Source organism: Crinia signifera, chromosome 9 (assembly GCF_055691185.1).
Source record: "Crinia signifera chromosome 9, ASM5569118v1, whole genome shotgun sequence".
Lineage (NCBI taxonomy): Eukaryota > Metazoa > Chordata > Amphibia > Anura > Myobatrachidae > Crinia > Crinia signifera.
Window position 1 is genome coordinate 14,465,083 of NC_139225.1, and position 576,716 is coordinate 15,041,798.

The following is a 576,716-nucleotide window of genomic DNA, read 5'->3' on the forward strand; positions in this document are numbered from 1 at the left end:
ATAAAACAGAGTTGGCTCCTTCCTTGTTTCCATGTGACATAAGCAGGAGATGTACAAAGTCATGGTGCCTGCTGCTACAGTACAAGGTCATGGCATCTGCCTCTACAGTACAAGGTCATGGCATCTGCTTCTACAGTACAAGGTCATGGCATCTGCAGCTACAGTACAAGGTCATGGCATCTGTAGCTACAGTACAAGGTCGTGGTGACTGCAGCTACAGTATAAGGTCATGGCGGCTGCAACTACAGTACAAGGTCGTGGCATCTGCAGCTACAGAACAAGGACGTGGTGACTGCAGCTACAGTATAAGGTCATGCCATCTGCAGCTACAGTACAAGGACGTGGCGGCTGCAGCTGCAGTATAAGGTCATGGCGGCTGCAGCTACAGTACAAGGTTGTGGCATCTGCAGCTACAGAACAAGGACATGGTGACTGCAGCTACAGTATAAGGTCATGCCATCTGCAGCTACAGTACAAGGACGTGGCGGCTGCAGCTGCAGTATAAGGTCATGGCGGCTGCAGCTACAGTACAAGGTTGTGGCATCTGCAGCTACAGAACAAGGACGTGGTGACTGCAGCTACAGTATAAGGTCATGCCATCTGCAGCTACAGTACAAGGACGTGGCGGCTGCAGCTGTAGTATAAGGTCATGGCGGCTGCAGCTACAGTACAAGGTCGTGGCATCTGCAGCTACAGAACAAGGACGTGGTGGCTGCAGCTACAGTATAAGGTCATGGCGGCTGCAACTACAGTATAAGGTCATGGCGGCTGCAGCTACAGTACAAGGTCATGGCATCTGCCTCTACAGTACAAGGTCATGGCATCTGCAGCTACAGTACAAGGATGTGGTGGCTGTCGCTACAGTACAAGGTTGTGACGCCTGCCACTACAGAAGGTCGTGGCATCTGCCGCTACAGAACAATACAAGGTTGTGGCACCTGCCGCTAAAGTACAAGACCGTAGCATCTGCTGCTACAGCACAAGGTCGTGGCAGCTGCAGCTACACTACAAGGTTGTGGTGCCTGCCAATACAGTAATAGGTTGTGGCAGCTGCAACTACAGTACAAGGACATGACACCTACAGCTACAGTACAAGGTTGTGGCGGCTGCCGATACAGAACAAGGTCATGGCACCTGCCGCTACAGTACAAGGTCGTAGCGCCTTTCGCTACAGTACAAGGTCATGGCATCTGCCGCTACAGAACAAGGTCATAGCTGCTGCAGAACAAGGTTGTGGCATCTGCCGCTACAGTAGAAGGTTGTGGCGGCTGCTGCTACAGTACAAAAGTCGTGGCAGCTGTCATTACAGAACAAGGTCATTGTGTTTGTCGCTACAGTACAAGGTTGTAGTGGCTGCAGCTACAGCACAAGGTTGTGGCACCTCCCGCTACAGTACAAGGTCATGATGGCTGCCGCTACAGTACAAGGTCGTAGAGCCTGCAGCTTCAGTACAAGGTTGTGGCGGATGCAACTAAAGAACAAGGTTGTGTCCCCTGTCACTACAGTACAAGGTAATATAATTCCCAACTGTCCCAATTCCAGCAGGACAGTCCCACTATTTGGTCACAGTGACCCTGTCCCGTGGGTGGGGAGGAGCAGTTGGACACAATGCACATTACTGACGTGTCTGCCCTGTGCTCGTGTCGCAGGTGGCCCGAGAACGGACACTACACAGTAACTGGGTGTGATAGAAGTAGTTCCCCATTTATCTGCTTACTGAAGGCAAGGGGGGAACCTTACACAATACGATGCTCAGTGAGTGAATAACCTACATTCTGCTGAATCACTTCCCAATTCCAGTAATGCTGGCTGGATATCGCAGTGTTTGTATAGGGGTCATTGTGCAGAGAATCTCATTCAGGGCCTCAAGGGTTACCAGTAACCCCTTCGCTGCCGTCGTCCCGCAGAAATATAGCCCAGGCCCTTCCAGGGAGGAAGCGATTCCTCCCCATTACAGCTCCAGCCCCCTCCTGTCTCCCCCCGCTGTCTGCGCGGCTCACCCCAGGTTATTATGTCTCCCTGTCACTCCATGTCAGTCTGGATTAGATGTGACGCTGATACAGGGTAACAGGATTTGGGGTGGGCACGTTACAGAACGCAGAGCACTTCATCAGGGGGGGGGGGAATATAATTTAACCTCTCCACTTCCAGAATCACTCAGGTTACACTGACTTCTCATAAAGAACCTTTTGTTTCAAGTAGTGCACTAATACAAATGTCAAACATAAGGTTCAACAATAGCAGAATGCCTGACGCAGGTGAAGGCAGGAGTAGGTGAGTATGGGGTTACCTATTTATATTTACCAAGCAGTTACTTGTGCCTGAATGCTTCCCACCCAGGTGACAACCCTCAGTTCTCCCATCCAGAGGACATCTAGAAAAACAGGTCATCCTTACATTATATACCATTGTGTCTGCCCATGCGCATTTCTGTGCATGCACAGGGTGCATGCAGCCACGGCAAACAAACTGTTTGTTGGGTGCATGCACCCATCCTTGTGAGCGGAGGGTGGCGGGTTGGTCCATTAGCATATGGCCGTTCTCATGGTAATGGGACAATGATGTGGATGTGGGGGCCGGGCAGGTGACATCACCAGATATCATACCCTACCATCCACGATGGCATAGAGGGAGAATAGTGTGCTGAGCGTAACGAGGCACCAAGCTTGAATCATAACGAGTGTGGAGAGCTATGCGGGGGGACCTATGCTGCCATAGACACAAAAAAAATTAAACCTCAATTTGACCTTTTGATCATGTCAAACTTTTCACTGTCGACCTTTGGATCCTGTTGACCTTTTCACTGTCAACCATTGACCATTAGTGGTCAACCATATGTAGACCTAGACATTGTAGATCTAAAATACCATAACTGTGGTGATTATAGAACTCCCGTGTGGAGATTATGGAACTCCCATGTGGAGATTATAGAACTCATGTGTGGTGATTATGGAACTCCTGGGGGATGATTATGGAAATCCCGGGTGGTGATCATAGAACTCCTGTGTGGAGATTACGAAACTCCCAGGTAGTGTTTATGGAACTCCCGGGTGGTTAATATGGAACTCCTGGGTGGTGATTATGGATCGCTCGGGTGGTGATTATGGAACTCCCGGGTGGTGATTATGGAACGTTTGGGTGGTGATTATGGATCTCTCGGGTGGTGATTATGGAACTCCCGGGTGGTGATTATGGAACTCTCGGGTGGTGATTATGGAACGCCCGGGTGGTGATTATGGATCTCTCAGGAGGAGATTATGGAACTCCCGGGTGGTTAATATGGAACTCCCGGGTGGTTAATATGGAACTCCCAGGTGGTGATTATGGAACGCTCGGGTGGTGATTATTGATCTCTCAGGAGGTGATTATGGAACTCCCGGGTGGTGATTATGGAACGCTCGGGTGGTGATTATGGATCTCTCAGGAGGCGATTATGGAACTCCCGGGTGGTTAATATGGAACTTCCAGGTGGTGATTATGGAGCTACTGGGTGGTGAATATGGAACTCCCGGGTGGTGATTATAGAAATTCCGTGTGGTATTGAACTCCCGGGGGAGTCTGTCGACCTTTGGACCCTGTCAACTTTTTGACCAGGTTGACCTTTTGACTGTCGACCTTTGGATCCTGTTGACCTTTTCACTGTCGACCGTTGGAGTGTTGACCATTAGTGGTCAACCATATGTAGACCTAGACATTGCAGATCTAAAATACCATAACTGTGGTGATTTATAGAATTCCAGGGTGATGATTATGAAACTCCCGGGTGCTGATTATAGAACTCCTGTGTGGTGATTATAGAAATTGGGTGTGGTGATTATGGAAATCTCGGGTGGTGATCATAGAACTCCTTTGTGGAGATTATGGAACTCTCAGGTGGTAATTATGGAACTCCCATGTGGTGATTATGGAACTCTCAGTTGGTGATTATTGAACTCCCGGGTGGTGATTATGGAACTCTCAGGTGGTGATTATGGAACTCCTGGATGGTGATTATGGAACTCTCGGGTGGTGATTATGGAACTCCCGGATGCTGATTATGGAACTCCCGGATGCTGATTATGGAACTCTCGGGTGGTGATTATGGAACTCCCGGGTGGTGATTATGGAACTCTCGGGTGGTGATTATGGAACTCTCGGGTGGTGATTATTGAACTCCCGGGTGGTGATTATGGAACTCCCGGGTAGTGATTATGGAACTCTCGGGTGGTGATTCCCGGGTGGTGATTATGGAACTCTCGGGTGGTGATTATGGAACTCCCAGGTGATTATGGAACTCCCGGATGGTGATTATGGAACTCCCGTGTGGTGATTATGGAACTCTCGGGTGGTGATTATGGAACTCCCGGGTGGTGATTATAGAAATTCCATGCGGTATGGAACTCCCGGGTGGTGAATATGGAACTCTGAGGTGGTGATTATAGAAATTCTGTGTGGTATTGAACTCCCGGGTGGTGAATATAGAACTCCCGGGTGGTGAATATGGAACGCCCGGGTGGTGAATATGGAACTCTAGGGTGGTGATGATAGAAATTCTTATGTGGTGATTATGGAACTCCCGTGTGGAGATTATGGAACACTCCGGTGGTCATTATAAAACTTCCGTGCGGTATGGAACTCCTGGGTGGTGAATATGAACCTCTCGTGTTGGTGATTATGGAACTCCAATGTGGTGATTGTGGAACTCATGTGGGGGTGATGATAGAACTCTTGTGTGGTGTTTACAGAACCCCCGGGTGGTGATTATCAAACTCCCGGGTGGTGATTATCGAACTCTCGGGTGGTGATTATGGAACTCTCAGATGGTGATTATGGAACTCCCAGGTGATTATGGAACTCTCGGGTGGTGATTATTAAACTCTGGGGTGGTGATTATTAAACTCCCGGGTGGTGATTATGGAACTCCCGGGTGGTGATTATGGAACTCTCGGGTGGTGATTATGGAACTCTCGGGTGGTGATTATAGAACTCCCAGGTGATTATGGAACTCTTGGGTGGTGATTATGGAACTCCCGGATGGTGATTATGGAACTCCCGGGTGGCGATTATGGAACTCCCGGGTGGCGATTATGGAACTCTCGGGTGGTGATTATGGAACTCCCGGGTGGTGATTATAGAAATTCCATGCGGTATGGAACTCCCGGGTGGTGAATATGGAACTCTGAGGTGGTGATTATAGAAATTTTGTGTGGTATTGAACTCCCGGGTGGTGAATATGGAACGCCCGGGTGGTGAATATGGAACTCTAGGGTGGTGATGATAGAAATTCTTATGTGGTGATTATGGAACACTCTGGTGGTCATTATAAAACTTCTGTGCGGTATGGAACTCCTGGGTGGTGAATATGAACCTCTCGTGTTGATGATTATGGAACTCCAATGTGGTGATTGTGGAACTCATGTGGGGGTGATTATAGAACTCTTGTGTGGTGTTTACAGAACTCCCGGGTGGTGATTATCAAACTCCCGGGTGGTGATTATGGAATTCTTCTTGGTGATTATGGAATTCTCGGGTGGTGATTATGGAACTCTCAGGTGGGGATTATGGAACTCCCGGATGGTGATTATGGAACTCCCGGGTGGTGATTATGGAACTCCCGGATGGGGATTATGGAACTCTCAGGTGGTGATTATGGAACTCCCGGGTGGTGAATATGGAACTCTGAGGTGGTGATTATAGAAATTCTGTGTGGTATTGAACTCCCGGGTGGTGAATATGGAACTCCCGGGTGGTGAATATGGAACTCCTGGGTGGTGATTATAGAAATTCTTATGTGGTGATTATGGAACTCCATGGTGGTGATTATGGAACTCCTGTGTGGAGATTATGGAACACCCCGGGGGTGATTATAGAACTTCCATGCGGTATGGAACTCCATGGTGGTGAATAGGAAACTCTTGGATGGTGGTTATGGAACTAATGGGGGTTGGGGGTGATGATAGAACTCTTGTGTGATGTTTACAGAACTCCCGGGTGGTGATTATGTAACTCTCAAGTGGTGATTATGGAACTCTCGGGTGGTGATTATGGAACGCCCGGGTGGTGATTACACAACTCTCGGGTGGTGAATATAAAACTCTAGGGTGGTGATTATAGAAATTCTTATGTTGCGATTATGGAACACCCTGGTGGTGATTATAGAATTCTGTGCGGTATGGAACTCCCGGGTGGTGATTATGGAACTCTCGGGTGGTGATTATGGAACGCCCGGGTGGTGATTATGGAACTCCCGGGTGGTCATGATGGAACCCTCGGGTGGTCATTATGGAACTCCCAGGTGATGATTATGGAACTCCCATGTGGTAATTATGGGGGACATTTACCAAAATGGATTCGTAGAAAAAAGGTGTATTCGTAGGGAGAAATACACCTTTTTTTTACGAATTTGTATTTTCGGGATTTACAATCCCAAAAATACAACAATTCGTAGTCCTAAAGATGGAACATTCGTATTTGTAGTTACAAATACGAATGCCCTACACCATCGATAGGATACGACAGAAATCACCATTCAAAAGAATGGTGGTTTCTGATTTACTAAGCAGCCGTACTGACAATACGGCTGCTTAGTGGTGTGAAACACCCACGCAAATACGACAGGAAAATAGAACACCATTTTCCTGTTCTATTTGCGTTTTAGCCTGCACGGATCAGTCAGATCCGTGCAGGCTACAGTGTAAAAAAATAGAAAAATAAATAAATAAAAAAACGGCGTGGGGTCCCCCCCACAGCCATAACCAGCACCAGGCTGAAGGAGCCGGGGCCGGTAATTAAAAATCAGGGAGCCCGACAAATAGGGGTTCCCCGATTTTTAACAACCAGCCCCAGGCTCCAGGTCCGGGGCTGGTTCCCAAAATACGGGGGACAAAATGAGTAGGGGTCCCCCCGTATTTTAAGAACCAGCCCCAGGCACAACCAGCCGGCAGGGTAATGTCACAGCCGGGGGACACTTATAATATAAGGTCCCGCGGCCAAAACATTCTCCCTACCGACCAGTCAGCCTGGCCAGGGGCCCTGGGGGAGTGGGGACCCCCCCAATGAAGGGGTCCCCCCCCTCCAGGACTTACCTGACCAGGCTGAAGCCTGGTGCTGTCCTCGATGCCCCTGGGCGGTGGGCATCGAGCTGATAAATGTTGTAAAAAAAAGATGAACCTATTGTTTTTTACTGTGGCACTACAAGTGCCAGCAAGCCTCCCCAGCAAGCTGGGACTTGGAGAACCACAAGTCCCAGCCTGCTGGGCATTAAAGGGCCCGCTGACACTTGTAGTTCTACAGTTAAAAAAATAGTGCACAAAACACACTGACACACTTCTAAAATAAAACTTTATTGCACACAAAGCCCACACATACTAATACTTACCTATCTTCTTCCCATAGGTCGCCCTGGTCCTGTGTCGGCGTCTTCTGGTCCTGTGTCGTCTTCTTCCTCCATGTCGACCGTCGCTGTCGCCGTCCGGATCCGACGAAATCCATTTGGGAAGCTGTGGAAGGAAACCATACTCACCTGTCCCAGCGCGACGTAGTCCAGGTAAGGGTCTTTGCAAAAAAACAAAACGCACACCCGAATCCAGCCGGACAAGCAGGGAGCCGCACGGTGTTTACATCGTGCGGCTCCGCCTCCCGAATGCCGCTATTGGCCGCCTTGCGGCCTAGCGGCTCCTGATTGGCCGCTAGGCCGCAAGGCGGCCAATAGCGGCATTCGGGAGGCGGAGCCGCACGATGTAAACACCGTGCGGCTCCCTGCTTGTCCGGCTGGATTCGGGTGTGCGTTTTGTTTTTTTGCAAAGACCCTTACCTGGACTACGTCGCGCTGGGACAGGTGAGTATGGTTTCCTTCCACAGCTTCCCAAATGGATTTCGTCGGATCCGGACGGCGACAGCGACGGTCGACATGGAGGAAGAAGACGACACAGGACCAGAAGACGCCGACACAGGACCAGGGCGACCTATGGGAAGAAGATAGGTAAGTATTAGTATGTGTGGGTTTTGTGTGCAATAAAGTTTTATTTTAGAAGTGTGTCAGTGTGTTTTGTGCACTATTTTTTTAACTGTAGAACTACAAGTGTCAGCGGGCCCTTTAATGCCCAGCAGGCTGGGACTTGTGGTTCTCCAAGTCCCAGCTTGCTGGGGAGGCTTGCTGGCACTTGTAGTGCCACAGTAAAAAACAATAGGTTCATCTTTTTTTTACAACATTTATCAGCTCGATGCCCACCGCCCAGGGGCATCGAGGACAGCACCAGGCTTCAGCCTGGTCAGGTAAGTCCTGGAGGGGGGGGACCCCTTCATTGGGGGGGTCCCCACTCCCCCAGGGCCCCTGGCCAGGCTGACTGGTCGGTAGGGAGAATGTTTTGGCCGCGGGACCTTATATTATAAGTGTCCCCCGGCTGTGACGTTACCCTGCCGGCTGGTTGTGCCTGGGGCTGGTTCTTAAAATACGGGGGACCCCTACTCATTTTGTCCCCCGTATTTTGGGAACCAGCCCCGGACCTGGAGCCTGGTTGTTAAAAATCGGGGAACCCCTATTTGTCGGGCTCCCTGATTTTTAATTACCGGCCCCGGCTCCTTCAGCCTGGTGCTGGTTTCGGCTGTGGGGGGGACCCCACGCCGTTTTTTTTTTTAATTTATTTATTTTTTCACCTTGCAGGCTGCACGGATCTGACTGATCCGTGCAGACTGCTAGAAATAATTTGTATATACGGCCGCTAATACGAATCATTACACCATCGGAGGGTTACAAAGCAGTCGTATATGACTGCTTTGTAACTGATCCTCCGGAACACGACTTTGCATACGACTTAAACAGTCGTATGCAGTCGTAGGGAAACTACCAATACGAAAAACTAGGTTTTTCATATTGGTAAATTTCCCCCTATGTAACTGCCATGGTGTGATTATAGAACTCAAAAGTGGTGATTATGGAACTCCCGGGTGGTGAATATGGAACTCCCGGGTGGTGAATATGGAACTCCCGGGTGGTGATTATAGAAATTCATTGTGGTATTTAACTCCCAGATAGTGACTATGGAACTTCCAGGTGGTGAATATGGAACTCCCAGGTGATGATTATGGAACTCCCGGGTGTGGATTATGGAACTCCCGGGTGATGATTATGGAACTCCCGGGTGATGATTATGGAACTCCCGGGTGATGATTATGGAACTCCCGGGTGTTGAATATGGAACTCCCTGGTGTTGAATATGGAACTCCCGGGTGGTGAATATGGAACTCTAGGGTGGTAATTATAGAAATTTTGTGTGGTATTGAACTCCCGGGTGGGGAATATGAAACTCCCGGGTGATCATAGAAATTCTGTGTGGTATTAAAATCCTGGGTGGTGAATATGGAACTCCCAATGTGGTGATTATGGAACTCCCGGGGGCTAATTATAGAACTCTTGTGTGATGTTTATATAACTCCCGGGTGGTGGTTATGGAACGCCCGTGTGGTGGTTATGGAACTCTTGTGTGGTGTTTATAGAAATCCCGGGTGGTGATTATGGAACTCCTGGGTGGTGAAAATGAAACTCATGTGTGGTGATTATGGAACTCCCGGGTGATGATTATGGAACTCGTGTGTGGTGAATATAGAAATCCCATGTGGTAATTATGTAATTACTGCCATGTTGTGATTATAGAACTCAAAAGGTGGTGATTATGGAAATCCCGTGTGGTATTGAACTCCCGGGTGGTGATTATAGAAATTTGGTGTGGTATTGAACTCCGGGATGGTGAATATGGAACTCCTGTGTGGTGATTACAGAAATTCTGTGTGGTATTGAACTCCCGGGTGGGGTCTATGGAACTCCCAGGTGGTGATTATAGAAATCCCATGTGGTAATTATGTAACTGCCATGTTATGATTATAGAACTCAAAGGTGGTGATTATAGAACTCCTGTGTGGTGATTTTAGAACTTCCATGTGGTATGTAACTCCCGGGTGATGATTATGGAACTCCAATGTGGTAATTATGGAACTCTTATGTGGTAGTTATGGAACTCCCTGGTGATCATTATGGAACACCACGGTGGTGATTATAGAACTTCAGTGTGGTATGGAACTCCTGGGTGGTGATTATGGAACTCCAATATGGTGATTATGGAACTCCCGGGTGGTGAATATGGAACTCCCAGGGGCTGATTATAGAACTCAAAGGTGGTGATTATAGAACTCCCGGGTGGTGAATATGGAACACCAATGTGATGATTATGGAACTCCCAGGGGCTGATTATAGAATTCAAAGGTGGTGATTATAGAAATTCCATGTTGTATGGAACTCCCGGGTGGTGAATCTGGAACTAATGCTGATCTTGAGGTTGTGCTCCAGCCCCTGGGGGGTGCCCTTTCATAAATGCCACTAATGGGATCACATATTACAGTGCGATCATGGATGTAAGATACCACCCAGATCACATGGAATATGTGATGCCTTATAAATGGTCTCCTTAAAGTTTTCCTTCTGACCTCTGTACTGAGATAATAGAAGAGGATTTAGAGAGTTCTAGTCCAGATTTGCCACTGTGCAGTCTGTGCATAGCCCAGGACTTACTTGGTGGCTGCAGTAGAATCAGGCTGATCGGATCCAGAGCTGACGTCACATGACCCCCCAAACACCTGGGCATGCCTGCATTTTCTATGACACTCCCAGAAAACATCCGGTTACCATCCACAAACGCTGGCTTCCTGTCAATCACCTTGCTTACAGTCAGCAATAAAAAAAATAGTAGGATTTTTTTTTCAGGACAGCTTCACGCATGCGTACTACAGGATGTATGCATGCACAGTGTATTAATCATCGCCGGCCTGCTACTTCACAATCAGGCTTGAATAACCACCAATGGCAGCTAAGTAACATGATCCACCTGCTTGTGGGCTGATGGATTCTTCTGGACCTTGTCGCCATAGGAAGATATGGGGTTGTCCTGCTATTAAGGTCCATGCAATGTCTCCTGCCGGCAGTGAGCAGCCCAGAGGTTACAGCCACGAGGCTGGAGGTTCTGGCCGCGTATGTCTGCGTCCCCATATATGGGAATCCCAGGCCGTGTATCTGTCTATGGAATGTTCCCAGCAGCCTGATACAGACACTACACTCACTACTGTCTTCCTGCGCACCCAGGGCTGTTCTTTACAATGGCCACAGAGAGTTTAGAATGGCCTGTGTAAATGCTGCAATATACCAATAAACAACCACTTCTAACTGCTGCGCTGTTCACTTACCTCTTCTTTGGTCCAGTACCTCGACACGTCAGCAAGTCGCATAAGTACAAAGGACTGGATCGCTGAGATTTGAGCTTTCAATTTCATTTGTTAAAAACAAATCTAAGAAAATAACACATACCTTTCACCATTACCTGTATTCCATGGGCGCACTCCCAGTAGAGACAAATGTATTACATGGTCACACTTCCAAAAGCGGCATCAATGAAGGAAGTAATCCAGGTTGGAGTTGCAGCGGGGTCTGTCGCGGGTCGGACATGGGATGTTGGTGTAAAAAAGGGGTATTCGTGGCGGCTGCCCGACGGGGCCCCATTGGTGGCTACATGTGGACAGAATGTGAGGAGGTGTGTGACTGGCTAATAAACAATGTGGGCAGTCAGAGCCATGTTCATTCAGTGGCGTACCCATGTAGCAAGCAGCTGCATTACCTTTACAGGGTTTTGCATCAGATTTGACAACAGAGATGAGAATTTCCAATTGGTTTACAATGAAGAGAATTTCACATTGGTTTTTAATGAAGATCATTTCCCAGTATTTTACATTGAAGAGAATTTCCCATTGGTTTACAATGAAGAGAATGTCCCATTGGTTTACAATAAAAAACATAAAACAAAGATAAAGCATTGTTATTATTTAATGTTATTTTATTCCGTATATTTTGGCCAGTGTGATACATGTTCCCGCAGGAGCCATAGACTTGTATTGCTTACTGATGCTTCTGATTCACCAAGCACCAGCATCCCCTTTCAGTGATGCATGCTGTAGCTTGTAGTTCTACAATACCATCCTGAAAACCTGGTGGTGCTTTAGATGACGCATCAAAGCTTCCTGTTGGCTAATCCCTGCTCTTGCGTGCGTGGTTACTCGTGGAGCGATAAGTAGAGCTAACCCCAATGTGACACTGGTTTATGCAGGACATGGTAAAGCAATTTGAGAAGCAGCAGAGAAGACAGGCTGAGAAACGAGTCCCATCGGAGATATTAAAATGTTTAATGGCGATTCTTCATTTTTATTGTTAACACGTGAAACACTGTCTGGCACTCACCGACTTTCTCGCTCTGGTGTCAGTCTGATGTTTCCATGCCACGGCGTGTGGAGCCCCTATCCACCGCGGGTCTGACAGTGACCCAGCCAGAACTGGCCCAGCCCACAATCAACAGGAAACATCTCAGCTTAATATGTGTACTTGCTAACGTAGCTACACTGGGCTCGTGCAGGATCTGCACCAATCTTAGGGGCCGTACACACCAGGACGATTTGGCATAAAAACCTCCGATTTCGATGGGTCGTACGAGCGTTTGCTATAGATTGGTGCAAAATCTTTTGTTTTAAGCCCACAATTCCGATCCGATGCGCGTACCCGCCGGTCGTAGGTCGGATTGAAGATCCTACCTACTGCAGTAAAGATCTGTCAATCCGACCTCAGATTGGGGGCTGATTGTATGCAGATTGCGAGATGATCGTGTGCACTTGCCTCGTCAGACCGTCGTCAGATCCTGCTTGTTTATACTCATTTCCTGGTCACTCCCTCCGCAGCCATTTTGTGAGACTCGTGGATGGTACAGGATAGCAGACGGAGGATCCTGGATCACAGCCAAATTGAAGACAGGTATTTGGACCTTCCCTACCCACCAATGCATTAGCTGCCCACCAATGCATTAGCTGCCCACCGCTGGCCGCCACCAATGCATTAGCTGCCCACCGCTGGCCACCAATGCATTAGCTGCCCACCGCTGGCCACCAATGCATTAGCTGCGCACCAATTACCCCCCAGTGCATTTGATGCCCACCAATGCAGTGCAGTGATATATCTGTGTGTGTCACTCCCTCCGCAGCCATTTTGTGAGACTCGTCGATGGTACAGGATAGCAGTGACGGAGGATCCTGGAGCACAGCCAAATTGAAGACAGGTATTTGGACCTTCCCTACCCACCAATGCATTAGCTGCCCACCAATGCATTAGCTGCCCACCGCTGGCCACCAATGCATTAGCTGCCCACCAATGCCCATCAATGCATTAGCTGCCCACCGCTGGCCACCAATGCATTAGCTGCCCACCGCTGGCCACCAATGCATTAGCTGCCCACCGCTGGCCACCAATGTATTAGCTGCCCACCAATGCCCACCAATGCATTAGCTGCGCACCAATTACCCCCCAGTGCATTTGATGCCCACCAATGCAGTGCAGTGATATATCTGTGTGTGTCACTCCCTCCGCAGCCATTTTGTGAGACTCGTCGATGGTACAGGATAGCAGTGACGGAGGATCCTGGAGCACAGCCAAATTGAAGACAGGTATTTGGACCTTCCCTACCCACCAATGCATTAGCTGCCCACCAATGCATTAGCTGCCCACCACTGCATTAGCTGCCCACCACTGCATTAGCTGCCCACCAATGCATTAGCTGGCCACCAATGCATTAGCTGCCCACCACTGCCCACCAGTGCATTAGCTGCCCACCAATGCAGTGCAGTGATATATCTCTGTGTGTAAATGGTAAATAGCAAAACCACAGCAGGTCATGCTGGAATGTGTAGTTCAACTAAAGCAGGAGTGTCAAGGTTGGCCAACACTGGAATAGATGAAGCTGTGTACACTATCACCTTGTTTACAATAAAAAGGAAACTGGTTGGTGAAACTTAAAACTTTATTGTGATATTAACAAAAGTGAACCTGAAATAAAAGAAGTGTCTTAACAATATATAAACTATAATCATTTAATAATTTTTTTTATCTATTTTCTTATAGACATGTCTCAGGCTCTGGCAAAGGAGCGTGACTTCGTCGAAGCATTTATCGACAAATACAGGGAGTACGAATGTCTTTGGAAGACGAAGTCCAAAGACTACAGTAACAAAATTAAAAGAGCAAATGCCCTGGATGAGTTGGCCAATTTCAGCCGTTCATATCACCCTGAAGCCAATGCGGAGTGGGTGCGGAAAAAAATCCAAAATCTCCGCACTGTGTTCCTAAAAGAGCATAAGAAAATGCAGACCACCAAGAGATCTGGTGCCGGAGCCGGCGACGTGTATGAGACCTCCTTGTGGTACTACAATCTCTTAACCTTCACCCTGAGTCAGGAGGCACAGAGGACCGGACTGTACCTCATGGTGGAGAGTGAGGGGGATGAGGTGTTGCAGATTGTGGATGAAAGTTCCCAACCATTGTCGGTAAGTACAGACCCGGTATTGACACATGTCCTTCCTCATTATTTTTTTGGGCCCGGAGAATAGGTTCAGTCCACACATGTCTTAAATGTGGTTCTCCTGCCAATGGACAGCACCCACTCCATTAAAATAGTCCTTGTACTGGTCTCTAACCTGCATGGCGCGTGTAGTCCCCCTATACTGTTGCGCCGGCGTTTCCACAGAGGATATCTGCACTACCTCCTTTGGCTCCTCTGGGACCTCTGGTGGTGCTGGTCCTGTAGGCCTTTGTGGTCTTTCCTTACGGCGCAGTAAATTGTGCAGGACACAGCACGCCATGACGACCCAGTCTATTTTGTCCACCCTCAGGTTGATGGCAGTATGGAAAATGCGGAAACGGCTTGCCAGGATACCAAACGCACTCTCCACAAGCCGCCGTGCCCTGGAAAGCCTGTAGTTGAAAATTCTTTTGTCGTGGTCCAGGCCCCTTTTGGCATATGGCTTCATTATGTGCTCATGAAGGGCAAATGCCTCGTCTGCCACGAACACAAAATTGAGCCCATGTTTGGTTTCCTGGACCGACGGCAAGTGAAGAGTGTTGGAGGTGAGCCTCTGGTAGAACTTGGTATCCTTCAAAGTTCCACCATCCGAAGCACGCCCATTCCTGCCAACATCCAGGAAGATGAACTCGTAGTTCGCATTAACCACAGCCATTAGAACGATACTAAAGTATCCCTTGTAATTGAAGTAGTAGGAACCACTCTGTGCAGGCTGGTTGATGCGGACGTTTGCCATCAATGGCTCCTCCACAATTTGGGAAATTCCATGTCTCTTCAAACTCTGCAGCGATGTTTTGCCAATCCTTCACGCTGGTAGGGAACTGTAGAAATAATAAATAAACTTGATTAATAAATTGAACTTTGTATTTGTTTCCACAGCAACACAGTGCAGAGACAGAACATTCACCGACCCTGGACCTGTCTGGATTGTCGGAGTCTCCAGGAACATCGCAAGGAATATCCACTACACCCACACCGCCACAACAGGCCTGTAAAAAATCGCGCCGCAAGGAAAAGAAAATAGACAACCCAGAGGAGGAATTACTGATACGGGCCGAACAGGTTCTACGTAGGCCTCCCGACCGATTTGATGCTTTCGGGAAATATTTGTCTGACGGCTTACGCCAGCTGAGTCCAACCCAGCAAATGGCCTTTGAACGCATAAGCAGCGAGCTATTGTTTTTTGGCCGTTTAGACCGCCTTACATTTGAATGCAACATAGCTGGCCTTCTTCCTTGCCAACAACCACCAGGGCCTACTCCCCCAGCACCCTTACCAGTCCCTTCCACTTTGCCAAATCAATCTCCACCTGTCCAAGCATCCTCCGCACAACCTTCAACTCCAGCCCGCTATACCCACCTGTACACCTCATTATTGCCTGATTTCACAGGAGAGCAGGACCCTCCGGTTTTACGTGAATTGTAAAACCAATTCTTGCCCTGTTGGTATGGAGCAGTATGACACATGATGCTTGTGGCGCAGATAAAGCCCATGCACACGTGGCGCATGGTGCGGAGCAATGGGGCCGGGACCACTGCTTCTGCACTATGCACCGCGTGTGCATGAAGGTACTTTGATTATCTGCGCCACAAGCACTGTGTGTTCTACTGCTCCGTACCTCTAGTGAGTGCGGCAGTAGGTTTTAAAGCTCAGTTTGTTACAAAATTTTTGACTTGTTATAGCACTTTGGTCTATTTTTATATTATGCGTACCTAATGTTTCTAAAATGACACTTTTGCCATTTGCACATGCATGGAGCAGTATGACACATGATGCTTGTGGCGCAGATAAAGCCCATGCACACGTGGCGCATGGTGCGGAGCAATGGGGCCGGGACCACTGCTTCTGCACTATGCACCGCGTGTGCATGAAGGTACTTTGATTATCTGCGCCACAAGCACTGTGTGTTCTACTGCTCCGTACCTCTAGTGAGTGCGGCAGTAGGTTTTAAAGCTCAGTTTGTTACAAAATTTTTGACTTGTTATAGCACTTTGGTCTATTTTTATATTATGCGTACCTAATGTTTCTAAAATGACACTTTTGCCATTTGCACATGCATGGAGCAGTATAACACATGATGCTTGTGGCGCAGATAAAGCCCATGCTCACGTGGCGCATGGTGCGGAGCAATGGGGCCGGGACCACTGCTTCTGCACTATGCACCGCGTGTGCATGAAGGTACTTTGATTATCTGCGCCACAAGCACTGTGTGTTCTACTGCTCCGTACCTCTAGTGAGTGCGGCAGTAGGTTTTAAAGCTCAGTTTGTTACAAAATTTTTGACTTGTTATAGCACTTTGGTCTATTTTTATATTATGCGTACCTAATGTTTCTAAAATGACACTTTTGCCATTTGCACATGCATGGAGCAGTATAACACATGATGCTTGTGGCGCAGATAAAGCCCATGCTCACGTGGCGCATGGTGCGGAGCAATGGGGCCGGGACCACTGCTTCTGCACTATGCACCGCGTGTGCATGAAGGTACTTTGATTATCTGCGCCACAAGCACTGTGTGTTCTACTGCTCCGTACCTCAAGGCAGAAAAGTGAAATGTTTTAGATATTTTTGGACATGTTATTGCACTTTGGAACAGTTTGCAGTTATGCGTATCAATGGGTTCTATTTTTGTACCATTTGTATTTAATCCAAAAATAAGGAAAACTAAAAATGTGTGGATGTCAAAGTTTGATTTATTTTAATAAAACATTATATGTTTTCACTACAAGTGTGTGGTGTATATTTCCTTACCTTGCAATACTCGTGCTGCAGTACCTTCACGATTGCTTTGCAGGTCTCGGGGATGATGAGGCCCAAAGCTTGCGGGGAGATGAGGGATCCAAACTTCAGGTCAGCCAGAGACCGTCCTGTAGCCAGAAACCTCAGGGTCACCACCAGCCGCTCCTCAGCAGGTATAGCCATGCGATACTTGGTATCTTGCTTCTGGATGTGGGGGGTGACGAGACGCAGCAACTCATGGAAGGTGGCATCATCCAAACGTAAGAAATTCCTATAATCATTGGGATTATTCTCACGAATTTCCAGGAGCAGTGGCATGTGAGAACGAGCCTGACGGCTCAGCAGCCACTGCTTGGTCCAGCATGACCTAGCTCTTCTACGCTGGGCCCTCAGCTGCCTCACCCTGAGCACAGCATAGGAAAGCAGAAAATCTTGCTGGTAAGAATCCATCACTGCAGACTGCATAATGGACACAGGAAAAGCACACTTTGTAATGCCAGGCAAAAACAAAGCAGAGCAAACAGCTATGTACAGCGTTCAGCAGGTATACACCAAGCCTCACTAGTCACAAAGCACAGATCTAAAATGGCTGCAGTTATTTGTACCCCACAACTAGTCCTGCCCATTATTTAAATTTCAAAAACGACAGTCACTGTGCACACACGATGCACCAAAACGACAGTCGGACGACCATCGCAAACGACTCGCGATCGTTTGAAGATCGTAAGTAAAAAATACACCATCTTATGCAAATCGTGAGTCTGGGCCCGGGGGAGCGCTCCCGAGAAGTTCACAGCAAATCGGTTCACGATCGACGCACGATCGTGATCGTTCTGGTGTGTACGAGGCCTAACTCACAGGTTCCTCTAATGCACTTGCTCTGTTCTACCTCTAAAGGCCCCCATACACTATGCGATTTTGGTCCGATTTCATCCGATTTCGGCACTTGGTGCCGATAATCGGATGAAATCGGCCCAAAATCGTATGTGTGTGATATCTGATCCGATCCGATGCGCGGTCCCGTGCGCATCGGACCGGATATGGGAGGTCGGACGGTCTGTACATACGATCACGTCCGACCTCCCTGTATGCATATGCCTGCCACCTGACAGGCATATGCATGCAGACACCGGGCGGGCAGCGGGTCCCTGAGCACCGGCTGACTGACCTGGCCGGGTGGTGGTGCGTGCGGGCAGCGGTGGTGGGGGCTGGCGGCGGGTGCGGTGAGCGCTGCTGACCTGGCCGGGCAGTGTACTTACACATAGCAGCAGCGGGGACGGGCAGCGCAGTGGCGGCTATTATATTTTTAAAATACTTGTCAAATGACCGGCCGCTCTCTGATTGGCTGAGAGCTCTCCGGCCAATCAGAGAGCGGCCGGTCATTTGACAAGTATTTTCAAAATATAATAGCCGCCACTGCGCTGCCCATCCCCGCTGCTGCTATGTAAGTAAGTACACTGCCCGGCCAGGTCAGCAGCGCTCACCGCACCCGCCGCCCGCACCACCGCTGGCCGCCCCCACCACCACCGCTGGCCGCCCCCACCACCGCAGCCGCCGCTGCCCGCCCCCACTACTGCCGCTGCCCGCCCCCACTACTCCTCACCGCCCTGCAGCTCCCCGGTTTTTTTTTAACATGGGATAAATCGCATGCGATTTATCCCATGTAAAAAAATGGCACATCAAGTGCCAAATTGTATGTGAGCCTCCTGGGGAGCTGCCGGGCGGCTCGCAGGTAAATTGGGTCCGACTTGTCCCTAGGACAAGTCGGCCTAATGTATGGGGGCCTTAACACCTTCACGTATCCCCCTCGTCTTCCTCATCCAACTCATTCCCGCACAAAATAGCGATGTAGTCTCAAAAACTGAACCATCTAAAAGTTTTTGCGCACTTCTGGGGCTTCTAGTAATCTGCTAAGAACCAGTCTGGAAGTGGTCGTCGCTGATGTCAGAGACGCACCTGGAACACGCCTGCGTCATCACACACAGAAAACATCATGTTTCCACCTCTACGTGGCGGCTTCCTGTCAATCAAACTGTGACTACTCTGCGTACGTACACGTCGTTTTCCCACTATTTGAGCATGCAGAGTTGTTTAATAATAGCTCAAGTTGCATTTTCTCTAATTATTGATCTCTGCTGAAAGCTCAGCCCCCCTGGCACCTGCTCTACGGCAGGACTGGTTAATGTTACATGGATCTCTAATCTATTACCATTATCCTTTATTCATATGGCGCCACAAGGGGTCTGCAGCGCCTTGCAAGGAACATAACAAATAAGCAGAACCAGAACGGAGCAACTCACAGTACAGACAATGTATTCCCACTCTGCAGGCGCATGTCGGGTTATCTGTGCTGCTGCATCTAATCCAGGCAGCAGTCAGTGAGGTTGTGCCTTGGGCACTAGTGACCTGGCCACTGAGGCTATAGGCCCCCATTTACCATTGATCGCATTTACAATGCAATCTTGGTGGAATATTAACCCAATATTTGGCCCCAATGTATTATCTGCCGGGCGCAGGGACAGGGCTCCGAAAGGAGCCCGTCCCTGCGAAGCCCTGACCCGGAAGCCGGGTATCAGCGCATGCGCGGTTATGCGCTGACACCCCCACGACCCCGCTGACCGCACTGCCGCTCGGGCAGTGCGATGTGTAGCCATAGGCTACAATGGGCTATCGCCATCCCAGAATGGCGATAGCCCAGGGCTGCGATGCCCTGTTGATACATCGGGCAGCTTCGCATCCCCCATAGAAACCTATGGAGGATGCGGCCGGCGGTGGTGAAGGGGAGGATCGCAGCAGGGATCGGAGGTTCCTGCTGCGGTCCCCTGTGATACATTCCAGTGATACTTAATATTTGTGGTTAACCCCCGAAAACGGGTGTTTTCAGGAATTTAGCCGCAAATATTAGTTGATAAATGGGCCCCATAGTGAGAAACAGCGACTCATCCCAGCAGCCGGGGACTGTGCCTGGGCAGGGTGTTGCGAATAGGACATGGCACATTTTGCCAATTTAGAACAGTCTAGTGTGAATACTGACTACACAGCCCTGCCAGTTATAGCATTGTTTAATAACAACACTGTGGCGGGGCAGGATCCTAGGAGTCTTGGGGTTTATCTGGGGCTGCAGTATCTGGAGTGCGGTCAATATTCTGTAAATTTTGTTGATGTGTAGTTCGACAACAGCTGGAGACCTTTACAACATGCCACTGTGATTCTGAATACTTTGCTTGTGTTACAAAGCCAATACATTGGCCCTTCATGTTTCCATCTGACCCACTAGCACATATGGCGAGAGATGTGCCCAGGACAGTGAGTGGGTAAGGGAGCTTCCTGCACCCAGATAAACGCCCCCCCCATCCATAATGAGTGGAAACTCTCCTCCCCGTCGTACGTAGCTCACACGCACATGATGACCTATGTCCTCCAGGCTATTTACACGCAGGGCACATGGACAGCGCCCTGCATCGCTGTACGCTGAAGGGGCCGGCACATACAACTATTGCCATGGCGCAGCCCCAATGTCCTGGCTTTTGTGGTTACCGGTAACAATCAAGCACTCATTCCGAGAAAGAGCAGACCTGGGCTTGGCGTTACACACATCCAAATCCAATTAGTGTGTGAGAGACACCCAGAGCGTGGTTTGTCTCAGCGTGGATTAGCTCAGACAGGCTGTGTGCGCAGGGCGTGCAACAACTCAGGGGTGCAAATGCCAAATTCTCATAGGATCATCAATCACGATCCCAAACACCGGCCAGATCATTGCTTGTTGTTGTTGTGACTTAACCCATTTACTGACAGGGGTTCTCTGCTGGGCCTGCAATACATAGAGATTCATAGCAGTGCTCCTAGCAGCACCCTCAGGACTGGTGCTGGGGATACAGTAACTAGACAGACCTAGTAAGCTGCACCATGCCTAGTTGTCACAGAGACAGGTGGAGAGCAGTGCAGGCTTTCAGGATTCTCCACTCATAAGCTGCGTGATGCCTAGGTGTAAGAGACAGGTGAGGAGCAGTGCAGGCTTTCAGGATTCTCTGCTAATTGTTACTAGGAGAGGAACACACTATGGGGTCGATCCTATTAGGTGCGGATGATTCGCGAGTGCAAATCATCACGGCGCTGGGTGCACTTTACAGTGGGCTGAATTTTCTTAAAATTAGGGGTGCGAGCCGCAAAGCGAATTCGGCCCAGCGAAAGGTGCTACATCGGGTGCCATTTCCAGCATTTAAACACATGAAAACTGCACATTGCACCCTTCGGACCTAATAGGATCAACCCCTATAAGTTTTTCGGAAATTATATGCATGCTAACGATATCATGAACATTTTCACGCATATGGTCTAGTCTAGTGTGTATGCACTATATTCGCAAAGATCAAGCGTGGTATCTGTTCTTATCAGTTTAATGTTTGATACGCCCCCTATCTGGGGCCATGTATTAAATGGATTTTTACTGGAAGAGCTTGCTCTGTCCACTCCACGCATTGACCTGGTATTGCAGTACTTCCAGGACTGGTAGAAAAGTGCGCTCCAGTGGGTCATTTGCGCCCCCCCGCCCCCCCCCCCCGGTTATCTGAACATGCTTGGAGGCACAGTGATGACATGCAGTATATCGCTGGTCCGGGATCTCTGTATATTATGTACCCAGCTATACAGAAGCGACCTGCAAGCTTTTGGAGTTATGAAGAAGCTGTCAGCATTATGCTGTATGAATTCTGCACATGACAACCAGGAAACATAAACCCCCAAATGTATGTCGACCATTGGCATGTTGATGTTTTGTACCTGTTCATCTTAAGCACTGTTGACTCCTCCTCCAATCAGCTGCTATGGATGGGGCCCACAGCAAGCCGCAGCTGATTCTGTACTCAGCCTATACCAATACTGTGCATTTTCCACATTATCTATACTATTGGGATGCGTTTATCATCCCGGGATTCACTTTACCAATGTCGGCATCTGACTACGGCCTGGAGGACGACACCGGAATCCCTAAATCAACTGGAATGCTGGCATCTTAATATCCCGACTGCCATTGTGCCGAATAGTGAGTAACTGGGTGGTTTAGCGTTACACCGGGGTGTGGGGAAGTTAGTCAGTAGTGGGAAGGGTTAGTCATCAGGCTGCATGGGGGGGGGGGTGGGGGGGGTGGGGGGGGGGTAGCATGGGCAGGGGGAAGATAAGTATACAGTATGAGTTGATATTCTGAGTGCCGGTCATCAGCATGTATCCCCTATCAGCAGTTTTCGGAAGAGAATATGCCTACAAACTGTCTACACTGCGATGAGAAGAGTTACTGCAGCAAAAGCTGGCAGGTCAGAGAATGATCGAGCTAAAACAATGCACACCAGAAATCACACCAATTAATATTTATGAATGGATGTCAAAGCTTCCTAATTAACGAGCTTGTAATTGCTAATGATTAGTTTTCCTGTCGGAATGAGTGATATAGGGACTGTCAGATCTATGTGCATCCATAAATGAATGTGACTCACTACAGAAGAGCTACTCTATGAGAGCGTAACAAACTTACATGCGTGTCTCTTCTCGTCACCACCCATATACACTCGCAATGCTAAACGTAAAGCACATACTGTAGGCCCATATTCTGATTGAGTTGGACGGCTCCGTGTACGTTTGGATGGCCGATGTTTTGCGCATGTGCAAACGCCTTGCATGTCCGAACACGGCGTGAGTTCCATGCAGAAAATGATCGTACGGAACCATCTGAGCAGGGGGGTGGAGAGGGGAGTGAAGGGATGTTTGGGCTCATTACCATATGCGTATGCCCCACGTTTCATGGGTGTTACCATGAAAACACTGGGCGTACGTATGGTAATGCAGCCGTGATGCATGTGGGGGGCGGACATATGACATAGCCGGATGTCAGCTGCCCGGCCATAACCCTGCTTTCATATGGAGAAATGTCCGAGTGGTCTGGAGCACTCGATGCTGCCTGACCGCTCGGTCCATCATTCGATGGTTGGCGACCATCTGAGGTTAGGAGAGGTTCCCACAGATGGAGGAGGCGTTCACATGAAACATCCACTTGCGGTGCGTTCGCTCTGCATCTTACCGCATTCAGATGGTGTGAGCGATCCGTACGGTAGGCGGGGCTAAGAACATTCGGTTCTTGTCCAAAATACACATCCGTCCGAATCAACTAGAATAAGGGCCATAGTACCATCCACAGAGCCGCACACAGTATATCCTTAATTCAGCAAGTTACCCGTCTTCGACACACAGCGAAGGTGGCCATTTTATGGGTGGGGCCACCATTTCTATGACCTGGCGAATGACGTACTATTGATGGGACCACAACATGATACGGTTAGCGTATTTCCCATATGTACTATGACCCGGCTGATTTTATTCTGGATTGCCACCTGCCCTGACTTCTGCCGGGATGCTGATGATATTCTGGAAAGCTACCTGCCCTGATCTCTGCCAGGATGCTGATAATCTGGATTGCCACCTGGCCTGACCTCTTCTGTGATGCTGATTATACTCTAGTTTGCTACCCGCCCTGACCACTGCAAGGATGTTGATGATATTCTGGATTGCCACCTGCCCTGATCTCTGCCAGGATGCTGATTATCTGGATTGCCACCTGGCCTGACCTCTTCTGGGATGCTGATTATACTCTAGATTGCTACCCGCCCTGACCACTGCAAGGATGCTGATGATATTCTGGATTGCCACTTGCCATGACCTCTGCCGGGATGCTGATTTTATTCTCGATCGTCACCTGCCCTGACCTCTGCCAAGATGCTTTTATTCTGAATTGCCACCTGCCTTGACCTCTGCCGGGATGCTGACTATACTCTGGATTGCGTCTTGCCCTGACCTCAGCCAGGATGCTGATGATACTCTGGATTGCCACCTGCCATGACCTCTTCTTGGATTCTGATTGTACTCTGGATTGCCACCTGCTCTGGCTTCTGCCGAGATGCTAATTATACTCTGGATAGCCACCTGCCCTGACCTCTCCCGGGATGCTGATTATACTCTGGATTGCGTCTTGCCCTGACCTCTGCCGCGATGCTGATGATACTCTGGATTGCCACCTGCCATGACCTCTTCTTGGATTCTGGTTGTACTCTGGACTGCCACCTGCCCTGACCACTGCTGGGATGCTGAGTATACTCCGTATTGCAACTTGCCCTGACCTCTGTTTTGATGATGAGTATACTCTGTATTGCCACCTGTCCTGACCTCTTTGCTAGAGGTTAATGCTCAAAATGTATCTTATTATAAATGAAAAACTTCACATTCTTAAGAAAAAAAAAAGAACCTGTCTTGCAGCATTGTAGCTAAATAGGAGGCTTTTACATTTATTCATGTTGTTGCTGACATAAACAGAATTAATCTGTTTTTCTGCAAATACTAAGGATGCCGCAGATGTATATATAGTGCTGGAATGTGTAATCTTCAGATGGTATCAGCCATTACAGCTTATGAGCTATGTTCTGAAAAAGTTAACAGGAGAGGGATCCCTAGGACCCTTTCCCATCACTACTCACACATGCACAACTAGCAGAACTGGCGTGTGTAGTAGCACGGCCATATCCTGGAAACAAGTGACCACAGAAACACTGAACCTATTATCAGGAGTAATAACTATGCCCCTTACAATGGAACCAGTGAGACACAAGTATGATACACCAGATATGAGGCTGCCATCAAGAGTCCTCCTTGCAGCAGGAATTTCCTAAGTCACACGTTTAGTCATTATAGTTGCCGGTGACACTAATACAGGAGACAACGAATGAAGCCCTCGGCATGTCCTGATGTAACATAGGCTGAGGATCGCCTAGCTGGAACTGCGACCCCATTACTGTGGTGTCTGGCCTAGAACCCTGGCAGTGACCAGAAAGACTTGATCTCAAACAATTAGCACAGAGACTGTAATTAGCCCTCTGTTAAAAGGAACACTGTCGGCACCCGACCCTCCGCCTGCGCTGCACGTGCGCCCTGTAATCACTGTGTCGGCACCCGGCCCTCTGCCTGCGCTGCACGTGCGCTCTGTAATCACACTATCTAGGACCCGTGTATTGCTGAGAGTCTGCCATGGCTGTACAACAACCTCCTCGCACACAGGGTGGATACAGCTGGAATATAACAGGGACTATTGGAGACATAGTGGACTGTCAGCAGCACATGAGGATTGATGTATAACAGCCCTAATAAATACAATTTCAACATCACCTTTTAAGGGAAAATATATCTTATTTCTAAAGAGGGATTATTTTCCCGTAAATGGAGAGTTACACTTATTTTGCAGAGACTGGTCGGCACGTTTCTACACGTTCCTACAGAAATCATACATGTCAGTTGTCATAACATAAATGTCCTCTGTATGTAGCAGCCATAGGGGTCGATCCTATTAACCCCGAAGGGTGCGAGTTGCCGTTCGGAAGCCGTTTTGACACTGAAAATGGCACCCTAATTAATCCTAACTCGCACTCTTCGCAAGGCCGAATTCACTGAAATTTGCTCGCACCCCTATTTTCTGCGAATTTGGTCCACCGTAAAGTGTGCTGGGTGACGTGATGATTCACAATTGGCGAATCATCTGCACTCGTCGGGGTTAATAGGATAGACCCCTAAGCATGCTAATGCCCACACACAAACACACACATACATACATACAAGTACAGATGCACGCACACACACAAATGCACACACCTACACAAACACACACAAACGCATACACGCAAGTACAGAGGCACACAAACAGGCACAAACACACCAATGCACGCAAACACCCACACACATACATGCACCAACGAACATACAGATGCATGCATGTGCACCCACACAGTCACAAACATGCACACACACATGCATACACAGATTGTCTACTGACAACTTTTTTTTTGTGCTTATTGTACAATTTTTTCTTATCGATGATAGAAAGTAATGCTAGGAACGCACTAGATGATGGGCAAACAATGCGCTGATGCCAATGATTTCCGATATAGTGCATACACACTGTGCACTATACCAGCAGCGCATTGTTTACAAACGACAGAACGGTATATCATGCTTCATTCTGGTGTTTGATATATCAGGTATATGTCATTACTCCATACACACTGTGCAATGTGCTGTAAATCGCTGACAACATCCTCTTATTGGTGACCATGTAGGGCCAAGCAGAAGACGCAAATAACGAATCATGGGAATGAGCAATGGTGCGTACATACTAAACGATTATTGTTATAATTTGCTGCTGAACCACAAATAATGTGTACCCAGTTTAAGACTGGCACCGAGGGTTAAATCTGTCCAGAACACGGCAGCACGTGTGCCTAGCGCGATGCCCGGCTTCTGTGTCTGTACAGTGCCAGCTGCATTCCTCACACCCAGCAGCCGTCTGTAATACGCATTTGCACTCTAAATTAAAAAGGAGCTCTTGGAAGAGACTGGGACTATGGAGCAACATACCAGCTTAATCGAAACAAATTGGGCTCCGGGAAACTGCGGCAGATTAACGGCAATGAATCACTCCTGCTCGTGATAAAAGCTTTCAGTATACTGGAATAAAAAAGCCTCACATCCTTCTGCCTTAATGTAGCGTCTACTCTGCCTCCTCCAACCCCAGCCCAGTTAACTCTACTGTCCCCTCCAGAATATGCGCAGGACAGAAACCAGTCAGAATGAGTGGGATCCCGACGGTGATACTCCTGGGAATTTCTGCTAATTATTCTACAGCTAACACTAACCCTGATCTATCTGTCCTGCAGCCTATCCCTAATCACCCCCAAAGGATAATGCTGATCCACCTGTCCCGCAGCCTAAACCTGATCCACCTGTCCCGCAGCCTAACCCTGATCCACCTGTCCCGCCGCCTAACCCTGATCCACCTGTCCCGCAGCCTAAACCTGATCCAACTGTCCCGCAGCCTAACCCTGGTCCAACTGCCCGCAGCCTAACCCTGATCCACCTGTCCCGCCGCCTAACCCTGATCCACCTGTCCTGCAGCCTAAACCTGATCCAACTGTCCCGCAGCCTAACCCTGATCCACCTGTCCCGCCGCCTAACCCTGATCCACCTGTCCCGCCGCCTAACCCTGATCCACCTGTCCGGCAGCCTAACCATGATCCACCTGTCCGGCAGCCTAACCCTGATCCTTCCTTCTCGCAACCCATCTCCTCTGCATCTGACTCCCAGTTCCGTCTCCTCTGCGCCTGACTCCCAGCACCGTCTCCTCTGCCTCTGACTCCCATCTCCGTCTCCTCTGCGTCTGGATCCCAGCTCCACCTCCTCTGCGTCTGGTTCCCAGCTCCGTCTCCTCTGCGCCTGACTCCCAGCTCCGTCTCCTCTGCGCCTGACTCCCAGCTCCGTCTCCTCTGCGCCTGACTCCCAGCTCCGTCTCCTCTGCGCCTGACTCCCAGCTCCGTCTCCTCTGCGCCTGACTCCCAGCTCCGTCTCCTCTGGGTCTGGTTCCCAGCTCCGTCTCCTCTGGGTCTGGTTCCCAGCTCCGTCTCCTCTGCACCTGACTCCTAGTTCTGTCTCCTCTGCGTCTGGTTCCTTGCTCCGCTTCCTCTGTGTCTGGTTCCCAGCTCCATCTCCTCTCCGCCTGGTTCCCAGCTCCGTCTCCGCTGCGTCTGGTTCCCAGCTCCTTCTCCTCTGCGTCTGGTTCCCAGCTCCGTCTCCTCTGGGTCTAGTTCCCAGCTCCGTCTCCTCTGCACCTGACTCCTAGTTCTGTCTCCTCTGCGTCTGGTTCCTTGCTCCGCTTCATCTGCATCTGGTTCCCAGCTCCGTCTCCGCTGCGTCCGGTTCCCAGCTCCGTCTCCTCTAAGCCTGGTTCCCAACTCCGTCTCCTCTGCATCTGGTTCCCAGCTCTGTCTCCTCTGCGTCTGGTTCCCAGCTCCGTCTCCTCTGCGTCTGGTTCCCAGCTCCGTCTCCTCTGCGTCTGGTTCCCAGCTCCGTCTCCTCTGCGTCTGGTTCCCAGCTACGTCTCCTCTGCATCAGGTTCCCAGCTCCGTCTCCTCTGGGTCTGGTTCCCAGCTCCATCTCCTCTGGGTCTGGTTCCCAGCTCCGTCTCCTCTGCACCTGACTCCTAGTTCTGTCTCCTCTGCGTCTGGTTCCTTGCTCCGCATCCTCTGCGCCCGCCACCCAGCTCCATCTAGTTTTTCCGGCATGTAGGGCTTTTTGTTGCTGCTGATGACGCACAAGAGTGCAGGTCATCAGCACTATAGTGGGTACACACTACACAATGTGTCCAATATATTGGTCTGGTCTGCTGGATCGGACGACATTAGTGTGTACCCAGCTTTAGGGCTATGAACATACACAACTATATGGCAGAATAGCGGGAAGACACAAGTACAGGTTGCGGGAAGGCGCATATTATTCCATATATAAAAGGTCACCTAAAGGTGGTAAATGCCTTGAGCAGCTCACTGGCATACCCTGCATTGCACACTGGCACACCCGACTTCTGCAGACATTGCAGAAATAACCAGAGTGCATGGTGTCTGCCATGTGCCATGTCTTACCAGCATTGCATACTGGCACACCCGCCGTCTGCAGACATTGCAGTAACAACCAGAGTGCATGGTGTATGCCATCTCTTACCAGCATTGCACACTGGCACACCCGCCGTCTGCAGGCATTGCAGTACACCCGGGAGAGCAGCGTGCTTGCCATGTGCCATCTCTTACCACCCCACATTGCATTATGTGAAGAAGAAATATCTGCTACTCACAGAACATTTGCAAAATCAATCAGTGGAGCTTTCTCTGTGGCCAGAGCAGACGTTTGTGAGTCGGCCAGGTGCTAAATGGTTAAACTGGGAATCCGCTAAGTAATATAGCAGGGAGCAAATAAGACTCAGTATGAAGCAGGCAGAGAACTGTGCAGACCATTTAACAGGGGCAATAAAGGTATAGGATTTCAGATCAGCTTACACTAGAGGAGAATAACAGAGGCAGGAAATTTCGGTAGCAGACTTGACAAAGGTCAGCACTCCAGACTTTAACTGAGACAAAAACACCTACTTTATTGAAAACATCAAGATTTCTGGCACAGGCTGCAATGTCCCCGCAGGCACGCCACTCGTCAGCATCAGAGAAGGGGGGCGCTGGGACTTATAACAGACTATATTGTCTGATGTGCAGTACGGATGGTGTAATGGTTAGCAGTACTGCCTCACAGCACTGGGGTGATGTGTTTGATTCCCACCATTGCCCTAACTGTGCAGAGTTTGTATATTTCCCCCATACTTGTGTGGGTTTCCTCCGGGTACTCCGGTTTCCTCCCACATTCCAAAAATATACTGGTAGGATAATTGGCTTCCAATAAAATTAACCCTAGAATGTCTGTGTGCCCGTATACATGTGCTAGGGAATATAGATTGTAAGCTCTATTGGGGCAGGGACTGATGTGAGTGGCCAAATATTCTCTGTCTCATTTCCCAGACCACCTACCTGGTGTACAGGTGTAGTCATTAACAACTTTCACAATTCCCAGACCACCTAGTTGGTGCACAGGTGTAGTCATTATTAACTGTCACATTTTCAAACATGTGCTGGATTTATTACTAACCGACACATGCTGCAGATCCACCATGTTGGTAGATCTTGAGGACCGGTTTGGCTACCCCTGCTGGAAGACTTGGATGGCATATGAAGAATGTCAATAAAAGGAAAATTGAGAGGAAGCCATGTTGACTCGGAGATTGCCTGAGGAACGTGACCAGGTACCATCCTGATTGCTAGCTGCATATACAGAAGGTATATAAGCATGCCAATACAGGGAAGGTTTTTCCAGATAAAAAATATATATAAAATTCACATTGTGGGCTGCATTTATCAAACAATATTTGTGTCTAAATCCCAGAAAACAACAATTTTTGGTGGTTAGCTGCAAACATTAAGTATCACCCTCATGTACCAAAGGGAGACCGCAGCAGGAATCTCCAATCCCTACTGCGATCCCCCCTGCACCGCCGCCGGCTGCATCCCCCATAGGTATCAACATTGGGCAGCAGCGCTTTGCATCCCTGGGCTATCGCCATTCTGAGATGACGATAGCCCATTGTAGGGCAGTGCTTTCAGCATAAACCCTGCATGAGCAGACCCCCCCCCGCATTTTACAATGTGATCAGCACATTAAAAGGCCATTCACATATCCCATGGAAGAACTTAATCTGTGATTTCATGCCAGGGATCCACACCACATACTGTATGTATAGGACAAAGCAGATGGTGGGTCAGGAATGGTGCAGAATGGGGTACTGTACACTGGGGTCTGGGAAAGATACAATGACGTGCGAGTTCCCACTGTGACCCACTTTGGCCCAAATTCGGCATGGATCAATAATTAGAGAATTCGATTGACTATCGAACAACTGCACAAGCATGTGTAACTGCAAAGTGAATTAGCAGCTGAAAATGCATATGAAATGTTGATAAATCGTCCACAGGACACTTAACTTTAAATCACTCATTTATAAGCAAAAATGTACGGCCTAGTGCCATAAACATCCTGTGGCATTGTGTAAAGATGGCATATAAACTCAGGGGGGAATTCATTCTTTTTGGCAAGACAAAACTAATGGGCCCCATACATCAGCAATCACAATGAATGGTTTTCCAGATCCAGTGATTTTTTGGCCAGATAAATGGTTTCTACAATCTATTTGACTTGCCCACATATTACAGATTTATTTCAGTGATCGGAAGATTTTTCCCATCTAAAGCAGGGTTGCCGACTTTAAAAAAATCCTCTCCGGGAGAAACCCGGAGAGGAATCTTGCATTACGCGTTTTGGGGACGGGGCTTAACTGTGATGTCATTAAGCCCCGCCCCCATTACGACAAATAGCCGGAATAACTGTTATCCATGGAGGGGGCGGGGCTAAAACGTCACGATTGTGCCGTTTTAGCTCCTCCCCCTCCCCTGAGACCCGCGGATTGCGGCATATAAATGCCGCGATCGGGGGGCTCAGTGGGGGTCCCCCTGATTCCGGGAGGGTTGCCCACCCTTCCGGGGGCCGGGAGGAAGGACCCGATTTTCGGGAGACTCCCGCAAATTCCGGGAGGGTCGGCAACCCTGATCTAAAGATTGTATCTTCATATCTGGAAAGTGCCCATACATCACCTCAATCGATTGTCATTTCAAATGTTACTTTTTTTTCCATAATTTAAATAGAAGAAGACGAAACGGGAACGCCCACACATATAAAAAACAACCGCAGATAATACCAGATCATTAAACATGTTTAAAAATCTGATTCAGCAATCGATTGGCGATCCCGAGGGGAAGCCCACACATTAAAGATTGTGCCAATCATCTCCAGAACTGAGGATTGTCACAATAAATTGCTGATGTATGGGGCCCATAAGGTTTTAATGCAATTTTTTCCTGATGGTTTTTTGGGGGTGGCATTCAATTGTAATTACCCATTTTCAGGCGTAAACACATAGGGGTCAATCCTATTAGCCGCAATGAATTTGTGAATCATTGCGGCAGTGACCGCACTTCATGGTGGTGGGAATATGTAGAAAAGTGCTTGCTGCCCCATAGGGTAGTGGGAAATTTTCAACGAATTTGGGATAAACACGGCCTGCAAATGGTGCGAGATCGGGTGCCATGGAACTTCGTATCCTTTGCAATTATTAGGATCAACTCCATAGAATCCATACGCTTAGGGATCTAGGTATTTGCGCATCCGCAATCGTTTGAACAGGGCTGTTTATCAGAGATTATTTTTTTCCAGGTAAAAAAAAAAAAAATGCCTGATGAGTGCAGGCTTCGGGGATAATGAATAACCCCTATTAAGTTCAAAATGGAAGCACTCAACATCCGTATAACTCTAGATCACAGGTTCTCAAAGTCGGTCCTCAGGACCCCACACAGTGCATGTTTTGCAGGTCGCCTCACAGTATCAAGCTAAATAATTACCTCCACCTGCGGATCTTTTAAAATGTGTCAGTCAGTAATGAGTGCACCTGTCGGGTGACCTGGAAAACATGAACTGTGTGAGATCCTGAGGACCTAGTTTGAGAACCACTGCTCTAGATCACGCAACGTGACTGGTGAAAGATGGGCGAGCCATTGTAATGTATACCAGGTTACAGGAATTGCCGCACCCCTTCCAAATGGTGGTGACCAGCTGCGGTTACAGCATCATCCATGTAATGGAGGAGGATCGCTAGGCACATACATGTTATCATGTCTGTAATATGTGAGATTGATCGCTCACCCTGAGAGCATCAGCTTACTAGATCCCAGGCCTCAGTCCATTACCAAGCATGCTGTCCGCTCCGCAGGGGACTTTCTCACCTGTGCTATTGAGCCGCCAGTGAACATCACACTTACTGTACAAGCTGTATACATAGATACCCCAGCTCCTGCCAATGTCAGTCTTTGCTACAAGTACCTGTAAACATTACATGGCCGGCAGGTCAACACCGAGCACAATAGCATAAATGCTGGGGCTCATGTTAGCTAATCTATAATGATTAAACCAGGCGTTCCCTACCCTCCTACAAGTAGCAGCAGCCAGGAACCATAGAATATGAAGTCGCCCGTAATGCAAGATGGCGGCGTCTGCAGTGAGCTTAGCAGCAGTTACCTCAGGCGAAAGGCGGGAAACTCCCTACCTCCGTTGCAGCTGCTGCAGAGGGCGGGACCGAGTAAGTGGGGGCGGAGGAATGTCCCGCTCTGGCGCGGATAGGAGAACGGAGACGCCCTGCACGGGCGGAGGGCGTGTTCTGCGGCTGGAGGGAGGGAGCGGCGCCATCTGCTAACGTACGTGAGTTATACACCACACCTCCATATATGACCCATGCCATGCCAGAAGGGGCACATTTCATTGTTCAGTCTGTTCCAGCCAGGACATCCCCCTGTATGACTGCCCTCTCCTGTGGTGGCACCTGGTTAATTAATAAGAAAGGCGTTTCCACACAGGTGATGGCAGTCATACGTTAATAGGGAAGTGCAGGAACAGAGCACTGTGTCCTCCTGGAGAGGGTCATGTTGCGAGGTATGTGTATAGCCCGATATACTATTCTTTGTTCAGTAGAGGCACATCCTGTGGAACTTCAAGTCCCAGAACACCATGGTAGTAGATGCACTACAGGTAAAGAGACCAACAGCTTGCTGTACTGTACATTATTGTGGTAACTAGTGGTGGGTGGTGTACTGCTGTGAGTAGCAATCACAGTCTGTGCTGTGGATGTGGGTAGCTGCAGTGCCAGATTAAGCCTTCGGGGGGGGGGGGGGGGGGCAGTGCACTTTAGACAAGGGGGGCCCCCTTGCACTTGTTACTGGCCGCAAACTGCTTGGGGGAATATTACACTGTCAAAACACAGAGTAAAGGCAGTATAAACTTGGTCAATGGTTAACTTCAGGGGATACATATTATTTGAAAAATACATGCCAACCACAGGGGGCCCCTAGCTAGAGGGGGGCCCAGGGGCACTGACCCCTTGTGCCCCCATTATAATTCGGCCCTGGGTAGCAGTCAGGGTCTGCGCTGTGGATGTGGGTAGCAGTCAGGGTCTGCACTGTGGATGGGGATAGCATTCTTGTTCTGCGTTGTGGGTGTGGGTAGCAGTCGGGGTCTGCGCTGTGGATGTGGGTAACATTCAGGGTTTGCGCTGTGGATGTGGGTAGCAGTCGGGGTCTGCTCTGTGGATGTGGTCTGCGCTAGGCACGCCTGCGTTTCCCCGGACACTGCCACCGGTTTCTTAGGCACACCTGCGTTTCCCCAGACACTGCCAGCATTTTCCTAGGCACGCCTATGTTTCCCTGGACACTCTCAGCGGTTTCCTAGGCATGTCTGCCTTTTCTGAGACACTCCCAGTGTTTTCCTAGGCATGCCTGCATATCGCCGGACACTCCCAGTGCTTCCTAGGCACATCTGCGTTCTCCAGACACTCCCAGCGGTTTCTTAGGCACGCCTGCATTTCGCTGGACACTCCCAGTAGTTTTCTAGGCATGTCTGTCTTTTCTGAGACATTCCCAGTGTTTCCCAGGCACACCGCCGCTGATCTCACATACACTGTAGACCCTGCGCTGCCAGACCTTTAGCAGGTAGGGGGTCCCTGCAACTAGGGAGGAGAAGGAGGGCTGCGCTGGTCCCGCTTGTGCATATTTAATGAGCGGGACCAAGTGCAGTGAATATGGAATGAGCGGCTCCCCCTGCTGATGTCATGTGAATTATTTTTTTAAATTAAATATATATGCACATGAATCCAAATAGCATGGCCCTTCACATGATAAAATTATTGATTTTTTGACAACTAAAAAAAAAACTGAAAACCTTTATTTTAAAAGAACACATTCCAGTTCACCTTAAAAAGATGGCGAATGCAAAACGGTGAATCACGGCGAAAATAACGGTGAAAGCAGTTCTCCACCCTAGCATTGAATACACTCTTGGTGAATCACAGTGAAAACCCCATTGAAATACACCAGCGAATTGCAGTGAGCATGAAACGGAGGACTGGCCGGCATTCACTGTTCACTTTAGATGAACACTGAATAGGGTGAATCAGATTTTCAGTGAAAAAAATTGACCGCGAGGAGTGAAAACAGCCCGATTTGCCTTAAAAAAAACGGTGAATCCTGAGCATTGAATACTGCCCCCAGAGTTTCCTACGCACGCCTGTGTTTTTCTTTGCACTTCCACTAAATGAACGGTTACCACCCCCAGACGCCTACGTCCTGTCAATCACCTTGCGAACGGCTTGCAAGTAGAAAAAGTAGCAGGCTTACATAGCAGGACGGCCTTGCATACGTACTGTGACATACACACGCGTAGTCCATCACTAATCGTCCGCTGTTTGAATTTGTGGCCATGCAAGCAGAACTTAATACTGTCTACTACTTTCCAACTCTTGATACCGGATGGTTCCTAACCTGGTAGCCTATATGTTTGTGCCCACTATACTGCTCATCTTTATATGCCATAAGACCACTCCACATGACTCTTATATGCCATCAGACCACTCCTTATGCCCTTTTACACCATCAGACCACTCCACATGCCCTTATATGCCATCATACCACTACACATGACTCCAGACTACTCCACATGCCCCTTATATATAATCTGACTACTCTATATGTGCCTTATTTGCCACCAGACTACTCCATATGCCCCTTATATGCCATCAGACTACTCCACATACCCCTTATATGCCATCAGACCACTTCATGTTCTCTTTTTTACGCTATCAGACCACGCCACAGGCCCCTTATATGCCACCAGATCACTCCAAATGCCCCTTATATGCTATCAGACTACTCCAAGTGCCCATATACACCATTTGACCAGTCCACGTGCCTTTATATGCCAATAGACCACTCCATACGCCCTCAAATGCCTTTAGACCACTTCACGTGCCCTTATATGCCACCAGAGCGCTCCGGTGGCATTCTACTCAGAGTGAAAATTCTTCTTTCGGCCATAGCAGGAACACCTGGGAAACTTAGGAAAGATTATTTGTTCTTGTCTATACAAGGTCTGTTTTGCCCAGGCATCTTGTGGTTACGGGTGCAAAGCGCAGTCTGGATGGGCGGAACTACCTCTTTTTATTTTTTGGAAGCTTTAGTAAATTTAACCCCTAAGACATGGGGTGGGGGGATACGCCTGTTACTTTGCACAGATGGGCTTGTGGATGGGGGCAGGTAGAGCACGAGAAAGCACACAATGCTCAGTCTCCATAACTGGGAAATCCCGGCACTATGCACGTATATGTCTCTGCCTTATCCCGCTCCTTCCCTATATGTCCCCTCATTGACAGTCCCCTCTACCTGCCCTGTGCAGAGATTGCAGACAATCATCCCATCTGCTGGAGACGGCAGGGAACTCGGAACACTCTGTAGTCCACCGTTCTGCGGTCTACGTGGCCTCAGGCGCTGCCAGTAATTTCTTTTCTTTTTTTATTAGTATTCAATAGAGCAATAAATGTGTTGAGTAACAGCAGGCAGAGATGGCAGGTGCAGGCCCCCCCGTCCCCTTCTTTCACCGATTTCCCAGCACACCCAACACTTACACAATTGCTGGGCTGGCAATAAGTGACCAGCCTGTGCCAGGTAGGATTCCTGCTTACCACAGTACTCAGGACAAGAGAAGCAGATCTTCCCAGCGAGCACACTTGGCCGTATGTGCCACCATAGCTCCGACAGGCAGAACATTGTTACATCATTGTCTACATGATGTACAGTGTGCAGCACTGGATGTAACGGACATGTATGTGAGTATACTGCTTGTTACTGCCCAGCTTAGTATGTCAGGGTAGTCTAGGGCCTGTTCTTACCTGCAGCACAGAAGCTACAGATCTCTGCTGGAGTACAGAGGAGATCCTGCACACAAACCCTGCACCACACTGATCATGCCCCTGTACACCAGCCTTGTCCCCACCTGCACACCGCTGCTGCCACCTACCTGCACACCACCATTACCACCCACCTGCACACCGCCACTGCCACCCACATGTGCACCACCACTGCTTCTTATCACTGCCCCCACTGGCCATGCCCCTGTACACCAGCCTTGATCCCTACCTGCACACTACCGTTAGCACCCACCTGCACACCACCGCTACCACCCACCTGCACACCGCCACTGCCACCCACCTGCACACCGCCGCTGCCACCCACCTGCACACCACCGCTGCCACCCACCTGCACACCACCGCTGCCACCCACCTGCACACCACCACTACCACCCACTTGTACACCACCACTGCTCCTGACAGATTATTATCCACAGGAAATGGCATTTCATTGTAGATGAGCCCTCACCGGATTCTGTGATTATATTTAATATATCAAATTAAAAAAAACAAAAGTAGTGCACAAAGTTTTCCACATTTTCCAATGCTCATAAATTCTCTCTATATAATAATAATAATAATAATAATAATAATAATAAAAATAATGTACAAACAGTGTAATATTACATACATCTTACCAAGGGTATAAAACACAAATACACAATCACTTCCTTTATAAGAAGAAACGTTTTCCATCCACTGGCCCAGGCCTCGGAGATCCGCCCAGCTCAGCTCAGTATGCCGACGGCTCACACAGTCAATAGGTCGACATTAACAAAAGGCCGACATGCACTAGGTCGATATTGACAGAAGATCGACATTCATTAGGTCTACATTGACAAAAGTTTGACGCAAGTAAAAGATTGACACGTGAAAATGTCGACAGAGCATGGGCTGGGATTGGTCAGTGTATGTGGCCTGGGAATGAGCCCCTGCCAGCCGCCTCTCAGTCCCTGGTTAGGTCCTAGCCATCACACACAGCAGCACAGAGTAGAGCAGTTCATCTTGGCCACGTCGGTCCCAGTTCCTGCTTTCTTGTTGATCTTGGGAAGTAGAAGTACAAAGGACATGGCCAGGGAGCAGTGGTAGAAGCTGTGCACGTAGGTGTAGTCCCATTCCTGTAGGTGCAAAGGGAGAATCAATGTACACGAACAGCCTGACACTGCAGCTCGTTACTACTCAACCTCATGTCGCCTGCTCCTTCTGCACCTAACCAGACGGATCCTATTGTGGAGTCACGCCAGGGGTCATGGGAGGGTCACCCGCGTGTCGTGCAAAATGCTGCGTTTTTACCACCAAACGCCCACAGGGTGTCAGTCAGTCTGCGGGCAGCCTGTGATCGCTAGCCATCACAGGCTCCCTTTGGACGGGATGCAGTCAAAATCCCGTTGGTAAAAATCACAACGGTCAAAATACCGACAACCATTGACCGACGGTCAAAATCCCGACATGGTCAAAATCCCGACAAGGTCAAAATATTGACATTTAAAATCCTGACAAGATCAAAATACTGACATATAGAATGTAGAAAACATTGAAAGAACCCATGTCGACCTCGCGACATGTCAACCGAAAGTTATGTTGACTTTTTCACCTGTCTACATTCTATATTTCGGTATTTTGACCATGTGTCGGGATTTTGACCTTGTCGGGATTTTAAATGTCAGTATTTTGACCTTGTCGGTATTTTGACCATGTCGGGATTTTGACCTTGTCGGGATTTTAAATGTCGGTATTTTGACCTTGTAGGGATTTTGACCATGTCGGGATTTTGACCTTGTCGGGATTTTAAATGTCTGTATTTTGACCTTGTCGGGATTTTGACCTTGTCGGGATTTTAAATGTCTGTATTTTGACCTTGTCGGGATTTTGACCGTCAGTCAATAGCTGTCGGTATTTTGACCGTCGGGATTTCATACCGAATCCCTTTAGACGATTGGCTCGTGCTTGAAAACTGCAGACTGCACGCGGTCCTTCGATCATTGGCAGAAAACACAACCCTGTGACCCAATCTGAATTGGCCCCATAGGGTGGTGTGCAGAAGTGCTGTTGACATGTTATTGGCTGTAACCTGCTGTAGTACATCTGCCTGGCCACATAATGCTCTGGTTATCACTAATGGCTGTGATCAGTTACACCACTCAGGAGACCACATGGGTCTATTGTATCCTGTTCATTCTAGCACACAGCACCTTCCAGAACCTGTGCAGTTTCTCTTTCTAGCCAGTGGTGTCACTCTCTGCTGTGGTGCTTCTAGCACCCTGTGGGGGTAATTCATACCTGATCACACAGTCGCAAATTCACATGGGCAGCATTCAGTTAAGGCATTTCCCCGGACACTCCCAGCGTTGTCCTAGGCACATCTGCGTTTCCCCAGACACTCCCAGCATTTCCCTAGGCACACCTGCATTTCCCCGGACACTCCCAGCATTTTCCTAGGCACACCTGCATTTCCCCGGACACTGCTAGCGGTTTCCTAGGCACGCCTGCGTTTCCCTGGACACTCCCAGCATTTTCCTAGGCACGCCTGCGTTTCCCAGGACACTCCCAGCGGTTTCCTAGGCACGCCTGCGTTTCCCCAGACAGTTCCAGCATTTTTTCTAGCACTCCCACTAAACGCCCGGTTCCCACCCCCAGGCGCCTAGTTCCTGTCAATAACCTTGTAAAATGTATGTGAATAGAAAAAGATACAAACCGACATGGAGGTAGGAGGGGTCTATCTACCCAGTTTGTTTAATCACTGTTGTTTTCAATAGTAAAGCGCAACAGAATATGCTGCGCTATATAAGAAACTGTAAATAAATAATAATAATAAATAGACTTCATCACAGCACGGCCTTGTGCATACGTACTATGGTCCCTACCCGGTGCGGTGTATCGGTAATCGGCCTCTGTGCACATTCGCATCCGTGTCATCAAGTCTAATTTAAACCCTGTGTCTGAGCACTGATAGTGTTCCCTCTAGGCATTGTTTGATGAGAGCGGCTGTCAGCTGTTCCAGCCACATCCAGCTCCACGCAGCAGTACTGAGAATGGCGTGTCGGCCTTTACAGGTGTCCCCCTGATGCTGCCATCCCCACCCCATTGTAAGTTATTGGTGGGGGGGAAATGCCTGCTCGGTACTGGAGGGGGTGGGGGGTGGGTGGAGAAATGCCTACACTGAGCTCACCATATAGTCAGCACTGAAATACAGACCAGACTGTGCTAGAAGCAACAGAGCAGAGAAGCGGCACTACTGGCAGGAAAAGAAACTGCACGTGTTGTGAATGTGCCGGTTGATAGAATGGTTATATGGTTGGTGCGTGGACTAGTGAATCCAGATGAAGGATACAGGTGGCAGTTTCTTGACCCTCCCTGATGAATGCAGTCATGTAGCAATGGCATGTGTCACTGGGATAACCCAGGAGCTGGCACATCTTGCTCCATGTAATGACCTGGTGTTACATGTATGGAGGAGGGGGTCAGGGTTCTCTCTATACGGTTATTAATATACTATTATATGGAAATGTACACTAGTGACACATGTACCTCCGACTCATTATCACCATATAGTCAGTAAGCTAATTATATCTCCATTTGTAGGTGTTGTATCATCAAGCGGCTGACAAGGCAACTCCCACCATTATATTATACCTCAAAGAAGAAGCGCAGCATCAATGCCAGAGCCCCGAAGCAAAATCCAGGCCCGATCTGCTGGGTATAAACACTTTTATCCGGGTACAGTCCTTTCTTCTCCTTCATCTTGGTCAGCTGGAATAAGATCACGCAGACACAGAGTTTAGGTAATAGTTATGGCTGCCGGTATAGTCACAGTCACAGCATGTTGGGTGGGAAGGGGGGTTTGGTCCCAGGGTCTCCCCGGACACGGTACATTTATCAATGGATTACACGACTTACCCATTTAACTGTGATCATCAGCACTGCAGTCCCAATTGGTCCTGAGTAGACCCCATACCCCCAGCGATCTTGATATATCCGCACCGCGATGGTGAGGACGCCAAACATCACAAGCGTGGACCTCTTGGGTTCATCAAAGTCAGCCAGAGCTGGGGAGGTAAGAGGCAGGGATACAGTAACATTCCCATTTGTCTGGCCGTAGATCGGGGTATGTGAGAACCATTGGCAACAGGGCAATCCGCTTTCCAAAACCAACAGAACCTGGCCACGTTCCTGGCCTTCACTGCGCTAGGAAACCTCTGAATCATGTTAAAGGCCAGGAACGTGGGAATAGCAGCAGTGTAATAAGATATAGAATACAGATATCCCGCTCTGGAATAGACGCGTGTTACATTACCATATGTTTGTGTGTGCAACAATGTGTGAATTGAATATATTGCAACCTGTGTGTCTTATACTGATCACCTATATGACATAATAGACAAATGCAGCTTACAGCGGGTCCCGTAAGGAACATGGCTTCCGTGGAGCTCATTACAGGCTGAGCATCTTTATATAATGCGTGTTGTATGCAATTTGACACGTGCCCTTATCCTGGACTGACATTTGCCCCATCCCTCCCTGATGTTACCAAGCTGCTCTATAATGATTGCCTGGCTATATATCACCCCCCCCCCCCCCCAGGTGGGCCCTCTTACAGTCATTATATTCAGCACATACAGTAATAGCGGCTGCTTGTTATCATGGCTCTCTGTACGCAGTCCTCTATAGAGGCTTATGTGTGAGCTGGACACAGCGCCGTCTCGCCCTATGTACTGAATATGATCTTGGTGAGCTCTCATCAGTAATATCTTCCTATAGCACTCATGGTGTGCCGCTTCCGGGGCTATACAGCACTTATCGCCACACTAATGACAGGTGTACGCACTACATTGCAGAGGTGGGACAGGTAATCGGAGCCTGTGCTCCCTTCGTTACACAGGAGTGGACAGAACAACACCACAGGGAGGTGCTAGAGGCATATGCGATCTGTGATGAAGGACTTTTAGCAGTGCCTAGAATCCCCATAACTCATCTGGTGGTTGAGCTTTTAGTCCGACTCTATGGAACTCACTACCCCGCATAGTTCGAGAGGTCCCCACTCTAGAATCCTTCACAAAGAGACTCAAGACTTCCCTGTTTACTCAAGCATTTCCGTAATTTCCTTCAGTATCGTTTAAGAAAATCTTTTCTGTACTTCATTGTCCCTGTACTGTATTACATTTACTCTCTCTGCTAAGCACCTTGAGTCTTATTGGAGAAAGAGCGCTATATAAATACAATTATTTTTTTTACTAGCATGTGAAGGTAGCGGCGGGAGGGGATGTGAGTGGATCGGTGGGCCGGTATGTTAGATGAGCGGCGGGCCGGTACATGATGGAAGCAGCGGGCCGGTATGTGATGGGAGCAGCGGGCCGGGATGTGAGGGGAGCAGGGGGTTGGGATGTGACAGGAGCAGCAGGCTGGGATGTGATGGGCCGGGATGTGACAGGAACAGCAGCCCGGGATGTAATGGATGTGAGGGGAGCAGTGAGATGGGATGTGAGGGTAGTGGTGGACTGGACTGGTATGTGTTGGAAGTGGCGGTCTGGGATGTGAGGGGAGCATTGGGCCAGGATGTGTGGGGAGCAGCGGTCCGGGATGTGACGGGAGCAGCGGGCTGGGATGTGATGGGTCGGGATGTGACAGGAACAGCAGCCCGGGATGTAATGGATGTGAGGGGAGCAGTGAGACGGGATGTGAGGGGAGTGGTGGACTGGACTGGTATGTGATGGTAGTGGCAGGCTGGGATGTGAGGAGAGCAGCGGTCCAGGATGTGACGGGAGCAGCGGGCTGGGATGTGAGGAGAGTGTCGGGTCGGGATGTGAGGGGAGTAGCGGGCCGGCATGTGAGGGGAACGGTGGGCTGGTATGTGAAATTAGTAGGTGACCGGTGTGTGATGTAGCGGCGGGCTGGGATGTGAGGAGAGCAGCGGTCCGGGATGTGACGGGAGCAGCGGGCTGGGATGTGAGGAGAGCGTCGGGTCGGGATGTGAGGGGAGCAGCGGGCCGGCATGTGAGGGGAACGGTGGGCTGGTATGTGAGATTAGTAGGTGACCGGTATGTGATGGTAGCGGCAGGCTGGGATGTGAGGAGAGCAGCGGTCCGGGATGTGACGGGAGCAGCGGGCCGGAATGTGAAGGGCCGGTATGTGACAGGAAAACAGCACTATAAAGTCAGACATACGTTGGTTGTGTTGGATGAGATCTATTGGGCAATGTTGAAAATCATTTACAAGTAGACAATTACAGCACATTTTTACATTATTTCTAACCTTAAAAATCCACAGTATACGTTGTCAAAATAACTCAAGAGCTGTACATGTCATTTTGCATCTTTTAAGCACAAGCAGCTTCTGCTGATTAAATGATATGCAGCATGCCTATGGGCCTGTCCCAGCCTGCCGCTCCCATCATATCCCGGCATGCCGATCCCATTATATCCCAGCCTGTTGCTACAATCATTTCCTAGCCTGTTGCTTCCGTCATATCTCGACCTGCCGTTCCCATTACATCCCAGCCTGCGGCTTCCGTCATTTCCCAACCTGCCGTTCCCATTACATCCCAGCCTGCTGCTTCCGTCATTTCCCAACCTGCCGCCACTCCCGTTACATCCTGGCCTGCCACTTCCGTCATATCCCAGCCTGCCGCTCCCATTATATCCCGGCGTGCCGATCCCATTATATCCCAGCCTGTCACTACAATAATTTCCTAGCCTGCCGCTTCCGTCATATTCCTGCCTGCCGCTCCTATAATATACCAGCCTGCCACTTCCGTCATTTCCTAGCCTGACGCTTCCGTAATTTCCTAGCCTGTCGCTTTCGTCATATCTTGGCCCGCCGCTCCCATTATGCCTGCCGCTCCTATAATATACCAGCCTGCCACTTCCGTCATTTCCTAGCCTGACGCTTCCGTAATTTCCTAGCCTGTCGCTTTCGTCATATCTTGGCCCGCCGCTCCCATTATATCCCAGCCTGCTGCTTCTGTCATATCCCAGCCTGCCGCTCCTATTCCATCCCAGCCTGCCGCTTCCTATCATATCCTGGCCTGCCGCTTCCATCATATCCCGGCATGCCTATTCCGTCATATCCCAGCCTGCTGCTCCCTTTCTATCCCAACCTGCCGCTTCCCATTATATCCTGGCCTGCCGCTTTCGTCATATACCGGCCCTAGTCTGTGACTGACGGGAGATTTATACAGTCTCGGAAACACTATAATCCCAGGATTTGGTTCCAGCGTCTAATCCTTGGAATTGTACAGTGATCTCAGGTGTCATCTGTCATATCATACCATACTCATCCTCACGAGCTTACCTAGTAATGACACCCACATAGACAGTGCCGTCCCGTACACACTGAAGTATTCCAGGAGGTCGTATCTCATGAAACAAATCACCGATAGTCCCGGCCCATCACACGCATGGTAAATCTACAGAAGCAGGAAACAGGCGTTAGCATGGGGAAGGGGGGTGTGGGGGGGGGGGCAGTTTCCCTAAATATGTCTCAGCAGTGAAAGGGTGCTGACAGCTGGAGGGCAGACTGTACAATGACCCACAGCTGACGGGCGCAGCACATGCTCACAGGGCCTGGAGATGTTTTGCTAGCAGACGCTGCAACAGCTGGTGCCTCGGACGAGGGAATTCTGCAGCCGCCCTGTGTCGCCTGTGGTTGAAGCAGAAGGTCCTTTTTCCTAGGGGGCCTTTTAATGCCCCACATGCTGGTACTTGTGGTTCTCCAAGTCCCTGCATGTGGGGGAGGCTTGCTGGTACTTGTTATTTCACAGCACAATGTTACATTTTATTTCTATTTCTTACCACAAAATAATCAGCCCGGCGTCCACATCCCAGGGGCACTGAGGACAGCCTGCGGTTCAGCCCTGGAAGGGTTAAGTCTGGGGGGAACTCCACTCCCCCAGGTACCCCGTCCGGCCGGGACCTTGTATAAACAGTGTCCCCTGACTGTGGCATGACAAGGCTGGCTGTACCAGTTCGGTGCTGGTTCCAAAATATGGAGGACCCCTACTGCTTATGTCCCCTGTATTTTTGGGACCAGGACCGGTCCAAGAGCCCGGTGCTGGTTTCTTGAATAAGAGGGGACCCCATCCCTTCACCCCCCCATATTTGGGAAACAGGGAGTGGCTCAATAAGCCTGAGGCTGGTTATGCTTGTGGGGGTCCCCATTGTGGTTTTTTTTAATTTGTTTTTATGTGTTGACCCTAGGATTTTTTAGGGCAGGGAGTTGACCACCGGGCAACATTTTATATTAGAAATTTACATTCCAAAAAAAACAAAACATACAGTATATAAACATTTGCACACTGCACTAGGATTACGCCCATTACACATTGTCATACTCTGCTATGTCCATTACATATTCTGTTGTAATGACAATTACACATTATGGCACACACTGTTATGCCTCTTACACATTATACCACACACCATAATGCCCATTACACATAATGGCATACAAAGCAATACCCATTACACATGATGGTACACACTGAAAGTTCTCAGCGGCATGTCAGCGCGGTGAGGGGCAGTGTATGGGCACACAGTGTCACACACAAAAAGGGCAGGGTGCATTTTGAGGTTTTAAATACGGGCAGGATGCGGCACCCTGCAAAAGAGGCTTAGAGGGAACAATACACTCTCATTACTAAAAATCGCACACCATATTACATCTCGCCCCTGAATTAGGTCCCGGGCTTGCACCAGGAGAAGTAGTCATCGCTGTTAGTGTTAAGGTTACATCTGATTGCTGGCCTGGAATTTGACATTGGGGATCTCTGTGCTGCTACCAGGGGTGTCACATCCCAGCATGCCCTGCCACAGAGTTTCTATCAGGGAATGCTATAACTCTGACAAGGCATGCTGGGATGTGTTGGACCGCGTCCACCCAATGCTGCGCCGCTGCCCTCCCAGCTCCACATCGCAGAATAATGGAAATCACAGAATAATAGTTTTCGCAATACAACGGGTTCTGTATCAAGCCCTAAATTTGCCAATCACCATTATCAGAGCTATCTCCTGCATCCAGCTAAGGCAATATAATGCAGTAGGGTGTGAGCGTGACCCCAGATGCCCACCTATGCACATTTTGGGAACAAATTTGCCCTGCGATCAAGTCTGAATTAAGCCCAATGGGGGTAATTCAGACCCGATCTCTGGGATGCTAAATGACAGTGTGTGCAGTCTCTGTGTGTAGCCCAGTACTTGGCTGGGGTGATGGACGCAGTCGGTCGGGGGCTGCAGCTGACGTCACACGATTTCCCTTCATACACCTGGGCACACCTGCGCTTTCCCAGAAAACCTCCCAAACGCCGGCTTCCTGTCAGTTAACTTGCGTATGGCCAGCGATCAAATAACTTTATCACAGGATGGCCTCGCTCATGTGTACTACAGGCAGTCTATCGATAATCGCGAATTTGCAGCCATGAGATCAGTTCTGAATAACCCCCACTGGCTGCTGAGCTGACCACCGTGCTGTGGGAACAGTAACCCCCCTGTAAGTGGCGTTCTCACAAACTGCAGCAGAACATAGTAAAACTTACCGCAATGAAAAACATGGTGAAGAAATAAACCATAGCTTCCATGTGGAACTTCCTTTTGGCCGCGATGCTGATAGTTGGCAGGAATGCCAAGCTGCTGATAGTTGGTAGGAGAAGCTTCGCTACTATAGAGCCCATGGCAAAGTCAGATAGGAGCCCGGATCGTCCTGCGTTTGGGAACGACTAGGTGACAGGACTGAGGCACAGCTGAGTCAGGGGAGATTTAAAAAGTTAAATGTCCAACACATGTGAGGATGCTATGCAGAGTGGCAACAGGTGCCCTTCACGGAGCGTGTGCCATGACAGCTGTACTGTTCTATTTAAATGCCTGTTGCTTGGCCTGTCATGTTAACCATTTCAGAAAGGAGGATGCTAACTGGTACTTTCTGCTATTCGAGCACATCACGTGGTGTGTGCCTTCTGACTGAGTCGCGGCCTCTCATTGTGTGAATGGGGTGACTGGTGACCTAGAGTTATTGTGTACATTATTCCCATGCTGGCCTATTGTTGGCGGGTTCCATGTATGTGCATAACGCAGCATCAAACAGTTCTACAGAGTACACTAGGTTAATAAACCTGTCCTGAATTCTGACACATTCCTGTTTTTGGGTAAGTGGAGGCGGGGGGAATTAGAATGAGGGGGGTTTATAGTCACACATTGCGCTTACTGCAAAATGCGGTCCTGCCCCACAATGCACCTGCATAATTTGTGTCCAAATCTCTATACAGTGATGCGCTTGCATATTGCCACCTGCCCCGGAATATGTTTTGCGTGGCAGGAGCTGCGTGTAATGTCCAGGCTCACCTGCATTATCCAAACTGCGCCCCGAGATCGGGCGCTCACTTGTAGTTTTCCAATGCTTTCAGTAGGATGCAGGGGGCCACCCAGGACAGGGCATGCCGGGTCCCTCCTCCTGGTACCAATGCTTTGCTGAATAGCAAAGCACGGGCATTTCTGTGGTAGCCCCCTGACTGCACTGCACATGTGGCCCACTGCGGCTGCATGTGACATCACGCAGCCTCTAACCCGCCCCCAAAACACCAGCCCAACACTAGGTGGACACCCTAGCAATGCCTCATCAATGACCTCAGGCACTTACAGGCACATTATCCAGACTGCAAATGCAGTTTAAGGGCTTACTCAAGTGAGCTGCCACGTGATTCGACATGGATCTCAGCAGCTTATCAGACGTGATTCCTATCAAAGTAACCTCCTGTCTGCACACCACCCTGTACCTGCATACCGCCTCCTACCTGCACACCACCTCGTACCTGCATACCGCCTCCTGCCTGCACACTACTTCCCCCTGCCTGCACACCACCCGCTGACTGCACACTGCCTCCTGCCTTCACACCACCCCTTACTTGTACACCACCAACCCCTGCCTGCATACTGCCTCCTGCCTGCACACCACCCCTTACCTGCTGTACACCGCCCCCTGCCTGCATACTGCCTCCTGCCTGCACACTGCTTTCCCCTTCCTGCACACCACCCCTTACCTGCACACTGCCCCCTGCTGCACACTGCCCCCTACCTGCACACCTCCTCCTGCCTGCACAGTACTTCCCCCTGCCTGCACACTGCCCCCTACCAGCACACCTCCTCCTGCCTGCACAGTACTTCCCCCTGCCTGCACACCACCCCCTGCTGTACACCGCCCCCTGCCTGCATACTGCCTCCTGCCTGCACACTGCTTTCCCCTTCCTGCACACCACCCCTTACCTGCACACTGCCCCCTACCTGCACACCTCCTCCTGCCTGCACAGTACTTCCCCCTGCCTGCACACCACCCCCTGCTACACACTGCCCCCTGCCTGCATACCTCCTCCTGCCTGCACATTACTTCCCCCTGCCTGCACACCACCCCCTGACAGTAACCTGAGTCTCTGACATGTCCATGGACCTGTGAAGATGATGGGACAAGGACACCAGTCACTAAACCACTGAACATGTTACAGCTGCATCCCTGAGATTCTGCCAGCCCTACAATCCTGGCATAGATATATTACCAGTCACTAGTGTTCTGTGCGGGTGGGGACCAGCGACAACCTCAAATAAGATGTTCTGCATAACTGCAGGGACACGTGGCCACAACACCCCGGGGGACATTTCACCTCCAGGCTGCTACTTATTGCTGTCCATCCATTAATGGTTCTGGTACCACTTTGCACACAGTGTCGACACCCTACCAATGCCGCATCGCCGACCCCAGGCATGTCTCCCTCCTGCCTCTCCAGTATAGAGGGGAGTGCTGTACCCCCTCTCTCCCATCTAGTATGGGGGCGTGCTGTACCCCCTCTCTCCCTCCCTTTTAGTATAGGGGTGTGTGCTGTACCCCCCTCTCTCCTTCCCTTTTAGTATAGGGGTGTGTGCTGTACCCCACTCTCTCCCTCCCTTTTAGTATAGGGGTGTGTGCTGTACCCCCCTCTCTCCTTCCCTTTTAGTATAGGGGTGTGTGCTGTACCCCCCTCTCTCCTTCCCTTTTAGTATAGGGGTGTGTGCTGTACCCCCCTCTCTCCCTCCCTTTTAGTATAGGGGTGTGTGCTGTACCCCCCTCTCTCCCTCCCTTTTATTATAGGGAATGTGCTGTACCCCCTGTAGGGGGGCGTGCTGTACCCACTCTGTCCCTCCCATCTTGTATAGGGGGGCATGCTGTACCCTCTTTCTCCTTCCCGTCTGGTATAGGGGGCATACTGAACCCCTGCCATCTACTATAGGGGGGCAGGCTTTACCCCCTCTCCCTCTTCTGGTATAGGGGGTGTGTGCTGTACTCCCTTCTAGTGTAGGGGGGGGCAGGCTGTACCCCCTCTCTTCCCCTATCTAGTATAGGGGCGTGCTGTACCTCCTCTTTCCCTCCTGTCTAGTATAGGGGGGCAGGCTGTACACCCTCTCTCCCCCTGTCTAGTATAGGGGGGCATGCTGTACCCCCTCTCTCCCTCCCATCTAGTATAGGTGGGCATGCTGTACCCCCTCTCTCCCCCATCTAGTATAGGGGGGCATTCTGTACCCCTCTGTCCCCCCATCTAGTATAGGGGGCAGGCTTTACCCCCTCTCCCTCTCATCTAGTATAGTGGAGCATGCTGTACCCCCTCTCTCCCCCGTCTAGTATAGGGGGGCATGCTGTACCCCCTCTCTCCCTGCCATCTACTATAGGGGGGCATGCTGTACCCCCTCTCTCCCCCATCTAGTATAGGGGGGCATGCTGTACACCCTCTCTCCCCCCGTCTAGTATAGGGGGGCAGGCTGTACACCCTCTCTCCCCCCTTCTAGTATAGGGGGGCAGGCTGTACACCCTCTCTCCCCCCTTCTAGTATAGGGGGGCATGCTGTACCCCCTCTCTCTCATCTAGTATAGGGGGGCAGGCTGTACCCGGTCTCCCCTCGTCTAGTATAGCGGTGTGCTATACCCCCACTCTCTCTCATCTAGTATAGGGGGGCAGGCTCTTTCCCCCCATCTAGTATAGGTGTGTGCTGTACCCCCTCTCTCCCCCATCTAGTTTAGGGGGGCAGGCTGTACCCTCTCTCTCCCCTTGTCTAGTATAGGGGTATGCTTTACCCCCTCTCTCATCTAGTATAGGGGGGCAGGCTGTACACCCTCCCCCCCGTCTAGTATAGGGGGTGTGCTGTACCCCCTCTTTCTCATCTAGTATAGGGGGGAAGGCTGTACACCCTCTCTCCCCCCCGTCTAGTACAGGGGGGCATGATGTACCCCCCCCCCCTCTCTCTCTCATCTAGTATAGGGGGGCATGCTGTAACCTCTCTCACCCATCTAGTATAGGGGTGTGCTTTAAGCCCCTCTCTCATCTAGTATAGGGGGGCAGGCTGTACCCTCTCTCTCTCCTCCGTCTAGTATAGGGGGCGTGCTTTACCCCCTCTCCCTCATCTAGTATAGGGGGCAGTCTGTACCCCCTATTTGCCCCTGTCTAGTAAAGGGGGGTGTGCTGTACTCCTTCTTTCCCTCTTGTCTAGTATACTGGGCAGGCTGTACCCCTCCCTCCATCTAGTATAGGGGGGGGGGGCATGCTGTACAACCTCTCTCCCTCCCATCTGGTATAGGGGAACCTGCCGTTCCCCTATCTTCCTCCTGTCTAGTATAGGGGGTGTGCTTTACCCCCTCCCTCCCTTCTAGTATAGGGGGGAAGGCTGTACCCACTCTCTGCCCCTGTCTAGTATAGGGGGTGTGCTGTACCCCCTCTCTCCCCTTGTCTAGTATAGGGGGCAGGCTGTACCCCCTCTCTGCCCCAATCTAGTATAGGGGGTCAATTTGTACCCCCTTTCACCCTCCATCTAGTATAGGGGGTGTGCTGTACCCCCTCTCTCCCCCGTCTAGTATAGGGGGGGCATGCTGTACCCCCTCTCTCCCTCTGTCTAGTATATGGGGTGTGCTGTATCCCCTCACCCCCCGTCTAGAATAGGCGGGCAGGCTGTACCCCCTCTCTCCCTCCATCTAGTATATGGGGTGTGCTGTGCCTCTTCTCTGCCCCTGTCTAGTATATTGGGTGTGCTGTACCTCCCTCTCTCCCCCTATCTGGTATAGGGGGGCAGGCTGTCCCCCCTCTCCCTCCATCTAGTATAGGGGGTGTGCTGTACCCCCTCTCTCCCCCTGTCTAGTATCCCTAGATAACATTGCTGTATTACATTATGGTAGCAGGACATATAACAATGCTGGCTGCTCTGTATAATCCCTTTTAGGTGCTCCTCACAGTGACCCCTGAGTCCACTCGCTGCTAACAGGTATCTTCCCCTCCATCCTGCAGATCACTTAGTAAGGGGACGTGGCTGTGTGACGTCCCTGCGAGCGAGCAGCTGTGTGACCCAGCTCCACCTTTAGTCGCCTTCGCTTCCACAGAGGAGGCTGAGCAGCTGACTGGGACATGGGGAAAGCAGAATGTTGTGGCTGCCGCAGCTGTCCAGTCCTCTCACAGACATGAATTGCAGTCCCCCAGGCACTGCTGGTGTTACAGGAGCCTGTGGCAGCCAGACTGTTATACTATGGTACTTCTGGGATGCAGGGCAGGGCCGCTATGTTCTACAACGCCTTGGATAACTGAGCCTGAGATCTGGATACAGAAAAAGACATTCACTACCTAACATTTCCCTCCTGGTCAGGTGCCTGAGACCTGGATACAGAAGGACAGTCACTACCTAACATTTCCCTCCTGGTCAGGTGCCTGAGACCTGGATACAGAAGGACGGTCACTACGTAACATTTCCCTCCTGGTCAGGTGCCTGAGACCTAGATACAGAAGGACCGTCACTACCTAACATTTCCCTCCTGGTCAGGTGCCTGAGACCTAGATACAGAAGGACCGTCACTACCTAACATTTCCCTCCTGGTCAGGTGCCTGAGACCTGGATACAGAAGGACGGTCACTACGTAACATTTCCCTCCTGGTCAGGTGCCTGAGACCTGGATACAGAGAAACCGTCACTTCCTAACATTTCCCTCCTGGTCAGGTGCCTGAGACCTGGATACAGAAGGACAGTCACTACCTAACATTTCCCTCCTGGTCAGGTGCCTGAGACCTGGATACAGAAGGACAGTCACTACCTAACATTTCCCTCCTGGTCAGGTGCCTGAGACCTGGATACAGAGGAGCGGTCACTACCTAAAATTTCCCTCCGGGTCAGGTGCCTGAGACCTGGGTACAGATGGACCATCACTACCTTACATGTCCCTCCTGGTCAGGTGCCTGAGACCTGGATACAGAGGGACGGTCACTATCTTACTTCTCCCTCCTGGTCCGGTGCCGGAGACCTGGTTACAGAGGGACGGTCACTACCTAACATTTCCCTCCTGGCCTGGTGCCGGAGACCTGGATACAGAGGGATGGTCACTAGCTAACATTTCCCTCCTTGTCAGGTCAAATGTTTAGTCTGGAAATCATGTACAAAATAAAACATCCTCCTTGCACGCTGCCATATTTCACATTACATTTCCAAACCATGTGCAAAAGCCTTCTGCTTGTATTTTTGTTTTAACTTTAAAGGCCAGAACAGCTGCCGCCATGAATATAATGGAAGCTGACTGTGACGCCGCTCTGACCACGCAGAAAACGTGCATGTACGCAATGGGGCATGTTGACATTCCATGTCAAAGCTTCTCTGGATTGCCAGCTCTTGTGTCCTCACAGGCAGTCACTTACTGAGCATAGGCTGAAGGACAGGAACTTATACCAGTCGTGTTATTACAGCACCTGATATATAACCAGCAGTACAAGTGTGTGTGCGCTGGCGCATGTGGCGGTAGGGCTGCGAGGTGCCCTGGTGACATGTACAACTACACCTACATACTAACACTACATTTCACAGCACATATATGTTGTAATGCATGGATCCTGGCAAAGGGATTTCCCACAATCTCACAGCCCCACTCTAATCTCATCAATGCAGGACACTGTATACTTATTGGGCTACTGGCAGGTATATGCTCCAGTCGGTATCCGGTGTATGCAGTCTCTGTGTAGCCTGGGACTAACTGCAGCTGCAATAGAAATGGATCGGGCCGGAGCTGGTGTCACAGACCCTCCCTGATAACGCCTGGCACGCTTGCGCTTTCCCTGATACTCCCAATAAACAGCCGGTTACAACCCCCAAATGCCGGCTTCCTTTCAGTCGTCTTGGAAATGGCCAACGATTAAAAAAGGTGCTGGATTTTATCGCAGGATGGTCTCGCGCAGTTGATCGATTATCACCTGGCCTGCGCATTCACAGACATGCGATGAGGTCTGAATAACCCTCTTCGCGTTAATGGAAAGACTGCACTGTTTGCTGTATGTGACGTAACTATAAATCCCCCCCCCCCGGCCAGCAGACAGCAGGAAGAGAGACCAGCAGACACTGCTGCTTCCCTTGGCTCCAATGCATCCCAGGCCGCCCCGGCACGCCCATCCGCCCGCCCATCCTGTACACAGTAGCCAATAGCTGGCTCTGTGTGCAGTCAATTGAATCAGTGGGGGGATTTGTTGTCTCTGCCATGGCCGCACCCGCCTCCGGTGCTCAGCCAGTTGGCAGCGGCAGGCAGCAGCATGTCAGTGCCTCAAGCAGGTGCCGGCACCCACACAGACCCCACTGTGGCTTGCTCCCTCAAGTGGCAGCTGGGGCTGCCTTACAGTAGTTACGCCACTGGTATATACCTATCTATAGTCTTACCATACTTAAGCCGGGACACTCACGGATTACAGGGGTTCTTTGGCTGATTATGACCAGGTGAAATGTACGAGAAATCATAGGTTGTAATGGGCGAAGCATGAGCGGTATGTGTGCCCAAGGGGGACGGGCAGTTGAATTGCTCCAGTGTGGGGACCCCTAATGTATTCTGGGTTTACCAAAATAGCAACATATGGATTTACATCATTCCAGAAAACAAGAGGGCTGTGAGACAAGTGTGACTAGCAGCCATATTATGTACATCCTCCAGAGATATTTTGAGTAGGAGATAGTGTTTTATAAAATAACATAAGAGAATGTGTTGTTGGATGCATGCTTAAGCATTCCCATCACATTTTGGTGCCATGTCGTCTTGCACACATACCCGTCCGCCATGTAATACAACAGAGTATGGGTTTGATGGTATCACGCGTTGGCTCCTGGGTGTGTACATTGGCCCGCGATCGGGTGCTTCCATTGCTCCAGCTAGAATGCTGGACTTATGCGTTACTGTCTGAGAGCACAATGCTTATCAAGCCCAGAAATGTGCTCTAGTTTCCCATCCAAGTACGTAAATGTTTATGACGCTGTTCTGCTGGAAATGTATGTACGGTATTCTGTCTGTCTCCTACTGTGGGTTCTGCTCCGCAGCTGAACAGGTGTCCGCGCCTTCTGGATGCACTTGGCCGGCCTGGACGCTGCATACTTGTCTGCTGGCCGGCTCTGGTATAACGCAGCAGGTCCTCCTGGAAATGCTGAATGGAATGTCCATGTGCAGTCAAATCCAACACGGCCAAAGCTAAACTCACAGATTTAGTAAATGACGACAATGTATTTAATCTGGTTATCGGAGGAGCAGGATCCGTGTTTAGTCTGATAATTGCATCAGAAATGTCAGCGTTTTACGTCTTTCATGTTCCGAACCTCTCAGCTCATTAAGACGATCGCTGCCAGGAACGTTACACGCAGCAGCTTCTTTTTAATAAGAAAAAGTTAAAAATAAAGTAAGGCCCTAGCTGACATTAATATGTCTACAGAGCCCAATAATGGACCTGAAATAACTTTATATGGCATATAATTACCTAAATCTATCCACCATGCTCGTGTCACCCCTCTGCTGCTAGAGCCCCTGGTACGGCGGGCGCAGAGTGACGGACAGGTGCATGCACCTGCGTCTGAGTGTCGGGACTGGTCCCAACAGTGCGCACAGCCTTGTCTACACAATGGGGTGTGCACACGCTTCGATTTTGACATGTTTTCGATTTGATTTTGCTTCTAGAAGCAAAAGCAAATCGATCGAAATCAAACTGTTTTATATGTACGTACAGATGCATCAATTTTCCCTGTTTTCGATTCGATTTCTGCTTATAGAAGCAAAATCGCATCGAAACCTAATCAAAATCGAATGGTTTTTAGAACACTGGCATTCGATTCGATGCGCGCTCCGGTTTTCTCATATATTCAAAAGAAACATAGACAGTGCAGGCGAGAAAATATCGAATTCGATCCAGTAAATCGAATGTGTACTTTGTGCCTTGAATGCAAATCGAATTCGATATCGATATTAAATGCAAAAGAGCAGATCAAATGTGAAATTGAATTGGAAAATCAAAAGAGCAGATCAAATGTGAAATTGAATTGGAAAATCAAAGGCAAAATGGAAAGGTGGTGTAGAGGGGAAATCGAAAGCGAAAGCAAATCGATGCGTCTGTATACACCTTTAGACGCGTTCGATCCGCATTCGAAGCAATGCGCGCTCCTGTTTTGTCTAAATCGAATAGAAAAATACACCGAGCAGGCAAGTCTAAAGCCCTGTACACATGCATCGATTTTTTGCGATTTTCAATTCGATTTTGCTTATAGAAGCAAAATCGAATCCTAAATGAAATCGAATGGTTTTTGTATCACTTTCGATCTACATTCAATTCAATGCTCCCGTTTTCACAAAATCCAATGGAAAAATCTACTGTGCAGCCAAGGAAATATCGAATTCGATCTAGTAAATTGAATGTGTACAATGTACTGTGAATGTATATGTAAAAATGAGCGCTAGTAGGGTTAAAGGAGTGGAGGGAAATGCAAGGTTAGGAGGAGAAAAGATTTAGAATGCGGAGGGTAAAAGATTAAGAAAACGAAACGGCACCTGTAAAAAAAGAGGTTAATGAAAAAATGTTTACGCTCCTTTGCAGGAGTGAGGTGTAAAAGTCCGTGCGGGAACCCTGTCAACTCTCCCTACCTCTATCCCGGCTCTTACGTGCAGGCTGCAGCGTGAGTGGAGCGAGCGGCAATGATGTTACAGCCGCGTCTGTGTAAGCTCCGTTGCTGCAGCGTGTCAGCGCGTCCCATCCTTCAATGGTGTTATTCTTAGCGGGGTCGGAGCTGGATAGCGGGGTGGCGGTGACCGGGTGTCCTCTTCTTAACGGGCAGCAGGGATCGGATCAACGCGTTTCATGCGCCAAGCACTTTTTCAAGATAGCTTCTGCTGGTCACTATTGTCTCTTTTAAAGGAAACTTTATTGATAAAAACGGATGTGGTCATCCACATTTCGGTGGGAACTACATTATCAGGCTCAACTTGGAGCTCCATGGCAGGTTAAAAAGTGATTCGAGAGACTATAGTCTCTCGAATCACTTTTTAACCTGCCATGGAGAAAACCCAAAGGGCCTATCCTTTGTCGGAATCCAAAAAGTTCAACCCAGCTGAAGAGGCGGAGACCACATTCGACGTTTGAAACAAATAGAGTCCAAATGGATCTTCGAATTACAAAGCCTCCAGCCAAAAGGTTTAAATATAGATTTCGAACTGAATGCATTTTTATAAAATTCACTACCAATTACCCCCCCTTTTTCTCCATCTCATTTTTCGTCTTTTCTACTTTCTTTACCTAAGTCCTTCCTTTTATTCTCTAAAAGGCACCTGTGTCTAATTGTTTTTGAATTAAATTGTTTTCAATAATTTTTTATCATAAAAAAAGTCCTTTTAATGATCTGGAATTACTATTATTGATACACAACATTGTTGCGTTTAAACAAATAATGAACAATAATTTTTTCTAAGAAAAGCCGTCAAAAGAAAGAATGGCCCTTTCTCTTTTTATCCTTCAAGCTCCAAGTTGAGCCTGATAATGTGGTTCCCACCGAAATGTGGATGACCACATCCGTTTTTATCAATAAAGTTTCCTTTAAAAGAGACAATAGTGACCAGCAGAAGCTATCTTGAAAAAGTGCTTGGCGCATGAAACGCGTTGATCCGATCCCTGCTGCCCGTTAAGAAGAGGACACCCGGTCACCGCCACCCCGCTATCCAGCTCCGACCCCGCTAAGAATAACACCATTGAAGGACGGGACGCGCTGACACGCTGCAGCAACGGAGCTTACACAGACGCGGCTGTAACATCATTGCCGCTCGCTCCACACACGCTGCAGCCTGCACGTAAGAGCCGGGATAGAGGTAGGGAGAGTTGACAGGGTTCCCGCATGGACTTTTACACCTCACTCCTGCAAAGGAGCGTAAACATTTTTTCATTAACCCCTTCCCGACATTGCCTTTTATGCTAATTTTTTTTTTTTTTTTCCTCCTTGCGTTCAAATAAGCGTAACTTTTTTAATTTTCCGGCTATATAGACACATGAGGGCTTTTTTTTGCGGGACAAGTTGTACTTTGTAATGGTACCATTTACTATACCGTATAATATTCTGGGGAATCAGGAAATAATTCAATGTGGGGTAAAAAAAAAAAAAAACGCCATTCCACAATTTTGCGCTGGTTACGGTTTTTTTGGAGTTCATAGTTCGTTTAAAATGATGGGTTATCTTTATTCTATGGGTCGTTACGATTCTGGTGATACCAAACTTATATAGTTTTCGTTATGTTTTACCACTAAAAAAAAAAATCGCAACTTTTACGGTTTTTCTAATTTGCGTTGCGTCGCCATGTTCTGCGGCTTATAACTTTTTTATTTTTCCACCTACGGACCTGGGTGAGGGCTCATTTTTTGCGGGCTGAAGTGTACTTTTTAATTAATTTAATTATGGGATATGGGCGACTTTCTGATCTCTTTTAGTTATTTTTTTTTGGGTACGCGATGCGACCAAAAAACGTAGTTTTGGCGTTTGGAATTATTTTCCATTTACGCCTTTAACCGTGCGGGATAACTAATGTTATATTTTAATAGATCGGACTTTTAGGAACGCGGCGATACCAAATATGTTTTTTTTTTTTATTTTTTATTTATTTTTATTTGTGAAATGGGGAAAGGGGGGTGATTTGAACTTTTAATATTTTTTTATTTTTAAACTTTATTTTTTTTTTTTTTTTACTTTTACTACAAGGCCCCCTAGTGTAATTGACCACTAGGGGGCGCGATCGCCTGTACTAGGTTCAGCCATAGAGCTCTATGGCTGAACGTAGTGATTTTATGCACTTCCTATTACATCCTGCCTGAGGCAGGATGTAATAGGTATGCATACACGGCCAGCACAGGGGTCTACATTAGACCCCTGGCTACCATGGCAACCGATCGGCACCCTCCGATCTCGCTGCGGGGGGCCCCGATCGGCGCCGGAGGGGGGCGCCCCCCCTCCGATCAGCTATTTAAGCACTGCGGTCGCTTTGCCCGCGGTGCTTAAAGGGTTAAACGGCCACGATCGGCGAACTCGCCGCTCGTGGCCGTGAGAGCAGGGACCTGGCTGTAATATACAGCCATTACCTGCTCTCTGTCAAGCCAGCTCACTCCGTGAGCTGGCTTGATTCCCCCGCACCCGACATATGACGTAAATGTACGTCATATGTCGGGAAGGGGTTAACCTCTTTTTTTACAGGTGCCGTTTCGTTTTCTTAATCTTTTACCCTCCGCATTCTAAATCTTTTCTCCTCCTAACCTTGCATTTCCCTCCACTCCTTTAACCCTACTAGCGCTCATTTTTACATATAACCAGGAAACAAAAGGGAATTTATTTTTCCTCTTTTTTTATTGAGCAGCTTTTCCCCTCATTAAAATTAGCGCAAGTGAAAACCAACATCCTTATACTGTGAATGTATATCGAATTCAATATTGAATGCGATATCTAATGCAAAAGTACAGATCTAATGCCAAATCAAATGGAAAGATCTAATGCCAGATCTAATAGAAAATCAAATCTAACATCGAATCAAAAGCAAATCGATGTGTGTGTACAGGGCTTATATCAAATACAATCTAGTAGATCGAATGTGTACACTGTGCCTACACTGTGAAATCGAATCGAATACAAAAGTACAGATCTAATGCAAAATTGAATGGAAATATCTAATGGAAAATCGAATCGAACATCAAATCTAAAGCAATTCGAAGGGTGTGTACACACCTTTAAGAGATGGTGGCTTGTGTAGAGATATTGTTCTGTATGGGGAGATGGATACAGGGCAGAATACGCACCCAGAAGAATAAGCCTCTCCATTCTACATTCTGTTACGCCTTCTTTTCTAGTGGATGGGTCCTTAATACAAGTCCTTTTCAAGCGGCCTATGCGTATTGGCAGAAGCGATGGGAGTGTCCCGATGATGCGTATTGGCAGAAGCAGTGGGAGTGTCTTGATGGTGCGTAACGGCAGAAGCAGTGGGAGTGTCCCGATGGTGCGTATGGGCATAAGCAGTGGGAGTGTCCTCATGATGCGTATCGGCAGAAGCAGTGGGAGTGTCCTGATGATGCATATCGGCAGAAGCAGTGGGAGTGTCCCGATGGCGCGTATCGGCAGAAGCAGTGGGAGTGTCCCGATGGCGTGTATCGGCAGAAGCAGTGGGAGTGTACCGATGGCGCGTATCGGCAGAAGCATTGGGAGTTTTCCGATGGTGTGAATCGGCAGAAGCAGTGGGAGTGTCCTGATGGTGCGTATCGGCAGAACCAGTGGGAATGGCCCAATGATATGAATCGGCAGAAGCGATGGGAGTGTCCTGATGGTGCATATTGGCAGAAGCAAGCGGTGGGAGTGTCCCGATGGTGCGTATCTGCAGAAGCAGTGGGAGTGTCCCGATGATACGAATCGGCAGAAGCGATGGGAGTGTCCTGATGGTGCGTATCGGCAGAAGCAGTGGGAGTGTCCTGATAGGGCGTATCGGCAGAAGCAGTGGGAGTGTCCCGATGGTGCGTATAGGCAGAAGCAGTGGGAGTGTCTTGATGGTGCGTATCGGCAGAAGCAGTGGGAGTGTCCCAATGATGCGTATCTACAGAAGCAGTGGCAGTGTCCCGATGATACAAGTCTGCAGAACCATTGGGAGTGCCCCGATGATGCGAATCAGCAGAAGTTGTGGGAATGTTCCAATGATGCGTATCGGCAGAATCGGTGGGAGTGTCCTGATGATGCATAGCCGCAGACGTGGTGGCAGTGTCCCGATGAGATGAATTGGCAGAAGCAGTGGGAGTGCCCTGATACGAATCAAGTCATCACAACCAGTTGAGGCTCCATCTGTATCTTTGTGGCTCATTTAAATTTTAAGTTTTGCTTCTAAATCCCCCGAAAACACCTGTTCTATTAATATTAAGTTTACCGGCATGTATGTAGAAGGGACCTCGCAGCCGCATCCGATGCGATCCGATGCCTCCCGATGTAACAGTCCATTCTGGATATCCCTGCAGTTACTGCCATTCTGAGGTGGCAGTATCCCATTGTAGCCTATGGGCTACTAAGGTCAGGTCAGGCAAAGTTGAACGCATATGACCCCCCTCCCCCAGAAAAGCAGAGCACAGGGATTGGCTCCTTTCAGAGCTCCTGACCTTGTCTTGTGTCTGCAGGAACATACATCCCGCCAATAATATCGCATAATGCAAAGATCCCGCCCAGATCACATTGTATATGTGATCCTTAGTAAATGGGCCCCGGTACTGTGATATTCAGTGTGTGACGATAAATAGATGATTTGCTATTCAGTCTATGTTCTTTATGACATCTCCCAGTACGATGTGATTAGGGATGCCAATCCCGGGGCATTAATTCAATCCCGGGATTCGGGATTGAAAAATGCTCAATTCTGGGATCCCGGGATCGGCTTTCCTAATAAAAAATCGCCCCATTTACTTACATCTTACAGGTGCGGCCGGCGGCCCGGGTTGCTGGGTGGGAGCCAGGTTGCCAGGTGGGCAGCTTCATACTGCCGGGAGCCGGGTTGCTGGCTGGGTGGGATGGCTAGGTGGGCGGATGGGCTGGCTAGGTGGGCGGGTGGACTGGCTAGGTGGGCGGGCAGGCGGGAGGGCAGCTTCATACTGCCGGGAGCCTGGTGGGGTGGGGGGCGGGTATTTCATACTGCGGAATTGCTTGGAGGGTGGGTAGGTGGGCGGGCGGCTTCATACTGCCGGGCATGATCTCTGCCTGCGCAGCGTGACCTCTGATCTCATCATGCTGAGAGGTCACGCTGCGCAGTGCTGCTCTGCCAGGTATGGGAGAAGCCTGTGCTCAGACGCTGCCCGGCATTAGACTGCGCATGCACAGTCTAATCCCGAAATCCCGGGATTGGAAACTCCAATCCCGGGATTTAAATCCCAGCGGTTTGGGGTCCAAGTCCCGGGATCCCGCCGATCCCGGGATTGGCCACCTTAGACGTGATGCAGCTCACAGACAGTGTCTAGGTAGACAGGCACTAGGCCCAGAGCAGCAGCGCACCCTAGTGCCCATGTTATCTGCATGGTAATCGTGTTTTAGCTACTGGTTGTTAGGAACTTAGTTGCAGGCTTGCCCGGAGAGGAGACTATCAGCAGCATGTCGGGTTTAGTCTTTAGTAGAGATGTGCAGACTCGGATTCCAGAAATCCGAGCCCCCACGAACGTAATCATTCCGAGCAGCGCTCGGAGATTCCCGCCTGACTCGGGTCCGTCCACGTGGTCAGAACGCCATCTCCCGGCGCCGGATTTCGCGAGGCTTTAAATAGCGGCTGCTGCGCCCACCATCTCCAGTCTAGGAGCGGGTTGGGAGAGGGTGTGTTGGTGCTGCTGCTGGGGCTTATACTTGAGCTTGACCTTGACCTTGAACGCAATATTTTGGTACTCTTTACCTAGTACGGCGCCCATTGAAACCAATGTAAAACATGAAAATCGTGTCGGTCGCGTCGCGGCCGGCCATAAACGTACCCGCGATGCCCGCGACGCGATGCTCCCGATTTCCCATAGGAAGCAATGTTAAAAGGCGCGATGGACCCGATTTTAGTGTTAAATGCCTCAATCCACCCGATTTGGCCATAGGAATCAATGTTAAATGGGCCACAGAGCCCATTAACCCTTAAATGTCCCCCCAAATTTTTAACGCCACCCCACGATCCACGCCAACCCGAAGCGTGGCGAGCGCAGCGAGCCCGCGAGGGCGGCGGTACGCGTCCTCCGACCTTTTCATGCCCTACTATCCACGTCGGCGTGGTGTGAGAATATAATAGTGTGGCGAGCGCAGCGAGCCACCGAGCCCGAAGCGTGGCGAGCGCAGCGAGCCCCGCGAGGGGACGCGGATACCTTCACAGTTATACGCGTCCCCTCGCGGGCTTCACAGGTGTCCGTGGCGACCCGGACACCTGTGAAGCCCGCGAGGGGACGCGTCTACCTGTGAAGGTATCCGCGTACCCTCGCGGGGCTCGCTGCGCTCGCCACGCTTCGGGCTCGGTGGCTCGCTGCGCTCGCCACACTATTCTATTCTCACACCACGCCGACGTGGATAGTAGGGCATGAAAAGGTCGGAGGACGCGTATCGCCGCCCCTCGCGGGCTCGCTGCGCTCGCCACGCTTCGGGTTGGCGTGGATCGTGGGGTGGCGTCAAAAATTGGGGGGGACAATTAAGGGTTAATTGGGCCTAATTCAGGGTTAATATGGCCAAATCGGGTCAATTGAGCCATTTAACAGTGAAATCGCGGTCAATCAGCCTTTTTAACATTGTTCCCTATGGGAAAATCGCGGTGATCGCGGTCATCGCGGGCATCGCGACCATCCAATTTTACCCGCGATGACCGCGATCACCGCGATTTTTACCCGCGATGACCACGATTTTGATCGTTGGCGCCCTTCTAGGTAAAGAGTACCAATATTTTTTATTCGCTGGGGCTGTCTCTCAGTGCTGCTGTGTAGTCTATCTGTGTACTTGTAGTACTACTGTCTCCTCTGTGCGGTCTACCTCTGGTGTGCTGTGCTGTAATTATTTTATTTGCTGGGGCTGTCTCCCTCAGTGCTGCTGTGTACTCTGTTCTCCTCTCTGCTTAGGGTGGGCGTTCCCTAGCAAGGAGGACAGTCTAACTGTGTACCTGTAGTACTACTGTCGCCTCTGTGCTGGGGCCTACCTCTGGAGCTGTGCTGTAATATATATTATATGAATAATAAATTATATTATATATAGTCCACTGGTGCTGCCTGCACTGAATCTGCCAGTATTATTTAGTTACTCAGTCCACTGTTGCCACTGGCAGGGCTACTGCCTACCTAGTGTACCTACCTAGTACATACTAGGATGCTATATCTAATTTAATTAAAAAATAATACTTGTGCTGTGTGGGACTGTAAAAAATAATTCCATGTTGCTGGTGCACTGACGTGTGCCACTGAGTGCCACTGCCAAGCAGTACCTAATAATACAATTAATTATTATAAATTCTGCTGGTGCACTGCATAAAGCTACTGGTGGTGTGTAATATAACTACCTTTTGTGGTGACCACTGGCAGTGCTACTGCCTGCCTGCCTACCTACCTAGTAGTTTATTGTCTCTACCTACTAGGCTGCTATATTATTAATACTTAATTAATTGAATTATATATAGTCCACTGGTGCTGCCTGCACTGAATACTGTGAATAGAGGTTGCCAGTATTATTTACTCAGTCCACTGTTGCCACTGGCAGTGTTACTGCCTAAGTGTACCTACCTAGTAGTACAACTACATACTAGGCTGCTATATCTAATTTAATTAAAAAATAATACTTGTGCTGTGTGGGACTGTAAAAAACAATTCCATGCTGCTGGTGCACTGATGTGTGCCACTACCAAGCAATACCTAATAATACAATTAATTATTATAAATTCTGCTGGTGCACAATACTAGTATTGCTGACGTATCTACCTGTCTGGTGCCTAGTACTGCCGTATCTACCTGTCTGGTGCCTAGTACTGCCGTATCTACTGCTGCAGTGCCACTCTTACATGAGCCACGTGTTTGTGCCGCACTCTTGTGTGGCTTAGCATAGTTATCCAGCTACCTCGGTGCAACCTTTTGCCCTAAAAACAATATTGTGAGGTGTTCAAAATAGACTGGAAATGAGTGGAAATGAATGCTATTGAGGTCAATATAGCGTAGGAGCAAAAAAAAACCCCTCAAATTCTGTGATTTTAGCCGTTTTTATGCTTTTTTTAACAAAAAAATCAGAACCCAAAACCCAAAAAATCCAAACACAAAACACTTAGGAGGTGTTTTGCCAAAACCCATTAGAACCCAAAACCTCAAGGTAATCAGAACCCAAAACCCGAAAAGTGGCCGGTGCACATCCCTAGTCTTTAGCCCCTCCCCCCAAATAGCTGCAAATCGTGGTATTTAAATGCCGCAACGGAGAGATATAGTGGGAGGGTGGCCAAATCCCGGAGTTAAATTTACTAAAGCTTCTAAGAATGAAAGAGGTGATGTGGCCCATAGCAACCAATTAGATTCTGTCTATCCATGGTATCTTAGAAAATGATGGACAGAATCTTATTGGTTGCTATGGAAACATTGCCTCCTGAGTATTGGGGACTTATAATATTTGCCCATCACAGTTGGATCGTGTGATGTTTATTGTGGGTGACATATACCAAAGTTTACTTTTATATAAAAGGTTGTGGGGTCACAAATATAGAATGGAATAGTATGATGGAGCATAGGCGAATCTAGGGGGTGGTCTGGGGGTGCACAGGACCACCCATTTTGTAGCTGAGGGACGTTGTAAACATTTTGTAGCTGAGGAATGGGGCTTTCCAACGAGCCCAGCCCCATGTCTCTAGCCCCCTGGGAACCGGAGATACTGCCAGGCAAAGCTGGAACGTTTTCCCTATAGGATAACATGGGACGCGCTAATTCTGACCCCCACCCAGTTCAACGGCTGCCAGTTCCCCCTCCGGCATAACTGAAGCTCGAGGTTGATCTCAGTCGAACCCAAATTGCTGGGCCTTCAATCTGATACCAGGCTGGATCCATATGGGTTAATTGGTTCCAGGGATATTGAGGTTAAACCGTTTTTTTTTTTTCATTTCTTAAATGTAATTTCATGACTGTTTATGTTCTTTGAGGGCAGATTTCTCTGGAACCAAACAGCCCAGTTTCACGGGACCAAAATCGTTCGAAGCCAACTCAAAAGTTCTATAATATGATACTGGTCTCATGTAAATGGGTCAGTTGGTTCCGAAGATATAGCTCTTTGGTTAAAGGGGGGTAGGGAGAGTGGTTGTCTCTCCCCCTCACACCAGAAAATGCAGGGACTAGGCTGGTGTATAAGGGGTCAGCCTGGGAATGTCCCTGCATGATCTTAGGACCATATTCCCGGGTAAATCCCTGCATTTTCTGTTGTGAAAGGGGTATTATTTCAAACAGCCTTGACCTGCAGTGCTCTGAATACAGCCGGGCAGCCCGCTGCTCTCTGCCCAGCTGTCAATGACTGTCACCCCTGCAGCTTGTAGTGTACGGCAGGACTGTGCGGGAGGAGCATGTAGTGTACGGCAGGACTGTGCGGGAGGAGCATGTAGTGTACGGCAGGACTGTGCGGGAGGAGCATTTAGTGTACGGCAGGACTGTGCGGGAGGAGCATGTAGTGTACGGCAGGACTGTGCGGGAGGAGCATGTAGTGTACGGCAGGACTCGAGAGGAGCATGTAGTACACGGCAGTAATGTGCAGGAGGAGCATGTAGTGTACGGCAGGACTGTGCGGGAGGAGCATGTAGTGTATGGCAGGACTGTGCAGGAGGATCATGTAGTATACGGCAGGACTGTGCAGGAGGAGCATGTAGTGTACGGCAGGACTGTGCGGGAGGAGAATGTAGTATACGGCAGGACTGTGCAGGAGGAGCATGTAGTGTACGGCAGGACTGCGCGGGAGGAGCATGTCGTATAAGGCAGGACTGTGTGGGAGGAGCATGTAGTGTACAGCAGGACTGTGCGGGAGGAGCATGAAGTGTACGGCAGGACTGTGCGGGAGGAGAATGTAGTATACGGCAGGACTGTGCGGGAGGAGCATGTAGTGTACGGCAGGACTGCGCGGGAGGAGCATGTCGTATAAGGCAGGACTGTGTGGGAGGAGCATGTAGTGTACGGCAGGACTGTGCGGGAGGAGCATGAAGTGTACGGCAGGACTGTGCGGGAGGAGCATGTAGTGTACGGCAGGACTGTGTGGGAGGAGCATGTAGTGTACGGCAGGACTGTGCGGGAGGAGCATGTGGTGTACGGCAGGACTGCGGAAGGAGCATGTAGTGTACGGCAGGACTGCGGAAGGAGCATGTAGTGTACGGCAGGTCTGTGCGGGAGGAGCATGTAGTGTACGGCAGGACTGCGGAAGGAGCATGTAGTGTACGGCAGGACTGCGGAAGGAGCATGTAGTACACGGCAGTAATGTGCGGGAGGAGCATGTAGTGTACGGCAGGACTGTGGGGTAGGAGCATGTAGTGTACGGCAGGACTGTGCAGGAGCATGTAGTGTATGGCAGGACTGTGCAGGAGGAGCATGTAGTGTATGGCAGGACTGTGCAGGAGGAGCATGTAGTGTATGGCAGGACTGTGCGGGAGGAGCATGTAGTGTATGGCAGGACTGTGCAGGAGCATGTAGTGTATGGCAGGACTGTGCAGGAGGAGCATGTAGTGTATGGCAGGACTGTGCAGGAGGAGCATGTAGTGTATGGCAGGACTGTGCGGGAGGAGCATGTAGTGCACGGCAGAACTGTGCGGGAGGAGCATGTAGTATAAGGCAGGACTGTGCGGGAGGAGCATGTAGTGTACGGCAGGACTTTGCGGGAGGAGCATGTAGTACACGGCAGGACTGTGCGGGAGGAGCATGTAGTGTACGGCAGGACTGTGCGGGAGGAGCATGTAGTGTACGGCAGGACTGTGCGGGAGGAGCATGTAGTGTACGGCAGGACTGCGGAATGAGCATGTAGTGTACGGCAGGTCTGTGCAGGAGGAGCATGTAGTGTACGGCAGTAATGTGTGGGAGGAGCATGTAGTACACAGCAGTAATGTGCGGGAGGAGCATGTCGTATAAGGCAGGACTGTGGGGGAGGAGCATGTAGTGTATGGCAGGACTGTGCAGGAGCATGTAGTGTACTGCAGGACTGTGCAGAAGGAGCATGTAGTGTACGGCAGGACTGTGCGGGAGGAGCATGTAGTGTATGGCAGGACTGTGCGGGAGGAGCATGTAGTGTACGGCAGGACTGTACAGTAGGAGCATGTAGTGTACAGCAGGACTGTGCAGGAGAAGCATGTAGTGTACGGTATGACTGTGCGGGAGGAGCATGTAGTATAAGGCAGGACTGTGCGAGAGGAGCATGTAGTGGACGGCAGGACTGTGCGGGAGGAGCATGTAATGTACGGCAGGACTGTGCAGGAGGAGCATGTAGTGTACGGCAGGACTGTGTGGGAGTGCATGTTGTGTACGGCAGGTCTGTGTGGGAGTGCATGTAGTGTATGGCAGGACGGTGCGGGAGGAGCATGTAGTACACGGCAGGACGGTGCGGGAGGAGCATGTAGTACACAACAGGACTGTGCGGGAGGAGCATGTAGTGTACGGCAGGACTGTGTGGGAGTGCATGTTGTGTACGGCAGGACTGTGGGAGTGCATGTAGTGTATGGCAGGACTGTTTGGGAGGAGCATGTAGTACACGGCAGGACTGTGGGGAGGACCGTGCGCATGAAAGTTAATCTTGTAGTATGCATGGTGCACCACCTGTCACACTCACTATGGGGGTTATTCTGGTTCACTCTTTCTGACAAATTCCTTCTTAGATGGACAAAACCATGTGCACTGCAGGGGGGTGGGCAGATGTAACATGTGCAGAGAGAATTAGATTTGGGTGAGTTATTTTGTTACTGTGCAGGGTAAATACTGGCTGCAATATAGATCTCACTTTGAAGTAAAACCCCACCCAAATCTAACTCTCTCTGCACAAGTAACATCTGCCCCACCTGCAGTGCACATGGTTTTGTCCATCTAAGAAGGAATTTGTCAGAAAGAGTGAACCAAAATAACCCCCTATATGCTTGGGGACATGTGCAGCGATGAGAATGTGATATGTCGTATGCCCTGGTGCCTTCCTCATACCTGACTGAGCAACACCTTATCCTCTGGTCTTGTTGACGTATATTAAAAAAATCATTGATGTTTCAGTGTGTCTGGTGTTCACAGCAGGACAGACAAAGACAGGATGGCCAGATACCCTGAAACATTGATCATCCTTTAACTATTAATATACTTTAGATAACACACACACACGAGTATGTATTGTGGCAGTGACAGCATCTCTCCACATGAAAGTAATGTGGAGGATCCAGACCAGGTTTTGGAGCAGTAGCAGAAGCCAGGTGTGTAATCAGCAGCACCTGTGATCTCCCGATATAAGTGTTTCCAGGGCAGAGCGCAAATGCTCTTGATATGGGATTAGTGAACATCCCATCATTTTCGTGCATCTTGAAGTGACATCTATCTATGACCTGAAAATTGATCTTTTCCTTTGTATACTTTGTGAATTAGGTGGTTAAATATTTATAAAATATCCATCTCACTACAGTTTACTACTTTCAACATTAAAGGATTATATATACAAGCCTACTGCCCCTGAGGAAGTCCTAGCGGACGAAACGCGTAGGGTTATGATCTTGAACTGAACAGTCAGATATTGGAATCTATGTTGGAATCATTGTTGAAAATGTTCCTATGAATAATCCAATGAAAAAATTATTTTATTGATTGTTTTTAAATAAGCACACTTAAATTTTACCATCGTTTTATATATTTTTTAAAGACAGCCACTAAAAAATAGGATATTGGTGAATTTATATAGAGCTCACTACAATTCTTTTTATTTCTATCCCTATTTCTGTTCCTCTAGTAACAGCAAGGTTCTACAGAGGTGCTGCTATCCTAAAGCGCAATATAAGGGTGACATTTGGGGTCTTAGTTCATGAATTGATCAATGCATTTAAGCTTGCAGCCCATCGCCAAAGGACCCCACGTCACTGCAAGTCCTACACTAACAATTGTAGACCCTACACACATGCCGATGTGTGTAGAGATTTCTAGCTACACTAGGTCACTCAGCACACAGCGCTGACAGCCCACACAAAGCACGAGCTGTCAGCGCTGGGTGCTGAGCGAGCTGATAGCGCCAGTGTTCTCTGACGATCAGCAAGATTTGTGCTCACTGACCACAACTCTCGGCCAGCGATAGCGACGCGTGGACACGCGCATTGCTGTAGCTATAGCCCCTACACACACACACGCACACACACTGATGTGAAACACTTAGGAAAGTCACTTAGAAAATGCCTTAATATCGGCATGAATCTCTTAAGAACGTAGGAATGGTGAGTGTGGTGGTATCCTGTATATATGTATATATGGGTTGGGATCATTTGGTCTACAGCATGATGGTCAACAGTCATTAGGTCAACACCATTAGGTCGACATAAGAAAAGGTTGACATGGGTAGAGGTTGACATGGGAAAAGGTCGACATGTTTCTAGGTCGAAAGGTCATTAGTTCGACAGGTCGTGAGGTGGACAGGCCATTAGTTTGAAATGTTTAGGTCGACAGTCAAAAGATCGACATGGGTTTTTTCACATTTTTTTTACCTGTATGTCAACACAGTCGACATGGACACAGTTTAAAGTGCACCGCATCCCCTCGCATCGCTCGCTGTGCTCGCGATGCTTCGGGCACGGTGCCTCACTGCGCTCGGCACACTATTTTATTCTCCCACCATGCCCTAGTGGATGGTAGGGCATGAAATACCGCCTGTCTGCACATGTCGGCTCAAAAAAACAGTGAGAAACCCCATGTCCACCTTTTGACTGCCGACCTAGACAATGTCAAACTGATGACTTGTCGAACTAACAACCTGTCGAACTAATGACCTTTCGAGCTAGAAGCATGTCCACCTTTTTCTATGTCGACCTAGACCAATGTCGACCTTTTCCCATGTCGGCCTAATGGTGTTGACCTAATGACTGTCGACCATCATGCTGTAGACCAAATGACCGCATCCCGTATATATTTGGGTGAATTTCTTATTAACCATTCTGTGATCATAGATTTCTCATGCACCCCAGGTAAGCTTATTTATCCTAAACCTGTGACAGTTGCCCCCTTAGTGCCAATTCAGGAGTTGTGTTAGAGATTGTCTCACCTTTCAAAGCCATAAGGTATTTTTCTGATAAGCTGTAAACCAGAAAACAAGCACATGCCCAGTCTAGCTATAATGTGCCAGCAGTTGCCCTTTGAGTGCCAAGTGAAGTTGTGAAAATTGCCGTGAAAATTGCCATGCAAACTTTTTTATTCATCATAATGACCGGTAACGTTGCCTTATGTAGGAAATAGAATCTTTTTTTACACAACTTTTTTATTTGAATTGATATAACATGGGGGGGACGCTGGGCTTTGTAGCCAATATTTTGCACATCTCTCACAGAGATGTTGACACTCAAAGGGTTAAGAGGTTAAGGGCCGCATTTATCAAGCAATATTTGCGGATAAATCCCCGAAAACGGATAACCGCAAATATTTAGTATCCCCCAAATATATTAAAGGGGGACTGCAGCAGGAATCTCCGATCCCTGCTGCGATCCCCCCTTCACCGCCACCGGCCGCATCCCTCATAGGTTTCTATGGGGGATGTGAAGCTGCTCGATGTATCAACATCGGGCAACCCGGCTTCGCGTCCCTGGGCTATCGCCATTCTGATATGGCGATAGGCCATTGTAGCCTATGGCTACACATCACACTGCCCGAGAGAGAGGTCGGCGGGGGTCAGCGCATAAACGCGCATGCGCAGACCCCCCCCCCCCCGGCTTCCGGGTCAGGGCTTCGCAGGGACGGGCTCCTTTCGGAGCCCTGTCCCTGCGCCCTCAAATTGATACATCCAGGCGGTATCAAATGGTACCGCAATGCGATGCCCGGCGATGTCATCATCCCGGCATCGCTAGATAATGATAAATGCGCCCCTAAGAAGCATATGTATGAAGCAGTGATAAGGGAGGAGAAGTGATAAAGTGCCTGGTACTTTATCACCGGCCAATCAGCTCCTGACTGTCCCCATTTAAACCCAGCCTGTAACTTAACAGTCAGAAGCTAATTGGCCGATGATAAAGTACCAGGCACTTTATCACTTCTCCCTTATCACTGCCTCCTATATCTACCCCTAATTGTTAGTGTAGGACTTGCAGTGACATGGGGTCCCTTGGCGATGGGCTGCAAGCTTAAATGCATTGATCAATTCATGAACTAAGACCCCGTTATTTTTTTAATTTTTTTTTGTTCATTTGTATATTAAGGTGAATTAGTTTATTATGGTGAGTGTTTAGCCCCTGTATCTGTATGTGTGTGTGTGTGTGTGTATATATATATATATATATATATATATATATATGTATACTAGCTAAGCCCGCTCAAAGCAAAAGCTTCGAAAGCTGGTCTGCTACCTTGTGCTTGCCTCAGATATAGAGGAAGGGCCAAATATCATTGGAGATAATTGAGTTCTGTGCGATGTTCCCCTAGTAATTGTCGCATTGCCCCAATGATCACCCGATGGGTGCAGGCTGAGAGGGATCCTGGGCACCCGCATACCCGCTGTGTGAAGACTGACAGGGATCCCAGGGCAACCCCTATACCCACTGGGTGCAGACTGAGAGGGATACCGGGCACACTTATACCCGCTGGGTGAAGACTGAGAGGGATCCCAGGCTCCCCTATGCCCGATGGGTGCAGGCTGACAGGGATCCTAGGCATCCATATACCCGCTGGGTGAAGACTGACAGGGATCCTGGGCACCCCCTTTGCCTGCTGGGTGCAGGCTGAGAGGGATCCCAGGCACTCCTATACGCACTGGGTGCAGGCATGTCACCATCACAGTGTATAATCTCTGAGCGTATTACACTAGTGTGTGTGCTAATGAACCTGAAATATTCCTTTTATTCCTTAAAAACCCTTGCCAACCATGGTAGTGGCACCCTAGGCAGAGGCCAAAGTAGTGGTACCCTAGGCAGAGGCCAAGGTAGTGGCACCCTAGGCAGAGGCCAAGGTAGTGGCACCCTAGGCAGAGGCCAAGGTAGTGGCACCCTAGGCAGAGGCCAAGGTAGTGGCACCCTAGGCAGAGGCCAAGGTAGTAGCACCCTAGGCAGAGGCCAAGGTAGTGGTACCCTAGGCAGAGGCCAAGGTAGTGTAACCCTCCACGTGGGCTAAGGTAGTGCGATCCTAGGCATGGGTTGTGGTACAGGTATGTGGCTATGGAGCTATGCAGTTGGTGCAGAGCCTATTATGTGGCTCCATAATTGGTTCCATGTGACCATATTGGGATATGAGCTGATGTTACATGATGGGCCGCTCAGAGAATAGAGACATCACACTTTGTACTACACATGTCTCACCGGCCGGGTTTGTTTTGTCTCGGAAGCAGCTTCTGAGAGAACATCTGGATAAAACATTCCTCGTTCTGCAGTATGGGACCTAGAAGCTTAGACCTGGCTCATGATCTGCTGGAGCCATACTCCGGGTGTCACCTGTCAGGGGTCATACACTGCTGCAGCCATACTCCCACCGGTGTCACCTGTCAGGGGTCATACACTGCTGCAGCCATACTCCGGGTGTCACCTGTCAGGGGTCATACACTGCTGCAACCATACTCCGGGTGTCACCTGTCAGGGGTCATACACTGCTGCAGCCATACTCCCACCGGTGTCACCTGTCAGGGGTCATACACTGCTGCAGCCATACTTCTGGTGTCACCTGTCATGGGTCATACACTGCGCAGCCATACTCCCGGTGTCACCTGTCAGGGGTCATACACTGCGCAGCCATACTCCCGGCGTCACCTGTCAGGGGTTATACACTGCTGCAGCCATACTTCTGGTGTCACCTGTCATGGGTCATACACTGCTGCAGCCATACTCCCGGTGTCAGGGGTCATACACTTGTAAAGCCATACTCCCAGGGTTGGATTAAGCCTTCTGGGGGCCCAGGTCACTTTAGACAGGGGAGCCCTCTCCCTCATCATTACTGGCTGCAGATTGCCTGGGAGAATATTACAGTGTGAGAACACAGAGTAACGGCAGTATAAACTTACAGTCCATAGAGTCGCTAGCAGATAAAAGCTGGAATGTAGATCATATATGTATAATGTCACCGACTAATTCATATAAACTAGGAGGCAAGGTCAAATGTAAGGACATGTTATCAGGCAACGGTAGGAACATTGCGCCAAGAGAGTACATGTAAACTCCAAAGTTGCTGGGAGAGTACATGTAATCTACATGGGTAAGCATGCCAGTCATGGCATCTGATTATCAGAGAGTTGTACCCATAATATATGTAGTCTATAAATGAAGGTTGTCAGAAAGAATAGGGAAAATGACATGGGAGAGTACGTACAAACCTGCTAGTATTAGATCTAGAATGTACAGTATAAGAGCCTGATCATCTAAACGCTCTAATGGGGATGTGCCCGTATATATATATGTATATATATATCTCCTATATATTTGGCTACATCTGTCACTCAAAGTGGGTGTCTGTGTCTATAACGCTCTGTTCCTGGACTTTCCTCTTAATGTGTGATTGCCTTCATCTGTGCTGAACACCTTTCTGAGAAATTAACCTGTTTAAAACAGGTGATGGCAATCATACATTAAGGGGAAGTCTAGAAACAGAGCATTGTGTCCCTCCTGGAGAGGGTCATGTTGGGAGGTATGTGACAGAGAACCAGCCCAGTGAGCCCACAGACAGTGCCAGACACCCACTGCCTTCCCATGTTGCCCAGCACTGCTACTCCACAGCCACCAGGTGAGCGCCCCCCTCCCGCGATTTGCGGCAAACCCCCCCCCCCCCCCCCGCGCACCCCCCCCTCCCGCGATTCGCGGCAAAAACACCCGCTCCCCCGCGACCCCCCCTACCGCGATTCGCAGCAAAAACACCCCCGCGACCCCCCCTCCCGCGATTCGCTGCAAAAAGAACCCCCCCACGACCCCTCCCGCAATTCGCGGCATAACCACCACCCCGCGACCCCCCCCCCTCCCACGAATCGCGGCAAACCCTCCCCCGTGACCCCCCCCCCCCCGATTCGCGGAAAAAACACCCCCCCCCGCGACCTCCCTCCCGCGATTCGCGGCAAAAAGAACCCCCCCGCGACCCCCCCTTGCACGATTGGCGGCACCCCCCCTGCAACCCCCCTCCCGCGATTCGCGGCACCCCCCCCCGCAATTCGCAGCAGCCCCAGGATTAAATGGCACATGCAAAACACTGACATGGCTATGGTCGACAATGAAAAAGGTTGACATGAGTTTTTGAAGATTTATTTTTAATTTTTTGGTACTTATGTATTATCTGGACTCCCATGTTAAATGCACCCCATTTTTTCATACCCCTACTATCCAAATACGCATGGAGTTGATTTTATATAGTGTGGCGAGCGCAGCGAGCCACCGTGCCCGAAGCGTGGCGAGCGCAGCGAGCCCCGCGAGGGGACACGGTCTCATAAGAAAAACAGGAGCCCAGATATTACATAAGTACCAATTTTTTTAATTTTTTCATATTCATTGTCATGTGTCGACATGGACACCAATGAAGTGGCACACTTATGTCAACATTTACATGTGTTGACCTTTCTGTGTTGATTTTTTCTTGTGGCGATTCGCGTCACACCCCCCCCGCAACCCCCCCTCCCGCGATTCGCGGCACCCCCCGTGACCCCCCACCTCCCGCAATTCGCGGCAACCCCCCACCGGAACCCCTGTGAACCCCGCCCTCCCGCGATTCACGGCACCCACCCCCGCGACCCCCCCTCCCGCAATTCGCGGCACCCCCCCGTGATTCGCGGCAGCTCCAGAATTAAATTGCACATGGAAAACACTGACATGGCTATGGTCGACAATGAAAAAGGTTGACATGAGTTTTTGAAGTTTTTTTGTCATTTTTTGAATATTTTCATATTCATTCTCATGTGTCGACATGGACACCAATGAAGTGCCACACTTATGTCAACATTTACATGTGTTGACCTTTCTGTGTTGATTTTTTTCTTGTGGCGATTCGCGTCACACCCCCCGCAACCCCCCTCCGGCGATTCGCGGCACCCCCCTGCGACCCCTCCCGCAATTCGCGGCAACCCCCCACCGGAACCTCCATGAACCCCGCTCTCCCGCGATTCGCGGCACCCACCCCCCGCAACCCCCCCCTCCCGCAAATCGCGGCACCCCCCGCGATTCGCGGCAGCCCCAGTATTAAATGGCACATGCAAAACACTGGCACGGCTATGGTCGACAATGAAAAAGGTTGACATGAGTTTTTGAAGATTTATTTCATTTTTTGAATGTTTTCATATTCATTGTCATGTGTCAACATGGACACCAATGAAGTGGCACACTTATGTCAACATTTACATGTGTTGACCTTTCTGTGTTGATTTTTTCTTGTGGCGATTCGCGTCACACCCCCCCGCAACCCCCCCCCCCGCGATTCGCGGCACCCCCCGTGACCCCCCACCTCCCGCAATTCGCGGCAACCCCCCACCGGAACCCCTGTGAACCCCGCCCTCCCGCGATTCGCGGCACCCAACCCCGCGACCCCCCCCTCCCGCAATTCGCGGCACCCCCCCTGATTCGCGGCAGCTCCAGAATTAAATTGCACATGGAAAACACTGACATGGCTATGGTCGACAATGAAAAAGGTTGACATGAGTTTTTGAAGTTTTTTTTCATTTTTTGAATATTTTCATATTCATTCTCATGTGTCGACATGGACACCAATGAAGTGCCACACTTATGTCAACATTTACATGTGTTGACCTTTCTGTGTTGATTTTTTCTTGTGGCGATTTGCGTCACACCCCCCCACCCCCCCCCCCCACAACCCCCACTCCCGCGATTCACGGCACACACACACACACCTCCCCCGCGATTCTCGGCACCCCATCCCGTGACCCCCCCTCCCGTGATTCACGGCACACCCCCGCGACCCCCCCTCCCATGATTCGCCGCAACCCCCGCCCCGTAACCCCCCCTCCCGCGATTCGCGGCACCCACCCCCGCGACCCCCCCTCCCGCAATTCGCGGCACCCCCCCGCGATTCGCGGCAGCTCCAGAATTAAATTGCACATGGAAAACACTGACATGGCTATGGTCGACAATGAAAAAGGTTGACATGAGTTTTTGAAGTTTTTTTTTTTCATTTTTTGAATGTTTTCATATTCATTCTCATTTGTCGACATGGACACCAATGAAGTGCCACACTTATGTCAACATTTACATGTGTTGACCTTTCTGTGTTGATTTTTTCTTGTGGCGATTCGCGTCACACCCCCCCCGCAACCCCCACTCCCGCGATTCACGGCACACACACACCCCCCCGCGATTCTCGGCACCCCACCCCGTGACCCCCCCTCCCGTGATTCACGGCACACCCCCCGCGACCCCCCTACCATGATTCGCCGCAACCCCCGCCCCCGTAACCCCCCTCCCACGATTTGCGGCAACCCACCCCGCGACCCCCATCCCGCGATTCTCTGCAATCCCTCCCCTCCCGCGATTCGCAGCATCCACCCCCCCCCCACAACCCCCCCTCCTGCAATTCGCGGCACCCCCCGCGACCCCCCCTCCTGCAATTCGCGGCAGCCTCCGCGACCCCCCCTCCCGCGATTCGCGGACACCTAAGTTGCAATACAGGGCATCTTTCATACAATTCTAACCATATTTCTCATATACAAACGTTCACAAATTAAGGGGGCGCAGCCCCTTACGAGGGTGTGAAGAGCGCCCGTAGGGCGCGATGAATCACCTAGTATATATATATATATATATATATATATATAAAACTATATACATACATACACACACACCACATGAAAATCCTGTTTGTCCCGCTGTAGCTTGCTCTGTGGGAGACCTCACAGGCTCAGCACTGCCTCTGATAAAAAACCCTCCCATAATGAGGCTGCTGCTGCTGTCCTACAAAGGTCTGAGAAGTATGTGATGAGCTCCACCAATCAGAGCTCAGCACAAGCCTCTCAGCCTCTGACCTTTTGTGCAAAGTCTCGTGGGACTTTGTCAACTTCCAGTAATGCACTGCACACTTGTGCACTCAGTGTGCCTCAGCTCCCGATGCTCAGCACCATTAATCCCATTAGATGATTGGTGAAGCTGCAGCACTACCCCACTCCCATGCACAAAACCTTTAGGTAAAAAAAACTTTTTTGGGAATACATGCTTACCACAGGGGGCCCCTAGATAGGGGGGTTGGGGGTATTGACCCCCTGAGCCCCCCCCCCCCCCACCCCAACTTATTTGGGAAAACATGCTGACCACAGGGGGCCCTTTAGATAGGGGGGGGGGGGGGCTGGGGGTATTAACCCTCTGAGGCCCCCCCCCAGGTCTGAATCACCTGTACCAGATATAGGCTGACATACTCATGTTACCTCCATTACTGTGACAGCAGCATTCACAGGAGTGAGGAACTCCACCCCACCAGCCAGCGATCATCAACAGAGGTACTTGTATGAGAGGTACGGCAGTGTCTCTTCCCTCTGTATGTACTGTGCAAAACCCTTTTGTGGGGTATATGGTCCATAGGTTGACAGTATTTAGATAGTACAAGTCACCACCAAAAGGATGAACACGCAAAAGGCCGACATAAACCAAAGACTGATGTGGTAATGGTCGGTGGTAGGTAATGTGGGGACTCTGATGTGTAATGTGGGGACTCTGATGCGTAATGTGAGCACTCTGATACATAATGTGGGGACTCTGATGTGTAATGTGAGCACTCTGATACATAATGTGGGGACTCTGATACGTAATTTTGGCACTGATGCGTAATGTCGGGACTCTGATATGTAATGTGGGGACCCTGATACGTAATGTGGGGACTCTGATACATAATGTGAGCACTCTGATACATAATGTGGGGACTCTGATACTTAATCTGGGGACTCTTATACGTAATGTGGGCAATGATGCATAATGTGGGTACTCTGATACGTAATTTGGGGACTCTGATACATAATGTGGGCACTCTGATATGTGATGTGGGGACTCTGATACGTAATGTGGGCACTATGATATGTGATGTGGGGACTCTGATACATAATGTGGGGACTCTGATACGTAATGTGAGGACTCTGATAGGTAATGTGGGGACTCTGATACGTAATGTGAGGACTCTGATAGGTAATGTGGGCACTCTGATATGTGATGTGGGGACTCTGATACGTAATGTGATGACTCATACGTAATGTGGGGACTCTGATATGTAGTTCGGGGACTCTGATACTGTATGTAATGTAGGCACTGATGCGTAATGGGGCTCTGAAACGTAATGTGGGGACTCTTATATGTAATGTAGGGACTCTTATGCATAATGTGGGCACTGATACATAATGTGTGGCACTCTTATACGTAATGTGGGGGTAATAACGTACCCTAAGAGATCAATGAAATTCTGTCCATAGTTAGCATTATGTAGAAGTGTCTATGTTATGTTCTAGACAATAGATATAATTATTCATCGTCTGTGACTGTCTTGGAGATAATCTGAAGATCCATTTAGCGAGATACAGTATATGCTGAGATCACCTAATTAGTATTGGGGTAACCGTATGAGCTCCACCAGCCCAGTCCCAGGAGAGAGGTCCCCATTTCGGTAATACAATGTAATGTGTAATCTGTTCTCGAGTAGTTTCCGGCCTGTATATGACGGCGTTGTCTGGTTATTGTAGCGTCAGATAGTAATCTGGCTCCATACACCGCGCCCCCATAGAGTAGAACTGGCTGTGCCACTGACCAATAGGGCACCAAGCGGGATATTGGGGCACGGAGGTGGGGGTGTGGGTGGAGACCATGGTACCTGGCAGAGCGGACCGAGAGTAGAATGTATGCAATGGGCAGGTATAATGTGGGGATAATTAGTGTTATTGGGGGGGATTGCTGCGGGTATGAGGTTACCCCCTGGTCTAATTCCTAATGCCCCGCAGGCATCAGTTTGACCCCCCCCCCCCCCCCCCACATGCTGCCACAGCTGGAGGTGACTGTGCAAGGCTGAGAATCTCTTCTGTGAGTCGAACACGTCCGTTCTGATGGCACAGACAGGGTAGTGGGTACGTGGAATAGCCTCCCATCAGAGGCGGTAGAGGCTGAGACAGTAGAACAAGATACACTTGCTTAGTATCCGTATAAGGATCTAATAGGGTGTGAAGTTACCATAAGGGGTGGACTGGATGGGCCACGTGCTACTTACCTGCTACCACAGTCTGTATCTATGTGGCCACGGCTGTATATGTACAGAGACGGGACTGCTGCCATCGCAGGAGGGGTAAGGCAGAATACACGTGTAGCACATAATGCTCCCCCATCTGTACTCCTGCCCCAGTCTGATCCCACGGTATGTAGTCACCGGCTCCTCTGTGTCAGCATCTGTCCTGCAGAGCTGTCGTTTTAATACACACCACGGACGCTGATCTTCTGCAGACAACCACGGTGGGCACACCTATCGTAATCGACCCTGCGTGTGACGTTATTACACGCACCTGCCCAGTGGCAGCGTGCCCCAGGGAAATTCATTTCATATGCTGGCAACCGTGTAGGTATTAATGTGTCTAGACGCCTGCAAACATTGCCCATGACAGGCCCAGCGTGGCAGCAGCAAGTACAGGGCATGAGATGCCAGGAGTAACCCCGCGGCTATTGTGGGCATAGTCTAATGACTACAGACGTCCAGGTAGGGATTAAGCCCTCACTGTATCTAGTAGTAATGTTGGCTTAACCCTATGACTGCCAGTGCGGTCAGTAACCCTTGCATTGCCTGTTCCCCGGCACGCCTGCGTGTATAATATTGCGTTATAATGGCCGTTACACCTTAATAATGCAGCAGGTGCCATAACAACAGGCCCCGGCTCTGATTTAACCCTTCGCGATGGACTATTTTGGGTCTATGCTTCTGGGAGTTTTTTCATGGGCTTTTTTGTACTTGTGGTGTTTTTTCCACCCCTGCACCCCGGAAATCCTTGTGCAGCCGCTGGGAGGCATCTGGCAGGGCAGCGGTTAATGCTGTGTTTATGGGTGACGTCAGGCCAGACAGTAACACAGACTTAAACAAAAAATGATAGAGGGATGTTCAGCTGAATGATGGGACGGGGGTGGGTTTGGGATACGGGGGCTGTGGGAGGGGAGGGAAGGAGGAGGGGGCTGTTATAAGGGTAAATGAATAAAGGAAGGAGCAGAGCTGGGTGTCTATAAGGGAGAATTCCTAACAGTCTGTCTGACAGCAGCTAGAAAAGGTGCAGACTGTCTGTAACCGAGAGGCGACAGACACCTACAGAACCGAGACCATAACAGTCCATGACATCTGTGTGCGCCGCAGCCCGGGCCCAGTTACCTGCTGCACCCCCTCTGCCCGCTGACCCAATCCAGTTACCTGTTTCACCCCTGGGCACCTGGAGCCGCTGCACACCCTCTGCCCGGGCCCAGTTACCTGCTGCACCTCCTCTGACGGTCCCCAGTTACCTGCTTCACCCCTGGGGATCTTGAGCCACTGCACCCCCTCTGCCCACTGACTGTGTCCTGTTACCTGCTTCACCCCTGGGCATCTGGAGCTGCTGCATCCCCTCTTCCCGCTGACCGTCTCCAGTTCCCTGCTTCACCCCTGGGCATCTTGAGCCGCTGCACCCACATTGCCCGCTGACTGTGTCCAGTTACCTGCTTCACCCCCTATGCCCGCTGCCCGGTTCTGTTACCGGCATCACCCCCTCTACCCACTGACCGTATCATTACCTGCTTCACCCCTGGGCACCTGCAGCCGCTGCACCCCTTCTGCCCGCTGGCTGTGGCCAGTTACCTGCTGCACCCCCTCTGCCCGCTGACCGTGTCCAGTTACCTCTGCATCCCCTCTGCCCGCGGTCAGTTACCTGCACCATCCCCGAGCACTTGGAGCGTCTGCACCCACTCTGCCCGCTGACTGTGTCCAGTTACCTGCTCCACCCCCATGCACCTGCTCTGCCCGCTGACTGTCCCGTTACCTGCTCCACCCCTGGGCATCTGGAGCTGCTCTGCCCACTGACCGTGTCTGGTTACCTGCTCCACCCCCAGGCACCTGGAGCCACTCTGTCCACTGACCAGGTCCAGTTACCTGCTGCACCCCCTCTGCCCACTGACCGTGTCCAGTTACCTGCTCCACCCCTGGGCACCTGGAGCCGCTGCACTCACTCTCCCTGCTGAAAAGGTCCAGTTACCTGCTCCATCTCCGAACACCTGGAGCCGCTACACCCACTCTGCCCGCTGAAAAGGTCCAGTTACCTGCTCCATCCCGGAGCACCTGGAGCCGCTCTGCTTACCTGCTCGACTCCTGAGGATCTGGAACAACTCTGCCCACTGACTGTGTCCAGTTACCTGCTCCACCCCGGGCATCGGGACCCCACAGGTAAGAGGCAATAAGTGGGAAGGGGGGGTATACATTGCCATCTGCAGGCTGGCATCACTAGATCACATCTGCTCCAGCCCTTAGTGCTCTGAGGTTCTTATGCAGTGTGTTACCTGTGTCATTCAGTCTGTGCCGTGTCCCTATGTGTCAGCTATTGGTTGTATACTGTATAGGGATGTTTGCAGTGTAGTAATGACAGGCATACACCTGCATATTTCAGTATATTCCAGAGATAGTTATCATTTGTTCACACTTTTGCAGAGTTCACTGCTTTCTGTGCTGTGTGCTCTGGGTGTATTACTCAGCACCTGGTATTGTATTCACAGAACTGATAACAGCACAGTACAACTTCTCCCCGTGCTGTGTGTTCCGGGTGCATTTTTCAGCACCTGGTATTGTATGCACAGTGCTGATAACGGCACAGTACAACTTCTCCCCGTGCTGTGTGTTCTGGGTGTATTATTCAGCACCTGGTAGTGTATGCACAGTGCTGATAACGGCACAGTACAACTTCTCTCCGTGCTGTGTGTTCTGGGTCAATTTTTCAGTACCTGGTATTGTATGCACGGTGCTGATAATGGCACAGTACAACTTCTCTCTGTTCTGTGTGTTCTGGGTGCATTTTTCAGCACCTGGTATTCTATGCACAGTGCTGATAACTGCACAGTATAACTTCTCTCTGTGCTCTGTGTACTGGGTGTATTCCTCAGCACCTGGTATTGTATGCACAGTACAACTTCTCTCCATGCTGTGTGTTCTGGGTGTATTACTCAGCACCTGGTATTGTATGGATAGTGCTGATAACGGCACAGTACAACTTCTATCCGTGCTGTGGGTGTATTATTCAGCACCTAGTATTGTATGCACAGTACTGATAACGGCACAGTACAACTTCTCTCCGTGCTGCGTGTTCTGGGTGTATTACTCAGCATCTGGTATTGTTTGCATAATACTGATAACTGCACAGTACAACTTCTCTCTGTGCTGTGTGTTCTGGGTGCATTTTTCAGCACCTGGTATTGTATGCACAGTGCTGATAATGGCACAGTACAACTTCTCCCCGTGCTGTGTATTCTGGGTGTATTACTCAGCACCTGGTATTGTATGCACAGTGCTGATAACGGCACAGTACAACTTCTCTCCGTGCTGTGTGTTCTGGGTGCATTTTTCAGTACCTGGTATTGTATGCACGGTGCTGATAATGGCACAGTACAACTTCTCTCTGTTCTGTGTGTTCTGGGTGCATTTTTCAGCACCTGGTATTGTATGCACAGTGCTGATAACTGCACAGTATAACTTCTCTCTGTGCTCTGTGTACTGGGTGTATTCCTCAGCACCTGGTATTGTATGCACAGTACAACTTCTCTCCGTGCTGTGTGTTCTGGGTGTACTACTCAGCACCTGGTATTGTATGGATAGTGCTGATAACGGCACAGTACAACTTCTATCCGTGCTGTGGGTGTATTATTCAGCACCTAGTATTGTATGCACAGTACTGATAACGGCACAGTACAACTTCTCTCCGTGCTGCGTGTTCTGGGTGTATTACTCAGCATCTGGTATTGTTTGCATAATACTGATAACTGCACAGTACAACTTCTCTCTGTGCTGTGTGTTCTGGGTGCATTTTTCAGCACCTGGTATTGTATGCACAGTGCTGATAATGGCACAGTACAACTTCTCCCCGTGCTGTGTATTCTGGGTGTATTACTCAGCACCTGGTATTGTATGCACAGTGCTGATAACGGCACAGTACAACTTCTCTCCGTGCTGTGTGTTCTGGGTGCATTTTTCAGTACCTGGTATTGTATGCACAGTGCTGATAATGGCACAGTACAACTTCGCTCTGTGCTCTGTGTACTGGGTGTATTCCTCAGCACCTGGTATTGTATGCACAGTACAACTGTATACCTCAGCACCTGGTATTGTATGCACAGTACAACTTCTCTCCGTGCTGTGTGTTCTGGGTGTATTACTATACATACTGTGGGTGTGTTCTGGGTGTATTATTCAGCACCTGGTATTGTATGCACAGTACTGATAACTGCACAGTACAACTTCTCTCTGTGCTGTGTGTTCTGTGTGTATTTCACAGCACCTGGTATTGTATGCACAGTGCTGTTAACGGCACAGTACAACTTCTATCCGTGCTGTGGGTGTGTTCTGGGTGCATTTTTCAGCACTTGGTATTGTATGCACAGTACTGATAACTGCACAGTACAACTTCTCTTTATGCTGTGTGTTCTGAGTGTATTACTCAGCATCTGGTATTGTATGCACAGTACTGATAACTGCACAGTACAACTTCTCGCCATGCTGTGTGTTTTGGGTGCATTACTCAGCGTCTGGTATTATATGCACAGCACGGATAACTGCACAATACAACTTCTCTCTGGGCTGTGTGTTCTGGGTGTATTCCACAGCACCTGGTATTGTATGCACATTGCTGATAACTGCACAGTACAACTTCTCTGTGTGCTGTGTGCTCTGGGTGCATTACTCAGCGTCTGGTATTGTATGCACAGTACTGATAACTGCACAGTACAACTTCTCTCTGTGTTGTGTGTTCCGGGTGTATTACTCAGCATCTGGTATTGTATGCACAGTACAACTTCTCTCCGTGCTGTGTGTTCTGGGTGTATTACTCAGCATCTGGTATTGTATGCACAGTACTGATAACTGCACAGTACAACTTCTCTATGTGCTGTGTGTTCTGGGTGTATTACTCAGCATCTGGTATTGTATGCACAGTGCTGATAACTGCACAGTACAACTTCTCTCCGTGCTGTGGGTGTGTTCTGGGTGTATTACTCAGCACCTGGTATTGTATGCACAGTACTGATAACTGCACAGTACAACTTCTCTCTGTGCTGTGGGTTCTGGGTGTATTACTCAGCATCTGGTATTGTATGCACAGTACTGATAACTACACAGCACAACTTCTCTCTCTGCTGTGTGTTCTGGGTGTATTAATCAGCATCTGGTATTGTATGCATAGTGCTGATAACTGCACAGTACAACTTCTCTCCATGCTGTGGGTGTGTTCTGGGTGTATTACTCAGCACCTGGTATTGTATGCACAGTACAACTTCTCTCCGTGCTGTGTGTTCTGGGTGTATTACTATCCGTGCTGTGGGTGTGTTCTGGGTGTATTATTCAGCACCTGGTATTGTATGCACAGTACTGATAACTGCACAGTACAACTTCTCTCTGTGCTGTGTGTTCTGTGTGTATTCCACAGCACCTGGTATTGTATGCACAGTGCTGTTAACGGCACAGTACAACTTCTATCCGTGCTGTGGGTGTGTTCTGGGTGCATTTTTCAGCACCTGGTATTGTATGCACAGTACTGATAACTGCACAGTACAACTTCTCTTTATGCTGTGTGTTCTGGGGGTATTACTCAGCGTCTGGTATTGTATGCGCTGTGTGTTCTGGGTGTATTCCACAGCACCTGGTATTGTATGCACAGTGCTGATAACTGCACAGTACAACTTCTCTGTGTGCTGTGTGCTCTGGGTGTATTACTCAGCATCTGGTATTGTATGCACAGTACAACTTCTCTCCGTGCTGTGTGTTCTGGGTGTATTACTCAGCATCTGGTATTGTATGCACAGTACTAATAACTGCACAGTACAACTTCTCTCTGTGTTGTGTGTTCTGGGTGTATTACTCAGCATCTGGTATTGTATGCACAGTACTGATAACTGCACAGTACAACTTCTCTACGTGCTGTGTGTTCTGGGTGTATTACTCAGCATCTGGTATTGTATGCACAGTACGGATAACTGCACAGTACAACTTCTCTCTGTGCTGTGTGTTCTGGGTGTATTCCACAGCACCTGGTATTGTATGCACAGTGCTGATAACTGCACAGTACAACTTCTCTCTGGGCTGTGTGTTCTGGGTGTATTCCACAGCACCTGGTATTGTATGCACATTGCTGATAACTGCACAGTACAACTTCTCTGTGTGCTCTGGGTGCATTACTCAGCGTCTGGTATTGTATGCACAGTACTGATAACTGCACAGTACAACTTCTCTCTGTGTTGTGTGTTCCGGGTGTATTACTCAGCATCTGGTATTGTATGCACAGTACAACTTCTCTCCGTGCTGTGTGTTCTGGGTGTATTACTCAGCATCTGGTATTGTATGCACAGTACTGATAACTGCACAGTACAACTTCTCTATGTGCTGTGTGTTCTGGGTGTATTACTCAGCATCTGGTATTGTATGCACAGTGCTGATAACTGCACAGTACAACTTCTCTCCGTGCTGTGGGTGTGTTCTGGGTGTATTACTCAGCACCTGGTATTGTATGCACAGTACTGATAACTGCACAGTACAACTTCTCTCTGTGCTGTGTGTTCTGGGTGTATTACTCAGCATCTGGTATTGTATTCACAGTACTGATAACTACACAGCACAACTTCTCTCTCTGCTGTGTGTTCTGGGTGTATTAATCAGCATCTGGTATTGTATGCATAGTGCTGATAACTGCACAGTACAACTTCTCTCCATGCTGTGGGTGTGTTCTGGGTGTATTACTCAGCACCTGGTATTGTATGCACAGTACAACTTCTCTCCGTGCTGTGTGTTCTGGGTGTATTACTATCCGTGCTGTGGGTGTGTTCTGGGTGTATTATTCAGCACCTGGTATTGTATGCACAGTACTGATAACTGCACAGTACAACTTCTCTCTGTGCTGTGTGTTCTGTGTGTATTCCACAGCACCTGGTATTGTATGCACAGTGCTGTTAACGGCACAGTACAACTTCTATCCGTGCTGTGGGTGTGTTCTGGGTGCATTTTTCAGCACCTGGTATTGTATGCACAGTACTGATAACTGCACAGTACAACTTCTCTTTATGCTGTGTGTTCTGGGGGTATTACTCAGCGTCTGGTATTGTATGCGCTGTGTGTTCTGGGTGTATTCCACAGCACCTGGTATTGTATGCACAGTGCTGATAACTGCACAGTACAACTTCTCTGTGTGCTGTGTGCTCTGGGTGTATTACTCAGCATCTGGTATTGTATGCACAGTACAACTTCTCTCCGTGCTGTGTGTTCTGGGTGTATTACTCAGCATCTGGTATTGTATGCACAGTACTAATAACTGCACAGTACAACTTCTCTATGTGCTGTGTGTTCTGGGTGTATTACTCAGCATCTGGTATTGTATGCACAGTGCTGATAACTGCACAGTACAACTTCTCTCCGTGCTGTGTGTTCTGGGTGTATTACTCAGCATCTGGTATTGTATGCACAGTACTGATATCTGCACAGTACAACTTCTCTCTGTGTTGTGTGTTCTGGGTGTATTACTCAGCATCTGGTATTGTATGCACAGTACTGATAACTACACAGTACAACTTCTCTCTGCTGTGTGTTCTGGGTGTATTACTCAGCATCTGGTATTGTATGCACAGTGCTGATAACTGCACAGTACAACTTCTCACCGTGCTGTGGACGTGTTCTGGGTGTATTACTCAGCACCTGGTATTATATGCACAGTACTGATAACTACACAGTACAACTTCTCTCTCTGCTGTGTGTTCTGGGGGTATTACTCAGCGTCTGGTATTGTATGCACAGTACTGATAACTACACAGTACAACTTCTCTCCGTGCTGTGGGTGTGTTCTGGGTGTATTAATCAGCACCTGGTATTGTATGCACAGTACTGATAACTGCACAGTACAACTTCTCTCTGTGCTGTGTGTTCTGGGTGTATTACTCAGCATCTGGTATTGTATGCACAGTACTGATAACTACACAGTACAACTTCTCTCTCTGCTGTGTGTTCTGGGTGTATTAATCAGCATCTGGTATTGTATGCATAGTGCTGATAACTGCACAGTACAACTTCTCTCCGTGCTGTGGGTGTGTTCTGGGTGTATTACTCAGCACCTGGTATTGTATGCACAGTACTGATAACTGCACAGTACAACTTCTCTCTGTGCTGTGTGTTCTGGGTGTATTTCTCAGCATCTGGTATTGTATGCACAGTACTGATAACTGCACAGTACAACCTCTCTCTGTGCTGTGTGTTCTGAGTGTATTACTCAGCGTCTGGTATTGTATGCACAGTACGGATAACTGCACAGTACAACTTCTCTCTGTGCTGTGTGTTCTGGGTGTATTCCACAGCACCTTGTATTGTATGCACAGTACGGATAACTGCACAGTACAACTTCTCTCTGTGTTGTGTGCTCTGGGTGTATTACTCAGCATCTGGTATTGTATGCACAGTACTGATAACTGCACAGTAGAACTTCTCTCTGTACTGTGTGTTCTGGGTGTATTCCACAGCACCTGGTATTGTATGCACAGTACGGATAACTGCACAGTACAACTTCTCTCCGTGCTGTGTGTTCTGGGTGTATTACTCAGCATCTGGTATTTTATGCACAGTACTGATAACTGCACAGTACAACTTCTCTTTGTGCTGTGTGTTCTGGGTGTATTACTCAGCGTCTGGTATTGTATGCACAGTACTGATAACTGCACAGTACAACTTCTCTCTGTGTTGTGTGTTCTGGGTGTATTACTCAGCATCTAGTATTGTATGCACAGTACGGATAATTGCACAGTACAACATCTCTCCATGCTGTGTGATCTGGGTGTATTACTCAGCATCTGGTATTGTATGCACAGTGCTGATAACTGCACAGTACAACTTCTCACCGTGCTGTGGACGTGTTCTGGGTGTATTACTCAGCACCTGGTATTGTATGCACAGTACTGATAACTACACAGTACAACTTCTCTCTCTGCTGTGTGTTCTGGGGGTATTACTCAGCGTCTGGTATTGTATGCACAGTACTGATAACTACACAGTACAACTTCTCTCCGTGCTGTGTGTTCTGGGTGTATTACTCAGCATCTGGTATTGTATGCACAGTACTGATAACTGCACAGTACAACTTCTCTCTGTGCTGTGTGTTCTGTGTGTATTCCACAGCATCTGGTATTGTATGCACAGTACTGATAACTACACAGTACAACTTCTCTCTCTGCTGTGTGTTCTGGGTGTATTAATCAGCATCTGGTATTGTATGCATAGTGCTGATAACTGCACAGTACAACTTCTCTCCGTGCTGTGGGTGTGTTCTGGGTGTATTACTCAGCACCTGGTATTGTATGCACAGTACTGATAACTGCACAGTACAACTTCTCTCTGTGCTGTGTGTTCTGGGTGTATTTCTCAGCATCTGGTATTGTATGCACAGTACTGATAACTGCACAGTACAACCTCTCTCTGTGCTGTGTGTTCTGAGTGTATTACTCAGCGTCTGGTATTGTATGCACAGTACGGATAACTGCACAGTACAACTTCTCTCTGTGCTGTGTGTTCTGGGTGTATTCCACAGCACCTTGTATTGTATGCACAGTACGGATAACTGCACAGTACAACTTCTCTCTGTGTTGTGTGCTCTGGGTGTATTACTCAGCATCTGGTATTGTATGCACAGTACTGATAACTGCACAGTAGAACTTCTCTCTGTACTGTGTGTTCTGGGTGTATTCCACAGCACCTGGTATTGTATGCACAGTACGGATAACTGCACAGTACAACTTCTCTCCGTGCTGTGTGTTCTGGGTGTATTACTCAGCATCTGGTATTGTATGCACAGTACTGATAACTGCACAGTACAACTTCTCTTTGTGCTGTGTGTTCTGGGTGTATTACTCAGCGTCTGGTATTGTATGCACAGTACTGATAACTGCACAGTACAACTTCTCTCTGTGTTGTGTGTTCTGGGTGTATTACTCAGCATCTAGTATTGTATGCACAGTACGGATAATTGCACAGTACAACATCTCTCCATGCTGTGTGATCTGGGTGTATTACTCAGCATCTGGTATTGTATGCACAGTGCTGATAACTGCACAGTACAACTTCTCACCGTGCTGTGGACGTGTTCTGGGTGTATTACTCAGCACCTGGTATTGTATGCACAGTACTGATAACTACACAGTACAACTTCTCTCTCTGCTGTGTGTTCTGGGGGTATTACTCAGCGTCTGGTATTGTATGCACAGTACTGATAACTACACAGTACAACTTCTCTCCGTGCTGTGTGTTCTGGGTGTATTACTCAGCATCTGGTATTGTATGCACAGTACTGATAACTACACAGTACAACTTCTCTCTCTGCTGTGTGTTCTGGGTGTATTAATCAGCATCTGGTATTGTATGCATAGTGCTGATAACTGCACAGTACAACTTCTCTCCGTGCTGTGGATGTGTTCTGGGTGTATTACTCAGCACCTGGTATTGTATGCACAGTACTGATAACTGCACAGTACAACTTCTCTCTGTGCTGTGTGTTCTGGGTGTATTAATCAGCATCTGGTATTGTATGCATAGTGCTGATAACTGCACAGTACAACTTCTCTCCGTGCTGTGGGTGTGTTCTGGGTGTATTACTCAGCACCTGGTATTGTATGCACAGTACTGATAACTGCACAGTACAACTTCTCTCTGTGCTGTGTGTTTTGGGTGTATTTCTCAGCATCTGGTATTGTATGCATAGTGCTGATAACTGCACAGTACAACTTCTCTCCGTGCTGTGGGTGTGTTCTGGGTGTATTACTCAGCACCTGGTATTGTATGCACAGTACTGATAACTGCACAGTACAACCTCTCTCTGTGCTGTGTGTTTTGGGTGTATTTCTCAGCATCTGGTATTGTATGCACAGTACTGATAACTGCACAGTACAACCTCTCTCTGGCCCTTATTCTGATCGGTTCGGAAACGGCCGCATGCGGCCGTTCCGCCGATGTTTTCGCTCTGCGCATGTGCAGAGGGCACTCTGCGCATGTGCAGGCGAAATCGCCGCACACTTCTTTTGACCGCCGCAAAGGGGGCGGATAGGGGCGTGAGGGGCTACTTAGCCTCATTTCCCTATGCATACGCCCCGCGTTTCATGGGCGTTCCCATGCAAACGCGGGGCGTATGCATGGTAATGAGGCCATGACGCGCGTGTAGGGGGCGGGCAGCTGACATCGCCGGATGTCAGCTGCCCGCCCCAATACAAGATTTCACACGGACAAGTGTCCGTGTGGTCTTGTGTTGCGGGACCTGGTGGAGCGTGCGGCCCTGCATTCGATGTTCGGCGACCATCGAATGCAGGGGCAGCTCCCAAGGTGGAGGAGGCGTATCCCCGTCCACTTTCATACGGATCGCCACATATCCGCGTACGGACGGAGGTGGCGATCCGTACGCAAGGCGGGGATTCGTCTGTGCGGTCGGAGCCGCATATGCGGCTCCGGCCGCACCGATCAGAATAAGGGCCTCTGTGCTGTGTGTTCTGAGTGTATTACTCAGCGTCTGGTATTGTATGCACAGTACTGATAACTGCACAGTACAACTTCTCTCTGTGCTGTGTGTTCTGGGTGTATTTCACAGCACCTGGTATTGTATGCACAGTGCTGATAACGGCACAGTACAACTTCTCTCTGTGTTGTGTGCTCTGGGTGTATTACTCAGCATCTGGTATTGTATGCACAGTACTGATAACTGCACAGTAGAACTTCTCTCTGTACTGTGTGTTCTGGGTGTATTCCACAGCACCTGGTATTGTATGCACAGTACGGATAACTGCACAGTACAACTTCTCTCCGTGCTGTGTGTTCTGGGTGTATTACTCAGCATCTGGTATTGTATGCACAGTACTGATAACTGCACAGTACAACTTCTCTCTGTGTTGTGTGTTCTGGGTGTATTACTCAGCATCTAGTATTGTATGCACAGTACGGATAACTGCACAGTACAACATCTCTCCATGCTGTGTGATCTGGATGTATTACTCAGCATCTGGTATTGTATGCACAGTGCTGATAACTGCACAGTACAACTTCTCTCTGCTGTGTGTTCTGGATGTATTACTCAGCATCTGGTATTGCATGCACAGTACTGATAACTACACAGTACAACTTCTCTCCGTGCTGTGGGTGTGTTCTGGGTGTATTACTCAGCACCTGGTATTGTATGCACAGTACTGATAACTGCACAGTACAACTTCTCTCTGTGCTGTGTGTTCTGGGTGTATTACTCAGCATCTGGTATTGTATGCACAGTACTGATAACTGCACAGTACAACCTCTCTCTGTGCTGTGTGTTATGGGTGTATTACTCAGCGTCTGGTATTGTATGCACAGTACGGATAACTGCACAGTACAATTTCTCTCTGTACTGTGTGTTCTGGGTGTATTCCACAGCACCTGGTATTGTATGCACAGTACGGATAACTGCACAGTACAACTTCTCTCCGTGCTGTGTGTTCTGGGTGTATTACTCAGCATCTGGTATTGTATGCACAGTACTGATAACTGCACAGTACAACCTCTCTCTGTGCTGTGTGTTATGGGTGTATTACTCAGCGTCTGGTATTGTATGCACAGTACGGATAACTGCACAGTACAATTTCTCTCTGTGCTGTGTGTTCTGGGTGTATTCCACATCACCTGGTATTGAATGCACAGTGCTGATAACTGCACAGTACAACATCTCTCCGTGCTGTGTGTTCTGGGTGTATTACTCAGCACCTGGTATTGTATGCACAGTACTGATAACTGCACAGTACAACTTCTCTCCGTGCTGTGGGTGTGTTCTGGGTGTATTACTCAGCATCTGGCAGCATCATGTAGCCGTGGGCAGGACCTGGCAGGCAGAGTTAACTACAGCCAAGGCCTGGCTAAAGGTTCCAGGTGTTCTAGGCTAATACACATGTAGCTTCCCATGTAATACTGCTAAACACACGTGTATGGGCGCTCAGGGACTCACCAGTCATACTGCCCATGTGCATGTAATACTGCTAAACACACGTGTATGGGCGCTCAGGGACTCACCAGTTATACTGCCCATGTGCATGTAATACTGCTAAACACACGTGTATGGGCGCTCAGGGACTCGCCAGTCATACTGCCCATGTACATGAAGGTTATACAACTGACATGTGGCGTGTGAAGGAGACCTGGACAAGACCCCGGAATGCCGGACCGGACATCAAACTCTGCTTCCGGAGCTGGTAGTGTCCTGTCTGGGCTCTGGGAGTTGGCACCATCGGGCCTTTATTAATGGAGGCGCCTGTTCCAGAAAACATACCCCAACAATGGTGTCCCTTATGTGCACTCTGTTCTATGCCTAATACATATAACGGTCACCTACAGATTGTATAAAGGCTGTCCCTTTATGTGTGGTATATAATACAGTTGGATTACGTGACCTCCTGCCCCTCGCCACGGACCACCCTACGTGCTGTTTTATGACATCAATACTTCGCTAGGTTCCAGTTTGGGTTTATGCAGCCCACATAGGAGAGAAATTGGACGACGTTACCACAGAGTAACGGAGGAACAGCGCTTTACATGTTCCAGAGTTTTCCTTAGCACTTAATAAATTGTCTGCGAGATCCCCACTTAACAGCGCTGCAACAATATATTGTTAACATGAAATAGTTGTTCTTTTCTAGGCCCCATCCCCGCTAGTTAATTCTTGTGTGTAGTGTTCCGTCAGCGCCTCAGACTGGGGCTGATCCATCTGCAAAGTTCATGTTAGACGTCGCACCGAGCAGTGTTTCTTGGCCGGGCCCCAGATATGTCTGGAAGACTTAATAAGAAGCAAGTGTGGGAAGACACTGAAACACCTGTCCGCCAAGGAGCCGGCCAAAACCTCCGGGATGCAGTTCATCAATGAATTAGTGTATTACTCAAACAATCATTTAGAGGGGGGGGGGGGGGGGGGGCGCAGACGAAAACTGTCCGACTAGTAATGGTTGGGAGACAGGAGAGTCTGCCTGTCTCCCAACCATTTCTCTCCCCGATAATCTGCTGTATTTCTCAGTGCATACAGGATAATGCCATGCAAACACACTTACTCTATATAGATACAGTATAAAAGGCTAACTACTCCTCGCCTCTATGAGGTGAAGAACCGCCACTGACCACCAGAGGCCACTCGACGGGAACAAATAACTCCTCTGTGTGCTTTCATAACAGAAAGTGAAAGCAATTTTCGCAAGGACACTGATCTGTTTCAGAGAGATTGTGGGCTACAAACTGTCACAGCGCAAAGTGAAAGTAAATTGTCATTTTGACAGGCTTTTATCTAATAACCCTATACCACACCTCCCAACTTCTAGGGAGACAGAGGAGGGACACTGAGAAGCATGCTGGAGGCTCGCCGAAAATTTCTGGGGTGTGGCCTAATTAAAGGGGCCATGGCCTATACGTGTGGCTCTCCCGCGTGGCCATGCCCCCTCTAGCCATGCCCCCAGACCCCTGGCTGTGGGAATAGACGCCGTGCGGAAAAAAAAACAGATGTTCCCACGGTAATCGGGAGTGTTGGGAGGTATGCCTATACTAGTGCTAAATGCTAATTACAGATGTGTACTCATCAGTCATGGCAAATAGCCCCTCCCGGTGCGCTAGGTTGCAAGCGACAATGCACGTCTTACCTCGTGTACAGTGATTAAATGTGATTTGCATAATTTACATGTGCAGAATCCATACCTCCCAACTGTCCCGCTGAACGCGGGAATGTCCCGATATTTGGGGACGTTCCCGCGGCCGTCGGTGTCCCGCTGCGGGGGGGGGGGGGGGAGTTGGGAGTTCCCCCCCCCCCCCAATCTGACCGAATAGACGCTGTGCGCATGCGCACTAATTAGCATAAGCCTCACCCTCATTTGCATAGACCACGCCCCTTTTAGGCCGTTCGCGCGGGTCTCCCTATTTTACTGTGAAGAAAGTTGGGAGGTATGAGAATCCATATAAAACATAAGCACATATAAAACATTTATACGATTTAGCATATACATCATGGTCAGGAGAAAACTTCCTCTCACCGGCTAGTTTCAGACAGTAACATACCTCCCAACAGTCCCGATTTTAGCGGGACAGTCCCGATTGTCAGGCGTCTATTCCCGCAGCCAGGGGGCTGGGGGCATGGCTAGAGGCTCACAGAGCCTCTGGGTCATGCCCCCATAGCGGCAAAATGGGGGCGAGTATAGGCTACGCCCCCAAATTAGGCCCCCCCCCCCCCGAAAATTTCGGCGCGCAGCAGCAGCGTCCCGACTGCTGAGCTGCAAAAGTTGGGAGTTATGCAGTAATGACCTCTGGGACGGATACAGTAAAGGGAACAAGCAGGTGACTTTGTGTCTGGAACGTACCATGTTGTATTGCAAGGGGGGAAAAATATATATATATATATATATATATTTATAAATATAATCATATTGTTTCTGTGCAGGGTAAATACTGGCTGCTTTTGCATGTAGCCCACAAATGTTAGACAGCTCTATTGTTACGATGCAATGCAGATTTCAGTTTCAAACACAACGTGTTGCCTCTCCGGGCATCTCCTGGCGAGGTGCAATCTAAAGAAGGCAAGTATGGACTGCGGTGGCATTGTTACACCATTGGATTCAGGGTTCCCTCGTTTGGTGTGTTTGTAGGTTCCTGTACTGCAATGCATTCCTAACTCTTATTCCTATGTTGTTGATGTCTTTCCCCCACAGGGGCTATTCTCCTTTGTGGGGGTCCACGATCCCCATAGAAGGAGAATAGAGCCTGTGGTGAGCGAAGCGAGCCACCGGGCCCGCAAGGGGCTTCTTTGCACTCGCCACCCACTGTTTGGGATTCCAACATCGGGATAGTGACCCCCGGACCGCCATACCACACCCCAGTGATGTCAGCGGCTGTGTGCTCCCAAATGGAGCAACACCTGGATTGCTCCATCAGCACCATCTAGTGGCTGTTGGTGCACAAAACACTTGATTTCCCCCCATAGAGTTGAGGTGCAGTATTGTATAGGATTATAACACTGAGGTCTCCGTAAACTCCTGGAATATAACAGAAGCCGCAAAAGTACTTTTTCTGCTTCTTTCGTTTGCACCTTCTGAGACGTTCTGCTTGTTTCCAAGGAACGTGTGAAGAATAAGCATTTGTTCCTCTCTCCTGGGTCACATGATGGGATTGCTCCCCCCCCCCCCCCCCCCCCATGAGACCATCCCATTATGACATATTTGTTTGCTTGTTTGGGAAGCCGGTGTACAGAATCGTTGTCCCCAGGTGCCGCCTCCTCGCTGAATGGAGTCTGTGTTACGGCCGGCCTCGCCTTCGCACCGTACTAATAGGATTTGTTTCCTCATCAAACATGCCGTGGCCGGAGATGAAGACGTGACCCCGGGGCTTCTGTGCCAGAGGAACACATTGCTGCACATCTGGACCCACATCTGGCCATGTACGAGCGCTGTTAGGTCATCACTGATGCTCCTGCTTGTTTTACTAATATGTCTGCCATATGTTCAGGGATGTTCTCTCTCCCAGCATTTACATAATGGTGCAAATGGCCTTTTAATCCTAGTGAACCCAGCGGAGAGAGGACTTTCACCTTATTAGCCAATCGGATCATGGTCATGTTGTGCATTACTCGCACAGGGTTTATTCTGAGCATAGGCTCTCTCATCCTGAGCCTGGGTCACTGCACAGCCCCCCCCTCTGAGAAAGATCTCTAATGTCAGATTGTCCACCGATAGCCAAACACGGGAAGAGTTACGTATCGTTCCTACTAGTGATATTCACCTGGATCCTGAGGATATCTCCCAGAGTGCCCCAGTGGTTCCCATCTTGGCCACAAAGCATCGGCTATGTACCATTCATTTATCGTAGACTCGCACCAGTCACTCACAGTAACCTATTATTTGTTACATACACGTGGCCATCGGTCCCACCAGGGATGTAGTTGTGGAATGTGACACCTTGGAGGGGACATGTATACAAATCAATAGGAGAAACCACAATACCAGAAAACATGGCGACTCCTGTTCCATCCGGTGTAGGCGTCTGAGCAATTTAATCACTGCCGACAATAACCGGGTGATTTGGGCAATCGGGTTCTAAAGAGCAATTCCAGATTTCTCCAGCTGTTCTGCATGTACCCATAGCCTGATACATGGTACCTATAATACCCTCCGGAGTGTATCACCAGCTCCACTGCTGACCCTCTAATAACCTGCCCCCAATCTCCAAATCTTCTACCCTGCTGCCCCCAACATTCCATGCTTACCCTACCAGTCCTCCTACAATCCACCACATCCACTCATCTCGCCAGGAGACTCCTTGATCTCGTGGGGCAATTCCTGAGCAAAGTGGGTGTTCCAGGTGGTTTGTGCTGAATGTCATTGTGCCCCGTTCCCTGCCAATAATAGCAGCATTGTATATTGGGGATTGTGGCCAGGCACCAACGCTGCCCACTTGACCCCCCACATCACAGACCTTTCCCACTTAGTCCTGTTTGCTCCTATCACCTCTCATTACCTCCTAACTCCTTTGTAACCTAGGCCACATGTCCGGTTTTTAATATCAGGTCATGGTTGGTTCTGATGCCTCACGGTCTGCTGTGCCTCTCCCTAATAATGCCTCCTTTCTTCTAGAGATGAGTGTTCCTACGGGGCACCTGCAGCGAGTCCTGTGTATCAGGAATAACATGCGCCACGGATGGATCCCGCTGCTGATTCTGTTTGTTACTATCACACAAGTGAGTACATTGGCTGTCATGCGCTTCATTGTACCCGATGTCCGATTATCTATCGACTGCGCTTGCATACGAGGACAAACGGTGACAAAATCCAGCGTCTTTTGTGATGGCTGGCCGTACACAAGATGAATGACCGGAAGCCGCCATTTGGGGGGTAGTAACCGGTCGTTTACTGGGAGTGCCAAGGAGAGCGCAGGTGTTATCGGGGAGGGTCTGTGATGTCAGCTCCGGCCCCCACCAGCCTGTATCTGTCACACTGGGAGGGTAGGTAGTGAGAAATCATTCATTGGTGAGTGAGTTGCAGCTAATTGCAGACTTGCACACGGTGGGATTACACTGTGTCTGGTGGCAGCTATCTGAAAGCAGGGCTCTGCTAAATCGCCCTGCAGTGACCAGGTGTGAATAACCCCCTGAGTTTGTCGTCTGCAGATAAGGATGTGCTGTATGGTGTCTGTATGCCACCAAAGTGTCCACCTAGGAGCACTCCTGCCCGCTGCACATCACCACTGCAGGATTGGTAGTAATATGTGTATGAGTGTAAGAGTTGTATCAGGCTGATCACACACAGTGCTCAGTGTGTCCCGGGAGCCGTGGCTGGTGTTACGTGGCATCAGTATGTCACCTATAGTGTGTAAGAGTTGTACCCTGCTGACTGCACACAGTGCTCAGTGTGTCCCGGGAGCCGTGGCTGGTGTTACGTGGCATCAGTATGTCACCTATAGAGTGTGTAAGAGTTGTACACCGCTGATCGCACACAGTGCTCAGTGTGTCCCGGGAGCCGTGGCTGGTGTTACGTGGCATCAGTATGTCACCTATAGAGTGTGTAAGAGTTGTACACTGCTGATCGCACACAGTGCCCAGTGTGTCCCAGGAGCCGTGGCTGGTGTTACGTGGCATCAGTATGTCACCTATAGAGTGTGTAAGAGTTGTACACCGCTGATCGCACACAGTGTTCAGTGTGTCCCGGGAGCCGTGGCTGGTGTTACGTGGCATCAGTATGAATTCTATAGAGTGTGTAAGAGTTGTACACTGCTGATCGCACACAGTGCCCAGTGTGTCCCGGGAGCCGTGGCTGGTGTTACGTGGCATCAGTATGTCACCTATAGAGTGTGTAAGAGTTGTACACTGCTGATCGCACACAGTGCCCAGTGTGTCCCAGGAGCCGTGGCTGGTGTTACGTGGCATCAGTATGTCACCTATAGAGTGTGTAAGAGTTGTACCCTGCTGACTGCACACAGTGCCCAGTGTGTCCCAGGAGCCGTGGCTGGTGTTACGTGGCATCAGTGTGTCACCTATAGAGTAAGAGTTGTACACTGCTGATCGTACACAGTGCCCAGTGTGTCCCAGGAATTGTGGCTGGTGTTATGTGGCATCAGTATGTCACCTATAAATTGTGTAAGAGTTGTACCCTGCTGACTGCACACAGTGCCCAGTGTCTCCCAGGGGCCGTGGCTGGTGTTACGTGGCACCAGTATGTCACCTATAGAGTGTGTATGAGTCCTGTCCTGCTGATCGTAAACAGTGCCCAGTGTGTCCCGGAAGCTGTGGCTGGTGTTGCGTGGCATCAATATGTCACCTATTTGTACTGCTGTAGGGGAATACTTTACATGCTGAACTTTTTATTTCCTTTCCTTACCTGTGACCCACATGAGCAGCAGGACAACACTCAGACGTCTAACAGTCTAGAAGATGGTACAGACGTGACCACATTTTGGTGGGGGGAGTGGACCAAATGGACAGCTTGTACCCGCACCTGTGGAGGAGGCGTGAAGTCTCAGGAGAGGCACTGTCTGAGGCAGAGGTTGTATTCTGTTCCCCTGTATGTATGTCTATTCCTAGCCGGGCAGTTATTACAGCATGGGGCAATAGTGCAGCATGTGTACTGTAGGAAGTCCACCCTCTTATGCTCTGTGGATAATGTCTGACATTCCTCCATTCACCCACTTTGCGTCACCCGTGACTTTCTCCTCCTACATACAAGGACAGATGTACTAAGCCTTACAGAGTGATAAAGTAACAGCCAATCAGACTGTCAAACAGTCTGTAACATGACAATAGTTGATTGCATGATACTTTATCTCTCTCCAAATGTTTAGTACATCTCCCCCATAGTCCCTTTCACAATTCAGCCTTTCCCCCATTTCCAGTATGTAAAGAATCCTGGAGGCAACTAAAGCTCCTATTCCTGCTCTCATCATCTCATCAATTCCCACCATGATAGCAGAAATCCACTCCATCTTGGCTTTCCAATTCTCCCCTCTTCAGTCCATCCACAGCTGTCATTGTCCACTAATGTCGCTCCTTCTCTGCTTCCCCTGTCTGACAGTCACTCCACAGGCTCATTACACCACTCACTTCATACTCCCATCACCTCTAAAGCAGTCACTCTCATCGCTTCAGCCTCATTCCCTCACTGTTCCTCCCCTCATCTTCAGCCTCATTCCCTCACTGCTCCTCCAAACATCTCCAGCCTCATTCCCTCACCGCTCCTCCCAATATCTCTAGCCTCATTCACTCACTGCTCCTCCAAACATCTTCAGCCTCATTCCCTCACCACTCCTCCCAATATCTCCAGCCTCATTCACTCACCGCTGCTCCCAACATCTCCAGCCTCATTCCCTCACTGCTCCTCCCAACATATCCAGTCTTATTCCCTTACCGTTCCTCCCAACATCCCCAGACTAATTTCCTCACTGTTCCTCCCCACATCTTCAGCCTTATTCCCTCACTGCTCTTCCCAACATATCTAGCCTCATTCCCTCACCGCTTCTCCCAACATCTCCAGCCTAATTCCCTCACCGCTCCTCCGAATATCTCCAGCCTCATTCCCTCACTGCTCCTCCAAACTTATCCAGCCTCATTCCCTCACCATTCCTCCCAACATACCCAGACTAATTTCCTCACCAATCCTCCCAACATCTCCAGCCTCATTCCCTCACTGCTCCTCCCAACATACCCAGCCTGGTTCCCTCACCGCTCCTCCAAACATCTCCAGCCTCATTCCTACACCGCTCCTTCCTATATCTTCAGCCTCATTCCCTCACCGCTCCTCCCAACATCTCCAGCCTAATTTCCTAACCGCTTCTCCCAACATCTCCAGCCTCATTCCCACACCGCTCCTCCACACATCTTCATCCTCATTCCCTCACTGCTCCTTCCTATATCTTCAGCCTCATTCCCTCACCGCTCCTCCCAACATCTCCAGTCTCATTCCCTCACCCTCTTCCCAACATCTCCAACCTCATTCTCTCAACACTCCTCCCAAAATCTCCATCTTCATCTCCTCACTGATCCTCCCTATATCTCCACTCTCATTCCCTTACAACTCCTCGCTGCATTTCCAGGATCATTACCTCACCGCTCCTCCCTACATCTCCAGCCTCATCACTGCTCCTCCAAACATCTTGAGCCTTATCCCCCCTTACTGCTCCTTCCTACATCTCCATTCCATCTCCTCTCACAGCTCCACCCTACATCTCCAGTCTCATTTCCTCATCGCTCCTCCCTACATCTCCAGCCTCATCTCCTCCCTACATCTTCAGCCTCATCTCCTCTCCACTCCTCCCTACATCTCCAGCCTCATTACTGCTCCTCCATACATGTTAAGCCTTATTTCCCTCAACGCTCCTTCCCACAACTCCATCCCATCTCCTCATTGCTCCTTCCTAAATCTGCAGCCTAATTTACTCCCTGCTCATCCTACATCTCCAGCCTCATCTCCTCCCTACATCTTCAGCCTAATCTCCTCCCTGCTCCTTCTACATCTCCAGCCTCATCTCCTCCCTATATCTCTAGCCTCATTTCCTCCCTACATCCCCAACCCCACCCTATACCTCGTGCCTCATTTACTCACTGCTCCTCCCTACATCTCCAGCCTCATCACCACTCCTCCCTATAACTCGTACCTCATTTCCTCACTACTCCTACATACATCTCCACATCCTCCCATCATCTTCCCTATACTAATGATTGTCACCTCACCTCCTCCCTGATCCTCAGGTTCCACATCTCACTGACAGGGCTAGATGTCAGACACATAGCGGTTGTGGCTGCCCCTCCAACTGCGTACATTAGACATACACAAGGATGGGGCATCCCCAACTCCCTGGCCTGTCTGAGCAGTGATTGACCATAGGGATGTTCATTGCGACCCATCACATTTTTGGGACAGCTCAGTTCAGGTACCTACAGTAGGACCTGGGTATCATGTCTCGCTGAGCTCCACCAGGTTCGATTACATTAATAATACGACAGAAGTATTTGACTAACAGGTGCGTAATTAAACCAAAGTGCAGCTATACCCAAATTCACAATAGTAGAAACACCAGAAACTACTAAGAGATACAAACAATTGGAAAAGGTTGTGAATATGATAGAGCAACCTTTTCCAATGGATTACATTAATAACACAAATATATTATCTATATATTTTCTTATACTGTATGTCTATAAAAGAGCGTTTTCTGTTTCCAGGCGGAAAGCTCTCAGCGTTCTCGGGAATAAAAACTGTACTGGAACATCCAAGAGATTCCAACTTTGTAAAGTCCAGGTAAGGAGCTTGCTTTGGGTAACAGCTGACCTCTTTAGAAAGTTTCAGAAATGTCCCCATATGAATCACATGTGCGGTATGTATGCTAGTAGCACAGTAAAGCTTGGTCTTTTTGGCAAAGTTCACGGTCTGGGAGGTGTATATGAGACACATACTTGGGTGGTTGAAGATCTACCTCATGCGTCACGACATGTCTTGCGGAGGTGGAGGTCTACCCCATTTGTCACAGCATGTCCTGGGGTGGTGGGAGGTCTACGCCATGCATCTTGTTGGGTGATGAGAGGTCTACCCTATGCGTCACAACATTTCCTGGGGTGGTGGGAGATCTACCCTATTCATTATGATATGTCCTTGGGTTTTGGGAGGTCTACCCTATGCGTCACAACATGTCCTGAGGTGATTGGAGGTCTACTTAATTCGTCACAACGTTTCCTGGGGTGGTGGGAGGTCTACCCATGCATTGCGACATGTCCTAGGGTAGTGGGAGGTCTACCCCCATGCAACATGGCCTTTGGGTGGTGTGAAGTCTACTCCATTCGTCACGACATATCCTGAGGAGGTGGGAGGTATACCTCATGCATCGCCACTTGTCCTGGTTTGGTGGTAGGTCTACCCCATGTGACAGATCCTGAGGTGGAGGGAGGTTTAGCCTATTTGTCACGACATGTTCTGGGGGTAAGGGGAGATCTACCTCATTTGTTGCGTCTTGTCCTGGGGTGGTGGAAGATCTACCCCATTCATTACGACATGTCCTTGGGTGGTTTGAGGTCTATCCCATTTGTCACAACATGTCCTGGGGTGGTGGGAGGTCTACCCCATGCGTTGCTCTGTGTTTTGTAACTTTCAGTTTCTGGTGTTCCGTGCATACCCGTATCACTGTACCTCGGTTTCCAGCCTACGTTTAGGTTTCATGATGACATTACCCAGCAGTACTTGCAATGTTATATTTCAGGAATGTCCAAGTAACAGCAGGAGTTTCCGGGAAGAGCAGTGCATATCGTTTAATTCTCACGTGTATAATGGAAAAACCTATCAGTGGAAACCCCTGTACCCCGGTAAGTGGTTCGTGGCTCTGCGGTAAACCTCACACACTGCATGGGGGCACTGCGGCCGGATAAATCCTAGCAGGGGTCCTATCATGGGAAGGTTGTGCATCCGGTTATTGATGACTGCGACTAGAAGTGAGAGGCCATGCGTAGCTCACTAGCAGTATGTCCAACCATCCCTGGGCTGTACAGGAGTATCAGTGTGGAGCTGGTTCCACCATGAGTGGGTGATTGTAGGGTTCTATGTGTCAGGTATGTGACATGATAACTGTTGGTGGTGCACTGTCATTGTGCATTTTGTGTTCTAGATGACTACATACACATCTCTAGCAAGCCGTGTGATCTCCAGTGTACCACGGTGGATGGCCAGAGACAGCTGATGGTCCAGGCCCGGGACGGGACTTCCTGCAAGTACAGTGACTATCGAGGGGTGTGCGTGTCTGGAAAATGTGAGGTTTGTTAAAGCATTAGCGCAGCCCATTGACCTCCAGCAGAGGCGCTACGTGCTGCCCGCTCCACAAAGGCTTTACTCGTTCTCTCTCCCCAGCCAATCGGATGTGACGGGGTGTTGTTCTCCACCCACACCCTTGATAAATGTGGTGTCTGCCAGGGCGATGGGAGCAGCTGCGTCCACATCTCTGGGAATTACAGGAAAGGAGCTTCCCACCTCGGTAATCAGCTATCATGGTGCATGCTAGTGTCCCATAGGATAATCCACCGGTCAGGCAGTGATACAGAGACCTGGAATGAGTTCTGTGGTGGCTCAGCCCCCTGGGCAACCAACGTGGACTAGGGAGAATGGTTACCCTTGGTTTCAGCTGGGTGAAATGTCTTTCAGGCCCATATACTGTATATCCGCTGAGCGGAGCGGAGATAGGGCAGCTGACGTGGACCCAACTTGAATGTAATAACCCCCAATCCACAGAGTGCTGTTGCTGAAACGAGTTTCTGCTGCTCGGTCATCACTTTGGTTGCCTAATGATACCATGCTGTCCATTCTAGGTTACGCCCTGGTCACGCACATCCCCATCGGAGCAAGAGATATTCAAATCGTGGAACGCAAGAAGTCAGCAGATGTCCTGGGTCAGTGATGTCAATATACTCTATGCGGGAGACCGCAGAGCAGTGATTGCTGAGGACTGGGGGTGTCAGACATGCGGGGAGAATGTGGGAGACTGCAGGTGTTATATATGCGGGGAGACTGCGGGCGTTATGTTATATGTGTGGGAAGACTGCGGGTGTTATGTTATATGTGCGGGGAGACTGCGGGTGTTATGTTATATGTGTGGGAAGACTGCGGGAAGAACGTTGATTGGCAAGTTTCTCATACTCTCCATGTCAACTCCAACATCGTTGTATTCGGCACCGTAGTCTTAACGTGGAACATTAATCACCCAGTGGTTAAACTATTTATTATATGGTGTGGGACATAACGCAATCTACAACTCGCGACTCGGAGGCCTAAAAAGCGCGTTGTGAGCCACGATGTATGAGGACACATCTGTATGTGCAGGGAGACTGCGGGTGTTATGTTATATGTGTGGGAAGACTGCGGGTGTTACGGTATATGTGCGGGGAGACTGCGGGTGTTGTTATATGTGCGGGGACACTGCATTTGTACAGGGAGACTGCAGTTGTTATGTTATATGTGCGGGGAGACTGCTGGTGTTGTTATATGTGCGGGGACACTGCATTTGTACAGGGAGACTGCAGGCGTTATGTTATATGTGCGGGGAGACTGCTGGTGTTGTTATATGTGCGGGGACACTGCATTTGTACAGGGAGACTGCAGGTGTTATGTTATATGTGCGGGGAGACTGCTGGTGTGATGTTATATGTGCGGGGAAACTGCTGGTGTTGTTATATGTGCGGGGACACTGCATTTGTACAGGGAGACTGCAGGTGTTATGTTATATGTGCGGGGAGACTGCTGGTGTTGTTATATGTGCGGGGACACTGCATTTGTACAGGGAGACTGCAGGTGTTATGTTATATGTGCGGGGAGACTCCTGGTGTTGTTATATGTGCGGGGACACTGCATTTGTACAGGGAGACTGCAGGTGTTATGTTATATGTGCGGGGAGACTGCTGGTGTGATGTTATATGTGCGGGGAAACTGCTGGTGTTGTTATATGTGCGGGGACACTGCATTTGTACAGGGAGACTGCAGGTGTTATGTTATATGTGCGGGGAGACTGCTGGTGTGATGTTATATGTGCGGAGACACTGCATTTGTACAGGGAGACTGCAGGTGTTATGTTATATGTGCGGGGAGACTGCTGGTGTGATGTTATATGTGCGGGGAAACTGCTGGTGTTGTTATATGTGCGGGGACACTGCATTTGTACAGGGAGACTGCAGGTGTTATGTTATATGTGCGGGGAGACTGCTGGTGTGATGTTATATGTGCGGGGACACTGCATTTGTACAGGGAGACTGCAGGCGTTATGTTATATGTGCGGGGAGACTGCTGGTGTTGTTATATGTGCGGGGACACTGCATTTGTACAGGGAGACTGCAGGTGTTATGTTATATGTGCGGGGAGACTGCTGGTGTGATGTTATATGTGCGGGGAAACTGCTGGTGTTGTTATATGTGCGGGGACACTGCATTTGTACAGGGAGACTGCAGGTGTTATGTTATATGTGCGGGGAGACTGCTGGTGTTGTTATATGTGCGGGGACACTGCATTTGTACAGGGAGACTGCAGGTGTTATGTTATATGTGCGGGGAGACTGCTGGTGTTGTTATATGTGCGGGGACACTGCATTTGTACAGGGAGACTGCAGGTGTTATGTTATATGTGCGGGGAGACTGCTGGTGTGATGTTATATGTGCGGGGAAACTGCTGGTGTTGTTATATGTGCGGGGACACTGCATTTGTACAGGGAGACTGCAGGTGTTATGTTATATGTGCGGGGAGACTGCTGGTGTGATGTTATATGTGCGGAGACACTGCATTTGTACAGGGAGACTGCAGGTGTTATGTTATATGTGCGGGGAGACTGCTGGTGTGATGTTATATGTGCGGGGAAACTGCTGGTGTTGTTATATGTGCGGGGACACTGCATTTGTACAGGGAGACTGCAGGTGTTATGTTATATGTGCGGGGAGACTGCTGGTGTGATGTTATATGTGCGGGGACACTGCATTTGTACAGGGAGACTGCAGGTGTTATGTTATATGTGCGGGGAGACTGCTGGTGTGATGTTATATGTGCGGGGAGACTGCAGGTGTGATGTTATATGTGCAGGGAGACTGCATTTGTACAGGGAAACTGCAGTTGCTATGGTATATGTGCGGGGAGACTGCGGTTGTTACTTTATACTGTATGTGTCATGGTATATGTGCGGGGAGACTGCTGGTGTGATGTTATATGTGCAGGGAGACTGCGGTTGTTACTTTATACTGTATGTGTGATGTTATATGTGCGGGGAGACTGCAGGTGTTATGTTATATGTGCAGGGAGACTGCATTTGTACAGGGAAACTGCAGTTGCTATGGTATATGTGCGGGGAGACTACGGGTGTTATGGTATATGTGTGGGGAGACTGCGGGTGTTATGTTATATGTGCGGGGAGACTGCGGTTGTTACGTTACACGTACAGGGAGACTGCGGGTGTTATGTTATATGTGCGGGGAGACTGCGGGTGTTATGTTATATGTGCGGGGAGACTGCGGTTGTTACGTTACACGTACAGGGAGACTACGGGTGTTATGTTATATGTGCGGGGAGACTGCGGGTGTTATGTTATATGTGCGGGGAGACTGCGGGTGTTATGTTATATGTGCGGGGAGACAGCGGTTGTTACGTTACACGTACTGGGAGACTACGGGTGTTATGTTATATGTGCGGGGAGACTGCGGGTGTTATGTTATATGTGCGGGGAGACTGCGGGTGTTATGTTATATGTGCGGGGAGACTGCGGTTGTTACGTTATACGTACAGGGAGACTGCGGGTGTTATGTTATATGTGACACTGCGTTTGTAAAGGGAGACAGCGGATGTTATGTAGCCTTACAATACATACATGACTAGTAGACCACATACACCTTACAGTTACATGTTTGTGTTTGCAGCCGTGTCCGATGAAGCCGGATATTATTACTTCAATGGGAACTTCAAAGTCGACAGCCCGAAGAACTTCCTTATTGCTGGCACAGTGTTTAAGTACCGCAGGCCTATGGATGTGTATGAGACCGGGATAGAATATATCGTAGCTCAAGGACCAACCAACCAAGGCTTGAACATCATGGTTAGTCCTAGTTGTGCCTCATGCCTCAATCATGCCTCGGTGATTACTGGTTTAGCCCATAACATGGCGGCTGTATTCAGGTGACTGGTGCCCTTTAATTCAGTAGTAATTGATTCACTTCAATGAAAATGGTGTAATTGTTTGTTAGTGATCCAGAGCTGCGTTATGAATATCGCTGCATGAAAGCATGGGCAAGAGATTGGAGTATGTGTGCGCTCTGGGCCTCATTCTCCGTCAGCAGCCCCGTCTCTCTCTTCTGCCATGCTGCAATCTTTTTTTGACTTATGCTAACAGGACTGCCCACCTGTACACGCTGTAACCCCATGTCTGTGTATGTGTGGAATCTGGACTAGCACCCTTGCAGAAGGTCCACCTGACACAGGCACGCAGTTCTTGTCCGTGCGCAGACATATGCTTCCGTGAAAAAGGTTCTTTGACTAAACCTGTTGCCCATTCCTTTCGGCACCCAGTAAAACAATTGAATTCCCCCATAGTGCGCTCCCTCCGCGTCCATATGCCCGGTCCAGTGCATGCGCATATTTGTATCGTTGGTGTGTATGCAGTATGATCCGTGCGCAGTGCAGCCTCATTGCGACCTGGGGGCTCTGTGTCCAGTGCTGGATGGTGACATCTCTGGAAGTTACTTATACTGAATGACAGTGGTGTAAGGAGAAACAATGTTGTCATAATAATGAATTGGCCTTTGTGTCCCTTCCCAGGTGTGGAACCAAAATGGCAAGAACCCCTCCATCACTTTCCAGTACACTCTGCTGCGCAGGCCGCACTCGCGGATCACTCAGCCGGTGTACTACACCTTCCTAGACTCAGAGAGTGAGGAAAGCCGGGAGTATGAGGAGGGGATTCTGTCCCATAACAGCAGTTATCAGAGTAACCTCCAGAAGAGACTCAGAGCGGAGCCCGCTGCCTACAGGCGGCAGAACTCGGAGAAGCTGGAGGCGATCAGCGGCCAACAGACCAATGAAGTGTATGAAGGAGGACAGGCCGAGGACTGTGAGAGGATAACAGTCTGCAAAGGTAGAAATGCTGCTTATTCATGTTTATACATTGCCGTCTTGTCTATGGATTTACTAAAGCAGATATGGCCTTTACCACATTTCCCAGTGTGCTAAAGTGCCTCTGGTGGGGCTCATCGCATGACTAGTATTGTCACAATGTGGGCAGGACGTACCACAAGAGGTTGGAGCAACCCGCCCAGTGTCTGTAATCTTTGGAACTCAGAAGGAACCAGGGCGCTATGCGAGAAGCATAAGGCGACCTGCCCAGCCGCATAGATCCTGGGGTCCTCACACCAACGTCTGTCTCTGACTCCTCAGATAGCGCTATGTGGCAGCGATGACACAATCTGGTAAAATGCACAAAAGATGTTCCCACTATTAGCTTCAGCAGTCGTCGTGTTCTAGGTGAAGGATATGTTATTGGCGTGATTCCTGTGTCTGTATAGGTTGGTAACAGATGAAACTGTGCCAGATGCACTAAGGGTAAAACAGTGCTACAGTCGAGAGAGCTAAAGTATCAGCCAATCGGCTACAGTCATTTTTGAAACACATCATGTAACATGACAGTTAGGAGCTGATATTTTATCTCTCTCCGCTTTATCACCTTTTGAAGCTTAGTACATCTGGCCCCAATGTTCCTAATTTCCCCTATCGGAAAGTTACTTAATGTGCCCCTTGTTGGCATGCTACTTCCTGATCATCCGTACAAACATGCAGCATCCGTACAAGCATGCAGCATCTGTACAAGTGTACGTTCCCTGTACAAGCATGCAGCATCCATACAAGCATACAACATCCGTACAAGCATGCAGCATCTGTACAAGCATACGTCCCCTGTACAAGCATCCGTACAATTGTGCAGCATCCATTAGAGCATGCAGAATCCATACAATCGGGTAGCATCCGTACAACCGTGCGTCATTTGTACAAGCATACAGCATTCGTATAAGGAGGCAGCATCTATACAAGCGTGCAGCATCTGTACAAGCATGCAGCATCTGTATAAGCATGCATCCTCTGTACAAGCATGCAGCATCCATACAAGCATACAACATCCGTACAATCATGCAGCATCTGTACAAGCGTACGTCCCCTGTACAAGCATGCAGCATCTGTACAATTGTGCAGCATCCATTCAAGCATGCAGAATCCATACAATCGTGTCGTATCCGTACAAGCATACAGCATCCGTACAAGCATGCAGCATCTGTACAAGTGTACAGCATCTGTACAAGCTTGCATCATCCGTATAAGCGTGCATCATCTGTACAAGCATGCAGCATCTGTACAAGCATACAGCATCTGTACAAGCATACAGCATCCGTACAAGCATGCAGCATCTGTACAAGTGTGCAGCATCTGTACAAGCTTGCATCATCCATATAAGCGTGCATCATCTGTACAAGCATGCAGCACCTGTAGAAGGATGCAGCATCCGTACAAGCATTCAGCATCCGTACAAGCATGCAGCATCTGTACAAGCATGCAGCATCTGTACAAGGATGCAGCATCTGTAAAAGCATGCAGCATCTGTACAGGTGTGCAGCATCCGTACAAGCATGAAGCATCTGTACAAGCATGCAGCATCTGTACAAGCGTGCAGCATCTGTACAAGCGTGCAGCATCTGTACAAGCATGCAGCATCTGTACAAGGATACAGCATCTGTAAAAGCATGCAGCATCCGTACAAGCATGCAGCATCCGTACAAGCATGCAGCATCCGTACAAGCATGCAGCATCTGTACAAGCGTGCAGCATCTATACAAGCATGCAGCATCTGTACAAGCATGCAGCGTGGAAACAGACGCTTGACATGAAATGTTCTGGGTACATAACTCTTTGTTGTGTTATGTAGATTTGAACAATAATGGGACAAGTCGCATCACAGATGCCGGCGAGCAAGACCCCGCTCACAAATTCCTCTCCAAGGAGTTTCTCTCTGGGAATGTCATTATGAAGCAGTTGTCGGGCAAAGCCGCTGACTCCAGGGAACCCTTCCACAGCATGAACAGAAGCGGCCTGTTCTCTCCGGGGGAACCTCTGAACTCCGTGGAGCCCAATCTGGACAATCTAGACATAGACTATGAGGACAATGAAGACACTGCCCCATTCGACCTGAACATCCCCTTCTTGGAGCTCAGCATGGACCATTCCATCAATAGCTCTGCGGAGACCCAACTGACCAACACATCTGCCACATCTACCAACAGGACCCAGAAAGTGAGGTAAGTGGCATGCGGATGTCTCCTTTCTGCTGGGGGCCGTCAGCAACCCCCCACAGCAAACCTTTTCTCTGATTGGTTTGGGGGTTTTACTTATTTCTCATTTATTTTAAGAGTTTTGTGGCGGTAAGCTACCTGCGCAGGCGGCCATTGTGTGGGCTGGATCGGGGACAGTACCATCTCCTGGAATCAGTGATGTCACCAGATCCCAGTGATCTCATTCATACAATGTCAGTCTCCTCTGCGAGCACAGGGTGACCCGCTAAGTCAGCTGTGCCCCCATAACTGGGCAAACCCTGGGCTTATAGCAGCTGCTGAGGACACAAGTGACTGAGGTTGGGGCACGTATATTATTCTGGGATACGTTACCCTGTAGTTGGAACAGATGTTTGCCTCTGTTTGTTTTCCTATGCAGAAATATAAGTGAGCCAGATGGGGCTGTGAGACTGATTCCCATCTGTAGCTCCCTGACCGAACCCTACAGACCAGCCGCTTCCCTGTGTGCAAGACAGCCTCACGGCTTATTAGCTGGACCTGGCGTAATAGCCGCAGCAGCGCTCTTCCTGCACGTCACAAAGGGACCTGTGTGTAGTGAGACAGTCTAGACAGGACAGTTATAGCTGGGGTTTGTATAATGGGATATAAAGCATAGGTGTCCCTGGCCAGACACTGCCTTCACAATCAGAGGAGCCCTCCAGAGTACCCGCGCTATAAATACATTAGGTGTAATGCCCCCTTGTGGACAGCTGCGAGTAGGCACATAGCAGAGGAGACTGAATACATACACTCCATAGACAGGACTTACAGAAGAAGGGCCTGGTCCTGACATGATAGTGGGTGGCGTGGTCATGTTGTGCTTCTGACACTGGTAACATATGCCACCTTGCTGAGCAGGTTTTCCTCGGCCACCACTAAGAATCAGGGCCGCCACTAAGATTCTGGGAACCCGGGACTGACCTTCAGTCGCCCCCCCCCCCCCCCCCCAGAGTACCATTACTTCTTTAACCCCCCGCCCCCCGGATACCATTACTTACCTTCCTGCGCGCCTCCACTCTCTCCTTCCTGCATGCATCTCCTCTGGGCGGGGCGCACACTGCACTGGCTCGGCGCTCTGCAGGCTGCACTGTGTATTGTGCGTGCCTGGCAGGGGGGGCGCCGGGTGGGGGAGGCGGTGTTCGTCCGCGGGGGTGGGGGGTCGTGACATTGTGCCGCTGTCACCGTGGGCAGCTGTCCGGGGCACGGGACAGCTGTACCCACAGCACCCCCCTGTCGGAGGCCCTGTCAGCCATGTTTGGTTGGTCCCTGTAGACATCGGGGGTGACATTTAATAGGATACAATTTTATTGCATTTTCTGAAATCGCACCATATCACACATTTTAAAATTAATTTTTTGGCCTGAATTTGCATTTTTAATGAGATGCCAATTCACTACAAAAATATGCGATAAGGTGCGATTTTTAGTCATGAATATGTGATTTTTAGTCATGAATATGTGATTTTTAGTCATGAATATGTGATTTTTAGTCATGAATATGTGATTTTTAGTCATGAATATGTGATTGTGCGGACATGTGCAATTTGGGAGACATGGTAATGTGTGGTTTGTTTGGTTTTTGGTTTTTCTTTTTTAAAACACCGTGGGGTCCCCCCTCCTGAACATAACCAGCCCCGGCTCATTGAGGCGGACCTGCTATCAAAAATACGGGGAACAAAAAGCGTAGGGTCCCCCTTATTCCTGAAACCAGCCTTGGACTTTTGGACCGGTCCTGCTTCCAAAAATACGGGGAACAAAAAAACTAGGGGTCCCCCATATTTTGGAACCAGCACCGGGCTCCAACATCCCACGGTGACACAGCCGGGGGACACTTTTTACAAAAGGTCCCTCAGCCGTATTGGGCTCACCGTGGCTGGTCAGCCCTGGACGTGGTACCTGGAGGAGTTGGGACACCCCCAATAAAGGGGTCCCCCCCAGGCTTCCAAAAGGTGCTGGTTCCAAAATTGTAACACAGAACCATGCACAGATGTCTGTTAAATCCGCCTGTCAGAATCTGGTCTATTTGTTCGGCGATTTTTAGTAACTTTTACCAAAAATCGCATCCCATTAAATTTGCGCGTATACTTTATAATGGGAAAACATCTGGATGCGAATTGGTGTGACTAAAAATTGGCAGGTCAGAATGTGGGAATTCGCGACAAAAAAGTGTGATTTTTTTCCCCCGCAATTCGCATCCTATAAAATGTGTGATTTTCGGAAAAAGTGCGATTTCGGAAGTTTTTTGCGATATTTTAGCAAAAGTCACAATATCGCACACCAGCCGCAGGGGGTTATACTCTCCTCCAATCACAGAGCCCCTGGGGGGTTATACTCTCCTCCAATCACAGAGCCCCAGGGTGTTATACTCTCCTCCAATCACAGAGCCCTGGGGGTTATACTCTCCTCCAATCACAGAGCCCCAGGGGGTTATACTCTCCTCCAATCACAGAGCCCCAGGGGGTTATACTCTCCTCCAATCACAGAGCCCCAGGGGGTTATACACTCCTCCAATCACAGAACCCCTTGGGGGGTTATACTCTCTTCCAATCACAGAGCCGTGGGCTTATACTCTCCTCCAATCACAGAGCCCCAGGGGGTTATACTCTCCTCCAATCACAGAGCCCCAGGGGGTTATACTCTCCTCCAATCACAGAGCCCTGTGGGGGGGGGGGGTTTATAATCTCCTCCAATCACAGAGCCTCGGTGGCTATACTCTCTTCCAATCACAGAGCCTCTGGGATTATGCTCTCCTCCAATCACAGAGTCCCCGTGGTTATACTCTCCTCCAATCACAGAGCCCCAGGGGGTTATACTTTCCTCCAATCACAGAGCCCCCAGGGTTATACTCTCCTCCAATCACAGAACCCCTTGGGGGTTATACTCTCCTCCAATCACAGAACCCCTTGAGGCAGAGGTTCCCAATCTTTTTCGGATCACGGCACCCTAGAGTATCCGAATTTTTCCGCGGCACCCCTAAGCCCCCAAAAAATATATAAAATTAAGTAGCTTGTGTTTATATGTGTTTCTTAGGTTCAGTTATGTGGTAAAGGGCAGGATTTGCTTCTGATTATACACATATTTTATGATTGGCAGCCACCAGCACTGGTTTTGTCCATAAATAATTGACCATAAATAATTTGAATTGGTCCTGGGCGACCAACCCGAGGCACCCCTGCAAGTGTCCCGAAGCACCCCAGGGAGCCACGGCACACAGTTTGGGAACCACTGCCTTGAGGGTTATACTCTCCTCCAATCACAGAGCCCCGGTGGTTATACTCTCCTCCAATCACAGAGCCCTGGGCTTATACTCTCCTCCAATCACAGAGCCCCGGTGGTTATACTCTCCTCCAATCACAGAACCCCTTGGGGGTTATACTCTCGTCCAATCACAGAGCCCCGGTGGTTATACTCTCCTCCAATCTCAGAGCCCTGGGCTTATACTCTCCTCCAATCACAGAGACCCAGTGGTTATACTCTCTTCCAATCACAGAGCCCCAGGGATTATACTCTCCTCCAATCACAGAGTCCCGGGGGTTATACTATCCTTCAATCACAGATCCCCCGGGGTTATACCCTCCTCCAATCACAGAGTCCCGGGGGTTATACCCTCCTCCAATCACAGAGCCCCGGGGGTTCTACTCTCCTCCAATCACACAGCCCTGGGGGTTATACTCTCCTCCAATCACAGAGCCCCTGGGGGGGTTATACTCTCTTCCAATCACAGAGCCTCTGCGGTTTTACTCTTCTCCAATCACAGAGCGGCCGAATTCCAACATTTTTTTTTAAAGGGGCAATAACTTAATAGGCAAAACTATACCTTGTACTGTAAGTGACTGCCCCTTTAAAAAAAATGTCTGAGTTCAGACGGAGTCCCGCACTTAAATCCCGCCCAAAGTACCACTCAGTCAGCTCCTGTCATTTGTCAAACACAGCGCATGAGCTGATGGTGCTTTATGTCTTTTTCTGCCAAACACTGTAACATTATTTGGTATGCAGGTACAGTACAATGATATACAGCATGCCTATATTCTATGTGTAATTGCTGCTGTATGCGCATACCAAATGTTACAGGGTTTGGCTGTAATTCTGTCCAGTAGAGCCGTTGTGTGTGAGACCATTACATCCCGGCCTGCCACTGTTATACTACACAAAGCATTCTGGATGTTGTGCTCAGCAGTCAGATCCGATTTGCATTTGGACCGTTAAAGATGCACCCGATTACATTGGCCGAGATCCGGGATTACTGTGCCTGGCTATATGTTTATTAGGACATGGAGGGCACATTGCAGAAACATCATTTACACGCTTTGGAAATCAATCTTCTGCCATAGAGGATGAGTGTCCCCTGGAGGCATCGCCTGCCTAAGTGAGGTCAGCTCTATTATCTGAGGCCTTGGCTGGATGGATTGGGGTCTCCGGCCTCCTCACTGAATGTCTATCGATTTCTTCCAGCTGTGTCGGGGAAGAGGTCAGCCCTGGCCCCCGGCTGCCCACCGTCTAGATGTTGTCTCTGCACTATTGGGTCATTCCGTTGTGAGATGTTAAGCAGAAATTGGACAGTGTTGTGATTAATGTGAAGGGCACAGCGCAGTAATAGGAGCAGCCATAGATTTCCAGTGCGGCCAGTTCCCTTCCCTATAACCTCCGCTTCCACAAGTCATATGCGGCCTGGTCCAGGTTCAGTCTCCGGGATTCAGTTGGCCGCCGGACACAGGACAAGGCCGCCCAAGGTGATGGCATTTCTAGTGTAGCCATCTGCCTCCACAGCCTGGCAGCAAAGGCAGGGACAGCATGTGTTGTCACACAGAATGTTCCATTGAGAAGCTTTCTGATTGGATGGCGCCATGGTGGCTTCTAATGTCCATTGTAACTAATCAATACTGTGCAATGTATTGCAGCCAGGGTCACAGGGCCTTTTCTAGTTCACTCTTTCTGACAAATTCCTTCTTAGATGGACAAAACCATGTGCACTGCAGGGGGGCAGATGTAAAATGTGCAGAGGGAATTAGATTTGGGTGAGTTATTTTGTTTATGTGCAGGGTATATACTGGCTGCTTTATTTTTACACTGCAATACAGATCTCCCTTTGAAGTAAAACCCCACCCAAATCTAATTCTCTCTGCACAAGTAACATCTGCCCCACCTGCAGTGCACATGGTTTTGTCCATCTAAGAAGGATTTTGTCAGAAAGAGTGAACCAAAATAACCCCCACAGTGTACTGACGTCGCCCAGTAATATACTGTATTATGCTGATTCTATGTCCTGGATGTAAATATACATCTGTATCTCCCCATCCATCCAGCTTCTTACTGTAAGTACAGGCAGACAGAGAACGCCCTTCTCTGTACACAGGACACGTCTCCCTCACCGGCTTGGTCTCTATGGTTTAGGAACTTGTATTTCTGTGTTGTGTGCATGCATTTGTATATAAATTGTGTTTTCACAAACGTAAAAAAACAAAACTGCGCAACTGTTTTGTTTTTTTTTACGTCTGATTTTTAACCGTTTTTCTTGAGGTGTTTGAGCAACTCCTCACAAAACAGCAGCAACCGGTTAAAGTAATATTGTTTTTTCATTTTTTGGTCCAGTAGCTGTATACTGTATTGATTATTGAACCTTGTCAAATATAGGGCACCAGACAATTCTCTCTGTTTGTGTTTCCACAAAGCCTGCTTCTCCCCCCAATCAGAATGTGGGGCTCTCTTCTCGGAAGGCTCCCACACCCCCTTGTTTGATAAGAATTGCAATGGCCGGCCTATTACTTGTAAGGCCTTAGCGCCTGGTCTGAAATGAGACACTGTAACAGGACGTGCTCTAGTCACCACACAAATACATTTTCTTTGACATTTTAGGTCATCAGGAACAATATATCTTTGTATAATACCCCCCCCCCCCCCCCACCACCCCCAATATACTGTATGACAGTTCTACCCAATCTATATGGAGGATATTTTCTTTGTGCACTAGGCTGGCCCGTAGGTGCTATGGCGGGAATGTGCAGCACACTACAGTGGCTGTTCCTTGAGGAGGGGTAGATGTATATATCCTTAGAGATAAAGTGGAGTTGTTGCCCATAGCAACCCATCCACTGGTAACTGTCATGTATCATGTATGTGTTGTTCGACCAAAATCCCGGGTCACACACCTGGGATTTTGGTGGATCCCTTCAATGGTCCCCTATGCCACTGACCTGTTTTCCTGGGTTTTTCCCGGGCTGATCCCTCTTCCACTGAAAAGCAGAGTAGCGGGGGGGGGGGGGCACCGGCAGGAGGCCAGCGGTAAGTGGGCACCGGCGGTGGGGTCAGCAGTGTGTGGGCATCTGCGGGGTGGAGAGGGTGTGGACAGGTCAGTGACAGGTAGGTGGGCACTAGGATGGGGGTGGGCTGTCAGCATGGACAGGCAGGAGCCGCCAACGCACTGGCAGCCTGCCCTGCCGGGGTCATTAATCCAGGGTAAAAGCTGCTTTCACGGCTCGTTACCTGGGTTTAACCCGCTAAAACCTTGCTTGGTTCCTGGGTTTTTTTACCTGGTCACCATTTCTACTGACAAAAATCTCGAGTTGGTGCGTATATACATGCAAAACCCCGGGATATTTAAGTCAATGGAAAATGGGTATAAAACTGATTAGACCCTGACTAGTTGCTCTAGGCAACCTCTCCACTTTCTCTCTCTATAAGGTTGATACACCTCCCCCTCTGTGATCTCTGCCCGCTGGAGGCATTAGTCGTACAGAATAACTTACAACGTAGTGTCTATTCCATGATACAGTAAACACCATAATACAGTAATTAATGCATTGCCCTTCCCAGAACCTCAGTAATGGGTCTCCTTTCCTAACCTGAGACCCCATTCTCCTGAGGAGACTTAATGCGATCTCCAAGTCCGCTGAGGATTATGGAATCTCATTACATGGCAGAAGTTAGGTCTGACCAGGAGTTACAGCAGTCCAAACTGTGCACCACTCTGCTTATCTGCTGCTCCGTCATGGAGGTCCAAGGCTTCAGGGGTCTCCAGCAGAAAGAAGGAAAGACCCCCCTCATTAAATACATCCATCCCTAAAGTTATATGTCAGGGATTCCCAAACACTGTCCCCAAGGCACAATAACATGCTAGAATTTAATGGTATCCATACTTAAGCACAGGTGACTTTCTTTGTTTCTCAGTTATAGCAGGCTGGCCCTCCTAGCCTCCATGGAAAGGTGGGCAAGTCTCATGCATGCTCCCAGGACCCTCCTTCCCTTGTAGGGGGCGGTGATAAATGCAGAAAATCGCATAATTTTAGTCCCTCTTTCTCCATAGACTTGTGGTTTCTGGTATTTATCTAGAATGGGGGCAGGGCTTGATGACATCAGACTTTGTCTCTGGCCCCTGACATGCAGCCTCGGCATCTCCTCTCTGGGCTTCCCCTTGGGGGGGGGGGGGGAGGGAGCTAAAAAAAAGTAGTTAAATGTGACAGAATGTGATAGCAGTTGAGAAGGCCCATCTAGCGTGCCCATTACGGTACCCTCACACCCTATTTATTCCTTGGTCTCTTAGGTCTCAGTAATGATATCCTTATGTCTTTACCATGCATGTATAAAATGCTCTACTGTTTCAGCCTCTACCACCTCTGGTGGGAGGCTACTCCACTTATCCACTACCCTTTCTGTGACATCACATTTCTCCTGCCCCCGTCTCCCACCCCCCATTCAGTGCATGTCCTAAAACCTCTCTACCTGTGATGACTGTCTCCCTATTTAATTTGATAATACCCTCTGTCCTTAAGCAGGGATACCCTTAAACCCTGGCCTGTTAGCGTGCCTTGAGGGCTGATTTGGGGAAATCATCTAGTAATTACTATCTTCATATTATAGGGGGATAGAACCCAGTAGTATTGTCACGTAGCGGCCAGTGGCTGGATCACTATGGCCAGGCAGAGTCTGCCCAGTGACCACCTGCGAATCCACCATGCCAGCCAGACACAGACAAAGACTGGAGTCACTTTCTCCTTGTTTGACTGAGACCTTGATAAAGTGACAAAGAAAAAGGCATTTCTGTTATATTCTGAACTGTTTCTATATTGGGTATTTTTATCCCATTCTCTCTTTTTAGACAGTGGAAGCTCTGCTTCTAACCAGGCTGGGGATTCTACTTGGGGATCAGGACAGGTATGTTTTATAAACCCAAACCCAACACCTCAGCGCACAGCACTTACTACACTGTCTGTCCTGTACCTGTATGTATATCCTGAGTCATTGTCATGCTGTAAGGACTGACCTAGACCTCTGCTTGTACCAAGCCGGGACTCATCCTTCTCCGCTTTGTCTGTCGCTAGAAAAGGGCCAAAGCTACTGAGGAAGGTGCAGGGAATAAGCGCTGTGGACATGTACCGGTGGAAGCTGTCATCTCAGGAGCCATGCAGCGCCACCTGCACCACAGGTTAGTGTGTTACACCTACATTGGCCAATGAGAGCAAAACGCCCTGCTCTGCTCTGATAAGGTAGATACAGGTTGTAAATCCCCAGAGGGTAGGCCAGGGCTCCTAGGGGTTATGGTATGAAACGTCAACAGTCCGACCCCAAATAGGCAAAAGGGTGAAATGGAAACAGTCAACGCTCAACACGAGGGAGTTTATTTGGTGTCAAAGTGTAGATTTTAGCACAAGGACCCCAAATTAGTGTACTGTGTCCCCTTGCCATGCTTTAGGTGGTAAAAGATGAAAAAGTAAAAAAAAAATCCACAAAACTTATTTTGACCATGTCGACCTATGACAATTGCTGAATCCATTGTTGAAGACTATTTGGATGCTGTGATTCCCTGGTCCCAGCATGTGAGTTACAGGCCTAAGTGACATTACTGGGTAGTGATTACTGCAGCCGTGACGTCCCTGCAGTTCAGGCACATGTACAGTATGTCAGTATGGTGCAGGTCTGCTTGTATGTTACCAGCCGATATAGCTTCAGGACAACTGGCTGAATAGTGCACCAATGACGGGTACTCGGGTGAAAGCAGATGCTGGATATCGCTGGTTGTATACACTGATGGCAGATGCTGGATATCGCTGGTGGTAGATGCTGGATATCGCTGGTGGTATACACTGATGGCAGATGCTGGATATCACTGGTGGTATACGCTGGTGGTAGATGCTGGATATCCCTGGTGGCAGATGCTGGATATCGTTGGTGGTAGATGCTGGATATCGCTGGTGGTATACACTGATGGCAGATGCTGGATATCGCTGGTGGTAGATGCTGGTTATCGCTGGTGGTAGATGCTGGATATCGTTGGTGGTATGCGCTGGTGGCAGAGGCTGGATCTCGTTGGTGGTATACACGGGTGGCAGATGCTGGATATTGCTGGTGGTACACGCTGGATATCGCTGGTGGTATTCACTGGTGGTATACGCTGATGGCAGATGCTGGATATTGCTGGTGATAGATGCTGGATATCGTTGGTGGTATACGCTGGTGGCAGATGCTGGATATCGTTGGTGGTATACGCTGGTGGCAGATACTGGATATCGCTGGTTGTAGATGCTGGATATCGCTGGGGGTAGATGCTGGCTATCGCTGGTGGTAGATGCTGGATATCGCTGGTGGTAGATGCTGGATATCGCTGGTGGTAGATGCTGGATATCGCTGGTGGTAGATGCTGGCTATCGCTGGTGGTAGATGCTGGCTATCGCTGGTGGTAGATGCTGGATATCGCTGGTGGTAGATGCTGGATATCGCTGGTGGTATACGCTGGTGGCAGATGCTGGATATCGCTGGTGGCAGATGCTGGATATCGCTGATGGTAGATGCTGGCTATCGCTGGTGGTAGATGCTGGATATCGCTGGTGGCAGATGCTGGATATCCTTGGTGGTATACGCTGGTGGCAGATTCTAGATATCGCTGGTGGTAGATGCTGGACATTGCTGATATTAGATGCTGGATATCGCTGGTGGTATAGGCTGGTGATATACGCTGGTGGTGTACCCTTAGCTGTTCCATTTCTTCAGCACAGTAATGTTCCATATTGCGCCAGGCTTGAGACACTGGGCAGCACTGCACCAGTTTGCGTTGGGTACTATGTGCGATTCCGCACTGCACATGCTGAGTAAGTGAAGGCAGTGCATGGGCACCATGGCAGACCCACACCAATAATAAAGGTATCGGTAGTAGTGACCTCCACAAACATCACCTGGTCCCAGTCATGAGGCTCCCAGTAGCACTGTGGTAAGATGGGCACAGCACTAGCAGACTCCCAGGTGGGACCAGGCTGTGACTGCTGCCAATGCCCTGCTGTGAGAGCCGAGGATGGCAGAATGATATGGCAGCTTATTATGCGTCTGTGTGTCCAGCAGCCTCGGCCATTACTCTCTACCCATTCCATGGCTCGTGGTGGCAGCGATAATATAATAATAGTACTAGGACCAGTGGCTGCTGCCATACTGCGGTGTTGGTATTGACTCATCATAGTGAGCTGCATTGGCGCGTGGCCTGTCTGCTGAGCATGGCCAGACACTGTATAGTGAATCTTTTGGAATACAGTGGTAACGCCCTAATCCAGAGTGCATCAGCCACTGGGGCTACACTGTGCCAATTACCAGGCACCTGTGGCCCTTTCTATGCTGCTCTTTTGTATGATATAGAATGGATATCACGGGCGCCATGTGTCACCCTGGCGGCCGTCCCGTCATTGTGGTGCCAATGAAAATAGTTGAATTAAAAATAAACGTTTAGACATTTGGGGGAAATTTTAATAGGATGAGAGATTCAGAGTGAGAGATTTGGTAAGAAATCTCCAGGTTTTATTTTAAAAGCGGCAATCATTTACACTGCAAAACCAGTTTGATTTTGCAGTGTAAATGATTGCCGCTTTAAAAAAAAAAAAAAAAAACTGGAGATTTCTTACCAAATCTCTCACTCTCTGAATCTCTCATCCTAATAAATTTCACCCTTGGTTACTGGATAAATCTGTGGCTGCTCTGACATCACCGGTGGCCTCATCTGAATCACACTCGTTATGTGTAATTTAAAGTAACTACTCAACATTTAAACAACCTATTTTCTTCCCGTTTTAACAACAGAGAACCAAACCTGCTGTTATGCCGATTATGCCCAGAAACCTCTGCGGTCGCCAATCACCAGCATCTCTTATTACTGATAGCTGGAGTCCCTCACCAATGCCAGATTGCCATGTGCTTCCCCACACAGGCATTCCCACATCATTGTGTCACACACATTCAGCACAGGCAAATCTCAGCCTATCACTTCACTAGGAAATTACTGAGGCATGAGACACAAAGTGCCTTATGCCTCTGTGATGGGATTAGTAATTAATAGGCTGCGTACACACTGTCAGATCCAGTGTACCCACTGCTATAGAGTGGAAGGGTGATGTGTGTATTTTATCCTGTGTCTGCTCTTCCGCCCACAGGAGTGATGTCCGTTTATGCCATGTGTGTGCGGTACGACGGTATAGAGGTGGACGACACATACTGCGACGCAGTGACCCGTCCTGAGCCCGTACATGAGTTCTGTGCTGGGCGAGAGTGTCAGCCAAGGTACACTCAGATTTCCAGGGCCAACCGACCTCATCATGGCTGCATCCATAAAGGCTGCTGAGAATGACCGATGGCTGGCTGTGATCTACAGGACAAATTACCCTGGCTTAAGATGGGTTTTAAAATAGCATTCCATTTAATTGTCTAGACCAGTGGTTCCCAACCCTGGTCCTCAATACCCCCATCAGTGCACGTTTTCCAGGTCTCCACACAGAATCACAAGTGACATAATTAGCTCCACCTGTTAATCTTTTAAAATGTGTCTGAATAATGAGTGCACCTGCTGGATGACATGGAAAACATGCACTGTTGTGGGTACTTGAGGACCAGGGTTGGAAAACACTGTTCTAGACCTATGGCGTGCACTTCATTTCACTCTGCTGCATAATGTGTATATGATTCATGGCTTGCGCTGTTCTAAACACCCGTCCGCCCTCAGGAGACCAATAATAACGTGCTTTACAAATTAACAGATGTGTCCACATATCTCTAGCCCTCATATTTGCTCACGTTGTGGCATGACTCGCTATCGTCGAGCATCTGTTTTATGCAACTAACTAACCCATTAAAATGCATGTTATTCATTCAGACGCACAAGCAAACCTTGCTGATTAAAATGATATCTGCCGGGCCTATACTGTGTGTGACCGCGGCTGTACAGTGTACTGTGGCGGGATGTATGAGGTATATCACGCTGCATGGTGTACTGAGGCTGGATTATGAGGTATCTCACGCTGCACGGTGTACTGAGGCTGGATGTTTGAGGTATATCATGCTGCATGGTGTACTGAGGCTGGATGTATGAGGTATATCACACTGCACGGTGTACTGAGGCTGGATGTATGAGGTATATCACGCTGCATGGTGTCCTGAGGCTGGATGTATGAGGTATCTCATGCTGCATGGTGTACTGAGGCTGGATGTATGAGGTATATCACGCTGCGTGGTGTACTGAGGCTGGATTATGAGGTATCTCACGCTGCACGGTGTACTGAGGCTGGATGTTTGAGGTATATCACGCTGCATGGTGTACTGAGGCTGGATGTATGAGGTATATCACGCTGCATGGTGTACTGAGGCTGGATTATGAGGTATCTCACGCTGCACGGTGTACTGAGGCTGGATGTTTGAGGTATATCATGCTGCATGGTGTACTGAGGCTGGATGTATGAGGTATATCACACTGCACGGTGTACTGAGGCTGGATGTATGAGGTATATCACGCTGCATGGTGTCCTGAGGCTGGATGTATGAGGTATCTCATGCTGCATGGTGTACTGAGGCTGGATGTATGAGGTATATCACGCTGCGTGGTGTACTGAGGCTGGATGTATGAGGTATATCACGCTGCGTGGTGTACTGAGGCTGGATGTATGAGGTATATCACGCTGCATGGTGTACTGAGGCTGGATGTATGAGGTATATCACAATGCATGGTGTACTGAGGCTGGGAGGTATGAGGTATCTCACGCTGCATGGGGTACTGAGGCTGGATGTATGATACTGTATCACGCTGCATGGTGTACTGAGGCTGGAAGTATGAGGTATATCACGCTGCATGGGAAACTGAGGCTGGATGTATGAGGTATACAGTATCACGCTGCATGGTGTACTGAGGCTGGATGTATGAGGTATACAGTATCACGCTGCATGGTGTACTGAGGCTGGATGTATGAGGTATATCACGCTGCATGGTGCACTGAGGCTGGATGTATGAGGTATATCACGCTGCATGGTGCACTGAGGCTGGATGTATGAGGTATATCACGCTGCATGGTGCACTGAGGCTGGATGTATGAGGTATATCACGCTGCATGGTGTACTGAGGCTGGATGTATGAGGTATCTCACACTGCATGGTGTACTGAGGCTCGGAGGTATGAGGTATCTCACGCTGCATGGGGTACTGAGGCTGGATGTATGAGGCATATCACGCTGCATGGTGTACTGAGGCTGGATGTATGAGGTATATCACGCTGCATGGGATACTGAGGCTGGATGTATGAGGTGTATCACGCTGCATGGTGTACTGAGGCTGGATGTATGAGGTATATCACGCTGCATGGTGTACTAAGGCTGGGTGTATGAGGTATATCACGCTGCATGGTGTACTGAGGCTGGATGTATGAGGTATATCACGCTGCATGGTGTACTGAGGCTGGATGTATGAGGTATATCACGCTGCACGGTTTACTGAGGCTAGAGGTACGCGGCATCTCACACTGCATGGTGTATTGCGGCTGTATATGGGCGGGATGTACTAACGGGAAAATGCGGTAAAACACCCGTTTTACCGCATTTTCCTATGTATCAATACCCGTCCGCCCCGTTTTCGCAAGGGAGGGTATCGCCACCCTCTGGGTGGCGATACCCTATAGAAGCCTATGGGCTTCTTTCGCCGTCCGACGTCCGCGCGCCCACCCCCTCCCGTCCTCCTGTGATCATCTCCTCCCCCTGGTGTCACAGCCGGCAGGACATCCGGCTTCAGGGGGGAGGAGGAGACACAGGGGGACGCTTGCAGCCGCCGGGAGGTGACGGAGACCCCCGCAGCCCACATCACAGGTATCGCGGGGGTCTCCGTTACCGCAGCCCGATGCTGGCCGCATATGTTAGTACATATGCGGTAGCATCGCGGCGGCTGCCGTGCGAAGGGCGGAGATGTATGTTGATACATCCCGCCCTCAATGAGGACACATCTGTATCTCCAATCATGCCGCATATTATTATTACCTTGATTGACAATGCCGCCTTTTGCACCGCTACTCTCTGCAGTGCCACCACACAGAATTCCTATCTACCCCACTGTATATGTAATTGATGGCGATTATTGTGTATCTGGGTTCTGGTACTAGTGAATCTGCTCTATCCTAGGTGGGAGACCAGCAGCTGGAGTGAGTGTTCGCGGACCTGTGGCGAGGGCTATCAGTTCCGTATTGTACGCTGCTGGAAAATGATTTCTCCTGGGTTTGACAGCTCAGTGTACAGTGACCTGTGCGACTCTACGGACGTGACTAAACCAGACGAGAAGAAGACCTGCAGAAATCCAGCGTGTGGGCCACAGTGGGAGATGTCTGAGTGGTCCGAGGTAATTGCTTATGGTCACGCCTTTACAAGTCATTAGTATCATCCACAAAATAAGTCATTTTGTGTCCTAAACAAACCACAGGGCCGATTCAGACTCTTTTGTTCGGTTCCAAATGCGTCCCATTGTCCGATGGGCGTTCGTCCGGGCAGTGGGCAACGCTAACCTGTTGGCTAGGCTGCAAGTATACGCAGCCAAGCAAACAAGTCTGAATCAAGCCCCACGTTATTATACAGTAGTAGTAGTAGTAGTACGTTTATTTATAAGGCGCCACAAAGTGTCCGCAGCGCCGTACATAGCAAACAAAAAAAAAAATTACAAGGTAACGTACAGGGTGTGTAGAAAGATACAGTATAAATAGGGGTATAGCTGGTAGAACTAAAATCAGCATCAGTTCAGAAGTAGGTGTCAAAATAGTCAAGGAGACCGAAGATGAAGTAGAGGAAGGGAAGAACAGGACAGGAGCACAGGTGAGGTAATGAGGTAGGGTGAGTACGTGAGGAAGGAGGGCCCTGCTCATAAGAGTTAACATACTAAAAATAGGTGGGTGGACGAACGAAATACAATAGGATAAGTAGGAATGGAGGGGAACGGAGGCAGGATAGGAGGATCAAAAGAGGTTAGGAGGAGGGATAGGCTAGTCGAAAAAAGTGGGTTTTGAGGGAGCGCTTGAAGGAGGTAAGGGAATCAGATAGCCTGATGGGTGGCGGGAGGTTGTTCCAGTGCAGGGGGGCAGCGCGAGAGAAATCTTGGACACGGGAGTGGGAGGAGGTGATTAGGTGAGAGGTCAGTCGGCGGTCAGCGATGGAGCGAAGAGGACGGGAGGGAGTGTGGATAGAGATCAGTGAAGAGAGGTAGGGAGCTGTGGAGGAGGAGAGAGCCTTGTAGGTGGTGGTGAGGAGTTTAAAGAGAACTCGGAAAGGAATGGGGAGCCAGTGAAGAGATAAACAGAGGGGGGAGGCGGAGGTAGAGCGGCGGGAGAGGAAGATGAGCCTAGCAGCAGCGTTAAGAATGGATTGGAGAGGTGCAAGGCGGGTGAGAGGTAGCCCAGAGAGAAGGATGTTGCAGTAGTCAAGGCGGGAGATGACAAGAGAGTGAATGAGAATTTTGGTCGCGTCAGTGGAGAGGAATGGTCTGATGCGTGAGATGTTGCGTAGGTGAAAGCGGCAAGACTGTGAGAGAGCACGAATGTGGGGGGTGAAAGAGAGGGAGGAGTCAATGATGACACCAAGGCAGCGCGTTTGGTCGGTGGACGTGATCTCGGTTTCACCAATGCTGATGGAGATAGTGGGAGAAGAGGGGATGTTCGGGGGATGGAAGATTAGAAGTTCAGTTTTAGCCATGTTTAGTTTCAGGAAGCGTTGGGTCATCCAGGCTGAAATGGCCGTGAGGCATTCGGAGACCTTGGACAGAAGTGATGGGGATAAGTCGGGGGAGGAGAGATAGATTAGGGTATCATCAGCATAAAGGTGGTAATGAAAACCATAGGAGCTGATGAGGGTGCCCAGAGAGGTGGTGTAGAGGGAGAAGAGGAGAGGGCCAAGGACTGACCCTTGGGGAACACCGACTGGCTGGGGGGTAGTAGGAGAGGAGGAGCTCGGAGTGGAGACGGAGAAGGAGCGATCGGAGAGGTATGAGGTGAACCAGGAGAAGACCGTGCCAGTGATGCCAAAGGAGCGGAGGGTGTTGAGCAGGAGAGGGTGGTCAACAGTGTCAAAGGCAGCCGACAGATCAAGCTGGATGAGGATAGAGAAGAGGCCTTTGGATTTAGCCGATAGTAGATCGTTAGTGACTTTGGTCAGGGCAGTTTCAGTGGAATGTAAAGGACGGAACCCGGATTGGAGGGGGTCTAGAATGGAGTTAGCAGTAAGGTGGCTTAGGAGACGATTATAGGTCAGACGTTCTAGGAGTTTGGAGGCAAAAGGGAGGAGGGAGATGGGCCTGTAGTTGGATGGAGAGTTGGGGTCCAGATTTGTTTTTTTGAGAATTGGGGAGACAAGAGCGTGTTTGAAGGAGGAAGGGAAGATCCCAGAGGATAGGGAAAGATTAAAGAGGTGAGCCAGGTGAGAGCAGACTGATGGACTGAGACGACGGATAATATTGGAGGGGATAGGATCAAGCGGGCAGGTGGAGGGAGAAGCGGATTGAAGGATAGAGTGGACTTCAGCAGCAGTGGTGGGGTAAAATGAGGACAGGGGTTGGAAGGAGGGGAGTGGAGATGTAGGAGGGGAGGAGGGAGAGGGTGAGGTCATGGCAGCAGTGATGGCAGTCCTGAGAGAGGAGATTTTGGTTGAAAAGTAGGTAGCAAAATCAGCGGCTACGATGGAGGACGGAAGAGCTGGAGGAGGGGGGGAGAGCAAGGAGTTGAAGGTGGCGAAGAGCCTGCGGGGATTGGATGATTGGGAAAGGATGAGGGACTTAAAGTAGGATTCCTTGGCCAGAGCAAGGGCAGAGCTGAAGGAGGAAAGAATGAATTTGAAATGGAGATAATCCGCAAGGGAGCGTGATTTCTTCCAGAAGCGCTCAGCAGTGCGAGAGCACTTTTTAAGGAATCGGGTGATAGGTGAGTGCCACGGTTGGGGGTTGGAGCATCGAAGGGGGATAGAGGAGGGAGGGCAGGCAGAGTCCAATGCCGAAGATAGGGTGTCATTATAGAGGGAGGCAGCGAGGTTCGGGCAGGACATGAGGGCGATTGGGGCGAGAAGAGGACACAGCGTGTTTGAGAAGGCAGCAAGATCAAGTGTGTTGACGTTATGCCGTGAGACAATGCGCTTGGGAGGGGGGGTGGGAGAGGGGGAAGCAGTGAGGGAGAAGGAGATGAGGTGATGGTCAGAAAGAGGAAAAGCTGAGATAGTGTAGTCAGTAAGGGAACAAGAGCGAGAGAAGACGAGATCGAGGGAGTGTCCTTGGATGTGGGTGGGAGAGGTAGTCCACTGAGATAGGCCAAGAGAGGAGCAGAGAGAGAGGAGTTTGGAGGTGCCAGGATCAGCGGGGTTATCCAAGGGGATGTTAAAGTCACCAAGTCACAACGGGAGCAAATGCATGCATATTGTTTCTGTGCAGGGTAAATACTGGCTGCTTCTGCATGTAGCCCACAGATGTTAGATAGCTAAGCTCTACACTAAAGTTTAGATGTCAGGGTGGACACCCCCCCCCCAGTCAAATCTACTCTCTATGCACATGTTACATCCGAACCCTGCAGTGCAGCATGGTGTTACCCAGGTGCACATGTTACATCGGATTCGGTTTGAAATCCCGACAGGGTCAAAATCCTGAATGGGTCAAAATACCGACAAGGAGAAAATCCCAACAAGGTCCAAATCCCGACATTTAAAATCCCGACAAGGTCAAAATACGGACGTATAGAATGTACAGGTGAAATAGTCAACATGACTTTCTGTCACGAGGTCGACATGGGTTTTTTCACTGTTTTTTGCCCCAAATGTCGACATGGACACAGTTGGAAGTGAACCGCAGCCCCTCGCTTCGCTCGCAATGCTTCTGCGCTCGGCACACTATTTTATTCTCCCACCACGCCCTAGTGGATGGTAGGGCATGAAATACCGCCTGTCGGCACATGTCGCCTCAATAAAACAGTCAGAAAACCCCATGTTGACCTTTTGACAGTCGACCTAACCCATGTCAACCTAACGCATGTGTCGGCCCAGACCACTGTCGACCTAGTCCCTTGTCAACCTTCACCCATGTCGACCTAGACCCCTGTCAACCTTGCTGTATGTCGAACCAACGGTGTCGACCTAATGACTGTCAACCTGGGGGCGACAATTCGACCGTATCCTGTTTTGCTGATCCTTCCTTCCAGTTTCTCCTGTGCCACAACAACTACCTTATTGCCTTCATATGAGTATGCGACAGTAAGTGATACCAGGCTTTGGGAATGTATAACCTCACAGAGAACAGTCTGCGGTATACAGCTCAGATAAGTAATAATATCCTGTTATCTCCGGCATTCCGCAATTCTCTTGCTGAAACACAGACACAGGCGGGAGAAAAATACGCCACGGAACGCTGGCACGGTCACGTTCCGCCACAAAGTGTTACCCAGGTCTCTGCACTTGTTACATCTGCCCCTCTGCAGTGCAGCATGATGATAACCAGTTGCTTTGCTTGCAAATCTGAATCAGGTCGCTTAGTTTGCACATTCATGGTCCGTGCAGTCTGATGTGTGCATACAATGGACAAACACTGAGGTCTCTCACAAATGCTCACATCCCTGATATACTAAACTATCTTTCATAAATTGTTTCCATAGCTATGAATAAATTGGCTTATAGCGCAGTAAAGTGCACAGTCATTGTTTTCTGTGCTGCTGCCAGATCCCCTGTTCAGACCAAAGGAATCGGAGCAGTCATTATGCTCCGTCCTGGGGTAATTGCTGCTCTGCGTGCCTCAAGCTGACGCTTTGTACAGGTGACTGTAGTGTTTGATCTGCGTAAGGTGCAGCTGTGATCTCCCGCATGCAGTCAGGCCTTTCATGCTGTCCTCCAGCCACTGGGCACTATTACCAGCTAATCTGCAGAGCAGTGCCAGCTGGCAGAGCATGAAACATCTCGCTCACAGAGATCTGAAAAGCATTAAAATCTCTGTGAAGTGTCAGAGAAACACGCTGGTCACAGGCTTCTCCGTCACAGAGCCGCACACCGGCAGTATACTCACCGCAGTGTCGTCAGCAATACATTCATGTACATAGTGACTGCGTTAAGTACAAGATGTAAATCTCAACAGCAGGATGGGCGACGGCGGCCTCCCTCTCCTTTACCGTGTTCTCATCTTTCCATCAGACTTCCTATCAAAATCACAATTGTCACACAAGTTTGCAAGTAACCTAACATTAAGTAAAGCACCCCTCTCCTCACTAACAAATCACTCCCCTCCTGATATACTCTGTGCTGCTGGGGGCCCTGCTCCTCCCACTATATAACCCTCAGTCTGCGGCTTCCTGCTGCCCCCATTCCCCTCCTCACATCATGTCACTGCCCCTGTCACATGCAGCCCTGTCCTCACTGACACATCACTCATCTCCTGATATATTCTGTGCTGCTGGGGACCCTGCTCCTCCCACTATATAACTCTCAGTCTGTGGCTTCTTGATGCCTCCATTTCCCTCCTCACATCATATCACTTCCCCTGTCACATGCAGCCCTGTCCTCACTGACACATCACCTGTCTCCTGATATACTCTGTGCTGCTGGGGACCCTGCCCCTCCCACTATATAACTCTCAGTCTGTGGCTTCCTGCTGCCTCCATTCCCCTCCTCACATCATGTCACTGCCCCTGTCACATGCAGCCCTGTCCTCAGTGACACATCACTCATCTCCTGATATACTCTGTGCTGCTGGGGACCCTGCTCCTCCCACTATATAACTCTCAGTCTGTGGCTTCCTGCTGCCTTCATTCCCCTCCTCACATCATGTCACTGCCCCTGTCACATGCAGCCCTGTCCTCACTAACACATCCCTCATCTCCTGATATACTCTGTGCTGCTGGGGACCCTGCTCCTCCTGTAATACTCTGTGCTGCTGAGTACCCTGCTCCTCCCACTATATACAGATGTGCCCCGCTACAATGTTGCTGTGTATCACTAGCTGGCTCCCATTAGAATCTCAGCTTAGTGAGCATAAGGTCCTGCCAGCCGCCATCCCTCCCAACATGAGTGCAGTGTACCCCCAGCCTGGCACTGCACTCAGTGCTGCCTGTGTGCGGGGATACAAGCTGTGCTTGTAGGTTAGATGAGCCGTTGTCTGGGGGTACAGGGTGACCCGCAGGGCAGGACTAGGTCACCAGTGTCTCTTCTGGTGCGCCTGCATTAGTGCTTCCTCCCACTGCCAACGATGCACCAGGACACTGTGCCACATGCTATACTCCTGCTCTGGTACCGAGGAATATTCGGACACATTCATTACTGGCTTCCGCTGGTGCATGGCAAAGTGGCAGGTTAGTATGTGATACTGGCCCAAATCCAGGGAGATGCTGCCAACCACAATCAGCTTACATGGTAAGGAGAAGATCACATAGGCACCGCGCAGGTAGTCACACTGTCCTTCCGGTCTGGTAATGATATCACTGCTCCAGGTGAGGTTATTGGTGCAGCTCCCCCTCCACTTGTGTAATGGCTGCTGGTAGTCTTACAGTTCTGCAAAGCCTCATAAATAGCCATAGAGCATCCTGTTATTACAATTGTATATTGTTGTTCCCTACACTTGTCATTGTGTACTCTCTATCTAGCACTACTGCCTCACGGCGCCGATGTCATGGGTTCAATTCCATCCATGGCCCTAACTTTGTGGAGTTTGTATGTTCTCCCCCATACTTTCGTGGATTTCCTCCGGGTACTCCGGTGTCCTCCCACAATCCAAATATATAAACATTAACCCTAGAATGACTGTGTGTGTGTGTGTGTGTGTGTACATGTGGTAGGGAATATAGATTGTAAGCTCCACTGGGGCAGGGACTGATGTGACTGTCCAACTATTCTCTGTACAACACTGCGGAATAGGTTTTCACTATATAAATAGCTGTTAATAAATAAATTATTATTATGTTGTTGCTATCACAGTATTTCATTACTTTGTTGCCACTGTCTCTGTTGCCCCTTTCTGTCCTTATGCTGCTACTGTTGATGCTGTCACTGTCTATCCTTACTATTGTCACTGTCTAGCTGTCACTGTCTGTCCTTACTCTGTTGTCACTGTCTACCCTTACTCTTGCTGCTGTCGCTGTCTATCCTCACTCTTGGTGCCGTCGCTGTCTATCCTCACTCTTGCTGCCGTCACTGTCTATCCCTACTCTTGCTGCCGTCACTGTATCCTTACGCTTGCTGTTGTCACTATCCTCAATCTTGTTTCTGTCACTATCTATCCTTACTATTGTCGCTGTCACGGTCTATCATTACTCTTGTCGCCGTCACTGTCTATCCTTACTCTTGTTGCTGTCACTGTCTATCCTTTCTCTTGTCACCGTCAATGTCTATCCTTACTCTTGTCGCCGTCACTGTCTACCCTTACTCTTGTCGCTATCACTGTCTATCCTTACTCTTGCTGCCATCACTGTCTACCCTTACTCTTGCTGCCATCACTGTCTACTCTTACTCTTGTCGCCGTCACTGTCTACTCTTACTCTTGTCGCCGTCACTGTCTATTCTTACTCTTGTCGCCGTCACTGTCTACCCTTACTCTTGTCGCCGTCACTGTCTACCCTTACTCTTGTAGCCATAACTGTCTATCCTTACTCTTGTTGCTGTCACTGTCTATACTTATTTTTGCTGCTGTCACTGTCTACCCTTACTCTTGTCACCGTCACTGTCTATCCTTACTCTTGTCTTCGTCACTGTCTATTCTTACTCTTGTCGCCGTCACTGTCTACCCTTACTCTTGTCGCCATCACTGTCTACCCTTACTCTTGTCGCTGTCACTGTCTACCCTTACTATTGTCGCTGTCACTGTCTATCCTTACTCTTGTCGCTGTCACTGTCTATCCTTACTCTTGTCGCTGTCACTGTCTATCCTTACTCTTGTCGCCGTCACTGTCTATCCTTACTCTTGTCGCCGTCACTGTCTATCCTCACTCTTGCTGCTGTCACTGTCTATCCTTACTCTTGTCGATGACACTGTCTACCCTTACTCTTGTCGCTGTCTATCCTTACTCTTGTTGCCGTCACTGTCTATCCTTACTCTTGCTGCTGTCACTGTCTACCCTTACTCTTGCTGCTGTCACTGTCTATCCTTACTCTTGCTGCCGTCACTGTCTATCCTTACTCTTGTCGCTGTCACTGTCTACCCTTACTACTGTCACTGTCTATCCTTACTCTTGTCACTGTCACTGTCTACCCTTACTCTTGCTGCCGTCACTGTCTACCCTTACTATTGTCGCCGTCACTGTCTACCCTTACTCTTGTCGCTATCACTGTCTATCCTTACTCTTGCTGCCATCACTGTCTACCCTTACTCTTGCTGCCATCACTGTCTACTCTTACTCTTGTCGCCGTCACTGTCTACTCTTACTCTTGTCGCCGTCACTGTCTATCCTTACTCTTGTCGCCGTCACTGTCTACCCTTACTCTTGTCGCCGTCACTGTCTACCCTTACTCTTGTAGCCATAACTGTCTATCCTTACTCTTGTTGCTGTCACTGTCTATACTTATTTTTGCTGCTGTCACTGTCTACCCTTACTCTTGTCGCTGTCACTGTCTATACTTATTTTTGCTGCTGTCACTGTCTATCCTTACTCTTGTCGCTGTCACTGTCTATCCTTACTCTTGTCGCTGTCACTGTCTATCCTTACTCTTGTCGCTGTCACTGTCTATCCTTACTCTTGTCGCTGTCACTGTCTATCCTTACTCTTGCTGCTGTCACTGTGAACACCCAGCTTGCATATGGGAGGGATACTGGCGCTGTGGATTACATTCTGGCATCCTGCGCAATCTGTTCCTCAGTAGATAAAGCCTTTGTACGCTTATTTCTGCGCAATGCTGCAGGTGTTATTAGCGTATATATCAGTGTTTCCCAGGCAGGGAATACATAGTAATGCTCCTGAGCTCTCTCATTGTTCCATATATAACACGTGTCATATGAGCACACTGCCGTCTGCTGTTCCATAACACGTGTGTTTGTCTCAGTGTACAGCCAGGTGCGGCGAGCGGAGTGTTGTCATCAGGGATGTGCGCTGTTCTGAAGACGAGGCGCTCTGTGACCCAGGAACAAGGCCCCCATCGGAGAAGAACTGTACGGGGCCTCCGTGTGACCGGCAGTGGACGGTGTCAGACTGGGGGCCTGTAAGTACCTGTACCGTGCTGTGGCTGACACACGTACCACCTGCATTCTATATGCAAGTCATTGGACATAGAACATCGCCATAGTATATGTTATCTGCGCTGAATGCTTCCCTGTTGCTAAAATGATGTTGGTCCATTTAAAGATTCCACAATCTACAAATGATCCAATTATGTTCAAGCTAAAAGCAACTTGTAATTCTCTGCTGCGGGCATTTAACGGGTATTGCTAGGCAACGGTTTCCAGGGAGACTGCCTATTTTTAGTGGTAATTGATGAGTACCAATAGAGGTAGAAAATAGATTTGGGATAGGGACCGTCTGTTCTGTGCGGTGGAAGTGTCACCCCTCCTCGTCCTATTACAGTTCCATGATGTTCTTTATGTGAGTATGACCTAAGGATCCCCACTCTTCTTACAGTGCAGCGGATCCTGCGGCCAGGGGAAGATGATAAGACACGTATACTGCAAAACGGCCGACGGAAGAGTGGTCCCCGAGTCCCACTGCAATCTGGAGACCAAACCGCTGGCCATCCATCCTTGTGGGGAGAAGAACTGCCCCCCACAATGGCTGAGCCAGGACTGGGAACGGGTAAGGTACCCTGGCCGGTATATGAAAGGAACTAAGCAGCCAATGCAACACACTGGAATAAACAGAAACCTCAGCATTTGATTGGTTGCCAGGGATTATGGAAAATGTAATCTCATAATAGTGTACTCATTTATTATACAGGACCCAAATTATTAACTACTGAACGTGAGCTGCTGTATCCCTGCCCCATGGTGTGCTGCTTCCGGGACATCAGGAGCTGCTGTGTTTTGTCCCTGTCCCATGGTCTACTGATCACGGGCCATCCAGGAGCTGACATATCCTGTCCCTGTCCCTTGGTCTAATACTCCTGGGACATCCGCAAGCTGCCGTATCCTTCCCCTGTCCCATGGTCTACTGCTTCCGGGACATCCCCGAGCTGCCGTATCCTGTCCCTGTCCCATGGTCTACTACTCCCGGAACATCCCCGAGCTGCCATATCCTGTCCCAATGTCTACTGCTCCCTGGACATCCCCGAGTTGCCATATGCTGTCCCTGTCCCATGGTCTACTGCTCCCAGGCCATCCCTGAGCTGTCGTATCCTGTCCCATGGTCTACTGCTCCTGGGACATCACCGAGCTGCCGTATCCTGTCCCATTGTCTACTGCTCCCTGGACATTCCCGAGCTGCCATATCCTATCCCTGTCCCATGGTCTACTGCTCCCGGGACATCCGCAAGCTGCCATATCCTGTCCCAGGGTCTACTGCTCCCGGGACATCCCCGAGCTGCCGTACCCTGTCCCATGGTCTACTGCTCCTGGGAAATCTGCAAGCTGCCGTATCCTGTCCCTGCCCCATGGTGTGCTGCTCCCGGGACATCCCCGAGCTGCCATATCCTGTCCCTGTCCCATGATCTACTGCTTCCGGAACATACCCGAGCTGCTGTATACTGTCCCATGGTGTACTGCTTCTGGAACATACCCGAGCTGCTGTATACTGTCCCTGTCCCATGGTGTGCTGCTCCCGGGACATCCCCGAGCTGCCATATCCTGTCCCTGTCCCATGATCTACTGCTTCCGGAACATACCCGAGCTGCTGTATACTGTCCCATGGTGTACTGCTTCTGGAACATACCCGAGCTGCTGTATACTGTCCCTGTCCCATGGTGTGCTGCTCCCGGGACATACCCGAGCTGCTGTATCCTGTATCTGTCCCATGGTGTACTGCTCCTGGGACATCCAGAGCTGCTGTATACTGTACCATGGTGTACTGCTCCCGGGACATCCAGAGCTGCCATATCCTGTCCCTGTCCCATGGTGTGCTGCTACCGGGACATCCAGAGCTGCCATATCCAGTCCCTGTCCCATGGTGTGCTGCTCCCAGGACATACCCGAGCTGCCGTATCCTGTCCCTGTCCCATGGTGTGCTGCTTCCGGGACATCCATAGCTGCCATATCCTGTCCCATGGTGTGCTGCTCCCGGGACATCCCTGAGCTGCTGTATCCTGTCCCTGCCCCAGGGTGTGCTGCTCCTGGGACATCCCGAACTGCCGTATCCTGTCCCTGCCCCATGGTGTGCTGCTCCCGGGGAATCCAGAGCTGCCATATCCTGTCCCTGCCCCAGGGTGTGCTGCTCCTGGGACATCCCGAACTGCCGCATCGTGTCCCTGCCCCATGGTGTGCTGCTCCTGGGGAATCCAGAGCTGCCGTATCCTGTCCCTGCCCCATGGTGTGCTGCTCCTGGGACATCCCGAACTGCCGCATCGTGTCCCTGCCCCATGGTGTGCTGCTCCTGGGGAATCCAGAGCTGCCGTATACTGTCCCTGCCCCATGGTGTGCTGCTCCTGGGGAATCCAGAGCTGCCGTATCCTGTCCCTGCCCCATGGTGTGCTGCTCCTGGGGTATCCAGAGCTGCCGTATCCTATCCCTGCCCCATGGTGTGCTGCTCCTGGGACATCCAGAGCTGCTGTATACTGTCCCTGCCCCATGGTGTGCTGCTCCTGGGACATCCAGAGCTGCCGTATCCTGTCCCTGCCCCATGGTGTGCTGCTCCTGGGACATACCCGAGCTGCCGCATCCTGTCCCTGTCCCATGGTGTGCTGCTCCTGGGACATCCAGAGCTGCCGTATCCTGTCCCTGCCCCATGGTGTGCTGCTACTGGGGAATCCAGAGCTGCCGTATCCTGTCCCTGCCCCATGGTGTGCTGCTCCTGGTACATCCAGAGCTGCTGTATCCTGTATCTGTCCCATGGTGTGCTGCTCTCGGGACATCCCTGAGCCTCAGCTGCTAGTTGGGTGCCAGTGTTCTGTCCCTGGCTGGTTATGGATCTCTTTTCTTGCTTTCCCTCAGTGTAATACAACCTGCGGCCGGGGAGCCAAGCAGCGAATCATCCTGTGCCTGGAGGTGGCCAATGGGAAAGTTAAAACCCGCAGCCCCACTGACTGTGACGCAGCCAAGAAGCCGGCCGATGAGACCACGTGCTTTGAGAGACCATGTTTCAAGTGGTACACTACTCCCTGGTCTGAGGTAGGAGGCGCTGCCTGGTGCTGGTGAGGTGCCATTAGGTGAGAGTCCCCCGTATGATGCTGTTGCCTATCTGCAGCCGCATTGTCAGGGATAATTATTATTATAGTTTAAGGCTCATCCTGATTACAGAGAGGTCATTTCCTAACCCTGCCAGTGCTAACCTATAGCACTGTCAGGGTGCAGCCAATAACACTGATTCCTGACGCATCCGCCCTATTCCAGCCGGTACAATAAACGCCCGGTTATGGTAACATTGGGCTGGTATGTCTTCAGAGCGACATATAGGGTTACAGTGTAATGTATGCGCCATAGATAATGGGGTTCCACTGACACAATCCAGGATTGTACTGCTGAGCCCTATAGCCTATCCCTAGCCCCGTCCAGCGTGTCATACTGACCCCACTCTCTCTGACGTTAAAGTGCAGCAAGACCTGCGGGGTGGGCGTCCGAATGAGAGATGTCAAGTGTTTCCAGGGCAGAGACATAATTCGGGGCTGTGACCTATTGATGAAACCTGTCGGGAAACAGACCTGTGACTTGCAACCTTGTCCCACTGATCCACCTGGTGAGTCCGCTGTCAGCCACTAGAGGGCAGAGGTAACCCACTGTTACTAACCAGCCGCTGCTACACCACGTTTCTGCTGTGCTTCTGTCTCGGCTAACCTGCATGCCCAGTATCTAGTAATGTATGCCTATACCCATGTAATGTATGCCTGTACCCATGTATGCCTGTACCCATGTAATGTATGCCTGTACCCATGTAATGTATGCCTGTACCCATGTATGCCTGTACCCATGTAATGTATGCCTGTACCCATGAAATGTATGCCTGTACCCATGTATGCCTGTACCCATGTCTCTGGCGGCAGCGAGGAGATAGTGATGGTGCTATTCAGATGGGTTGGGATCATTTGGTCTACAGCAAGTTGGTCGAGGAGCATTAGGTTGACACCGTTGGGTTGACATGGGACAAGGTCGAAATGGAACTAGGTCGACAAGGATTTAGGTCAACAGGTCAACATAAGTATTAGGTCAACAGTGTCTAGGTCGACAGTCAAAAGGTCGACATGGACACAGTTTCCAGTGCACTGTATCCCCTTGCTTCGCTCGCAATGCTTTGGGCACGGTTTTATTCTCCCACCGCACCCTAGTGGATGGTAGGGCATGAAATACCGCCTGTCTGCACATGTCGGCTGAAAAAACAGTGAAAAACCCCATGTCGACCTTTTGGCTGTCGACCTAGACACTATCGACCTAATGCTTGTGTCAACCTAATAATCTGTCGGCATAAACCCATGTCGACCAACTTGCTGTATACCCAATGACCGTATCCCATTCGGATTACCCTTTCATTAATGCTGATTTGATTGGTTAGTCCAGTAACGGGGCGGGAATACAGTAATCATATTATTGTCTATTGTGTCGCCTTTCGCTAGCAAGTGCCGCACCGGGTCCTGTCGCTCTAATGTTTCTGGGTAGTGCCATAGCTGTATACCATAATGTATGATATGTATATGGGCATTACTCTGGTATGTAACCTCTCAGGGCTGGCAAGGGGTAGTGCCATAGCTGTATACCACCTTCCAGGTATATGTGCCCCATCCTCTCCCTCTCTTCCTGCAGATGACAGCTGCCAGGACCAAACTGGAACTAACTGCGCTTTGGCCATCAAAGTGAATCTGTGCAGCCACTGGTACTACAGCAAGGCCTGCTGCCGCTCCTGCCGCTCTGCCCACTCCTAGTAATGACAATCTGCAGGGGAGACTGTATCGCCTCATAGGTAACGTGGTTATAGAGACAGCACCAACATGCCTGCTTATCTGCCCCCTGGACATATTACCGCTATCCACTACTAGCAGGGACATGGCAGATCACAATACAGCACTACTATAGCGCTATACTATAATTACCTCTGTACACACCTGGAATGTAGTGCACTTTACCGCTATCCACTACTAGCAGGGACATGGCAGATCACAATACAGCACAACTATAGCGCTATACTATAATTACCCTCTACACACACCTGGAATGTAGCGCACGTTACCGCTATCCTCTACTAGCAGGGATATGGCAGAACACAATACAGCACAACTATAGCGCTATACTATAATTACCTCTGTACACACCTGGAATGTAGTGCACGTTACTGCTATCCACTACTAGCAGGGACATGGCAGAACACAATACAGCACAACTATAGCGCTATACTATAATTACCTCTGTACACACCTGGAATGTAGCGCACGTTACCGCTATCCACTACTAGCCGGGACATGGCAGAACACAATACAGCACAACTATAGCGCTATACTATAATTACCTCTGTACACACCTGGAATGTATATTTGTGTATTGCACAAAAAGCGCTAACCCTCACTTAGTGAGTACTAGTATTAGTGACTGTTATATTAAATATAAATACGTGATACATAAACAACACTCCAGATTATATAATGTGTCTGCAAAAGTTTTGTGGTTGGCCTAATTCCCGTAGGACCGAAAAAATGTCTTTTTGTGGTAAAACTTCTGCGCCTTCAGTGTTGACATATAATCAAGACGATTATGTGGTAATCTTTAAAGTGCTTTCTATGTGCGTACCAGATTGTTTCAGGCAATATCGCACGTAGAGGTATCTTTCACTCCGAAGTGCTCCCTCTTCCTTTTATTTTCAGGCTCCGCCGATTGCGTAGGGCAGGGGTGTCAACCTCAAATTCATCGGGGGCCGCATCAGCAGTTTGGTCACCCTCAAAGGGCCAGTTGTATCTGTAGGACTATGTGTCCACTCTTTATTATCATAATCGTGTCCTTCATACAAGTATGTCCCAAATAATACCACTGTAACTCAGCAGTAGCATTTCCCTCCTGCTATTGCTGTGAACTGCAGTGCATCAGGGCACACGCTGCCTGCACAGGGGGGCAGCACTCAGTCTTATGGCATATGTCCTGCTTATTATCATGGGACACAGCAATTAATGATGGGCTGCAATGTGCCAGTGCACACACACACATATAGGCAGAGAGTTTGACACTTACCCGCTCTGATGCGTCCACTCCAGTCTGAGCTGCTCCACCACCAAGGACACAGCTGCGCTCTCACACAGGCGCATTTCCCCCTCCCTCCTGTGAGTAGCGCTCCTCGCACTATCTATCCAGGAGTGGGGGGCAGCGTGCTCCCGGTCACTGTGCAGTGCACACTCAGCAGTAAGTGACCTGGAGCGCACAGCAGCAGCAGCACCATTCACCACGACGGACCTGCTCTTTCCTCTCTCTGGCTCCTATACAGCAGGTGGGAGCGGAGGAGGGGTTGACGACCGGCGGCACTGTGCTAGAGGGCAGACGTTCTCTGGCTTGTTGGCTGCCGTGCATGCGCTGAAGAGGCGGCTTTCTTGTTTTTAAAAAAAAAAAAAACGAGAATAAAAGGTGAAGGCTGGCGGCGGCTGCGTGGGCCACATGAAGAGGTCTGGCGGGCCGGATTTGGCCCGCGGGCCTTGTGTTTGACACCCCTGGCGTAGGGCATTCGATTGCGTATGAAAATTCCCAGAAGGAGATATTAGGAGTTTACAAAATATTTGTGAACATATGTGCAATCAAAGTGATGCCTTATAATAAAGTGCTTGTGCTTGTGCAAGAAAAATTATTATTAAGGGTGAACAAACGCCACCTTGTGGCTATCCTTATTTAATTTTCACACGTGTGATCACCCTGTGATAAAAAGACTTTTTTCAAAAAACAGGTACTGAACTCACACTGTGAATGCCTTTATCCGGATGTATTTCCCTTCGGGAGTAGTACAAGACCCTTAAAACCAAAAAAAGCTCCCACCAAGGGAAAGGCTGATAGCGTAATATTGTTTCATAAAATACATTTATTTAAAAACAAACACGCATATATAGAAAAAAACAGTAAAAAATGGACCCGTACATTTGACTTAAAAAGACATGCTTATCTGATATAGGTCAGCGGGAATGGAGAGGTGTATAGCCCGACCGGTTTCGTCCCTTCCTTGTGTTCTGGGACTTCCTCAGGGGTTTAGAGATGAGGTGACATGCATCTAGGGTGTATATATACCCTGTGCTAACTCTATTAATTGCTTGGCGTCTAGACTGGTGTAATGCGCATGCGCAGAACACCCGCGTTGTCATGACAACTTCAGTTATACTTCTAACTATAGGTGCTGCTAACGCGCATGTGCGGGGCTCCCGAAAGCTCGCGAGAGTACGCGAGTCTTCAGTGACTGCTCTGATGTCAGAGCTTTAATCTATTCTTCGATAGCTTTGCCGCGATCTCGCGGGATCACGCTCGCAAATGCGCGAGACTTGGCTGATTCACCAGCGTGAACTGGCCTTCAATGAATGCTCTGATGTCAGAGCCTAGTTATATTCATTGATGGGTTTACCGCGATCTCGCGGGATTACGCTCGCAACTACGCGAGAGTTGGCTAATTCAACAGCAATATATAAATCTTGCTGTTTATATAACTAACTAACTTACATAGGAAACAGCAAGATTTATATATTGCTGTTGAATTAGAAGTATAACTGAAGTTGTCATGACAACGCGGGTGTTCTGCGCATGCGCATTACACCAGTCTAGACGCCAAGCAATTAATAGAGTTAGCACAGGGTATATATACACCCTAGATGCATGTCACCTCATCTCTAAACCCCTGAGGAAGTCCCAGAACACAAGGAAGGGACGAAACCGGTCGGGCTATACACCTCTCCATTCCCGCTGACCTATATCAGATAAGCATGTCTTTTTAAGTCAAATGTACGGGTCCATTTTTTACTGTTTTTTTCTATATATGCGTGTTTGTTTTTAAATAAATGTATTTTATGAAACAATATTACGCTATCAGCCTTTCCCTTGGTGGGAGCTTTTTTTGGTTTTAAGGGTCTTGTACTACTCCCGAAGGGAAATACATCCGGATAAAGGCATTCACAGTGTGAGTTCAGTACCTGTTTTTTGAAAAAAGTCTTTTTATCACAGGGTGATCACACGTGTGAAAATTAAATAAGGATAGCCACAAGGTGGCGTTTGTTCACCCTTAATAATAATTTTTCTTGCACAAGCACAAGCACTTTATTATAAGGCATCACTTTGATTGCACATATGTTCACAAATATTTTGTAAACTCCTAATATCTCCTTCTGGGAATTTTCATACGCAATCGAATGCCCTACGCAATCGGCGGAGCCTGAAAATAAAAGGAAGAGGGAGCACTTCGGAGTGAAAGATACCTCTACGTGCGATATTGCCTGAAACAATCTGGTACGCACATAGAAAGCACTTTAAAGATTACCACATAATCGTCTTGATTATATGTCAACACTGAAGGCGCAGAAGTTTTACCACAAAAAGACACCTGGAATGTAGCGCACGTTACCGCTATCCTCTACTAGCAGGGACATGGCAGAACACAATACAGCACAACTATAGCACTATACTATAATTACCTCTGTACACACCTGGAATGTAGCGCACGTTACCGCTATCCACTACTAGCAGGGACATGGCAGAACACAATACAGCACAACTATAGCGCTATACTATAATTACCTCTGTACACACCTGGAATGTAGCGCACGTTACCGCTATCCTCTACTAGCAGGGACATGGCAGAACACAATACAGCACAACTATAGCGCTATACTATAATTACCTCTGTACACACCTGGAATGTAGTGCACGTTAACGGTGTCTGACAAATCTGCTTGTGGTTTATTTGTCAACATTTCCAATAGTCAGAGAAGTTAGTTGGGACTAAATAGCAGATATATGGTTATATACACCCCTCGGGGAAACACCTAGTAACACACGGCATCCTCTGCACTCACAGGTCTATAAAGACCAGGGCTATTTTTCAGCAGGCTCCAGCAGAAACTGAGGCCCTTATTCTAGTTCACTCTTTCTGACAAAATATTTCTTAGATGGACAAAACCATGTGCACTGCAGGTGAGGCAGGTGTTACTTGTGCAGAGAGAATTAGATTTGGGTGGGGTTTTACACCTGCCTCACCTGCAGTGCACATGGTTTTGTCCATCTAAGAAATAATTTGTCAGAAAGAGTGAACTAGAATAAGGGCCTCAGTTCCTGCTGGAGCCTGCTGAAAAATAGCCCTGATAAAGACACATATCACACGCCAGTCTTTGGTCTCTACAGACACAGATCACACATCAGTCGTCCCTGGTCTATACAGACACAGATCACGTGCCATTTCCTGGTCTATAGACACAGATCACACATAAGCCATTAGTCCCTGGTCTATACAGACCCAGATCATATACAAGTCATTAGTCCCTGGTCTATACAGATGGGATGCAGTGTCCACGACACCCTCGGAGGGAGAATAAATTAGTGTGCCGAGCGTAGCGAGGCACCAGGGCCGCCTCGTGGCGAGCGCAGCGAGCCCGCAAGGGGGGGCAATACAGGTCCCCCCCTTGTCGGGATTTCGGCGGTCGGGATTCCAGCGTCGGGATTCTGAATGCCGGGATTTAATACTGAATCCATACAGACACAGTCTATACCAGTGATAGCCAACCCTAGCCCTCGAGAGCTACCATCAGTTCACATTTTCCAGACAACCTACAGATGGGTCTTGTCCCATCCTTGCTGGCGGGTCGCCATGGCGTCTGCGCTGGCGACCCGCCAGCAGCCACGCCAGCGAGGAGACTGAGACGCGCGTGCGTCTCACGCGCACGCGCGTCTCAGTCTCCGTCGCTAGCGCGACGGAAACCCTGTCCGTCTCCGCCTCAGGGAGACGGACAGGGTTAGGGGGGGGTTAGGGGGGGTGCGGGCAGTCGGCGGGGACCCCGGGTTACCGCCGGCAAGCCGGCGGGGACCCGGGGAAACGTATGGAAGCGCCGTCGGAAGGGGACGCGCGCGCCTCTCGTGCGCGCGCGTCCCCTTCTCACGATCGCCATAGCGCTGGCGGGGGATGGCGGCTGGCGACGCCAGCGCCATCCCCTGCCAAGATGGGAAAAGACCCATCTGTAGCTGCTGCACAGCTGCACTCATTAATCACTGACACATTTTAAGATACACAGATGGAGCTAATTAGCTCACTTGTGATTCTGTGAGGAGACCTGCAAAACATGCACTGTTGGTAGCTCTCAAGGACTAGGGTTGGCTACCCCAGGTCTATACTGATAACAAGCCTACAAAAATCCTACTGACAGGTGCATGTTTTCTGTTGTTCCAGAGTGAATGCCTCCGTTGCCTGCGGACTGAGTTGCCAGGTCAGCCATATGAGTAAATCGTTTTTACAAGTCCCGATAGAGCATCGGCTGCATCACACAGCCTCACACGTCTCCTGCGGGGGTGCACACGCCTATTGTATGTTTCTCATATCTGCCATAAGATTCATGATGCGACAACGACCTGCGCATCTGCGCACGCAAGGGGCTTTCATTGTAAACCAGGAGAGTCGTATTTACTTTCAGGCTGAAGGGAATTGGCCTGTGCTGTTTTCTGTAATGTAACTGTATCCCCCAAACGGGCGGCCTCCGGCGCTGAGCATCATGGGAGACACATCCGGAAGTCACCTAGCTGGACCTGAGACGCATTCCCTGTGTGGAAAGAAGTATCGGTATTATCAGATGAACTTGTAATATGAAGGTGTAAACTTTCCGTACATGTAACAGTGGCTGAGAGCTGCAGTCAGACCCTGACACCCCATTATCACCCGATACACCCCATGGAACGTAACACTATCGCTGATCTTATCGGACCATGTCCAGTACGTAGGACCCGGATTACACCGACTCCCTGCTACATTGCTGACAAAGAAGGGGACATACCGGCATCTTGAGCGAGGCTTTGCGGTGCCGGAGGACATTGAAGTAGAGTCCACTGGAAGAGTTTGTCCAATCAGCCAAGTGTAAACCATCTCTTACAAGACGCCTATTCTAATGAGGGAGATGACATGGTAAATACGGAGTTACCACGAGAGGAAGGACGGCCCACGCCCGAGGGGTTTGCTGCTGAATTTCACATCTCCTGTAAATGGTTTTATTTATTGAGACCCTGACGAGGAAAACTCCAGTAGGTCTCCCCTATTGTAGGGCTCTAATAGCTGTGACCTATCGGATGGAGGTTATAGTAAGCCCCCAGAACATCCTGCCATTGTGCTGTCACTTGTATGACCGATGTGTGTGTGTACGGAACCGTTATTGGTGAGATAATCGCTCATTACACCACTGCAGCATGGAAGACACAGGGCCGGATACAGGTTTGCTAACAAAGGAAAAAAGAGCACACAACTGGGCAAGCCCATGCTGCGCTGCAGGGGGGAAGATGTAACGTGTGCAGAGAGCGTCAGATTTGGGTGGGTGATATTGTACTGGCTGCTTTATTTTTACACTGTCATTTAGAGTTCGATTTGAGCACACCCCACCCAAATCTAAAGCCCCATACACACCAGCCGATATCGGCAGCACTCCTGAGCAAATGATACAGTAAACACTGAGCGATATCGTTCAGTGACATCTTCCGTGGTCCCTCTTGAGCGGGTATGGATTGTATGGTCGACCTAAAGATGGTCGACAGTCATTAGGTCGACACCACTAGGTCGATATACTGCAAGGACGACATGGGTCAAGGTCGACACAAGCATTAGGTCGACAGTCAAAAGGTTGACATGGGAGTTTTCACGTTTTTTTTTACCCGAATGTCGACAGTCGACATGGATACATGATTAAGTGCACCGTGTCCCCTCGCATGGCTCGCTACACTCGGCACACAATTTTATTCTCACACCACGCTCTAGTGGATGGTAGGGCATGAGATACTGCCTGTCGGCACACGTCGGCTCAAAAAACAGTGAAAAACCCCATGTTGACCTAATGACCAGTCAACCTTGTCCCACGTCGACCTAGACCCATGTTGACCTTGCAGTATGTCGACCTAATGACTGTTGACCAACCGACAGTATCCCTCTTGAACATGCAGTCCCTGACGATATGGTCAACATTGACCGGCATGTACAGATGACAGTGGATATCATAGAGCGCACAACGTTAATGATACTGAGTGTACACACTGGGCTGTATGAACGATATATCATCTGGTGAGTATGGGGCTTAACGCTTTCTGCATGTTACATCTATCCCATCTGCAGCGCAGCATGGTTTTGCCAAGAAACCTGAACCAGGCTAAAAATGCTTAAATCTTAGAGTGGGTTTCTGATCTTGTGACGTCAGAGATGCCACCTTGTGTCTGAATCTCACGCTTTCAAAATTATTTTCATATATATATATATATATATATATATATATATATATATATATATATATATATAGTCTCGGTGTAACAATGTGATGGGATCAGCGCTCTCTGTAGACGCCTTTCCCATGGGGATACGATGTAGGGGCAACTGCTAACTGCTCTGTTACGGAGCTCCGCCGGCCCTTTCTATCTGAACGAACACAAGCCTTTATTATATTTGCCTATACATAATTGACTGTAACACATATAATAACCATCAGTCATTTTACCTTCTCTGTACATTGTAATAAAACATTATTATTTATAAAAGATTGATAGTGTTCCTTCTCTTTTTGGCAATACCTTCCTGTAACGGCCGATGTCATGCATCTGTCGCGCAGCACTGCTATCATGCAGCACCGCTGTCATGCAGCACCGCTATTGCGCAGTCAGGACTCATTGAAATTACATGACAAAAGTCTTTACAAAACTTCCATAGAGTACTTTATTTCACTTCATCTTTCTCAGTGAGTCCTGATAAATCCTACAACAGATTAACAAAGGTGCAATATCTTTTATTACTGTGAAACATGACGTTTTTGCAGATATACTGAAATAAATATTGAGTACAGTATACAGAGAATTAAAGCAAAAGCAAGCACTTTCCAAAAGTAGATGGTCGGCGAAATGTTTTATAGTCACCTGTTTTCTTCATGTAGCTGAGACAGCCATGTCTATGGGTTGAACCATTTGCATAGGGATGCAGCCTATCATGTCACTAGGAGCCAGTGACATCACTAGGTGCCAGAGACATCACTGAGAGCCCAGCCTATCTGGTCACTAGAAGCCAGTGACATCACAGAGAGCAGCCAATCCAGTCACTGGGAGCCAATGACATCAATGAGAGTGCTGCCTATCTGGTCACTAGGAGCCAGTGACATCACTGAGAGTGCGCCCTATCTGGTCACTAGGAGCCAGTGACATCACAGAGAGCGGCCAATCCAGTCACTAGGAGCTAGTGACATCACTGAGAATGTGGCCTATCTGGTCACTAGGAGCCAGTGACATCACGGAGAGTGCAACCTATCCAGTCACTAATGACATCACTGAGAGTGCGCCTTATCCAGTCACTAGGAACCAGTGACAGAGTGCAGCTAGGAGCCAGTGACATCACTGAGCGTGCAGTCTCTCCATTCACTAGAAGCCAGTGACATTACTGAGAGTGCAGCCTGCCCAGTCACTAGGAGCCAGTGACATTACTGAGAGTGCAGACTATCCAGTCACTAGGAGCCAGTGACATCACTGAGAGTGTAGCCTTTCCAGTCACTAGGAGCCAGTGACATCACTGAGAGTGCAGCCTTTCCAGTCACTAGGAGCCCGTGACATCACTGAGAGTGTAACCTATCCAGTCACTAGGAGCCAGTGACATCACTGAGCGAGAGTGCAGCCTATCCAGTCACTAGGAGCCAGTGACATCACTGAGAGTGCAGCCTATCCAGTCACCAGGAGCCAGTGACATCACTGAGAGTGCAGCCTTTCCAGTCACTAGGAGCCAGTGACATCACTGAGAGTGTAACCTATCCAGTCACTAGGAGCCAGTGACATCACTGAGCGAGAGTGCAGCCTATCCAGTCACTAGGAGCCAGTGACATCACTGAGAGTGCAGCCTATCCAGTCACCAGGAGCCAGTGACATCACTGAGAGTGCAGCCTTTCCAGTCACTAGGAGCCAGTGACATCACTGAGAGTGCAGCCTTTCCAGTCACTAGGAGCCAGTGACATCACTGAGCGAGAGTGTAGCCTATCCAGTCACTAGAAGCCCGTGACATCACGTTACTATTGAAGTCATTAGTGGAAGGCTGTATTCTCATGCATAATGATTCAGCCCAAGACATTATTATTTTTGCTGTGAGCAGGTGACAGGACGCTGTAATACATTTAAACAAATGATTAGTCCATCAATGTACAGAGCAGAAAAGTCACTTCCTGAGCCAACGGCGAAACGCAAGCAGGTCACACCCGTCCTCTGTTGTGAATGGAAGGCCGTATCCCTTCCAGAAATCGCTTGAGATGACCGCGGCAATGGTAAAATGAAGTGGACCACACCACGCGGTGCTACTGGGAAACACTGGAGTAATATCCTTCCTGCGCATTGTTTCCTGCGGTCTGTGGTGCAGTAAAATGGATGGGTCTTATTTGCACATCGCTGGCTACCCGCAGTCACTTGGCGGGGAACCAGAGCTTTGCACAGTCTCATGTTGTTACAGATCCTGGTTAGATGCTAATAAGAAAGATATATTCACTACTGGACAGATAGTATTTATAACGACCAATCAGAAGTATTGCTGCAGAAACCGGTTACTGTGCTGCTGAATGATTGGTGTATACCAAGTCCCAGATCTCCCAGACCATGCAGAGGTGAACGAGTGAAATCAATCATTTTAGCAGGTGGGATCGCGGAAGGTAAACTGTGAAACATGGTTTGTCGGGAACAACTAGTAGCTTGAGAGTGTAGAGGATTCATGTCTTGCTAATATCATTAATATGGTAATGGTGGGTGATCACTTTAATGGAACATTATTGCTAAATACGTCACGTGTGACGCTGCTGCTGAAGAACAGGCGATTACATGGTCGGAAATGTTGCACTAGGAAACCACGGACAGACAACGCTGCAGTAAATCCCCACGGTGATTGAGCCCCAGTTATATGGTATGGTGCTAATGGGCCCATTTATCATCGGAGCACACATGCAATGCGAGCTAGGTGGCATTTACCCCCCAGGATCACATTGCAATACTGTATGTAATGCTTTCGGTTCAATGTATCACCCTGCAGGAGGAGCCCATCCCTGCGCGCTGCTTCTCTGGGTGCCGGCGGTCTGTGCATGCACGGTTAGCACAGACCGCACTGCCTCGCCATCGGCAGTCCGGCCTGTAGCCCATAGGGCAATTTCCCACTTTTCGGCTCCTGCCGGGCGGCGGAAATCCCGCACGGCTAGGAAGCCGTGCTGCACACATCAGTTTAGAATGGAGGGGATGGCCACAGCCCGGCAGCCGTCCCTTCCAGAGGCGGGATCCGGCTGCAACCGGACGGCCGGGCCGTGGCTGTCTCGTGTGAATGGACACAATAGTGTCCATTCACAACTACTGTGCACGGCACGGCTTTCTGGCCGTGCGGGATTTCGCCGTCCGGCAGGAGCCGGAGTGTGTGAAACCACCCATAGGTTACAGTGGGCTACCACCATCTCAGAATGGTGGTGGCCGCAACCATTGGGGGATGCGGCAGCCAGTAAAGCAGGAGGGATCGCAGCAGCAACAACATAGATTCTGATGATACTTAAAATTTGCAGCTAATCCGGGTGAAAAGGGGCGTTTTCAGTGAATTAGCTGCAAATATTGGGGCAGATGTATTAAGCCTGGAGAAGAGATAAAGTGGAGAAAAAGTAAAATGAGATAAAGCACCAGCCTATCAACTCCCAACTGTCTTTTTCAAACACAGCTGATTGGCTGGTGCTTTATCTCCTTTTACTTTTTCTCCACTTTATCCCCAGTTTATCTCTTCTCAAAGCTTAATACATATGCCCCAATATGTGATAAATGGGCCCGATGTCTGCTAGCGGTTTGTCCAGCAATGGTCGCACCTGTGAGAATGAGGATACTGTACAGGAGATGTCTCAGAGCCCCCTCTGGCCTATAGCAGTGCATCTCAAGCTGTTCTTCAGCAGCTGAGGTTCATTAGTTTTGGGGGGGTTTTTTTGTCTCGGGCAATTAAATGGATAAAATAAATGTTGATTCAACCCTATGTGTACCATGTACCCATAACCTGTACGATCACCATACATACAGTCATTATAAAAAATACCCCGCCACTCTCACATTTACGGCACTGAGTTTATTATATATATATATTACCACTTCGGAAGATAAACAGATCCCCCTCCCCCCGTATTTTATATAATATTATATAAAAACATCCCAGTCTATAAATATATATATATATATACTGCAGCTCAAACTCTCCCTTCGGGCCTGGAGGACACTAAGGAGAGTCTCCTTTCATTGGGTAACAACACCACCCCCACCCCCACCCCCAGCTGCCGTATCCTACCTGACATTGGTGTGTATATAAATAAGAGGTTCCCCCTTCTCCCTTTGCATAAATTCTGGACCCCCGATACTGTCCTGGTAACTGCATCCCAACCATACAAACATCGGCTACATCACAAAGTTGCATCAATAGTAATTTGCAGACGTAAGACGTGAATGCCGACACAATACTGAGCATTCCGACACGTACACGTTATAAAGGAAATAAGTAATTAACCACCAGCCCCCACCACGATCCGGATATTTCCGACCACTTGGTTTTTTCTCATTCTTTTTTTTTGCTTGACATTAAAGTGACATATTATATATGTATATACTCATATCGGTACATAATGTATAAATACATTCATAGTTTTAAAAACACTTTGCCATTAATGTAAAAGTTGATAGAGTATAACACTGGGGAGACTGGTGCAGAATGGGAAACGCTGTAGTTATACTGTGCGTTACTGTCCTGGCACAATATGGCCGTACGCGGGCAACAGAAGCTTCTGGATTTCATTTTTAAGACAAGGTTTTGGTGTATTCCCTTCGGCAAGAACGGATTAGTGGTGAGCAGAGAAGTGGTACTGAGCATTGCCACGTCACACGTCAGTGCTGATACTGCGGCTGCGGGAGAAGGCCTCCCTCATTGCGGTCAGGCGGTTGGGATTGAGCACCTGCAAGCTGCTCAGGTTAACCGGCAGTTCGATCTCTTCTTGGCTGATCGTCTTGTAGGTGATTCGCTCGCCGCCATTTCGGATCTCCTCCGGCGGTTGCAGGAGGAAAGCCGGCGGCTCATTGTAGGAGCAGCCATGACACACGCTCCGGTAGGCCGGGTGCTTTTTGTTGTAGGGGGAAGCGTAGACGGAGGGGCCATTGGCCAACACTACATTACGATTGCAATGTACCGGCGGGAATCGGGAATGGACAGCGAAATCTGGCTCTTCCTCATCCTCTTCCGAGTCCTCCTTCTTGCAGCAGTAATACTGAGGGGGGGAAAACACAGTGTAACCAATGCAGCCAGACAATTAGCACTCTAGTCAATGGCAGGAAATGGGCGGTGGAAGTGATACTGAGCGGATAAGTTATACTGTGTACTCGTGTGACGGTGGCTGCACCTACACAGGACCTTATGGTATTCGTGCGGCTGCTCCGTCTTCTGACTTTTCCTACATTTATCGCTTTGCTCTTCAGCAAAGTTTTTATAAAATCTATGTACAGATCCTCCTCATTGGAACCTGCTGCAAATCACCTAGGACCTGCGCTTTACCTAAGACAGGGGTAGGGCAACGTCTGACACACACCACCTTCTGTGGCACTACACATCCCAGCATGCCCTACCACTATTTTTTTCTGGACGGCATGCTGGGATGTGTTGTTCTCCAGCTGCTGGAAGAGCCACACATTAGCATAGCCCTGGCTTAAGCTGTATTCCTGTCACATACAATTGGGTAAGAAACAACCAATTTACCGATTGGCCTGGTGATATAAACACGATGCTGAGGAGCACTGAAGTGAGACTTTGTAAAGGTTGTAGGGGCCTACTTGTTATTAATCATGCAGGCGGATCTGCTCCACCTGCGTCCTCAGAGGTCGCCACCTTACCTGTAGCCTGCAATAGCAGAGGACTGCGATAATACACAGAAGTATAACAGTCGCTAAGATTCCACCGGTGATGACCACAGTCCCAGCTGTCATTCGACCGTTTCTCCATTAACCACCTAAGAGACAGGAAAAGATTATTAGTCATCTAAAAATCATCTTACAAAATATCTTGTGTATCTGCTCGGCGACACAAGAAGTGACACATCTACCCAAGTATACAGGATAGAGACACATAGAACACAGGATGTGACACATCTACACAAGTATACAAGATAGAGACACATAGAACACAGGATGTGACACACATCTACACAAGTATACGGGATAGAGACACATAGAACACAGGATGTGACACACATCTACACAAGTATACGGGATAGAGACAGACAGAACACAGGTTGTGACACATCTACACAAGTATATGGGATAGAGACACATAGAACACAGGATGTGACACACATCTACACAAGTATACAGGATAGAGACACATAGAACACAGGATGTGACAAAAATCTACACAAGTACACATGATAGAGATACATAGAACACAGGATGTGACACACATCTACACAAGTATACGGGATAGAGGCAGACAGAACACAGGTTGTGACACATCTACACAAGTATACAGGATAATAGAACAGGATATGACACACATCTACACAAGTATACAGGATAGAGACACATAAAACACAGGATGTGACAAAAATCTACACAAGTACACATGATAGAGATACATAGAACACAGGATGTGACACACATCTACACAAGTATACGGGATAGAGACAGACAGAACACAGGATGTGACACATCTACACAAGTATACGGGATAGAGACACATACAGTAGAACACTGGATGTGACACATCTACACAAGTATACGGGATAGAGAAACATAGAACACAGGATGTGGCACATCTACACAAGTATACGGGATAGAGACACACAGAACACAGGATGTGACACATCTACACAAGTATACAGGATAGAGGCAGACAGAACACAGGTTGTGACACATCTACACAAGTATACAGGATAATAGAACACAGGATGTGACACACATCCACACAAGTATACAGGATGGAGACAGACAGAACACAGGGTGTGACACACATCTACACAAGTATACAAGATACAGACAGAACACAGGTTGTGACACATCTACACAAGTATACAGGATGTGACATATAGAACACAGGATGTGACACACATCTACACAAGTATACGGGATAGAGACAGACAGAACACAGGTTGTGACACATCTACACAAGTATATGGGATAGAGACACATAGAACACAGGACGTGACACACATCTACACAAGTACACAGGATAGAGATACATAGAACACAGGACGTGACACACATCTACACAAGTATACGGGATAGAGTCAGACAGAACACAGGTTGTGACACATCTACACAAGTATATATGGGATAGAGACACATAGAACACAGGTTGTGACACATCTACACAAGTATAAGGGATAGAGACACATAGAACACAGGATAGAGATACATATAACACAGGATGTGACCCACATCTACACAAGTGTATGGGATAGAGACAGACAGAACACAGGTTGTGACACATCTACACAAGTACACAGGATAGAGATACATAGAACACAGGACGTGACACACATCTACACAAGTATACGGGATAGAGTCAGACAGAACACAGGTTGTGACACATCTACACAAGTATATATGGGATAGAGACACATAGAACACAGGTTGTGACACATCTACACAAGTATAAGGGATAGAGACACATAGAACACAGGATAGAGATACATATAACACAGGATGTGACCCACATCTACACAAGTGTATGGGATAGAGACAGACAGAACACAGGTTGTGACACATCTACCCAAGTATACAGGATGGAGACACATAGAACACAGGATGTGACACATCTACACAAGTATACGGGATAGAGACACATAGAACACAGGATGTGGCACATCTACACAAGTATACAGGATAGAGGCAGACAGAACACAGGTTGTGACACATCTACACAAGTATACAGGATAATAGAACAGGATATGACACACATCCACACAAGTATACAGGATAGAGACACATAGAACACAGGATGTGACACACATCTACACAAGTATACGGCATAGAGACACATAGAACACAGGATGTGACACATCTACACAAGTATACAGGATAGAGACACACAGAACACAGGATGTGACACACATCTACACAAGAATACAGGATAGAGACAGAGAAAACACAGGATGTGACACATTTACAGAAGTATACAGGATAGAGACACATTGAACACAGGATGTGACATATCTACAGATGTATATGGGATAGAGACAGACAGAACACAGGTTGTGACACATCTACACAAGTATATAGGATAGAGACAGCATATCAGAGTGGTGTCAGATGCAGCTCTATAATACATAACAGGGCCACTGCCACCTGCAGGAGTACCACCAGTGGCTCTGCAATGTGACACAGATCGTTGTCACTTCTTTCTGTACTTATTCTGTGAGATGAATGTCTCTGGCAGTCACAGATCTGATCTGCGCCTGAAGCTGTCTCTAATGCAGATTAAGGAGATTAATGTCCCTTCTATAATCCGTATTATGCAGATGTGCAGAATTCTACCTAAGAATCAATCAGGGCCATGATCTCGCTGATTAATGATCCTCGATCTGGCTCCTTTTCTCATTTCTACCAGATTGTCTCATGCATAGGAAAGATAGTAATGCTGCTCAGAAACACTCGCTCCCCTGGGTCTACACCATCACAGCACCAGGCACGAAGCGCACAGGGCATGCTCACAGCCTATTACTGACACCATCACAGCACCAGGCACGAAGCGCACAGGCCATGCTCACAGCCTATTACTGACACCATCACAGCACCAGGCAGGAAGCGCACAGGGCATGCTCACAGCCTATTACTGACACCATCACAGCACCAGGCAGGAAGCACAAAGGGCATGCACACAGCCTATTACTGACACCATCACAGCACCAGGCAGGAAGCGCACAGGGCATGCTCACAGCCTATTACTGACACCATCACAGCACCAGGCAGGAAGCGCACAGGGCATGCTCACAGCCTATTACTGACACCATCACAGCACCAGGCAGGAAGCGCACAGGGCATGCTCACAGCCTATTACTGACACCATCACAGCACCAGCCAGGAAGCGCACAGGGCATGCTCACAGCCTATTACTGACACCATCACAGCACCAGGCAGGAAGCACACAGGGCATGCTCACAGCCTATTACTGACACCATCACAGCACCAGGCAGGAAGTGCACAGGGCATGCTCACAGCCTATTAATGACACCATCACAGCACCAGGCAGGAAGCAAACATTGCTCACAGCCTATTACTGACACCATCACAGCACCAGGCAGGAAGCACAAAGGGCATGCTCACAGCCTACTATTGACACCATCACAGCACCAGGCAGGAAGCGCACAGGGCATGCTCACAGCCTATTACTGACACCATCACAGCACCAGGCAGGAAGCAAACATTGCTCACAGCCTATTACTGACACCATCACAGCACCAGGCAGGAAGCGCACAGGGCATGCTCACAGCCTATTACTGACACCATCACAGCACCAGGCAGGAAGCGCACAGGGCATGCACACAACCTATTACTGGCACCATCACAGCACCAGGCAGGAAGCGCACAGGGCATGCTCACAGCCTATTACTGACACCATAACAGCACCAGGGAGAAAGCACAAAGGGCATGCTCACAGCCTATTACTGACACCATCACAGCACCAGGCAGGAAGCGCACAGGGCATTCTCACAGCCTATTACTGACACCATCACAGCACCAGGCAGGAAGCGCACAGGGCATGCTCACAGCCTATTACTGACACCATCACAGCACCAGGCAGGAAGCAAACATTGCTCACAGCCTATTACTGACACCATCACAGCACCAGGCAGGAAGCACAAAGGGCATGCTCACAGCCTACTACTGACACCATCACAGCACCAGGCAGGAAGCGCACAGGGCATGCTCACAGCCTATTACTGACACCATCACAGCACCAGGCAGGAAGCAAACATTGCTCACAGCCTATTACTGACACCATCACAGCACCAGGCAGGAAGCAAACATTGCTCACAGCCTATTACTGACACCATCACAGCACCAGGCAGGAAGCAAACATTGCTCACAGCCTATTAATAACACCGGCAGCATCAGAACACCATGCAGGAAGTGGTACTTGGTCTGGCACCATCACAGCCTGACTGTCACAATTCAGAGAATTCACACCATCAAAATCCAGATGAATTTTGGTGAATATTCTTAACCAAACTCCCCCCTCCCGCAGCCTAAGCCTCCCCCCCCCCTAGTACCTAACCCTAATACTCCCTGGTCTGGTGACCACATACAACCCAGCAATGTTGTGCTTACTGACGGAGATTACCCTGTGGTAGGGCATAGCGCTGCCCCTCGCACAGGCGACCTGTTATAAAGCATGTGCAGCATTTGGCTTTGTCATTCGGCGCCCAAATTCCATCGCTAACATATGAGGCTAGCATGTGGCCGAAAGAAGAAATCATCGGATGATTTCTGCAACCCTCGCACTGAAAAGTAAGCCCATACTTTTTCGCAAAGGGGTTCTGCAGTGTGCGCCGTCCCCCCCCCCCCGAAAACGGGGATGAACTTGTACCCGACCGAGCAGATGTGAATCGCCCCATAATCTGTATGTGCGCAGCCTCACCGATAAGGAAATGTACGCACAGTGCACATGGCGTAATGCACCGGCTCATTATCGCCCACCCTTTATGTTGGACCTGAGGATGTGATAAATCCAATTGGCATTCATTGTATAACTGGGACCTTTCCAGCTCTAATAAATCATTAACGCAGAGACCTCGAGGCAGCCGCAACCTCTCAATACAAAGGTCATGGGTTAAAGATTATATTTCAGCAACAAAGATGGCACTTGGCAAACCGCAGAAAATGGATTTGCTGTAATAGCGCAGTCCATCATTCCAGAAGCTTCCAGCTTGTAATGTACACAGGAATCCTGCCCTAATGTGGCTTCCAAACTAATACTGCGGACATTTCACCCTGTAGTGCCACCTGCTGGTCACAGATGGTAGTGCACTTCCGGAGCCAGAGTAAGTGAATCTGGGCCACAGAGAACCTAATCATTATTTATTCATTACCTGACCTCTCTATAATGATTTGCAGAACATAACAGTGTCGGATGGGTCCTTTCGCTCACACAGACATCATCAGAGGTGGTAATACAGCTGTAAGTTATGGCTATGGCCTTAAAATGGCGTCTCTTAGGTGCCTTCTACCTGTCCTGTATCACTTCCTTCACCTCCGCGCTTCTCGCTGAGCATCTGACTGATCAATACCGGAAATTGGAGATGAGAGAAGGACAAAAGACTGCTAAGCCGGGTGGCCTAAGGGGTTATCGGCTTAATGAGGGCGTACAATGCACCATTCTCGCCTCTTATTGCCTGATTGTAGCCAGCGCTGTGTCTTACACATACCCTCCAACATTTTTAGGGCAGAAGTCGGTACACATACGGATAGGGGCGTGGTCATGGATAAAGGGGGCGTGGTCATGCCCCCTTTCCGAATGTATAATGGTCATTTTTTTTCAGATATGTGTTTTTATATATATAGAAGGAGGTTGGCGCTCTCTCTGTATGGTCTACATGTGCAGCTGCTGGTCTCCCAAGGAAGGGGGGAGGCCACCCTCTTCAAAGTGGTACCAATAGAAAATACAGTATGGAGACCTGCGCTATATATTGTATATATGACCCCTTAAACGGTAAATGAAAGTAGTATGGTGCAAGAGATGAGGGTAAAAAAAGATTTATTGATATCTCTCAATAAGTGTACAACAGAAGTAGGTAGGGTAAGGGGAAAGTGGGCTTGGGGGCCAGTGTGGCTCGCTGAGCCTGGCCATAGTTGATAGATCACTGGATCGAGAGGGGGGGGTTTGGAAAAGTCTCGGAGGGTGGGTAGGGATAAGTGATGCCAAGTGGGTGTAATGCAGAGTCCCGGGTGAATGTAGGGGTAGAGTCTCTGATTGGGTCAAGGTGGTGCCGGAGTGGCACCAGAGGCAGGCGTCCCTGAACCTCTGGTGGGGCACTAGTAACACATCCTATCCTTCTGACCGTCCCTCGGCTGGCCTGGCAGAGGTGGTCAGTTTGTAGATCCGTGTGACTTCTACACTGACAACTGCAGCTTCCGGATGACGCTGTGAGGCGCCTGCCGGGAGCGCAGTGTCAGCGGAGTACATGCGCTTAACTTCTTTAGGGAGTAGTACTTCCTGGGGTCCGCAGTGCCAGCGCGTGAGGCGTGACATCATGACGCTGGCACCAGGGGAGAGAGGTGCACAGTGTCTCACGGAGCGGAGGAGCCAGGACGAGGACGGAGTCGGGCATATTGGAGAAAGCACCAGTCGGTGACTGACAGGAGCCGGGGGGAACAGCAAAATAATTGGTACATTCGGTACAATCTTTATTTGCCGGTACAGACCGTTAAAAAACGGTACTATACCGGCAAATCCGGTACAGTTGGAGGGTATGCTTACACCAGGATGTCACCTGTGGTTGTGCCTATTCCTGGACTTTGTTACAGGCCACAGGCTTAGACACCCTTTATTGCCTCTTCCCAAGGTAGGACCTGGGTTCAGTTAATGGTATAATGGAACAGATTGTTAATTCCATTAATACTGTAACTAAAAGGGAACTGGGCTGTATCGTCAGATCGTCAGCTCAGCTGGCAAGAGATCATCCCCTCATACGGATTCTGTCCGGGCAGCCCTTCATCCAGGATGAACGAGCCCTCTCTTTGGATACCCCACAGCAACGCCTGACTTCACAGAATATAAAAACTCCACTTAGAACAATACCTCATCTCATCTGCCAGTGCTGAAGCAGAGGAAAGGACGGGATTACCACGCCGGCCTTGGCACACGTACGGGCAGGACCACATCTGTTATTGTCGGAGCAGACAAAGCTCCCTGTGTGCGGCCAGCGAGAGGCCTGACGTCCGCAGACCGTCTCACTCGCTCTCCTCCAATATTGGGTTTCTGTCTCAGACACAGAAATGGACGTCTCCTGTTTGCAGGACTTTCTCCCGATCTCAGACTATTTACACTGAGCTCCGAGTACAGACGCAGATCACACAATGCCACACAGGACTAATTGTCCAGCACCGTGCTACAGCTGACTACACACCCAGACGGCAGCGCCCTCCCTGTACCCAACTGCTCACTGTACATGGCTACTGGAAGACCACAGAGCCAAAAACAAGGTGATCGCAGCGCACAACGACCGCACGCGTATTTGTCACGTATCTGCCCGAGTCCGGCAGCACTGACCTCTGCCCTGTGTTTACTGGCACCATGCCCACCGCAGGAGATACAACATGCCCACTGTATGGCTGTTTATGTGCACACTCCTTATTGGGCTGCCACATAGTAACGCCTACTCGTGGGCGGAGAGAAACGACTGAGATGTGCATTTTGCGGCACATGTGCGCTTTGCAGAAACAAACCAGATGTAATATCATAGCCCCACTGAGCAATGGGCACCGGTAGACGCTCCGCGCGTCGGCGCGCACACCAAAGGCACTATACAAATATCAGCTGCCAATACCTGGATTATGTGCTCAGCGGGTTACATTCCGGACACATCCAAGTTTACGTTACTAAATATTAGTTCCCAGCTTATCCGCCGACGGCTGTGAGTCCGCGAACACAGCAACACTTGAATTGCCCCATCTGGTGGCATCTAGTGGGTTGTCGGCATGTGCCGCCCTTGAATTCCCCCATAGAGGTGAGGAGCAGCATTATTCATTGATTATATAGGATGTCTTTCTTCTTTGTATCAGCTGCATTTTGCCTCTGGGCGGGTTCCGGGCTCCTGACCCCCCTATGATGACACACAATGGATGAACACAATGAGACATGTGTGTAGCAGCACCCCATAATGTGCCAGATCTCTGACTACATCCCAGTAGCAGGCTGGCTCGCTCACTACCAGTGGGTGGGCAGCAGGATGCCCACTGGAGGTGAGGAGGGGTTTGTACCAGCCTGGGTAAGGAATAAGGGTTATATGTACCAAGCAGTGGGTGCAGGAAGTGTGCGTCTCTGTACATAGACAACAGGAGGGGGGTATGTGTATAGGAGCGAGCGTGATCCCAATTCCCCCCAAATGTCTAAGGCATTTGAGAGATTTTAATTTGTTTAATTGGGCCAATAATGACGTCATCCTCAATATCTGCAGATGTGACCGCTGATACATTGCCCCTGCTATGGGGGTGCTGTCACCTGCTGCTATGGGGGTGCTGTCACCTGCTGATCTCCTATTCATAACACGGGGCAGAAGCGGTATCAGCACAGATAAGGAGCATTCATGTGCCAGCGAACCGATGGTAAAGCCGAGAACACGGGGAAGACAATGATCAGATTATGCCACTGTTACATAATCACACACCTCCCCCCCTTCTCCTCCTGCCCCCAATGTCTTCCTGTCTCTCCCAATAATTACACTGGTATCTGTGGTGCCTGGTCCCAACAACAGTGTAACAAATCCACATCACTCAGCTGTTTCATTACTGAGACACAGATCACTGCTGCCCCCCAGTGGCAGACCGTGAGGGTGCAAGAACTGTACATTCAGGAATAAGGGCAGACAGGTGAGTGAGTGGAAGATTGTAGTGCACTCCCTGTGCACATCCTGGGTTCAGACACATGAGCGCTGGCTACAGGAACAGAATGGAGCCTTCATTCTGTCCCCAAATTACTAGCAGGTCCAGCCCATTAACAGCCTCATCCACCAGCACCCGCTGACCAGACACTGTACTCTGTGCTTTACTACAGAGAGGATAATGATCACACCGTACACGCCCAGATACTGTGGGGACCACACTGACACTCACAGCGAGCGGCTGCAGGAGATACAGGATCAGCATTAGGAGGCCTGGAGTGTGCGCTGCAGAGAGGATAATGATCACACCGTACACGCCCGGATACTGTGGGGACCACCCTGACACTCACAGCGAGCGGCTGCAGGAGATACAGGATCAGCATTAGGCGGCCTGGAGTGTGTGCTGCAGAGAGGATAACGATCGCACCGTACACTCCCGGATACTGTGGGGACCACACTGACACTCACAGCGAGCGGCTGCAGGAGATACAGGATCAGCATTAGGAGGCCTGGAGTGTGTGCTGCAGAGAGGATAACGATCGCACCGTACACGCCCGGATACTGTGGGGACCACCCTGACACTCACAGCGAGCGGCTGCAGGTGATACGGGATCAGCATTAGGCGGCCTGGAGTGTGTGCTGCAGAGAGGATAACGATCGCACCGAACACGCCCGGATACTGTGGGGACCACCCTGACACTCACAGCGAGCGGCTGCAGGTGATACGGGATCAGCATTAGGCGGCCTGGAGTGTGTGCTGCAGAGAGGATAACGATCGCACCGTACACGCCCGGATACTGTGGGGACCACCCTGACACTCACAGCGAGCGGCTGCAGGAGATACAGGATCAGCATTAGGAGGCCTGGAGTGTGTGCTGCAGAGAGGAGAACGATCGCACCGTACACGCCCGGATACTGTGAGGACCACCCTGACACTCACAGCGAGCGGCTGCAGGTGATACGGGATCAGCATTAGGAGGCCTGGAGTGTGTGCTGCAGAGAGGATAACGATCGCACCGAACACGCCCGGATACTGTGGGGATCATCCTGACACTCACAGCGAGCGGCTGCAGGAGATACAGGATCAGTATTAGGCGGCCTGGAGTGTGTGCTGCAGAGAGGAGAACGATCGCACCGAACACGCCCGGATACTGTGGGGACCACCCTGACACTCACAACGAGCGGCTGCAGGTGATACGGGATCAGCATTAGGAGGCATGGAGTGTGTGCTGCAGAGAGGATAACGATCGCACCGTACACGCCCGGATACTGTGAGGACCACCCTGACACTCACAGCGAGCGGCTGCAGGTGATACGGGATCAGCATTAGGCGGCCTGGAGTGTGTGCTGCAGAGAGGATAACGATCGCACCGCACACGCTCGGGCAGCCGGCGAGAATCCTGATGAATTGTTAATTCATCCTCCTGGACCGTAAAATAGTTTAAAAGCTTTATTACAAGTGAAGAGAGTCCTGAGAGAGAACTTCCAGCCGCCTCCCAGTTCCATCCCATAACTTCCACCCTGCTACAGCGACCGCTATATTCCTCCATGCCTCAGCGCGCGCTTACACTGTTTACGCCAGTGCTAAGAGCCCATCCATCAGCTCTCCAAGGCTACCTGCAATGTTACCGCCGTCTCGCAGTGCCCTACTTCTATAGTATTGCAGCAGCAGAGGCTGCGGAGATTCCCATCAATAACCGTATACTGTAAGTCAGCCTAGTGGGAGAATACAGTGACTGTATGATACATGTTCTCTGCAACTGCCGGTAACACTACGGTAACCGTGCCCGATCTGTGCCACCTACTACCCATTACCAGGATTACTGGTAACACTCTGCGCCACCTACAGTACTGCCCATTACCGGAGACTACATTTCCAGTAACACACTGCGACGCCTACCGCCCATTACCGGAGCCTCCATTACCGGTAACACTCTGCGCCACCTACTGCCCATTACCAGAGCCTTTGTTACTGGTAACACTCTGCGCCACCTACCGCCCATTACCGGAGCCTCCATTACCGGTAACACTCTGCACCATCTACCGCCCATTACCGGAGCCTCCATTACCGGTAACACTCTGCACCACCTACCGCCCATTACCGGAGCCTCCATTACCAGTAACACTCTGCACCACCTACCGCCCATTACCAGAGCCGCCATTACCGGTAACACTCTGCACCACCTACCGCCCATTACCAGAGCCGCCATTACCGGTAACACTCTGCGCCACCTACCGCCCATTACCGGAGCCTCCATTACCGGTAACACTCTGCACCACCTACCGCCCATTACCGGAGCCTCCATTACCGGTAACACTCTGCACCACCTACCGCCCATTACCAGAGCCTACATTACCGGTAACACTCTGCACAACCTACCGCCCATTACCAGAGCCGCCATTACCGGTAACACTCTGCACCACCTACCGCCCATTACCAGAGCCGCCATTACCGGTAACACTCTGCGCCACCTACCGCCCATTACCGGAGCCTCCATTACCGGTAACACTCTGCACCACCTACCGCCCATTACCAGAGCCGCCATTACCGGTAACACTCTGCGCCACCTACCGCCCATTACCGGAGCCTCCATTACCGGTAACACTCTGCGCCACCTACCGCCCATTACCGGAGCCTCCATTACCGGTAACACTCTGCACCACCTACCGCCCATTACCAGAGCCTCCATTACCGGTAACACTCTGCGCCACCTACCGCCCATTACCGGAGCCTCCATTACCGGTAACACTCTGCACCACCTACCGCCCATTACCAGAGCCTCCATTACCGGTAACACTCTGCACCACCTACCGCCCATTACCGGAGCCTCCATTACCGGTAACACTCTGCACCACCTACCGCCCATTACCGGAGCCTCCATTACCGGTAACACTCTGCACCACCTACCGCCCATTACCGGAGCCTCCATTACCGGTAACACTCTGCACCACCTACCGCCCATTACCAGAGCCGCCATTACCGGTAACACTCTGCACCACCTACCGCCCATTACCAGAGCCTCCATTACCGGTAACACTCTGCGCCACCTACCGCCCATTACCGGAGCCTCCATTACCGGTAACACTCTGCACCACCTACCGCCCATTACCGGAGCCTCCATTACCGGTAACACTCTGCACCACCTACCGCCCATTACCAGAGCCTACATTACCGGTAACACTCTGCACAACCTACCGCCCATTACCAGAGCCGCCATTACCGGTAACACTCTGCACCACCTACCGCCCATTACCAGAGCCGCCATTACCGGTAACACTCTGCGCCACCTACCGCCCATTACCGGAGCCTCCATTACCGGTAACACTCTGCACAACCTACCGCCCATTACCAGAGCCGCCATTACCGGTAACACTCTGCGCCACCTACCGCCCATTACCGGAGCCTCCATTACCGGTAACACTCTGCGCCACCTACCGCCCATTACCGGAGCCTCCATTACCGGTAACACTCTGCACCACCTACCGCCCATTACCAGAGCCTCCATTACCGGTAACACTCTGCGCCACCTACCGCCCATTACCGGAGCCTCCATTACCGGTAACACTCTGCACCACCTACCGCCCATTACCAGAGCCTCCATTACCGGTAACACTCTGCACCACCTACCGCCCACTACAAGAGCCTCCGTTACCGGTAACACTCTGCACCACCTACCGCCCATTACCAGAGCCTCCATTACCGGTAACACTCTGCACCACCTACCGCCCATTACCAGAGCCTCCGTTACCGGTAACACTCTGCACCACCTACCGCCCATTACCAGAGCCTCCATTACCGGTAACACTCGGCACCACCTACCGCCCACTACCAGAGCCTCCGTTACCGGTAACACTCTGCACCACCTACCGCCCATTACCAGAGCCGCCATTACCGGTAACACTCTGCACCACCTACCGCCCATTACCGGAACCTACATTACATCTCCCTAGGCCACTAAACCAAGTACAAGTGTTTCCCCACCATACACCTCCAGCTGGGTGGATAAAGGGGTCTATTTACTAAACATTGGAGAGAGAAAGTAGCAGCCGGAGAGCACACGCACAGGACTAGAGCACACGCATGTCCCTGGCATGGAGACAGGAGAGAACATGTACAGGACTAGAGCACACGCATGTCCCTGGCATGGAGACAGGAGAGCACATGTACAGGACAGGACTAGAGTACACACATGTACCGGACATGGAGCTAGGAGAGCATACATACAGGAATAGGGCACACACATGTCCCTTGCATGGAGACAGGAAAGCACACGTGCAGGACTGGAGTACACGCATGTCCCTGGCATGGAGACAGGAGAGAACATGTACAGGACAGGACTGGAGTACACCCATGTCCCTGGCATGGAGTCAGGTGAGAATACATACAGGAATAGGGCACATGCATTGTCCCTGGCATGAAAGGCACTACCACTACTGAACGACTGGACAACATTACTGGTATGATATTACTGGGCATTACCGGTGGCATACTCTGCGGACAGCAGCACACAGAAAATATTTCCCTAGCAGAACAGCTATATCCTGATTATCTGCTTTGGCGACACGAGATGCAGAATCAGCCCCCACGCCTGGCAGCAAGAGGGTCAATGCCCGCTGTCCTAGTATCTGACAGATCAGCAGATTCCTCCACTTCCCCCACCCCACCCCCGCCATTTGCCATTCCCAGTGTCCTCGGCGATGTCACAAATTCAGAACACGGAGGAAGAGGAAGCAATAATCCTGGCCTTCACGGGACGCCGTGTTCCAGCTCATCTCCATCCAATTCTCTCCCATCTCTATTTAACTTAATCAGCGAGCGGGGAAGGCACGGGGCAGACATGACCCCCGCCAGGCTGCTTCATCATAACATCAATCTCCAGACATTGCCGATTCCGTCACTGGGATCTCACGCAGAGGGAGTTATTGGAGAACACAGCGCACCAGCGCCGCGTTACTACATTACAGCGCCCGCCCTTCATGGCGCAGGGTCAGGAGGCCGAGGGCAGTGGAGATCACCAGGTGGCAGAATATTATCCAGACAGAACGCATTGGGCAGACAGCCAATCAAACATCTTTCTTTAATTAAAGACAGAGAAGGGGGAAAGCAGAGGTTAGGTGGCATAGATGTCATGCCAGGATAACAGCTGTCAACGCCAGCAGGGGGTGCCAATAATCCAGGCAGGAGATATGCACCATATGCCATGGTCTGCCCAGCATTGTGTGGCAGAGTGGGCATGGCTGCCACTGTGCCCTGGGTGAGTTGGGACAGTTGCCTAAGGCTACGGCCACCAACGCCCTTTAAGGTATGAAACAAAGTGCATATACCATTACATTACAGGGATGTGATCAGACATGAGGCCTGCGCTAATTCCTACGCGCATCTCATCGCGTCTATAATGGGCCAGACCCCCTCTCTCATATTATCTGCTGCTGCGGAGTCCCCCTGACTTGTAGATGAGGAGACCAACCCCACACCCCCTCTCAGTGGGCCCTGTCCTGTAGATGAGGAGACCACACCCACCCCCCTCTCAGCGGCCACTGACCTATAGCTGAGACCGCCCCCACACCCCCCTCTCAGTGGGCCCTGTCCTGTAGATGAGGAGACCACACCCACCCCCCTCTCAGCGGCCACTGACCTATAGCTGAGGAGACCACCCCACCCCCCCCTCTCGATGGGCCCTGTCCTTTAGATGAGGAGACCACCCCCACACATCCACCCCCCCCCACTCAGAGGGCACTGACCTACAGATGAGGAGACCACCCCCAAACCCCTCTCTCAGCAGGCACTGACCTATAGCTGAGGAGACCACACCCGCACCCATCTCTCTCAGCAGCCACAGATCTATAGATGAGGAGACCACACCCATGCCCGTAATCCCGCCCTTATGGCCACAACACGTAACACACGAAGAAGCAGGCGCTCTTCCCCATTGCTGGCGGTTGCCTAGCGCTGAGTATATGGCGCAGGACTCTCCTGTTGCTGGAATGTGGCAGCTGCTACGTCTCTCTCTCCCCTGTCCTGACCCCACAACGGCCACTGAGCAGACACTGAAGAGCACAGGAAAGGCAGGAAGAGTATTGCCATCTTCCTGTGGAGCTGCGTCTCCTGTTTGTCTATTACATAATCATAGTAATTATATAATCATTACAGCGGAGGAGAATGCATAAGAGATGACACCCCAAGGGCAAATAAAGGCTTTCCAGTGCAGACTTCCATATGCTTCATTCAGACCCAGCCTGCTGTATATTATATAAGGGTGCAGTACACATACCCTCCAACATGGCCCATTCCATTAGGTACAAAGGGGCCCATTTATCAAGTAATATTTGCGGTTAAATCCCCGAAAACGGATTAAGTAGCACTGAGATGTATTAAGAGGGATCCCCCCTGCAGCGTCGCCGGCCACATCCCCCATAGGTTTCTATGGGGATGCGAAGCTGCCCGATGTATCAACATTGGGCAGCCCGGCATCGCACCCCTGGATTATCGCAGACCCCCCCGGCTTCCGGGTCAGCGATTCGCAGGGACGGGCTCCTTTCGGAGCCCTGTCCCTGCGCACAGCTGATAATACATTGGGGCGAAATTATCACATTTTACAATTCGATCCTGGCCGGTAATATTCCACCCAGATCGCATTGTAAATGTGATCAATGCTAAATAGGGCCCAAAATGCTCTGTTCCTGGACTTCCCTGCCATTGGCAGCTACAGAGGTGGGGCTCCAGCACAGTCCAAAATTCAAAGAGGAGGAGTCACATCAACTGCCAGTGAGTCCGGGACAGTTATGTTTGGGGTGGCTCCCCTTTTTGAACATTGGACTGTGCTGGAGTCCCACCTCTGTAACAGAGCATTTTGTTCCTAATGGAATGGGTCATGTTGGAGGGTATGCGGAGTACAGTGTACAGACATTGCTGCAGTGTGACTGCAGACAGTGGCCCATTATCGATACACATGCGTACGGCTCATAGTACGCATGCGTGACGCCTGCTAGCAAGGATATCTGGGCATGCTGGGAGGAATCCATTTGGACAGTGCTTTGCAGAAAGAAGCCCATACTCTACTATAGGGTAATCAGAATCAGAATCAGAATCAACTTTATTGGCCAGGTGTGCTTGCGCACACTCGGAATTTGTTGTGGATATACAGTGCAGCATCAAGCAGGGATAAAGGGGGGGGAGAGGCATTACATAGGTTACAGACACATTTCTTGCTGGCAACACATGCTCATCGAGTAGCACAGCTGTATAGCAGGGACAGTACAGTATACACAGAGAATATGTACCCGCCAAGCTGCACAGCGCCTAGGCAGCCATCAGCGGCGCCACTGGTCGCTGCAGCAGCCAGGTAGGTGACAATATAAGCAGGGACAGTACAGTGTCACACAGAGAACATATACCCACCAGGCTGCACAGCGCCTAGGCAGCCATCAGCGGCGCCACTGGTCGCTGCAGCAGCCAGGTAGGAGACAATATAAGCAGGGACAGTACAGTATCACACAGAGAACATATACCCGCCAAGCTGCACAGCGCCTAGGCACCGCACAGCCAGGTAGGTGACAATATGAGCAGGGACATTACAGTATCACACAGAACATATACCCGCCAAGCTGCACAGCGCCTAGGCAGCCATCAGCGGCGCCACTGGTCACTGCAGCAGCCAGGTAGGTGACAATATAAGCAGGGACAGTACAGTGTCACACAGAGAACATATACCCCCAGGCTGCACAATGCTAGCTATAGCTGGTGTTACCCTCTCCATCAGAGCCCTGGCATTGGCACTTTAGTACATTTGGAAACTCTCCTTTAGTACATACTGCCCTTAAATGTTCCTAGCCCTAATACTATGTATCCGAGCCATTCCCACTAGCCCCGGCCTCGGCCAGCTTTCCGAGCATCGGTCATACAGACAAACGGCCCAGACAGTCTTCTTTACCGTGTACTCCTCCCCCCCATACTGCTGGGCAAAAGACCCTGCTCTGTTTTGATCAGTCACATGTCTTCAGCTGTGCCAGGCTGCAGGGCCAAACCCTGCTGAGTGAACCTATGAGGGGGACGCATCGACACTCAGCCTATAATTAGCGAATTGTTTTATCTCCCGTTATGTTCTCCTAACAAATAGCGGAGCTGAATGAGCGCTGGGCGGTGGTGCAGTGATGCGTATTTGTACTAGGCACTCCTGGAAGGACCCCCAGCCCCTGTCACACAAGGCTGTCACTTAGCTCACATCAGCTTAGTCACGCTTGTGACCGCTGGATGGGTCACATCCTCATGCAGATAGACGTGACTGACTCAGATTCATGGTCTTATTAACTCCTCATTGCTGCACATCTCTCCCTGGCCTGGGGCGACCACCAGCCATCCTCACACCTACCCGGGGAGCAGGAGGTGGGACTGTGTATCTGGATAGCACTGTAACTGTAACTCTAAACAGCAGCATAGGTTGCCGGATGGTATTGCCAAGTTAGTGGAGGGATTGTGCAATTTGTAGCTATAGTGTATACATTAAACCAGGGGTTCACAAAGCGGTCCTCAACACACCCCAACAGTCCAGGTTTTAAGTATATCTCTGCGTGGCCAAAGTTGATTTAATTAATATCTCAGTCAATTTGATTTACCAGTCTGTCCTGAGCCATGGATATCCTTAAAACCTGGACCGCTGATGTAGGACTACAGGTCCCAGCAAGCCAAGAGGAAAGTCATCCCCGCCCAGGACAGGCCTGTCACTCCGTAATTGAAGCACGATACTGATTTACGGCACGATTTTCCGCCATCTGCGCATGCAGATAAATTGGAGCAACAATAGGGGCAGCGACAATGTGATTGGACGGCGTTGTGAGGGTGAGGTAGGCAGATATATTCGGCTGCGTGATGTCATATATAGGTGCTGCGCAGACAGGGGGCTGATATTAATATGTGAGCACTTCGCTGCTGGCATTTTAGTATGGGGGGTGTAGGACCTAGCACGCGGGGGGATTATATATACATATTTATATAGGCAGCTAGACAGTGCAATGCTTTCTCCTTCCCTCTGTATGTATTAAGTCTGAGCTCTGAATAAAACATCAGATAGTGATGGGGGATCCCCCTCTCTCCTCACTTGTCTCAGTCATTAATTCAATTTGATGTGAGCATTCTCTGAGCAGACTACAAAGGCTCGGGATGTGAGGGAGCTGGCTAATTGGCAATGGCTTAGTAGATGATGGGATGGCAAGCGCTGGATGTAAGGAGGAGATTCCCATTGGTGCTGTGTGATTATTAGTGATAGAGATGCGGATACTGTTACAGCATCACTTCCATCCCTCTGTGTGTGTGTAAATCAGACCTGATTGCACAGCCGATTATCGATACACTGTGCATGCATATGGGCTGCAATGGGCGTGCACGACGCCAGGGTGCCATTTCTTTGCTAGCCATTTGCAAGGTGATTGACAGGAAGTCAGCGTCTGGTTGGTGCGAACCGGCTGCTTAGTGGGCGTGTCAGGGAAACCGCAGGCGTGCAAAAGCGTGTTAGGGGAGGGTGCATGACGTCAGCCCCCTGTGTGATGAGTAAAGACTAGTGCGATATGGTCACTTCTCATGTGAAACCGAGCGGGAAGTGGGATCAGGAGAAGTGTCACATCGCATGTCATTTTCCTCCAATCCGAGGTGGGTTCCCGCGCTCCTTTAGATCCTCATAGCTGCCATCAATATAGATGGCATCCCGCAGCCGTGACTGGGATCACAGACAATACTACACCGGTGCTCAGTATTGAATGCTCAGCCTCTAATGAAGGGTTTTGGACATTTTTGCTCAGCTGCGACAAGGCGTACACACAGGGTGGGATTTCACTCTACCAGGCACTGTTCACCTCTTCCGCCCGCATTGCTCCATGACTGACCACCATTCACCTCCGCTTTGATCACCTCCTCTCCCTTACACATTCAGGACTTCCCCTGAGCTGCCCCCTGCTCTGGTACACCCTCTCCCACCCTCTGCTGCATGACTGACCGCTGCTTCACTGCTATGATCACCTCCTCTCCCTTCCACATTCAGGACTTCCCCTGTGCTGCCCCCTGCTCTGGTACACCCTCTCCCACCCTCTGCTGCATGACTGACCGCTGCTTCACTGCTATGATCACCTCCTCTCCCTTCCACATTCAGGACTTCCCCTGAGCTGCCACCTGCTCTGGTACACCCTCTCCCGCCCTCTCTGCTGCATGACTGACCGCTGCTCACTGCTATGATCACCTCCTCTCCCTTCCACATTCAGGACTTCCCCTGTGCTGCCCCCTGCTCTGGTACACCCTCTCCCACCCTCTGCTGCATGACTGACCGCTGCTTCACTGCTATGATCACCTCCTCTCCCTTCCACATTCAGGACTTCCCCTGTGCTGCCCCCTGCTCTGGTACACCCTCTCCCACCCTCTGCTGCATGACTGACCGCTGCTTCACTGCTATGATCACCTCCTCTCCCTTCCACATTCAGGACTTCCCCTGAGCTGCCACCTGCTCTGGTACACCCTCTCCCGCCCTCTGCTGCACGACTGACCGCTGCTTCACTGCTATGATCACCTCTCCCTTCCACATTCAGGACTTCCCCTGTGCTGCCCCCTGCTCTGGTACACCCTCTCCCGCCCTCTGCTGCATGACTGACTGCTGCTTCACTGCTATGATCGCCTCCTCTCCCTTCCACATTAAGGACTTCCCCTGAGCTGCCCCCTGCTCTGGTACACCCTCTCCCGCCCTCTGCTGCATGACTGACTGCTGCTTCACTGCTATGATCGCCTCCTCTCCCTTCCACATTCAGGACTTCCCCTGTGCTGCCCCCTGCTCTGGTACACCCTCTCCCGCCCTCTCTGCTGCATGATTGACCGCTGCTTCACTGCTATGATTACCTCTCCCTTCCACATTCAGGACTTCCCCTGTGCTGCCCCCTGCTCTGGTACACCCTCTCCCGCCCTCTGCTGCCTGACTGACCGCTGCTTCACTGCTATGATCACCTCCTCTCCCTTCCACATTCAGGACTTCCCCTGAGCTGCCACCTGCTCTGGTACACCCTCTCCCGCCCTCTGCTGCATGACTGACCGCTGCTTCACTGCTATGATCACCTCTCCCTTCCACATTCAGGACTTCCCCTGTGCTGCCACCTGCTCTGGTACACCCTCTCCCGCCCTCTGCTGCATGACTGACCGCTGCTTCACTGCTATGATCACCTCCTCTCCCTTCCACATTCAGGACTTCCCCTGAGCTGCCCCCTGCTCTGGTACACCCTCTCCCGCCCTCTCTGCTGCATGATTGACCGCTGCTTCACTGCTATGATCACCTCTCCCTTCCACATTCAGGACTTCCCCTGTGCTGCCCCCTGCTCTGGTACACCCTCTCCCGCCCTCTGCTGCATGACTGACTGCTGCCCGACCTTCGCTATGATCACCTCCTCTCCCTTCCACATCCAGGACTCCTCCTGTGCTGCCCTCTGCTCTGGTACACCCACCCTCTCCCGCCCTCTCTGCTGCATGACTGACCGCTGCTTCACCGCTATGATCGTGCGGTTACCACCCACAGACACCAACTTCATGTCAATCACTTTGTGAACGGCTTGCATCTAGAAAACGTACGGTACTCTTTACCTAGTACGGCGCCCGTCGCGGGCATCGCGGGTTCATTTATGTATGGCCGCGACGCAACCGACGCGATGCCCGCGATTTCCCATTGAAACCAATGTTAAACTTGGAAATCGTGTCGGTCGCGTCGCGGCCGGCCATAAATGCACCCGCGATGCCCGCGACGCGATGCTCCCGATTTCCCATAGGAATCAATGTTAAAAGCCGCGATGGACCCGATTTTACTGTTAAATGCCTCAATCCACCCGATTTTGCCATAGGAATCAATGTTAAATGGGCCACAGAGCCCATTAACCCTTAAATGTCCCCCCAAATTTTTAACGCCACCCCACGATCCACGCCAACCCGAAGCGTGGCGAGCCCGCGAGGGGCGGCGGTACGCGTCCTCCGACCTTTTCATGCCCTACTATCCACGTCGGCGTGGTGTGAGAATATAATAGTGTGGCGAGCGCAGCGAGCCACCGAGCCCGAAGCGTGGCGAGCGCAGCGAGCCCCGCGAGGGGACGCGGATACCTTCACAGTTATACGCGTCCCCTCGCGGGCTTCACAGGTGTCCGTGGCGACCCAGACACCTGTGAAGCCCGCGAGGGGACGCGTCTACCTGTGAAGGTATCCGCGTCCCCTCGCGGGGCTCGCTGCGCTCGCCACGCTTCGGGCTCGGTGGCTCGCTGCGCTCGCCACACTATTATATTCTCACACCACGCCGACGTGGATAGTAGGGCATGAAAAGGTCGGAGGACGCGTACCGCCGCCCCTCGCGGGCTCGCTGCGCTCGCCACGCTTCGGGTTGGCGTGGATCGTGGGGTGGCGTTAAAAATTTGGGGGGACATTTAACGGTTCATTGGCCCTATTTGGGCTGTGTGGCCCATTTTACATTGATTTCTATGCCCAAATCGGGTCCATTGAGGCATTTAAGTGTAAAATCGCGGTCAATCAGGCTTTTTAACATTGTTCCCTATGGGAAAATCGCGGTCATCGCGGTCATCGCGGCCATCCCGATTTACCCGCGATGCCCGCGATGACCGCGATTTTTACCCCCGACGCCCGCGATTTCAATCGTGGGCGCCGTTCTAGGTAAAGAGTACCACTAGTACCAGGACTTTATCGAGGGACACTGTCGCCCATACACATGTGCAGTTCATCGATAATCGGCTTCTGTGTCTGATCTCAGCGGATGAAACTGCAGCAGCTGTGAAACGCGTCATTAATGCCTTCTACTGAGCCTGTAGTTTTAGCTCTGTTCAGCATCTAAAAACCTCCATCCTCAGACTGACACTTAAGGAGCAACGAGCCATTAGGTACATAAATGGGCACGGCGGATGGGTGAGCCACCTGCACTAATGAATATACTGTATTCAGCCGATAATGATATCGCTCTATCAAGAGCGACGGCGCATTTCTGTTCCTAGAGCCAGCCTCTGATACTCAGCGGCTGCTTCCATCTCTCATGTCTCTGGGGCTATTATCTCTCGGAATCGCTCCTCATTCATCTCTGTGTATTGGAGACTTTCATTTCCTAAGGAGATAAGCTGCATCATATAACATAAAGCAAGGACACCAGTTACACCACCTTGTAGGTGTCAGAATCAGGAGCATCTCGCACCGCGCAGCCGACATTTATATACCAATAGTATCAGTTCCTGAATGTCTCTGCAATCACAAGACTCAGGAAATAAAGATGTTCCAGCTGTGTCTCCATACATCACTGTAGCAGTCGCAGCGCCTCTTGGTGCCAGGTTGTGGGAGAATCTGCTAGCACCAGGCGTACGTTTCCCAAAAATGCATCTGGTGCGTACACATAGTGAGATTTACACGTTCTGTCCTGCTGCGTATACAGCATCAGTCACACACAGTATACACGTTCTGTCCTGCTGCGTATACAGCCTCAGTCACACACAGTATACACGTTGTCATGCTGCATATACAGCCTCAGTCACACACAGTATACACATTCTGTCCTGCTGCGTATACAACCTCAGTCACACACAGTATACACGTTGTCATGCTGCATATACAGCCTCAGTCACACACAGTATACACGTTGTCATGCTGCATATACAGCCTCTGTCAAACACAGTATACAAGTTCTGTCCTGCTGCATATATATAGCCTCAGTCACACACGGTATACACGTTCTGTCCTGCTGCATATATAGCCTCAGTCACACACAGTATACACGTTCTGTCCTGCTGCGTATACAGCCACAGTCACACACAGTATACACGTTCTGTCCTGCTGTGTATATAACCTCAGTCACACACAGTATACAGCCTCAGTCACACACAGTATACATGTTCTGTCCTGCTGCGTATACAGCCACAGTCACACACAGTATACACGTTCTGTCCTGCTGCGTATACAGCCTCAGTCACACACAGTATACACATTCTGTCCTGCTGCGTATACAGCCACAGTCACACACAGTATACACGTTCTGTCCTGCTGCGAACACAGCCTCAGTCACACACAGTATACACGTTCTGTCATGCTGTGTATACAGTCTCAGTCACACACAGTATACACGTTTTGTCCTGCTGCGTATACAGCCTCAGTCACACACGGTATACACGTTCTGTCCTGCTGCGTACACAGCCTCAGTCACACACAGTATACATGTTCTGTCCTGCTGCGTATAAAGCCTCAGTCACACACAGTATACAGGTTCTGTCCTGCTGCGTACACAGCCTCAGTCACATGCGGTATACACGTTCTGTCCTTCTGCGTATACAGCCTCAGACATACACAGTATACACGTTTTGTCCTGCTGCATATAAAGCCTCAGTCACATGCGGTATACACGTTCTGCCCTGCTGCGTATACAACCTCAGTCACACACAGTATACACGTTCTGTCCTGCTGCATATATAGCCTCAGTCACACACAGTGTACACGTTCTGTCCTGCTGCGTATACAGTCTCAGTCACACACGGTATACAAGTTCTGTCCTGCTGCATATATAGCCTCAGTCACACACAGTATACACGTTCTGTCCTGCTGCATATATAGCCTCAGTCACACACAGTGTACAAGTTCTGTCCTGCTGCGTATACAGCCTCAGTCACACACAGTATACACGTTCTGTCCTGCTGCTTATAAAGCCTCAGTCACACACAGTATACATGTTCTGTCCTGCTGCGTACACAGCCTCAGTCACATGCGGTATACACGTTCTGTCCTGCTGCGTATACACTTTCGTCCTGCTGCGTATACAGCCTCAGTCACACACAGTATACACGTTCTGCCCTGCTGCGTATACAGCCTCAGTCACACACAGTATACACGTTCTGTCCTGCTGCGTATACAGCCTCAGACACACACAGTATACACGTTCTGTCCTGCTGCATATACATCCTCTGTCACACACAGTATACACGTTCTGTCCTGCTGCGTATAAAGCTTCAGTCACACACAGTATACACGTTCTGTCCTGCTTCATATACAGCCTCAGTCACACACAGTATACACTTTCTGTCCTGCTGCGTATAAAGCTTCAGTCACACACAGTATACAGGTTCTGTCCTGCTGCGTATACAGCCTCAGTCACACACGGTATACACGTTCTGTCCTGCTGTGTATACAGCCTTAGTCACACACAGTATACACGTTCTGTCCTCCTGCGTATACAGCCTCAGTCACGCATGGTATACACGTTCTGTCCTGCTGAGTATACAACCTCAGTCACACACAGTATACACGTTCTGTCCTGCTGTGTATACAGCCTCAGTCACACACAGTATACACGTTCTGTCCTGCTGCGTATACAGCCTCAGAGACACACGATATACACGTTCTGTCCTGCTGCGTATACAGTCTCAGTCACACACAGTATACACGTTCTGTCCTGCTGCATATACAGCCTCAGTCACACACAGTATACACGTTCTGTCCTGCTGTGTATACAGCCTCAGTCACACATGGTATACAAGTTCTGTCCTGCTGCGTATACAGCCTCAGTCACACACAGTATACATGTTCTGTCCTGCTGCATATACAGCATCAGTCACACACAGTATACATGTTCTGCCCTGCTGCGTATACAGCCACAGTCACACACAGTATATACGTTCTGTCCTGCTGCGTATAAAGCCTCAGTCACACACAGTATACATGTTCTGTCCTGCTGCGTACACAGCCTCAGTCACATGCAGTATACACGTTCTGTCCTGCTGTGTATACACGTTCTGTCATGCTGCGTATACAGCCTCAGTCACACACAGTATACAAGTTCTGTCCTGCTGCATACACAGCCTCAGTCACATGCGGTATACACGTTCTGTCCTGCTGCATACACAGCATCAGTCACACACAGTATACACGTTCTGTCCTGCTGCGTATACAGCCACAGTCACACACAGTATACACGTTCTGTCCTAGTGCATATACAGCCTCAGTCACACACAGTATACACGTTCTGTCCTGCTGCGTATACAGCCACAGTCACACACAGTATACACCATGGGTCCTCAAACTGCGGCCCTCCAGATGTTGTGAAACTACAAATCCCAGCATGCCTTGCCACAGTTTTAACACTCCCTTATAGCAAAACTGTGGCAAGGCATGCTGGGATTTGTAGTTTCACAACATCTTGAGGGCCGCAGTTTGAGGACCTATGGTATACACGTTCTGTCCTGCTGCATAAACAGCATCAGTCACACACAGTATACACGTTCTGTCCTGCTGCGCATACAGCCACAGTCACACACAGTATACACGTTCTGTCCTGCTTAGTATACAGCCTCAGTCACACACGGTATACACGTTCTGCTGAGTATACAGCCACAGTCACACACAGTATACACATTCTGTCCTGCTGAGTATACAGCCTCAGTCACGCACGGTATACACGTTTTGTCCTGCTGAGTATACAGCCTCAGTCACACACAGTATACACGTTTTGTCCTGCTGAGTATACAGCCTCAGTCACACACGGTATACACGTTTTGTCCTGCTGAGTATACAGCCTCAGTCACACACAGTATACAAGTTCTATCCTGCTGCGTACACAGCCTCAGTCATACACAGTATACAGGTATGTGCGGATATAGGAGACACCTTGCGCTGCGTGGATATAGGAAGATGCATCTGTACTTGCATTAGCAAAGCATTTCTTCATAAGGAGAATCAGCTTTATTTGTGCCAGAGCAGCAATATACAGATATATGATCCCAACAGTAACCATAGTAACCCTACATCCCTTATATGCAGATTGCGACAATAACGCAGTCGCTGGCCAGTCAGTGGGTGATGGCTGCAGGTTCCGGAGAAGATGCGCCTGCTCGCTGTGATTGCCTCCTGCTCAGTGACAGCATCACGTTATATAATTAAATACTCTGCACTGCTTTATCTTGCCGGAGCACAGAGATCAATACCAAGAGAGAAGTCACAGCCGGCTCGGATCACCGTGCGAGGGGGTTACCCTGTGTGTTATCGGCAGCTCTAGTACTTTGTGGTTGCTGCAGCTGTATAACCTGGCACCCGGCCGGTAGCCTGCACGTGGTATAGAACGCGGTTACCTACCCACACGCCCGTGGTAACATTACCTGCCCTTCACTGGCACCAAGGAGACCATCTGAGGTCGCATGCTGCAGGAGACTGGCAGGCTGTCACACCACCTATGCCACACATGTCCTGGCAGACGCCTGGGTATACCTTCACGTCAGTCATTTACACCCTTCCATATTCATATTTGTAAGTAAATAAAAAAGTGGTACTCATATGTTAGTTGGGCGCCCACTAAGCTATTTGCTTAGTTTTCCGCGTCCCCTTGCGGGGCTCGCTACGCTCGCCACACTATATAACATCAACTTCATGCCGACATGGATAGTGGGGGTAGAGCGTACTAACTATAGTGGGCACCCAACTAACATATACAGATGTAGCCCCTGTCATCCTTGGCCGGGGCTCGCCAGACCCTCCCTGCTGGCGAGCGCCGGCGGTAGAGGCTACACTGAACTGGGACGCGCATGCGTCTCACACGCATGCGCGTCCCAGACTCTCGGTGGGGACGCTGCGTGTCCCTGCCCGTCTCCACTTCAGGGAGACGGGCAGGGTTAGGAAGGCGAGGGCGATGGGCGGCGACGGTGGGGGAGGCGGTGGGGACCGAAGGCAGGCTCCGTTGCCCAGGGGGGCGCGTTGACGGCGCTGGCGTGATGGCGGGGCTGGCGTTAAAACAAGCCCCATCTGTAAGTACCAAAAAAGCACACATCTGGACAATACCATGCTGCGCTGCTGGGGGGGGGGGGGTGGATGTAACATGTGCACCTGGATAACACCATGCTGCGCTGCATTGGGGCAATTGTAACATGTGCCCCTGGGTAACACCATGCTGCGCTGTGTAACCCCCCTGCCCCCATGCATCAGCCGAGCTCCATACACCCCAGCCTCTGTCACATATACCGGCTGTGTAACCCCCCTGCCCCCATGCATCAGCCTAGCTCCATACACCCCAGCCTCTGTCACATATACCGGCTGTGTAACACTCCTGCCCCCATACATCAGCCGAGCTCCATACACCCCAGCCTCTGTCACATATACCGGCTGTGTAACACCCCTGCCCCCATACATCAGCCGAGCTCCATACACCCCAGCCTCTGTCACATATACCGGCTGTGTAACACCCCTGCCCCCATACATCAGCCTAGCTCCATACACCCCAGCCTCTGTCACATATACTGGCTGTGTAACCCCCCTGTCCCCATACATCAGCCTAGCTCCATACACCCCAGCCTCTGTCACATATACCGGCTGTGTAACCCCCCTGCCCCCATGCATCAGCCGAGCTCCATACACCCCAACCTCTGTCACATATACCGGCTGTGTAACCCCCCTGCCCCCATACATCAGCCTAGCTCCATACACCCCAGCCTCTGTCACATATACCGGCTGTGTAACCCCCCTGCCCCCATGCATCAGCCGAGCTCCATACACCCCAACCTCTGTCACATATACCGACTGTGTAACTCCCCCTGCCCCCATACATCAGCCTAGCTCCATACACCCCAGCCTCTGTCACATATACCGGCTGTGTAACCCCCCCTGCCCCCATACATCAGCCTAGCTCCATACACCCCAGCCTCTGTCACATATACCGGCTGTGTAACACTCCTGCCCCCATAAATCAGCCGAGCTCCATACACCCCAGCCTCTGTCACATATACCGGCTGTGTAACCCCCCTGCCCCCATGCATCAGCCTAGCTCCATACACCCCAGCCTCTGTCACATATACCGGCTGTGTAACCCCCCTGCCCCCATGCATCAGCCTAGCTCCATACACCCCAGCCACTGTCACATATACCGGCTGTGTAACACCCCTGCCCCCATACATCAGCCGAGCTCCATACACCCCAGCCTCTGTCACATATACCGGCTGTGTAACACCCCTGCCCCCATACATCAGCCTAGCTCCATACACCCCAGCCTCTGTCACATATACTGGCTGTGTAACCCCCCTGCCCCCATGCATCAGCGGAGCTCCATACACCCCAACCTCTGTCACATATACCGGCTGTGTAACCCCGTGCCCCCATACATCAGCCTACCTCCATACACCCCAGCCTCTGTCACATATACCGGCTGTGTTACACCCCTGCCCCCATACATCAGCCTAGCTCCATACACCCCAGCCTCTGTCACATATACCGGCTGTGTAAGACCCCTGCCCCCATACATCAGCCTAGCTCCATACACCCCAGCCTCTGTCACATATACCGGCTGTGTAACCCCCCTGCCCCCATACATCAGCCTAGCTCCATACACCCCAGCCTCTGTCACATATACTGGCTGTGTAACCCCCCTGCCCCCATACATCAGCCTAGCTCCATACACCCCAGCCTCTGTCACATATACTGGCTGTGTAACCCCCCTGCCCCCATGCATCAGCCGAGCTCCATACACCCCAGCCTCTGTCACATATACCGGCTGTGTAACCCCCCTGCCCCCATGCATCAGCCGAGCTCCATACACCCCAGCCTCTGTCACATATACCGGCTGTGTAACCCCCCTGCCCCCATGCATCAGCCTAGCTCCATACACCCCAGCCTCTGTCACATATACCGGCTGTGTAACCCCCCTGCCCCCATACATCAGCCTAGCTCCATACACCCCAGCCTCTGTCACATATACTGGCTGTGTAACCCCCCTGCCCCCATACATCAGCCTAGCTCCATACACCCCAGCCTCTGTCACATATACTGGCTGTGTAACCCCCCTGCCCCCACACATCAGCCTAGCTCCATACACCCCAGCCTCTGTCACATATACTGGCTGTGTAACCCCCCCGTCCCCATACATCAGCAGAGCTCCATACACCCCAACCTCTGTCACATATACCGGCTGTGTAACCCCCCTGCCCCCATACATCAGCCTAGCTCCATACACCCCAGCCTCTGTCACATATACCGGCTGTGTAACACCCCTGCCCCCATACATGAGCCTAGCTCCATACACCCCAGCCTCTGTCACATATACCGGCTGTGTAACCCCCCTGCCCCCATACATCAGCCTAGCTCCATACACCCCAGCCTCTGTCACATATACCGGCTGTGTAACACCCCTGCCCCCATACATGAGCCTAGCTCCATACACCCCAGCCTCTGTCATATATACTGGCTGTGTAACCCCCCTGCCCCCATACATCAGCCGAGCTGCATAAATTTCCTTTCATCCCTGGAATGATATTACTCCCTGAGCGCTGCTTAGCTCCACGCTGCCTCTATAATTCCTTTCCACAGCGACATCACATAGCTCTCCTCTCACCAGCTGCCCGCACTGGGAAATAGATAAAGAAATCTAAGGAACGACAAATAAAGTACCACACGGCCTAAATAGGAACGTTCCGCTTATAGGGCCTGATTCATGTTTTTGATGCTCCAGCCTACAGAGCTGCTAATGTCAGCAAACAGCACTGCCGCCCCCCATGGTGCAACCACGAGCTCATTTGCAGTTGTGTAAACATTCGCAGCTTATATGAAAATACACATAAGCTCAGGGTTGGTCTATGGCTGCGCCGCCGGTCACAGCAGTCGCGGTTCATATGCTGTGTATTTTCACGTACGATCTGGCACTGTCAAAAGAGATGATACACCTCAAAACGGGCCATGATGCCTGTGTTTCCCCAACCACTCCCCGTACCACCTGCACGCAGCCACTTCCTGTCAATCACTCTGCAACAGAGTTCTCAGTGCGAGCGGGATCACAGGCGCACAATCGGAGAACGCGTACAGTCCGCGGATAACCACTCTGCGGCGTGAACATCGCCCACTGCGTACAGAGATGAATTAGGCCATCGCCAATCTGGCCTGTGACATATTAGATGTGGAGATGAAGGAGTCGTGACTGGGGTACACGTGTCTGTGTGTACATGTATGATCGGGGCTACATGTGTCTGTGTGTACATGTATGATCAGGGGTACACGTGTCTGTGTGTACATGTATGATTGGTGGTACACGTTCCTGTGTGTACATGTATGATTGGGCATATACGTGTGTGTGTGTACATGTATGATTGGGCGTACACGTGTCTGTGTGTACATGTATGATTGGGCGTACACATGTCTGTGTGTACATGTATGATTGGTGGTACATGTATGATTGGTGGTACATGTGTCTGTGTGTACATGTAAGATCAGGGGTACATGCATGATTGGTGGTACATGCGTCTGTGTGTACAAGTATGGTTGGTGGTACATGTGTCTGTGTGTACATGTATAATTGGGGGTACACGTGTCTGTGTGTACATGTATAATTGGGGGTACACATGTCTGTGTGTACATGTAAGATTGGGGGTGCACGTGTCCGTGTGTACATGTATGATTGAGGGTACACGTGTCTGTGTGTACATGTATGATTGGGGGTACACGTGTCTGTGTGTACATATATGATCGGGGGTACACGTGTCTGTGTGTAAATGTATGATTGGGGGTATACAGGAATTAGCAGACAGAGAAGAGTTAATGAATCTCTATTTCGGTACATATTACACCAGATGGTCCTCATCGCAGCAGATGTCACTCAGCATCTGAGATATTATCAATTCTCTACAGATGACAAAATATAAGTCCTCTTAACAAGCCCGGAACTGGGTAATGAGCCCGGTACAGGAGAACGGGCCAGGGCACAGGGTAACGAGTTCCGGTACAGGAGAACGGTCCAGGGCACAGGGTAACTAGTTCCGGTACAGGAGAACGGGCCAGGGCACAAGGTAACGAGCCTGGTACAGGAGAACGGGCCAGGGCACAGGGTAATGAGTTCCAGTACAGGAGAACGGGTCAGGGCACAGGGTAACGAGCCCGGTACAGGAGAACAGGCCAGGGCACGGCGTAACAAGTTCCGGTACAGGAGAACAGGCCAGGGCACAGGGTAACGAGTTCCGGTACAGGAGAACAGGCCAGGGCACAGGGTAACGAGTTCCGGTACAGGAGAACGGGCCAGGGCACAGGGTAACGAGTTCCGGTACAGGAGAACGGGCCAGGGCACAGGGTAACTAGTTCCGGTACAGGAGAACGGGCCAGGGCACAAGGTAACGAGCCTGGTACAGGAGAACGGGCCAGGGCACAGGGTAACGAGCCCGGTACAGGAGAACAGGCCAGGGCATGGCGTAACAAGTTCCGGTACAGGAGAACAGGCCAGGGCACAGGGTAACGAGTTCCGGTACAGGAGAACAGGCCAGGGCACAGGGTAACGAGTTCCGGTACAGGAGAACGGGCCAGGGCACAGGGTAACGAGTTCCGGTACAGGAGAACGGGCCAGGGCACAGGGTAACGAGTTCTGGTACAGGAGAATAGGCCAGGGCCCAGGGTAACGAATTCCGGTACAGGAGATTGGGCCAGGGCGCAGGGTAACGAGTTCCGGTACAGAAGAACGGGCCAGGGCACAGGGTAACGAGTTCCGGTACAGGAGAACGGGCCAGGGCACAGGGTAACGAGTTCCGGGTATAGGAGAACGGGCCAGGGCACAGGTAAGGAGCCCCAGCGCAGGAAAACCAGCACCAGCATGAGACCCGAACAGTGCTATTTATATAGAAAAAAGTAACGTTACCCAGAATCCCCTCATCTAATTTAAATCTCCCTGATTGCAGGGAACAAGGCTCCTGAATAGGCCCCAAATCTCTATGGAGTGGTTCTCAAACTTGGTCCTCAGGACCCCACACAGTGCGTGTTTTGCAGGTCTCCTCACAGAATCACAAGTGAAATAATTAGCTCCACCTGTGGATCTTTTAAAGTGTGTCCGTGAATAATCCGTGTAACTGTGCACCTGCCAAGTGACCTGGAAAACATGAGCTGTTGGGGGTACTTGAGGACCGAGGTGGAGAACCACTGACCTAGACCAGTGTTTGCCACCCTAATACACTAACAGTCCAGGACTTAGTGACTAATTAAGTCCCCTGTGCTGAAACATGGCCATAAACCAGGACTGCTGGTGTCCCCTGAGGACTGTGGAGCCCCTGCTCTAGACCAGTCATGGGCAACCCGACACCCTCCACGCGTGACCCATACATTAATCTCTGCAGAGAGGCCGCCGGTGACAGGTAAATGCCCGCAGAGTTGTGGCATCAAGAAACTAAACATGGGGCCAATAGGAAGTGTGTATGTCCTCATTAATTGTTTGATCGGTCAGCCGATTTGTTGTCCTAGGCTGTACCCAGGTAAGGCTGGCAGTAGATGGCACCGTGCCCCAGGCACTGGTCACTTGCCCCCCAAGCATTAGCAGCTCATTGCAGATAGAAGCAGCCGGCAATCGCCATGTAAGAATATAGATGACATTATTAGCGGCCTCTGACTGACAGTGCATGACGCTGCGCCACATAAATCCATCTAATAAATGCACAAACAGCCTTTCCCTGTGTGCATGGTGTAATCTCACTGAGTGGCCAGACTCAGCCACTGACCATAAAAGGAACGTTTTGTAGATGGTTATCTGGGCATGTTCCCTTAATGTAATAATGAACAGAATCCTCGCCGTCTTCCCGGCTTCCTCCGGGAGCGTTCCCTCCTGGCCTACAACACTGGACGCTGTAATGTAACATCTGCATGCCTGCGCCACAGGGAGATTCTGCGACATCCACAGAATATATTACAGGTTCCCTGCCAGGTAACAGACTTTAACCCTTCCCTGCCGGTGTGCTGCATGCCGCCAGTATCGCCCCATGGGACGCATCCCCCCCACTCGATCTCCACGGGGTGTGTGGCTTTAGTGTAGAATTGCGCGGGTGCTGAATCCGCGCTACTGATGCAATCAGCAGGATACTGCATCGTAGCAGGCACATGACACACAGGCCCTTATTCTGATTGAGTCGGATGGCTGCGTGTGCGGTCGGACGGCCGATGTTTTGTGTTTGCGCATGTGCAGAGGCGTTTCTGCGCATGTGCAAATGTGGCGAATGTGCGAATACGGCGTGAATTCCGTGCAGAATATGATCAGTCGGAACAATCTGAACAGGGGGTGGAGAGGGGCGTGAAGGGTTGTTTGGGCTCATTACCATATGTGTACGCCCCACGTTTTATGGGCGTTCCCATGAAAATGCTGGGCGTACGTATGGTAATCCGTCCGTGACGCACGTGTGGGGGGCGGACATATGACATAGCCGGATGCCAGCTGCCCGCCCATATCCCTGCTTTTGCACTGAGAAATGTCCGAGTGGTCTGGAGCACTCGGAGCTGTCTGACCGCTCGGTCCATCATTCGATGGGGAAGGTTCCCACAGATGGGGGAGTTGTTAACATGAAACATCCACTCGCGGTCCGTTCGCTCGGCGTCTTACCGCATTCGGGCGGTGTGAGCAATCCGTACGGTAGGCGGGGCTAAGAACACTCGGTGCCCATCCAAAAATATGCATCCATCAACTAGAATAAGGGCTCCAGTGCGGATGTTAGAAAACATGGGTGGCAAATTTGGATACTTTAAATGGTTTCTCCCTTGATGGAAGGATGGCAACGTTCGGCACATTATATGACCCATCTGAAGTGAAGTACGTGAATTCCGCCGTTGACACCCAGAAGTACGTCGCACATATGTAAATGTCCGGCCTCCGGGAAAAGAGCGAGTGATTCAGATTTTGCAACGTGGTAGTAATGCAGCTTTCATAGAACAACGCCACCCAAAAATAATAAGGTCATTGAACTAAAATAAAACTAAAAATACTTTACAGAAACGGACGCATTCCGCCGCATCCACCAAATAACCCCAACAGATCCCACATTCCCCTCCTTGTAGGTTTCTGGCAACGCTACTCCCCAAAGAATGTCCACTTTAGGTAACACAGACAGCGACATAGCTGACCTAATAGACTGCGCAGGAGGAGGAGGCTGTGTTGGGGGGTACACAGACAGCGACATAGCTGACCTAATAGACTGCGCAGGAGGAGGAGGCTGTGTTGCAGTGAGCTGTCATTAGCAGGAACCCACCGCAAATCATACAGCTGCCAAACCTCCTGTGCTCCTAGGAGGTTATTCTGGTTTATTCCCTTGGATGCAAATTCGCACCGTTGCGAGTCAACCAGAAGCCGATGTATGCACATGCGCCAAACATCGGTCCCTGTGCGAATGAACGCTGGCTGCAAAATGACCAGAATAAGGTCCCTAGTCCGGTCACCGTAGCCTTGTCTTTTGGTTCCATCCCCAGTTCCCTCAATAAAACCCATGAAACTAGGGTGTGAGACTTGTTTTATGATGGTATTGTATCAAGGGGAAATACGTACCATTGATATGAGCGGAATAATGGTGTAAATCCCACTCTCTGGGGGAACGGGCGACAGACAATACAGTCAGATGCAATGACAGAAAGGGACCATAGTGTTATCAATTTTACATACACACACGTTTCAGGCGCTTGCCAGAACTAAAGAGATCTGAAGCGGAGGATGGGACTGTGAATCCTCATTGTGTCCTCATCAGGCTAATCCCACTGACGGATGCTGCAGCCAGGCAGGAATAATAGTCCCAGCGTCCTTCGTCTAAATAATTGCTTCCATCCACAGAGGAGAATTCCAATTACTCTACTGACCCTTACTGCTTTATGTATCAGGCAACAGAGATGCTGGATGCTGCGTGTAATGGTCCCGTCCCAGCTGCCTACGGATAATGGCAGTCATATTCCTCCCGCAGCTGTATATTGTGCCGCAGAACTTGTGTTACATTGCACTGTATGTATTGCTGGATGCTCCGTCCTCGCCAACACGTTCTGCAAACGTACATAACGGGAACCGGCGTGTCGAGAACAAGGCCTCATATTGTAACGCACATTTCCTAACCCAACGCATCGTCTATCCTGTATAACCTGACGGCATGGACTGGTGCGCAGTTTATGGTATTGATGATTCTGTGTAACAGATGCAGCGTGCCGGAGCAGTGCGTATTTTGTATTCCGCTCCTGTGTCCGGCCTCGTTTATCTGCCGTCACTTGTGCTAAATGAATTCACGCTCTGATGCTAAGAGGCGTTTTATCTCCCCATTATTTCCCGGCGTCCATGTCCGTGTACTACGGGACAAGGCGGGAAAGACATGATCGGAATACGACGACACGAACAGCCGTGTATTGCCGAGACCAATGTCAACATGCGCCGTCTCTGCAGAGCTGTGCTCTGCTCTGAGTGTTCTGTTCTGCAGCCAGGGATTCTCCCCCAGGGGCCACGCAGAGCTCTGTAATCGCACACTGCATGACACAGCATTTACGCTCCGTCCGTGTTCCCATCAGAGAGCGCACACTCTGCATGTAGATTAATCCTGAGCAACAGAGAATCAGGCCTCGTTACTGGGATCCACAACATCAGACGTTATATAGACGTGAGGGCCTCATTACTGGGATCCACAACGTCTGACGTTATACAGACGCGAGGGCCTCATTACTGGGATCCACCACGTCTGATGTTATATAGACGCGAGGGCCTCGTTACTAGGATCCACAACATCAGACGTTATATAGATGCGAGGGCCTCGTTACTGGGATCCAGAAAGTCTGATGTTATATAGACACGATGGCCTCGTTACTGGGATCCACAACAACTTACGTTATATAGACGTGAAGGCTTCATTACTGGGATCCACAACGTCTGACGTTATATAGACGCGAGGGCCTCATTACTGGGATCCGCAACGCCTGACGTTATATAGACGCGAGGGCCTCATTACTGGGATCCACAACGTCTGACGTTATATAGACGCGAGGGCCTCATTACTGGGATCCACAACGTCTGACGTTATATAGATGCAAGGGCCTCATTACTGGGATCCACAACGTCTGACGTTATATAGACGCGAGGGCCTCGTTACTGGGATCCACAACTTCTGACGTTATATAGACGCAAGGGCCTCATTACTGGGATCCACAACGTCTGACGTTATACAGACGCGAGGGCCTCATTACTGGGATCCACCACGTCTGATGTTATATAGACGCGAGGGCCTCGTTACTGGGATCCACAATGTCTGATGTTATATAGACGCGAGGGCCTCGTTACTAGGATCCACAACATCAGACGTTATATAGATGCGAGGGCCTCGTTACTGGGATCCACAAAGTCTGATGTTATATAGACACGATGGCCTCGTTACTGGGATCCACAACAACTTACGTTATATAGACGTGAAGGCTTCATTACTGGGATCCACAACGTCTGACGTTATATAGACGCGAGGGCCTCATTACTGGGATCCACAACGTCTGACGTTATACAGACGCGAGGGCCTCATTACTGGGATCCACAACGTCTGACGTTATATAGACGCGAGGGCCTCGTTACTGGGATCCACAACGTCTGACGTTATATAGACGCGAGGGCCTCATTACTGGGATCCACAACGTCTGACGTTATATAGACGCGAGGGCCTCATTACTGGGATCCACAACGTCTGACGTTATATAGACGCGAGGGCCTCGTTACTGGGATCCACAACGTCTGACGTTATATAGATGCGAGGGCCTCGTTACTGGGATCCACAACATCAGACGTTATATAGATGCGAGGGCCTCGTTACTGGGATCCACAAAGTCTGATGTTATATAGACACGATGGCCTCGTTACTGAGATCCACAAAGTCTGATGCCATATACACGTTATATAGACGCGAAGGCTTCATTACTGGGATCCACAACGTCTGACGTTATATAGACACGAGGGCCTCATTACTGGGATCCACAACATCTGACGTTATATAGATGCGAGGGCCTCATTACTGGGATCCACAACGTCTGACGTTATATAGACGCGAGGGCCTCATTACTAGGATCCACAACGTCTGACGTTATATAGACGCGAAGGCTTCATTACTGGGATCCACAACGTCTGACGTTATATAGACACGAGGGCCTCATTACTGGGATCCACAACGTCTGACGTTATATAGACGCGAGGGCCTCATTACTGGGATCCACAACGTCTGACGTTATACAGACGCGAGGGCCTCATTACTGGGATCCACAACGTCTGACGTTATAAGAGCAGTGTATACCCTGGCTGAGTATTAGCGCTATATGCCAGATACCTCATTTTGAGATTTGGAATTGCAGCTAAATAAGGAATGTAACACGACATACACACAGAGCGGATCAGCCTTTGTGCTGAGCTATGCACCAGCGATGTGTCACGGACAGATTTATTCTGCATGCTTCAATGATCTAGCCTGGCGACGGTGACACGTGGTACTGCCATCACTATGGGGCATACACACTGAGCAATCTAGTCATATTGCTTAGAAAACAAGCTGAAATCTCCCTGTGTGTATGCCCTATAGCATCCATTAGCGGTTTTCCCATCGGCATTGCCATGTTTGCCACCTTTGTAATGGGGATAGTAGTAGTTTAGATGCATTCGATGGCTGCGACTAAAGATGCTCTAAGTGGTTGTCTCAGTCCTTAGCACAAATCACACGTACACCAGAGTAAGGTCTGGCAGTGGCATTTGAAAACAGGGAGGGACTTGTAGTTGCATTTGCATACAAGGAGGGGCTTGTAGTGACATTTGCATATAGAGAGCAACAGAATTTGCATACAAAAGCGTAACCAGCAATTAACGCACCAATAAGCACTGCAACTCCAACTCACAGTCGGCCCTATAGGCCGGGGATTGTATCCAGCAGGACCTAATAGCACAGTATCTGTGTATAATCCATAAGATCCCTCCCGGGAGCGCTGAAATACCCCTCACCAGCACTTCTCGGCTGCTCACTAGAAATAATAATGTTTCTGAGCTCAGAGTGACGAGATGAACAGAGCGCCCCCCTCCGGAACCTGACGGGATCAGCGTTCTGCGCACCCATTGTATTTACATCAGAATGAACGCTGTCACAGTGTGTGACAGAAGCTGGGATCAGGCTACTGGGATGATTTAAGCGTCCAATCACAGGCCGAGCCTTGTCAGAGAGGGATTCTCGCTCTCTCGTTGTGTAACAAAACCAATGTTACCGTAAAGGAAGTTCTGCGCCATATATCACTGTGAAATGCTGCCAGGGCCGTTTCCCGTGTGAGAGGTAATTGCTGTTGGGATGGAGACAGTGCGGTGTGATGGATGACAGAACGGAGGATTGGCGTAATCCATCACACCGCTCACTGCTCTGCATACCGCAGAACGGGCCGAGAGCTCTGCGCCTTAATCACCGATCAATCACAGGGTGAAATGTTTTCCATGTCTATTAAGCAATTACAGTTATACAGGGAATGCGGATATCCTAGATTGTCCTCTGAAGGTGTCACACGGCGAAGTCATACACTAATGGGACACAAACGGTGCCATCTCCCAGGAGACACAATGCCTAATGTGTTCTCATGTAAGGAAGGACGGCCCTCTATGTCATTCCTTGAAATCAAAGTACAGGCAAAGGAAGACAGCAGCACTCACGGGTTTGGTGAAAAAATGGCAGATGTATTTCTAATCAATCCGACGTGTCGAGGCTGAACGCCGTATCTCACCTTGAAATACACTTGGCTTCTTTTCACCAAACCCCTGAGTGCCGCGGTCTTCCTTTATATATATATATATATATATATATATATATATATATATATATATATATATATATATATATATATATATATATATATATATATATATATATATACACACATACATACACACACACACACACACACACAGGTCGAGTATCCCTTATGCAAATATCCGTTATCCAAATAATTCCGAAAACCAAACATTCCAGAAAGTGAAAAAAAAAAATTATTGCTAAAAGCACTACTGGGGACATGATATGTAGCTGGCACTACCGGGGACATGACATGTAACCGGCACTACTGGGGACATGACATGTAACCGGCACTAAGGGGGACATGACATGTAACCGGCACTACTGGGGACATCTATAACAGCACTACTGGGGACATGATATGTAACTGGCACTACTAGGGACATGACATGTAACCGGCACTACTGGGGACATGACATGTAACCGGCACTACTGGGGACATGACATGTAACTGGCACTAAGGGGGACATGACATGTAACCGGCACTACTGGGGACATGATCTGCAGCTGGCACTACTGGGGACATCTATAACAGCACTACTGGGGACATGATATGTAACTGGCACTACTAGGGACATGACATGTAACCGGCACTACTGGGGACATGACATGTAACCGGCACTAAGGGGGACATGACATGTAACCGGCACTACTGGGGACATGATCTGCAGCTGGCACTACTGGGGACATCTATAACAGCACTACTGGGGACATGATATGTAACTGCCACTACTAGGGACATGTCATGTAACCGGCACTACTGGGGACATGACTTGTAACCGGCACTACTGGGGACATCTATAACAGCACTACTGGGGACATGATATGTAACTGGCACTACTAGGGACATGACATGTAACCGGCACTACTGGGGACATGATCTGCAGCTGGCACTACTGGGGACATCTATAACAGCACTACTGGGGACATGATATGTAACTGGCACTACTGGGGACATGATATGTAACTGGCACTACTGGGGACATCTATAATAGCACTACTGGGGACTTGATATGTAACTGGCACTACTGGGGACATGATGTGTAACTGGCACTACTGAGGACATCATATGTAACTGACACTACTGGGGACATGATATGTAACTGGCACTACTGGGGACATCTATAATAGCACTACTGGGGACTTGATATGTAACTGGCACTACTGGGGACTTGATATGTAACTGGCACTACTGGGGACATGATATGTAACTGGCACTACTGGGGACATGATATGTAACTGGCACTACTGAGGACATCATATGTAACTGACACTACTGGGGACATGATATGTAACTGGCACTACTGGGGACATCTATAATAGCACTACTGGGGACTTGATATGTAACTGGCACTACTGGGGACTTGATATGTAACTGGCACTACTGGGGACATGATATGTAACTGGCACTACTGGGGACATGATATGTAACTGGCACTACTGGGAACATGATATGTAACTGACACTACTGGGAACATGATATGTAACTAGCACTACTGGAGACATGATATGTAACTGGCACTACTGGGGACATAATATGTAACTGGCACTACTGGGGACATAATATGTAACTGGCACTACTGGGGACTTGATATGTAACTGGCACTACTGGGGACATGATATGTAACTGGCACTACTGGGGACATGATATGTAACTGGCACTACTGGGGACATGATATGTAACTAGCACTACTGGAGACATGATATGTAACTGGCACTACTGGGGACATAATATGTAACTGGCACTACTGGGGACATAATATGTAACTGGCACTACTGGGGACATAATATGTAACTGGCACTACTGGGGACATGATATGTAACTGGCACTGCTGAGGAAAGGATATGTAACTGGCACTACTGGGGACATGGTATGTAACTGGCACTACTGGGGACATAATATGTAACTGGCACTACTGGGGACATGATATGTAACTGGCACTACTGGGAACATGATATGTAACTAGCACTACTGGAGACATGATATGTAACTGGCACTACTGGGGACATAATATGTAACTGGCACTACTGGGGACATGACATGTAACTGGCACTACTGGGGACATGACATGACATGAATGTAGTTGCTTGGCATTCAAATTCAGTACACAAACTTTGTTTCTTATTTTGAAACCTTGTTTTATGCACAAATAAAATATATCTGTGTGTATTTCATGTGTTTGGTGTGTTTATACAACATAAATGCTAGATACCTCAAGATACATCATTGAAATATAAAAATATTCTGAAATACGGAATAATCCGTTATCCAAATTTCTTAATGACAATAAAACATTTGTAGAACAGAATAGAATGGCCGCGCATCGTGTAGAGCAGGGGAAGTCGAGCCGCATGCGGCTCGCCCCCTGCTGAAGTGTGGCTCTCCTGCTGCCCGCCGTCCATCCCCCCTGTCCCCGTCCCCAACTTCCCTTGTCCTGAGGGGAGGAGAGCGCGCATCGTGCATCTCTCCTACCCCTCACTGTGCATCCTTGTGACTGCGCCGTCCGCCAATCAGAGCTCGCGGGCCGGCAACCAATCTGGAGCCGGCCCGCGAGCTTTGATTGACGGATGGCCCAGTCACAGGGAAGTGAGGGGGGAAGGAGACGCGCGGTGTGCTGTGCTGTGCTCTCCTCCCCTCGTGGACAAGGCTGCAGGGGGACGCAAGTCTGTCCTCTCCCCGCCCGGCAGCAACAACGGTGAGTGCTGCTGCTGGTAAATTAGCACTGTGGGGGCCATGCAGAGGGTGTCACTGTGGGGGCATAGCATCTTTTTGGCACTGTGGGGGCAATGCAGATGGTGGCACTGTGGGGGCAATGCAGATGGTGGCACTGTGTGGGGCAATGCAGATGGTGGCACTGTGTGGGGCAATGCAGATGGTGGCACTGTGGGGGCAATGCAGATGGTGGCACTGTGGGGGCATAGCAGCTTTCTGGCACCATGGGAGCATATGTGTATCTGGCACTATTGGAGGCATATGTGTATTACACCCACCGCAGGGGTCCAAATAGACCACACCCCTTTTTCTGGTGCGCGCCAAGTGAGATGTGTTTGGCGGCTTTTGGGTGAGTGTGGGTCCAACCCCTGGACATTCAGAGAAGGGGGGCAAGCTACAGGACAGTGAATGGGGGCATCCAGTGAAGGAGGGGCAGGCTGGGGGACATACAGAGAAGGATGGTCAGGCAGGGGAATATAATGTGAAGGGGGCAGAGTGGAGGGCATACAGCGAATGGGGGCAGGCAGGGGAATATACAGTGAAGGGGCAGGCTGAGGGACATACAGTGAATAGGGGCAGAGTGGGGGACCATTCTGATGTGATTAATGATTCAAAGAATGTCAGGCTGAATGGTCGGCTCCCACACATTTTCACCTCACCAAATCTGGCCCTCGTCGCAAAAAGTTTGGACACCCCTGGTGTAGAGGGTGGGGTCTGGCAAAAAAAAAAAAAAGAAACAGAATTTGACGGCAGATAACCACTTGGCCCATCTAGTCTGCCCCTTTTTTTAAACATGTTACCTCAAACCATATTTGCTCCTTATTGGTTTGTCAATATTCCTATGCCAAGCAAGTTTAAATTGCGCCACTGTATTTGCCTCTACCACCTCTGATGGGAGGCTATTCCCCTTATCCACTACCTTTTCTGTGAGGTAATTTCCCCCAGATTTCCCCTGAATCTTCCTCCCTCTAGTTTCAGGGCATGACCTCGTGTTCTGCTGCTCCTCTTCCTGTTTAAATAGGTTTAAAAAGTGAGGACCGTATTTAAAAACAGAATGAAGCTTTGGGGGGGACAGTCTGATAATGTGGATCTATGCCCCATCTAGCCAATCTCCATACATGGGTATGTCAGCTGGTAGCTGGTGGCTATGACCAGGAGGACAGCACTGTAGGAGATCAAGGCTACACCCGAGTTATGGACGTCATGTACAACGGCAGCCACAGTGCAGTGGGCGACATCTGTCGCCCGCACACCCCAATACCAGACATATAAGGCAGATATTCTGACTGGTGCCACCCGAGTAATACCAAATACACGGATTTTCCAAAACGGTTTGGTGGGCATTTGTCTGGCGCTGGATAGGACAGATCTCTGCAACGAGCCCCAATTGGTTCCTGGGAGTGTCGGGGTGGTGACCCCGCCCTGACATCTGTGCTTTCATGTGGCTGATCTTTTCTATACATCTAATGCTCATTATCCTATTTGTGAGAGATTAGGGGCCATATGCTATTAGCCCCATTCATTTTTTGGGTCGGAAGGAAATGGGATATTATCGTGATTTTAGCTCGATGGGGAGAATCAGGATATCCTAAAAAGGCCATTTTTAGCCTGTAACATATACGGGATCCCTGACCCCTTATGTTATGGTGGCTCTGAAGGGCTGCTTATCAGGGATTATGCTTCATGTTACTGAGACACGCAATCCCCAATAAGTGCTGGCATAGGGGGACCAGAACACAGGGATAATAGCACCGCCACCACCAATTCTATTAGAAACTGAAAATGACTGCCACTATTATAGCGTATGGCCATACATGTACGGCACATGTAGCAGGGTCCTCCTGCAGCACACGGAGACAGCAAGGTCACATATACGGCACATGTAGCAGGGTCCTCCTGCAGCACACCGAGATAGCAAGGTCAAATGTCCGGCACATGTAGCAGGGTCCTCCTGCAGCACACGGAGATAGCAGGGTCACATGTAGCAGGGTCCTCCTGCAGCACACGAAGATAGCAGGGTCACATGTATGGCACATGTAGCAGGGTCCTCCTGCAGCACACGGAGATAGCAAGGTCACATGTACGGCACATGTAGCAGGGTCCTCCTGCAGCACACAGAGATAGCAAGGTCACATGTACGGCGCATGTAGCAGGGTCTTCCTGCAGCACACGAAGATAGCAAGGTTACATGTACGGCACATGTAGCAGGGTCCTCCTGCAGCACACGGAGACAGCAAGGTCACATGTACGGCACATGTAGCAGGTCCTCCTGCAGCACACGGAGATAGCAAGGTCACATGTACGGCACACGTAGCAGGGTCCTCCTGCAGCACACGGAGATAGCAGGGTCACATGTACGGCACACGTAGCAGGGTCCTCCTGCAGCACACCGAAATAGCAGGGTCACATGTACGGCACACGTGGCAGGGTCCTCCTGCAGCACACCGAGATAGCAGGGTCACATGTACGGCACACATGTAGCAGGGTCCTCCTGCAGCACACCGAGATAGCAGGGTCACATGTACGGCACACATGTAGCAGGGTCCTCCTGCAGCACATGGAGATAGCAGGGTCACATGTACGGCACATGTAGCAGGGTCTTCCTTCAGCACACGGAGATAGCAAGGTCACATGTATGGCACATGTAGCAGGGTCCTCCTGAAGCGCACGGAGATAGCATGGGTCACATGTACGGCACATGTAGCAGGGTCCTCCTGCAGCACACAGAGATAGCAGGGTCACATGTAGCAGGTCCTCCTGCAGCACTCCGAGATAGCAGGGTCACATGTACGGCACACATGTAGCAGGGTCCTCCTGCAGAACACGAAGATAGCAAGGTCACATGTAGCAGGGTCCTCCTGCAGCACACAGAGATAGCAAGGTCACATGTACAGCACACGTAGCAGGGTCCTCCTGCAGCACACGGTGATAGCAGGGTCACATGTACGGCACACATAGCAGGATCCTCCTGCAGCACACGGAGATAGCAGGGTCACATGTACGGCACATGTAGCAGGGTCCTCGTGCGGCACACCGAGATAGCAGGGTCATATGTACGGCACACATGTAGCAGGGTCCTCCTGCAGCACACGAAGATAGCAGGGTCACATGTACGGCACACGTAACAGGGTCCTCCTGCAGCACACGGAGATAGCAGGGTCACATGTATGGCACACATGTAGCAGGGTCCTCCTGCAGCACACGGAGATAGCAGGGTCACATGTACGGCACATGTAGCAGGGTCTTCCTGCAGCACACGGAGATAGCAAGGTCACATGTACGACACATGTAGCAGGGTCCTCCTGCAGCACACGGAGATAGCAGGGTCACATGTACGGCACATGTAGCAGGGTCCTCCTGCAGCACACGGAGATAGCAGGGTCACATGTACGGCACATGTAGCAGGGTCCTCGTGCAGCACACCGAGATAGCAGGGTCATATGTACGGCACACATGTAGCAGGGTCCTCCTTCAGCACACGAAGATAGCAAGGTCACATATACGGCACATGTAGCAGGGTCCTCTTGCAGCACACAGAGATAGCAGGGTCACATGTACGGCACATGTAGCAGGGTCCTCCTGCAGCACACGGAGATAGCAGGGTCACATGTACGGCACATGTAGCAGGGTCTTCCTGCAGCGCACGGAGATAGCAAGGTCACATGTATGGCACATGTAGCAGGGTCCTCCTGCAGCACACAGAGATAGCAGGGTCACATGTACGACACATCTAGCAGGGTCCTCCTGCAGCACACAGAGATAGCAAGATCACATGTACGGCACATGTAACAGGGTCCTCCTGCAGCACACAGAGATAGCAGGGTCACATGTAGCAGGTCCTCCTGCAGCACTCCGAGATAGCAGGGTCATATGTACGGCACAGGTAGCAGGGTCCTCCTGCAGCACACGGGGATAGCAAGGTCACATGTACGGCACATGTAGCAGGATCCTCCTGCAGCACACGGAGATAGCAAGGTCACATGTACGGCACATGTAGCAGGGTCCTCCTGCAGCACACGGAGATAGCAAGGTCACATGTATGGCACTTGTAGCAGGGTCCTCCTGAAGCACACGGAGATAGCAGGGTCACATGTACGGCACACATGTAGCAGGGTCCTCCTGCAGCACGCGGAGATAGCAGGGTCACATGTCCGGCACATGTAGCAGGGTCCTCCTGCAGCACACGGAGATAGCAGGGTCACATGTATGGCACATGTAGCAGGGTCCTCCTGCAGCACACGGAGATACAGTAGCAGGGTCACATGTACGGCACATGCAGAAGGGTCCTCCTGCAGCACACGGAGATAATAGTGTCAGACTGACCTCTGGATGAAATTAATTCCTACTGTACTTCCAAGGTGTTCTGCGCACAGCAATGAATGCACAGTCCTTATGATGGTGGCCTGATGCTCTCTGACAAGCCGCGCACATGGAGCCCTGGATTAGCTGTACGGAGTCACATTAATGTTGGAGAGATTGCTGTGGAAGTTGCTGGAGGAAGACAGAGAGATGACGGGACGGTGATGAAACAACGTTCGGCCTGAGAGCCGCTGCACAGCGCGCGCGGGGGGGGGGTTCATGTAAATAGATGCACAGATGAGGTCGCTCGTTATATTCCCCAGATAGCTACAAAGAAGGGCCGAGCGGCCGCCACGTATCATTACCAGCTGGGAATCAGTGCAGGTGCTGGGAACTGGCAGCACATGTGGACTGGTAACAATTCCTTGCCTGGGAATAGGATGCAGAGCAACACAATGGTCTCCATAGCTGTGCTGGTGCAGACCCGTTACCTTCCCGTGTGTGCCAGGCAGGAGCGCCAAAGCATACCACATGGCGCACTTACCACACCCGGCATACCTGCGCTTATGTCCAAAAAGCCATACACACCTGGCATACCTGCGCCCGTATTTGTGGAGACTTGCTCCCTGAGAATGCAGTGTGTGTTCCACGCTGGACCATTATCTCACCCTGCCTGCAGCATGGCGGGGGAGGGATCTCAGGGAGAGTGATGAGGTCACAGACTGCCTGCAGCATGGCGGGGGAGGGATCTCAGGGAGAGTGATGAGGTCACAGCCTGCATGCACCCCGGTGTGGGGTATCTCGGGGAGAGTGCTGGGGACACAGCCTGCCTGCAACACGGTGGGAGAGGGATCGCGGCGGGTGTGCCAGGGTCAAAGCCTCCTACAGAATAGTGGGGGAGGGATCTCGGGGAGACTGATGAGGTCACCGACTGCCTGCAGCATGGTGGGGGAGGGATCTCAGGGAGAGTGATGAGGTCACAGAATGCCTGCAGCAGGCTAAATGATAATAGAATATATATACATATGTAACAAAGTTCTCTGAATTCTATTACCATGTAGTATTTATGTCTGGTTACTGGTGTCACGCATTGTGTTACCCCACACCTGCCACTATATATATACCCTGGTGCTATCAGGTGGAATGCAGTCACTGGGTCAACACCTTGAAATGGTCGACATACCAAAGATCGACACAAGCTTATGACATGGTCAACATGAAAAAAAAATGTTGTTTTTTTCTTGAAATGTGGTTTTTCATACTTAACTATAAAAGTGGGCACAGTGTGGGAATATAAAAGTGACGAGCGCAGCGAGGGGACGCGGTACACTTATACAGTGTCATACTGTATAGACACCAAAAACATGAAAAACTCATGTCAACTTTATTCATGTTGACCAAGTCTATGTCGACCAGGAAACGCGTTCGGGATTAGAGGTGCCACCCACCTGCAGCGTCCTAGTACGACACAGATTGGTTACAATTACAACCAGCGTTATACGGGTGAACGAGCCCATACAAGGCACCGGGGCACCAAACACAGCATCCCCCCCCCAGAGCTATATAATAATATATGTCCCCCCCCTCCCTGGGTTACATCACTCTGCAATGTGGCCAGGCTGCCATAGATCACTGTCACTAATTCTGCCTCTTATTATGGAATGTAATTACTGCTGCCCCTGCTCTGCACCAGCACAGGGTACAGGAGATTCCAGCGTAATTACTTCCATCCAGAGACCTGCTCACTGTCACTGCTGCCAGGCTCCTCCGCCCGACGTGCCACCGCTGCTCATCACTGACGCACCATACAGAAATGATTGTATATGTCACATGCACAGTACATATCTCACACACACACACACATACACCAGGGACGCTGCGCGGTGACAACGTAGCTTTATTTATTCCTATGTCCATGGAGATGATCTGTAACATAATGCTGAATTACACCTCCCTGTACCTGATTACAGGGCATATGTATCAAAGTGTGGCGAGAGGTAAAGTACCAGCCAATCAGCTCCTAACTGCCATGTCACAGGCATGGGGGGGGGTGTACTACATCTCCATTAAGAGCTGATTGGCTGCTACTTGATCTCTCCCCACTTTATTTCTCTCCAGGTTACAGACATAGGGGAGATGTACTTAACATGGAGAGAGATACAGTACCAGCCAGTCTGCTCCTAACAGCTATGTTACAAGCTTTGATAGATATCTCCCCCCCCCCCCCCCCCGGTGGCAGCGTCAGGATGCTCCCCAGGTGCACTTACCTGTCATGTCCCGTGCTGCCACAATGTACCCTACATATACTAACCAACATTCCACCTCCAACGTCTACGCACGAGCACAGCTACACAGCTCCTACAGCAGAGCTCTGTGGGAAAGCACGGTCACTAGTGTCCATTCCACAGAAGGGGCGGATCCATCTGTATGCAGAGCAGTCGCCGTCCGTAAGCAGATACCTGATTCAGCGCAAGACGTGTGTCACTCAAAATTGGTCCTGTAACTCCTCAGGAGGTGTGCCCCCTATTCTGGTCCTCCCCCAGGGACGGCATTCGGGCAGAATCTGATTAGGGGCCCAGTAATTCTGTACTAGCCTCACCCCTTACCCGGCATGGTGGCCTGGCACAAGGTGGGACATACTAAGATGAGGCCTCCACAACGCAGGATCAGAGTTGGGCGATACCTGTGGGCACTATGGCTGCTCTGCCATTATTCTGCCTAGCTGTAATGTATGACCATCGCACTAAGGGTTACTCACTCTGCAGAGCCCTGTGACACCGCATCACTGTAACAGAACAGTAGGGACTGCCAGCTTGTGTTAGCCTGAACAGAGGAGGTGAGCGCTCAGATTACTGGCTGGGGAAATGTTCCATGTCCGCTCACACACACATATAGGTTATAAAGAGGAATTATTTACGCCTCGCGTTACCAGATGCACAGCGAGGTAATGGCTCTCCCATCAGTAACCACTGTACATACCCGGCATCTGGGAGGATGGATGAGAGTAGCAGCAGCCCTCCGTCCTGGGGGTGTTCTGTATTACCAGGGATTTATATAGCACACACATATACCGCAGCGCTGTACAGAGAGTATGTCAGTCACACCGGTCCCTGCACCAGCAGAGCTTACACTCTATATTCTCCATCACATGGACACACACATATACCGCAGCGCTGTACAGAGAGTATGTCAGTCACACCGGTCCCTGCACCAGCAGAGCTTACACTCTATATTCCCCATCACATGGACACACACATATACCGCAGCGCTGTACAGAGAGTATGTCAGTCACACCGGTCCCTGCACCAGCAGAGCTTACACTCTATATTCCCCATCACATGGTCACACACATATACCGCAGCGCTGTACAGAGTACGTCAAGTCACACCGGTCCCTGAACCAGCAGAGCTTACACTCTATATTCTCCATCACATGGACACACACATATACCACAGCGCTGTACAGAGAGTACGTCAGTCACACCGGTCCCTGCACCAGCAGAGCTTACACTCTATATTCCCCATCACATGGACACACACATATACCGCAGCGCTGTACAGAGTACGTCAGTCACACCGGTCCCTGCACCAGCAGAGCTTACACTCTATATTCCCCATCACATGGTCACACACATATACCGCAGCGCTGTACAGAGAGTACGTCAGTCACACCAGTCCCTGCACCAGCAGAGCTTACACTCTATATTCCCCATCACATGGACACACACATATACCGCAGCGCTGTACAGAGTACGTCAGTCACACCAGTCCCTGAACCAGCAGAGCTTACACTCTATATTCCCCATCACATGGTCACACACATATACCGCAGCGCTGTACAGAGTACGTCAGTCACACCGGTCCCTGCACCAGCAGAGCTTACACTCTATATTTCCCATCACATGGGCACACACATATACTGCAGCACTGTACAGAGAGTACGTCAGTCACACCAGTCCCTGAACCAGCAGAGCTTACACTCTATATTCCCCATCACATGGTCACACACATATACCGCAGCGCTGTACAGAGTACGTCAGTCACACCGGTCCCTGCACCAGCAGAGCTTACACTCTATATTCCCCATCACATGGACACACACATATACCGCAGCGCTGTACAGAGAGTACGTCAGTCACACCGGTCCCTGCTCCAGCAGAGCTTACACTCTATATTCCCCATCACATGGACACACACATATACCGCAGCACTGTACAGAGAGTACGTCAGTCACAATGGTCCCTGCACCAGCAGAGCTTACACTCTATATTCCCCATCACATGGACACACACATATACCACAGCGCTGTACAGAGAGTATGTCATTCACACCGGTCCCTGCACCAGCAGAGCTTACACTCTATATTCCCCATCACATGGACACACACATATACCGCAGCGCTGTACAGAGCGTACGTCAGTCACACCGGTCCCTGCACCAGCAGAGCTTACACTCTATATTCCCCATCACATGGTCACACACATATACCGCAGCGCTTTACAGAGAGTATGTCAGTCACACCAGTCCCTGCACCAGCAGAGCTTACACTCTATATTCCCCATCACATGGTCACACACATATACCGCAGCGCTGTACAGAGTACGTCAGTCACACCAGTCCCTGCACCAGCAGAGCTTACATTCTATATTCCCCATCACATGGACACACACATATACCGCAGCGCTGTACAGAGAGTACGTCAGTCACACCGGTCCCTGCACCAGCAGAGCTTACATTCTATATTCCCCATCACATGGTCACACACATATACCGCAGCGCTTTACAGAGAGTATGTCAGTCACACCAGTCCCTGCACCAGCAGAGCTTACATTCTATATTCCCCATCACATGGTCACACACATATACCGCAGCGCTTTACAGAGAGTACGTCAGTCACACCGGTCCCTGCACCAGCAGAGCTTACACTCTATATTCCCCATCACATGGTCACTCACATATACCGCAGCGCTGTACAGAGAGTACGTCAGTCACACCGGTCCCTGCACCAGCAGAGCTTACACTCTATATTCCCCATCACATGGACACACACATATACCGCAGCGCTGTACAGAGTACGTCAGTCACACCAGTCCCTGCACCAGCAGAGCTTACACTCTATATTCCAGAGAAATGGGTATACAGTAATATTGCACTGTCTGTGCAGGCAGTGACAGCACAGAGCAGAGTCCCCGTCTCAGTGACACCGCCGCAGGCTACCTGTGCTCCTGCCTCTTACATCACTGTATTTCTAGGGAAGAAAGGAGAAAACCTAAAAGATGGAATTGTAATGGGGGACAGACCGGGCGAGAACCTAATGCCATTCACCTGTCAGGTTACTGGGTGGTGTAACCCTAGCCCCCCACATCCTATCTCATTCCTGCCAGCCGGAATAATTCATGGGGGTATAAATAATCGCAGTGATGCGTTATATATCGGTGACCTCTCCGGTAACCTCTGGTCCGGCTGCGTCTCCCCTTCAGAACATAATGGGCACAAGGCAGACTGTCCTCTGTCGCAACCTCGTGCTAATTGCCCCTGGGTCACATAGATGATCCCGTAACCTCAGTAACCACTGGCACATCCCCCCCGGGTTGGGGGGGGGGGGGGGGGGCGACAAATGGTATGTGGGACCCCAGTGCCTGGGAGGATTCATATACTCCCAAATATACGGCTTCCCTATCTCTGACTTATATACGGTCTGAGCATATTACGGAGAGAACGTACCCTAATGCCCTCACTGTCACTACCACCCTGCCCCGCAGCTCAGCCCCCGGACACTACATACCAGGGACAGTATCACGCATGAAGCCTTCTGACTCCTGGATCGGAAGCCGAGCACAGGCGACCACTGAACAATCACATGGGACCATTTTGGTGTAGACCAGGACAAGAGGCTTGAAGGACACTTCAATGTAATCCAATTACTCAATGACCCACTCACGGGCAGAGAACGACGGCAGCGCACAGACACACACGCACATTGCCAGCGCAGCCCCGGATCACAATAACAATATTATATCACAGATCGTCCAGTACCTGATGGCAGCACAGTGTAGTCCTGAGGCCACATCCATCACACAGGTTACACAGCCTGGGAGTACAGGGGTACGAGGGGCACTGGCTGTGGTGCACAGAGTTTAATACCTGGTATGAGGGGCACTGGTTGTGGTGCACAGAGGGTAATACTGGGGTATGAGGGGAGCTCCCTGGGGTGCACAGAAGGTAATACTGGGGTACGAGGGGCACTGGCTGTGGTGCACAGAGTTTAGTACTGGGGTATGAGGGGCACTGGGTGTGGTACACAGAGGGTAATACTGGGGTATGAGGGGAGCTCCCTGGGGTGCACAGAAGGTAATACTGGGGTACGAGGGGCACCGGCTGTGGTGCACCGAAGGTAATACTGGGGTACGAGGGGCACTCGCTGTGGTGCACAGAAGGTAATACTGGGGTACGAGGGGCACTCGCTGTGGTGCACAGAAGGTAATACTGGGGTACGAGGGGCACTCGCTGGGGTGCACAGAAGGTAATACTGGGGTACGAGGGGCACTCGCTGGGGTGCACAGAGGGTAATACTGGGGTACGAGGGGCAGTCGCTGTGGTGCACAGAAGGTAATACTGGGGTACGAGGGGCGCTCGCTGTGGTGCACAGACGGTAATACTGGGGTACGAGGGGCACCGGCTGTGGTGCACAGACGGTAATACTGGGGTACGAGTGGCACCGGCTGTGGTGCACCGAAGGTAATACTGGGGTATGAGGGGCACTCACTGTGGTGCACAGAAGGTAATACTGGGGTATGAGGGGCACTCACTGTGGTGCACAGAAGGTAATACTGGGGTATGAGGGGCACTCACTGTGGTGCACAGAAGGTAATACTGGGGTATGAGGGGCACTCACTGTGGTGCACAGAAGGTAATACTGGGGTACGAGGGGCACTCGCTGTGGTGCACAGAAGGTAATACTGGGGTACGAGGGGCACTCACTGTGGTGCACAGAAGGTAATACTGGGGTATGAGGGGCAGTCGCTGGGGTGCACAGAAGCTAATACTGGGGTACGAGGGGCACTCGCTGTGGTGCACAGAAGGTAATACTGGGGTACGAGGGGCACTCGCTGGGGTGCACAGAAGGTAATACTGGGGTACGAGGGGCACTCGCTGTGGTGCACAGAAGGTAATACTGGGGAACGAGGGGCACTCGCTGGGGTGCACAGAAGGTAATACTGGGGTACGAGGGGCACTCGCTGTGATGCACAGAAGGTAATACTGGGGTATGAGGGACGCTCGCTGGGGTGCACAGAAGGTAATACTGGGGTACGAGGGGCACTCACTGTGGTGCACAGAAGGTAATACTGGGGTACGAGGGGAACTCGCTGGGGTGCTCCGAGACCCATGCAGCAGGTAGATTATACTTGGTGATACATATGTACAGCGTTATATACATTTATGACAATAGTAAGTACACAGGTAACACGGGCACACATGGGTAACATACTGTGCACAGTGCCAAGCATCACCCAGCGTCTCACCTGGAAGGAGCGGAAGACCCTGCTTGTTAGGTGAGGTCCAGCTTCCAGTGCATGAGGGAGACGCTTCTCCAAGTCTGTGGGGACCAGGGATGGGGAAGTAGCTGTCTCCTCTGTGGGGTGTGCAGGGTGACGCCTCCAGGGGGAGCCCAGAATTCTGCAACTAGACGAGCAGATCAGAGTCGGGGTGCAGGGTCCATCCTGCAATGGGAAGATAGGTGCTGTCCTGATTTCTGCCAGTTATAGGGGTGCTATCCCCAAATCCGTCACTTGTAGGAGTACTCTGCTGATATCCGTCAGTTATTGGGGTGCTGTCATCATATTCATCAGTTATTGGGGTGCTTTCATCATATTCATCAGTTATAGGGGTGCTATCCCCAAATCTGTCACTTATAGGAGTGCTTTGCTGATATCCGTCAGTTATTGGGGTGCTGTCATCATATTCATCAGTTATAGGGGTGCTATCCCCAAATCTGTCACTTATAGGAGTGCTTTGCTGATATCAGTCAGTTATAGGGGTGCTGTCGTCATATTCATCAGTTATAGGGGTGCTGTCATTATAGCTGACGGTTATAGAGGTACTGTTATCATACTCATCAGTTGAAGGGGTACTGATGTGATATCCGGCAGTTATAGGGGTGATGTCATATTCGTTAGTTATAGGGGTACCGCCCTGATATTAGTCAGTTATACGGGTGCCACCCTAATATACAGTTATGTGGGTGCTGCACTGATATCCGTCAGTTATAGGGGTACCGTCCTGATATCCTGATAGTTATAGGGGTGTCATCCTGATATCCATCAATTATAGGGGTGTCATCCTGGCATCCGACATTAATAGGGGTGACCCCCTGATTTCAGTACAGATCAGAGCGGATGTCTGGGGTGCCCATATGTGCAGTGAAGAGTTGGAGTTATCCTGTTATTAGCAAAGTATAGTACTGGAAATGGTGCCTTGTCCTGCCTGCAGAGAGGTGCTGGGCTCCTGTCCTGCCTGCAGAGAGGTGCTGGGCTCCTGTCCTGCCTGCAGAGAGGTGCTGGGCTCCTGTCCTGCCTGCAGAGAGGTGCTGGGCTCCTCTCCTGCCTGCAGAGAGGTGCTGGGCTCCTGTCCTGCCTGCAGTGAGGCTATTGGCTCCTTTCCTGCTTGCAGTGAGGTGTTGGGCTCCTGTCCTGCTTGCAGTGACGTGCAGGGTTCCTGTCCTGCTTGCAGTGAGGCACAGGGAGGTGTTGAGCTCCTGTCCTGCCTGCAGTGAGGCTATTGGCTCCTTTCCTGCTTGCAGTGAGGTGTTGGGCTCCTGTCCTGCTTGCAGTGACGTGCAGGGTTCCTGTCCTGCTTGCAGTGAGGCACAGGGAGGTGCTGGGCTCCTGTCCTGCCTGCAGTGAGGCTATGGGCTCCTTTCCTGCTTGCAGTGAGGTGTTGGGCTCCTGTCCTGCCTGCAGAGAGGTGCTGGGCTCCTGTCCTGCCTGCAGAGAGGTGCTGGGCTCCTGTCCTGCTTACAGTGACGTGCAGGGTTCCTGTCCTGCTTGCAATGAGATACAATGAAGTGCTCCTGCCTGAAGAGAGGTGCTGGTCTCGCTGTCGTGCTTGCAGTGAGGCACAGGGAGGTGCTGAGCTCCTGTCCTGCCTTGCAGTGAGGCACAGGGAGGTACAATGAGGCGCCGGCAGGCACAGGGATGCTCCTCTCCTCCTCGCACCGCTGCCGCCGCTGAATCCTCCTGAATCCTGATGTTATTGTGGTGCACGAGCTCCGGCCACGGCCGCCGGGAGCGCGCAAGCAGTACACACGCGTGAGCGCGGCTACGTGACGTCACTGTGCCCGGCCAAGAATCGGCTCGCTGTGGCGGTGTGCTCTCCGTGTGACGTCACATGGCGCTGGGAGTCGGGGACTGGGTTCGTGCACACTAGACGGGTGTCATGCATGTGGGTTATAGTCCCTAATAGGAATATATTCTCATTCCCATAGTTACCAACAGTCCTACTGTATCCTTCCAAATGATGCCCATGTGAGGAAGCTAAATGGTGGGAAAGTGTTCATACCCCTTGGGACTTCTGTCCCGGTAAGTCACCCCCATGTTTTCCCACCCCTGAAAACACCCTTGCAGAATATACTGTATGTACCAGGTTTGGGGATGGGTCATTGGGTAGACCAACCCAAATTCGACATGCACTGGGTCAACCACTGAAGATCAACACCTGGAATAGGTCGACACAAGCATTTGGTCAACAGTCAAAAGGTTCTGGAGTGGTTCCACCTCTATGGGTGAATGTGACCCCAGTTAGCATCTTCTCCCAATTTTCACATCTGCAATCCCACTACATACAGTACTTACCTCATTAGTGGGGAGCCATTACAGAACTCGGCAGCGCCCCATATATAAAGGCTGATCTTTAGAATACCCTAATTGAGCATTGTATTATGTACTTGTGTCAGAATGTGACCTTGCTGGCATACTCTGAATTGTGTCCTTGTTTGGCGCTATGGAAGCCTTGTGGCGCCTATAAAGGAATGATTATTAGAAATGATACCACACTTCCGTCCTTACAAGTGATTGGAACAAGATCCTAGCAAAATAAGTTTAGATCAAGGGCATGTTCTCTGGCCCTACACTCCCCAGGCTAAAAGATAGGGAATGGATCTAAGGCGCCTACTGAATTATGTTGTTGTTAAACTGTACCGTTACTTAAATCCTATGCCTAGAAATAAATGACACAAACACCTTATCTAAAAATAACGACACGGACACCAACGACACGGACACCAACTGCGTAAAGTTAAAAAGGTCATAGTTGTTTATTTAAGTGGTATGACCCCTATCTGTATAAGCGATGGCTAAGAAAGCGCTTGAGACCAGCACCTGTCCCGGGTGTTGCCCTGGTAGCAACCTTAGCGCACCAAATGGCCACACCCCTTCTTGTGGGTACAGCCTGCGCTGTGACAGACATACCGTTCCCTTCTATTGCATGACGTGGACCTTCCATGAAGGATCCAACGCCCCCAGCCGGAGCTGGGGACTCGCCCGCCTTCTTGGCAAAGGGGGGGCAATACCGCACAGAGACCACCTGACACCCCACCTGCTTGCTGGTCGAGAGCGCCTTCTCGACGATTGTTAACTAAACGCTATGGAATTAGAGAACCAATTTGGTGAAATGGCTTGATGCCAGGTAGCACAGAGGAAAAGGGTAGGGAGGGTGGGGATCCAGACTCAAAGAGGCTCACTTCCTGTCCCTGATCACTGATATACCCTCTCTGGCTAACGCCCCCTTGCTACCTGGTTGGCAGAACTAACTGCCACTCAACTATATTTCCATAGGGCTTCACACAAACTGTTTCTGCTGTACTTGCTTGTGGACAACAAATTCACAGGCTCTTAAATACCCTCCAGCCTATGTGACCCTCGCTCTGTCTAAGCGTGAGGCTTATTCCCCTGTTATCGTTCTGCAACCGTCGCGTTGCATGTGATAATCTCACGCTTTGTGGCAGCGGTATTTCCCTGCCTATGGTTGGGCTTATGGTCGGCTGGCATGAATCCTGGCACTTTGGGCAAAGCAGGTTACAGGCTGAGCTGCCAGGACCGAGAAGGTGAGTCCCATTCTTGCACAAGACTCGCTTTACTAATAAACGAGAAAACAATCTCATTTATGGGTATGGGTAAAAACCGGACCTGGACAAGACCCAGGAATGCCGGACCGGGCATCAATCTCTGCATTCCGGAGCTTGTAGTGATCAGTCCGGTGGGGTGTCCTGTTCGGGGAAGTCCTGTCTGGGGGTGTCCTGTCTGGGAGGGGGGTGCCTGTGACAGCTGTCACCGGGGAGAGGAGGAGGGGAGAATAAAGCCTCCCTATATGGTCCGGGCATGTAGCAAAAACCGGAATGTTCCGGACCACACAGGGAGGCTGTAATCTCCCCTTCCCCATGTCCCTGGGGAAAGCTATCACAGGCATCCCCCCTGACAAGACACCCCCCCCCCCCCCCCCGGGGTCTTGTCCGGGTCCAGTTTTTACTTAGTCCCCTCATTTACTTTCCCTGGGAATTAGAGTCTGACCTGCGACGGTGTTCTGCAGATGAGTCCGCCCCGTTCTTTCTTCTCGTGGTGGTTATATTTGGCTGGCAGGAATTAATAAGGTGAGGCAGTGCACGCCATTATCTGTCTCTGTGGGACGCGACGCATCATTTTATTTTTCCTCGCTCACAAATGTCCTTTTAACTCCTTATTGGCCAGGCCGGCTGTAAGCGCCCGGGAAAGGGGCATCATGTATGCGTATAAATGCTGGGGGACTGTAGCCCCAAAAAGTGTCTCAGAAATATTCCATTTTACCCTCACGTTGTGGGCCTGGCACAAACCGCACAGAACACTGGTGCTGACGTAATGGGGCGAAATGGGTAATCAGCCTGTACCCTAAAAAAAATGAAAGTCTAATCTGTTATGCTGGGTACACATCGGACAATGTGCACCCCCTGAACACCTGTCCCATCCATACAACACCCCGATACACCTGTCCCATCCATACAGCATCCCCATACCCCTGTCCCATCCATACAGCACCCCCATACACCTGTCCCATCCATACAGCACCCCATACACCTGTCCTATCCATACAGCACTCCCATACACCTGTCCTATCCATACAGCACCCCCATACACCTGTTCCATCCATACAGCACCCCGATACACCTGTCTCATCCATACAGCAACCTGATACACCTGTCTATCCATACTGTACCCCCATATACCTGTCATCCATACAGCACCCGATACACCTGTCCCATCCATACAGCACCCCCATACACCTGTCCATCCAAACAGCATCCCCATACACCTGTCCAGCCATCCAGCACCCCCATACACCTGTCCATCCATACAGCATCCCCATACACCTATCCATCAATACAGCACCCCCATACACCTGTCATCCGTACAGCACCCCCATACACCTGTCTATCCGTACTGTACCCTCATACACCTGCCATCCATACAGCATCCCCATACACCTGTCTATCCATACAGTATCTCCATACAGCTGTCCATCCATACCGCATCCCCATACACCTGTCCATCAATACAGCACCCCCATACACCTGTCTATCCATACTGTACCCCCATATACCTGTCATCCGTACAGCACCCCCATACACCTGTCTATCCTTACTGTACCCCCATACACCTGTCATCCATACAGCAGCCCCATACACCTGTCCATCTATACAGCATCCGCATACACCTGTCTATCCATACAGTATCCTCATACACCTGTCCAGCCATACAGCACCCCCATACACCTGTCTATTCGTACTGTACCCCTATACACCTGTCATCCATACAGCACCCCCATACACCTGTCCATCTGTACAGCATCCCCATACCTGATCCCCCTCTGATCCCGATCCCCCCTTATTCCTAATAGCACAACCCTGTAACCCTCTGCTACGCACCCTGTCACACCCCCCCCCCCCCCCACACACACACACACACACACACACTGCAGTAAATTACCTATTAGCATATTGTATAGTTATAGTTTGGTTTCTGGTTAGGCTGATTTGTGCTTTGCACACGTGCGCCCGGTCACTTGTCCCAGTCGCCCTGTCTCTCCCTCAGGGTTCATCTCTCAGACAGATTGAATAAAGGCAGTGAATAGAGGAATATATGTGTAGGGAGAATGTCATATCCCCTGGGGTGGTGGGTCTGCTGGCAGCACTCATCCAATCTCCGAGGAGCAGGTGGCTGTCTCCTGTGCATGATCCAATTACCTGACATGCGAGGCAGCTGTGGATGTTATTGCAGTGTCCTAACAGTTCAATGAGACCTGTAATGTAGCTGGTGTTACTGCCTCCTGCGCCACTGGTCTGATGGGTCCTGTGGTCGCCTGAGGGCTCACTATCAACAAGGACATTGTGTCCTAGCATCTCCTGCGGATTGTAGGATGGCTTGCTGTGCAATATGTGTGCAAAAATCACTGCAATATGTGTGCAATTATCACTGTGCAATTTATGTGCAATTATCACCGCGCAATTTATGTGCAATTATCACTGTGTAATATGCGTGGAATTATCACTGTGTAATATGCGTGCAATTATAACTGTGTAATATGTGTGCAATTATCACTGTGCAATATGCATGCAATTATCACTGCGCAATATGCGTGCAGTTTTCACTGTGCAATATGCGTGCAATTATCACTGTGCAATGTGCGTGCAATTATCGCTGCTCCCCTGTTAGTGATAAGCAGACACACCAGATTCAGAAGGTCACATGTCGGTGGGGCCCTTATGGAGGCACAGAGCCCATGTTTGCACTCCCCAGCCCTTCCCAATTCCGACTCCCCAGCCCTTCCCAAGTTCAATTACCTGACATGCGAGGCAGCTGTGGATGTTATTGCAGTGTCCTAACAGTTCAATGAGACCTGTAATGTAGCTGGTGTTACTGCCGCCTGTGCCACTGGTCTGATGGGTCCTGTGGTTGCCAGAGGGCTCACTATCAACAAGGACATTGGGCCTTATTCTGATCGGATCGGTGAAACGTGCATACGGTCCGTCACACCGTGCGTTTCCCGTACGCTCACGGCGAGCGTAAGTCCTCCCACAGAACAGCCGCACACGGATGGTCACCGACAATGGGGAGTGGCGTACACTTGAGCGTACGCCACCGTGCACGGACGGATCTCCCTCTTAGCCACCGATACCTGGCGTACATCAGAGCGTACGCCACAGTGCACGGACGGATCTCGTCCGTTTTCCCACCGACACCTTCCGTATATCTGAGCATATGCCACATTGCAAGTAGAAATTGAGTCCAAAAACATCATTGTTGCTCTTAGACTTATGTGTCTTTTTCATAATTAACAAAACTGGTATGTTTGTGTTACAGTGAAAAAGTTGACACATGTCGACTCCTGTGAATTGAGTGTCCTGCTTTTTAAAGTATACAAAAACACTTTCTGAATGGGTGTAGATGGTTATAAAATAACTACCTGGACATATATAAGCAGGTCTTAGAATGAATATTACCTAAAACTAAACCAACCTTTACATGTTGAAGTATAGAAAGATATGCTTCCAATGTGTTTGAGTGCTGTGTGTGGCTTGCAGGTAGTGAAATAATGGTTTTCACTTAATAGCCTGCAGCATTAATTATTACATTCAGGTGTATGTGTTTGAGTAGTAATCAGCGTTAATTAGCAGACCCAGGCGTCCGCTCTCATGCGGTAGCTCTAGGGGTGGTCTGGAGCTATCTTTGGCGTCTGCCTGTTTTTGGGCCAAAATGCACGGTGCGTTCGCCGATCGAGGCGGTTGTGGCACCGTGCATTTTGTGTGCACACCCCCGTGTACGCCCATGTTTACGCCCAGTTTTCCTCATTATTCCGGCCGCTCCCATAAAAACGCCCACATGCTGCCCACAATGACCGTTCTCTTGCAGACAGGTTTTTTCGCACGGAGAGACCCGTCCGTGAGTGGTGTGAGGTCGCCGCACATGCGCATTGCGAAAGCTACGCATGCACAGAATAACCCTCATTGGGGCAGATGTATTAAGCCTGGTGAAGAGATAAACTGGAGATAAAGTGGAAGGAGATAACGCAACAGCCAATCAGATCCCAACTGTCATATTTCAAACACAGCTGATTGGCTGGTGCGTTAACTCTTCCAAGTTATCTCAACTTTATCTCCAGTTTATCTCTTCTCCAGGCTTAATACATCTGCCCCAGTGTGTCTTAGAATCTCCTGCGGATTGTAGGATGGCTTGCTGTGCAAGATGTATGCAAAAATCACTGTGTAATATGTGTGCAAAAATCAATGTACAATATGTGTGCAATAATCACTGTGCAATATGAGTGCAATTATCACTGTGCAATATATGTGCAATCATCACTGTGCAATATGCGTGCAATTATCACTGTGTAATATGCGTGCAATTATCGCTGTGAAATATGTGTGCAGTTATCACTGTGCAATATGTGTGCCGTTATCACTGTACAATATATGCAATTATCTCTGTGCAATTATCACTGTGTAATATGCGTGCAATTATCACTGTGCAATTATCACTGTGTAATATGCGTGCAATTATCACTGTGCAATATGTGTGCAGTTATCACTGTGCAATATGCGTGAAGTTATCACTGTGCAATATGAATGCAGTTATCACTGTGCAATATGCGTTAAGTTATCACTGTGCAATATGCGTGCAATTATCGCTGTGCAATATGCGTGCAGTTATCACTGTGCAATATGAGTGCAGTTATCGCTGCTCCCCTGTTAGTGATAAGTGGACACACCAGATACAGAAGGTCACATGTCAGTGGGGCCCTTATGGAGGTGCAGAGCTTATTAGCCCATGTGGGCACTCCCCATCCCGTCATATATGTGTACCCTGATATGTGACCACCTGTGACCCTCTGTGACATAGGGCAGGTAGGTGTCCGCCAGCACTGTCCCTACAGCCTGCAGGTGTGGTCTGTATCCATGACAGCTGCATGTAACTAATGGAGATAACACGTCATACTCTGGGTAACATAATGAGGTTGGGATATTACTGCTGCCGATCAGTAATCAGATGTTCCCGGCCAGTCCCGCGGTGCCCGGGGTGAGGTCTACCACCCGCAGGAGAGCACAAGATGTGAAGGTCCCAGTGACCCCGGTTATCGCACAGCCACAGGGCCCCAACAACAATGAGAACTCCTGCCCCGGGCCCAGCAATGAAATGGTTAACCTCCTCATTCCCTCCATGTACAGAGCTGATAATCGCGGTTCTAGGTTATTTGGAGCCTTCTGTGTTGTCTCCGGCGGTAACTGGCAGGTTCCCCTCAGACAAGCAGCTTCTTATGTTGGGAACAGCTTGGGGCGTACGCAGAAGTCAGCAGAGGCTGGAACCCACAGGCCTTCTGTTCTCATCACACAGGCTCACGCCAAGAGATGTCATCCCATGTGCCGAGGAGCTGACAATCCACCAGCCTGCCACTCTCTGCTGTCATTTCTACAGTATCCAGGCAGTCAGTCAGTAGGACGACATGCATCAGGTCCACAGGCTCAGAAAGACGACATGATCATGGTTGACGGACACACAAATGGTCAATGTGTTTTTCATGTTTCCCACCATGTGCCGGATTTACCATCCACGCGGACCACGACTGGGAAAGTAACCTGAGCGACCATTCCCACAAGGGTATACACTTCTACCAGTGGCGTATCCAGGGGTGGGGCCCAACCAGTGGTGCAAGTGTGGCGGTATGGGGTCGTACGGCATACCGCTAAAATATTTTGTGCTGGTACTCCATACCGCCATAACAAATGACCCAGAGAGCGCAGGTTCGCGCCATGATGTTGTGACGTCATGGCATTCCTATCGTGCGGGCCGCGGCTCTTCAGATTATGCCAGCCAGGAAGAGGCGGCACTGACACGCGGGTAACTGAAAAGTCCTGCCGCTAACCGAGGATGGAAAATAAAGACAGACCTCCCTGTGCTGGTGATACTGGACGCCTGTATCCCTTCACATAGCCATGTATATCCCTACAAATGCACCCTTACCACCCCTCTATCTCATTACATAACCATGCTGGTAAGAGAAGGCGCTGCGCTCGGCACCCTGGTGGATCTGAAATCCTCTTCATCGCTGGGAAAGCAGAATTTAATGTAAAAGGTTTCAAGATCTAAGCGGAGCCGTCCAGATTTAAGGGGACTGTCTGCTTATTGAGATAAATGTATGAACTGGCCCATTGCTCTTTTGAACAACCTTGAGGTAGGCCCTATGTATGGAAGTAGTAATAGATGATAATGACATTTACATTAATGCGCAGTTCAGCTACTTGTTTATAGAGGGAGGATGAAGCGGCTAGTTGGTCTTGTACTTTGGCCATGGCCATGTATTTTATGCTCAATGTCTAGGTTCCTGTTGCAGCATCTCCTTACAGCCATGTAGAAATGATTCTGTCAAATCTATCTATATACAAAATTGTAAATCCTTCTGTGTTTTTTCTTAATTCAGATGTCAATGACCATACCAATGGATGTAAATCCTCAGGGATGGTAAATCGCAAAGTACATAATATACTTCACTGCCTAGTCCAGAGTGCTGTAAATTTGGTTATGCCCCTTTTGTCATGTAGCTACTCCCCCTAATGTCATATGACCATGCCCATTTTTCTACTTGCACCACAGGGCCCAGCGGTTGGTGTGGCAGTAGGTGTGGCTTCCCTATTTGCATTTTAGACTGTGCTGCACCCCCACAGCTGGAGCGGACACTGGCCTCTAGTGACAGTGGTGCCGAAAGCGGGGGTACTAATTACCACGGGCCCAGGTCTGAGTCTGATGGAGGGGTCCCTGATACCTTGCAGCATCAGCTCTTCTCTTCCCAGCACATACTGTTGTTGGTTGGGCTGCAGTGTGGCCATCGAGGGGCTTAAAGTACTATTTGCTCTGCATTTATTTCTAAGGGTGCATGGCCATCACCGCCTGCTGCATTCCTGGCTGCTTCGCCCCGCCCCTGTCTGATACTGCAACATTCCTGGCGGCATCCCCCCCGTCACTGCCATGATACTGCCGGCTGCCTCCACCTGCCCCTGCCTGATACTGCAATATTCCCGGCTGCCTCCCTTCGCCTTATATTGCAACATTCCCGGCTGATGCCCCTCCCCTGCCTGATCCTGCAACATTCCTGGATGCCTTCCCACGCTTGATACTGCAACATTCCCGGCTACCTTCCCCCGCCCCTGCCTGATACTGCAATATTCCCGGCTGCCTGCCCCTGCCTGATTCTGCAACATTCCCAGCTGCCTCCTCCCATCCTGCCTCCCTTCGCCAGATAGTGCAACATTCCCGGCTTATGCCCCTCCCCTGCCTTATCCTGCAACATTCCCAGATCCCTTCCCCCGCCCTTGCCTGTTACTGCAACATTCCCGCTTGCCTCCCCTTGTCCCTGCCTGATACTGCAATATTCCTGGCTGCCTCCCACTGTGCCTGCCTGATACTGCAACATTCCGGGCTGCCTCCCCCCATCCCTGCCTGATCCTGCAACATTCCCAGATGCCTTCCCACGCTTGATACTGCCACATTCCTGGCTACCTCCCCCCGACCCTGCCTGATGTTGCAACATTCCCGGCTGCCTTCCCCCCGCCCCTGCCTGATACTGCAACATTCCGGGCTGCCTCCCCCCATCCCTGCCTGATACTGCTACATTCCCAGCTGCCTCCCCCCGCCCCTGCCTGATACTGCAACATTCCCAGCTGTCGCCCCTGCCTGATACTGCAACATTCCCAGCTGCCTCCCCCTGCCTGATACTGCTACATTCCCAGCTGCCTCCCCCCGCCTGATATTGCAACATTCCAGGCTGCCTCCCCTTGTCCCTGCTTGATACTGCAACATTCCGGACTGCTTCCCCCCATCCCTGCCTGGTGCTGCAACATTCCCGGCTGCCTCCCCCCGCCCCTGCCTGATACTGCTACATTCCCGGCTGCCTTGCCCCTGCCTGATACTGCTACATTCCCAGCTGCCTCTCCCCGCCCCTGCCTGATACTGCTACATTACCAGCTGCCTCCCCCCGCCCCTGCCTGATACTGCAACATTCCCAGCTGTCGCCCCTGCCTGATACTGCAACATTCCCAGCTGCCTCCCCCTGCCTGATACTGCTACATTCCCAGCTGCCTCCCCCCGCCTGATATTGCAACATTCCAGGCTGCCTCTCCTTGTCCCTGCTTGATACTGCAACATTCCGGACTGCCTCCCCCCATCCCTGCCTGATGCTGCAACATTCCCAGCTGCCTCCCCCATCCCTGCCTGATCCTGCAACATTCCCAGCTGCCACCCCCTGCCTGATACTGCTACATTTCCGGCTGCCTTGCCCCTGCCTGATACTGCTACATTCCCAGCTGCCTCTCCCCGCCCCTGCCTGATACTGCTACATTCCCAGCTGCCTCACCCTGCCCCTGCCTGATACTGCAACATTCCCAGCTGTCGCCCCTGCCTGATACTGCAACATTCCCAGCTGCCTCCCCCTGCCTGATACTGCTACATTTCCAGCTGCCTCCTTCTGCCTGATACTGCTACATTCCCAGCTGTCGCCCCTGCCTGATACTGCAAAATTCCCAGCTGCCTCCCCCTGCCTGATACTGCTACATTTCCAGCTGCCTCCCCTTGTCCCTGCTTGATACTGCAACATTCCGGACTGCTTCCCCCCATCCCTGCCTGATCCTGCAACATTCCCGGCTGCCTCCCCCCGCCCCTGCCTGATACTGCAACATTCCGGGCTGCCTCCCCCATCCCAGCCTGATCCTGCAACATTCCCAGCTGCCACCCCCTGCCTGATACTGCTACATTCCCGGCTGCCTTCCCCCTGCCCCTGCCTGATACTGCTACATTCCCAGCTGCCTCTCCCCGCCCCTGCCTGATACTGCTACATTCCCAGCTGCCTCCCCCCCCCGCCGCTGCCTGATACTGCTTCATTCCCAGCTGCCTCACCCCGCCCCTGCCTGATACTGCTACATTCCCAGCTGCCTCTCCCCGCCCCTGCCTGATACTGCTACATTCCCAGCTGCCTCACCCCGCCCCTGCCTGATACTGCTACATTCCCAGCTGCCTCTCCCCGCCCCTGCCTGATACTGCTACATTCCCAGCTGCCTCCCCCCCCGCCGCTGCCTGATACTGCTTCATTCCCAGCTGCCTCACCCCGCCCCTGCCTGATACTGCTACATTCCCAGCTGCCTCTCCCCGCCCCTGCCTGATACTGCAACATTCCCAGCTGCCTCCCCCCCCCGCCGCTGCCTGATACTGCTACATTCCCAGCTGCCTCACCCGCCCCTGCCTGATACTGCAACATTCCCAGTTGCCTCCCCCCACCTGATACTGCTACATTCCCAGCTGCCTCACCCCGCCCCTGCCTGATACTGCAACATTCCTAGCAGCTGCCTCCCTCCGCCCTTGTCTGATACTGCATCATTCCCGATTGTCTCCCCCTGCCCCTGCCTGACACTGAAACATTCCCGGCTGCCTCCACTCATCCTTGTCTGATACGGCAACATTCCCATGGGAATGCTTCTAAGTGAAAAATGGTGATGTTGCCCGTAGCAACCAATCAGATTCCGTCTATCATTTTCTAGAATGCAATCGTTCAGTCACAGGCCCTCACCGCATTCTCTGTGGTGTCCCCTGACCTGTAGTGGTGATGCTGGTGACCAGGTGGGGATATTGGTTGGGCAGCAGCTGTCTATTAGATATGTCACAGGCACATAACCTGCATGTGGAACTAGAATTAGGGCCCATTAGTGTCTGGCAGCCAATCCGGCCTGTATGACCTGAGGGCCCAGAGCACAATCAGATTTGCAGAAGGGAAATGTAATTATGAACCTTTGCTGACACAACCTGCAGTCAGGAGCGGCCGTATAAGAGTCGGTCGCCAACTCTGCGCCCCTCCGTCACCTACTCAGATGGCTGAGAGCAAACCCTGCAGCTTCTACCAGCTGCGGATGAGGAAAGTGGTCCCCATCTACTTCACCATGATAGGCCTGTTCCTGGCACTGTTCCTGGTGTCTCTCCATGGAACGTCCCCAGTGAGCAGCCCGTTCCCGTATACCGTCCCCCTGGATCCTCAGGGCTCCCTCCAGCTCTTCTGGAACGTCAGTTACACGGAGCAGGTTGTATATTTCCAGATCCTCATCAAAGATCTTACATTTGGGATGATTTTCGGGATGTCAGACAGAGGCGAGTTTGAAGGAGCTGATCTGGCCGTGCTGTGGAGCGACGGAAGGAACTCCTACTTCGGGGTAAGATGTAGCTGTTGTCCTGGTAGATGCTGCGTGTAGTGATGCCTTTCAGTGGCCGACCAAACTGTACTCTTCGTAAGCCACGTGGCAAAGAATCATTCCCAGGATGTCGCAATGATTAGTTATATACGGGTAATATACAGGTAAGGGTTATATACAGGTGAGGGTTATATACAGAAATAGGGTTACATACGGGGTACGGGTTATATACGAAGTGAGGGCTATACCCCTGCTAGTGCCCAGCCTTACCCCATGGTTCCTGGACACAATGTTTGGGGTATGGGGGGTGATTCTGGTTGATTTGCAAAAGCAAACTCCTTCTTTAATGGGCAAAACCATGCTGCACTGCAGGGGGGGGGGGGCAGATGTAACATGTGCAGAGAGAGTTACATTTGGGTGGGGGATGTTCAAATAAATCTAAATGACAGTGTAAGAATAATGCAGCCAGTATTTACCCTGCACAGAAACAACATAGCTCACACAAATATAACTCTCTCTGCACCTGTTACATCTGCCCCACCTGCAGTGCAGCATGGTGTTTTTCATTAAAGAGGGAGTTTGCTTTTGCAAATCAACCAGAATCACGCCCTGACCTATATGACTTGTTACAGCACAGGGTGGCGTAGAACGGAGCTGTCCAGGGTGCTGAGCAAACAGCAAGCTGCCATCATGTTACACACGGCTGTTCCTGTATACACTGCCTAGTTCCTGTACACGCTGCCTAGTTCCTGTACACACTGCCTAGTTCCTGTACACGCTGCCTAGTTCCTGTATGCGCTGCCTAGTTCCTGTATGCGCTGCCTAGTTCCTGTATACGCTGCCTAGTTCCTGTATACGCTGCCTAGTTCCTGTACACGCTGCCTAGTTACTATATACGTTGCCTAGTTCCTGTACACGCTGCCTAGTTCCTGTATACGCTGCCTAGTTCCTGTATACGCTTCCTAGTTCCTGTTTATGCTGCCTAGTTCCTGTATACACTGCCTAGTTCCTGTACACGCTGCCTAGTTCCTGTACACGCTGCCTAGTTCCTGTACACGCTGCCTAGTTCCTGTACATGCTGCCTAGTTCCTGTTTATGCTGCCTAGTTCCTGTATACGCTGCCTAGTTCCTGTTTATGCTGCCTAGTTCCTGTATACGCTGCCTAGTGAAGACATATAAGGTTCGGATCACCTACAACATGCAGGAAAATAAGAATTATATTATTTCATTGATCAATATTAATAAAATATTTCCAGACAAAGAAACACAGAATAGAGAACCTCAGAGTGAGTTCTGCACACCTGGCCCCAGGGTAGTGCATGCATCTGAGAGATGTCACTGGCCCCAGGTGAACACGTGCACGGAAATCAGAAGTCATTGCGTCTTAGTGATGTCACTGGCCCCAGGTGAGCGCATGCATCTTAGTGATGTCACTGTCCCCAGGAGACCACATGCACGGCGAACAGAAGTCATTGCGTCTTAGTGATGTCACTGGCCCCAGGTGAGCGCATGCATCTTAGTGATGTCACTGTCCCCAGGAGACCACGTGCACGGCGATCAGAAGTCATTGCGTCTTTGTGATGTCACTGGCCCCGGGTGAGCGCATGCATCTTAGTGATGTCACTGTCCCCAGGAGACCACGTGCACGGCGATCAGAAGTCATTGCGTCTTTGTGATGTCACTGGCCCCAGGAGACCACATGCACGGCGATCAGAAGTCATTGCGTCTTAGTGATGTCACTGGCCCCAGGAGACCACATGCATGGCAGTCAGAACTCAGTGCGTCTTAGTGATGTCACTGGTGTATATGTGATTGGAGTCTGATGGATACGAGCTCCTTGCCTTGTACTGAGTTACAGGCTGTAGGATGGAGTCTGCCCTACTTTTCTATATCCTTCCCATACGCTGCAGAGTGGGAGGACAGGTGCACGATGTGGCAGGTACACGAGGCTCTGTAGGAAGTGTGAAGGGGGCAACAGATGAGGCCCCTTATGTAAGTAATAGATGCAGGATCCTTCTACTCTTCAGAACAGATGCTAAGAGACACACACTGAATTGTTGTACTGGAGAATATATGGTCATATGCTAGGACAGTACACATCATCTGTGATCGCCGATCCTTATACAACACATATCACAATGCAGTGCGTGCGTTATGGGGCGTACACACAGAGCAATTCCAGGACTATTATAGCGATCTGACAGGAAAGTAAGCACACATCGCCCGTGTGTACAACCCATAGCCATGGCAATGCGCAGCCCCCTGCATCGCCATCTCCTGACTACAAAATCTAGTGGTGGGAACACTGGTCCGCACAGGAGCATCTCTGTGTGCTGAGCGATCTGTCCGGACCTACATTGCTTCGCCTGGGGCTTCAGTCACCCCGCGTGTATGCCACGTTACAGACAATCTGCAATTTCTGTGCATATACAGTACAATGATAACATATATCAATACTAGTAAGCCAGCTCGAAGCAAAAGCTTCGAAAGCTAGTCTGCTACCTTCTGTGTTTGTGCATGTGTGAGAAAGAGATGTATTTGCACTCTCTGCCAGCAGTGTTTTAGAGACCAGCAGGGACGATGTTGCACAATATTTCAAGAAATGAAATATAACTCAGTATGCACAGCGGGTTGGGATCATTTGGTCTACAGCATGATGGTCGACAGTCATTAGGTCAACATGGGAAAAGGGCGACATGGGTATAGGTCGACATGGGAAAAGGTCGACATGGTTCTAAGTCGAATGGTCATTGGCTCGACAGGTTGTTAGTTTGACAATGTCTAGGTCGACAGTGAAAAGGCCGACATGGGTTTTTCCACAGTTTTTTTTAACCTGAATGTCAACACATTCGACATGGTCACAGTTTAAAGTGCACTGCATCCCCTGCGCTCGCTACGCTCGGCACACTATTTTATTCTCCCACCACGCCCTAGTGGATGGTAGGGCATGAAATACCGCCTGTCGGCACATGTCGGCTCAGAAAACATTGAAAACCCCCATGTAGACCTTTTGACTGTCGACCTAGACACTGTCGAACTAATGACCTGTCGAACTAACGACCTGTCGACCTCGAACCATGTCGACCTTTTTTATGTCGACCTAGACCCATGTCGACCTAATGGTGTCGACCTAATGACTACCATAATGCTGTAGACCAAATGAACGCATCCCTGCACAGCAATGGTGGGACATAAATATGTAAGCAGTCCTGTATAAAAGTGGTTGATAATGGTATTGGATGACTCCTATCCTGATACACACTTTAGTACTGCTGTGTCATTAATCATACAAAGGTACAAATATTTACACTGACAACATATAGAAATAACATAAAGAGGAAAATGACGTGGTATTGGACAATGAGGCAGAACCGGTGCCTCGTGCCTCAATACAACCAAAAGTATCAAATCTTTAGGGCATGTGGATTACAATGACCGAACTAATAGTAAATCATAGTGTATTAGACTGCTGTAGTCAGTGTAAGTTTTCCTTGTAAGAGGATGAGTACTCATAGAGGCTCAACCGAACGCCTGCACCCCCGACTGAATCGGACGAAGAGGCGGCGGGGCAAAAACGCGCATGTGCAGACTCCGCCCCATCGGAACGGGGCCAAACCAAGTCTTAATGAATCACCCCCAGAATGCCAGAGCTGTAGCGGAACTCAGTGGCGTAACTAGATATCTGCAGGCCCCATAGCAAACATTTGTAAGGGCCCCATGTACCATCAAATGGTTAAATATATATATATAACACTAGGTGATTCATCGCGCCCTACGGGTGCTCTTCACACCATCGTGAGGGGCTGCGCCCCCTTAACCTGTGAATGTATTTATTGCTTGGGGAGTGTTGGGTGCAAGGGGCTATGGGTGGGGGAAGGTGGTTAGGGGTTGGTGTGGGTGGGGTGGTGGGTGCGGGGATACTGTGGGTGGTGTAGGTGGGGTGTGAAGTCCTATTATGTATTGTACGCTTCTGTGCTCTGCTTCCCCTCCATGCACTTATGGCCGAGCGGGGAGCGGCGCCGGCTGCCACTCAGACGTGGTCACAGGCAGCATACCGCCCATGATAGGTGCCGGCTCTAGGCCCTCTCATGGGCGGATAGCTGTGGATAGAATGAGCCGAGAGATGGCGGGGGATGCTGCTGGGGGGAGCGTGGTGGAAAGTGGGGATACAGCTGGGCGATCAGGGGGGGGGGGGGGGGCTCGGGATACATCTTCTCTTGCTCATCACAGCTGATAGGCTGCCCAATCTGTCACTCTATGACTCAGTAGTGCTAGATATATATTTATATAAATCAGTAGTGCTAAGGTGTGTGTGTGTGTGTGTGTGTGTGTGTGTATATATATATATATATCAGTAGTGCTAAAGTGTATGTATGTATGTATGTATATATATATATATATATATATATATATATATATATATATATATATATAAAAATCAGTAGTGCTAGGGTACATTACAGGCAGCAGAAGAGGAGGCACAGAGCAGGGGAAGGCTGCAGTGCTCAGTATTGGGCATCACTTGGGATAATGCTCACCCCTCTTCATAGCTGCTGCATGCCAGGGGACAGTGCTGCTGCTGAGCTTCCTCTCTCACATGCATGGTCCATAGGCAAGCTGCATCCGGCCAATCAGAGGCCGCCCTTCATTGCACAGCATGCCAGGATTTGTAGTCTCTAGCAGCAGGGTGGTGGGGAATGGAATGATTTGTAGTACAGAACTACACACTGATCCCAGCAGCCGGCTGTCCCTCACCTGTGTCAGCTCCTCTCCTCCAGCATGTTCCCTGTCATCTATTCTCTGTTTGATTATCACATGGGCAGTGACATGTAGCATACCTCCCAACTTTTTCAGTTGAAGAATAGGGGCGTAGTGTATACAAATAAGGGTACGGCTTATGCAAATTATGCAACACCCCATTTCCGCCCGCTGAATAGACCAATGCGCACAGCGTCTATTCTGTAAGATTGGGAGGGACTCCCAACTGCCCCCCCCCCCCCGCAGCGGGACACTGCTGGCCGCGGGAGGGGCGGGACAGTTGGGAGGTGTGCATGTAGCATGTATGTAGTTACTGTAGATACAGCAGTGTGTGTGTGATCATCACATGGGTATCTCCTTCTCTTGCGATTTGATAGGCTACTCGATCTGTCACTCTATGACTCCGCCCAGCGTTATACACACAGTCACAGAGTGACAGATCTGGGCAAATATATAAGAGATATATGTCTCTTTGACAGGGAAGGTGGGCCCCTTTGAGCCCTGGGCCCCATAGCAGCTGCACTCCCTGCACCTATGGTAGTTACGCCCTTCGCAGTACTTATCAGTAGTGTTGTGCAGAGTCCTAATCCCATGTGCAGGATCAGGACGTCCGCATTTTGCCTGGTAAGCTTGTTCACCCTGAGATTCTAGTTAAAAACCTCTATGAGGTACTTTCACTTTAAGCTGTGACAGTTTTTACTTTCACTCTGAGCTTTACAAAGGAATAATGTGATCCATCTAGTGGCCAGTGGTGGTACTTCACCACATATAGGTGAGGAGTAGTTATCCTTCTATATATCATTTATATACTCTGTGTGTGTGTATGTATGTGTATATATATATATATATATATATATATATATATATATATATGTCTAGTGTCTGTGTGACTCTGAAACACTGCCATCAGTTGGCAGCATATGAAGCTACATCTCCTAGTGTTCGAAGCGTTAGCTTTGAGCATCAGAGGTGACTATCACATTGGTAAATGCAGCTCTTGGAGACCTGCGCAGTAGGTGCACCTGTGTGAGTAGGTTACCTTTATACCCTGCCCTGTATCTTCACCCTCCCATTCTTATGCTCAGGACGCCTGGAGCGATGAACAGGGGCAGCTTCATATGGATTCCCACCAGGACTACCAGCTGCTGTTGGCTCGGAAGGCCTCAGAGGGTCTCTACCTGGTCTTCAGACGGCCCTTCTCCACCTGTGACCCCAGGGATTACCTCATCGAGGTACGGAGGCGATCATGCGCTGTGAGGCACATTATTAGGGCTGGCAGTGGAAGAGGATGATGATGAGGCATTGTATGGAGGTATTACAGTGTGGGCCTTGGGTACCAGTCCTGGCTATAACCACACTCTTCGGGGGCCTACCTCCTCAGTAATCATAATGGGGGAGGGGCATGCACACAGGGGAGTGGCCTAGTCCAAGGTGGACACTAAATGGGCAGCTGTATCTGAGGGGGCACAATACACCGTCCGTGGTCCTCCTGCCATTGTGAGCCCAGGGCCCAGTCAGTGTTGGACTCGGGTATGAAGGGCCCACCATGGCAGATGCAGCGGTAGGGGCCAATGTTTACAGGGTTTAGCCAGCTCCACAGGGTGAGACTATACCCCACAGAGGATTGAATGCCCATTAGAGACCCTGGGCCAGATTCTCTAATCTTCAAAAGTGATAAAAAGGAGAGTGATAAACAGCCAGCCAATCAGCTCCTGGCTGACATTTTTCAAACACAGTCTGTGACATGGCAGGCAGGAGCTGATTGGCTGTCTGTCTATCACTCTCCATTTTATCACTTTTGAAGCTTAGAGAATCCGGCCCCATGTAACTATAACACTATACAATGTGTCCTCTGAATGCTCTCTCTGGAAACTGACATTAGAGGGGGATATAATGGGTCATAAGTTCGACCCAATTTAGGTCAACTCTCAATAGGTCGACCACTATTGGTCGACAGCACGTAGGTTGACACCTTACAAAAGACGACATGGTATAGATCAACAGGGACGAAAGGTCGAAACAAGCAATAGGTCAACGGAACCGGTCAACATGAAAAAGGAGGACATTAATTTTTCACAGGTTTTTGGTGTCTATGTCAACTTACGTCGACATAGACACCGTATCAGTGTACTGCGTCCCCGCGGGTGGCTCGCTTCGCTTCGCATTATTATAATCTCCCCCTATCTCCACGTGGATAGTAAAGTGTGAAAACAATACCTGTTCTGGAAAAAAAAAATTTAAACTCATGTCGGCTTTTTCTATATCAACCTATTGCTTGTGTTAACTCTTTGTCAACCTAAGACATGTCAACCTATTTAACGTGACGACCTATGGCCTTTCGACCAATAGTGGTCAACCTATAAGTTTCAACCTAATTAGTGTCAACCCATCGATCGCATACCATTAAAGGAAGGGGTGGGGCCTCCAGACCATGTGACCCACCAGGGATGTCCCCTGTTACTCTATGGGCCAGTCCGTCAGTGGGCCAGCTACTCCTTGGCAGCCCATGTTGGAGCTTGATCATGTTTTCCCTATATGTTCCTATTCTGCAGGACGGAACTGTGCACATTATCTACGCCCTGCTGGAGAGACCCTTCCAGTCCTTGTCTGCTATCAATATCTCCACCCTCCACCGGGGGCTGCAGAGGGTCCAGCTGCTGAAGTCAGAGGTCAACATGCCCCCCCTGCCCAATGATGTCATAACAATGGATGTCCGAGCCCCAGGCGTTCTCATCCCGGACAAGGAAACGACTTACTGGTGTTATATTACCGAGCTCCCGCCTCAGTTCTCCAAGCATCATATTGTCATGGTAACACTGATATATCTACCGCGTTAGTGCCTGGTACCGCTAGGGCAGGCGTAGGAAACCAGTGGCTCTCCAGCTGTTGTGAAACTACAAGTCCCAGCATGCCTTGCCACAGTTTTGCTGTTAGGGGGTGCTAAAACTGTGGCAAGGCATGCTGGAACTTGTATATTCACAACAGCTGGCGAGACACAGGTTGCCTATGTATGTGTGTTTTTTTTTAAAGGCCTCTCGCAGCGCTCAAACCTTGGGTTCAGTACAAGCTAGGACAGGGCTGGGCAATTGCGGACCTCCAGATGTTGAGGAACTACACATCCCAGCATGCCTTGCATCAGTTTCAGCATGGCCACATAGCAAAACTAATGCTAAGCATCCTGGGATGTGTAGTTCCTCAACATCTGGAGGGCTGCAATTGCCCAGCCCTGAGCTAGGATGTTCACATATGATTCATTGATAATGTCCAAAAGGCAGCACAATCCACTTTTCTTAAAAAGTCAGCATACATTTTATTCAAAAAAGCATGAAAAACTCCAGACAAAAAAAAAACATGAAAAACTCCAACATATAGGGGGAAATTTACTAAAGGAAATTTGAAAAAAATAGGTGTATTTGTATCCAGAAATACACTTATTTTTGACATTTACTATCCCGAAAATACGGCAATTCATATTAGTATTGATAGCACATCAATACGAATACGAATTGCCGTATTTTCGGGATAGTAAATGTAATAAGTGTATTTCTGGATACAAATACACCTATTTTTTTACAAATTTCCTTCAGTAAATTTCCCCCATAATCACAATAAAAAGGTATTTCCTCTCACAAAAACAAATGTCACTACACCGTCAAGAGGTCAAACCAGACCTTTTCCAGGTTCTCTCTCTCTCTCTCTTTTTTTTTTTTAAAGCGGCAATCATTTACCCTGCAAAGTTTGATTTTGAAGTGTAGATGATTGCCGCTTTAAAAAAACTGGAGATTTCTTCCAAAATCTCTCACTTTCTGAATATCTCATCCTATTAAATCTCACCCATAGTCTCTCCCGTTGTTAACTACCCTCCTGCATTCCGCATGAGACTCCCTGACATAGCAGCAATCGGGTGTGGTATATGGTCGCGACAGTCGGGATCCCGACAGTCATCAGCCCGACATCAGGATCCCGACTGACCGGACTCAGACAGCATGGCGAGCGCAACAAAGCCAGGAACGCCAGGCGACAGCGCTCAGCTCTGCCGCAGGAACGCCAGGCGACGGCGCTCAGCTCTGCCACAGGACTTTCAGGCGACAGCGCTCAGCTCTGCCGCAGGAACGTCAGGTGACAGCGCTCAGGGGTGACAGCGCTCATTTCTGCCATAGGAACTTCAGGCAACAGCAATCAGCTCTGCCGCAGAAACGTCAGGCGCCAGCGCTCAGCTCTGCCGCAGGAACGTCAGGTGACAGCGCTCAGGGGTGACAGCGCTCAGTTCTGCCGCAGGAACTTCAGGCAACAGCAATCAGCTCTGCCACAGGAACGTCAGGGTACAGAGCTCAGCTCTGCCGCATGAACATCAGACGACGGCGCTCAGTTCTGCAGCAGGAATGTCAGGCGACAGCGCTCAGCTCTGCGCAGGAACGTCAGGCGACCGCTCAGCTCTGCTGCAGTAACACCATGCGACTGCGCTCAGCTCTGCCGCAGGAACGTCAGGCGACAGCGCTCAGCTATGCCGCAGGAACTTCAGGCGACAGCGCTCAGCTCTGCCGCAGGAACGTCAGGCAACATCGCTCAGCTCTGCCGCAGGAACGTCAGGCGACAGCCATCAGCTCTGCTGCAGGAACGCCAGGCGAAAACGCTCAGCTCTGTCGCAGGAACGTCAGACAGCAGCGCTCAGCTCTGCCACAGGAACGTCAGGCGACAGCCATCAGCTCTGCCGCAGGAACGCCAGGCGAAAACGCTCAGCTCTGTCGCAGGAACGTCAGACGACAGCGCTCATCTCTGCCACAGGAACGCAGGGCGAAAGCGCTCAGGTCTGCTGCAGGAACATCAGGCGACAGCGCTCAGCTCTGCCGCAGGAACGTCTGATGACAGCGCTCAGCTCTGCTGCAGGAACGTCCAGTGCCAGATTAAGCCTTCGGGGGGCCCAGGGCACTTTAGACCGGGGGGCCCCCTTGCACTTGTCATTACTGGCCACAAACTGCATGGGGGAATGTTACACTGTCAAAACACAGAGTAAAGGCAGTATAAGCTTGGTCAATGGGTAACTGCAGGTTATCTATCTATCTATCTATATACACACACACACACACACACACACACACACACACACACGCATGCATGCATGCATACATACATACATGCCACATGAAAAGCCTGTGTTTTTCCCTCTGCACCTTACTCTGTAGGAGACCTCACAGTCCCAGTGCTGCCTCTGATTAAAAACCCTCCCATGACTAGGCTGCTGCTGTTATCCAGCCTGAGAAGCATGTAATGAGCTCCACCAATCAGAGCTCAGCACAAATGTCTCAGCCTCTGCCCTCTGGTGCAAAGTGTCATGGGACTTAGTCAACTCCCAGTAATGCACTGCACACTTGGCTCCCAATGCTCAGCACCATTAATCATTGTCACATTGGCAGATAGGTGAAGCTGCAGCACTACCCCGCTCCAATGCACAAAACCTTTAGCTAAAAAAAAAAATACATGCCAACCACAGGGGCCTCTAGCTAGAGGGGGGCCCAGGGGCACTGACCCCTTGTGCCCCCATTATAATCCAGCCCGGGGAACGTCAGGCGACAGCGCTCAGCTCTGCCGCAGGAACATCAGACGACAGCGCTCAGCTCGGCCGCAGGAACGACAGGCGAAAGTGCTCAGCTCTGCTGCAGGAACGTCAGGCGACTCAGCTCTGTCTGAGGGAACGATGTAAACGTCCCATCTAGTTATTGGCCCGGTCCCTGAGGTTAAGTGAGGCCAGAGGTACCCCGAGTGATGTTGCTTTGGTGCGGGCGATGGCGACGTATGAGGACGCAGTAATCGGTATTACAGCATATAGGGGTAAAAATGGGCGCCACAGACCTTGCACATTTTGCCACACAGATGTGCGCCAGAGGAGGAGAAGATGCGGCATCTGCATAAAGGCGCAGACCGGCATTCACCAATAGTCGCTGCTGCAACTCACTGGAGTGATGTCATGGGTGCCACATTAGCAGAATACTGAAGGATAGATATTAAGCCCCAATACAGTCCCTGTAACCTGTGGTTGTCCCTCTGCGCAGTATGAACCGGTGATCACCAGAGGCCATGAGGCCATAGTCCATCACATTGAGGTCTTCCAGTGCGCCGATGAGTATGACGCTATCCCTCACTACAGCGGGCCCTGCGACTCCAAGATGAAACCGGAGACCATCAACTACTGCAGGCACGTGCTAGCTGCCTGGGCTATGGGAGCGCAGGTCAGTACAGGGGTGCTACACTGGGATGCCATCATATCTTATATACACAACTTGCACCAAGGCCAGTGCTAGGATGGGGCAGATCGGAGAGGCATTTATAGGGTGGGACAGATCGGAGGGGCAGTGCTAGGATGGGGCAGTGCTAGGATTGGGCAGATTGAAGGGCCAGTGCTTGCTGGGGCAGATTGGAGGGCCAGTTATAGAGTCGGGCAGATTGGAGGGCCAGTTATAGGGTGGGGCAGATCGTAGGGCCAGTGTTAGGTGGGACAGATTGGAGGGCCAGTTATAGGGTGGGGCAGATCGTAGGGCCAGTGCTAGGGTGGGGCAGATCGTAGGGGTAGGGTGGAGCAAATCAGAGGGCCAGTTATAAGGTGGGGCAGATCAGTAGGGTGGGACAAATCGGAGGGCCAGTGTTAGGGTGGGGTCGATCAGAGGGCCAGTGTAAGGGTGGGGCAGATTAGAAGGACAGTTATAAGGTGGGGCAGATCAGTAGGGTGGGGCAAATCGGAGGGCCAGTGTTAGGGTGGGGCAGATCAGAAGGACAGTTATAAGGTGGGCATATCGGAGGGGCAGTTATAGGGTGGGGACGATCAGAGGGCCAGTGTAAGGGTGGGGCAGATTGGACAGCCACCTGGGCACGCAGACCCCCCCCAAGCCACCGTTTTACTTGGGGGTCTGCACGCCCAGGTGGGCACAGAGCGGCCATGGCACCGGTTACTTTCTCTGTAACTTGTCTCCTCCATTGTGGTCTCCGATGTCTTGTATCTCTCAGGCCTTTTACTACCCGAAAGATGTTGGTCTGCCGTTCGGGGGTCCCCGGGCTTCCAGATTCCTGCGCCTGGAGGTTCATTATCACAACCCACTGCAACTCAAAGGTGACTCCGCCCGGCTGCTGGGGTTCTGTGTGTGTTGTGTCTTAGGGACCTATTTATCATATAACATTTGCGTGATGTATTTTCCCCACCAAAAGTAAATTTTCAGCCCATATAAGGATCCCATCAATGTACCATGGAGGGGGACAGACATTTACCATTGCCCCTGTAGCTTCCTATATGGGGGGCTGCCAGGCTGTTACATCAACCATGCATGGTCCCCGCAGATAATGATATCTATAGATGTCATCACCCCCACAGCCAGCGCCAGATAAGGGTCCAAATGGGCCTGGAGCTAAAATGTATTGAGGAACCATTGTGTACTGTTACAGGGGGTGTGGCCAATGCTGTGTGGGTGTGGTCTATACAGGGGGTGTGACCAGTGCTGCGTGGGTGTGGTCTATACAGGGGTGTGTGACGCGTGCCATGTGAGAGCGTGTGCTCTGTCTGGTGCCACGTGGCACAGCTATGACCGCAGCAAGCCACGCCCCCTCAGAGGGACTCTATGGGCCACGTATGGTAACGATATGTGACGTCTCCCTACGCATGCCGCGGAGTGATTGCAGTAATGATCCCCCAATCCTGTACATCATTCGCAGAGAGGCCCTAGGACCTGCGTCTCCCCCCCCCTATGCAGAGCATTTCCCCCTGTAAATCCATGCAGAGCATTGCATCGTCATATTGTATGACACTCTTGCAGATAGGCCGCAGAGCATTTCCCCCTGTAAATCCATGCAGGCCATTGCATCGTCTTACTGTAGTAGTTAGGCCGCAGAGCGTTTCGCTGCCTGTCTCATTCTTTATGCATAAGCCACAGAGCGTCTCTCCGCCTGTTTGCCTGCAAATCTGGCAGCTAATTGGCAGAGCATGTCATCTGCCTCCTGCCTTTACTGTACATAATCTGCAGAGCATTTCATCTTCTCCCTGCCTGTCAGCGCTGCGGAGATTATGACACGCGGTAGGGGATTAGGAGCGCCAGCGCTGAGATATTTTCTGTTGAGAAGGAGAAAAATGAGTCTTTTTATAAATCTATATAGAAAACCCACAGAGATGTCTCTTAATAAGAGAGCGATGATATACTGTGCGTATAAATAGCAGGCGAGAGCTCCCTAGCAACCCGCAGCTGGTTCCGAGCCCCGCAGTGTAAGCTGGCACTTATAGCTGTGTAGCTGGGGCGCAGGCAGGATGGGGCTAATGTGCGCCACTTCTGGGGACCCCTGCCAGCCTACTTATTCCTGATGCAATAGCCCATTGTGTGACGCGTGCCATGTGAGAAGCGGGTGCTCTGTCTGGTGCCACGTGGCACAGCTATGACCACAGCGTGCCATGCCCCCTCAGAGGGACTCTATGGGCCACGTAGTGTAACGTAGTGTGACATCTCCCTGTGCATGCCCGCAGAGTGGTCGCAGACCCACGTGCTAGGGAAGGACATCGATGGCGGATGGTCGCTGATCGATGTTTTCCTTTCAGTGGCAGTATCTTTACCCAGTCGGTGGTGGCACTCCGATGTTTGCCGCTGTTCCCACTGGCTCTACATATCATAATGGCAAAGTGCTGGGTATTAGCCAGGGCCAGGTCTGCCACCAGAAAGTGTGGGGCCTGGGACTGACCATTATACCTGATAGATTCCAGTCCCGGGCCCCCCAGGACTACCGTCAGTCCCACCCCTGATGGCGGCCCTGCCCAGGCGCATATCCGACAGCGGCTCGGGTGCTCACTACAGAACACTTGTATAGGATTTGCCAGCACACCCACCATACATCAGAGAAGTATTGGGGCGACCCCCCCCCCCCCCCCAATATTAAACTGCCTGATCCCCCAGATCTTGGCTGGTTTCAGTCGATCCCCTGACGAATCATCCGTGGACATCGCTCGTCAGATTGGCGGTGCCGGATGTGTGGGGGGCCGCGAAGGCGGATCTGACCAATCTCTTCTCTGACCTAAACTGGTTTTCCTCTTCCTCTGGTTCCTTCCATAGGTCTGAGAGATGTGTCTGGCATCCGCCTGCATTACACCCCATCCCTGCGACGCTTTGATGCTGGAATCATAGAGCTTGGTCTGGTGTACACTCCAATGATGGCCATCCCACCGCGCCAGAGAGAGTTTGTGCTCACCGGGTACTGTACAGATAAATGCACTCAGACGGTAAGTGTCCATCGTTCTAGGGGTGGGAGGTCCTAGTAACAGGGGATGCCTCACTGGAGTCAGAGGCACAAAGGAAGAAGTGCCCCAATGATCACAGAAGGTTCCCTGATACCTCTCGGCTCCAGGTCTGTGCTGTCCAGGCCGGTACTGGTCCCACAGTGACAAAGGGATTCCCCCGACCCTTCCTCTGCAGGTTGCCCCTGTTATAGTTGGACTGGTCCAGACTGTCCAGCCCGGTGCTGGCTAACACTGACTTTTAGTGTAGTGGGACCAGTCCAACTAGTAAGAGGGAGGGGTCCTGCTGCCATAAGGGCAACCAGACCCAAACTGGTCAGCACCAAGAGCACTGGTAATCGGTACAATTCTAATCAACTCTGCAACTTGACATGGAGTAAAAGTGAGGTTCTTAGCATTACGTCTGGCAAACACATATGGGCCCCGCCTACTGCTTAACAGCCAGGTGACCTCATCACATTCCTAAGGTTCAAGTCTATGGGGGCGGGTCTTGCTGTCATTAAGCCCCACCCCCATTCAGGTAAATGCCGTGATTCGCAGCTCTTTGGTTGGTCCTAACTACGTGATTTGCATAATTTTAGTCTCAACCCTTCCCTGAAGAGCCATGAATGCCGGAATTTGACTGGCAGAGGGAGGGGGTGTGATGGCTGATGTGGGGCCCCGCTAAATGCGAGAGGCTCGCCCACCCTGAGAGGGGGACCTGATTTTTCAGGAGGGTAGGTAAGTATGCCCCGTGGCATCTTACTAGAGGTAAGTAGCAGCTTAAGTAATAGAAGGGGATTCATTCAGCAGAGGTAGTGCCAATATTCAAAAAAGGAAGATCCCGCTAATTACAGACCCGTTAGTTTAACATCAATTGTGGGTAAACTATTTGAAGGATTTTTAAGGGATGGTATCCAGGAATATTTAGATCATCACCGTCTACTCAGTACTAACCAACATGGGTTCGTGAAAAATCGTTCATGCCAAACTAATCTACTAGGGTTCTATGAAGAGGTTAGCAAAAACCTCGATAATGGAAATGCTGTAGATGTGATTTTCCTAGATTTCGCTAAAGCATTTGATACTGTCCCACACAAGAGATTGATTAATAAAATGGAGAACCTAGGATTGGGTGAAAATATCTGCAGATGGGTAGGGAATTGGCTATGTAATAGAGAACAAAGAGTGGTTGTGAATAGTGCCGTATCAGATATGATACCAGTACTAAGTGGAGTGCCCCAGGGTTCGGTTTTGGGGCCCATTTTGTTTAACATTTTTATTAACGATATTGGGATAGGGTTACTCAGCAATGTATCCATCTTTGCGGACGATACAAAACTTAGCAAAGTCATTAACCCCTTCCCGACATTTGACGTACATTTACGTCATGGCCGGGAAGCACTTCCCGACACATGGCGTAAATGTACGTCATGGCTTTAAACTGTCACCGCGTCTATAGACGCGGTGACAGTTTCAACATGTCTGCTGTCCCTGACAGCAGACATGTCCGTGCATGCCCCGGGGGGGCTGCGATGCCGCCCCCCCGTCGGCGATCGCTGTGATTGGCTGTTCAGTGTGAACAGCCATTCACAGCGTTTTCCTGTGTCACCGGCGAATAACGTTCGCCGGTGACACGGGATCAGAGGTGATTGGTGCTGTAAAGTACAGCACCAATCACCGCGGGGTGTAAGGGTGACACTGGTGTCACCCCACCTCACCCCGCCCGCCCCCAAAGGCCGTGATTGGTCCGTCGGACCGACGGACCAATCACAGCCAAGGAGGGGGATTTAAACTAACGGTGACTGCACTGCAGACGCCATTCCGGTCTGGAAAGCGTGCAGTGCGGTCACCGTACCCCCCTGCCGCCATACTGACCAGAACCTTGCTGCCTGCAATACTTACTTGATCGCTGCTGATTGATTACTGGATCCTGTTCAATAATTGTGCCTGTGAAATTGTGCTGCTGCACTGTATTAGCTAGATAGATAGAGAGATAGAGAGATAGATAGAGAGATAGATAGAGAGATAGATAGAGAGATAGATAGAGAGAGATAGAGAGAGATAGAGAGAGATAGAGAGAGATAGAGAGAGATAGAGAGAGAGATAGTGTCAGAGAGTGCTATATTTTGTGCTGCTGCAGTGTGATATAGTTATAGATAGAGAGAGAGAGATAGAGAGAGAGAGATAGAGAGAGAGGCCTACTGACAGAGTGCTATATTTTGTGCTGCTGCAGTGTGATAGTTATAGAGAGATAGAGAGAGAGAGATAGAGAGAGATAGTGACAGATTGTGCTATATATTTTTTATATAACTGACTGCTGCCCCCTCCTTTTGTGCTGATCAGTATAAATTAACTGATCAGTAACTTTTTGGGGGCGCAGGGTTTTTTTTATATATAGATATACCTGTGAGTGCTGCTGCTGCAGTGTCATAGAGTGTTAGATAGAGAGAGATAGTGATAGAGAGTGCTAAATTTTGTGTCTGCTGTCCCCGCCTTTTGTGCTGATCACTATATCTGAGGTGATCAGCAACTTTTTTGGGGGTACAGAGGTTTTTTTTTTTTTATATATACCTGTCAGTTGCACCAAAGGTTGTGCACCTGCTGCACCTCACTGGTAATCAGTGTCGCATCACTGATCACCTTTTTTTTTTGTGTGTGTGCTGTGGGGTATTTTTTTAATTTTTTTTTTTACACACACTGTGATTTTGTGGGTGTCCTGTGGCCGCTGTGCGCTGATCAGTGACGTACATCACTGATCATCTCTTTCGGCACAGGGTTGATCTATTTTTTTTTTTTTTTTGATCAAATTCCTGTTGCCTTTGAGCGCTGTTCAGTGACAGACGTTACTGACCAACATCTGTGCTCAATTTTTGGCGCAGGACCTTTTTTTTTTTTAACCCCTTTTTTTTTTTTTTAACCCCTTTTTTTTTTTTTAACCCCTTCATTTTTTTTTTTTTTATTGGTATAAAGCATTTTTTTTTTTTTCTGCACCACATACACAATACACACTACATACCCCCCGGATTGAAATAAAGTTTGTGCCCCCCCCTACACTATACACGTGTTGAAACATTTCACTACCGGTAACACAAAAAATAAAAATGGCATCCCAAATGTCCTCCCAAATGTCCTCCCAAATGTCCTCCCAATCATCCAGGAGAATGTATTCAGTGGAGGAGGCATATGCCATGCTTGCTTCAGACTCTGACACAGGCAGTGATGCAAGCGGGGAATTTGAAGGATTTGCCTTAAGCTCCTCTTCCTCCTCTGCTGATGAGGGACCCCCTCAAAGACGCCCCCGTAGATCAGCTGAGATTCCCCCCCCAATAATTGATCTAGTATGGACCCCACCACCAGACAATTTTGAGCCCCAGGTTCCTGAGTTTTTGGGCATGCCAGGAATCCAATTTGATTCCACAGGTCTCAGAGAAATTGACTTTTTCAAATTATTTTTCTCTGATGATTTTATAAATTTAATGGTGGACCAAACTAATTTATATGCCCAGCAGTTTATTGCTCAAAACCCCACGTCATCATTTGCTAGGTGGACCCCTGTAGATGCAGTAGAGATGATGACGTTTTGGGGTCTGGTGTTTCATATGGGCATAGTAAAAAAGCCAGAAATTAGGCAATATTGGAGTACAGATGTTCTGTACAGTACTCCATTTTACCGTATGGCCATGCCCCGGACTCGATTTGAGACAATTCTTAAATTCATACATTACACCGATAATGCACAGTGCCCACCCAGAGATGATCCCACCTTTGACCGGCTATTCAAAGTCAGGCCGGTCATTGATCATTTCAGTGCCAAATTTGAAGAGGTGTACATCCCTGAAAAATTTATTTGTATCGACGAGTCCCTTATACATTTTAAAGGAAGGGTTAAATTCCGCCAGTACCTTCCCAGTAAGAGGGCAAGGTATGGCATAAAAATGTATAAGCTGTGTGAAAGCACCTCAGGGTACACCCACAGGTTTAGGGTTTATGAAGGGAAGGATTCAAGAATTCAACCGCCAGAATGCCCCCCCTCCCTCGTAGGTGTTAGTGGGAAAATTGTCTGGGATTTAGTGCACCCCTTCCTGGATAAAGGTTATCACCTCTATGTGGATAACTTTTACACTAGCATCCCCCTGTTTAAGGCCCTTGGTTCAAGAGGTACAGCAGCTTGCGGTACTGTGCGCAAGAACCAAAGAGGCCTCCCAAAAACGCACATTGCCCAAGTAATGAGAAGGGGTGAAAGCAGGGGAATATGCACCGAAAATATGTTGTTGGTCAAATATAAGGACAAGAGGGATGTCCTTATACTGACAACAATTCACGGAGACAGTACCACCTCCGTCCCTGTACGAGGTACCAGTACCCACACCTCAAAACCTAATTGTATCCTGGATTACAATAGGTACATGGGCGGAGTGGATCTTTCAGATCAGGTACTGAAGCCGTACAGTGCCCTGCGGAAAACAAAAATCTGGTACAAGAAGGTGGCCGTGTATATCATCCAGATGGCACTGTATAACGCTTACGTGCTATTCCGTTCTACCGGCCAGAGGGGGACATTTATGCACTTTCAAGAGGAAGTCATAAAGGGCCTAATATTTGGGAACCAGCAGGCAGAGGGCCCCAGTACTTCTAGTACTGGCCCCCGTATTGTACCAGGGCAGCATTTTCCTGATGAAATCCCCTCCACTGGAAAAAAGGGCAGGACACAAAAAAGGTGCAAAGTTTGCTATAAAAAGGGAATAAGAAAGCAAACTATTTTCCAGTGTGACACTTGCCCCGACAAACCCGGCCTATGTATAAAGGAGTGTTTTAAATTATACCACACATCTATGGAATATTAGGTTCATAATTTCACCGTGCTTCGGGGGTCTTGCTAATGCCATATAGCACCCACCATTCATTCCACCAGAATCTGAGCCGCAAAATCCAAAAATCACTCCTTCCCTTCTGAGTCCTGCCATGCACCCAACTGGTATTTTTTGGTCACATGTGAGGCATTGCCGTACTCGGGAGATATTGGGGCACAGATTTTGGGGTGCTTTTTCTCCTTCATACCTTCTGAAAATGAAAAATTTTGAGCCAGAACTGCATTTTTGTGTAAAAAATGTAATTTTTCTTTTTCACTGCCCACTTGTATCAAAATTGGTGAAACCCCTGGGGGTTTTAAATGTACACTATACCCCTAGATGAATTCCCTGAGGGGTGTAGTTTTCAAAATGGGGTGACTTGTGGGGGGGTTCCACTGTATTGGTGCTTGGGGGGTCTTGCTAATGCGACATAGCACCCACCAAAATTCCACCAGAATTTGTGCTGCAAACTCCAAATATCACTCCTTCCCTTCTGAGTCCTGCCACTTTTTGGTCACACATGAGGCATTGCCGTACTCGGGAGAAATTGGGGCACAGATTTTGGGGTGCTTTGTCTCCTTCATTCCTTGTGAAAATGAAATATTTTGAGCCAGAACTGCATTTTTGTGTAAAAAATGTAATTTTTCATTTTCACTGCCCACTTGTATCAAAATTGGTGAAACCCCTGGGGGTTTGAAATGTACACTATACCCCTAGATGAATTCCCTGAGGGGTGTAGTTTGCAAAATGGGGTGACTTGTGGGGGGGTTCCACTGTATTGGTGCAACATAGCACCCACCATTCATTCCACCAGAATCTGTGCTGCAAAATCCAAAAATCACTCCTTCCCTTCTGAGTCCTGCCATGCACCCAACTGGTATTTTTTGGTCACATGTGAGGCATTGCCGTACTCGGGAGAAATTGGGGCACAGATTTTGGGGTGCTTTTTCTCCTTCATACCTTCTGAAAATGAAAAATTTTGAGCCAGAACTGCATTTTTGTGTAAAAAATGTAATTTTTCTTTTTCACTGCCCACTTGTATCAAAATTGGTGAAACCCCTGGGGGTTTTAAATGTACACTATACCCCTAGATGAATTCCCTGAGGGGTGTAGTTTGCAAAATGGGGTCACTTGTGGGGGGGTTCTACTGTATTGGTGCTTGGGGGGTCTTGCTAATGCGACATAGCACCCACCAAAATTCCACCAGAATCTGAGCTGCAAAATCCAAAAATCACTCCTTCCCTTTTGAGTCCTGCCATGCACCCAACTGGTATTTTTTGGTCACATGTGAGGCATTGCCGTACTCGGGAGAAATTGGGGCACAGATTTTGGGGTGCTTTTTCTCCTTCATATCTTCTGAAAATGAAAAATTTTGAGCCAGAACTGCATTTTTGTGTAAAAAATGTAATTTTTCATGTTCACTGCCCACTTGTATCAAAATTGGTGAAACCCCTGGGGGTTTGAAATGTACACTATACCCCTAGATGAATTCCCTGAGGGGTGTAGTTTGCAAAATGGGGTGACTTGTGGGGGGGTTCCACTGTATTGGTGCTTGGGGGGTCTTGCTAATGCGACATAGCACCCACCAAAATTCCACCAGAATCTGAGCCACAAAATCCAAAAATCACTCCTTCCGTTCTGAGTCCTGCCATGCACCCAACTGGTATTTTTTGGTCACATGTGAGGCATTGCCGTACTCGGAAGAAATTGGGGCACATATTTTGGGGTGCTTTTTCTCCTTCATACCTTCTGAAAATGAAAAATTGTGAGCCAGAACTGCATTTTTGTGTAAAAAAATGTAATTTTTCATTTTCACTGCCCACTTGTATCAAAATTGGTGAAACCCCTGGGGGTTTGAAATGTACACTATACCCCTAGATGAATTCCCTGAGGGGTGTACTTTGCAAAATGGGGTGACTTGTGGGGGGGTTCCACTGTATTGGTGCAACATAGCACCCACCATTCATTCCACCAGAATGTGTGCTGCAAAATCCAAAAATCACTCCTTCCGTTCTGAGTCCTGCCATGCACCCAACTGGTATTTTTTGGTCACATGTGAGGCATTGCCGTACTCGGGAGATATTGGGGCACAGATTTTGGGGTGCTTTTTCTCCTTCATACCTTCTGAAAATGAAAAATTTTGAGCCAGAACTGCATTTTTGTGTAAAAAAATGTAATTTTTCATTTTCACTGCCCACTTGTATCAAAATTGGTGAAACCCCTGGGGGTTTTAAATGTACACTATACCCCTAGATGAATTCCCTGAGGGGTGTAGTTTGCAAAATGGGGTCACTTGTGGGGGGGTTCCACTGTATTGGTGCTTGGGGGGTCTTGCTAATGCGACATAGCACCCACCAAAATTCCACCAGAATCTGAGCTGCAAAATCCAAAAATCACTCCTTCCCTTCTGAGTCCTGCCATGCACCCAACTGGTATTTTTTGGTCACATGTGAGGCATTGCCGTACTCGGGAGAAATTGGGGCACAGATTTTGGGGTGCTTTTTCTCCTTCATACCTTCTGAAAATGAAAAATTTTGAGCCAGAACTGCATTTTTGTGTAAAAAATGTAATTTTTCTTTTTCACTGCCCACTTGTATCAAAATTGGTGAAACCCCTGGGGGTTTGAAATGTACACTATACCCCTAGATGAATTCCCTGAGGGGTGTAGTTTGCAAAATGGGGTGACTTGTGGGGGGGTTCCACTGTATTGGTGCTTGGGGGGTCTTGCTAATGCGACATAGCACCCACCAAAATTCCACCAGAATCTGAGCTGCAAAATCCAAAAATCACTCCTTCCCTTCTGAGTCCTGCCATGCACCCAACTGGTATTTTTTGGTCACATGTGAGGCATTGCCGTACTCGGGAGAAATTGGGGCACATATTTTGGGGTGCTTTTTCTCCTTCATACCTTCTGAAAATGAAAAATTGTGAGCCAGAACTGCATTTTTGTGTAAAAAAATGTAATTTTTCATTTTCACTGCCCACTTGTATCAAAATTGGTGAAACCCCTGGGGGTTTGAAATGTACACTATACCCCTAGATGAATTCCCTGAGGGGTGTACTTTGCAAAATGGGGTGACTTGTGGGGGGGTTCCACTGTATTGGTGCAACATAGCACCCACCATTCATTCCACCAGAATCTGTGCTGCAAAATCCAAAAATCACTCCTTCCCTTCTGAGTCCTGCCATGCACCCAACTGGTATTTTTTGGTCACATGTGAGGCATTGCCGTACTCGGGAGAAATTGGGGCACAGATTTTGGGGTGATTTTTCTCCTTCATACCTTCTGAAAATGAAAAATTTTGAGCCAGAACTGCATTTTTGTGTAAAAAAATGTAATTTTTCATTTTCACTGCCCACTTTTATCAAAATTGGTGAAACCCCTGGGGGTTTGAAATGTACACTATACCCCTAGATGAATTCCCTGAGGGGTGTAGTTTGCAAAATGGGGTGACTTGTGGGGGGGTTCCACTGTATTGGTGCTTGGGGGGTCTTGCTAATGCGACATAGCACCCACCAAAATTCCACCAGAATCTGAGCTGCAAAATCCAAAAATCACTCCTTCCCTTTTGAGTCCTGCCATGCACCCAACTGGTATTTTTTGGTCACATGTGAGGCATTGCTGTACTCGGGAGAAATTGGGGCACAGATTTTGGGGTGCTTTTTCTCCTTCATACCTTCTGAAAATGTCAAATTTGGAGCCAGAACTGCATTTTTGTGTAAAAAAAATAATTTTTCATTTTCACTGCCCAGTTGTACCACAATTGGTGAAACCCCTGCGGGTTTGAAATGTACACTATACCCCTAGCTGAATTCCCTGAGGGGTGTAGTTTGCAAAATGGGGTCACTTGTGGGGGGGTTCCTAACTTTTAGCATGTTATGGTGCCTAGAAACCTACATGGTGCCTAAAAAATAATCTCATAAAAAGGAGGCTCCAAAATCAAGTAGGTGCTCCTTCTATTATGAAGCCTGTGGTTTGGTCACCGTGCACACTAGGGCCACATATAGGATATTTATGAAAACAAAAGAATTGGGGGAATCAATTTTTAGTCACATTTCTCTAGTAAAATGTACTGTGTTCCTTAGAAAAATGTATTAAAATTGCAAATCTGCAAAAAAAAAGAAATTTTGAAATTTCACCTACACTTTGTTTTAATTCCTGTGAAACACCTAAAGGGTTAACAAACTTCCAAAATGCTGTTTTGAATACTGTGAGGGGTGCAGTTTTTGAAATGGCATCATTTATGGGGGTGTCTCACATACAAGTCCCTCAAAGTCACATCAGAACTGAACTGGTCCCTAAAAAAATCAGTGTTTGAAATTTTCTTGAAAATTTGAGAATTTGCTATTCATATTGTAAGCCTCCTAGTGTCCCGAAAAATTAAAAGGAAGTTGAAATAATGATGTCAACATAAAGTAGACATATGGTCTATGTTAGTTATTCACTATTTTGAGTGGTAAGATTATTTGTCTCACAAGCAGAAAATTTAACATTTTGCAAATCGCTAAATTTTCCATTTTTTCACGATATTTTGGTATTTTTCACAAAAAAACACAGACTGTATCGACGAAAATTTACCACTAACTTGAAGTACAATGTGTCACGAAAAAACAATCTCAAAATCACTGGGATAAGTAAAAGCAAAAAAAAGTTATCCCCACTTAAGTGAGACATGTCAGAATTGAAAAAAAGGGCTCTGTCAGGAAGGCAAAAACAGGCTCTGTCAGGAAGGGGTTAAATCATCAGAAGATGTCACCATGCTTCAAAATGATCTTGCAATTCTAGATGAGTGGGCAAAAAAATGGAAGATGAGGTTCAATGTAGATAAATGTAAGGTTATGCACCTTGGGAGACACAACCAGTGTGCAAGTTACAACCTTAGCGGAGAGGAACTGGGTAATTCCATACTTGAAAACGATCTAGGAGTCCAAATAGACAGCAATCTAGGATGTAGTGCCCATTGTAATGTAGCTACAAAAAAGGCCAACAAAATTCTGGCATGTATTAAGAGGGGAATGGAAACTAGGGACTCAAGGGTAATTATGCCACTATATAAAGCATTGGTGAGACCTCACCTAGTGTACGGAGTACAGTTCTGGGCCCCACACTATAAAAAGGACATCATAGAATTAGAAAAAGTCCAAAGGCGAGCAACAAAGCTTATTAGGGGAATGGAGAATTTAAGCTACGGGGAGAGATTAAGCAATTTGGGACTATTTACATTAGAAAAGAGACGTTTAAGGGGGGACATGCTCAACATGTACAAGTATATCAAGGGCCAATATAAGGAACTGTCACACACCCTATTTTCTACTAGAAAGGAATCTAGGACGCGAGGGCATGAGTATAGATTAGAAGAAAAAAGATTTCATTCAGCTAGTAGAAAGAATTTCTTTACGGTCAGAACAGTCAAACTCTGGAACTCTCTTCCCAGAGAGGTGGTAACGGCTGGCTCATTAAATGCGTTCAAGGCAAAGTTGGACAAACATTTACTGGAGAAAAACATCCATGGGTACAAATAAGAAATATAATTTGTCTGTAAAATACCAGAACCTACCAAATCAGCAATGGATATCTATACCAGGTTGAACTGGATGGACGCAAGTCTTTTTTTCAGCCTTACCTACTATGTAACTATATATTAATAAGGGGTAGCGGCTCAATGCTATGTACTAAAACATGGTAAGTGTTCAACTTCTTCAGGCATCATTATCGTCTCTCTATTAGGAATGGGTTTGGGGCGTGGGGCCCCCTGGGTTTTATTAGGAATGGGTTTTTGGTGTAGGACCCTCTGGGTTGTATTAGGAATGGGTTTGGGGCGTGGGGCCCCTTGGGTTGTATTAGGAATGGGTTTCGGGGTGTGGGGCCCCCTGGGTTGTACTAGGAATGGGTTTGGGGCGTGGGGCCCCCTGGGTTGTACTAGGAATGGGTTTCGGGGTGTGGGGCCCCCTGGGTTGTATTAGGAATGGGTTTTTGGTGTAGGACCCTCTGGGTTGTATTAGGAATGGGTTTGGGGCGTGGGGCCCCTTGGGTTGTATTAGGAATGGGTTTCGGGGTGTGGGGCCCCCTGGGTTGTACTAGGAATGGGTTTGGGGCGTGGGGCCCCCTGGGTTGTACTAGGAATGGGTTTCGGGGTGTGGGGCCCCCTGGGTTGTATTAGGAATGGGTTTTTGGTGTAGGACCCTCTGGGTTGTATTAGGAATGGGTTTGGGGCGTGGGGCCCCCGGGTTGGCGTGGCAACATTGTAACACTGTCCTAAACTGCTTCTCACTAATGTGACACTTTTGTTCCTGTTTACCATCTGCAGACCAGACTCACACAAATTCCCGAACCTCCATCAATTCGGAGACTGTTACATCTATGCCACCTTGGGGCGGCTGGGTTTGCTGGCCAGGGGGGTCCCATTTTCTGGATTTACTGGAATGTTAAGGACCCACCAAAATAAATTTTACTCCATGTTCTGTGAGACTCCATAGACACTGATGACAATGACGCCACAATGGGATCTGTTGTCCTGTAATATTCATGTTCGTACGCAGTGGCCGGTGTCCATGCAATGGTGCGATTATCAGCAGCCTGCACCAAGCTGCGTCTGAGATTCTGATCATAACTCTGATTTCATGCGAAAGTGACTTTTGGAGGTGTTCACAAGGAGTTAATGCATGCAGCATACTTGTCTACTTTTGAAATATAGTTTCAGGGAGATTATAGTTGGTAATAGAATTTTGCACAGAGCCCCATTGAGAGGGCGTGTCATGTTCCACCCAAAGGGTTGTGTCTAGTTCCATATATGGAGAGATTGTGAAAAGAGATTGTGAACGTGGCACCTAGAAGCGTGGGTGTGTACTGCTACATCTGACAGGAATCTTTTACAATGACTAAAGGCCCCCATACATTAGGCCGACTTGTCCTTAGGACAAGTCGGACCCAATTCTCCTGTGAGCCGCCCGGCAGCTCCCCGGGAGGCTCACATACAATTTGGCACTTGATGAGCCAGTTTTTACATGTGATAAATCGCTTGCGATTTATCACATGTAAAACAAATGGGGAGCTGCAGGGCGGTGAGGAGCAGTGGGGGCGGGCGGCGTCAGTGGTGGGGGCGGGCGGCGGCAGTAGTGGGGGCAGGCGGCGGCAAACAAATGTGTTCCCGGCGGGTGCCGTGTGCGGCGAGTGATGCTGACCTGGCCGGGCAGCTGTGATCAGAAATAGCAGCGCTGCCGCTGCGGGATGGGACGGGACGCACAGTGGCGGCTATTAGATTTTCAAAATTCCTGTCAAATGACCGGCCGTTCTGTGATTGGCTGAGAGAGCTCTCAGCCAATCACAGAACGGCCGGTCATTTGACAGGGATTTTAAAAATCTAATAGCCGCCACTGTGCGTCCCGTCCCGCAGCGGCAGCGCTGCTATTTCTGATCACAGCTGCCCGGCCAGGTCAGTGTGTCTGCCCGCCGTGCTCCCCCGCCCCCCGGTGTCTGCATGCATATGCCTGACAGGTGGGCAGGCATATGCATAGCATACAGGGAGGTCGGATGATCTTATGTGCTGACCGTCCGACCTCCCTGATCCGGTCCGATGCGCCCGGGACCGCGCATCGGATCGGATCATACATCACACACCTGCGATTTTGGGGCGATTTCATCCGGTTATCGGCCCAAAGTGCCGAAATCGGATGAAATCGTCCCAAAATCGTATAGTGTATGGGGGCCTTTATATCCAAATGCAGATGAGCCCCAAAGCAGTTAGTAAGAGCTACTATACTTAGTAAAGTGCTGGGAAATGGTGCTGATGATTCAATGTAAATGTATCTATCTCTCAATCCTTTTCTCCCCTAAAATGTAACAGTGTAATGTGAGCTAGGTGACATGAGGGAGATTGCTAGACTAATGAGGGAGAGAGGGAGATTGCTGCTATGTCAGGGAGTCTCCTGCAGAATGCAGGAGGGGAGGTAACTATGGTGTAACAGTGTAATGTGAGCTAGGTGACATGAGGGAGATTGCTAGACTAATGAGGGAGAGAGGGAGATTGCTGCTATGTCAGGGAGTCTCCAGAATGCAGGAGAGGAGGTAACTATGGTGTAACAGTGTAATGTGGGCTAGGTGACATGAGGGAGATGGCTAGACTAATGAGGGAGAGAGGGAGATTGCTGCTATGTCAGGGAGTCTCCTGCAGAATGCAGGAGGGGAGGTAACCATGATGTAACAGTGTAATGTGGGCTAGGTGACATGAGGGAGATGGCTAGACTAATGAGGGAGAGAGGGAGATTGCTGCTATGTCAGGGAGTCTCCTGCAGAATGCAGGAGGGGAGGCAACTATGAGTTAATGGGAACTGGCGGTATAATCACAGGTGCATCTTTGCCGGTATACGCCATCAGCTGCGATCATGGACGCAGCGGCACATGGTGCCAGCGTTGGCACTGCCACACGGCAGGCTCCAGCCTCACTTACTGACAATAGCGGCTACGGCGGGCGTCTGTCGCCCTTTCTGGCCGACAGCGTCACTTGCTGACATTAGTGGCTCCGTAGCCTATAGGATCAAAGTAACACATACACATTATGCAGTGTATCCCCTGTAGGAGACAGCCCATGAATCCTAGTTACGGGCTGGGTAATCCAGTTCAGCGTGCAAAGGGTTAACCCTCCCTCCTGCTCGCACACGTCCCTGCCGCTGCATATTTATGCTGCTGTCACTGTGGATGGTTGCGGCCCGTACACACCACGCACCAGGCGCTGTGATTAATCTGCAATTTGTGTTTCCTTTGATAGATTTTAGTTTCCTTTTAGTTCCAGCAGATCGGCTGCCAGGTGTTGCTGTCAGGCTGCGCTGTGATGCAGATCCGTGCGCGAGAGGGTTACTCTGCGACACCCTGGGGTTGGGAAAATAGAGCAGTGCGATTATCAGGGGCACGCGCTGACGCTGTATAATCGCAGATCGCTGAAACATCATCGGCCTGCTTATCCCACCAATCCGTTATTCGCTCGCGGGAAAGGACGATGGTCACTTAGGCCCTTATTCGAGTTCACTCTTTCAGACAAAATCCTTCTTATGGTGCCCACACACGCACCGATTTCAGTGCTATGCGTTTTTGGCTGTACAATGGTTCTTTACAATTTTTCTGCCAGAATTAAGCATGACCCGATGTGATGGTTATTTTGCTGTCTGCGATGCGATGCTGTGCGATTTAAGCACATTTTTTCACTGGCTTTTTCTGACCTTTATTTTGTTCGAGTTCACATGTTTCAAACCTGCAATAAAGTTGTTGATACCAATTTGTATGTAATTATTTCCAAAAAAAAAACAAAAACCATCGTATAGCATCGGCTCGTATGCCTGTATAATGCTGAGCCCGATGCTATGCGATAATGTCCTAAAAAGTACCTGCTGCACATACTTTTTTGGACATCTAAAATCAGCCCCTGGGAACGCGCATAGCACAGCATCGCGTCGCACACACCGCGCTAATACAACACGATAATCGTACGCGCGATGCGTTTTGTACTTTAAAAGTACAAAACGCATTCTTAAATCGATGCGTGTGTGGGCTGCATAAGATGGACAAAACCATGTGCACTGCAGGGGGGCAGATGTAACTTGTGCAGAGATAATTAGATTTGGGTGGGGTTTTACTTCAAAGTGAGCTCTATATTGCAGTGTTAAAATAAAGCAGCCAGTATTTACCCTGCAAAGAATCACCAAAAAATCACCAAATCTATTTCTATCTGCACATGTTACATCTGCCCCCCTGCAGTGCACATGGTTTTGTCCATCTAAGAAGGATTTTGTCAGAAAGAGTGAACTCGAATAAGGCCCTAAATGACGATAATATACTACTTATTAAGCAATTATATCACATATATCGCCCTATGTATCAACGTATCCGCCGTCCCCAATGTATGCGCCACGTTCCAGTTGTCCTATTTACCAAATTCCAAAAGGTGATATGGTACTTGCGATCCGATTTTTTATTATACAAGCACCCTGATGGGTGTTTTTAATGTTAAATGCACCCCCATTGGCAACACCACTCTCACTATCAACGCCAACCCGAAGCGTGGGGAGCGCAGCGAGCCCGCGAGGGGCGGCGGTACGCGTCCTCCGACATTTTCATACCCCCACTATCCAGCCCGAAGCGTGGTGAGCGCAGCGAGCCCCAGGAGGGGACACGGATTACTTTACATGTATTGCGCATCCCCTCAAGGGGCTCACTGCGCTCGCCACGCTTCGTGCTAGTATTCCGCGTCCCCTCGCCACGCTTCGTGCTAGTATTCCGCGTCCCCTCGCCATGCTTCGGGCTCAGTGGCTCGCTGCGCTCGCCACACTATATAAAGTCAACTCCATGCCGACGTGCATAGTGGGGGTATGAAAAGGTCGGAGGACGCATACCGCCGCCCCTTGCGGGTGCGCTGCGCTCGCCACGCTTCGGGTTGGCGTTGATAGTGGGGGTGGCGTTGACAATGGGGTGCATTTAACATTGTAAGCACCCATCAGGGTGCTTGTACAATTAAAAATTGCATCGCATGCCATTTGCTGGCATGCAATGCTATGCGATATTTCATTGTACAAGCACTCCTGTTAATTTAGCATGAATATCGCATCGCATCACACCCCAGTAAGTATGCTATGCGATGGGCGCCATGCTAGGAAACAAGTACCGGTTATATTTACAGGGTGCGATGCCTGTCATCGGCTGGCCTCAGCTCGCTCTGACCCATGGACGGGGCCCTGCAGGATCTCTCTGTTCCTCCGGCTCTCATGTGGGGGCATGTGCGACCTTAGGGACACCCCCGGGACAAACATTAGCGCGCACAGTGACACTTCTTAGATTTGCGTGGACAGCTGCTTATCCTGGCACCAGGTTCTGGTGATGTGGGCATACATAAATAGCCCCAAACATCGCTGCCTATAGTATCTGCATGTTATGGCTGCGTTTCAGGCTTTACCATATTCCATGTTTTAGTAAATAGGCCCCAGACGCTCATTCACATGTACAATGAAAGCACCATTTATTGCTACAGTTGCTCCTCCTTTGGCGGGATTGCACCTGGTTATCATGGTGTAGTGCGCCAATATGGTGGCGATTGTGGGGGCATGGGGTTTTGTGCCGCCTAACAGGACGCGTGGCGATGTCTGGCCTTGGTCTCATCCAGACTCCACGTGGGGCTTCTGAAGAAGCTGCAGCACTGGACGCTGCGCTGTTTGGGGTGGGCCGGTTCTGTAACCCAACGGGGACGTCTTATGCACCAATGGCCGCATTCGGTGTGTTTGTGTCCTTACACCCTGTGATAATTCCGTCAGCGCACATTTTGGCTCCAGTCACCCTTGTCCTAATCTTGGGGGGTGAGCTACTACCTGGACAGCCTTCCCTTTGGTTACACAACCCCTCTGATGCCTCGATGCCCTTATCCAGAGCCAGGTACCCAATAGGCGCACCGGGGAGACCGTGTGACATCCGTGTAACCTCATCATCACCCCCTCACAGGAGGGGGCTCAGACACCAGCGTGACATCCTCACTGCAACACCGTGTCTGGCTTTCAAGGTAAACTGGAAGTAACCATGAATTATTCACAGGGGCTGGAAAAGCAGCCGGTGCCACGGGCGAGACCTCATTGACGTGTCACTAATTCCTGCTATAGTAGTGTCACCTGGGACCAGCCAGCCCCGATTCCAAGTGCCACCTACTCTGCGGTGCCTCCATGCAGTGCCTCCTTGCTGGGGGCCTGGGTAACGGGCCACGGCTTGGAGAATAAAAGACTATTAACTCTAATATCCCGCCGGATCGTACTGGGACTTACACCTGCAGATACAGAAGAGGTGCCGCTCACCTGCTCCCGGCACCCAGGCTGTGCTGGGCCTTTCTTTAGTCCCACACTTATATTCTGGGCAGACAGCTTCCGTAACCGTCCCTGTCGTCTCCAGCGTCCCACCTTGTCCTGTCATGCGGAAGAGACATTTACATGGAGCTGGATGCATTAATTATTGAGGCGCGGAGGAGAAAACACATTTCAGGGATATTTTTTCCTCCCTGGTTTAAACTCATAATTACAGTCAGGTGTTTAAGGCGGAATAAGATTGTATAAGAGATGAGAACGGAGTCGCCACAAGTCACCTTGTGTCTGTGATAAACGCAATTAACCTGCTATTAGCCGACGTGTGACGGCCCAGCCGTGGTAGCACCACAAGTCTCAGCATGCTCTGCCATGGGTCACACTGCGCACCAAACTCCACCTTGCCTCTGGGTGACTGGGAGGAACTTACGGCCCTGCGGGAGGCAGGGGGTATTGTAGGGTGGTAATGAGGTGTTGGATACACTGTCACCTTCTGGGCGAACACATATGGTGCGTACCCATCAGACACCCATTATCTAGGTGATAATATTATCCCTACTGGCCACATGGTGAAATCAGAGCCCTATATAGATGTATGCAGCAGGCTGGCTGACGCGTTTCTCCGACAGACCTCCCCACCCTGTGATGTAGTAATGAGGGGTGTCAGATACACTGCCACCTTCTGGGGACCACATACTGTATGGTGCATATCCATCAGACACCCATTATCTAGGTGATAATATTATCCCTACTGGCCACATGGTGAAATCAAAGCCCTATACAGATGTATGCAGCAGGCTGTACTGACGCGTTTCTCTGACAGACCTCCCCACCCAGTGCTGTAGTAATGAGGGGTGTTAGATACACTGCCACCTTCTGGGGACCACATATAGTGCATCCCCATCAGACATGGTGAAATCAGAGCCCTATATAGATACAGTATATGCAGCAAGCTGACCCGACGCGTTTCTCCGACAAACCTCCCCACCCAGCACTGTAGATAGCAATTGGCTTTTCTGTTGCAGGCTCTCCCCAAGGACGGGATCCACATCTTCGCCTCTCAGTTACACACACATTTAACCGGGCGGACAGTGACCACGACAATAGTCCGGGATGGAAGAGAAATCGGAATTGTGAATGAAGATAAACACTTCAGTCCACACTTCCAGGTAAGACGTGGCTGCCTGTGGCCACAAGATGCATTGTCGGCGGGATCGGGGGAGTGACGGATGAGTCATATACTTATCGCATAAGAAAGGGCCCGATTCATCACCTGGATAATAACCCGATGGTTTACTTACTGTTATGATGTTTGGGGTCTTGCTATGTCACTTGCTGTTTGCTGCAGCATGAATGACATACCAAGGCATTTTGGGATGGGGGTGGCACCTGGCATGTTGCCCCCCGTTTGAAGGCATGATGGGTCCTGGGTTCCTAGCCCTCCGCTGTCCGGGTTGGAACTTTATCTTTTCCCAATATTTGATACATCTCCCCCTCTCTTGCCTGAGCACCAGTCTTGGCAGCCTCAGGTACATGTTAGATACTCGCGGCTCCTATTATGTAGAGAAGAATGGTGCTGCTCATCAATGTACTGGCCGCCATCGGAGACATTATTCTACCGGTAGACATTGCCCAAAGGACAGGTCTAGTACCGTGACTGTAATCTGTACTGACACATTCGTGTTACTGCCCGCAGGAGATCCGGATGCTAAAGAAGCCGGTGCAAGTTTTACCAGTAAGTGAAATTCAGATTTACAATATCCACAGTTTTACCTGAATCTGTCAGTCATTTTGTCGTGGTCAGCCTTTGTCGGCCATATTGTTGTGGTCAGCCATTTTTAGCCATTTTGTTATTGACCGAATGTAAGTATTTTATTGAACAGTACAACATCTATATTTCCATTTTGTATAGATTACACAAAAAAGTAATGTTTGGCAAAGCAATCAGCACCCAGGGTCACACACAACAGCAATGTCACATTTCCCACTTCATTGTGCTGTATTATAAAGGTTATAGATGGATCATAGTAGCTTATTCTCCTGTATCGTGCAGGAGGATCCAGTTTCAGCCATAAATCTCCTGCTGCCCTGCATTGTACTCGGATCCTGCAGATTGGGCCAGGGGTGCCACTAAGGAGTTTTTGTGCAAGGATGGGGATTAGCTGTAATCCTTGTGATTTGTAGCTGCTCAGGAGTCCCTGTTGATGACTCTCATTCCCCCCTCCCCCTCCTTGTGGGAATCTCTGACAGGCATGAGAGGAGCAGCACATGATCACACAGGGTCTTCTTATCTGTGCTGCTGTGCACTCATCTATAGCATGCTGCTGCAGTTGCTGTTTGTAGTGAGCTGTGAGTTAGGGTAGAATTTTTTGCCAGTAATGTTTCTCTAGTTGAATACAGTTGTAAAGCACAGAATGAAGCCACATATATCAGTGCTGGGAATGGGGGACACCCTGCTGCAGGCATGCCTGCAGGTGACCCTAATCTCCTAAACGTTTTCTCTGCTTGGACTTCCAGGGGGACCTGCTGATAACCAGATGCTCATATAACACAGAGGACAGGAGCAGAGTAACAGTGGTAAGAGACTGCATCCTTTCACCGGGCGTAGAGCTAGCGCTGGCTGACGCACTGCTGGATTATTGCTGCTGTCGCTGAGCGCCCTCTGACCTCTGCTGATTGATAAAATGTTATGCAGACATACTGTATATTGATACATAGTAAGATCCAGGTAACGGTAACACGGCAATGCCACGTGGAAGCTTCTCTGTTTCTTTCTTTAAAAAAGCAAGTTAAATTATCTTCTCTCATGTTCCATGTGACTGTGGCTGCCATGGTAACCATAGGACTCTGTCCAACATTAATAATTATTAATAGCAGCCTGAAGAAACAAACCAAGGGAAAATAGCAACCCCCACATTCTTGTTATAGACTGCACAGTGATTTATATACATGTTATTCCTTTGCCTCACCACGGTAAATGCCCCTGGGACTTCCCTGTCGCCCTCTACTGTCTGCAGGGAGGATTCAGCATCACAGATGAGATGTGCGTGAACTATATACACTATTACCCCCGTACCGAGCTGGAGCTGTGCAAGAGCCACGTGGATCCGGGATACCTGAGAAAGTACTTCAACCTGGTGAACAGGTGCGGGACAGGGGGAGTGGCAGCGGTGACGAGAGGGAGGGGGGGGGGAGCATGTAAGACGAAGGTCAGATGTGGGGTTACTAGGACAACAGATGAGTATCTCCATGTTCAGATCCTGGGAGGTATGGATGTAACATGTGCAGATAGTGGTGTGTGGTATGGGCGTGTAACACCATGCTGTGCTCAGGGGGCAGATGTAACATGTGCAGAGAGTTGTGTGTGGGAGGGGCGTGTCCTAGCTCAGAGCCAGTAACTTAGCACTGTTGTACCACCATGCTGCGCTGCAGGGGGGCAGATGTAACATGTGCAGAGAGTTAGATGTGGGCTACATGCTAAAGCGGCCGGTATTTACCCTGCATGCCCAGTGTGTGCCCTATATTGTATTGCAGCATTGTGTGTTTCTCGTTCCCACCTCAGAATCAGCCCCGGTGTGTGCGTAGTATATTACGCCATTGTGGCATTACATTAGATTAATAAGTAGAGAAGGGTGTAGTTAGTTCTGCCTGATGCATCCCCCCATTACAGGACACCCCGTCTCTGGTAATATATATATGTTTGTGGCACTACAGGCACTGTGTAATGTCTGTTCCCCCATAGGTTCAGCGGGGACGAGGTGTGCACGTGTCCCCAGGCGGCGGTCACTGAGCAGTTTGGCGATGTCCCATGGAATTCCTTCACCAGCGAGGTCCTGGACTCCATGTACGGCTTTTCCCCAATCTCCATGCACTGCAACAAATCCTCCGCCGTGCGTTTCCCGGTGAGTGTCTGCGGCATGGACCAGGCGCTGCCATCAGCCTTCTGGGTACCCAGGGGCATCATATAAAGCTGCAGAGGTTACCCCATGGTCACTGGGGCAGATATTAAATATGGGGAGGATTTAACTTATGCCCCAACCAATCAGTGCATTTTGTTACATCTGCCCCTTACACTGTGTGACATCATCTGCGCACAAGGGAGACCACCGCACATGATTTATACATGCAAAATAATCCCAGCAGCCTACTCACCTCACCTCTAAAGGGGGAGTTCAAGTGTTGTGCCTGCTGGTGGCCACTAGACCAGGTTCTCAGGCCGCAGCCATGTTGTAGCCTGTAACATAAAGTGGTAAAGCCCAAGCAATAGCTGTCATTGCTTACCATGAGAAGAATAGAACCAGAGAGATGGATTGGCTCCAGCTATATAGAAGAGCACAGAACGTACACATAGGGTAAGGCGTTACTTATGTTACGTATATATGAGTGTAAGATCAGCAGCCCCTTGTCCGAGGCCATTCATGTCCAAACTATGGCCCTCCAGCTGTTGTGAAACTACACATCCCAGCATGCCGTAAGCTCAGCAGCCCCTTGTCCTAGGCCATTCATGTCCAAACTATGGCCCTCCAGCTGTTGTGAAACTACACATACCAGCATGCCTTGCCTTAGTTTGGGATGCGGTCATCTATTAGAATGAACTTAGGTCTACAGTCATTAGGTCGACCCCACTAGGTCGACTGGCAGGAAGGTCGACCTGACTTAAGGTCGACATGGGCCAAGGTCGACATGACTTAAGGTCGAATTTGCATAAAGGTCGACATGAGGAAGGTCGACTGGTCATAAGGTCGACATGGGTTTTTCACTGTTTTTTGAGCCGACATGTGCCGACAGGCGGTATTTCATGCCCTACCATCCACTAGGGCGTGGTGGGAGAATAAAATAGTGTGCCGAGCGCAGCGAGGCACCGTGCCCGAAGCATCGCGAGCGAAGCGAGCGATGCGAGGGTCCGATTCTCATTGCCAACTGTGTCCATGTCGACTGTCGACATTCGGATCAAAAAACAGTGAAAAACCCATGTCGACCTTATGACCAGTCGACCTTCCTCATGTCGACCTTTATGCAAATTCGACCTTAAATCATGTCGACCTTGGCCCATGTCGACCTTAAGTCAGGTCGACCTTCCTGCCAGTTGACCTAGTGGGGTCGACCTAATGACTGTAGACCTAAATGCAGTCTGACGAATGATCCCCTTAGTTTTAGTACTCCATAATCGCAAAACTGTGGCAAGGCATGATGGGACTTGTAGTGTCACAACAGCTGGGAGGCCATAGTTTGGATGTGCCTGCACTAGATGGTGCCTGGCAGAGCAATTCCAGTGTTGCCCCGTTTGGGTGTGCATATCTGGGCTTCCACATCCCTGCACCCCGAGAATGGCAGACCGCGGGGAGCATGGAGGCAGGAGGAGATACTGTACTAATACATCACACATTCGGAGGGTCTCCGGTCTGTTACCAAGCAGTGGCGTCACCCCGATGTATGAAACCACCTCGGAGGGTCATTCAGATCCCGCTGGGTTGTGTGTGATGTTCCGCTGTGCTCTACTTTGTGCAGTACCCGCTTTGTGGTGCGCGCTGCGAATATAGGGGGTTATTCTGGTTGATTGGCAAGGCTTGCAGCGTGTGTTCGCTGGCAGGGCCCACATCATTCCATGGTCGCCGACCATGGAATGATGTGGAACGTGCACACATTCCTAAGTGACTCTCAGGCCACTTAGATATGCGTGCACCCTTGGGAGGAAGTGGGCGGGCATCTGGTGATGTCAGCTGTCCGCCCCCATCACCGACCGATTACCATGGGAACTCCCAGCTATACATGGGAACGCCCATGCCGCAGCCTTGGGTGTATGCACATGTGCAGAAGTGACCCATGACAAGCACATACATCCGTGCTACGGACCAGAATAACCCCCATGGGAGAGCTGAGGTGGTGGCTGATGTAGATGTATACGAGTATCATTGCAGCTGTATGGTGATGCCATTACCTCACGGTGATCGGTCACCCCTGTATATCCCTAATGCGGAGACTAGATTCCTTTCTGCGCCTCTTGCTTGTGCCGCCCTGGTGACTGCTCGCCATGCTGAATCAGTCCCTATATGTAAATGTTCCCTGTAGTCCTACAGGTGCAGCGGCTTGTATTGCACGCATCGCAGACGGAACGTTTTAAGTGCTGTACAAAAACAAGCAATGGAAACCCATCAGTACAGCAAAGGCTGCTCCACCTGCACCCCCCCCCCTTTCCCATTGTCATGCAGGGGTTGCATAAGCCACAACTTGCGGCCCACGCTCTCCGCAGGTGCTCTGCCGAATACAAATGGCACACAGAAGGGCCGAGCCCCAGTCTTCCCGGCCGTGAGACACAGAAACCTGTAATTCCCTGTACTGCGCTCGGGAACGCGGCTTTGTTTGCTCTCAGTGCTGGGTGATCTGTTTTCTCACGGGGAAGGAACAAGTAATCTTTTTCGGATAAACAGTACTAATGCGCCTCTCACCCACGCGGCAAGTGAGAGGAAATAAACACAAGTTCTGTGGCTGCTGCGCTGCGGAGGGGGCGGAATCCCTGAGCTGCCGGAGAGAATAGTCGAGTGATTTCATCTCTCGGCTGCTCGGCGGGAAGGTGTTCCCGGGAAATGAATGGCAGATTTCATGCTGCACGGAGCAGAAGAGAACGAGGCCTATAGATAGATTATCTCCGCTCCGCCGCTGTGGTAGCACGGGGCGAGTGACCCGGAACAATGCCACATATTATATATATACAGGGATGACGGGATCAGAGGTCCGCGGCTGTAATTACAGAGAGTTCTACTTTGTCGTGGCAGATGGAAAACTACTAATTGTCCTCAGTGGTTCTCATTCCGAGCTCCTCATAGGGCCCCTGCGGAGATCAGATGTACTAAGCTTCATAAAGTGATAAAGTGGAGAGTGATAAACTACCTGCCAGCTCCTAACTGCCATGCTACAGACTGGGGCTGACAGATGACAGGTAGGAGCTGATTGGCTGGTTGTTTATCACTCTCCACTTTATCACTATTTGACGCTTAGTACATCTGGCTCCATGTCTGCAAAACTCTCCAATGCTTTAAAATTTAAGAATGTGCAGGGGCCGCACCACACCATGAAGGAGCTGCACTAGGCAGGGGCCAGACAATGTAGGAGCTGCACTACACAGGGGCTGCACCATGCAGGGGCCACACCATGTAGGAGCTGCATTACACGGGGGCCACACCATATAGAAGCTGCACTACCCAGGGGCTGCACCATGCAGGGGCCACACCATGTAGGTGCCACATTATACGGGGGCCGCACCATGCAGGGGCCACACCATGTAGGTGCCACATTATATGGGGGCCGCACCATGCAGGGGCTATACCATGTAGGAGCTGCACTACATGGGGGGTGCACCACACAGGGGCCACACCATGTAGGAGCAGCACTACACAGGGGCCGTACCGCACAGGAGCCACACCATGATAGCACTACATAACGCTTTTAGCAGCGGGTATAACACACCCTATTGCCCCCAATTAAGGCTATTAGTGGACTCGGACATACTGAGCTCCCCCACATTGGGACCACCCTAACAGGGTCATATTTTGTTTTCCAGGGCGAGTGGGAGAAGCAGCCGCTACCACAGATCACAGAGGCCTTGCCCCCGAGGGACACAAGTTGCCCACCAGAGCAGGGCACGCCCCCCGCGGGGCCGGCCTTTCTTGACATTTGAAGCAGAGGACTGTGGGGGATAAGTGATTGTGCGATGCCTCCATACAGGGAAACAACCAACCAGAAAGCTGCAGGACTGTTGGGCTCATGCAATCTGTGGCCTGCAGACACCCGCTGCCTCCTATCCACCATCTGGACCCTTGCACTTCTGTGCTTGCTTTAGTAGGAAACCCCTTTTACCTCTGAAGATTGGTAAAGGACTGTGAATGTTTCTGATAAGTAGGAATTTGTTTCTAACCATATTTCAGCCAAGATATCACACATGTATTAAATGAGTATACTGCAGTCTGAAATATGTCAGGGTCTGGGAATGCCCTGTGTAATTCAGCTCTTCCCAACATAATAAAATAATTAAATCATATAACACTGACGTGTTTCTGTCCATGTCATTATACAGATGTAGTGACGCGTTTCTGTCCTTGTCATTATACAGATGTAGTGACGCGTTTCTGTCCATGTCATTATACAGATGTAGTGACGCGTTTCTGTCCTTGTCATTATACAGATGTAGTGACGCGTTTCTGTCCTTGTCATTATACAGATGTAGTGACGCGTTTCTGTCCTTGTCATTATACAGATGTAGTGACGCGTTTCTGTCCTTGTCATTATACAGATGTAGTGACGCGTTTCTGTCCTTGTCATTATACAGATGTAGTGACGCGTTTCTGTCCATGTCATTATACAGATTAGTGACGCGTTTCTGTCCATGTCATTATACAGATGTAGTGACGCGTTTCTTTCCTTGTCAGTATACAGCTGTAGTGACGCGTTTCTGTCCTTGTCATTATACAGCTGTAGTGACGCGTTTCTGTCCATGTCATTATACAGTTGCTGTGATGCGTTTCTGTCCTTGTCATTATACAGATGCAGTGACGCGTTTCTGTCCATGTCATTATACAGATGTAGTGACGCGTTTCTGTCCATGTCATTATACAGATGTAGTGACGCGTTTCTGTCCATGTCATTATACAGATGTAGTGACGCGTTTCTGTCCATGTCATTATACAGATGTAGTGACGCGTTTCTGTCCATGTCATTATACAGATGTAGTGACGCATTTCTGTTGTCATTATACAGATGTAGTGACGCATTTCTGTCCATGTCATTATACAGTTGCAGTGATGCGTTTCTGTCCATGTCATTATACAGATGTAGTGACGCATTTCTGTCCATGTCATTATACAGTTGCAGTGATGCGTTTCTGTTCTTGTCATTATACAGATGTAGTGACGCATTTCTGTCCATGTCATTATACAGTTGCAGTGATGCGTTTCTGTCCATGTCATTATACAGATGTAGTGACGCATTTCTGTCCATGTCATTATACAGTTGCAGTGATGCGTTTCTGTTCTTGTCATTATACAGATGTAGTGACGCATTTCTGTCCTTATTATGGAGGACGTTGACCCATTTCTTGCCTTCAGTATACAGATAAATCAAAAAGTAGGGTATATTGCGCTCTACCTGATCTATGTGCGTGGTGCTGCTTATCCTAAGGTTTGTCCAGAACCCTTTACGTATAGTTTTAATGGGTAGATGGATAGTGCACTCTGTAGTTGTTTGTGGTGTGAGTCAGTTGGGGGAGGGGGGGGGGGGGAAGAGGTGGGAAAATAGGAGATGGGATGGGGGAAAGAAAATTTGGAGGGGGGGGGTTTGGGGTGTTTAGGAGTCGGAGATGTGTTGGATGGGTCACTTGAGTGTTCAAATAACAGTCAGGATGGATAATTGATAAAATTAGGAATTTTTATTGAAGATACAATCTTTAGTGGGTGCTCCACTGGGGCTAGTGTCGACACAGTCTATAGTGTGGGTGTCGATGGATGTCGGAGGACACCCTGCTGTCCCTAATAGGAGCCCTTGTGGGGATTGGGATGCCAGCAGGTTCCCTTATACCATATGTCCTAAATGGACCTGTCTCCTATATGGGATATAGTAGGGTGTACCCCTACGCCCATGACGACTCACACTTCACAGCCAACAAGCGAAAGCCAAGTTTGCACCCAGTTATACCTCAGGTGGAGATGCTCTGCTCCAATATGATAAGGGTGATAAAAATCGCAAGACCCATTCACTGAGCGCACAAGTGTGAATGAGGCCCACTGCTAATAAAAACATAGGCTGATTTTTTAACGTGCATTGAGGCAAACGTCACACTCCAGGCAATGATTCATGGGCGTCACTGGGGGGAATTTACACCAATTGTCATTCCCAGCATTATTCATTGCGGTCAGAGATTCCCCTCGCCTGGATCAGCCGTCAATAGGGCAGGAAGCGGCACAGAAGCTAATGGCGCCGTCGTCAGTGCAGCAAGAAATACAGCTTTAATTAACCGACTCGTTCTTTGTTTCTTCTTATCCTTTTTTTGTATGTTTAGCCCGAAATTCTACATTTTTGTTGCCCGAATCCCTTTAGGACGATGATTTGCTGACTGGAAAGCCGGATACAAGGGATATTGCGGTGTGAATGAGGCCTTTGCGGAGCGCCGGCGCAGCCGGTACAGACAGCAGCGGCTGCTCCAGTTATAGCTTAGAACCCCAGAACGGTTTCTTCCTCTTTGTGCTGCATTATGACGGGGGCCCCAGGCCCTATATTCGGTGCCTTTGTTAGGTAGCGTTGCCTGCCGCACCCCCCATCACATTACACAATACGACAGCTTGATGCAGGTAATGCTCAATGTCACAATCACGACGCAGTCCCGGTATATCAGCCCCCGCAGTGCTTGAACAATGTGCCCACCTGCAATGTGTGTTTGTGGTGTGCAGCTAACCCCCCCTTCCAGAACAATCCGGCTGCACTATAGAATTATCCAGAGTATGATCTTGTAGCACCTCTGTTATGTGGTGTGAGTGCTATGAAGCAGCGGCGCACACTACACTATGACGGAATCATGGGGGGCCAGTCTGACATTTGAGCACATATGACATTGAGCACATATGGGTAGATTGAACCTATTTATTGCTTTATATTACAAGTAATTGACAATTACAGCCACTGTTAAGGCCTGCAAACTGCAGAAGTCACTTATTAGTCCCGTACACCGCAGTAGAAACCCTTCTTCCATGATTAGGATTCAAGCAAGACCTCATAAAAATACAAAAAGCTCAGTTTGCAGTCACTTCAGCTGCTGTGACATCATTAGCTCCAACCCTTTGTTTGACCAGTCCACACAGTACACTCTACATAGAAAGCCTGAAACGCTGTGAGTGACTTCCTGTGTATAATCCAGGCTTCCTTGTATAACGAGGTCCCTGTTACGTTGGGCTGTTCAGTCCTTTCTGCCAATCAGGAATCATGATGTGAAAGTCCATATTCATCCACCGTGATACACTTCCAGGTCGCCCCGGTATACACCACATGACTCAGCGTAAGCTGAATATAGTTACAGATACAATACAGAGCAGCTACTAGCACTACAATAATCCTCCAGCCATGGGAACGCTAATTAATGGCGACCGCTACTGTGACCAGGGTCCGTCTAGGGGTCATTTCAGTAAATTCCCTTTACTCGGTTGTTATTAGGGTCAAATGGGGACTTTAGGTGGGCTTCAGCGGGGTACAACACGCCCATCCTCTCCAGGGTGTATTTCCCACTGCGCACATAATCCGGGGTGACCTATGGAGAGACAACAAGGTGAGGGTCAGGCGGATAACACCAGGATCAATCATACTGGGTGCCCAGATCTGTTCCCCAATCACTGATGAGACAGTTGACAAATGATTACCAAAGGTTAGGGGTCTCCTGGCGGCAGAGGGCCGGATCATGGCCCCACACTGGTGACCCCGGACGATGCAGCAGCGACCGGTCAGTGTAAATGTAAGAGGGACGATCATGTGCACAAGGGGACAACAGTTCCCAGCATGCCCCATAGCGGTCTGCTTGATTGTGATCCCTGCTCCACACAAGTTATGGTGGGTGGGATGGCACTGGATGGTATCGGGGCACTAGCAGAGGGCACTGGGGAAAGACACTGCCCTGGTCCACACAAGTTATGGTGGGTGGGGTGGAACTGGATGGGATCGGGGCACTAGCAGAGGGCACTGCCCTGGTCCACACAAGTTATGGTGGGTGGGGTGCCACTGGATGGGATCGGGGCACTAGCAGAGGGCACTGCCCTGGTCCACACAAGTTATGGCGGGTGGGGTGGCACTGGATAAGATCGGGCACTAGCAGATGGCACTGGGGAAAGACAATGCCCTGGTCCATACAAGTTATGGCGGGTGGGGCGGCTCTGGACTAGTGGAGGGCACTGGGACAAAGACACTGGGGATAGGGCACTTGTACCTATGGGGATAGGGAACTTGCACTTGCACCTAATGTTGCACTATGTATACGGCTGCTGTAGGGTTGGGGATCCCCCCAGCTCCCCGGGATACTGCAACAAGGTATGTGTCAGCGCCATAACCCTACTGCAGTGACGGGGGAGAGTAGGGAGCATAGGGAACTGTGCAATGGTGATACAGGTCAGCTACAATATCCAGCTCACAAGTAGATAGGATAGGAAGAGAAGGAATGTGTGTTTTGTACATTTGGACATGTCATTGTACCTGGTTCCCTTCTAGTAAAACTCAATTGCAAGCTCTTTGGGGCAGAGGCCTGAGGAGTAATACTGTACTATGCTGCGCCGGTTACCTGTGCCGTGTATGGAAGTGTGGTCATACAGACAGCACCACACACACACACACACACACACACACACACACATATACAGAGATAAGGCTGCTACTGTATATACAGTGTATTAGCAATAAGAATATTGTCATTTCTTCCCGGTGACCTATGCACTTTGGATTCCAGTTTGGAGCGTACTGAGCCACTGTAGACAGGCGGACGTACCCTCTGCCAGGCAGCGAGAGAGCTGCGAGTGCCGGCGAGACTGATCCGATGTGACAGCGCCGCATTATTCTCCCTCTATCTGTACAAATGGGTTTTTTCTGGTAGATTTAAGGAGAGCGGCGTCGGCAGAAAGCTCTGCAGACAGATGATTGTGCCGGCATACCGTCAGCATTTAGCAGTGTTGCCCCTCACCCCGATTATCCGGCTACGTTTTACGAGGCCCGACCACCAGTAAAGCGTCAGCGAGGTTTAATGTTCTCCCGAGGAAGCCGCCAGCTGGAGGCAGGTTGTAAAAGAACTCGTTAGCTAATGAGTGAGACATAAAGCAGCTGGCGCAGAATGGGATAAGCCGGTGTCTTATTCATCGTATTGATAAGTGACAGCGAGCGCCGCGGCTCAGTAGGGATCAACGAGCCCCTTCCGCTGCCTTACTGGGTCATTGCACGTAATAGGGGAGCGACTTCAGCAGCTTCCAGAGCCCATGCGCTGATCAATACTTGTGTATTGAACCAATTTATTTGATGTACTATAACATCGAGGTTAATAGGGCCACAGGCTCTTGTGGCAGCCACATGGCCGGAGACCCTGTTTTCCGCCACTTCACCGATATCATTTGGAACGTGAGGATTGCGGTGAATCCAGTGGAACAGAATAGAAATCGCAGCGTTTTCCTGATTGATGCCGGGAATGTGCAGAATGAGGATGAGTGTTGTGTGTCGTCATCATTATTCATACACAGCGCACGTATTACGCGGCTCCTTATACAGGACATGCTGACTTATTACCTCCTCCCACTCCTACCTCCAAGATGCACGTGCTGCTCCCTACCTCTGGAACTCTCTACCTCACCCCATCAGACTCTCCACCTCTCTACAGAACTTCACACAAGCCTTTAAGGCCCACTTCTTCCTCACACCCAGCCAACCCTCATCCTAAATCTCTGCTCCACGCTTACTGTCTACCCCACCTGTGTCAGCCCTGTCTGTCTGACCCTCCCCTATAGAATGTAAGCTCTCACCAGCAGGACCCTCCGCCCTTATTTGCTTTTCCGTCTCTTACTTAGACTATCTCTAGACCATACTCCATACAACTAGTACAGATCAGATACAGCCCCTCACACCTGAGGCCTGGGTATAAGGCAGCACACTAGGGCAGCAACATCTAGGGGGCAGCATCGGGCTGGTATATAAATGCAGTCTACGTCAGTGGGTTCTACCTAACTGCCACTCATAGACAAACCCTAACGGCATGAAAGCTTCGGACAGACGAATGAGAGGACGTTTGGGGCAGACAGCATTTGGCATAGAGAGCGATCAGCAGCGAGTGATTAATGTAGGGAGCGATTGATGTAGAGGGCATTTGGTGTAGAGTGATTAGCGCAGAGAGGAAATGGCGTAGTGAGGGATTGGTGTGGAGAGCGATTGGCGCAGTGAGCGCTTGGCACAGAGAACGATTGGCGTACCAAGTGCTTGGTGCAGAGAGCGGTTTATCGACTGGTGCAGAGTGCGTGTGCAGATGAACACAATAAGGCTGTTGCCCCCGGTAACTACATTAACAGTTGACTTGGCAGCCTGCTCTCACCTGCCTAATACCGTGCTAATGATCCGGGCCCTGACTATCACACAGCTTCATAAACACCTACATAGTGTTACATGAGGTGCTGGGATAAATACATCAATTAATGCCGGTTCCTTCCCACATTAAAGACGCAACTCAGGAAACAAAATCCTCTCTCTCTGTACCAACATCTCCCGCTCTTCTGTTGTCTCTGTGCCAATCACTCCGCCAGCCCCCGATGCCACAGCCAAAAATAGAGAGTTAAAGAGTGGTTCAGTATCTGGCATATTGTGTTGTACTTTACATTATAAATAGACTCTGTGGCTGACGTCACTGATCTGCTCGTATAGAGGAAAACATAGCGTGTAATGTGCAGTTATAGGCGCTGTGCGCACGCATTACATAGAGTGTAAGCTCTGCTGGTGCAGGGACCGGTGTGACTGATGTACTCTGTACAGCGCTGCGGTATATGTGTGGTTCCCCATGTGATGGGGAATATAGAGTGTAAGCTCTGCTGGTGCAGGGACCGGTGTGACTGACGTACTCTGTACAGCGCTGCGGTATATGTGTGTGTCCATGTGATGGGGAATATAGAGTGTAAGCTCTGCTGGTGCAGGGACCGGTGTGACTGACGTACTCTCTGTACAGCGCTGCGGTATATGTGTGTGTCCATGTGATGGGGAATATAGAGTGTAAGCTCTGCTGGTGCAGGGACCGGTGTGACTGACGTACTCTCTGTACAGCGCTGCGGTATATGTGTGTGACCATGTGATGGGGAATATAGAGTGTAAGCTCTGCTGGTGCAGGGACCGGTGTGACTGACGTACTCTCTGTACAGCGCTGCGGTATATGTGTGTGTCCATGTGATGGGGAATATAGAGTGTAAGCTCTGCTGGTGCAGGGACCGGTGTGACTGATGTACTCTGTACAGCGCTACGGTATATGTGTGTGACCATGTGATGAGGGATATAGAGTGCAAGCTCTGCTGGTGCAGGGACCGGTGTGACTGGCATACTCTCTGTACAGCGCTGCGGTATATGTGTGTGCCCATGTGATGGGGAATATAGAGTGTAAGCTCTGCTGGTGCAGGGACTGGTGTGACTGATGTACTCTGTACAGCGCTGCGGTATATGTGTGTGACCATGTGATGGGGAATATAGAGTGTAAGCTCTGCTGGTGCAGGGACCGGTGTGACTGACGTATTCTGTACAGTGATGCGGTATATGTGTGTGCCCATGTGATGGGGAATATAGAGTGTAAGCTCTGCTGGTGCAGGGACCGGTGTGACTGACATACTCTCTGTACAGCGCTGCGGTATATGTGTGTGCCCATGTGATGGGGAATATAGAGTGTAAGCTCTGCTGGTGCAGGGACTGGTGTGACTGACATACTCTCTGTACAGCGCTGCGGTATATGTGTGTGCCCATGTGATGGAGAATATAGAGTGTAAGCTCTGCTGGTGCAGGGACCGGTGTGACTGACGTACTCTGTACAGCGCTGCGGTATATGTGTGTGCCCATGTGATGGGGAATATAGAGTGTAAGCTCTGCTGGTGCAGGGACCGGTGTCACTGACGTACTCTCTGTACAGCGCTGCGGTATATGTGTGTGTCCATGTGATGGAGAATATAGAGTGTAAGCTCTGCTGGTGCAGGGACCGGTGTGAATGACGTACTCTCTGTACAGCGCTGCGGTATATGTGTGTGTCCATGTGATGGGCAATATAGAGTGTAAGCTCTGCTGGTGCAGGGACCGGTGTGACTGACGTACGCTCTGTACAGCGCTGCGGTATATGTGTGTGTCCATGTGATGGGGAATATAGAGTGTAAGCTCTGCTGGTGCAGGGACCGGTGTGACTGATGTACTCTGTACAGCGCTGCGGTATATGTGTGTGTCCATGTGATGGGGAATATAGAGTGTAAGCTCTGCTGGTTCAGGGACCGGTGTGACTGACATACTCTCTGTACAGCGCTGCAGTATATGTGTGTGTCCATGTGATGGAGAATATAGAGTGTAAGCTCTGCTGGTGCAGGGACCGGTGTGACTGATGTACTCTGTACAGCGCTGCGGTATATGTGAGTGTCCATGTGATGGGGAATATAAAGTGTGAGCTCTGCTGGTGCAGGGACTGGTGTGACTGACATACTCTCTGTACAGCGCTGAGGTATATGTGTGTGTCCATGTGATGGGGAATATAGAGTGTAAGCTCTGCTGGTGCAGGGACTGGTGTGACTGACGTACTCTCTGTACAGCGCTGCGGTATATGTGTGTGACCATGTGATGGGGAATATAGAGTGTAAGCTCTGCTGGTGCTGCAGAACTCACATGTATAACCATGTACAATGCCAGCCACAATGTGACGCAGGACACATGCACACGTGTATGCGAGGGGAGGGGCTGATACCAGCAGTAGCGTATAAAATCACAGACACGACTACGGCAAAAGACGCTAAAGCGTTCGCTGCATCACGTGACTTGTGCAACGCAGAATCAGACCAGAAGTATTTAACATAAAACATCCCATTATAACCCCCCCCCTCCCCCAACTGCACATATCAGCCACGTCCCCCTATGTGACCAAAGTGTCTCCTTTGTAGACAAGACCACATTTTGCCCCTGAAAAGCAGGACTATTTAAGTGTGAATATGCGGTAACCCATAGCGACTGACCACACTGGCAGCAGCAACGTGTCATATCACCAATGTGGTATCTGCTCACACAGTCCAGCTGGCATCCAATGTTAGAGAGGAGACATCTGATTGGTCAGTTTAGCACATACTGTAAGTCCCTTATATGGCATTAGCATGAATATAAAACCTTTGTGTACCCACCGGGCCTCCGCTGGGGTCTCTGATATAGCCGTAGGCAATGGTTTTATTAATGGCAAACCCAAAGTCTGCCCTCCGTATGTGTCCCACAGCCTCGCCATTCCTCCATACGGCTTCCAGCCCGAACAGGGGCACCTTCCTGTGGAAGAGAGGAATCAGCTGCAATTTATACCATCTGCACTGTTGACTGGCAGCGCCAGGACCAGCCACCACTGGGATAACAGCCGCTGGTAGGTAACAGAAGGAGCAGGGTCTCCCAACAGCACAGAGCAGGGCCCAGATGACCTCACACCTCTACAGGAAACTCATCCTGCTCATTCCAGATGCCCACGGCCGCGATTACAAGACTCACTCATCAATCGTAAATCCCACGAGACGCTTCCGGACGCCGTTGGCCTTCTGCTTCTCCAGCGCTTCCCGCCCCAGGAATGGGGTGTTAGACTTCAGCTTGCAGGTAAAGCCTAGCCCCGCCTCCAAGGGGGTGTCATCCGGGCGCAGGTCGGCGTGCCAATGCCTGTAGCCTGGAAATGAAAATGATCATGTCAGTAGGGTGTCAGGTAGACGGACGGCTGAGCTGTGAAATCACAGGTAAAGGATGGGGCTTCGCCGATACAGCACGTCTGCCGACACCTGTATCATCGCTCCGGTGAACGCAGCATCCATAGCTGGGTATATACAGATGCCGGCGTCCTATGGTACATGCGCAGCCCCTACACACATGACCACTATATAGAAAAGGCTAACTCCTCCTCACCTCTGAGGTGAAGTACTACCAGTGACCACTAGAGGCCATTCTATGGACCAAATAACTCCGCAGAAAGTGAAAGCAAAATTATGTTTCAAAATTGCTGTATACGGAGAGAGGGAACTATGAAGACAGAGATAGGGACTAGCAGTTATTTTGAGGGGCTGTTACCTAGTCAATAATATTTTTGCTTAAAATTTGGGGGATAGAGGTCAGTATTTGGGGAGCACATGCCTCTGCCGTGAGCCAGCTAATAAGCCACCTTCTCTCTCACTGGATTCCAACTCCTTCATTCAAACCGGCCAGAGCGGGCAATGCAGGGGGAGGAGGGCCCTGCTCTGCTCTCCTGCCTACCCAGTATGGTCCCACCTCAGGTCAGGAAGAACAGCGTATGGGCCTCCAAAGCAGATCACTACCCACCTTGCCCACATTCAGTGCTACGTCCCTGAGATTCTGTCCCTGGGATCATGGTGATTCGCATGGTTTATAAACATGACAGATTTTATGGTGGAGGCATTATCCTCCCCCCTATGGGTGACACAAAGTGTGCATCATCTTCCCTGAGGAGCCAGACAAGCTGGGAGACCAATCGGGTAAGAACGTGGTCTTGCAAGGCATGCTGGGACATAAACAAGCGTAGCAGACGTGAGAGCACCACAGCCAGACGCAGCTCACAGGCCCCCGGGAGCTTCCACTCTGTATAACTACAGCAATATTTCTGGTAACACCTATTCCTGATCACTGTAATAGGACAATGTTCTAATAAGGAGGCGTCAGAATTTCGGGGAGAAGTCAGTGCCATGTTTTTAGCATAGATTCTCCATAACGGATAAATGGCGGTAATGCCCATGGCAGGGCAGCAGAGGAACCTCATTATATCCAGATATGTGATGAATGTTGTCCACTCTGGCTCCTATCAGTCCGGGGAGCTGTGTGGGACTGTGCATATTCCTCAGCCCCAAATCAGACGGAGACCCCATTTATCTCTATCTGCAAATGTCAGTATCGTCTCATTTCTAATGAGGACCCAGATTTAACACTTGGGAGACACTTCAGATAGATGGTACAATGGATTTCTATTCTCATTATTGGTGTCTACACAGACAGAATCCTGGCGCGTTTTATGTAAAACTTTAAAGCACAATCAAAGTGCAGCGAAGATAACACAGTGTGCAGCGCTCCAAGAGACGGAGGGACCAGTTCTCCTCCAGAGATGTAATAGTAGGGACACCAGGAGGAAGCACAGGTGGCACAGGTAAGTATGGGGGCACAGATAAGGGTACGGTAAGGATAGTAGCACAGGTAAGTATAATGGTAAGGATAGTAGCACAGGAAAGGACCCAGGTAAGGATAGTAGCACAGGTAAGGACACAGGTAAGGATAGTTGCACAGGTAAAGACACAGGATAGTAGCACAGGTAAGGGATAGCAGCACAGGTAAGGATAGTATCACAAGTAAGGGATAACAACACAGGTAAGGGATAGCAGCACAGGTAAGGATAGCAGCACAGGTAAGTACACAGATAAGGATAGTAGGACAGGTAAGGACACAGGTAAGGTATAGCAGCACAGGTAAGTACACAGATAAGGACAAAGGTAAAGTAAGGATAGCAGAACAGGTAAGGGCACAGGTAAGGACAATAGCAGAGGTAAGGATAGTAGCACAGGTAAGGACACAGGTAAGGGATAGCAGCACAGGTAAGGACAGTAGCACAGGTAAGGAAACAGGTAATGGATTGCACAGGTAAGGATAATAGCACAGGTAAGGATAGTAGCACAGGTAAGGATACTAGCACAGGACAAAGGTAGAGGTTTGTAGCACAGGTAAGGATAGCACACGTAAGTACAGTAGCACAGGTAAGGACACAGGTTAGGATAGTTGCACAGGCTAGGATAGTAGCACAGGTAAGGATAGTAGCACAGGTAAGGACACAGGTAAGGATAGTATCACAAGTAAGGGATAGCAGCACAGGTCAGGATAGTAGCACAGGTAAGGAGAGTAGCACAGGTAAGGACACAGGGAAGGATAGTAGCACAGGTAAGGGATAGCAGCACAGGTAAGGATAGTAGCACAGGTAAGGACAAAGGTAAGGGATAGCAGCACAGGTAAGGATAGTAGCACAGGTAAGGACACAGGTAAGATATAGCAGCACAGGTAAGGACACAGGTAAGATATAGCAGCACAGGTAAGTACACAGATAAGGATAGTAGGACAGGTAAGGACACAGGTAAGGTATAGCAGCACAGGTAAGTACACAGATAAGGACAAAGGTAAGGTAAGGATAGCAGAACAGGTAAGAATAGTAGCACAGGTAAGGATAGTAGCACAGGTAAGGACAATAGCACAGGTAAGGATAGTAGCACAGGCAAGGACACAGGTAAGGGATAGCAGCACAGGTAAGGACAGTGGCACAGGTAAGGATACTAGCACAGGTAAGGATAGTAGCACAGGTAAGGATAATAGCACAGGTAAGGATAGTAGCACAGGTAAGGACACAGGTTAGGATAGTTGCACAGGTAAGGATAGTAGCACAGGTAAGGATATTAGCACAGGTAAGGACACAGGGAAGGATAATAGCACAGGTAAGGGATAGCAGCACAGGTAAGGATAGTAGCACAGGTAAGGATAGTATCACAAGCAAGGGATAGCAGCACAGGTAAGAATAGTAGCACAGGTAAGGATAGTAGCACAGGTAAGGACACAGGGAAGGATAGTAGCACAGGTAAGGGATAGCAGCACAGGTAAGGATAGTAGCACAGGTAAGGATAGTAGCACAGGTAAGCATAGTAGCATGGGTAAGGACACTGGTAAGGGATTATTAGCACAGGTAAGGATAGTAACACAGGTAAGGACACAGGTAAGGGATAGCAGCACAGGTAAGGATAGTAGCACAGGTAAGGACACAGGTAAGGATAGTAGCACAGGTAAGGACACAGGTAAGGGATAGCAGCACAGGTAAGGATAGTAGCACAGGTAAGGACACAGGTAAGCACACAATGAAATAAGTTTCTATTAATTGCTATAACGTGTTCTCGTGGTTATTGCCCCAGGATTGGTGTTACCTTTCTCAATGCTGAGGGAGTCAATCGCCCTGTACCCAGCGTTGCCAATGCCGCTCCTGGCTCCTGCGCTCATGACCGCCCGGTACACGGGAACACAGGCCTCCCTGGGCATATGCAGCTCCCAGCCCAGCTCTCCCACAAAGGACAGCCGGATAGCACGCACCTGGGTCAAACAGGGAGAGGGGGCATTAGCTGCTGGTCACTATAGAGATGCAGGACACTATACATGCTGGTCACTATAGAGCTGCTGGTCCTTATTTCTGCTGGTCACTATAGAGATTCTGGTCATTCTACCTGCTGGTCACCATACTTGCTGCTCACTATACAGATGCTGGTCATTATAACTGTTGGTACATGATGGTCACTATAGAGATGCAGGACACTATACATGCTGGTCACTATAGAGCTGCTGGTCCTTATTTCTGCTGGTCACTATAGAGATACTGGTCATTCTACCTGCTGGTCACCATACTTGCTGCTCACTATACAGATGCTGGTCATTATAACTGTTGGTACATGATGGTCACTATAGAGATGCTGGTCACTATCAATGCTGGTCACTATACATGCTGGTCACTAAAGAGATGCTGGTCACTATAAATGCTGGTCACTATAAATGCTGGTCACTATAGAGATTCTAGTCACTGTAACTGCTGGACACTATAGCTACAGGACTTGTAACTCAGAACATCAGTCAGCTACAGTACGTGCTTTTCCGAACCGGGCCCAGAGCATCAGTCAGCTACAGTACATGCTTTTCTGTCAGTTACAGGGCGTGTGACTCAGAACCAGAACATCTGTCAGCAACGAGATGTGCGAATCAGAACCAGGCCCAGAACATCCATCACCAGACGGGTTAATAACCTTATCTCCTTCCAGCAGACTCCGCTCATTTCAGTCATTCTAAGAACTGGTTTTACCAAAGGGGCAGCCTGGGGGGAGAGTGCTTTATTCCACTTAATGTAGGTGTGAATGTATCTCCATGTGAGACGTGTGCTGCATATATGTACAGCATGTGCCGTGTGTATTATGTGTACAGACCGTATAGAAATCCTGCATTATATCACAGGTAGGGCTCATCACCACTCTGCATGCTCCATTCTCTATGGAGGGGTCACTGTGGGGCCAAGCCAGCTTCCAGCGCAACCCGTTCAGCATGTTACATATGGTGCAATGCCCAGACACATCCTGCGCCTGCTCTCCATTTCTCCTTGCATCTGCTCTCCCGTACCCCCGGCATCTGCTCTCCCGTACCCCCAGCATCTGATCTCCCGTATTCCTGGCATCTGCCCTACCATACTCCTGCAGATACTCTCCCATATTCCACACCTGCTTACCCATACTCCTGCAGCTACTCTCACAGCTGCCTTCTCATACTCCTGCAGCTACTCTCCTGTACTCCCGGAGCTGCTTTCCCATACTCCTGCTGCTATTCTCCCATACACCCGGAGCTATTCTCCCATACTCCTGCAGCTACTCTCCTGTACTCCCGGAGCTGCTTTCCCATACACCTGCAGCTATTCTCCCATACTCCCGCAGCTGCTCTCCCATACTCCCGCAGCTGCTCTCCCATACTCCCGCAGCTGCTCTCCCATACTCCCGCAGCTGCTCTCCCATACTCCCGCAGCTGCTCTCCCATACTCCCGCAGCTGCTCTCCCATACTCCCGCAGCTGCTCTCCCATACTCCCGCAGCTGCTCTCCCATACTCCCGCAGCTGGTCTCCCATACTCCCACAGCTGCTCTCCCATACTCCCGCAGCTGCTCTCCCTTACTCCTACGCCTGCTTTCCTGTGCATACAGGAAAGCATTCCCATATGCCTAAGGCTGCTTTCCCATACACCAGTGGCATCAATGTTCAGCTAATCAAATTCTTATTTACAGATTTCCAGTGCAGTTACGAGAATGAAAGGCAACATCTGATTGGTTACTTTGGATAAGGAAGCCTTTCCTGCATTGTTACACACACAATGCTCATCACATAATCAGCACCAGAGACTGCGCAGGTGTGAACAGTCACCATGATGCATTCCCCTCTGTATGTGGCCTCCGCACAGGGATTCTGGCTTATTACAGTCAGCATGGCTTTATGTCAGGGGGATAATGAGACAGACCTGAGACAGATGTGTGACATCCCTCCCGGCTGTCCCTAACTCCCCACTAACTCCCACACTTACCCTGGTGCCTGCACCATCAGCGAGCGGGGCCTTGGACTGTTACCGGTGACATCTAATTACTGGGCACCTTGTCATTCAGCTTGGCAGCCTATGTACGCTACGCTTTATCCATGCTGCCACATTAGCCTGAAAGTCTGTCACACACCCCAAGGCACAGAGCCCACAAATAAATGACTCCAGCATCGTTCTGCGATGTCTCATTTCATGCTCAAGTCCAGGAAAGCACCTGACTGTCTCTTACACAGCGCTCTCGCTCACTGTCTTGTATAGAGTGCTCTCTTGTGGCTGTCTATTATGCAGCACTCTCTTGCTCACATAGCGCTTGTACTCTCTAACTCCCCTGGCTGTCTGATATGCCTCTCTCTCTCACCTGTCTATTATGCAGCGCTTGTGCTCTAACTCACGTAGCTGTTTAATATGCAGCGCTCTCTCGCTCACCTGGCTATTACACAGCGCTCTCCATCTCTCGGTCACCTGGCTATTACACAGCGCTCTCTCTCACCTGGATATTACACAGCGCTCTATATCTCTCTCTCGGTCACCTGGCTATTACACAGCGCTCTACATCTCTCGGTCACCTGGCTATTACACAGCGCTCACTCTCTCTCTCTCACCTGTCTATTACACAGCGCTCTACAGCTCTCTCTCGGTCACCTGGCTATTACACAGCGCTCTCTCTCTCTCTCACCTGGCTATTACACAGCGCTCTATATCGCTCTCTCGGTCACCTGGCTATTACACAGCGCTCTCCATCTCTCGGTCACCTGGCTATTACACAGCGCTCTCTCTCTCTCTCACCTGGCTATTACACAGCGCTCTCCATCTCTCGGTCACCTGTCTATTACACAGCGCTCTCTCTCGGTCACCTGGCTATTACACAGCGCTCTCCATCTCTCGGTCACCTGGCTATTACACAGCGCTCTCCATCTCTCGGTCACCTGGCTATTACACAGCTCTCTCTCTCACCTGGCTATTACACAGCTCTCTCTCTCTCTCACCTGGCTATTACACAGCGCTCTCGGTCACCTGGCTATTACACAGCACTCTCCATCTCTCGGTCACCTGGCTATTACACAGCTCTCTCTCTCTCACCTGGCTGTTACACAGCGCTCTCTCTCTCTCACCTGGCTATTACACAGCTCTCTCTCTCTCACCTGGCTGTTACACAGCGCTCTCCATCTCTCACCCGGCTATTACACAGCTCTCTCTCTCACCTGGCTATTACACAGCGCTCTCTCTCTCTCACCTGGCTATTACACAGCTCTCTCTCTCTCACCTGGCTGTTACACAGCGCTCTCCATCTCTCACCCGGCTATTACACAGCTCTCTCTCTCTCTCACCTGGCTATTACACAGCGCTCTTTCTCTCTCACCTGGCTATTACATAGCGCTCTCGGTCACCTGGCTATTACACAGCGCTCTCCATCTCTCGGTCACCTGGCTATTACACAGCGCTCTCTCTCTCACCTGGCTATTACACAGCGCTCTCTCTCTCACCTGGCTATTACACAGCGCTCTCCATCTCTCGGTCACCTGGCTATTACACAGCGCTCTCCATCTCTCGGTCACCTGGCTATTACACAGCGCTCTCTCTCTCACCTGGCTATTACACAGCACTCTCTCTCTCTCTCTCACCTGGCTATTACACAGCGCTCTCCATCTCTCGGTTACCTGGCTATTACACAGCGCTCTCCATCTCTCGGTCACCTGGCTATTACACAGCGCTCTCCATCTCTTGATCACCTGGCTATTACACAGCGCTCTCTCTCTCACCTGGCTATTACACAGCGCTCTCTCTCTCACCTGGCTATTACACAGCGCTCTCGGTCACCTGGCTATTACACAGCGCTCTCCATCTCTCGGTCACCTGGCTATTACACAGCGCTCTCCATCTCTCGGTCACCTGGCTGTTACACAGCGCTCTCCATCTCTTGGTCACCTGGCTATTACACAGCGCTCTCGGTCACCTGGCTATTACACAGCACTCTCTCTCTCACCTGGCTATTACACAGCTCTCTCTCTCACCTGGCTATTACACAGCGCTCTCCATCTCTCGGTCACCTGGCTATTACACAGCGCTCTCCATCTCTTGGTCATCTGGCTCTTACAGCGCGCTCTCTCTCTCACCTGGCTATTACACAGCGCTCTCTCTCTCTCACACCTGGCTGTTACACAGCGCTCTCCATCTCTCGGTCACCTGGCTATTACACAGCGCTCTCCATCTCTCGGTTACCTGGCTATTACACAGCGCTCTCCATCTCTCGGTCACCTGGCTATTACACAGCGCTCTCTCTCTCACCTGGCTATTACACAGCTCTCTCTCTCTCACCTGGCTATTACACAGCGCTCTCGGTCACCTGGCTATTACACAGCGCTCTCCATCTCTCGGTCACCTGGCTATTACACAGCGCTCTCCATCTCTCGGTCACCTGGCTGTTACACAGCGCTCTCCATCTCTCGGTCACCTGGCTATTACACAGCGCTCTCGGTCACCTGGCTATTACACAGCACTCTCTCTCTCACCTGGCTATTACACAGCTCTCTCTCTCACCTGGCTATTACACAGCGCTCTCCATCTCTCGGTCACCTGGCTATTACACAGCGCTCTCGGTCACCTGGCTATTACACAGCACTCTCTCTCTCACCTGGCTATTACACAGCTCTCTCTCTCACCTGGCTATTACACAGCGCTCTCCATCTCTCGGTCACCTGGCTATTACACAGCGCTCTCCATCTCTTGGTCATCTGGCTCTTACAGCGCGCTCTCTCTCTCACCTGGCTATTACACAGCGCTCTCTCTCTCTCACACCTGGCTGTTACACAGCGCTCTCCATCTCTCGGTCACCTGGCTATTACACAGCGCTCTCCATCTCTCGGTTACCTGGCTATTACACAGCGCTCTCCATCTCTTGATCACCTGGCTATTACACAGCGCTCTCACCTGGCTATTACACAGCGCTCTCTCTCTCACCTGGCTATTACACAGCGCTCTCGGTCACCTGGCTATTACACAGCGCTCTCCATCTCTCGGTCACCTGGCTATTACACAGCGCTCTCCATCTCTCGGTCACCTGGCTGTTACACAGCGCTCTCCATCTCTCGGTCACCTGGCTATTACACAGCACTCTCGGTCACCTGGCTATTACACAGCACTCTCTCTCTCACCTGGCTATTACACAGCTCTCTCTCTCACCTGGCTATTACACAGCGCTCTCCATCTCTTGGTCACCTGGCTATTACACAGCGCTCTCCATCTCTTGGTCATCTGGCTCTTACAGCGCGCTCTCTCTCTCACCTGGCTATTACACAGCGCTCTCTCTCTCTCACACCTGGCTGTTACACAGCGCTCTCCATCTCTCGGTCACCTGGCTATTACACAGCGCTCTCCATCTCTTGATCACCTGGCTATTACACAGCGCTCTCTCTCTCACCTGGCTATTACACAGCGCTCTCTCTCTCACCTGGCTATTACACAGCGCTCTCGGTCACCTGGCTATTACACAGCGCTCTCCATCTCTCGGTCACCTGGCTATTACACAGCGCTCTCGGTCACCTGGCTATTACACAGCGCTCTCCATCTCTCGGTCACCTGGCTATTACACAGCGCTCTCCATCTCTCGGTCACCTGGCTATTACACAGCGCTCTCCAACTCTCGGTCACCTGGCTATTACACAGCACTCTCTCTCTCTCTCTCACCTGGCTATTACACAGCTCTCTCTCTCACCTGGCTATTACACAGCGCTCTCTATCTCTCGGTCACCTGGCTATTACACAGCGCTCTCCATCTCTTGGTCACCTGGCTATTACACAGCGCTCTCCATCTCTCGGTCACCTGGCTATTAAAGCGCGCTCTCTCTCTCTCACCTGGCTATTATACCGCGCTCTCCATCTCTCACCTGGCTGTTACACAGCGCTCTCCATCTCTCGGTCACCTGGCTATTACAAAGCGCTCTCTCTCTCACCTGGCTATTACACAGCACTCTCTCTCTCTCACCTGGCTATTACACAGCGCTCTCCATCTCTCGGTCACCTGGCTATTACACAGCGCTCTCCATCTCTCGGTCACCTGGCTATTACACAGCGCTCTCCATCTCTCGGTCACCTGGCTATTACACAGCGCTCTCCATCTTTCGGTCACCTGGCTATTACACAGCGCGCTCTCTCTCTCTCACCTGGCTGTTACACAGTGCTCTCTCTCTCTCACCTGGCTATTACACAGTGCTCTCTCTCTCTCTCACCTGGCTGTTACACAGCGCTCTTTCTCTCACCTGGCTATTAAAGCGCACTCTCTCTCTCTCACCTGGCTATTACAGCGCGCTCTCTCTCTCTTGCACATCTGGCTATTACCCAGTGATCTCTCTCTCTTGCACACCTGGCTATTACCCAGTGCTCTCTCTCTCACTTGGCTATTACACAGTGCTCTCTCTGTTGCACACCTGGCTATTACCCAGTGCTCTCCCGCTCTTTCACATTACATAGTGCTCCTCTCCCTCTTGCACACCTGGCTATTACACAGTGCTCTCGCTCTTGCACACCTGGCTATTACACAGTGCTCTCTCGCTCTTGCACACCTGGCAATTACAGGGCAATGTCTATCTTGCACACCTGGCTATTAAACAGTGCTCTCTGTCTTGCACACCTGGCTATTACACAGTGCTCTCCCGCTCTTGCAAATTACATAGTGCTCCTCTCACTCTTGCACACCTGTCTATTGCACAGCGCTCCTCTCCTGCTGCCCGGCTGGGAGAACAGGACACCTAAACTGGGCCTCTGAAATGGAGGCCGCCCGCTCTCTCCGTCCTCTGCAGAGAACCCTTACACCAGCACTTACTAGAGAGAAGCCCCCTTCATAGGCAAACCCAAAGAAGGGGGGGGGGGGGGTGTTGCTCAGAGCCCCCCTATCTTGGTCAGTGGCTAAAATTATATTATATACTAAAGATACTGCAAATATACTAGAGCTGATGCCATGTAAGGGACAGAGAAGAGCTGCTGCATGCCCAGTGGTAGCAGCTTCTTCTGCCAGGTTTGTTGAGTGTGCGTGTGTGGCTCTGAGTCCTCAATCAGTGCACTGGACCAGAGAGCAGCTGCCAGGGAGAAGAGACAGGAGCCTTACCATGATGTGGGAGAATGTGAGCTTAGAAAGTGGATTACTGGTTCTATTATGGTTTGTGTATTTATTATGGGATATTTACCCTTTTCTTGACCACTTACGTGTGCGATACAGCCTATACTATAGACAATCTATAGTGTTAGATAGTATTACTATATTCCATACAGTGTCCGGGGTATAAAAGATGTGCACATTAATGTCCAGGGTTGTCACTAGAGAACGGAGCATTGTATAATGGCTGCTAGACCGCGGCTCACCCAGAAATGCCCGCTGCTGGGAAGGGCAGAACTCAGAGGTCTGTTAAGTTGTTTTAATATTGATTCCTTTGTGGTTTTCTCTCGGCAGCTGATTAATTAACAACTGGAGTCATTCCCAGGAGTCTGAAGACAAGCAACACGGTGGCACGTCTGACTTTAATCAGAGAGATTTACGGATAATAGATGGAGAGTTTGTCATCTCCTCTGCAAGAAATTGTTCATCCGGGAGAGCGCCGCACCAGATAAACGTGCACTCTTAGCTGCTAGATTTGTCATATTTGGGGGAAGCGGAGCTCCCCCGACGCCTAATATCAATAAAACCAGTGAAGGGTTGAAATTGGAAATACAGAGCTGGCAGTGACTGAGGAAATGAGTCCGCAGAGAGGGGAGATCAATGCTCACCCAGGGGGGAGGCAGGGTGTGGCAGGGAGATCACTGCTTCCCCATAACATCTGTTTCCTAACGGATTGAGCGTGGCATCTAGTGGGAGGCAGAATGTGGCAGGGGGGAGGGGAGATTAATGCTTCCCCATAACTTCTGCTTCATAACGCACTGAGCGTGGCATCTTGCGGGAGGCAGAAGGTGGCAGGGGGATGGGAGATTAATGCTTCCCCATAACTTCTGCTTCATAACGCACTGAGCGTGGCATCTAGCGGGAGGCAGAAGGTGGCAGAGGGAGGGGAGATCAATGCTTCCCCATAACATCTACTTCATAACGCACTGAGAATGGCATCTAGTGGGAGGCAGAGGGTGGCAGGGGGAGGGTAGATCACTGCTTCCCCATAACGTCTGCTTCATAACGCACTGAACGTGGCATCTAGCGGGAGGCAGAGGGTGGCAGGGGGAGGAGAGATCAATGCTTTCCCATAACATCTGCTTCATAATGCACTGAGCGTGGCATCTAGTGGGAGGCAGAGGGTGGCAGGGGGAGGGGAGATCAATGCTTCCCCATAACATCTGCTTCATAACGCACTGAGAATGGCATCTAGCGGGAGGCAGAGGGTGGCAGGGGGAGATCAGTGCTTCCCCATAACATCTGCTTATGAGCGTGGCATCTTGCAGGAGGCAGAGGGTGGCAGGGGGGGAGATCAGTGCTTCCCCATAACATCTGCTTCATAACGCACTGAGCGTGGCATCTAGCGGGAGGCAGAAGGTGGCAGGGGGAGGGGAGATCAATGCTTCCCCATAACATCTGCTTCATAACGCACTGAGCGTGGCATCTAGCGGAGGCAGAGGTGGCGGGCGAGGGGGGGGGGGGGAATCAATGCTTCCCCATAACATCTGCTTCATAATGCACTGAGCGTGGCATCTAGTGGGAGGCAGAAGGTGGCAGGGGGAGGGGAGATCAATGCTTCCCCATAACATCTGCTTCATAATGCACTGAGCGTGGCATCTAGTGGGAGGCAGAGGGTGGCAGGGGGAGGGTAGATCACTGCTTCCCCATAACGTCTGCTTCATAACGCACTGAGCGTGGCATCTAGCGGGAGGCAGAGGGTGGCAGGGGGAGGAGAGATCAATGCTTTCCCATAACATCTGCTTCATAATGCACTGAGCGTGGCATCTAGTGGGAGGCAGAGGGTGGCAGGGGGAGGGGAGATCAATGCTTCCCCATAACATCTGCTTCATAACGCACTGAGAATGGCATCTAGCGGGAGGCAGAGGGTGGCAGGGGGAGATCAGTGCTTCCCCATAACATCTGCTTATGAGCGTGGCATCTTGCAGGAGGCAGAGGGTGGCAGGGGGGGAGATCAGTGCTTCCCCATAACATCTGCTTCATAACGCACTGAGCGTGGCATCTAGCGGGAGGCAGAAGGTGGCAGGGGGAGGGGAGATAAATGCTTCCCCATAACATCTGCTTCATAACGCACTGAGCGTGGCATCTAGTGGGAGGCAGAAGGTGGCAGGGGGAGGGGAGATCAATGCTTCCCCATAACATCTGCTTCATAATGCACTGAGCGTGGCATCTAGTGGGAGGCAGAGGGTGGCAGGGGGAGGGTAGATCACTGCTTCCCCATAACGTCTGCTTCATAACGCACTGAGCGTGGCATCTAGCGGGAGGCAGAGGGTGGCAGGGGGAGGAGAGATCAATGCTTTCCCATAACATCTGCTTCATAATGCACTGAGCGTGGCATCTAGTGGGAGGCAGAGGGTGGCAGGGGGAGGGGAGATCAATGCTTCCCCATAACATCTGCTTCATAACACACTGAGAATGGCATCTAGCGGGAGGCAGAGGGTGGCAGGGGGAGATCAGTGCTTCCCCATAACATCTGCTTATGAGCGTGGCATCTTGCAGGAGGCAGAGGGTGGCAGGGGGGGAGATCAGTGCTTCCCCATAACAACTGCTTCATAACGCACTGAGCGTGGCATGTAGAGGGAGGCAGAGGGTGGCTGGCAGGGGGAGGGTAGATCACTGCTTCCCCATAACGTCTGCTTCATAATGCCCTGAGCGTGGCATCTAGTGGGAGGCAGAGGGTGGCAGGGGGAGGGGAGATCAATGCTTCCCCATAAGGTCTGCACTATAAAGCACTGAGCGTGGCATCTAGTGGGAGGCAGAGAGTGGGGAGATCAATTCTTCCAACATAACGTTTGCTTCATAATGCTCTCAGTATGGCATCTAGTGGGAGGAAGTCGGTGGTTTGCAAGAGGGAGGCAGGGGGTGGCAAAGAGAGGGGAGATCAATGCTTCCACATAATCTTTGCTTCATAATGCACAAAGCATGGCATCTAGGGGGAGGCAGTGGGTGGCAGGGGGAGGGGTGGTCAATGTTTCCCCATAATGTCTCCTTCATAAACGTACTGAGCGCAGGATATATAGGTAGGCAGCAGAGGGAGGCATTGGGGGGGTTGGTGCCAGGATGCAGAGTGTAATTTGCCTGCCTGCTTTCCCAATGCTCATGCGCCTAGTGCTGGTACGGGTGATCTTATCTATGGGGTTCCCCTTTCACACCTACTACAGAGAGGGCGCACCCCGCAATTTGTGCCATTCGGCATACAGGCACATGCCACGCAGCGGCTCAGAAACACAACTATGTACAATGTAGCAGTAAAGGTGCCCATACATATAGCGGGCGCAGATCCACCAACAGGATGTACCAATATGGCCGGGCATTGATCATCTAAGAATCGGGGAAATGGCTGATTCCGCTACCTCCGCCAGGATTGGCAACCATCAGCCATAACACATGGTAGCTATATGGCCACCATGTATGTGTATTATTCCCTGGCACGTATGTACAGCAGGCACTGCATACGTGTAATTCCCTGGCATGTATGTATAGCAGACCCTGCATACGTGTAATTCCCTGGCATGTATGTATAGCAGACCCTGCATACGTGTAATTCCCTGGCATGTATGTATAGCAGACCCTGCATACGTGTAATTCCCTGGCATGTATGTATAGCAGACCCTGCATACGTGTAATTCCCTGGCATGTATGTATAGCAGACCCTGCATACGTGTAATTCCCTGGCATGTATGTATAGCAGACCCTGCATACGTGTAATTCCCTGGCATGTATGTATAGCAGACTCTGCATACGTGTAATTCCCTGGCATGTATGTATAGCAGACTCTGCATACGTGTAATTCCCTGGCATGTATCAATAGCAGACCCTGCATACATGTAATTCCCTGTCACGTATGTATAGCAGACCCTGCATACATGTAATTCCCTGGCATGTATGTATAGCAGAACCTGCATACATGTAATTCCCTGGCATGTATGTATAGCAGACCCTGCATACATGTAATTCCCTGGCATGTATGTATAGCAGAACCTGCATACATGTAATTCCCTGGCATGTATGTATAGCAGACCCTGCATACGTGTAATTCCCTGGCATGTATGTATAGCAGACCCTGCATACGTGTAATTCCCTGGCATGTATGCATAGCAGACCCTGCATACGTGTAATTCCCTGGCACGTATGTATAGCAGACCCTGCATACGTGTAATTCCCTGGCACGTATGTATAGCAGACCCTGCATACGTGTAATTCCCTGGCATGTATGTATAGCAGACCCTGCATACGTGTAATTCCCTGGCATGTATGTATAGCAGACCCTGCATACGTGTAATTCCCTGGCATGTATGTATAGCAGACCCTGCATATGTGTAATTCCCTGGCACGTATGTATAGCAGACCCTGCATACGTGTAATTCCCTGTGAGCACGGATCAGCTGCACATGTACTGGCGGAGTAATGAAGTAGGAGAGCACTAATGTATCACGGTGTGTGGGGAGAGTGCAGCTAATGTACGTGTAACCCGTCCCGTCTCCATTCTGCCGATTGTGTGTCTGAGCCGCGACTGCACACGGGGGCCGCTGGCTCTTTTCTCCATTATACTATTAGACCAGTCAGGCAAGGAGACAGCTGGGGAGGATCCCGGAGCCTATTTGGGTTATGAAAAAGAAGCTTTTAACAAAGTGCTGCTGCTGGGGGGGCAGGAGGTCAGAGCACAATCACCGGCACCTGCAGAACAGCATTAGGGGAAAGTGGGGGGCAGCCGCCCGGCCTCAGGGTTACACTGGGGGCACCAAACTTTTCTCTCAACTTTCCCAGCTGGCATGGCCTGCGTCAGCAGGGCTCCGTTACAGGATGCCACGTTATTTCCCAGCTCCAGTGACAGCAGTTACATGATATACACAGAGGTTATTAGGAGCTTGTGTTATATGTATATACAGTATATATATAGGCTGGATGGGCCTCAGAGTCACACAGGGCAGGACTGGCAGAGTCACACAGGATGGGATGGGAGTGGTAGAGTCATGCAGGACAGGACGGAACTGGCAGAGTCACACAGGGCAGGACTGGCAGAGTCACACAGGATGGGATGGGAGTGGTAGAGTCATGCAGGACAGGACGGAACTGGCAGAGTCAAACGGGACAGGACTTACTCAAGAAGGGGCCGGGACTGGCGGATGGGATGGGACTGCACTGGCAGGGTCACACAGGATGGGACGGGACTGGCAGAGTCACACAGGATGGGACGGGACTGGCAGAGTCACAAAGGACGGGACGGGACTGGCAGAGTCATGCAGGACAGGACTGAGGGGGTCACTCAAGAAGGGGCCGGGGCTGGTGGAGTCACACAGGACAGGATGGGACTAGCAGAGTCACACAGGACAGGACTGGCAGAGTCACACAGGACGGGACGGGGCTGGCAGAGTCACACAGGTCGGGACTGGCAGAGTCACACAGGTCGGGACTGGCAGAGTCACACAGGACAGGACTGGCAGAGTCACACAGGATGGGATGGGACTGGCAGTGTCACACTGGTCGGGTTGGCAGAGTCACACAGGACGGGACTGGCAGAGTCACACAGGACGGGACTGGCAGAGTCACACAGGACAGGATGGGACTAGCAGAGTCACACAGGACAGGACTGGCAGAGTCACACAGGACGGGACGGGACTGGCAGAGTCACACAGGTCGAGACTGGCAGAGTCACACAGGACGGGACTGGCAGAGTCACACAGGCCGGGACTGGCAGAGTCACACAGGACAGGATGGGACTAGCAGAGTCACACAGGACAGGACTGGCAGAGTCACACAGGTCGGGACGGGACTGGCAGAGTCACACAGGTCGGGACTGGCAGAGTCACACAGGTCGGGACTGGCAGAGTCACACAGGTCGGGACTGGCAGAGTCACACAGGTCGGGACTGGCAGAGTCACACAGGTCGGGACCGGGAGTGGTGGAGTCACACAGGACGGGACTGGGACTGGCGGAGTGACACAGGGCGAGACAAGGGGAGTCACATAGCAGAAGTGTGGCAGGGTATGCTGAGATATGTAGTCACACAGGACGGTACTGGGACTGGTGGAGTCACACAGAACGGGACCCAGTGCGGTCAGGGTTAGATGAATTCCCGACACGCTTGGAATAATAACGAGTGGTAGCGTTCATGCTGTCTATGCAGTCATCTCTCTATAGGCTCCATTAGAGCAGCTGCCCCAGCAGTCCCGTTCCCATATCACAGCGGTGACCGCCGCCCCATTACCTTGTACCCAGCAGCCGTCACAATCTTGTGTGTGGAGAAGGGAAACGCCTCATTGCTCAGGTCCTCACCCAGAACCTCCTGGAGAATGGAGCGGCTGAACAGAGAGAAAACATGGAGGGCGTTACTCACCGCACCGGGACACACTTACTCACCACACCAGGGTGCACTTACTCACCACACCAGGGCGCACTTACTCACCGCATCGAGGGGCACATCACTCACCGCACCTAATATGATGTGACTGTATGTGTGTCCCATGCTGCAAACGTCCCATAGTCCATACAACGGACCCATATCGCATATTTGTAGCATGGCACTGCGACATCGGACAGGCATTACACGGTCAGTGGTAGGCACGCTGCCACCATTGTGAGGCCAGCATTTCCTTCGAAGACAGTGATTTCATGGCCTCTGTGCTGGATTTGCAGCGGCCGCTTTGTGCGACCCTAGGCTCATCCGGTCACAGATGATCCGATGCTGGGTCCTAGGAGGCAGCACCGGATCAGTGGCGCCACCTGCTGCATTGTAACAATAGCGCAGCGCTGCAGTAATTACCACTACTGCATCAGGGGACACCGGGGCTGCTGTAATTACAGGGGAATAGGAGGCACGTCAGCAGGTACAGGGAAAGGAAGACGTCCTCCCCACGAAGTAGGACCACAGAGCAGCTTTGGACAATTATTGTAGTGCAGATGAGGAGCCTACAGGATCTGGAACCAGCACAGTGATACATTATTAAACCTGGGGTATATTCAATTAAAGACCATTTTCTGTTCAGCTCCATAGAGCATACTGTATCTGCTCAGCAGACTGCGGGGCTGGCGGCGCCCCCTACAGGCGGGCAGCTGTCACTGGGCTGAGCTTCGCAGTGTGGCATGAGGCTCAGGTGGGTATCATCGGCGTTATTAGGATGGAATGTGACAGTCTCCGTGCCCGACGCGCTGCCCGCCTGCAGTCTATATGCCACACACATTAAAGATTGATACAAGTTGAAAGAGATTTGGTCTTGCGGAGCCGCCAGGAAGCAGAGAGGTTGTTGATTTTAAGCCGACATGGCAGGTCGTACAGGAAGACCTTCAGGACGGGAGATAAAGTACTCTGACAATCTACTACAAAACATTCTAATCTGATCCACGGAGGGAGAGGCGCGCAGCAGACGTCAACCAAGTGCCCGCTGCAGATCTTCTTATCACAGGGAGCAGCTGCTGCTGGCATCTCATATGGCAGAGGGGTGCCAGCGCGGGCACAGCAGTCAGTTGCATGGCAAGGGCGGGGGAATGAAAAAGGGGGTTCCTTATAAAATGTAAGTGTGACCGTGGCCCTTATTCAGATCTGATTGCAGTAAGTACAAATTTGTTCTCAAAATGGGCAAAACCATGTGCCCTGCAGGTGGGGCAGATGTAACATGTGCAGAGAGAGTTAGATTTGGGTGAGTTATTTTTTTTCTGTGCAGGGTAAATACTGGCTGCATTATTTTTACACTGCAATTTAGATTTCAGTTTCAACACAACCCACCCAAATGTAACTCTCTCTGCACATGTTACATCTGCCCCACCTGCAGTGCACACGGTTTTGCCCATTTTGAGAACAAATTTGTACTGCGATCAGATCTGAATAAGGGCCAGTGTCCTCATTCCAAAGTGCGAACAGTTACAGTAAAGTAAATTAACCACTATGTGAGTTTATATATGGCGGTTTATATAGATCAGAACCTATGCCCTACCCACTACCACTAGGGTTGGGCGGAGGTGGTGGTGGTGATGACAGATAATGCTGACACATTGGAATGCCAGTGTAGTCACAGAGTAGAGGGTGCTGCACCAGGTATCCCGCAGGACACACGCTAGACATCGCTATGGTCTCACAGCCTCGCCCCCATGACGTACCTGGCTGGCCCCTGGACGCTGATCATGCCAAGGTCTTCGGAACAATCCAGAAGCTTGCAGTTCAATTTCTCATCTTGAAGGACGGTCATAATGTGGTTCCAGTTGTGCTGAGCTACAGCGCCCCCTATGGCCAGGTAATAGCCGTCACCTGCCAAGACAAGAACACAGTTACCCCAGGTTACCCCCGGCCGTTATGTACCCAATGTATTATCCAATCAAACCGTTAAAATCAGCACAGAGTATTTCAGAACAGGAGGGTCTGAGTATCACTTCTCTGCACTAACACGGAATGCCCGATTGGTATAGGAAGAACCCCATGGTAATGGGGTGCAGGCAATGCCCACCCCAGTCCTGGTAGGGTGCAGCCTGGTCATCGCACCCATCCGGGGTGATAGGTGTTAGGCTGGGGGCACTGCGACGAAAGGGAAGTAACACTTTGTATTTTATCTTATATGGGAATGCGTATAATATGGGTTTGTGAGACAGAATAAAAGGTAATGATACAATGAGAATCTAGGACATGTAGCTGTATGAGAAATGCCGGTGTATAAATATCCTGTATGTCACGCGGCTCGCGCTCCTTCTACACGTTATCGTTCATTCCCACAGAGCCACCAAGCGATCACAGCAAAGACTTCAAAGTCAAAGGAGGAAGGAAGAGCCCGGGTCATAGGTCAGGAGCGCTGCGCCGGGAACTACAGACGCTTAGGATAACTGTTCACAGCGGCCATCCTATGTATGCTAATATCCCAGTGACCAGCATATCACACAGTACTGTACCATCATATGCTAATATCCCAGTGACTGGCACATCACACAGTACTGCCAATCATATGCTAATATCCCAGTGACCGGCACATCACACAGTACTGCCAATCATATGCTAATATCCCAGTGACTGGCACATCACACAGTACTGTACCATCATATGCTAATATCCCAGTGACTGGCACATCACACAGTACTGCCAATCATATGCTAATATCCCAGTGACCGGCACATTACAGTCCAGCAAATCCTAATATCCCAGTGACCGACACATTACAGAGTACTGTCCAGCATGTGCAAATATCCCAGTGACTGGCACATCACAGTCCAGCATATCCTAATATCCAGTGACTGGCACATCACAGAGCACTGTACAGCATGTGCTAATATCCCAGTGACTGGCATATCACACTCTATTGCCCATCATATGCTTATAACCCAGTGACCGGCACATCACACAGCACTGTCCAGTATATTTTAATATCCCAGTGACCGACACTTCACACAGTACTGTCCAGCATGTGCCAATAGCCCAGTGACAGGCACATTACACAGTATTGCCCAGCATATATATATATTAAAAACGCACCGTTTGCTTACATAGTGATTCTACAGTCTCTGGCTATCGGACCCATGTTCTGCTGGAAGCAAGACGCGCCAAGTTTACTTACATAGTTATTCTGTGTGTGGATATTGGACCCATTGTTCTGTCTTCTGTCTGTGGCTATTGGACCAGCTTCTGCTGGAAGCGAAACGCACCAAGTTTGCGCATAGAGATTCTACTGTCTGTGGCTACTGGACCAGAGTCTGCTGGAAGCGAAATGCCCCAAGTTTGCGCATAGAGATTCTACTGTCTGTGGCTATTGGACCAGAGTCTGCTGGAAGCGAAACGCACCAAGTTTACGCATAGAGATTCTACTGTCTGTGGCTATTGGACCAAAGTCTGCTGGAAGCGAAACGCACCAAGTTTACGCATAGAGATTCTACTGTCTGTGGCTATTGGACCAGCTTCTGCTGGAAGCGAAACGAACCAAGTTTGCGCATAGAGATTCTACTGTCTGTGGCTACTGGACCAGAGTCTGCTGGAAGCGAAATGCGCCAAGTTTGCGTACAGGGATTCTACAGTCTCTGGCTATCGGACCCATGTTCTGCTGGAAGCAAGACGCGCCAAGTTTACTTACATAGTTATTCTGTGAGTGGATATTGGACCCATTGTTCTGTCTTCTGTCTGTGGCTATTGGACCAGCTTCTGCTGGAAGCGAAACGAACCAAGTTTACGCATAGAGATTCTACTGTCTGTGGCTATTGGACCAGAGTCTGCTGGAAGCGAAACGCACCAAGTTTACACATAGAGATTCTACTGTCTGTGGCTATTTGACCAGAGTCTGCTGGAAGCGAAATGCGCCAAGTTTGCACATAGAGATTCTACCGTCTGTGGCTATTGGACCAGAGTCTGCTGGAAGCGAAACGCACTAAGTTTGCGCATAGAGATTCTACTGTCTGTGGCTATTGGACCAGAGTCTGCTGGAAGCGAAACGCACCAAGTTTGCGCATAGAGATTCTACTGTCTGTGGCTATTGGACCAGAGTCTGCTGGAAGCGAAACGCACCAAGTTTACGCATAGAGATTCTACTGTCTGTGGCTATTGGACCAGAGTCTGCTGGAAGCGAAATGCACCAAGTTTGCGTTCAGGGATTCTACAGTCTGTGGATTTTGGACCCATATTCTGCTGAAAGCGACACGCGCCAAGTTTACTCACATAGTGATTCTGTGTGTGGATATTGGACCCATTGTTCTGTCTTCTGTCTACTGTCTGTGGCTATTGGACCAGCTTCTGCTGGAAGCGAAACGCCCCAAGTTTTCTCATAGGGATTCTACAGTCTGTGGCTATTGGACCTATGTATTGTTGGATTACATAGTGTGACTTGTCCATGGCGGACACTATCTGGACTGTGCTGTTTTCCACCTGAAGCCGTATAAAATTTGTAATCCAGATGTATACGGCTCCAGTAGACTATCACTGCCCCATGATTTCAGGTTCTGGTAGCGGTGACAGCTGCGTTCCCCAGGTGACAATATCAATGCACTATTTCTGCCTCCTAATATATAAAAGCAACCACAAGATCACAACAATAATTCCAAAGTTAAATCTTCTGTATTATATGGTTTGATAGGCACATTCTCCATACTGACCTTCAAATTCTGGCACCAGAACAGACGGTGAGCTTCCAGGTGTTATACTGCTGACGGTGAGATCACTCTCTGCACCCCCGCGCTTGTTTAACATACAGGTATATACCGTTGTACCTATAAACAGAGAGAATGCATAACGTGTTACAGGAGAGATAAGGGGGTGGGAGGAGCCAGACACTGACAACCAGCTTATACAGGACAAGTGACCCAGGAGAGATAAGGGGATGGGAGGAGCCAGACACTGACAACCAGCTTATACAGGACAAGTGACCCAGGAGAAATAAGGGGATGGGAGGGGCCAGACACTGACCACCAGCTAATACAGGACAAGTGACCCAGGAGAGTAAAGGGGATGGGAGGAGCCAGACGCTGACAACCAGCTTATACAGGACAAGTGACCCAGGAGAGATAAGGGTGTGGGAGGAGCCGGACACTGACAACCAGCTTATACAGGACAAGTGACCCAGGAGAGATAAGGGGGTGGGAGTAGCCAGACACTGACAACCAGCTTATACAGGACAAGTGACCCAGGAGAGATAAGGGGGTGGGAGTAGCCAGACACTGACAACCAGCTTATACAGGACAAGTGACCCAGGAGAGATAAGGGGATGGGAGGAGCCAGACACTGACAACCAGCTTATACAGGACAAGTGACCCGGGAGAGATAAGGGGAGGGGAGGAGCCGGACACTGACAACCAGCTTATACAGGACAAGTGACCCAGGAGAGATAAGGGGATGGGAGGAGCCAGACTCTGACAACCATCTTATACAGGACAAGTGACCCAGGAGGAATAAGGGGTGGGAGGAGCCAGACACTGACAACCAGTTTATACAGGACAAGTGACCCAGGAGAGATAAGGGGTGGGAGGAGCCGGACGCTGACAACCAGCTTATACAGGACAAGTGACCCAGGAGAGATAAGGGGTGGGAGGAGCCGGACACTGACAACCAGCTATAGAGAACAAGTGACCCAGGAGATATAAGGGGATGGGAGGAGCCAGACAGGTGCCGTATATCTAGCCCTGGCGTGCTGTATACCCAGCATTGGAATGTCATATACCCAGCCCTGGCATACTGTATACCTAGCCCTGCCGTGCCATATTCCCAGCCTTGGAATGCAGTATACCCAGCCCCGGCATGCCCTATACCCAGCCCCGGCGTGCCCTATACCCAGCCCCGGCGTGCCCTATACCCAGCCCCGGCGTGCCCTATACCCAGCCCCGGCGTGCTGTATACCTAGCATCACACTATCTTCCTCAGCGTTTACCTGGGGCCTTATCGATGTTTGCAGTAAACAGCCAATTAGCCGCTCTCTTGGCATCCGGCCCCACCAGGTAGAACTTTCCGAAGTAGGACATGTTGAAGACCGCGGCGGCGTTCCGACACATAACGCATTCTCTCCTGATCTAGAAATGACAGCATGTCAAACACAACAGATGAACATCGATGGGCGGGGGGGGGAAGGGGGGGTCTGTGCAGCGAGCGAGAAGCAGAGACCGAAATAAACTCTGAAGTGACTCATCCAAAACTTTTCTGTCGGGTGACAAGGACGCGGGAAGCTTTGTACGCGTGTATCCCTTTCATGGCCGCTTGTTGGACCCCGGAACACAGGGCTGCTGATGTGCTAAATAATACATCCCCCCCTCTCCCATCTCCCATATGTGACAGCTCCATACATAGACTCTGGCTGGCTAATTATAACCGGGATCTGTCTGTCATCCTGTCACAGGCGCAGTCTCTCCCCCTAACGCACTGTTCCTCAGCTCTCATCATGCTGCCAGGAGAGAAACGCTCATTATTAACGCACTACCCCCCCCCACACACACACACACACACACCCCCGCCATAATGAATCCCAGCACAGGGGGCATTAACCCCTTCAATGCTGGAAGGGTATCCCAATCATGTGCTGCAGTTAGTGATACACACACACACCACAGGCGGGCAGTGTGCCAGGGCAGACACGAAGGTACACCCGTTACAGAGTGCCATCTCAGGCTTGGCATGCGGGAAGTGGCCATAGTGATTTCAGCAATCTATACACGGAGAGCATTACATATCTGTGCTACACTCAGGTTCCCCCTGGCAGATCACCCGGGGGGCCTCCTGGGTACACGCATAGGACAGGAAAGATTACCGCGCCATTCTCTGCACTTTCCTGTAACCTCCCCCCACATGCGCGGTCTGATGACGTATTAGTGACCTGTCTAATGCTGGGTTCACACCAGAACAATTTGGCCTCTGTTCCCATAAATTTGATACAAACTCGACCGATTGTATGTAAATTGGGCATGATTTAGATCCGATTCTGATCCGATGCTGGAACTGGGTACAGATCAGAATCGGGTAGGATTGGATGCAGATGGTGTGTCCCAGCAGATCGCGCGACCATCGTATGGTCATCTCACCATCTGCTCATGATCATCATCGTTCTGGTGTGTACCTAACATAACACATTGCCGGAAGCCCCTGTATCCGATGCGATTAATAGGATGATGCCCCTACAGATATATTGGCAGATGCTCCACCCATAATGCACCTGTCGCCGTGTGCGCATTTCTGCCTGGCGCCATTCACTTACCGCGTCATGGTGGGGTGGAAAGCTGAAGGTGTACTCCTCCCCCAGGAGCCGGCTGTAAGTGTAGTCTTGGTGAGGCTGGCACCCATATGCCCCATAGTAATCATAGTCCAGGACCTGCACAGGTAACAGATATATTATATCACCTCCTCGGTGTCCTGCTCTGGGGACACTGACATCGCGCTCATCTCCCCACTGCGCTGCCCTTGTGCAATATGCTGCACCCTGCACCGCAGAGCATCCAGCTCCCCAGGAACTGCATGGTGTGACAGGGGGCGAGGTTACACACCCCTGCGGGTGGCTTTAGGGTGGGAGCGCTGAAGTGACACAAGTAGGGAGGAGTGCGGCCGTTCCCATGCACCTCACCTGAGGATGGGCAGGAGTACTCACCGGAGCTGGACCGTCACGGGTAAACCACCCCGGCCTCTCCCAGCCGTGCCTCTCCTGGAATACGCAGCCTTGCTGGAGCAGCTCCTGTACAGAGAGGTCATATATGTGGTCAGCATGGGGGAGAGAAGGGTCACCAGCTACGGCTCACAGGGATGACTAACCTTCACACTCCAGATGTTCTTGAACTACACATCCCAGCATGCCTTGGTACAGTTTTGCTGGTACTCTTTACCTAGAAGGGCGCCCATCGCGGGCATTGCATGCACTAAAAAATCGGGTGCGATGCGACCGACGCAATGCCCGCGATTTCCCATAGGGAACAATGTTAAATGTCCCAATTGACCCAATTTTCCTGTTCAATGTCTCAATTGACCCGATTTTTCCATAGGAAACAATGTTAAATGGGCCACAGAGGCCAAATAGGCACCCTGAAGTGTGAAATGGCCCCCACAATTGTTAACGCCACCCCACGATCAACGTCAACCCGGAGCGTGGTGAGCGCAAAGAGCCCGCGAGGGGCGGCGGTACGCGTCCTACGACCTTTTCATACCCCCACTATCCACGTCGGCGTGGAGTTGAGAATAGAAAGTGTGGCGAGCGCAGCGAGCCACCGAGCCCGAAGCCACAGGTATCCGCGTCCCCTCGCGGGCTTCACAGCTGTCCGCTGCGCTCGCCACGCTTCGGGCTCGGTGGCTCGCTGCGCTCGCCACACTTTCTATTCTCAACTCCACGCCGACGTGGATAGTGGGGGTATGAAAAGGTCGTAGGACGCGTACCGCTGCGCTCGCCACGCTTCGGGTTCACGTTGATCGTGGGGTGGCGTTAACAATTGTGGGGGCCATTTCACACTTCAGGGTGCCTATTTGGCCTCTGTGGCCCATTTAACATTGTTTCCTATGGAAAAATCGGGTCAATTGAGACATTGAACAGGAAAATCGGGTCAATTGGGACATTTAACATTGTTCCCTATGGGAAATCGCGGGCATCGCGTCGGTCGCATCACACTCGATTTTTTTTTACTAACGATGCCCACGATCAAAATCGTGGGCGCCCTTCTAGGTAAAGAGTAGCGTTTTGCTATTTGGCCATGTTATAACTAATGCAGGCCATGATGGAATGTGTAGTTCAACAACCAGCACTACCCTATATGTTCTGCAGACTAGCGGCACAGCACTACCCTATATGTTCTGCAGACTAGAGGCACAGCACTACCCTATATGTTCTGCAGACTAGCGGCACAGCACTACCCTATATGTTCTGCAGACTAGAGGCACAGCACTACCCTATATGTTCTGCAGACTAGCGGCACAGCGCTACCCTATATGTTCTGCAGACTAGCGGCACAGCGCTACCCTATATGTTCCGCAGACTAGCTGCACAGCGCTAACCTATATGTTCTGCAGACTAGCGGCACAGTACTACCCTATATATTCCGCAGACTAGCGGCACAGCGCTACCCTATATGTTCTGCAGACTAGCGGTACAGCACTATCCGTGTTCTGCAGACTAGTAGCACAGACACTACCCTATATGTTCTGCAGACTAGCAGCACAGCACTATCCGTGTTCTGCAGACTAGTAGCACAGCCACTACCCTATATGTTCTGCAGACTAGCGGCACAGCACTACCCAATATGTTCTTCAGACTAGCGGCACAGCACTACCATATATGTTCTGCAGACTAGCGGCACAGCCACTACCCTATATGTTCTGCAGACTAGCGGCACAGCCACTACCCTATATGTTCTGCAGACTAGCGGCACAGCACTACCCTATATGTCCTGCAGACTAGCGGCACAGCACTACCCTATATGTTCTGCAGACTAGCGGCACAGCCACTACCCTATATGTTCTGCAGACTAGCGGCACAGCCACTACCCTATATGTTCTGCAGACTAGCGGCACAGCACTACCCTATATGTTCTGCAGACTAGCGACACAGCCACTACCCTATATGTTCTACAGACTAGCGGCACAGCACTATCCATGTTCTGCAGACTAGCGGCACAGCCACTACCCTATATGTTCTGCAGACTAGCGGCACAGCACTACCCTATATGTTCTGCAGACTAGCGGCACAGCACTATCCGTGTTCTGCAGACTAGCGGCACAGCACTATCCGTGTTCTGCAGACTAGCGGCACAGCACTATCCGTGTTCTGCAGACTAGCGGCACAGCACTACCCTATATGTTCTGCAGACTAGCGACACAGCCACTACCCTATATGTTCTACAGACTAGCGGCACAGCACTACCCTATATGTTCTGCAGACTAGCGGCACAGCACTATCCATGTTCTGCAGACTAGCGGCACAGCACTATCCGCGTTCTGCAGACTAGTAGCACAGCCACTACCCTATATGTTCTGCAGACTATCGGCACAGCCAACTACCCTATATGTTCTGCAGACTAGTAGCACAGCCACTACCCTATATGTTCTGCAGACTATCGGCACAGCCAACTACCCTATATGTTCTGCAGACTAGAGGCACAGCATTATCCCTGTTCTGCAGACTAAAGGCACAGCCACTACCCTATATGTTCTGCAGACTAGCGGCACAGCAACTGTGAGCCCTGGAACTGAATGTGGGGGTGGGGGGAGAGCCATCAGATGCAACAGGCAGGATAATGGGACCAGAAATGTGCAGTAACAAAGTAATTAAGGTTGAAAAAAGACGTTAGTCCATCAAGTTCAACCTATTTGGCTTGTAACTACTGACCTGAGTAAAGGCCCCTATACATTATGCGATTTGGGCACGATTTTGCCTGATTCGGATGAATCGGGCCGTGAAATCGTCCCAAATCGCATATGGAGACATCCCCTCCGACCCGATGCGCGGCCCCGTGCGCATCGGATCGGAGTCGGGAGGTCGGACGGGCTGCAACGGGGGACCTACCAGAGCCGGGCGGAGGGATCAGGCGCAGGGAGCCGGGCAGAGGAGGAAGCCGCTGCCATCAGCGGGAGCAGGGGGGGGGGGGGCAGAGTACCGGGGAGCCGGGCAGGAGAAGACGCATAGGAAGCCATTGATTGGCTGAGACCTCTCTCAGCCAATCAGTGATTGGCTGTGACCTCTCTCAGGCAATCGCTGATTGGCTGAGAGAGGTCTCAGCCAATCAATGGCTTCCTATGAATTTGTATGGGCTTTTTCTTTTTTTGGAAGTGCTCTGCTGCTTGCGCCACTCGCGCTAATGCTGCATCGTCTTCTCCTGCCCGGCTCCTGGGACTCTGTGCCGCCCCCCCCCCCCCGCTCCCTGCCCAGTGGCTTCTTGCCCAGCTCCCTGCGCCCCCCCCCCCTTCTCTCTGGTCGTGGGCACATACCTGCTGCTGTCCCCTGCTCCCATTGTCCCTGCAGCTCCCCGGGAGTTGCATGTGATAAATCGCATGCGATATAAGGGGGCCTTTAGTCATATCTATAAGATTCCATTAGTGGCCAAAAATGTATGCAGTTTTGATTTAATTTCATTAACAGTAGTTGCTGTAACCCCCCCACGGGCACTGAGTTCCGGAATGTTACTGTTCTAATGGTGAAGAATCATCTTCTTACATCAGTACGGAATTTCTTTTCCTCGAGCCTCAGTACATGCCCACATGTCCTAAGGGGGTTATTCTGGTTAGTTTGCAAACTCCTTTTTAAATGGACAAAACCATGCTGCACTGCAGGTGAGGCAGATGTAACATGTGCAGAGAGAGTTACATTTGGGTGAGTTATTTTGTTTCTGTGCAGGGTAAAAACTGGCTGCTTTTTTCTTACACTGCAATATAGATTTCAGTTTGAACACACCCCACCCAAATATAAAACTCTCTCTGCACATGTTACATCTGCCCCACCTGCAGTGCAGCATGGTTTTGTCCATTAAAGAATGAATTTGCTTTTGCAAACCAACCAGAATAACCCCCTAAGTATAGGCCTGTTAGTGAACAAATCATGTCTAAGTTCCATTTGATTCCCAATCCTGTATCTGTAATACTAATCATATCCCCTCTCAGCCTCCGTTTCTCCAGTGAAAACATACTCAGCCTGGTTAACCTATCTTTGTATTCTAGTGATTGGAGACCTTTTACTAGCTTAGTCGCCCTTCTCTGTACCTGCTCCAATTCATTTATGTCCTTTTTAAGGTGCGGTGCCCTGAACTGAACACAGTGTTCCAAGTGTGGTCTCACCAATGCCTTGTAAAGAGGCACTATCATATTGGCATCCCTTGAATCCATTCCCCCTTTAATGCATGCGAGTGTCCGGTTTACTTTTGCTGCTGCACTTGAGCAGTGAGCACTATTACCCTATGTTTCATCTATGATGACCCCCAAGTCCTTCTCTACAGCAGAATTCCCTATAATAACTCCATTTAGTCTATAAGTAGCTTGTTCATTTTTGTTCCCATAATGAATTACTTTACATTTATCAGCGTTAAACTGCATTTTCCACCTTTCCGCCCACCTTTCCAGATTAATTAAGTCACTCTGTAGTGTATCCACATCCTCTCTTGAGTTAATTTCCTTACTCAATTTTACTCACATTGGGGCAGATGTATTAAGCCTTAACAAGAGATAAATGCAAGGGTGATAAGGAGAGATAAACGTCCAGCCAATCAGCTCCTTACTGACTTTTTCAAACACAGCCTGTAACATGGCAGTTAGCAGGTGATTGGCTGGACGTTTATCTCTCTTTACAACCCTTGGATTTATCTCTTGTTAAGGCTTCATACATCTGCCCCATATGTCACTTCCTATATCATTAATGAATATATTAAACAAGTAACTTGCAGAAACGCAATGGAAAATCCCGATTACCTCATACAATGGATCTCTCCTCATGTTCCTTCCAGCCAGAGGCTCATCATACGGGAACACCACCGAGTAATTCTTGGCATACGACTCGTGGCTGCGCTCCCGGATCCAGCGATTCTCATTGGTCAATGAACGGTGGAATCTCCTGTGGTTTAATAAGAGACAGGTGACAGTAATGAGGGGCCGGGTCTCCTGCGGTATAACAAAAGACAGGTGACCGAATTGAGGGGCAGGATCTCCTGTGGTATAACAAGAGACAGGTGACAGTAATGAGAGGCAGGATCTCCTGCGGTATAACGAGAGACAGGTGACAGTAATGAGGGGTAGGATCTCCTATGGTATAACAAGAGACAGGTAGCAGTAATGAGGGGTGGGATCTCCTGCGGTATAACAAGAGACAGGTGACAGTAATGAGGGGCAGGATCTCCTGTGGTATAACAAGAGACAGGTGACAGTAATGAGAGGCAGGATCTCCTGCGGTATAACGAGAGACAGGTGACAGTAATGAGGGGTAGGATCTCCTATGGTATAACAAGAGACAGGTAGCAGTAATGAGGGGTGGGATCTCTTGCGGTATAACAAGAGACAGGTGACAGTAATGAGGGGTGGGATCTCCTGCGGTATAACAAGAGACAGGTGACAGTAATGAGGGTGTGGGATCTCCTGCGGTATAACTAGAGACAGGTGACAGTAATGACGGGCAGGATCTCCTTCGGTATAATGAGAGACAGGTGACAGTAATGAGGGGCAGGATCTCCTGCGGTATAACGAGAGACAGGTGTCAGTAATGAGGGGCAGGATCTCCTGCGGTATAACGAGAGACAGGTGACAGTAATGAGGGTCGGGATCTCCTGCGGTATAACAAGAGACAGGTGACAGTAATGAGAGGCAGGATCTCCTGCGGTATAACAAGAGACAGGTGACAGTAATGAGGGGCAGGATCTCCTGCGGTATAACAAGAGACAGGTGACAGTATAACAAGAGACAGGTGACAGTAATGAGGGGCAGGATCTCCTGCGGTATAACAAGAGACAGGTGACAGTAATGAGGGGCAGGATCTCCTGCGGTATAACAAGAGACAGGTGACAGTAATGAGGGGCAGAATCTCCTGCGGTATAACGAGAGACAGGTGACAGTAATGAGGGGCAGGATCTCCTGCGGTATAACAAGAGACAGGTGACAGTAATGACGGGCAGGATCTCCTGCGGTATAACGAGAGACAGGTGGCAGTAATGAGGGGCAGGATCTGCTGCGGTATAACGAGAGACAGGTGACAGTAATGAGGGGCGGGATCTCCTGCGGTATAACGAGAGACAGGTGACAGTAATGAGGGGCAGGATCTCCTGCGTTATAACGAGAGACAGGTGACAGTAATGAGGGTCGGGATCTCCTGCGGTATAACAAGAGACAGGTGACAGTAATGAGGGGCAGGATCTCCTGCGGTATAACGAGAGACAGGTGACAGTAATGAGGGGCAGGATCTCCTGCGGTATAACAAGAGACAGGTGACAGGAATGAGGGGCGGGATCTCCTGCGGTATAACGAGAGACAGGTGGCAGTAATGTAACTGCTTTATACTTTTTGGCTTCAGGCCTCACTACCCAACAAGGAGTCCTCCATCTATTTCTGACACCTCCCCGTACTAGGGGCCTGATTCAGGATGGATCACATATTATAAGCTGCCTCCCCACCCCCCCTAGAACACCTCTGTCTGTTAATCAGAGGCGTTTGCAAAACTACTATGGGTTTGCAGGACCAGACCTCATACATGTTTGGTTTAGACAACATGGAATGGTGATAAAGACGGAATCCTGATCTGGAGCCTAACCGGACTATAATCTAACGATTACAGTACTATAACTACCAGATGCTTACATTGGGATTGCTGCTACTGTACATACTGTACCCCAATACTTCAGTTCTCAGCTGAGCACCCTGCTGACTAGCATACCATCAGTGTGCAGAATAATCCCCCTGGTTCCTCTCAGACTCCTCTATGCCCTCTGCTAAGGGATGAGCCACTGGTAGTCACCAGTAACATTTGCAGCCACCTCTCCATGACCACCATGGCCCAGCCCCTCCGTGACCACCATGGCCCAGCCTCTCCGTGACCACCATGGCCCAGCCTCTCCGTGACCACCATGGCCCAGCCTCTCCGTGACCACCATGGCCCAGCCTCTCCGTGACCGCAATGGCCCAGCCTCTCCGTGACCGCCATGGCCCAGCCTCTCCGTGACCGCCATGGCCCTGCCTCTCCGTGACCGCCAGGGCCCAGCCTCTCCGTGACCGCCAGGGCCCAGCCCCTCCGTGACCACCATGGCCCAGCCTCTCCGTGACCACCATGGCCAAGCCCCTCCATGACCACCATGGCCTAGCCCCTCCATGACCACCATGGCCTAGCCCCTCCATGACCAAAAGGGCCCAGCCCCTCCATGACCAAAAGGGCCCAGCCCCTCCATGACCACCAGGGCCCAGTCTCACCATGACCCAGCATCTCCATGACCACCATGGCCAAACCCTCTCCATGACCCCAGCCCTGTCTCACCATGAACCCAGCCCTGTCTCACCATGAACCCAGCCCAGGCTATACGACTTGTGGTTTGTAATCTGGACCACAGCCCAGCCAGATTACAAATTTATTGAGTAATGCTAACCTCTGTGCCACTGTGCTGCCAGCATACATGTTATCAGGTGATAATTGACTCACGCATAAATAAATGGAGTGCGCCCAGTACTGCGTATCTTACGCGTTATTCTCATTATCACACATTCTTAATTTTTTCAGAAAACTTTTGATTTTCAATTAAAAAACCCCACGAAAAAGTATTCAACGCAGACCCTGATAAAACTTCTATATTCCCATTCATAGTCACACAGGCAGAAAACATACCAAGCTCCGTGACCCATCCGACGCAGTGAGCCGACCTGCTGTACACCCGCCCAGCATTGTACCAATGCATCGGGTGTAATTATCATTATTAGTTATGATGTTAGATCACGTTAACCTTCAAGACAGAATCATTGTGCTCAACGGTGGCACAAAGCATTCTGGGAGTGAGCTCGGTGACCGCCATTGCCCCCCTCCCCGGAATTCTCCTCTATATAGCAGTTTCCCTGGCATTGTAGTACAATGGGCAGGAGGCAATCCTGTGCCCTCTCCGTCGTTACTAGCCCCTACGCATAATTAGACCGCAGAAATAGATTTAATGACAAGCCTCGGCTCGCTGTGTGATTACATCGTCCAGCCGCGGCAGAAGTGTAATAATCACAGGGTCCGGCGGCTGCACAATAGAGGCGAGAGCGAGGGGCCGAGAAGCCAAGTCACAGATCTGTATGAGTGGGGAACTAATTAGCGGCTGCTCAGCTGTAATTAATATCTGTAACCCAGGAGTGAGCGTGGGCCAACGGCTGCTCACATGTGACACGGGGAAGGGGGGAGCCCCAGCGCCCCATTCTGTCACCCCAGCTGGGCATGCTCGCCAGCTCCGTAATAAAGCAAGATAGAACGGAAAATGGTGGCAGAAAGGTAAAACGTGATATTTGCTGTAAAGCCGTGGAGCACCGCACATTGCTGCGCAGCACCACACATCGCCGTGCAGCACAGCACACCGTGCGCAGCACCGCCCTGTTGTTATCCATTTTTATGGTTTCATCTCAATGCCTGAGGCTGGAGGAGCTTACAATCGAACGTCAATAAAACAAACAAACACAAACGTACAGTAGGGACAGCAGAAGCCAGTTATCTGGCCGGATAGTTCTTGGAGGCCAATCAGAGGACTGCCCAATGTTTTAAACACTTCTCCCGCCACCGCTGACTGACCCTCGCCATCCGCTAGCGCTACAGCTACAATGCCGCCCTCTGCCTGCCGTCTCCCACGCAGTCAGCGGTCCCTCCGGCCCCCTCTCCCCATCCCCACGCCACTGAAAAAGCGTATCTTCCGCCCCACCCCCACCAGCAGATTGCATTCGAGCATCGCATGTGGTTAAAAACGGTTATATTTTGCTTCTACCCCGCGCTGACATCACGTCTCCATAACCAAGGGTTACACGTGATGAAACATTGATGACAGAGGCCTCACCTAATGTCATAAGCGTACATGTCCTTCTCTGGGCGGCCATGAATAATCCAGTGTGCCAGCTCCTTCCCGCATCCTCCTCCCAGCATCATACCTGCGGAGAGCAGAGGACGCCGCTGTTATTACACTCATTCCCTGTAACTGTCTGATAGCCAAGGTCACATCAACGGGGACGTAGGGGAGATGTACACCCTGCGCTGTGCTATGATACGCTGCAGTGCGGCATGTAGTGTGGTACAATGTGCATATATGTATTAGGTGTCAGAGATGGGCCCCGGATCCAGGACAGCAGCCCCCCATGGCGGCCCTCCTAGGTACATAGGCTTGTTACTGTGATCAGGGGTTAGTTGTGTCACCATGTGTTGTCAGAGTCTCCTATTGTGGTACATTATCGCTGCTGCAGTGTGTTATGGTGTGTACTATGCGGTATGTGGGCTGCACTATACTTACCTGCACTATTGAACCCGCAGCCCAGGTAAAAGCCTCTGACTTCCGGAGACTCGCCCAGGAGAGGCTTGTGGTCAGCAGTGAAGGATTCTGGGAATGATAGAGCATTGAATTAATACTGATCTATTACACATCGATCACAATAACACAGATTTACAGGCGCTGTACTGTACCACACTGAGACACAGATATACCTGCGCTGTACTGTACCACACTGTGAGACACAGATAAACTTGAGCTGTACTGTACCACGCTGTGTGACAAAAAAATACCTGCGCTTTACTGTACCACACTGTATGACACAGATATACCGGTGCAGTACTGTACCACTCTATATGACAGTTATACCAGTGCTGTACTGTACCACACTGTGTGACAGATACTGTATACCAGCACTGTACTGTACCACACTGTGAGACACAGATATAACTGAGCTGTACCACGCTGTAGGACAAAGATATAACTGCGCTGTACTGTACAACGCTGTGTGACAGATATACTGACGCTGTACTGTACCACACTGTGTGACACAGATATACCGGCACTGTACTGTACCACACTGTTTAACACAGATATACCTGCGCTGTACTGTACCACAGATATACCTACACTGTACTATACCACACTGTGTGACACAGATATACCAGCACTGTACTGTACCACACTGTGAGACACAGATATAACTGAGCTGTACCAAGCTGTAGGACAAAGATATAACTGCGCTGTACTGTACAACGCTGTGTGACAGATATACCTGGACTGTACTTTTTCCACACTGTGTGACACAGATATACTGACGCTGTACTGTACCACACTGTGTGACACAGATATACCGGCACTGTACTGTACCACACTGTGTAACACAGATATACCTGCGCTGTACTGTACCACAGATATACCTGCGCTGTACTATACCACACTGTGTGACACAGATATACCTGCGCTGTACTGTACCACACTGTGTGACACAGATATACCTGCACTGTACCACACTGTCTGACACAGATATACCAGCGCTGTACTGTACCACTCTGTGAGACACAGATATACCGGCGCTGTGCTGTACCACTCTGTGAGACACAGATATACTGGCACTGTACTGTACCACACTGTGTGGCACAGATATACTGGCACTGTACTGTACCACACTGTATGACACAGATATACCGGCACTGTACAGTACCACACTGTTTCATACAGATATAACGGCACTGTGTACTGTACCACACTGTGTCACACAGATATAACGGCACTGTGTACTGTACCACACTGTGTCACACAGATATAACGGCACTGTGTACTGTACCACACTGTGTCACACAGATATACCTGTGCTGTACATGCCTTGGTGCAGCGGTAAACAATTGGCCAGCTTGGCACTGCGACGCATGAGCCAGTGAATCAGGCCCAGGCATTGGAGAAGGAGGCAGAGAGCCCCCAAGAATGGGTTACAACTACACATTGCTATTATGAGATACTGTATTTATATAGAAGTCTCTGATATGGGCACCAGGATGGGAACGTGCATTGGACAGAAGGGATGCTGGGAATGAGGACACGCGGGGTTCCTGTAAGCAGCTATTTGCAGGAGAAGTACAGAAGGGACGGAGAGAATGAAGGATCCCGGCTATTCCTGGAGCAGAGACTTGGCCTCTGACACAAAGCTTTTAAGCCCGATCAGAGAATTGCTCAGAGTGGGGCGAGCGTAGAGGCTGCATCTTTCATCTGTCTCCGCTCAGCGCTGTGGCGCCTTACAGCGAGCAGGCGGAGGAGACGCAGATACTGTACCATACTCCTGTAGACTCCCTGTGCTGGTCCAGTGGTCCATGTCTTATTATATGTACACACACATGGAGATGTACACACACACACACACACACACACACGTGATACAGAGATGTAATCAGACACACACCATAAGATGTACACACACGCATACATCTTGGCTTTTTTTCTCAATTTGTCACAACATGTAAAACACGGCTTAGCTGTTTTTCCAAATTTAGCAAGTAGATCGAGTCTAAAAAATGTCTGAAGCAGTAGAACTTATATAAAGTAATAGATTAGAGAAGCAAATTTTTTGAAAAATCGCAAAGCGTGACTTTTACAGAGTCCAAGGTGTGCCATATTGCACCATACATGGTGCAGTAAAACCAAGATGTACATGGACATATCTGTACATACACACACAATACAGAGATGTACACACACCCACATGATACAAAGATGTACTCAGACACACACCATAAGGAGATGTACACAGACACACACACACACACACACACACACACACACACAATACAGAGATGTATATACACACACACACACACACCATAAGGAGATGTACACACACACACACACGCGCGCGCGCGCGCTACAGAGATACACCATAAGGAGATTTACACAGACACACACACACACAATACAGAGATGTATACAGACACACACCATAAGGAGATGTACACACACAGACACACACACCATAAGGAGATGTACAGACACAGACACACACAACATAAGGAGATGTACACACCCACACGATACAGAGATGTACACACACACACATACACACACACATACACACCATAAGGAGATGTACACACACACACACACACACACACACACACGATACAGAGAAGCACACACACACACACAAACACGATACAGAGAAGCACACACACACAAACACACACACACACACGATACAGAGATGTACACACACACACACACACATACACACCATAAGGAGATGTACACACACACACACACACACGATACAGAGAAGCACACACACACAAACACACACACACGATACAGAGAAGCACACACACACAAACACACACACACGATACAGAGAAGCACACACACACACACTGCTGCCCCACTTCCCTGCGAAATACACAGGCGCCCCCTCAGAGGAAAACTCATTTGATATTTACTTACCATGGAATGATTTCTCCTCCTCTTCCTGACGCTCACAGTCGCCGCGGATCCCAGGACTCACTTGGCAACTGCAAGCAAAACTGGGGCTTCCGGGTGGGCGCTGACATCATACGCCAGCCCTACCCTTTTTGCGGGCATGCCCATGATATGTTGGGGATCCCACAGACACGCCGACCCTGTCACTCATGCTGCCAGCGCCTTGCACACACAGAAATATGCCGACATACATTACAAGTAACACTGTACAGCAAGTGAGCTCGGACCTGTACGAACAGGGCTGAATCAGCCCCACTGAGCCACATGCACAGGTGATATTCATGTAGCTCCAAAGTTCTGGCCAGCTGCACATCTCCAGTCCCCGAGAGCCCCCGGCAGGTGCACAGGTGCACTTATTACTCACTGACATCTCCCAGGTCACCCGGCAGGTGCACAGGTGTACTCATTACTCACTGACACGTCCCAGGTCACCCGGCAGGTGCACAGGTGTACTCATTACTCACTGACACATGTCCCAGGTCACCCAGCAGGTGCACAGGTGTACTCATTACTCACTGACACATGTCCCAGGTCACCCGGCAGGTGCACAGGTGTACTCATTACTCACTGACACATGTCCCAGGTCACCCAGCAGGTGCACAGGTGTACTCATTACTCACTGACACATGTCCCAAGTCCCCCGGCAGGTGCACAGGTGTATTCATTACTCACTGACACATGTCCCAGGTCACCCGGCAGGTGCACAGGTGTACTCATTACTCACCGACACACGTCCCAGGTCACCCAGCAGGTGCACAGGTGTATTCATTACTCACTGACACATGTCCCAGGTCACCCAGCAGGTGCACAGGTGTACTCATTACTCACTGACACATGTCCCAAGTCCCCCGGCAGGTGCACAGGTGTATTCATTCCTCACTGACACATGTCCCAGGTCACCCGGCAGGTGCACAGGTGTACTCATTACTCACTGACATACCCCAGGTCAGCAGGCAGGTCATGTAAGACTGTAGCGGTGAGTATACATGCCGGGTGGTGGCGCTGGGGCAGAACACCGGCTGCCATATGCTCTGGGCACACCTCCGCCAGCGCAGCGCTGCATTTATGCCATGTAAGTGTCATGTTGCATCTGGTGAGGAGGAGAAGAGGTGACCTAGATATCAGTGACTGAGATGGTACAATATGTCCCACCAGGGCCCAGCCGCGCAGTCCTGACCTACCACCCCCCCCCCCCCCCCCGCAGTCCTGACTTACCAACCCCCCCCCCCCGCGGCCAGTGGCCTACCGTACAGTACAGGGGATACAGGACTGGGGCCGGAGTGGGGCGAGGCCGGGTCACAGTGTCACAGAAATACAGACACGGCTGCATGGGGTCACTGATTGCAGGACCGGTCTCTGTGGTGGCGCTATGTAGCCAACCAGCTGCAGCTACTGATGGTAACGGGTGCCCTGACGCTCATTACACTACACAATTGGGGGTAATTCAGACCTGATTGCTCAGTGGCTGATTATCGATAAACGCTAGGCTTGCTGAGCGTGTAAGTGGAGGGTGTGTGGCGTCAGCTCAGGCTGATCTGGGGGTTACATATAATATACAATTAGGTCAATAGTCATTGAATCGACACCGTTGGGTCGACAGGCAACAAGGTCGACAGGGTTCTAGGTCGACATGGATGAAGGTCGACAGTTGTCTATGTCGACATGGGACAAGGTCGACATGGTTTTAGGTCAACAAATGCGTTAGGTCTTCAGGTCAACATGGGTTTTTTCGCTGTTTTATGAGCTGACATGTGCCGACAGGCGATATTTCGTGCTCTACCATCTAGTAGGGCGTGGTGGGAGAATAAAATAGTGTGCCAAGCGCAGCGAGGCACCGTGCCCGAAGCATAGCGAGCGCTGCGGTTGACTTCCAACTGTGTCCATGTCGACTGTGTCGACATTCGGGTAAAAAGGTAAAACAGTGGAAAAAACCCATGTTGACCTGTCGACCTAACCCATGTCAACATGTCCCATGTTGACCTAGACACCTGTCGACCTTCACCCATGTCGACTTTGCTGTCTGTCGACCTTCACCCATGTCGACCTAGAACCCTGTCGACCTTGCTGTCTGTCGACCCAATGACTGTCGACTTAAGTCGGGTCGACAACACGATCCACACCCAAACACGGGAGAGCTGCACTCTCACAGCATTGCTATCAGGGTATGAGAGACACCACCTGGCAGCTGACCCCATTTCCCTCAGAGACTTGGAACAATCAATCAGAACAGAACAAATCAATAACGTATAACAGGACAGCAGCCACAAAGCACATAGGGACACATAACGTATCAGTATGCTGGTGCAGCAAGGGAGCATCTCCTACACATCCCCTGCTATCTGCTGCCACCTAGTGACAGGCTGGATCCATTACACAGCCCACAATACGCAGCCATGGGCAGCCAGGTACCTACAGGTGCCAAACGAGGCCGGAAGGACAGAATAAATAATCTGTAACGTGCAGGAACACACTGAACAAACAAAAATGGATGGGAGAGAAATCCCACCCCCTGGTGCTTAATAGGCTATCGCCCTAGGCTGTGCGCTCAGCATCCGCCACCCATGAGGTGTGACATCACACGGGTCAGAGACCCAACCAGACTACTCTATGGTATCACTCATACCCGCAGCAGCCAGGCACTTACTGTATTGTAATATCATCTCAGATTCATAAAGATGTGTTTTACCCCCGGCCTACAAGTCCCAGCCTACCAGAAGACTGATTACATGTCTGTACGCTGACCGGCTGGCGCAGTGTATAAGGTGGGCACCGCTCACCTGGGCCACACACGGTGGATTTGATGCCCGTCTTCTCCAGCGATGGGACCCTGTTGATTGCGCCCTGGATATGCTGCATGAAGACGTCCCAGTCCAGATCGAAGAGGCCGAAGGCAAACTTATCCGACACCTTACAGGAGAGAACAGGCGGATGCTGTGATTGGGGGAAGATAGCGGCGCCTTTCATTTCATATCCTCGTTCTAAGGGGGGAATGGACCAAGCATTGGGGAGAGAACGCGGAAAACTGTCCAAAGTTGTTCTGTCATTTATTTGTTATGACGCTAAAGCCAGTTACGCACTATACGATATATCATCGATATACCACCCCGATATATCGGCCATATAATTTAGTTTGTACAACTCTGCCGTCGTTAGCGATATCTTCTGGTCGGCCCAACTGCTGGCTAAACCAGAAGACATTGCTAGCACTGCCGTGCTCCAGGTGACGTTCCACGCCGCACGTGCTAATGCAGGCTCTCGTTGTCCGCTATCCCGACTGGAATATACATCACTAAGCGTGTTCCCACCTTTATAAGCTGATTGGTTGCTTTGGGTAATTTCCCAACGATCTATCTTTCTCCGAAACTACATAAATCTCCCCCAAAGCCTTAACAATGGCAGTTGCTCGGCATTCAATGTCTCCATATTACGTAACACATTGGTTTGTGTAAGGTCTAGCATTTGTCTGTGCTTTTTACCAATGTTTTTATATCACCGGGCACGTTTGTTTCATGTTGTTCCCCTCAGATCAAAACAGCTTCCCCAAGAGGACAACAGCTCTGAGTCGTATCCAGGGGCGACAGAAATCAGCAGCTGCACCTGGTGATACCGAACGTTTTGCTAAATAAATAAACGTCCAGCCAATCACCTGACATGTTACAGCCTGTGTTTGAAAAAAAAAGCCAGGAAGGAGCTGATTGGCTGGATGTTTATCTCTCTTTATCACCCTTGCATTTATCTCTTGTTACGGCTTAATACATCTGCCCCAATGGCCCTTATTTTGGTTCACTCGCAAAGAGACAAATTCCTTCTCAAATGGACAAAACCATGTGCACTGCAGGTGGGGTAGATGTAACATGTGCAGAGAGAATTAGATTTGGGTGAGTTATTTTGTTTCTGTGCAGGGAAAATACTGGCTGCTTTATTTTTACACTGCAATATAGATCTTACTTTGAAGTAAAACACCACCCAAATCTAATTCTCTCTGCACAAGTTGCATCTGCCCCACCTGCAGTGCACATGGTTTTGACCATTTGGGAAAGAATTTGCATTTGCGAGTGAACCAGAATAAGGGCCAATCTGCAGATGGATAACGTCCTCTGAAGATGGACAAGCTTATTTCACTTATACAAAGAGGAGACAACGCAAAAAAAGTGTATTGGTGACACAGGGCCGGATAAGCCGCCATGGGATAACGACCGGTAATTACACTCGCCGCCATTGGCCCCCTTTTGCTCCTCTCTGTAACAGCAGCCACCGTCTCACCTCTTCCCAGAATATCGGGTTTGACTCATATCCTCCCACTGACAGAGCGTCACCTTGGAGACGCAGATACACTGAGGCGTCGTGGTCCCGTACATTTGGCATGTTCTAAAAATAAAATGGCAGAGCGAAATGTGAAGGAAATGAGTTTAGACGTGCGGTGCACTGCCGCCAATGCTAGGAATAAACCCCTAATCTGAACACATGGATGCGCGGAGAAGCCAAGTGACAGACGCATGAGCTCCATATCAGGCTGCAAAATGTGCTAATTACTCCCCAGCTCGTTAGCAGTCCGCTAATAAGGATTAATATGCAATGTGTAAAAAAAATTACCTCAGGTTTACGCCACAGACACGCCGCCATAAACATCTATATAGCATATTGTGATTCAAGCCGCTGCGCTACACCCGGATAAAGTGAGCGTAATTAGCGCACCAGTTCCTCCCACAGTAAGGTGCTATGTACATACCCGCACACAGAATGCACACTGGCAAATGGAGCGCGAGTTCTATTGCTCCAGTCACATTTATGTTGTATTAGGAACCACGTATCCAGTTTTAGCCGTTTAATCCCATATTATTGCTTTAGTCTCTCATGGAGATATTTAAGGAGATGGTAAACTGAGCATGATCCAAAACTACTGCGTGCATTCTCCTACTGTACACAACATCCTGAGCCATCTGCTGAGCTGAGGTAACGGCGGCCATCTTTGTCTGGGAGATCCATTGATGTTTTACATCTCTGCTGCTGCCTGAACGCACCTCTATAGGTTCTACCTGCACATTTGCCTTCACTTCCTCATCAATACAGGGAAATCATTCTGTATTTATTCTGTGCTGATGTATTCACGCCTCAGTCTCCACAGTCACGCAGGGCACTGACAAAATGGCTGCTCTGCTGCCTGGTCCCAGCTGTGCCATACCGACCCATAGCTAGGACTAGACGAGGAAATGAAGTGATATTACCTGTATCCCCTCTATCCTCTCAGTGACGACGTAGGCGTGATGCATAGCAACGAGCGGAACGTTGACTCCAGCCATTTCTCCAAGAGCTCTCGCCCAGACACCTAAAACAAAGTATCACAGGATATCAGCCTAATGCTGCAGTCACACATGAATTTTAGGTACTTGTTTCCTAGCACGGCCACAACGATCATGATTGTGGGCATCGTGAGGAAAAATCGTGGGCATCGCGGCCATCGCATGCACTAAACAATCGGGTGCGATGGCCGCGACGCGATGCCCGCGATTTCCCCATAGGGAACAATGTTAAATGCCTCAATTTAGCCACGATGCCCCCGATTTTCCATAGGAAACAATGGTAAATGGGCCAGAAAGCCCCAAAAACACCCCTAAACAGTGAAATGTCCCCCCAAAAGTATTTTACGCCACCCCACGATCAACGCCAACCCGAAGCGTGGCGAGCGCAGCGAGCCCGCGAGGGGCGGCGGTACGCGTCCTCCGACCTTTTCATACCCCCACTATCCACGTCGGCGTGGAGTTGAGAATATAATAGTGTGGCGAGCGCAGCGAGCCACCGAGCCCGAAGCGCGGCGAGTGCAGCGAGCCCCGCGAGGGGACGCAGATACCTGTGAAGCCCGCGAAGGGACGCGTTTACCTGTAAAGGTATCTGCGTCCCCTCGCTGCGCTCGCCACACTATTCTATTCTCAACTCCACGCCGACATGGATAGTGGGGGTATGAAAAGGTCGGAGGACGCGTACCGCCGCCCCGCACGGGCTCGCTGCGCTCGCCACGCTTCGGGTTCCCGTTGATCGTGGGGTGGCGTAAACTACTATTGGGGGTACATTTCACTGTTCTGGGGTGCTTTTGGGGCTTTCTGGCCCATTTACCATTCTTCCCTATGATGAATTGGTCAAATTGAGGCATTTAACATTGTTCCCTATGGGAAATCGGGGGCATCGCGGGTGAATTGAGCCATTTAACATTGTTTCCTATGGGGAAATCGTGGGCATCGCGTCTGCACCATTTAAGCCTTTTTTAGCCGCATACGACGCGACCGACCCGATTTTTACTGTTTTCAATGCATTTCAATGGGAAAATCGGGGGCATCGCGTCGGTCGCGTCGTATACCACTAAAAATTACACACGATGCCCGCGATTGTGGCCGTGCTAGGAAACAAGTACCGAATTTTATTACTAGGATGCACGTCCAATGTGCGATGGACGCTACACATATAACATGGAGACGCCAAGCATTACAGATTATGCACGCAGCGCATCCGATACCTGCGCAATTAACCACGCAGGGGGTCCGTATGGTCCCATGTTCCGTATCCACAGCCACAACCCTCTTCACCCCAAAGTCATCGGTCTTCACCTGGATTCCAGTCACAGGACAATTCTCAATGACCTGGGATGGGAACAAAACGGCCTGGTTATTCCGAAACTGCCTTTAATTCATGAACAGTCGCTTAGGGGGCGGAACAGTGCGTGCCTGGGCTCGCAGCAAACTGTGGGTAGGAACCCAGCTGTGCCACTCTAGCGTCCCTCTGAGCCCACTTGGACGGTGACAGCGATGACCTCACAGGGTAAAGGTGGGAATTGGGGTACCCCATAGCCACTGACCCTGCTGGTAATATGGGTGTAATTGTTTTTACTAGAATATACCATTGTGTAAATGTTCTCTGCTTGATTGGAGACATGCTACGATGGCTTTTGTCCACCTGGGGGCAGCTCGGCCCAATTTCCACCATGTGTACGGTTCATACACTAAGGCCCTTATTCAGATCTGATCGCAGTACAAATTTGTTCTCAAAATGGGCAAAACCATGTGCACTGCGGGGGGGGGGGTGTGCAGATTTAACATGTATAGAGAGAGTTAGATTTGGGTGAGTTATTTTGTTTCTGTGCAGAGTAAATACTGGCTGCGTTATTTTTACACTGCAATTTAGATTTCAGTTTCAACACACCCCACCCAAATGTAACACTCTATGCACATGTTACATCTGCCCCACCTGCAGTGCACATGGTTTTGCCCATTTTGAGAACAAATTTGTACTGCGACCAGATCTGAATAAGGGTCTAAGAGGGGGCATTTGTAGAAGAACCAGGAATTGGCCCACACAGAGTGTAGGAGGGGAATGGAGGGAAGGGCCTAGCACAATGGCCTGGGTGTGCCCCAATGGTGTAGGACCAAGATAAGTTGGGAGAGGGCATCTTTTAGGGATGGTCCTCGACACTCGCCAGGCACACAGTTATTGTCACCCCATAAAAGGACCTGGATTCTGTGCTCTCTGCCTCACCCTATCCCCGGGTGAGAGCCTGTGTGCTCGGAGCCCTTCCGACTTACCTGCGCTCCCCTGCTGGTGGAGGCCCTCGCCAGGGTGGTACAGGTTCCGGCGGGGTCCATTGTACCATCTTTTGGGACGTAGAGGGTGCCATAGAGATCACCGACATTCATAAGCGGGTACAAGTCCTTGGTTTCAGCCGGGGACAGGACGTAGGATTCTACCCCATAAACCTTTCCTAGCTGTGGGGGACAGGAATAAAGGTTACACAGAGGCATGGAGAAGAGAGTGCTAATGGGGTTTCCTAGTGACCTCATTAGCATCACAGGTATACGGCTGGGGAGCACTAAGTACACAGTAAGCAGCTGGGAAATGAGAGGACACCAGTGATGGGTGAGAGGTAATCCTGGGACCAATTAGCAGACTGATTGTCACGTACGCCACACGCGTGTCCTTAAACCATGACACAAACCTTCGTGAGTAACGTGCCACTGACATAGGGCCAGATGTACTAAGCTTCAAAAGTGATAAAATGGAGAGTGATAAACAACCAACCAATCAGCTCCTGCCTGACATTTTTCAAACACAGCTTGTGACATGGCAGGTAGGAGCGGATTGGCTGGCTGTTTATCACTCTCCATTTTATCACTTTTGAAGCTCAGTGCATCTGGCCCATGATACTGTAGCTGTGCGCGTCCGCTGCAACAATATCTCCTCCGACATGTCACTAACTCTGCTCATGTATCACTAATTATATACCAGGAAAAATGCAGCCATGTCGGTACACTAGGAAGCGGCGACATAACTGTCGGCGGTAGGTGGCGATTACCCATCTGCCTTAGGGGGCGCTGTCTCTGGGGGAGACGCATAGTGACAGATAGACCAATCGCTAAATGTAATAGTCTGCGAGTTGTAGAAAGCCGTGAAATGTAATTAACTTTGCGTCAACATGTAAAAGGTTGGTTTCTACATGAAATCTAATGACTACACTGCCAAACTCTGCTGCCTGCGGGCTGTGGTATGTAGCCACTGGTCATTCTACCTACCTGCCTGTTGGGCCCCTGCTGTGGTCTGTTCCCTACTGCAATATGCACATTCTAATGCCCTACACATATAGGTCCTTATTCTGATTGAGTCGGACGGTTGCGTGTTCAGGACGGACGGCCAATGGTTGGTGTTTGCGCATGTGCAGAGGTGTTTCTGCGCATGTGCGAATGCCGCGCATGTCTGAATACGGCGTGAATTCCGTAAAGAAAACAATCGGTTGGGACAATCCGAGTAGGGGGTGGAGAAGGGCGTGAAGGGATGTTTGGGCTCATTACCATATACCATATGAAGCTGCTGGATGTACGCATGGTAATGCGGCCGTGACGCACGTGTGGGGGGCGGACAGCTGACATAGCCGGATGCCAGCTGCTCGCCCATATCCCTGCTTTCGCACGGAGAAATGTCCGAGTGGTCTGGAGCATTCGATGGTCGAGGTTCCCACAGATGGAGAAGATGTTCACATGAAACATTCACTCACGGTGGGTTCGCTCGGCGTCTTACCGCATTCGGACGGTGTGAGCGATCCGTACGGTAGGCGGGGCTAAGAACACTCGGTGCCCGTCCGAAAATACGCATCTGTCCGAGTCAACTAGAATAAGGGCCTCAGTTCGGTATTCTGGTTGATTCACAAGGCTGCAAATTCGCAGCCTTGTGAGTCCACCAAACCCCGGAACAGCCATGAACACTGGGCGTTCCCATATGGTAATAGGGCAGCCCGCCACCCCACACCCCTCTCCGCAACAATATGTTCGCCGTGGCCAGACACAACAAGCGCCTGCACAGAAATACAAATGCGCATAAAAGAAACACCGGTCCCCGTGCGAACGAGCCCCTTGTGTGAACGGACCTGAAGAAGGGCCATAGTCACGGGGGAGAACACATGTGGCTTACCCGGAATCCCAAATAGAAATAGATTAAACTGGAACAAAGTTTTACACCCCAACCACTGAGCGATACCCCAGACTACAGAACCCTTGCTCCCGTACCATAGTGCCATTGTGACTTGTACAATGCTGATCATATGGGGGCTATTGGGATCAATGTATGGTATAATACGGTCTGCAGACAATAACAGGAGTATCCAGGTTCCTCTACATCTTGTGGCAGTACTCACGGAGCCCTCATTGGCTTTAATCAACTTAACCCAGACCAGCGCAGAGCTGCCAGCATTAGGACTATCCAGGACTGTGGATGTCACCCTGGCTGGACACGCCCGCTCTATGGACTGAATCGCTACGTAGCCAGGCATAATACGCCATTCTTACAGACATCAGTCTCTTGTACTCGTCCAGGCGCTGTTTGTTGGAGGCGATGAAGAGGCCGCCATTCTCTATCCATCCGGTGTGCAGACCGGTCTCCTGCTCCAGCTCCTGGCTGACCACGGATCGGGTGTGGGCCAGCAGTTCCACCTCCACGTCACTGGGCCGCAGCTGCCATAGGAGGCCTGTTGGATGAGAGAAGTCACGGGTCACTGGTGAGGTCTGACCTGACCGTTTATGGAAGATCTCACTTCGCCATTGTGGACGCAGTCTGTGGGGACATCACACATCACTACCTGTAATTCTCCAACGCTCCCTCACAATCAGAGACATGGCCAAGATGGTGGTACCCTTAGCTGGGTGCGGGCCCTAATTCCTGGTGACAGTCCCACGTTGTGCCCACAATAATGACCAACTGTAGGGTACTGTACCGGTCATTGGTACGACCTCATCTAGAGTACTGTGTTCAGTTCTGGAGGCCATATCTCCAGAAGGATATAAATACATTAGAGACTGTACAAAGAAGGGTAACTAAAATGGTGCATGGCCTACATCACAAAACGTACCAGGAAAGACTAAGGGACGCATTTATCATTATATTGCGATGCCGGCGTGATGACATCGCCGGGCATCGCATTGCGGTATCATCTGATACCGCCGAGATGTATCATTATGGGGACGCAGGGACAGGGCTCCGAAAGGAGCCCGTCCCTGCGAAGCCCTGACCCGGAAGCCGGGGGGTCTGTGCATGCGCGGTTATGCGCTGACCCCCACCGACCTCTCTGACTGCACTGTTGATACATCGGGCAGCTTCGCATTCCCCATAGAAACCTATGGGGGATGTGGCTGGCGGTGGTGCAGGGGGGGATCGCAGCAGGGATCGGAGATTCCTGCTGCGGTCCCCTTTAATACATTTCAGTGATACATAATATTTGCGGTTAACCACCGAAAACGGGTGTTTTCGGGGATTTAGCCGCAAATGTTACTTGATAAATGGGCCCCTAAAAGATCTTAATATGTATACTTTAGAGCAGAGAAGGGAAAGGGGGGACATGATAGAAACTTTCATATATATCAAGGGTTTTACCAAGGTACAGGTGGGAGACATTCTTCACATGAAGAGGAGCAGCAGAACACGAGGACATGCACTGACACTAGAGGAAGGAAGATTCAGGGGAAATCTGAGGAAGAATTACCTCACAGAAAGAGTAGTAGATAAGTGGAATAGCCTCCCATCAGAGGTGGTAGAGGAAAATACAGTAGAGCAATGTAAACATGCTTGGGATAGGCATTTGAATAACCTTACAAAGAAATAAGGATCAAATATGGTTTGAGGTAACATGTTTAAAAATGGGGCAGACTAGATGGGCCAAGTGGTTCTTATCTGCCGTCACATTCTATGTTTCTATGTTAACAACCGCCCTAGTAGCCCTGCAGATATGGGCATGATTACAGACATCCATAAAACATGGTCTGTCGGTGCCACTTGAGGACTGAAGTTGATTATTGGACCCATTCGCTGTAGACGGCCTTACCTGCAGTGTGCCACGTGGTGCCCGAGGTAAGCCTGTCCCGTTCTAGCAGAACCACATTCTTCACGCCCATCTTGGCCAAGTGGTAAGTGGTTTGGCATCCCAAGCTGCCCCCGCCAATGACCACCACATCTGCAGCCTGAGGCAGTGGCTTGGTGGGACCTTTACCGGCGGTGTCCTTCTCTTTCAGTGTTGTCGTGTACGGCACGCTCTTCTCACTGGTGTGCCCGGTGGCACTGCTGAGACCACGCAGGCTGCACCTGTAGCCGGCCACCTGCACGGCTCTGCTCAGGTATCGCATGGTTACCTACAAAGGTACGGAGACCGTCGGTGAGATGAATACAGCCAGGACCCCTAGAATCCCAAGGGCCACTTATCTCCTCCTGTGCGGCACACATTACCCCATAACCTTTCCTTCATCGCTGGAGCTGAATGTGCGATCAGCGCTGTCACATCTGTCCCTGGATATGGTCACATGACCATCACTCATGCCATCTGCACCACTACCCGACCATCTGCACCAGGATATCCCGCTTGCCTGGCACACAGCAATACTCCCAATCACATATGTAACTCAGACAGACAGGCTCCCATGAAGTACCCCTGTGCGGTGGGGGGTGGGGGGAGTTATTAGCTTGTAATTGCCCCCTACAATTAGTTCACTGATTCCCTCTGTCCCTTTCAGCCATGTATTACACATGGGCACTGCAGGGGTTAACTGCAGCAGAGGTATTACACAGGGGCACTGTAGGGGTTAATAGCAGCCGTGGTATTGCACAGGGGTAATGTAGGGGTTAATAGCAGCCGTGGTATTACCCATGGGCACTGCAGGGGTTAACCGCAGCAGAGGTATTACACAGGGGCACTGTAGGGGTTAATAGCAGCCGTGGTATTACACAGGGGCACTGCAGGGGTTAATAGCAGCCGTGGTATTACACAGGGGGTAATGCAGGGGTTAATAGCAGCAGAGGTATTACACAGGGGCACTGTAGGGGTTAATAGCAGCCGTGGTATTACACAGGGGGTAATGCAGGGGTTAATAGCAGCCGTGGTATTACACAGGGGTAATGCAGGGGTTAATAGCAGCAGAGGTACAATAAATACATATTACACACATGGCTGCAGCAGCACATAAGGGCGTAGGTCACGCCTCCATGCAGATGCTGGGTCCTAGTGCCCACAGGGTATGCAGCGTAGTAGTCAGCCGAGATAACCCTGAAGAGCTCCTATTGCATGGATCATCTATATCTCTTATATATTTAGCCAGATCTGTCACTCATCCCCTGTGTATCTAACGTTCCCGCCCAGCGGGATACACAAACCCGCCCCCTCAGGCAAAAGTGTTCTATGTGTAGAACGTTCTACACATTCCACCCCCTTGACATCACCTCCCCCCGCCCAGCCAGGGCTACAGTACATGCCCACCATCCACCATTACTCCACAGCCACCATCCACCATTATACTCCTGCACACCCCCCCCCCCGGACCCCCCCTCCCGCGATTCACGGGAACCCCGCCCCCCCCCTCCCGCAATTCTACCCCGCCCCCTCCCGCGATTCATGGAACCCCCCATAGCGCCCCCTCCCGCAATTTGCGGACCCCCTCGGCACCTCCTGCGCCCCCCCCCTCCCGCTATTCGCGTACCCCCCCCGATTCACACACCCCCTCCAGCACCCCTTCCCGCAATTTGCAGACCCCCTCCCGCGATTCGCGGACCCCCCTCCCGTGATTCACTGCACCCCCCGCATTCCCCCTCCTGCAAATCACAGCCCCCCACGACCCCCCTCCCGCGATTCACGGACCCCCGCGCCACCCCCCTGCGCCCCCCCCTCCCTTGATTCACGGCACCTCCCCGCGCCCCTCCCGCGATTCACGGACCTCCACAACCCCCCCTCCCACAATTTACTGACCGCGACAACCCCCCTCCCGCAATTTGCAGACCCCCCCTTCCCACGATCAAAGCCCCCCCGCCCCCTCCCACGATTTGCGGACCCCCTCCCGCTACTCGCGGATCCCCGCACATCCCCCCTCATCCCGCAATTTGCAGACCCCCCTCATCCCGCAATTTGCAGACCCCCCTGACCCCCTTCCGGCAATTCCACCCCCCAGCGGACCCCCTCGACCCCGCTCCCGCATTTCACGTACCCCCGTGACAATGGGGGATCCTGCAGTGGCAAACGCAGGATTTTAAGAAGGGGTTTCCAGAGGGTCGGAGCAAAGCACGAAGATGGACACTTAGGTGACCCAGTATATGCCAGGTCAGTTAAAGTATTATAGATAGACCAAATGTATATTATTAATAATAATAATAATAATAATAATAATAATACACACACATATATATTTTATATACACATACTGTACATACATACATAACAGCAGTGTAGACCCCTGGGCATAGCAATGTATTGGGGCTCCTACCGATCCTCCAGTGGTAGTGTTGGGGGAAGCTTTGATGTCCCGTGGGTGGTAGGGACTGGATCAGTAATTTCCTCTAATTACCCCTTTACTGCACAGATGGTGGGAGATGGGGTGGGAGATGGGGGCATTGGGCTGAATGAAGGGGCCCTGATACATAACTTCCAGGGTGGTAGAAGATGTTTTATATGCAGAGGTGGGGTGTATAGTGGAGTGGGCTTATAATTCATAATTTTCTGGTGGGAGGACAGCTTGCTTGACTGCAGATATCTCCAGTTTCAAGAAATTGATTTCTTAGATTTTAATGGAATTAAAACTAGAGAATCCCACCTACCAAATTGTATTGGGGACTAGGGGATCAGAGTTCAGGAGGCAGAGCAATCTTCCAATGAGTATATAAAACTACATACCTGGTGTGTGGAGCTGGAGCAGTAACCAGCTGCTGGAAGGCTGATATCTCTGGTTTTGGGAACAGTAGAGACAAGCTACTAGTGTCCCTCACAGGGGGAGAGTCCCAGCTTTTGGAATATACCCTCAGAAAAACTGTAAGTCAGACAGAATCTGAAACATCTGACTGGGAAAAGAAATTAACAGGCTTTGATGGGGACCGCTGTTTTGAAGTCAGATATCTCCGGTTCCCAAGGGCCGATTTTTAAAATTCTTGTACCCATGGAAAGAGGGGACCCTCAGCTTTCAGTCTAGGGCCCTTAGACTCCTGGGGGGGTTTCTGGGTACTCAGAAACCCCCCTGCGTGCGCTACTGTCCTGTACCGCCACAAGCAGGTGCCGGGACACGGAGCATAGCTCCGCCCCCCCACACCCGGAAGTCCCGCCACCGAGTTCTGATTGACCCACGGCCTATTGAGTCAGATATAATGGATGACCATCGATAGCTACAACAATCAATGGTTATCCAAGTAATATGTTACTACTATCGATGGCAGGGTGCAAAATCCCCATCAATGCCAACTATCGATGGCATCTGCACCAATGCCTATCCCTACTCAGCAACAGCCAAAAACCTTTACTACCCCTCATGCCCACACACCCCTATCACTGCCCTGCCTCCTGTTATCCTGCCCCGTAACTTCCGCCAGTGGGGATCCGCTCACCCTGTGTTGCCCACATTCCCCTATCATGCTTTACCACCCAGCCTCCTGCTCTCATGCACCCTAACTCCCACCCAGTAGGAGGAGACACTGACTAAGGGCCACCGTCCTGTACTCCTGTGCTGCCATGCTGGACCCTCACCCACTGGCAGAAGCTGCACAGTGTCCCACACCCTCCTCTTTAGTCCCCCTTATGCCCACACACCCCTATCACTACCCAGCCTCCTATTTTCCTGTGTCGTGACCACAATACAAACGTTCACAAATTAAGGGGGCGCAGCCCCTTACGCCGGTGTGAAGAGCGCCCGTAGGGCACGATGTATACTCCTCAGTACATGGTCTGGGTATGCAATCATAAGGTCAACAGGGTCAAAAAGTCAACAGTCCAGAAGTCGACATGGTCAAAAGGTGTCCATACTGACCTATGTCAACATAGACAACAAAAACAACTCATGTCGATCTTTTGACCCTGTAGTGCTCGACCTTTTGACTGTAGATGTAATACCATAACCCATGGTCTGATGCTCTAGGGCAGTGGTTCCCAATCCTTAAGTACCCCCTACAGATCACCAGTTTTCCAGGTCACCCACAGGTGCACAGGTGCACTCATTACTCACCGAAACATGTCCCGGGTCACCCGGCAGGTGCACTCATTACTAACTGATACATGCCCAGGGTCACCCGGCAGGTGCACAGGTGCACTCATTACTCACTGACACATGCCCTGGGTCACCCTGAGGTGCACAGGTGCACTCATTACTCACTGACACGTCACCCGGCAGGTGCACAGGTGCACTCATTACTCACTGACACATGCCCCAGGTCACCCTGAGGTGCACAGGTGTACTCATTACTCACTGACACATGCCCTGGGTCACCCGGCAGGTGCACAGGTGTACTCATTACTCACCGACACATGCCCCAGGTCACCCTGAGGTGCACAGGTGTACTCATTACTCACTGACACATGTCCCGGGTCACCCGGCAGGTGCGCAGGTGCACTCATTGCTCACTGACACATGCCCCAGGTCACCCGGCAGGTGCACAGGTGTACTCATTACCCACTGACACGTTACCTGCAGGTGCACAGGTGTACTCATTACTCACTGACACATGCCCCAGGTCACCTGGCAGGTGCACAGGTGTACTCATTACTCACTGACACATGTCCCAGGTCACCCGGCAGGTGCACAGGTGTACTCATTACTCACTGACACACGTCCCAGGTCACCCGGCAGGTGCACAGGTGTACTCATTACTCACTGACACATGTACCAGGTCACCCGGCAGGTGCACAGATGTACTCATTACTCACTGACACACGCCCCAGGTCACCCAGCAGGTGCACAGGTGTACTCATTACTCACCGACACATGCCCCAGGTCACCTGCAGGTGCACAGATGTACTCATTACTCACTGACACATGCCCCAGGTCACCCGGCAGGTGCACAGGTGTACTCATTACTCACTGACACATGCCCCAGGTCACCGGGCAGGTGCACAGGTGTACTCATTATTCACTGACACATGCCCCAGGTCACCTGCAGGTGCACAGGTGTACTCATTACTCACTGACACATGCCCTAGGTCACCTGCAGGTGCACAGGTGTACTCATTACTCACTGACATGTCCCAGGTCACCTGCAGGTACACAGGTGTACTCATTACTCACTAACATATGTCCCAGGTCACCTGCAGGTGCACAGGTGTACTCATTACTCACTGACATGTCCCAGGTCACCTGCAGGTGCACAGGTGTACTCATTACTCACTAACATATGTCCCAGGTCACCTGCAGGTGCACAGGTGTACTCATTACGGTACTTGTGTATTATCTGGGCGCCCGATTTTTTCATCGCATGCCACTACTTAAGGCATGCGATGCGATGCGATTTATCATTGTAAAGACCCGATTTTTAATTGTATAGTCACAATTAAAAATCGGGTCTTTACAATGATAAATCGCATCGCATCGCATGCCTTAAGTAGTGGCATGCGATGAAAAAATCGGGCGCCCAGATAATACACAAGTACCGTAATGAGTACACCTGTGCACCTGCAGGTGACCTGGGACATATGTTAGTGAGTAATGAGTACACCTGTGCACCTGCAGGTGACCTGGGACATATGTTAGTGAGTAATGAGTACACCTGTGCACCTGCAGGTGATTTCATACCCCCACTATCCAACTACGCATGGAGTTGATTTTATATAGTGTGGCGAGCGCAGCGAGCCCCGCGAGGGGACATGGATTACTTTACATGTATTCTGCGTGCGCTCGCCACACTTCGGGCTCGGTGGCTCGCCACACTATATTAAATCAACTCCATGCGTAGTTGGATAGTGGGGGTATGAAATCACCCATGGGTGACTATACAATTAAAAATCTGGTCTTTACAATGAAAAATCACATCGCATTAATTGTATGCCACTATATTGCATGCGATACAATGAAAAAATCGGGCGCCCAGATATTACTCAAGTACCCTCATTACTCACTGACACATGTCCCAGGTCACCCAGCAGGTGCACAGGTGTAGTCATTACTCACTGACACATGTCCCAGGTCACCCTGAGGTGCACAGGTGTACTCATTACTCACTGACACATGTCCCAGGTCACCCGGCAGGTGAGGAGACCTGGAAAACCTGCACTGTTGGGAGGGGTGTGGTATGATGCTCAGACAGTCAGGACTCTGACAGGGGGGCTAGTGCTATGAAGCCCCTTGCGGGCTCGCTGCGCTCTCCACATGTTCTATTCTCCCTCTTCGGGGGGTCATGGACCCCCACATGGGAGAATAGCCCCTGTCAGAGGTACTAGAGGACTGAGTTTGGGAACCCCTGATATAGGGTCTGTCTGTAGCAGGTGGGATAATTACTGTCCCAGTGACCCAGAACAGGTTACCTGTGCCGGATTACCCAGTGGGAGAAGATGGCCCTGCCTGATGTCACACCGGTACAATGACAGGGCACATATTACCCGTATACTGGCTGGCGGTATTATCAGATCACCATACTGCGGCATTATTAGGGACACCATACTGCGGCATTATCAGGTCGCCATACTGCGGCATTATCAGGTCACCATACTGCGGCATTACCAGGTTCACCATACTGCGGCATTATCAGGGTCACCATATTGCGGCATTATCAGGGTCACCATGCTGTTATCAGGGTCACCACACTGCGGCATTATCAGGTCACCATACTGCAGCATTATCAGGGTCACCACACTGCGGCATTATCAGGGTCGCCATACTGCGGCATTATCAGGGTCGCCATACTGCGGCATTATCAGGTCACCATACTGCGGCATTATCAGGGTCGCCATACTGCGGCATTATCAGGGTCACCATACTGCGGCATTATCAGGTCACCATACTGCGGCATTATCAGGGTCGCCATACTGCGGCATTATCAGGGTCGCCATACTGCGGCATTATCAGGTCGCCATACTGCGGCATTATCAGGGTCGCCATACTGCGGCATTATCAGGTCACCATACTGCGGCATTATCAGGGTCGCCATACTGCGGCATTATCAGGTCGCCATACTGCGGCATTATCAGGTCACCATACTGCAGCATTATCAGGGTCGCCATACTGCGGCATTATCAGGGTCGCCATACTGCGGCATTATCAGGTCACCACACTGCGGCATTATCAGGGTCGCCATACTGCGGCATTATCAGGGTCGCCATACTGCGGCATTATCAGGTCGCCATACTGCGGCATTATCAGGGTCGCCATACTGCGGCATTATCAGGGTCGCCATACTGCGGCATTATCAGGTCACCATACTGCGGCATTATCAGGTCACCATACTGCGGCATTATCAGGTCACCATACTGCGGCATTATCAGGTCACCATACTGCGGCATTATCAGGTCGCCATACTGCGGCATTATCAGGTCGCCATACTGCGGCATTATCAGGGTCGCCATACTGCGGCATTATCAGGGTCGCCATACTGCGGCATTATCAGGTCACCATACTGCAGCATTATCAGGGTCGCCATACTGCGGCATTATCAGGTCACCATACTGCAGCATTATCAGGTCACCATACTGCGGTATTATCAGGTCACCATACTGCAGCATTATCAGGGTCGCCATACTGCGGCATTATCAGGGTCGCCATACTGCGGCATTATCAGGGTCGCCATACTGCGGCATTATCAGGTCACCACACTGCGGCATTATCAGGGTCGCCATACTGCGGCATTATCAGGGTCGCCATACTGCGGCATTATCAGGTCGCCATACTGCGGCATTATCAGGGTCGCCATACTGCGGCATTATCAGGGTCGCCATACTGCGGCATTATCAGGTCACCATACTGCGGCATTATCAGGTCACCATACTGCGGCATTATCAGGTCACCATACTGCGGCATTATCAGGTCACCATACTGCGGCATTATCAGGTCGCCATACTGCGGCATTATCAGGTCGCCATACTGCGGCATTATCAGGGTCGCCATACTGCGGCATTATCAGGGTCGCCATACTGCGGCATTATCAGGTCACCATACTGCAGCATTATCAGGGTCGCCATACTGCGGCATTATCAGGTCACCATACTGCAGCATTATCAGGTCACCATACTGCGGTATTATCAGGTCACCATACTGCAGCATTATCAGGGTCGCCATACTGCGGCATTATCAGGGTCGCCATACTGCGGCATTATCAGGGTCGCCATACTGCGGCATTATCAGGTCACCACACTGCGGCATTATCAGGGTCGCCATACTGCGGCATTATCAGGGTCGCCATACTGCGGCATTATCAGGTCGCCATACTGCGGCATTATCAGGGTCGCCATACTGCGGCATTATCAGGGTCGCCATACTGCGGCATTATCAGGTCACCATACTGCGGCATTATCAGGTCACCATACTGCGGCATTATCAGGTCACCATACTGCGGCATTATCAGGTCACCATACTGCGGCATTATCAGGTCGCCATACTGCGGCATTATCAGGTCGCCATACTGCGGCATTATCAGGGTCGCCATACTGCGGCATTATCAGGGTCGCCATACTGCGGCATTATCAGGTCACCATACTGCAGCATTATCAGGGTCGCCATACTGCGGCATTATCAGGTCACCATACTGCAGCATTATCAGGTCACCATACTGCGGTATTATCAGGTCACCATACTGCGGCATTATCAGGTCACCATACTGCGGTATTATCAGGTCACCATACTGCACCGTGACACCTATGTGCTACACAGGTCCTGTGGCTGCTGACTGTGGTGTCATTATTATCAGTGCGCGTATACTTGGTGCAAGAGCTGCTAGGCCAGGTGTTATTATGGTTCATATCCCGCACTGCCATTAATGCAGCCTCTCTGAGTGCGGCCTATATCTGATTTACCCGTCACTGGGGAATTACGCCCTTTTAGGGGCACAAGGAAATGTGGTCGCAGTGCGCCTGATTCTGTAATACCTGGTGCAGAGCATGGGCCAGGGGCAGCGGGAAAACTACCACAATGGTCCATCAGCCCCGGAAGTGGTAACGTGCCCCCAACAGTGACTGACCTGGCATCAGAATGATGACACAGGGTATACTCAGGCAAGTCCTGCACCTGTCACTGTGTATCTGTGATAGGAGGTACGTCCAGCCCCTCCCCAAATACACACTGACACTATGTACAGACACAGCCAGCGGCGTCACTGCGCTAACTGCAAACATAACATTCCGGCCAGCTGTACAAATAACACAACTCACCCCCACAGACTGTATGTATATACAGCACTGACCTACTACACAGTGCTGTACACTGAAGGCATCCAATTCTGCCCAGATGAGCTTACACTCTACAGGTAACGATTCCCCAGCTCCAGTCCACTCCAGTGCAGGTTTCACAGATCTCCTAGTTGGTTCACAGATGTATTAATTACTGGCTGACACAGGTAATTATAATTTCACTGGCGATACCGAGGAGATCTGGAAAACATGCCCTGTTAGGGACTGAGGATTGGAGTCGGGAAATGCCACGGTAGGCTGACATATACGCTCAGCCTGCCCTCACTCACCGTACGTCAGGGCACAGCTGCTGCAGAACCTCTTACCTGTTGCATGCACACGGTCTAGGTTCAGCCTATGAAATCACTTGGAAGCAGAGAGATGAGTGAGGCATGAGGCACTACACGCTCATATACAGACACAGCACTGCTAGTAACTGCATGACAGGCACACCAGGGTGTAACAGGCCCAAATTAGTGAGCCAGCAGCTGGAATGCACAGCACCAATCACACTACTAGCTGCGCGGGGCAGAAAGTACACACTGGGTCTGATCTAACATGCAGCCCCGCAGCCTCTGCCTGTCTCCTGTAAAACGTTTCTGCCTCTGTCCTGTAAAACGTTTCTGTCTCTCACTTTTCCTCCCCAAATTATCCCCAGGAGGCGAAGGTCCCTGTCAGAGGAGTGCAGCCTCACATTAATGATCTGCCTGTCCTCAGCCAGGGGGTCACATACCTGCTGAGAGATGGGACCACGAGGGAGACACTGCTTAGCCAAACCTAAAAGGGGATTTGGCTGTGTCTATTATTGGTTGACGTGGGCTTGCAGGGCTGCTGCCAGCACAGGGTTAATGTGAGTCTCCTCCCTGTAGCTGGCGTGCAGCCCTGCTGGAAGCGCCTGTGCAGCTGTGGAGGAATAAAGTTGCAGCCAGTCTAATCTCTACTCACCACTTGCAGAACACTTCTGCTCTCCCAGTCTATTTGCCGATTGATGTTTTTGTTTATGTTTTTAATTGTAAATACCGGCTAATAGTATTCGGGAAGAGACCGGTGGTATAACCAGTGTAGAGGAGTATGATACCCCTTTCACATTGCACTTTTAAACCGGTATATTGCCGTTTTTTTCCATTTTAAAACGTTTAAGGCTGCAATGTGAAAGTGCCAAAGTTGATTTACCGGTTAAAGATAACCGGTATTTCAACACGGTTAATAGAGTCCTACACGTTTTAAAGCCGCTTTTTAGGCAGTGTGGCTCTATTTCAATGGCTTGAACGTGTCCCTTGGGGGTTAAACGGGTTGAATTTTGAATGGTATTAAATGATTTTTAAAACGGTTTTCACCTGCAATGTGAAAGGTCTCAAGGCTCAGACCCGTTTTAAAGTCCCATTTTAGAATACCGTGTCATTAGCCATTTCTGCAATGTGAAAGCAGTATTACACAGTGGTATACACTGAGGGGACAATCACTACCAATGACATCAAACCGCAGGGGAGCAAGCCTTGCGCAGAAAGCTTACACTTTATTCAGGTCCGTTAGGTCCTCTGCTTGTTCGCATGGGGGACCGATGTTTGGCGTCTGCGCATTTCTGAGCATGTGCAGACGCCGGGTGTGAACAGGCATGGCAACCTGCCAGTTTGCCATCCCATTCGCACCCACCAGTGGGGTGGCAGCGGGTGGACACGGCTGTTTCATGGGCGTTCCCATGGAAATGAGGCAGTGATGCGGCTGCCGGGGGGCAGCTGACATCACGGATCCTCGTACAGGTCACACAAACTAAAGTAAGAGACCTGAGAGTGTCTTAGTTTTGTGTGTGCGCTCCAAATAATTCGATGGTCGAATCGATGGTCCACCCACACAAGGCTGCAAATGAATGTTTATGCAAAACATCCATTTTGCAGCCATGTGGGCGAATTCGTCGAGCAAGAGAGGTGGATTAAAATCACACTGCGAACTTCGCAGCACTGCGTGTGAACCAGAATAAGGTCCTTAGATGCATACGGAATCACACTGCAGTATATGGTATCACAGGTCAGTGCTTCCCAAATGTAGCGTTCAGGGCACTCTAACCCTAGCAGGAAATGTTTTCCAGATCTCCTCACAGAATTACCAGCCGAAGATTGTTTATTGTGTGTGTGTGTGTGTGTGTGTGTGTGAGACGTCGCACTTTGGGTGTCCCGGGACCAAGTGTACGCACATGCAGGCTGAGCAGATCCGTGCGGGTGTTGATGGCATCATCACTTATGACTGAAGAAGTGGAATTGTGCGGCAGCAGAGCACCCTCATGTCGGCACTGCTCAGAATGATGACACAACTTTGTGCTATGTGTCGATGGACTGAATAGTAAACAATGATGCAAATAAGAAGCACAATATGCGCAATGCTCTGCGTGCGACTGGATATTCGGCCTAATTAAGCATAGGTCGCTAAACAGAGAATGCGCAATGGACTGCGAGCACAAACCCGATGCCCAGACAGAAAGGAAATACGTCCCTTGCATCACAAATATCGATGTATTTACAAACCCGTTTGCAAAAACGGAATCATCAAATCGTTTTGGTACTTATGTAGTATCTGGGCTGCCGATATTTTGATTGTATGCCTTAAGTTAAGGCATACAATCAGATGCGATGCGATGCGATATCGCATCGCATCGCATACGACCATGCGATGCGATGCGATGCGATGACCCGATTTTTCCATAGGATTCAATGTTAAAATGGACTGAGTCCATTTTAACATGGAATTCAATGGGAAAAAGGGGTCCCTTTCATACCCCTACTATCCAAGTGGGCATGGAGTTGGATATAAACCTGTGGCGAGCGTAGCGAGCCACCGAGCCCGAAGCGTGGCGAGCGAAGCGAGCCCCGCGAGGGGACGGTATTCTGTGTCCCCTCGCGGGGCTCGCTACGCTCGCCACGCTTCGGGCTCGGTGGCTCGCTACGCTCGCCACAGGTTTATATCCAACTCCATGCCCACTTGGATAGTAGGGGTATGAAAAGGACCCCTTTTCCCATTGAATTCTATGTTAAAATGGACAGAGTCCATTTTAACATTGAATCCTATGGAAAAATCGGGTCCATCGCATCGCATCGCATCGCATCGCATCGCATCGCATGCGATATGGTCGGGTGCGATGCGATGCGATGGACCCGATTTCAAAATCGGCAGCCCAGTTACTACATAAGTACCATCGTTTTTGTTCCATCTGCGCCAATCTGGGGCTTCCAGTAAACTACTAAGTATGAGGCTGGAAGTGGTTGTTGCTGATCTCAGAGACCCCCCCCCCCCCCCCGGGACACGCCTGGGCATGCCTGTGTCAGCACACTCACACACAGAAAATGCCATGTTTCCGCCACCTAAACGCCGGCTTCCTGTCAATCAAACTGCGACTACTCTGCGACACCTATGCGTACAGATATTTTTTCTCTATTAGTGCCCGCGCATGCGTCATTCGGTAATCGCTTGTTTTGCCAATAATCGGAATAGCGATCTATGCTGAATTAGCCCCAATGTACACATTTATTACAGTGCCTGCCGTACATGAGCGTTTCCCACCAGCCCAGCACCAGGCCGCCTGCACTACACAGTCCGTGCGGACTCAGCAGGCCGCCGCCGCCGGAGCAGCACAGAATGAAATAACATTGTTTCTACAATCCACTTTCACAAAATGACAGGACAATTTCATGGGACATAAAGTACTTCAGGGAAATTGCAACAATTGTGCAGTAAATACATTAAGACCGGGAAGGAATCGGATTGTTGCTGCAGTTACAATGTCATTTGTTTCATTTTCTCCACAATAAGGAACACTGTGTATAATCTCAGCACTTCCATTCGCTCCTGTCTGTGTGTTTCAGCAAAAGACCATTCATATGTGCACAGAGAGCTGGCGGCAGAGGCCGATGTCGGCATTATGGTCTGTGCCGGCATTATGGAATGCTGCCCAGATCTCACATCTTAGCACCTGCGTTTGTTAGTTAGCTTTTTAAAAAGTCGCATGAGTCACATTGTTTAGGGTTAGGCTGTGGGGAGGGGTAGGTTAGGGTTAGGCTGTGGGGAGGGGTAGGTTAGGGTTAGGCTGTGGGGAGGGAAGGTTAGGGTTATGTGGGGTACACACCAGGACGACCCGATCACGATGCACGATGTGAGCGGGTCGGCAGTGTTCCTTCCGACCCGCTCACGATGACGTGGGGGGCACGCCCGCTCACGATGTGCACCGTGAGTGGGTCTGATCCAATACAGGTAGGATCTGAATAACGACCGGCCCGCGGGGCCGCGCATCGGATCGTATCGGTCCACACCAGGTAAAGCTGCAGGAGGGGAAGGTTAGTGTTAGGCTGCAGGAGGAGAGGTTAGGGTTAGGCTGCAGGAGGAGAGGTTAGAGTTAGGCTGCAGGAGGGGAGGTTAGGGTTAGGCTGCAGGAGGGAGAGGTTAGGCTGCGGGGAGGGGAGGTTAGGCTGTGAGAGGGGAGGTTAGGGTTAGGCTGCAGGAGGGGGAAGTTAGGGTTAGGCTGCAGGGAGGGGAGGTTAGGGTTAGGCTGCAGGAGGAGAGGTTAGGGTTAGGCTGCAGGGAGGGGAGGTTAGGGTTAGGTCGTGGGAGGGGAGGTTAGGGTTAGGCTGCAGGAGGGGAGGTTAGGGTTAGGCTGCGGGATGGGAAGGTTGGGGTTAGGTCGTGGGAGGAGAGATTAGGGTTAGGCTGATGGGAGGGGAGGTTATGGTTAGGCTGCAGGAGGGGAGGTTAGAGTTAGGCTCCAGGGAAGGGAGGTTAGGGTTAGGCTGCAGAAGGGGGGAAGTTAGGGTTAGGCAATGGGGGGAGGGGAAGATTATGGCTAGGCTGCAGGAGGGGAGATTAGGGTTAGGCTGCAGGAGCAGAGATTAGGATTAGGCTGCAGGAGGGGGGAGGTTAGGATTAGGCTGCAGGATGGTGGGTTATGGTTAGGCTGCAGAGGGGAGGTTAGGGTTAGGCTGCAGGATGGTGGGTTATGGTTAGGCTGCAGGAGGGGGAAGTTAGGGTTAGGCAATGGGGGAGGGGGAGGTTAGGGTTAGGCTGTGAGGGGGAGGTTACGGTTAGGCTGCAGAAGTGGGAGGTTAGGGTTAGGCTGCAGGGACGAGAGGTTAGGGTTAGGCTGTAGGAGGGGGAAGTTAGGGTTAGGCAATGGGGGGGAGGGGACGATTATGGTTAGGTTGCAGGAGGGGGAAGTTAGGGTTAGACTGTGGTGAGGGGAGGTTAGGGTTAGGCTGCAGGGAGGGTTAGGGTTAGGCTGTGGGAGGGGGAGGTTAGGGTTAGGCTGCAGGAGGGGGGGTTAGGGTTAGGCTGCAGGAGGGGGAGGTTAGGGTTAGGCAATGGGGGGAGGGGAAGATTATGGTTAGGCTGCAGGAGGGGGAGGTTAGGGTTAGGCTGCGGAGGGGAGGTTAGGGTTAGGCTGTGGGAGGGGTGGTTAGGGTTAGGCTGCAGGAGGGGAGGTTAGGGTTAGGCTGTGGGGTGGGGAGGTTAGGGTTAGGCTGCAGGAGGGGGAGGTTAGGGTTAGGCTGTGGAAGGGGGAGGAAAGGGTTAGGCTGCAGGAGGGGGTGGTTAGGGTTAGGTTGCAGGAGGGGTGGTTAGGGTTAGGCTGCAGGGACAAGAGGTTAGGGTTAGGCTGTAGGAGGGGGAAGTTAGGGTTAGGCAATGGGGGGGAGGGGACGATTATGGTTAGGTTGCAGGAGGGGGAAGTTAGGGTTAGACTGTGGTGAGGGGAGGTTAGGGTTAGGCTGCAGGGAGGGTTAGGGTTAGGCTGTGGGAGGGGGAGGTTAGGGTTAGGCTGCAGGAGGGGGGGTTAGGGTTAGGCTGCAGGAGGGGGAGGTTAGGGTTAGGCAATGGGGGGAGGGGAAGATTATGGTTAGGCTGCAGGAGGGGGAGGTTAGGGTTAGGCTGCGGAGGGGAGGTTAGGGTTAGGCTGTGGGAGGGGTGGTTAGGGTTAGGCTGCAGGAGGGGAGGTTAGGGTTAGGCTGCGGGGAGGGGAGGTTAGGGTTAGGCTGCAGGAGGGGGAGGTTAGGGTTAGGCTGTGGAAGGGGGAGGAAAGGGTTAGGCTGTGGGAGGGGAGGTTAGGGTTAGGCTGCAGGAGGGGGTGGTTAGGGTTAGGTTGCAGGAGGGGTGGTTAGGGTTAGGCTGCAGGGACAAGAGGTTAGGGTTAGGCTGCGGGGAGGGGAGGTTAGGGTTAGGCTGTGGGAGGGGTGGTTAGGGTTAGGCTGCAGGGAGGGGGAGGTTAGGGTTAGGCTGTGGGAGGGGAAGTTAGGGTTAGGCTGCAGGAGGGGGAGGTTAGGGTTAGGCTGCAGGAGGGGGAGGTTAGGGTTAGGCTGCAGGAGGGGGAGGTTAGGGTTAGGCTGCAGGAGGGGAAGGTTAGGCACTGGGGGGAGGGTTAGAGGGGATATAATGACAGCCCCTATATCAGGTAGACAAGGCAATGGCAGTATAAGGAGATACACATTACTTACATAGTCCCCGGGAGACTGACTCATTCTGCTTATGCTGTTCTTGGCTACTCCATGTATGAGCGGCAACTGGATGCTGGAACCTCCTGTGATGGCGGATACATTCTGGTGTTGGATACACGTGTTGGTGCTGCATATACACTGGGCTTTATGTTGGATACACCCAGGACTCCGGATATGTCCTGAATTCTGGGAATAAATATAAAGGACAATGACAACATAATGATCCACTTATTATTATTATTAACAGTGACAGGAGGAGATAGATGGGGGCAGGAGATAGGTGAGGGAGGCAGTGACAGCAGGAGATAGGTGGGGGCAGGAGATATGTGATGGAGGCAGTGACAGAAGGAGATAGGTGGGGGAAGGAGTTAGGTGAGGGAGGCAGTGACAGAAGGAGATAGGTGGGGGCAGGAGATAGGTGAGGGAGGCAGTGACAGAAGGAGATAGGTGGGGGAAGGAGTTAGGTGAGGGAGTCAGTGACAGAAGGAGATAGGTGGGGGCAGGAGATAGGTGAGGGAGTCAGTGACAGAAGGAGATAGGTGGGGGCAGGAGATAGGTGAGGGAGGCAGTGACAGGAGGAGATAGGTGGGGGCAGGAGATAGGTGAGGGAGTCAGTGACAGTAGGAGATAGTTGGGGGCAGGAGATAGGTAAGGGAGGCAGTGACGGGAGGATATAGGTTGGGGCAGGAGATAGGTGAGGGAGGCAGTGACAGGAGGAGATAGGTGGGGGCAGGAGATAGGTGAGGGAGTCAGTGACAGTAGGAGATAGTTGGGGGCAGGAGATAGGTAAGGGAGGCAGTGACGGGAGGATATAGGTTGGGGCAGGAGATAGGTGAGGGACGCAGTGACAGGAGAAGATAGTTGGGGGCAGGAGATAGGTGAGGGAGGCAGTGACAGGAGGAGATAGGTGAGGGCAGGAGATAGGTGAGGGAGGCAGTGATGGGAGGAGACAGCGTGGGGGCAGGAGATAGGTGAGGGAGTCAGTGACAGGAGGAGATAGGTGGGGGCAGTATATAGGTGAGGGAGTCAGTGACAGGAGGAGATAGGTAGTAGTAGTACGTTTATTTATAAGGCGCCGCAAAGTGTCCGCAGCGCCGTACATAGCAAACAAAAAACAAATGACAGGGTAACGTACAGGGTGTGTTGAAAAATACAGTATAAATAGGGGTAAAGCTGGTAGAAATAAAATCAGCATCAGTTCAGAAGTAGGTGTCAAAATTGTCGAGGAGACTGAAGATGAAGTAGAGGAAGGGAAGAACAGGACAGGAGGACAGGTGAGGTAAAGAGGTAGGGTGAGTACGTGAGGCAGGAGGACCCTACTCATAAGAGTTAACATACTAAAAATAGGTGGGTGGTCGAACGAAAAACAATAGGATAAGTAGGAACGGAGGGGAACGGAGGCAGGATAGGAGGAGCAAAAGAGGTTAGGAGGAGGGATAGGCTAGTCGAAAAAAGTGGGTTTTGAGGGAGCGCTTGAAGGAGGTAAGGGAATCAGAAAGCGGGGGCAGGAGATAGGTGAGGGAGTCAGTGACAGAAGGAGATAGGTGGGGGCAGGAGATAGGTGAGGGAGGCAGTGACAGGAGGAGATAGGTGGGGGAAGGAGTTAGGTGAGGGAGGCAGTGACAGGAGCAGATAGGTGGGGGAAGGAGTTAGGTGAGGGAGGCAGTGACAGGAGGAGATAGGTGGGGGCAGGAGATAGGCGAGAGACGTAGTGACAGGAGGAGATAGGTGAGGAAGGCAGGAGATAGGTGAGGGAGGCAGTGACAGGACGAGATAGGTGAGGGAGGCAGTGACGGGAGGAGATAGTTGGGGGCAGGAGATAGGTGAGGGAGGCAGTGACGGGAGGAGATAGATGGGGGCAGGAGATAGGCGAGGGAGGCAGTGACGGGAGGAGATAGATGGGGGCAGGAGATAGGCGAGGGAGGCAGTGACGGGAGGAGATAGGTGGGGGCAGGAGATAGGCGAGAGACGTAGTGACAGGAGGAGATAGGTGAGGGAGGCAGGAGATAGGTGAGGGAGGCAGTGACAGGACGAGATAGGTGAGGGAGGCAGTGACGGGAGGAGATAGGTGGGGGCAGGAGACAGGCGAGGGAGGCAGTGACGAGAGGAGATAGGTGGGGGCAGGAGATACTGTAGGTGAGGAAGGCAGAGACAGGAGGAGATAGGTGAGGGCTGGAGATACTGTAGGTGTGGGAGGCAGAGACAGGAGGAGACAGGTGAGGGCTGGAGATAGGTGAGGGAAGCAGTGATGGGAGGAGACAGCGTGGGGGCAGGAGTTAGGTGAGGGAGGCCGTGACAGGAGGGGATAGGTAGGGGTAGTAGATAGATGAGGAAGTAAATGACAGTAGGAGATAGGTAAGGGAGGCAGTGACGGGAGGATATAGGTTGGGGCAGGAGATAGGTGAGGGACGAAGTGACAGGAGGAGATAGTTGGGGGCAGGAGATAGGTGAGGGACGAAGTGACAGGAGGAGATAGTTGGGGGCAGGAGATAGGTGAGGGAGGCAGTGACAGGAGGAGATAGGTGTGGGCAGGAGATAGGTGAGGGAGGCAGTGACAGGAGGAGATAGGTGGGGGCAGGAGATAGGTGAGGGAGGCAGTGACAGGAGGAGATAGTTGGGGGAAGGAGATAGGTGAGGGAGGCAGTGACGGGAGGATAAAGGTGGGGGCAGGAGATAGGTGAGGGAGACAGTGACAGGAGGATATAGATGGGTGCAGGAGATAGGTGAGTGACGCAGTGACAGGTGGAGATAGGCAGCACTTATGATACATCGTTTGCTAAAGGACCGCATTAGATTGTATGCGGCCCAGTCACCGGGATCCCTTGGATAAGTGTATATGCGTTTTTCGCCTGTTTTAGCGATTTTCCTAGGGGTGGACATCTGGATGACATTCCATAGAGGATGCTATGTCATCCACCCCGTCTGTAATACCAGCAGATGAGCGGCAGACAGTGACAATGAGGAGCACGCATCACCGCTCACCACTGCCCCGTACACACTAGGCGGACTTTCCAGCTGAAAGCCGCTCAAACCAATAAACTGAGCGGCTTTCGGCTCAAAGTCACCTAGTGTGTATGGGCCTTTTGCATATGAGTGTATGTTAGTACTGTACATAAGTTAGTGTGAATGAATGTTAGTATACAAGTTAGTGTGGGTAAATGTTAGTATATGAGTTAGTGTGAGTGAATGTTGGTATATGAGGTAGTGTGAGTGAATGTTAGTATATGAGTTAGTGTGAGTAAATGTTAGATTATGAGGCAGTGTGAGTGAATGTTAGTATATGAGTTAGTGCGAGTGAATGTTGGTATATGAGTTAGTGCGAGAGAATGTTGGTATATGAGGTAGTGTAGTGAATGTTAGTATATGAGTTAGTGTGAGTGAATGTTAGTATGATTTAATGTGAGTAAATGTTAGTATATGAGCTAGTGTGAGTGAGTATTAAGAATGGGGGTACATACAGCCGCAAAGTACATAGCCCCATTTGAGGCACGACAATTCGCAGCTTACCCATCTCTCCCTCTGTGTCGGTGCAGTCACCGCGGTGAGTGACCAGCAGGTGGAGCGCTAAGACTCCGCCGCGCATGCGCTCCGGTTACTGCACAGGAACCATAGAGAAGGCGCAGAGTTTCCGTACGGAGCGGATTCTGCGGCGGCTTCCGGTGGCAGCATGTTTCGTGTTTGGCTGGGGCTCTGGGAGGAAGCGTGAGGCATGGGCAACTAGTATGTTACATGTGAGTAGCTACGGTACATGTATGTAGTGCGGAGACAGCGTATTATTATTACCAGGTATTTATATAGCGCACACATATTCCGCACCACTGTACAGGGAATATTATTACCAGTTATTTATATAGTGCACACATATTCCGCAGCGCTGTACAGAGAATATTATTACCAGTTATTATATAGCGCACACATATTCCGCAGCGCGGTACAGGGAATATTATTACCAGTTATTTATATAGCGATCACATATTCCACAGCGCTGTACAGAGAATATTATTACCAGTTACTTATATAGCGCACACATATTCCGCAGCGCGGTACAGGGAATATTATTACCAGTTATTTATATAGCGCTCACATATTCCACAGCGCTGTACAGAGAATATTATTACCAGTTACTTATATAGCGCACACATATTCCGCAGCGCTGTACAGAGAATATTATTACCAGTTATTATATAGCGCACACATATTCCGCAGCGCTGTACAGAGAGTATTATTACAAGTTATTATATAGCGCACACATATTCTGCAGCGCTGTACAGAGAATATTATTACCAGTTATTTATATAGCGCACACATATTCCGCAGCGCTGTACAGAGAATATTATTACCAGTTATTTATATAGCGCACACCTATTCCGCAGCGCTGTACATAGAATATTATCACCAGTTATTTATATAGCGCACACATATTCCGCAGCGCTGTACATAGAATATTATCACCAGTTATTTATATAGCGCACACATATTCCGCAGCGCTGTACATAGAATATTATCACCAGTTATTTATATAGCGCACACATATTCCGCAGTGCTGTACATAGAATATTATTACCAGTTATTATATAGTGCACACATATTCCGCAGCGCTGTACAGAGAATATTATTACCAGTTACTTATATAGCGCACACATATTCCGCAGCGCTGTACAGAGAATATTATTACCAGTTATTATATAGTGCACACATATTCCGCAGCGCTGTACAGAGAATATTATCACCAGTTATTATATAGCGCACACATATTCCACAGCGCTGTACAGAGAATATTATTACCAGTTATTTATATAGCGCACACATATTCCGCAGCGCTGTACAGAGAATATTATTACCAGTTATTTATATAGCGCACACATATTCCGCAGCGCTGTACATAGAATATTATCACCAGTTATTTATATAGCGCACACATATTCCGCAGCGCTGTACATAGAATATTATCACCAGTTATTTATATAGCGCACACATATTCCGCAGCGCTGTACATAGAATATTATCACCAGTTATTTATATAGCGCACACATATTCCGCAGCGCTGTACATAGAATATTATCACCAGTTATTTATATAGCGCACACATATTCCGCAGTGCTGTACATAGAATATTATTACCAGTTATTATATAGTGCACACATATTCCGCAGCGCTGTACAGAGAATATTATCACCAGTTATTATATAGCGCACACATATTCAGCAGCGCTGTACAGAGAATATTATTACCAGTTATTATATAGCGCACACATATTCCACAGCGCTTTACAGAGAATATTATTACCAGTTATTATATAGCGCACACATATTTTGTAGTGCTGTACAGAGAATATTATCACCAGTTATTATATAGCGCACACATATTCCACAGCGCTTTACAGAGAATATTATTACCAGTTATTATATAGCGCACACATATTTTGTAGCGCTGTACAGAGAATATTATTACCAGTTTTTATGTAGCACACACATATTCAGCAGTCAGTGACTGCTGACATTTGCCCCATGTAGATTGCTGATTGGAGAATGATCCCATATGGTTGGTGCTTCCAGAACGCCCAATGACAGCTTGTTGATCACGTTTCTCTTCTGCCCTCTGTATGCCGAGCACAGTGCAGGAGTAATCTGATTGTGTTGTGTATTCTGCATGGAGACACTCATACATGTTACAGATGTTATATACTTGGCTTTGGGTGAATGTTAGTGATCATTTTGTGCTCCGAGTGATCTGTCTGTAGGGTAACGTTGCACCCCACTCATCCTGTGATTCCTTTCGCAGACATCAATATTCCCCCACTATTCACTAATGAGGGCACGGCCATGGTGAAGATTGCAGTAACGAAGAACAAAGCCTCCTCAGGGGTGAAAGAGGAAAAAGGTGTCAGGAAAACGTCAAAAAACCAGAAGAAGAAGAAATTCTGGAAAAACCATCCTAAAATAGCCACAAAGGAAGTGAGGACTAAGAAGCCATTGCTGCCACTTCCCCCCAAAGCACCCCAGGACTTCTCCTCTAACTGGAAGGCTTTACAGGTGGTACGTATTGTCTACCTAGCGGTGGGTCAGTCACTCCGTATAAATGCAGACTGAGTCCCTGTATCTGCCATCTCCTAATAACATAACCCAACTCTCTGCGGGCAGACGTGTAAGCTAGTGTTCATTCTAGCACCCTGCTCCTTGAAAAATCCTTGCAGTTCCTCCTTTCTGCCTGGGGTGTCGCCGTCTGCTGGGGTACTTCAAGTCTGATTTGTATCTCAATGTTGAATCAAATCAGACTGTTCTAGAAACACCACAGCAGTGAGCGACAATCCAGGCAGAAAGGAGGAACTGCAAGGATTTTTCAAGGAGCAGGGTGCTAGAATGAAGACTGTAAGCTAAACCCAGATCCACAAGTCTGTAGCCTTAATAACCGTAAACATGTCTGAGACCAGATATGGGATGGAATGTGTAGGGTTAAATTTGTGAATTCAGCCAAACATTGGTAAGGATATAGGGGCTGGTCCGGTTGTAGGTGATAGTACAAGAATCACTTAGTCAGCATATATATGTATGTAGTCCAAGCTGATATGTGCTGGAGGCTGCTCCCTTAAAACTCCAAATATAGATTCCTGTCTTATACTTATTCTGTTATGTATCATTGTTTTTATTAGTTACTGAAACCAGAAACCAGCAGTTCTGTGTTGGACGTTCCATCAACAAGGGTCCCCAAGAAGGAGGACAGGGTCCCCAAGAAGGAGGACAGGGTCCCCAAGAAGGAGGACAGGGTCCCCAAGAAGGAGGACAGGGTCCCCAAGAAGGACTCGGATCTTAAAACTAAAAGCACAGTCCCAAAAACCAATGGCACTGTGGGAGAGGCTCTGTCTACTAATGGGAAGGCGAATACCTCTGTGAAGGAGACCAGTTCCACAGACAAGAGGAAAGAGACGAAGAAGAAGAGGAAATTAAACCGGTCTGATGAAAAACTTGCCATGGAACAGAAAAGGAAAGCGAGTGCGGAGGCAGAGACTGCCAAGTACGTCGTGTCTTCTTACACACGGGTGTCGGGGAATTACTGAGTTTGATTGGCTGTGATATATAAGGGAGTTTGTGAAACCTTTAGTAATCCCATACAGCCTATATACCGGTGTGGAGCCTTTCCCCATGACCCCCTCTCACCTGCCCAGGAGAGCAGACATGGCCACTGCAATCGGAGCGGGAAGGCTAGATCCATTATAGTAGGCATAACCAAACTATGGCCCTCCAGCTGTTGTGAAACTACTCATCCCAGCATGCCTTGCTATAGTTTTAGCATTCCCTAATGGCAAAACTGTGGCAAGGCATCATGGGACTTGTAGTTTCACAAGAGCTGTGGGGCCATAGTTTGGTTATGCCTGTATTATAGGATAGAGCAGTATTCTAAAGCTACGGGTGTAGTGTAATAAGAAGGGAGGATTTCCATCCCCCACGGCAGCCCGCACTGCCCTCCCCCACGGCAGCCCGCACTGCCCTCCCCCACGGCAGCCCGCACTGCCCTCCCATAACAACCTTCGCTTCCTATGCTGCTCCTAATCTGTGTCTGCCTATGATTACCTTTCAGGATAGACATCTGGTTTGATGATGTCGATCCAGATGACATAGAGGCCGCCCTGGGGCCTGAAGCCGGACAGATTGCCCGCAAGATGCAGGGTCTGCCGGACAGAAAGGCTGAGACGTTGGAAATGGTCCTGGTGAAGGATAGGGCGTTTGAAGGGTAAGTGGTGCTATCTCTGTGCGAGCCAGGCGCTGCCAGCTACCGTTCTGTACTAGATTTCACCTCCGGGTTCGGCTGTAACGTTGCGTCTGTTGCAGGCTCACGAAGACGGTCGCCATGGACTGTGAGATGGTGGGAGTGGGCGCGGACGGAGAAGAAAGTATACTGGCTCGGGTATCCATCGTCAATCGGTTTGGGAAGTGTGTATATGATAAATATGTCCGGCCCACGGAACGAGTCACCGACTACAGAACGGAAGTCAGCGGCATTCGACCGGCGGACATTAAAAATGGTAAAGGGTCCGGGTGGGGTAATCACAAGGCTGTAAAATCACAATCATTTGGATGTAAGGATTGTTAATTATGGGCCGATGTGTCTCGCCTGGTGACTGGTCACGTTCCAGTCCTGTTTATGTGCTATGTGTTCTCCCGGAGCTAGGAGCTAGCGCTCTACTCTGTTGTGGCAAAATTAACTTTCATGTCAAGCCTTAAAGGTGCGTACACATTATATGATATGTGGTTAAAGAGATGCACGAGAACGATATATTGTCTAGTGCAACGGTTCTCAAACTGTGGGTCCTGACCTTCTCAGCATGGGGTCGCGGCTCCATGTTGCTGACCATCAGGCTCATGACTTTTCTAATCTCAGTCAATGATTCAAAAATCTGTTGAATTGTCTGTTACTTCAGACTCCTCCCATCACTCTGTGCCCCCATAATGCTGCCATGCATGTGCTGTCTTCTGACTACACGTGTGATGTGATGGGTTATGGTATATTAGACTCCTCCCATCACTCTGTGCCTCCACAATGCTGCCATGTATGTGCTGTCTGCTGACTACACGTGTGATGTTATGGTATATTAGACTCCTCCCATCACTCTGTGCCCCCCACAATGCTGCCATGTATGTGCTGTCTGCTGACCACACATGTGATGTGATGACCTTCTGCAGTAACTTGCTGGGGTCCCGTAATTATTTTTATTGTCTGATGGGGTCCCAGAGCAAAATAATTTGAGGACCCCTGGTCTAGTATGTAGGCACTTTATCGTTACCAATGCCATCTGTAGTCTGAACATGCCAGTAATGTTCTGACTATAGCATGGATTGCTAATCAGAATTTGCAGGGCACTGAGAGGGGAAAGCATGTTATTTGCATGTTCGCTGGCCAATGCTAAGCCCACACAAGTATAATGCTCCACCCATGAGGATCAGTATTCTAAGCGCATTGTCTTTGTTGCAGGTGAAGATTTCAAGATTGTGCAGAAAGAGGTATCCGACATCCTTAAAGGACGGATTCTGGTCGGACACGCCGTACACAATGACCTGAAGGTAACGGGCGTTTGTCCCAGATGTTATTACATGTAATATTGGTGTGCGGCCGGTGTAACATCTTACCTGTAATATTGGCGTATGGCCAGTACAACAACGCGTTACATGTAATACTGCAGTCTTCCTCTGTATATGAGGGACGTGCACTGTATTGGATGGTGTTACATGCAATATTGGTGTGCGGTCAGTGTAACATGTTACCTGTAATAGTAGCGTGTGGCCAGTGCAACAACACTTTACATGTAATCGTGCAGCCGGCCTTTGTATATGGGGTACATGTGCACTGTATCGGACGGTGTTACCTGTAATACTGGCGTGTGGCCAGTGCAACAACACATTGCATGTAATAGTACTCCCATCATTGTTCATTCATAACCATGTTAAGCTTTTGATATTTTTGTACAAGGGATGGGTGTACTGTATCAGCGTAGCGTGTGGATGGTGTAATACGTGACATGTAATATTGGTATGCGGCTGGTGTAACAACACGTTACATGTAATATTGGCGTGTGGCCAGTGCAACAACATGTTACATTTAATACTGCAGTCTTCCTCTGTATATGGGGGACAGTGTAACATGTTAGATGTAATATTGGTATGAGGCGTGTGTGACAACACGCTACATGTAATAGTGCAGAGCTGGCCTCTGTATATGGGGGACAGGTGCACTGTCTCGGACGGTGTTACATGTAATATTGGTGTGTGGCCAGTGCAACAACACAATACATGTAATAGTTCAGAGCTGGCCTCTGTATGGGGGATGGGTGCACTGTATCAGCGTAACATGTAGACGGTGTAACATGCAATATGGGTGCGGCCGTTGTAACATGTTTCCTGTAATATTGGCGTTTGGCCAGTACAACAACACGTCACATGTAATAGTGCAGTCTTCCTTTGTATATGGGGAACAGTGTAACATGCTACATGTAATATTGGAATGCGGCCTGTGTAACAACACGTTGCATGTAACAGTGCTCCCATCATTGTTTATTGATAACCATGTTAAGCGTTTGATATTTTTGCACCATCTTTCTTCAGATCCTGCTCTTGGATCACCCTAAGAAGTCCGTTAGAGACACCCAGAAATACAAGCCATTCAAACAACAGGTGAAGGTACGTACAACCTGCACCAGGGGAGCGCCTGCTCGCTGGTTATACGGCTGGGCCTGATCAGTGTCTTATACAGGTGAATTATTACAGAAATATGCAGGACTCTAGCTTTATAGACTACTAGGTGATTCATCGCGCCCTACGGGCGCTCTTCACACCAGCGTAAGGGGCTGTGCCCCCTTAATTTGTAAATGTGTGTATTGTGAGAAATATGGTTAGAATTGTATGAAAGATGCCTGTATTGCAACTTGAGTTCTAGGTGAAATGTTTTAAATAGAGAGCATATGATGTGGAAGGGGGTGTGTATTGTTTTGTTTAATTAAAAAGCAGTTACAGAGTAAGATGTACATTGATAGTGTGGAGGGTACAGTGACATTTGTGGGTGCATGTGCGTGTGTGTGTGCAATAGTATAGTAGGGTGTTTTTGAGTCAGCGGCTCCCCACTGGCGGAGGTCACGACACAGGAAAACAGGAGGCTGGGTAGTGATAGGGGTGTGTGGGCATAAGGGGGACTAAAGAGGAGGGTGGGGGACACTGTGCAGCTTCTGCCAGTGGGTGAGGGTCCAGCGTGGCAGCACAGGAGTACAAGACGGTGCCCCTGAGTCAGTGTATCCTCCTACTGGGTGGGAGTTAGGGTGCATGAGAGCAGGAGGCTGGGTGGTAAAGCATGATAGGGGCATGTGGGCAACACAGGGTGAGCGGGTCCCCACTGGTGGAAATTACAGGGCAGGAGGCAGGGCAGTGATAGAGGTGTGTGGTTGCACATGAGGGTTACTAAAGGTTTTTGCCTGTTGCAGAGTAGGGATGGGCATTGGTGCAGATGCCATCGATTGTTGGCATTGATGTCAATTTTGCACCCTGCTATCTATAATATCTATAATAGTAAAATATTACTTGGATAACCATTGATTGTTGTAGCTATCGATGGTCATCCATTATATCTGACTGAATAGGGCGTGGGACAATCAGAACTCAGGTGGCGGGACTGTTGGGTGTGTGTGTGTGGGGTGGGGTGCGGAGCTATGCTCTGTGTCCCGACACCATAAAAAAATGTGAAACTTGATTGATTCTCCTTTGTCATTGATGTAGGGAAACCATCTGGTCCTCCCACATCGATGGCAAAAGTATTCAACATCGGCCATAAACCATCGATTATTAGAAATCATTGATGGTCGATGGGCATCTCTAGAACTGGGGTGGGGGACAGTATGCAGCTCCTGGCAGGGGGTGAGCGTCTCCTCCCACTGGGAGGGAGTGAGGGTGCATGAGAGCAGGAGGCTGTATAATAGTGGTATGTGGGCAAGACATTGATAAAAGTTGTGGCGCTGGTGCAGAGGACCGTGGGGTCACTTCTGGCAGTGGGGGAACCTGCAGCGTGGCAGCAAGGGCCAGATTTCCCACCTAGGTGCGGCACCTGCTTGTACAGGATCCCCCATTCTCACGGGGGGTACGTGAAATGCGGGAGTCCGCTGGGGGTTGGAATTGCCGGAACGGGGTCAGGGGGGGGGGGGGTGTCTGCAAATTGCGGGAGGGTGCGGGGGTCCGCAAATCGCGGGAGGGGGCGTGAATTGCGGGAAGGGGGGGTCCGCAAATTGCGGGAGGGGAGTTGTGGGGGTCAGTGAATTGCGGGAGGGGGGCACGGGCGGTCCGCGAATTGCGGGAGGGGGGGGCACGTTGGGATGCCGTAAATCGTGGGAGGATGGGGCCGCTGGGAGGGGGTTGTGTGTGTGTTGCGAATTGCGTGAGGGGGGGTTGCGGGGGCATGGGGTGCCGCGAATTGTGGGAGGGTGGGTCGCGGGGGGAACCGCAAATCGCGTGAGGGGGCGCCGCGAATGGGGGGTGGTATTGGGGTGCGGTGGTGCCGCGAATCGCGGGAGGGGTCGTGGGTGCTGCGACTGGCGTGGGGGGGGGGGGGAGGAGGGCACTCACCTGGTGGCTGTGGAGTGGCAGTGTCTTTGCCGGGCAGCATGGGGAGGCAGAGGGTGTCTGACACTGTGGGCTCACTGGGCTGGTTCTCTGTCACTGTGAGTGTGTGTGGGCGGAGTCAGAGGCTCCACCCAGCGTTATAGACACACTCACACATTTTGAGTGACAGATGTAGCCAAATATATGAGATGGGGTGTGTGTGTCTAGATTTGTATTTAATGGGGCGATCTGATCGCTTCGAAAATGCCCCTACATCGCTCCGTGTGTAGGGGCCATAGCGATAGTGATCCACGGCCCAGAGCGTCGCTATCGCCCAGCGATCAATAACCAGCATGCTGGTGTTATTAATTGATCAGGGCCAGTGTTCTCGGGTGAGAGCAGTGGCCCTGAAAGATCGCTCAACACACATCGCTGTATGCTGGGCTATCATGCTGAGTAAAGGGAGCGATATAGCATTGCTCAGAACGCTCAGCTATCCGAACGCTCAGCTATCGTTACGTGTGTAGGCCCCATAAGACATTTGTATAACTACTACTCTACAAACACATTGCTGAATGTTACATGTAGGGGCATGTGGGGCAGTACGGATGGTGTAATGGTTACATTGCTGCCTCACAACGCTGAGGTCATGGGTTCAATTCCCACCATGTGTTATATATAAGGGGCAGTACGGACGGTGTAATGGTTAGCATTACTGCCTCAGCGCTGAGGTCATGGGTTCTATTCCCACCATGTGTTATATATACGGGGACGTACGGGTGGTGTAATGGTTACATTACTGCCTCACAGCGCTGAGGTCATGGGTTCTATTCCCACCATGGCCCTAACTGTGCGGAGTTTGTATATTCTCCCTGTGCTTGCGTGGGTTTTCTCCGGGTACTCCGGTTTCCTCTCACAATCCAAAAATTATACTGGTAGTTTAATTAACTCCCACCAAAATTATCCCTAGAATGTCTGTGTGCGCATGTACATGTGGTAGGGAATAAAGATTGTAAGCTCCACTGGGGCAGGGACTGATGTGAATGTTTTGCAATTTCTGTACAGCGCTGCGGAATATGTGTGCGCTATATAAGACACTGTTAATAAATACATGTATATGGCTGTGAGTGCACTATCTTCACCAGCCAGGAGGTGGCAGTATTTGTTTGAGAAGATTATATGCAGTTTGCATTTGTGTCTTCATTTTTTACCAGGTATAATTCATCCAGTAGTGCTAAAAAAAATCGTATATATTTAGATTACATAGCATCGGGATTTTTATGGGGAGGGGGCTGCGTAATATATCTGCCTGATTTCGGTTTTATAATAAAAGTAATATAACTTCTATTCCACGCTGAGCCCAAAGGTCCATGAGCTGCACAACTCTCCCCGCTACATGCTGACAGACGCCATATAGACACAATAGCGCGTGGTCCCTAGCGCTCGCTAACGTATTGTACAATAAGGTGTGTGAGGGCTCAAAACCACTTGTTTCTGTCCTGGCGGTTCTGCGCCAGTCTCGTGCCGTCCTGGCTACTGCCAGGCTCTGCAGCATCTGCTTATTTGTCCTTTCTGCGCCTGTTTCGTCAATATGGTCGGATGTGGCTGATGTTATACCAAAGCTTATTCTGTGCTCAGTCCTGCTTTCTCCTCCTACAGAGCGGGCGGCCATCACTGAAGCTGCTGTGTGAGCAGATCCTGAATGTGAAGGTGCAGACAGGCGAGCATTGCTCGGTGAGTACAGCGCCCCCTCTGGTACATTATGGTACATGCTGCCTGTGGCGTCAGGGCAATAGGCCCCACGGAGTAGTGATGTGTATGTGTGGTTACGGCTAGGCCCGTGTATTACAGTGCCTCAGGCTAGCGCTGGATGTGCTTGGCAGCCATTAGTGCTGGAGTAAGGGTCCACATCCTTACTGTCCCAACAATTATACCCTACAAGGCAGACATGCCCAAATAATGGCCTTCCAGCTGCTGTAAAACTACAAGTCCCATCATGCCTTGCTACAGTTTTGCTATTATGAAATTCTACAACTATGGCGAGGCATGCTGGGATGCGTAGTTTCACAACAGTTAGAAGGCCACAGTTTGGACATGCCTGCTATAAGGGAACAGCTGATGGGGGGAGTCTGATATATACTCTATGCATAAATATTCCTGTGTACGTCTCTTGCAGATCCAGGACGCACAGGCCGCAATGCGCTTATACACGATGGATAAGAAGAATTGGGAAGCCGCCATCAAAGCAAAATATACAAGTACCAAGACCAACAATACGAACAGGAAACCGGAGGATCCCCAGCCATCTGCGGAGTGACATCACTGGGCGCAGTGGTTGGTGACCCCTCTGTGACTTGGTAACGGAATCCTGTGTGCGCCATTTTTGTCCTCCTGTAATACTGAAGCTACATGTGCCCTGACGCTATTCTTGTACTTCCCACCGGAACTGCATCTGGTATTGCAGATCTGGGCCGCAGACCGGAGTGGCCTGTATCGGTTACCCCCCCCCCCAGTACACATTGGTATTACATTCTGTGTTATGTGATCATTACAGGAGAGGAGATCAGCCCCTGCTCGGCTGGATCCCCTCTATGTGCTGAGCTGATACTTGTGGGAATCTGTCTCTGGACAATAATGTCCAGCAGCCAATCACACCCTAGCTGGAGGTAGAAGCTGATTGGTTGTTTCCTGTGCCTTAATTCTCCAAAGTATCCCTAACTGACCCGCAGATACATGTTTGGTCTGTACAGAAATGCAATATTTTAATTGATTGGACATTATATGAATATATATATTATCCTCTTCATTTATTTTTTGTACAAAATGAAATGTGAAAAGCAAATAAATGTCAATGTTTAATGCGATGTTCTCTATGGCGCTGCCACCAGCAATACGCAGCCGCCGCCAGTTTCTGTGCATGAGCACTTCTGTGTGATCCTGGTTCCGGAAGAGAACTGGACCCGGTCTCCATTCTATCATGTTGGTTCTACAGATGATGATGATGCGTCAGATGGAATCTCTGTAGGGTGCGTCTGTCTTCTGCGCTGTTGATGGCCTTAAGGATGAAAGGGGAAAACATACCATTAGCGTTCTATAGATTGTCCTGTCCTTACAGGAGAGATGACAAGATTCCAGCTTTATATGGGTCTACCAGAGAATTATGCCACTGTTCAGGTTCCGCTAGGGCAGGCATGTCCAAACGATGGCCATCCAGCTGTTGTGGAACTACAAGTCCCATCATGCCTTGCCACAGTTTTGCTGTTAGGGAATGCTGAAACTATGGCAAGGCAGGCTGGGATGTGTAGTTTCACAACAGCTGGAGGTCCACAGTTTGGACATGAATGTTTTAGGACAGGCATGTCCAACGTTGGCTCTCCAGATGTTGTGAAACTACACATCCCAGCATGCTTTGCCACAGTTTTGCTATAAGAGAATGCTAAAACTATTGCAAAGCATGCTGGGATGTGTAGTTTCACAACATCTGGAGGGCCAACGTTGGACATGCCTGTTCTAGGACAAGAGATGGGTTCTCTATGTGGCTGGGTGACATCTGGGCATCCTCTTCACCCTCTCCTGTGGGCTGCTGAGCTTACACTCATATATATATGTAACACCTTACCCTATGTGTACATTCTGTGCTCTCCTATATAGCTGAAGCCAATCCATCTATCTGGTTATATTCTTCTCACGGTAAGCAATGGCAGCTATTGCTTGGGCTGTAGCCTATGTTACAGGCTACAACATGGCTGCTGCCTGAGGACAGATACTGTGCATCTACTCTACATTGCCATCTGTGGCCCTAATTCACTATGCAAATGTCTCCGTGTTATATCAGTGTGTCCAGATAGTGGTCCTAGAGCACATCGTGCAGTGGGACCATGGCGGACCCTGCCACCCCCCAATGGGAGCAGCTCTATCTGCAGGAAAATGTACTCTGGTGCATCCTAAAGGTAGAACATGCGCTACAGGTGGGGCCTAGAAGGTGGCAATTCTCCAGAACACCAGCTCTGCTATATGACCTATCCCTCGCTGCTACCAGCAGGTGGCGGTATAACAGTACAGCATTATTATCAGTGACTAGCGACCCGCCCTGGCTTCGCACGGGAAGCACTAATTATCTATAGCCAGATGACGTCTGGTGGATGGATGGGGGCGGTCATGTGACAAGGTTATCTATAGGTACAGTGCTGATGGTCAATCTGGTTCCGTTGCACAACTTTGGTGCGTTTAAGTTGCGAATAAGCATCACCGGTGATCCAACCTTCAATGTTGATACGTGTGGTGGCATTCCGGTTATGGGGGTTCCAATGAATTCAAAAATTCAATCTGATAATTGACGGCTTGTTCTTCGTCCATTACTGTGTCGATCGATTTGTTTTGCTGGCAGTTTCAATTGAATTTGCTCATTGAGCTTGTTGACATCATAATTTTTTGGTGACAAAATTGCACGTTCGCACGGCCAATCCGGATTTTTGTAGTTGGATTTGGGAATACGTTGTCGACAACGGCTTCAATATTCAGTTGCATTTGACAGAAGTTTGGTGGGAACGAAATCTCATTTGTGGCGCGATCAATTAATTGCCAAACACCCCCTCCCCCCCCCAAAAAAAATTCTGTTGATCCGATTGCTACCAAACTTCACAGGATCACCCACTGGGCTAATCTGAAGATTGCCTCAAAATTTCAGTCTATAGGGAACATACACACATCGATATATACATATTACATGTCTCATCCTTTCTGTACCCTAATGTCCACCATATGAGTGTACAGCATTACTTCTGTCTCCCCTGTGCAGGGCAGGGTACATGTTACGTATTGCTGTAGGACAGTGATGGCTAACCTTGACACAAGATGTTTTTGAACTACACATCCCAGCATGCCCTGCATCAGTTTTGCTATTTGTCCATGCTAAAACAGATGTAGGGATGTGTAGTTCAACGACATCTGGAGTGTCAAGGTTAGCCATCACCGCTGTAGGGTGACGTACAGTCGGGCAAAAAAGTATTTAGTCAGCCACCAATTGTGCAAGTTCTCCCACTTAAAAAGATGAGAGAGGCCTGTAATTTTCATCATAGGTATACCTCAACTATGAGAGACAAAATGAGGAAAAAAAATCCAGAAAATGACATTGTCTGATTTTTAAAGAATTTATTTGCAAATTATGGTGGAAAATAAGTATTTGGTCAAAAACAAACAAGCAAGATTTCTTGCTCTCACAGACCTGTAACTTCTTCTGTAAGAGGCTCCTCTGTCCTCCACTCGTTACCTGTATTAATGACACCTGTTTGAACTCTTTATCTATATAAAAGACACCTGTCCAACACTTCAAACAGTCACACTCCAAACTCCACTATGGCCAAGAGCAAAGAGCTGTCAAAGGACACCAGAAACAAAATTGTAGACCTGCACCAGGCTGGGAAGACTGAATCTGCAATAGGTAAGCAGCTTGGTGTGAAGAAATCAACTGTGGGAGCAATTATTAGGAAATGGAAGGCATACAAGACCACTGATAGTCTCCCTCGATCTGGGGCTCCCCGCAAGATCTCACCCCGTGGGGTCAAAATGATCACAAGAACGGTGATCAAAAATCCCAGAACCACACGGGGGGACCTAGTGAATGACCTGCTGAGAGCTGGGACCAAAGTAACAAAGGCTACCATCAGTAACACACTACGCCGCCAGGGACTCAAATCCTGCAGTGCCAGACGTGTCCCCCTGCTAAAGGCAGTACATGTGCAGGCCCGTCTGAAGTTTGCTAGAGAGCATTTGGATGATCCAGAAGAGGATTGGGAGAATGTCATATGGTCAGATGAAACCAAAATAGAACTTTTTGGTAACAACTCTACTCGTCGTGTTTGGAGGAGAAAGAATGCTGAGTTGCATCCAAAGAACACCATACCTACTGTAAAGCATGGGGGTGGAAACATCATGCTTTGGGGCTGTTTTTCTGCAAAGGGAACAGGACGACTGCTCCGTGTAAAGGAAAGAATGAATGGGGCCATGTATCGTCAGATTTTGAGTGAAAACCTCCTTCCATCAGCAAGGGCATTGAAGATGAAACGTGGCTGGGTCTTTCAGCATGACAACGATCCCAAACACACTGCCCGGGTAACAAAGGAGTGGCTTCGTAAGAAGCATTTCAAGGTCCTGGAGTGGCCGAGCCAGTCTCCAGATCTCAACACCAAAGAAAATCTTTGGAGGGAGTTGAAAGTCCGTGTTGCCCAGCGACAGCCCCAAAACATCACTGCTCTAGAGGAGATCTGCATGGAGGAATGGGCCAAAATACCAGCAACAGTTTGTGAAAACCTTGTGAAGACTTACAGAAAACGTTTGACCTCTGTCATTGCCAACAAAGGGTATATAACAAAGTACTGAGATGAACTTTTGTTATTGACCAAATACTTATTTTCCACCATAATTTGCAAATAAATTCTTTAAAAATCAGACAATGTCATTTTCTGGATTTTTTTTCCTCATTTTGTCTCTCATAGTTGAGGTATACCTATGATGAAAATTACAGGCCTCTCTCATCTTTTTAAGTGGGAGAACTTGCACAATTGGTGGCTGACTAAATACTTTTTTGCCCGACTGTATATTCCCGCTGTACCGTAATAGTAATGTCCAGCATGTGAGTATACAGCGTTACTGCGATCTCCCCTGTGTGGGGCAGGTAATGGTTACATATTGTTGTAGTGTGACTTGCAAACCCTCCTGTACCCTAATACAAATGTCCAGCATATGAGTATAAAGCATTGAGGCTGTCTCCCCTGTGCGGGGCAGGGTATACATTACTTATTGCTGTAGGGTGAATAACGTAGGTGGCTCAGCTGTGTGATTTTTACCTTCATTTCCCAGCCTGGACAGCGTGCAGTCTGCGAGGGTAGTTATCTCCTGCCAAGAGAGACCAGAGTCAGGTGGAACATATGGTAAGTGCTGGGAGTCCTGTGATGGTCTGACCTCTGCCAGGGCCAGGATATTGTACCTGTGGCCTCATCCTAACAGAGGGAGGGGGGGTGCAGCCTGTGTTACATACAGCGATGACCCTGCACTAGCACATGGGAGGCAACGTCCTCAGGGGTGTCGGACGGGATCCCGACAGTCAAAACCCGACACACAGGGACCCGACGGCCACCGGCTATTCTCCCTCGTGGGGGTCCATGACTCCCATAGAGGGAGAACAGAATAGGTAGTGAGTGCGCAAGGGGCTTTGTTGCACTCACCATGCTGTCTGGGTCCGGCCAGTCAGGATCCCGATGTCGGGATAATGACTGTCGAAACCCTATGCCACACCCATCCTGAGCAGCTTTCCCTTCATGCTGTAAGATAGGGGTCTAAAACAAGCCCACCTGCCCTCATGCCCCTTCTGGTCCCACATGATTATGTTACCCCAGCTCCTAAATGAGGCCCAATGTAAGCACTGATGATCTCTAGGATGCTATTGACAGACATTGCTATAGGTGTCACTGGAGACCCCGACTGTAGGGAATCTGGGAACTACAGAAAAGTCATAAACATTCCCAGAGCACTTTGTTCTTCCGGATTTCATTGTTCTGGAAAATTCCGCATATTAATGTGTACAATCACTGTGCTCACCACAAGCCTGTATCCCACAGCCCACTCCAAGTAATGCGCTATTGGTAGGCAAGCTTTCCACACCAACCAATCATCTGCTCCATGTCTGGCCAGGCACACCCACCACATTGTGATGTCACTGGTCCCTGCAGGCCGATCGGTCAGATGTCTGTGAATGATGTCATCCACTAATGTATCTGAGTACACACCCATGGGTTCGCTACCGATATATCGCTCGTTGCTCCATCAACCATGATACTGTTGTAGTGTGTATTCAGCTTAAGGGCGCTGGCGTGGGGGAGGGCATTCAGCATATTCCCACAATGCACTGTACCTCTAGGGAGTCGTATCGCTCTTTGATGTCGTTCATCAGCTGGTCCACCTGCTGTGACTGTAACTCAGGACATACACTACCTGCAAAGGATGCATAGGTACAGGGGGATGATTACAGAACTATATATATGCACATATACATACGCACAGTGTCCAGCTTTCTGCAGCCAAGCATCTGGACAAGTCCTATTTGAGTCTACGTTCCCCTTGTGCACAATGAACGTCCCCCCACTGTCCTCCAACACACGGTGCAATATGTGCGGTTGGAGCTAGATCCGACTAGTCCAAAAGATACAGGCTGCACATACTTTTGGTACTAATGTATTATCACGGCGCCCGATTTTTCCATCGGGTCGGAAAAATCGCGTAGATCGCATGCGACCAAATTGCGCATGTGATGCGATTGACGCGATTTTTCCATAGGAATCATTGTTAAATGGTTCCAAATGTTCCCTGACACCCCATTTCACAGTAGGGGCAATGTTAAATGCCCCCAGGCCCCCCTTAAGGTGTATGCCCCCTCATTATTAACGCCACCCCACCAACAACGCCAACCCGAATCGTGGCGAGCGCGGCGGTACGCGTCCTCCGACCTTTTCATACCCCCACTATCCACGTCGGCGAGCGCAACGAGGGGACGCGGATTACTTAACATGTATTTCGCATCCCCTCGCGGGGCTCGCCACGCTTCGGGCTCGTATTCCTCGTCCACTCGCCACACTATATAAAATCAACTCGACGTGCATAGTGGGAGTATGAAAAGGTCAGAGGACGAGTACCGCCGCCCCTCGCGGGCTCGCCACGCTTCGGGTTGGCGTTGATGGTGGGGTGGCATTAACAATGCTGGGGCATTTCAGCTAATACACCTAATGGGCCCTGGGGGGCATTTAACATTGCCCCTAAAGTGAAATCGGGTGTCAGGGACCATTTGGAACCATTTAACATTGATTCCTATGGGAAAATTGCGTAGATCGCATGCGATGCGATCTACGTGATTTTTTTTTTTTTTTTTTATAAACACTTTTTATTGTATTTTTCGTTTTTTCCATACATTGAGTTTTACATGAAGACACGTTATCTTTTACAAATCAATCATGTCTTACAAAAACAGATATCATCAAATATAACATCAGTTCTCATTTTGTGATTCTAGGCTTCACAGCAAGATCACATCCTGGGAAACAGTGGAACGAGATCGCTTCAAGTCTATACAAAGATCAAATCCTCCTTTCTATTTTTAAGCAAAAATAAAGAACTTTATTATTCTAAAAGAAATCTTATCTGACTTTTTCTTTTCTATTATTACCTCTATACCCCGTTGGCATAGGGATGTAGAAGTCTTATACTGCAGTTAAGGTTATTCTTGAGGAGTCAGAAATTATTATCTCGTATATAATTGTGTTGAGTGTCATGTCCTCATGTTTCTATATATTATATAATATAATACACATATTAATCAATAGAATACACTAAATATAGTTAGAATCGGGAGGGGTGGGGGGGAGGAAGGTATAGGGAATGGTTTTGAGGGTCACAGGGGAGACAAACAGGGGGGGGGGGGGGATATATCTGGTTGTTCCAATTATATCCATTGAATACTCCAATTATTGCATAAAGCTCACCATCCCAGCTGTGCTCATATCAACCTTAGTCATAATTAACCTGCTAATTGACGGTGGAGGAACCAAGTGGTATTTTCAAACAATTTTTGGATATATGCTTGGGTTTCTTCCTCAAAGCTTAATATCACAGTTTCCCATTTCTTGTAAAACTGGATTACACCTTTCTCTATTTTGAATGGCTGCCTGCCTCTCGTATAGTATAACATCAAGTAGCATACGTTTAAATTCTGCGATAGATGGAGCTTGTTTCTTTATCCAATATTTAAGTATTAACTTTTTCGCTAAGGTGAGTAATACTGTTAGTGCAGGGGTTATACTTCTCTTGTTCCTGCCCAAGTCCCAGTCCTTAAAATACAGAAATAGGCATGGGGTTAATTGGGGTTTGAGCTTAACATTGAATATTTTGTTTATTTCGGCTATTAGCTTATGCCAAAAGGTTTTAACCTTTCTGCACTCCCAGAAATTATGTATAAAAGAAGCACCTAACATGTTACATTTTGGACATAGTCCAAGATCATCCATCACAAAATGGCTCCTTTGTTTTTGGGAGATGTAGGCACGATTCATAAATTTCAGATGAGTTTCCTGCAGAGAGGAGGCCCTTAGATATTTTAGTGTGTTAGTATTTTTCTTGTACACCTCTTTAAGCTCAGGGGTCGACGGGACCTCTCTTTTCCAAGCGGCCTCCAGCGGGGCTCTCAGCTTCTCTACATCACTCAAAACTAAGTTATTATATAAATATCGAATTCTGTAGCCCATAATATTATGTATAGATAATAAAGCCAGAACTGGATCTGGGTGATCTTCATTATCCCAGGCTTTAGTGATTGACTGAACAAAATGCCTTTTTTGTAAATACATATAGAAATTTTTATCTGTAATGTTATACTTTTCCTTCATTGCCGAAAATGACATTACCGTTCCACCCGGGTCAAAGACATCCTTCACTGCTGATATGCCTTTTGCTTTCCATCCTACAAAATTAGCATTTTCCAACCCCGGTTTAAAACATGGATTTCCCCAGAGAGTTATAAAAGGTGTACTGTCAAATCTACGCCCCAGTCTTTTATTTAAAGCTAGCCATGATACATAAGTATTTTTAAAAAGTATAGACTCAAATATATGTGGTGGGATGAATGATTTTGGGGCATGCAGCAGGGCTGCTGGAGAGAAAGGGAAGAATATGTTTTCTTCTAATGTCAGGTTTGTATACGTTGATCTATTAGTAAGCCAATCTGTTATATACCTGAAATGTGCCGCTTGAGTGAAATATTGTATGTTGGGGAGCCCAAAACCTCCCTCTGTCTTGGGTAAACACAGTCTTGGTAAAGATATTCTAGGCCTTTTTCCTGCCCAAATAAACTGTCTGAATATTGAATGGCATTTTATGATGTCTTTTCTAGTCAGCTTTATGGGTAGCATCTGCAGTATATATGATAATTTAGGGAATATAATACTTTTAATTACTGTTATTCTGCCCAGCAAGGACAACGGCAGCGACTGCCAATTATTCAATAAGTTTGAGATTTTGTTAAGGATGGGGCGTATGTTGGTATTATATAACGTGTCGAAACTGAATGGGATCTGAACTCCTAGGTATTTCAGGGAAGTTTGGCAAATTTAGAATTTTTCAAATATGGGATCAGTTAGGAATGTTGATAGTTGGCCATTTAGTGGGAGTAATTGTGATTTATCGTAATTTACTTTAAATCCTGTGAATCTACTATAAACGTCAATTATTTGTGTTATTGCTGGGATAGATTTGCTTGGATCTGACAGAAATAATAATAGGTCGTCCGCAAATAGGCTTAATTTTAATTCTGTATGTCTTATCTGTAACCCTTTATATTCTATAGCCGCTCTAAGTTTGATGGCCAATGGTTCTATTGACATTGCAAAAAGCAATGGCGAGAGGGGGCATCCTTGACGGGTTCCCCTCTGAATCGGGAAAGTCGGGGAGAGATAACTATTAGCCAGTATTTGGGAGGAGGCATTGCAATACAACGCCTTAATTGCTGTAATATATTCTGTCGGGATTCCAAAGCGATTTAATGTTTTATATAGATGATCCCAGGTTACTAGATCAAACGCTTTTTCAGCGTCTAGGGATAGTAAAGCTTGTGGGTTAGTTGTCTTATTTGTTTGCAGCCACTGCATCGCTGTCAATACTTTTCTTACATTAACTGTTGAGTGCCTGCCCCAAATGAACCCTGTTTGATCTGCGTGAATTATGGATGGTAATAGTAACTTTAGGCGGTCCGCAAGGATTTTTGTATATAGTTTGTAATCTGTGTTTAACAGGGAGATTGGCCTATAAGAGGCTGGTTGGGTTGGGTCTCTCCCTGGTTTTAATAGAATTTTTATGATGGCTGAATTAAAGTATTGGGGTAGGGGGGCGCCTTTTAAAAAGGTGTTAAACATTAATGCTAATGAGCTTACTATTTTTGGGGCTAATAATTTGTAAAATTCATTTGTTAATCCGTCGGGGCCGGGTGTTTTGTTAGGTTTTAGATTTTTAATTACATTTAATATTTCCTCCTCAGTGATTGGTCTCGTGAGTGGGTGTGTGTCTTCTGCTGCTAGTGTCGGAATAGATATTGAATCCCAGAAGGCCTTGCTGGCATCTTCGTCTATTGTGGGGTTGGCATATAATGCAGAATAGAAGTTGTGCAGGGTGTTTGCTATGGCTCGGCCTGAGTTTTGCAGATTCCCTTGGGGGTCTGTCAGTGCGGTAATTATCGTTGGGGGGAATTGGCCTTTAAGTAAGCTTGTTAATAATTTGTTAGATTTGTTGCCTAGGTTGTGGTAACGACTATGTGTTAGGAAAGAGCGTCTTGTTTCCTGTTGAGACAACAGATTGTCGAACAATTGCTTATGGTGGAGGTATTTGTCTTTATTCGTCTTAATAGGGTTGCGTTTAAACTGTTGATAAGCATTAGTTAATTCTGTTTGCGTTTCTAGATATAATTTAGATGATTCTTTATTATTTTTCGCACAGTAGGAAATTATTTCTCCCCTTAAGACAGTTTTGGAAGCCTGCCAAAATGTTTGGCATGCATTTGTTGCCATTTCTTTGTTTTCATAAGAATACACTGTCCAGGTGTGTTCTACCATCTCTTTAAACTTTTTTGAGTTGGCCAGTCTAGTTGGATATCTCCACTGTATATATGGGCCCCTATCTACCTGTGAGTCTAGGTCAGCCCAGCACGCTGCATGGTCTGATAGGCATATAGATTCTATTCCTGAATCTCTGGTTCTCGGGAATAATGTGGTCGAAATAAGTATGTTATCAATTCGAGACAGGGTATCATGGACTAGAGAGTGACATGAGTATTCTTTTTCTAGAGGATGTTGGGCTCGCCAGATATCTGTTAAGTGTAGCTGGGTCAATAGTAGGGGGATGCCTAGCTTCGGGGCGGTTCTACGACTCGATGTGGGTGGGGTTCTATCTAAGTATGTAGAAGAAACAGTATTGAAGTCTCCTGCTAAAATTATATATTTGTCTAAATAGGGGGTCAAGAGCTTTACAATTTTCCTAAAAAAATCGGCGGAAAAAACATTAGGTGCATACACATTGCATAGAACATAACGAACTGCATGTATTGTCACGTCTATTATTGTATATCTTCCTTCAGGGTCACTCTTAGTGGAGTGTATGGTCACCGGTATATTTTTCTTTACCATAATAGCCACTCCTCGAGACTTTGTATTATATGGGGCTGAGGCTAATAAGGACCAACCTAGCGTATTTAGTTTCAACATTTCTGTGGGGGATAAATGAGTTTCCTGGAGGAATGCTATGTCGATCTTCAATTTGTTTAGATATTGTAATATTTTTTTTCTCTTTGAGGGCAGATGGAAGCCGCGTACATTAAATGTGCCGATCCTTATCTGAGCCATCTTTTATGAAAGAGGGGCAGGATCTCAGCCAGATCAATGAGTCTATGCATTTTAGGGGGGGGTATTGAAGGTCGACCTAGAGCATTCATGTTTCATATGTAACCAGGGGGGGGTGGACATGACACAAGGGGGGAGACACAAAAGGGCACAATCAATAACATTAAGAAAATATAATAATAAAATGTAACTTGTAGGCAATGCCAGTTTTTTGATGAAGGTATGAGACCGCCATATGAACATTATAAACATTTCTACCTTAATGCCTACCGTAATTAGACTTAACTGACTTCCCGATAACCAGATCGCCAAGTGGCTGACTGGCTCTCCGGGGCTAGACCTAGTGTCTAGCTTCTGTTGTACTTTTAACCTAACCTTGAGCTATTGTGGCTCGCCCCAGCCTTACTTAACTAGAATGTATCTGTCGTTTCAATTTTAGCTATAATCTGAGTAAACTTATCTCTCGTAAACAAAAACATAACAGTAACAGTGCCAGTTCTTATATCCTGTGAAGAGAATATTAAATATACATTCCCAGCTGACACCTAATAATATTCAAAACCTGAGAGTCGGCAAATGATTATGCCGTTCTGCGTCCTGGGGTAACTCGGGTTCGAGTTGTCTCTTTTTGCCTTTGGGTTCCATAAGAAAAGGTTGTTGGTATATATGTTAGTAAGATCTACTGCCAATTTTGATAGTAGTGCAAAGGCATCAAAACAGTTTCCAGGTTTTTGCTGCTTTTAGTGTCACGTATCCTCTCCTGATGCTACTCCTCTTCCTCTGGGGGAGAGGGATTGAAAGCTTCTTGTGCCTCCTCCATAAGAAATCTGTCTGCGTCCTGCACAGTAGAGAAGTCTTTATAGGAGTTTCCACAGAACAATCGCAGGCGTGCTGGGAACATTAGGGCAAATTTTTTGCCGTCTTGTACTAGTTTCGTGCACAGTGGGGAGAATTCCTTACGTGCACGCAGGACTTCAGCCGAGTAATCCTGGAAGATCAGTATGGTCTTAGAGTTCCATTGTAGGCGTTTCTGTTTGCGGTATGCAACCCAAATTGCTTCCTTGTGGAGAAAGTTTAGGCTTTTAAATATAACTGGGCGTGGTCTAGGGTCAGGGTCAGCTCGTGGTGGTCCCAGTCTATGAGCCCTTTCCACTATCATTCCAGTGCATTGATCTTGTATGTTTAATAGTTCAGGGAGGGTTTGGGTGATGAAGGAGTATAGAGCCGGGCCTTTTACCGTTTCAGGGAGGCCTAGAATTCTGAGGTTGTTACGTCTCGACTGATTCTCAAGACTATCTACTTTATTTAGCAATTGGTATTGCGTTTTCTGCATGGAGTCTGTATGTGCTTTCATTTTGGCTACATCTTCAAACACTTCTCCCAACCTTTGTTCATTAGTATTCACTTTCTTAGCGATTTGCTTGATTTGGGATTTTATATCTTGCACAGCCTGGGTCATCTTGGCTGTGTGTGTGTCCATTATTGGGTTTACAGTTTCTTGTACTGCGCGGACAATATCTGCATATGTGAGAGGGGCTGTCTGTGAGTGGGGTGGCTGCCCTTGTGTTTGGTCAAATAAATCAGTTTGCGAATCCATTATGTGACCTGGTCCCTCATTACTTACTGTGGCTTCTCTGTCTTGAAAGGAGAATTGCTGCAGGTCTGGTACCTGTGTGGCAGCCATTTTGTGGGCGCTCTTACTTCTTTGTGGGCGCGGATGCTGCACTTCTTTGGCGTTGCTTGAGTTCAAGTGCCGGTTCATCTGGGCTATTATGTGTAATAGTGGTAGGTTCTGGGGACAGGGAACCAAATGTAGGGTCCACTGCTCTCCACTATCGTGGTTGTGTGTCTTGCTGCTCTGCTGATGGTGTCGCACGTCTCTGCTGCTGGCACACTCTCTGCCCTTCTAGACTTTCTTCTGCTGGTGGGGGGAGTGAGCAGCTTATTTTTGCTGTTGAAGGGTATTATTGCGATCTACGTGATTTTACCGCAAAATCGCGTCCATCGCATATGATTGTATGCCTTAAGTTAATGGCATACAATCAATCCAACCGGGCGCCGTGATAATACATAAGTACCTACTTTTTGTACTTTGCATCTCTAGTGGCCGTGAGTCTGCAAAAACACTGCCATCTGCTGGCAAAGTGTGAAACTACATATATTTTACACATGCACAAAGAAGATAGCAGACTAGCGTTCAGAGCCTTTGCTTCGAGCTGGCTTACTACGATGTAATGTGGTTCTAGTAACCAGTCTAGAACACTACATGATAATACAATTCAGAGATATTGGTTACATATATTTGCGCAAATTTATATGTAAGCCCCAAGCCGTCATCAAGACCTCTATATTGGGGGTCCCTAGTACTATATCTAGGTGCAGGGTGTGGCATCCCCCCAAAAAAGCATAAGCCCAGAGCAGCACACCAGTGAAAATACTATAGTGGAGCTTTATAGCTTGTGCTGTTTTTTTTGGGGTGCCGCACCCTGTGCGCTGCTGGATTTGAAAAGACTGGCCGGATGTTCTCAGCCAATCAGCGTCCGGCCAGTCTTTTCAAAATGTTTTCACATCCAGCAGCGCTCTTGGCCCCGGAGGCTGCCCGGCAAATAGCGCTACAAGCGCCCAGCCGCCGCTGCCCAGATTCCCACAGTCTGGACCCCGCCAGCCGCTGCCCCCTCACACCAGAAATGCAGGGACTAGACCGGTGTGAAAGGGGCCAACCCGGGAATGTCCCTGCTTGAGCCCTGGACTGTATTCCCGGGTAAGACGCTGCATTTTCTGGTGTGGAAGGGGTATAAACTAATTGAGCGCCTGCCACTATCTATATGTCTAGTATGTAATATGTACAGAACTATTGCACTTATATTATTGCTTCTTTACTATCCTGCAAAATGTCAACTTTGAACTCCCAGCACTTTGAATTCATAACCCAGGTGTTTCCCAGGGGCGGATTTAGGGGGTGAGGGCCCCCCTAGGCACAATAACAGCCACCCCCCTGCTGCCTAATTGTATTATTTGATGAATAATAGAATAAAAAAGCCACTAACTAAAATTATTTATTATGTATATATATATATATATATATATATATACTAAGTAGGACAATGTACGGGGGCAGAACCTGCATGCCCTATCCATGTACACTCTATACAAGATGGAATATGGTACAGTACCGTGGGAATATTTAGCAGCTACTGGTACACTTCAGGCTGACTGTACTATCGCAAGCATCCAAGAGCCGCCCCCAAACAAGCCGCCCCTAGACACCTGCCACACGTGCCTAACGGTAAATCTAGCACCAGGATACAGAGTTTTATATAGATCCGGCATCCGCCGCTCTGTGACTAGGATCTCATTCTCCTCTTACCGTACTGCGCCAGCTCGCTCAGCAAAAGGCAGATATTCTCCACCACGTCTGGGTCCTCCGCATGCAGCTGGTAGAGCTCCTTAATCACAAAGAGGGCACTTTTCCCACCAATGGGCACCAGCAGGCGGAAGGCTGACAACTCTGACAACAAAAACAATACAGCCATACATATATCCGGCATTATAGTGAGTCGCACAGGTTATTATAGACATGGGCAGACCCGGGGGGTTTCCAGTTGACCTGAACGCCCGACAACCATCCATTGCACGCACGCACACACTCTCTCTCTTTGGAATGCTGCATTTTGCCATGTTCTTTTACAAAGGATTCTGGGAACCTATTATGGGGTGTTGGTGATACCTGACTTCAGCACCAGGCTGGTCAATGCCAGACAGACATTCTTAGAAGCGGGCGTTCCTTGTGTGTTCGCAGGGACTCCAGAAGCAGAAAAGTTATGTGTTCAACCTGTTCCTCCGTCATGTGACCTGCAAATACGTAAACTGGTAAATAAGTCACAATTGTCGCTGCGTCAGGATATCCCCCGGCCTATTCCGCTGGGTGGGAGGGGACCAACTACGTCATTGATGCTTCTCATCAAATCAAAGGTTTCATTGTGTTAATTAGGAGTCATTAATTCAAGTTTCTAAATTTGCTCCCTACTTTTACGTAATGTACAACACCCCTATGACTTACAGTAGGGAGCGCATTATCTTATATATGGCGGTCTAACACTAACACCCCGATTTGCTGGTCCCGGGGATATAGATGATAGATATAAAGCAGCAAACAATTTGGTTCTGCCTAATATAAGCTATTACCCCGCAGTGCTGCAGCAATCCCAGCGAAGCAGCGCCGGTTTCGTTTGGCCTGTCCTGCTTTATATGGTTTAGCGTCGCTGTAACAGAATATATATATGTAATACTGTAGGTCACCTGGTGGGTGTAGTTATCGGATTAAGCATGACCCACCCTTCAGGCAGAGCGCCCATAGGGCTGTGCAGGCCGATTCTACCAGCTCTCCGTCGCTGCCATGTCTCTGGATGAGGGTGGAGATTACGCGTGCGGCTCGCTGCAGGCTCTGCCCATCCGGCTGCTTCTCTGTGACAAACACAAGAGGAAATAAGTCATTTCTCCAAATACTAATCTGCAGGTGTCCCAACATGTGATCTACAGAAGTGTATCCCCACCCAGGCCCTCAGGGGCCACTACAAGTGTATCCCCAACCAGGCCTTGAAGGGCCACTACAAGGGTCTGTACTCACCTATCATAGCCAAGCTCCACAGCAGAGCACAGCAACACATCCACGTCTCTCGGTCCTCCAGGGGCCCCTCCAGGAGCCTCACCAGATCCGGGAGGAACCCAGATGTCACCAGCACCTCCGCGGCCACCTCTAAGAGACCCAAAGACAAATGATTACATCGCTCATGTACCTGCGGCCATTAGTATTGCCAGAAGCAGCCTGATCTGTGCCGTATATCCGGCAGATCCAGGCTGCCCCCGGATGGGCTCTGCAGAGTGCAGAATGCCAAGTAGAGATGATGTACAACCCCTGTACCTGGTGCGGGGGAAGGGACACACTGAGAGCCACAGGGGAAGCTTCTTAGTATCTAATTCACCTGAATAAAGGGGCAACATGCTTCACATGCCACCTACAGAACCCCATCTGGACGTACCCTTACGATGTCCTGACCTACACTTTATAGGGGTAATAGCGAGTACAGCCACCAAGTGTCTGACTCTTAGCCGAGACGGTATATAGAGACCCAATACGTATATAACCCATGACATTGTTCAGGGTAGATGCCGCCTCATTGTGGGTGGGGCTAGAGTTTGGGGGAGCTAGGAATGAGGCACCGCCCATGACTTCCAAATAAAGAGGCTGCTCCAGGGCGTGTCCAGGACATGCGTGTACAGGACATGCGCACTGCAGGCGTAAATACTGGCTATGTCAGGCCATTCGCAGCATCTAATAAATGTCTGTTTCTATGGTGTAATCCCAGTAACCCAGGCATGTCCAAACTGTGGCCCTCCAGCTGTTGTGAAACTACACATCCCAGCATGCCTTGCCATAGTTTTAGTATTCCCTAATAGCAAAACTGTGGCAAGGCATGATGGGACTTATAGTTCCACAACAGCTGGAGGGCCATAGTTTGGACATGCCTGCACTAAGGAAAGGGTTTCACTAGTGATCTACTGTACATATAGAGTGTGAAAGCGCATGCCCCCCCCCCCCCCCCCCCCCCCCCAGCACTGAGTGACACCAGTAACCACAGAGATCTTGGGGGCAGATTTATTAAGCTCGGTGAAGTGATAACGTGTCCAGTTTTTATCACCGGCCAATCATCTCCTAACTGTGAAGTTACAGACTTGGTTTGAAAAATGACAGTTAGGAGCGGATTGGCCTATGATAAAAACCAGACACTTTATCACTTCACTGAGCTTAATAAATCTGCCCCTTGGTTACTTATACCTGCACATACCTGGGTAAGCCCCAAAACCTATAATGGTTAATTGGGGTCACATAGGTTTGGGGGGCGGTTTGGATTAGGGTGTGGATGGCTCTGAGGTGGCGCAATATTACATTCTATCTGACACTATAGTTCTCTCACTGCTGTGCTGCTCTGGGCTTTTTGGCTTATGCTGATTTTTGGGGTGCCGCACCCTGCACCTAGATCTAGCAATGGGGACCCTTAATACTCAGAAACGCCTTGATGGATGGCTTGGGGCTTATCCCAGGTATTTGCAAATACAAATAACCAAGATCTCTGAATTCTATTACCATGTGGTCTGGTGTAACTCAGCGCTGGGGAAACAATGTGTGTTCTCTTCCTCAGTGTCACCCGTCCTCTCACGCACCTGAGTGATGTCACTACTATGTGCTACGATATAAATACAGCAAAGACCCTACATTGTGTACCCGCCGGCTCACCGCTATCCGACAGCAGCATTATCATCATCCGGAGCGTTATAGAAACCAGTTCCGGGTCCTCGGGGAAAGTCCGGACAGTGTCTACCAGGCTGACGATCAGGTCCTGACTGTTCCAGCCCACATCTTTATCTCCTCGCTCCAGCACTAAGACCAGAGACACAGCAGGCATCACCAACACTTGTAGTATAAAAGCCAGTACTGTATATTAATAGAGGTGTATGATGTAAGGGAGCTAAGGTTTAACTCTGGGAGGCAACTGAGTTATCTGCTGCCGGGCTCCTGCTCACAAGGGGGCACTTTTCATCCCCTGCAAGTTTGAATCACTGAATTGAAAGCGGTTGATTGTGGTTCTGTGGGTGGCTCCCCCTCCTAGCAGGACCATATTTTTAAATTGAGTCATTTTTATTTAGATTTTGTGGAAACATGCATAAAACGACAACGTCCCATATGTATATAGGAGGGCAAATAGGGCAACAGTGTAAAGCTGCAAAACATACAGAGCAAACGCAGAAGATATATCCAGTCATGTAATAATGAGCAGGATGTATATAACACATGAATACCGAGTGTCTTCTAAAAGCAATTATGGTGTTTTAGTATTTTAGTCCCAGAAGGCGCCATTCGGGCATGGCCATACAAAAGTAATGTATATTGTGTAGTGATATAAAAAATATATATTATGATATAGAGCAGGCCTGGCCAACCTGTGGCTCTCCAGATGTTGTCAAACTACAAATCCCATGATGCTTTGCCACAGTTTTGCTATAAGGGAGTGTTAAAACTGTGGCAAGGCATGCTGGGATTTGTAGTTTCACAACATCTGGAGGTTGGCCTGTCCTGATATAGAGTATATTCCTGTTTAGTAGGAATCACCTATAGTAATGTTAGCAGTAGCCAAGTTAGCCTAAAGTAAAAGAAAATATATGCCCAACTATTCAAAAGTAAAAAAAAAAAAAGTCTCCAGTACATGCAAAGTACTTGGGAAGCTGGAAATTGTGTCGGGACGCCATCAGGTCCACCTGAGGTCGGCCCCAATGATGCACCAAGGTCTGAAACACCTGTGGGTTGAGACACCATTCTCCTTGATGGACATCCTGCCGACTTAGGAAGTCGGCCTCCCAATTGTCTACTCCGGGTATGAAGATGGCCGACAAGGCCTGAGCCCACAGTATGATCCTGCTCACCTCCTTCATGGCCGCCTGGCTTCGAGTTCCGCCCTGTTTGTTGATATAGGTGACGGCCATGGAGTTGTCGGACTGGACTCGGATGGCTCTGTCTTGCAGAAGATGTTTCGCCTGCAGAAGGGCATAATATACCGCTCTGAGTTCCAGCACGTTGATGGAGAGCAGGCTCTCTTGTTTTGTCCATAATCCCTGGAACTGGTGATCCAGAGTGACAGCCCCCCAACCCCGAAGACTGGCGTCTGTGGTGAGGAGTGTCCACTCCCAGATTCCGAAACTCTTGACGCTCTGCAGATTTTCGGAGTTGAGCCACCACAGTAGAGACAGAAGTGCTCGAGGTGACAGAGAGGCTGCTGAAGATGCAGGTGTGAATCCGACCACTGGTGGAGGAGGGACAACTGGAAAGGTCGCCAGTGGAAGCGACCGTATTGAATTGCCTCGAAGGAGGCTACCATTTTTCCTAGGAGTCTGGTACAAAGAGGTACCAACACCTGTCGACGTTGTAGAACCATCCGAACCAGGGCCTGCAAGGACTGAATCTTGTCGGATGGAAGGAACACCCTCATCTGGCGGGTGTCCAGAGTCATCCCCAGGAACTGAATGCGTTGAGAGGGTTGGAGTTGGGACTTTGCGAAGTTCAGGATCCACCCGTGAGAAATGAGAGTCTTCTGTAGGAGTAGGATATTGGACAACAGGGTATCCCTCGAACGGCTCTTTAGCAGAAGGTCATCCACATAAGGGATAAATGTCACACCCTGAGAGCGGAGGACCTCCATCATCACTGCCATCACCTTGGTGAAGACCCTGGGCGCCAACGAGAGACCGAACGGCAGGGCCTGGAACTGCCAGTGATGATGTTTTACCGCAAATCGAAGGAAGGCCTGGTGAGGAGGCCAGATAGGGATGTGCAGGTACGCATCCCTGATCTCGAGGAATTCTCCCTGATCCAAATCCTGTATTACCGACTGCAGGGACTCTTGAATTTGACCGCTTGGAGGTACAGGTACAAATCCTTTAGGCCTTATTCACCCAGCAACCGACCTGAGCCGGACGCTGTAAAACACCAGTCGCAGAAAAAATATATTTTAAGGTTACCTCTAACTTACGTTCCGATGTGTCCTTAAGGGTGGTGGCCCCTGGGAGCGGAAGGACCGTCTTTTTAATCAGTCGAGATACAGAAGAGTCAACCATTGGTGGTATCTCAACTTTCTTTCTGACCTCAGGTTGAAGGGGGTAATTTTATAAAAACCTGCGGGGTACAGTACCTGAAATTTTTTGTCTGGATGACACCAGGCTTGCAGCACATGATTATCCAGTTCCTCTGCCAGAGGAAAAGTGGAATATTGCTTTTGTTTCTTACCAAAAAGAGAAGGACGGACAGGAGTCTCTGCTCCCTCAGTAACATTACAAGCAATTTTTACCATCTCAACTAAATCCTCCAAGCCCTGAGAGGCTTGTTCAGGCTCTTGCATATCAAACGCTAAAACATCCTCCTCCTCAAGATCAGGAATATCATCATAATCACCTAAGTCCACAGACTGTGGCAGCAACCTCTTTCTTTTTAAAAGAGGAGGTTTAATGCCCTGATGAAGAGGATGGACCAGCGCCCTCTGCTGGCCCTGGGGCCAGGGCTTTTGTTAAGCCTTCTACTGCAGAGGCTAAAGAGGCCTGCTGGTTTCTGGATGTCTCCCTATCTTTTTGAGCTGCTCAGAGCTCAGAAGATAATTGGGACATGACATCTGCAAGCTGTGATGCCCAGACAGGGGTATTCACAGGAGCCTGTGCTAACGGGGGGTTAACAGTGTATTTATCACAAAGTAAAACTCCCTCTGTAGAAGGTGTAAATTTTGCATTACACTTCCTGCAAGCAACTCTCTTGGAGTTACCCCCTGCCATTGTAACAATAAGTACACAGTAAATTTCCACACACACTACCACACTTAAGGCCCCCATACACTATGAGATATGGGAACGATTTCACCCGATTCGGATGAATCGGGCAGTGAAATCGGTCCAAATCGCACTTGTAGACATCCCGTCCGATCCGATGCGCGGTCCCGTGCGCATCGGATCGGGGTCGGGAGGTCGGACGGGCTGCACATAAGATTTGCCAAATCTTATGTGCAGCTCAGCCCCGGAGCCGTGCGGGGGACAGCAGCGGGCGGGGGATGCCGGCTATAGAGAGCCAAGCAGGGGGAGGCTGCATATGGCGCCGGGCTGGAGGAAGCTGTTGCGGTGGGGTGCCAAACCTTGGCACATCAAGTGCCTAATCGTGCTTCCCCCTCCAGGGGAGCTGCAGGGGAAATCAGGTCCGACTTGTCACTAGGACAAGTCGGACTAATGTATGGGGGCCTTTAGACAGAGAGTAGGTATAGGTTTGCCAGTCAGAAGTACTGGGAGAGACAGTGAAAGAAAAGAGCTGTCACAGAGCCTAAACAGCGCTATCATAGGTGTGCACACATTGGGGCAGATGTATTAAGCCTGGGGAAGAGATAAACTGGAGATAAAGTGAAAGGAGATAACGCACCAACCAATCAGCTGTGTTTGAAATATGACAGTTGGGAGCTGGTTGGCTGGTGCGTTATCTCCTGCCACTTTATCTCCAGTTTATCTCTTCGCCAGGCTTATTACATCTGCCCCAATGAGTGTTAGGGGTACACAGGCACCCCCAAATGCTGTGCCCACTCGTATGGACAACTCCCTGCCACTAGCAATACCAGCAATACCTTTTACCAAAGTCTTTTGCTTTTTAGACCTGTATTCCATTAAAATTAGTGCCCATCAATCTATTGTGTGTTGTGCATTGTTAATTGTACTAGACCGTTGTCATATCGCTACATACCTGCATAATCCATATATTTTTTTACTTTATATGCATGTACTGTTATACAGAGTAATAAGAATATTAAAAACTGAAATAGGCCGGAGATTATGTTCTGGCTGAGAGACATTTTATATTGTAGCGAGTACCAGTAGATGATGGTAAACATTCATGATTGGCAGTGTTAGACACACCCAATGCGCAATGCTAGATACGCCCAATAGGTGGTGCTAGACACACCCCTTTTAAGGTGCACCCCCTAATAAAATGGGCTGCGCATGTCTATGACTGCAGGAGAAAGTAGGTAGCACCTGCAGATTACCCTGAGGGGGAAACAACCTGGAACCTGGGTAAACTGTTACCAGGGTTAAACCCATTTATATGAACCACTGTAACCTAGATGGGGTCAAGTAAGATTTCAAGGGAACTATAACAATCACTTTTGTGGCTTATTTAGGTAATTTAGCAGCAACATCTGTGACCTGCAGTTATGCTGTCGTTAAATATAAGCAACCACTGTGACTTCCTCTATATCTGAAGCTGACCGGTGACATCTATTTTATTGGCTACAAATAATTTTATATTTGAGTATTATGTATTCGGTTCCTGGGAGCCCCTCCAGATAGGTAATACAGGAATACAACTTTGTTAGAATCCAATGTACCAGCATGCCCTGGATGAGATACACAGCAGGGCCCCTCTGCCACAGGGCAGATTGTGATGTCACTATGGGCTGTGAGGGCAGATTGTGATGTCACAATGTCTGTGAGGGGGGTATAAAACCATCCGCTTGCTGCTTCCTGGCTCATAACTGATATTGCTGGACTAGAGCCAACACAGATCATTTCTCATTCTTTTCTGAAGACTGACGATTGAATAAGATGGAGACTAAAAGTGACAAAGCTAAAGATCATCAAGTGGCTGTCGCTCTGCGCATCCGTCCATTTAATAGAACGGAGACTAAGAACCGCGCACAATGCATTGCCCACCAGCTGGGACCGCAGACAGTGCTACTGCAGGACCCTGGTGAGGACCCTAAATACGTCCTGCGCTCGACCAGGACAAGAGAGACCACATTCAAATTCAACCAAGTGTTTGACCAGGCAGCGACCCAGGAGACTGTGTATAATTCCACAGTGAGGCCCTTAGTGGGTGACCTCCTATCCGGGTACAATGCTGCCATATTTGCCTACGGCCCAACAGGCACCGGGAAGACCTTTACTATGATGGGCAAGGCCCGTGAGCCCGGAGTAATGTATCACACCCTGAAGGACCTGTTTAATGCCATTGAGGAGACTGGAAATAGAAAAAACTTCTCTGTATCATTGTCATATGCTGAGATCTACAATGAAAGAGTCCGGGACCTTCTAAGACCTTCCTCTGGGTCCTTGGTCCTCACAGAGGATCCCAATGGCAACACCAAAATAGAAGGGATTGCTGAGTTTACCCTTAACAATCCTGAGGAGGCCATGGCCCTGCTGGAGAAGGGGAATAAGCGGCGCTCTGAAGCTCCCACCGCCGCTAATAAGACCTCATCCCGCTCCCATGCAGTATTGCAGGTCACCATACAGCAGGAGGACATCGATGGTGTGAGCACAGCCACGCTGTACCCGGTAGACCTGGCAGGATCAGAGAGGGCAAGCCAGACTGCAAACAGTCGCCAGACCATGAAAGAGGGGGGATACATCAACCGCTCCCTTCTCGCTCTGAGAACCTGCATCATGGGACTGCGTGACAAACCAGGCAGCCATAGAAACTATCGGGACAGCAAGCTGACCTGGCTGCTAAAGGGAGCACTGAGCGGGAAAGGCCGAATGGTCCTGATCACACACATCAGCCCCGCGGACAGTGCCTATGAAGACGCCCGCAGCACAATGACCTATGGGAGCAAGGCCAAGTTCATCAAGACACGGGTGGAGAGGAACCGTGTCTGTGTCCCCCATAAGATCCCCAAGGGGACTAAAGTGCTGCCGAAAGTCTCTCATCCTCCAGAGCTCAAACACAAGACCAGAGTGCCGAGGTATGAGGATGATTATTATGTTACGAGACGCACCTCTCCTGTAGTCCCTAAGGCAAGGAATCTCCAGGCCTCATGCGAGACAAAGGCTACAGCTCGTTACAGAAAACGTTCCTCCAATTCTCAAGATCGAAGACCTCCATGGCGATAGGAACATCACTGGTGCCGGTAGGAACAGCACTCGGCCGACATGAACAGCACTCGGCCCGGCAGAAAGATGGGGATTAGGGCTAATGGCGATACCCCAAAAACAAAAACGACACTGGGCAGCCACCCCATGGGTGTGTTGGAAGAGCTGCTAATGATGTGTAAATTGCTTACGGCTACATCCATCTCATTGGGAACATAATAACTTGCAGAATTGACCCAGGACAACGGCAGGTACGTCAGCAAGTTATACATGATTTGTGCTGTTAGCGGGTTTATGGCATCCGTTATATAATGTGATGCTTAGATCTTATAAGGATTATGTTAGGGCAGAACCAGTAGAGGGGGGATGAGATCTTTGCAGCATCTTCCTGACATCCTCAATTATTTATTTATTATTATTTACTGACATTGCGCCAGCAAATCCCATTGTGCTCTAAAATGACCATCCAATCAGGTCCTGTTATTTTACAATTACAGCCTGTATCACGGCAACAGGAACAGGGTAACATTGGGGCGGATAAAGCTGCAGCTCCAGGCCCGTTACCATGGCAGAATGATCATCACCAGACAGGGACCAGCTGGTCACATGGTCGGCCATAATCATAAGTAATAAAATTGCATTTCTATTTTCCCCATTTATGCAATTTTTGTACTTTTATATAATTAGGGGGACACTGGGGCTTATAATGTATGGGTTCTACAGGCAATACCCTGCACCCCTTTTTTCTATTTCAGTAGTGCCGAATGGCCAGGGTTGTGAATAGTTCCCCTTCGCCCAAACAGGCGCCGTCTGCCACGCTGTCCCGTGCCCCCTCCCCTGTCAGCGGCAATGACAGGGGAGGTGGTCCGGCTGATCCAGCCTCCCTCCTTCACCCCCTCCCTTCTCTGACGATCAATGTCACTATCTAGTGACCAGCCCCGGCGTTAGATATGCAGGACCAGCGAGAGCCACTATATCCCTGTGCCACAGATCACGGCACTGCAGGGAATATCTAGTACTGAGCAAGAGAAGCTATGTATTAAACCTTCTAAACAGGGCCGTTGACAGAACCCCCCCCACCGCACTTGCCGCACTACTCTTTACATTACTTCGAGGGAAATGTGAACTTTATGACAAATTATACATAATAGACTCCATTACTGGGCCCCCTTTCTTTCTTCCATGGCCCAATTGATTCCCAGCAATCCACCCACCACCGCAGCCGCCGGACAAAGCCGCAGTTGGAGCCGCAGGAGGAAGGGAGGACCACAGATGGTGCCTGGCAGCACAGAGCAAGGAAGGCCCAGCCAGCCGCAACAGCCCGCGCGAGGCATGCAGGAGAGCCGCGGATGATAGAAGAGGTGCAGGAGAGGCTCCGAAGATTAAGCAGTTAGAGGTAGGAGGTTTGCGATCTCTGAAGCAGGATATTAGCGGAGCCCACACCACACACATCCGCTCACAGTACAGACCAAGCCACGCCCCCCTCGCAGGACCATATTTTAAACATAATATAAATATAGAATTATTTTAAACATAATATAAATAACATATATTTACTGTATATAAGGTGGTGTGTGTGTGTGTGCGTGCGTGCGTGCGTGCGGGGGAACCTATATTTGGGAATATCTGACATCACTATTACAGGACATACAGAGCAGTTGTGACATCACAATTACAGGACATACAGAGCAGGTGTGACATCACTATTACAGGACATACAGAGCAGGTGTGACATCACTATTACAGGACATACAGAGCAGGTGTGACATCACTATTACAGGACATACAGAGTAGGTGTGACATCACTATTACAGGACGTACAGAGTAGGTGTGACATCACTATTACAGGACATACAGAGCAGGTGTGACATCACTATTACAGGACATACAGAGTAGGTGTGACATCACTATTACAGGACATACAGAGTAGGTGTGACATCACTATTACAGGACGTACAGAGTAGGTGTGACATCACTATTACAGGACGTACAGAGTAGGTGTGACATCACTATTACAGTACATACAGAGTAGGTGTGACATCACTATTACAGGACATACAGAGTAGGTGTGACATCACTATTACAGGACATACAGAGTAGGTGTGACATCACTATTACAGGACATACAGAGTAGGTGTGACATCACTATTACAGGACATACAGAGTAGGTGTGACATCACTATTACAGGACGTACAGAGTAGGTGTGACATCACTATTACAGGACGTACAGAGTAGGTGTGACATCACTATTACAGGACGTACAGAGTAGGTGTGACATCACTATTACAGGACGTACAGAGCAGGTGTGACATCACTATTACAGGACGTACAGAGCAGGTGTGACATCACTATTACAGGACGTACAGAGTAGGTGTGACATCACTATTACAGGACGTACAGAGTAGGTGTGACATCACTATTACAGGACGTACAGAGTAGGTGTGACATCACTATTACAGGACGTACAGAGTAGGTGTGACATCACTATTACAGGACATACAGAGTAGGTGTGACATCACTATTACAGGACATACAGAGTAGGTGTGACATCACTATTACAGGACATACAGAGTAGGTGTGACATCACTATTACAGTACATACAGAGTAGGTGTGACATCACTATTACAGGACATACAGAGTAGGTGTGACATCACTATTACAGGACATACAGAGTAGGTGTGACATCACTATTACAGGACATACAGAGTAGGTGTGACATCACTATTACAGGACATACAGAGTAGGTGTGACATCACTATTACAGGACATACGGAGTAGGTGTGACATCAGGTGTCAGTGATACAGGATTTCCCTCACCTTGGGATAACAGATGATGGATTGCCCGGCTGCCTTCCCGCTGGATACTGACGGAATCTCGGTGTGTCACCATAGTCTGTGATATTAGTCGCATTGTCTCCTCTGTGTACAGGGAACCTGCAACAGGACAGTGACAGAACCGCTATTACATCATAGATGGCGCTGCAGGACGGCATCACCGGATATTCCGCACTCAGTGAGGCCGGTCACACTCCATGATGGCGGAATAAAGCATCAGCCATATAAATAATTACACGTAATATGTAGGAAATACAGGAGACGCTGACGGGAGGGAAGTTAACAAACCCTCACCTCGTTTCTGATTGATAACGTAATTAGCAGGTTAGCAGGATATCCCGGTATTTACCGTCTCCGGTGTAGCTGGTCAGGTGCCGCAGTGCCAGTAGCTGAGCGTCCTCATAGTCTGTATAAATCTTCATGAATTCTGGAAGATGACAGAAATACCAGGTGCAAGGTCACTAACACTTATATAAAGGAAACGGGGGGCGTTTCTCATAGCAACCAGTCAGCTATCACAGTGTAGGCAATGGTTGTGATTGGGTGGTTGAGGTTGTCATTGCAGGAGAAGGCGTCACAAATAATTGATTCCAATCATCCCATTCACATATGCTGTCATCAGACCCCTCTTACCCAGCGCTTCTTCCACCCCGCCACCTTTACGGTCATACGTGGCACCTGGGGGCAGTTTCTTCTTCATCCCGGCCAACGGAGATCCAATCACAGCCAAGCATGTCCTGATATAGGGCTGGCGCACCAGGTCGCTGGGGGCGGGACAGACAAAAAATCTAAATATGACACACAATAACACAACACTTACACAATTGTGCACTCACACATGCTTCTTTTGTATTTTGACAACAAACCTGTGCTTCCTTGCGGTGCCTCAGTCACATTACACTCACGCTGATCTGTGCCTCCTTGCGGTGCCTCAGTCACATTACACTCACGCTGATCTGTGGCTCTGTGCCGTGCCTCAGTCACATTACACCCACACTGACCTGTGCCTCCCTGTAGTGCCTCAGTCACATTACACCCACACTGACCTGTGCCTCCCTGTAGTGCCTCAGTCACATTACACCCACGCTGACCTGTGCCTCCCTGTAGTGCCTCAGTCACATTACACCCACGCTGATCTGTGCCTCCCTGTAGTGTCTCAGTCACATAACACCCACGCTGACCTATGCCTCCCTGTAGTGCCTCAGTCACATTACACCCACGCTGACCTGTGCCTCCCTGTAGTGCCTCAGTCACATTACACCCACGCTGACCTATGCCTCCCTGCCGTGCCTCAGTCACATTACACCCAAGCTGATCTGTGCCTCCCTGCAGTGCCTCAGTCACATTACACCCACGCTGATCTGTGCCTCCCTGCAGTGCCTCAGTCACATTACACCCACGCTAATCTGTGCCTCCCTGCAGTGCCTCAGTCGCATTACACCCACGCTGATCTGGGCCTCATATTACACTCACCCTGATCTGAGCCTTACTCACACTCCATTCATACTGATCTGGGCCTCACTTACACTAGACCCACGCTGATCTGTGCCTCACTCACACTACATTCGCACTGATCTGGGCCTCACTCACACTACACTTACTCTGATCTGGGCCTCACTCACACTACACTCACTGTGAACTGGGCTTCACTCACACTGATCTGGATCTCTCTGCCGGTTGCATCTTCATCATTCCTGGCAGCAGCTGACAGAGATCTTCTGAGTATCTGACTTTATCTTGGATGATGTGTAAGATTCCATGTAAGCCGGACGGATCCACCCTGATCCTCTGCAGAACCTCAATGATCTCCACTTCCTACACAGGACAGACGCAGGGTCAGGTATAACGGACGTAGTACAAGGACAGACGCGGAGTCAGGTATAACGGACGTAGCACAAGGACAGACGCGGAGTCAGGTATAACGGACGTAGCACAAGGACAGACGCGGGGTCAGGTATAACGGACGTAGCGCAAGGACAGACGCGGGGTCAGGTATAACGGACGTAATACAAGGACAGACGCGGGGTCAGGTATAACAGACGTAGCACAAGGACAGACGCGGGGTCAGGTATAACAGACGTAGCACAAGGACAGACGCGGGGTCAGGTATAACGGACGTAGCACAAGGACAGACGCGGGGTCAGGTATAACGGACGTAGCGCAAGGACAGACGCGGGGTCAGGTATAACGGACGTAATACAAGGACAGACGCGGGGTCAGGTATAACAGACGTAGCACAAGGACAGACGCGGGGTCAGGTATAACAGACGTAGCACAAGGACAGACGCGGGGTCAGGTATAACGGACGTAGCACAAGGACAGCCGCGGGGTCAGGTATAACGGACGTAGCACAAGGACAGACGCGGGGTCAGGTATAACGGACATAGTACAAGGACAGACGCGGGGTCAGGTATAACGGACGTAGCACAAGGACAGACGCGGGGTCAGGTATAACGGACGTAGCACAAGGACAGATGCGGGGTCAGGTATAACGGACGTAGCACAAGGACAGACGCGGGGTCAGGTATAACGGACGTAGCACAAGGACAGACGCGGGGTCAGGTATAACGGACGTAGCACACGGACAGACGCGGGGTCAGGTATAACGGGCGTAGCACAAGGACAGACGCGGGGTCAGGTATAACGGACGTAGCACAAGGACAGCCGCGGGGTCAGGTATAACTGACGTAGCACAAGGACAGACGCGGGGTCAGGTATAACGGACATAGTACAAGGACAGACGTGGGATCAGGTATAACGGACGTAGTACAAGGACAGACGCGGGGTCAGGTATAACGGACGTAGTACACGGACAGATGCGGGGTCAGGTATAACGGACGTAGTACAAGGACAGACGCGGGGTCAGGTATAACGGACGTAGTACAAGGACAGACGCGGGGTCAGGTATAACGGACGTAGTACAAGGACAGACGCGGGGTCAGGTATAACGGACGTAGTACAAGGACAGATATGAGGGCTTCTGATGGGACGTACGTTATATACAGCCGTGGTCATCAGGTCCAGTAAGACGCATCCCAGCGCCCAGATGTCCGATCTGTCGCTGAACGTAAGCTGCAGCGTTTCTGGAGCCAGGAATACTTTGCACTCTGTATATGATGGAGACATACAGTATAATATATGAATGGAATGGACCATTATACAGCGCTCAGCCTGGGACGTCCGCGCTTCCAGTCACAGCGATGGGAGGAGACTGCGGAACTCTCTCTATGTCCCGAGGAGATATAGTACAATATATAGAGGATCTGAGCCTCTCCCTGGCCTGATGGATCCCTGTAACCATGGAGATAACGGGCTGGTTATGAGCCGGTAATCCATGTCCCTGGACAGAGACGGGCGGCTATACACCAGGGACGGCATGATACCGGCATTCATGTCCCGGTACCGGATAACATCGTGACCTACCGGAGGGGAAAGGGGAGAGCTAGCAAATATATTGGGAGATTATTAGGGGAAACGTACTATTTATAAATGCAGAGTTGTTGCCCATAGCAACTAATCACATTCTGTCTATTATTTTCTAAAATGCAACAGAGAAAAGATCATATGATAGGTTGCTATGGGCAACATCATCTTTTTTTCCATTTTAGAAGCCCGGCCTGAACATATAAAGACATGGCTGGAATAATGATGTTAGTAAGGATGCAGGATGGCGCATATACACGTCACCAGACCACTACGATCTATGGCAGAGCTCTGCCCACTCACCCGCATCCACCCTTATGTTCATCTTGGCGTCATCTGTCGCCAGCACCTCCGGGAGGAAATCACTGAGGACAAACACGTCCTCGCTCCTCAGCAGGATATTACTGGGCTTCATGTTCCTGCAGGGAGAGAGGACGGACACTTAGCACCTGTATACTGTAAGTACCTCCTCTTTCTGTATCTGGTCATCTCTACTGGTTAGTGAGCCACCTGTACTGGTTAGTGTGTCAACCTTACCGGTCAGTGTGTCGTCCCTACTGGTTAGCGTGCCATCCCTACTGGTTAGTGTGCCATCCCTACTGGTTAGCGTGTCACCCCTACTGGTTAGCGTGCCACCCCTACTGGTTAGCGTGCCGTCCCTACTGGTTAGTGTGCCATCCCTATTGGTTAGCGTGCCACCCCTACTGGTTAGTGTGTCATCCCTAGTATGCCATCCCTACTGGTTAGAGCAGGCCTGGTCAACCTGTGGCTCTCCAGATGTTGTAAAACTGCAAATCCCAGCATGCCTTGCCACAGTTTTAACAATACCTTATAGCAAAACTGTGGCAAGGCATGATGGGATTTGTAGTTTCACAACATCTGGAGTGCCGCAGGTTTGCCTTGCCTGGCTTAGAGTGTCACCTCTACTGGTTAGTGTGCCATCCCTACTGGTTAGAGTGTCACCCCTACTGGTTAGAGTGTCACCCCTACTGGTTAGAGTGCCACCCCTACTGGTTAGAGTGTCATCCCTACTGGTTAGAGTGTCATCCCTACTGGTTAGTGTGCCATCCCTACTGGTTAGTGTGCCGTCCCTACTGGTTAGTGTGCCATCCCTACTGGTTAGTGTGCCATCCCTACTGGTTAGTGTGCCATCCCTACTGGTTAGAGTGTCATCCCTACTGGTTAGCGTGCCGCCCCTACTGGTTAGCGTGCCGCCCCTACTGGTTAGCGTGCCGCCCCTACTGGTTAGTAAGGACACCCAGAGCTCGGACACCTACCTGTGGGTGATATTCTTACTGTGGATATACACTAGCGCACTCATCACCTGGCCGAGGAACCGCTGAATAATCTGGAAGGAGAGGTGGAAGATACATGAGCGCAGGCAAACCTTGTCCACCGGGGCCGGATCTCTCACCCAACAGGAGCTACACACCCTAATGTGGTTCATTAACAAAGGACTACAAAGCCCAGCATTCCCTGACAACTGGGTACACAGGAGGAAATCAGAGGGTGACAGTATATGCAGGACAGGTTAGCAGGATAGCTGGGAGGTAACAAGGTGGTGGCTAACCAGATATCAGTGTGTCATGTCGTGTTGCCACCAGCTTTTGTCACATCTGCGCTGGCATGGACGGCCGTGTTTTGACGATGTTCTACAGACAATGAAATGCAGCGCTGCAAAACTGCAGAACCGAAGTAAGGGCGGGATTCCGATGTAACCGCTAATTGGAGGATGCGCGAATGGAGCGGTTATGGAATGACTGCACATGCGTGTCCTACACATTGCGTATGTGCGAGATGGATCATAAGCACAAAGCATCCGAAGTGTGATGGGCAGGACACGCACGATGTAGTACACAGATTGTAGAAACACCTTACCTTCTCATCTGTGATGGTCCCCTGCTCTCTGCGGACGTGCACGATTCCCGCCAGATTCCCGTGATCACAGTAATCCATCACCAGGCAACAAGACAGTGAGGATATCTACAGAGAGAGAGACGCACAATGGGATCAGCTCCCTGTAACATCACATAGCCTACATCATCCGCCATGCAGAACATCGCCGCCACGCAGAACATCTACATGGCCAATGGCCTCTGAAAGGAAGTGGGATTTACTGCCGGGGTATAGTCTGATCCACCCGTGTGGGAATGGCCACATCGGCAGATGTGATTGGCCGGTGTGTCTGCACCAATAGTACTGGCTTTCCTATACTGGGGTCTGTCGCTAGGACCAGAGGATGATCCTGGTTCCTGCAATACGGCGCCTAGTACCTGCTTCCTGCCGCACGTGTGGTACAACGGCCCCACTAAGAAGGGGAATCGTTGTGTTATAGGATGATCTGCTTGTGTATCACATGGGGCCTGTCACGTCATCACACACTATAGGCCTGACTGCGGTCACCAAACCTTACGCAGCAACCATGTACGCCATACCGGCGCTATATTTCTGGGTACGAGTTGAGAGTCGCGACCTGTCTGTGCTTTGGCCGCAGCTCCCTGTTACCTCCCTCCCTGTCAGCACTGCTCGGGTACGTTGGCGCGCCTGCAGTGCAGCAGCTCCGCATACAGCAGATAGAGATGTACTGTGAGTGCATCTGAGGTAAGTACATCCCTGGTGATTATCTGCGGGTCACCTACCTTACTGTCCCAGGCCAGGAAACACTCCTTATACGCACAGATGTTGGGGTGACGTAACCCCAGCAGTGACTTCACCTACAGGGTACAGACACAATACAGCAATAACTGCACAGATCTCATGTAGCAGCAGGACTATAGACAGCATGAAATGTACAGATATGATGTCATAAATCCTGAATATAGGCCCCTCCCCTTCTAGGGCACCTCGCCAACACCCTGATCTGCGTTTACCTGTGACATGACAGTGGTGCACGTACTCATATCTGGCTGCTGCAGCCACCCGTGCTCTGCCCCATAATGTGTCGGTAACACAGCGCACGCCTCGGTAATCCTGCAGTCACTACTTACGTAAGGGAGAATACATCGTCTACCTGTGTAATGTGCCAGCTGGGGTATCATACACATCACAGTCCTCATAGTAAGAGCGCCCCCCTGTGGTCAGCCATACATGGAGGAATAGATATGAGGCAGAGCAAAAGTTACTTCCAGATACGAGTTCCAAATCATTGACCTCACTGCCATGTATGTGTGTGTAACTGTGTGTATGATACTAGCCGGTGCCTCCCCAGCCACTGGACCTCACTGCCATGTATATGTGTGTAACTCTGGCCCTGATATTAGCCGGTGCCCCCCCAGCCACTGATCTCCCGCACCTCCCTGCCATGTATGTGTGTGTAACTCTGGCCCTGATATTAGCCGGTGCCCCCCCAGCCACTGATCTCCCGCACCTCACTGCCATGTATGTGTGTGTGTAACTGTGTATGATACTAGCCGGTGCCTCCCCAGCCACTGATCTCCCTGCACCTCACCGCCATGTATGTGTGTGTAACTCTCCCCAGCCACTGATCTACCCCGCACCTCACTGCCATGTATGTGTGTGTAACTCTGGCCCTGATATTAGCCGGTGGCTCCCCCCCCCCACCTCACTGCCATGTATGCGTGTATAACTCTGTATGATACTAGCCGGTGCCTCCCCAGTCACTGACCTCCCCGCACCTCACCGCCATGTATGTGTGTGTAACTCTGTGTATGATACTAGCCGGTGCCTCCCCAGCCACTGACCTCCCTGCACCTCACTGCCATGTATGTGTGTGTAACTCTGTGTATGATACTAGCCGGTGCCTCCCCAGCCACTGACCTCCCCCCCGCACCTCACTGCCATGTATGTGTGTGTAACTCTGTGTATGATACTAGCCGGTGCCTCCCCAGCCACTAACCTCCCCCCCGCACCTCACTGCCATGTATGTGTGTGTAACTCTGTGTATGATACTAGCCGGTGCCTCCCCAGCCACTAACCTCCCCCCCGCACCTCACTGCCATGTATGTGTGTGTAACTCTGTGTATGATACTAGCCGGTGCCTCCCCAGCCACTAACCTCCCCCCCGCACCTCACTGCCATGTATGTGTGTGTAACTCTGTGTATGATACTAGCCGGTGCCTCCCCAGCCACTGACCTCCCCGCACCTCACTGCCATGTATGTGTGTGTAACTCTGTGTATGATACTAGCCGGTGCCTCCCTAGCCACTAACCTCCCCCCCGCACCTCACTGTCATGTATGTGTGTGTAACTGTGTGTATGATACTAGCCGGTGCCTCCCCAGCCACTAACCTCCCCGCACCTCACTGCCATGTATGTGTAACTGTGTGTATGATACTAGCCAGTGCCTCCCCAGCCACTGACCTCCCCGCACCTCACTGTCATGTATGTGTGTGTAACTCTGTATGATACTAGCCGGTGCCTCCCCAGCCACTGACCTCCCCGCACCTCACTGCCATGTATGTGTGTGTAACTCTGTGTTTGATACTAGCCGGTGCCTCCCCAGCCACTGACCTCCCCGCACCTCACTGCCATGTATGTGTGTGTAACTCTGTGTATGATACTAGCCGGTGCCTCCCCAGCCACTGACCTCCCCCCCCGCACCTCACCGCCATGTATGTGTGTGTGTAACTGTGTATGATACTAGCCGGTGCCTCCCCAGCCACTAACCTCCCCCCCGCACCTCACTGCCATGTATGTGTGTGTGTAACTCTGTGTATAATACTAGCCGGTGCCTCCCCAGCCACTGACCTCCCCGCACCTCACTGCCATGTATGTGTGTGTAACTCTGTGTTTGATACTAGCCGGTGCCTCCCCAGCCACTGACCTCCCCGCACCTCACTGCCATGTATGTATGTGTAACTCTGTGTTTGATACTAGCCGGTGCCTCCCCAGCCACTGACCTCCCCGCACCTCACTGCCATGTATGTATGTGTAACTCTGTGTTTGATACTAGCCGGTGCCTCCCCAGCCACTGACCTCCCCCCCCGCACCTCACCGCCATGTATGTGTGTGTAACTCTGTGTATGATACTAGCCGGTGCCTCCCCAGCCACTGACCTCCCCCCCCGCACCTCACCGCCATGTATGTGTGTGTAACTCTGTGTATGATACTAGCCGGTGCCTCCCCAGCCACTAACCTCCCCCCCGCACCTCACTGCCATGTATGTGTGTGTAACTCTGTGTATGATACTAGCCGGTGCCTCCCTAGCCACTAACCTCCCCCCCGCACCTCACTGTCATGTATGTGTGTGTAACTGTGTGTATGATACTAGCCGGTGCCTCCCCAGCCACTAACCTCCCCGCACCTCACTGCCATGTATGTGTAACTGTGTGTATGATACTAGCCACTGACCTCCCCGCACCTCACTGTCATGTATGTGTGTGTAACTCTGTATGATACTAGCCGGTGCCTCCCCAGCCACTGACCTCCCCGCACCTCACTGCCATGTATGTGTGTGTAACTCTGTGTTTGATACTAGCCGGTGCCTCCCCAGCCACTGACCTCCCCCCCCGCACCTCACCGCCATGTATGTGTGTGTAACTCTGTGTATGATACTAGCCGGTGCCTCCCCAGCCACTAACCTCCCCCCCGCACCTCACTGCCATGTATGTGTGTGTAACTGTGTATGATACTAGCCGGTGCCTCCCCAGCCACTGACTCCCCGCACCTCACTGCCATGTATGTGTGTGTGTAACTCTGTGTATGATACTAGCCGGTGCCTCCCCAGCCACTGACCTCCCCGCACCTCACTGCCATGTATGTGTGTGTAACTGTGTGTATGATACTAGCCGGTGCCTCCCCAGCCACTGACCTCCCCGCACCTCACTGCCATGTATGTGTGTGTGTAACTCTGTATGATACTAGCCGGTGCCTCGCCAGCCACTGACCTCCCCGCACCTTACTGCCATGTATGTGTGTGTAACTCTGTGTATGATACTAGCCGGTGCCTCCCCAGCCACTGACCTCCCCGCACCTCACTGCCATGTATGTGTGTGTAACTCTGTGTATGATACTAGCCGGTGCCTCCCCAGCCACTGACCTCCCCACACCTCACTGCCATGTATGTATGAATGTATGTATGTACTGTATGTATGTGTAACTCTGGCCCTGACACTAGCCGGTGCCTCCCCAGCCACTGACCTCCCCCGCTCCTCATGCCTCATGCGCGAGACAGAAACAATAACTGGTTATATACAGTAATAGCGATGTTATAGTGTACGATGGACACTTACCTCCTCCAGGGCGAGATTTCCCTCCCGCTCATCAGTGCACTCCACCTGGAAAACAGACATCCTGGGGGTTACGGTCACAACACGCCCAGCGGGGGAGAGGAGATATAGACTGAGTGGCCAAATTATTATGATCACTTGGCACTTATACGCAGATCGGCCTTAACTTCACGTTGTTGCCACTAGAGGGCGAGAGAGCTATAAAAGGGAATGCAGTGAAGGATCAATTCCAACCATTATTTAACAGAGTTTGAACGGAGGATGATTGTAGGCGCTCGAACCTTCGGAACCAGTATCAGCAAAGCGGCTGCACTTGTGAAGTGTTCGAGATCAGCAGTTATTACTGTTTACAGAGAATGGACTACCAAGCATAAAACCGGGTCTCATCGTCAGGCTTGTGGTCTTCACAGGCTACTGAATGCTCGATCTGAAAGGAGACTTGCAGGAGTTGTCCAGTCCAACAGAAGAGCAACAGTACCTCACATTGCGGGGAATCTCAATCAAGGAGCAACTGCGAAGGTCTCTGAACGAAATGTTTGCCGCACATTACACCGTATAGGATATGAAAGCCGATGACCTGTTCGAAAGCCTCTACTGTCTGCCTTGAACAAGAGCAGACGTCTCCAGTTCACAAAGGAGCACAACGATTGGACAGTAGATGACTGGAAAAGGGTCATGTGGTCCGATGAATCGTATTTTCAATTACACCATGCAGATGACAGGGTGTGAACATGGAGAAATCAGCACGAAAGCATGGACCCCAACTGCATCGCCCCAACACTTCAAGCTGGTGGGGGCAATATTATGGTTTGGGGGATGTTTTCTTGGTATTGTATGGGTCCTTTGATTCCTGTGGAACAACGTGTGAATGGCCAAGGGTATTTAAGTGTTATCAAGTACATCCTGTTATGTTAATGGTGTACCCTGCCGGGGATGGATACTTCCAGCAGGACAATGCTCCTTGTCATAAAGCTGGCATTGCCCGCAGATGGTTCGAAGGGTATGACAGGGAGTTTACCTTGTTAGTTGGCTGCACAATCACCAGATCTCAATCCAATTGAGAATCTGTGGGATGAGATCAGGCAGCTGGATCCAGTACAATAAAATCTTAAGGAATTGGAATTTGCAGTGGGCCCTTATTCAGATCTGATTGCAGTACAAATTTGTAAGGTCCATGGTCTCAAATTCCTCATACCACCTACCAACATCTCATAGAGTCCATGCCAAGAAGAATCTGTGCAGTATTAAGGGCAAAAGGTGGTCCAACATTGTATTGAGGGGATGGTCATAATAATCTCAGTGGGGATATCCATATTGTCTGATTGACTATTATGTGTATCTGATAAGAGGATGGTTTTTTATCTATTTCAGTGGTTCCCAACCTGGGGTACTAGTACCCCTGGGGGTACTCTGCAGATCAGTTGGGGGTACTTGAAAATAATATTGGTAATGGCGGAAGAAGAAGAAGTCTCCAGGATAAGTCTCCCATTGCCATGGAGACGAATCACGTTACATCACTTATGATTCTGTCTGCATCGTCATTAGCGTCTTCTCATATTTTTGCCCGATCAGCAATCCACTGGGAGCTACCTGCGCTGCCACAGGTGGAGGAAGCAGCGGCATTAATCTTACAGGCATTAGCAGGAACCCTGGAGACAGTACACAGCCAGCGGACAGACACAGAGCGACTCAATTCCTGACCACACACTACTCCTTAATATAAGGACACGCATACCGCTCACTTCCACTCCACTTGTAAGTACTGTGGATAGTTCAAATTGAGAGGAGGGGGTACTTATAAATGAAAATCTTAATCAAGGGGTACGGGAGAGAAAAAAGGTTGGGAACCACTGATCTATTTTGATTCACTGACCTGTCAGGTAAAATCCGTATGCACACTGTTTTGCCCTGAGGGCATTTTTATTAAATATTACTTGAATATATTTTATGCTCTAAGGTTCCATGCACTCTGGATCCATTTGTTGATCTCTATTCCGACTGGGACAGGGTGGGGGAGACTTAGGGTGTACACAGAAGGGAATCCCCGTTAGGTGAGCGCACTTGTGCTGCAATGGCGGCACACAGCGAGGGGCGGCCCACAGCGAGGGGCGGCCCACAGCGAGGAGCGGCCCTTCCCTGTGTAGCACAAATGCTGTTTAATTTTCATTTCTAGATGTAAATGAGAACTCAGGTGATACACGGACATGTCTGACACGTGGAAGCGGCATCTGTGTCATTGTGTCTGGTGGCTGTAAGCGGACACGGCGTTAACTGCAATTCAATGGTAATACCCAGCAGAGTTCCGCAGTAACATACTAGTGTGACACGTGCATACATGTTAGCGAACGCCAGCGTGTCTGAGGACACGTCATAGGCTCCCACACACATTCATTTCACATGTATACTGCTCTAGTACAGACGCAAAATATCTGGAAACACGGGTGCCAACTGTACCTGGGCCTGCGTTCCCCACGGGTAACCCATGCCAATAACACCAGCTGGTGCCCTAGTGGTCCAACCAATCACACCTCCTAGGCTGCGCCGCTTCACACCGCTCCTTGTGCATGCAAACTGTGTGTGTGGGGGGGGGGGTGCCCTTATTCACCCACAATGCACCCCTATTCACCAATGCTATACCCGCCCCTATTCACACATGCTATACCCGCCCCTATTCACCCATGCTATACCCGCCCCCATTCACCCATGCTATACCCGTATCTATTCACCCATGCTATACCCGCCCCCATTCACCCTCGCTATACCCGCATCTATTTACCGATGCTATACCCGCCCCTATTCACCAATGCTATACCCGCCCCTATTCACCCATGCTATACCCGCCCCTATTCATCCATGCTATACCCGCCCCTATTCACCCATGCTATACCCGCCCCTATTCACCCATGCTATACCCGCCCCTATTCACCCATGCTATACCCGCCCCTATTCACCCATGCTATACCCGCCCCTATTCACCCATGCTATACCCGCCCCTATTCACCCATTCTATACCCGCCCCCATTCACCCATGCTATACCCGCATCTATTTACCGATGCTATACCCGCCCCTATTCACCCATGCTATACCCGCCCCTATTCACCCATGCTATACCCGCCCCTATTCACCCATGCTATACCCGCCCCTATTCACCCATGCTATACCCGACCCTATTCACCCATGCTATACCCGCCCCCATTCACCTATACTTTATCCGCCCCTATTCACCCATGCTATACCCGCCCCTATTCACCCATGCCATACCCGCCCCTATTCACACATGCTATACCCACCCCCATTCACCTATACTTTATCCGCCCCTATTCACCCATGCTATACCCGCCCCTATTCACCCATGCCATACCCGCCCCTATTCACCCATGCTATACCCGCCCCTATTCACCCATGCCATACCCGCCCCTATTCACCCATGCTATACCCGCCCCTATTCACCCATGCTATACCCGCCCCTATTCACCCATGCTATACTCGCCCCTATTCACCCATGCCGTACCCGCACCTATTCGCCCATGCTGTACCTGCCACTATCCGCCCATGCTATACCCGCCCCCATTCACCCATGCCATACCCGCCCCCATTCACCCATGCCATAGCCGCCCACATTCACCCATGCCATACCCGCCTTTGCTATACCCACCCTTATTTACCCATGCTCTACCCACCCCTATCCACCCATGCTATACCCACCTCTATTCACCCATGCCATACCCACCTCTATTCACCCATGCCATCCCCGCCTCTATTCACCCATGCCATCCCCACCTCTATTCACCCATGCTATACCAGACCCTATTTGCCCATGCTATACCCGCCCCTATTCACCCATGCTATGCTCGCCCTTATTCGTCCATGCTATGCCCGCCCATATTCACCCATGATATACCCACCCCTATTCGCCCATGATATACCCACCCCTATTCGCCCATGATATACCCACCCCTATTCGCCCATGATATACCCACCCCTATTCGCCCATGATATAACCACCCCTATTCGCCCATGATATAACCACCCCTATTCGCCCATGCTATACCCGCATCTATTCACCCATGCTATACCCGCATCTATTCACCCATGCTATACCCACCCCTATTCACCCATGCTATACCCACCCCTCTTCACCCATGCTATACCCACCACACCTCTATTCACCCATGCTATACTCGCCCCTACTCACCCATGCTATACCCACCACACCTCTATTCACCCATGCTATACTCGCCCCTCTTCACCCATGCTATACCCACCCCTCTTCACCCATGCTATACCCACCACACCTCTATTCACCCATGCTATACTTGCCCCTACTCACCCATGCTATACCCACCGAACCTCTATTCACCCATGCTATACTCGCCCTTCTTCACCCATGCTATACCCACCACACCTCTACTCACCCATGCTATACCCACCACACCTCTATTCACTCAGGCTATACCCACCACACCCCTATTCACCTATGCTATACCCACCACTAGGGATGGCCATCGACCAGATGGTTTCCCTACATCGATGGAACAGCAAAACGATGTTTTGCCTTTTTTTTTTTTTTTTAAAGTGCCGGGACACGGAGCATAGCTCTGCCCCCTGACACCCACGAAGCCCCGCCCCTGTGTTTTGATTGGCCCACAGGCCAATCAATCAAACACAATGGATGACCATCAATATGTAAAAATATCGATGGTCATCCATTGCAGTTTAGCACTATCGATGGCCTGTTGCAGAATTGCCATCGATGGCAACCATCGATGGCAATGGTAACGATGGCCATCCCTACCCAACACACCCCTACTGACCCATGCTATACCCACCACACCCCTAATCACCCATGCTATACCAGCCACACCCCTACTCACCCATGCTATACCCGCCACACCCCTACTCACCCATGCTATACCCGCCACACCCCTATTAACCCATGCTATACCCGCCACACCCCTATTCACCCATGCTATACCCGCCACATCCCTACTCACCCATGCTATACCCGCCACACCCCTACTCACCCATGCTATACCCGCCACACCCCTATTAACCCATGCTATACCCGCCACACCCCTATTCACCCATGCTATACCCGCCACATCCCTACTGACCCATGCTATACCCACCACACCCCTACTCACCCATGCTATACCCGCCACACCCCTACTGACCCATGCTATACCCACCACACCCCTACTCACCCATGCTATACCCACCACACCCCTACTCACCCATGCTATACCCGCCACACCCCTACTCACCCATGCTATACCCGCCACACCCCTACTCACCCATGCTATACCCACCACACCCCTACTCACCCATGCTATACCCGCCACACCCCTACTCACCCATGCTATACCCACCACACCCCTATTCACCCATGCTATACCCACCACACCCCTATTCACCCATGCTATACCCGCCACACCCCTACTCACCTACTCCGCACAAATGTCCAGTGATACAACCAGTAGTAGAAGACCGCACTCAGATGATGGTGAGCTCGTACAGTTACTGGGCGGGCAATGACTGACTACAGATATATATAGGCATACAGGTATGATAATGGAGTCAGAGGAGGGCGTCCATGTCACTACTATTGGTGTACAGATAAATAACAGGTTCTCTGACCTTCTTTACAGAGAATCTCCGTCCTGATCCGAGCTCCTCCACAAGGCAGGTCACCCCAAAGGCTCCGGCCCCCCATTCTTCCAGCACCTGGGAGGAAAATGTGTCAGGAAGGAATGTGAATCCAGTGGAAGCGGTACATCTGTCAGAATGAACTTAGGTCTACAGTCATTAGGTCGACCCCACTAGGTCGACTGGCAGGAAGGTTGACCTGACTTAAGGTCGACATGGGCCAAGGTCGACATGACTTAAGGTCGAATTTGCATAAAGGTTGACATGAGGAAGGTCGACTGGTCATAAGGTAGACATGGGGTTTTCACTGTTTTTTATCCGAATGTCGACACAGTCGACATGGACACAGTTGGCAACGAGAATCGGTGCGCTCGCTGCGCTCGGCACACTATTTTATTCTCCCACCACGCCCTAGTGGATGGTAGGGCATGAAATACCGCCTGTCGGCACATGTCGGATCAAAAAACAGTGAAAAACCCATGTCGACCTTATGACCAGTCGACCTTCCTCATGTCGACCTTTATGCAAATTCGACCTTAAGTCATGTCGACCTTGGCCCATGTCGACCTTAAGTCAGGTCGACCTTCCTGCCAGTCGACCTAGTGGGGTCGACCTAATGACTGTAGACCTAAGTTCATTCTAATAGATGACCGCTTCCCAACCCAGTATAGGGTGCGGGCATTGCATGTGAAATTATTCTGGAGGATTACATGTGACATTATGCTCGAGGGATTACATGTGACATGGAGAGGGGGGATACAAGTGACATGGAGCAGGTGATTACATGTTACATGACATGGGGATTACATGTAACATGACATGGGGAATTACATGTGACATGATGCAGAGGATTACATGTGACATGGAGTGGGGGAGTACATGTGACATTGAGTGGGGGAGTACATGTGACATGATGCAGGGGTGTTACATGTGACATGATGTGGGGGTTACATGAGGCAGGGGGATAACGGGACATACATGTGACATGGAGAGGGGGCGTACGTGTGACATGATGCAGAGAGGTTACATGTGACATGATGTTTGGGTTACATGTTACATGCCGCAGGGGGATTACATCATGTTACATGGAGCGGGGGAGTACATGTGACACGATGCGGGGGGGGGGGGTGTTACATATGACATGACACAGGGAGGATTACATGTGACATGTATGGAGTATTAGGTACATGATATGAAGCTGAGGTGCAGTTACCTTGTATCTGTCCATCCCGGACTCGCAGTGACCGCGCAGCAGCTGTAATACCGTGGTGATATGACCACATCGGCTCCCGTCCTGCTCAGCGTCCTTTTTTTTTGCCATGGATACCCGGTGCTCACATGTTGGGGCGTGGTCTTGGCGCCCTCCGACCCGCGCATGCGCACTGACTGCGCCGCTGAGCTCTGTATTTGCCAATAAGCAGCAATGACAGCTGTCTCCCAGCAGGGGGGCGGTGTCACTCATCAGTGTGGGCGGGGCGTGGTGACAGCAGGACAGAGGGGGCCAGATGCACGAAGCTTCAAAAGTGATAAAATTGAGAGGGATAAACCAGGGTTGCCGACCCTCCCGGAATTTCGGGTACCCCCTCCCGGCCCCCGGAAGGGTGGGCAACCCTCCCTGATTCAGGGGGGACCCCCGCTGACCCCCGGATTGCGGCATTAAAATGCCGCAATCCTCGGGTCTCAGAGGAGGGGGCGGAGCTAAAACGGCACATTCGCGTCATTTTAGCCCCGCCCCCTCCACGGAGATCCGTGAATTAGCTGCTTTACCAGCATGGGGCGGGCTTAGTGATGTCACTAGCAAGCCCCGCCCCCTGAGTGGCTGCTGAATCTCTCCTCTCCGGGCTTCTCCCGGAGAGGAGAATCTTAAAGTCGGCAACCCTGGGATAAACAGCCAGCCAATCAGCTCCTACCTGCCATGGTAAAGGCTGTGTTTGAAAAATGTCAGGCAGGAGCTGATTGGTTGGTTGTTTATCACTCTCCATTTGATCACTTTTGAAGCTTAGTGCATCGATCTGGCTCCATATGTGTAAATAAACTGGCTCCCTAGTGTGTACAGGGTACCGCACCAGTTCTGGGATAGTGGGCCGACAGTCACGACTAGGTTGACAGTGACTACGTTGAAACCTATAAATGGTTGACATACCCCAAGTCGCCAATTGCAGGAGGTTGGCACCAATAAAAGGTTGACAGTGGCATGGTCTACACTTGAAAAAGGTGTTTGTCCATGTCGACATATCTGTATAAGTGTACCGCGTCCCTTTTCATAGCTCATTGCGCTCAACATGCTTTGGGCACGGTACCTCGCTGCGCCCCACACACTATTATATTGTTACTCTATGCCCACTGGGATGGTAAAGTATGAACCAAGTCGGTCTAAAAAGAAAACAAAACATGAGAAACGTGTTAACCGTTTGTCAATGATCAACCTAGGGTATGTTGACCATTTCTAGGTGTCGTCCATTAACGATAGACCTAGACAATGCCGCCCCAGGGACCGGATACCACCGCGGCGGTATGTCTGCAATTGTAGAGAAGTGCCCCAATGCTGGGACAGCTTCCCTGCTCCCAGCACCGGTGCAACAGTGTCAGGGGCGGGTGTGGTACAGCGCTCTGACAGGGGGGATCCGGACAGTCAGTATCCCAACGTCGGAACCCCGACTGCCAGTCCTCCGACAGGGGGGCGAGCGCAAAGAAGCCCCTTGTGGTCGTGGACCACCACAAGGGAGAATAGCCCGTATGAGTCAGGATCCCCCCTGTCCGGATACTGACTGTCGGGATCCCCCCTGTCCGGATACTGACTGTCGTGATCCACCCTGTCAGGGCGTCATCCGGCACCCCTCAGGGGCAGAGGGAGCTGCTTCAGACAGCGCTGGGTCCCGCTGCGGTAGGGACAGCAGCGGCTGTTTAAAATTGTAGCCTTTTTGGCCGCCAACTCCCCCTGCGGTATTCAAAGACTGGCGCCATTCTGAAGGCAGCCAATAGGAAATGGCCGCGGCAAGCCAATATGTGTCTCCAGAGAGACCGCACTCTAATCTTAGGTTCAGCAATAGGGGGTGCTCCACCAGATGAAATAAACATCAGTATATATTGTAGAAGAAACGGGCACTCACCAAGGTCAAGATTTTCAACTTGAGATTTAATGCATAAAGATAGACATCTTGTCTTCCAACGTAACGTGACGTTTCGGTCTTTAAAAGACGGAGCTCTGCATGGTTAAGCCTCACCCCATTACAGATAATGCCGTGATTCGTGGGTGTATGCATAGGTGGGCGGGTCTAAAATTATGCAAATTGCCTATTTGCCCTGCTCCCTCTACGTACACTCGCAATAGCTGGTATTTGACCGGCGGGGTACAAAGATGCAGGGGTCTAGGAGCATGTGTAAGGATTGCCCACACTTCCGGGAGGCCGGGAGGGGGGCATGATTTTCGTGAGGAGAGGCAAGTATCATACCCTCCAACATGACCCATTCCATTAGGTACAAAATGCTCTATTCCTGGACTTCCCTGCCTGTGCCAGTTACAGAGGTGCGTGCACCCCCCCCCCCCCCCCCCCCGAAAGTTTGCCGTGGGTGCACGCACTCTGCGTCTGCACGTGCGCAGAAACGCGCATGCGCAGACGCTCAACAGATCCATCCGGTCAGAGGACCAAATGGATCTGAATAAGTCCAATATAAATAAGTGGTCAGGAACAGGTTAATCATATAATAAATACACAAACGTAATAGAACCAGTACTGCACTTTCTAAGCTCACATATTCACACCTCAAGGCGCCTGTCTCTTCTTCCTGGCAGCTGCTCTCTGGTCCAGTACCAGAGTACTTAGATCCCCCCACACACAGCAAACCTGATAGAAGAAGCTTCTACCACCGGGCATGTGCAGCCAGAACCCCCCCCAGGTTTGCCTATGGCTAGTACCACAGTAAATGTCAGCTCACCATCTGTGACTTTCTCCTCTGTCCTTGGTGCTGAAATGAACAGGTCACTACATACAATTATACAGGGTGATAAATGACCCCAAACTGTGTCTGTACAGATTGCCCATAATGTGGGGATAGAGATATAACCTCATCATGTCTTGCTCTGACACCCCACTACTGTCTGACCACCCCACTACTGTCTGACCACCCCGATGCTGTCTGGCACCCCACTGCTGTCTGACACCCGCTGCTGTCTGACCACCCCACTGCTGTCTGACACCCGCTGCTGTCTGACACCCATTGCTGTCTGACCACCCCGCTGCTGTCTGACACCCTGCTGCTGTCTGACCACCCCACTGCTGTCTGACACCCGCTGCTGTCTGGCACCCCACTGCTGTCTGACACCCGCTGCTGTCTGGCACCCCACTGCTGTCTGACACCCATTGCTGTCTGACCACCCCGCTGCTGTCAGACACCCTGCTGCTGTCTGACCACCCCACTACTGTCTGACCACCCCACTGCTTTCTGACATCCCACTGCTGTCTGACACCCCACTGCTGTATGACCCTCCACTGCTGACACCCCGCTATTATCTGACACCCCTCTGCTGTCTGTCACCCGCTGCTGACACCCCAGTACTATATGACCATCCACTGCCATCTGACCACGTGCTGCTGTCTGAAACCCCACTACTGTCTGACACCCCACTACTATCTGACACCCTACTGCTGTATGACACCCTGCTATTTTCTGACACCCCACTACTGTTTGACACCCACTGTTTTCTGACACCCATCCACTGTTTGACACCCCCTACTTTCTGGCACCATGATACTTTCTGACTCCCCATTACTGTCTGACCCAGGCCTCTAGATTGTAAGCACCACTGGGGCACTGTACCGCGCTATGTAATATGTGTGCTATATAATTACTACTTGTACAGTGCCATATAATAGGTAATGTGATGCATTTAGTTCTTATAAATCCCATTTGCTTACATATCAGCTGTGGGCTCATTTACATCACGCTCCCCGAGGGCGCGCTCCTGGCTATCCCGCATTTAGTACATACTTATTAGCAGTTATTTCCGGACTCCAGGCTTCTTATGGCGTCATGAATATTCTATTACACTGGATCTGTGCTCTACATTCCAGCGTTATTACTGAATACGTCCCCTGTCTTTGGTGCTGCGCACAGACCCAGCTCACCCTGTAACGCATCACGTTTATAAGGCCGCAATTTATTTATTATTTATTGCCAGTTATTCATATAGCGCACACATATTCTGCAGCGCTGTACAGAGAATATCTGAACATTCACATCAGTCCCTGCCCCAGTGGAGCTTACAATCTATATTCCCTACCACATGTACACGCACACACAGACATTATAGAGTTAATTTGCCAATTAGCCTACCAGTATATTTTTGGATTGTGGGAGGAAACCGGAGTACCCGGAGAAAACCCACGCAAGCACGGGGAGAATATACAAACTCCGCACAGTTAGGGCCGTGGTGGGAATAGAACCCATTACACCGTCCGTACTGCCCGTATATATAACACATGGTGGGGATAGAACCCATGACCTCAGCGCTGTGAGGCAGTAATGCTAACCATTACACCATCCGTACTGCCCCGTATATATAACACATGGTGGGGATAGAACCCATGACCTCAGCGCTGTGAGGCAGTAATGCTAACCATTACACCATCCGTACTGCCCCGTATATATAACACATGGTGGGGATAGAACCCATGACCTCAGTGCTGTGAGGCAGTAATGTAACCATTACACCGTCCGTACTGCCCCGTATATATATAACACATGGTGGGAATAGAACCCATGACCTCATTGCTGTGACGCAGTAATGCTAACCATTACACCATCCGTACTGCCCCGTATATATAACACATGGTGGGAATAGAACCCATGACCTCAGCGCTGTGAGGCAGTAATGCTAACCATTACACCATTCTTACTGCAATGGCGCATCTCTCTGTACATCCCCAAATACTCTCCTTTCTGGGCAGACTTACAGTAATGTGCTGTGTTCTATGCCAGCGCCGCGCGGCCTCACCTGCAGTTCTCTATGCAAATGAGCAGCCATCGGATGCTTGTCGCCTTCGCATCCGGCAGATTGAACCGACAATTATTAGCTATTTACATTTTGGAAAAGTGCATATAGTAAAAATTTTATGCATGTTACATATTTAAGAAGTGTCCCCCAAAGGCTGCTCCAGGCGGCGACTTCCACCAGCTCAGCGCATTTCTGTATCAGCAAACTATAAACCGAGTCACACAGCAAACGCGGCTCCAGTGGGCCTACGCCTCCATAGTGTAATATATGTCGCAGGAAATCCTCTAGATTGCAAGCTGCGGGTCCAGTAATAGGTGTACTGTGTATTCTGCTGTATCATAGTCTGTACACTCAATGCTGATCTTCTATCCTGCAGTCTCCCCTAGTACAAGTGCCCCTCCAGGGGCCACTCCATATTCTGTCCCTGCCTACGCCCCACATCCCATCTGAAGCCAGCTCCTGCACAGAGCCTATAGCCAGGAGATGATACTGTGGGCCTGATTCACAGCGAGCAGGTGGCAGCCGCCTCCTGCCCCGTAACATCCCACCTTATGAATAGGTTTGCAGCGAATGGATCTGTATGGAGCTGCTGAAGATCTTCACTTCCCCATGGAAATGATACAGATGGGGCTGATTCTGCTGCAACCAATTTAGCGTCTTTTGACGTAGATGCGCCAGTGGCTATATGCTAATGCTGGTATAAGACTACACCCATGTTCTGGACATACCCCATACTGAAAGAAAATGGGCGTGGTTAGCAGGAGTGTCATATCACACAAAGCCACACCCCATGATTTAACAAGGACACACCCTTTTTAAGAACCGGTGCGGTTGCCCCAATTGCCAACTCAGAGATGTTGGGGGCATGTGACAGGTACATAGTGATATATCCTGCAGATTATTACATTACTGACCTCTCTAGTGATCTGCAGAACATCGCTCTGTCCCATCTACCCCCTGACAGGTACATAGTGATATATCCTGCAGATTATTACATTACTGGCCTCTCTAGTGATCTGCAGAACATCGCTCTGTCCCATCTACCCCCTGACAGGTACATAGTGATATATCCTGCAGATGATTACATTATTGACCTCTCTAGTGACCTGCAGAACATCGCTCTGTCCAATCTACCCCCTGACAGGTACATAGTGATATATATCCTGCAGATTATTACATTACTGACCTCTCTAGTGTCCAGCAGAACATCGCTCTGTCCCATCTACCCCCGGCAGGTACATAGTAATATATCCTGCAGATTATTACACTACTGATCTCTCTAGTGACCTGCAGAACATTGCTCTGTTCCATATACCCCCTCGGCAGGTACATAGTGTGTTATCCTGCAGATTATTACATTACTGACCTCTCTAGTGACCTGCAGAACATCGCTCTGTCCCATCTACCCCCTGACAGGTACATAGTGATAAAACCTGCAAATTATTACATTACTGACCTATTTAGTAACCTGCAGAACATCGCTCTGACCCATCTACCCCCTGACAGGTACATAGTGATATATGCTGCAGATTATTACATTACTGATCTCTCTAGTATCCTGCAGAACATTGTTCTGTCCCATCTACCCATAATTAAAAAATGAGAATCCTAAATGAATGATCGTTGCATGAATAGAAAACCGGCTCCCGTTCCCTTTCCCAGGAACCTCGCCCTCAGCGCCAGCCTCACCTCATACCTCTGAGGCACTGCCAGAAACCTCCTGTACCCCAGTCCAGCTCCCGCCTAGTCCTGCTGGTGCGGCCCAGAAGGTGAGATGAAGGGGACAGTGATGCTATTCCTGGACCTCCGCAGATGGCAGTGAAGTTTGGCTGGCAGCGGGCATGGTGCCAGGCAATAATTGTTGGAAAACAAGGGCATAAAATATTAACAATGCAGCACAATAGGATTTTAATTTAGCCTGTGAAATGAATGGTGTGCAATGCTAGGCGGTCACGCTGCTTCCATTGTGCACAGATACTATTTCCAGCTCCGCAGCGTGCGGATATATTTATGTAGTGGTAATATACTGTAGCTCAGCGCTGGATGTGTGATGATCCACCCCTTCATTACCAGATAGGATGCTCACCGGGATGCCCACCAGGGGGCACTGTGAGCATTCCTGTCCTGGAGCCCAGCTAGCCAAAGAAGATGTAGGTGATAGTAATGGACAAGGGAGTAACCACTATGGTTAGGTCTAAATTGAAGTGTGCTAAGGGACCTCCTGACTTCACAGGGGAGCAGAGGAGGTGGAGAGAGGGTCCCAACTCCCAAACTGACCCGGTCCCTCGCATGTGATTCCCTCTACATCGTAATGTGTTTCACATAGTGGGATTTTTCTCTGTCCTGCAGCCATTTATCTTTGAATGTCAAATTGCAAATTTGTTGGGAGCCAATTAGCCTACCAGTATATTTTTGGATTGTGGGAGGAAACCGGATGACCTGGAGGAAACCCACGCAAGCACGGGGAGAATATACAAACTCTGCACAGTTATGGCCATGGTGAGACTAGAACCCATGACCTCAGCGCTGTAGGTAGTAATGCTAACCAGTACACCGTCAGTACTGCCCCGTATATATAACACATGGTGGGAATAGAACCCATGACCTCAGTGCTGTGACGTAGTAATGCTGACCACTACACCGTCCGTGCTGGCCAGTGGGCATGGCGGGAGAACATAATAGCTGCATGTAGAGTGGGGAGCCACGCGAAGGGAAACAGTACACTTATATGGTATTCATGTGGACATACGTCTACATAGACAGCAAAAACCATGAAAAACTTTTCAGTGTTGACCATGTCCATGTCGACCTAAAACTTGTGTCGAACTTTAGTCAATGTTGACCTAGGGTATGTCTACCATTCTTAGGTGACCGCCTGGTGGATGGGCGGCGCTGGCAGTGATAAGCACAATGTCTCTTCAGCAGGGCACATGATCTGGGACGCGGTCCCCGGGAGCGTATGTGCGGCCATATTGGCAGACTTGGGCCTTATTTTGGTTCATTCTTCCTGACAAAATCCTTCTTAGATGGGCAAAACCATGTGCACTGCAGGTGGGGCAGATGTAACATGTGCAGAGAGAGTTAGATTTGGGTGGGGTTTTACTTCAAAGTGAGATCTATATTGCAGTGTAAAAATAAAGCAGTCAGTATTTTCCCTGCACAGAAACAAAATTACTCACCCAAATCTAATTCTCTCTGCACGTTACATCTGCCCCCCCCTGCAGTGCACATGGTTTTGTCCATCTAAGAATGATTTTGTCAGGGATTTTTGTCAGGGATTTTTACTGTTTTTTTTACCCGAATGTCAACACAGTTGACATGGATACAGTTTGAAGTGCACCGCATCCCCTCGCATCACTCACAATGCTTCAGGCACGGTGACTCGCTACGCTCGGCACACTATTTTATTCTCCCTCCACGGCCTAGTGGATGATAGGGCATAAAATACCGCCTGTCGGCACATGTCGGCTCAAAAAAACAGTGAGAAACCTCATGTCAACATTTTGACTGCTGACCTTCCCCATGTCGACCTAATGCTTGTCCAATGTCGACCTAGACCCATGTCGACCTTTCCACATGTCGACCTAATGGTGTTGATCCAATGCTTGTCGACCATCATGCTGTAGACCTATTGCAGGACAATGTGAGGCTGGCCTTCCTCCTATTGCAGGACAATGTGAGGCTGGCGTTCCCCCTATTGCAGGACAATGTGAGGCTGGCCCCCCTCCTATTGCAGGACAATATGAGACTGGCCGTGCTCTTATTGCAGGACAATGTGACGCTGGCCGTGCTCCTATTGCAGGACAATATGAGGCTGGCCATCCCCCTATTGCAGGACAATGTGAGGCTGGCCGTCCTCCTATTGCAGAACAATGTGAGGCTGGCCGTCCTCCTATTGCAGGACAATGGCCCTTATTCTGATCGGTGCGTACTTTCCCGAATTCTTTCGGATCGCGTTTTTTAGCCGTCTGCACATGCGTGGGGAACGCCATGCGCATGTGCCACGCATGGTCTCCGTACTTGTTCTCACTAATACCGCACAGAAATGTGCACCGCAATCACTCGGGCAATATGGGCGTGTTATGGGCGTCATTCGGAATGACACAGGGGCGTAGTTTCAAAGTGGGCTAAACTGGGCGGAAACATGGGCGGTCACGGGGGAGTACACTTATTTTGGTAGGCGTGCATTCGGATAGCACACCGAATGCACGCGAACAAAAAGGGAAGAAATGTGCGGTGTCCAAAAGGCAAGTATTGCTTAGCGGACACCACTCGGTCATGCGCTAGGCAATCGGAACGCCTAATCAGGACGGACGCACCTCAACCAATGTCAGCTGAACACAATACAATCACCTAATTTACTCATTACTTGTAAATTACACGCTTCTCACTGCTTCAATTGAAACCAATGCACCTTAAATGGACCATTACTAAACACACACATATATGCTGCAGTTTTCACACACTTTTACACTGCAAATAATGAACACAACTGAATATTAATAATACTAATACACATGTCACTTAGTGATATATCCTGCAGATTATTACATTACTGGCCTCTCTAGTGATCTGCAGAACATCGCTCTGTCCCATCTACCCCCTGACAGGTACATAGTGATATATCCTGCAGATGATTACATTATTGACCTCTCTAGTGACCTGCAGAACATCGCTCTGTCCAATCTACCCCCTGACAGGTACATAGTGATATATATCCTGCAGATTATTACATTACTGACCTCTCTAGTGTCCAGCAGAACATCGCTCTGTCCCATCTACCCCCGGCAGGTACATAGTAATATATCCTGCAGATTATTACACTACTGATCTCTCTAGTGACCTGCAGAACATTGCTCTGTTCCATATACCCCCTCGGCAGGTACATAGTGTGTTATCCTGCAGATTATTACATTACTGACCTCTCTAGTGACCTGCAGAACATCGCTCTGTCCCATCTACCCCCTGACAGGTACATAGTGATAAAACCTGCAAATTATTACATTACTGACCTATTTAGTAACCTGCAGAACATCGCTCTGACCCATCTACCCCCTGACAGGTACATAGTGATATATGCTGCAGATTATTACATTACTGATCTCTCTAGTATCCTGCAGAACATTGTTCTGTCCCATCTACCCATAATTAAAAAATGAGAATCCTAAATGAATGATCGTTGCATGAATAGAAAACCGGCTCCCGTTCCCTTTCCCAGGAACCTCGCCCTCAGCGCCAGCCTCACCTCATACCTCTGAGGCACTGCCAGAAACCTCCTGTACCCCAGTCCAGCTCCCGCCTAGTCCTGCTGGTGCGGCCCAGAAGGTGAGATGAAGGGGACAGTGATGCTATTCCTGGACCTCCGCAGATGGCAGTGAAGTTTGGCTGGCAGCGGGCATGGTGCCAGGCAATAATTGTTGGAAAACAAGGGCATAAAATATTAACAATGCAGCACAATAGGATTTTAATTTAGCCTGTGAAATGAATGGTGTGCAATGCCAGGCGGTCACGCTGCTTCCATTGTGCACAGATACTATTTCCAGCTCCGCAGCGTGCGGATATATTTACGTAGTGGTAATATACTGTAGCTCAGCGCTGGATGTGTGATGATCCACCCCTTCATTACCAGATAGGATGCTCACCGGGATGCCCACCAGGGGGCGCTGTGAGCATTCCTGTCCTGGAGCCCAGCTAGCCAAAGAAGATGTAGGTGATAGTAATGGACAAGGGAGTAACCACTATGGTTAGGTCTAAATTGAAGTGTGCTAAGGGACCTCCTGCCTTCACAGGGGAGCAGAGGAGGTGGAGAGAGGGTCCCAACTCCCAAACAGACCCGGTCCCTTGCGTGTGATTCCCTCTACATCGTAATGTGTTTCACATAGTGGGATGTTTCTCTGTCCTGCAGCCATTTATCTTTGAATGTCAAATTGCAAATTTGTTGGGAGCCAATTAGCCTACCAGTATATTTTTGGATTGTGGGAGGAAACCGGAGTACCCGGAGGAAACCCACGCAAGCACGGGGAGAATATACAAACTCTGCACAGTTATGGCCATGGTGAGACTAGAACCCATGACCTCAGCGCTGTAGGTAGTAATGCTAACCAGTACACCGTCCGTACTGCCCCATATATATAACACATGGTGGGAATAGAACCCATGACCTCAGTGCTGTGACGTAGTAATGCTGACCACTACACCGTCCGTGCTGGCCAGTGGGCATGGCGGGAGAACATAATAGCTGCATGTAGAGTGGGGAGCCACGCGAAGGGAAACAGTACACTTATATGGTATTCATGTGGACATACGTCTACATAGACAGCAAAAACCATGAAAAACTTTTCACTGTTGACCATGTCCATGTCGACCTAAAACTTGTGTCAAACTTTAGTCAATGTTGACCTAGGGTATGTCTACCATTCTTAGGTGACCGCCTGGTGGATGGGCGGCGCTGGCAGTGATAAGCACAATGTCTCTTCAGCAGGGCACATGATCTGGGACACGGTCCCCGGGAGCGTTTGTGCGGCCATATTGGCAGACTTATCTCTTCCTCCCGCTATCTTGAGCCGCACAGACTGCGCCTGGAAAGGGCAGGGTGGGATTAGAGTGTATTCATGAGGAGCGGCTGAGACGTTGGCAGGAGACGCTGACGGGATTTGTGGCTGTGTACAAGCTGCTGCTGCTCGCAGTTTTCACTTGAAGTCTCCATGGTTAAACACATAACAGAGCGCGTGTGCCAGGAATCATTAATTGTGCGCTGAATTCCTCCGCACAACATACAGAGGCAGCGCCTGTTTACACGAACTGTGTGGCTGGAAGACACCAGCGAGGACATTGCCGCCCTCAAGTGCTCGCTTCGAAAGCATTATTTATGTATTATTGTCATTGGGACAAGTTCTGTTACGTTATACCCCTAATGGTCGCCAGGCACCAGGGTCACTTGGGGAGAACTGGGCCAGAAATCGGTAACAAGCAACAGTCCACCCAACCACACCCACAATTCACCGGGGATGGATCATTAGGGCTACAGCAAGTAGGTCAACAGGCAGTGGGTCTCAGGGCAGGCGACAGGGGGGGTCAAGGGGGACACCTGTACAGGGCCCCAAGCTTGTGAGGGGCCCCAAGGTTCTGAGGGGCTCAGGGTCTGTAAGCATGTCTGCAGCAGTGCAGTACCTAGCAATGGATAATAAAGACACCTGTCTGGATTCCTGTAGGGTACTTGCCTGGAACTGGCCCTTCCGGTATTAGTGAATATTAATTATGTTTCTTTTGTAACAATAAAAAAACACGTTCAATATGAAGTGTACTCAAAATGTTCTGCACAAGGGGGCGGGTATTGGGCCCCCCTGATCGGGTATTGGGCCCCCCAGATATATCAGTGTACCGGGCCCCAAGATTTCTGTTGCCAGCCCTGGTGGGTCTACATGGGTCTAGGTCGACCTGGGTCAAGGTCGGCATGGATCTAGGTCCACATGGGTTGAGGTCAACAGGTCATTCGGTCAACATAAGCATTAGTTCGACACGGGGAATGTCGACAGTCAAAAAGTCGACATGGGATTTTTCACTGGTTTTTTTTTACCCGAATGTCAACACAGTTGACATGGATACAGTTTGAAGTGCACCGCATCCCCTAGCATCACTCACAATGCTTCGGGCACTGTGACTCGCTACGCTCGGCACACTTATTCTCCCTCCACGCCCTAGTGGATGATAGGGCATGAAATACCGCCTGTCGGCACATGTCAGCTCAAAAAAACAGTGAAAAACCTCATGTCAACATTTTGACTGTTGACCTTCCCCATGTCGACCTAATGCTTGTCCAATGTCGACCTAGACCCATGTCGACCTTTCCCCATGTCGACCTAATGGTGTTGATCCAATGCTTGTCGACCATCATGCTGTAGACCTATTGCAGGACAATGTGAGGCTGGCGTTCCCCCTATTTCAGGACAATGTGAGGCCGGCCATCCCCCTATTGCAGGACAATGTGAGGCCGGTCGTCCCCCTATTGCAGCACAATGTGAGGCCGGCTGTCCTCCTATTGCAGGACAATGTGAGGCTGGCCGTCCCCCTATTGCAGGAGAATTTGAGGCTAGCTGTCCTCCTATTGCAGGAGAATTTGAGGCTAGCTGTCCTCCTATTGCTGGAGAATTTGAGGCTGGCCGTCCACCTTTTGCTGGAGAATTTGAGGCTGGCCATCCTCATATTGCAGAACTATGGTAACCATGATGCAGAGCCACCTAGTGTATATCTGGTGCAGCTTTCTGAGCAATCCTCAGCCTGCAGCTGTTGCTATTATCCAACAATTTCAGGTATATTACCCCTGGGGGTAAGTAACAAACCAGATGCTGCAGGGGAGGCATTTGCAAGTTTTACACAGCTCAAGGCACCATTATACCGCTCCTAAGAGGGGCAATATATAGCCACGTAGCTGGTGGTACCCCCTGGTAGTGTATTCCACCTCTTGGACATTTCCTGACAGAACAAGGACACAATTTCTAACATTTTTTATAACCTTCCAGACAGAAATAGTCCGTCTCTCCCCTCTGAGTGTAATTGCTGTCTGAGGCCCTATCGCTTAGAATATCAGACCCTCCGATGCCTCCATTCCTACCGCTAAGATCCTGCGGTAAATTTGTATACCCTCCTAGAATAAGCGGCGGATATGCGGCTTCCCATTCCCCAGCTCCTTTCATCCCTCTTTGTAATAACGTTATTGTTGTCGTGGACAAATGTCTAATCAGAGGCTAGGACGGAGATAGCGCTGTATTATCCTCTATTGAATCACGCGGCCTCCAATCTCCCCGCTGCATAATTTATGCGCTGTAACAGAAAAAGATCACATCAGCATCTGAATTAATCCATCTTATAGAGAGAAATAAATAAATATCGCTCTCCGGCGACGGATCTATATTTCGCCAGCCTGCGCACCGCACCGTCTCATTTCATTCTCCAACTTAAGCAAAAGGGTTTTGTTTTTTTTGTTGAGAATGCAGATATGTCGGCGCTGCCTTATTATAGGCTTAATAAAATGTATTCAGGTCACTTTAGACCAGCCCCTCGTCTAGAATTTACACATCAAAAGTGTTATTCCGTGGCTGGGAATGAGGCCTCACTCTAGAACACCGTGTTAATTAACTGTGGGAGAAGTCTCACTCGGCGGTTATAAATAGGCCGTCGGAACTGAATGTGTTCTGACTAAACCCTGTGCTCCGCGGCTGGGCTCTGACTGTACCCATGCTAAGCTGCATATATCCAGCAGCCTCTTAACCCTCTGTGTGCCACCCCGGGCGTTGGTGCCCCTGTGAGGAGTGGTAACAGCTGCCTCCTGTACCTGACCGTGGCTCACGAAGCACGTCTATAACGTATAGGGCAGTACCTATAGGGCCAGGTTCTAGAGGTTTGGTCAATTTCGCAAGCACCACCATGTCTAACACGTGCACCTGGGCTGATGCAGGCAGCAGTGGTGAACTGGGGTGTGAAGGGGGATGCAGTGGTAGGGGCCCATGTGTCAGTGGCGGAACTTGTGGGCCTACACCCCAACCCAAGTTCACAATATGCAACATGGCAGGGGGTGACAGGGAGAGGCAGAGGGTGACAAGAAGAGGCAGAGGGTGACAGGGAGAGGCAGGGAGTAACAGGGAGAAGCAGTGGGTGAGAGAGAGAGAGGTAGAGGGTGACAGGCAGAGGGTAACATAGACAGAGGGTGTCAGGGAGAGGTAGGGGAGGCAGTGGGTGACAGAGAGGAAGAGGGTGACATAGGAAGACAGGAGAGGCAGAGGGTGAGAGGCAGAGTGTAACAGGGAGAGGCAGTGGGTGAGAGAGAGAGGCAGATGGTGACAGGCAGAGGGTAACAGAGACAGAGGGTGACAGGGAGAGGTAGGGGAGGCAGTGAGTGACAGGGAGGGGTAGAGGGGTGACAGAGAGGGACAGGGGAGGCAGAGAGTGATAGATAGAGGCCGAGGGTGACAGAGAGAGAGACAGGGGAGGCAGTAAGTGAGAGGGCGTAACAGAGAGAGACAGGGAGTGGTAGAGGTAACAGGGGCAAAGGGTGACAGAGAGATAGGGGAGGCAGAGGGTGACAGGGAGAGGCAGAGGGTGACAAGAAAAAACAGCAGTTGAGAGGAGGAGGTTGACAGGGACAACAGTGGGCACTGCACCTACTGCACCAATGCTAGCTCCCTCTCTGCCATGCGTAGTGATACGCCCAGTCACCACCGAGGTTCGGCTTACTATTAGAGAGAGTATAATCTGGGCCACTTTATAAATGCACCAGTAACACCCCCCCCCCCCTTAGAGCAGACCCCCCCGTATCCTCATGGGCCAGTCTGACCCTGGTAGGCTGCGTCCACATGCTGGTGCCGGACGCCCTGTGAGATGTGTGTGGTACTGGATGGAATCGGGGTAATTTTTGGTTATAAAGTTCTGTTTGGGCCCAATATTACAACAGCCCCGGGGGCACCGCCTGGCATCCTGACCATAAACGCAGTGTTATGCCGGTCGGCTAAATATGCCAACATGCTAGGTGGTATGCCATGGGGAATAGCTTTCTTAGTGGATGAGATCATTACTGGGCATGCTGATACATGCAGTCCGCCAACCACTGATAATGGCATACATGGGCGCCCTTTTCCCTTTGGACGATTGGGCTCCAGGGTCTGATGTCATCCAGCTTGGCCAATCATAACTCTCCTGGTGGCCACTAAGATCAGTGATGATGAATGCGGCACGTGCCGGCTGCGCATATGTTGCGATGGTCTCTCGACATCGGCGGCAGAGAGGATTTATTTATTCGCAGAGTGATTGACAGTCAGCGTCTGGGAGCGGTTACTGATCTGTAAACGCTGGGACTCGCTGAGCCGTCGCTGGCCGCCTCATACAAATCCCAGTGTTTCTGCGTACATATGCGCAGCTGGTGCGGCCTTCGCGCACGTCTCTGAACCAGTTCCCCCATCAGTACATACGTGGCCATAAACTGAGTATACCGTCATTATGACCACACGTGTAAATCACTCATCTGCCCTGACTCATGTCCCCAAGCACAGGGTGTCCTGTGAGCGTGTCCCCTGGGGTCTGCACAGGGTGACCCGTATGGGGTGTGATAGAACAGGTAATCCCCAGTGATCTCTTACACCCTCGGCCTCCATGGGCTCAACCTTCGGCCTTTACCTCTGCCAAGAGTAAAGTTAGCATACAGGCACTTCTCGGCCCCCTCATGCTGGAACTTCAGTCCACCTTCCTGTACGCTAAGTGCTGCTGTGTGTTATATACAGATAATATACAGCGGAATCCACAGAAGCCTCGTACATGTAGTGCGCTGCGTCTCCAGGGGCGCCTGACACCTGGCGTACAATTTTTTTTTTTAATCGTGATTAATACATTTACATATATACATAAATGTATGAGTTCATTTGCATACATGCATATACTTATAATAATAACATGACATCTATGTCTGTAAAAAATATCTGCAGAAATGTTTCTGATGTCATCGCTTATAATTAGTGAGCTGTGATGTCATCTCTTCAGGGTTCATTAAAGTAAAATTGTGTAATATAATATATAATACTACAGAACAATAGAATATAACAATACTCAGAACAATAGTTATGATCCTTATCACTGGAGACAACAAGGTTAGGCTGCATCTGAGAGAGATTGTGGTACAGACTTATGGTAGTGTGCGATGAGCAACCAATTCAGGGAAACCTGGAGCACTGTACTGTACTGCATTGTAGAGCAGGGCGCTGCTCGCCCCGTTGGTGGCGATACGGTTACATTGTAAGAACACCTCACTCCTCGGTCGCCGACGCGGCAGGATTTACTGTGCGTCTGTCACAAATTCTAATGATCATAAAATTTCCTCTGCTTTAATGCGCCATTGTAATCTGCATGTAGCAGCACTTCAGCCGGGAAATGCTGATACGCCGTTATGCTAATGCCCCTCTCCATGCCCCCTCCACCCATAATTCTGGCACAGGAACATTTTACTGCCAGCAACTCCAACTACAGTATACATATAAATAATACACAGGAACAGCAACATCCTCTATCCCAATAACATTTACTGCTTGTATTACAGGTAACAATACATCCTAGTGATACATCTGTCCTAGGCTTAAAGCAGCAGCACAGAGGATGTCAGGAGATCAGATGGGGGAAGCAGGAAGCCACAGACTGAGAGTTATATAGTGGGAGGAGCAGGGTCCCCAGCAGCACAGAGTATATCAGGAGATGAGTGATGTGTCAGTGAGGACAGGGCTGCATGTGACAGGGACAGTGACATGATGTGAGGAGGGGAATGGGGGCAGCAGGAAGCCACAGACTGAGAGTTATATAGTGGGAGGAGCAGGGTCCCCAGCAGCACAGAGTATATTAGGAGATGTGGGATGTGTCAGTGAGGACAGGGCTGCATGTGACAGGGGCAGTGACATGATGTGAGGAGGGGAATGGAGGCAGCAGGAAGCCACAGACTGAGAGTTATATAGTGGGAGGAGCAGTGTCCCCAGCAGCACAGAGTATATCAGGAGATGAGTGATGTGTCAGTGAGGACAGGGTTGTTTGTGACGGGGGTAGTGACATGATGTGAGGAGAGGAATGGGGCAGCAGGAAGCCACAGACTGATAGTTATATAGTGGGAGGAGCAGGGTCCCCAGCAGCACAGAGTATATCAGGAGATGAGTGATGTGTCAGTGAGGACAGGGCTGCATGTGACAGGGGCAGTGACATGATGTGAGGAGAGGAATGGAGGCAGCAGGAAGCCACAGACTGAGAGTTATATAGTGGGAGGAGCAGGGTCCCCAGCAGCACAGAGTATATCAGGAGATGAGTGATGGGTCTGTCAGTGAGGACAGGGCTGCATGTGACGGGGGCAGTGACATGATGTGAGGGAATGGAGGCAGCAGAAAAGTGATGAATTCCATAAAAATATATATATATACTGTATGTACACTTTATTCTGTCCTTTGCCTACTGTATAAGTATTGCGACATTCCGTGTACCCCGTCTGGGCATACTAGCAGTGATAACCGTGACAGTGATGGTGGTGCCCGCTTGATGTATCACAGGTGGAAATTTATTGTTGCCCTCAGATAAATATACACAACATGTTCTGTTCCTGGCCGGGAGATGAAAGCAGCGTCGGCCTGTGCAATGTGTGTTGGGCTTTGTACGTTGTGCACGGAGTAGTAAATCTGCTAATAAAATCCTGGAACTGAGCTCCGTGTTTATTTGGATTCAGAGTTACTGGGAAATGCTGGAATCTGCACTTAATGGGTTGGCGAATGTTTGGATCAGTGCGTCCGCCCCACATCTTCTCCAGCATTAGTCCAGACCTTCCTAAGAGCCTCTTCAGCGATGTCAGTGATCGGATGCAGAGACGCAGCGCAGAGATCTGGAAGTCATTTACTCGGGATCATTGGGTAGACAACATGTTGGTCGACGAGCATTACATGGACACCATTAGGTCAACATGCATTAAGGTCGACATGCAGGAAGGTCGACGTGCAGGAAGGTCGACATGACTGAATGTTGACATGGGTAAGTTCGGCAGGGTCATTAGGTCGACACAAGCATTAGGTTGACATGGGGAAGGTTTTTTGTCCCGAATTTCGACACAGTGGACATGGACACGGAAACGTAGCGCCGCGTCCCGTCCCATCCACCCCATGTTGACATTTTGACTGTCAACCTTCCCCATGTCGACCTAATGCTTGTGTCGACCTAAAGACCCTGTCAACCTTCCGGCATTTCGACCTTAATGCAAGTCGACCTAATGGTGTCGACCAAATGCTTGTCGACCTAGTGACCGTATCCCCGTTTACTCCACTTACAGCAAGTGACCTGGTGTAAAACAATGCCCCGTAATGGACACGTAACACGTTAGTATGTGAGCAGAATATATCCAATATAATATAAGGCGAAAGCTGCTCCTCTATTTTATGGGGGGCAATTCAAGTGTAGTGTGCACCAGTGGTCACTAGATGGCAGATGCTATTCAAGTGTTGCTGGGTTTGGATGCGCATAGACGCCAGCGCTGACATTACTGTTAGTAGTATTGTAGTCCAGGGCCGGACAGCCGCCATGTGTGTGACATCTGCATACAGAATAAAGAGTGTCCGCTCCCCGACTGTATCTCTACATACAGAATACAGAGAGCCCACTTCCCGAGTCCTCTTGACATTTATACTCATTATTACCACACCGCATCCACGCAGTACACAGAAAGCCACCACGCAGTACACGGAAAGCTAAGGAACCATCCTGTGATTGGTGCTTCTCTCTGTGGGGTTTATTTACTAAGATGATATATATATATATATATATATATATATTAGTGGTGGGCAACGATTAATCGCATGAAATTTTTGCGATTAACTGCGATTAATCGCATTTAGGCACAAAGGTGCTGCTTACCTACAATCTCGTAGCCAAGAGTGCCATGCTAGTTGCCAGGGGGATTACAGGCTTGTTGCCAAGGGGGGATTGCATGCTCATTGTCATAGGGGGTTCCATGTTCGTTGCAAGGGGTTCCATGCTCATTGCCAGGGGTGATTACATGGTCTTTCCATGCATGCTGCCATAGTGGGTGAAATGATCATTGCCAGGGGGGAATACATGCTTGCTGCCATGGGGGTTAAATGCTCATTGTCAAGGGGGAGATAAATCTTAATTGTGAGGGGGAGCAGCGCCACCAGTCAGATCTGTGTCTCACCACCAACGGCAGCAGTGCTAGGCATTGATCGGCAGCAGAAACAACCAGCACCTCCCCACTAGCCTGCGCAGAGTCTCTGACAGTAGAGACTCAGCGCCCCTCCAAAGATGGCCACCGCAGCAGAGGAGACAGCCGCTAGAGGTACAGAAGTACTTCTAGCGTGTCTTCTTCTCTGGCGGCGGCCATTTTGGATAGGCGCATGGTCTCTGTATTGCTGTCAGAGACTCTGCACCTTTGCGACGCCACTACCCCTGCCGCTGGGTGCCCCCCCAGCATTAACGGCGTTAAAAGATTTAATCTGCGTTAAGGTGCTGGTGCGTTAACGCGTTATTAACGCGTTAACGTGCCCAGCAATAATATATATATAATTATATACCCCAGGCCACAGTGATGCAAGCCATATTGGGTCATTCCCTGCTCAGGTGTTGTGATGTACCACCCTTGTCAACGCAACTGATTGCAGTCAGGAGTAGGGTCATACAATAACCACCTGGTCTATGTATTTTGCATCCACAAGTGCGGCAGGTGAGGCAGCCATGTTGGGTGCGTTACGGGGGGTTACATTGTGGGAGATACGCCATACAGGGTCTTGAGGCATATACGGGAACTACTGACACATACATAGCAGCCTGATATACCCAGTATGGATACAGCCACCTGGAGCACAACCGGGAGAGGGAAAACTGGGATGCAGCCACTAACGTGGGACGTGTCACCCTACCAGATGTGCGTGTTACGGTGACTTGGCCGCCTTGTGCGCTAGGGAACCAGGTAGGAATTACAGAGGAGAAAAGTCTTATTTTCTGCATGGAAGCATCAAGCTGACTAATATGAATAATGTATGAAATTGTCACTTAATTTTGTCTTATTGGTGGCTTTGAAAACACACTGGCTAATTAGGGAGCTAAACGCACTCGTCAGGATGTTGTCTTAAAGATATTTTAATTCCCAGTGAAGGGAAAACATCATTTACAGATCTCTTCCTCTCGTTCACATGTAAATTCTCACCACTTTTTATGGGCAATATTTTAGGTAACAATTGAAATTTCTGTATTTAAAATGTCAAAATTATTTAGATTGGCAATTTAGAGGAAAACGGAATTCTCAAATAATTATAATCAGAAAATGAGAAAATGAGGGTGTGTAACAGCGTCTGTCTGGCGGTAAGTAAGTGGAATTCCTAGAGCGTCAGGAAACGATCGGAACAGGGAATAATGGGGGAGCAGATCGCTGCTGGGCCATAACTATTAGGGACGCGCATTAGGGACAGCCACCCGGGGGGCAAATCCAAAGGGGGCAGCCCGGAATTAACATTTAATTTAATATATGAACAATTAAGAACTTGGAGGCATCAAGTTTCTTTCTTGGTCCAGGTGCTCTGGACGCAGAATATTTTAGGCCATCATGTGGTCCCAGTTGTGTAACCTTTGGGGCCTAATTTTTCTTATAAAATTTTGCTTCCAAACTGTATCACGTAATGTACGGAGAAGAGAGCACAGATAGGCTCCCTGTGCACTATGCTCTGCCCAGGCCGGCCCACGCAGAGCAGCGGCAGCAGGGGAGATAGAGGAAGCCAGCCCTAGAGGGACGACACTCAGAAGTCAGGTTGAATTGACAGCATTGAGCGCTTACTCCTGGGCTGGCGTCTCGAGTAGCAAAAATATACCTCTATATGTCTACATTGTGGCCATTGCATAAAAACAAAAGTTTTATTGTGAGTTTAACTAGACCACACCACTATAACTTATCAGCACTATGGCGTACTATAATGTATCAGCACTAACGCCTATTATAATGTATCAGCGCTATGGCATACTATAACGTATCAGGGCCATGGTGTATTATAACATATAAGTGTCATGGTGTCTTATAACGTATTAGCGCCACGGTGTATTATAACGTATCAGCGCCAAGGTGTACTATAACGTATCAGCGCCATGGTGTATTATAACGTATCAGCGCCATGGTGTACTATAACGTATCAGGGCCATGGTGTATTATAACGTATCAGCGCCACGGTGTATTATAACGTATCAGCGCCAAGGTGTACTATAACGTATCAGTGCCATGGTGTATTATAATGTATCAGGGCCATGGTGTATTATAACATATAAGTGCCAAGGTGTATTATAATGTATCAGGGCCATGGCGTATTAGACTGTATCAGCGCCATGGTGTACTATAACGTATCAGCGCCATGGTGTAGTAGAACGTATCAGCGCCATGGTGTATTAGAACGGTGAGCGGTTGCTGTCTGTGACATCACCAGTCGCTGTTTCCCATGTTAACTCTCCGGAATCTGCTGCGCTATATAAGACGCTGTAACGGAATCTGCTGCGCTATATAAGACACTGTAACGGAATCTGCTGCACTATATAAGACACTGTAACGGAATCTGCTGCGCTATACAAGACACTGTAACGGAATCTGCTGCTCTATATAAGACACTGTAACGGAATCTGCTGCGCTATATAAGACACTGTAACAGAATCTGCTGCGCTATATAAGACACTGTAACGGAATCTGCTGCGCTATATAAGACACTGTAACGGAATCTGCTGCGCTATATAAGACACTGTAACAGAATCTGCTGCGCTATATAAGACACTGTAACGGAATCTGCTGCGCTATATAAGACATTGTAATGGAATCTGCTGCGCTATATAAGACACTGTAACGGAATCTGCTGCGCTATATAAGACACTGTAACAGAATCTGCTGCGCTATATAAGACATTGTAACGGAATCTGCTGCGCTATATAAGAAACTGTAACGGAATCTGCTGCGCTATATAAGACACTGTAACGGAATCTGCTGCGCTATATAAGAAACTGTAACGGAATCTGCTGCGCTATATAAGACCCTGTAACGGAATCTGCTGCGCTATATAAGAAACTGTAACGGAATCTGCTGCGCTATATAAGAAACTGTAACGGAATCTGCTGCGCTATATAAGACCCTGTAACGGAATCTGCTGCACTATATAAGACACTGTAACGGAATCTGCTGCGCTATATAAGACACTGTAACGGAATCTGCTGCGCTATATAAGACGCTGTAACGGAATCTGCTTCGCTATATAAGACACTGTAACGGAATCTGCTGCGCTATATAAGACGCTGTAACGGAATCTGCTGCGCTATATAAGACACTGTAACGGAATCTGCTGCACTATATAAGACACTGTAACGGAATCTGCTGCGCTATATAAGACACTGTAACGGAATCTGCTGCGCTATATAAGAAACTGTAACGGAATCTGCTGCGCTATATAAGACCCTGTAACGGAATCTGCTGCGCTATATAAGAAACTGTAACGGAATCTGCTGCGCTATATAAGACGCTGTAACAGAATCTGCTGCGCTATATAAGACACTGTAACGGAATCTGCTGCGCTATATAAGACACTGTAACAGAATCTGATGCGCTATATAAGACGCTGTAACGGAATCTGCTGCGCTATATAAGACACTGTAACAGAATCTGATGCGCTATATAAGACACTGTAACAGAATCTGATGCGCTATATAAGACGCTGTAACGGAATCTGCTGCGCTATATAAGACCCTGTAAATAAATAAATCAATTATCATAGTCTACCACAGATATAATAAGTGGCCACGGCTATCATAGGCCACCAGTTATCCAAGTTGGCTACAGTTATGAATAAGGCATTATGAATAAGGTGGTAGCGATGGCCCCCGACCATCGATGATTGGAAATCGCCGATGGTTTATGGCCGATGTCAAAACTGATAGTTTCCCTCCTTTGATGTCACAGCAGAAACAATGTTTTATTTTTTTTATAAGTTGCCGGGATACAGCATAGCTCCGCCTCCGACAATCCTCAAACCCCGCCCCACATTGTGATTGGCCCACAGGCCAGTCTGTCAACAAAAATAGACGACCATCAATAGCTAAAACTATCGGTGGTTATCCATCACATATTTTGTGACTATTGATTACTGGTTGCAGATTGACTGCACCGATGGCCATCCCTAAAAGGGATACCAGCCGGCCAGAGTCCTGCGCTGTCACCGCGGCTTCAGCCTCAGTAATGTGAGATAGAGAAGCCCCACCCGGGCAGCAGCGCAGGAGAGCACTTGGCATTGAGTATAGGTAATGTTATGTCACAAAAAGCCGGTCCTTATATATCTGTACATCGCATCTAGCAGTTAGTAGCATATATGGTTGAGCTCTGTGCCCTGCCAGCTGCACAATGGTTACAACATTACCCTAACGAGCCTCAGTGCCGGGCAGGTCACCATGGCCCTTATTCTGATCGGTGCGGCCCGATCAGAATATGCGGCCAGGACCGTGCAGGCGAATCCCCGCCTTCCATACGGATCGCCACCTCCGTCCTTCTGCGGATATGTGGCGGTCCGCATGAAAGTGGACGGGGATACGCCTCCTCCATGGTGGGAGCAGCCCCTGCATTCGATGGTCGCCGAACATCGAATGCAGGGCCGCACGCTCCACCAGCGCCCGCCACCCTAGACCACACGGACACTTGTCCGTATGAAATCATGTATGGGGGCGGGCAGCTGACATCCGGCGATGTCAGATGCCCGCCCCCTACACATGCGTCACGGCTTCATTACCATGCATACGCCCTACGTTTGCATGGGAACGCCCATGAAATGTGGGGCGTATGCATAGGGTAATGAGGCTAAGTAGCCCTTCACGCCCCTCTCCACCCCCTGTGCGGCGTCTAAAGAATTAGTTCGGCGAAACCGCTTGCACATGCGCAGAGTGACCTCTGCACATGCGCAGTCGAAAACCATCGGCGGTCCGACCGCATGCGGAAAAATCCGCACCGATCAGAATAAGGGCCCATGTGACAATCACCCACCTCAGACAGCCCCGGGAACACAGAGGACATTGGAAGTTTTCTGCTGATTCAATGACTTCTCTGTGCACGAGAGCAAACAATGGGCTGCAGCTTGCAGATGGCGGCGAGTGTGGGATTGATGCTGACAGGCCGCGCTGCGCTCAGAGCTGCTCACGTCTCATGATTTACCTCTATTGCTTAAAAACCCATCGGGTCTGCGCCCCATCCGTTACCCTGATGGAGGAAGTACGCACTGGAAAAATCCGACAGGCCTCTTGCAGGAGTTTAGAGCTCGCCGCGGCTGCCGTAACAAATCTACGCAGCCAGATAAATGTACAATACCTCTAATAGCGCTACATTATAATGAAACATAATACAGCTATTAAGAGAGGTTGTTTTCACCCGCCGCATTATACAGCAATATCTCTGCCTCCTTAAATAAGCCATTTATCCTGTGCCCGGGCTCCGCACATCATAATCCCCCCGCACAACAAAGCACTAATTCTGGAGATGCTGTTTAGAAGTAATCATGTTGAAATAGTGAAAAGCTTTAGCGCGGTTTGCAGAAAAATACTGAGTCTGCAAGAAAGGCGGCGCGGCGAGGGGAACGTCTGATTATTATGACAAGTCATTTAGTATAAATCAGCGCGGCGTAGTTGTACGCGTTGGCATTTTGTATTCAGTCCTAGCTGGTATTGTGTGGAGGGTAAATGAGGCCCACGTTGGGCTCGGTAATGCGGAGGCCGCTGCGTTCTGTGGAAAGTCACAAGAAAAAAAGAGACCGATAAAGGAAAAATAAATGTCACCCGCCAAATTATTACTGCGCCCACTCACCCCGCCAGGCCCGGGAACACTGTACAGACATTCCGGCAGCCGGCTTATGTACTATGCCAGGGATCACATGTCATTACACACACAGCGTCGGCGGTTATAGTGCTGCCGACACAAACATGCCCATTAGGAGGGAGCTGACTGTATACATGTAAAAGCGAGCGCAGGGGGTATACGGTGCCTGGGTCGACAATGTCAAGGTCAACTAATGGTTGACAGTGATTAGTTTGTCGCCTATAAATGGTCGACACACCCTAGGTCAACACTGACAAAAGGTCAACAATTGACATGGCCGACACTGAAAAGTTGGATACTAGTTTTTCATGTTTTTTTATGCTTAGACCAACTTGGTTCACACTTTACTATCCAAGTGGGGATAGAGTGAGATTATAATAGTGTGCTGAGTGCAGCGAGCCATGCGAGGGGACGCGCTACACTGATACAAGGTGCAAGTCAACTACAAAAAAAGGGCAAAACTTGTGTAGTAGGACCTCCAACCCGGTGCCGAGTCTGCAGCAGGACCTCCAACCCGGTGCCGGGTCTGCTGCAGGACCTCCAACCCGGTGCCGAGTCTGCAGCAGGACCTCCAACCCGGTGCCTAGTCTGCAGCAGGACCTCCAACCCGGTGGCAAGTCTGCAGGAAGACCTCCAACCTGGTGCCAAGTCTGCTGCAGGACCTCCAACCCGGTGCCAAGTCTGCAGCAGGACCTCCAACCCGGTGCCAAGTATGCAGCAGGACCTCCAACCCGGTGCCAAGTCTGCAGCAGCTCCAACCCGGTGCCGAGTCTGTAGCAGGACCTCCAACCCGGTGCCAAGACTGCTGCAGGACCTCCAACCCGGTGCCAAGTCTGCTGCAGGACCTCCAACCCGTTGCTCAGTCTGCAGCAGGACCTCCAACCCGGTGCCAAGTCTGCTGCAGGACCTCCAACCCATTGCCAAGTCTGCAGCAGGACCTCCAACCCGGTGCCAAGTCTGCAGGAAGACCCCCAACCCGGTGCCAAGTCTGCAGCAGAACCTCCAACCCGGTGCCTAGTCTGCAGCAGGACCTCCAACCCAGTGCCGAGTCTGCAGCAGGACCTCCAACCCAGTGCAGAGTCCGCAGCAGGACCTCCAACCCGGTGCCTAGTCCGCAGCAGGACCTCCAACCCAGTGCCGAGTCCGCAGCAGGACCTCCAACGGGGTGCCGAGTCTAAAGCAGGACCTCCAACCCGTGCCGAGTCTACAGCAGGACCTTCAACCCGGTGCCTAGTCTGCAGCAGGACCTCCAACCCGGTGCCTAGTCTGCAGCAGGACCTCCAACCCGGTGCCAAGTCTGCAGCAGAACCTCCAACCCGGTGCCAAGTCTGCAGCAGGACCTCCAACCCGGTGCCAAGTCTGCAGCAGGATCTCCAACCTGTTGCCTAGTCTGCAGCAGGACCTCCAACCCGGTGCCAAGTCTGGAGAAGGACCTTCAACCCGTTGCCAAGTCTGCAGCAGGACCTCCAACACGGTGCCAAGTCAGTAGCAGGACCTCCAACCCAGTGCCTAGTCTGCAGCAGGACCTCCAACCCGGTGCAGAGTCTGTAACAAGACCTCTAACCCAGTGCCTAGTCTGCAGCAGGACCTCCAACCCAGTGCCAAGTCTGCAGGAAGACCTCCAACCCAGTGCCAAGTCTGCAGGAAGACCTCCAACCCGGTGCCAAACCTGCTGCAGGACGTCCAACCCATTCCCTAGTCTGCAGCAGGACCTCCAACCCGGTGCCAAGTCTGCTGCAGGACCTCCAACCCATTGCCAAGTCTGCAGCAGGACCTCCAACCCGGTGCCAAATCTGCAGGAAGACCCCCAACCCGGTGCCAAGTCTGCTGCAGGACCTCCAACCCGGTGCCAAGTCTGCAGCAGAACCTCCAACCCGGTGCCAAGTCTGCAACAGGACCTCCAACCCAGTGCCAAGTCTGTTGCAGGACCTCCAACCCGGTGCCTAGTCTGCAGCAGGACCTCCAACCCGGTGCCAAGTCTGCTGCAGGACCTCCAACCCATTGCCAAGTCTGCAGCAGGACCTCCAACCCGGTGCCAAGTCTGCAGGAAGACCCCCAACCCGGTGCCAAGTCTGCAGCAGAACCTCCAACCCGGTGCCAAGTCTGCAGCAGGACCTCCAACCCAGTGCCAAGTCTGAAGGAGGACCTCCAGCCCAGTGCCAAGTCTGCAGCAGGACCTCCAACCCGGTGCCTAGTCTGCAGCAGGACCTCCAACCCGATGCCAAGTCTGCAGCAGGACCTCCAACCCAGTGCCAAGTCTGCAGCAGGACCTCCAGCCCAGTGCCAAGTCTGCAGCAGGACCTCCAGCCTGGTGCCAAGTCTACAGCAGGACCTCCAACCCGGTGCCTAGTCTGCAGCAGGACCTCCAACCCGGAGCCCAGTCTGCAGCAGGACCTCCAACCCGGTGCCTAGTCTGCAGCAGGACCTCCAACCCGGTGCCGAGTCTGCAGCAGGACCTCCAACCCGGTGCCTAGTCTGCAGCAGGAAGTCCAACCCGGTACCTAGTCTGCAGCAGGACCTCCAACCCGGTGCCAAGTCTGCTGCAGGACCTCCAACCCGGTGCCAAGTCTGCTGCAGGACCTCCAACCTGTTGCCTAGTCTGCAGAAGGACCTCCAACCCGGTGCCTAGTCTGCTGCAGGACCTCCAACCTGTTGCCAAGTCTGCTGCAGGAACTCCAACCCGTTCCCTAGTCTGCAGCAGGACCTCCAACCTGTTGCCAAGTCTGCAGGAAGACCCCCAACCCGGTGCCAAGTCTGCAGCAGGACCTCCAACCCGGTGGATGTGTGGTATTACACAGAATATGGGCCTCATGTGGTATATCACAAAATAAGGCCCATGTGTGGTATTGCCCAGGATAAGACGCACATGTGATATTACACAGGATAAGGCCCACTTGTGGTATTGCCAGTATAAGGTCTACATGTGGTATTGCACAGGGTAAGGCATACATTTGGTAGAACACCGGATAAGGCCCATGGGTGATATTGCACAGGATATGGCCCACGTGTGGTATTGCACAGGAGAAGGCCCACATTTGGTATTGCATACATGCAGTGGCGTAACTATAAAATGAGCGCAGCCCCCCCCCCCCCCGTAAATAAAGCCCGCCCCACTGTAAAATATCGCCTCCCTCCCCTGCCACCGGTAAAATAAAGCCTCTTAAACCCTGCCTACCACCGGGTCTGTGGCCAGGACCCACAGATCTACTTGTCTGCGGCCCGACTCTCCTGGCTGGTGTCTGCTAATGAAAATGACCCTCACAAAATGGCTGCCCATCCGCCTCCCGTGTCTGCTGTAAGGGGGCGGACATTTAGTGTAGGTTATTTTTCATTAGCAGGAGCCAGCCAGGAGGAGAGCTGGGACCGCAGACATGTAGATCTGCGGGTCCGGCAGTGGCAAGCAGAGGGGTAAGGTTGGTCCCAGGCCCCGGCAGCATCAATAGCCCCACAGACCCCCGGTGCACACACTTACTCAGCGCCTCCCCGCGACCGCGGAGTCTGCGGGGCTATTGTTATGCCACTGTACACTGTATAGGGCCCACGTGTGGTATTGCACAGGATAAGGCCCACACGTGGTAATGCACAGGATAAGGTCCACACGTGGTAATGCACAGGATAAGGCCCACACGTGGTAATGCACAGGATAAGGCCCACACATGGTAATGCACAGGATAAGGCCCACACATGGTAATGCCCAGGATAAGGCCCATGTGTGGTAATGCACAAGATAAGGTCCATGTCTGGTATTGTCCAGGATAAGGCCCACGTGTGGTAATGCCCAGGATAAGGCCCACGTGTGGTATTGTACAGGATAAGTTCCACGTGTGGTAATGCACAGGATAATGCTCTTGTGGAATCACACAGAATAAGGCCCACATGTGGTATTACACGGGATAAGGCCACGTGTGGTAATGCACAGGATAAGGCCCACATGTTGTAATGCACATGATAATGTGGTATCACAAAGAATAAGGTCCATTTGTGGTATTGCACTGGATAATGGCCACATTTGGTATTACACAGGATACGGGTCACGTGTGGTAATGCACAGTATAAGACTTATGGTATTGCTCAGGATAAGGCCACGTGTGTTAAGGCACAGGATAATGCCTTTGTAGTATCACATAGAATAAGGCCCATGTGTGGTATTGCAGAGGATAATGCCCACGTGTGGTATTGCAGAGGATAATGCCCACATGTGGTGTTGCAGAGGATAATGCCCACATGTGGTATTGCAGAGGATAATGCCCACATGTGGTATTGCACATGATAAGGCCCACGTGTGGTATTACACAGAATAAGGCCCACGTGTGGTATTGCAGAGGATAAGGCCCACGTGTGGTATTGCAGAGGATAAGGCCCACGTGTGGCATTGCAGAGGATAAGGCCCACGTGTGGCATTGCAGAGGATAAGGCCCACGTGTGGCATTGCAGAGGATAAGGCCCACGTGTGGCATTGCAGAGGATAAGGCCCACGTGTGGTATTGCAGAGGGTAAGGCCCACATGTGGTATTACACAGGATAAGGCCCACGTGTGACACTGCAGAGGATAAGGCCCACGTGTGGTATAGCAGAGGATAATGCCCCTGTGTGGTATTGCAGAGGACAATGCCCACGTGTAGTATTGCACAGGATAAGTCCCACGTGTGGTATTGCACAGGATAAGTCCCACATGTCACACTGCAGAGGATAATGCCCACATGTGGTATTGCACAGGATAAGGACCACGTGTGGTATTGCACAGGATAAGTCCCACGTGTGGTATTGCACAGGATAAGTCCCACATGTGGTATTGCACAGGATAAGTCCCACGTGTGGGATTGCACAGGATAAGTCCCACATGTCACACTGCAGAGGATAATGCCCACATGTGGTATTGCACAGGATAAGGCCCACGTGTGGTATTGCACAGGATAAGGCCCACATGTGGTATTGCAGAGGATAAGGCCCACGTGGGGTATTGCAGAGGATAAAGCCCATATGTGGTATTGCACAGGATAAGGCCCACGTGTGGTATTGCAGAGGATAAGGCCCACGTGTGGTATTGCACAGGATAAGGCCCACGTGCGGTATTGCACAGGATAAGGCCCACGTGCGGTATTGCAGAGGATAAGGCCCACGTGCGGTATTGCACAGGATAAGGCCCACTTGTGGTATTGCATAGGATAAGGCCCACTTGTGGTATTGCACAGGATAATGCCCACATGTGGTATTGCACAGGATAAGGCCCACGTGTGGTATTGCACAGGATAAGGCCCACATGTGGTATTGCAGAGGATAAGGCCCACGTGGGGTATTGCAGAGGATAAAGCCCATATGTGGTATTGCAGAGGATAAGGCCCACGTGGGGTATTGCAGAGGATAAGGCCCACGTGGGGTATTGCAGAGGATAATGCCCACGTGTGGTATTGCACAGGATAAGGACCACGTGTGGTATTGCAGAGGAAAAGGCCCACACGTGGTATTGCACAGGATAAGGACCACGTGTGGTATTGCACAGGATAAGGACCACTTTCGGTATTGCACAGGATAAGGCCCACGTGCGGTATTGCACAGGATAAGGCCCACGTGCGGTATTGCACAGGATAAGGCCCACACGTGGTAATACCCAGACATTGTTACTGGCCAGTAAATCTCAGACAGGAAATGGTGGCATGGAATAATGGTATAAGGTGGCGTAACGGTATACGGCCGCTGTACAGCACATAGTGAATGCGAGTGCTGTGCGCGACTGAATAGTCCGAGTGATTCATGGCAATGCAGGCGACTGCTGACAGCACAAAATGGATCTTTTGTAAGTGGAGCCAACTTGGCGCCAGTAATATGCTTATCCCACACATCTATATTACTTTCATGTCACAAACCAGACGCAACACAAGCCTCCGCCAGGTGCCGATCAAGTGTCGCTAATGGCCGCTTTTGCCATTAGGTTAATTAAGATTTAGTTTCAGGTTGAGTCCTGTCTCTGGCAGCTGATGTGGAGACAGAGAAATATTATTTCCCTGACTGTATAATGCCATGTTACATTGTCCGCTGAGCATTATGGGTAACCGCCACCCAGAATCCTCTGCCCAGACGCGGCCGGTTACAGATCTGCTGTGTCATACTATCATGGCCAGTCACCTGTGCAGACACCGTGCCCATAAACGCTGGCTGTATGCAAGGAATGTCCTGTTACGTGAGGAATGACCACGCCGAGCCGTGGACTGAGCCGCGGGCGAGATTTCGATATCCATTAACCTTTATTCTCTTGCCTACATTTACACCCTGAGATGCTGAGTTCCGCTCACAGTGCTGCTAGGGGTCAGCCTATTACTGGAACACGTGTCGTGCAGCTGCTGAACTACATGTCCCAGAATGGACTGCGGTGTCGTCTCCAGCAGTGAGTGTGGATGCTGGCCATACATTGATGCCCCGGCGTACGGATGAGGGGAGGAGCATCGGTGAGATAGGCGGACTGCGGAACCAATCAGGGGAGGACTTTGTGAAGACGCCACAACCATCATATTATCGCTCGCCCCTATAATCAGAACATTGCCTGGGGTCACTATATTTAGGACCTGGGCCCCTATAATCAGTAACTGGGGCCCCTGCACATAATCAGTACCTTGTCTGGGGCCCCTATAATCAGTACCTTTCCTGGGGCCCCTATTTTCACGATCTGTGGCCCCTATAATCAGAATATTGCCTGGGGCCCCTATAATCAGGGCCTTACCTAGGGCCCTTATAATCAAGACCTTGCCTGGGGCCCCTATAATTAGGACCTGGGGCCCCTATAATCAGAATATTGCCTGGGGCCCCTATAATCAGGGCCTTACCTAGGGCCCTTATAATCAGGACCTTGCCTGGGGCCCCTATAATCAGGACCTTGTCTGGGGCCCCTATAATTAGGACCTGGGGCTCCTAAAATCCGAACATTGCCTGGGACCCCTATAATCAGAACATTACCTGGGGGCCATATAATCAGCATCTCGGGTCCTTATAATTAGGATCTGGGGCCCCTATAATTAGGACCTGGGACCCTATAATCATGACCATGTTTGCACCCCTATGATCAGGGCCTTACCTGGGGCCCCTATAATCAGGACCTTACCTGGGGCCCCTATATTCAGGGCCTTACCTGGAGCCCCTATTATAAGGATCTGGGGCCCTTATAATCATGACCTTGTTTGGACGCCTATGATCAGGGCCTTACCAGGGGCCCCTATAATCAGAAAAAAGGAAATACCAGTAGGCGCCTTATGCACACAATTTAAGACAATTTATTAAATAATCTAATCATACAAAATACATAAACTAATAAAGCTCAAAATAATACACAACAATAATATAAATGTAAAAAGTTAAAAACATGTGCACTAGCAAATACTGAGTTGATATAGTTTATAATTACCAAGTCCCGGTAGGCTTTTAACATATGCGCATATGCTGCCAGGTGCTAGTGTCCCGGATTTTATGTATCAGATTTAAATATTTATATATATTTTTATGTTTTTATGTTTTTTACATTTTTTACATTATTTTACATTACATATATACACACAAGGAAAAATTCAAGGAATAACCAAACTAGAGTGTCCTTAATTTTAAGTGAAGGTGTTTTTTTATTTATTATTACATTCCTATTTTTACATAGATTTATAGGTTTTAAAAATATTATTGGGATCCGCTGTAAAGTATTGCCTGCAAGTAAGAACTGTGGTCTCTGTCTCCATCGACACAGAAGTGTCGACTCCATTGGTTTTTACAAATCATCGCTTGCTACTATTAAGCCATCTCAAAACCCCTGTTGTGGATTACAAAATAAACCCTGTGGGTAACCTCACAGGTGCTACTCATTCCTGCAGAACGCTGGTATTTCATCCTTTAATCCGGGACACTAGCACCTGGCAGCATATGCGCATATGTTAAAAGCCTACCGGGACTTGGTAATTATAAACTATATCAACTCAGTATTTGCTAGTGCACATGTTTTTAACTTTTACATTTATATTATTGTTGTGTATTATTTTGAGCTTTATTAGTTTATGTATTTTGTATGATTAGATTATTTAATAAATTGTCTTAAATTGTGTGCATAAGGCGCCTACTGGTATTTCCTTTTTTCTGTATATTCTTTTTGGGGGCGGCAACCCCCTCCCAGAGGGCAGCCACTTGCACACAGCACCCAAACACTGACCCACAGCGCTCAAAATATATTGTTTTTTGTTTGCCCCTATAATCAGAACCTTACCTGGGGCCCCACGGAGGCCTTATGAGGGAGACACTCAGGAAACCACAAAGCACCAAACACGGGTTTCATTTGAATTGACTTTATTATTGTGTAAATGTGAGTGTTACATTGGTAGTGGGCATGTGTGATGGGAGCGGTGGTTCCTCCGTAATCCCTCGCACATGATACGGAACCCCTGGGGGGGTCATCTCCCCAAACGCTGGATCATTTCACTTTTACCTTTTTACCTTTGATATATTAGGACACAGCCAAGGTTACAAAATAACAGTCTTCTGCTCGCCCTAGTAACCGCACATACGTCCCAGGGACGAGACACAACGGCTCCGGGAACGCTAACAGTCGTGAAATACAGTACTACTAAGTACCTCAACAGACACTTAAAATAAAATAAAATAAAAAACATGTTCTCTGTCTTGGATTCCTAAACATTCCGTCCGGGGGATTAATGGTTTATTTTACGCAAATGCCAGCCAAGCGCTCAAGTCAAAAATATTTATACGTCTTCACTCCGCTTTATCTGCTAAATATAGTATTGCGGGACTTGGCGTTAGTGCGAACACTGAATCACCCACCCAACATGTTCTTATGGCAGAGGGAGGGGGGCAAACAGGAACCCGCAGATCACCGGACTTGTTAATTATTGGCTTCTACATGCCCTCGTTCAACCTTTACCAAATCTATGCCGATTACTCTCCTCCTTTGCTTTTCAGGAACGCCATTCTATCATGAGGCAGAATTCTCTATTTCCTTTGCCCTTGGATACGACATTGGTTTGCTTTGCATTTCCTGCAGCCATATCCAAGGGCAATGGTGATGAACTGCTCTGATAATAAGCAGGCATGGCTTAGTAACGGTGGCCCTCCAGCTGTTGTGAAACTACACATCCCAGCATGCCTTGCCATAGTTTTAGCATTCCCTAATAGTAAAACTGTGGCAAGGCTTGATGGGACTTGTAGTTGCACAACAGCTTGAGGGCCATAGTTTGGATATGACTGGCTTAGTCACTGACTAAAGCTAGTCATAGACAGTAGTAACAACAGCACCACCTGAAGGTTACACCCCCCCCCCCCCCAAATTGAAATCCTAGACAGACTTTCCCATGAAAGAGATACAATATAACAAGATATTTCATGTCAGGCATCGATATACAATATAGCAGCGGGTGTATCGGGGAGCAGGAGCTGACATTCTGCCTCTTGGCCCCTGCACAGAACAATGCAGCGATTGCCGCAAAGCCCATCCCCCGACCTGGTCTGCACGGTTTATCGTATATCAAGTTCCAAAACCATTCACATAAATTTACTGATACAAAAGTAACTGCAGGACAATGAAACACAGCGGAGTGAGACCGCGGGTCACTGTGCCCTTCAGCAATGCAGTGTAACCGGAAAACAAGAAGTACAGTGTAATGACATGCGCGCGCTATCTACGTAGGCGGCAAGTGACTCTCAGGGCCTCAAAGTGGGGCAACCAGCATCCTAGAATTGCATATACATATACGTGTTCAAGAAAAGAAGTCTAGCGCCACAAGTGGCGGTTTACCAACGCCCTAGGTGTCAGGTAATCTAGACCCAATTATTTCTGGGTATCAGCTGACTTCTAAGTGTTGGTAAATGACCTCAAAAATATGTGTCATAGAAGGGGTTAATACTGGAGAAGTGTTGGCGCCCTCTAGCATCCGGAATAATTTAATCTTAAAACATTCATTATAAATTGGTAATATAAGAAAGGCCTGAGATGAGAATACTTTGTTTTACCCAAAAATTGTTTTCAAAATAATTTTAATCTTCATTAAATGATTATTATCCTTTATTTATATGGCGCCACCAGGGTTATGCAGCGCCCAATTACAGAGTACACATAATCAAAACAGGAAAACATTGACGACAATACAGGACAAGTACAGGGTAAAGGATTATAGGAACATCAGCCGATTGCTGCAACATAAGTATCCGGGTGGCAGGAAACAGGATGCTTTGGTGTAGTCGAAGACTACTGAAGTAAGACAGGATAAGCACATGAGGTAAGAGGGCCCTGCTCGTGAGAGCTTACATTCTAAATAAGTAAAAAAAACTGTTTTACAAAAATATCTCAGGCCATTCTCATTTTACCAATTTATAATTAATGTTCTGGATACTAGAGGGCGCCAACACTTCTTTTAACCCCTTCTTTGATATGTATGTGTATATATATATATATATATATATATATATATATACTTATACACAGTCGTATATCTCTTACTTAAATTTTCCCAAAGTGCATCTCCTTTTCTTCCTAACATCTTTCTGTGCTTTGTAGTCATATATTTATATCACCAGGCAGAGCTGGATAAAAGCGTAACCAATGTAGAGAGCAGATCTGTGTCATATCTAAGGGACATTAAACAAATCGGCCTGAAAATATGCATATATTTCGCTATTAAAAAAAAAAACGCAGCAAGAAATCATCATGATAAAGAGACGTATCTCGCTGGAATGTACAAGCCAATAATTAAACTTGTTGGGTGCAAATCTTTGAAAACCTCTGGAAAGTGTGATTTACATCATGCATATAGTATTATATTACTGACAACATAACTGACATGCACTGAAATGAGAGCAGACTTGGGTACTAGACAGCCCACATTATAGACAGCCTGACCTGGCTACTAGACAGCCCACATTTTAGACAGTCCACTTTGGATAGACAGCCCACGTTTGGCTAATCAAATACACTGTTGTAAACAAGCAGGATGTTAGAAAGTTTATTTAATCCCTTCAGGAAGAATAATTTGCTCCCCCCCTTCCCCCTCCTGGGCACAGACAGAGAGGAATCCAACGTGTGACATATTATTAGCACATAATGAACCTGTAAGGCACTCAGAAGAGCCCGTGCGATGCGTATTCTTCATACATTCCCTTCTCACTTCGTGTGTTTTGTAAAATCGTCATGTTTAGAAATATCTCTCCCACGCATTTCCCCCAAACATCATTAATCCCGGACACAGAAACGTTAGTGCAAATTAATGACGCACGTCATCGTACGATCGCAAGTCCTATACCATTCACATTATTCTAGTTTACATTAGCTTTCCTACCTATCCTGCTTTCCTAAACCAAAAATATATACAGGAAGAAATGAGCTAAATAAAAATATATATATTTAATCTGTCATTGTGCAAGGTGCCTTTCTGCCCATTCCCAAACCAAGCTCTGCGAGCCTCTCTCTCTCTCCCCCCTCCCCCCCCTCTCTCCACCTGTCATAGAATCTGTGCAATAAGTGAGGTTTATTCTACATTTAGCCCGGCTTATATTATTTTAGTAATGAAATGGGGGGGGGGGGTTTAAAGTACATCCATAAAACTCCTGTATTTTACATTCAAAGCCATTCCACGGAAGTCCCGTTAATTCACAGATTACTAAAACTCACACACGCGCGTTTCACTCTTAATATAATAAGTGCTTTCTTATTCATTAGATTCTGCAGATTAACACCACTTTGGTTTAACCTTATTGATCTTCACATACACTACCTGCACTGCAGGTGCCACTTCCAAGGTACTCTGTGCAAGGAAGGTACCTTGTTATGTTTTTTTGTTTTATATTTTCATTTATGCTTATACCTATACGAAGATCTGGTGATTTGTGCCTAAAGTCATCTCATGCTGATATAAAGTACCTGTAATAACTTAGCTCATCAAGCAAACCTTACAAATGGTGTGTGGAAGAGATCCGCAATTTGATGCCAGCCAAAAACCACAACGCGTTTCACTGCGACAAACAACAAGAGACTTTTTTTTTTTGGCAAACTGACAACTTGTCTCTACTGCGATTTTGGTCCTTTCTAATTTGTGCACATCTCTAACGGGGGTTGTGTAATGCTATATAATTGAGTAGTACTATATAATTACATATCAGAGATCCCCCAAACAGTATTCCACGTTATACAGTGTGCTGATTCTAGTAAGTCACCCACGTCCTATGAGTCCCGACCACATGGAGAGTGTAGGGGCGCAGACCGCAAACCTTATAAACACTATAAAATCATTTACTAACAGTCCGAAGTCTGTCTTCTAACTCAATCCAAGCCTTTTAAGGTGGCCATACACATGCAGATTTATCTGCAGATCTGTCTGGTTGGAACAAAAACATGGTTATGGATGAGAGCAAATGACAGTTGACCATTTGCTTGAAAATGCTGTAAAACTGTCACTCATCCATAACCATGTTTTTGTTCCAACCAGCCAGATCTAAAGATAAATCTTACTAGTGTATGGGCACCTTTACACTCAGAATTAAATGGATTCAATTAAATGGGTGCAACAAAATGTTGGCTACAGTGGAGGGGCCGAAATGCGTGACTTCAAGGTAACAGATGTTTCATTTGAAGCCCCCAAATCGAAGAAATTAGCCAATAACGAGTAACATCTCAACACCACTGCATCAGTTAAGGCACCGAAACGCGTGAATCTTCTGCTATATAAAGGCCACACGCCTAAATATCAGCCTCGTGCCCATACACCAAAGGCTTGTTTGTTGGTATAACATGGACAACCTGCAGCCTACTACAGTACGATGCTTAGCTACCAGACGCCATTGCTGATGTGGCCTCTGATCCACGATCACTAATAAACAACATTTGCTTCATGGTCCCTAATGAATATTCAATTTAAATAGGATCTTTGGGTGAAACATCATCTGAGCCGTCTCTGCTTGCGGACACAGAAAGCACCAGCTCCTCCTGCCGACTTCGCCAATTAGTGACTTATGTGTTCTCAGATGGATTACTTCCTCACCTACCGTCTTCCCTGCGGCGTCTGGCTACACAGAGGCCTCTGTGCAGCATTAATGTGCAGCACTAGTGTGTTTTGCAGAAGCTCTGTGGCTTTTAACACATTTCTATAAAAGTTATTTCTCAGAATAAAGTGCTTTACGGTAATCTGAATCCAAACAAAAGCCCGTCTCAGAGAGAAAGGCTTGTAAACATGACCTGACGCTACCTCATCCGACAGGCCCCAGAGGATTCTGGGAAAACCATGCATCAAACCCAGACTCCATTAATTTGCAGCAGCTTGGGAGAGATCCAAAAAGCAGAGGGGGAATTCTTTCTAAAATATACATTAAGACTGATATAAAATCAATTAACTGATTTCACGTGACAGATGTAATACGCTGCACTGGGGATACGGAGGAAGAACTCCTGTATATTACATCTGTATGTTATACACAGTCTGTCTCAGTCTCTAAAAATGAGACTTTCAATTTTTATACACATGGCGTAAAAACTTACCAATAATAATGATAATTAAAAGAAGCTGTAACCCATAGCAACTAACCAGACGTTCATTAGTCTAGTTCTATTCTTAAAAGCTAGTACCTCCTTGTGGATTTCAGTATTAATCTATTACTTAATATGTTTATAAAGGATGTAAAGCTTTAGCTTCACCCAATTCAGTATCTCACACTCCAAAAGAGCATTTAAAAAAGTCTAAGTATTTTGCATTGATATTAAGCACTTACTGAGCTCTGCAGCCTACATCATTACCAAAGTCCGAGCCTATGCTGACCCATCCACTCCCAAAGTCCTACGCTCACCCATCAATTACCAAATATCCAAGCCTATGCGGACCCAACAACTCCCAAAGTTCTACGCTGACCCATCAATGACCAAATATCCGAGCCTATGCTGACCCAACAACTCGCACAGTTCAAGCCTATGCTGACCCATCAACTCCCAAAGTCAGAGCCTACGCTGACTGATCAAATCCCAAAGTCTGATCCTATGTTGACCCATCCACTCCCAAAGTCCTACGCTGACTCATCAATTACCAAATCTCCAAGCCTACGATGACTCAACAACTCCCAAAGTCCTACGCTGACCCATTAATTACCAAATATCCGAGCCTACGCTGACCCAACAACTCCCAGAGTCTGAGCCTGTGGTGACTGATCAAGTCCCAAAGTCCGATCTTACGCTGACTTATCAACTTCCGAAGTTAAAGTCTGAGCTGACCCACCTACTCCCAAAGTCTAAACTAAGCTCTATAAACTGCATAGACTCCTAGGACCATTGACCAAGTCACCTTACGGCCTCTGGTCTTTTCAGAGTTGCAAGCAGTTCCATCTGCACAAAGATCATGCGATTTATGTGTCAAGAAGGAAAGCACCACATCTTAGGAATGACTACCTGTTTACCAGCTAGGGGGTTTGGAGAACATCAACTTTTAGTGATCCTTAAGGACCCAAGTTAGTCTCCCCTTGTCTAAGTAGTGAGAGCAAAGACCTCAACAAAAGTCGATATTTCTGGTTTAAGGTCACCAAACCGATCTCCAGAATTTTTCTCCATCTTGGATATCACAGCTGACATTTTATATCTACAAAGGCAAGGCCATTTTACGGCCCAGATATGAAAGTATCTATTCCTAATCTAGACCCACAGGTTCCTCACATCTCAGACGCTTGGGTTAATGAACAAATGATTAGGATTGGGATTCGGCTCACAGCCGGCTGATAAAACTATGTTTCTATAAACTCAACATTAGGTGGCCATTGTTGGAGGACAACACCAACCACTTGCACCTTCCAACAGAACTGGTGTTAATCTTTTTTTTTTAAAGAACACTGGTAATAGTGCATGTATTATAGATATCTTAGTTTAGTTTTACAACTGTCTGGAAGATCTTTCACTTTCTCAAGGACATAATTCTTCATAACCCTGGGTCAACACTCCCAATGGTGCAGATCTAAGCGGACTGTGGCCGAGGAACCAGACTGACGCATGCCGGATCTTTATGTTGGTTATTTTGGAACTATCTAAAGATATGTGTCGCTTATATACTTGGGTCAAATTTGTGGCCAACAGTGGGTGTGACTGCTTTCCCGGCCTCATTTTGTTCGGTCATCTCCCGAGCATCCCAAAGTCAGTCCACACTGTGGAACCGGTATAATCTGCTGATACTGAAACCAATCAATCTTACATTCTCCTCTCTGGCCTACAGACATAGAAGCCGCTTCGCTTCCCATTAAGTGCGACAATAGTTAAGTTCAAGAAACATCATAATGACATTTGACCTACAGTAATGAGCGGGGAATACCCAATTCTCTCCTCGTTAGTGCACAGTGTTATATAAAAACACAGCGGTTTGGTAACCACCTGCCTCCAGATTCCCATCGACTTCAGGTCCTCTACTCTGGATGACTGAATGACAGCGACGCCTGTCTTACCCATGAGTGACGAATGAATGGCGGCGATTAATATAGAGTTTTTGTTTTTTGCGTGCTCTTAAATGATACATATTTCCCAATGGATGCTCTTATGTCATTGCGGGTAATTCTGTTACGTTAGAGCCCGTTTTGTCGTTGGTTTAGAATGGATGCGGTTATTTTTCCTTCAATTTTTTTTTGTTGTTTGGTTTTTTGTGTTTTTTTTTTTAAAACAAGCAGAAATAAAAATCACATTTTAGTCAGGCAAAAGTAGCAGTTCTGCCGGTAAGTGGCTGATCACATTTCTTCCGTATTAGTAATACATGCAAACAGTGCTAATATAATGCATCCCTTATAGGTCACTGTCCGGACACTCGGCCATCTTCTCGGATTTATAATGTCCCGCTGTACGCAGCGTCTTGTCTTCTGGCCGGCGTCTCGGGCCTGCTCGTGGAGCCAGTGTTTTGTTCAAAAGGTGGCGGAGGGGTGCCCTGGTTCTCCGCAGCCAATGAATCAGTGCCACCTACCTCCTGGATTACGGAGCCCGTCGCTCCTTCCGCCTCCTGGCTCTGTTCGAATGGAGGGTTGGTGCTGTTGGTGAGGTCAATGTTTGCTGCGTTAGTTCTCAGGGAGACGATGGCTCCGGGGTCGCTTCTCCGTTCTGCATAGATTCTCTGCTCGAACGCCTGGGCAGCGCTTGGCTGGAAATCGGATTCCAGGGAGACCCCGGTGGCTGTAGCGCCCATGACAGAGCGGTACATCTCCACGCCCTCGGGCAACATGGATTTGATTTTTGGGAGCCAGCGCTTGCGTACTCGGCGGGCGTTGGTGCACATGTCTGCGGCGATGACGTTCATCTCGCTCTCCTTGAAATTTGGTGCAAAATTCTGACAGTACACTGGGAAATAGAAATAAAAAGAGATAAGTGAAACCGATATGAAACACAGTTATGAACATTGCGCTGCGAGTGAGGCGATAATACGATGCCCAGTCCCGGGGTGGGGGGATTGTGGGCGGCATTACCGCTTGTGTGGGTGCTGGCCGAGTACAGGACTGACCAGTTATATTATAACGCAATGTAATCTCAGCCTTTCACCTGCAGTAATAACCCGCCAGAGCCATGCACGGTGCGTGATCTTTATAGACGTCTAGAAGGTCATATAAGGACTCGAGAAGCAGGAACCCAGAATCCTCAGTGACTCAGCAAATGGGCTTAACCCCCTGTATGCACTTCATGGGTCGCCTGTGAGATACACATTTTATATATATATATATACACACACACACCAACAGGTAATGATGGTTTATTCTCTTCCCCCTCCAGAGCTTATTTTATAAGAAAACGGAACGGTACTTGTGTATTATCCGGGCGCCCGATTTTTTAATCTTAGGGCATTGTACAACAAAAAATTGGTTGCATCGCATGCGGTCGCATCGCATGCGATGCGACCGATTTTGGACCCGATTTTTAATTGTACAGGCAGATGCCTGATTACAATGTTAAATGCCCCCCCAGACCCGATTTTGGATTGTACACCCACCCTGATGGGTAATGACTATGTTAAAAGGCCCCCCATTGTTAACGCCACCCCACTATCAACGCCAAGTCGAATGTGGCGAGCGCATCTAGCCCGCGAGGGGTGGCGGGCCGCGTCCTCCGACCTTTTCAAACCCCCACTATCCACGTCAGCGTGGAGTTGAGTTCATTTAGTGTGGCGAGCGCAGCGAGCCACCGAGCCCGAAGCGTGGCGAGCCTAGTGAGCCCCGCGAGGGGCCGCGGATTACTTCACATATATTACGCGTGCGCTCACCACGTTTCGGGCTCGGCGGCTCGCTGCGCTCGCCACACTATATAAAATCAACTCCACGCCGACGTGGATAGTGGGGGTATAAAAAGGTCGGAGGACGCGTACCGCTGCGCTCGCCACGCTTCGGGTTGGCGTTGATAGTGGGGTGGTCATTACCCATCAGGGTGAGTGTACAATCAAAAATTGGGTCTGGGGGGGCATTTAACATTGGAATGAGCCCAAATCGGTCATGATCGCATCGCATCACATCGCATGCCATTATAATGGCATGCGATGCAATATAAAAATTGTACAGTCGGGTTTTAAAACCCCTGAAATCGGGTCCCATCGCATGCCTTAAGTAGTGGCATGCGATAAAAAAAATCGATAATACACAAGTACCAACGGAACTGCTGTCCGAGTGGCCACAAGTGGGTGTGACCACTAGGAAAAATTCCTCTAGAGGACCAATCATATTGTACGTGTCAGTTGTTCATACAGTTCGGCCCATGAAAGCAACCGTTTCATTGGGTGTGGCAAAGCTACCTCCCCCCACCCAGCCGCTCCTGGGAGGATATTGGTAAGTATTCCCTGTCGTGTCAGCGCGGCACAAAGCTTGCGCGGATTACGTTGATTTACTGGTACCGTTCTCTTGCGTGTATTGCTTTAGGTGAGCCAATGGCTGCGAGATAGGTAACGGCGCCTAAGATCGGAGGGTCTGGTTTTGCCGCCCCGAAAACAAATGCAAGAAAGGAACCAAGTAGGAAAAGTTCTTACATTTAACAGCATTGAGAACGCGGCTGTCCAAGGGCTTCCGGCTGGGGTCACTGGTGGAGGAGCGGATCCCGGTCCCACAGCTGTTAGCGAGGGTATTCCTGTAAGGAGCAAAGGTCACTGGATCAGAAACGTGGCAGGTACGGGGCATCTTATGTCTGATGTAATAATCTGATGTATGATCCCACACATCAGGTACAGATCCGTCCTGTGCGGAGAAGATCCTTACCTGGGAGGTGGCCATACCAGGTGTAACATTTACCTGCACAGATACATCGCAACCCGAAGCGACCAATGAGCTGTCAGCTATCGGTAACATCCAGGAGAAGGGAATTGCTCGCCATGTGTCAGCACATTATCTTCCCATACACTATAATGGTATGGTCCACCTCAGATTCCCGGTGCCTCCTACCCCTGTTACTGATCATTACAATGGATGCACACTATGGTTCCTGCCACCCAGTTTTTATAACATAGATGACAAGTAGCGGAAGTGACAGCTGGCACCGTGCTGTGGGCAGATAGGACTGGGACAGATAGCTGCAATGAAACCACATTGGGTCAGGATGTGGCTCCCATGTGCCTGTGTCTGCTGTAAGAGATTACTGATAGAGGCTTCCTTACTGCAGATGTGGGAATGGTTACTAAGGGCCTGGGTCAGATGTGGGTGCTGTCAGAATTGCTAACACACAGCAAGAGGGGTCTGGTGTACATAGGTGGCACCTGCATGGGTGTGATCATGGACGCAGTATCCGATCACTCTGGTGGATCATCGTTGCAGCTTCAGGTTACTCAGATTGGCCACTGCATCTCAGGAACCTTTAGGTTAATCAGATTGGCCACCGCAAATCAGTAATCTCCAGGTTACTCAGATTGGCCACAGCAGCTCAGCAACCTTCAGGTTACTCAGATTGGCTGGCGTAGCTCAGCAACCTTCAGGTTACTCAGATTGGCCACAGCAGTTCAGGAACCTCCAGGTTACTCAGATTGGCTGGCATAGCTCAGCAACCTTCAGGTTACTCAGATTGGCCACCGCAGTTCAGGAACCTCCAGGTTACTCAGATTGGCCACCGCCGCTCAGCAACCTTCAGGTTACTCAGATTGGCCACCACAGCTCAGGAACCTCCAGGTTACTCAGATTGGCCACCGCCGCTCAGCAACCTTCAGGTTACTCAGATTGGCCACCGCAGCTCAGGAACCTTCAGGTTACTCAGATTGGCTCCACAGCTTTCTCAGATTGGCCACCGTAGCTCAGCAACCTTCAGGTTACTCAGATTGGCCACCCAGGAACCTTCAATTTACTCAGATTGGCTGCCGCAGCTCAGCAACCTTCAGGTTACTCAGATTGGCTGACGCAGCTCAGGACCTTCAGGTTACTCAGATTGGCTGCCACAGCTTTCCCAGATTGGCCACCGTAGCTAAGGAACCTTTAAGTTACTCAGATTGGCCACCGCCGCTCAGCAACCTTCAAGTTACTCAGATTGGCTGCTACAGCTTTCTCAGATTGGCCAACGTAGTTCAGGAACCTTCAAGTTACTCAGATTGGCCACCGTAGCTCAGGAACCTTCAAGTTACTCAGATTGGCCGCCGCAGCTCAGGAACCTTCAAGTTACTCAGATTGGCCGCCGCAGCTCAGGAACCTTCATGTTACTCAGATTGGCCACCGCACCTCAGTAACCTTCAGGTTACTCAGATTGGCCACCACCCCTCAGTAACTTTCAGGTTACTCAGATTGGCCACCACCCCTCAGTAACTTTCAGGTTACTCAGATTGGCAACCGCAGCTCAGGAACCTTCAGGTTACTCAGATTGGCCACCACAGCTCAGCAACCTTCAGGTTACTCAGATTGTTTGCCGCATCTCAGGAACCTTCAGGTTACTCAGATTGGCTTCCGCAGGTCACGAACCTTCAGGTTACTCAGATTGGCTGCTACAGCTTTCTCAGATTGGCCACCGTAGCTCAGGAACCTTCAAGTTACTCAGATTGGCCGCCGCAGCTCAGAAACCTTCATATTATTCAGATTGGCCACCGCAGCTCAGGAACCTTCAGGTTACTCAGATTGGGCATGTACGGAGAATATACGCGCTCAGCTCAGTATCAGTGCTGGGTATAAATACACCATTTGCAGACAGGTAGATGCCGGTGAAGGATAAAGGTCTTGGGAACTTACCGATCAAAGAAGGTGGCGAGCAGCCTTCGGAGGAGGACTTTGTGCTTCACTCCTGCGCAAAGGTGACAGTTCATCAGCTGCCCGCGGGTGATATAGACGCCAGACCCTGGGGAACAACACAGGATGGTGAGTACTGGCTACTCCTGCCCGAGGGTGCAAGGTGCTGCTGTAGGGATCAGTATGTAGGGATCAGGATAGTGACGTGCAAGTGATATAGACAACGGACCCTGGGGAACAACACAGGACACTGAGTACCGGCTACTCCTGCCCGAGGGCATGCGGTGCTGTTGTATGGATCAGCATTGTGACACACTGGTGATATAGTGATCAATATGTAGGGATCAGCATAGTGACACACTGGTGATATAGGGATTAGTGTGTAGGGATCGGCATTGTGACACACTGGCGATATAGGGATTAGTGTGTAGGGATCAGCATAGTGACACACTGGCAATATAGGGATTAGTGTGTAGGGATCAGCATAGTGACACACTGGCGATATAGGGATTAGTGTGTAGGGATCAGCATAGTGACACACTGGTGATATAGGGATTAGTGTGCAGGGATCAGCATAGTGACAGGCTACCACTGTAGGGGTCAGCATAGTGACACACTGTTGATATAGGGATCAATATGTAGGGATCAGCATAGTGACACACTGTTGATATAGGGATCAATATGTAGGGATCAGCATAGTGACACACTGTTGATATAGGGATAAGGGTGTAGGGATCAGCATAGTGACAGGCTGGTGCTGCAGGGATTAGTATGTAGGGATCAGCATAGTCACACTCTACAGCTGTAGGGATCAGCATAGTGACATACTGCCACTGTAGGGATCAGCATAGTGACACGTTGCCGCTGTAGGGATCAGCAATAACAGGTTACCGCTGTAGAAATCAGCATCGTGAAACGCTACCGCTGTAGGGATCAGTATTTAGGGATCAGCACAGTGACGCACTACCACTGTAGGGATCAGTATGTAGGGATCAGCATAGTGACACGTTGCCGCTGTAGGGATCAGTATGTTGGGATCAGCACAGTGACGCGCTACCACAGTAGGAATCAGTATGTAGGGATCAGCATTAACAGGCTACCGCTGTAGAAATCAGCATAGTGACACACTGGTGCTGTAGGGATCAGCACAGTGACGCGCTACCACTGTAGAAATCAGCATAGTGAAACGCTACCGCTGTAGGGATCAGTATGTAGGGATCAGCACAGTGACACGCTACCGCTGTAGGGATCAGTATGTAGGGATCAGCACAGTGACGCACTACCACTGTAGGGATCAGCACAGCGACATGCTACCACTGTAGGGATCTGCACGGCGCCTATCACAGCGTCACACTGTCGTAGTAGGGATCAGCATGGTGCCCATCACAGTGACACGCTGCGATAGTAGGGATCAGCACGGTGCCCGTCAGAGCGATGCTCTGCTGCCAGTATCAGCACAGTGCCCGTCAGAGCGACGTGTTGCCGCCAGTATCAGCATGGTGGTGACACGCCGTCATCGGTAACAGGATAACCTCGTCACCACATGACACTTAAGGTAGAATAACGATGTATCGCCCCAGTAAGGACACATAACAGACAGCTGGGGCTGCGGCACGAGACCTTTCTACACATCGCAGTCCCCAATAAATCGATGGCATCAGGAGGCTACAGCAGAGCACTTTGCTGCTGCTCTCCCCCTCCCGCCGCCTCTGCTTTTCTTTACCTTGAATGAACTCCCACACACAGCCCGGCAGCAGCACCGAGATCTGCGGGTATTGATTCTAATTATATTTTGCTGACTGCAGAGAAGCAGAACTTCATCCCCTCTGGTGGAGTCAATATGCTCAGTGTGAGACAGGGAGGGTGGCTGCGCCAGTGCGCACAGGCCATCTGACGAGACGCCGTACTGCTGGGGACGGGGAGGGGGGAGGGATGCTTTCTGTGCACCCCCCAATATGCAGAACCCCGGGGGATCCACCACTGCGCCATTCATAATACGCCACATAGTAAACATCTGATGTGCCAGTCAACAGCATAAGGCAGACTGTGGCATGGCAACGCGGGTTATTACCAGGATGACTGTTAGCGCGCACGTAAACAGGATGGCGGCCATGTTGCTCTGTGTCTGGGAAAGCTGGACGCGTAGCTATGTAAACAAGGCAACCCGAATGATGTCTGCAGGCTATGCCACGCCCTGAGTGTATATCGGTGCACTACATATTATCAGTGCGTTCACTTGCCACATATCTAGCAATATTTGCTGCTCCACTGAAGAGCGCCATCCTGTGGCTGGGGGAATATCGGCTTCCTATGGTGTATCCAGAGTTGTGGCAGAATGGTATTAGTGCGCCACACAATATACCCAGATATTAGGCAATGGGGCTCATTCACTGCGCTGTGAATGAGCCCCATTGCCTAATGTCATTGCTGTTATAAATTTTAAGGTCAACCCCACTGAGAAGAAGGCGCCACGCAATGAATGAAACCCATTTATATTTATGGGACCGTGTCTCTAGCTAAGTGCAAGCTACTGTTCTCTGTTATCACTGATGTAATCCGGCAGCTAGCTATGTGCAGAGAACAATCTGATATATCTCTAGCCCGTAGCGCCGGGACCCTGCAGAACACCTATGGGAAAGCTCCTCTGTTCCCCAATAACCAGCAGCTACGAGGTTAATGCGACAGGTTGAGGTAGAGGGAATGAAATCTGTTCATTTAGTGCAGGAGGAGGGGCCGGAGCGCGCCAACACCTGCCAATGGTGATATTAATGCGCACGAGAGGAAATAAACCAGGCGCTACATGCATTATGAGCTGGAGATATTAATCTGCCTTCCGTAGATTGAAAAATGCAAATCGTCGCCATCCACAGGTGCGCGGGACAGGATTTACAGTTGTTCCTCACTGCGAAAATAACCCGTGTCACATTTAATAGCGGCACATAAAATGCAAACTGCAACAAAATGAATATTCTAGCAGCGTAACGAGTGCTGGTGTTCTGTATGCTAACAGCCGATTACAGGCCCCCACCATTGTGTGCCGTGCTCGCTCAGTGCCACCGCCATTGTGTGCCGCAACATGCGCTGGGTGCCAGGCTCGCTCAGTGCCACCGCCATTGTGTGCCGCAACGTGCGCTGGGTGCCTGGCTCGCTCAGTGCCACCGCCATTGTGTGCCGCAACGTGCGCTGGGTGCCTGGCTCGCTCAGTGCCACCGCCATTGTGTGCCGCAACGTGCGCTGGGTGCCAGGCTCGCTCAGTACCACCGCCATTGTGTGCCGCAACGTGCGCTGGGTGCCAGGCTCGCTCAGTGCCACCGCCATTGTGTGCCGCAACGTGCGCTGGGTGCCAGGCTCGTTCAGTACCACCGCCATTGTGTGCCGCAATGTGCGCTGGGTGCCAGGCTCGCTCAGTGCCACCGCCATTGTGTGCCACAAGGTGCACTGGGTGCCAGGCTCGCTCAGTGCCACCGTCATTGTGTGCCAATGCCATTCTGTGCCACAATGTGCGCGATCGGCTGATATTATCCTGGCACGCGGTTGTCTGAGGGTATAGCGGGGCATCGCTGTGTCTCTGCAGATCTGTATGCATGGTAGCTGTGCCCTGAGTATTACATATATGTGTATAAGCGTGTCACACGTGACAGGTCTGTATGCATGGTCGCTGTGCCGTTTCTCCCATATATGTGTATAAGCAGTGTCTCAGCGTGTCATCTCTGAATGACTGTACGTCACTGTAAAACAATGTACATTAGGTCTTATATATAATATACAGAGGGAAGATGATTGTCATTGTGAATATGCTGAATACTGAAAGATGGGGAGGTGTCGGTTCCATCGGTAGGGGCAAATGGCGCGAAGTAGGAACATCTGGGGGGGGGGCAGTAAGGGCACATGGTGGGCAGTAGGGACCCTTGGTGGGCAGTAGGGACACCTGGCGCGCAGTATGGATACTTGGAGGGCAGTAGGGATACTTGGAGGGCAGTAGGGACACTTGGCGGGCAGTACACTTGGCGGGCAGTAGTGGCACTTGGCGGGTAGTAGAGGCACTTGGCGGGCAGTGGTGGACACTTGACGGGTAGTAGGGACACTTGGTGGGCAGTAGGGACACTTGGCGGGCAGTGGCGGACACTTGGCAGGTAGTGGGGACACTTGGCGGGCAGTGGGGACACTTGGCGGGCAGTGGGGACACTTGGCGGGCAGTAGGGACACTTGGCGGGCAGTAGAGGCACTTGGTGGGCAGTGGCGGACACTTGTCAGGCAGAAGGGGCACTTGGCAGGCAGTAGGGGCACTTGGCGGGCAGTAGGGACACTTGGCGGGCAGTAGGGACACTTGGCGGGAAGTAGGGACATCTGGGGGGCAGTAGGGGCACATGGTGGGCGGTAGGGGCACCTGACAGGCAGTAGGGACACTTGGCGGGCAGTAGGGGCACTTGGCAGGCAGTAGGGGCACTTGGCAGGCAGTAGGGGCACTTGGCGGGCAGTAGGGGAACATTCCCACACAGTGGGATTATTTACTGTATTACCTGCGACCAGTTCCAGCTTCTCCCCAGGGTCTCCCTCTGAGTACAGCTTGGGGTGGCATCGGTACCCAATCTGGCTGATCAGGCTGGCAGGAAGGGCCACCAGGTCCCGCCGGATCAGGACACAGGAACGGCTCTCCAACGAGTTCTGCATCTGATCCGCTTTCTCCTGCCCCACTAATAGGAGAAAAAGACAGATATAAGGAATACACACACAACGAGGGAGTGGAGGGAGAGAGAAGGGGGGATGGAGAAAGAGGGGGATGGAGAGAAAGAGGGGGCCGTGAGAAAGAGTAAAGTGAGAAGAGATGGGGGGGGGGATGAAAAGATGGTAGGGTTACTGGGATGAATGGCAGGGTTACCAAGCACCAGGTTGTGGATGGCACGGTTGCCTAACAATATGATGTGGATAGCACAGTTACCAAGCACCATGTTGTGGATGGCATGGTTACCAAGCACCATGTTGTGGATGGCATGATTACTAAGCACCATGTTGTGGATGGCATGATTACCAAGCACCATGTTGTGGATGGCAGGGGTACCAAGTACCATGTTGTGGATGGCAGGGTTACCAAGCACCATGTTGTGGATGGAAAGGTTACCAAGCACCATGTTGTGGGTGGCATGTTACCAAGCACCATGTTGTGGATGGCATGTTACCAAGCACCATGTTGTGGATGGCACAGTTTATAAAAGCACTATGTTGTGGATGGCAGGGTTACCAAGCACCATGTTGTGGATGGCAAGGTTATCAAGCACCATGTTGTGGATGGCACGGTTACCGAGCACCATGTTGTGGATGGCACAGTTACCGAGCACCATGTTGTTGATGGCACGGTTACTGAGCATCATGTCATACCCTCCAACATGACCCATTCCATTAGGTACAAAATGCTCTGTTCCTGGACTTCCCTGCCAGTGGCAGTTACAGATGTGAGCCTGCAGCACAGTCCAATATTCAAAAAGGGGAGCCACACCAGCTGCCATCCCAAACATCACTGAGAGTTGATGTGACCCCCCCTCTTTGAATATTGGACTGTGCTGTAGGCTCACATCTGTAACTGCCACTGGCAGGGAAGTCCAGGAACAGAGCATTTTGTACCTAATGGGATGGGTCATGTTGGAGGGTATGTCATGTTATGGATGGCACGGTTACCGAGCATCATGTTGTGGATGGCATGGTTACCAAGCACCATGTTGTGGATGGTACAGTTACCAAGCACCATGTTGTGGATGGCAAGTTACCAAGCACCATGTTGTGGATGGCAGGGTTACCAAGCACCATGTTGTGGATGGCAGGGTTACCAAGCAGCATGCTGTGGATGGCAGGGTTACCAAGCACCATGTTGTGGATGGCATGTTACCAAGCACCATGTTGTGGATGGCATGTTACCAAGCACCATGTTGTGGATGGCAGGGTTACCAAGCACCATGTTGTAGATGGCATGGTTAAAAAGCAACATGTTGTGGATGGCAAGTTACCAAGCACCATGTTGTGGATGGCATGTTACCAAGCACCATGTTGTGGATGGCACGGTTACCGACCACCATGTTGTGGATGGCATGGTTACCAAGCACCATGTTGTGGATGGCATGTTACCAAGCACCATGTTGTGGATGGCATGTTACCAAGCACCATGTTGTGGATGGCAGGGTTACCAAGCACCATGTTGTGGATGGCACGGTTACCAAGCACCATGTTGTGGATGGCACGGTAGGCATGGTTACTGAGCACCATGTAGTCGATGGCACGGGTATCAAGCACCATGTTGTGGATGGCACGGTTACCAAGCACCATGTTGTGGATGGCAGGGTTACCAAGCACCATGTTGTGGATGGCAGGAAACCAAGCACCATGTTGTGGATGGCAGGGTTACCAAGCACCATGCACGGTTATTACGTCCCAATTTATTCCATGTAAGAAGATGTGTGACAGAGCTGTACACGGTGATGCTGTTTCAGTGGGTGCCGGACGGCTCCCCGACAGTCGGGATTCCGACAGTCATTACTCCGACATCGGAATCCCGACTGCTCCCTCGTGGGGGTCCACGACCCCCATAGAGGGAGAATAAAATAGGTGGCGAGCACAGCAAGCCCGCAAGGGGCTACATTGAGCTCCCCACGCTGTGCAGTCGGGATACCGATTTCTGACTAATGACTGTCGGAATCCCGACCGTCAGGTTTTTATACCACACCCGTTTCAGTGATATAATTACCACATATTTCAGGCTTAATTCAAAATTGATCATTTTTTTAATGTACAAAACCATGCTGCACTGCAGGGGGGCAGATGTAACAGGTGCAGAGTTAAATGGGGGGGGGGGGGTTAAATCTTACAATATATACCCTGCACATAAACAATATATCCCACCCAAATGTAACTCTCTCTGCACCTGTTACATCTGCCCCCCTGCAGCACACATAGGGGCTGATTCAGACCTGCTCACTTACTCTGAGTCTAGCAAGCCGGTAAATGCAGCCTCCCCCTCAATAATCTTTCATTCGCAGCTCGGCAAGCGGGTCTGAATCAGGCCCATAGGTCCATTAGAGATTTAGCATTTACGATCTGTGCTAAATTAGGCCCTTCCTCCCCAAACAACAAGCATCACCACATCACTGGGTTTAGTCAGTAGTATACATGAGGTGCCCGGGGTGCAGACAGGGGGATCTGCAGGGGACAATCATCTCGTGCCCACCACTGCCAGTGTTCTGCTGGCAGCTTCCATTATACACATGGGGGGGGGGGAAGGGGGGGCTTCCTCCCGCTGAGGTGACAGGGCCACTTTAATGCCAAGAGCCTTTATTAGGGCTTTGTCAGACGGGTATTTATGGGCTGGCACAGCGGGCAGTGTTTACCCGTCTTATACACAGTATCCATCCTAACAGTAAGCAGAGAGATGACAGATTATCCTGTGTATAACAGCGTCCATATCAACAAACATTAATCCCGAGGGTGACACAGGGGGATGAGCAGCGAGTGAGGTGGCGCAAGGGGGCGCTGGTCTGGAGAGAGTTCTGCTTCCATCTTTACTCGCCATAGATGTGCACTGACATCGCGCTAAGGTAATGGTTTATAAGAGGCAGATATTTATCCTGCTGTGGGGCGGTTTGGGCACTTACGCCCAAATCTTGCCTGAAAAACGCGCACAATGCAGAGTGAGGTGAATATGGTGCAATATTCCATCATCTCCACCTGAGCTCTGACACCCGTCCTGCCAGAGGCACCAAGGTGGCACAACCTCATACTGTCACTGAGCTCGTGGTGGCAGGGGCCTGAGCTGCTGACAGTGTCATACAGGTGCCAATGAGTGCTTTGTCCTACGTGGCAATCCTGGCACAGCAATGTCTATTTATGCCGCCAGCGCCGTCTCTAATCTACCACTTTGTGTAAAAAGTTGCACCCGCCTCTGGCCATCCATTGTCGGCACACCCGTTACACCATCGCCCACACATCTGTGGCACCATCACACTCACATCCATTACACCATCTCCTTCACATCCATCGGACCATCACCCACATATCCGTCACACCATTACCCTCACGTTCTTCGCCCACACATCCGTCGCACCATCGGCCACACATGAATCACACCATTACCCACACATCCGTCTCACCGTCGCCCACTCATCTGTAGGACAATCACCCACACATCCGTCGCGCCATCGCCCACACATCTGTAGGACAATCTCCCACACATCCATTGCACCGTCGGCCACACATGAATCCCACCATTACCCACACATCTGTGGCACCATCGCCCTCACATCCGGCGCTCCATCAGACATTACAGCAATTCTATGTTTGCAAAAAATGTCCATCTAAACATGGCTGCCAAAACCACACAAATGCAAAAAAAGGTGGCTGGACACGGCACGCCCAGAAACCCTTATTCACGTACAATTCTGTATTCTCACTGGGTCCCCTGGCGGTAAACCTCGGCGCAGCGCCCATCGCTGAATCAGGCTGTAACTACAGTATACAGATAAGGCATTGATAAGGTGCAATACACACTGGGAACCTGCAGGTGGTGCTGTACATACCTACGTAATACACAGCATTCACAGACATTGTCAGTCATTGCGCAAGATAGATGGCAGTCATTGCCGATTGGGAAATGTGCATTGCTTTTATAGTGCCAGATTCTTTAAGCTTTAAAAGTGATAAAATGGAGAGTGATACACAACCAACGAATCAGCTCCTGTCTGACATTTTTCAAACACAGTCTGTGGCATGGCAGGTAGGAGCTGATTGGCTGGCTGTTTATCACTTTTGAAGTTTAGAGAATCTAGCCCATAATAATTGCTGCCTCTACTAGATTAGACTCTCTGCCCCAGTGAGCTTACAATCTTTAGCTGTACACATTTGCCGATAATTTAACCTCACATTACGCCAGAGCCAGCTATACTGTAGGTAAATCCAGCAGCCACGACTGTAGGCGGAAGGGGTTAATCTCGGGTTACATTATGTTCTTAACCCGGGAGTCTTGTTCCTATAAACTCCTCAGATCTGATCGCCGCCGCCCGTAATGGTCCTGATCTGTCCTTTTTTAGACCTCGCTCTTGTCACAAGTTCTACGGTTTATAAATACTCGTATTTCAGCAGCTCCTCAGATCTGCCACAGTGTGTATATGCAAATAAACACTACCCTCGGAGCGCGTGAGGATACGCCGGAGGCAGCCATTAACTCCTTAGCGTGTCATGGTGGAACGTGTTCCGCACTGCACATCGTCTGGCGGAACTTATAGATTAGAGGGGTAATGAAGGACTTTCATCGTGGCAGACAACAAAACCAAGTATCCAGACCTTTCTCCTGATTATTGGGGTCCGGATACATCAGACTCTGCTCTTACAACGGCCCCGTCTGAAGAGCGGTGTACAACCTATTGGGCTTACAAATGTCTTCCTACATATGTCCCAAAGAGATTCATGTGGTGATTTAGCCAAATATCCACCCTGCGCAGTCATCTTGTCACCATGGCAGCGCAAAATGTACCCTCAGACTTCACACAACACCATACGCGGATATGGTTACAGGCTATCCTCTCCTACAGTCACTAGGAGGAGCGCTGCTACACACAGGATAATGAGGGGGGAATGTCATACACACGGATATGATTACAGGCTATCCTCTCCTATAGTCACTGTGAGGAGCGCTGCTACACACAAGGTAATGAGGGCTAATGTCCTACACACGGATATGATTACAGGCTATTCTCTCCTACAGTCACTATGAGGAGCGCTGCTACACACAAGGTAATGAGGGCTAATGTCCTACACACGGATATGATTACAGGCTATTCTCTCCTACAGTCACTGTGAGGAGCGCTGCTACACACAAGGTAATGAAGGCTAATGCCATACACACAGATATGATTACAATATATCCTCTCCTACAGTCACTATGAGGAGCGCTGCTACACACAAGGTAATGAGGGCTAATGTCATACACAGGGATATGATTACAGACTATCCTCTCCAACAGTCACTATGAGGAGCGCTGCTACATACAAGGTAATGAGGGCTAATGTCATACACACGGATATGATTACAGGCTATCCTCTCCTACAGTCACTATGAGGAGCGCTGCTACACAGAAGGTAATGAGGGCTAATGTCATACACACGGATATGATTACAGGCTATTCTCTCCTACAGTCACTATGAGGAGCGCTGCTACACACAAGGTAATGAGGGCTAATGTCATACACACAGATATGATTACAGGCTATCCTCTCCTACAGTCACTATGAGGAGCGCTGCTACACACAGGATAATGAGGGCTAATGTCATACACATGGATATGATTACAGGCTATCCTCTCCAACAGTCACTATGAGGAGCGCTGCTACATACAAGGTAATGAGGGGGGAATGCCACACACACAGATATGATTACAGGCTATCCTCTCCTACAGTCACTATGAGGAGTGCTGCTACACACAAGGTAATGAGGGCTAATGTCATACACAGGGATATGATTACAGGCTATCCTCTCCTACAGTCACTATGAGGAGCGCTGCTTCACACAGGATAATGAGGGGGAGGGATGCCATACACACAGATATGATTACAATATATCCTCTCCTACAGTCACTATGAGGAGCACTGCTACACACAAGGTAATGAGAGGGGAATACCACACACACAGATATGATTACAGGCTATCCTCTCCTACAGTCACTATGAGGAGCACTGCTACACACAGGATAATTAGGGGGAATGCCATACACAGGGATATGATTTCCTTTCCAGAGTGCAGGTATATGTGACTTGAAAGTCACTTTAATGTCTTTCGATGGTGGGAGGTTCCCCCAGCCCTGTGAATGGATGTTACATTTGCAAACCCCTGCAAGCGAATCGCCCTTGTGGATGGCGGGGTTTGGTGGACTCACAAGGCTGTACATTTACAGCCCTGCAAATCAACTAGAATAACCCCCTTAATCCCAAATGCAAAATCTTTCTCAAATGAGCAAAACCATGCTGCACTGCAGAGGGGCAGATGTAACAGATGCAGAAAGGGTTAGATTTGGGTGGGTTGTATTTTATTTATGCAGGGTAAATACTGGCTGCTTTATTCTTACACTGCAATTTATTTATTTATTAACAGTTTCTTATATAGCGCATACATATTCCGCAGCGCTTTACAGAGTATAGTAGAACACTCACATCAGTCCCTGCCCCAGTGGAGCTTACAATCTATGTTCCCTACCACATGTACACGCGCACACAGACATTCTAGGGTTAATTTGATGGGAGCCAATTAGCCTACCAGTATATTTTTGGATTGTGGGAGAAAACCGGAGTACCCGGAGGAAACCCACGCAAGCATGGGGAGAATAAACAAACTCCACACAGTTAGGGCCATGGTGGGAATCGACCCATGACCTCAGTTCTGTGATTCGTTTGAACACACCTCACCCAAATGTAACTCTCTCTGCACATGTTACATCTGCCCCACCTGCAGTGCAGCATGGGTTGCATGGCGGTTTTATTCTGCGAGCACCACAGACTATAACACATTAATGGCTTGATTCAGAGTTGATCGCAAATGCCAAATCTTTCTCAAATGGGCAAAACCATGCCGCACTGCAGGTTGGCAGATGTAACAGGTGCAGAGAGCGTTAGATTTGGGTGAGGGGTGTTCAAACTGAGATTGCAGTGTAAGAATAAGCAGGCAGCATTTACCCTTCACAAAAACAATATAATTCACTCAAAACTAACGCTCTCTGCACCTGTTACATCTGCCCCATCTGCAGTGCAGCATGGTTTTGCCCATTTGCAAAAGATTTAGCATATGCGATCAACGCTATCACTAGGAGGTAACAGCAAATACAGGAGCATTGCAGGAAACCTCACCAACAGCAAATACAAACCACAGCGCCCGCTGAAAAAAGGCGGGCAGGACATGCTGGGACTTGTTGTTCCACCACAACAAACACACAAACCACAGCTCCTAGGACACTGCCCCACTCACAACAGTCACTTCAAAGCCTCATGTTTGCTAAACCAAAACATATATTTTGGGATCGGTCCAAACATGGAAGCTGCCAGGATTTACTAACGATGATAAGGCACCTGCCCGTCCTATGTCAGTAGGAGAATCTAGATCTATGCCAAGCAGGGGGCAAAGGATGACCAACAAGTGTTAGCTGGATGGGAACATTAATGATATACCTCCTGTTCTCTGTGCTGGGTTCAGTTCTATACAGTCATAAGCACAGCATAACTTCCAGGTGTCGACTTATCAGCACAAATATACATACATGTTACTCTGTGTGCACAGTATGTGCTGGCTAGTTTATACCATGGATCGGCTGCGCTGTGTGTATTACAGACGCTGCAACTATGTGTGTAGGATGTAGTTCTTACCATCTGCCCTTATTATGTGTATACAGTACCACTTCTCTTATTCTGTATGCAATTCTCAGCATCTGCTCTTATTATGTATATTTATAGATAATTGCTATTACTGAGCATTCCCTCAGCAGTCAGGCTCCAGGCCTCGCTCAGAGAATAGGTCTCCCGGGGACCGGATAAAGCACACCCATCGGGAGGTTCAATTGATGCCAGGACCCACCCAGAAGCTGGCGCCACAGGTGCTGACCCCCCTCATTGCCACTAGCAGCCGTCACGGTCATTCAGATTGTGACATGTGCAGGTTGTACGACACTCATGTGCCTAATGCAAGGAAGGAATCCAACGTATGACTTACCCACAGTACTAACCAATACCCAATGTGTTAGGGGGTGCCATATAGCCTCCCGACAGTCTGGTCATTGACATATCCCTCATCTCCTGATGTACTCTGTGCTGCTGGGGACCGTGCTCCTCCCACTATATAACTCTCAGTCTGTGGCTTCCTGCTGCCTCCATTCCCCTCCTCACATCATGTCACTGCCCCTGTCACATGCAGCCCTGTCCTCACTGACACATCACCCGTCTCCTGATATACTCTGTGCTGCTGGGGACCCTGCTCCTCCCACTATATAACTCTCAGTCTGTGGCTACCTGCTGCCCCCATTCCCCTCCTCACACCATGTCACTGCTCCTGTCACATGCAGTCCTGTCCTCACTGACACATCACTCATCTCCTAATATACTCTGTGCTGCTGGGGACCCTGCTCCTCCCACTATATACCTCTCAGTCTGTGGCTTCCTGCTGCCTCCATTCCCCTCCTCACATCATGTCACTGCCTCTGTCACATGCAGCCCTGTACTCACTGACACATCACTCATCTCCTGATATATTCTGTGCTGCTGGAGACCCTGCTCCTCCCACTATATAACTCTCAGTCTGTGGCTTCCTGCTGCCTCCATTCCCCTCCTCACATAATGTCACTGCCCCTGTCACATGCAGCCCAGGCCTCACTAAAAAAAAAAAAATCACTCCCCTCCTGATATACTCTGTGCTGCTGGGGACCCTTCTCCTCCCACTATATAACTCTCAGGCCCTTATTCTAATTCGGACGGTACGGCCCGCGTGCGGCCGTACCGCCGATGTTTTTATTCTGCACATGCGCAGAGGTCAATCTGCGCATGTGCAGCCCCCTTCGCCGCAGACGTATTTCGTCCGCCGCAAAGGGGGCGTATAGGGGCGTGAGGGGCTTCATACCCTCATTTCCCTATGTGTACGCCCCGCGTTTCATGGGCGTTCCCATGCAAACGCGGGGCGTATGCATGGTAATGAGGGTATGACGCCGGATGTCAGCTCTCAGCCCCCATACAAGCTAGCACACGGACGATTGTCCGTGTGGTCTCAGCTTGCGGGAGCTGCTGGGGCGTGCGGACCTGCCTTCGATGGTCGACGACCATCGAATGCAGGGGGCAGCTCCCACCATGGTGGAGGCGTACGCCTCCACCATTTTTATGCGGATCGCCAGCCGTCCGTGTACGGACGGCCGTGGCGATCCGTCTCGTGGGCGGGGATTGGTTTGTGCGGCCAGAGCACCGTGTGCGGCTCTGGCCGCACCAACCAGAATAAGGGCCTCAGTCTGTGGCTTCCTGGTGCCTCCATTCCCCTCCCCATATCATGTCACTGCTTCATTCACATGCAGCCCTATCCTCACTGACACTCATCTCCTGAAATCCTCTGTGCTGCTGGGACCTGCTGAAAAGTGATCACACAAATACAGGAGAGGGGAAAGAGGAGGTGGGTACCTGTGTAACCGCCGGTGGATTTGATGTACATCTGTCCATAGTGGTCCTCCACCATAGTGTCGTAGGCCTCATCATCCTCCTCATCTTCCTCATTGTGGTAGGACGTGGGGCTGTCAGTGGTGGGTATACTGCTGGCGCCAGGGCTTGTGCGCTCTCCTTGTGAATAGGGCACTTGCTGTACGTTGGGGAACAGCGCCGCTAGGCTAGACATGCCGTAGTAAGAGACTCTGGGAAGTTTTGGCGTAGCAGCGATAGAAGCGGCACCACTGGCATTGTCTCTGTTCTGTGCATCCATCGACCTCTTGCCTGGCAGATTGGGCACCGCAATGGGCTGTACCTCCAGACTTTCGTTCTTCACTCGGGTTAACAGTGGGATGGGCATGGAAGGGGACATGACGTACGGCGCCACGGCGGCCTGCGCCTGGTTGCAAGGGCTTTGCGGCTCCGAACCAGTCTCCTCGATCATAGTAGTCTGAGAGTCACAATGGGGCGAGCTCACTTTGAACATTAAGTCCGTACCTCGCTCAACGATGTGCTGGATCTGAAGGAAGCCCGCCGTATACATCACCACTAGCTGCTCGCTGGCCGCCATCGTCAGCTTTCCAGTGTAGCAAAATGAAAGGATCTGCTGGAAACACGCCGGGGGGACCGTGGCCGGCAACTCAAACGCGCTCTTGCTGTTCCCGCTGAACAAGTCTCGGAAGTACAGGCTGCTCGCCGCCAGCACCGCGCGGTGCGCCTTGAATGACTGGCCTTTCACCACTATGGAGACATCGCAGTAGAGTCCCATCAGCCTTTGCTCATTGAGGCAGCCCAAGACGGTATTCCCAAAGTTGGGAATCTCGATGTGTAACATCTGTGACATGGCTAACGCTTAATATAGATTCTTCAGACATTCACTAGAATCGTGTCCGGGATGGCTCACATCTGGGGGGAGAGCAAAACACTAATAAATAATTCTACTCATTATCAAAACATCATATTAAGTACAATACAGAGAAGACAGCACTAAATGAGGGACAGGACAGAATGAGAGGACAGTACGGAGAAGACAGCACGGAACGAGGGACAGGACAGATAAAGAGGACAGTACGGAGAAGACAGCACTAAATGAGGGACAGGACAGAATGAGAGGACATTACGGAGAAGACAGCACGTAACGAGGGACAGGACAGAATGAGAGGACAGTACAGAGATGACAGCATGGAACGAGGGACAGGACAGAATGAGAGGACAGTACAGAGATGACAGCATGGAACGAGGGACAGTATAGAGAAGACAGCATGGAATGGAATGAGGGACTGGACAGAATGAGAGGACAGTACAGAGTAGACTGCACAGAATGATGGACAGGACAGAGAAGACAGCATAGAACCAGGACAAAATGCACGGAACAAGGGACAGGACAGAATGAGAGGAAAGGATAGAGAAGACAAGACAGAACGAGGGACAGGTCATACTGAGAGGACAGTACAGAGAAGACTGCACAGAATGAAGGACAGGACCGAATGAGAGGACAGTACTGTATAGATAAGACAGCATGGAACAAAGGACAGGACAGAATGAGAGACCAGGACAGAGAAGACAGCGCAGAATGAGGGACAGGACAAAAAAGACAGCACAGAACCAGGGACAGGACAGAATGAGGGACAGGACAGAGAAGACAGCATGGAATAAGGGACAGGACAGAATGAGAGGACAGTACAGAGAAGACTGCATGGAACGAGGGACAGGACATAATGAGAGGACAGTACAATAAAGAGAAGACAAGAAGGATTGAGAGACAGGACAGACTTAGAATACAGTACAGAGAAGACAGCACTGAACAAGGGACATGACAGAATGAGAGGACAGTACAGAGATGACAGCATGGAACGAGGGACAGGACAGTACAGAGAAGACAGCATGGAATGGAATGAGGGACTGGACAGAATGAGAGGACAGTACAGAGTAGACTGCACAGAATGAGGGACAGGACAGAGAAGACAGCACAGAACCAGGACAAAATGAGGGACAGGACAGAGAAGACAGCACGGAACAAGGGACAGGACAGAATGAGAGGAAAGGACATACTGAGAGGACAGTACAGAGAAGACTGCACAGAATGAAGGACAGGACCGAATGAGAGGACAGTACTGTATAGATAAGACAGCATGGAACAAAGGACAGGACAGAATGAGAGACCAGGACAGAGAAGACAGCGCAGAATGAGGGACAGGACAAAAAAGACAGCACAGAACCAGGGACAGGACAGAATGAGGGACAGGACAGAGAAGACAGCATGGAATAAGGGACAGGACAGAATGAGAGGACAGTACAGAGAAGACTGCATGGAACGAGGGACAGGACATAATGAGAGGACAGTACAATAAAGAGAAGACAAGAAGGATTGAGAGACAGGACAGACTTAGAATACAGTACAGAGAAGACAGCACTGAACAAGGGACAGGACAGTATGAGAGGACAGTACAATAAAGAGAAGACAAGAAGGATTGAGAGACAGGACAGACTTAGAATACAGTACAGAGAAGACAGCACTGAACAAGGGACATGACAGAACGAGGGGACAGTACAGAGAAGGCTGCCCAGAATGAGGGACAGGACAGAGAAGACAGCACAGAACCAGAGACAGGACAGAATAAGAGGACAGTACAGAGAATACAGCATGGAATAAGGGACAGGACAGAATGAGAGGACAGTACAGAGAAGACAGCACAGAACGAGACGGGACTGAATGAGAGGACAGTACAGAGAATAAAGCATGGAACAAGGGACAGAACAGAATGAGAGGACAGTACAGAGAAGACAGCACGGAATGAGGGACAGGACAGAGAAGACAGCACATAACAAAGGACAGGACAGAATGAGAGGACAGTACAGAGAAGACAGCACAGAACAAGAGACAGGACAGAATGAGAGGACAGTACAGAGAAGACAGCACAGAATGAGACGGGACTGAATTAGAGGATAGCACAGTACAGAGAAGACAGCATGGAACAAGGGACAGTACAGAATGAGAGAACAGTTCAGTGAAGACAGAAAAGAACGAGCGACAGGACAGAATGAGAGAACAGTACAGAGAAGACAGCAAGGAATGAGGGACAGGACAGAATTAGAAGACAGTACAGAGAAGACAGCAGGGAACAAGGGACAGGACAGTATGAGAGGACAATACAGAGAAGACAGCACACAATGAGATACAGGACAGAATGATAGGACATTACAGAGAAGACAGCACAGAACGAAGGACAGGACAAAATGAGAGGACAGCACAGAGAAGACAGCACGGAATGAGGGACAGGACAGAGAAGACAGCACAGAATGAGGGACAGGACAGACAGACAGCACGGAATGAGGGACAGGACAGACAGACAGCACGGAATGAGGGACAGGACAGAATGAGAGGACAGTACAGAGAAGACAGCATGGAATGAGGGACAGGACAGAGAAGACAGCACAGAACCAGGGACAAGACAAAATCACAGAGAAGACAGCACGGAACAAAGGACAGAATGAGAGGAAAGGACAGAGAATACAGCACGGAATGAGGGACAGGACAGAGAAGACAGCACAGAATGAGGGACAGGACAGACAGACAGCACGGAATGAGGGACAGGACAGAATGAGAGGACAGTACAGAGAAGACAGCACGGAATGAGGGACAGGACAGAGAAGACAGCACAGAATGAGGGACAGGACAGACGGACAGCACGGAATGAGGGACAGGACAGAGAAGACAGCACAGAACCAGGGACAAGACAAAATGACAGAGAAGACAGCACGGAACAAAGGACAGGACAGAATGAGAGGAAAGGACAGAGAATACAGCACGGAATGAGGGACAAGACAGAAAGAGAGGACAGTACAGTACAGAGAAGGCAGCAAGGAAAGAGGGACAGGACAGAATTAGAAGACAGTACAGATAAGACAGCACGGAACAAAGGACAGGACAGAGAAGACAGCATGTAACAAGGAACAGGACAGAATGAGAGGACAGTATAGAGAAGACAGCATGGAATGAGGAACAGGACATAATGAGAGGATGCTGACATCATACCCCCACCCCTAGTGGGCATAAGCACGACTGTGTTTTGGCGGGCACTCCCAGCGGTTCATTGAGCGGGACGCTGCTTTTGCGGGCATGCCCGTGAAATGCTACCCCGACGCGCCCACCCTCAGGCTGTGAGCACACTACAGAGAACACCTCGCACAATTCGCATGCGCAGTCAACACACCATGGGATATCCGAGGAACGCACGAGAACCGTGGATGTGGAAATCCTCAGTAGGAGAGAGCCTATTGCCAGCCTCGTACTAGACGTACGGGCGGCAGAGCAGATGGAGGATTATTATGTGTGCTGGCACTGAGCTCAGCCGGATACCCAAGTTCACAGGAACAGGCTGGAAATGGCTCTGCCTCGTTATCGCGCCTCACACATGCAATATGTTGTGGCTCTGCAGCTTATGTTCACACTCATGGACTCAGCACTGACTCATCGCTGCTCGCCGGCGGGGACTGAGAGAGAGCGTGGTGGGGAGCGACATGACAGGGCACCACGCGGGCATTCCTCGCCTGCTCTCCATCCTCAGGGCATCACTCTTCCCACCACAGAAGGAGTCCAACATCCAGGGACATACTACACATGTCTACATACCTGTACCACATCATATACACCTCCACGTACCTGTACTGCATCCTATACACCTCCACGTACCTGTACCACATCATATACACCTCCACTTACCTGTACCGCATCCTATACACCTCCACATACCTGTACCACATCATATACACCGCCACGTACCTGTACTGCATCCTATACACCTCCACGTACCTGTACCACATCATATACACCTCCACTTACCTGTACCGCATCCTATACACCTCCACATACCTGTACCACATCATATACACCGCCACGTTCCTGTACCACATCATATACACCGCCACGTTCCTGTACCACATCATATACACCTCCACATACCTGTATCAAATCATATACACCTCCACATACCTGTACCACATCATACTCACCTCCACGTACCTGTATCAAATCATATACACCGCCACGTACCTGTACCACATCATACTCACCTCCACATACCTGAACTGCATCCTATACACCTCCAAGTACCTGTACCACATCATATACACTGCCACGTACCTGTACCACATCATATACACCGACACGTTCCTGTACCACATCATACTCACCGACAGGTTCCTGTACCACATCATATACACCGCCACATACTTGTATCAAATCATATACACCGCCACGTACCTGTACCACATCATATACACCACCACATACCTGTACCACATCATATACACCGCCACATACTTGTATCAAATCATATACACCACCACGTACCTGTACCACATCATATACACCTCCACATACCTGTACCACATCATATACACCTCCATATACCTGTACCACATCATATACACCGCCACGTACCTGTACCACATCATATACACCATCACATACCTTTACCACATCATATACACCTCCACATACCTGTACCACATCATATACACCTCCACATACCTGTACCACATTATATACACCACCACGTACCTGTACCACATCATATACACCTCCACGTACCTGTACCACATCATACTCACCGACAAGTTCCTGTACCACATCATATACACCTCCACATACCTGTATCAAATCATATACACCACCACGTACCTGTACCACATCATACTCACCTCCACGTACCTGTACTGCATCCTATACACCTCCACGTACCTGTACCACATCATATACACCGCCACGTACCTGTACCACATCATATACACCGCCACATACCTGTACCACATCATATACACCTCCATATACCTGTACTGCATCCTATACACCTCCAAGTACCTGTACCACATCATATTCACCTCCACATACCTGTACCACATCATATACACCGCCTGTACCACATCATATTCACCTCCACGTACCTGTACCACATCATATACACCGCCATGTACCTGTACCAAATCATATACACCGCCACGTACCTGTACCACATCATATACACCACCACGTACCTGTACCACATCATATACACCACCACGTACCTGTACTGCATCATATACACCGCCACGTACCTGTACCACATCATATACACCGCCATATACCTGTACCACATCATATACACCTCCACGTACCTGTACCACATCATACTCACCTCCACGTACCTGTACCACATCATACTCACCTCCACGTACCTGTACCACATCATATTCACCTCCACGTACCTGTACCACATCATACTCACCGTCAGGCTCCTGTACCACATCATATACACCGCCACGTTCCTGTACCACATCATATACACCGCCACGTTCCTGTACCACATCATATACACCGCCACATACCTGTACCACATCATATACACCGCCACATACCTGTACCACATCATATAACCACCATGTTCCTGTACCACATCATATACACCGCCACGTTCCTGTCCACATCATATACACCGCCACATACCTGTACCACATCATATACACCGCCACGTTCCTGTACCACATCATATACACCGCCACTTTCCTGTACCACATCAAATACACCTCCACGTACCTGTACCACATCATACTCACCGTCAGGTTCCTGTACCACATCATATACACCTCCACATACCTGTAGCAAATCATATACACCGAGACGTGCCTGTACCAAATCATATACACCGCCACGTACCTGTACCACATCATATTCACCTCCACGAACCTGTACCACATCATATACACCGTCACATTCCTGTACCACATCATATACACCTCCACATAACTGTACCACATCATACTCACCTCCACATACCTGTACCGCATCATATACACCTCCACGTACCTGTACCACATCATATTCACGTCCACACACCTGTACCAAATCATATACACCGCCACAAACCTGTACCACATCATATACACCGCCACGTACCTGTACCACATCATATACAGCGCCACATACCTGTACCACATCATACTCACCGCCACGTACCTGTACTGCATCAAATTCACCTCCACGTACCTGTACTACATCATACACACCTCCACCTACCTGTATTACATCATATACACCTCCACGTACCTGTACACATCATATACACCACCATGTACCTGTACCACATCATATAAACCTCCATGTACCTGTACTACATCATACACACCTCCACATACCTTTACTACATCATACACACCTCCACGTACCTGTACTACATCATATACACCTCCACGTACCTGTACTAACTTATACACACCTTCAGGTACCTGTACTACGTCATATACACCGCCACGTACCTGTACCACATCATACACACCTCCACATACCTTTACTATATCATACACACCTCCACATACCTGTACTACATCATATACACCTCCACGTACCTGTACTAACTTATACACACCTTCAGGTACCTGTACTACGTCATATACACCCCCATGTACATGTACTACATAATACACACCTCCACATACCTGTAAAACATCATACTCACCTCCACTCCATGTACCTGTACTACATCATACACACCTCCACGTACCTGTACTACATCATATACACCTCCACGTACCTGTACATCATCTACACCTCCATGTACCCGTACAACATCAAACACACCTCCACATACCTGTACCACATCATATACACCGCCACGTACCTGTACCACATCATATACAGCGCCACATACCTGTACCACATCATACTCACCGCCACGTACCTGTACTGCATCAAATTCACCTCCACGTACCTGTACTACATCATACACACCTCCACCTACCTGTATTACATCATACACATCTCCACGTACCTGTACACATCATATACACCTCCACGTACCTGTACACATCATATACACCACCATGTACCTGTACCACATCATATAAACCTCCATGTACCTGTACTACATCATACACACCTCCACATACCTTTACTACATCATACACACCTCCACGTACCTGTACTACATCATATACACCTCCACGTACCTGTACTAACTTATACACACCTTCAGGTACCTGTACTACGTCATATACACCGCCACGTACCTGTACCACATCATACACACCTCCACGTACCTGTACTACATCATACACACCTCCACATACCTTTACTATATCATACACACCTCCACATACCTGTACTACATCATATACACCTCCACGTACCTGTACTAACTTATACACACCTTCAGGTACCTGTACTACGTCATATACACCCCCATGTACATGTACTACATAATACACACCTCCACATACCTGTAAAACATCAAACTCACCTCCACTCCATGTACCTGTACTACATCATACACACCTCCACGTACCTGTACTACATCATATACACCTCCAGTACCTTTACTACATCATATACACCTCCACGTACCTGTACATCATCTACACCTCCATGTACCTGTACAACATCAAACACGCCTCCACATACCTGTACTACATCATATACACCTCCATATACCTGTACAACATCAAACATACCTCCACGTACCTGTACTACATCATATACACCTCCAAATACCTGTACTACATTATTTATACCTTTACACACCTGTACTACAGTACCCCTTACACCTCTACATACCTGTCCAATATAATTTACACCTCCACTTACCTGTCCCACATCATTTACAGCTTTACACACCTCTCATACATAATTTACACCTCTCCATTCCTGTGCCACATTGCTTGCACCTCTACACACCTGTCCCACATCAGCTACACCTCTACACACCTGTCCCACATTACTTACACCTCTACACACCTGTCCTACATCATTTACACCTCTATATACCTGTCCTACATCATTTACACCTCTACATACCTGTCCCACATCACTTACACCTCTATACACCTATCCCACATCACTTACACCTCTACACACCTGTCCTGCATCACTTACACCTCTACACACCTGTCCCACATCACTTACACCTCTACATACCTGTCCTGTATCCCTTACACCTCTACACACCTGTCCTTCATCATTACACCTCTACCTACCTGTCCCACATCATTTACACCTCTACAAACCTGTCCCACGTCATTTACACCACTACACACCTGTCCCACATCATTTACATCTCTACACACCTGTCCCACAACATTTACACCTCTACACACCTGTCCCACATCATTTACACCTCTACAAACCTGTCCTACATCATTACACCTCTACCTACCTGTCCCACATCATTTACACATCTACCTACCTGTCCCACATCATTTACACCTCTACCTACCTGTCCCACATAATTTACACCTCTACACACCTGTCCTACATCATTTACACCTCTACACACCTGTCCTACATCATATACACTACTACACTCCTGTCCTACATCATTACACCACTACACACCTGTCCCACATCATATACACCACTACACACCTGTCCCACATCATATACACTTCTACACACCGGTCCCACATCATTTACACCTCTACACACCTGTCCTGCATAATTTACACCTCTACATACCTGTCTCACATTACTTACACCTCTACCTACCTGTCCCACATCACTTACACCTCTACACACCTGTCCTGCATCACTTACACCTCTACATACCTGCCTCACATTACTTACACCTCTACACACCTGTCCCAGATCATGTACCACATTACTGAGCTTTATAGAGAAACTCACCTGAAATCTGACTATTCATTAGAGTTCAGCACCGTGTACCACCAATTCTACATTAATAAAGATTATTATTATATTTTACCCTGCTCAGGGGGGTACGCACAAAAAGTGATTATCCCCTGATAAAGCAATGGGGCATTGGAGTGGGATTATATTGGGCGTTGGATTTGGATTACGGGTGTAATATACAGTGCAAGTCCGCTGTGAGAACCGCTTACAGGACACCACTTCGCTGTATTGGCGTCGCTTTGTAAATACAATGCTGTATAAATACGTTTCGCAAGACGGGCTGTGTACTGACTCAGATGGAGCAGAGTTTATTGTAGTAATTACCCTGCTACTTTGTGAGGTTTGTCCGATTAGATTAGTGATATTTATGTATCAACGCGCCAACGTTACAGCGATATTGCACAGTATACATCACTAGCATTCGTTGTGTACCCGAGGACAAGCTATTGTTCTCTGTTATCAGTTATTTCTAACTAGATACATAAAGATACAAACACATATATATATATGTATTTGTGTATAAATGCAGAGCCTTCATTTCTGAGCCATTATCGGTGACTGAGGAAGATGCCCCCATGTACCTGCGTCACCTCTGGGGACCTCTGCTATGATGACCTCTCTGTGGGCAGTTACACCTGTGAGACGCCCCCGGGCCAGGTGTATACAACCCGGGGAAATCTGAGCATTGTGCACATCAAAGGGAATTTCGGGAACAAAATAAAAGGTTTACCCTAAGGGCGCTTATCTTCCAATCTCATGAGCGGTGTCTTATATGATGCGTAAAACCCTTTATGACTCGCTGGCATGCCCGTAAACACTTTCATGAGGTGTAAACTTGTGATTTATAGAGCGGGCGGCCCCGGCGGGAGAGACAGGATCCCGCACGCTGGGAAGCTATCGAGGTACAAGGGGTTAATGATTAGCTCCGGACAATGGAGATGTGACACAAGAGTTCTCACGCTGCCTTACTTACATGTCACGGATTATCGCCGCCAGTCCCCCTCCCATCCGGGAACCTCCGACAACACCACGTCGGCTGCGAGCACCCGGGATGTAAACACGTCCGGTCTTAGCTGGCGGAGAGATGCCAGGACAAGGGGGGGTGAGGGGCAATGCCATCAGCCAACCCCTGCTCCCTGCTGAGTCTGGCGATTTATGCGGCACCGCTGCTGTGGGAATGATCTGAGTGGGCATTACAGAGCGTGCTGCAGTGCCAACATACCCGGCGGGGAGGGTGGAGGCTGAACCTCGGCACTTCCATGGGGGAGACTCCTATGACCTCCGCTCCACGGAAGATTTACAGAGAAACACCAGAGGAGAGTGTTACAGAAGTGCGAGGACGCTGCTTGTAGTCAGACATGAGCCCATTAGTGAGCCCCCCCTCTGCTGCCCGCCCCACACTGTCTGGGTCTGAGGCTACGCAGCTTCTCATGGAATATCCTACACTGACTGTGCTACTGCAGGTAATGCCCCACAGCTGGCAGTGCCAGGGCAACAGACCGAGTATCTGCTGGTCTCTGCTGTGCCAGGGCAATAGCCTGGGGATCTGCCAGTCTCTGCTGTGTCAGGGCAATAGCCCGACCTCTGCCAGTCTCTGCTGTGCCAGGGCAATAGCCCAAGTATCTGCCAATCACTGCTGTGCCAGGGCAATAGCCTAACCTCTGCCAGTCTCTACCAGAGCAATAGCCAGAGTATCTGCTAGCCTCTGCTGTGCCAGGGCAATAGTTTGTGGATGTGCCAGTCTCTGCTGTGCCAGGGCAATAGTTTGAGGATGTGCCAGTCTCTGCTGTGCCAGGGCAATAGCCCGAGGATCTAGGAATAGCCCAACCACTTCAGTTGGGGGATCTGCCAGTCTCTGCTGTGCCAGGGCAATAGCTCGACCACTCCAGCCAGAGGATATGCCAGTCTCTGCAGTGCCAGGGCAATAGCCCAACTTCTGCCAGTCTCTGCTGTATTACAGGGGAGTAGTGAGCAGGACAGTACCCTACTAGTGCCACCAATACTCCTCACTATCATACTATAGGGCATTCCCTGTGTGCCACCTACCAGAACAGGGCACATGCCGGTGCCTGCTGGGCAGATCTACCCCACGGCAAAACCCTAGCAATTCCAACCCCCCCAGTCCCCTGTGTGCCACCCACCAGGACAGGGCACATACCAGTGCCTGCTGGGCATATCTCCCCCCACCCCATCAACCCATCAATGCCAACGGCAGAGGAGTTTGTTGACAAGCTGGGACCAGTGACCAGCTCGGCTGGGGGGCAGCGTGCGTGGGGGGGTCATAGGTGAAATACCTCTGAGATGCCCCCACCATATATCCTAGCTGCGGAAAGGAGAGAGATAAACTATTGTGTCTACGGGGTGAATTCAGTTCATGACGATTATAAACCGATATAAATGAATCAACGTCGATGTTGTGCTTCAGGGCGTGAATTGCACCACATGTAACAGCAGCCGGTGTGTGCGGTCTACGCCGTCCCCAGTCTGTGAGAAGCGAGTAGACGGTGAGACGGTACAGAGAGACGCATAGACAGACATGCAGAGGGAAGGGGGGAGGGTTCTGTCCCATTCCTTGTGTCTGCAGGACACACCACACACACACACAGCAGACCCCCAGAGTGCGGAGAACTGGCCCCGCACCGCCGCCAACGTACCTTAAAAAATCCTGAACAGGTCCCAAGTATCCAGCCGCCGCCGCTGCCGCTGGAGAGGGACAGCCGGTCCTTCCGCGTCCCAATTCCAGCCCTTTTCCCTCAGTAAGTAGAATAAAGCAGCGAGGGAGGGGGAGAATATAGATCAGATTCGCTTTCTTCTATCTCAAGCTTTTAGCAAGTCAAAAAAAAAAAGCCCAGAAAAGAAGAATTGTCCACAGCAGCGCACAGCATGTCAATGAATGGTCCGGATGCGGATTAACATTCAGACTGCTCTCCGCAATGAATGGAGCCCTTTGATTAGGGAGCCGGAGTAAATGCCAGTTCTGGGCTGAGGAAGATCGCTGCCAGAATAATGCTCTCAGTGTTGGTACAAGACAGACTTCTGATGAGTCAGTGCAATGCAAACAAAGATGGCAGGGCTGACTGTAGTGCGTGCTGCTGGTGGGGTGCACAGAGGTGGCACGGCTGCTGCGTATGGATTATGCTGCTGCCTCCTCTGCCATCCAGTCCACACTGTGTCAAAGCATTCCAACTATTCCAAACAGTCTGCAGAGCTGGCACAGAGGGTGTTTAACTCCTGCGGCGCAGCCAGGACGGGGAGGGCGCTGGAGCAGGAGGCATCGGGGCTGGAGGAAGTCCAGGACTTCCAGGAGTAGGATGTGTCACCCCTCCAGCCTGACATCTGGTCTGCAGCCGGAGCCCAGACACAAGGGGAAGGTATGGGAGCTTTATCTGCAGTAACAGAGGGAGGGATCTGTGCTGCTTCCTGCACGGCAGGTGGAGGTGATGCCTGGGTGTTCTGGGGGCGAAAGCCGGAGGGGCGGCATGTAATAGCACCAGGGCACAGGTGGAGGTGATACCTGGGTGCTCTGGGGGCGAAAGCCAGAGCGGGGGGGTGGGGGGTGTATGTAATAGCGCCAGGGCACAGGTCAGACACTTGGCACAGGTGCAGGTGATACCTGGGTGCTCTGGGGGCGAAAGCCAGAGCGGGGGGGGGGGGGGATGTAATAGCGCCAGTGCACAGGTCAGACACTTGGCACAGGTGCAGGTGATACCTGGGTGCTCTGGGGGTGAAAGCCGGAGCGGGGGGGGGGGGGCATGTAATAGCGCCAGTGCACAGGTCAGACACTTGGCACAGGTGCAGGTGATACCTGGGTGCTCTGGGGGCGAAAGCCGGAGGGGGCGGCATGTAATAGCACCAGGGCACAGGTGGAGGTGATGCCTGGGTGTTCTGGGGGAGAAAGCCAGAGCGGGGGGCGTGCAATAACGCCAGGGCACAGGTCAGACACTAGGCACAGGTGCAGGTGATACCTGGGTGCTCTGGGGGCGAAAGCCGGAGCGGGGGGGGGGCATGTAATAGCACCAGGGCACAGGTCAGACACTAGGCACAGGTGGAGGTGATACCTGGGTGTTCTGGGGGCGAAAGGCGGAGTGGGGGGGGGGCATGTAATAGCGCCAGTGCGCACAGGTCAGACACTTGGCACAGGTGCAGGTGGTACCTGGGTGCTCTGGGGTGAAAGCCGGAGCGGGGTGGGGGGGGGGGGATGTAATAACGCCAGTGCACAGGTCAGACACTTGGCACAGGTGCAGGTGATACCTGGGTGCTCTGGGGTGAAAGCCGGAGCAGGGGGGGGGGGGGAATGTAATAACGCCAGGGCACAGGTCAGACACTTGGCACAGGTGCAGGTGATACCTGGGTGCTCTGGGGGGGCAAAAGCCGGAGGGGGTGGCATGTAATAGCACCAGGGCACAGGTCAGACACTTGGCACAGGTGGAGGTGATACCTGGGTGCTCTGGGGGCAAAAGATGGAGCGGGGGGCATGTAATAGCGCCAGGGCACAGGTCAGACACTAGGCACAGGTGCAGGTGATACCTGGGGGCGAAAGCCGGAGGGGGCGGCATGTAATAGCACCAGGGCACAGGTGGAGGTGATACCTGGGTGCTCTGGGGACGAAAGCCGGAGCGGGGGGTGTGCAACAGCGCCAGGGCACAAGTGGAGGTGATATCTGGCTGCTCTGGGGGCGAAAGCCGGAGCGGGTGTGTGTGTGTGTGCAATAGCGCCAGGGCGCAGGTGCACGGCAGGACAGCAGGTGGAGGCACTGCAGCATATGGCAAGACGGTACAGCGTGCCGACATGTTAGCGCGCTGAGACACTGCTGCATATGGCCAGATGGTACAGCGTGCAGACATGTTAGCGTGCTGAGACACTGCAGTATATGGCCAAACGGTGCAGCGTGCAGACATGTTAGCGCGCTGAGACACTGCAGCCTATGGCAAGACGGTGCAGCGTGCAGACATGTTAGCGCGCTAAGACACTGCAGCCTATGGCCAGACGGTACAGCGTGCAGACATGTTAGCGTGATGAGACACTGCAGCATATGGCCAGACGGTACAGCGTGCAGACATGTTAGCGCGCTAAGACACTACAGAATATGGGCAGACGGTGCAGCGTGCAGACATGTTAGCGTGATGAGACACTGCAGCATATGGGCAGGCGGTACAGTGTGCAGACCTGTTACCTGTCTGAGACACTGCAGCATATGGGCAGACGTTACAGCGTGCAGACATGTCAGCATGCTGAGACACTGCAGCATATGGCCAGACGGAGCAGCGTGCAGACATGTCAGCATGCTGAGACACTGCAGCATATGGCCAGATGGTACAGCGTGCAGACATGTTAGCGTGCTGAGACACTGCAGCATATGGCCAGACGGTACAGCGTGCAGACATGTTAGCGTGCTGAGACACTGCAGCATATGGCCAGACGGAGCAGCATGCAGACATGTTAGCATGCTGAGACACTCCAGCATATGGCCAGATGGTACAGCGTGCAGACATGTTAGCGTGCTGAGACATAGCAGCATATGGCCAGACGGCACAGCGTGCAGACATGTCAGCATGCTGAGACACTGCAGCATATGGCCAGACGGTACAGCGTGCAGACATGTTAGCGTGCTGAGACACTGCAGCATATGGCCAGACGGAGCAGCATGCAGACATGTTAGCATGCTGAGACACTCCAGCATATGGCCAGATGGTACAGCGTGCAGACATGTTAGCGTGCTGAGACACAGCAGCATATGGCCAGACGGCACAGCGTGCAGACATGTCAGCATGCTGAGACACTGCAGCATATGGCCAGACGGTACAGCGTGCAGACATGTTAGCACGCTGAGACACTGCAGCATATGGCCAGACGGTACAGCGTGCAGACATGTTAGCGCTCTGAGACACTGCAGCATATGGGCAGACGGTACAGCGTGCAGACATGTTAGCGTGCTGAGACACTGCAGCATATGGCCAGACGGAGAAGCGTGCAGACATGTTAGCACGCTGAGACACTAGCAGCATATGGGCAGACGGTACAGCAAGCAGACATGTTAGCACGCTGAGACACTGCAGCATATGGCCAGACGGTACAGCGTGCAGACATGTTAGCGCTCTGAGACACTGCAGCATATGGGCAGACGGTACAGCGTGCAGACATGTTAGCGTGCTGAGACACTGCAGCATATGGGCAGGCGGTACAGTGTGCAGACATGTTACCTGTCTGAGACACTGCAGCATATGGGCAGACGTTACAGCGTGCAGACATGTCAGCATGCTGAGACACTGCAGCATATGGCCAGACGGAGCAGCGTGCAGACATGTCAGCATGCTGAGACACTGCAGCATATGGCCAGATGGTACAGCGTGCAGACATGTTAGCGTGCTGAGACACTGCAGCATATGGCCAGACGGTACAGCGTGCAGACATGTTAGCGTGCTGAGACACTGCAGCATATGGCCAGACGGTACAGCGTGCAGACATGTTAGCGTGCTGAGACACTGCAGCATATGGCCAGACGGAGCAGCATGCAGACATGTTAGCATGCTGAGACACTCCAGCATATGGCCAGATGGTACAGCGTGCAGACATGTTAGCGTGCTGAGACACTGCAGCATATGGCCAGACGGCACAGCGTGCAGACATGTCAGCATGCTGAGACACTGCAGCATATGGCCAGACGGTACAGCGTGCAGACATGTTAGCACGCTGAGACACTGCAGCATATGGCCAGACGGTACAGCGTGCAGACATGTTAGCGCTCTGAGACACTGCAGCATATGGGCAGACGGTACAGCGTGCAGACATGTTAGCGTGCTGAGACACTGCAGCATATGGCCAGACGGAGAAGCGTGCAGACATGTTAGCACGCTGAGACACTAGCAGCATATGGGCAGACGGTACAGCAAGCAGACATGTTAGCACGCTGAGACACTGCAGCATATGGCCAGACGGTACAGCGTGCAGACATGTTAGCGCTCTGAGACACTGCAGCATATGGGCAGACGGTACAGCGTGCAGACATGTTAGCGTGCTGAGACACTGCAGCATATGGCCAGACGGAGCAGCGTGCAGACATGTTAGCACGCTGAGACACTAGCAGCATATGGGCAGACGGTACAGCAAGCAGACATGTTAGCATGCTGAGACACTGCAGCATATGGCCAGACGGTACAGCGTGCAGACATGTTAGCGCGCTGAGACACTGCAGCATATGGGCAGACGGTACAGCGTGCATATATGTTAGAGTCCTGAGACACTGCAGCATATGGCCAGATGGTACAGCGTGCAGACATGTTAGCGTGCTGAGACACTGCAGCATATGGCCAGACGGAGCAGCGTGCAGACAGGTTAACACGCTGAGACCCTGCAGCATATGGCCAGACGGAGCAGCGTGCAGACATGTTAGCACACTGAGACACTGCAGCATATGGCCAGACAGTACAGCGTGCAGACATGTTAGCGCGCTAAGACACTGCAGCATATGGGCAGACGGTACAGCGTGCAGACATGTTAGCGCGCTAAGACACTGCAGCATATGGACAGACGGTACAGCGTGCAGACATGTCAGCGCACCGAGACACTGCAGCATATGGCCAGACCGTACAGCGTGCAGACATGTTCACAGACGTCATATTGCTGGAGGAGAGACAAGTTGCAGTGCTATGTTCTGTCATACTAACAGCGCTGCTCTCCCTCTGCTCACAGGGGGCGCTGCTTTCCACAACTCCCACCGTGCTGGGACCAGCAAGAACAGCAGCTGCCTGCTGGGAGGCTATAAGATGCCTTACACTGATTTATTAACCTGTAACATATATCATATAAATAGCGGTTATATACTGTAAATACATAAACATATATATATATATATATACAGTATATATATATATATATATGTACGTATGTACGTACATACGTATGTACGTACTGTACATACACACACACACACACGCATGTAAATACACATACACTGTATATCTACAGCACAAAACTATTTGTACCCACATCCCTGTCCGTTCCCAGTAATCGGGGTGCACCAGGCTGGGAACCCCATAGGGGCCCTGCAGTATATAGTACCAGGAGAGCGGGCAGCAGCCCGATGATATGAGCTATATACTGTACCTGCCGTATGATGTACTGGGCCAGAAAAGTGTTTGCAACAGACCGAAACGGGCACATTACCTGTGATACACTGTTACTCCGTACTGCGCTACTGCCTAGGTGAGCATCCCTGTAATGTGTATACAGTATAAACTGTGTGTGTGTGTGTGTGTGTGTGTGTATATATATACACACACACACACACATATATATATATATATATATATATATATATACACACACACATACACACATTACATACTAACACACACGTTATATATATATATATATATATATATATATATATATATATATATGCATACACACACACACACACACACACACACACAGGTATATATAGCTGCAGCATAGTCTGTAGCGGGGTACAAGTGGGCACACGCAGGCACAAGGACAGGAGACAGGTGAGGCGGCGGCACTAGTGCTAATTGCAGGTGAGGTGATAACAGCTACCCCGAGTCCTGCAACACCCCGGACGCAGCCATCACTGGGGCATCAATCAGCGCCCCCACATTCCCCAAAAAGCCAATATACAGATCCCAACTGTATATAGATGTTGCCCCTAGTAACAGAAGGGTTAACAATCCTTTCCTGCTGATATATATATATATATATGATATAGGAGAATGAAACTTGCTAGACCGTACACCCATTTATCCCATATCTCGCCCCAAAGGGTTAACTGTCACTCAGGAACCTAGCAACAGACATAAGGTACACAGCTCCCTAGCGATGCAGGGATCGGCGTCTGGACAGAGGATATAGCTATATACCCCCCAGGCCATGAGAAATGTATACAACTTACCCTCCGCTGCCATATACAGCCCCACACAGCAGCGACTATACACCGGGGACCCCCAATCACAGTCGTCCCCCCCATAGCAGACATCAGGCGCAGCTCCTTGGCTTGGCGTATTACCTAGTATGGACGAGCTGTCTGTGTGTTTTCTCTCTCTCTCTGTCTTGTGCAAGTTAGTCTGTGAGTCAGCAGTAACACACATGAGGACATCACAGCCCAGCCGAGCTGGATGCGCTGAATGGAGCTGGGAGGGGGGGGGGGGGGGGACTCAGTTCTGTTGGACTTGTGCCCTGAGCTGTAATTCAATTGCCTTTACTTTTCAATTACTGCATAGAAGGCTGGTGGCCGGGGGGCAGGGAAACTGGGAGCACAGTCTGGCTGCATGTGGTGGTATAGGGACCACGTCCGCATCCTGCAGGCCACGCAGTCAGGATATCACTGCCGGGTACCTGTACTCCAGCAGGGGGGGAATAGTCACCTCAGGCTGCCCGGGGGCTACAGTATGTGACAGAGAACAATCAGGGCCTGACAGACAGGCTGCATGAGGCGGTATAGGGACCACGTCTGCATCCTACAGGCCATGCAGTCAGGATATCACTGCCGGGTACCTGTACTCCAGCAGGGGAGGAATAGTCACCTCAAGATGCCCGGGGGCTACAGTATGTGACCAGAGAACAATCAGTGCCTGACAGACAGGCTGCATGCAGCGGTATAGGGACCACGTCTGCATCCTACAGGCCATGCAGTCAGGATATCACTGCTGGGTACCTGTACTCCAGCAGGGGAGGAATAGTCACCTCAGGCTGCCCCGGGCTACAGTATGTGACCAGAGAACAATCAGGGCCTGACAGACATGCTGCATGTGGCGGTATAGGGACCACGTCTGCATCCTACAGGCCATGCAGTCAGGATATCACTGCTGGGTACCTGTACTCCAGCAGGGGAGGAATAGTCACCTCAGGCTGCCCGGGGGCTACAGTATGTGACCAGAGAACAATCAGGGCCTGACAGACAGGCTGCATGCAGCGGTATAGGGACCACGTCTGCATCCTACAGGCCACGCAGTCAGAATATCACTGCTGGGTACCTGCACACTAGCAGGGGAGGAATAGTCACCTCAAGATGCCCGGGGGCTACAGTATGTGACCAGAGAACAATCAGTGCCTGACAGACAGGCTGCATGCAGCGGTATAGGGACCACGTCTGCACCTGTGCCTACAGCAGCCGAGAAGTCTCACCCGGTACCTACACTACTATCAGCACCTGTGCCTGCAGCAGCCAAGGAGTCTCACTCAGTACCTACACTACTATCAGCACCTGTGCCTGCAGCAGCCGAGGAGTCTCACCCAGTACCTACACTACTATCAGCACTTGTGCCTGCAGCAGCCAAGGAGTCTCACCCAGTACCTACACTACTATCAGCACTTGTGCCTGCAGCAGCCGAGGAGTCTCACCCCATGCCTACACTACTCTCAGCACCTGTGCCTACAGCAGCTGAGGAGTCTCACCCCGTGCCTACACTACTATCAGCACCTGTGCCTGCAGCAGCTAAGGAGTCTCACCCCATGCCTACACTACTATCAGCACCTGTGCCGGGAGCAGACGAGGAGTCTCAGCCGGTACACACTACTATCAGCACCTGTGCCTGCAGCCGAAGGAGTCTCACTCGTGCCTACACTACTAACAGCACCTGTGCCTGCAGCAGCCGAGGAGTCTCACCCTGTGCCTACACTACTATCAGCACCTGTGCCTGCAGCAGCCAAGGAGTCTCACCGTTTGCCTATGCTACTATCAGCAGCTGTGCCTGCAGCAGCCAAGAAGTCTCACCCCGTGCCTACACTACTAACAGCACCTGTGCCTGCAGCAACCGAGGAGTCTCACCCCATGCCTACACTACTAACAGCACCTGTGCCTACAGCAGCCGAGGAGTCTCACCATGTGCCTACGCTACTATCAGCACATGTTCCTGCAGCAGCCGAGGAGTCTCACCCGGTGCCTACACTACTATCAGCACCTGTGCCTGCAGCAGCCAAGGAGTCTCACCGTTTGCCTATGCTACTATCAGAACATGTGCCTCCAGCAGCCAAGGACTCTCACCTCGCGCCTATGCTACTATTGAAAAAGTTGTCTGTGGACGACGAAACGCGTCAGGCCAAGCGTTACACTCTGACGATTTGGATTACAAATAAGAAGTTTATCCACTTGGACCAACTCTCCTTCTCCCAGAATTCTCAACTGTTGAACATCTGTACACTGGATATTAGAAGGGACACCACCACCTTCTACTCACTGGAACCTTCCTTCAATAAGGACTGAACCTATACATCCATACAAAAACAGGACCAGGTTTTAAAGCTTACAGTCAGGTTTATGGACACCCGCCATTCCAGTTTCTACAAGTACCAAAGTGGGAGATTGTGATTCCTTAAATCGGGAGAGTAACAATAGGAACAAGTGAGATATTCTGTGTTTATATGCATTTATGTTCAAGTATCCATGCAATCCTAATAGGGGTGTATACCACGTTTTAATAATATCACATACAATTGTTTTTTAAGTATTCTCATTGTTATATTTTCTAGAATAAAAGATTTTTACTTGTAATACCCAATTGGTCAAACCTATTTTTATGTAGCGCTCCACCGCCTTCTGTTTTTTCATTCTACTATCAGCACCTGTGCCTGCAGCAGCCGAAGAGTCTCACTCCATGCCTACACTACTATCAGCACCTATGCCTGCAGCAGCCAAGGAGTCTCACCCAGTACCTACACTACTATCAGCACCTGTGCCTGCAGCAGCCGAGGAGTCTCACTCCATGCCTAAACTACTATCAGCACCTATGCCTGCAGCAGCCAAGGAGTCTCACCCCATGCCTACACTACTCTCAGCACCTGTGTCTACAGCAGCCGAGGAGTCTCACCCAGTACACACTACTATCAGCACCTGTGCCTGCAGCAGCCCAGGAGTCTCACCCCATGCCTACACTACTATCAGCACCTGTGCCGGGAGAGCAGCCGAGGAGTCTCACCCGGTACACACTACTATCAGCACCTGTGTCTGCAGCCGAAGGAGACACTACTATCAGCACCTGTGCCTGCAGCAGCCGAGGAGTCTCACCCTGTGCCTACACTACTATCAGCACCTGTGCCTGCAGCAGCCAAGGAGTCTCACCGTTTGCCTATGCTACTATCAGCACCTGTGCCTGCAGCAGACAAGAAGTCTCACCCCGTGCCTACACTACTATCAGCACCTGTGCCTGCAGCAGCCGAGGACTCTCACCTCAGGCCTATGCAACTATCAGCACATGTGTCTGCAGCAGCCGAGGAGTCTCACCCAGTACCTACACTACTATCAGCACCTGTGCCTGAAGCAGCGCTGGAGTCTCACCCTGCGCCTATGCTATTATCTGCACCTGTGCCTACAACAGCTGAGGAGTCTCACCCTGTCTACACTACTATCAGCACCTGTGCCTGCAGCAGCCGAGGAGTCTCACCCATGCCTACACTACTATCAGCACCTGTGCCTGCAGCAGCCGAGGAGTCTCACCCATGCCTACACTACTATCAGCACCTGTGCCTGCAGCAGCCGAGGAGTCTCACCCCGTGCCTACACTACTATCAGCACCTGTGCCTGCAGCAGCCGAGGAGTCTCACCCTGTCTACACTACTATCAGCACCTGTGCCTGCAGCAGCCGAGGAGTCTCACCCATGCCTACACTACTATCAGCACCTGTGCCTGCAGCAGCCGAGGAGTCTCACCCCATGCCTACACCACCATCAGCACCTGTGCCTACACTACTATCAGCATATGGCCCATTGTACCTGTTTTCGGTTATTACATCGCTGTAGATCTCCAGCACTAAGCTACCACCATCCAACCATCAGACTGGCCAGTGTCTGACCCACAGGAACCAGGACACTATAGGCTGCTCCACCCCAGCTCCTTCCTGACTGCTCTGTTCAAAACCCAAAGAATTATTTTTCGGAAGGTCAAAGGTTCTGTGTTTCCCCAACTGTCCCAGGTGCTCTGTTGGCCTCTCTGATAGCAGCCAAGCGGAGGTCCCTTACAAGGCATGAGGTACTGTAAGTCCGACACAAGATGGCGGATACCAACGTTTCAGCATAAGAATGACTTTTGCCAGGGTAAATTACCTTCACTTCAAGTTCCATGGCGCTGGGTCCCTCCTCCTCTCCGGCCATGAAGCATCTCACAAGACCCGTCATCATGGAGGCTGAGTCCCCTGTGAACAATAAAGTCGCTGTTACTGCTTATAAATGGCGATGATGACATCATAACACAACACGGTGTAAGCACAATAAGAGGCCAGTGGAAGGTATACCATAGTTAATAACTAAAGTACATCATTCCTGGAAACGCTGTCTTCCAGCCTAAGATTATAAACCATACCTGGAAATGGTATAAGCCTTACCAAGAAGTGGTGGAACGCGTTAGTCTTCCAAGTTACACAAACGCAGTGATGTACTATTTACCATATGCTTGGGAGGCCAAAAAGACATAAGGAAACTCACGAACAAAGTACCATTAAATAAACCAACTCTGTGGCCGGGTCCCAGCAGTTCCAAGCAGCCACTGCACTGATGGGCTAAGTGTCATTACTGCCACCAATTCATCGCTCCAGCAGCTGGATCAACTCTGGAGGCTGCAGTTTGTTATCCCTCGGTGCAATGCAATCGGTGCTGCATGCGATACTGTGGGGTGTATGCACTTAGCCATTAGATAAAGTTGCAGCCAATTTGCTCCTATCTGCCATGTTACTGTACATGCTGTTTTATAAAACATTACAGTTTGTTGGTACTTTATCTCCTACCACTTTATCACTCTCAATGGCTTAATACATACATGCAAATGCAGCCAGTATTTGCCCTGAACAGAAACAATATAACCCAATACACTGGCGTAACTATAGCTCCGCAGACCCCTCGGTGGCTTGGAGGCGCTAGGCAGGTTTGGGCGCCGTGGGGTCTGTGGAAGCTGTTGCTATGGCCGCCGCCGAATCTGTTGACGCCGTCCGCCGGTACCAGCAGAGCTTTATGTCTGATGTCCCGGCACTCCACCTGTTAGAATGTCACATGGAAAATGGCCACCCTCCTCATAGCAGGCGGTTATTAAGGATGCCAGAGGAGGCGGCGATCTAGTCTCGCATCCTAAATAATGGTCTGCTGTAAGGCAGCTGCCATTTTGCAAGTGACATTCTAACAGAAGGAGCGCCGGGACCGCAGACAGGAGGATCTACTGGTCCCAGCGGGATGGGAACAGAGCAGCAACGGTGAGGGGGGGTGGAAAATCTGAGCATGAACTGTCCCACAACCCCAACCGCCCCAGACCCGTGCCCCAATCCGGTGCTGGAGCCAGGCTTGCATGTTTAACCCATGGAGGTGCATGCACAGAGACTGTTCCCACTTCAGTCATTCTGAATGAATCAGGCAGACCCTGGACCGGGGCCTCTCCTCCTCTTCCAGTCCTGAAACGTCCTCAAGACTCCTCTTATGGAGACTCAGACCACTGTGATATGAACAAGTCCACGTAACGGCAGCACTGCTTAAAGATGATGATGGTGACATCATAACACAACACTGTGTATAACCACAGTAAGGGTTCAGTGCAAGGTATAGTAAATAACTAAAGTACATCATTCCTGGAAACACTGTCATCCAGCATAACGGTGTAAGCCATAGCTGGAAATGGTACAAGCTGTACCAAGAAGTGGAGGAACGCGTTCCTGCGCCAGGTTACACAAACGCCATGATGTACGATTTGGTTATCTTAAGGCTGGGAAGCCAAAAACATCTGAAGAAACCCAAATGCACACACACAGCTCAACTGGCAGTCCCATTAGTGTCCTTCTGTAGTGACCTGTGGTGGGTGCCAGTCACAAACCAGCACCCCAAGATCACTAGTCCCATGAGTGTCCTTCTGTAGTGACCTGTGGTGGGTGCCAGTCACAAACCAGCACCCCAAGATCACTAGTCCCATTAGTGTCCTTCTGTAGTGACCTGTGGTGGGTGCCAGTCACAAACCAGCACCCCAAGATCACTAGTCCCATGAGTGTCCTTCTGTAGTGACCTGTGGTGGGTGCCAGTCACAAACCAGCACCCCAAGATCACTAGTCCCATTAGTGTCCTTCTGTAGTGACCTGTGGTGGGTGCCAGTCACAAACCAGCACCCCAAGATCACTAGTCCAATTAGTGTCCTTCTGTAGTGACCTGTGGTGGGTGCCAGTCACAAACCAGCACCCCAAGATCACTTGTCCAATTAGTGTCCTTCTGTAGTGACCTGTGGTGGGTGCCAGTCACAAACCAGCACCCCAAGATCACTAGTCCAATTAGTGTCCTTCTGTAGTGACCTGTGGTGGGTGCCAGTCACAAACCAGCACCCCAAGATCACTAGTCCCATTAGTCTCCTTCTGTAGTGACTTTCCTTGGCAGGTGGCAGTCCCAAACCAGCACCCCAAGATCACTAGTCCCATTAGTCTCCTTCTGTAGTGACTTTCCTTGGCAGGTGGCAGTCCCAAACCAGCACCCCAAGATCACTAGTCCCATTAGTCTCCTTCTGTAGTGACTTTCCTTGGCAGGTGTTAGTCCCAAACCAGCCCCCCAAGATCATTTGGGTCAATAGCTAGACCAATTATGTCCCCCAATCAGCTGGGATCCACCTCTCCCAGACATAAGAACATGTATAATGAGAAAAGGGGAAAATATCACAAGGACCAACATGCCACCAGACACCCGTCTCTTATACTGGCTAACACACCGGGCACCATCTCACCGTACCAAGAGGGCACTACCGCTGGAATATTTTTGGATCCTTATACAGGGCACACTGACCCAGAGGGGCTCAATATGCCATTAGTGGTGACTTACTTCCTTCAATCCTCTGGAACCATGTCTTATTATCCCATACATGTATTTGTTCCTTATTTAGTACACCATTATGTTGATGCTTTGTAGCAGGCTAACGCGTTTCACCTCGTCCTCTCTCAGCGCTGCTTGTTATACCAATTTCAGGTACGGCAGATAATGTTGCTTTAGCGATATATTGTCAGTGATAATGGGGCAGATGTATTAAGCCTTAACAAGAGATAAATGCAAAGATCATAAAGAGAGATAAACGTCCAGCCAATCACCTGCTAACTGCCATGTTACAGCCTGTGTTTGAAAAAAGTTAGTAAGGAGCTGATTGGCTGGATGTTTATCTCTCCTTATCACCCTTGTATTTATCTCTTGTTAAGGCTTAATACATCTGCCCCAGTGTTCCCTGGAATTCTGCATTCCGATACTAACATATGTCCTTGTGGTGGATTTACATAGAATTGTATGACAGTGACATCATCATCGCCTATGTGTAAATCACAGGAGTGACCTATGACGGAATAGGAGGAGACCTGGCGCCAGGGGACTTTATCTGAATTATTAGGCTAAGTATTTAAAGGGGGCTTATAATATACCGTGATGAAAGTGTTTCTAATACTGTAACATTGGTATCCGTATCCGAGTGTTCATTCATTGTCACTGTCTTTTGTCTCAGAGGATCTGACAGCGGAACCTATGGCTGGGTGGACATTAGACGACAGGCACCCCTGCCAACAGCGTGAGGGGTGGAAGGATATATTGGCTGTACTATATACAATGAACAATAAATAGATGCCTCCGGCTCACTGCATTAAAGGAGGACACAGCATCTGGTCAGGAGCCACTATTGGGGTCCGGAGCAAAGACCTAGCGGCACGCCATGTGCAGGTCTGGCCGTTGTGGGCGAGTGCTGGAGTAAATTATTATCAGAGTGCACCAGGAGACACAGGCTGGCACAGTGCCTACATGTCAGTGGATAATCAGGTGTGCCAGGAACCAGTTCAGCCACTCTCCCAGCCAGCCTCTCAGTGGCAGACACACAGTGCCCCTGTGCATGGGCATTACAATGGCACCAGTCCATGCGGACACATCGCTTAACTCCTGATATACTCATATGTGCTGCTTGGTAACCTGCTTCTCCCACTATATAACGGTCAGTCTGTGGCTGCCCCTGTCACATGCAGCCCTATCCTTGCTCACACATCACCTGTCACCTCACTGACACATCACTCATCTCCTGATATACTCTGTACTGCTGAGGACCCTGCTGCCTCCATTCCCCTCCTCACATCATGTCACTGCCCCTGTCACATGCAGCCCTGTCCTCACTGACCCATCACTCATCTCCTGATATACTCTGTGCTGCTGGGGACCCTGCTCCTCCCACTATATAAATCTCAGCCTGAGGCTTCCTGCTGCCTCCATTCCCCTCCACACATCATGTCACTGCCCCTGTCACATGCAGCCCTGTCCTCACTGACACATCACTCATCTCCTGATATACTCTGTGCTGCTGGGGACCCTGCTCCTCCCACTATATAACTCTCAGTCTGAGGCTTCCTGCTGCCCCCATTCCCCTCCTCACATCATGTCACTGCCCCTGTCACATGTAGCTCTGTCCTCACTGACAAATCACTCATCTCCTCATATACTCTGTGCTGCTGGGGACCCTGCTCCTCCCACTATATAACTCTCAGTCTGTGGCTTCCTGCTGCCTCCATTCCCCTCCTCACATCATGTCACTGCCCCTGTCACATGCAGCCCTGTCCTCACTGATCCATCACTCATCTCCTGATATACTCTGTGCTGCTGGGGACCCTGCTCCTCCCACTATATAACTCTCAGTCTGTGGCTTCCTGCTGCCTCTATTCCGCTCCTCACATCATGTCACTGCCCCTGTCACATGCAGCCCTGTCCTCACTGACACATCACTCATCTCCTGATATACTCTGTGCTGCTGGGGGACCCTGCTCCTCCCACTATATAACTCTCAGTCTGTGGCTTCCTGCTGCCTCCATTCCCCTCCTCACATCATGTCACTGCCCCTGTCACATGCAGCCCTGTCCTCACTAACACATCACCCATCTCCTGATATACTCTGCACTGCTGGGGACCCTGCTCCTCCCACTATATAACTCTCAGTAAGGGGCCTTCCTGCTGCCTCTGTTCCCCTCCTCACATCATGTCACATGCAACCCCGTCCTCACTGACACATCACTCATCTCCTGATATACTCTGTGCTGCTGGGGACCCTGCTCTTCCCACTATATAACTCTCAGTCTGTAGCTTCCTGCTGCCTCCATTGCCCTCCTCACATCATGTCACTACCCCTGTCACCTGCAGCCCTGTACCCACTGACACATCACTCATCTCCTGATATACTCTGTGCTGCTGGGGGACCCTGCTCCTCCCACTATATAACTCTCAGTCTGTGGCTTCCTGCTGCCTCCATTCCCCTCCTCACATCATGTCACTGCCCCTGTCACATGCAGCCCTGTCCTCACTAACACATCACCCATCTCCTGATATACTCTGTGCTGCTGGGGACCCTCCTCTCCAGTAGAACCCCTGACCTGACCTTGGACACGTCACAGTGAGGAGCCCATCACCAGCAGAACCCCTGATCCAACCTTGGACACGTCACAGTGAGGAGCCCATCACCAGCAGAACCCCTGATCCGACCTTGGACACGTCACAGTGAGGAGCCCATCACCAGCAGAACCCTCTGACCTAACCTGACCTTGGACACGTCATAGCAGTTTTTTACTTCACAAAAATCTACATAAATAGTGCACATTTCTAAAACTTCAAAAAGGTCCTGGCAGGTTGGTGGCACTGTAGAGAATGGGCAGGGAATACCCGGGTAAGCAGGATATCTGGGTATGGATAGTAACCTGCAGGGCATCCCTAAACGGGTGGCGCCTTATGCAGCTACACAGCGGCCTCTCCAGGTATACCCCTCACAGCGCAATTCTCTGCGACTACAGACCAGAGATTTGAGCTTGCACTGTGAGGTTTTGTGCATGGAGGTTACGCACAGGCCACGCACAAAGCCAGGCTTCCTATACGGCTGTGCAGCCACAAAGGCAGAGAGTCCTGTATGAGGACAAGATGGCGGAGCGTGAAGCACGTTATCAGTGTGCGGCCTGCGTGTTCCCAGCACATGGTGGCGCGGACAGTTTGGTTTACAACAGTATTTCTGTTGTCAGCACATCTCCAAGGTAGCAGGGCTTGTAGTACTGTGTCTTATCAAAGGCTTGTGTAAGGAGATGGGAGTGACAGTGACATGGGACCTGTATAATCCTAGGCCCTGCTCTGTCACACACAGCCCTGCTCTGTCACTCATGGCCCTGCTGTCACCCACCACCCTGCTCTGTCCCCCACGGCCCTGCTCTGTCACTTCTGGCCCTGCTCTGTTCCACACGGCCCTGCCCTGTCCCCCGTCACCCTCCTCTGTCCCCCGCCACCCTGCTCTGTCACTCATAGCCCTGCTCTGTCACCCAAGGCCCTGCTCTGTCACCTCTGGCCCTGGTCTGTCCCCCATGGCCCTGCCCTGTCCCCCGCCACCCTGCTCTGTCTCCCGCCGCCCTGCTCTGTCCCCCACGGCCCTGCTCTGTCCCCCTGCCACCCTGCTCTGTCACCTCTGGCCCTGTCCCCTGCCACCCTGCTCTGCCACTCACAGCCCTGCTCTGTCACCCACGGCCCTGCTCTGTCACCTCTGGCCCTGGTCTGTGCCCCACGGCCCTGCCCTGTCCCCCGCCGCCCTGTTCTGTCACCTCTGGCCCTGTCCCCCACCACCCTGCTCTGTCCCCTGCCACCCTGCTCTGCCACTCACAGCCCTGCTCTGTCACCCATGGCCCTGCTCTGTCACCCATGGCCCTGCTCTGTCCCTTACGGCCCTGCTCTGTCCCCCGCCACCCTGCTCTGTCCCCCGCCACCCTGCTCTGTCCCCCTGCCCTGTCACCTCTGGCCCTGCTCTGTCCCCCGCCACCCTGCTCTGTCCCCCATGGCCCTGCTCTGTCCTCCACGGCCCTGCTCTGTCCCCCACGGCCCTGCTCTGACCCCCACGGCCCTGCTCTGTTCCCACTGGCCCTGCTCTGTCACCTCTGGCCCTGGTCTGTCCCCCACGGCCCTGCCCTGTCCCCCGCCACCCTGCTCTGTCCCCCGCCACCCTGCTCTGTCACTCACAGCCCTGCTCTGTCACCCATGGCCCTGCTCTGTCACCTCTGGCCCTGCCTGGTCCCCCGCCACCCTGCTCTGTTTCCCGCCGCCCTGCTCTGTCCCCCGCCGCCCTGCTGTGTCCCCCACGGCCCTGCTCTGTCCCCCTGCTCTGTCACCTCTGGCCCTGTCCCCCGCCACCCTGCTCTGTCCCCCGCCACCCTGCTCTGCCACTCACAGCCCTGCTCTGTCACCCACGGCCCTGCTCTGTCACCTCTGGCCCTGGTCTGTGCAACACGGCCCTGCTCTATCCCCCGCCACCCTGCTCTGTCCCCCGCCGCCCTGCTCTGTCACTCACAGCCCTGCTCTGTCCCCCTGCCACCCTGCTCTGTCACCTCTGGCCCTGTCCCCCGCCACCCTGCCCTGTCCCCCGCCACCCTGCTCTGTCCCCCGCCACCCTGCTCTGTCCCCCACGGCCCTGCTCTGTCCCCCTGCCACCCTGCTCTGTCACCTCTGGCCCTGTCCCCTGCCACCCTGCTCTGCCACTCACAGCCCTGCTCTGTCACCCACGGCCCTGCTCTGTCACCTCTGGCCCTGGTCTGTGCCCCACGGCCCTGTTCTGTCACCTCTGGCCCTGTCCCCCGCCACCCTGCTCTGCCACTCACAGCCCTGCTCTGTCACCCATGGCCCTGCTCTGTCCCCCACGGCCCTGCTCTGTCCCCCGCCGCCCTGCTCTGTCCCCCGCCACCCTGCTCTGTCCCCCTGCCCTGTCACCTCTGGCCCTGCTCTGTCCCCCGCCACCCTGCTCTGTCCCCCACGGCCCTGCTCTGTCCTCCACGGCCCTGCTCTGTCCCCCACGGCCCTGCTCTGTTCCCACTGGCCCTGCTCTGTCACCTCTGGCCCTGGTCTGTCCCCCACGGCCCTGCCCTGTCCCCCGCCACCCTGCTCTGTCCCCCGCCACCCTGCTCTGTCACTCACAGCCCTGCTCTGTCACCCACGGCCCTGCTCTGTCACCTCTGGCCCTGGTCTGTCACCTCTGGCCCTGGTCTGTCCCCCGCCACCCTGCTCTGTCCCCCGCCGCCCTGCTCTGTCCCCCGCCGCCCTGCTGTGTCCCCCACGGCCCTGCTCTGTCCCCCTGCTCTGTCACCTCTGGCCCTGTCCCCCGCCACCCTGCTCTGCCACTCACAGCCCTGCTCTGTCACCCACGGCCCTGCTCTGTCACCTCTGGCCCTGGTCTGTGCCCCACAGCCCTGCTCTTTCCCCCGCCACCCTGCTCTGTCCCCCGCCGCCCTGCTCTGTCACTCACAGCCCTGCTCTGTCACCTCTGGCCCTGTCCCCCGCCACCCTGCTCTGTCCCCCGCCACCCTGCTCTGCCACTCACAGCCCTGCTCTGTCACCCATGGCCCTGCTCTGTCACCTCTGGCCCTGCTCTGTCCCCCACGGCCCTGCTCTGTCCCCCGCCACCCTGCTCTGTCCCCCGCCACCCTGCTCTGTCCCCCACGGCCCTGCTCTGTCACTTCCGGCCCTGCTCTGTCCCCCGCCACCCTGCTCTGTCCCCCGCCGCCCTGCTCTGTCACCCGCTTCCCTGCTCTGTCACCCCTGGCCCTGCTCTGTCACCTCCGGCCTTGCTCTGTCACCCGCCGCCCTGCTCTGTCCCCCGCCACCCCCCTGCTCTGTCATCTCTGGCCCTGTTCTGTCACCCACGGCCCTGCTCTGTCCCCTGCCACCCTGCTCTGTCCCCCGCCGCCCCCCTGCTCTGTCATCTCTGGCCCTGTTCTGTCCCCTGCCTCTGTCACCTCCGGCCCTGCTCTGTCGCCCCCGGCCCTGCTCTGTCACCTCCAGCCTTGCTCTGTCACCCCCAGCCCTGCTCTGTCACCCCCGGCCCTGCTCAGTCCCCCGCGGCCCTGCTCTGTCACCTCCAGCCCTGCTCAGTCACCCCCAGCCCTGAATTTGTCACCTCCGGCCCTGCTCTGTCACCCTTTTCTGTCAAAGACAGGAACCTAGATACAGTACAGAGAGCATACCAGAGACCAATACACAATACAGAGAATGTCACAGAGACCAATACACGATATAGAGATCACCCCCAGAGACTACAACACAATAAAGAGTGCAATCTAGAGGCCACCATACAATGCAGGGAGCATCTCCGAGACTACCATACAATACAGAGAACATCTAAAAACATGATACAAAATTAAACACGCAATACAGAGAACGCCATACACTACATAGAGCATCCCAAAAAATTCCATACATTCCAGACAGCATCCGAGAGAACTCTGTACAATATAGAGACCATTACAGCAACTGATGTAGTGCCAGTCATACAATTCAGAGTATTAACCCTAAAGACCATTGCCAGAGACCACCATACAGACAGAAAGTATCCTAGAGAACTATGTACAATACAGAGAGCATGCCAGAGAACATCATACAGAAGTATATGTTCCCATCATTGCTGAAGTGGTTTATACACTCCCCGGCCAGGAATCCTATAGCACAGCGGCACCACTACACTGACTCTCCCCTGTATCTGGGGTAAACAGCTTCAGCGATGCCCCCCCCCCCCCCAGAGACTGCCACCCTAAACTGCCACCCTGGTCAGCCTGATGCTACATCAAATGCTGTATATGTCTGTAAACACAGCACCTAATGCCTTTTACTAGCTGCCAAGATGATATATGTCACATATGAGATACCTTATATCCAGCTCTATACCGTACATATTAGGGCCCTTATTCTGGTTCACTCGCAAAGGCCAATTCCTTCTCAAATGGACAAAACCTTGTGCACTGCAGGTGGGGCAGATGTAACATGTGCAGAGAGAATTAGATTTGGGTGAGTTATTTTCTTTCTGTGCAGGGAAAATACTGACTGCTTTATTTTTTTACACTGCAATATGAATTTCACCTTGAAGTAAAACCCCCAACCAAATCTAATTCTCTCTGCACAAGTTACATCTGCCCCACCTGCAGTGCACATGGTTTTGTCCATTTGAGAAGGAATTTGCCTTTGCGGGTGAACCAGAATAAGGGCCTAGATACCTTTGTATCCAGGCAGTGTACTGATACAGTGGAATAATTCCCATAGTATATAATACAGCGCGTGACAATCCCTGCCCTTGCCAACGGTGGGTGCTCATTGTTAGCCCCCATAACCTAAATAGATATGAAGTACCCGAAGCTGGGTCCCAATGGTGGGTTATCCCCATGTGAGGGAGTACTTACTTAGAGGTAATTATTATCTTCTGGATTTTATTATTAGGAAAAAGATTTACGTTGGTGACACATTATCACGTTAGTGCTGCGCGACTACAAGGATCCGGTAATAAGCCCCAATTGTAGCACCTTAGGGGTCAAGTTACTAAAGGTTCTAAAATTTAAGGTGATGTTGCAGGGGCAAACGCAGGATTTGCAAGGGGGGGGTTTCCAGAGAGGGTCGATCTCTACGGTCAATATACAATCATTGGAATCCCGCCCGCCAGTACTCCGACAGAGAGGCAATCGCAAAAATAACCCCTTACTGCGCTCGCCACAGGTTCTATTCTGGGGGTCTTGGATCCCACAAGGGAGAATAATAGCCCCTTATGGTTGGGATCCTTACTGTCGGGCAGTCAGGATTTCGACGTAAGGATTTCCACATCGGGCAACGTCTGGGCAATGAATACAGTTTTTAAACGCGATTAATCTTGTTGCCAGGGGTTCCAGATCGTTGCCAGGGGATTACATGCTTGTTGCCAGAGGTTCACATGCTCGTTGCCATAAGGAATTAAATGCTTGTTGCCCAGGGGGAGGTAAATGCTCGTTGCCCAGGGGGAGTTTAATGTTTTTATTGTGGGGAGGAGTGGCGACACAGCATTAGAGACCCTGCGCCCCTCCAAAAATGTCTGCCGTCGCAAAAGAAACAGCTGCTAGAAGGTGCAGGAGTACCTCCTTCTCTGGGTTGCGGCCATTTTCAGGGGGCCTTAGCGGCACTGCTTCCCCCCAGCTCGTTAACGCGTTCAAAAAAAATTATCGCCGTTATAGTGTTGCGGCGTTGACGTGATAATAGCGTGTTATTCTGCCCATATATACATACATATCAATTAAATATATATACACACACATTTACATATACACTGTATTAACATGCATACATTAACTAAATAAAGCCTCTTACAAGAGCCTCTAGACAGTGGGCAGCAGTGTCAAGTACTTGGAGCGGAGGACAGAGCCCTGCAGGAACCACAGCAGCAGCTGTGTGTTCTTTTGGCAGCTTAATCACTCACCCCCCCCCCCCCCCCCCCCAACGTGCGCCACTGTGCTGCCCATAGTAACTGGGGTGGCCTATCCCGCCATCGGCGGGCTCCCGGAATCTGGCCCTAAAATTGTCAGGATTTGAATCCCGGGATAGGAGTTTCCAATCCTGGGATTTTGGGAGTAGAGTGCACATGGCCGGGTCTGAGCCCAGCTGCTCCTTTCTCGGCTGTGCGCACCCTTAGTACAGTATACAGTAGTATTATGCTTTGGACGGTTGTGGGTAATGGAGTCGACAGTGTCTAGCACAACCCCAGAAGGTCGATGTGGCAAAAAGGTCAACATGATTTTTTCACCATTTGGGCGTGTGAACCCCACATCAATTTACAGCGTACCCTAGAAGTATGAAAATAACAAAGTTGTGAAAAACTATTTGTGATCTTTTCATGTGTTGACCATAGTCATATTGAACTCTTGCTTGTGTCAACATATTGTTCAGGTCAAACTAAATCATGTTGACCAATAGCGGGCGATGTATTCACTGTTGAGGTATTTAATCACTCTGGTAACTGTGTCAGATTACTGCCCCCGCCCACCATGACCAATACCAACTGTCCAGAACCTCAGGGGAAGGTGTGGAAGGGTGGGGGGGTCTCACAAGTGCAATACCTGCCTTTGCATTAAGTTCAACATGGCCGCCTCTGTCAGACTCATCTTCATCTTGTGAAAGTTAGAAGCGCCCCAGATTCTGGAGCTGTCAGGCAGATGCCAAATGTAGAGGCATCCATGATTGCAGTGACATTGCTCTTACACGCTGCACTTTATCCCCGGAGAGACACGCGTCGCCCTATCGCTGGATTATTCCCGTCTGCAATGGGGATCAGCAGTGATGTACTTAGCTGCACACTTTCTCCCTCAGATATTAGTTAATCAGATTACAACCCTCCCTATAAGTAATTAGCACAGAATTAGTAGCAGGTGGGGCTCATTCTCCACAGGAAGCTGTCCCATAGACCTGGGGCTCACATCGGTCACACCAGGGGAAGTGCGCGATACCACCACACGCGTGTTACATGCCAGCACTGCCGTGTACTGGGGTGCACCAGATTATCTGGCTGCTGTATTCTCGTTTCCGGCATTGTTGTGGTAATCATGTAGGATTGTGACCGCGGGTAACATGTACAGGAACACAACAACGTACGCATTGTGCACGACATGAATATCTGCCATTGTTACACAGGCCGGTCAGGTGGACAATGAGCCTGTGTCGTGCGGATTTCCATGTCACAGCAAAATAGCTTAAGGAAAAGCACATTAAGAACTCCCCCCCCCCCCACCACACACTCACCCCCACACGCATAGACACATATACACAGACACCCCCACCCACATACACACAGACCGCCACACACACACACACTTGCCCCACATGCACAGACCCCCAAACACAGACACGTACCAACCTCCCCCCCCCCCACACACACACACACACGGACACCGCCCCCCCCCCCCCCCCCCCAAACACAAGAGAAAGTATATGGTTATATATATATATAGGTAGGGTATATAGGAAGGGGTCTTGAACCCCGAAACATAGATTCAAGATTTTAAGCACCTAAACTCTGCGTGATCGACTCTGAGTGCCGCCACAACCTGCTCTCTATATATATAGGTACGGTGCAGGGTCCAAGGGGGATAATGATAGACAGCACTTACCTATCCTGGGGACCAGGACACTGGTGGAGCATACAGAGAAGCGGTTATCGCTAGGGGTTACGGTAAGACCACTGGCGGAACATACAGAGCAGCGTTTATCACTAGGGGTTAAGGTAAGGCCACTGGTGGAGCATACAGAGCAGTGGTTATCGCTAGGGGGTACAGTAAGGCCACTGGTGGAGCATACAGAGCAGTGGTTATCGCTAGGGGTTACGGTAAGGCCACTTCCAGAGCATACAGAGCAGCGGTTATCGCTAGAGGTTACGGTAAGGCCACTGACGGAGCATACAGAGCAGTGGTTATCGCTAGGGGTTACGGTAAGGACACTTTCAGAGCATACAGAGCAGCGGTTATCACTAGGGGTTACGGTAAGGACACTGGTGGAGCATACAGAGAAGCGGTTATCGCTAGGGGTTACGGTAAGACCACTGGCGGAACATACAGAGCAGCGGTTATCACTAGGGGTTAAGGTAAGGCCACTGGTGGAGCATACAGAGCAGTGGTTATCGCTAGGGGGTACAGTAAGGCCACTGGTGGAGCATACAGAGCAGTGGTTATCGCTAGGGGTTACGGTAAGGCCACTTCCAGAGCATACAGAGCAGCGGTTATCGCTAGAGGTTACGGTAAGGCCACTGACGGAGCATACAGAGCAGTGGTTATCGCTAGGGGTTACGGTAAGGACACTTTCAGAGCATACAGAGCAGCGGTTATCACTAGGGGTTACGGTAAGGACACTGGTGGAGCATACAGAGAAGCGGTTATCGCTAGGGGTTACGGTAAGACCACTGGCGGAACATACAGAGCAGCGGTTATCACTAGGGGTTAAGGTAAGGCCACTGGCAGAGCATACAGAGCAGCGGTTATCGCTAGGGGTTACGGTAAGACCACTGGCGGAACATACAGATCAGCGGTTATCACTAGGGGTTAAGGTAAGGCCACTGGCGGAGCATACAGAACAGTGGTTATCGCTAGGGGTTACGGTAAGACCACTGTTGGAGCATACAGAGCAGTAGTTATCGCTAGGGGTTACGGTAAGGTCACTGGCGGAGCATACAGAGTGGCGGTTATCACTAGGGGTTACGGTAAGGCCACTTGCGGAACATACAGAGCAGCAGTTATCACTAGGGGTTAAGGTAAGGCCACTGGTGGAGCATACAGAGCAGCGGTTATCGCTAGGGGTTACGGTAAGGCCACTGGTGGAGCATACAGAGCAGCGGTTATCGCTAGGGTTTACGGTAAGGCCACTGGTGGAGCATACAGAGCAGCGGTTACCGCTAGGGGTTAAGGTAAGGCCACTGGTGGAGCATACAGAGCAGCGGTTATCGCTAGGGGTTACGGTAAGGCCACTGGTGGAGCATACAGAGCAGCGGTTACCGCTAGGGGTTAAGGTAAGGCCACTGGTGGAGCATACAGAGCAGCGGTTATTGCTAAAGGTTACAGTAAGGCCACTGGTGGAGCATACAGAGCAGTGGTTATTGCTAGGGGTTACGGTAAGGCCACTGGTGGAGCATACAGAGCAGCAGTTATCGCTAGGGGTTACGGTAAGACCACTGGCGGACCATACAGAGCAGCGGTTATCGCTAGGGGTTACGGTAAGGCCACTGGTGGAGCATATAGAGCAGCGGTTATCGCTAGGGGTTATGGTAAGGCCACTGGCAGACCATACAGAGCAGCGGTTATCGCTAGGGGTTACGGTAAGGCCACTGGTGGAGCATACAGAGCAGTGGTTATCGCTAGGGGTTAAGGTAAGGCCACTGGTGGAGCATACAGAGCAGCGGTTATCGCTAGGGGTTACGGTAAGGCCACTGGTGGAGCATACAGAGCAGCGGTTATCGCTAGGGTTTACGGTAAGGCCACTGGTGGAGCATACAGAGCAGCGGTTACCGCTAGGGGTTAAGGTAAGGCCACTGGTGGAGCATACAGAGCAGCGGTTATCGCTAGGGGTTACGGTAAGGCCACTGGTGGAGCATACAGAGCAGCGGTTACCGCTAGGGGTTAAGGTAAGGCCACTGGTGGAGCATACAGAGCAGCGGTTATTGCTAAAGGTTACAGTAAGGCCACTGGTGGAGCATACAGAGCAGTGGTTATTGCTAGGGGTTACGGTAAGGCCACTGGTGGAGCATACAGAGCAGCAGTTATCGCTAGGGGTTACGGTAAGACCACTGGCGGACCATACAGAGCAGCGGTTATCGCTAGGGGTTACGGTAAGGCCACTGGTGGAGCATATAGAGCAGCGGTTATCGCTAGGGGTTATGGTAAGGCCACTGGCAGACCATACAGAGCAGCGGTTATCGCTAGGGGTTACGGTAAGGCCACTGGTGGAGCATACAGAGCAGTGGTTATCGCTAGGGGTTACGGTAAGGCCACTGGTGGAGCATACAGAGCAGCGGTTATCGCTAGGGGTTACGGTAAGGCCACTGGCGGACCATACAGAGCAGCGGTTATCGCTAGGGTTTATGGTAAGACCATCTGGGTACAGCCGCTGCTAATTGGCCAGGCAATGATTCCTTCATTAGCAGCTGATCTCCCAATTATCTTTGTCCCTAACGACTCTGGATCCCAGATGAGGCAACATGACACGCGAATATAACACATAATGGTTCTGTGAGCCCTCTGAATGGTTAACCCCTTCCTGTCCAGGGGCTTCCTGCCACCATGACCAGCCCAATTCCAGTATTAATGTATGAATGGAAGTAATAGCCAGATGGACATCTGCCGGCCTGGCACAGCGATGCCCACACTGATGGACTAGCCATGGTAGGAAGACTGAGGCTCACGCTGTCACCTGGGATGATATTGGCCTCATTCACATGAGGTCGCAATGCTGACCCAGCAGCAAATTTTTCAGTGATAGAGCTGCTACACGTACACCAGGAGCACTGACCACAGCCACGCGGAATAGCCACGGAGCTGAGACACTGGAGCCCTCTTTTTGGTGTAGAAGATTGCAGTTGCAAGACGAGACAACCGTCCAATGCACGCTGGAAAATGTTCCAATTGATACATGAATGTAAATGTCCCAGGCATGTACACCTCCTGCACAATGCTGATTGGATGGGGAGAACAGGGTGGAATTACCCCCTGTGGTATGCTGTGTGGATTTTGGTTAAAAAGGCACAAGTTTTGCCTGTAAAGTTGTACTTCTACCTGACTTGAATGCTGTAACATCTGTATGCTGTGCCTCCTAGCAATAGCAGAAGAGATCTTTTAAGATCCAAGGGCAAATAAACATCTTTCTGCCTCAAGACGACCGTCCTCATCTTGCGACCAACAGAATTACGGCAATAATTCTGTTCTCCAGCTGTTCTGGGTACAAGGGTCCAGCGTCCTCCCAGTTCCTCTCTGCCAGCTACTGAAGCAGAGCTCTGGTCCGTGACCAGTGGGGAACCAACCGACACCAGTCAGGGGTGTGTCAGCAGCGTGTCGACAGATACACCCCAGCAGGTAGTACTCAGGTGCCAGCGTTTGGGCCTGAGGATGTACAGTAACAGTGGTTCCAAGGGCCACATAGTAGGAGCCTGGTGATGGCAGCGATATACTCGCCCACTGCGCAGTGGGTGGAGTCAGTAACAGGTGATAACTGATGGTAACAGGGAATCCCCTATTGGCCAAGTCCCGTGAGACCAGGAACCGCCATCTGTGGACCCGAAGGGCATAGCCAGAGCGTAAGGGCAGGCATCCGGTCACAAGTATTATACGGGCGAGACGTATGTACAGCGGAGAGGTTCCACGCCAGGCCGGGACAGTCGTGCATGTAGTATTCGGAGAAGCTCATGCCACCTTAGTAAGATGATAGTGCTCTAGCGTCTACTATGTCTGCACCACACTGGCAGCGATGTAGGGGGGGGGGGGTAACACACACACAGAGAACGCGCGCTTCGCACATATAACACAGAGAGCAATGAGTGAGGCTTCTACAGGCCGCAGCTAATGAATGCGCCGGTCAGAGGTCACAGAACGTATCTCTAATGCATCAGGGTTAATTAGTATCTGTTCTTCAAAGTGCTGTCATCAGGGTAACGTATAGGACGGGGTCCCCGGGAAGTGAGATTAATGCTGCTCTACGCGCCAATCAGACAATGGCCAGTGATGGCTCTGTATAATGTGACGGATAGGAGCAGCTCCATTATCAGCCGCAGGTGCCGTAATATGGATATAAATCACCGTACGGCGCTAACACGTAAGAGAATAAGGCTGCGACCAGTCCCATCTACCTTCGCCCCTGCGTCATTGATGTGCCAGGGCAGGTAGGAGCGTCGGTGTTATCATTACGCGGACCTTTGTAAATGACCAAGATATGGATATAACAGTAATGATAACGAGTGTATCTGGGGTAACGAGTGCACACACATATGTTATGTCTGTCTATTGTGATTGCACAATACACGCTACAGACACGCCAAGAATAAACCAGGGTCACGCTGCCCTTTTCCAAGAGGAAATCACAAGGGCCATGTAATCATTAACTCACGTGCTGTAATGGCTTATTTCTGGGGTCCGGCAAGTGCCGCAACACAACATACACCCTAAAGTCCTGATCCGCGATGACGCCCCGATCTCTAGCTCGTTAGCGCTCTACCACACCGGGAAATGCTGCCTCCAGGATTTACACTCAGGCCCTGGTCGTGTGCAGCCATCGCAACGGCATGGTCATTTGGTGGAGTGGTCCTGCAGTGTCTAAATGTGGTCACTAGCCTTTAGCGAAAGAGGACACTCTCTGCCACAACACTCGCAGCCACGGAACTAGCCTGTCCACGACACTCTCTGCCACAACACTCGCAGCCACAGAACTAGCCTGTCCAGGACAATCTCTGCCACAACACTCCCGGCCACTGAACTAATATGCTCAGGACACTCTTTGTCACGGAACTAGCCTGCCCAGGACACTCTCTGCCACAACCCTCCCGGCGACAGAACTAATCTGCTGAGGACACTCTCTGCCACGGAACTAGCCTGTCTGGGACACTCTCTGCCATGGAACTATTAGTCTCAGGACACTCTCTGCCACGGAACTAGCCTGCCCAGGACACTCTCTGCCACAACCCTCCCGGCCACAGCACTAACCTGCTCAGGACACTCTCTGCAACGGAACTAGCCTGCCCAGGACACTCTCTGCCACAACACTCCCTGCAATGGAACTAGCCTGTCCAGGACACTCTCTGCCACAACATTTCCAGCCATGGAACTAGCCTGTCCGGGACACTCTCTGCCACAACACTCCCAGCCACGGAACTAATCTGCTCAGACAGACTTAGCCACAACATTACCAGCCACGGAACTAGCCTGTCCGGGACACTCTCTGCCACAACACTCCCAGCCACGGAACTAATATGCTCAGGACACTCTCTGCCATGGAACTAGCCTGTCCAGGACACTCTTTGCCACGGAACTAGCCTGCCCAGGACACTTTCTGCTACAACATTCCCAGCCACGGAACTATTCTGTCGAGGACACTCTGCCACAACATTCCCAGCCACGGAACTAATCTGTCAGGGCACTCTCTGCCACAAGACTCCCAGCCAAGGAACTAATTTTCTCAGGACACTCTCTGCCATTGAACTAGGGGCCTGTCCAGGACACTCTCTGCCACAACACTCCCAGCCACAGAACTAGCTTGTCCGGGACATTCTCTGCCGTGGAACTAGCCTGCCTGGGACACTCTCTGCCGCGGAACTAGCCTGCTCAGGACAGCCCCTGTAAGTGATCCCTGCCCACTGCACGTCATGGTGCACCAACAAGCACCATATATGCCCCTCATCTGCTCACTTCCCAGCACTCCCCCGGACCGGACGCATCTGTGTTGGGGTTTTACACTTTGTGAATGACCTTTGATGTCACACCACAGCCAAGAGGTAACCCCGTGAATCCGGATGTGGTTGCAAAGCATGCTGGGAGTCGTGCCTGTGACCGTTCTAGATAGAGAGGATATTAGAACTGGCGGCGTCTGAAAGACAAGACGGCAGGGGCAGTGCTGCCAACTCCAATGTCCTTGCTCTGTCGTGTCTTAGAAATGTGCTATCTCTGCAGTAGTGGATTTCTCTTGTTCTTACCCCCAGAATCTGCAATCGCAGGAAACGTCTTAAAGGTGAGCGGAATATTCCATAGGACGCAGAACAATACGAAAAGGAGACAGAGGGCTAGTCTGACCTCTGGAGCCGGAATGCTACACTGGGATGGCGTATTACCAGAACTGTGACTGCATGCGGCACCTGAGCGCAGGAAATGCAACCACCAGCCCGGAAATGAATGCAGATATTGTAAGGTTGCAGCCACCTGCGCTTGTGGACGTAGCCAGAATCACTTTGAGCTCTACACCTGGTGCGGGAATCCCTCAGGATGTCTCAGAGTACAGTGGCCTCTGCCAATTCCACCTTACTGCCCTCAGAACCAGCCCCGGAGGGAATACCCATATCACTGCGTCTATCACATCCTATTACACTCAGCAGCCAGTCCGCTGCTACAATAACCGTGGGCAGAAGAATATCCCGCCAACACCCAAACTACTGGCAACCACACAGTGCCCCAAACTACTGGCATCCACACACAGTGCCCCAAACTACTGCCATCCACACACAGTGCCCCAAACTACTAGCATCTACACACAGTGCCCCAAACTACTGGTACGTACACACAGTGCCCCAAACTACTGCCATCCACACACAGTGCCCCAAACTACTGCCATCCACACACAGTGCCCCAAACTACTGCCATCCACACACAGTGCCCCAAACTACTGGTACGTACACACAGTGTCCCAAACTAATGGCATCCACACACAGTGCCCCAAACTACTGGTACGTACACACAGTGCCCCAAACTACTGCCATCCACACACAGTGCCCCAAACTACTAGCATCTACACACAGTGCCCCAAACTACTGGTACGTACACACAGTGCCCCAAACTACTGCCATCCACACACAGTGCCCCAAACTACTAGCATCTACACACAGTGCCCCAAACTACTGCCATCCACACACAGTGCCCCAAACTACTGCCATCCACACACAGTGCCCCAAACTACTGGTACGTACACACAGTGTCCCAAACTAATGCCATCCACACACAGTGCCCCAAACTATTGGTACGTACACACAGTGCCCCAAACTAATGCCATCCACACACAGTGCTCCAAACTACTGGTACGTACACACAGTGCCCCAAACTACTGCCATCCACACACAGTGCCCCAAACTACTGGTACGTACACACAGTGCCCCAAACTAATGCCATCCACACACAGTGCCCCAAACTACTAGCATCTACACACTTCCCCAAACTACTGGTACGTACACACAGTGCCCCAAACTACTGCCATCCACACACAGTGCCCCAAACTACTGGTACGTACACACAGTGCCCCAAACTACTGCCATACACACACAGTGCCTCAAACTACTGGTACGTACACACAGTGCCCCAAACTACTGCCATCCACTCACAGTGCCCCAAACTACTGGTACATACACACAGTGCCCCAAACTACTGCCATCCACACAAAGTGCCCCAAACTACTGGTACGTACACACAGTGCCCCAAACTACTGCCATCCACACACAGTGCCCCAAACTACTAGCATCTACACACAGTGCCCCAAACTACTGGTACGTACACACAGTGCCCCAAACTACTGCCATCCACACACAGTGCCCCAAACTACTGGTACGTACACACAGTGTCCCAAACTACTGCCATCCACACACAGTGCCCCAAACTACTGGTACGTACACACAGTGCCCTAAACTACTGGTACGTACACAGAGTGCCCCAAACTACTGCCATTCACACACAGTGCCCAAAACTACTGCCATCCAAGCACAGTGCCCCAAACTACTGGCATCTACACACAGTGCCCAAAACTACTGCCATCCACACACAGTGCCCCAAACTACTGGCATCTACACACAGTGCCCCAAACTACTGGCATCTACACACAGTGCCCAAAACTACTGCCATCCACACACAGTGCCCCAAACTACTGCCATCCACACACAGTGCCCCAAACTACTGCCATCCACACACAGTGCCCCAAACTACAAGAGAATGAGCTGCAAATAGCAACGAATGAGTATAAACGCTCAGCCTGGGCCCCACAAAAAAGAGACATAATTGCTGCAGGGGGGAAGGCAGGTAGGGTAGGTGCCAGCTTAAAGCAAGAGGGAAGATAAGGTGAAGAACAAAAGGTAAATGGCCCCTCCCCAGGGGATAGGCCATACTTAAGGAAGGGGGAGGAAGGGGGTCATTACACTCAGAAGCAACCCCAGCAAGGATCCCACCCACCCCAAGAGGAAGAAGGAACAACATTAAGCAACTTCAAGAAGGCAAAGCAACAGACGGAAGTACTGCAGACCAGCCATGGTATGGCGCTAGGCCTGGCGTCGGGGGCGGAAGTACTGCGGGCCAGCCAAGGTGGGCGCCAGGCCTGGCGTCGGGGGGCAAAACGGGATCACCCAGCGGTTACAGGTTGTCAGTTGCGAGAAGGGGATCCCGGCCCCCCAGGCGGTTACATGATGCAGTTGTGAGAAGGGCTGGTGGACCGCAGTGCTATCTTTGCCACCCAAATTAAGTAACAGTAAATTTGCAGGAAGGGGGTCATTACACTCAGAAGCAACCCCCCGCAAGGATCATCCAGCAGCAAGAACCAGAAATTATGCTAAGTATCTATTTATTTACAAGTATTCCTTCTTATTCTTTTAGTTAATCTCCTATTCGGCACCCTGCCACCCTCTATAGTCGGCTGTCACAAACTCCCAATGTATCTTATGAATTCAATAGTCAATGTAGCACACAGAGGTTCTGGTTCTGCCTGGTCACAGTGGGAATGATTACCTTTGCTGCTCTCTTATTATGCATCTGTCCTCTCTCAGTAATACCACATGCTGTTTGGGCAACTTTCCCCTAAGGAATAAAGGCACCTTATAGGGTTTGTACACCAATTACCTAACAGTACAGTTGGGATACAGGGCAGGAGTAGTTCAATGCTGCTTAATAGGAGGTTACTACAAGGGACAAGGCCAAAATATAAGTACTTTATATATATATATAAGGGATTTAAGATTATACTGCCTGCAACCTTTAGCAAAGCAGCAGAGAATTAGGCCCAATGGAGACAAGCAAGTTTAAAACAAGTCTCATGATCCCCCCCCCCCCCCTTAATGAAATTACTGAGGGCTTGTTTACATGCCATAGCAGGGGGGATTTTCTTTGATAGAGATGATATCGCCTTTCACTCAAACCCTTTATCTACCCCTCCCAACATGAACCATGAACCAGGCTGCCTAGCAATGGAAAACAAATGCATAGTTTTGTACAGATAAATGTTGGAAGAACTGAATTGTTTTTTCAGTAACATAATATAATATTGCGTAGCAGCGTTATTAAGATACGGCTAATCAATAATGTAAGAAGCAGAATGCAAATATGGGAATGCATGGTTGCAAGTGTATATTTATAATGTTAATATAATGCAATATAAGGCAGGAGTATTAATATGGTGGCACATTTTTCAGCATGCAAGGCATCATAGGGTTATAATATACAGTATTAGAAAGATATCGCTGAATGGGGAATGATATATTGTATCAGGTTAGATTAAGCTGCATTCAGAAGTATAACATGGTGTTGCATACAAAATAGTAACTTCATTGTTACATGTTATATGTACAATCATAATGGTAGTACATGATATCAATAAGGGAATTCATTATGTTTGTGCATGTTAAACATTTTACTTCAGTATTAGACTGAATGTTCAAATATTCTCTGTAAAGCGCTGCGCAATATGTAATGGGTATTATTAATAAGGGCACAGGGAGGGAACCATAGTTCTGATAGCAACTACGTTTGCGGTACATGCATGGCCTTCACATGGAAGAAATATTACTGATGCTGGGTGCAAAGGTAGATGGATCCTTTAACAGATAAGGCAAAATAAATAAGTAAATAAATAAATAAAAATAGGTGTACGCATAATCTTCCCTCCAAGTCTAGCTGTTGTTAGCCAGTTTGTTTTATCTCTGTTTACAATTGTAAAGCGCAATGGAATCTGCTGCGCTATATAAGAATCTGTAACGGAATCTGCTGCCGCTATATAAGAATCTGTTAATAAATCAATAAATAAACTGCACAGTACAGGTAACTGCTCAGTGGGCATTAGCTTGCCAATTAGGAGGAATGTGCTGGAAATTCTGACATGGAATAAGCAAAGCAAAATAATTATAAGAAAAGCTATGTCATTTTATGTAACTTGGGTAGTAAACCATCATAGCTGCAATAATGACAGGTATCAGAAGGGTGCAAGCAGACATATGCGCAGTGCACCTGCCAGCAATGTGGTGGCAAAATCTTCTAACCTTTATGCAAATACGAGGGATAACAGCCCCTTCGACAACATGCTAGCAGTTTAACAACCCCAATTTTCATTAGGAAATTGGGTTCTCTGTTTAAGCTTAGTACAAGTTCTCTATCATGGTCATTTAGAACAAAGGTAATGAACTATTTACTGAACAAGCTTAGTGAAGTGTCTAATGCCAATGGGGCTTAAGGGGACGTTACAAATTCCATGGGGGTAGTTATCAGCGCAAATTCAGTCACTTGTATATGGATAGAGGCAGTTTAAGAAACGGAAAAAGGAGAATGCATGGAGGTGGCATTATAGGATTATTGCTCAGGTTTGGGAGGCTGCATGGTCCAACGTATTTACACACAGTACAAACTAACATGCTTTATGTCACCTCGCAGTGCAACCCTTCTTCTTCCACATGCAGATGCCTAATGATCGGAGGAGGCGGGCAGTCAGATTACCTGGACGGACGCTGAGCTACGGCAATGCCGAAAGCGTAGTATGCAAACGGACTCTTCCTTGACAGGAAGGAGGGGTGAAGCTAGCATGGCCATTCATGGGGCCCCAGGAAAGAACAAGTTATGGCCAGCATGGAGGAGGTATGAGGTACCCGGCATGCAGGCAAGAGGAGGGTCTGCTACTGGAGCTGTCCCCAATAATGCTTCACATACAAGAGCACATACAGCACCAGGGGCCAGTACTGCAAATACAGGAACGCGTGCAGACACTGCGGCAAAGGGCACCCAGCAAAGTAATGCTACAAGAGAGCAGGGGGTTACACAGTGCCTAAAACAGAATGAGATCAGCGCAATAAGTAAGGCAGCAACCCCGATACAACTAAAAACATGCAAAAATGGCTAGGATGGTACCACAACAAAGAAGATGCAGAGTTTCTGGAAAAGGAACCCACTTTACAGCAGCTAGTAGTGTCCCCCTTGGGGGTAGTACCAAAAAAGACGCCTGGAAAATTCATATAAATACAGCACAAGTCATACCCCGCAGGAGGGTCGGTAAACGATGCTATAGAAAAACAGCAGTGCAGCGTGGCTTACCAGTCTTTTGAGGACGTGCTCAAAATAGTGCGCAGCTGCGGGGAAGTGGCCCTTATGGGGAAGATAGATATCGAATCAGCATTCAGGCTCCTTCTGCTTCACCCCCAGAGTCAAAGATTCATGGGCCTCAAATTTGAGGGCAGTTATTTCATTGACCTATGCTTACCAATGGGCTGCGCCATTTCATGCGCTTTCTTCGTAAAATTCAGTACGTTCCTGCACTGGTGTGTGGAAGCCGGAACAGGCAGTAAGACAATGGCACACTACTTGGACGACTTTCTAATGGTCGGCCAGGCTAATACCGATAGACGCGAGCAGCTGCTCAAATCCACCCAGGCGCTATTCCACACATTTGGGGTACCAATAGCAACCGAAAAAACGGAAGGACCAACAACAAGGCTCTCCTACCTAGGCATAGAAATAGGCACCTCAGACAAGACGTTTAGGTTACCAGAAGACAAGGTGTCTAACCTCCTGGGGCAGATGAGGGAGCACGCAAGGGCAAAGAAATTGACACTAAAACAGCTCCAATCATTGCTGGGGTCACTAAACTTTGCGTGCAGGATGATCCCCATGGGCAGAATCTTCTGTCGCAAACTGGAAAGGGCCACAGCGGGGACGAAAATGGGCATCACTTATTATTATTATTATTATTATAATTTTATTTATAAGGCGCCACAAGTGTTTCGCAGCGCCGTACAAAGGAACAATACAGGTTAACAGCAGAGATTAGAGAAGACATGCTCATGTGGGAAACCTTTTTCTAGAAAGTCAATGGAGTAAGGATCCGGCCAGCAGCACCTGTGCCAAACAAGAAGCTGCAACTATACACTGATGCAGCGGGGTCATGGGGCTTCGGAGATTACCTAGAGGGAGAATGGTGCGCTGCACTGTGGCCCCAGAGCTGGGCAGAGGAGGGGCTGACTAAGAACTTGCTGCTTCTGGAGCTGTTCCCAATAATAGTAGCAGTGGAATTGTGGGGCAGCAGGTTAGCCAACAAGGAGATAACTTTCTGGTGTGACAACTTGGGGTGGTGCAGGCGGTCAACAAGGAAAGGCCTCCTCCCCGCCAGCGATTAACCTGATCAGGCACCTGGTATTGGGGTGTCTGCAACATTAACTTTCGTGCCAGGTGTAGACAAAAAAAATAGCTGATGCCCTCTCCAGGGGAAAATGCGAAGCCTTTAGGGAGGCAGCACCGCAGGCTCAGCTGCAAGGTCTAACCTGTCCTCCTCACTTATGGCAGATTGTGAAGATGAGGTGAACAAGATGGTGAGGGATTCATTAGCAACCCTTGCTACAGGCCACTCCCACCCACAACCCATGTTACCACAACAACAGGCAACAAAGGTCAGAGCGCAGTATGGACAAGAACATAGCTCGGTCACAGCCATCTGGGCAGAGAGTAAGCTGGGGACTAGGACACCAGCAGGCATTAGGGGACAGAAAAACCCATCAGACTAGAGTCCAGGGCGAGGTAGGGTCACGGTAGGGTGGCGGGCTACGGTCCTAGGACCTAGCGTTGGCGGAAGTACTGCGGGCCAGCCAAGGTGGGCGCCAGGCCTGGTGTCGGGGGGCAAAACGGGATCACCCACGGGTACAGGTCGTCAGTTGCGAGAAGGGGATCCCGGCCCCCCAGGCGGTTACATGATTCAGTTGATAAGGGCTGGTGGACCGCAGTGCTATCTTTGCCACCCAAATTAAGTAACAGTAAATCTGAAATCAAGTTAATAAATTGTGACCATTTAATTCGCCAAAAATACTAGACTCCGACTGGTTATTTCAGGTACAAGGGGAAGGTTACAAAAGGGGAAAGAAGGGGAGGAGATGGTGCTTTGGGTTCAAGGTTTGTTGACTGGTGAGGGGCATCAGGCGCTCAGCGGTTTAAAGAGAATGAGCTGCAAATAGCAACGAATGAGTATAAACGCTCAGCCTGGGCCCCACAAAAAAGAGACATAATTGCTGCAGGGGGGAAGGCAGGTAGGGTAGGTGCCAGCTTAAAGCAAGAGGGAAGATAAGGTGAAGAACAAAAGGTAAATGGCCCCTCCCCAGGGGATAGGCCATACTTAAGGAAGGGGGAGGAAGGGGGTCATTACACTCAGAAGCAACCCCAGCAAGGATCCCACCCACCCCAAGAGGAAGAAGGAACAACATTAAGCAACTTCAAGAAGGCAAAGCAACAGACGGAAGTACTGCAGACCAGCCATGGTATGGCGCTAGGCCTGGCGTCGGGGGCGGAAGTACTGCGGGCCAGCCAAGGTGGGCGCCAGGCCTGGCGTCGGGGGGCAAAACGGGATCACCCAGCGGTTACAGGTTGTCAGTTGCGAGAAGGGGATCCCGGCCCCCCAGGCGGTTACATGATGCAGTTGTGAGAAGGGCTGGTGGACCGCAGTGCTATCTTTGCCACCCAAATTAAGTAACAGTAAATTTGCAGGAAGGGGGTCATTACACTCAGAAGCAACCCCCCGCAAGGATCCCACCCACCCACCCACCACAAGAGGAAGAAGGAACAACATTAAGCAACTTCAAGAAGGCAAAGCAGCAGACGGAAGTACTGCGGACCAGCCATGGTATGGCGCTAGGCCTGGCGTCGGGGGCGGAAGTACTGCGGGCCAGCCAAGGTGGGCGCCAGGCCTGGTGTCGGGGGGCAAAACGGGATCACCCACGGGTACAGGTCGTCAGTTGCGAGAAGGGGATCCCGGCCCCCCAGGCGGTTACATGATTCAGTTGATAAGGGCTGGTGGACCGCAGTGCTATCTTTGCCACCCAAATTAAGTAACAGTAAATCTGAAATCAAGTTAATAAATTGTGACCATTTAATTCGCCAAAAATACTAGACTCCGACTGGTTATTTCAGGTACAAGGGGAAGGTTACAAAAGGGGAAAGAAGGGGAGGAGATGGTGCTTTGGGTTCAAGGTTTGTTGACTGGTGAGGGGCATCAGGCGCTCAGCGGTTTATGGTACATACACACAGTGGCCCAAACTACTGGTACGTACACACAGTGACCCAAACTACTGCAATCCACACACAGTGCCCCAAAGGACTGGTATACACACAGTGCCCCAAACTACTGCCATCCACACACAGTGGCACAAACAACTGGTACTTACATACAGTGCCTCAAACTACTGCCATCCACACACAGTGCCCCAAACTACTGGTACGTACACACAGTGCCCCAAACTACTGCCATCCACACACAGTGCCACAAACAACTGGTACCACAGTGCCCCAAACTACTGCCATCCACACACAGTGTCCACAACTACTGGCAATATACAGTGCCCCAAATGGCTGGTATACACACAGTGCCCCAAATGACTCGTATACAGACAGTGCTCCAAACTACTGGTATACACACACAGTGCCATCCACACACAGTGTCTGCAACTACTGGCAATACACAGTGCCCCAAACTACTGGTATATATGCACCGTGCCCCCAAACTACTGTACTGGTATTTATACACAGTGCCCCAAACTACTGGCAATACACAGAGCCCCAAACTAATGGCAATACACAGTGCCCCAAACTACTGGTATATATGCACCGTGCCCTCAAACTACTGTACTGGTATTTATACACAGTGCCCCAAACTACTGGCAATACACAGAGCCCCAAACTAATGGCAATACACAGAGCCCCAAATTACTGGTATGTACGCACCGTGCCCCAAACTACTGGTATATACGCATTGTGCCCCAAACTACTGGCAATACACAGAGCCGCAAACTACTGGTATGTACGCACCATGCCCCAAACTACTGGTATATACGCACAGTGCCCCAAACTACTGGTATACACACATAGCACCCAACTACTGGCATCCACACAGTGCATTATTCTATGTATACTGTACATAGGAGCAGACATCAGAAGAGAAGTGGTGCGGTGCATTTATCCATGCAGAAACTGGGAATTACACCCAGCAGACAGAAGTGGTACTGTGCACACTGTACATAGGTGCAGACGCCAGAAGAGAAGTGGTACTGTGCATACTGTACATAGGTGCAGACGCCAGAAGAGAAGTGGTACTGTGCATACTGTACATAGGTGCAGACATCAGAAGATAAGTGGTACTGTGCATACTGTACATAGGCGCAGACGTCAGAAGAGAAGTGGTACTGTGCATACTGTACATAGGTGCAGACGTCAGAAGATAAGTGGTACTGTGCATACTGTACATAGGTGCAGACGTCAGAAGAGAAGTGGTACTGTGCATACTGTACATAGGTGCAGACGCCAGAAGAGAAGTGGTACTGTGCATACTGCACATAGGCGCAGACGTCAGAAGAGAAGTGGTACTGTGCATACTGCACATAGGCGCAGACGTCAGAAGAGAATTGGTACTGTGCATACTACACATAGGCGCAGACGTCAGAAGAGAAGTGGTACTGTGCATACTGCACATAGGCGCAGACGTCAGAAGAGAAGTGGTACTGTGCATACTGCACATAGGTGCAGACGTCAGAAGAGAAGTGGTACTGTGCATACTGTACATAGGTGCAGATGTCAGAAGAGAAGTGTTACTGTGCATACTGTACATAGGTGCAGACGTCGGAAGAGAAGTGGTACTGTGCGTACTGTACATAGGAGAAGACATCAGAAGAGAAGTGGTACTGTGCATACTGTACATAGGAAAAGACATCAGAAGAGAAGTGATACTATGCGTACTGTACATAGGTGCAGATGTCGGAAGAGAAGTGGTACTGTGCGTACTGTACATAGGTGCAGATGTTGGAAGAGAAGTGGTACTGTGCGTACTGTACATAGGTGCAGACGTCGGAAGAGAAGTGGTACTATGCGTACTGTACATAGGGGCAGACTTCGGAAGAGAAGTGGTACTGTGCGTACTGTACATAGGAGAAGACATCAGAAGAGAAATGGTACTGTGCATACTGTACATAGGCGCAGACGTCAGAAGAGAAGTGGTACTGTGCATACTGTACATAGGTGCAGAGGTCGGAAGAGAAGTGGTACTGTGCATACTGTACATAGGTGCAGACGTCAGAAGAGAAGTGGTACTGTGCGTACTGCACATAGGTGCAGACGTCAGAAGAGAAGTGGTACTGTGCATACTGCACATAGGTGCAGACGTCAGAAGAGAAGTGGTACTGTGCACACTGTACATAGGTGCAGACGCCAGAAGAGAAGTGGTACTGTGCATACTGTACATAGGTGCAGACGTCGGAAGAGAAGTGGTACTGTGCGTACTGTACATAGGAGAAGACATCAGAAGAGAAGTGGTACTGTGCATACTGTACATAGGTGCAGACGTCAGAAGAGAAGTGATACTATGCGTACTGTACATAGGTGCAGATGTCGGAAGAGAAGTGGTACTGTGCGTACTGTACATAGGTGCAGATGTTGGAAGAGAAGTGGTACTGTGCGTACTGTACATAGGTGCAGACGTCGGAAGAGAAGTGGTACTGTGCGTACTGTACATAGGAGAAGACATCAGAAGAGAAATGGTACTGTGCATACTGTACATAGGCGCAGACGTCAGAAGAGAAGTGGTACTGTGCGTACTGTACATAGGTGCAGACTTCGGAAGAGAAGTGGTACTGTGCGTACTGTACATAGGAGAAGACATCAGAAGAGAAATGGTACTGTGCATACTGTACATAGGCGCAGACGTCAGAAGAGAAGTGGTACTGTGCATACTGTACATAGGTGCAGAGGTCGGAAGAGAAGTGGTACTGTGCATACTGTACATAGGTGCAGACGTCAGAAGAGAAGTGGTACTGTGCGTACTGCACATAGGTGCAGACGTCAGAAGAGAAGTGGTACTGTGCATACTGCACATAGGCGCAGACGCCAGAAGAGAAGTGGTACAGTGCATACTGCACATAGGCGCAGACGTCAGAAGAGAAGTGGTACTGTGCATACTGCACATAGGTGCAGACGTCAGAAGAGAAGTGGTACTGTGCATACTGCACATAGGTGCAGACGTCAGAAGAGAAGTGGTACTGTGCATACTGCACATAGGTGCAGACGTCGGAAGAGAAGTGGTACTGTGCATACTGTACATAGGTGCAGACGTCGGAAGAGAAGTGGTACTGTGCATACTGTACATAGGTGCAGACGTCGGAAGAGAAGTGGTACTGTGCGTACTGTACATAGGTGCAGACGTCGGAAGAGAAGTGGTACTGTGCGTACTGTACATAGGAGAAGACGTCGGAAGAGAAGTGGTACTGTGCGTACTGTACATAGGTGCAGACGTCGGAAGAGAAGTGGTACTGTGCGTACTGTACATAGGAGAAGACATCAGAAGAGAAGTGGTACTGTGCAGTTGCAAAATATTAAAATCATGGAAAGTGACCAAAATGCTGCAGTGATTCCTTACAGAAATGTCATTACCCCGGGACATCACAGCCACCCGATGCCATGCCGAGCAGAAGCCAGGACCTTGTAAGCTGCATGTTCAGTGGCATCACCCACTCTAAAATACCAGCTAAGGAAGACATTGCGATTGTGCGCTAATTATACGTAATAAAACAAGGAATGGCTTCATACAGTATTATAGCGTAACAAGCGGCAATACGAGGAAATTGTGGAAACTCCTTAAGGGAAAGGAGGCCTTTCCAATCCATCACAGGGATAGCATCTGGCAGTGACGTCCTGGGGCTTATTCACCCTGGCACTGTATGGTCTATATGGCATCTAGATATACTGGTCTGCACATGCCATTGTGCATACAATCCAACATGACCCATTCCATTAGGTACAAAATGCTCTGTTCCTGGACTTCCCTGCCAGTGACAGTTACAGAGGTGGGACTCCAGCACAGTCCAAAATTCAAAGAGGGGGGTCACATCAACTGCCAGTGAGTCCAGGTCAGTGATGTTTGGAATGGCATTAGGTGTGGCTCCCCTTTTTGAATATTGGACTGAGCTGCAGCCTCACAGCTGTAACTGCCACTGGCAGGGAAGTCCAGAAACAGAGCATTTTGTACCTAATGGAATGGGTCATGTTGGAGGGTATGCATTGTGTAACACAGGCAGACGGGATCGGTTAGATAGGAGATGCCAACACTGAGCCATCGTGTAATATAGGCAGACAAGATCAGTTAGATAGGAGACACAGACACCGAGCCATTGTGTAACACAGGCAGACAGGATCAGTTAGATAGGAGACGCCAACACCAAACCATCGTGTAACACAGGCAGACGAGATCAGTTAGATAGGAGACGCCAACACCAAGCCATCGTGTAACACAGGCAGACAAGATCGGTTAGATAGGAGACACATACACAGAGCCATTGTGTAACACAGGCAGACAGGATCAGTTAGATAGGAGACGCCAACACCAAGCCATCGTGTAACACAGGCAGACGGGATCAGTTAGATAGGAGACGCCAACACAAGCCATCGTGTAACACAGGCAGACGAGATCGGTTAGATAGGAGACACAGAGCCATTGTGTAACACAGGCAGACAAGATTGATTAGATAGGAGATGCCGACACCGAGCCATCATGTAACACAGGCAGACGGGATCAGTTAGATAGGAGACGCCAACACCAAGCCATCGTGTAACACAGGCAGACGGGATCAGTTAGATAGGAGACGCCAACACCGAGCCATCGTGTAACACAGGTAGACAAGATCGGTTAGATAGGAGACACAGAGCCATTGTGTAACACAGGCAGACAAGATTGATTAGATAGGAGACACAGACACCGAGCCATCATGTAACACAGGCAGACGGGATCAGTTAGATAGGAGACGCCAACACCAAGCCATCGTGTAACACAGGCAAACGGGATCAGTTACAGAGGAGATGACGACACAGAGTCATCGTGTAACACAGGCAGACGAGATCGGTTAGATAGGAGACGCCAACACCAAGCCATCGTGTAACACAGGCAGACGAGATCGGTTAGATAGGAGACTGACACCGAGCCATCGTGTAACACAGGCAGACGAGATCAGTTACAGAGGAGATGACGACACAGAGTCATCGTGTAACACAGGCAGACGAGATCGGTTAGATAGGAGACGCCAACACCAAGCCATCGTGTAACACAGGCAGACGAGATTGGTTAGATAGGAGACGCCAACACCAAGCCATCGTGTAACACAGGCAGACGGGATCAGTTACAGAGGAGACGCCAACACAGAGCCATCATGTAACACAGGCAGACGGGATCCGTTACAGAGGAGATGCCGACACAGAGCCATCGTGTAACACAGGCAGACGGGATCCGTTACAGAGGAGATGCCGACACAGAGCCATCGTGTAACACAGGCAGACGAGATCGGTTAGATAGGAGACGCCGACACCGAGCCATCGTGTAACACAGGCAGACGAGATCGGTTACAGGGGAGACGCCGACACAGAGGACGATGATTAAGGACACGTGCCTGGTGAGTGTATGCATGAGGAGGACGATGATGAAGGACACGTGCCTGTATGTATAAGGATGACGATGATGAAGGACACAGGCCTGGTGAGTGTACGCATAAGGAGGACGATGATGGACACGTTCCTGGGGCATGTATGTACGAGGATGAAGATGATGAAGGACATGGGCCTGGTGCGTGTATGTACGAGGATGAAGATGATGAAGGACACGGGCCTGGTGCGTGTACTAATGAGGAGGATGATGATGAAGGACACGTTCCTGGTGCGTGTATGTGTGAGGATGACGATGATGAAGGACACGTTCCTGGTGCGTGTATGTGTGAGGATGATGATGATGAAGGATACAGGCCTGGTGCGTGTACACATGAGGATGATGATGATGAAGGACACAGGCCTGGTGTGTGTACGCATGAGGAGGACGATGATGAAGGACACGGGCATGGTGCGTGTACTAATGAGGAACACGATGATGAAGGACACATGCCTGTATGTGTGAGGATGACGATGATGAAGGACACGGGCCTGGTGCATGTACTAACGAGGAACACGATGATGAAGGACACGTGCCTGTATGTGTGAGGATGACGATGATGAAGGATACGGGCCTGGTGCCTGTATGTGTGAGGATGACGATGATGAAGGACACAGGCCTGGTGCCTGTATGTATGAGGATGATGAAGAACACTGCTGCAGTGTCATAGGTTATGTACAGCTAGAGGTACGGCTTCCGCACTGATGTTCTCCTGTATCTATGGACAAGTCGCGCTTTGTGCTCGGGCAGTCCGTCGTCCGCCATTAGTATTGTTGCCTGGTTACAGCAGTGTCTCCGTATCGCAGGGCTCGTGGTCTCCATGGCCTAACTCCAGTCTCCAGACATGAACACAGCATCCAGGGGGCGGGGCACAGCTACCAGGCCAGACTGTGACGCGTGAGGTGGGATCAGCCATGGGAGTAGGAGAAATGCAGAAGCAGGATTATGTGTGGTTACTCCTGCGTTACATGCTATTACACAACGCCGGAAGGCCAGAAGTGCCCAGCTTCCTCTATACAACATGAGGCGTCACATGCTCCCCTGTAGTGTAAGCTCTCAGGAGCAGAGACCCCTCCCTCACTTACCATACCATCCACTCCTCCACACTGCCCCCAATGGCAGCGACCTCCTGGGTACAGCCGACGCTGCTTCTGTGGGTACTATAACCGTTGGTGCAGCAATGGCTATATAGGGCCTGATTGAAAATGCAAATACAAAATCTTTCTCTAATGGTCAAAACCATGCTGCACTGCAGGTAAGGTGTAAGGTATAAGGTACAGTAGGTTATTGGCAGTAAATAGGATTTTTCTCCTCTGCGTATATTTGGGCGTCATGCAGTGAAGTATTTGTTCTACACACTAATCCTCTGGAGATTTTCTTGCCCAGGAATTGTTTGCACCTTTTGGTGCCGCCGGCATTCTATGCAAATTAGCGAGGAAACAGGTTCAGCTGGCATTCTGGTAGTGTACAGAGAAAGCTGTCCCTTCCTCATGACAGCTATGGGGGCGATACTGCGTGACGGGCTCTCCATGCAGACCTGGATCGGGTGTGATGGGAAGGTCTAAATGTGCCTACATGCAGGAAACGCTGGCAGTGTGGGACATATATAACCCATCTAGACACGCGTTTCACCCACTCGCCATTTCTAGAGCTCCCCATGCAGATCTGGATTAGGTTAAATCGGACGGTCTGAATGTGTCTACATACAGGAAATGCTGACAGTGTGGGACATACATAACACCTCTAGACACGCATTTCACCCACTCACCATTTCTAGAGCTCCCCATGCAGATCTGGATTAGGTGAATTTGGAAGGTCTGAATATGTCTACATACAGGAAACGCTGACAGTGTGGTACACACATATCCCCTCTAGACACGCGTTTCACCCACTCAGCTAATTCTAGAGCTCGCCGTGCAGACATGGATCAGGTGTGGTGGGAAGGTCTGAATGTGTTTAGATAGAGTAAATTCTGACAGTGTGGAACATACATAACCCCTCTAGACACGCCTTTCACCCACTTGCCATTTCTAGAGCTCCCCATGCAGATCTGGATTAGGTGAAGCCAGACGGACTAAATGTGTCTCTATACAGGAAATGCTGACAGTGTGGGACATACATAACCCCTCTGGGCACGCGTTTCACCCACTCGCTGGTTAATACACAACACAGATTCCATGTACTTTTATTGGTGAAAGGTTCTAGAAAATAAATAGCTATAACTGCAAAAATCTACCATTTGGTGGCTTACTTACACCAGCGATAAATGAATGTAAAGCACATTAGGAACAGATAAAAATAAAAGGGGTCAATAGTGCCGCTCTCACCATTTCCATGTAAGATTTCACAACACGGCACATATTATTTGTCCTACTTTACCATGCACTGCTGCTATATCGGATTGGACTGGTAACTGGTCCTAGTGTACTGCTTGGCCCGCACAGTCCCTGACTGCAGGGAGCAGCTACATGTAATGCTGCGGGGGTCACACACTGCCTCTAACAATCCTATATAATACAATACTGCTCCTCCCCTTTATGGGGAAAACTCAAGTGTTGTGCGTGCCCGTGGGCACTAGATGGTGCCCAACAGAAAATTCAGGTGTGGCTCAGTTTGGGCACGCACAGTTGCCGGTGCTGATATTGCTGTGATGATATTCTGTAACTATGATGGGCTGGGAACTAGTAATTAAATATTTGTTCAAGGTCTTTAATTAAATGAAAAATTCAAGTTAGAAATGAGAAAGCAAGTCCTGTATAAGCGCGTGAGGCCCTGCTGCAGGTCTTGTATAAGCGCGCGGCCCTGCTGCAGGTCTTGTATAAGCACGTGCGGCCCTGCTGCAGGTCTTGTATAAGCGCGCGGCCGTGCTGCAGGTCTTGAATAAGTGCGCGCGGCCCTGCTGCAGGTCTTGTATAAGTATGAGCAGCCCTGCTGCAGATCTTGTATAATCGCGTGCGGCTGTACTGCAGGTCTTGTATAATCGCGCGCGTCCCTGCTGCAGGTCTTGTATAAGCGCACGCGGCCCTGCTGCAGGTCTTGTATAAGCGCACGCGGCCGTGCTGCAGGTCTTGTGTAAGCGCAGGCGGCACTGCTGCAGGTCTTGTATAAGCGCACGCGGCCGTGCTGCAGGTCTTGTATAAGCACACGCGGCCGTGCTGCAGGTCTTGTATAAGCACACGCGGCCGTGCTGCAGGTCTTGTATAAGTGGACGCGGCCCTGCTGCAGGTCTTGTATAAGCGCACGCGGCCGTGGTGCAGGTCTTGAACGCGCAGGCCTGCTGAAGGTCTTTTATAAGCACACGCGGCCTGCTGCAGGTCTTGTATAAGCGCATGCGGCCCTGCTGCAGGTCTTGCACGCGCAGGCCTGCTGCAGGTCTTTTATAAGCACACGCGGCCCGGCTACAGGTCTTGTATAAGCGCACGCGGCCGTACTGCAGGTCATGTATAAGCGCACGCGGGCCTGCTGCAGGTCTTGTATAAGCACACGCAGGCCTGCTGCAGGTCTTGTATAAGCACACGCAGGCCTGCTGCAGGTCTTGTATAAGCGCACGCAGCCCTGCTGCAGGTCTTGTATAAGCGCACGCGTCCGTGCTGCAGGTCTTGTATAAGCGCGCGCGGCCGTGCTGCAGGTCTTGTATAAGCGCGCGCGGCCCTGCTGCAGGTCTTGTATAAGCGTGCGCGGCCCCGCTGCAGGTCTTGTATAAGCGCGCGCGGCCCAGCTGCAGGTCTTGTATAAGCGCGCGCGGCCCTGCTGCAGGTCTTGTATAAGCGTGCGCGGCCCCGCTGCAGGTCTTGTATAAGCGTGCACAGTCCTGCAGCAGGTCTTGTATAAGCGCGCGCGGCCCTGCTGCAGGTCTTGTATAAGCAGCTCCTCTATAAGCGCGTGCTGTCCACCTGCATGTTCCGTATAAGCGCACATGGTCCTGCTACAACTCCTGTATAAGCGCACACGGTCCTGCTGTAGCTCCTGTATAAGAACACGCGGTCCTGCTGCAGCTCCTATATAAGCACGCCTGGCCCCGCTGCATGTTCCGTATACGCGAGCACGGTCCTGTTGCAACTCCTGTATAAGCGCACACGGTCCTGCTGTAGCTCCTGTATAAGCACGTGCTGTCCACCTGCATGTTCCGTATAAGCAAGCACGGTCCTGCTACTACTCCTGTATAAGCGCACACGGTCCTGCTGTAGCTCCTGTATAAGAACACGCGGTCCTGCTGCAGCTCCTATATAAGCATGCGTGGCCCCGCTGCATGTTCCGTATAAGCGAGCATGGTCCTGCTGCAACTCCTGTATAAGCGCACACGGTCCTGCTGTAGCTCCTGTATAAGCACGTGCTGTCCACCTGCATGTTCCGTATAAGCAAGCACGGTCCTGCTACAACTCCTGTATAAGCGCACACGGTCCTGCTGCAGCTCCTATATAAGCACGTGCTGTCCACCTGCATATTCCGTATAAGCAAGCACGGTCCTGCTACAACTTCTGTATAAGCGCACACGGTCCTGCTGTAGCTCCTGTATAAGAACACGCGGTCCTGCTGCAGCTCCTATATAAGCACGTGTGGCCCCGCTGCATGTTCTGTATAAGCGTGCGCGGTCCTGCTGCATGTTCTGTATAAGCGCACACGGTCCTGCTGTAGCTCCTGTATAAGCACGTGCTGTCCACCTGCATGTTCCGTATAAGCAAGCACGGTCCTGCTACAACTCCTGTATAAGAACATGCGGTCCTGCTGCAGCTCCTATATAAGCATGCGTGGCCCCGCTGCATGTTCTGTATAAGCGTGCGCGGTCCTGCTGCATGTTCTGTATAAGCGTGCGTGGCCCCGCTGCATGTTCTGTATAAGCGCGCACGGTCCTGCTGCATGTTCTGTATAAGCGCGCGCGGTCCTGCTGCATGTTCTGTATAAGCGTGCGTGGCCCCGCTGCATGTTCTGTATAAGCATGCGCGGTCCTGCTGCAATGTAACTAGAGCCTCAGATACTGTAACCAGAGGCTGCTCTCTGCCTAATGGTGTCCTCAATGCACAAGTTACGTTCTATTAGCAAGAATGCGGTTTGTATGCAAATCAGTCCCCAGAAGAGCATGCAGGAAAATGTAATGAGGGTATGAAGACGTTTGTGACTGCCCTGTATCAGTACACATGCGGCACCATTTATATAACGAGTCTGTGTACTCAGGAGCCCGGTGTTAGCAGCCCTGCGCCATCTCCTGATTGCTCAACTAATTAATTGGGTTATTTTACCCAGAGAACTTTAAAAATAGATAGAGACAGAACCTGGGCCCATACAGGCCTGAGCATCTCTGCTGAACGGCGTCTTCCCATCTTCCCGGCAGTGAGAAATGCAGCATACAATGCTAATCTGCCGTTAGTCAGAGCCGCAGTTTTGGGCTTAAAATGACAAACCAAGTCGTTCCAGCCGCCCCTTCGGAAAAGGATCATTTTGCGCTGCATTAACTCATCAATGAGGCCGCACATCTCAATAATCAGACTTTATGTAGCGTGAAAACCCTTATAAAATATTTTTTTCCCACATTTGGTATCAAATAAGTATGTACGACCGGCGGCAGCAAAATGGCTGCGAAGAGAATGTGCTGGCGGCAGTAACCCGGATAATGGATCTTACGCAGATTCCATAGTGGGGTTCTTCATACTCCAGAATACACTTATTCATTACATTTCTCCATGACGGCGCGATGAAGGGGAAGGACGATCCGCCACCTCCGCAAGTGATCCAGATTCCATGGCATTGCTATCTCGCACTGAAATACACACCCTGGAGGGCAACACATAAATCGCCTAAAAGGGGCCCATTTCATTAGCTCATTTTCTCACGGCTTATTTTACGACTTGTGAGGTTAAGTCTCGACTTAATAATTCCCGGCAAGTTTAAGATACGCGGAGAGGGAAAACTCCGTAAATTCTGCCGTCTCCTGTGATGACATGGAGTTGCCTCATTCATCCTCGGTATAGAGAGACGACTACGTGAATGGCAGGACGCTGGCACAGAATCTGCAGGAGATTCCACTCATCCGGGAAGTAAAGTCAGCCCAGTAATTCTCCGCTAAGAGCTCTAAGCCTGAGATATTGTCTTATTGATTGAGACAACAGGAACAGAGAAGACTGCAGTGCTACAGTTACACCGCCGGCCGGACCTGCAGAATCTCCGGCATCCTGGTGGCTCAGGTCAGCGAGGACAACACCTGCCCTGTTACTGCAAACACCATATACCATTATCCCACACGCCGTATACAAGGATACCGGTATCCCACGCACCCACCATTTAACGGGGTCACACGCAGTATACCGGGATCAGCGATGGCGGGTAATGGGATAACCCCGTATATACCGGGATCAGTGATGGAGGGTAATGGGATATCCCCGTATATACTGGGATCAGGGATGGCAGGTAATGGGATATCCCTGTATATACTGGGATCAGGGATGGTGGGTAAGAGGATATCCCCATATATACTGGGATCAGGGATGGCGGGTAATGGGATATCCCTGTATATACCGGGATCAGCGATGGCGGGTGATGGGATATCCCCGTATATACCGGGATCAGTGATGGAGGGTAATGGGATATCCCTGTATATACCGGGATCAGGGATGGCGGGTAAGAGGATATCCCCATATATACCGGGATCAGGGATGGCGGGTAATGGGATATCCCTGTATATACTGGGATCAGGGATGGCGGGTAAGAGGATATCCCCATATATACCGGGATCAGGGATGGCGGGTAATGGGATATCCCTGTATATACCGGGATCAGGGATGGCGGGTAATGGGATATCCCTGTATATACCGGGATCAGGGATGGCGGGTAATGGGATATCCCTGTATATACCGGGATCAGGGATGGCGGGTAAGAGGATATCCCTGTATATACTGGGATCAGGGATGGCGGGTAAGAGGATATCCCTGTATATACCGGGATCAGGGATGGCGGGTAAGAGGATATCCCTGTATATACCGGGATCAGCGATGGCGGGTAAGAGGATATCCCAATATATACTGGGATCAGGGATGGCGGGTAATGGGATATCCCTGTATATACCGGGATCAGGGAAGGCGGGTAAGAGGATATCCCTGTATATACCTGGATCAGAGATGGCGGGTAAGAGGATATCCCTGTATATACCGGGATCAGGGATGGCGGGTAAGAGGATATCCCTGTATATACCGGGATCAGGGATGGCGGGTAAGAGGATATCCCTGTATATACCGGGATCAGGGATGGCGGGTAAGAGGATATCCCTGTATATACCGGGATCAGGGATGGCGGGTAAGAGGATATCCCTGTATATACCGGGATCAGGGATGGCGGGTAAGAGGATATCCCCATATATACCGGGATCAGGGATGGCGGGTAATGGGATATCCCTGTATATACTGGGATCAGGGATGGCGGGTAAGAGGATATCCCCATATATACCGGGATCAGGGATGGCGGGTAATGGGATATCCCTGTATATACTGGGATCAGGGATGGCGGGTAAGAGGATATCCCCATATATACCGGGATCAGGGATGGCGGGTAATGGGATATCCCTGTATATACTGGGATCAGGGATGGCGGGTAATGGGATATCCCCGTATATACTGGGATCAGGGATGGTGGGTAAGAGGATATCCCTGTATATACCGGGATCAGGGATGGCGGGTAAGAGGATATCCCTGTATATACCGGGATCAGGGATGGCGGGTAAGAGGATATCCCTGTATATACCGGGATCAGGGATGGCGGGTAAGAGGATATCCCCATATATACCGGGATCAGGGATGGTGGGTTATGGGATATCCCTGTATATACTGGGATCAGGGATGGCGGGTAATGGGATATCCCTGTATATACCGGGATCAGGAATGGCGGGTAATGGGATATCCCCGTATATACTGGGATCAGGGATGGTGGGTAATGGGATATCCCTGTATATACCGGGATCAGGGATGGTGGGTAAGAGGATATCCCTGTATATACCGGGATCAGGAATGGTGGGTAATGGGATATCCCCGTATATACTGGGATCAGGGATGGTGGGTAATGGGATATCCCTGTATATACCGGGATCAGGGATGGTGGGTAATGGGATATCCCCGTATATACTGGGATCAGGGATGGTGGGTAATGGGATATCCCTGTATACAGTATACCGGGATCAGGGATGGTGGGTAATGGGATATCCCCGTATATACTGGGATCAGGGATGGTGGGTAATGGGATATCCCTGTATATACCGGGATCAGGGATGGTGGGTAAGAGGATATCCCTGTATATACCGGGATCAGGAATGGCGGGTAATGGGATATCCCCGTATATACTGGGATCAGGGATGGTGGGTAATGGGATATCCCTGTATATACCGGGATCAGGGATGGCGGGTAATGGGATATCCCCATATATACCGGGATCAGGGATGGTGGGTAATGGGATATCCCTGTATATACCGGGATCAGTGATGGCGGGTAATGGGATATCCCCGTATATACTGGGATCAGGGATGGCAGGTAAGAGGATATCCCTGTATATACTGGCATCAGGGATGGCGGGTAAGAGGATATCCCCATATATACCGGGATCAGGGATGGTGGGTAAGAGGATATCCCTATATATACCGGGATCAGGGATGGTGGGTAAGAGGATATCCCCATATATACTGGGATCAGGGATGGTGGGTAATGGGATATCTCTGTATATACCGGGATCAGGGATGGCGGGTAAGAGGATATCCCCATATATACCGGGATCAGGGATGGTGGGTAAGAGGATATCCCCATATATACCGGGATCAGGGATGGTGGGTAAGAGGATATCCCCATATATACTGGGATCAGGGATGGTGGGTAATGGGATATCCCTGTATATACTGGGATCAGGGATGGCGGGTAATGGGATATCCCCATATATACTGGGATCAGGGATGGTGGGTAAGAGGATATCCCTGTATATACCGGGATCAGGGATGGCGGGTAAGAGGATATCCCTGTATATACCGGGATCAGCGATGGCGGGTAAGAGGATATCCCTGTATATACCGGGATCAGGGATGGCGGGTAAGAGGATATCCCTGTATATACCGGGATCAGGGATGGCGGGTAAGAGGATATCCCTGTATATACCGGGATCAGGGATGGCGGGTAAGAGGATATCCCTGTATATACCGGGATCAGGGATGGCGGGTAAGAGGATATCCCCGTATATACCGGCTGTTTGTCTAATTGTAGGAGCAATAAAAGTCTTTTATGTATCGGCAGAGATAAAATGCGGCTCAGCGACAATCTGCATATTCATGTCCGCAGAGCTGGTGCCACCAATCACTGCCAATTACTGCACTGCCAGATGGGAGCATTTGCATAAGTAAATGTCCTGTTGTTTAAACATGAAGAAATAAGTTTGTAAAAAGTGGGAACAGCGGCGCCTACGTCACTGGCACTGCGCTGTACAGCCCTATACTCTGATACTAACCTCCTGTGGGACTGGGCCAAATCCAGCACTTCCCATGGGCAGCGCCATAACCTGTACCGAGGGCTGTGAGGATAAATGAGGAGTCATTGTCTGTGGGATGAAGACTAAAGACCTTTCCAGTAGAACATGCCACTAATGCATCTAACATAAGGGTGATAGAGGGAGATTGTCTGCGGGTGCAGACCACGGCGTTCTCACTTATCGGAAGCACTGGCTTCGAGGCGTGGGGCAACACGTGGGTAATTCCTGCCCAATGCACCCCAGGCAAAGGACCAGAGGACCATCTATGGTCAAAGTCATGGAGTCGCACCATAGATATGGAAGAGAGGTGGGCATATACCACAGCCCAATGCTCCCCAGACAATGGACCAGAGGACCATCTATGGTCACAGTCATGGAGTCGCACCATAGATATGGAAGAGAGGTGGGCATATACCACAGCCCAATGCTCCCCAGACAATGGACCAGAGGACCATCTATGGTCACAGTCATGGAGTCGCACCATAGATATGGAAGATAGGTGGGCATATACCACAGCCCAATGCTCCCCAGGCAATGGAACAGAGGACATCTATGGTAACAGTCATGGAGTCGCACCATAGATATGGAAGAAAGATGGGCATATACCATAGCCTAGCGCTCTCCAGGCAATGGACCAGAGGACCATCTATGGTCACAGTCATGGAGTCGCACCATAGATACGGAAGACAGGTGGGCATATACGACAGCCCAATGATCCCCAGGAAATGGACAAGAGGACCATCTATGGTCACAGTCATGGAGTCCCACCATAGATATGGAAGAGAGTTGGGTCTGACTAGTGCAACATCTCGGTCTTATACAATGTGTACCCACCTCGTCATCAGCAGTGACAAGATCCAGCTGGGGTGCCAGCATCAGCACTGAAGACACACTTGCCAATATGGGCAGCGATGGTAGACTGATGATGAATGCCAATGACGTTCCGCAGGCACATTATCAGCAACATAGGGGGTGGACACTAAATGATCTGTCGCCTGTGATGGCGAATTGGACCCAAATATCGGGCACATCATCTAGAGTCTACCACCTATGTCGTTGATGATGTGCGCTCCCACATCATTGACATTCATGATCAGCCTACTATTGCTGTCCATTTTGGCACTGCCCATGCTGACTCCATCGCCAGGTCAGGTCACTGTAGGGAAATGATGAATCTGGCGCAGTCCTACTCCAGCCTGGATGGTTATAGTATATCACATACAGTCAGTATATCACACAAGCTCACATTTCCAAGAACACCTCTCTGTTATTGTCTGTGTTTCGGGTAGAAATTGCACAATATTTTAACGTCTGTGTAATTTCCGTGGTCGGTTATTGCGCAATTTGTGCTGCCGGTATTAAGGGAAATGTATTAATAGGCGCAGGTTTTGTTCATATTAAATACAACAACTACGAACTAGGCGATAATAGTAAGATCACATCACTACGCCCCACCACTCCCTATGTAGGCGGAGCCACAAGGTAAGGTGGGACAACGTCCCTCCCTAACCCAATGGAGCTCACAATCTCAGAACAAGAATCACAGAAGCCGGAGGGAACCTACAGAACCGGAGCAGCTTCCCCATGTGTGATTGCAGGATATATGGGGTCACTGGGACCAACGGCTGTTTTAAAAGTCACTCATACCCCTTTCACATTCGCAGTCCCAGGTCATACCCGGGACTGTGTTCCCAGGTGGAACCCGAGACACTACCCGGGAATGTACCATTTCACACTGGCCACCCGACCCGGAATGAAGTCGGGTGGGTGGCGTCATCCGGGGCGGCGCTGGGAGGTGTCAGCACCTCCCAGCGGCGCATTTTCACTGCAGTGAACGGGATCTGGGTCATGCTGACCCAGAATACCCGTTCACACTGACCGCATCCCGTGTCGATTCCGGGTTCTACCCAGGTCAGGACCTGGGTAGAGATCCCGGAATGCTGAACACGGAATATTCGTCCAAGACCCTTTCACACTGAGCTAAATCCGGGGTTGATGCGCGTTCATGTGATATTTTTGCAAGTCTGAAAGTGGAATTAGTTATCACATAAATTGACACTCTCCAGCTCACAAGTGGATAGGTTAGAAATAATTTAGGATTATTCTTTCTCCATCAGAAACCTATCATGTGGACTGTATTGTATGGGGGTCCATATGTTCACCATACACATCTAAGCCACAATGTCACTGCCCAGATAATGATTTGTGGTCCCAGCTACAATCACCCATACCCATCCTGGGTAATACGTAACGCAATCTGCCAAACAACTGGATCTGTCCAATGAGTTCATGCAAGTTAGCGCCAGATCTGCTTTGTAGGGCTGAAGCTGGAGAGCCAGATCTGATTGGTAGGGCTGAAGCTGGAGAGCCAGATATGATTGGTAGGGCTGAAGCTAGAGAGCACATTGCGTTACCGGCAGCGCTCTGTGAAACACTGTCCATTATCGGCTGCCCCTGCTGGTGTCCCGCTGTTGCCTCTGTGGCATTCTGTCCCAGCAGCCCCGTGGGCCCACCACAATGGCCTTGGCGCCATTCTACTCCATGGTCAGGGCCATGACACTTCCTGGTCATCTGACTCTGCAGGAACCAGTCGGGACTGATTTCCTTGCAGGGAAACACCTTAGCCAATCAGCTCACAGCAAGAGGTATAAAGGCCATCTCAGGGAACAGAACCCTATCAGTGCTTTGTTGTCTATCAGACTGTAGTGAGCTTCTGCTTCTGCACTCCCAGCTTCAAGCAACCCTACTTTCTGCATTGCTGGTGTCCCCAGTTCTGTGCAAGCCTGCTTCCCAGTATTGCAGGAAACCCCAGCTCCAAAGAACTTTTAACTTCATGTTATTCAGTCATTGACTTTACTCCCATTCAGCCATTGACTTCATCTCATTCAGTTATTGACTTTGTTCATTCAGTAATTTATTCCTTCATTCAACCATAGATACTTACCTGTGACCATATACATGAATAAATCCTACATTAAACCTGACAGCTTTCGTCCTCGTGCATCCAGCCGACTGGCCCCCTGGTCTCGTCCGGGTTCCCAAACAAACACGGCCCTGACAGGTTAATGCTAGAGAGACGGAGCAGATTTGTGGGCCTGATGCTGATAAGACTGGTGACTCTGGTACGTATATATTCACAATTCGCCCGAAAACATCACTCCACTGTACCTGACCTCATCACTCGCTTTTAGAAAAAGCTAGAAAAGAGTTCCTGGGATATAGATGGTAGAAGAGAGGGTGGGTCTCCATCCACTAGTCCCAGCTCAGGTCTTAGGGCCTCATCCGAGGAGGCTAATTAGTGATTTCAGCTGCCTGAGAGTGTTATAAGACTGGCAGCATGATCACTGGGTCTCTCACTACCTGGGGAAATGGAGACTGGAGATGGCAAGATACATTTTTTTTCCTGCTGAATAAAAGGCCAGTTGCACCAGAAATCCTGGACTGATGCCATCTACCCCAGGAGATGGCAGCTGATCGCCAAACCCTGTGGCAACGTGTCTCCCGCAGATTATCCTAATTTCAGAAATCCCTAAAAATAATTCTCAGATGATCCGGACCGTTTATAATCCACAGGCCCCAATATAAGTCAAGGAAGGAGAATTAAAGGTGCCACAAGGGTTAAGAATGGTGAAACAAACAGACGCGCAGATAAAACGTTAAATAAGCGCCCTTTCTCTCCTAAGCACAGAGACCCCATTGTTTCCCAGCACAGAACACGCTCTGCAGAACTGCAAAGTCCTATTTCTGGTCACTCGTTTCTGTACAGGACAGAAGTTCTCAGGTTGGGAGAACGGTGTTCTGTACCCACAAATGGATGGGGGTCCCATCATGGAGGCGGAGGGCAGCAATAACCTTATACTGGGATGATGGGAGTATAACACCTGACAGTACAGGAGCTGCTGAGAAGGTGTGTAAGTGTCCCCATACTGTGACTTCACATCTTAGAGCCTCATCTCCTCACTGTTCCTCCCTACATCTCCAGCCTCATTTCTTCTCCGCTCCTCCCTACATCTCCAGCCTCATCTCTTCACCGCTCCTCCCTACATCTCCAGCCTCATCTCCTCCCTGCTCCTCCCTACATCTCCAGCCTCACGACCTCACCGCTCCTCCCTACATCTCCAGCCTCATCTCCTCACCACTTCTCCCTACATCTCCAGCCTCATCTCCTCACCGCTCCTCCCTACATCTCCAGCCTCATCTCCTCACCGCTTCTCCCTAAATCTCCAGCCTCATCTCCTCACCGCTTCTCCCTACATCTCCAGCCTCATCTCCTCAGCACTCCCCTAACATCTCCAGCCTCATCTCCTCAACGCTCCTCCCTACATCTCCAGCCTCATCTCCTCACCGCTCCTCCCTACATCTCCAGCCTCATCTCCTCACCGCTCCTCCCTACATCTCCAGCCTCATCACCTCACCGCTTCTCCCTACATCTCCAGCCTCATCTCTTCACCGCTCCTCCCTATATCTCCAGCCTCATCTCCTCACCACTTCTCCCTACATCTCCAGCCTCATCACCTCACCGCTCCTCCCTACATCTCCAGCCTCATCGCCTCACCGCTCCTCCCTACATCTCCAGCCTCATCGCCTCACCGCTCCTCCCTACATCTCCAGCCTCATCGCCTCACCGCTCCTCCCTACATCTCCAGCCTCATCGCCTCACCGCTCCTCCCTACATCTCCAGCCTCATCTCCTCACCTCTCCTCCCTACATCTCCAGCCTCATCGCCTCACCGCTCCTCCCTACATCTCCAGCCTCATCACCTCAGCACTCCCCTAACATCTCCAGCCTCATCTCCTCACCGCTCCTCCCTACATCTCCAGCCTCATCTCCTCACCGCTCCTCCCTACATCTCCAGCCTCATCTCCTCACCGCTCCTCCCTACATCTCCAGCCTCATCTCCTCACCGCTCCTCCCTACATCTCCAGCCTAATCTCCTCACCGCTTCTCCCTACATCTCCAGCCTCATCACCTCACCGCTCCTCCCTACATCTCCAGCCTCATCTCCTCACCGCTTCCCCCTACATCTCCAGCCTCATCATCTCACTGCTCCTCCCTACATCTCCAGCCTCATCACCTTACTGGGACATGGAGAAGGCTACAGACCTATACCCATCACTCAGTCTGCTATACCAGCACATTCGTTCCTTTCTCCAGCTGTGGAAATGTGCCTACTAATAGGTGGAAGGTGAGAGATGTATTTTTAGCCAGGTGAGAAAAGCTAAATGCGTCTGTATACTGCTTATTGCTAAACTGCCTACAGACAAGTTTAATGAATTGTTTCTATAAACTGATCCTCACATACAAGTGTCAGTATCAGCTTCAACCAGCCCAGCAACATTAACAATTGGCAAGCATCTACATATGCAAATGCTGCGGATATCACTGTATATGTGCTGGAGAAGCATGGCAGTGTTATGTGGGGGACAGGTCTATGCCTCCAGGGCCAGACTCGCCTCCTGGGGTATGACGCTGGATGGTGAAGCACTGCTCAGTCCCTCTATGTGATGCTGCTGAGCCCCTCCCTCTGCGCTCATCTCCTGGCATATGACGCTGGATAGTGCAGCATTACTCAGTCCCTATATGTGATGCTGCTGAGCCCCTCCCTCTGCGCTCGTCTCCTGGGGTATGACGCTGGATGGTGCAGCACTGCTCAGTCCCTCTATGTGATGCTGCTGAGCCCCTCCCTCTGCGCTCGTCTCCTGGGGTATGACGCTGGATGGTGCAGCACTGCTCAGTCCCTCTATGTAATGCTGCTGAGCCCCTCCCTCTGCGCTCGTCTCCTGGGGTATGACACTGGATGGTGCAGCATTACTCAGTCCCTATATGTGATGCTGCTGAGCCCCTCCCTCTGCGCTTGTCTCCTGCCATATGATGCTGGATAGTGCAGCATTGCTCAGTCCCTATATGTGATGCTGCTGAGCCCCTCCCTCTGCGCTCGTCTCCTGGTGTATGGCGCTGGATGGTGCAGCATTACTCAGTCCCTCTATTTGATGCTGCTGAGCCCCTCCCTCTGTGCTCAACTACTGCCATTTGACGCTGGATGGTGAAGCATTACTCAATCCCTCTATGTGATGCTGCTGAGCCCCTCCCTCTGCGTTCGTCTCCTGGAGTAGGGTGCTGGCTGGTACAGCATTGCTCAGTCCCTCTATGTGATGCTGCTGAGCCCATTCCTATGCGTTAGTCTCCAGGCGCATGGTGCTGGATGGTGCAGCATTACTCAGTCCCTCTGTGATGCTGCTGAGCCTCTCCCTCTGCGCTCATCTCCTGGTGTATGATGCTGGATGGTCCAGCATTACTCAGTCCCTCTATGTGATGCTGCTGAGCCCCTCCCTCTGCGCTCGTCTCCTGGCATTTGACGCTGGATAGTGCAGCATTACTCAGTCCCTGTATGTGATGCTGCTGAGCCTCTCCCTCTGCGTTCGTCTCCTGGCATATGACGATGGATAGTGCAGCATTGCTCAGTCCCTCTATGTGATGCTGCTGAGCCCCTCCATCTGAGCTCGTCTCCTGGCATATGGCGCTGGCTGGTACAGCATTACTCAGTCCCTCTATGTGATGCTGCTGAGCCCCTCCCTCTGCGTTCGTCTCCTGGCGCATGGTGCTGGATGGTCCAGCATTACTCAGTCCCTCTATGTGATGCTGCTGAGCCCCTCCCTCTGCGTTCGTCTCCTGGCGTGTGACGCTGGATAGTGCAGCATTGCTCAGTCCCTATATGTGATGCTGCTGAGCCCCTCCCTCTGCGCTCGTCTCCTGGTGTATGGCGCTGGATGGTGCAGCATTACTCAGTCCCTCTTTGTGATGCTGCTGAGCCCCTCCCTCTGCGTTCGTCTCCTGGAGTAGGGCGCTGGCTGGTACAGCATTGCTCAGTCCCTCTATTTGATGCTGCTGAGCCCCTCCCTCTGCGCTGGTCTCCTGGCGTATGATGTTGGATGGTGCAGCATTTCTCAGTCCCTCTGTGATGCTGCTGATCTTCTCCCTCTGTGTTCGTCTCCTGGCGCTGGATGGGCCAGCATTACTCAGTCCCTCTATGTGATGCTGCTAAGCCTCTCCCTCTGCGCTCATCTCCTCGTGTATGATGCTAGATGGTCCAGCATTACTCAGTCCCTCTATGTGATGCTGCTGAGCCTATCCCTCTGCGTTCGTCTCCTGGCGTATGATGCTGGATGGTGCAGCATTGCTCAGTCCCTCTGTGATGCTGCTGAGCCCCTCCCTCTGCGTTCGTCTCCTGGCGTATGATGCTGGATGGTGCAGCATTGCTCAGTCCCTCTATGTGATGCTGCTGAGCCCCTCCCTATGCGTTCGTCTCCTGGCGTATGATGCTGGATGGTGCAGCATTGCTCAGTCCCTCTGTGATGCTGCTGAGCCCCTCCCTCTGCGTTCCTCTCCTGGCGTATGATGCTGGATGGTGCAGCATTGCTCAATCCCTCTGTGATGCTGCTGAGCCCCGCCCTATGCGTTCCTCTCCTGGTGCATGGCGCTGGATGGTGCAGCATTTCGTCTGTCCTGCACCTCACACTGTTGCCGTTTCCTCTCCATAAAATGACTGCATAAAATGCAGCTGAAGCACAGGAGTTCTTAGTGGGCGTTCCTGGATTATAAGAGGGGCGTGGCTAGGCAGATGCGGGTGAGTCACTGACCGTGTTGCACAGCGGCTCACTCACGAGGTCATGGCCAGATGGAGACATTGCACCTGCCATAGGGCTGCCATAGCGCTGCTGCGTGTACTGACTCACCCAGAGGGAATTACGCAGACACGAGGTGCTATATACAAGATTGGCGCGGGCCTGCGTAAGCGCACATCCATGTAACGGCATCCTGAGCATGTGCCATACGTTGCAATACTCACCACACTGCAGCGGCACCGAGCTCTGTCACATTATATAGGGAAATGAATGAAACAAGATCTATTACTCTACTTGAAAAAACATAAAAGCAGAGAGTCCTATTGGTCGGATCTTACGGGGTCCGGGACGCCTCAGGGGTGAAGCCCCAGCAGATAACCTTAAGCGAGAACTCTTATTCAGTTTGTTCTGCGGACGCCGACTTCCACGGCTGTTTAATATTTCAGCTTCTAGAACAAAAAAAGCTGAAACAATGTGATAGATCATCAATTACTCAATACACAAGATACCCGCTTGGCAGGCAGACGGGCACATCGCTGCCCACAACACAACATAAATGCCTTTTAAAAGGAAGGAACACACCAGCAGTAGGCAGATTAATGAGTCAGCATGTAATGGAGTCTCCATCTAAAGTGATCCTAGGGAGCGCCTGCTATGCGGAGAACACGGCGTACTCGGCTGAAGACTGGCGTTTTATTCAGGGATAAGCAGGTTTGAATAATGCATATTAAGGAACAGCAAATGTGATTTACAGATGACATGCTGTACAGACTTATCCTGCACCAAGGGGCATGCGAGGTATCAGACACCAGGCAGGAAGTTTATTCAGCAAGAAACATTTACACGTCTGCAGCCATTAACATCATCGGAAGCGGAGCGGACCTTTACAAGAGTCTCTCACAGCAGTCAGTCTCACCCGGTGACACCACGGAGGCAATGCCGGTGTGTGGAACGCAGGGGTGGGACGGGCCACTAAAGCTTAGCAATCGCCGCTTTAGTGGTCACTAAAAAATGTCCAATAAAGTATTTTCTTCTGATGAACCCCAGGGGAGAAAATGGAATAAGGCTACTATGGGCAAAGTCGCCTACCTGCACACGGCTTCTATTTCAGCCATAAATATTCTCCTACCCGGCACTGTACTCCTAATCGCCCAAATTCTTCTGATTCTGCCACTAAGGAGTTTCTGTGCAAGGACAGGGATTTGCTGTCATCACTGTGATTTTCTGTAGCTGCCCAAGATTTCCTGCTGACACTCTCATTATCCCCTCCCCTGACAGGAGAGACAGCACCACAGGATCATACAGGGTCTTCTTATCTGTGCTGGTGTGCACTCATCCATAGCGTGCTGCTGCTGTTGTTTGTGAGTGACTTAGGGTTAGAATTGTTGCTAGTAATCTTTCTTTAGTTAAACACATTTGTCTAATTAGAGAATCTGGTGTCCATACTGATTTAGCTAATGCTAGAATGGGAAGAAAAACAACACATAATATAAATAAAGGTAGTGTCTACAACAGTGGTTCCCAAACTGTGTGCCGTGGCACCCTGGGGTGCCTTGGAGAACTTGCAGGGGTGCCCTGGGATATTTATGTCCAATATAATAGTCAAATTGTTGACAAACAGAAGGGAATCCTGTCCATTACCACATAACTGATCCTAAGGATGAGATATAAACACAATTTATTTAACTTAATATTTGTTTCTAACTTTCTCAATGAGAAACCTTCAGCCTAGGGGTGCCGCAAAATAATTCTGATGCTTCGGGGTGCCGTGATTCAAAAAAGTTTGGGAACCCCTGGTCTACAAGATGCAGACAGTGCAGTGTTCAGAATAATATAACGTGCAATACACAGAAACTTGCAGGTGGCAGCCGAGGAATAAAGCGAAGGCCTAATGTATTCCATGCTTGTTAGCTATCACCCGTCCCGTACTGTCGGGGGTACTTAAGGTGATGCCAGATGGCTGTGCCAATGTAACTTACTGATGGGATCATTACTTTATGTACATTGTGCTATAGCCTACAGCCAAAGTCTCCGTCCAATGCCACAAGCATTTAACCCTACATGCCAGTTGTATAACATTCGTTAGATGCACATGGGTAGTATGCCTGGCGAGTCCCTGAGTGCCCATATACAATTACATGGGGAGCTACATGTGTATTAGCCTAGGGCACCTGGAACCTTTAATCATGCCCTGGCTGTGGTTGTACTGTAAATAGGCCTCGCTCAGGAATAACGTTCTGTAATGGGAGGTGAGGAAACGGGGCCAGGCCTCCTGGTATATTGCCTAGCTTGCCCACATGAGAACCTACCGACACACAGGGCACCTCAGAAAATGGACACCCACCACCATCAAACATTATCCCAAATAGCCCCACATGCCACAATAGGGCATTAATAAAAAAAAGTTTTATATACTGTATACTGCCGGCAGGAACGGGAGAACCCAACTCTAAGGGTGATGCTGGGCACCGCCACAATGTATGGCTGCGCAGGTATCTGCCATATACAGTGCTGGCAGCCTCACTACTTTCCCTGCACACGTCTGTGGTTGACTTATTCACATACAGAATTTCCTCAGATTCCTCAGATACAGATTTAAATAAAATGTAAAAAAAAAAAATACAAAGAAAAACAATGATAAGAAAATCAGCGTTATATCGGTGGCGCTGCCCACTCGCTGTGACCCTGCCTGCTCACCACCAAACTTTCTGGGTTAATAAGCTGCTGGTGAGGGCAAATGCTTTCTGACTAATGCCATGTGATTAGCAAGAGCCAAGGAGATAAGGGCTTCTGCAGTGATGTTACTGATCATGCTCCCACCAGAAGTGCCAGATTAACATCCACATAGGCCTTTATGAAGGGACTATTGTGTGACAGCAGGACGAGTGACAAGTGCTGTCTACATAGGGTGTAGCTAAAAACCATCGCAGTGACCACCCTATTATACAGAGAGCATCAGTGACCACCATGATACAGAGAGCATCAGTGACCACCATACAATACAGAGAGCATCACAGTGACCACCATACAATACAGAGAGCATCACAGTGACCACCATACAATACAGAGAGCATCACAGTGGCCACCGTATGATACAGAAAGCATCACAGTGACCACCGTATGATACAGAAAGCATCACAGTGATCACCATAGGATACAGAGAGCATCACAGTGACCACCATGATACAGAGAGCATCTCAGTGAACACCATATAATACAGAGAGCATCTCAGTGAACACCATATAATAGAGAGAGCATAGCAGTGACCACCATATAATACAGAGAACATCAAAATAACCACCATATGATACAGAGAATATCACAGTGACTGCCATATGATACAAAGAACATCACAATAACCACCATATAATGCAAAGAACATTGCAGTGACTACCATATGATACAAAGAACATCACAATGACTACCATATAATACAGAAAACATTGCAGTGACTCCCATATGATACAAAGAACATCACAATGACTACCATATAATACAGAAAACATTGCAGTGACTCCCATATGATACAAAGAACATCACAATGACCACCATATAATACAGAAAACATTGCAGTGACTCCCATATGATACAAAGAACATCAGTGACCACCATATAATACAGAGAACATCACAGTGACCGCCATATGATACAAAGAACATCACAATAACCACCATATAATACAGAGAACATTGCAGTGACCACCATATGATACAAAGAACATCACAAATAACCACCATATAATACAGAGAACATCGCAGTGACCGCCATATAATACAGAGAACATCACAGTGACCGCCATATGATACAAAGAACATCACAATAACCACCATATAATACAGAGAACATCGCAGTGACCGCCATATAATACAGAGAACATCACAGTGACCGCCATATGATACAAAGAACATCACAATAACCACCATATAATACAGAGAACATCACAGTGACCGCCATATAATACAGAGAACATCACAGTGACCGCCATATGATACAAAGAACATCACAATAACCACCATATAATACAGAGAACATTGCAGTGACCACCATATGATACAAAGAACATCACAAATAACCACCATATAATACAGAGAACATTGCAGTGACTGCCATATGATACAAAGAACATCAGTGACCACCATATAATACAGAGAACATTGCAGTGACCCCCATATGCTATAGAGAACATCTCAGTGATTGCCATATGATACAGATAGCATCACAGTGACCACCATGATACAGAGAGCATCTCAGTGAACACCATATAATACAGAGAGCATCTCAGTGAACACCATATAATATAGAGAGCATCGCAGTGACCGCCATATAATACAGAGAACATCACAATAACCACCATATGATACAGAGAACATCACAGTGACCACCATATCTAGTGTTCCCACTAGGCTGTTTTAGCAGCGCCCCGCTAAAAGAGCCTGCTGCCTGTCTTGCTGGTGTGCCCGGGGAAGCTCCAGGCACCGCAATCTTGGTGGCGCTAGGCTTCCCCGGCAGCTCAGGGACTTCGGTGGGTCTAGATCCGCCCCCTTGCACGACGGAGGCAACCCGGGCACGCCCCCTTTAGTGGAGCGGCGGCCCGGGCACGCCCCCTTTAGTGACGCGGCGGCCCGGGCACGCCCCCTTAAGTGACGTCGGCGGCCCGGGCACGCCCCCTTTAGTGACGTCGGCGGGTAAGGGAGTAAGCTGAGCTGCTGGTGGTGATAGGAATTTTCCTGTTAGACTGACTGCACTGCAGGGGGTCCTGAGCTGGGCCTATTTTCAATGGGGGGCCTGGAGCCACAACTCCATTGTTTTTTATGTATTCTTTTTTTATTGAATGAAATCAAATAAACATTTCAAAATGTCCAAACAGTAAAGTGTGTGCATTAGTCTGGTTTAGAATAAAGTACAAATGATCTTGGAGGACTGGATAAATGCGTCAACAATTACTGAGGATAACGGTAAGTATCAATATGTAAAACTAAGAGGTGAAGAGGAGAGAGAAAAGAGAGGGGATGTGAGAGGTAAGAAAGGATAGGGGGGAGAAATGTGGGCGGGGTGACCAGCATCCGATAGCAGGATAGTTAAGAGTGCAATAACCGTTCTTTTATGGTGAGACAGCGAAAACCTCATTATCTGAGTGCATATCATTTTTGTAGGCCTCAGAGGATTTATACTCCAGCCAGGGAAGCCAGACCGTCGTAAATTCCGCTATTTTATCTTTTGAAGAGAGTAGTGTATCTTCCATATTCTGATAATAGTTAATTCTAGAGAACCACAATCTCCTCGTGGGTGGGCTGGCAGACTTCCACAAGATGGCGATTACAGCCCGAGCTGCATTAGTTAAATACCTCATCAATGAAGTTTTATAGTTCGACAACAACAAAGTCGAATAGTTGATCAACCAAAAGGCGGGGTCAGTGGGTACTGGGGTACTGAGAATCTCCTGTGAGGTTGCTATTATATCTGCCCAATAAGTTTTGATTATGGGGCAGTTCCACCAGATGTGGAGCATAGAACCTGTAGCATTTCTGCATCTCCAACAAGAGGGGGGTATAGAGGGCTTGATAGCATGGAGTACAGAAGGGCACATGTGCCACCTCATCAACACTTTATATTGGGTTTCCCTTACTTGGATGCATATAGAACTTCTATGGGATTTAAGAAAAATAATTTCCCAATCTTTTTGGGTTAAGGATAAGCCCAAGTCTCGTTCCCATTTCTGGTTCCGGCCGTCAGGGAGTTGGAGTAGTTTATATAGATAGGAGATTGTGTTGCGGGGATCGGTAGGGGCCACGCATAGGGGGATATTCAATCCCCGGCGAGCATCTCCCGTCGGGGAGATGCCCACCGGGCCCTATTCAATGCTGTCTTCCCCGACAGCATTGAGCAGGGTTTCTCGGCAGAACGAGCCCGACATCACTAGCTGTCGGGCTCGTTTTGCCGAGAATGGCCGGGAAGTGACGAGCTGCCGGCTGCAGCTCGTCTCTTCCCGGCAGCAACTCGCGGCCACGCCCCCTTTTCGCTCCCCGGCAGGCGGGACATTGAATCCCGCCTGCATGTTCTCGGTTGAGTCGACCGCCGTGACCCTCAGATTGAATACCCCCCATAGCCTTTCAAATTATGTGAGTTCCCTAGCCGCTAATTTGGCCCTGCCATTGGAATTCAAAAACTGTCGCACTTGTAAAAATTTCCAGAAGTCTTTGGAGGGGATGTCCCATTTCAAACGAATATCGGAAAAATTGTTTAACCCCCAGAGGGCTGAACTAGTTGACCTACCCTAAACAGACCATCTGGAGCCCATTGTCTGTAGTGTGTGAGGACCATTCCTGGGAGGAAGTCAGGGTTGCCCAAGGAATGAGGTTAGGGTACTAAAAGTCGAAGAAATATTTATGTCACGTCGTGTCTTCGAGAGTGTTGGAGAAATAGTCGGATGGATAATGGGAGGTCTATTCAGTAGCGGGAGCCAGGGAAAAATCTCAGGATATTGTTGCATACATTCACCTTCTAGTTCCACCCACTGTTTGCAATGTCTATTCCTGGTCCGATCTAAAACTCTGTTGAGCAATATCGCATTGTAGTAGTTTTTTACATTCGGTGGTTGAAACCCACCATTACGAACAGAGCGAGCCACGATAGATTTACTGATCCTGGGTCGTCTACGAGCCCTTATAAACTGTTGAATCAGAGATTGTACATTATGGAACCAGGAATCTGGGACACGAACCGGAAGGGCTTGAAGAATATATAGTAATTTGGGCAAAATATTCATTTTAACAACATTCGCTCTCCCCAACCAGGAGAATTTTTTATAGTGCCATCTACTAAGATTATTCCTCACAGTGGGTGGAAGTTCAAAGGAATTATTCAGGACAGGTCATTAGGCAGTTGGACACCTAGGTAGGTAATGTGTGACTCCTTCCAAACAAAGGGATAAGAATTTTTAAGTTTGGTTACTGAAGAGGGTGGGATTGAGATATTAAGAGGCAAAATACTTGGATGGGTTAATTTAAAAATTAGAGAGATAGCGAAAAGTATCTATTTCACTCAAGAGATGGGGGAGTGAGTGGGCTGGGTTTGTTATGATAGGATAGGAGATCATCTGTGAATAGTGGCATCTTATATTCCTTATCAGCTACCTTCAATCCTGTGATATTGTTATTCGCTCTCATGGCCCTAGCCGGGGCTTCTATGCAAAGGACGAATATTAAAGGAGATAGGGGACAACCTTGTCTCGTGCCATTCCTAATATGGAAGTATTCAGACAAGGTGGCATTTACTCGAAACCTTGCCGATGGAGAATGATACAAAGCTACAATTCTGTTTAGGGCCTGTGGGCCCAATCCTATGTGCTCTAGAACCGCCCTCATAAACCCCCAGCCAACCCTGTCGAAGGCCTTTTCGGCATCTGTTGACAGCAGTATGGTGGGAATCTTGTTTGTGGAAGCCAGGTGTATCACGCTGAGGACCTTAGCAACTCCATTGTTATACCTGCCGTGCCCTCCAGTACATGGGTGGTGCTCATTCTCATGCCCAGGAGGAGGCTGATGTGATGCTGGTAACCAGGGCACGTAACAGCTCTGGGAGGCTGTGAGAAATGTAGCCTTGGGGCTGATTCCCGAGGTGGAGGCAATGCCGGCATCTGTGCACCAGGGAGATACTGCGCACGTGTGGCGATTGTTTAGCGACGGCGGATGCAGTGAGGATTGAGACTCACAATGCGTAACAGGAGGTGAGCGTTTATGGGAGTGGCTACTAAACCACAGGCATGTCGCGGCCATTTTGGGGGCATGCCGGAGCCTCCATCTTCATACACAGTTGAGCGCCGCTGTACAAATCCAAAAGGCAGCGTCATTAGCATATATTGGCAGATTGCTGCGCCTGAATATGCATGCACCAATGAGTCCATACAACATGTGTGTGAGTATGTATATCAACTGTTTGTGTGTCTCTGAAATACTGCCATCTGTTGGCATCGAGTGAAACTACATCTCTTTCTCTCTCACACATGCACAAACACAGAGGCAATCACAAGATAGCAGACTAGCTTTCGAAGCATTTGTTTCGAGCAGGTGTACTAGTATACACACACACACACATACATATATACATTGATACACATGCATAAATACAAGTCATCTGAAAATGTAAACCTTCTTTATAGTAGATTTTCCCCCCATTACTATCCCAGGGCCCTGTTCTGCATTGAACACGAATTAAATCGAGCCATTAACAAACTACCGCGCATTCGCACTGCACAACCGCATATAATGAATATCGTATAGCGGTCCCAGTTTGACTGACAGGTTACGGCTTTCAGGGGTGGAAACAAGATGTTTTCTGGGCGTGTTTCTGTGATGTTACCGCTGACCACTCCCACCATGTCCCAGATTAGCGGCAGCCTCGTACCTACTTACATTTGCTCACATGGAGACTACTCTTCGATGATCCGGGAGAAGCGAATGGACGGCGATTTGCGTTACATCCGTAATTTTGCAATGGGCGTTTATTCCTTCTTTCTGGGTGACATTTTTATTGCTCGTAGACCACTGCTTTTTCTCTAATGAGCGATCCTGCTGAATCAGGCCCCTTGTCCTCTATACTCATCTACCGTCCCTCTCCGTACACGCGCAGCCCTATTCCTGGTGTAAGAGATCCACCAGAACACACAGCGGAATTGGCGAGCGCAGCCTGCAGTCCCACCCACGTGCCCGCAGTAACCTTAACCCCCTTACCACCTACAGATATATACACTCAGCGCCAGAGCACGCACAGAGCAAAAGGACACAAGATACGTTCGCAAATCCAACATGCCCCAAATCCCCAATCCGCATGTGTGTGCCCCCCTGGAAGCGTAAGACGCCACAATTACAACAAGACACCATCGGCTCAGTATATCGGCGCCAGTTGCACATGTGCACACACTCAGAGGCTAAGAGACAGGGCAGCGCCAAATTTTAAATCGCAGCGAATGTCTCTCATCAGTAGTGGTTCACAACGCTCTCTGGTGCTGCAGAGTTAGGGGAGAGGGAGGGGGGGGGGGGGGTGTTTTCCAGCTGATTCCCATGGAGACTACTTTGCCCACTCTGGCGTACCCAGCTAGTCCTGTGATACCTCTTACAGGGGCCCACGCTGCAGCACGCGGCTGATGGGTTAATCCCACAGTCGCACAAATTTGATGTATCAGTGCAGTGACACCAGAGACCACCGGTCAGTTTCCTCCAGTAGGAGCGGGCGCCTGATGTAACAAAGCGTGCCTAATGACGCAGCTATATTACCACTTTCGATAGAGTGCAAGCTCTGCAGCCCAGTAACGGTATGCCAGCACAACCCCATACATTCTTGTCTGCACACTCCTTCAGGGAGGACACAATCCTTTATTACAGCTGCCGGAGTGATAACAAAGACAGAGACAGAGACGTACCTGGCAGAGGTGCCCATTGCACAGGAGCAGGGTGCAGGCTGCGGATGGGCACGGATGTCCAGGCCTCCGTTGGGCACCCAGACAGGCTCCTGCTCACTCCCCGAGCTCCAGGCTGACAGCTCCTGCAGCAGGAAGTGATTCCAACTCACACGGACTTTCTCTGACCTCACCCTCCATGGCAACTGGGAATTTAAAGGGACAGATTCCCCATCCTGTAACGGGATCAAATGTAATGTCACCAGCGTTATGTGCACTGGGCATGTATGTGGCACTACCACACAGTACCCAGCGTACTGCGCCAGAGCTGACAATTACATGGCCCAGTACCCAGTGTACAGCACCACAGAGCTGACAATTCAGTGCCCCAGTACCGAGCGCACAGGGCCACAGAGCTGACAATTTAGTACCCCAGTACCCAGTTCACGGGTGTGGTATATGATCCTAACAGTTGGGATCTCGACATTCATTAGCCCGACGTCGGGATCCCGACTGGCCGGACTCAGACAGTGGGGCGAGCACAACAAAGCCCCTTGCGGGATCGCTGCGCTCGCCACGCTGCGGGCACGGTGGATCGCTACGCTCGCCACCTATTCTATTCAACCTCTATGGGAGTCGTGGACCCCCACGAGGGAGAATAGCCAAGTGTCTGGGTTTTGATTGTCGGGATCCCGACGTCGGGGTAATGACTGTTGGGATCCCGACTGTCGGGAAACTGTCCGGCATCCCCAGCCCACAGCGCCACAGAGCTGACAATTACCTAATGTACTGCACCGACAGAGCTTGGGGAGGGGGGGTAGAGTTAGGGCTGGGGGGGAGGGAGGGGTTAGGGGGGGTCAGGGGGAGGGGTAGGCTGCTAGGGGGGTTAGGATAAGGTTGGGGGAAAGGGTTAGGGGGGTCAGGGGAGGGCTAGGGTAAGACTAGGGGGAGGGTTGGGGGGGAAGGTTGATGTTAGGCTGTGGGGGAGAGGGTTAGGCTGTGGAGGGGTTAGGGTAAGGCTGGGGGAGTTAGGGGGGGGCAGGGGAAGGGATAGGCTGTGGGGGAGGATTAGAGTAAGGATGTGAGGGGAGTTAGGGTAAGGCTGTGAGGGGGGGTTAGGTTAAGACTGTGAGGGGGGGGTAAGGCTGTGAGGGAGGGTTAGGCTGTGGGGGAGTTAGCGTAAGGCTGGGGGGGGTAAGGTGTGGGGAGGGTTAGGGTAAGGCTATGGGGCGGGAGGGTTAGAATCTGGGGGGGGGGGTAGGGTAAGGCTATGGGGAGGAAAGGTTAGGCTCTGGGGGGAGGGCTGGGGGCGTGTTAGGGGGCACGGTATATATTCCCCATCTGGATGCTGGTGTCGGTATTCTAACCTGTATGTATTCCTACAGATTGCTCCCTGCTCACGTAGAACAACAAGTCTCATCATGTCCTGGCAAAGCTTTCTCTTACCTGTGTGTATGAGTCCTGCTGGCTTAGGAAATGTGGAGTGTAGCACACCATACACAGAGGAGATGTACATGGCGCTATAGTGTCAGGTGCAGCCATCAGACTGAGGGTAATGCAGAATCTCTCCCATCCTTGCTGTGTAATGAGGAAGACCCCTAACTGACACTTACCATCCTGTCAGGGGACCACCAGTTCCTGTTCCTTCCCATCCTTATTTAATTGCCCCTGCAGGGCAGCTCTACAGATGAGGAGGGGCGTGGTCTGAGCATGGGGCGGGGCATCGTGCGCAGAAGGACGTGGCCCTATACGTTAGGATAGAGATGGGGCGTGGCTTGACCATTGGGTAGGGCATCGTGCGCAGCAGGAAGTGGTCCCCTCCTGTACATTAGGAAAGATATGGGGCGTGGTCTGAGCATGGGGCGGGGCATCGTGCGAGGTAGGACTTGGCCCTGTAGATTAGTACAGCGATGGGGCGTGGCCTGAGCATGGTGTGTGGGGCATCATGGCCGTGGGAAGCAGCCCTATAGACTGGGATAGAGATGAGGCGGGGGACTTTCCGGCACATCAGAAGAGGAGGAAGCTCATGACAGTTACTATGTGGCAATACTTCTGCATACTATAAGGTGGATACAATCCTATAGGCGGAATGGGATCATTCGTCAGACTGCATTTAGGTCTACAGTCATTAGGTCGACCCCACTAGGTCGACTGGCAGGAAGGTCGACCTGACTTAAGGTCGACATGGGCCAAGGTCGACATGGCTTAAGGTCGAATTTGCATAAAGGTCGACATGAGGAAGGTCGACTGGTCATAAGGTCGACATGGGTTTTGCACTGTTTTTTGATCCGAATGTCGACACAGTCGACATGGACACAGTTGGCAATGAGAATCGGACCCTCGCATCGCTCGCTTCGCTCGCGATGCTTCGGGCACGGTGCCTCGCTGCGCTCGGCACACTATTTTATTCTCCCACCACGCCCTAGTGGATGGTAGGGCATGAAATACCGCCTGTCGGCACATGTCGGCTCAAAAAACAGTGAAAAACCCATGTCGACCTTATGACCAGTCGACCTTCCTCATGTCGACCTTTATGCAAATTCGACCTTAAGTCATGTCGACCTTGGCCCATGTCGACCTTAAGTCAGGTCGACCTTCCTGCCAGTCGACCTAGTGGGGTCGACCTAATGACTGTAGACCTAAATGCAGTCTGACGAATGACCGCATCCCCTATAGGCTATACCTGTATACTGATTGGCTAATGCTGCTCCTCTGCTCTACAGGGGGAATTGAAGAGTGCAAATCGGGAGTCACTTGTTATGACTTTGGTTTCACATCGATTTATCAGGCTGTTAACTATTATTAAACTGTATAATAATCAGAATATTGGTGGGTGGGTGAATAATTAGAATAACAATTATAGTATACATTATATCCAGTATTATACATTATACTAATATATTATACACTAGTAAGCCTGCACAAAGTCAATGCTTCGAAAGCTAGTAGATGTAGTTTCACTCGCTGCCAGCAGATGGCAATGTTTCAGTGACACACGGACACTATATATATATATATATATATATATATATATATATATATATAGTCCCAGGGTAGCCAGGCACTACCTCCTTACTCAGTTACTGTCTGGGTGCTCGCACCAAACAAATGTATGTATATTCCCAGCGAGGGTGCTGCACTCCAAAAGAATACTTCAGTTAATCCATATAAAATGAAGATTTAATAAGCAACGTTTCGATGTCAGCGCGACACCGTCATCAGGCTTCAACAAAGTACAGTACAAAAGAACATACCTTTATAACAAACACCCAGGTGAATTCCTAGACAGTGAACGCCGGATACCAGCCCCTCAGCGCAAGCAGATGACGTCAGCAGCGCGAGGAGGGTCATCCAGTAATTGTGCACCCATCACCAGGACAACAGCAATAAACAAATGGACGCGACCATGTCTTGTCAGGATCGTATACAAGCACACTGAAAAATAGAAAAATAGAAAAACATATCAGTACATGCTAAAGGTATACAGAGAAGCGCTGTGCTAAGTCATTAGGACATATACAGCAAGGCAGAAAAAGAGATAAATAAGCATATAGGCGGATAAGCAGGAAATACATCAATAACGGATATCTCATATGTCACATATATCGCATGGTGCAGCAAGCTCTATAAGGTCAGTAGCAACAAAATGTAGTATGCATGACTAAATCATAGTAGGGCAGAAATACCAGTATGCTCATTAAGCCCGTGAGGTGCAACAGTACCTAATTTAATGATCCACCGAGCTTCGCATCGAAGGAGTGCAGCTTTGCGGTCACCACCCCGTATGGACGGGGGGACATGATCTATCATGCGATATTTCATTGTCATTAAATTATGTTTAAATTGCGCAAAGTGGCGCGCCACAGGTTGCTCACTAGTGCCAGCTACAAGGGCTTTTTTTATAGCTGACCTGTGAGCGGCCATTCGCTCTTTGAATGTACGCTCAGTTTTCCCTATATAAGAGAGGCCACAAGGGCACAATATCTGATATACAGTATATTGCGAGTTGCATGAAAGGGTGTATCTGATGTACATAAGTTTACCAGTACGGGGATGGTTGTAAGTTGGGCCAGGTATCATGAACTGGCAGGTAGTACAGCTACAACGAACGCATCCCAAATTCCGTGAAGCTCTACCTATTTTACAGGGGGCAGCATCGGATTTGACTAAAATGTCCCTAAGGTTACGGGAGCGCTTGTAGCTCGGTAGCAGTTTGCCATTATTGATACCAATATCGGTATCAGTTTGGATCATGGGCCAGTACGAGTTCGCTATATTTTTAATTCGTGGGCTGAGTTCATTGTAAGTAGTAACCCACGGTATGGTGGATGCCGTCAAGGGGTTAGGGATTTTAGGGACTAACAATGAATCTCGTTCTAAGGCCATGACTCTATTTTTAGTAGCTAGCAGTTCTGACATAGGGTAGCCTCTGGCTAGAAAACGTTCTACCATCTGATCAAGATGGATGGATACCTGGTTGGGGTCGGAGACTATGCGCCTGACCCTAAGCATTTGGGAGTAGGGTAAACTACGAATGGTGGATTTTGGGTGACAACTAGAATATTCAAGGGCATTATTGCGATCTGTGGGTTTACTGTAGAGGCAAGTGGACAAACAACCATTTTGTAAATTAATAGAAACGTCAAGAAAATGAATAACAGAAGGGCTCCAAGAGTACGTAAATTTGATGGGACTAGTGCTTAAATTGTGTGCATCAATGTAATTACATAAGACCTGGGGGTCAGAATTCCAGAAAATCAAAAGGTCATCTATATAACGAAAATACTGTAACATATGAGGAAAAATGAAAGAATTATCAAAAAAGAAACTTTGCTCAAATTCAAACATAAAGGCATTGGCATATGAGGGAGCTACCGCCGCCCCCATAGCCACGCCCATCAGCTGTAGATAAAACTCATTGTTATATAGAAAAAATTTTTTTGTTAGCACCATATTCATAAGCTCCACAAAAAAATTTACATTCGGGCCCAAGTATTCAGAATTATCACTTAAAAAATGACGAAGTGCCGACAGGCCGTCGGCATGGGGAATGGCCGTATAGAGCGAGCACGCATCAATCGAAAACATGCATGTATGTTCACCCAGACCTGTCAATGATTGAAGACTCTGTAATAGACTGGTGGTGTCCTTGAGGTACCTAGGATGTTTGGAAATGCAAAGTTGAAGTTGGCTATCCAAATAAATGGAAAGGGGTTGCATAAGGGAGTTCCTGGCTGCCACGATAGGGCGGCCGGGTGGGTCCACCAGTGTCTTGTGTATTTTAGGTGTACAATAGAACAAGGGCACCACAGGATGATCAGGTAACAGAGCCTTTTGTAATTTGGTAGAAATATAGTTGTTGTCCACTCCAGTTTGTAGTAATGTCTTGAGTTCTTTGGCGAAGATCGGAGTCGGGTCATTCGCAAGCTTGCGGTATGTGGCAATATCATTTAAATGAGATAGTACCTGTGTGTGGTACTTATCCAAGTCCATCAACACAAGGGCTCCCCCTTTATCAGCTGGGCGAAATACCAGCGAATTATCGCTGGCTAGATTTTTCAATGCAGATCTTTCGACCCTACTCAAATTGTTGTGCAAACATTTGTAGTCGCGTGCCGCTGATGAGACATCTTCATTTAGTAGGCGAGCAAACGTCTTAATTGACGGATTAAACGACTGTGGGTCGAAAGTCGACCTGGGTTGAATGCGCAGCAGTTGTTGTGGTAGTTGGTCGACATGGTCAGTAGTACTGACACTGATGGGAGGAGGTTGAGATTTATTAAAATATTCTTTAAGGCGAAGTTGTCTGGACAATTTTTGTTGTTCCACCGTCCAGTCGAGTTCGCTAAAGATAGTGGTAGGAATGTAAGAAAGTCCTTTGGATTTAGTCATGCATACTACATTTTGTTGCTACTGACCTTATAGAGCTTGCTGCACCATGCGATATATGTGACATATGAGATATCCGTTATTGATGTATTTCCTGCTTATCCGCCTATATGCTTATTTATCTCTTTTTCTGCCTTGCTGTATATGTCCTAATGACTTAGCACAGCGCTTCTCTGTATACCTTTAGCATGTACTGATATGTTTTTCTATTTTTCTATTTTTCAGTGTGCTTGTATACGATCCTGACAAGACATGGTCGCGTCCATTTGTTTATTGCTGTTGTCCTGGTGATGGGTGCACAATTACTGGATGACCCTCCTCGCGCTGCTGACGTCATCTGCTTGCGCTGAGGGGCTGGTATCCGGCGTTCACTGTCTAGGAATTCACCTGGGTGTTTGTTATAAAGGTATGTTCTTTTGTACTGTACTTTGTTGAAGCCTGATGACGGTGTCGCGCTGACATCGAAACGTTGCTTATTAAATCTTCATTTTATATGGATTAACTGAAGTATTCTTTTGGAGTGCAGCACCCTCGCTGGGAATATATATATATATATATATATATATATATATATATATATATATATATATGATATTATACATTATATTATGCTCAGATGACCATTTTATGTAAAACATATTACTTAGTCAGTAAAGATGGGCCCAATAGCAGCTGCACCCCTTGCACCTATGGTAGTAATGCCCTTGCCTAGCATGTACCCAGGTTACGGATCAGGCGGTGCCTTGGGGGAGGGGTGAATACTGTAAGTGTTATAATCTGTACAGGGAATTATCTGGGCCCGTAACATACTGCCATCTTACTAATGCCATGGGTCTGAGTGTGCCATTGCCCTTGGTCATGCCCAAAATCACCACCAACCGCCACTCTGACCTCCGACTGCCACCTACTAAAGCCAATTCATTTCATTCTGAAATGTCTGATAACAGAGGGCAATAACTCGCTCTCAGTGTACCTGAATGTTACCCTTTGGGGATCTCCCAACTCTCCATACTGACGCAACCTGTGATTTGTATCATCGCTGCAAAGTCCAGCTCGACCAATCAGCAAGCCCCAGCCACATCTGTGCACCCCTTTATACCTGGTTGCTGCGCCCTCTGGGGTAAATCTCGGTCAGACCCATGCACTAGCAGTGGCAGCAGGTAATCCCCCAGCTGCTAATGAGATTTATACTTCTCTCCCCGTGAGCCATCAGCAAAGGATGTTGTTAGTAAATGGATAAAAGTGCTGTGTTCCATTCCTTACACACCAATGTGCCAGCTGTGGGGGGCCTCCGTGATGACGCCAGGCCCTTCACCCATGGTATATTTATATTACTGGGAAGTAGAGTTCCAAGGCATCCTCCCTTATATCATTAGCGCCACTGTAGCCGGTGGCAGGACTGGATCTCCACTGGAAGCACCCACAAACATGTTTTTGCTTGGCCTGCAGTATCTGGTGGGCCATGTGTCCTCCCAGCGGTGGCAGCACCACAAGCTGTGGAATTTCTAGCACTGTGTCAGGTCACTGGGATGGCGTCGGGCAAAGTGCTGCAGGCATGGTAATCGGAACCCCGCTCTTCTCCAGACCGGGTCCATCAGCGGCAATGATGCTGCTTGTATCGGGGAGAGCCAGACATCTGCTCCTGGAGAGATCACTTGATGCCAGGGACAGCCGACACAAGGGTTAATATGCTCACACACTGAAGTTTTCTCATCCTATATCAGTAGAGCACCAGCACGTTCTGCAGCGCTGTACAATCAGAGGTTGGCTATTTCCATGCAGAAGAGCTTACAATCATATTTCTCCACCAGCCCTGACACATGTACAGGAATTCCCAGGGACGGGATACTGTACAGAGGACATGTGCGGCTGTCTAGTACCAGCACTACAATCCCCAGCATAACACTGACACCTCACGTGAGCAGGTGAGGACATAACCCTGCGTCAGTGGTGACTTACACTATACAGGATCAGGGGGATTGTGAGTGGCTGTCAGCATGCTGATTGGTTGAAGACTGGAGCAATACACCAATAAGAGTGCAGAACTGTGTATTTGCCTCCAAGCCTGCAGCCAGGCAGTGAATGGCTGTCGGCATGCTGATTGGTGGAGAGCACAGGAGGGACCGGTGTGATAACAGGACCCTGAGTAAATACAATTTACTTACAAGTTAATGAAAACATTACTGACAGCTAATCCTGTTTTTGCTGACACTTTATCACACGATGTCAAAACCAATCTAGATCAAGAAGTTACCGCAAATCCAATCTACATCATCACAAAACCATTTGTCGACATGTTTCGTTCTTACCGGTTTCGTTTTCCCATAACCGTCAGCAAGTGCTGCAGTTAGCGGCATGCAGTGAGCGTCAGCCTTTGGGACAAGGGCAGAGCTGCAGGGAGACCCAGCACCTCACGCTCACCTTCCTTGCAGGCTGCTGAATATTTCATCTGCTGTGTCCGATTCCGCACTGTCACCGCTATCTGTGCAATGTTACAATTAGAGGAATCAATATTGCTGGGGAGATTATGGAGAGCACAGAAGACGCGCCGGTGGTTAAACTGCAATAGACGGAGAAATAATGCCGCGTTTAACACCATGCTTTCTACTTTGATTACCAGGGAAAATGTTATAAAACTTTACGAGGGACTATTTGTCACCGGTGTAGGAATATTATGAAGCGGCGCGAATGCCCCGAGGAAATGTAATGGGAAATATAAGGACAGGCTGTGAATCTCTGTGCTGCAATTTCTTGTAACATTTTAAGAGGTTCCCATTAACATTACAGGGCGCTGCTAAATATTCATGCAATTTAAATATTCTCTGATGTGCCAAACGAGGGAGGGGGGACGGGCGCCATATATAATGGGATATGTAAATACGGATTGGATGGGGATTAGGGAGCCGCAGGTGTGCAGGATGAACGCAGAACCCAAGGGTCTAACCTTCCCTAATGGAATTAACCCAATGAGGGTACATAGGATTCCATATGGGCAGGGGAATCCTCCCCATTGTTCCCCCCCCCCCCCCACCCAGCAGTCATGCCAATGGCCCCCAGAATCCTCAGCGGGATTGTCTGCACAGCATTGTGCTCCCTACAGCGCCGGCGGAGTACTTTTGAGCATCCGTGTCTATACTTGGGACAAAAAAAAAAAAGTGAGGAAACCATGTCGACCTTCCCAATGTCAATCTAATGCTTGTGTCGACCTTTAGACCGTTGACCTTTTCATGTGTTGACCACAGTGGTCGACCCAATCTATGTCGACCTTACTAGTTTCGACCCAATGGCCCAGGCCCATCTGTATTCGCCCCTGCTTACAAGGGTATGGATCATTAGTTCTACAGCAAGAAGTATTGGGTCAGCACCATTGGGTCGACATGGGCAAAGGTCGACAGGTCATTAGGTCGACAGTCAAAAGGTCAACATGGGGTTTTTCACTGTTTTTTAACCCAAATGTTGACACAGGTTAAAGTGCACCACGTCCCCTAGCATGGCTCGCTAAACTATTATAGTCTCCATATTCTCCCACCAAGCCCTAGTGGATGGTAGGGCATGAAATACCGCCTGTCGGCACATGTCGGCTCAAAAAACAGTGAAAAACCCCATGTCGACCTTGCCCATGTTGACCTAATGATTGTGTCGACCTAATAACCTGTCGCCCTAAACCCATGTCGACCTAGACCCTTGTCGACCTTTTAGCATGTCGACTTAATGGTGTCAACCATTTTGCTGTAGACCTAATGACCGTATCCCATTCACAATATAGGAGTTTTTTTGGGGATTAGTTCCCTTTTGATAGAATCGTTCAGCCTAAGTGCAGCATAACGCTCCCCTGTACCCCGCCGTCGCCAGCAACACTCCGTCAGGCACAGCGGGTGCTGCCATAGCACAGAAGCAGCAGAAGTGTAAATACTGCTGGCATAGCGGCACAGAAGGGGCCGTTCTCAGTAAATCAGCCCCGTTAAGTGTTAGTGAGAAGTGATTTCAGCGAGTGCAGCATCTGGTGACTGTCGCGTTACGTGGCTATAATCAGGCAGGAATGTGCACAGATATACAATTAGTCCTGGCTCACACACAAGAACGCACAGCGCCACTACAACCACCGCCCAATATCGCCTGTCACATCATCCCCAAACCAAACTTTTATTCTGTAATGAATATTCCCCAACATTTCCGATGCAGCTATTAATATACAAATGAAGAACAATGCACATCCTGGTACAATGATGGCTTCCGTATATGGCAGATAATATCATGGTCGCATTGTATAAATATATATTCACCGGCAAATCAATGGCCATCGTTGCCAATTCTGCAACTGGCCATCGATCGTGCTTAACTATGCAATGGATGACCATCAATATATTTACATATCGATGGTCATCCATTGTATTTGATTGAGTGGCCTGTGGGCCAATCAAAACACAGGGGGCAGGGCTTCGCAAGTGTTGGGGGTGGAGCTATGCTCGGTGTCCGGACACTTAAAAAAAAAAACCCGCAAAAAATCCCCCATCGATGGCAAAGATATTCGACATCGGCCATAAACCATCAATGATTTCGAATCATTGATGGTCGATGGCCATCCCTACGTGCATCTATAGAATCCCAAAGTATGCAATGGCGCTCAGAGCGGCCATTTTTGTTACAGCGCCAACATTGGCTTTAGCATCTGACATGACGCTGAAAGGAGAATAAATAGTGTACGGTACTACATCAGTCCCATCATAGACGCGGGGCGGTTCTCCATCGATGGTGCCAACACCACATTCTATCGATGGAAGTAGCGATCAGTGAGCGGCAGAAGCGTGTCTCAGTGACTGGCCAATCAGGGGAGGGTGGAGATAAGGGACAAGAGCACATGGTTAACTGTCTTGTGATGGGGTAAAAAATGAGCGATGCTGCAAATTGCGCCACGTAGCAGCAGAGCGTGGACTGTAGTGACGCCAAATCGCCACCCTGCCCTCCCCTATCAGATCTCTGGGTACAGCATACTGAAATACATTCCCACATGTAAGACGCTAGGAAGAGGGGGCATGTGGGACGGGCTGGCAGGCCGCATTGCCAGGCAGCCAGCGTTCCCCTGCTCTCTATGCAGACAATGCCCCATCCCAGGAATATTCGGGGAGTCGCTCGGCGTTGCTATGGAACTGTCCAAAGGTTACACAACATCCACCCCACATTCCGGCTGGATGAGGCGGAATGTTCTGGAAGTGCCAGCCCCGTTTCTGACTCCAGATAGGGGATGTGACCGTTAGGTCTGCAAGCTTTAGGTTGATGTGGTCATTACTGTAGGTCTTCACAAGCATTCGGTCGACATGAGTTTTAGAGAATACACTTATAGGGCATCCATGTAGACTTAAGTCGACAGACACCAAAAAAAACCATGAAGGCGCATGTTGACATAATAAATGTCAACTTAAGTCTCATACCCTCAGCTAGGGAAGTAGGCCACCCTATATGTTGGTAACATAGGGACTTCCATACGCAGACCGGTAATATCCCGGCAGCTCTCTCAGAACAAGTCAGTAGAACCGTTTTATGAACTACAAGTCCCAGCATGACCTGTCCCAGAATTCAGCTACCCACGTTCTGTGCAATATCCCTTTATCCAGTGACCTATTTGTCTACATGATATGGTGGCATGTACCCAATCCTGCCAGCCGTCGCCTACTTACTGTACCCAGCTACCCATCACATTGCCCTTATTTGCAGCAAGTATTTACTGATGTCGTTGTGTGAACGAGGGGACAGATTCAGCAGGCATTCTGGCAGTTCTGAAAGAACAGGCCCGGTCACAACTAGAAGATGCTGCTGTGGTTCCACGCGCTTACAGAATGGTATCTGGCACCACAATGATGCGGCCAGATGCCCGTGTGGTGACACAAGGCCTTATACACTCTGCATCTGTCCCCATTACCAGGTGGATTAATTACTGAGCCAGCTATGCCTGTTACAGAAACCCAGAAAACACAAGCTGCTGGGAGCGCCTAGTGACATGATTACTACACCTGTGCTGCAGTCATCTTGGTCTGAATCTCTTCACAGCAGCACAGGCCGGAGGACAATAATATTCCATATATTATACGTAGCTACCTGTGCCCCTGAGAGCTCAGATTACTACACCTGTGCTGCAGTCACCCTGGTCTGAATCTCCTCACAGCAGCACAGCCCAGGGAACAATAATACCCCATATATTATACGTAGCTACCTGTGCTACTATGAGAGGTCAGATTACTACACCTGTGCTGCAGTCACCCTGGTCTGAATCTCCTCCTCACAGCAGCACAGGCCGGGGAACAATAATACCCCATATATTATACGCAGCCACCTGTGCCCCTGACAGCTCATATTACTACACCTGTGCTGCAGTTACCATGTCTCACTAGTGGAAGCATTACCCTATTACATATCGGACGTGTCCCCCCTGATTTATCACCCGGCCGTGCTAATTGGGCCCAGCAGGACTCCGCTATGACCATACAGCTGCATGGTCACAGAAGCCCTGCGTGTGCTTTAGCCTGTGGGATAGTTATTGCGTACAGCAGGCAGCGTACACCTCCACCAGTCTAGCACTGAGAGGAGAACATTATCATTCTGTGCTCACAGAATGCTGCAGCTTCCCTCCGCCAGAACACGGTTTGAATTTCTGATTTGCCGCTGATAAATTTGCATTGCAGCTAATGTGTGTGTCTAGACAGACACCAAACCCAAGTCCTTTGTTCTACCATGTAAGACGCATACTATAGCTCAGAGGGATTGGCCCCATTGTTAGAGAGCAGTGCAGTCCTCATGGCCTCCTGCGCTGTGACAGTCAAGGTGACACACTAGCGTACGGGGGAGAGGACAGCGCCGCAGCTCCAAGGCACAGCTGTGACCCTACAGGCTGACCATTCTTCCTGTATTACACTGCCTATAGCGTCTGTCATGTGCTCTGGCATGGATTACTAGAATCATCTCACAGGCCCCATTACCACAGACACTGAGCCACAATGCTCCTAGATGGGGACCACAACCAGCGTCCGGTCCCCAGAGCATCACCCTGCAGTGCCAGGCTGGTTCTGTAGTGAGTCTATGGTATAAGCTTGCGCTGTCTGTGCAGACCCTTCAGCTCTGCCTGGGGTCCCCCTGGGGGTACACGCATGCATCTCAATACAGATTGCTTCTGCATTTATACCCCCATCTATTGGCTCATACATGAAACAGATTGGGAGAGAGTTCTGCTTAGGATACACGTTCTGCCATAGATACAGAGCAAGCGATACGGGGGTCAGAGGGTACAACCGTGCTGGGACCCTATCCTGTGAGGGGCCACAAGGTTCTGAGGGGCTATAAGCATTGCTGAGGCAATGCAGAGTCTAGCAATAGTTTATAAAGGCGCCGGACAACCACCCACTTGGATTCCTGGAAGGGATCTTATGTGGATCCCCCTCCAGTGACTTATGGGCTCGGTCCCCTGCCCGGTTACCCATACTAACGAGTTTAGTGACAATCACACGATGCCCAGAACCGCACAATGCAGCACATTCCCATCTGCCCCTCCCTATTGCATTACATACACAATGCTGCACCTCATTCCGGTTTCTAAAAAAAAAAAAAAAAAGTGACAACTGAATCTCTTGACCATATACTATACTGCAATGACCTAAGACTGGTTGATCAGACATCTTACAATGCCAATAAATACATAATAGATAGATAGATCTGCCACCAACATACTGTAGATGCAGGATAATAACAGGACAGGGAAAATACAATCTATGTTGCATTAGGACAAGGTGCTGTAACCCATATCAACCGCTGATGTTTGAGGGGAATGAGAGCAATCCCCCAGTTGCTGTGGGTTACAGAACCATTTCCCTGTCTGCTTGCTGTGCGAGGCCTCCAGCAGTTCCATTGTAGAAGCTGTAACAAGAGTAGGACGGAAGCGCCGAGGGCTTTGTGTGCTGTACAAACACAGTGACCTGCACCTGGATATTGCTGCTACAGGATGACTTTATCACGACAGCGCCATGGACACTTTCCGTACCCACCCCCACATCGCCGCAAGTTATGTGTGTCAAATCAAACAATTCCCATTGCTCGTTGTCACTGAGGACAGTAATCATTTGCAGCACATGTAAATCAAGTGTGGCTAAAGTAACACCGCGTGATAAATACCAAAGCAATACATTACACAGTAGAAATGAGCAGCACATTATATCAGCCAGTGCTGCGCAAGTGCCCTACAGCTGATGGAACGCACAGGTTCCCGGTGTATTGGCAACGTTATCACGGCAGGCCTCAATGCACCAGGCAGAATCCAGGTGCTGCGGAGAGCGAGGGGTGGATATGGAGACACGCTGGGGTCACTACAGTGAGCAGGTGGCCAGGCCCACCCTCATATAAAGCAAGTCACCAGCATGCGAGATGAGATTTCAGAGGTTAGTGCAGCAGCCGCCGAGTGAAGCATCATCTGTAGGACGCTGGGGCGCTCGCTGGACACTCTGTAAAATATTATTGTCGGTTGAAGTTCAGAGTAATTAAAATGTAATTCCTGCCCGGGGCAGCGGCAGATGTCTCTGTACGGGAGGAACACCCTCCAGCTTCAGCACACAAGGAGGAACACAGAGAGCAGACAAGAACTGGCACAGTAGGTGCAAGACGTGGCACTCCTGTCACTTACACAGTGGCCATTGTAACGTCTGATTGCTCACGAGAGTGCGGCCAGATGCAGTGGTATCTGAAAACCGACCCCTATTTGGGACTACATGCACTCATGGTCAATGTAGCACCCCCGCCACCCTCTGCCCCCTGAATAAACCTCATCTCTGCACACCGCTAGGCACAATGGCGATCTGAGCTACAGGCAGCACCACCAATAGCGACCTAAGCCCTTCATACTCCGCCCACCTGGGCCATGGTTACAGAACCGCTGATGATCCCCGCCCACCTGGGCCACGGTTACAGAACCGCTGATGATCCCCAGTGTTACTAGCTAGCCCGGGCCAAGCACGTAACAACGCAAGGTACAATTCCCGGCAATATATAGAGCACCAGTCACTGAGAGCTAATTGCCAATGGTAACTGCTGAGAGCCTTTTACACCTCCATAATATCACATTTAAACCCTGTACTGGCAATGTGAACCGCAGTATGGATTTCTCATAAAATTCCATTAAAGTCTCTTCTGTCTGTAACTCAGATGGTACACGGGGTGTGAGCAGGTTTATAACATTGCTGTAACCCTTTGCACACCTGCTTGTTTGTGTTACATCAGTTTCCATGTGTCCCCTTCTCCATGCGCCTCAATGGTGGGGCTTTTCCCCACGCCTCCCAGTATCACCAGGATGTCAGTGCTGACAGCTGGTGCATATCTGTCACTTCCAATTGGACGGGAGATTCACAAAGTACCCTGGCAGGTATATAGTGCTCCCTGATTGGGCAGGAGCAGCAGCCAGTCAGGAGAGCCGACTACACCTTTCCCAGACCAGGGCACAGGCTAGGGTGGATGGATCCGACCGTCTCAAAAGGGCAGTAGGACATGATTTCTGATAACATGGGGATAAATATGGGGCGTCGTGAAATAACGGGATGCCAGCACCATTAATACACCTGGGTAAAGGGTACAAAGCTGACATTGGTATTTAAATGTCAAATATTCCTGAAAACCACCCACCTGGACTGGGACACCAGCATACAAAGGGTTATTTAGCAACACTGCAGAGCAGAAATATAAAGTTAACGAGTAGCCAGCCTAGAGCTGGAGGCGTAGGTTATATGGCAGCAACATGAGCAGTAGAGGAGAGCAGGCCTATTATCCTAATAGCTGCACTACGGCCACAGAGACGCTGATCAGAATGAGGGGGGGGGGGGGGTGATAAAGGTCTATACCTCACACAATGCCCAAGCACTTCACGTGTACTTACATGCGTTTATTAAAAAAAGAACTTGCTTGCATCGATAAATAAAGGGAAAACAAGAGAGGCTCCTATTTGAACTGCCGAGTAAGAGCATTTCTCATCCGCATGCATCTATTTACATATCTATGAACACCATAAAACACCACCCCAGTCCACCGACAAGCAGCATGGTTACGTGAATGCCATATATAAGCAGCTCGTTCACGAGGCTAAAGTCGACACGCCTCCGGCCCAGCAGCAGCAGGATGATGGACAGTTTGTATTGGAGACGCAGGAACACTCGGATGCCCAGATACTGCAGGCAAAACAGGCCAGACAGTGCCACCCAGAGGATGGAAGTGAAAAGACTGCAGCTGAAGTACAGCAGGAAGCGGATGAACCCGTACATCCATCTGGACTTCAAGTAGATGTCAAAGTTGTTGTACTTTGTACGCACCAAGTGTGTAGTCCGTACTGGTCCGCATGCGGAGTGCAGGCAGGTGGTATGAGGGCCATGGAATGACCGAACCCGGCGAGGAATGGGGATCACAGGCATCGGGGACACCACTGTGCGTAGAGTGGCCGGGGAGGACTTGGCGGGATCATATCACCAGGATGAAGAGTTGGAATGACGCCAGGAATTCTAGGTGGGATGCCAGCGATGTCGCCTTGTATTTACCTGTGAATGAAACAAGTACCAACATGAGTGATTGCAATGGGGAGTCTGCTGTTAGCATTGCTGCCTCACAGCACTGAGGTCATGGGTTCCATTACCACCATGACCCTAACTGTGTGGAGTTTGTATGTCCTCCCTATGCTTGCGTGGGTTTCCTCTGGGTACTCCGGTTTCCTCCCACAATCCAAAAATATACTGGTAGGTTGATTGGGTCCCAACAAAAATTAATCGTTTGCATGGGGGACCGATGGTTGTGCCCTACGCATAATTAGTTATTTGCATATGTGAGTGTACTCGTCACCCTGTACTGTCGGCAAGCGAATGCCCAGCATCCGACAACGCTGGGTATTCGCATGCCGACAGTGCAGGTCGGGGAGGACAATTATGGATTGTGGGAGGAAGCCGGAGTACCCGGAGGAAACCCACGCAAGCACTGGGTGACTGAGCTGAAAGTAGCTCAGTTTGAGCCGCTTTCAGCTCGAAAGCTGGCCAGTGTGCACGGGACAGCGATGAGCCCGCACTAGCACTCATCGCTGTCCTGTACACACTGGCCAGCTTTCAAGCTGAAAGCGTCTCAAACTGAGCTACTTGCAGCTCAAAGTCACCCAGTGTGTATGGGCCTTTGGGGAGTTTCTTTTTGTAGAACAGAGGAAATATTTAGCACTGCATTGCTATGTAAGGGAACGGAAGTCTGCACACTCACACTGGGGGGGCTGTTGGAGCCATGCTCTGGGTAGGGATGGCCAACGACCATCGATGATTTTAAATCATCAATGGTTTATGGCTGATGTAGAATAGTTTTGCCATTGATGGGGGGAGAACCAGATGGTTTCCCACCTTAAACTAATAGTTTGGGTTTTAATTTTCCCCAAGGTGCCGGTACACAGAGCTTAGATCCACCCAAGACACATGTGAAGCCCCACCCCCATGTTTTGATTGGCCCACCGGCAAGTCAGTCAAAGAAAATGGATGACCATCGATAGGTAAAAACATCAATTGTCAGCCATTGCATAGTATGACACTATCACTATGGCAAAGCAACAATGGCCATCCCTAGCATTGGGTCTTACAAAATGTGGGGAGCTCCATGCTATAACACTGTTGATTATGGTAATGATGTTTTTTAGCCACAATTCACCATATGTTTACGGTCATGACAGCCATGGGGAGGAGGGAAAGTAGAAATATATGTGATTCCCCTACTTGTATTTGTGCCTTACCCCGCTTCCTTTGGCTCTAGATAAGTAAGGTCAAGTATTCGAAGCAGACTCAATTATTCCCTAGGTCAGAGGTGGCCAACCCATCTGAGACAAAGAGCCCAAAAAAAATTTTCTGTTAAGACAAAGAGCCGCAACCTTTAAAAAATGGGTGTGGCCTAGCTCCCAGAATGCCACGCCCCATTTATAAATGGGATGTGGCCTATATACAGATCGAGGCAGTTTCAGCTATCCGGCCAGAGCACCATATCCTTCTGTCTTGGTGCGCCGATCGATGAGAATCGGACGCATGTGCATGTGAAACAATCGCGCGTCCCCGTCTTGGCAACCGGCGCGCCAAGATGAGAAGATGTGGTGCACCGGTCGTATAGATAAATCTATACATACACACAGTATATTATACAAACAAACAGTATGCAGAAAGGGGCATTCACAAGGGACATTTCAGTCCCATTTCAAAGTGACCTGACTAGATCACTTAGAAACAGAGCACGGATCGCTCCATGTGTGTGACCTGCAGCAATGGCGCTACTACATCATGGCTAATTCTGCTTACATAAGGTAATGAAACCCATCACACTGTTGGGTTGCCAATATCACATCATCGCGGTGCCACAGGCAGGAGGCTTGGGTACAGAATCACCTGTGACCTCCAGGAGGGAAGGGGAGGAAGGTCTGGGGCAGAGTAGGGGAAGGAGATAGGCCCTGGTGGGGACACACACGTACTCACAGGATATGGACCTTGCACATCTTCTGTCCCCAGGAGAACTTCTCAAGCATGTACCGCTAGTGACACTTTGTGCACGGCATACAAACCAGGGCCCTGCGCCGGCGGTCAGTCAGTGATCAGTGGGTGAGGACATGGAATTCAGGACACAGTAGAGATCGTATTCCGGGCTTCTCATTGCTTCAGGTCTTCCTCTGTGTCCGGCTCCCGCCCACAGCTTTATTGTCCCGCGGACACAGTTCACCACAGTAACCCCAGTCTAAAGGGAATAAGCAGGCTGGCACGCGGAGCCTTCTCAGGCTCTGTATACTGTACCTCTTCTCCATTCTGCTTCTGCCTGCCACCCTGTTTCTCCATCTGCAGTGGTGGGCTGGTTGTCCCATCCTCATGGTGTGCTTACACGGAGGGATGACAAGCCGCTATTGCAGGCGAGTCTGCAGTAGCAGTGCTGGGGCTGCACGAATGACAGACACTGACTATGCCTATACAGTTCCACATCCGTCATACGTGTAGCCCCGACACCGCTACTGCAGACTCACCTGCAATAGGGGCTTCTCATCCTTCCTTGTAAGTACGCTGCAGACTCTAAACCCAGCGCGGCTGAACAGGTTGCATATAAAATAAAGAGGGTGCAGGGGATTGCCCCAAGCTCCCGAGCCGCATATCAAGGAGAGAAGAGCCGCATGCGGCTCGAGAGCCGCGGGTTGGTCACCCCTGCCCTAGGTCATTACATTTTGTTCCACGGGTGGCAACTTTAATACCCCTTCCCCTATTTTCTCATCTATTTCACACACCCTGTCCTCCTCCCGTGTGTACCCCTTGCCGGGGGAAAACCAGTTTTGAAAATTGTCCTCCAGCAGGGTAAGGAGAGAGCATGTAACTGGCTGTCAGGCAGGGGTGTTGTATAGGGTTCCGACAGTCGGGACCCCGACAGTCATTAGCCCGACTGGCCAGACTCAGACAGCATGGCGAGCGCAACAAAGCCCCTTGCGGGCACAGTAGCTCGCTACCTATTCTATTCTCCCTCTATGGGGGTCGTGGACCCCCACGAGGGAGAAAAGTCGGTGGCAGCCAGGAACCCGTCTGTCAGTGTTTTAACAGTCGGGATCCTGACGTCGGGTAAATGACTATCGGGACCCCATCCGGCACCCGTCAGGCAGCCAGTGACAGCTGAAATGAGAGGGTCAGCCATTTGGAAGGAGCGAAAGAGAGCTCCCTCAACAGGTGACCCCATTACACCCCCTTCCATAGAGCTCCCTCAGCAAGTGACCCCATTACATCCCCAGCCATAGAGCTCCCACAGCAGGTGATCCCAGTAACCCCCAGCCACAGAGCTCCCGCAGCAGTTGACCCCATTACACCGACAGCCATAGAGCTCCCTCACAGGTGACACCAGTACACCCCCTGTTATAGAGCTGGTTAAGCAGATGACCCCATTGGACACCTGCCATAGAGCTCCCTTAGCAGGAGACCCTAATCTTACCCCAGCCTCCCCCCGGGTATAAGGACACTTACAGTGGGTCTCCGCACCTCTCCCCGTCCTCAGCATGGGCCCCGCGGCCTGTGGCCCCTCCATCCCCCCGCAGCTCGGTCGGTAGAGCCGGTATCACGCCCCCTGCATGAGTCCGACAGCGCCGCTCTCTCACTTCCTGCTTCCGGGCCGGAAGTCTCGCGAGTGCCTGTAAGCCAAGGGCCGTTGCCGTGGTGACCAGCAGGGAAGATACACTGTTGCCAGGGCGAGTACGGCATGGTCACGTCACGTGTCAGGAGAGCGTTGGCGGCGCCCGTGTGAGTGACAGGGGGCGGGGAGGGTATGATATTGAATGTGTTTTCAACTCTTCATGTAAGCATGCGTTCCGCCGGTATATGCGGTCAGTGTCTACTCTAGGTCGACAGTCACTAGAATTTTCCACACTAACAGAACGTATACAAAAGCTTAAGGGTGCGATGGACATTGTCGACATGAATAAGATCTACATAAGTGTTTCATTCATTTATTTATTTTAAAAGGTAGTTTTCATACTATACTATGGGGCAGATTTATTAAGCGAAGTGAAGTGATAAAGTGTCTGGTTTTTATCACCAGCCAATCAGCTCCTAACTGAAGTTACAGGATTGGTTTGAAAAATGACAGGTAGGAGCTGATTGTCCGGTGGTAAAAACTTGAGATGTGAGCGTGTTACAGTCACCGGTGATGTGAGTGCCTTACAGAGTGATGTCATCTGTGATGTGAGTGTGTTACACAGTGTGTTGTCACCTGTGATGTGACCGTGTTACAGAGTGATGCATACTTGCCTACCCTCCCGGAATGGCCGGGAGGGTCCCGCAAATCGGGTCCCCCTCCCGGTCCCCCGGGAAGGGGGGCAAGTCTCCCGCATTTCCCTACAGCCCCGGCTCCCCCTCTCCCCGCGGTCTAAAAACTATGACTTTCGCGGGTCCTCGGGGAGGGGGCGGGCTAAATGACGCAATTCGCGGCATTTCGCGTCATTTTTAGCCCCTCCCCCCACCCACGGACCCGCAAATTGAGGCTTCAGCCCGTCATGGGGGCGGGGCTTGATGACATCACCCGTGCCCCGCCCCCAAAACGAAGCCTCTAACCGCCCCCTTTCACTCCTCTCCGGGCTTCTGCCGGAAAGGAGTATGCCAAAGTCGGCAAGTATGGAGTGATGTCATCTGTGATGTGAGTGTGTTACAGAGGGCCTTATTCTGGTCTGTGCGTACTTTCCCGTACTCTTTCGGATGGCGTTTTTTAGCCGTCTGCGCATGCGTGGGCAACGCTATGCGCATGTGCCACGCAAGGTCTCTGTACTTGTTCGCACTAATACCGTACAGAAATGTGCACCGCATTCACTCTGGAGATATGGGCGTATTATGGGCGTCATTCGGAAGTACACAGGGGCGTAGTTTCAAAGTGGGCTAAACTGGGTGTACACGAGGGAGTGCACTAATTCTGGTACGCGTACATTCGGACAGCACACCAAATGCAGACGAACAAAAAGGCAGGAAATATGCGGTCTTCATAAGCAAGTATTGCTTTGCGGACACCACTCGGTCATGCGCTAGGCATTTGGATCGCCCAATCAGTACGGGCGCACCTCAACCAATGTCAGCTGAACACAATACAATCCACTCCTTTACTCATTACTCATTAATTACACTCTTGTCAGTGCTTCAATTGAAACCATTGCAGCTTAAATGGACCATTACTAAACGCACAAATATATGCTGCATTTTTGACACACATTTACACTGCAAGCAATGGACAGAACTTCCTATCACTAATATAAATATACATGTCACTTGTACATTTACCAATAAAACCACACATTTGGGGATCAAAATATAAATTTATTACACTAAGGTCAAGCACAAAATGGAAAAAGCATGTTTTTTGACACCTAATTGCATAAGTGTGTCATGTGACCGATTTCGGAGTTCAGATAAGAGTGGTGATTTTTGCGTTAATACACCGCATCGGTGCGTACGGCCAGGTTCCCGTCCGTTTTGACGCGGTAAGACCGCGCAGACGCTGTAAGACCGTGCAGAATATGTGTGTATCCACCGCACACGCAAGGTTTGGATGTCGTCCGTAAACACGCCCTGTTCTTCTAGTGTGAGTCCGTCCATATGTGGAGGTCCGGTGGGCGTTTCTTTGGACGATGTCCGCACAGCGTGGCGTGCGGACCGCTCCGAAAGATTTCGGAAATATACGCACCAACCAGAATAACCTCCAGAGTGATGACACCTGTGATATGTGTGTGTTACGGAGTGATATGAGTGTGTTACAGAGTGATGTCATCTGTGATGTGAGCGTGTTACAGAGTGATGTCATCTGTGATGTGAGCGTGATAAAGATTGCTGTAATTTGTGATGTGAGTGTGTTACAGGGTGATGTCACCTGTGATGTGAGTGTGTTACAGGGTGATGTCATCTGTGATGTGAGTGTGTTACAGAGTGATGTCATCTGTGATATGAGTGTGTTACAGAGTGATGTCACCTGTAATGTGAGCTTGTTTCAGAGTGTCTTCATCTGTGATGTGAGCGTGTTACAGAGTGATGTCACCTGTGATGTGAGCGTGTTACAGAGTGATGTCACCTGTGATGTGATCGTGTTACAGAGTGATGTCACCTGTGATGTGAGTGTGTTACAGAGTGATGTCACCGGTGATGTGAGTGTGTTACAGAGTGATGTCACCGGTGATGTGAGCGTGTTACAGAGTGATGTCACCTGTGATGTGAGCGTGTTACAGAGTGATGTCGTTTGTGATGTGAGTGGGTTACAGACTGATGTTACCTGTGATGTGAGCGTGTTACAGGGTGATGTCACCTGTGATGTGAGTGTGTTACAGAGTGATGTCACCTGTGATGTGAGTGTGTTACAGAGTGATGTCATCTGTGATGTGAGTGTGTTACAGAGTGATGACACCTGTGATGTGAGCGTGTTACAAAGTGATGTCACCTGTGATGTGAGCGTGTTACAGAGTGATGTCATCTGTGATGTGAGTGTGTTACAGAGTGATGACACCTGTGATGTGAGTGTGTTACAGAGTGATGACACCTGTGATATGTGTGTGTTACAGAGTGATATGAGTGTGTTACAGAGTGATGTCATCTGTGATGTGAGCGTGATACAGATTGCTGTAATTTGTGATGTGAGTGTGTTACAGGGTGATGTCACCTGTGATGTGAGTGTGTTACAGGGTGATGTCATCTGTGATGTGAGTGTGTTACAGGGTGATGTCATCTGTGATGTGAGTGTGTTACAGAGTGATGTCATCTGTGATGTGAGTGTGTTACAGAGTGATGTCACCTGTAATGTGAGCTTGTTTCAGAGTGTCTTCATCTGTGATGTGAGCGTGTTACAGAGTGATGTCACCTGTGATGTGAGCGTGTTACAGAGTGATGTCACCTGTGATGTGAGCATGTTAAAGAGTGATGTCACCTGTGATGTGATCGTGTTACAGAGTGATGTCACCTGTGATGTGATCGTGTTAGAGTGATGTCACCGGTGATGTGAGTGTGTTACAGAGTGATGTCACCGGTGATGTGAGCGTGTTACAGAGTGATGTCACCTGTGATGTGAGCGTGTTACAGAGTGATGTCGTTTTTGATGTGAGCGGGTTACAGAGTGATGTTACCTGTGATGTGAGCGTGTTACAGGGTGATGTCACCTGTTATGTGAGCGTGTTACAGAGTGATGTCACCTGTGTGAGTGTGTTACACAGAGTGTTATCTGTGATGTGAGCATGTTACAGAGTGATGTCCCCTGTGTGAGTGTGATGTGAGTGTGTTACAGAGTGATGTCACCTGTGATGTGAGCGTGTTACAGAGTGATGTCACCTGTGATGTGAGCGTGTTACAGAGTGATGTCACCTGTGATGTGAGCGTGTAACAGAGTGATGTCATCTGTGATGTGAGCGTGTTACAGAGTGATGTCACCTGTGATGTGAGCGTGTTACAGAGTGATGTCACCTGTGATGTGAGCGTGTTACAGAGTGATGTCATCTGTGATGTGAGTGTGTTACAGAGTGATGTCATCTGTGATGTGAGTGTGTTACAGATTGATGTCACCTGTGATGTGAGTGTGTTACAGATTGATGTCACCTGTGATGTGAGAGTGTTACAGAGTGATGTCATCTGTTATGTGAGTATGTTATAGAGTGATGTCATCTGTTATGTGAGTGTGTTACAGAGTGATGTCACCTGTTATGTGAGCTTGTTTCAGAGTGTCTTCATCTGTGATGTGAGCGTGTTACAGAGTGATGTCACCTGTGATGTGAGCGTGTTACAGAGTGATGTCACCTGTGATGTGAGCGTGTTAAAGAGGGATGTCACCTGTGATGTGATCGTGTTACAGAGTGATGTCACCTGTTATGTGATCGTGTTAGAGTGATGTCACCTGTGATGTGAGCGGGTTACAGAGTGATGTTACCTGTGACGTGAGCGTGTTACAGGGTGATGTCACCTGTGATGTTAGCGTGTTACAGAGTGATGTCACCTGTGATGTGAGCGTGTTACAGAGTGATGTCATCTGTGATGTGAGCGTGTTACAGAGTGATGTCATCTGTGATGTGAGCGTGTTACAGAGTGATGTCATCTGTGATGTGAGCGTGTTACAGAGTGATGTCACCTGTGATGTGAGCGTGTTACAGAGTGATGTCATCTGTGATGTGAGCGTGTTACAGAGTGATGTCACCTGTGATGTGAGCGTGTTACAGACTGTTGTCATCTGTGAAGCCGCCATTTATCTGAACCTTGTTAATATCCCAATCACACAGTTTCTTTACTGAATTATTAATTCATTCCACTTCCAGACACTGCAGAATTAACAGGGGAGTGAGAGATAGCTCCGTGTTCTTCAGTCAGGAGAACGCATAGCCGCTATGGCAGTACAGTAGGCGAGGCTTCCATGGTGCCCATGTGCCAGAGTGACCTGTGCCATACAGACAGGGGCGGCTTGTACATATAGCTGCTTTGTAGGATGCCACTCAGAGGAAGGCTAGGCGCAACATTCCCAGAGTTTGTAACGTGGTTTGTGACAGGTTTAATGTGCAGTGCCAAGAGTGTACTGTGAAAAGCAGCATCTAATGCCAGGTGTAATGCACAGCACCACGTCTAATGCCAGGTGTAATGCACAGCACCACGTCTAATGCCAGGTGTAATGCACAGCACCACGTCTAATGCCAGGTGTAATGCACAGCACCACGTCTAATGCCAGGTGTAATGCACAGCACCACGTCTAATGCCAGGTGTAATGCACAGCACCACGTCTAATGCCAGGTGTAATGTACAGCACTACGTCTAATGCCAGGTGTAATGTGCAGCACTACGTCTAATGCCAGGTGTAATGTGCAGCGCCGCTTCTAATGCCGGATATAATGTGCAGCGCCACATCTAATGCAGGGTGTAATGTGCAGCGCCATTTCTAATGCCAGGTATAATGTGCAGCGCCGTGTCTAATGCCAGGTGTAATGTGCAGCGCCACGTCTAATGCCAGGTGTAATGTGCAGCGCCACGTCTAATGCCAGGTGTAATGTTCAGCGCCACGTCTAATGCCAGGTGTAATGTGCAGCGCCACGTCTAATGCCAGGTGTAATGTGCAGCACCACTTGTAATGCCAGTTGTAATGTGCAGCACCACGTCTATTGCCGGGTGTAATGTGCAGCACAACGTTACTGTTGTGTACATGTTACATCCACCCCTGCAGCACAGCAGGGTGTGACTCAGGTGTACAACATACATCTACCCCCTGCAACGCAGCATGGTGTTACGCAGTTGCACATGTTACATCTGCCCCCCTGCAGCGCAGCATCGTGTTATCCAGGTGCACATTTTACATCCACCCCCTACAGGTAAGCATGGTGTTACCCAGATGTACATGTTACATCTGCCCCCTGCATCGCAGCATGGTGTTACTCAGGCGTACGTGTTACATCTGCCCCCTGCAGCGGAGCATGGTGTAATCCAGTTGCACATATTACATCTGCCCTCTGCAGCGCAGCAGGGTGTTACCCAGGTGTACATACTACATCTGCCCCCCTGCAGCGCACATGGTTTTGCCCGTTAGCATAAGATTGTGCTATTGGGATCCTTACTGTGGGCCTTATTCTAGTTCACTCTTTCTGACAAAATCCTTCTTGGATGGACAAAACCATGTGCACTGCAGGTGGGGCAGATATAACGTGTGCAGAGAGAATTAGATTTGGGCGAGTTATTTTGTTTCTGTGCAGGGAAAATACTGGCTGCTTTATTTTGACACTGCAATACAGATCTCACTTTGAAGTAAAACCCCACCCAAATCTAATTATATCTGCACAAGTAACATCTTCCCCACCTGCAGTGCACATGGTTTTGTCCATCTAAGAAGGATTTTGTCAGAAAGAGTGAACCAGAATAGGGCCCAGTGTGCTGGATAAGACACATACGCAGACTGATCCCCGCAGCCCCCATAACTTAGCACGTACCCCCCGAGTCAGCGCCGCGCCTGTCACTTCCCTGAGCTGCAGCCACTTACAGTTCCCCAAATAATCGGCGGAGATGTGGCTGAGTCTGGGGAAGAAAAATAATTGCAGGGACGTAAGGAAAGTAGAAGTTCACAGCAATCTCATTAAGGCAATTAGCGTGATTCATTTGTCAGGGGACAATTAGATATCGCTAGGTCAGGTCAATGGAAATGCAATAATGAGAAGTGATGGCCAATAATCCGCGCACAGTGCGCAGTGCTGCCGGAACTTTCTGCAAAGTTTTCCCATTGTAAGCACTGAATGTCCTATAAATCACATTATGTAATGGCGGAATCGCTGCATCCAGCTTAAAGTAAGACGCCACCTTTATTACTACACCATCAAATACAGTGTTAGGGCTAATTCAGACCTGAAGGCACAGCCGCACATGTGTGACGGGCAGCAATCAGTTAGGACACCGCCCTGCTAGAGTGAAATCCCACATTGGGAATTAATGCGATCGATGTTACAACGAGCGAAGATGTCCAAAACCCATCATAACCGGCTCACCATCAAATGATGGTTACACCGGGCACCAGTCATCGCCGGCTCAGAAGTAGCCAGAGACTTAGTCAGCGGTGCGATGGAAACAGGCATATCCGTCCTGGTGCTGACATCACACACCCTCCCCTGTAACACTCGGGTACGCCTGCGTTTCCCCAGACAGAACTAGTGGTTTCCTAGGCACACCTGCGTTTCCCCGGACACTCCCAGCGGTTTCCTAGGCACACCTGCATTTCCTTGGACATTCCCAGTGGTTTCTAGGCACACCTGCGTTTTCCCGGACACTCCCAGCTGTTTCCTAGGCACGCCTGCGTTTTCCCGGACACTCCCAGCGGTTTCCTAGGCACACCTGCGTTTCCCCGGACATTCCCAGTGGTTTCCTAGGCACACCTGCGTTTCCCCGGACCCTCCCAGCGGTGTCCTAGGCACACCTGCATTTCCTTGGACATTCCCAGTGGTTTCCTAGGCAAGCCTGCATTTCCCCGGACACTCCCAGCGGTTTCCTAGGCACGTCTGCGTTTCCCCGGACACTCCCAGTGGTTTCCTAGGCACCCCTGCATTTCCCCAGACATTCCCAGTGGTTTCCTAGGCACACCTGCGTTTCCCCGGACACTCCCAGCGGTGTCCTACGCACACCTGCATTTCCTTGGACATTCCCAGTGGTTTCCTAGGCACACCTGCGTTTCCCCGGACACTCCCAGCGGTTTCCTAGGCACGCCTGAATTTCCTGGACACTCCCAGCGGTTTCCTAGGCACGCCTGCGTTTCCCCGGACATTCCCAGTGGTTTCCTAGGCACGCCTGCGTTTCCCAGGATACTCCCAGCGGTTTCCTAGGCACGCCTGCATTTCTTGGACACTCCCAGCAGTTTCCTAGGCATGCCTGCGTTTCCCCGGACATTCCCAGCGGTTTCCTAGGCACGCCTTCATTTCCTGGACACTCCCAGAGGTTTCCTAGGCACGCCTGCGTTTCCCCGGACACTCCCAGCGGCTTCCTATGCACGCCTGCATTTCCTGGACACTCCCAGCGGTTTCCTAGGCACACCTGCATTTCCTGGACACTCCCAGCGGTTTCCTAGGCACGCCTGGATTTCCCCAGACATTCCCAGCATTTCCTAGGCTCGCCTGCGTTTCCCCAGACACTCCCAGTGGTTTGCTAGGCACGCCTGCCTTTCCCCAGACACTCCCAGCGTTTACACTGTGCCCTGTGCTTCCTCATCTCTGCCCTCACCTATAAATGCCCCATCAGCGTGGCACACCCCTCATCCTTACACTGCCCCTTCCCTTTGCTTCCACATCTCTGTAATCACCTATACATACCCCATACACAGGATTCAGTATGGAATCCAGGCGGTCGGAATCCAGGCGGTCGGAATCCCAGCGTTCCAAATCCTGATGCTGGAAACCCGACCGCCAAAATCCAGACAAGTAGGGGACGTGGAGCGCCCCCCCCCCCCCCCCCTGGCGGGCTCGCTACGCTCGGCACGCTAATTTATTCTCCCTCTATGGGTGTCGTGGACACCCACGGAGGGAGAAAGTTTTGGGATTCCAGCGTCGGGATTCTGAACGCCGGGATTCCGACCGCCAGGAAATTGACTGCATCCCCATACACAGATGGTGGAACATTAAGATCCACGGGTGGTGTTCCACTGTCCGCAAGGGCTAAAAATGGATGTCTGCGTCTCAGGCCACATCATTCCCAGTACCTGTAATCCGGACTGCCAGCCTAATTCACTGCCGAACCCTCCGCAATAGGGGTGGTCAGTGTGCCCATGACTAATGGGTTTTATATGACGGAACAATGAATTCTAATCTTGTCTAGCCATGAACAAGTTAACGCACAAGTGTATCTGACAAGTCTATTTACGCTTTGATGCATGACATCCAATAGACTGTAATGGCACAGCAAATGAGAGCGAAAGACACATTTATATCTCACTTGTTGCTACATAAGTACTAAGTAATAGATATTTCAGAACTTTGAATGAATTATCCGCGCGGCGCAAGATTTATGGAGAAAACCCAGGGATTCAAGAGATTGTTTTAAGCAGATTTGTCACCCTGACAGCTGCGCAACAAACAGCGGCAGATCCGCCATCGACAGATAAATCATAAATACAGGCGTCTTAAGAGACTGCGCTGTGATGGGAAGACGCTGACGGAACCAGCTCCAGGCTTCACGTTCAATTATGCAAAATAAAAAACAAACCTCATAATGCTTCATCAAAGATGCATAAAACTGTCAGAGCCAAATAAATCATCCCAATTAACTCGCCTTAGATTGGGACTGCATTTATTAATTTAATCAGCCGCGATTCGCTGAGAGGCTTCGAGGTGACAAATTGCTAAGCTGGGGACACGGTACGACAGGTTAACCCCTTTAGTGCTGCCATAGGGCTATTTCACACGCTCCCGCTCCTGCCGGGCGGCGAAACCCCGCACGGCCAAATTCGGTGCTGCACACAGTAGTTGTTAATGGACAGGGATCCGGCCGCTCGGTTGCAGCCGGATCCCACCACTGGAAGGGATGGCTGCCGGGCTGTGGCCATCCCCACCATTGTAAACTGCTGTGTATGGCACGGCTTCCTGGGCGTGCGGGGTTTTGCTGCCCGGCAGGAGCCGGTGCATGTGAAATAGCCCTTAGTGGTCCTGACGGAACCGTTTCAGGCTGGTCTAGGCAATGGACCATTGCTAAGAACGCCATAAGAGGCTCAGTGATTAAGTGCTCTGTAATCTCTGTGCACCCAACTGGCCTGTGCTCCATGACCATATGGAGTTCTATTGAAGATAGGATGTTGGGACAATAGAGGATTCCATCGTACCGTCAGTAGCCGCCTGTTACTGACTCCACCCACTGTGCAGACGGTTGGTAAATCATCGCCGTCACGAAGCTCCTTCAAGCGGCAAATGGAACTGCTTTTACTGCGTATGCATAGACACGCTGTGGACACACCTCCTGATTGGTGTTAGCCAATCCCCACTGGTTCCTTACCTGTACCAGGCCCTGCATGGTAACTGGCAGAGGGTGGAGCTTGGAAACGCCGGGCTCAGTCCAGGACAGATGGAAAACAATTACATTTTGCGGAATTCTGCTGGTTGCAGGATATGGATGCACTCATTGTGAAGGCAAGATGTTTATTGCTCAAAAAGTCTTAAAAAAGTAAAATGCTAAAGGTGCTAAGGACCGTTCACAGCATACAAGATGTTACAGCAGCCTGCTCCTCTCACAGCCAGGTCCTGTCCCTACACACGCGGTCCTCTTCCTATACACGCGGTCCTCTCCCTACACACGCGGTCCTCTCCCTACACACGCGGTCCTCTTGCTACACACGCGGTCCTCTCCCTACACACGCGGTCCTCTCCCTACACACACGGTCCTCTCCCTACACTTCCCTACACACGCGGTCCTCTCCCTACAAACGTGGTCCTTTTCCTATACACGCGGCCTTATTCTTACACATGCGGTGTTGTTCCTACACACACAGTGCTGTTCCCACACACACACACACACACACACACACACACACACACACAGGGTCCTGTACCTACACACACAGCCCTGTGCCTCTACACACGGTCCTGTTCACACACACACATTCCTGGTTTTATCATGTTCCTACACACGGGGCCAAAGGGGGTAATTCTACCCCGGTTCCTCAATCATGCTATGTAATAACACTCAACACATAGTGGGATCCCAACGGTGCTGTTTAGAATGGACAGTTCTCAATGTCATGTGTTCTGTATGGACCTCTCTTATGTGACCACATTGACCTTGATTCTGGTCCCTATATTCCTATAAAGGTATTTTTGGTACTTGTTTCCTAGCACGGCCACAATCGCATTGATCTTGTGCCCTTAATAGTGGTATGCGATGGCCCCCGACGCGATGGACCCGATTTTCCCATTGAAATGCATTGAAAAGTTAAAAAATCGCGTCGGTCGCGTCGCATGCGGCTAAATAAGCATTAAATGGTCCCGACGCGATGCCCCCGATTCCCCATAGGGAACAATGTTAAATGGCTCAATTTACCCAAATCAACAGGGAACAATGTTAAATGGTCCATAAACCCCCCAAAACACCCCTGAACAGTGAAATGGCCCCCCAAAATTAGTTAACGCCACCCCACGATCAACGTGAACCCGAAGCGTGGCGAGCGCAGCGGTACGCGTCCTCCGACCTTTTCATACCCCCACTATCCACGTCGCCGTGGAGTTGAGAATAGAATAGTGTGGCGAGCGCAGCGAGCCCCGCAAGGGGACGCGGATACCTTCACAGGTAAACGCGTCCCCTCGCGGGCTTCACAGGTGTCCGCGTCGCCACGGACACCTGTGAAGCCCGCGAGGGGACGTGTATAACTGTGAAGGTATCCGCGTCCCCTCGCGGGGCTCGCTGCGCTCGCCACGCTTCGGGCTCGGTGGCTCGCTGCGCTCGCCACACTATTCTATTCTCAACTCCACGCGGATAGTGGGGGTATGAAAAGGTCGGAGGACGCGTACCGCTGCGCTCGCCACGCTTCGGGTTCACGTTGATCGTGGGGTGGCGTTACCTAATTTTGGGGGGCCATTTCACTGTTCTGGGGTGTTTTGGGGGGTTTCTGGACCATTTAACATTCTTCCCTGTTCATTTGGGTAAATTGAGGCATTTAACATTGTTCCCTATGGGAAATCGGGGGCATCGCGTCGGGACCATCGCATGCGATTTTTTAGCACGCATGTGATGCGACCGATCAGATTTTTTTACCTGCGATGCCCCCGATTAGAATCGGTGTGGCCGTGCTAGGAAACAAGTACCGTATTTTTATATTTATATATCTCTCCACCTCCTAAGAATCCTTAAAGGTTAGTACTGACCTTAAGATCAATCTCTATTTGTATGTAAAGGAATCTTTATACTTATCTGTTGCCACACATCACAAATGGTAAATCTGGATCAATGTACTGACCTGGGAAACAATCCCTGTGTTCACATAAGGGTATCTTGAATGCTTATTCGACTAGAGTAACAGACATCTCCAATCCTCCGTTAAAAAAAGGGGGGTTTATTGACTGATTTCCATAAAATTAAAAACACATAGATACTTTAAAACAAATGGACGGTTTTTACAAGTAGGAACAGTGAACTACTGCACAGCATGTTTTCCTCTCACCTGGACTGAGCTGAAGACATAAGTAGCAGACCCCGTTGGAAAAGTTGACAAGTGCACTGGATCCTCCTGTGGTATATCCGTCCTAGCACCGAGCAGCAAACACCAATGCGTTTCGCACAGGTTATGTCCTTCCTCAGGGTGTGTGTATGACTCTCCTCTGTACCTCATATTTATACCCCAATCCCTGGTATGTGGTACCAGCCACATGAAAATCCAGGTGTGGAGCAAACATTGGCAAATAGCCTAAAATCCATTACAACACTTTCCTAGAAATCATTACATATACATACAAGTAAACATGATCAGACACTTAGACAAATACATACATAAAGTAAATTAAATCAATATTAATGATGAAGTCCCATATGGCCACATAACTCCGTTTCAGGCATAGCAAATATCCCGGCTAATCCCCGTTATACCGGAAGCAGAAGTGCGTCCACAGCGGTAACTTCCACTCATTTGGAATGCAGATGCGTTCCACCACATGCTGTATGCGTTCCACTGCAGCATCAGCAGACTTCTATATGATTTTCCAGATCCTCAGGGGGAAATTTACTAAAGGAAATTTGTAAAAAATAGGTGTATTTGTATCCAGAAATACACTTATTTTTGACATTTACTATCCCGAAAATACGGCAATTCGTATTCGTATTGATAGCACATCAATACGACTACAAATTGCCGTATTTTCGGGATAGTAAATGTAAAAAATAAGTGTATTTCTGGATACAAATACACCTATTTTTTTACAAATTTCCTTTAGTAAATTTCCCCCGTGTCAAGCGGCGCTCATTAAGTAGATGGAATGCCATAACTATTTGTTTGAGGACTTGATAATTTTTTGCCACAATATATAATTATTCATATCCACGATATATACAAATAACAGAAATAAAACATATTAACATAACATCAAAATAATCTATAACTATAAAGAAATATTGCTAAAATTAATTCATAAAAAAACATTTAATTTCGAAGTCAGCGGTTAAGGGGGGTATGCAATCTGAGATCATAGCTGTCGATCCCCGCTGACAGCTGTGATCCTGGCCTGTTTGCGGGCAGATCGACCGCATAATGACAGACATGATTCCATGTCCCGCCTGCCGATGTGCTCAATGGGGGCGTGGCCGTGAAAACAGGCGTGGATTGTCGATCTGCAGCCCGAATAACGACAATCCATGGCCGTTATCGGTAGAACGGGCCCAACAGATTCTGAAGCCAGGCCCATTCTGCCGTGATCCCGCATCAATGCTGCCCTTAATGACAGCATTGAATAGGGAGCCACCGCTATTTCCCACGCTGGAAATAGCGGCGGCACATTGCATATCCCCTAAACCTCTTGGGGACAAAGTTTTAAGCTCATAAATTATAGGCATCTCCGTGCTTACCAAATGTTCACCTCTCTCCTTTGTCCTCCAATGAGGTTGAACCACCTTAATGCCTACAAATGACAACAGATGTTTAACATCCATACAATGCTTTTCTTTAAAATGCATGCCACATTTTAAGTGTCCAAGCCTTTTTTTTTTTATATTACGGATATGCTCCGATAAACGTGCTTTTAACATACGGGAGGTTTTGCCAATGTACTGTTGGCCACAACTGCACTCTAATAGATACAATATTTTGTTCCACAGGTAATAAAACAATCAATGTCATAAATTCTTCCCGTTTGGGTTGATTTATATTGTGTCATTTTGGACTCTTTATTCTTAAAAGATTTACACAAGATTTACACAAAAGCCTTTAGATTTACTATAATTGGGTGGAACTGGTATATTAATGGCACTGGCCACAATTTGGTCCTTAAGGTTCTTAGCTTTCCTATATATGAACCGAGGGGTCTCCTTAATATATTCCCTAAGGGTTGTGATCACCCGTTAGGACACCCCAGTTTTTTCTTATGATTTTTTTTCTATTTGTTCGTGTTTACTATTGGTTTTAGTGATAAACGGGACTCCAATGTCACTCTTTCCCTGTGGAATTTTGTCCATCTTACCCAATATCATTTTCCTATCTGTAGATCTGCCATTTAATCTAGCGGTTTCAATTGATTCATTATCCTACCCCTTGCATTTAAATTGTGGTATGCTTTTGAGCCAATTTGAGTGGTGATTACTGGTTGCATCTATATATGAGTTGCAATCCGCAACCTTCACAAAATTATTAGTTTTCAGGCAGTTACCATCAACATTCTCTGTTAGAACAAAAAAATCCACTGATTCACTACTAATTTGGAAAGTGAGTTTAATATTATATTCATTATTAAGATGCTCATAGAACTTTTACAGGGATAGATCATCTCCCTTCCATATAAACCAAATGTCGTCTATATGCCTACGCCAGGACACTAGACTTGCGGCAAACTGATGCCCTTCCCATACCAAATGGTCCTCCAACCATGCCATGAAGAGGTTGGCATAGCTGGGCGCAAGTCTAGTGCCCATAGCTGTTCCTGTGAGTTGCAAATTCAATTAATCATTATACTTATAATACAGAATTATTAATTAATATACAGAATTCTATACCTTCCAACATGAAATCTTTTTAATTTTTGACAGATTTTCTTTATCCAGCACATGATCAATAAGTGTATACAGTGATGTGACATCACACGTTACTAATTTATATTCAGGATGCCATTCAATCACATCAATCTCTTTGAGCACAGCAATGGTATCCTTAAGGTAAGACCGTGTATTGTGAGCTAGTGGTTGGAGACGCACATCTATAAAGTGTGACCAATTAGATAAACCGAGTTAGAACCCGCTACAATCGAGCACCCTGGAGGGTTTTCCTTACATTTGTGTATTTTGGGTAGTATATATACTACCAATATAACGGGAGACTCGATTTTTGTGTAGTCAACATCCCATTTAGAAATAACTCCTATATTTTTGTTGTCCTTTAAAGTTTTTAACTGGTTTTAGTTCCAATTTGTCCAAATCTTCTTGAACCAATGTTCGAAAGTGTCAACATAGCATCCCTTCTTGAGGGCAGGATAACATTTTTGATTTCTTTCGAAAAACTGAATATGTTTCTTCTTCAGGTATTTCCAATGTTTGTTTATTTGTTTCCCCCCAAAAAGCTCTTAAGGGCTAACTTCCAGACACATTTTTGCTAATCCACAAAAACGGCTGGTTGTGTAGCCTGTAAGGTTGTGTTGTCTGTATACTATGTGTGGCTGGTTGTGTAGCCTGTAAGGTTGTGTTGTCTGTATACTATGTGTGGCTGGTTGTGTAGCCTGTAAGGTTGTGTTGTCTGTATACTATGTGTGGCTGGTTTTGTAGCCTGTAAGGTTGTGTTGTCTGTATACTATGTGTGGCTGGTTGTGTAGCCTGCACGGTTGTGTTGCTTAGTTCATACTTTATTGTTCTATAAAACACGATAACACTGATAGTGTAAATGTTACTGGTTCCCAATGCCGCGCTATCTCTGCTTTATGGCCAACATTATATTCTGCTTAATTACCTTCACTTTTGACACCTTTTTACACTTAATTATACCTTTAACAGGCAAAGCCTTAATCTCTGGCTGTTCCCTAGAACATTGTCCCATAAACACATTTTCTACTAAAGGGATTAATTCATAGACGTGTCCGGCCTGCAGATCACTATTGTACATCTCACTGTGCACCACGGGAATAACTCATAGACGTGTCCGGCCTGCAGATCACTATCGTACATCTCACTGCGCACCACAGGAATAACTCGTAGACGTGTACAGCCTGCAGATCACTATCGTACATCTCACTGCGCACCACAGGAATAACTCGTAGACGTGTACAGCCTGCAGATCACTATCGTACATCTCACTGCGCACCACGGGATTAACTCATAGGCGTGTATGGCCTGCAGATCACTATCGCACATCTCACTGTGCACCACGGTAATAACTCACAGATGTGTACAGCCTGCAGATCACTATCGTACATCTCACTATACACCACGGGAATAACTCATAGGCGTGTCCGGCCTGCAGATCACTATCGTACATCTCACTGTGCACTATGGAATTAATTCATAGACGTGTACAGCCTGCAGATCACTATCGTACATCTCACTGCGCACCACAGGAATAACTCATAGACGTGTCCAGCCTGCACATCTCTATCACACATCTCACTATACACCACGGGAATAACTCATAGACGTGTCCGGCCTGCAGATCACTATCACACATCTCACTATACACCACAGGAATAACTCGTAGACGTGTACAGCCTGCAGATCACTATCGTACATCTCACTGTGCAACAAGGGAATAACTCACAGATGTGTCCGGCCTGCAGATCACTATCGTACATCTCACTGTGCACTATGGGATTAACTCATAGATGTGTCCGGCCTGCAGATCACTATCGTACATCTCACTATACACCACAGGAATAACTCGTAGACGTGTACAGCCTGCAGATCACTATCGTACATCTCACTGTGCACCATGGGAATAACTCATAGACGTGTCCGGCCTGCAGATCACTATCGTACATCTCACTGTGCAACAAGGGAATAACTCACAGATGTGTCCGGCATGCAGATCACTATCGTACATCTCACTGTGCACTATGGGATTAACTCATAGATGTGTCCGGCCTGCAGATCACTATCGTACATCTCACTATACACCACAGGAATAACTCGTAGACGTGTACAGCCTGCAGATCACTATCGTACATCTCACTGTGCACCATGGGAATAACTCATAGACGTGTCCGGCCTGCAGATCACTATCGTACATCTCACTGTGCAACAAGGGAATAACTCACAGATGTGTCCGGCATGCAGATCACTATATTATCACAATATTCTGAATGTCGTGTAGTGAAAAGTGGGCATGTCGGTGAAAACGGCCGTGGATTGTCGAGAACCAGCCATGAATTTGACAATCCATGGCCGTTCCCGACAAAACAGATCCGACTTGTTTACTCCGTGGCCGGTGGCTACATGGTTGTTATAAGGGGTTTCTTGCTCTTTGCCATGAGGTTACATACTCCTTGGCGGGTGGTTACATGCTTGTTGCTGATTGCTAGGGGTTACATGCTCGTTGCCAGGGTGTACTGCTGAAAGCGCGCCAGTGCTCCCAGAATCTGGCACTTCCAGCTAGTGCTGCATGCGCTGCTTCTCCAGTAGGACCTCTAGCATCTGTCTCCTCCAAGGCGGCCATTTTTGGAGGACCGCTTTCAGCAGATTACATAGATGGACTGCATGGAATCTGCAGAGACTGCGCTACCTGTTGGTGCGGGTCTCCCCCCACCACTTTGGCTGCAGGGATGTTGTTATCCTCACTATATGGGGGTTTATATACATGGGTGTGTTTTCACCATTTGTGTCCAATCACAAACAGTCGTCATTAGCAAATAGCAATGTTCCGCTTGCACCAGGGTCAGAGCACATGCAATGAGGGGCTCATTCCGAGATGCACGCAGTAAGCACAGAAAGAAGCAGCGACTGTACTGCCGCAGGAGGCGCCTTCTGTTGATAGTGCTGTACAATGCTGTATGTAAGCCCTGATAGGGCCCCTGATAGCTGCACTTTACTGCCCTATGAAAGTCACATTACTGCCCAGTAAACACTGTGGAATGCGTGGGATCCCTGACCTGGACTCTGCATGTTTGCACTGTCACTGTTTCAGCACAGCATGGGCTTGGTGGCTGCTATTTTATGGCCAGATTACTTCTCTGTCATTGTGCTGATCTGCTGTGTCATACAATTCTAACTGCGCTATTTACTGACTCAGTGACAAAGGTCAGTCCTCATCCTGCCGGTCCCATGCAGCGGGAAACCCTCCCTGGCCCACTCACACTCACAGCTGGGACCTTTGCAGGGGGGCAAAGAAAGCAGGGGGTGTCAGGGGCAAAGGCAAGTTTCCTAGCGAGGGGATTTCCGCAGTGGCCCACTCTACGGAAGTTTGAAGCAAGTATGGGAGTCTGGGGGAGCAGTAAGTTTTTTTTTTTTTTTTTTAACGTGTTTATTTTACTTTTTCAGTAACATATACAAACATGGCACTACACAAACCACGGATATAGACAAATGACAATAAAAAATAGAAATCATATACATTCATAAACAGTCACAGCATTTTAGCCTCCGTAGATATTCAAACATAGCTTTACATTCGGCCTCCTATAGTCTTTATACAACAAAACATGATTACCCTTTCCAAGTTATTCACCGGGTCACAGTTCCCTATCTCTCACCATGTCTCCTCAACGTCCTCCTTTCCCATTTCAATTCTCTTTCCCCTCTCTCTCCTGCCTCCTGCTATCCCGTCATTTACTTGTCTTGGAGTATCCTGGGGTGTTGATTCCCTTATATCGCCCTTTCCTGACTCCGTTGCCTTCCTCTTATCCCCTCTGCCCCCTCCTATGATTCTCCCACCTCTTTTGGAAGCTGCCTCCAACTTTTATAGGGCAGAAGGCATGCCAGAGAGAAGGGTGGGGACGAGGGAGGGAAGGGGAAAGGGAGGGAGAAAAAAAGAGAGAACGAGAGAAAAAAAAAAAAAATTGTGTTTATATGAAATATATATTCCTCTTGTGCTCACGATAAAGAGGGTGTCTTGTGCTCCCCCATTACTGATTCCTCTCTATCCGATATGGGAGATCGTGTCTGGTGCCTATGTGCTACATCTTATGTGACGCCCTCCCCCCTGCTAATCATCCCTCCCCCCCCCCCCTCTATCTACCGGAATATATCCTAGTTACTTAACCTTTACATTCACTTATATCTATACCCCCCTTTACTGTGACTCAGTACTGGACCTGCATACTAAACCTGCGAGTCTTATTGCCTACTGGCTAAACATATTATACCTACCTTAGGGGCTCGTTTCCTAGCTGCAGTGCCCCTGATGTGACCGTGCACCATGTGTATATGTGTGCTTGTCAATACACTTTGTTTATAGTGGGGCGGTGCCTCAGATCTCTATACTGATCCGGGGATCCCCCCGTGTCCTTAGCCTACCCACGGCTGAACTAGCCGCCCAACCAACTAACGCAGTGAAAGAGAAAAAAAAAAAAAAAAAAAAAAAAAAGAACCCTCTGTTTCTCTCCCCTCCACCCCCCCCTCCCCTACCAATCCACCCCCTCCGTATTACTTGTTTTGTAATAACCTGACCTATTCCAGGGGCCCCAAATTCCCTGATACTTTACCGACGTACCTCTTGAGGCATGTAAGTATTTCTCATGTTCGTTAGTCTGATTTACCAGATTGACCCATTCTCCATGATGCGGAGCCAAAGGTGACATCCATCGTCTAGCTATTATCACCTTAGCGAGGGCCACTAGGTTTCTAACCAATTGCCTCATTTCCCCGTTCACTGCGACCTCCTTCCAGATCCCTAAGACCATATTTATTTTAATTAGTGCCGCTCTCGGAACCCCTAGTTGAGCAAGGGTTTCCTTTACCTCCCCCCAGAACCTACTAATATCCTTACAACTCCAGATTAGATGGTCAAACGTAGCCGGCCTACCCCTACATTTCGGACAGCCATCTGATGCAGACACCACGAATTTTTTCATTTTAACCGGGGTGATGTAGGTCCTGTGTAGAATATTAAATTGGACCTGTTGTGTCCGCATTAAGTTAGTGGAGTGCCGGGGACTTGCCACAGCCACCCTCCAACCAGACTCGTCCAGCTGAGGAATATCCTCAATCCATTTGGCCCGAAGGGCCCCCATCTCCTCTGATTGAGAAAAAGACTGAAGGTACTGGTACATCTTGGACATACGCTTCCCTTTGGGAAGTTGCTTAATAAAAATTTTACAAGGAGCCTCCTCCACAACCCAAGAGTCGCACCTCCCCCCCTGCATCATTGCACTTCTTATTTGTAGGTATCTAAAAAATAATTCCTTGGGTAGACCAAACTCTGATTGTAACTGGGAAAAGGATTTTATTATCCCGTCTTGGCACCATTGACCCACATTCGTGTTTCCGTAAATCCTCCAAACTGTCCCACCTAGTTGCTCTTTGAGTGCCCTCATTCCTGGCAGGGATAAGATAGGGGTATCCGGGTCCAAACCCACCATTTTCGTTAGGTTGCAGGTCCATCTCCATACCTTAACCGATTGGCTAATTAAAGGAGGTAGATCCCGACGGAGCTCTCTTACAAACAATCTTTGGAGAGGCGAGAAATCTGGATCCGCCTGCTCCACCAGCTTACGTAATTCATCAGTTGCTTCCTCTGGTTTAACCCATGCACAAATTTGTACCAGCTGCGCGGCCATATAGTACGATTTAAAATCCGGAAGGGCCAGCCCTCCCCTCTCCCTATCCCGACACAGAATTTCCATTCTAACTCTAGCCGCTTTGTCCCTCCAAATAAATGAGGAGACAATGCTCTTCATCTTCCTAAAAAATTCATCCTTGAAAAAGACTGGGGAATGTTGGGCAATGTACAAGAATTTGGGCAATATGGCCATCTTGACCAGGTTAACCCGGCCGATCTGTGAAATCTGGAGCCTTGCCCAACTTCTACACTTTAACTTAAGATCGTTGATAAACGGGATAAGATTGTCGGGGATATAATCCGCAGATTTTCTTGCAACCACTATTCCCAAGTACCGAAATTTCTCCACAGATTTTAACTGTACATCTAGCGCTGGGCTTATACCTAATTTTCCCCCTATCCTCATGTAGTTAGATTTGCCCCAGTTCATAGAGAGCCCCGAGAATCCCCCAACCCCACCCCCGCTCCCAATCCCCAGGGCTGTCCGTAGAACACACGCCAGAGGCTCCACCACCACCGCAAACAGCAGGGGAGATAGAGGACACCCCTGGCGCGTGCCTCTGGTGAGAGAGAAGGGGGGAGACGTAAACCCATTAATGGTCACTCTGGCTTTAGGGTCCCGATACAACAAAGAAATCCGTTTAATAAACTTTTCCCCAAACCCAAAAGCCCGCAGCACTTTCCACAAGAATGGCCATTCGACCGAGTCGAACGCCTTGTTCGCATCAAACGACGCGAGCAAGGCGTCCGACCCCCCCATTTCTATGCCCTGTAAATAAGTATACGCCCTTCTAAGATTAATCATGGTGGATTTCCCCACCATGAACCCAGTTTGATCAGGGTGAACCACCTGATGAATCACAGTCTGGAGTCTGGTTGCCAAAATCTTGGCATATATCTTGGCGTCTGCCGTTATTAAAGAAATGGGCCTATATGAATCTACCCGGTTTGGATTTTTACCACTTTTGGGAATCATTATTATGGCAGCCTCAGTCATTGACTGAGGGATGCTCTCCTCTACCTCCATATGCTGAAAAACTTTCAGCAACCGCGGGCCTAGATTGTTTATAAATTTCTGGTACACTTCCCCGGGAAGGCCATCCAGGCCGGGGGCTTTACCCCCTGGAAAGGAATTGACCGCCTCCTTCACCTCCTCTACTGTCAAGGGGGCCTCCAAAATCTCGCTTGAAGTGGGGAGCAAACTAGGAAGGTCCACCCGAGCCAGGTACTCATCGATTTCTTCATTGCTACGATTAAGTTTAGATCTATACACTTCTTCCAAATGTGTAGAAAAGAGCTCTGTGATCTCAGGGGTCTTTATCACCGATTGACCATTTTCCAACTTAATCATAGAAATGATATTAGGGGGGCTTTCCTGCTTCATTAGATGGGCCAGAAATTTCCCAGTACGATCAGAGTTTGCATACCACTTATGTGCCCCAAACCCCAACCTCCGACACGTCACCTCTTGGAGATACTCTACCCACTCTTTCTGGGCAGTCTGCCACGCAGACCTATCTAGGTCTGTCTTGTTTACCAGAAAGGCATTCTCCAAGTCAATCATTTTTGTTTCTAATTCCTTTACCTTTTTGCGATTTGAGGTCTTCAAAAACGCTATCCTCTTAATAACCACCCCTCTCAGATAGGCCTTAAAGGCATCCCAAACACAATTATTTGAGGCGGACCCTTCATTGCCCTCAAAATACTCTTCTATCATGGCTTCCATCCCCTCCTGTTCTCCAATTTGCTCAAGCCAGAATGCCTGTAGTTTCCAGTATCTAAACCCTATTGGGGTATCTAAATCCAACTCTATTATAACCGGGGAGTGGTCAGAAATTCCTCGGGATTTGTAATCTATATGTCTGATCTTAGTGAGAGTTTTAACTGAGACAAGAATCAGGTCGATCCTGGAGAATGTTTTATGGGAGGAGGAATAACAGGAAAACTGCTGTAACTCGGGATTCCTCAGTCGCCAAGGATCCTTCCACCCAATTTCTTCTATAAACTCAAAGAACCCATTACCCTCTCTACAGATTTCCCTCTCTGACTTATTCCATCTATCCAAACGTGGCTGGAGGACCTTATTAAAATCCCCCAGACAAATTACCAGATTGTCCGGGAAGGAAGCAGCAAATTCCACCGCCAGTCTCACCACATCGTATGAAAAAGGCGGTGGTATATACACTGTCAAAATACAAAACCGCACATGATCAATAGCGCACTCCAGGAAAATAAATCTACCCCCCGGGTCAATCTTTACACTACCCACTTCAAATACCACGGTTTTTTTTATAAGAATCACAACCCCACGGGAAGAGGAGGAGAAAGGGGCTTGGAAAATATGACCAATCCAGGGACGTTTTAAGGAGCCCACCCGATCCTTCGTCAAGTGGGTCTCTTGCAAACAAATAATATCGGAGTCTTGGCTCCTGCACTGTTTCAACACAAGAGCTCTTTTGTGGTTCTAGGGGGTTGGTCTTGCGCTCCACTATTGGTACTGTGCTTCGTGGTGCAGCAGATTCTGGGTTCTTTCGCCTATTGAACCCTGGGGTAAGTATTGCAATGTTTTGTGAATTGCGCACTCACTGGTGATGTTGTGGACCTCTTGTTGATGTTTAGACAAATGTAAGGCAACACTGTTTGTAAATAAAATCGTATTTATTAATACTTAAAAGGTGCATACACTCTGATGGTGCGGGGTTAATGGGGATGGTGGGTGTCCCTGTTGTAATATTGTTACAGGGACCTTCCAAGCTGCAGATCTCACTTTGTGTCTTCTGCAGAATGGTGTGGGGTATTGCAGCTGTGCTGCAGGGTTTGATTCACTCAGCAGGATCCCGTGGTTTGGCAATGCACGGGGTCTTTTCTCTGCTGATGTGTGGAGCCTGGGTGGGGGGTTAAGAGGGTAAATTGCAGAGCAACCCAGGGTGTGGATGGGTAGCAGCAGGTCAGCAGGATCCCGTGGTTTGGCAATGCACGGGGTCTTTTCTCTGCTGATGTGTGGGAGCTAGGTGGGGGGTTAAGAGGGTAATTTGCAGGGCAAATCGGGGTGTGGATGGGTAGCAACAGTCCTTTGGTTTCAGCGGGAGTCTCTTGCAGGGAAAAGGAATGTCATTGAGGTCAAGGCAAGTGTATGGTGGTACCGGGGGCTGGCGTCCCTAACCCACCGGTGGTGCACCGTGCACTTACCCGATACCTGGGCTTGCTTCCTGCAGGGGATAGGAACCGCGTCTTCTCCTTAGGTGTTCACCGGCGTCCTCACTTCCTCGCGATCGCCGGCAGTGGATCCACACAGCTGTTCCGGTTACTCGCGGCACTTCCGGGTTCGGCTTTGCGGCGTCGCCCGGGGTGTCGTGGGTCCCGTTTGCTGTGTGTGCTCAACTCCTCCTGGAGGAGACTGGTGTGTGGGTGAGTGGATGCAGGACTTGGTGTCCTTAGGTCCAACGCGTTTCGGCACTTTTGTGCCTTTGTCAAGGATGCAGTATGATTCCAATGTTCCTGTATTTCTACCCGCCTTCCTGTAATGTCATTGGTTGGGGATTTGTTTGTGGGCGGGGTTGATATCTGTCAGCTGTTATGCTGCTGGTTTGTATAGTGACACGGCCGTGTCACTATACAAACCAGCAGCATAACAGCTGACAGATATCAACCCCGCCCACAAACAAATCCCCAACCAATGACATTACAGGAAGGCGGGTAGAAATACAGGAACATTGGAATCATACTGCATCCTTGACAAAGGCACAAAAGTGCCGAAACGCGTTGGACCTAAGGACACCAAGTCCTGCATCCACTCACCCACACACCAGTCTCCTCCAGGAGGAGTTGAGCACACACAGCAAACGGGACCCACGACACCCCGGGCGACGCCGCAAAGCCGAACCCGGAAGTGCCGCGAGTAACCGGAACAGCTGTGTGGATCCACTGCCGGCGATCGCGAGGAAGTGAGGACGCCGGTGAACACCTAAGGAGAAGACGCGGTTCCTATCCCCTGCAGGAAGCAAGCCCAGGTATCGGGTAAGTGCACGGTGCACCACCGGTGGGTTAGGGACGCCAGCCCCCGGTACCACCATACACTTGCCTTGACCTCAATGACATTCCTTTTCCCTGCAAGAGACTCCCGCTGAAACCAAAGGACTGTTGCTACCCATCCACACCCCGATTTGCCCTGCAAATTACCCTCTTAACCCCCCACCTAGCTCCCACACATCAGCAGAGAAAAGACCCCGTGCATTGCCAAACCACGGGATCCTGCTGACCTGCTGCTACCCATCCACACCCTGGGTTGCTCTGCAATTTACCCTCTTAACCCCCCACCCAGGCTCCACACATCAGCAGAGAAAAGACCCCGTGCATTGCCAAACCACGGGATCCTGCTGAGTGAATCAAACCCTGCAGCACAGCTGCAATACCCCACACCATTCTGCAGAAGACACAAAGTGAGATCTGCAGCTTGGAAGGTCCCTGTAACAATATTACAACAGGGACACCCACCATCCCCATTAACCCCGCACCATCAGAGTGTATGCACCTTTTAAGTATTAATAAATACGATTTTATTTACAAACAGTGTTGCCTTACATTTGTCTAAACATCAACAAGAGGTCCACAACATCACCAGTGAGTGCGCAATTCACAAAACATTGCAATACAAGAGCTCTTTTGACCCTACAATTCAGGCCTCTAACATTCCAGGTCAAGAATCTGACCATCTAACGAGAAAAAAATAACAGTAAACCACTTTTTACATTTATCCCGTACTCTCCGACTGGTACCCGAAACCCCTCTTGTCACCACCCGGCCGGCCTGGCCCCTTGGGCCCCAACTAAAGGAAGAATTTTTAAAGTTGCTGTGACTAAATGAAAACACAAAATAACGACATACACATACACAAACACACCCCCCCAGCCCCCCACCCCCTCCCTGTATACCCAACCCCCCTGGTATACCTAAATCCCTACCCCCCATCCAAACACAATCCCACTTCTTACACTAACGCATACACCCCAGAAGCAATTTACTAATGACCACCAAAGAAGCCCACCCCCCTCCCCCCCCGTACACCCCCACACCACCCCTCAAGGAATCAATTCATGGTGGCTGGAGAGAGAAAAACAAGAATTTACAAACACTGACGAAAAACCATCAGTACAAATAATAACTCTCTTCGAACCACCAGATTCCCTGTTATAATACCACAGGGACCGCCCCAACGGCAATTTCACCGAAGCTCAATTTTATGCAACATACTGCCTTAAACCCTTTAACAAAGGACCACATCTTCAAAACTGCCTGAGAGGTCAACAGAGATTTTTTCTCAGTAAGCACTTAAAAAGTAAAATAGAAAACAGCATGCAAAGGGGGAAGAGAAACATAGACACCTTATCATTTTGCCAGGACTTGCTTCCTTCCGGGATATGTGGCATCAAGCCACCTTGCCGCCTCCCCGGGAGTGAAGAAAAATTTCGTAGCCCCATCCGCCACTACTCTCAGTTTGGACGGATAGAGCATAGAATATTTCAATTCCAACTCCCTCAGGCGGATTTTTATTTCCCTAAATTTAGCCCGGTCCTTCTGGATCTCTAGAGGAAAGTCCGGGAAGGCAGCAATCCTGCTGCCGTTATAGACGAAGTCCACCTTGTCCCTGGCCAATCTTAGGACCAAGTCCCGATCCCTAAAATTTAAGAATTTCGCAATCAGAGTCCGGGGAGGCCCTCCTGGAGGGGGAGCCCGGCCAGGAACCCGATGAGCTCTCTCTATTGCGAACTGGGCTGAAAAGGCCTTGTCCCCAAATATCTGAAGCAACCAGTCTAACAGGAATTTTTCCGGGGCATCACCCTCAATCCTTTCTTCAAAGCCTATAAAACGAATATTATTCCGTCTCAGTCGACCTTCCATGTCCGACATTTTGTGCCGTATTTCAGTCATTTGACCACTCATATCCTTAACCTGAGACTGCAATGGGCCAACCAGGTCTTCGACCGCTGAGATTCTGGTCTCAGCCTCGGTTACCCTCTCTCGCAGTACTTGAGCATCGTTCCTGAGCAAGGAGATATCGGACTGCACTTTATTAATCTGTTCAAGCAAGCGGGTCTCACATGTATTGATCGCCTCGAGCACTTGTTGCAACGTAACCTCAGGCGACACAGGAGTTTTACTCTCTTTAGTAGGGGTAGAAAGAGGAGTACTGGACTGTGAACTATTTCCCGCCTGTGAACGGGCATATTTCTCCAACCTCGCTGCCGCTGCTGTCTGACCTGTTTTTCCCATAGTTACGGTCAAATCAGTCACCTGACGATATCTCCCACAGGCCGTGTATCCCCCCTGGTTTAAAGTTTTTGCACACTTGAGTACTAACACAGGATATAGTCCCAGGGTACAGGATGCCCGTGCCACCTGTTTACACAAACTGATAAACTGAGTTGATACTAAATGCAGCTCTTAATTAATTTTTTTTCCCCTTTCTCATAGGGTAATTTTGCCTCTGCAAGCAATTTACTATAAGCAGTAGGGACCACCTGCGGGCCTTTCTTTTTTCCTCAGCCTCCAGCCACGGCCTCCAGCAAACAACTCCGTCCACCAGCCTCGGTATATTCGAACCCGGCTCCCTGCCTCACACCCAGGGACCGGGGAGGGGGTCCGACAATCGAGACAAGTCTAATTTGAACCCAGCCTTGCCAGCTTTCCAAGCTGACACTGTGAAGCCTTCTATACGGCTATATACCAGAGTACCTCAGTATAGTGCTGGACGGTTCTCAGCTGCCCTTAGTTCCTCGCTGCCAGACCTTTCCTACAGGAAGTCTCTTATCGATGTAGATGGACGGCGTGTCGGCGGCTCTCACCCGCAGGCTCCCGGCATCTGAAGGCTGACTGAAGGCAGGCAGAGCAAGCTGTCCCCGGTCGCCGCGTCTCTCACCCGCAGGCGCCGGCGGGCAGCGCTCACTCCTGACGCTGTCACTGCTATCTCCGTCCGTCCACCGCAGCACACTCAAACAGGCAGAGTTTCAGACAGACATCCCAGGACCCCTCAGCACGCGTCACCTCGCGTCTCTGCGCCGGGCACCTTCTCTCACCAGGTGCCTCTGCGCTCTCTCCGCCTTACGACTTTCACGGGGCCTCAGGAACTCACTTTACCCAGGTAGCAGCAAGCGGCAAACGGCAATGTGGAGCTGGTTTTCACCCTGTGGCTGCTATCGTTGCAAGGGAGCAGTCACCATTCACGTGGTGTGGTGTACACGGGGGAGGACAGACGCACGCTCTCACTCACGTCCTGCCGTGATCACGCCCCCCGGGGGAGCAGTAAGTTAGAGCAACCGTGGATATTAATGCACACATTGGTCTGTTTATACACTGGAACCTGTATGGACTACAGTCCTAATATCTAACACCATACATGGTCTATAGTGTAGTACTGTACATTCTAAGCTCACATCCTCCCACCTCATGCTAAGGCTCCTGTCTCTTCTTCCTGGTAGCTGCTCTCTGGTTCAGTGCACTGAATCAGACACACTGCATGATGTGGCGGCAGCTCTAATAATCCTGTTATATACCATTGCTAATGTTGTTATAATTTGAATTATTTGCCAAGAGAAGGGGGGTTCTAGGCAACCTGAATCCCCCCACCAGTATGGACTACAGTCCTAATATCTAACACCACACATGGTCTATAGTGTAGAACTGTACATTCTAAGCTCACATCCTCCCACCTCATGCTAAGGCTCCTGTCTCTTCTTCCTGGTAGCTGCTCTCTGGTTCAGTGCACTGAACCAGACACACTGCATGATGTGGCGGCAGCTCTAATAATCCTGTTATATACCATTGCTAATGTTGTTATAATTTGAATTATTTGCCAAGAGAAGGGGGGTTCTGGGCAACCTAAGTCCCCCCACCCTGAGTCTGCCCATGGGTTGGTTGTAACTGCATCTTCTGGTGAGATATTGTACATATTACAGGCTGGGGTCTGTAGTCATACACTGGGGCAATAGGGGCAAATTCAGTGCAATCTGTGGGTGCTGCATTACAAAATTGTTACTACATTGGCAGGATTTGTAGTGGGGCACCCACAGGGACATGGACCTCGAACGAGGTCCCTGTGATGCCCTCAGCGAGCTGTGGGGGCCTCTACATGTGCGCTGTCCTACTGACCGCACATGCTCAGTGGCCATTTCTGTGGAGGGTTCCCCTCCGGAACTACTTATGCAGTGAGTAGCCCCTAGGCCACAGTGGGCTGTGGGGGGTGGTCTTCGGCATGCGCACATTCTGGAAATGGATTAATCATATCAGTATGGAGACTGTATGCTCAGTACATTGTGGTATTCTCATTCACTCTCTTGTCATCTCCCGCCTTGACTACTGCAACATCCTTCTCTCTGGGCTACCTCTCACCCGCCTCGCACCTCTCCAAACCATTCTTAACGCTGCTGCTAGGCTCATCTTCCTCTCCCGCCGCTCTA

At 49.9% G+C, this 576,716-nt stretch overlaps 11 protein-coding genes, 1 long non-coding RNA gene and 2 pseudogenes across 33 annotated transcripts in view; 7 read left to right on the forward strand and 7 right to left on the reverse strand.

Moving 5' to 3' along the window:
* The first annotated feature begins 13,322 nt into the window (after positions 1-13,322).
* LOC146037148 (uncharacterized) lies at positions 13,323-15,937 on the forward strand. Its single transcript, XM_083161096.1, has 3 exons — positions 13,323-13,506; positions 13,961-14,382; positions 15,297-15,937. The coding sequence occupies exons 1-3, from the start codon at positions 13,452-13,454 to the stop codon at positions 15,840-15,842; spliced, it is 1,023 nt and encodes a 340-aa protein (XP_083017222.1). The 5' UTR covers positions 13,323-13,451; the 3' UTR covers positions 15,843-15,937.
* LOC146037149 (uncharacterized) lies at positions 13,626-18,342 on the reverse strand. The gene is made up of 2 exons (XM_083161097.1): positions 17,168-18,342; positions 13,626-15,238 (listed from the first exon to the last, which is right to left on the reverse strand). Exons 1-2 carry the CDS (start codon positions 17,618-17,620, stop codon positions 15,083-15,085), a joined length of 609 nt encoding a protein of 202 aa, XP_083017223.1. The 5' UTR covers positions 17,621-18,342; the 3' UTR covers positions 13,626-15,082.
* Positions 18,343-21,495: 3,153 nt separating this feature from the next.
* Positions 21,496-21,675, forward strand: LOC146039961 (U2 spliceosomal RNA; annotated as a pseudogene).
* An 11,041-nt stretch (positions 21,676-32,716) lies between these two features.
* Positions 32,717-145,396, forward strand: ADAMTSL2 (ADAMTS like 2). 12 transcript variants are annotated; one of them, XM_083161101.1, is made up of 22 exons: positions 32,717-32,913; positions 39,415-39,535; positions 40,032-40,231; positions 96,179-96,282; positions 97,935-98,083; positions 100,756-100,831; positions 101,784-101,886; positions 102,186-102,331; positions 102,425-102,548; positions 102,880-102,960; positions 105,958-106,133; positions 106,853-107,168; positions 109,005-109,374; positions 117,722-117,825; positions 120,809-120,935; positions 123,806-124,019; positions 132,653-132,808; positions 133,225-133,395; positions 135,681-135,857; positions 136,278-136,422; positions 137,481-137,637; positions 143,062-145,396. In XM_083161101.1, the coding sequence occupies exons 4-21, from the start codon at positions 96,181-96,183 to the stop codon at positions 137,597-137,599; spliced, it is 2,856 nt and encodes a 951-aa protein (XP_083017227.1). In that variant the 5' UTR covers positions 32,717-32,913; positions 39,415-39,535; positions 40,032-40,231; positions 96,179-96,180; the 3' UTR covers positions 137,600-137,637; positions 143,062-145,396. The 12 variants fall into 12 exon arrangements, 11 of the variants coding, with proteins under 11 accessions (XP_083017227.1, XP_083017226.1, XP_083017228.1 ...); XM_083161099.1 differs by lacking the exon at positions 32,717-32,913 and adding an exon at positions 32,954-33,244; XM_083161100.1 differs by lacking the exon at positions 39,415-39,535.
* MYMK (myomaker, myoblast fusion factor) lies at positions 36,986-43,862 on the reverse strand. Its single transcript, XM_083161109.1, has 4 exons — positions 43,737-43,862; positions 40,347-40,495; positions 40,083-40,199; positions 36,986-37,567 (listed from the first exon to the last, which is right to left on the reverse strand). Exons 1-4 carry the CDS (start codon positions 43,804-43,806, stop codon positions 37,421-37,423), a joined length of 483 nt encoding a protein of 160 aa, XP_083017235.1. The 5' UTR covers positions 43,807-43,862; the 3' UTR covers positions 36,986-37,420.
* Positions 145,397-145,551: 155 nt separating the features above from the next.
* Positions 145,552-205,336, reverse strand: FAM163B (family with sequence similarity 163 member B). 2 transcript variants are annotated; one of them, XM_083161113.1, is made up of 3 exons: positions 203,560-205,336; positions 150,759-150,874; positions 145,552-150,139 (listed from the first exon to the last, which is right to left on the reverse strand). In XM_083161113.1, exons 2-3 carry the CDS (start codon positions 150,849-150,851, stop codon positions 149,756-149,758), a joined length of 477 nt encoding a protein of 158 aa, XP_083017239.1. In that variant the 5' UTR covers positions 150,852-150,874; positions 203,560-205,336; the 3' UTR covers positions 145,552-149,755. The 2 variants fall into 2 exon arrangements, with proteins under 2 accessions (XP_083017239.1, XP_083017240.1); XM_083161114.1 differs by lacking the exon at positions 203,560-205,336 and adding an exon at positions 201,822-201,945.
* A 26-nt stretch (positions 205,337-205,362) lies between these two features.
* Positions 205,363-255,954, forward strand: DBH (dopamine beta-hydroxylase). Of its 3 annotated transcripts, none has more exons than XM_083161111.1 (12): positions 205,363-205,447; positions 223,127-223,273; positions 224,594-224,851; positions 228,092-228,268; positions 229,041-229,143; positions 231,119-231,285; positions 248,984-249,127; positions 249,655-249,693; positions 250,476-250,535; positions 250,976-251,103; positions 251,701-251,860; positions 255,517-255,954. In XM_083161111.1, the coding sequence occupies exons 1-12, from the start codon at positions 205,424-205,426 to the stop codon at positions 255,631-255,633; spliced, it is 1,524 nt and encodes a 507-aa protein (XP_083017237.1). In that variant the 5' UTR covers positions 205,363-205,423; the 3' UTR covers positions 255,634-255,954. The 3 variants fall into 3 exon arrangements, with proteins under 3 accessions (XP_083017237.1, XP_083017238.1, XP_083017236.1); XM_083161112.1 differs by having other exon boundaries at positions 205,377-205,477; XM_083161110.1 differs by lacking the exon at positions 205,363-205,447 and adding an exon at positions 216,969-217,304.
* A 2,616-nt stretch (positions 255,955-258,570) lies between these two features.
* On the reverse strand, positions 258,571-332,929 carry SARDH (sarcosine dehydrogenase). Of its 3 annotated transcripts, XM_083161117.1 has the most exons (22): positions 332,910-332,929; positions 329,403-329,588; positions 313,654-313,957; positions 312,125-312,303; positions 309,875-310,054; positions 308,812-308,935; positions 307,529-307,629; positions 306,567-306,671; positions 305,081-305,210; positions 299,328-299,414; positions 298,881-298,971; positions 294,805-294,946; positions 290,018-290,101; positions 289,631-289,744; positions 288,317-288,455; positions 287,049-287,162; positions 284,088-284,235; positions 282,202-282,295; positions 268,658-268,820; positions 265,203-265,371; positions 264,854-264,989; positions 258,571-259,245 (listed from the first exon to the last, which is right to left on the reverse strand). In XM_083161117.1, exons 2-22 carry the CDS (start codon positions 329,424-329,426, stop codon positions 259,120-259,122), a joined length of 2,754 nt encoding a protein of 917 aa, XP_083017243.1. In that variant the 5' UTR covers positions 329,427-329,588; positions 332,910-332,929; the 3' UTR covers positions 258,571-259,119. The 3 variants fall into 3 exon arrangements, with proteins under 3 accessions (XP_083017243.1, XP_083017242.1, XP_083017241.1); XM_083161116.1 differs by lacking the exons at positions 329,403-329,588; positions 332,910-332,929 and adding an exon at positions 323,669-323,801; XM_083161115.1 differs by lacking the exons at positions 329,403-329,588; positions 332,910-332,929 and adding an exon at positions 323,262-323,629.
* Positions 332,930-332,986: 57 nt separating this feature from the next.
* Positions 332,987-348,383, forward strand: REXO4 (RNA exonuclease 4). Of its 2 annotated transcripts, XM_083161120.1 has the most exons (10): positions 332,987-333,133; positions 335,184-335,437; positions 336,052-336,413; positions 336,978-337,130; positions 337,229-337,422; positions 338,370-338,458; positions 339,497-339,571; positions 343,133-343,207; positions 343,650-343,830; positions 348,332-348,383. In XM_083161120.1, the coding sequence occupies exons 2-9, from the start codon at positions 335,225-335,227 to the stop codon at positions 343,788-343,790; spliced, it is 1,302 nt and encodes a 433-aa protein (XP_083017246.1). In that variant the 5' UTR covers positions 332,987-333,133; positions 335,184-335,224; the 3' UTR covers positions 343,791-343,830; positions 348,332-348,383. The 2 variants fall into 2 exon arrangements, with proteins under 2 accessions (XP_083017246.1, XP_083017245.1); XM_083161119.1 differs by lacking the exon at positions 348,332-348,383 and having other exon boundaries at positions 343,650-344,332.
* STKLD1 (serine/threonine kinase like domain containing 1) lies at positions 344,262-386,965 on the reverse strand. The gene is given in 21 exon segments (XM_083161118.1): positions 344,262-344,528; positions 348,319-348,367; positions 349,383-349,462; positions 358,268-358,408; positions 358,628-358,675; positions 358,678-358,752; positions 359,236-359,364; positions 359,528-359,656; positions 361,196-361,339; positions 370,164-370,280; positions 370,531-370,608; positions 370,815-370,945; positions 371,836-371,996; positions 373,176-373,288; positions 373,908-374,023; positions 374,882-374,952; positions 375,483-375,587; positions 376,244-376,318; positions 379,796-379,840; positions 385,431-385,517; positions 386,653-386,965. Coding segments are annotated over 21 exon segments (2,223 nt in total). The 5' UTR covers positions 386,902-386,965; the 3' UTR covers positions 344,262-344,448.
* On the forward strand, positions 366,079-367,365 carry LOC146036440 (kinesin-like protein KIF19 pseudogene; annotated as a pseudogene).
* A 33,151-nt stretch (positions 386,966-420,116) lies between the features above and the next one.
* Positions 420,117-528,169, reverse strand: NACC2 (NACC family member 2). Of its 5 annotated transcripts, XM_083161121.1 has the most exons (7): positions 528,016-528,169; positions 468,868-468,956; positions 446,139-447,065; positions 436,486-436,659; positions 431,969-432,074; positions 429,802-429,899; positions 420,117-428,135 (listed from the first exon to the last, which is right to left on the reverse strand). In XM_083161121.1, exons 3-7 carry the CDS (start codon positions 447,001-447,003, stop codon positions 427,630-427,632), a joined length of 1,749 nt encoding a protein of 582 aa, XP_083017247.1. In that variant the 5' UTR covers positions 447,004-447,065; positions 468,868-468,956; positions 528,016-528,169; the 3' UTR covers positions 420,117-427,629. The 5 variants fall into 5 exon arrangements, with proteins under 5 accessions (XP_083017247.1, XP_083017251.1, XP_083017249.1 ...); XM_083161125.1 differs by lacking the exons at positions 468,868-468,956; positions 528,016-528,169 and adding an exon at positions 464,837-464,961; XM_083161123.1 differs by lacking the exons at positions 468,868-468,956; positions 528,016-528,169 and adding an exon at positions 464,723-464,874.
* A 15,606-nt stretch (positions 528,170-543,775) lies between these two features.
* TMEM250 (transmembrane protein 250) lies at positions 543,776-548,093 on the reverse strand. The gene is made up of 2 exons (XM_083160490.1): positions 547,893-548,093; positions 543,776-544,436 (listed from the first exon to the last, which is right to left on the reverse strand). The coding sequence occupies exon 2, from the start codon at positions 544,311-544,313 to the stop codon at positions 543,894-543,896; it is 420 nt and encodes a 139-aa protein (XP_083016616.1). The 5' UTR covers positions 544,314-544,436; positions 547,893-548,093; the 3' UTR covers positions 543,776-543,893.
* A 14,505-nt stretch (positions 548,094-562,598) lies between these two features.
* LOC146036509 (uncharacterized) overlaps positions 562,599-576,716 on the forward strand; it is a 105,289-nt gene continuing 91,171 nt past the window's right edge. Inside the window, exon 1 of the long non-coding RNA XR_014460827.1 lies at positions 562,599-562,724. This is a non-coding gene — a long non-coding RNA (uncharacterized LOC146036509). The remainder of the gene's footprint in view (positions 562,725-576,716) is intronic.

Bases quoted from the DNA above. Each gene is read 5' to 3' on its own strand.
- MYMK (XM_083161109.1), bottom strand. From the start codon at position 43,806: ATGAGATACGACCTCCTGGAATACTTCAGTGTGTACGGGACGGCACTG. The intron at 40,200-40,346 runs GTAAGTCGTGTA...ATCTTATTCCAG, and splicing joins TGATGATCACAGTTAAATGG to CTGACCAAGATGAAGGAGAA. The intron at 37,568-40,082 runs GTATAATATAAT...TTGCACCTACAG, and splicing joins TGCTGCGCTTCTTCTTTGAG to GAATGGGACTACACCTACGT.
- REXO4 (XM_083161120.1), top strand. From the start codon at position 335,225: ATGGTGAAGATTGCAGTAACGAAGAACAAAGCCTCCTCAGGGGTGAAA. The intron at 335,438-336,051 runs GTACGTATTGTC...TGTTTTTATTAG, and splicing joins ACTGGAAGGCTTTACAGGTG to TTACTGAAACCAGAAACCAG. The intron at 336,414-336,977 runs GTACGTCGTGTC...ATTACCTTTCAG, and splicing joins GCGGAGGCAGAGACTGCCAA to GATAGACATCTGGTTTGATG.
- SARDH (XM_083161117.1), bottom strand. From the start codon at position 329,426: ATGAGTCAGTCTCCCGGGGACTAT. The intron at 313,958-329,402 runs GTAAGTAATGTG...GTACCTTTGTAG, and splicing joins GTCAGTCTCCCGGGGACTAT to GTAACCATGCGATACCTGAG. The intron at 284,236-287,048 runs GTCAGTATGGAG...TTGTCTTGGCAG, and splicing joins TCTGGTGCCAGAATTTGAAG to GTGACGGCTATTACCTGGCC.
- NACC2 (XM_083161121.1), bottom strand. From the start codon at position 447,003: ATGTCACAGATGTTACACATCGAGATTCCCAACTTTGGGAATACCGTC. The intron at 429,900-431,968 runs GTAAGTTCCCAA...TGCTCCTTACAG, and splicing joins CTCGCCACCTTCTTTGATCG to GAATACCCTCGCTAACAGCT. The intron at 428,136-429,801 runs GTAAGAACTTTT...TCTATTTCCCAG, and splicing joins CGTTCTCAATGCTGTTAAAT to TGTACTGTCAGAATTTTGCA.
- LOC146037149 (XM_083161097.1), bottom strand. From the start codon at position 17,620: ATGCAGTCTGCAGTGATGGATTCTTACCAGCAAGATTTTCTGCTTTCC. The intron at 15,239-17,167 runs GTAAGGAAATAT...TTATTTCTACAG, and splicing joins TGCAGCACGAGTATTGCAAG to TTCCCTACCAGCGTGAAGGA.
- DBH (XM_083161110.1), top strand. From the start codon at position 216,969: ATGGCTGAGAGCAAACCCTGCAGCTTCTACCAGCTGCGGATGAGGAAA. The intron at 217,305-223,126 runs GTAAGATGTAGC...TCTTATGCTCAG, and splicing joins GAAGGAACTCCTACTTCGGG to GACGCCTGGAGCGATGAACA. The intron at 249,128-249,654 runs GTAAGACGTGGC...TACTGCCCGCAG, and splicing joins ACTTCAGTCCACACTTCCAG to GAGATCCGGATGCTAAAGAA.
- FAM163B (XM_083161113.1), bottom strand. From the start codon at position 150,851: ATGACAGCTGGGACTGTGGTCATCACCGGTGGAATCTTAGCGACTGTT. The intron at 150,140-150,758 runs GTAAGGTGGCGA...TCCCCCCCTCAG, and splicing joins TCTGCTATTGCAGGCTACAG to TATTACTGCTGCAAGAAGGA.
- LOC146037148 (XM_083161096.1), top strand. From the start codon at position 13,452: ATGGTACAGGATAGCAGTGACGGAGGATCCTGGAGCACAGCCAAATTG. The intron at 13,507-13,960 runs GTATTTGGACCT...ATTTTCTTATAG, and splicing joins CACAGCCAAATTGAAGACAG to ACATGTCTCAGGCTCTGGCA. The intron at 14,383-15,296 runs GTAAGTACAGAC...TTGTTTCCACAG, and splicing joins AAAGTTCCCAACCATTGTCG to CAACACAGTGCAGAGACAGA.
- TMEM250 (XM_083160490.1), bottom strand. From the start codon at position 544,313: ATGCCTGTGATCCCCATTCCTCGCCGGGTTCGGTCATTCCATGGCCCT.
- ADAMTSL2 (XM_083161101.1), top strand. From the start codon at position 96,181: ATGAGTGTTCCTACGGGGCACCTGCAGCGAGTCCTGTGTATCAGGAAT. The intron at 96,283-97,934 runs GTGAGTACATTG...GACCCACATGAG, and splicing joins TGTTTGTTACTATCACACAA to CAGCAGGACAACACTCAGAC. The intron at 132,809-133,224 runs GTAAGTACCTGT...CTCTTCTTACAG, and splicing joins CGGTGTCAGACTGGGGGCCT to TGCAGCGGATCCTGCGGCCA.